General features: G+C 40.2%; 2 protein-coding genes across 8 annotated transcripts; one reads left to right on the forward strand and one right to left on the reverse strand.

The window, feature by feature from the left end:
- The first annotated feature begins 65,292 nt into the window (after window positions 1-65,292).
- Window positions 65,293-388,288, forward strand: KLHL29 (kelch like family member 29). Of its 5 annotated transcripts, XM_019006045.2 has the most exons (14): window positions 65,293-65,395; window positions 148,357-148,659; window positions 243,349-243,462; window positions 250,653-250,794; window positions 251,534-252,082; window positions 316,721-316,859; window positions 331,695-331,894; window positions 338,554-338,813; window positions 351,331-351,529; window positions 354,196-354,378; window positions 357,208-357,388; window positions 365,924-366,117; window positions 374,202-374,346; window positions 385,945-388,288. In XM_019006045.2, exons 2-14 carry the CDS (start codon window positions 148,402-148,404, stop codon window positions 386,126-386,128), a joined length of 2,748 nt encoding a protein of 915 aa, XP_018861590.1. In that variant the 5' UTR covers window positions 65,293-65,395; window positions 148,357-148,401; the 3' UTR covers window positions 386,129-388,288. The 5 variants fall into 5 exon arrangements, 4 of the variants coding, with proteins under 4 accessions (XP_018861590.1, XP_033368969.1, XP_015477006.1 ...); XR_004496530.1 differs by lacking the exon at window positions 357,208-357,388; XM_033513078.1 differs by lacking the exon at window positions 374,202-374,346.
- A 7,983-nt stretch (window positions 388,289-396,271) lies between these two features.
- On the reverse strand, window positions 396,272-461,887 carry ATAD2B (ATPase family AAA domain containing 2B). 3 transcript variants are annotated; one of them, XM_015622346.2, is made up of 28 exons: window positions 461,753-461,887; window positions 456,711-456,865; window positions 455,213-455,259; window positions 454,034-454,187; window positions 451,874-451,976; window positions 451,223-451,331; window positions 449,935-450,051; window positions 448,884-448,959; window positions 446,963-447,061; window positions 445,906-446,017; window positions 445,357-445,472; window positions 444,394-444,568; window positions 443,529-443,617; window positions 442,600-442,759; window positions 441,574-441,664; window positions 435,429-435,740; window positions 431,625-431,757; window positions 429,526-429,712; window positions 428,674-428,859; window positions 427,894-428,029; window positions 427,400-427,581; window positions 424,703-424,862; window positions 419,656-419,778; window positions 415,372-415,509; window positions 403,666-404,361; window positions 401,941-402,068; window positions 400,687-400,815; window positions 396,272-399,627 (listed from the first exon to the last, which is right to left on the reverse strand). In XM_015622346.2, exons 1-28 carry the CDS (start codon window positions 461,870-461,872, stop codon window positions 399,586-399,588), a joined length of 4,275 nt encoding a protein of 1,424 aa, XP_015477832.2. In that variant the 5' UTR covers window positions 461,873-461,887; the 3' UTR covers window positions 396,272-399,585. The 3 variants fall into 3 exon arrangements, with proteins under 3 accessions (XP_015477832.2, XP_015477831.2, XP_033368971.1); XM_015622345.2 differs by having other exon boundaries at window positions 427,385-427,581; XM_033513080.1 differs by lacking the exons at window positions 454,034-454,187; window positions 455,213-455,259; window positions 456,711-456,865; window positions 461,753-461,887 and adding an exon at window positions 452,375-452,562 and having other exon boundaries at window positions 427,385-427,581.
- Between the last annotated feature and the right edge of the window lie 9,730 nt (window positions 461,888-471,617).

Consider the following 471,617-nt stretch of genomic DNA (forward strand, 5'->3'; position numbering starts at 1 on the left):
CCCGGGGGCGGCGGTGTCCCCGCAGACCCCCATCCCTCCGGGGCCGGCTGTCCCGGTGGATCCCCCATCCCCGCCCCGGGCCCGCTCCCGGAGCCGCCGCGGAAGTGCCTGGCACGGATCGGCGCGCAGCCCGCAGGCAGCTTGCTTCCCTCCCTGCCTGCTTTCGGAACGCCTCGGCCAGCCCCGTCCTCTGCCTGTGCCTGGCATGCATTCTCGTCCCCCTTCTTGTTTCTCCATATCCCCACGCGTGACGCATACGAGGAACTTTACAGCAAAATATTGCTTAAATATATATGTGTATGTGTGTGTATATTAAAACATTTCTCACGATTCCCATGCCGATGACATGTCCTCGCCGGTGTGAGGTTTGTTTGGCTGCTGCTGCTGTGCTTTTCCATTGATGCTTTCCCTTTTTTTTCCTTTTTTTTTTCTCTCTCTTTTTTTTTTTTTTTTTTTTTTTTTTTTTTTTTTTTTTTTTTTTTTTTTTTTTCCTCTTTCTTTCCCTGAGGGTTGTTTTCCTGTAACTTATCTCCGAGCCCAAGTGCTGCCTGGTGCCGTTCGGAGCACAGAGGTGCATCCCTTGGGTGCCGGATTTCGGATGGTCTGGCTTAGGCAGGGAGAGAAAAGCTACTTTCTGTTTTGACATTGAGTGGACGTGGCGAGCTGTCCTTGTCGTGTGAGGATGCAGGTCTGTGATCCCCGGGATTTTGGGTTCAGGTCTCTGTGCCTCCCCGGAGGGTGGAGAGAGGTCTGGAGGAAGGGACTTCTGGAGATGGATGGCGGTGTTTGTCGTACACTTCATAAACTGTGTGCTCATCGTCTCCGAGGTTATTTTATTTTTCCTCCTATGGTCTCATTTATTAAACTGAAAATGTCCCTTGAACGCTGGAGACAGATTTATCTCCCCACCACAACCAAAAATGATGGAGCCCTGGTCATGTAGTTGGCTGCTTATCTTTTGTTACTGTATATGAAAACTGCATAGAAAAAAAATACAGCATTCTGGTAACTAGATTAAGGAGGATTTAATCACTTTTCCATCAATGAAGGAAAAAACCGTGCATGTTTGCTGCAGGCTTATTACTTGTTTAAATGGAAGATTATATAAAGCATATTTCCAATAAATGAAGAAACTTTCTTTTTCCTGGTAGTCTTGAAAACAACTGAGCAATTGTGTATGTGTGTATAGACACATGTGAGTGTCTTGCACCGATTTAAACATGTTTATCAGGCACTTCTTTTGAGGTACTTTCAACAACCCAAACTACGGTAGCTTTAAGGTGACTGCAGATAACAATATTATTGTTCCATATAATTAGCAATCTGCTGAAACTTTAAATCCTTCTTGAAAGGTAGGATCTGTGTGAGAGAAGGGGTAGTGTTCCATAAGCTTTATTTTTTTTTTTATTGTTTGCCTCCAAACCAAAGCAATAGTATGCCTATTATTGTTGTATTTTGGCTTCAACTGCTAATGGCTTTATTTTTTTTTTTTCCCTCCCCATGTGGAGAAAAATCAAGTACAGCGATATTTTACTCTGACATTTATCTGCGTCAAACTTTAGTTATGCTCGGGAGGTTGTTTAATCTTCTCAGAATAATGTTCAGGATTGTGGCTTTTTGTTTGTTTATTCTTATAACCTGTTCTTATTGTGTGTATTTCTAGAAGTTGTCTTCAGTTTAGGATGAAATATTGGAGCTATGCAAATACTTTAGTGATCCAACCAGGATGAGACTTAGCTTGCATATGTAAACTGTGCTTTTCATTGCCTTGTTTTGCATAGCTGGTTTTTTCCCATAACATCTGTGTTCATATTTCCTAATAATGCCTATGGTTTTTTAATTGAAAATGAACATTTGATGCTTGATTAACTAACTTTTTGAAAAAATGAGGGTATCACTGTGATTTATTTAGAAGTGGAAAAAACATCCTGTCATACCAAGTAGTTGTCTTGCAAGTAATGACCTGTAACACTTAATTTGGATAAATTTTTGTTCATGGTCATTTTGCTTACAATAAAGGGTCTTAAATGAACTCTGAAATACAAACTGGGCTCTTGATCTCCAACTGCCTGACTTTCCTGCATTTGTTGTCTCTAGTAGCTTATGAAATGTGTGCACAGTGTGTCAACCTTTCCCGTAACAACAAAACCTATGAGCAAATGTTCAGTGTGAATTATATTACCGAAATAAAATATTCTATAGTTGTCATGGTTACAAATAGAGGCAGGGTTACTGGTTTTCATCTGCATGCTGGGGAGGGGGGATCTAGTTTTGTCACTTTTTAATTATGTTTCTAATGAGTGATGGTCATACTTCAGATACCCAATATATCGGATACATGGCACAGTGAATTAGATTTTGTCAAAGTCTTGCTGAAACGAAGCAAAAAGTGGTGGTGTGCAGGAACCAACCCTTCATTTGTTTTTTCAAAGCAGAAATCTTGAGGGAAGAAAGTAACCAGCTATCTGTTTTGTCTTTGCTTCTAGATTAGCATGCTGCCAGGATTGCTGCTCTTCTTCAACCAATAATAAAAAGTATATAGTGTGTATGTTGACTGGAAATCTTCTCAATGAAAGGAGAGGAAGGCACAGACCTAGGAATTAGATGTTATTTTTGGGTTTACTGAGCACTGTATCTGGTGCTATCACTTTTAGTGCCTGTTTGTGAGGAGAATTCATTATGCCCAGGTTTGCTGTGATAGTCTCTCCGGTGATGTTGCTCTGCTCCCACGCGTCCTTCTCTGCCAGGTAGCGATCCCTGGTGTCCCTGGGAGTCGCTCAGGTTTGGACTGCGCTGGCAGCCACCAGAGTAGGGACCGTGACTATTTGCAGTTGTTGGCGCTTATCCCAGTGCTGTGTCTCTCCTTCTCTGTGCTCATCTGCAATTCAGTCTTGTCCATGCCTACTTGTTTTCCTGACCTTTTAATTTAGTTCCGATACCTGATGGACCCAGTTCTTCTGAAGCATGGGAAAAAAAAAAATAAATAAAAGGGTCAAGAGAATTATTTTTTCCTTCCCTTCTTGCCTCTGTATGCTGTGGTGGAAACTCCTGCAGCATTAGGGTGGGAAAAGTGGGGTCATGGTTTGTAAATGGAGAGAAATTCCAGGCTGTCCCATCTTGTTTAACCCTTGTAACTTGCATCGTACCCTTTTGTGCAATTTAGTTTTTAATCTTAAAACTCATTTGAAGTTTTCTGTTGCACTTGGGAGTTTTGGTCTCTCTTTAATGTTTGTGTTGAGATTTTCTATCATCCCTTCTTTAGGTTTAGCGTGATCTTACTTGAGGTCTGGTAATGGCTTGTCTACTAAACTCCATGGATCACTTGGGTTTGCTGCCATAGGCTGTGGACCCAGGGAGTCCAGACAGCTGAGGGCCTGATCCCAAAGCTGCTCTGTTCCTAGAGCCTTAACTTTATAGTGCAGCACTGAAGTCTGCATCATTTTCAGATCACTAATTCTTTGTGCCGCGGTTGAGACTTAGAGCTAGCTAAAAATCTCAGCATGAGTTAGTGACTGACTTGGTCCCTCTGCTTTTTTTGCTTTTCTCTCCACATCTTCCATTTTGCAGTGTGTGGATTCAGTAACCTTAAATATGACATGGTATCATTAGGTTCTGTGATTTATTTGTGTATCTAATCAGTTCCTTAATGTACTCACCTCTCTGCAGAAGAAAGACAGTGTGAACCCTCTATCCTAAAGCCCATAAACATACAAATTAGATAATGTTGAATATACCTGCAGGTAACTGAACTACTGCATTAACCCTTTGTCACATTTTTTGAAAAATTTCTCGTTTTATGTTGGCTTACCAAGTGTGGAGAATGGCTTCAGCATCTCTCTGTGCAGTTAACTCTTCCATAAAGTTACTTGTAGGAAGGTGGAGCTCCTGTGTGGAGGCTTAAGATGCTCTTCTCAAGAAGTAAACTGCCAACAGCAAATCCGAGTGTGAGGCTGTATGAAACATAAACAGCTTTGACATGCTTCTGTCACTTCTGTGTTTCCTTTGTTATCAGAAGTACAAAGAACTCCTCCTCAGCTATAAAGAAAGGCATTAAAAGGAAATAGATTCGAAATCTCTTATGGGAACACCTTTCTGTCAGGTTTTTGCAAGTCAAGAGTGCTTCCCAGGGTGTGAATATGCATTGTGTACCTGGTGCGGTGAAACCAGACCTGGTACAAGCGGTGCCCAGAAGCCTCCCCGGTGCTGTTGTTATGCAGCCACTTACCTCTGTGCTGTCTTGACCATCTGATAAATGACAGTAACTGAATTCCTAGTCACACTCTTCCATAAATAATTTTATGTTGTGGATTAGGATATGTGGAACATGGGACCATTCTGTCTAATTTTTATGTGCTGCTTTTTTTTTTTTTCTCTTTCTTTTTAATCTATGATGCTTAGGCTTGTGTTTTCAGATATTCACAACCTGGATTTTGGCCATAATTGGCATTAACATCAGAAAAAAACAGGGTTTTTTGGTGGCTTTAAATTTCAGGTAATGTGTAGTGCTGGCTTGCAATAGCAATACTGATTCTGTGAAACAGTCTGCTAAAACTATAGACAAAGACTTATTTTAAATTGAACTCAGTGTTCCTTTTGTAGCGTTCTGTGATTTGTGTTTTTGTTTAATTCCCTGCTATCCATTACAATATGCTGTGTGGTGTTAAGTGCTGGGGTTTCTGTTCAGGTTTGGTTTTTCTTGGGTTGGTCTCCAGTTTGAGAGCTCTACATAGGTACAGTTAGTACACGGTTTGATTGGGAAGCAGATTATATCTCAAGGTGTGCGTTGAAACTCGTTCAGTGCAGCAGTTTGCAAGAAAATCTGCCACTGATAAATTTCCTCTGCAACACTGCTGTTAACTAAAATCTGTTAAGTGTGCCCTGGCAGGAGTGTTTCTTGGACTGTCAATGTAGATGAGAGATACTGTGAAGAATCCTTCACGTTGATACAGAGGTATGTGAGGCAACAATGGTGTTTGGTAGCAGGTCTCAAATTCAAGATGTGCCTAATTTGTTGAGCTGGACTCTGTGCATGTAACTCTTCTTATTTTTCGATCTTGGAGAGAGACTTGTTATCAATCTTCACTCCTGTTGTTTTTTTTTAAAGCCCCCCAGACAAACCCAAAAACCTCTATCCCGAAACCAAGATCTGCATAACAATGCAGACTTAAGAAATCCTGGGTTTAAAGTGTGATTTAAGGCCTTTTGCTTCAGACACTTCTTAAAGTCCATGCTGATGAGTAATTAATATTTAAATCGGATAATTCTGCTCTAAGATCTGCTTTGTCAGACCTTGTTGTAGGATTTTGGTTTTGGTCTGCAAAAGCAATGTTGGTGGATTTGCAGATCCCAGCATGCTGTAACTACTCAGAGAAAGGTTTATTTTCTGAGTCTGAGGCTTAAACATGCTTTTCCCTTTAATTAGAGGGAGAAGAATTTAAATGCTGTTAGTTTTTCCAGCCACAGGAAAACCCTAGATCAAAAGGAGAGGTGAAAGAGTTCAGGAAGTTCATTGCAGTAATCACACAACATGGAATAACTTTAAAGTGGATGCAGCTGTGTTTACCTGTGCTTTGAAATCTATAGGTATTGTAAAGTTTGGTTGATTTGTAGCTTGTTGAGCACCTGAATTCATTAAATGATTCCTAACATATTGTATGCTTCAGAAACTTCATTTTTCACTTTCTCTTGATTTTTTTTTTATTGTCTCTTGCCTGCCAAGGGTGGAACAGTGCCAAATTGGAACACTTCATATTACAAAATGTTGTTGGATATATAAATGTCTGGAAAACACTTTTGAAACTATATGAAATGCTGCAGAATGAAGTTAAGCAATATATTTTTGAGTTTATTCATTAACCCTTCATAAAGTTTGGAAAAGCAGTGACAGAGAAGATACTAGTTCTGTATGAAGTCCATGTGCTTCTACAAGCAGGAGAGCACAAAAATATATATGTATGTGAAATGTATAAACTGTTTCAGCTGTATTGACCTATACACAGTGAAATGGCTCCTTGACATGGGAATATTCCTAAGTGCATCCTTAGTATGGGATGGCTCAGCAGAGCTATTTAGCATGGTGTTTTTGCTTGGATTATCAGGGCCAGGAATTCTGATGCTAGTGGAAGTTGGTTCTTCTGGTTGAAGTGTTTTGTTTTGTTTTTTTTACTTTTGCCCTCTTATTGTGTGGCTTTTTACTAAATCAAGTTGGAAGCTATAAGGGATATCTGACTCCATGAATGAAAGAAGGAAAAGAATAGAAGCACTTCCCCTAAAATTTTCTTGGTAGTCAGTGGAGTAGGGAGAAATTTCTGGAAGGTTGGAGTAAGTGGCTGCTTGATTTATGAGATACTGGTTATATTTTTAAAGGGTTTTATTTAAAAACTGGATCATATAAATATCTGCTTCAAAGATGCAACTTGTTTCTTTCTCCTCTTCTCAACTGGGGACAGGAATAGATGCAACCAAGCTGAGCCAGGTGTTCCTCATGGCAGTGGACTGCCTTGCTTTCCCCCAGACAGTGGCTTTCTCCCCATTTGTGCAAAAAGCTCAAGAGAATACAACTGAAAAGCCCCTTTACTACCACAGACACTTTGCAACCCATCCTACTCAGTGTAGAGAAATACCAGATACAATAAGGATATTGCATGATGAGAGCTTATGAAAAATGCTGTGCCTTCTTCCTGTTAAAGGGCACAAAAAGGGTGTGACTAACTCTCCCAGGTCATCTCTGACAGACTTGCTAATAAAATGTGAGGCAAAATGTTAAATGTACGGCACTGCCCTCTTTATTACGCTATTTTTGGCTGATCATATGAGGAAAGTATGTATCGTTTAAACAAAAGTCACTACTCTGAGTGCCTTCCCTTCCTTTCCTTCTCTCCCCCACACTGTTTCACGTTTCTAAACATTGAGCATACCAATCAATATTCCATTAAGAGGAGAATTAACTTGGGAGAAGCTTGCATGTATTTGCATGTTGTAGCTTATTTCTTGGTCTGTGGCTTTGTGTTGCCTTTCCCCAGTGTCATCTTTTCTGTGTTTTTTTATTTTTTTTTTTTTAAGAATACTCCAAATATTTGTGCAATTACTTCTAGTCGTGAGGTTAGCCATGCCCCATCTTAATTTTGTCAATATGAGTTTCTGGTCGAGCTATCTGCAATGCCCTGCTTGCAGGCAACATCAGTCAAATGTTTGTAGTTACCTTTTTGCTTCTGTTTTACAATAGCTGGACATCAAGGTACTAGGCTTCAGATCAAATGTTGCCCCCGGTTACACACATGTAGTTAACAGAAATCAATGTTGCATAGGCATAAATGAAAGTTGGGTTTGATCTTTGGCGACTTAACTCTTATCTCTTTTACGTTGATGCTAGTCTAGATTTTCTGCAGGTTGGATTGAATGCCCATTCTCAAATTCAGAATTTGTGAGGCTTTGGCTGTCTGTGCCAACATTTTATTCCTTATGGGCTTTGTATGAGACTGAAAGTAAAAACCTCCTGCTTGCTTTTGGAGGTTTGAGCCTTAAAACTGCAAACAAATGTAATGAGATGTGATTAAAAGCTGCCTGTAGCACATAAGAGTGTGGGCTGTGGCTGTGTGGGACCTCCTGGGGAACCTCTCAGTTGATCTTGATGTGTGAATTGTCACAAGAGCTGTTGAACTGTGGACCAAATCCTGAACTAGTTAACACCTGTGGAGCTGACATATTCCAATATGTATCTGATGTTGCACAGTGCTTCTCTACCCTGAGGAACAAATCACTTGTGAAATTCAACTGTGAAGGTCTTGAGGTCGAAGAAAAAGTCTGCAAACCTCAACAGATGACAGCAAAAAAAAAAAGAGGGAAGGAAATACTTGCTAGCTTCTGGTTGGTATGGTCAAGGTGCTTCAGTACCTTTTCTTCTTTCCCCTCAGTTCTGTATTATATAAAATGGGCCAAATTTGTCCTTGGCCCAGATCTGTGCCATCAGATTAAATTACATTCAGTACCCTGAAAACATTAGATAAATGTTCTACCCATTCTTTAAGTTTACTGAATCTCTGAAATAAAGTCTATTTCCTAGTATATTTTTCCTTTTTGAAAGCAAAGTGTATAGTTTTATGATTCTTCTGGGCAGTTACAGTTTTGCAGCATCACAGCCTTATCTCTTTGGGAACTAAAAGGCAATGCAAAGTTGTGGCCAATATTGGAGTTACTTGGAGGAGGGAAAAAAAAGAGCATAGAAATGGTATAGGAATTAAAGAAATAATAAGGCTTGCCTGAAGTCCGTAAAATGTGAGATTGACTTTGTAAGTGGTGTTTGGACACAGACTGCAGCCAGAGATGAACAGAATTGTGATTGCCCTAATATTCTTTATTTTGGTTTATTTGTTTTTCCTCTGTCTCAGAGAGAAATTTTGAAAGCCCATTTGTGTGTGTATAGGGTATGTTCTTGCTAAAAAAGAAATTGAAGCAAGTTTTCCTTAAATTCACTGTTTCAATATCACACTTGAACAGTTCACAGCAGCATCCTTCAAGCCTTCTAAAACCTATTCTTAGACAAATATTGTTGTTGCAGCAGCTAAGTTATCGAAGTATTGTATTTCAAGAATAATACAAGTAAAACAAAAACCCCAAGTTTTGTGCCATGCTGGCATCTTTATTCAAATAACTGCATACAGCTGCAGTACTCTGATGGCAGTTAAGGTGGTGTAGGCTGGAGATCAGCAATGACACCCAGTTGGGTCAGGTGGAGAAGCTTAAACACTAATTTATGATGGAAGTGCAGGTGCAGCTTGATCACAGGCATCTCCTGCTTGAGGTGGTGGTTAAGCAGGGCATCACTGGGTACTCAGCTCGGGGAGCCAGGGGTCTGGTCAGACCTCTGCTGCATGTAATCCCAGTGGAAGTCCTCATTAACCATTTTCTTTCTATTTTTAGGATGCACTGTCAGTTATTCAACTTTAGGGAAACATGAACAGGCTCAGATTTCCTCAAGATATTTGCTAAAATGGCATCACATATGACTTAGTGTAAGTCTTTTTCTGTCTAAATATTATCTTGTAAAATTTGAATCTGTCAGTTCATGGCTTTCAGTAGACCAGTCATCTCTTGAATTTGACTATAGCCACTTCAGGGCTGGCTTAAGAGGATAGTTTTGCTCTAGAAACAAAGCATGAAACCCTTATTTTTATGTAAAAAGGATTGGAAATTTAACAACAATCAAAACTGTTCAGCCTTGAGCCATCTTTTTGATTAGAAAATTGAAAGATTAAAAAACCTCAAGATTAACCACCAGGATAAGATCCAAGAAATGTCAGTGCTCGTTTTACCTAGATAATATTAATTTTAGACAATAAAATTCAGGATTACTGCCTGGGCACTGTGTGTATAACTATTACATGCACAAATAGGCCATTTAATCTTGGCTTGCTATATCTAATAAAATAAATATGTTTCACGGTATCTGCAGTCAACATAATGTCCAGATGTGCTTACAAGAATGGTGATCAGAAATCTTGCACAGGAGAACACCAAGTGACAGCATTGTTCTGTGAAACCCATGGCCTCTGTCTTCAGGAAAAAATGCTAAATGTAACTCTGAATCTCTGTGTAGGCTGTTGGCTAAAAAGAATTTAAAACTAAAAGTTTGTGATATTAGCAAAGCCCAGAGCAGGCTGTAAGCATTGGTATCTGACCTATCTGCACTAGAGAGGGAAGGAGCTCTGTACAGAGCAGGGATGCAGGATTTGGGTAATGCACGTGTCAAATAAATGAGTATGTTTTGACAGTTTTTTGCTTTTCTTTCTGAGGGCAAAAGGAGGGCATGAATGTTAAATAATATAATTTCTTTATACCCCAGAACAACTTCATGAGCAAAGTTTTGTTGCTGAGAAACATCTATAAAAAGACAGAAATGCTTCACATTCCATGTATAGATGAAAGTTGCAAGTATTTTTGGCATAAAGCAACAGTTAACTGCAAATTGTACTGTAGAAACTGGAAACAAATATATAACCATCCCAATGAACCGATAATGTGCTTCCATTTAATACAGAATATTGCACTCAGACCTTCCAGGGAACTCTGGAAAGCAGTGGATTTCTTCCATTTTCCTTCATGTGACCTCAGTGTTCTATTCTGCCTTTTTATTTAGCCTGCCAGTCTGAAGCTTTGCTGTTGCACACAAAAAAAAAATAAAAAAATCTGTAGAAACTTTGTGGGGTCATCTTGAGTTCTGTGCAACTTTTTCTGGCTGCTTTAGGGTCAGGCTCATGCAGTCCCATCTGCCTGGTAGCTCTCCTCTTCCAGTGTGGCTGGTTTGCCAAATCAGTCTGCTTTACATATATATAAATATATTTTCAGAGTAGCTGTACATGCACTCTGCCCCCAAGTTGCTGCATTATGTCTTCTGTCACTGCATCTGAAACCTTCAGCTCTCTTTTTTTAGATTTATCTTGTTTCAGATTAATGAAAGCACCACCCACATTTATTGAGCATCTGAAGGATAAAACACATCGTGTTAACTTCAGTTTATAGTTGAGGGTTTTTTTTTTCAATCTTTGATTTTTCTGTTTAGGCAATAAACTCGTCTGGAACAAGGGCTGTTATTTTTTGCCTGTACAGTTAGAGCTGCCTCCCTAGTTGTGCCTGGTGCTTTAACAGGACAAAAATGATTCATAAGCTCTGAAAATGCTGTTCTTTTCCACCCCTCCTTTCTCCAGTCGACAAAGATTCTGTTATACTGAGGCAAAGCAGAACTTAATGCCACTTTTCAGTTTCTCTTAATTGCTTATTTTTTTAAGACAAAAATACATTTTAGAGAGGTAAAATGAACAATACAGAATGCTGTGATTCCTAAAACTATTTTAATAGGATTTCTAAAAAAATTTGTAATTATTCTAATCCAGAGATAGTGAGCAGTAAAACAGGCTTGTTAGTCAGTGGTGTATCTGTTTCTTCTGGAAGGCAAGTATGTGCTTTGTCTCACTCCATTAAAAATAGTAATCCCAGGAATACATTGAAGGCTCCAAACTATTTCGGAGGTGGTTGTTGATGTAGAGGTCCACAGTCACGCCCACCAGAGGGCATTTTATCACCAGTTTCTTGGGGAAAAAGTTTTTTTTCTTTAAGTCATGAATAAAGTAGTAAATATTGGACGGGAAAGCAATGTATGAAACATTGTACAGATAGCTTTTTTGTTTATATATAAATACATATGCTTATTTCCTGGCTGTATTTATATGTAAATAAGTAATGATGTCGGCTTGAATGGTTGGGTTTCCCCTCTGCTTTCTAAATACTTTCTAATTTTACTTAGGGATAATCTGGGGAGAAAGGAATTCCTTAAAGCTCTCCCACAGCTGTGTAGTCACCAGGCCACTGCCCTCCCTACCACACAAGTGCAGCAGATGCTCTGGATGATTGCAGTGTAGCCTTGCTCCCCCTTTCCAGGGCACTCGGAAGCAGAGGCTGGAATTTGCGAATATAGTTAATAGCGAAGCCCCTGGATCTAAAGGAAGCACTTGGCAGCTGGGGAAGTGTACATCTGCCAGATGGACCTGACATCTTGTGTTTGGCAGCAGTTAATGCTAAGGCATGATATGCAAAATCCAAGGATGACAGCTAGGAAATGAATTTTTATTCTGAGAACTTCGTTTTGATTTTCGTTTTTGCTTTTTTTACTCGTCTGTCTTCCATTATGAAATAAAGCTCTGCAGGAAAGAAGAAAGAAAAAAAAAAAAAAAAACCTGCTCCTGAAAATACCTTTCCTGGCCAGTTTTCAGGGTGTTTCCTCATGAAGCTGACATCTGTGCTGAAGGTTGGGCTGCCCTAGTTCAGATGTGTGACCTTCATCAGCCTGATACAGCACATATAATGTGATTAATTCCCGTCGATTCCCTATGGATAAATATATTCTCTCCAGCAGAGTCCCTTTGACTTGTTTGCAGCCTCAGCAGAGGCCTGGGGTCATCTGAGACCAAGCTGCAAACCTGGGCTGGGCTCTGAACAGCCTGTGCTGGCACATGTGGACAGAGCAGTTGTAAAAGCCTTTCTCTTTGCAGGACATTCTCTGCATTTGTGTGGGATGTGCTCTGAGAGATTTGATTGGAGATTTGGAGACTTTGTGATCTTTGAGAATCTGGCCCTTATCCACAGAGGATAGTGATCTTGTTTGGGATGAAGGGAGGCCAAGATAGAAGGAAAGAGCGTAGTTCTTTGGAGCACACCCTCTGTGCAGGTGTCTGCAGTAAGGACGGATGCACTGTCTTTTTTGTGTGCTGCAGTGGGGGGAGGCAGAAGGTTCTCTGGCTTCCCCTTATTCCAGAGGTTTCGTGGTGCTCTGGTCTGAACACTCTTCTATGCAAAATAGGGTGAAGACCCTCAACAATAGGTGGCTGGGGGGGTTTGTGGAAACAATTGCTGAGACTTTAAAATGATTGCAATGAAAAAGTGAGGTGAAGGATTAATCAAGACTAGCTCTGCCTCATCAGCAGCAGGCAGTCTCCTACTAAACTACCTCAATGTTTTTCAGACTCTTTATTCAGATGATATATCCTTCAGCCAGGAAATATTTTTTTCTAGCGGTGTTAGTGTCTGTGCAAATAAACGACATATAAAAGAATTTTATTAATTCTCTAGGACTAAAACTTTAAGTAACATTCTTAGCTAGATAAACTTGCTTTCTTGAACTGTTCAGATGATTTGATAAAGACTTATGTCTTTGCTACCTTGTCATCACTGAATTTAGTAGCTTAGCGTTTCCAAGGGTCATAAAAGATAACTTGTGGTTAAGAGTTGAGGTAGTTGTGGGGTTTTCCTAATATTTGAGGTCTCAAGTGTAAATTAGTGTTACAAGGATTTTGGATGTGATTCTGTATTTTGTTTCCTTGGGTTTTTATTTTGCCTGTGGTGATGAGCTGGACCACATACATATAAATGTGGGGACCCAGCTGTAAAGACTTAAGTGAGGGAGTGTTGTCATAGTGGGTGAGTTAGTCTGCTAAGAACTTTGCTAGCATAAAGACCCCTAAACCTGTTAGGGTAAGAAAAAAAAGTAGATGGCAGCACTAAGCTGCTCTGAAGGAGAGAGAATTTGAAGGTGAGAAAGATGAAAAAGCCTGTTAAATCTGCAATTATTGCAACAGTGCAGAGCTCCCTCAACATGATAGTAACTCATATTAGCAAAAGAACCTTGCAATCTGGTTTCCCTGCTGTTACGTTGGGAGTAGATACTGCTTCTTCTCATTTCATTAGTAAGGACCATATGAGGTCTCAGTGTAACTCTGAGCTAGAACAAGCTCTTATCTACGTTTCCTACAGTGACTTAAGGATTTGACCTGACTGCTCTATCTTGGTGCTAACTTGTTAGTACTATTGTTACTATATCAGAAACAATTCCTTTGCTTCCAGAGTATGTTTGAAGACATACCTAACTTCAACATATTTTCACTCAGTCCTGTAGGTCTGTGTCAGAGTTCTTTGTTCAGTTAAGTAGGACCACATAGCCAATAGTATCTTTTGACAGAAGTAGCCAATACCAGACTGAAATCTTATAAAGATGCTAATTATTCTGCATTTGAATTAGTATTTTAATGTGCCTCAGCAGACGCCTTTCATATTAAAAAGAACTATGTGTCAACTTTTGCTTACTTTGCTGCTTTTCTCAGTCTGATGTCAAACACTGATTTAAGGCACCTCTGGACTGGGGGGAGGAAATGCTTGCCTTGGAGCCAGGTGACTGCCTTGCTTGAAATCTGCTTCTGAGCAGCAAAAGACTGTCTTTGCCTTTTGTAAATTCCAAACTAAAGCAAGCAGAAAAACAAGTTCCCTATTTTTGTTATTGTACTTAGGCTTAGAGGCAGCCTACCCACTAATAAACCGAGGAGTTGGCAGCATGTGCTTGGGTAAGAAACTTGAATACTTTCAGGATATTCAGCTTTGAATGGAATGGGAGAAAATCTCATGTGTTTTTAATTACCAAACTAGCTGTTTTCAACATCTTGTCTGACCAGCACTCTCTTTAGGGAGCAGGAGAGCTTGCTGGTGGTGAAGGTGAGCTGCTTGGACTCTTGTCAGGCTGGGTGCTGTGACAGCTTCCTTGGGGGAGCCTGTTTTAGTGCTCAGTCACCCTCTCAGTGAGGAACCTCTTCCTAGTCTCTGATCTGAACTTCCTTTTTGATCTTCTTTTGCAAATGGAAAACTAGTTGTATGGATGGATATTTGGTGTAGCTAATGAGAAGACCCTCAAAATAATGTAATAACCAATAAATCTTCAAAAAGAAAGTAAAAAAACTCAAGAATTTTTTACGTAGGTTGATTTGTAGCTTTTGCAGCGAAAGTGACTAACTTTATATGGTGGTGATGGCATGTATTGTTTGTTATTACAAGTATTATAGGAATTTGGCAGGGTGTAACAGTTAAACTGTTATTTTAGGAAACAGCAAGTAAGTTCTGCTTCTGGAGAACTGGATGTATTTTAAGGACATAATTTTTAATATTACTGGTTTTTTACCTTCTTGAGCAGCTAAGGTGATTAACTGATATACATTAGGAATGAACTTATAACATTAATTTTATTCGTCCATTTGTGGTCTCAGAAAGATGGGAAATACAATATGTTTTTTTGTCTGAATTTGAGTTTGTGGTACTCCTTTTTAAAAAAATATTTAACTTGGTGTTTTTCAGAAAAAAATACCTACTTCAAGCAGTTCCCAAGGGCGACCATTTATAAAAGGAGAAATGATATTTTGATTTGGGCTGTTGTAATTATCTTTGTCTCACAATACCTTTTGGGGGTTATTCCAGAAGTTTAATACCTTGTGCTAAGATTTGTTTTATCCTACACTCTTAAATCTATTGATGTTCTTAATCATATGTGTCTGCTTTGGGGCAATTCTTGCTTTTTTTGGCCTTGACAACTTCTGCCTTCAAGCTCTGCAGTCTGGTTAGACATTTTTGAGACTTAGTTTTATCTTTTCTGTAACTTTTAGCTTTTATTGAATTTCCCTTTGTTATGCAACCAAGAAGAGAGAAACTGAAGTTATCATTTCTTTGCTAGTCATGATTTTACATTTTTATTTCATCCCTAAAGTCTGCTATCCAGTCTTCAGTCTGCCTTCAAATAAGCTTCTCTACATCCAGAATACTGTTGTTATGGTCCTCTGAGCCTTCTGAGTCTCCAGTATTTCCCACAGATTTGGGTGCACAGAGTAAGGAAGCAATACTGTTGATTTGATAGTGGTACTTTAAAACTGTATTATTCCTCAAGCTAACACACTGAAGTTTTCTTGGTATTGTTTTCCTTGCCTCACTGAGCAGCTGTTTCAGGGTTTTCTGTGACATCTCCAGAATGGTGCCCATAGGAATTTTGCTGAAGGACTGTAACTCTGGATTGCTGTCCTTGAGATGAAGCTACTTGATCTACTCTTGTTTATTTTAGTACAGGCTATCATGGATGCTTTTAAGGTTAGAAGTTTCCTTTTTGCTAATATCAGTGGCTCTTCTGAACGGTCTTAGAGATTAGGACATTTTGGGAAATCTGAATTGGATCTTATTTTATCTTTTGGACCTAGGCTAATATCAAGAAATTCTCATTTTTTGTGCATATATCAAGGGTCCTGCAGTTCCACAGGTTTCCTTTCTTTACCAAGCTTTGCATCAGTGGGAGGTGGTGATTTGCTGAAGTCTGACTGTTCCCTTACTGTGCTCAGGATTAGACACTGTTTTGTCTTTTTCTGGTTTTATTTTCAGGAACAGATCATGGAGAGGGGGGGAAGAATGAGCAGTAGGACTGTGTACAGCATGCCCTCTGTCTGACAAGCTGTGCAGTCCCAGAGGTTTCTGTCAGCTCAGGCCAGAGCAGTGCAGACAGGCTTGTGTTTGAGTCCTCCAGGTCGTCGCATCTTTGTGTGTTGGATTCCCCCAGCTGAGCCGTGCTCATCTCTGCTTGTTTGTCTATCCCCATCCCACCTATTTTCCTGTGTTGCCTTTATAATGAGTCAAGTTGAATTTATTTAAAAAAACTTGATACCCAACTTCCCTCTCTGGCTTTGGCTTCTGGCTGTCATTTCTCAGGTGTCTGAACAGTTGCCTCAAGGCTTCTGCTTCTCTGTTCTTTTGTGCTGATTTAAGCTGAACACAGCTGATTTATGAAGTATATCTTAAACAAAGTTGGCTGAATAGCAAGGTTTTGTTTCTCCCTCTTGTTTTTTTTCCCCTTCCTTCATGGGAACTTAATTACTGCGGGGTAGAAACGATTTTGGTGGCTGGTGTTTTTCTGTTTTTATTCAATTTTCATGAAAATTAGATCCAAACATAAGTACTGTGCATTTCCTTCATGCTGCAAATTCTAAAAAATATCACTTATAAACAGTGAAACAAACAAATAAAAATGTATCCGTTGCTTGTTTGCTTTGAAGTAATATTTGTATATAATCAAATGACTCCAGAAGCTGGCAGGCAGCTTTAAGAACAACATCAAATGTGATTAAAGCAAATATTCAGTTGGCAACCATTGGACCTTTATCACAGTTAAGGCTTCTTGGCATCAGACTTTCAGCACTCCTGAAACACTGTGAGAATGAATAAATAACCATCTTCAGAAAATCTGAGGTGATTGCATCTGTTTGGCCCTTGTGCCATGACTTTCTGCATTTCTACAGTGTCTCATGTCAGGCTTTGCAAAGCTCTAGGAACTGGGAAGCTGAGATGCAGAGAAGAGAAGGGATTTGCCCGAGGCACTCAGATCAAATGTGCTCCCAGTTCTGGTGGCAGAAATTGCGACTTGCACATTTCTCTGTAGGCTCCAGTAATCTCTTGTCCTGGAGGGCAGCGCTGTTTGTTTGTGCCTGGGCAGTCTCGAAGGTGACCTGCCCTCAGGGGTGGGTTGGTGGCTTTTGGCTGCTGTGGGGAGGTGAAGTTTTGCCTGTGCTTTGAGCAGGTTGTAGTGGTGATAATAAAACCACATCTGCCCCCACTTGGTTGGTGTTGTAGGATGAAATTTATTTCTAGTGTGTCTGTCCATCCGAGTCATCATAGAGTAGGCAGAGACAAGACAATGGTATTTGATACTATTTTTTTTATTCTCCAAAAGCAAGATGGTCCTTCCCCTCAAAAAAAATTGAGAAATTGTCTTTGTCATGTGCTGCCAAAACAATGCCTGTGGCTTTCAGCACTTGAATTTTGCCACTTTATTTTGTGAAATACTTGTTCCTTATTTCAGTTGTATGTTGGGCTGTAGGGTGTTGTAGGCTCCTGTAGCGATGCCCTCAGTCTGCCCCAGTGTGTCTCTGTGATGGCTGACAGCCCCAGAGACCTTGCCAGGGAGCTGCTGCACACAGTAGGCAAAGAAATAGCAAAAAACTTATGGAATTGAGCCCTAGCAGGCAAAAAAAAACATTTCAAGGCTGTGACTGAGTCAAGTTTTTCTGAGATTGGCAAAAGAGGCTGTGATGAAGGTTGCCTTGGAACTGTCGGCGTGCTGACAGCAAACTCATGGTCTTTGGCTTGGGGATTACAGGATGTTAGCATAGATTAGAGCCACAGGGTCCCAAATGGTTTGGTTGTCTTAGATAATTTTTGCTAGTGTGAGTAGTTGAATTGATGCAGCTACTCCAAACTGCTCAGTTCCTTAACTGAGGTGCTTCTTGCGAGGAGTCAGCAGTGCTGTGGTAACTGGAGGAATGTGTGTGACTAACCTGCAGTACACTGCAAAGTCACACCTCTGGCACCAGTGCTGTGCAGGAGCTTGTGCATTGGTACAGCAGTGAATGGAGCTTACAGAACTGTGTGCAGGGCCATGGTCTGTCAGAAACTGTCTTGATGAGTAGTCCTAATCCTATTGTTGCTGGATGGTTGTGGGGATTTTTCTGTATTGCCCATAGGTGGGGTTTTTGCTTAGAAAAACGAAGTCATGAAGTAGGAAAAAGTCTTTACAGCATTCTGGGTGTCTGATGCCCAGGCACCAGCAGCAGCTGTCAGGTGTCTTCTTCCCAGAAAAGCTGAGGCTGTGGGGTAGCACTGAAACTTCAGCATGAGAGTATTCTTATGGCTTAGAGCAGGGGCTCAGACCACTGAGCAGCTGTAGGTAATTGTGCTGCAGAGGCAAGGGCTATAAGTGGGAGTATCGAAGTAAATAATGTGTTGGAAATCTGAAGCACTGTCCAGAACGGAAACGTCCATGAGAGGAAAGTTGGCTGTGCAGGAAGGAGGTGATAGAGCTTTTCCTATTTGCACTTAAAGGAGAATTAAGAGGATAATCTGCTGTGACAGCTGCCAGGTACCTGCTGCACTGCTGCCTTAGTGATGCACAAGTCCTTGTGCAGTACCTGTGGCTGCCAGCTGCTGATAGAGGGATGCAGCTGTGGATGGCCCAAGTGAAAACCCCACTCCTTTTGGAAGAAGGAAGGGCTTGGCTTGTGGAAAATAGGAGAACAATTACAGAGAGAAAAATGCTTCCTTTCTTCATGGAATTGGTGACTTTCACTTAAAAATAGGTTGTAATATTGCTTATGCAATCCTGAAAAATTTCAAGAAAGTAGCAGTCGAAGACATTGTTCATAACTAATCTTGTTGCTGAGACCTGTCAAGTCTTTGTGTTACTTGAATTGTTTCATTTCCATATTTTAAAACCATCTGAGAAGGAAATGACTGTCCATCTGTCTTCCAGCTGTATTTTCATGAAGTTGAGCTGGCTTCCAGCCTGCCAAGTACCTGCCTTTCTTTAGTTACTTTCTTTAAATGCTTATCTCATAGTTCTTGACTTGATGAGGTTTCTCCCCGTAAGTCATGTACATACTTGTTCAGGTGTTAGAGCAAGTCTTCAAGCTTTGAACTGTGGTTGTGGGAGAAAACATTTTAAAGTATTTCACCCTTTTGGGGGAACGTGCTCTTTCTAAAAGACTGGATGGGCCACCTTCTTTACTTGATGTAACCAACCCAACCCTGCTGTGATCTGGCAGGACTTGCTCTACCTCAGGATGGAGAGGTCATGAGGTCCCATTTCCCTCTTTGGCTCTTGGTATTTGACTGCCACTTGAGAACTAGACTGAGAGGCTGTCACAGGGCAGCTTTTCTTGAAGTGACCTACTTCTTTCATGTGGCAGTGACGCCTCACCCAACCAGCAAAGCTGTATGTGCCAAACTGTGTATGCTTGGTAGCTCCAGAGTCCAGACCACAATCATTTTGTGAAATAGATGCCAAACCCTGGAGTTGGGCTGGTCCTCTATAGTTACTAGCTGCCTGGCTTATAATCTTGAAGTAGTACACGCAACATCTGATGTTAATTATTTGTCTATGCAAGCTTTCACCTGCATCTTAACTAAGAGGCAAAGGTTTGTGCTTTCAACAGGAGAAAGGTCAGGGTTTACACTATCCTGTAAAAGCTTGTGGTTACAGACTGAACTCCTTGCTAAACTAAAATCAGTAGTTCAACACTCAAAGCAGGTATCCCTTAAAAGCATGTTGGACAGTCCAAAAAAGCCTGTTACACACTTGTAAAAGAAAGTGCTGAATGTTTTCAGAAACACTGTGTTACTGGCTTAGGGTGCTTCTGGCAACTTTAGTAGCTAAGCAATATTCTAAGAAGGGCAGCAGTGGGGAAACTCCCACTGATGGAGAGCTTGCTTAAACCATTTAAAAGCTTAAACTGGTCAAATCTTTACTTAAGTCAGAGGAAAATGTTGAAATGTGTTCTTTTACAGAAAGGGATTTTCTTTTGAACCCAGTTGGACATCTTTAGCCTGAAATGAAAATTGGCAGCACAGGTAGATACCAAATCTGTTCTGCAAAGAGCTGTTAGTCCCACTGGAAAGATTCCTGAAATGAAAACTTCTACAACACAATGAAGTGTCAGTAGTGCATCCTTCCCCACAGTGGAAGTTCAGAAACACAGAACGTGGAACAAGTTTTCTTGAGGTCTTTTACCACTTCATTACTTATGAGAAGGGACAGACAATGATTGCTGTATCAGTTGGTTTTGGGATGGCTTTTTTGGTTGATATTGTTTGTTTTGTTGTTTTTTGGGCTTTTTTTTTTTTAACAGTAACTGGGGAAAAGCATAATAGCAATGGGAGTTCAGCACACTTCAGCAAAATAGTCTGCTAGGAAGTATCATAATTAAAAGCAAACTATGTTTGTCAAAATAAATGAACAAAACAGAGTTTATGGTACATTAACTTGTTTGCTTACTTGCACATAACCAAATTCTTTTGGATTAGCAATTGGTATCCCACTCATTAGTGAATGTTAATTATATTCTATTGTGATACTTATTGGCAAATTTGAGAACAGAGAAGAGAAGGAAACGAGTTGTTGGGACCAGGCCCAGTAAACTGCTAAGCACTCTTTGGTTTGAATTTAAAGGTATTTAAGCTCTCCTTCAAACATGAGAACCAGCTACCTGCAGCCCATCACGACAGCAGCAAGCTTGTGTCATTGTCACAGCCCAGGTACTCTGTGATTCAGGTTTGATTTTTTGGAAGATGTCAGAGGTGCTGCTGACCCTCCTGTGCTGCCAAGCCCGGGCCAGGGTCTGGCCTTCACCTTGCCCTGTTGTGCTGGGGGGTGAGCAGTGCAGCTCAGCTGCTCTCCTGTTCCACCCTTTGGAGCTGCAGCTGCTTCTCCTGTTACGCACAGCTTTTCCAGAAGGTAAAGTGAAATTGGGGTGAGTCTTGCCAAATCCTTTGCTGACTCTGAGGCTGTGAATACCATTAGTGAAAACTGACTGTAGAAGAAATTCTCGTGTTGCTGTTGGGAGAGGTAATGGCTGTGTCTGAAGGATTTCCATGCTACTGACATGAGGAACGAGGCACTGGTTTGTGTCACACTCACAAGCCAAATCCCTGCAACAGAGGAAGGAGGCTTCTACATGTGTTTGAAGGTGGCAGAGGAGCTGTTTTGGCAAGTGCCAAATTAATTCTTGGAGAATGATTAGGTGGGATGGAGCTCTTCCCCCTCTGTATCAAGGGGGTTTCTCTCCCGATTGTTTAATTTTTTATGAGTAATGTACAGGAAAAAAATTGTAATTCACTGAACTGTGTTTTAATCAGATGTTAGCGCTTTGCAGTTCCATATGTCTTACCAGGTATCTCAGCAATTTTTTTTTTTCTGGGTAACAGTAAAACACGAATCATGCCGCTCTTATCTATTCTTGCTTCACCAAGCAGGACTCAAAATGAGATCAGTACAGTGATGCCAAGCTAAGAGCCTCAGAAGGTTTTTAGCAAAGACTGCAATGGCAAAGACACTGATGAGGTGATGTAGCAGAAGCTCCTTGATGTTTTCAACATTCAGAATGTCAAGGATGAAGCCATTTTTACTCACACCTGAATGTTGTTCCTTCATCCTAGGTAGCAGGTAAAGAAGCTTTCTGCTCTCTTTGAGGCACTTGTTGATCAGTGTCTCCTGCCTGGCATAGGTGTCTGTGCTATCTGTCACCAGAGATGTATTCCTTTCTATATCCTGGTAAACTTGGCACAGTATTGGCGCTTTCTTGTATACTCTTAATTAAATCTCACCTGAAGTATGCTTCTAATAGTCTTAAGTTTTGTCACCAAACTCTTACTTCTGTTTGAAATGTAATTGGCATATATATTTAGTGATTTTTTTTCAAGGAGTTTGCTTATCTAGAGATATATGCTGAGCAAAGCCAGGTTGAAGGAGTTGGTTATACTTGGTCTCCAGTGCAGCACTATCTGCATACTGCTGACAAGCTTGGAAGATTACAAATAGCTATCTTTGATGTCAAACTCCTTATTTTTCAGTGTATTACAACCTCACTCTAAAATGCTGAAGTACTTCCAATGGCTTTAGAAGAGGTGCAGGTTAATTTCAGAATCTGTGGTAAAGCAGATTGATGAGTAACTTGGTGTAGTTAGAGCATGAAGAGCAATGGGATGTCATAACTCTCTGGAAGAGTCATCTGTGTCTAACTGAACTCAGGATGATGTCATATCTCAAGCCATTCTGTGATCACTAAAGTCTGCAGAGATAGATTTTTTTTTTCCCCTTTGTTGTCATGGGGGATCATCTGGATCAACTCCAGGCTGCTTGGACTTTCTGGTCTCCAGCTGAGAATATTTTTCAGGCATGCTGGAAACATGGTTCATTTAGCAAGGCTTATCAGCAAAGCCAAGAGCTGTGTTAAGGTTAATATTCCTGCCTAAGAGAAGGTTTCTTGCATTATTTCCATATGAGTATTTATATTTTGTTGTCACTGATGGCCAGCACTTTAGCAGAGCATCTTGGGTTACACAGAACCAAATGTTTGAATGCTGAGCTGTCAGGTGCATGGCCAACAGTTGAAATACAAAGATTCAAATTGGATACCTTCATACTAAATGTAGTTCAAGGACTCACAGAATAGTTTGGGTTGGAAGGGATCTTTAAAGTTGAGTTCAAATATACCTTCCATGGTCAAAGATGTCTACAGCTACATCGGATTGCTTGGAGCCCTATGTAGTCTGACCTTGTGTTTCCAAGGATGGGGCACCTACCACCTCTCCAGAGGGAAAGATGTGCCAGTGTCTCACCACCCTCATTGTAAAGAACTTCTTTATATCAAATCTAAATAAATTCTTTTAGTTTAAAATGATTGCTTCTTGTCCTACTGCAACAGGCCCTGCTGAAAAGTTTGTACCCATCTTTCTTATAGGCCTGTGACTGAATGGTCACAGTAAGTTCTCCCTGGGGCATTCTGTTCTTCAGACGGAGCAACCCATCTCTGCTTTTCCTAACAGAAGAGGTGTTCCATCCCTCCAGCCATTTTTGTGGCCTCCTTTGGACCTTCTCTAGCAGGTCCTTTCTGTGCTGAGAGCCCCAGAGCTGGATGCAGCAGTGCAGATGTGGCCTCAAGAAGGTAGAGTAGAGGGGCAGAGTCACCTCTCTCTCAGTTCATAAGAATTCCTGAGCTCAGGTCCTTGATATAAACTGGATGTAGGAACAGTTAAGTTCTCTCATTGTGCTGTGAAAACACTGAAAGTGCCTTGTCTTGGTCCATTCAATTAGTGGAGAAGTAGAAGTGAGACTCTCCTAGGGTGTGCACTAGGGTAGCATCAGCCTTTTAGCACCACTTGGACTCAGCTGGGTTTTGATTTTTGTACCTGTCATTAAAAACTTAAACACTGAAGAAGAACATAATTGCAAGAATATTATATTAGGATTATTCTAATAAAAGCCATTGGAGTTGGGATTCTTAAAACCCATTCACTAGGGGCACATCAGTTCCTGTCTTGATCTAGTCTCTGGGATTTTTTAAGCTGACTTTATTCTGTGTAAATTAAAACCAAAACTGAGACCAAACTGATTCTGAGGAAATTATTAGACTCTGTGGAATTGAGCATAGGGCTTCTGGTCTTCTAAAATCATTCTTTCCACTTCTGTTCCAGGAATATCAAGTCAAGACTTTACCACAGTCATTTAAATCTTGCTGAGTGCTTTGAGTTTATCAGCAGGAGTGCATGATGTGTTCTCCCCTTCCTACCCTCTACCCCCTCCCACAACTTTTTATTTCTACATTATTACGCCCTATGGGATGTAAAATAAACATGCTTGCTCCAGAAGGCTCTGTAATGCAAGGAAGAATAGAGATCTGCTCTTCCCATGGTGACAGAATGCCTAAATAAATAGTTGCCAGTATGGGCATAGAAGCTGGAGTAATGTTAGTTTAACCACTAGGAAAGGTATTCAAAGGACTATTGGTAGCAGAAGAAAATCAGCTAAAAATAAGTCTTCCCTTCCTAATGTTGCATGGTGGGTAAAAGGGAAATATTTATCGATTTCCTATACGTCCCCTTCCTTCCCCCATTCCCTTATTTGAAAATTCTCATTCAGTGGCATAAGGGGATTGTCAACAACTGGGTGTGCAACTATAAGTATTTTTTTTTTCACACAGTAAAACCACTTTTATAATTGGGAAATACTGAAAATAGCTGCCTTCCTGCAGGAGGATGGAAAGTGCTGCAAAATGAGATCTCACTCGCAGAAAAATGTGTGTCTTTGTTTTAAAGACAGAAGTAAAAGGATTTGTTTTGGGTGTTAAATATGTCAGCATTGTAAAGAGCCAGCAACCCACTTTGTTTTTAAATGTTTAAATAATTGTTCCTATGCTATGCTGCTGTGAATTATGATTAATTATACAAGTCACAACTTGGTAAGAACCAACCCATGAATGAAATACTATATTCAAGGGTTTGTTTTTCTGCTTGTTTTATTTTTAATTTCTGAAGCTTTTTTATTTAAAAAAAAGCTGGCTAAGAGAGGCCAGCTGGCACTATTATAGAGTGGTAGGGGAGAGCTGTGAGCATCGAGGAGGCACAGCGTGACGGAAGGCAGCCAAAAGGATTAAGGTATCTTAGAACTTCTTTGCCGCAGGCTTAGTCTGATGGCAGAGGGAACGTGTAATTCCTGCTTTATTTTATTTGTGGCACAAGTGAGGAAGGGGGTTGGAGATCTGATGACACAGTTTGAGGGATGGGGCCAGTGGAACTTCTGCTGGCGTGTCATGCAAATATGCAGAGGGATAAAATAGGAAAGATGTTTTAGGTCATCTTTTTTCTAAAGCTGTCTTCCTGTGGGTCTGTTGGCATAAAAGGATAGTGAATGGGGCTGTCCAAATGGCAGAGGTATCAAGGGAGGATTGGGAGTAAAAAAGAGTGCTCTGCTTCAGTATTAATGCTGGGATGGCAAAACTCTGCAGATATTTTCAACTATTTTCACTGGACATTTAGGGACTACAGTAGTCTCCTATATTAGACAAATGTCCCATTTAAACTGTGAGGATAGCTCCCCCCCCCCTTTTTTTTTAATAAGCAACAACAATAAAGTAGTAGATATTGATAGCTTTGAAATCTGTTTTTTGTGGAAATTTGGAGACTTTATTTTACATTGATACCAAGTTGTGTGTGTGCATATGTTTGCATGCTTATATATACTTACATGCATTTATGGGTGTGTGTATATATGTATACACTGAAGGCACAGAAAATAAATGATAAATTTAAAATTCTATTTGGAGGTTTTAATATTTCTTTTAAGAATCTAGGTGTGAAGTTGATGGTGTCACTTCAGTGCTTTCACTGGCAGTATCTCTTAAATACTTCCATATTCAGTTTTAAAACATAAGTACTTGTGCCTCTTATCTTCTGCGGCCACTGTTCTAGGAAAGAAAATCAACATTCTTTGTAGCTATTTTACTTTCAAGGTATTGAGCCCTTGTGCCCTAATCTCTCTTGGAGGGGATTGTAGGAAGTGAAGTGCTGACTTGCTGCCTGTATTTAAATCCTCTTTGAGAACTTTTAATCTTTTTTATTTAATATTTTCAAGTCAGTTTGCAGCACAAGACTGCTCACAGCTGCAGAGAGACTTGCATTTTGGGAAGGCAAGGACAACCTGTTTTGTGATGATTGAGATCTGGACTGTGGCATGATTAGCCAGCCCTTGGGGTAGAGGTTGGCTGGACCTTAGGAACAGCCCTAAAATATGTTCACATTTCACCTTGTATAAAGCTGCTCATACTTCTGGAAATGCTCAGTGGATGTGCCAAAAGGCTTACTGCTGGCAGTTTGGAGTTGACTAACATCATTGCCTTAGCTGGGCTGAAGTGGACTGAGCAAAAGGCCACCTTACCCTTTGCATACTATTTACAAAAGTAATTTGAGAAAACCTGAGAGCTGACAGAGCTGGGCACATCTCAGAATGGTGGCAGGTAAACCCTTGCAGAAGGAACACCAGTTCTTATTACTTCTGAGTTTGGAAATCCTTGGGTTTTGCCTTACCACAGTCAAACTTTTTGGAAGGAAATCTTTCTCTTCTCCCATACCTCTGGGGCATTCCTGACTCAGACTCCTGAGTGTTTTATTTAACATACTTGTTTAACTCATAGGTCTGATTGAGGTTTTTGAGTTGTAGGTTACTGTTTGTTTTTTTGATTTATGTTTGTTGTTACAGACAAAAGTATTTTTTGTATGTGTACTTTATAGCTTCCTAATACAGTCTGATCGCTCTTTAGTGCAACCTGACTGGCCAAAAACATAACAGTGGAAACTCCACTGTAAGTAAATGCTTTTGTTAATATTTTTCCCTCTTTATTAAATTGCCATACTTGATGCAAGATGAGCACCTTAGGAAGAAGTAGAGGAAAATTGCAGCTGACAAGGTTAAAGTCTAGTCTGAAGTGAGTGTTGATAAGACAGATGTGAAGAGGGAGGCCATGTTGTCACTGTGGCAGTGTTAAATCTCTCTCCCAAAACAATTGCATGTAAAGCTCCACCTATGTGGCTAATCATGTTTGCACTGTTGAATGTTTCCATAGCACAGCAGTGCCTGCATGCTGCTTTAGATTAGATTAGCTGCACACTGTGTTGAATAGATAGCATTTTGACTAACTGTGTGTCAAATGATACAGCCACTATGAAGTGACTGAAGCAGCATCTTCCCCCTGCCCTACCCAAACCTGCAGGCTTGTCTCCATGAGGCCATTTAAAATCATTAGCATCAACAGCTTTGTAGGGCTGACCAGAAGAGAGGATCTAAAAAGATTTCTTTTTTTCCTGTCTGTTGGAAATTAAGACTGTTCTACTTCTAGGAGAATATTAATTTTGAAAAGCAGTGATTCCCAAAATCCACTTTGTCACTTACAAAGGGAGAGCATCACCATTTCTGCTACACAGCAATTTTGTGATCAAGTCCTGGATGTACAATCCTGCATAGATTAATATCTGGAAGTAGGTTTTGTTTTATTAAAGAGAATAAATGTTTTTCTTGCCTAGTTGCTTAGGTCTTAAGTAGAGATTTTATTTTTTTTTTTAAATCTGGATGGCAAGGGGAGTGGTGCTGTATGAGCAAGGTGCACTTTTGTTCATGCACCAGTAGCATGTGCTACATCCTCTGGCTACAGCTCTCTCAGGTGGCTGATGTGGGGATGTCAGTGTACACACATCCATCTTAAAAGCATCTCTGCAGTTTGTGGATGCCTGTTGTACAAGAGGCAAAATAAACACACAGTTGTGCATTGCTTGACAAGATGAGTTTGTTTCCAAAGCAGAAACCTCTCCATTCTGTTTATTTTTAGGGGGTGGGGAAAACTGATTAAAATTAGTTTGGAGGAACAGAAGCCTTTAGACCACTTTAAAGCTCTACTGACTGCTGCTCGGATGGACAACTGCCACTGGTTTTCTTCTTAGTACATTCACAGTGTCATGACTCAGGCAAGCAGATACTCAATTATTAATGACTTATCTACAAAGAAAAATAATTAAAAACAAACCCAAAGCAATAGAGCACTTAATTAAGAGTTAGTGGTGGAGTTTCCGCTGTCTCTTAATGGAAAGCTTCCAAGAACAATTTACCTTCCAGAAAGAGTACCTGCATCAGCCTGCCTCATTAAAAATGCTTCCCGCGTAAACCAGAAGTTGGATCTTACTTTTAGGCAGGCGAATAAACTTATTGATTAGACACTAATTGGAGTTCTGCAGAGCGGAAGGGAGCCCGCATATATTTCAGAGACTTCATGTAGAACCTTGCATTGGTGTTGCATTGATGATCCCAAGAACAGTTTACAGGAGATCTAAGGGAATTTTGTCATACAGATGAGCTTTAGGACATTTTACTCCCCTGTCTTCTCTTGCATCTCTTGGTGTTTGGTTGGCTTAGAACTCCCTTGGGCATTTCAGCAGTGCCATTATTACTGTCCTCGCTGTATGTAGAACCATATATTTTTTTGTTGTTCATCCTTTTTCTATGTCTTAAAAAAAACAATCTGCAGCAAATTTCCCTCTAAATCTAAATGTCTGAAGTAGAATTAAGGTTTTCTGAAAATGCAAGTTAGCAGTACCTACTCGTAAGATGTAAATCCCTTGTAGAAGAGCTGTGTGTGCAGCATGTGCAAATGAGCCTGTTTATCTCTCCAAGAGGACACATTCAGGCTGGCTTCTGCCTTCTGCCCTGCTTCTCTGGAATTCTCTCACCCAGCGGGACTCTCAAGCTACTGCAGTTTGGAGAACACAGTCTTGCCAAGTCTTAGAGTAGCAAGACCTTCATGAATAAAAAACTGTCTGGGTCTTAGAAATTCAGTGGTCAGTGTTCCTGGGGCAAAAAGAATATAATTAAATAAAATCAACTCATTTTATTGGAATAAAATTTCTGAAGGTGTTTATATCCTCACAGTTCTGACTTGTTTTTCTATGTTGCTGTATGCTTGCTCCTTTCATGGATTCATAGAATTGTTTAGGTTGGAAGAGACACTTCAAGATCAGAGCTTCATCCAACCTGGCCTTGTATCTGATGTCTTCCTCCCTACCCTGTGTTTCTGTGATTTTTTTTTTTTCCTCTCCATGCTTGTAATATAAGGTCTTTATCTTTGAAGTCCTGTTCTGTTCCCCTTCTATTTGTGAATGTGTGTCAGAAATTCCTGAGGAAGCACAAACAGAAAGCATGCTAAGTAAGTCTCTAAATGCAATTTGGTAGCTGGAAATAAAGAGCAAAACCAGCAGGATGTGACCAGCAATGGCTTTGGAAACCAAAGGGGTGAGTGTTGTGTTAAATGAAGTCACAGTCCTTTCTCTATTATTTTTTGTTGTTTTGAAGTGCTAGGCAGTTTCATTGCTGGAGGGTTTTATTTCCCCTTTAGTCCTTGGTATGCTGTGTTAGCTGGCAGTAACTGGCTGGTGAGGTAAATGATCTTATGACATTACTGTCTGTGATGTTTTTGTTTTGTTTTCCCCCCCTCTGTGGGAGGAGGGCTTTAATTTAATTACTTGGTAAGAAGAGTCAGTGAGTGGTCACTCAAGATCTTTCAGAGGGTTTTAACCTACAACTCGTTAGTGTGACTTGGTAAAAACCCCAACTGGGCAGGCAGCCTGCTGCAATCACTGCAGTCATCTGCTTTAATTATGTTACTATGTGCCCTATATAGAAGTAAGTAGCCAAAACTGAATTGTATAAGTAAGCTGTTAACAAACTGTAAGTCACTTAATTTCTGACTTTACAGTTAAATTAGAGATAAATAGTTGAAATCTTGGTGATGTTTGTTGAAAGGTTTGTTCTGACTCCGCTGTGCTTTCTCAGAAAAATTAGAAGAAAAATAAGTTGCAAGTTTTCTGTCTTTCATGTTTGAGTTGTGTGGGTAACAGAGGCTCAACAGCGGTAGGATGCCCTTTACATGAACAAATATAGAAAACAGTATTTATGAGACATTAGTCTCCTCCTGTTTTGCGTCAGTGATGGACCCAAATCCAATGGCAGAGAGAAGAGTTGACAGAGGAAGAGTTAAGTGACATCCCTACCTGCAAGATGATTTCATCAGCAGTGGTGTCATGGTATGCATGTCCACATTGCCATTCTGAGCCCTTGTTCTCTGTGTTTACTTAGTTAAGTTTTTTTTTTTTTCTCTGAAGGCTAAGCTTGCCACATTCTTTTGGCACTTGCAGGCTCTTGGTTGGCACAGTCAACAACCTGGCACCTTCAGAGGAGCACTTCCCCCAAGCAAAGATACCTAGATACTGATTTTCGCTGTTTACTCTAGCTGTTTCTGAAATTTAGCTATTGATCTTTCAGAAACCTGTATCATCTGATTTTTTTAATAAACTGCCTATGATGGGAAATCTGAACAGGGCTGCTCCTGCTGGCAGCTCATCCACTAAAATGTGGCCCTCCATTGAGAACAGCATGTTCTCCCTCTTGAGACAAATAAATACCTTTTGACAGGTGACTTGCTAACTGTGTATTTGTGCATTGTGTTACAGATGATTCCTGACACACCTAATTACCTTGAAATTACAGATAAGGGTCCCTTTATACTGACTTGACAAAAAAATGTTTTGGTTATAACTTTTATTTTTAAGAACATGGCATTTTTCAAAGATATTTTTAAGTAAACCTGTTTATTCTCTAAGTGCAGCTGTAAAACTGGTTTGAAAGAGGACTGTTGTTTACCCTTAAAACTACAGGACAGATTTTGGTCCAGTTAAGAACTTTGTGTGCATGATAGAAAACAGTCCAGCCGAAAGCATGTGGTGTAGCTGCTTCTTTTCACATGTAGGATGTTTGTCAGTGGGGGGTTGTTTGGGCATTTTTTTTATCTGTGTGATTCTGTTACTAAATGTTAGAGGAATCTTAAGGAAAATATCATCTGAATTTTTAACCTTGCTGAACAGCCAGCCTGCTCTGAAGCTCCTGATTAGTGCAGAATTTGATCACAAAGCATGATTGAGAGTAGCAGCTTGTCATTGTGTGTGATTAATGACAGCTCCACCTGCCATGGAGCTTCCTAAGTGGTAAAAGCAATCCAAACTGGAGTGTCCTCTTCACTCAGTCGCAATTTAGGTTGCAGATTTATTTCCTCATCTCCTCCCCCCTGGGCCCCCCCAGATAGTGTGGAGCTGAAAGAAATATTCAGAAATACCTGCAAAGATCCAGGATTACAACAGGAAACGGCTGGCTGCTGAGGGGAGGTAGTGGCACAGAAAGCCAGTGCAGGTGTGTTGTTTTGGTTGAGGGTCAGTAGAATGTACAACCATGAGTGTGCTGTGCTGCTCCTGATGGAGGTACAGCTGGTGTAAGAGGCTGTGCAGATCTAGTTAGGTGCACTCACCTTGCCCAGGCAGGGTGGCTCACTATCCAGCCTGCTCTGACTAGATTAGAGCCATTTTCCAGGCTAAGTCTCAATAAGAATTCTTGCTGCTTTTTATTTTTTTATTTTTTAATAGCATCTGCAACACAGCACCTCTCCCTGTTAAGTTCATGTTTGGCTTCTGCTGACCAAGACCTCCACAGGAGTAGAAGCAAGCCTGTATGTGCCCTTCTTGGCTTTTGAGAGCAAATCCATTTGGTACTATACCTAGAGAAATGAAGGTACCTGATGTATATTCCTCAGGAGTGAATGATTATTGCATGAATGAAGTCTTGCAGATACACATAGTCATCCTGACTGATCTCACTAATTTTATTATGGAGCAGAGTCTTTCACATGGCTGTCATTTGCACTATAAGCACAGATTATAGGGACCTGCCTGGGGAAAGTGTGTATTTCTCTGTAATGGGAAAAGAAATTAAACTTCTGCAAGGAACAAAGCTATCATTAGTGGTAAATAATGTGCTTCAAAACTGTGTATCATTGAGGGCCTGCTCCTTTGCTCTTCTGCCTCTGGTAAACACTCTACATAAATTACGCTTACAGTTTTGTAGCTGACAGATGGGAAATAAAAATACATTTTAAAAAAATAAATGTTTTTCTGACATTCTGCTCCAGCTGCAAGTGGTTTGTCTTGGTAAAGCAGGTGCTGGTCACAGAGATGCACAGGGCAGTGATAATGTCCCGTGGTGGGAAGCACAGACAGGTGGGGGGAGTCTGTCCTAAGGCTGGAGGTCTGGAGGAGAATTTGAGAGGTGGCCTTGGATTTCGAGAATGACTCAAGCACATTCTAGCACTGATCACCTTTCTTAAAATAAAAGCTGTTTGCATTTGAGTCAGTGAGGGTGGGATTTGTCTCCCCTTACTTCAGACATCTAAGTTTAAGCTCTTTGCCCCAGGGTGCCTGCATGAACAGGAGAAAGAAATAGATTGCTCTGACCATGTGCCTGTTGTGAAACTGTTGGTGCTGAGCTTAAGCTGGGGTTAGTGTCTCTTTCTCTTGGCCACTTTGTGCTGATGAAGCTGTTCCCTATTGTTCGCTTCATGAAATTTATCAAGGCCGAGTGCAAAGTCCAGTACCTGGGTCAGGGCCATCACCAGTGTCAGTGCAAACTGCGTGATGTGACCTGTTGGTCCATGAAGAACTGGAGGTGACTCAGCAACAAGTGCTTCCAGCCCAGAAAGTCCATTGTGTCCTGGGCTGCATCAAAAGCAGCAGGGCCAGCAGGTCCAGGGAGGGGATTTTGCCCCTCTTCCCTCTCTGGAGGTCTGTGTCCAGCTCTGGGATCCTGGACAAAACAGACATGGACTTACTGGAGTAGCTCCAGAGGAGGGCCACAAAAATGGTCAGAGGGTTGCAAGGGTTTTCCTGCAAGGGCAGGCTGAGACACTTGGGGCTGTTCAGAGCAGAGAAGGTTCTGAGAAGATCTTGGTGTATTTCAATGTTTTAAAGGATGTACAAGAAAGCTGGAGTGAGGCTTTTTACCATGGTCTGTAAAGGCAGGACAAGGCATTACAACTTAAAGCTGAAGGAGGGCAGATTTAGATTGCATGTAAGGGAAAAAAAAAATTATTCAGATGGAGGAAAAAAAAAAAAAAGTGGTTTAGAGAAGACCACTCTGGTGTCAGTCTGTGGTTGCACTGGATGTAGCGATGCTGCTGCATTTGGTATAAATTCAGAGTGAAACTGTCTCAGTCTGCCTCTGTGGTGCTGCTCACTTCCAGCAAGCCTTCGTGGTGTTCTCGGCAGGGTAAAAGCTTGACACTTCATTTTGAACAAAACTATCAGTTTCCAGAGCTTCTGTTTTGAATGCAATATGAGAGAGTGTATATAAATACTTCCTCTGGCTCATGCCTCTGTCTGCAGTTTGAATTAACATCAGTGTTTTGTCTTCACAAAAATGCTACCACGCTATGTTGTTACGTGCCAGTATGACAACCTAATAGGATCACTGCTTCCAGCTTTCCCCTTCTCCTTATTGCAGGAAATGATATCAATTTAGCTAATGAGGAACCCAAATACAGAAACTTGAAAATATTTTGTTTTGGCAGGCTGGTGTCTCTGCAATATATGGGCCTGTCTACCCCAGTCCTTTGGTTTCAGAAGATGATACACTAGTTATTTCCATTTCCTATCCATGCCACAATGTCTAAAAAGCAGTGTCTCTAAATGCAACATAGAATGTAATGTCTGGAAAAGTATTTGATCTGATTTGCCTTAAAAATGTGTATTTGTGGGGAAGGAAATACTAGATGATGTTTGGATGATAGGAAGTTTTTGAGTGCTTTTTTTTTGTAGGTTGGCATTGCTAAGTGTATGAGCACATCATCTCATCCTTTGAGGTGTTAAGGAGGTATTTCTGTTACTAATTGAATTTGAGGCCAGCAGGGAGACTGTGGCCTGGCCCAAAATGCCAGAGACCCTGGTAAAGGAGGCCGTGAGCGTGCAGTTCTATGAGTTCTGTTTCCTCCCAAGCTGGTTGGGAGTCAGGATGTACATCATCTCCAGTGTGTAGAGGAGCATGGCTTTGAGACATCATGGGTATTCTTTGGTCCTGACACAGTTCAGGTGATCCTGGCTGTTACCCACGCCTGGCAGCAATAACATCTTTCCTCTGACAGTTCCATGCTGTCCAGCTAAGAGGATATAGCTGGGAACCTGTCTTGCTACCATGTGGCGACTTGCAATGACTTGATCAAGGATCTGTGTGATTGGAGAAATTAAGTCATTTATACTTCAAAGCTAATAACATTTTTTTAAGTGGTATGAAACTGGTGGTAGTTGTGGGGGTTTATTCCTTTATGGATATTTTAGTTTGAGCAGTTGTGCAAAACAAATTATATTTATTTGGTTGATATCAAAATATATTCATGTTATTTATTTTTGATCTATCTCTTTCCTGATACATAATTCAGTTACTGCCTTAAAGGCAGAAATAGCTTTAAGTGTACAGTTGTTTACTTCCATCAAAGCAGGATTTTACCTGCTGACCTATGAAGGACTCTTAAAGATAGCTTTGCTGTACATGAAATGCTATTCAACTTTGACAAATCCAAGCAGAGTGAATATGTATGTTGTGAAGTCCCAATAATGTGAAGAAAATGTAGCAGAAGTACATGTTAAAGTTGCAAAATAAAAAAATAAAAACCCTTGGTAAAATTGCTTAGGTGATAACTAAGAAACCAGAGGCTTAAGTTGTTCAGAAACATACAAAAAATAAAGTAGCTTTAGTTTCTAGAAAGCGGATAAGTATTAACATAATAGCTCTCAGGAAAGGGACTGTAGAAAGGTGAAGTTTTGCTCAGCATGTCTGCTTCTAGCCTGTATTTCAGAGTCTGTTTTTCTTGCTTTTTTTTTCCCCCCCTTCCTCCTGATGCATGCTTCTGCTCCTGTAGGTTTTGTTGGGCTAGCACAGCGCTGATCCAGGGGGCTGGCAGGTGCAGGAATCGGAATTAGCAATGGCTTGGACAAGCTGTGCCTCGCCGGCAGCTGCGGGAGCCCCGTGGGGACAGGGGATGTGCAGGTGTCCCCACGCTTGGCTTGGGATGATGGGCAATGAGAAAAGAGTCCAGCATGACTCAGGAGTGTGCTGTGGGACTATTAGGGGAGCATCTTTTTCTTGTACACTGAGACTTGAGATAGAAGCCTGGAAGCACAGTAAATCTGGAATCTCACATAGCCTCTTAGTCTTTTTCTACCTCTTCTTCTTGTCCATGTACACTCAAATGAAATCTTGTTTTCAGTCCACTTGGAAGAAAGCTGGTAGTTTGGTGTATGGGAAGAGAATAAGAAAAAAGCTGAAACTCCAGTTTCTTCTATCTGGAATGTTCCATTTTGTGAAAATTGCCTCCAACTGATAAGGCTAGAGAACAAGTTCTCTGTGAATTCAGGCCATTTTGTGCCTTAAAGGCTTCTCCCTCAAGAAGCAAAAAAAAAGGAATAACAAGAAATCCAATCATCCAATTAAATATTGGAATTTTGAAAACCTAGACATAGCAATTAAACACAGGCCTCTTTCTCCTTTTATTTTTTTTGCCTATTCTAAACAAGCCCAAAGCACTTTGCAAGCTACAAATGGAGGTCATACAACACAACCTAGTCCCTGTGGTCATTAGCCAGAAAACTGAAATACAGATGTCTCTGGGGCAAAACCAAGTAGTTTTTAAGTAGGACACAACTTTAGGACAAGAAAAGGATGTCATCGAGCCGAGCTGAGATTTTCAAGGTAACTAAGAAGTTGAGCCCTTAGGTTGTAATTTTAAGGCTCTGCAGACAGCGGCAGAGGGACCACAGCCTTAAATATGTATTTATTGTTGCATTTACCTCTGTCTTCAATGCCCTTTAGTGTCCCATCTCCCCCTTGATACATGAAGTTTAGTTTGTAGCATGCTATTTCAAAGTCATTGCTTGGAAATTTTGTGGTGGTTCATTTAAAATGTCACGGGAAGGTTGAATGACTTTATCTTCAGCCAAAGCATAGGAAATTTTTTCTTAAGTAACTGCTGTGGTAACTGGGGAAATAAAATAATCCGGCAGAACCTGCCAAAATAGAAGCATAAACAGAGGCTTTGAAAGCCCACATTTCAAATGGAAAAAAGAGCATGTTCTCAAGCTGTGATGGTTGATAGATGTTTGCAGTATTTTGCCAATAAATGCCCTAAATCATATTAAAAAAATTAAAATGCTGTGTTTTTTCATAACTAGTTTTTTTTAAAGACACTATTTTGCTAGATTCCATCATCTCTTTTAATTGTTTCATTAAATTACCGATATTCATTGTAGCAATTACAAGTGGGTTTATTTTTTAATTTTAGCCTACAATAATGGTATCCTACAGGTTGCAGAAGAGTACCCTAAGACATAAGTCTGGACAGTGTTGCTATGAACATAGTGTTTTTAACAGTCTTCCTCTTATGTTAAAGGTTTTTTTTAAAAAAAACTATTGATGATTCCACTATCTGGGGATTTATAATAATTTTCAGGAGTGTGAGAAGTGGTCTCTTTGGTCATTCTGTGTAAGATGTTATGGGTGGTGTGGTAAAGCTTATGAAGTCAGTGCTGCCTCTTTCCAAAATGAATGGTCAGGCAGGATTCCTCAGGACTTGGTCGGTACAAATGCTACCTGCTTATATTTCTACCTTAGGCTGTGTTTGTTAAGCAACCAGACCTAATTTTTGGGAGTTGTGTTGGAACATGAAGCCAGAATCTTAGTAATGAGATGAGAGATACTGAAGTCTCCTTACAGAACTAAAGTAGCATATACTGCTCTTCCTAGAGTTGTGTGATGTTTTTTCAACAAATATGGAAGCCCTAAGCATAATGCCTGTGGGAGGGAATAATGGTATTAAATGGGAATGAGTGTACGGTCTTCCTTTATAACCTATCTCCAGATATGGTGGTGACCATAAATCTCTGGCTGGTTCTAATATTAAGCAGGACTCTGCATTTTAATGGGATGAGCACAGAGCTGAGACATTAGCTCATGAGTCTTAATCCACTATTGCCTATGATAATTCATTAACTTTTCTGTCTGTCTGCCTTTGAAGCTGCGAAATGGGTATGTTCATAATCCCTTCCAGAGGAAGCTCTGGGAAGGGTTCCATGGCATTAAATCCTACCCAAGGAGCAACCCAGGGGAAGCACTTGTTCCAAGGATGCTGCAGCAAGGTCCTTGGAAGAAGAGAGAAAAGGACCAAGATCTACATGATCTTCACTGTCCCATAGAAGAGTGTGGAGGTTGTGGGTAGAGAAATACGCTGGGGATGGTGTTTCCCAGCAAGGGCTAATGGGAAGCTGCCTGTAAGCTGTGGGTTGGGAACAGGATGTTTCTCTGCAGCCCTTTCCTCTAGTCATTCCACACAGTGTCCTTTGCTGACTCTTTTATTAACATGGGTTTTAGACCTTCCTTCATCTGCTCTGCTGTGTCAATTTTTCCTCCCATTTTTTTTTATTTGCCTCAGAAACATTAAGACAAAATTAAACAGGATTTGAAAAATGACATCACCCACATAAAGCTTGTTCCCAGTTGTTTTTTTAGGGTCTGCCTCTTTTTCTGCACCTGCTGCCATCTCTGCTATTTTGATGGGCTTTACAGAGCAGGCAGTGCCAGTTGTGCATTGCGGATAAAGCTGTGACAGTGGTTTGTCCCAAATGATTTTAACATGAAAATAGTAAGTGCAGAGTGCTAACTAAAATCTAAATACCCATAAGGAACAAGTGGCAGTTCCTCTCAGGTGATATTTGCCACTTCTCAATTCAACCTCTTCTCATCTGCAAGGTCAGTGGAGAGGTCCTGCAAATCTTGTGTTTAATTTGATAATTTAACTTTGTCCAGGTGCTTGTTGTTTAGGTTTCTTGTTGCTGTGGCTGTTGAGAGTGATCCTGCTGGGTCTGTGAACACCCCATCTGTCTGACATGAAGTCTGAGTGGAAACGTAGGTAGTAAAAGTACAGTAAGCCTGGCTGGTTGCCTGGTTTTCTCTAGGATTGGGTGTTATGCATAAGGATATTGCAGCAAAATCACTGGAGTTCTTAAGGGCTACCAGTCTTTGACTTCAGTGTTTTAGCTGAGCATTGTTTTACGAGTGGTAACCTTTTACTGATCTTTCTGATTCAAATAATGCTTATTTAATATATATTTATAGTGATATATGTGATGAGGGAGAGAGCAACTTCTCATCAGAAGCAGAAGCTGAAATAAATGCTTTGCACTGAAAGGAATCAGGAATCATGGGTTTGGTTTGTCTAGGGGGTTTTTTTGTGGTTGTTTTTTTTTTTTTTTTTAGAGATTCTGACATAGTTCTTTCAAAGGCAGACTCTTTGTAATTTAATGTCTGGACTTTTGTTCCTTTTAGAAATGGGAAAATTGTTCTTTCCTGCAGCTATTTTCAGTGAGCCAGTTCCTAGAATTTTATAGAGAAAGGATAATATTTAGGTCATAGGAAGAAGGCTGTTGGAAGTTGCCTTCAAATGTACTGTAAATATCATAGCAACAGTTAGGAAAGAAGGAAAATTGTAGCTTCTCACAATATTAAAAATCAAGTATCTCCATTAAGCTATTAATTAAAACTATACGGAGTGCAGTATAGTGCCATGTTAGACTCTGTGACTGAACCAATTAAGTTTTTCTATGGAAGAGAAGTAACCATCCAAGAAAAGTAGAAGTGGGAATATTAAGGCTGGAATATTTTTTTAATTTAAATAGAGTAAACTAGAAAGGCAAAATAATAGTCCTGTTGTCCTCCAAAAAAGACGCTGTAGCTTTTCAGTGGACAGCCAAATCTTTGGGACTGCAGATGCCATCTAGGCATACACATATCACAATGCTGACAGATTTGCAAGGATAAATAAAAATTTAAGACTTGTGGATGTAGAAATGGGTGTAATTTTTTTTCCAATAGCTGAAAAAAGGTTTTCTTTTAAAGACTGGGAATGGCTTGACAGAAATTGTTAACAATTAATAAGTTTGGGGGTTTTTTTAATTGTTTGTACCAAAAGTTGTGCAGTATCAAAAAAGAATGTTAGAAACTGGCCTAGATAAGCATTCAGCTGAGTACAGAAAGTTCCTCAGTGGCACTTGGTCAAATGAAGAAGTTAATCTCTCCACTCTCACAGGCTATCAAACGTTACACTTTGGCTCCTGGGTAAGTGCTCGTTAGTGACTGGGAGCTGCTGGTATTGGTTTTCAAGGGCCTGGAGAGACATGCTCGGGGGTTTTGTCTCTGTCAGCTCAGGGAACGCGCAGCCAGGCCTGAAGAGGCACTGTCATGGCTCTGTTTCCCCGTCCTTCCCAAACAAGAGGGTTGCTTGAGCTGCTGAACATCTCTGAAGCTGCTGGTGTGGAGGTGCCCAGGCAGAAGCTGCAGCCTTGGAGCTGGCTGTGCAGAGAACACAGTGCAGGTGTCCTGGATGGATGGATGGATGGACACACAAGAGGTTTTCCTTAAGTTTTGCCTCAGTCCAGCCCTAGGCATGCTCCTGCGGAAGAGCAAACAGCGGGTAGGAATTCGGCCACCAGCCCAGCTCTCAGGCCTCTCATACAGAGAGGGAAGATGTCTTCTGTGTCCTGCAGTTGTAGGGAACAGATACAAGCAAGGGCAGAGTGCTCGGGAAGTTGCTGTTTGGAGAAATGTAATGTGTGATGTGAGAGGTGGGAAACAGAGGGGTTTTCCTCTGCTGTAATATAATATATATATATAATATATACAATAATTTTTTGATCATCATTGCTCATTAGTGTCATTAAGAGGGGTTGCTGAGACAGTGTCAAGTCTGCACTCTCACTGCATTTTCTTTGGAGGGAGAGAAGGAAAATGTTTGGTACCCTGTGGCTTGTTTTTTTCTTGCCTGACTTGAGGCATGAGCAGTTCAGCCTCAAAAACATCCATAGCTGGGAAGTGGATTGGGTGAATGGAATAGATGAAACAGACTTTAAGCTCTTAGAAAAGCAATTAAATTTGCCTGTTGCTTGCTATTTAAATGAGTGCTAGTGGTATGTAGATGGGTCAGTTTTGGCCTGAAATGCTGTTTTGTAGAGGAAGATGCAGAGCTCTGGTTTTATGTGGTGGGGTCTTTTTGGTACCTGCTAAGAGTGCTCTAAAGGGCAAGCTTGTGGTACTGAAAATTGGTTGGGTTGAAGCATACTTTTAGTAAAAAGCAGATGCGTGAGGAACTCTAAAACTAAATCCTCTTTCCTTCCAATTAATTAATTAAATTGGGGGAAAAATTCAGGAAAGCCAAGATTCTCTGAAAATCAAGCTCCTGTATCATAAAGTACTCAGTTGCAGCTTACTTTTCTCTTGCCACACTCCAAACATTGATGGGACTGTAAATGGCTCTCTGTTAAATGTATGCAAACCAGATTGTACAAAGCAATGATTTAAAACAACAACTGTCTTTCATCTTTGGTGAAGACAACAAATATTATAAAATGTAAATTGTCTTGAAAATGTAGTTTATCTTTGAATCCTGACAGCATTCAACAGCTGAAATATATAAATGCACTCAATTCTAGCTTTGGAACCTAGATATAATGAGATGCTCAGAGGAAAATCTTTGGAAGGGCTTATATAAATTGTAGAAATGGGCCACTGTGTTGTCACAGATAACTATTTTTTTTCAACTTTTGATCCATTTTTATAAGCAATCATTTTATCAGACAACACTTGGGTCTGCATTTTACCTGTCCTTTTTTTGAAAATAATTTTCAACAGTAACAAATAATCACAGTCTGGAAATGGAGTTCTGTCACTGATGCCACAGAATAACAACTAACAAACGTGGAGTGTGGTGTGAGCTGCTGGTCTCTTCATGGGTGCAGGATGCACCTACCTGAAGCTCAGGTCCAGTCTTCCAGTTTATTAATTATGGTAATTATTAATTAAGGAAGAAAGGGGAAAAAGCGAAAGGGTGTGGGTTAAAGCAGAAAATAAAGTAGTTTTCTATTGGTTTCTTATCCTAAAAAAAATGTGTACCTGATATTGGAGAGGTTGCAGAACTCACACTTCTGACAACTGACTTCCTTCTGATGCAACAGTAATTTCACTGAGCAGTCTGCCATTTTCATTTAGTACTTGGTACAGCTCAGTGAAGAAAGATGTTATCTGACTTCATTGTCTTCCATTTAGTTAGGAAACAGCCCAGAATGTTTTTGAAAGGAAAGACATTCTTGCATTAACATGAGAACAAAATGCATTTTGGCAAAAATACCCTGATAGGAATGGAAGGGGGTTGCGTCAGTCTTAGGAGATAGTAAATTTGATCTGGTATCTGCTCACTAATTTATAAACTGAAAATCCTGGAAGCAAAGGAATGCCCTTTTTATTTTCCCCGTTGATGACAGCTTAAAATAAGCTGTGCTAAAATAGATGTGTTCTTAGTTTCTCTTTCAGTGTGAACATGAGCTGTAGATGCTGGAGTCTACTGCTTTTTCTTCAAAGAGCCACTGTTTTGGTGTACATCAGAAAGCAGTTAGGAGCCATGGTCAACATTGAGTCCAGCTGTCTGTTCCATCTCCAGCTCAAATTCCTGAAGACCATCCTTCCCAAATTGGGCAAATTAAAAGCATGGAGAAGGGAACCAGAAACCCACCACATACCTAAAGCTCCCTGTACATCTCTGTGATGTGAATCTGTTTATTGCCTTACATTCTGGGTTATCTAAGCTTGCTTCTTTGCTATGCTACCGAGGCCAGCTGTCTTTGATGTGATCTGGTCTCAATTTGCCAAATAGCAATCACTTTTCAGGTAGGACAGAATTTTTATTAGCCATTTATACCATTTTTCCACAGTGGCGTAGCCACCCATCTAGATATTGGCAGATGTCATGACCTTATCAGTATGACAGATTTGAAATACTTTCATCTTTTCCTGAGAAATACCAATTTTGGTGATTCTTGTTTATTCATTGACTTCACTGATTTTAATACTTGATCCTTTCCAGGGGATTTGTTTTGGAGGTATTCAAATGTCCAGCTGTAGTCTCAGATTTTGCTTTCATTGCCAGACAGTAAGCTGGAAATAACTTTTAAAGTCATCACCCTTACCCCTCCTCCAGTGATCAGATCATGCCAGCATGTGTCCTGTCTGTGCTGCAAGGGTTTGTTTCTTCTTGATGAATTGTTTGTGCATTTGTATTCTTCTCTCTTCTTTCAAAATGTTTGACTGGAGACTGATCATTGTATTTTGCAGCAAATTAATCTTAAAAAATATTCAAAGTTCAAATGCAAAAATTATTTCAGTTAATACTTAATGCAGGATGGGTTCCCCTTCCCTGCACACTTCAGTCTTCACTTCTGCACTGGCTGAGTTATTACTCAGAGAAGATGTGTTTATGAGTAAATTGTATCCTTCTAATCAGAATCCCAGATTGGTTTGGGTTTGATGGGACCTTTAAAGATCTAGTCCAGCCCTTCTGCCATGAGCACCTCCCACTATCCCAGATCGCTCAGAGTCCCATCCTACCTGGCCTTGAACTCTTCAGGGATGGGGCAGCCACAGCTCTGCTGGGCAACCTGTGCCAGGGTCTCAGTCAAGGTGTTACTCAGGTGCAGTATCGTGTAATTTTTCGTACATTTTGGAGTGAGGTCTGGGGCAGCAGTGCCCTTCTGGTGGGAGAAGGGGATGTTGGGGCTGGTTGGACATTGGGATTTGGCCCTAGTAACTGTTGTAACACCATTTGTTTGTTTAGTTTAACTGTACAGGATAAATGCAGACTGTGGTGTTCTACTTTCGTTTTATGTTATAAAACATGAGGGCATCATGTGGGGTTATCCTGCCTCTGTGGTTGCTGAAAAGTGTTTTCCATTTGATATGCACTTGTTAGATTTTGAGCTGGAAGACTGTAGGTTAACATGGGGTTTCTGCTTCCTTTTTCAGTGGTTAAGATGGTGCTGGAGGAAACTTCTTGTTAACTCACAGAAAGAGCCTAATATCTCTTTAAGTCATCTTGGGTTGATATTTTCAGTATAATTTAATTTTCCTGTTTTTTTGTCAGTGTGCTTTTCCAGATCTGGAAGAATTTGGGGATTTTTTTTAATTTTTTTTTTTAATCAGTCATCTCTTTATCCCAGAATTTCATCATTTTCTCCAGTTGGTTTCCACTGGCAGCTTTCCCTTAAGCTGCTGTTATTGTATCTTTCATGCCATTGTCTGTGTTGTGAAATGTTAAGCAGCTTAGCCATGACTGTTTAATTTCTCCATTAAAGCTGATGTTTTGAGTATACTCGGCCTGCTTAGCACCTCTCCAAAGTTAGTGGACAGCCTTCTTTCACTTGGTGCAGGCTTTCACTTTCTAGGTGACAACAGATTTCTGGGTCAGGTCCCTGAATTTAGAAGGTATTTTCTTTTAGCTTCTTTCAAAAACTACCAGTTTAGTATAGTTAACTACACAATTCTTATTTTCAGACTTTTTTTTTCTTTTCAATTTATTCCTCATGTCAGCTGCTGAGTTCTCCAAACCTGTGCATAAGAATTTGAATGTGTTGTATCATCCTGCAGAGATATCTCTCGCCTCTGATTTGTGTCTCCAGAATTCATTTCCATTGTGGGAAGTGATTGGTGTACTGCCTAAAACATGTCAATTCTGAATTGTGTTGGATATGCATCTTGCAGTCCATAAAATCTGTTATTGATATTGATCTGAAATTGCTACTGTAATCGTATTTAGTCCTCCAACATGGATTTCTCTCAGTACTTTTTATTTTGCCTTTTTAAAGTTTGGGTTTTGTTCTTGCTTTGCATGAAAAGTAATCAGATCAGATGTCAGCTGCACTACACACTTTAATATCCTGGATAAGTTGAGCTACGTTTTCATTCCAGTAGACAGCTTTTTAATCTGATCTATGGGTAGATATCTTACTAGCGGAATGAATATTCCACCAACAAGAAACCTCAGAGCAATTCTGTCACTCTTTTGCCATCATGACTTTTTAAAGTTATTATTTTTATTTATTTACTTATTTATTTCTAAGCGTGCTTATGAATTTCATGCTGATTGTTGTCAGGCCTCTCCAGGGTAAACAGGTGTCATGGCCAAGGACCCTGTCACAGTTTGCAGCAAGATTCAGCAGCACAGTCATTTTTCAGTGTGTGGAATCCTGTAATTGTTATTTTCCTGTGTAGCATGTGAAATGCAGAAGTTGGCTGTTAATTGGCTCCCAGTCCTTCAGCAGCATTTCAGCATTAGAAATCCTAGTTAAATGTTCTTTCTGCAGGGAGGGACAGCCATTTTTCCATCTTGTTTCATCATGTCTATAATGAATTCTTATATTTAGCTATATCTTTTAACCTACTTGTCAACATCAACATAAGCTGTGGATTTTGAGAACACACTCATCTGTTTTCTGTTACTTGTATAGCTTTTGACCTTGCTGATTTCTAGTATCCCGGAGAACTATAATTGTAGCTGGTAGAGAACCACTCATTTTGGAAATTGCTGTTGCATTTGGAATATTTTACTGCCACTCCTCTGTGCCTTCCCCAGCTGTGTGGTGCTGTGCTGCAAGTAAAAGGGGAGATGGGAGCACTCCAGCATCCAGCTTTGTCAGCCAGCCTCGCCTGAGGAGTTGTTGGAAGGGATTTGACTAACCCAGGCAAGGAGAGGCTTGCAAAGTGCAGTAGAGATGAAAACACTACTTGACAGGTAACTATTACGAGTGGCAGACCATAGTAGCTGTCTTCAGCTGCTTATGAATGTCCATAGGCACAACTGACTTGTCAGAGCCTCCTTATCCAGATAATTTCTCTAAAGGCTCAATCCTTGAGATACTCTTGTTGCATGGTTTGTTGTAGAGCCAACTTTGTTTACCTTATTGAGTTAACCTGCCCTACTTGGGTATCTCTGTTGGATTGTCAGGTCACCTCATTCCTGAGAGTGATTGGAAGTTGGTGGGTCTGAAAAACAGCAAATTACTTGTTTTTTATGTGGTCTTTGCTCTTCTTGACTTGCCTGGCTTGGCTTAGCCTATACTGGAGAAAACTGGAACCTCTTGGTGTAGGTTCCCCTGATGTTCTGGTGTCTTCTGCCGTGTCCACATGTAGATACTTAGGAACATACCAGATTATGTTAAATTCTAGATTATATCTTCCTCTACTTAGAGATGGATGCTTTCCCATTCCTAGTTTGTGCTCAGTCCTCTTAAACGAAAAGAAGGCAGTTTTTAGAGTGTCCATGATTGCAAAATTTTTATACTTCTATTATTATTTTTAGATCCAGCTTTGTGTCCATGGCAGGAAAATACCCATTCATGTTGCAGTTGTGAAATTTGTCGATTAAGGAAGGCAAAAATGATACTTCACTTGCTGCTGTGTGGTATAGGGTAATGATGTACAGTCCAGTACCACATGTGAGTTTCTTGGCTGTCATTCTAAATCTGTAAATACATTTAAAGCTATATATATGTCATATATATAAAAAATGAAGAGTGTCTCCTGAATGTAGCTGGAGTATTATGTGAATGCCTTTTCATTTGTGTGATAGGGTATTGCAGTGAAAAAAATGTGCAGGCATGCATCTCCAGCTTTCCTTGGGATGTTGGACAGTGTTACAGATTAATGATAACACATGTAATTGCACCTTGAGATTCCGCTGCAGCATCTAATTTCTTGTTTGTTACATTGAGTGTTTTTTCTTTCCTTGGCATGCTTTTTCATGAGTCCCTTTCTGGGGTTGGCTAAGTCTAGTTGTCCTTTTATGAAATCCCAGTTGGTGATTGCTATTAGCAACACAATAACACATTTCCACAAGCTTGCACCTGTTTTTTTTTTTAAAAAAAAAGGTAGTATGTGCTGCTTTATCTCCTGGGTTATGAGGTTCAGTTTGAATAGCTGATTCCTGCTCTGTGCTGAGGTACTCAGGACTTTGCCTCTGAAATAAGCAGAAATGTGTTTTGTTGTGCTTGTGGGTAATAAATTAAGTAATCTGGAGAAGTTTAAAGTGCAGGTATCTTCTGTCTTTTAAACAGTAATGATGGACAGTTGTCACAAATGGAAGGCAGAAGGTGTGGCGCCGCTGTAGGTGTGAGAATTTTGGTAGGAAATAAAGCTTGATGGTTGGAGGATCCTTGGAGATGAAATCAGTTAACTGTTTGATTAGAACTAGGGTTATTAAATCAACTTTGAATATCCATGAAGCAGTTATTGAGGCCCTTCCAAGCAGCTCTTCTACAGACAAAGAACGACTGTTAAAGCTGAATCAAACATTCCTTAAAATCTGTGAGAAGGGTGTTTTATGTTGGGGTAATTTGAATTAGGTTCTATGATGCTGGAAACTATCAAGTGATTTAACAACTTGGCCTGTGTTCTGCTTGTTCCCCACCACACACCCCACCACTCAGTTTGAGTTATTAATTTTACTACTAGAAAAGATACTGACTTTATATAGGATTCTTGGTAGTATCTCCATGAGCTTCTAAGATGCAAGTAAGGCAGAATTTGGGGAAACTCTTAATATTGCAAACTGATGTGGAGAGGAGAAAAAAAATGGAATGGCTTTCTAGCACATGACCCTGGAAATTTGAACGTATCATCTGGAGAAAACGTGTATCTCCAGAGTTTACATATCTGAGTCTGTGCTTAGTCTTCTGATTGACAATAAGTAGCATTTCCATGTTCCAGCACTGAGTAAGCATGTTTTTAGGAAGCAGAATGTATCTGTTTTGGCTGAGGAATATACAAGAGGAGTTGTACTGTGTCAGTTGTTCAGGTTAAGTTCTTCTTAACCATCTCTTGGGGGAAAAAAGCAAACCACAACAATGTAATAAAACAGATGGAGAGCACTGTTTCTTCATATCTTTCTGTGACAGGCAGCATTCTTCTAACAGAATTACCTATATTAAATTATGGATGAGCTATATTGCAAAATGAACACAAACTTCTTGATTTTCCAGCCACTTTCCCTGTGTTTGTCCCAAATGGCATTCATCTGTAGATACTCGTGTCATTTCATTGTGGTAAAGCAGAACTATACTCCCATGCAGTCAAGTCCCTCATGATGGCATTTCAGTGAAATGAGTGGGAGCAAGTCAATCCAGATCCATTCTCTGCAGCCCTCAGGCAAATACTGCAAGAAACTTTCTGGAACTTGCTGAACTTCCCAGGGGAAATAAAAAAAACAAAGGTTTTCTTGGTGAATTAAGTTGCATATATTTTATGTGGAGGTTAGCTGGGAATTCCATCTAGGCATAAGAGACTGTAACCCTAGCTGCTGGGGAGATGCTGTGTGTTCTCCCTTGGGGCAACCAGAGCCTTTGCCCCGCAGTTTGGAGATACCAAGGAAGAAAACAAGTTTGGTGCTAACAAGTTCCCAAGGGGGCTTTTGCTCAGCCCTCTTGTGTAAGAAAGGTGCTTGTTGTAAACCAATCCTCTGGGTGAGAAGCAGCTGGGCCAGAGGAGAAAGCAATGGGGTCCTTGCAGAAGAGCTCTTAAACACAGATATGCCCATATGTAATTAATTCCTTTCCCTGCCCAGTATGTCTTGCAAGAAGTGGGAATATTTCACAGGAAATAAAGCAGCTATTACAACAGATGTGGGTTTTGTGGGGTTTTGTTCCTTACCCAGTATTTGCCTCATTAAACTGGTACATAAGTTTTCTGAGGAGGAGCTGGGGGTATTTAGCCTGGAGAAGAGGAGGCTCAGGGGGAAACCTTACTGTTCTCTACAAGTCCGTGAAAGGAGGCTGTAGCCAGGTGGGGCTTTGTCTTCTCCTGGTTAATAAGCAATAGGGCAAGAGGAAATGGCCTCAAACTGTGCCAGGGGATGTTTAGACTGATTACTAGGAAATTTTTTTCACTGAAAGGGTGGACAGGCATTGGAACAGGCTGCCCAGAGAAGTGGTGGAATCGCCATCCCTGGAAGTGTTAAAAGTGTAGATGTGCTTAGGTTTAGTGGTGGACCTGACATTGCTGGGTTAATGGTTGGACTCCACAATCTTAGAGGTTTTTTCCAACCTTAATGATTGTGAGCTGCAGTTAAAAGCAGCTTGGGCTGAAGCCCACACTTGTGATTTTGGCCATCCAGATGTTTGCTGTTATAGTCCTCTTTAGGCTTTATATTCCTGAGGTTGCTTTAAATGCTGTAATTTTAATTTAGCGTGATTCTGCATAGCTGTATCTATATTAGTTAACTAAACAGGGCCAAGGCACAGGCTCAAGTGTACTTGTGCATTTGGCTGATGTTCACATGCTCTTGGGCCGGGTTTTGGATGAGGGCTTTCCCTAAATCGTGCCCAGGTGTGGGCACATCTGTGGAAACAGGCTGGACAGAAATGCATCCTGGAGGGGAGTTTGGGCAACTGGAGTGGCAGCTACAGTGTATCAGAGAATTGGCATTGACCTGCTAAATGCCTCTTACTGGTGTCATATATTTATTAAAGTGAAGAGCTTTTTTGATGTTCTGTTTAGGGGTGTATTTTTTGATGCCTGGAACTCACAAGCATGTATATGTACATACAGGTGGGAGATATGAGATGGCAGAGCTGTTTCTGCCCCATGTAGGAGTGCTGTGGTGGGGAGCAGGTTTGCTTTCTTCCCTGCTGGGAGAGTTGGGAAGAGTTCTACATGCATACTCACATCCCATACCATGCTTTGATAGCCTGGTGATTGTATCTACCTCCCGGGGCTGATTTCAAATTTCAGGTGGGATTTCAGGTCTCAGGTAACGGAGAGGTTTGAAGCACAGATGCCTTAAACACAGACAAGTGCTTTAACCACTGAGGCATTGAAGGGAAAGGGAACAATGCTTTCTAGCTGCTTAAGGGGAAAAGGCAAAAAAGCTCAACTTGTTATTGCTCTTGGCAGAGGAGAAGGGAGATGAAACAGAGCAAATTCCAGTAGGGAAGAGATCACTCCTGGGAAATGGAAGTGAGGGTTTTACCTACCTTCACAGAGCCAGCTTCATCATTTCCTCTCCATAGTACTTCCTGGGCTTATGCTAGTCTCTTGGCCACCCAGCATCCCATGTTGTGCAAGCCCTGCCCTGGTGTGCCTTACACGGCGCCTCGTGGTGCCTGGCAGGGAGTGGAGCACTGCACTGCCACAAAGCGAGTGCCTCACTGCTTCTCACTTTCTGCAAACACTGAATCATCTTTTGTGATCTAATCTGTTTTAATACCTAAGAGTACTAAGTTTAATTCTCATACTGTTTTAAAGGTGGCGTATAACTACAGATCAATGCGGTCTTTATTTTTTAATGTACTTTTCCTGATGTTTATGTTAATTTCTCCTTCATGGTCTTGAGTTCCAGTACTCTGAGCTGATTCTGTTACTTGGTTAAATCTCATTCTGGTGCTTCAGAGATGCTTTTAAAAAATACCGGTGGGTTTTTACCCCCTTTTTCTGGTATGGTATTAATTTCTGGCAGAGTTTCTGAAATACAGCCTTAAGTTGATGAAATTAACTTTTCTTGATCCAAGAGATTAAGTGTGGCTCTAAATTTTTAAGCAGAACCAGTTGCTGCAATTCTCCATCAAAGAAAATCTTGTGGACTTGAATGAGAAAGACTTACAGAGAGCATTCTCCTGGGGAAGCTGATTAGTTAATACTTGAGTAATATATTTTTCTTTCCTCTGCCCCTGCATCTCCAGACCTGAAACAACAGAAATGATTCCTAGATCAAAAGACCGCTTGAGTCCCTTTTATCGGACAAATATCATAAATGGTAGCTCTTAACTTTTCACTTGAGTAATGGCTCAGGGTTTCACTATTCCTTTAATAAATTTAAAGTAGGTCATAATACCCACCACTTCATCCTTAAACTGGTATAAATCTTGGTTTTCAGAATTTTAATTACAGTGGCTGCTCCCATTAGGTGGTCTTGTTTCATGGCAGGATGCTAGACAGCTCTCTTGCTCTAAGTCATTTATGTGGACTGCGGCTATGTCTGTCAAACCATAATGAGCAATGAAAGAATGAAGAATGTTAATTTAACTGATGCTGCTTTTGCTGTTAACGTAAGTACCACCAGCTGCACCTCGTAAACATTTGCTGTTTGCTTGCCGTCGCTTTGCTGTTTAGCGAGGCCCCGTGTGATTGATAGAGGCAGAATCAGACTGATGGCTGGCGTGCCGCAACTTTTCTGAAGCGCTACTTCTCTGAATGCCTTTTTGTTGCGAGAGACAGCTCCTACATTTTAATTGCTTTTCAAGCTACCAAGTGCTGCTCGTGTCAAATGCGGATAATTGTTTTATGACATAGAGGTGCTATAAATTAAGGAGAGGTCAGCGTAGATAATGCGTACATTACCTGCTGGAGGAGTGATGGTTGGGTAGAAGTGACACGTAGGAGATGCTCACTTTGGCGTGCAGGGGTTCTCAGTGCTCACACACAGCTTCTTAAACAATAGGCCCTAATAGGAAAAGACTGGTTGCAACAATAGCAGTGCTTGAAATCACTTTATAATTAGAGAAATTACTGAATAATGCTGAACTCCACAAATGGCTTTTTTTCCGACCCATTAAGCGTTCAGGTAAACATTCAGAATAAAGCTGCAGACCTTCATTCACCTGTCAGTTGTGGTGTGCACTCAGCAAAAGCACATTTTGTTCCTCTCTGGTGGGTCATTAAGAGGGTGATGGACCCCAGGAATTTGACACAGGCCACACGTGCTCCAGTGCAGCTCACTCAAAATCATCTCTCCTTCCTGCTCTTGCCTCACTGATTAAGGTGCTCCTTTACTACTTGGCATGAAGCTGCTTCTTATTGATGTCCTGTCCAGCTTTTTCTTCTTTGCCTTGATAGTTTCTTGAACCGTTTTTCATCTCTAGCATAATTCCTTTCTCTCTCTGTCCTTATATACCCAGTTGTTTTAGAGATGATTTACAGCACCTCTGTTTTTTGCGCCAAATGTATGTCAGGGTGAAATGCTGTAAATCAAAATGACTGCAGTCTTTAGGATTTAAATTATTTAGAGTTTAAACAAAGAAACAGTCATAGAAGTAATTGATTTCTTTTTGTTCTGTATTGCATATAACTTATTTTCATAATATATTCCAGTTAGTTATAACTGAAATGTTATGAATTGCAACTAAATACCTTCAATTTATACCACTTAAATTTATACCACTCTTTGCTAATTGTAATAATATGCTTTTATCTCTGCACACTACTAGGTTTTAAAGCTGTATATTCTCAAAGTAACAAATAATGTACCTTTATTAAATTTTCACGGCTTAATCCATGGCAAGCCATATTCTTTTTATTTTTTTTTTTATTGTACGACTACAGTCAGTGAAACTTGGTTTTGAGTAGAGATGGGAGAGATGCAGAAGAAAGTAGAACCGGTGGTTATGATGCACAGGACCGGATGGTTACGGTACAGACCACAGGCCAGGGTCTCATCCCTGCTTCTGGAATACTCCAGAGGAATGAGAACTGTAATCACCGTGGATAGAGACTTGTAAAACTTGCCAAATTTGTGTATTGGATACCAGTATCCTCCTTGGGTCAAAACCTACCCCACAGCCTATATGCTTCTAGGCTTTAGAGTTAAGTTCCATTAATTTCAGAGAATTAAGTTTATGTAAACTTCTGGTGTCTGTGCTCTGAGATGCTGTAGTGAGATTTTTAAAAAAATGCTTGCATGTAGTTCTAGGGACCTAAAGTGGTTATAGGGATTCATGCCTGCAAAGCTGTGATATTAGGCTATAACATCATTCTCACTTGGTTCCCTTTTTTCAGCCTGTGATTGAGAAATTAACTTTTCTTGGTCTTACATTCAGTGAATTGGTCCCAGTAAAGACAATACTTTGAGTAACAGCTGGCTGTGTTGAAACAAAATAAGAATGTACTTCTGGACAGCCTAGGTTACAAAAAACAGGCTTCTTGAGAAAGATTACCAAAGAGAAGGACAAATATATTAGCAGTTGTGAAAGTAACTTTACTTTTTAATACACAAACATGCTTGAGTTGACTTGAGATGTGTAGTTTCAAGTTTTTATCTTTTTGCTCATAATCTGAAGAGAATTCACTGATAGAAAATAACTGAATGGTTTGGATTGGTAGGGACTTTAAAGATCTAACACATCCAATAAAATTTTCTTTAAACCTTAGTCTGTTTAAACCCTTATATTAAACTGAAGTTTTAATACTTTGTTTTTTAAATTAAATTTGAAATTATTACATTTTAATCTCATATAACTGAGAAATATTTGTTTTAATAAAACTTAGTATGAATTTTATTATGCTTTCTGAAGGAAAAAAAAAATCCCTTTTACTGTCTTGTAACAGTATTTCCATTTAGTGGATTGTTTAATTTATAGCCACTAAAAATAAAAGTATGTTTTGCATAACTCAAAAGATTGTTTTAATGGCCCTGACAAAAAAAAATCCATTAAAATTTCATATCAGCTCCAAAGCAGGATGTTTCCATTTGCTATACAGTTTTTCTTTTGGTTACTTTTTTTTTTCCCCAGTTCTTGTCTATGTTGTGAGTGAACCAAAGAGAAGAACATGTGGGTGTAGTCAGGTCCTGTTTCCACGGTTCCAGTGTGTAACTTCAGCAGAAGACCTATCCTCTCCCTCAGTGTAGATTCCTCACCCCTTTTCCATTGGCCAGCACAAGCTTTGAGTGGATGGAGGGAAGCAGATCCCATTTCCTCAGTGTTGGCCCCCAGGAGCTTTTCCAGTGCTGCTTTTAGCAGCAGCCCTGAAAGCAGCTGATAACTTGAACTGTGGAGGTGTCAGTGGTTAATGTTGGTTCCTCTGGCCACAGAACTGATTTGACACTCACACCTGAACAGAGCTTATGGAAGTGAAGAAGGGATAAGAGACCAAGCCAGCCATTGGTGTCCTTACCATCAAATATTTCTTTCATCTGGTTTCAAAGCAGTTGATGCTACATTGGGGCTACAGTGGTCTGTAATCTGGTATATTGCAAACCCCCTGTAGACATACAAATATGTGCTGAGATATATGTATATGTATGTATGTATTTTATATTTATTTCTCCAAGATGCAAAACGTTGGGGCAGTAAGTCTAACTGGGTTGTGTTCACCTTGGTTTTGTAGGCTGGAGATGAGAAAATGAGCAAGGAGATACTCCAGCCTTCCAGCTCTTTCTGTTATACTTCTCTTTATCCAGACTCCTCATGGATTATCTGTACACATGGAGGCCATAAAGGTGGGATGAAATGGGTGAAACTCACAGCTTCGGTACTCCTCTAACGAGTTGGTAGCAACATTTCTTCCTCTCTGGCACTGATCTAAGTTTTGCTTGAAACAGATCTACTGTGTGAAGAACAAGAGTGCTTCAGGGGATGAAATATTCCATGTTTAAAATGGAATGGGTGGAGAAAATTAACTTCTGCTGAATGAAGGAAAAACAACCCAATGACTTGTGATTGTCTATTAGAAATAGTATAAGTCAAGTCAGCCTGAATTAAGCAATCAACAAGTAACACTTTCGTTTTCAACAACTTCACTTACCTCCTGCTAATTTTCATCAAGATTCCAGATAATATGCTACTAACCATTATTTTCCCACCTAGTTTGCTCAGTACTGGCAGATAATAGATGATCCTATTACAAATAGATTTGACATTGCATCCATGAAAATGTGAAAATTGGAGTCCCTCGTCATTATTTAAAATGTGTGCTCACTCACTCAAATGCGGTATAAGACTCTACTTTGGAGATAAAGTAGTCCAGATAGCTGGAAAGGCTGCTCCAGTGTCACCCAGGTTAATGTAGATGTATTATGTATTTAGATAGCCTATAGGAGGATAACTTTCTAGCAAGTGATTTGAACTGAATATGCACTTGATCAGGACTCTCATTAATAACCCATGGCCATGCTTTTCTCCTGGTAAGAACTTACCCTTGCAATCACAAAGATTAATTCTGGGGCTGTCTATTGCAGTTTGGGAGAATGAGTCGAAAGAAATGGGTCATACAAACAGAGGTCTGTATAAACTGAACTATAGATTAAGACCCTGCACTGTCCCTGATATTTTGATTAAAATGATCATTTTTTCAGTCACGCTTCTGGAACTTGGAACAATAGTGTTTTTCTCTGAAGGTGATGTGTGTTTGTTCACACTGCATTTCAGTGGAGGGTCTGGTGTCAAACTGTAATTTCAGTGCTTGAGATATCAGAGATAAATTGACTTCTTTCCATTAGGTTTGAGGTCATGTCCATGTTTCCATAAGAATTGCAGTAATGTCATCAGGAGTTAGTAACTGATGGGTTGACACACAAAGTGGGATTTGATATGAAGGAGGGAAGAATTGGTTTAAAATGAGACAAGAAGCATTTTCTCTCATACTGGTAACTGGATTTCCCTGTTTTGATGGGTCATGAGAGACCAACATATTTGAAGTTCTTTGGAGAATAGACGACATCCATGGACTGTTACGAAATTCATTATTTTGCACATCTCCGAATCCCTGCAGCTGAGCAAAGAAATTTTGATAGACTTTATCCTCAACAGTGTGTACCCCTAGCATAGTGTTTGTGGAAGTGGTCTCAGACCAGAGAATTGTCTGGACTAGTCACTTGAAGGCAGGGAGTGTTTTCAGAGTCTCTGAATTCTGCATACGACAAATGTGGACTGTTGCAGTGAGGAGCATTTGGATGCAGGTGACAGGTGAGATGGAGAGCTTGCACCTGAAAAGTACATCACCAGAGAGCTGGAGCTGGGGAGAGAAGCCCTTTTTACTAATCCTGATATTGCTGTAAGGCTGCGAGTTAAAAAATGAGGATGCAAACAGCAGCATCTCTGGTGCTGGAGCATGATCATCGTACATTCTCTCTGTCATCAGCATATTCTCTATGTCAATAAATGGGAGTGTGGTTGTCTTATTCAAAGCCTTTGATGACAGGCTGCAGGACACTGCCTGAGGCTGTAAGACAAATAACAGTAGTCTTCTCCATGGGTGCTATCTGACTTGTAAAAATGAGTACCTTCCTGCCTGTGCCAGTGCTGGTTTGTTAGACACAGGCAGGCTCTCTGCAGCTGCTGAACTTGGTACGTGTTTCAGTCAGAGCTGTAAACAGGAGCGTCGAGGGAAGCACTACACTTTGTCTTCACAGATATGGCAAAGCGTGAGGAAGATGGCAGTAGTTTAATGATGGAAAATGACTTCTTGTAATGCCTCAATTCAAAATTGCGTGGAGACTGTCGTCCAAGCTTATTCAGGAAGCTTGCTAGTTGAAGGTACTGTGGGGGTAGCAGTGGTGTGTCACCCACCTAGCATGCACCTAAAAATATGTGATGGCCAGGATAATATAAATCCACTAAGAAATTTTTTTTTTTCCGTTTATCTTGTATGGAGGCATCTGTATGACTGCAAGCAGTGCAGACTGTCCTTAGGGAAGGTTAGTGCTCAGGCTACCCACTGCTGAAAGTTTCTTGGCACCATATGTAAAAAAGCCTAAACCCTATGTTTTTATATAACCTAATTCTTAAATTAAATCTAGGAGCTCAATTTTAACAGCATGATCACCTCACACAATTGAATTAATTCTGTGATGTCATATGTGCTAAATTCAACAATTTGCATCTGGAGAGCAAATTCTCACTGTGAAGGAATTGCTTCTTTTTCCAATTATTCTCATGGAATCCAAAGTTTGATTGACTGTAACCTGTGCACCTCCCACACTTCCTCTTCTGTCTTTGTTTGCTTTCTTTTCTCTAAAGAGGATCTTTTGTAACTGATCTGTTTGTTTTGCTGTTTCTTTGACAAATTAAACCACAAGCCTTCTCTTAGTGTTGCCATTGGGAGGTGGAGAAGAGGGCATTTAGGGCTCCATCACTCTAGTGTGCTACTGGCAGTCAGCTTTGGAAGTTTGGTTCATTCCTTTGGAAGACTGGCCAAGATCTGTGCCTCGATGGTGTGAAGGCTTGACTCTTGTCATTTTAATAGTGAATTGGGATGTAATAATTGGGACAGCTTGTAAAGGGTTGAATAAGAGAGCTATAATTAATGCCAGTCAGCAGAGCTTTTGGAAAATAGATCCTGTCAAGCTAAGCTGGTACCTATCACGTATTTTTAATGTGATTGCAAGTTTGATATTTATGGCTTCTACAAGGTATTTGACTTGGCGACACCATTTTGATTAAGAAACTAGGACAGTATAGAAACATAGGTCTAATTTGATTTTGCAGGTGTGAGCTTGCCCAACTTCAACCATTTTCAATTTTGCACCCTCTCCTAAGTCAGTTGTCCTGGACTCCTTCAGGAGGAGGGCCATTCCTCCACCCTAAGTTGACAATAGGGGAGCATGATCTCTTAGGACAAAGATCTCGTTGCCTGTGTCGACAATCTCTATGTAGATCCATAGGAGAACTTCAGGCAGGCTGTGCTAAATCTGGGTCTGACCATCTTGCACGCACTCCCAGAATGTTATGTTTAGGTCTGTCTATGCCTCTAGGAGGTAGATGAGATAGTGAATAGATTAGATGTAGAGTGAAAGAGTGATGATGGTGGCTAAGGGTGAAAAAACACACCTCACAGCCACTAGGAATTGTTGCAGACATTCATTATGCTAATCCAAGAGAAAAATTCATTAGCTTTTCTATTTGGGAAAGTTTAAGAAAGGAAGAGTCTTCAGTCTGTTTAACAAAAATATAGCAAGATTCATTGTCTAGAAATGAAAGGCAAGAAAACTCAAAATAAATAATGAAAAAAACACGCAAATAGGTTTTGACAGCCAGAGTAATTAATCACTAAAATCTTTTGTCAGCACCCAGAAGGCATCACTAGAACTTTGGTAACTGTGACAGTTTGGGGTTTTTTTTTCTTCCTGAAAAAGCAACAAATTTAGTCATGTGCCTTACAATGTGCAAGAGAATCAGACTGAGGTCAAAAAAAGACTGCTATGATTATTCAGTCTGTTAAAAGTATGTTGGTCCCTGTGAAGAGGATATGGTTTTCCCTGTTCCAGTCAGGCTCTCAGAGCCTTATTTGCATAGGGATGTTGTGTTCCCCTGGCGTCTGGCGGTGTTAGTTCAGATCGTAAGAGAAGGGGCTGCTTTTGCCCTTTTGAGCACAGGCTGTTGTTTCCAAGCTGTGGTACTGTGCTCTCCCTTTCCTTTTCGTAGCATCAGACCCAACAGAATGAGCTGTCATCATCCCTCATGTCTCTGGTACATCATGAACCAAGTGCAGTTCCTGCTTGGTTTCTTGGCATTGTGCAAAGCTTCAGATGAGACGAGGAGGGACACAAAGACTCTGAAGAGCCAAGTACTTACTTTGCCACCATCCTGACTTTTTGCAGCAGCCTGATCCTATCCTGCTGCTCTCCAGCTGCCTAATAGGATTTCTCCCACACTACAAAAGGCATGGTCTGGCTGCTCTTACATCACCTGCAGTTGGTTATGTTACCTGACTCCGCAGCAGTCTCAGAGAGTCTTACTAGAAGAGTAGGGCTTTGTATTAAAAAACATCAGGAAATGGAAAACCAACAGGTTTTGTTCTGCTTCTGTTGACTTTTGACAAATACCTGGAAAAGACATTGAACTGCAGAAAGTCAGTTCATGGTGTCAAAGAAGTTGAGGTCTTCTCAGTCTCAAATGTTTCAGTGCTTTGAATCTGAGTCTCTCCAGCTGCTTCAGTGAAGCATTGACATTGAGAAAATGTTAGTCAAGCTGTCCTAAAACTTGAGTCTTTTAATCTCAATGCCTTCAAACTATTTCAGAAGAAGGTATCTTTGCTGGCCTTTGCTTCAACAAAGAAATAAAAGATGCTTCAACAAGTGCACTTCCTTGCCTGCTGCCTTTTAACTAAAAAGTTTAGAGGACTTTAGTCTAAAGTTGCCAGTGGAGGGGAACCTCAATATGTCCCACTCCTATAAGTTTCATGGTAGTGCCAGCAAGAGCTGGCAAGAGCCTGGAGAGAGAATTGCAGGTCTGCAGGAGAACACCTGAATGCAAGCCAGCTTCCTCAGGGGCCCAGCTTAATTTCACTGTGCAGATGTGGTGTGGGGAATAAACAAGAGGAGTTAGACATGTGTGCATGCAGGGCTATGATCTTACTGGCCTTGTGGAAAGATGCCAGGATGGTTCCTGTGCCTGGAGTGTTGGAATAGAAGGATGTAGGCTCTTCAAGAAGTGCAGGAGGTAGAAATGAGAAAGAAGTGTTAATGGCCAACATGCTGGAGTTCATGGAGTTCTGCCTGGGGATTGGTGAGTTGTCTAAGAGTTTATGGGACAGGATTAAAGAGAGGGCAGGGAAAAGTGATTTTTCTGCCTCGATCTTCACTGACAGGTGTTCCAGCCCCACTACCTGAGTTGCAGAAGGCAAAGGCAGTGATTGAGAAAATTAAGAACCACCTTCTGTAGGAGATGAGTCTGAGAACATCTAAGGAAGCTGCAGGGGCACGAGTCCAGGGGACCTGATGAAATGTGTCTGTAGGTTTCTTAGGGAACTGGTGGATGACATCACTGAACCACTATCTATCATGTCTGTCAGTTGGGTCAGTATCACGAAGTTCCCACTGACTGGAAGAGGAAACATACTTCCCATTGAAAAAGGAAGACATGGTGAGCTATAAACCAGTCTGTCTTATCTCAGTGCCTGGCAAGGTCATGGAGCAGATTCTCCTGGAAACTATGTTGAGGCACATGGAAAATCACAAGGTAAGTGGTGGCCGCCAGCATGACTTCACTGAGAGCAAGTCATGCCTGACAAATCTGGTGACCTTCTATTATGGGGTTAAGAGTGTTGGTGGATAAGGAAGAACTACTGATGTAATCTACCTGGACTTATGCAAAGCATTTGATGCTGTTCCAAATTACATTTTTGCCTCTGAACTGTGGAGTCACGTGAGTTTGGTGGCTGGACCACTTGATGGATAAAAAGTTGGCTGGTTTGTTGCACTCAAGAGTTGGGGTTGATGTGTCAATGTCCAGACCGAGAGCAGTGATGAGCTGCATTCCTCAGAGGTCAGTTTTGTGATTGGCTCTCTTTGACATCTTTGTTGGCAACATGGACAGTGGGACTGAGGCACCCTCAGCAGGTGTGCTGGTGACATGCTGGATGGAAGGGATGCCATGCTGAGGGGCCTGAACCGGCTCAAGACGTGGTGCTGTGGGAACCTCATGAAGTTCAGCAAGGCCAAGCACAAGATTCTGCACCTGGATTAGGGCACTCACAAGCAGAAGTACAGGCTGGGTGGAGAATGGATTGTGAGCAGCCCTGTGGAGAAGGAGTTGGGAGTACTTGTGGATGAGAGGCTGGGCAGGACCCAACAATGTGCACTTGCAAAGTCACCAAGGATCTTCCTCTTAGGGCCATGAAGATGATCAGAGGGCTGGAGGATCTCTCCTATGAAGAAAGAATTGGGGTTGTTTAGCCTGGAGAAGAGAAGGTTCCAGGGAGACTTTGTAGGCCCCCTTGAGGTACTGGAAAGCAGCAGTAAGAAAGCTGGAGAGGGACTTCCTACGAGGGCATGTGGAACAGGACAAGAGGAAATGGTTTTAAACTGGAAGAGCAGATTTGGATTAAGTGTTCAAAAGAAATATTTTGCTGTGAGGATGGTGAGACACAGGTTGCCCAGAGAAGCTGTGGCTGTCCCATCCCTAGAAGTGTTCAAGGCTGTGTTTGGTGGCACTCTGAGCAATCTGGTCTAGTGGAAGGTATCCCTCCCCGTGGCAGGGAGTGTGGCAAGATAATTTTTAAGGTCCCTTCTACCCAAACAATTCTGTGATTCTCTAACCTTCATCCAATCTCCCCCAGATCCAATGGACTTCAGTGAACTGTGACATTGACTCTACTTTAGGACAATCTACTTTTTCACTGGACTGTTACATGTTTGTCTGCAAAGAACTCTTGCTATTAGGGTTAAGAATTTTTAACTGAACATTTATGATCCATTAGAGCTCTTTAATTTTTGAATATAGTCTTTTCAATGCTTTATTTTTGCATGGGAATATTTTACATATCTTTTTTTGAAGCCCAGACATATCAGCAGCTTTTCTTGAGCTTTTAATGGGAATTAAAAAGTAAATAAACTGGGAATGAGTTGAAGTTTTTACTTGCATCCTAATAGTGATCTCATTTTGAGTCTTAACTACAGCATACCACAGAACTTTATCCAGTTATCTGGATAAAGCAATTCCATGCTTAACATGGTTTGGGGGAGGAATAGTGAATTACATACTCTAAGGATGGGCTCCTTAAGTGTCTGTCTGCTTTTTCTGCAACTTTGTTCAGTTGGGTTGGTGCATATGCTTTAACTTCATTTACAGCATCAACTAAAGGCCATTTAAAGAAGAGATGGGACTTGACAGACTATTAATGCTGGCTAGCTGATCTTCTAGGTCTGTAAACTCATTACTAACCTGTAATTTCTGTACCTCTTTTAGTGTTTTGAAAGCATTTTTTTAAATAAATAAAGTATCTGTAAATTATCTTGGCAAATTTTGTCGTAATTGCTCATTGCATTTGAGTTTGCAGAAATAGCTTTGTTTATGATGTGATATTTTTAATGGCATATTTCACTGTTTCCATTTAAACTTCGAAGTGACATCTTTGTTTTTCCCCTTTAAAGAGCAGTATAATCCAGATGTCTGTCAAAAGAGTTGTTGATGTAGCATTTTATGAGTAATCCTTATGTTTGAGGTTTTTGTTTTGTCAGAACTGTTTGCCAAGCTCTTATGAAGCTCCCCATGAATATTATTGATGTGTACTTCCTTTTAAAGAAGTGATTCTCCAGGCAGGAATACAAACTAAACTGCCAGTTCTAAACCACAAATGTTTTCTCAAAAGTTATGTGATGTCACATAACTCTGAGGAGGAGTAAATTTGTCAGTGTAATGGAACAAGGGGGAATACTGAGTGAATATTATTGTCCCCTCCCCTTTTCACTTTTTAACCCTTTGAAACACAGGCCAGCATTTGAGTTTGGGGGAACTTTCACAGAGTGACCTCAGGGGCTACTGTGTGTCTACATCTTGGATGAGATGTTCACAGATCCCAGCCTGTTTACAGAGAGATGAGTGGGATTGAGAAACTCAGTAAAACATACCAAGTAGCCTTAGGTATCTAGCAATTATCATTTCAAACCCAGAGCTGATGGTACAGTGATGCTCTCATTTGTTGCTGCTAAGAAGTTTTCTATAAATATTTGAGCATTATGCGTGTGCAGACATCCTTCTCTAGTCATTTTTTCTCAGGTAGATCCTTAGTTTATGTGGCTGTGGCTTAAATTCTTTGGACCTTAGTGAGGACTGGCAACATTGCCAGGCTTTTCCCCAGCATTTCAGAATCCTTATGGCTTGCAAATGCCCTGGGATCTGCAGACCTCACAGCATTTTAGCTTGCAAATTAGTAGCTGGCTGGTTGCCAGTTTGGGAAAAGAGAGAGCTGTAAATTCTGTAATAAATAATATATTAGGGTAAACATAACAAGAGTATTCTGCAGACATCATGGTGCAGAGCAGTCACTCCTTTCCATAAAGTCAGGTGGGACTTTGAAAGTGGATGCATCCTTCATTTCCAGCCCTGTGTTTTATTTTTCCTATCCCACCCTGCAGCTCTTGGCTGCAGCTCTGCTGAACTTCAGAGCCTGTGTAGCTCCTTGTAGGATCTGCAGTTACTTTCTTCTCAGGCCACTTGCTTGACTTCTGGCAACAGTAGGACAACAGGTCACAGCAGGCATTACAGAGTTTTTCATGCTAAACATGCTAAAGGTAACAAACGAAGATGGCACACACAGTTGTCCCCAGCCTGGCAGTGCTGACACCTTCGGTGTGTCAGTCTGTACTTACCTCCCATGTCCATACTGCCTCCCAGCTGTGCTGAGCTCAGCTGTTTGTAGTGACTGATTTGATTTGACAGATACTCTGCCTATAGCACCCTTCTGCTGCCTGTAAAGCTTCCACGGAGCCTGCCTAGTAAGTGTTCATATTTGATGTTGGAGTAGTTTTTTTCCCCCTCCCTCTTGTTTGCTTTCCTTTGCCTTGTTTGTTTGCAAAGAGAGGGTGTTCTGTGCCTGGTATTTCATTCCTGTTCTTCAGCTTCTGCCCCAGGCTGTGGTACCTGACTTAGGAGAGGCTGTTTGCAGGGCAGAGCATCTTGTAAAGTGCATTTTTAAAGCACTTTGTGCTTCAGAGTTGATTTATAGCTTGTCTGCACAGGCAAGCTTTCATAGAATATTTTTGTGTTAAACTTTTTTCTGGGTAATTAACCTACAATAACTATGTCCACATTCTTGGCTTCATCCTTCTTCTTGTCCAAATACTTTTTTCAGCCACAGGTGAGACATGGGAAAGCACTGCATGGAGCATTGCATCCTCACTGAGGTCCATGCTGTGCAGTTCTACTGTTAAATGATCTCTTATTCAGGGAGGCTCTGGACCAATGAGTCCCTCATTGCAGTACTGATTTGCCAAATGTTGCTGCCTGCTCCTTGCCTTTCTTCAGATCTTCTGTATGGCTTTTGGATACTTCATCTGTGACAGCTAAGCTCTGAAACAGTGTATTGCTGCATAAGAAAAATGTTTTGGCTTGTGTCTTGGGGTGACATAGTATGAAATCATTGTCTCCCTCATTCTCTCTGCCTTTTGGAAGCTTCTTTTCTATTTTACTACTTAACGATGAGCTTTCTGATAGCTGCTTGTGTTGTCACCATCTCTTTGTTTGCTGGTGCAGCTGAACTCTTCTTTGGCCAACCCAGAACTGTAGAGGGGAGTCCAACTGATACAGCTCCTCTCTCCAAAAGACCCAGACCTGCTTCTCACTGATCAGGTCTTTCATGCCAAAGGCACTTCTGATTATTTCATCCCTTCATGAAGATTCTCATCTTGATGATGGGTGAGCTGACACCAACTTTTCATACCATGGCCTGCAGCTGATTTAACCTGAAGAAAGAGCTCTCTACTTAAGGAAGGAAGAGATGCGGTATCTAAAGTAGATAGCTTTAATCCAGTTGCTTTAATTCACTTAGTTTAGAAGCATAGGCACAGAGCAGAGTCCTTAACCTGTCCATTTTGCAGTAGTTAGGCTCCCAAAGGAGAGATAAGGCTGCTGCTGTAGGCTCCTGTAAGGCACCTTCAACTTCATGGCAATTAGTACAGGGAATGCAGGTTTCACCTCTGTGCAGGGTACACTATGATGAGAGACAGCCTGGGTTTGCTGTTGAAAGCTTCTTGCTGTGTTTCTGCCTTTTCCAGTTTCAATATTTTATTTTAGTCGTTCAAAACTGCCTGGCAGGTGTTGCTCCCTGGTACTACCTGCACAATGGTAACTGCAGTAAAGTTTTGGTAAGCTTAAAATCCTTTCTTACAAGCAGCCAAGATTTTCTAAAGCAGGGGAAAGAAAACTCACCCAAATGCTAGTAAATCATGTAAGTTGCAGTATGATAAAGACCATTAAGTCTGTCTTTGTATTTCCCCAAGTAGTTTTCTACACTTCTCTGAACTGTGTCCAAGAGTAAGCAAACAGGTTTTGAACTTTGGCCTGTCTTTGTGTACCGTTTTCATGGTGACAAGGTAATTGCTTTTCTTGTTCCTTCTGATTCTTCTTTCTTCAGATGTCCCATTTCCAGCTGTGAGTTCTGTTCTGCCTTTCTGTATCAAACTGCTGTCTAGAGCCTGCAATGTGCTTTGTAAATATTCTTCATGTCTTTCATTACTGAGGTGAGAGAGAGAACCGTTTCCTTCATGTAAAACTGTCATTGGCTTCTCAGTCTTTTTCCCTATCTGAAACCCATTTTATTTTTATTAGTCTCAAATGTTTTTTTTCCTGTTCTGTGAAGTTCTGGAACAAGAGTCCTGATATGGCTTTGAGAAGTAAGTGATTCCCTAAGGAGATCTTTCAGATTAGCTCTGGCCTAGTGTTGCCCTGGGAGATGATGGGGTAACTATGATATGATGAGTCACTATGCAAAACAGAAACTACTCCCTTGAGTAATCTCCCTTTTTTTTCTTGCCATAAACTGCCTCATGAAAACAGTGCTCTTTTCAACAAACTTAAAGCAAAACGAAGAAAATAGTCCCTTTTTGTTTCAGCAATTTTAGGCAGTCCATGGTATTTTACTTAGTTGTCTTCTGAAAGTCAGAAATGCTGAATTGAAAAGTCACAACAATGTATTCAAGAAGTGTTAAATAGATAAATAAGTAGACCAACTATTAGTAAAGCCTTAGCTCCAAAATGAGTCTAGACCTGTAAAGAATACAGGCTCAGGAAGAGCATGGAGCTCTGTTTGATGGAATGAACCATAGTGTTGAGGGATAATGTGGACAAGATGTTTACATTTCCACACCTTCCCCAGCCTTTCATGCGCTTCCTCTTTTATAATCTTATGTTTTCAAGAAACTAACCTGCAGCTGGCTAGTGGTTAGACAGCAGAGAGTTTTTTCTGCATGTAAACATTCTAAGTGTTACTAAATCAGAATGGTTTGGGTTGGATGTTGGTCAAGCAGCCTGTCTAGTGGAAGATGTTCTACCCATGGCAGGGGACTTGGAACCTTTAAGGTTCCTTCCCACCCAGAGGTGACCTTGAACACCTTCAAGGTCCATAGAAGATCTTGACTCTGATCTTCTCCTGTAGTGGGTGGTTCTTCATTTCCCCAGTCCCTGCCTGTGACTCGGGCAGTGTGGGTGGAGCACCTGTGTTTGAAGACTGATGCAGAAGAGTCTTTGAGTGTCTTAACTTTCTCCATATCCCAAGTAAATAGGTTTCCCATTTCTTTCTGGAGAGGGCCAATATTTTCACAAGTCTTCCCTGTTGTCACAAAAGTACCTATAGAAGCATTTGTTGGTGCCCTTGACGTCCTTGGCCAGTTTTAGTTCTATCAGCACTTCAGCTTTCCTAACCTGATTTGGGGTGTCATTCATCTGGCCCTAATCTCATCATCGTAAATTTCTTTTTAGTGGTTTGATCTTTTTTTCTTTTTTCCCTCGTTTCTCAGGCTGATGGTGCATTGTGCCTCTCAGCCAGTTCTCATTACAGATCATTCATTGCAGCATGAGCCATTTGGTCAGCTAGTCAAGCCAAAGTTGCTATATGCTTCATTTGCAGAAATATAGTAGGAATTTAGCAGTTTTATTAAACTCTTAATGGAGCTCATTGCCTGACTGATCCACAAAGTGACCTTGGATAAGTCATTCAGTTTTTCTGTGTGCTTTGTACCCTTACCATCCTCACCTTCACCACACCTCTTTGGGCTGTAAATATTCAGCATTGAAATAGTTTGTCTTTCACAAGAGAAATTACTTGGTCAGGCTATTTAAACATAGCAAAAGTCATAAAATATTCTGAAATAATATCCTAACAGGGTAGGGGGAGAACTTCTAAGGGGATCTTTTGCATGCTAAACTTTCCATAGCTAGCAGGTTGGATTATTGAAGTGTTACTCTACCACTTCAAAATTATTGTAAATACACAAAAATAAAGTTTATATAAAATGGAAAAAGGCTTCAACTGAGGTAATGGGACAGAAGCCCTGATTGCATTGCAGAGTGAAGTGCACTGTAAACTTCAGATTCAGATTCTATCAACTCAATTACAAGTATGCAGCACTCTTGTCATTGTAAGAATCTTCTTGGTAGAAACTGACACGTTAGTGCTAAAAATGTGAAATCAATAGGCACAGTTACATCCACTTAAAAAAAAATTGTATTGATCTGCAGATAACGACAGCAGTTCATTCTTGCAGGATTATATGCCACTTCCTGTCATAAACATTACTTCAATATGTATTGTATCTGAGATGGAGAATGTTGGGATAAAACTGCTTTACTTTAATGAATAGTCATTTTATTCTGTGCATTAAAATGAGATATATTCCTTTAAATTTATCTCCAGGGATTATTTTGATTTCATGGGCAAACTCTGTGTTACCAATGACTCTAGAACACTATTAAACTTTTAAATAGTCTTAGATTGCCTTGTTTTTGCAAGTGCTTGAACTCATCCTCTCTTTGATAGCAACTAATTAAGCAAAATATCGTGTTCTTTCTGGTCTCCTCCACATCCTTGATTAGAGGGTTAACACCATGTTATCTTGGGTATTAGATGTTCTTTGCTAAACCCTGTGTGCCTACCAGGATCTAACTCTCTGTGCTTTGTAACAGATTTCTGTCGCCTTCTGGGATTTAAGTTCTCTGTGCTGATCATGGTGGTCTCCCATTGAGCAGTTTTTCCTTTTTTTTTCTTGTGCTATGATTCATTTGAAGCCTATTCTCATTACACATAGGTGATTTCATCTTTGTGTGTTAAAGTAACTCTTTTCAACTCTTTCTAGGTAATCTGGCTTCTCAGAAATCTTCTGCTAAATGCAAGGGTTTGCTGTCCTGTTTACTGACTGTTACACCTGAGGCTGATTTTGATACAGATTGTGAATATCACAGGGTAAGTGTGCAGATGTCTCTTTTTTTTTGGTGATTTTTCTTTCATGGTCTTTTCCTTGCTTACACAAACACAATTTGGGCATTGCACTTCCTTTCAGTAGCTGCAGGAAGTCCCTATTGCAGCGCGTGCAACTAAGCATCTGTGTTATAATAGAAAAATATTTAAATATAATAAATCCTAATGCTGTAGACTTGATCAGGGGTTTTTGAATTTGGTGGTGTAGCTCCAAGAGGGTGGAAAGTTTTTTGTGCATATAGGCCTAGACTCATGAGGCCATATCTTATTAAAGGGTAAAAAGCTGTAAGAGGCTTATTTGGGTGTAGTGAACTTTGAGTTTTAAGCTGATAAAAGTGCATGCATTTTTATATTACAAATGAAACATTCTTCATAATGTACATAGCTAAAATACCTGTGAAGTTTGCAAGATTGAGTTCAAATATTTGGAAAAGGGAGATTAAAGGTTAGTTTCTTGGGGGCATGGTGAGGGAGAAGAACTGATTCCCTCTCCTATCCATATCCACTATGCACATTACAGTAGAAACTTAAATACTTGACTTCATTGTTGACTGACTCTTGTGGAATTTTTCACCTCCTGCCTATGGGAGGAAAGTTCAATTTTGTGAACAGAGATTTGATTTTTCTTTTTTTTTTTTTGCCTCTTCCTCAGTCTTAATCCCACCTGCTATTTTTCTTGCTTATTCCCTTTTCTAGCTTCTTTTTGTACTTCTCTCTGTTTTTTCATTATGGAGCTAATCCTGTGCCTTTATGCTGTTTCTTGTTCTCTTTACCTCCTTTGACCAGCTTTCTGGCTTCTTCCATCCAAATACATATTTTTTTGGAATAATACAGGCTGGAAGACACCTGTGCAGATATCTAGTCCAGTCTCCTGCTCAGAGCAAGGTCACTTTTAAAGCAGGTTGCTGGGGACCATATACAGTTCAGTTTTGAATATCTCCAAGAAAGCAGACTCCAAAACTTTGTTAGACCCCTGTTACCATGTTTCACCACCTTGTGAAGGATATTGTCTTCATTTATAACCTGAATTTTCGTTGTTACAGCTTTGTGGTTCTTTTCATATCACTGCCCTTTCAAGAATAGGCTCACTCTGTTCTCTCTGGGGAACTGGAAAACACAGTGAGACCTGGGGGAGACCTCAGTTCTAGCCACTGCTATCCTTCACTGGGCTTCCTCCAATATGTCAAAGCCTTCTTGTTCTGGAGGGCTCACAATCCAGCAGGGAAGGGGAGGATTGCTTCCCTGGGCCTGCTGGCTGTGCTGTCACCAGCACAGCTCAGAATGAACACACGGGGTTTTTTCAAGGGTGTGTTGCTGGCTCAAATTGTACCCGCTGTCTGTCAAGACCACCAGGTCCCATATTATTTTATTTTTCATATCTTCAGTTTGTTTAATCTTTCTCAGACACTGTGATGCATTCCTTATTTCCAGCGTTTGCTCTTCCTTCACGGGATTCCTTATTGAACACCTCAGTATCCCCAATGCACCTTCATCATAATGTTTCTGGCAACCTCTTCCCATAAATGTGCATGAGCTATGCTTTGGAAATAGTGAAACACTCTTGGAAATTGGTTTATTTCCATGAGTAGCTAGCTTAAAGCTTTCCATGTAGCTTTGATAATTTAAAATTCTTTCTCAATTCCTGTCATTAGTATATTCACAATAGGTCAGGAAATTGTGTGTATGCTTGGGTGTGTACAAGTGTGCATGAGAGAGTGTATTTAATACTTTTTTCTGTACTGCCAGTACAGAATGAGTACAGCCATGAATAGTGTATATAATAATATGTATCTGAAACTTGCTGGAAATTGAGTCTGAATTATGAACAAGACTTACTTTATATTCCTTCTTTATGTTTGTCCCTGCATGTGTGTGTGTGAAGCTACAAATTGCAGATGTCAACAACTGTAATTGTAGTGGTGGTTAAATCAAATGTTCTGCTCTTTTTCTTTTTTTGGTGGCCCTCATGATGAGTAATGTCTGCTTTTCCTGTATTTTAATAGAGCATGTATGTTGGGAGATATGCCAGTCTCAGCCCTAGCTTGACATGATGATCAGGTGGTTCTTGGGGAAAGGAGACGTAGTCCTGTGCTCCTGGAAGCTTTGCTGTGTGATTCCTTAGGGGAAGGACCAAGAGGACATCAGTAGTCCAGTGCTGAGATCATCGTTACTAGTTTGGCCAGGGTGGTTGGAGCTCCTGTACAAATCCCTGTTTACATCTGCCAAAGAACAAAAGAATGCATTGGGGGGGCAAGTGGAACAAAGAGGGTTAAACAGGGGGAAAAACAACTGAGCAGAAAATAGGAGAAATGGAAAGGAAAAGAAAATGTACAGAAGGGAGGATGAGGACTTCAACTTGTAACAAAGTGTGTTGGTTTTAATTCAGAGAAGTGTTGTCCAACTCCTGAAGAAGTGTTACACTAGTGCAGCTCATATGGTGATGAGTGACAGTTTAATTCACTTTCTGTGTTGGGGAATGTCTAGTAAATCTGGCTTGTGATAAGTTGCCACATTGCCTAGTCCCATCAGCATGAAATGTCTGGGATAATCTTAGGTTGAATAGTTAGTGCAAAGTGATTCCATTGGGCTGTGGGATGCCCATGGGCGTTTCTGCCACGGTGGCTGTGATCTGGTTATACAACATATATGTAACGAAAGAATTAAAAAAAACTAATAATAATTTGGAAATGAGAAGCTTGGTGTGTCCAGGCCTCCTCTGGGAAGCTTCTGTTGCATGTGAGAAATTATTTGAAAAGGCCATGATTTCCAGAATGGACTCTTCCCGTCTCCTTCTGGTAGGAAGCTGCACGTAGGAGTTGCACACTTGTCTGTCTCACCCATTTTTGGATATTCCTAGCTCAGCTCTTCCCCTTAAGAGGACTTTTAACTCAGTTTTTCTGAAGGATATAAATAGTATTTCTGCATGCTGATTGTAGCCCCGTATATCCTGACAGTCACGTGTGGTTGCAGTTTTTGTATTCCAGTTGAAGAAGTACTTAACCCCAGTGTTTTCTGGTTCAAACTGAATTAATTTTCACTATATGCAGCACCTCTTACGATAGTGCGGGTGGTGGGGAGGAATTTGAAATGATGTTGAGAGCTGTTTTGGTGATGAAGTTATTAAAATAACTGTGGGTCTCCCTGCACAGCAGACTGATTGTTTTTTGGAGTATTTCTTACGAGGAGAAGTCAGGATGTGTGTAAACTCTTAAGCAAGACCTCAAATGTGTGTTTAGGAGCTTTAACACAGTGATTGTGTTTTGCTTTTCATTTTTCACAGTTTTCAAGTGGGTGAAAGCAAAGATTTGGATTTGTTCCATTTTATCCCTTTCAGGGGAAGGAGCAAGCCAAATAAAGTAAAAAAAGTTAGTCATAGATATCTGGGGTCACACTGCTTGAGTGAATTTGTGATAAGCTTTGGGATGCAGCAGAGAAACCAAATAGCAACCTCACTTGTCTTTGGGATGGTATTCAAAGAACAATTCAGTTTGGGAATGACCTTGGAGGGATTATCTTAAATCAGGCAAACTGCAGAGGCAGGGCAGGTTGTTGAGGGCTGTGTCCAAGTCCTTTAATACCCCTGAGGATGAGGGCTCTGCAGCCTCCCCACACAGCCATTCTGCTGCTTAAACATCTGCTCTGAATCCATCTTCCTTATTCCTTACTGGATTTTCCTTGATGCAGCTTGCACCTGTTGCCTCTCTTACTGCAGACCCCAGGAAGATTCTGGCTCACCACATGCTCCACACCTTTAACCATCCACTAAATCGTGACAAACTGGAGACATATAATTATAAAAAGCTCAGATCGGTGCTTCCCAAGCACCTATGAATCAGGCAGTATTTTTTGAGTTTCCATCTATTTAACAGCATCTGTATTGGGGTTTGGGGATTTATTTTGGGTTGTGGGTTGGTTTTTTGTTGTTGTTGTTGGGTTTGTTTGTTTGGGTTTTTTGAGGAGGGATTGTTTGTGGTTTTTTGTTGCAGTTTTTTGTTTGATTGGTTGGTGGTTTTTTTGTTATTTTTTGGGTTTGTTTTTTTTTTCTGAAAGAGGACTCTGATTTTACTGTGCTGTTATGTCAGGGAGCAAGGATGGAGTGAGGCAACAGACAACACACATTCTTAACAGTTCTGTAGGTGCCAAAACAAAAATACCTGTGTTTGTTTCTGCCTGTAGATAATACATGTCAAATAGACATGGATTTAGTCACAGAGCTTGGAGTTGGATATAGTTTCTGTTCCTGTCTCTTCCACAGCTGTCTTAGTAATAGCTGTACCTCAACTTCTATGCCTTTAAAATAGATATTATAGATTCTTATTCACAGGAATTCTACAAGTCCTACAGTAACTTAAATGCTTTCAGTTACTTAGGAGAAAACTGCTCTAAAAAAGGTTAAAATATGTATTTTCATGGTATAAACTGTGTGTCTGTGCTTGCACAGGTTTATGCTAACTCCATACTCTTTGTAGGCTGTTATTCTGTAATGTGTTGTGTTACTGTACAAATTGGATGCTTTTATCCACATGATGTGTTGGAAATCAAAGGTGACACGTAGAGGGGTTGTTAGGATAGCCTTTTTCACACAGAAGGTTTGGAAGTAGAAACAAAGCTTAGAAACTTGATTCTTTTAAAAAGTGAGTTCTTACATGAAAGCAGTTAAGTATTCTTTCTGTCAAGTTTAATAATAATGAGCTTTTTGGTGCTGGGATGAGTGATAATTGCAAATGGCAAAAAGTCATCAGAATGTTGTTGCTCTGATTGCAGATTTTATTAATCGTAAAAGAAATTATTCACCTAGAAAGGCTCTTTTTAAGTGCTCATTTACATAAAGATTTGCTGCCTAATTTATTTTGTTAAAAAAAAAATTAACCACAAAACCCCACAACCAGGGACCTACACAAGTGTAGTCCTGTCCTTCTCATCTAGATTGCTTAAAATGTCATTTGTGTTCCTTCTTACCTGTGGCACCAATCTTAATTTTTCCTCCTCTTTCTCAGAAGTGTACATGAAGCTTCTTGGAATTATTTTATAGTTGAGTGCTATACATCTTCCCTGCATGAATTTCCTCCACATTTAAAAAGGATATTTTATCTTTTATGAATGACTTCTTGGGTAGATGAGTTGTTTGACCCTTTACATGTTTCTGATCTCATGATGTGTTGGGATTTGCAGATGTAAATTAAATTTTCATCTGTTTTCTCCCACTCCTTTTATGTTGTTTTCAGCATGAGTCTTGAGTTGATAAAAAAATGGAGCACATCCTTCACTGTAAGAATACAATTAGTCAGTGAGCCTGCCCTGTGAGCTTAAAACAGGGTACATGCTAAAGTATCTCTTTAATTGGGGTTTTGGATGGTAAACTCTTTGGGGTAATGGTGCAGCCTTTACAAGCTTCTGCTAGAGAATTCATACAGAGAGCATTGCTACAGCATGAATATTCAACAGCTGCCTGCCCCTTATTCCTCATGCTGAAATATTAATACAGCAGTGATTCTTCACCTAATCGTGCCGAGATCAGGTGTGTGTGAGTAATGCTGCTGACAATATCCCAGTATCCTGCACACACCCCAGCCTTTTTGTGGGATCACGCCTTCCTGGACCATGCTGAACACCAATTGCTCTCAGTAAATCCTCAACTGCTGTTGCTAAAATGATGATGGGCTCTGCTCCTGGCTGTGTGCCACCAGGTCACCCTTTCAGCCTGCAGAAGGACAATAACTCCAAGGGGGCAATAAAGCTGCTACTCATCATAGCAAAAGAGAGTTCAGATGTGCAGATGGAGAAGCACTTTACTATAATACCCATCATGACAAAGCTGTCTTTGAATTTTCCAGTACCAAATTGAGATCCTTCCCCTGGCATTGTTATCACTTGGGCCTTTTCAGGGCTGGGTTGCAGGAGAGCTTGTGACAAATCCTCTAAGGAAGTGCAGAATTCCTGTGCCCTGCCATGCTTTGGGCTGTAACTTGAAAACAGGATTTCACAGGATTGATGTGGCAGACTTCTCAGTCTATTTTCTAAACTAATATTTAAAGTCTGCCCCACTAATTCTGGTCTCCAAGTTGGCTGTTGAAGCTCTAATATATTTTAACACAAAATTATGCTGAAGTGAAGTTGGGTATGGTAGTGGAGCAGATTCTTCTGTTTCATGTGTATTTGAAAGCTGAGAAAGTTTCTGCTGAAGTCAGACAACACTGGCTTGTCAAATTGCTCACGAACTAAAAGATTGCTCTTGGATGGAATTAATTTGCAGTATCTCATTTACTATCTTAGTTTTGTCATGAATTTCCCCTACTCGGCAGCCTGAAATGCCAAGTGAAAAAGTGTTTCACTGGGAGATAATATAATATATTAAGAAAATGTTATTGATCACAGTATGCTTTTACTGGAAGATGACTTTTTCTGACCGGAACACAAGGGACTTTGCCTTGTTATAGTAGGAAAATGTATTGTAATATGCAAACAGGATTATTGTTAAGGTCACAGCAACTTTGTTTTTACATTCCACTTCTTCTGGAAGCGAGCTTCTCCACAACTAATGCTGTCAGTTGGGCTAGAGTGAGAACAATTTCAGTTTTGAACTTTCAAGCAAGAGATTGCAGCAAGTGTTCTTTTTGAAGTTAGGAATAAATACTGTTTTCCGCATCACCAAAGGTCAGGCCTATAATTCGACAGAGATTACTGTAAGCATTTCATTATGATGATGGACTGCTTTGTGGTGATTCTTTGTCATAATAAATTAATTTAGATTTCCTCATCACACATGTGTTTTATATGTACCTTACAGAAAAAAAAAAGTTGCATATTGGGGTGTAAAGTGGCTTCCACAAACAAGAACTATGAGGCACTTAATTTTTCTATGTAATGTGGGAAGATTAGCCAGGTAGAAGAGTCCATGTTGCTCACAGACGTCTTATGTGGGTCTAAGGACATAATTGCTCTGCAAAGCATGAAGGCAGAAATTTGTGATGGGATGCCCAGTACAGGCAACTTCACAACAAGGACACTTTAAAACATGTTTGATTTAAAGAGGGCTTCCACTGCATAAACAGTAACTCAGAGCCATTAAAATCCTGCTTTCAGTGAGGTTGTTTTTTGCTGAAGGGCTCAAAATTTCCCCTCAAGGGTATGCATGCCATTAAGATGATAATTCTTAAGTTATTTTGAGCTATTTCTAAGGAAAGTCATCCAGAGAATATTCTGCAAAACTTTACTCTTCATCTTATCTCTGTGTGATATAAGTTATAGTAGTAGCCATGTTAATTTACACTGGAAACACAAACTCTCTTGAAATAAATCAGTGAGGGTTGCGCTGCAAATCCAAGAATATTGTCTTTTCTCTGTTAGTTTTCCTTTTGCCCTGCTCCACTTGCAACATATCCCTCCAGTGGTTTTCTCTGTTTTTGTTGCAATAAATCTCCACTTCAGTGAATTTGAAGATACAAACCTGACTGCAGAAATTAATCTCTGGTACAGTAGTGGGTTTCTAACCTGCTCAAGGTTTCCACATGGCAAAATGATTTCTTCACTTCAAGAAACCATTTCCTACACAGGCAAAGCACAATTACTAAAATGGCTGTTATATTCTGAAATTTAATTGTATTTCTTTGCTGCTTTTTCTAATTCAGTTTGTACAATGAGAAATTGACATAAATCAGAGGAACAGTCGTTAGTTGTGCAGGACCTATTTCCCTGGTCCCCTTTTGCAGACTGCTCTTCTAAAATGTGCAGGAGAGATACCACTTGTGTTATAAAAGCAAGCAGAATGGAACGGTTTAGATTTTGGCTTTTAAAAGAGGAAAAACAAACACAAGTCCCTAGATTTTCTTTTTTTACCCTTTTTAGCTGCAGGAGTTTGCTATGGTTTATTTAGCACAAGAAACATGACTTGACATGCAAGTGTAGTAAAGGTTAATTGTTGGACTTCCCGCAAGAATTAAGCCATTGTTTTTACTTAGGATGTTTAAAAATACACAAAATACTTTCTGTTTTCCTTCATGGCTTAAAGAGAAGCAGAGTTACTACCATCACTTCACTTCCCAGTCCCCATGGGGCCTTGGTTTAAGGCAGCTTGGCTCTCAGGATCAGCTCAGCTTGTGTGGATGTCTGCCCTGTGGGACTCGTGCTCCTAAAGATGCTTTATGTTGCCACATGTTTCCCTGCTACTTGGCAGGAAAACGATGCTCAGCTTTTGTAATTCTCTTCGTCTTCCCAAGATGTGCCAGAGCTCACCCTGCTCACAAAGCCTGTCTTGTGCAGACACGAGTCTCCAAAATGCAGTGGCAGTTCAGGACGGCTGGGAATGTGTCCCCGTCAGCTGCGGTCAGTAAGGATAGGTAGAGTTTCAACACGTGTTGTTTAAAAACAACTCTATCAACACAGCTGTTCAGCATTTCCTTGCAGCCTTTTGTGATTAGTTCTTCAGAATGCTGTTTAAAATACCATTAGAATCAGCTACATCTGGCCAGCCCCTTGGATGAACTCAGGTATTAGTCTGGTGTGCTAGAAAAGATTAATTATTTACATGTAAATCCATTTGGTTTTCATGTTCCCTATCTTCATGAACTGAAAGATGAGTGGAGGGAGAGAGGAAAAAGAGGAACCTCATGGGAGAACGATTTGTGCTGTTGAAATCATAGCTAAGTTGTTTTATTTGGTTTTTTAATGGTTCTTGGTGGGCACAGTAAATACAGGGAAGGTGTCGTTCACTTTTACTGCATCTTGTGCTGAATGTGAGAATTCAGTAGTAAGCAGAAAAGACAAAAGTCTATAAAATCCCTTTGTATGTTTGTAGAAGAGTTTGATATAATGACATGAAAGATATCTCTTAATCTATTCATCTAATTGTAATGCAGTAAAGAACAGCTTCTCGGCTTACGAGCATGTGTGTGAAAACGTTTATGCTTAACATTTATGGGGACACAAAGAGGTGGTTCTTGAAGAGCAGAAAAGGCTTTCTAATTTGTTTTTCCTGTTTATAGGAGTTCTGTTTTCTTTTAAAAAAAATCTTTTACACAGAAGAGGTAAATTGATAAATTGGAAGAGGTGGTGGTATTGTGGTGGAAAGATCGTGGCCAGATTTGAATCTTCCCTTGTTCAGTTATAAACCTGCTCCTGAGCTGCTTCACATCCCCGTGAGACATGGCTCTCTACAGCGTGAATTTGAATAATAGAGTTGCCATTAGAGTCCAACATAAAAAAGATGATTGGCTGTGCGCTTGATTTACGGGAAGGCAGAAGTGGTGAAGTATACGGTACACCAGGGGATATTTATGCCGCTAATGCTTAAAACACAGCCCAGTGTTCTGCGCACTGTAGATGCTTTCAAATGGCAAAAACAAAGGTGCGAATGGCAGTAAATCCAGTTATTCTGATAGCTGAACGGCCCCAGATCAGGATCAGGCTGTGCAGTCTCTTCAGCATGCAGAGCAAGTCTGGTAAAGCCCCTGTTTAGTTACTGCCTGTTACGGGATTATCGGCTTTGAATCAAAGAAAATAATTTCAAATATGTTAGGATTTAGGGTATATTGTTTCATCTTCATCAGTTTCTAATGAAAGAATTATTTTTTTCAATTTATGTGCAAATAGGCTTCCAAAATCTGTTGCTGTGAACTGAGATTTTGTCAGGTTTTTTTCCTTCATCAAATTACTCCTGTTCTGCTAATAACTGTCAAATTGCACCTCAACTCAGCATTTTCTTGATTTATCTTCCCTGCAGTAGCTAACAGTATCTCTCTGAGGTGTATCACTTGGCTGCTGTGCAAACAGGCTGCTCTTAAGGTACTGAGCTGTGCATTTACATTTTTTTTGAAATGTTACAGCAATTATATTTGATTCTTAGAAGAAAAATTCATTGTTGACTCAAACTGGATACATTTTTCAAAATGTAGGGTTGTTTCCTGAAATGTTCATAAGCTGAGCGGACATTCGGCATTCATCATTCTGCAATGTCTAATACAAAATACTAACTCTTAAGTTTTCAGTCTGTTTTTTCCTAAAGAAAGTATCACTCAGAACTTGCTGCTAAATAATACATCCTGCTCCATTTGCACAAATCCACCCCTTTTCTATGCTTCTCCAGGAAAATACTTTAGAAGGGAGAGAGGTCCTGGAGAAACTGGTTTGAGGTTGGTTAATAGCTCCCTTAAAGTAAAGATGTTTGTAAGGGTTACTTCTGACTGCTTCCTTCCTAAAGGTTTTTCTAGTTAAAGAGCATTTACTGAGCTTGAATTAATTTTGTGTGATACAGAAAATTCACTTGTATTCCCTAAAACACCATTTCTAAACTGTTTTCTGCATTTAAAGAAATTTATTTCTTTCAACCTTTTATTTGGGAAAAAAAGCTAGAGAGAAAAAAACAAACATGTAGTTGTCTACTAAGCCTTTCCATGCAAAGTGCATGTTAGCCCTTCTCCACTCAAGAAAGACCTCAAAATTTTATAGAAGTTGCTTGATACTAAGAAAATTTAGAAGCACACCTCACCTGTATCTGTGTGCTGTGTGGACTTGAACCAACAAGATCATATATAGTAGCTTTGTCTAGTGTGAATGAGATGCTACTTACATTTGCAGGTAAAAGAAATCAACAACTATTAATTTGGCAGAATTATTTATTTCTTACTGATGATATTTTCGGTGTATCTAATCAGACCACTCATGAATAGAAATGAAACAATTTAAATAGAGGCAGTGTACATTGTATGATCTTGTTTTCTCAAACTGTTCCATAATGCAGTGAATAAATTTATCTGTTCTACTGAAAAGACTTCTGCAGAAATCATGCACAGTGCTTTCACCTCTATTATTTAATACGACTGTTTTAGAACTCTTGGAAGATGGTTATTTCTGCTGCTGCTACAGGCATCTGGAAAAAAACGTTCATTTTGAGGCAACAGAAGTGGAAACCAACTTAGACAGTCTGAAAATCCAGGAAGGTGCACCAGGAACACTTAATTGAAAGGTGTGTAGAAAATGATGAAGTGGTCTTACTGCGTATTACTCCCCAACCCCTGGAGTAAAGGTCCACATTCACAGAGGGTGCAGAAAGGACTGAAGAGTGGCTGGTCTGAATCAGCATCTGAGTCCCTTGGAGGCACAGGGAGAAATGTCTGTGCAGAGGCAATGCTCACAAAATGTCCTGATAGCCCTTGAATTTTACTCTGAATCGTTGGATAAATGTGGGACACTGTGGGAGAGAGACAAGTTATAGGTGGCCTCACCACAACTTTTGGCTGTCCCTTAGGCCTGTTGGGAACCTGGGGGGCTTTGCAGAAGTCTGTGTTCTCCTCGAGGTCTTGTACTCTGTGCAGTTTGGGCTGGTGACAGCAATGAACTTTGCACTTGATGCTGATGGAGACCACTCAGTCATAAGGGAATTAGACCAAGATTCTGTGGTCTGCACTGTTTAAAATGCCTTTTTAGTAAAACTTTTCATCCAAAAGTCAAATCTATTTATTAAAAGTTAGTGTTTACTTGAACATCTTTGCAAGGATTTTTTTTTCTCTTTGCTGTTACTATTTTTTTTAACTTTTTTTTCCAGAGGAGTTTTCTTTTGCACACTCCAGATAATTTTATATGGGAATCTTTGCTTAAACTTGGTAATTAAGAATATAAACAGGTCTTAGAGGTGAATCTGCTCAAGCTGGATGCAAACCAGGAGATCAGTGTGTCGTCTTATCCTCCTTACTGAAAAGATGCAGATACTAAATGCCATCATCATTTCTGTTACAGTGCCTTTAAAAGTTGCAGCTCCACTGTCCAGGTAGGATTTTGGTAAGCAAAATCTCTTAACTCAAAACAGGCTTTAGGTTGCCATAGTTCATTCATAGATATCAGAACAGAACTATTTGCTTCTCCTCACTAAACCTGCCCTAGGATCATTCAGTGTAAGCCATGGCATACATTTCACTTTTCCACACTTACTAACTCTCCTAATGCTTGGGAAAGGGTTGTGGGCAGTGCAGGTGAATCTGGCTGCTGTTTATTATCTATCCTTGTCTTTTATTATTATTTTTTTCCCACTTGAGGAATTTTAATCCCAAAATGAATTCCAGCACTTAGATGCTTTTAAAACCTTACTGGCAACCATCACCTCTTAATCTTTTTACATTTCTTGTGATTAGCAGTGCTTTCTAATCCTAACACCAGACCTAACAGCAACTGTTAACTGCACTACTTGTTTTACAGCTAAATCTAATCCTTCTAGCAGTCTGAGGCCAACATTATATTTATCACTCTGAAATTACTAACTGCAAAATGTTGTGGCAGTTCTTCAGGTGCTTTTTTTTTTGTGGTGTTTTTTTAATTTTTTTAAATTTTTTTTTTTTTTTTTTTACTTTCTCATTCATTATCATGAATTGATAAATACAGCAATTGGTATATTTCCAGAAAAAGATGAAAATAGGTGCTCTCCCCACCCCAGTCTTTTTGTTCTTTTCTTCTTCTCCTGGTCCTGGAGAAGCAATTTGCTTTCTACCTGAGTTTATGATTAGTGAGATGTGTAGGTGGAATGTGTTTTAGTAGCTTTTTTCCCCTCTTCCTTTCCCTCCCCCCACACCTATTAATATATCTGTTAGTAAGCTAATGCTGTTAGGTTATGCAGACTGCTCAGTGTGCAAGGAAAGCTAAGACAGCCAGCAAATCCTCACACTGCCCTGAAACATCTCTCCCTTGTGCCAAAGGCTCTGTGTGAGTTCGTCCGTGAGGCAGCAACAGATTTTATATCCAGTGCCTTCTCAGAGAAAGGGTAAAGAAATTGCTGTTGTAGATTTACTGGTGTGAGATTTTTTACCTTTTCCCCACCTGGAAAGTTGTGTGGGTGTTTACAATCTCTACAGGAACTGCTCTGAATTTACATTAGGAAAGGGGGAAGGGAACATCAGGAAACTGAAAACTTCTCTTTGTTGCTGCTTGGGTTTTTTATTTTTTCCCCATGGGAGGGGCCAGGGAGGTTTTGCCAGGAGCATGCAACCCCCAGGTGACCCTGTTTCTTAAATCCTGGAATCATTTTCAAGGTGGATGAAAGGAATGGCAAAGAGAGTCTAAAGAATAAAACATAGCATTTTTCCATAATCATAGTAGGTAATAGCTAATGACATCTGCTGCTGGGATCTTCCATGCTCTGTTTTTCTTAGCTGTGATTTTCTTTCTCCAACCAAAGGAAATTTGAGCTTTATTTTTTTACTGGCATCACTGAGAACGCATTTTGGATTTTAAAGCAAGGTAGGAAGTTTTTATATATGTATATATATATGTATAAGCATGTCCATTTGTATTTATGTATTTAAAGAGTAATGGTCCTTGCTCTTTGAAGATCTCATGTCTGCTGGTCCTAGTGTCTGAAAGCTCACCTGTATTTTCTGTCAATGGACCAATAAAAGATGGTACTTCTCTGTGTTCTTCGCCTTGCTTACATACTCATACCATGACTCTTGTCAGCTCTAGCAGAAAGTGCTACTTTTGTATGTAAGACAGGAACAGAATTGCAAAGAAGTCTGTAGTTCAAAACAAGCAAAATATAACTTTGTCATTGTGTCATTGCCCTTTTCACCTTATTAAATGTAGAGTTACTTAAATCACTTTAATCCATTACTAGTGAGGTTGTCTGTCTGCTGGAAGAGGATACAGGGCTTTCATGTCTGCTCAGAGCGAGCTGTTCCACATCTCTGTGGAGGAGAGCTATTCAATGCCTGCTCATCTGGGATGTCTTTTTCTGCTGAACAGCCAGGAAATTTCAAGGAGCTGTGTCCTCCCCATGTATATGTGTGCCTACCCAACTGCTCTGGCTGTTTCCTGAAGAGAAGTAGTGGCTGCCCCTTCCCTGGAAGTGTTCAAGGGCAGGCTGGATGGGGCCCTGAGCAGCCTGGGCTAGTGAAGGTGTCCCCCATGGAAGAGGGGTTGGAACTATAGGTGATTTTTTAAGATCCCTTCTGACCCAAACCATTCTGTGGTGCTATTTCTGGTTTCCCAAGTTTGTTTTGGGGCTCTTCATTCTTCTTCTAACAGTTCCCTCTCCACTTTCTCTGTTTTCCTCTTTCCCCACATGCTGGAGTTCATTAAAGGTCCCCATTGAGTTTGTACAAACTTGTAAAATATTTTAGCTGTGATTAATTTAGTCTTGGCTTTCCAGTGGGGGATAAGTGCTTGTAATATTTGATGAAATCAGGGTCCCACCCTTCTTTATTATTTCTTTGCTTCACACCTTTAAGTTCCTTCTCCCAAATAACTTAAAAATTTTGTGAGGTGGGGCAAAAATATATAAACATATAAAGTGTGCAAGTCAAAATTGGGCTTTTTAGTCAAATGCCCTGGCAGGGGGGAAGCTGGGACATTGGCTGGGCTTTCCCTGCAGGAGACACTGATTCCTACTGCTCTTCTGAGCTGCAAATACTCATGGCTGTGGAAGGAGGGGATGAAGTGAGAGCCAATCTGGGAGTTGGCAAAATTCATATTGTGTCTTAAGTTACAAGTGCAAGTACAGGGCTCTAGGTGTAGAAGGGAGAGATTGAAGGGGTAGTCCTAAATTTTAGTGTCCTAATGCCTTTTTATGCCATCTTCAGTGGGAAAGTGGCTTAAGGAGGGTCTAGTGTGAATTAGGAAACTGTGATGATTAAAAATGTGGGTGAACAATACAAGGCAAGAATGGGGTAAGTGTACAATACAGGAAAAATGAAGTTGGTACCCTGCATAAAACATAAAGAAGTCAGGAGTGATGTTTGCAGACTTGTAGTGTTGCTGATGGCCAGAGGGACTTGAGAGCTTGAGTGCTGCTGTTGTTCTACTCTGTTTACTTCCTTTTATAATTTCCCAAAGAGAGAGATTTCTTGAGCCCTGCCTGCATAACTCTGCACTCTCCAGTCAGTGCTCCTGTTTCCTGCACAACTTCATACCTTCTTACAAAAATGAGTCTAGGTAAAAAGGAAAACATATTTATCTGGCTATTTTCTATTTTAGCAAAGGCAGAATATCTGTTCCTTTCAAGTGTTCTGACTGAAAGCCATGCCGAGCTGATTTATGTAAGAAGTTGGATCTTCCACCATCTCTTTTTTTAATTCAGCTTTGAGCTCCAACTACAGAACACATGTGGTGGGAAGCAGACAATCCCATTACCCTGCTCTGCCTTCACTATATCTGCTGAAAACCCTTTTTTTTTCTGGTAGGTATTGTAAAAATCAATATTCCAGTTGCTGGCAAGGAAAGAGCACTATGCAGGTTGATACTGAGGGATCTGCAGTCTGTTAGGTATGAGATGGCTTTCTCCTTGCACTGGTTACAATCGTGGTCTTACTGCTTACACATTTTGGGTTTATATACATAAGACAGATGCTTTTATGTTTTTATGGTAAGTTTCAAAGGAGCAGAATTGATCAAGGCTGCTATCATGAATATTAAATGTTCAGTCCCATAAAAATTGCTTGTATAAATAGTGTTCCAGAAAGTGACAGTCATAATGCCTTATGTTGAATTTCATTAATTCTTTCACCTCTTTAATTTCTTCAGTAGCTTTTGAGGCATGGAAACTGATAACCTTCAGGCTACTCTGTATCTCAGAAACCTCTCTACCTCAGAGTAGCGCAAGCAGTGACCAGTGAAGCTGAAAGGGAAGAACATAGTGATTAAAAACATAATAGAAATGTGTGGAAAATGGAAAGAATCTTGAGTTGAGAGGACACTGAGATTCAAGAATAAGAAATTTTAACATTCACAGGGCCCTGAGTTCCATCAGGGCAGCAATAATGATAGGCATGGTAATACTTACTTGAAAAATCTCCTTTTTTACCTATCCTCTCACTGATGCCGGCTCAGGTGTTGGGCTGGAGGACAGGGGTGGCTCTGGCTGTCAGCACTGTGGGTGGAAGGATGAATCGATATGCAAAGCATGTTTTTAACTGCTTGAAACCCAGGGACACACTGTACCTGACCACAGCCTATTTCAAGGTCTGTCAGCTTTGAGGAGTCAGCGAGCTGGCGGTGTCTCTTTCAGAACATACCCATGAAAATAATTGTGATTAATTTTAATTACTGCTGGCTGAGGGCAGATCCTTAGCTGTGTGGATGGGTTTTATTACACTGTGCCAAAGAATTGTCTGAGGTAGAAAAGTCTCAAACTTCCTGCTGTTTGAAAGGTGTGCCGGGGAAAGGGTGTGTCTGCAGGAGGGTCTCTTCCCATCCCTCACAGTCGCTTAGTGGTGGTGCAGCAGTTTCAGCAGCTGCCCATGGTGTGTGAGTTAGTGCAGAAAGCACTTGAAGCTGGGAGTGGGGAATGGCTGAAGGTGAAGATGACTGATGGCTGTTACTGTTGCCTTACACTCTCTTCCACATTTTGTGTTCCTCTAACCTGAGACAAACAAACAGGATGACTGCCTCAATCTGAAAGGACTGTATTTCTGTTACAGCTTTAAAGCACGATCCTTCTGCCTCATTGTGGTGTCCTAGGCTCTGCCAGTGGTTAGAGCAGCTCTCCTCCAAAAGAATCATGTTGAAGTTGCTCAGTACACCTTCTGTAAAACCTAATTTGGGGGCACTGGTCTGTTTTCCCTGTTTCAGAGATGATCAGCTGCTGCTTTACTGAAATCTCTTTGGCTTTCCCATTGTTTGTGTGCTATTCCAGAGGCTATTGGAGAAGGAATAGGTTTGAACCTCCTCTCAGTGTATCAGCTAGTTTCCTCTCAGGCATTAAACCAAAGTGTCTTCATTCTGGTTTAGGAAGGTTTATTATTTTATTATTTATTATTATTTGTTTATGAGGTTGGAGTATGCATTTAGACACCCAAGAGACAAGAGGAGGTCTGTCAGGTAAGCAGCTGGTCTCAAACTCTGAAATCTACAGCTGAAATCATTTGCTCAGCTTTACTCCCAGCTTTCCCATTAGCTTGCTTTTTGGCATTGACCAAGTCATTTGACCTTTTTTTCTTACGTTTTTGCTTTTCTATTAAAAAACATACATCTGCTGGGAAGAACACTGAATTTGTTTGTTTAATCCTTTTCTTTTTATATTCTTGCACAAGACTAACAGGAAAAAGTTTTGGTTGGGAGTGTGTAGATGAGAATTGAAATTGCATGCAAAAATATCTTCCTGTCATTATAAAAAACCCAAAACCACCCCTAATTTAGAAATGTCTGCTCGTGGAAATAGTTATTCTCAGCCACTGAAATTCAGTTTGGTACTGCTCGACTTTGAACTATGAGAGTATGCAGATCAGCAGTACTGATTTATGTCCCTACAGAGTTTTAAGAAATATTCCTAATCCAAGAATGGTTTTTGGAAAGGTTTCCAAGGAAGGCTTACTGCTTCTGATTTGAGTGGAGCTCTGTAAACAGCTGAACTTCAAGCCCTGAGCTCTATATATTCCTTAAAATGTTATAATTTTATTATATTTAAGTATTTATATAGACCTTATAAACTTGATATGACCTTGCTCTTGTAGGTGCAGGTGAGCATACATTTCCCTAGGAAATTGCACAGTGGTGTTGGGAGTGGAGCCCAGACCACCTGAACCTCTCACCAGGGTTTGTACCCTTATAAATAATGCCACCATTGGTGTCTGGCATGGAGGGTGTGTGTGACTAAGCTGTCATTGCAGCATTCTGTGATGGTAGATTTTCCTGCTTAAACTAATCATGGTCATGTTCACAGCACCTAATGGAGTGCCAAAAAAATTAGCAGACTGGGCAGCAGCTGAGTCTTGTTCCAGCCTGTGGGAATGGTAGGAATATGTCAGCTTTAAAGGTTAGCAAGGTGGGCTTGTTTGGTCCTCTTCCTTTAGTTCTGTTTTCTGTTCAGAGCTAAGATACAGTGATTGTGGCAGTCTGCCATTGTATTGTCTGTGCAGTTTCCTTTTGCCAGGATAATCATCATCTGGACCCTCTTTTAATTAAATTAGCTCAAACAATGAACCGTATGAAAACTGCGCTGGGACTTTCGGTGCAACTGCTGCATTCTTTGTGGTAGGCTCGCACAGTATTGTTTGGTTTGGAGACTGATGAGGAGGGGACTTGGCTGGGCTTGCACATGTGGGGAGGCATTTCTTCATACTTGAATTTTCTTGGGCTGAAGTATTCAAATTGGCAATTTGAACAGGACCAGGCTTTTTAATAGGCTACCTCTGCTTTTACTGTTTCTCAGAGGAAAGAGATCTTGTAAAAAAGTGCTTCCATGTGAAGATTTTTCCTGTATTTCTAGTTGTTAAATGAAGAAATTAAGTTGGTTGTTTCTATGTAATTGCCCAGATCATAACTCATCAGTGGGAAATCTGCTGTCAATTACCGACTTCCTTTTGGTAATCTCTAATTTTTCTTAGCTCATGTATGTTTTTGTTGCTTTTTTTTCATAGATCAGTTTACAATTTTTTTTCCTTTTCCCTTCACTTCTTATGGCACCCTTTACTTATTTCCTGCATTTTTGTCCTCCCTCCATTTTTATCTTTCTGTATAGTTAAAACAGATATCAAAATACATGCTTACAGAATATACAATAAAATAGGGAATAAATGGAAGAAGGAAAAATCATAATTTACTGTCTTTAAAGCATGCAATTCCTTTTTGCCTTTCCTTAGTCATTCCTGATGTAACAAGACTTGTTGAATGACCTGTAGTTTTGCAAACATCTTTAATTTTTTTAGTCTGCTGTGGACTAAGAATTAAGTAAATGGTCTTTTCCATTCCAACATACATGGAACACTTGTACAAGGTGGGTGTTGGTTCTTGCACAACCTAAGCAGCATTTAAGGTACCAGGAACCCCTTCCAAATCATCAAGAAATTTTCAGACAAAATTTTCCAGTTATCTGCCTGCTTATTTGTCAGGAAATGATGGAGAAGATATGGAAGGATCTTTCTCTGTGAGTGCATTATGCTGGAGCCCCAGCTGCTGGTTTGTTTCTGTCTGTGTGCATTTTGATGTGTAAAACAGAACACAGAGGCAACATGATTTATCCTCGCTGAAGGGTTTTGCAAAAGGGTGGATTCCATTTTCTCTGTAACTCTGTTTTGATAACGACGTCAGTTACACTTCAGCCAGATATCAAAAAACAGCAATGTAATTTCAGCACAGAAAACAGAAGTCAGAGGATGACTCTTAATCATCCTTACACATCCAGAGCAAGGATAGAAGTGTTCTAAAGAAAGCATGTCAGCAAAGGATGGTGGTTTCCATCTGAAAACACTGTTGTATGTACCTCTCAGGTGACAGCTTGTTCTCTGTCATCATGACAGTGCCTCTTGATGTTACATAGGGGTGTCCAGGAGGTCATTCATGGAAAGGAGAATGTACAAGGGAGCTAGGGGACCCAGATTAGCTGCAAACAGCACACCTTTATTTAATGCTACATGCATGGCAGTACCATGGGTGTGTACTGGAGGTGTTGTTATATGGACATGGAGAGGACAGCTTGAGTCTGAAACATTTGGGGGTAGTGGTCAGGATTTTTTGAGGCTGCAGTGCCATTGTTTTCCAGCAGGCTGTGGGCTGTGTCTCACACAGCAGGTGCCCAGTGCTGAGTACCAAGGAGGGCAGTGTCACCGAGCCGCCCTCACACCAGACCTCGACCACTTGAGTCTGCTGGTCCATCCTTCCCAGACCTGCCAGTCACCCTCCTGGGCTTCCTGAGCTGCCTCCAGAGTGGCACATGGATTAACAAATGACCATGTGGGCCTTGCAAGCAGCCCTGAGTGACCCTCAGGAGATGATTACGATTTGCTCTTTTTTTCTTGAGGGCTGTTGGGATTAAGTGCCCTGCCACACTGGGCAGCTACATCATTTCTTTTGTTTTACTGAATAAAGGCTGAGGATTTGGGTCTTTGTGAGCATGCATCAGTGTCTGCTGCTGCTTTCTGCAGTGTCAGCACTGACTGTGGTGAGAAGAAGCTAGGAAAAAAATGAAACAACACCCTAAAAATCACAGAAGAAATAAAGAATCCATATTTCACTTTTAATAAGTCTCATGATTTTTTAACAGGCTGATTTCTGATTTTTTTGTTGTCTTTTGCTACTTTGAACTACTCATCACTTGCCTCTTACTGAAACTGCTGGGTTCATATTAATACACTAGCTTCATATTAATAGGAAAATTATGCAGCTTTGGTACAGTTCCCTTCCAACCCTTTCTTCTGCTGTTTTCTTCTAATTAATGTGCAACAAAGTCCAGCTACATCAGGTAATTTGCCATTTGTCAGATCAGGTGAAGGTAGTTTGGTGCAAAAGGCACTTTAATGACATCTGGGTGAGCTTCTTTGCTAATTGGGTTTCAACATATGCATTATTGCCCACTTTAACTCAACAGAATAATTTAAATCTGATTCCTTCACTGTTATTTTACACTTAGAATTTGTGACATTCAACCTTCTTTTCCAAGGAATAAATATTATTTAATTACCAGAGATTGACAGAACCACTGAGGTTGGCAGGCCCTCTTATCCAGTCCGACCTGAGGCTGCCCTCAGTGTCTGCATGGCCTCATGCTTGGTTCATGGAGTGATTGAGAAAATCCAGAATTTGGTGGTCTTATTGGGAGAGTGTTATTTAATCTTAAAAAAACCAACATACCTTGCTTATTTAAAATGCTTAAAATTTTGGTTTACTTGTGTATCCTCCTTCATCCTTAATGGAAATGGATGTGTGCTCCCCTGACCTAGGAAACCATTCAGTCACTGCCCTTTATGCCTGTAACTAGAATATCTTGATTTTCATAGAACTATGTTTTTTCTTTCTCATCTCAGATTCCCTTTTTTACCAGAAGAGAATTAATTTTCTACCTGTGAGCACTGCTGCTGCAGCAAGTTGGAAAACAGGATGCTAAAGGCATTTGGTTGGTACTTACTGAGTATGTTGATGTTGCAGTCACAGAGGGAACTGCAGTGTCATGCAAATACACCCAGTCTAGCTTGGTATCTTCAAATACACCAAATCAGGTTGTTCAGAAGCTTATAATACTCTACCCACAGTCTGATGGGGTTTATAATAAGCTGGTGTACCCTGCTGCTGCTTCAGCTGATTTATGGTGCCTGTATTTACCTTGCAGCCCTGTGACCATGTCATAAAATTGCTGAGGTTGGGAAAGACCTCTGAGATCCCTGAGTCCAACTATTAACCCAGCACAGCCATGTTCATCACTGACCTATGTCCCTAAGTGACACATCTAGATGTTTATTGGATGCTTCCAGGGATGGTAATTCTGTCACTTCCCTGAACAGCCTGTTTCAATGCTTGACCACTCTTTCAGTGAAGAGTTTTCTCTTAATATCCAATCTAAATCTCTCCTAGTGCAACTTGAGACCTCTTGTCCTGTCACTTTTCCTTAACTCCTGCACGTCATACTTGTTTTATGTACTCCTTTTCCTAGGAAAATGCCCTTCTTTCTTAACATTTTACACTGCAAAAGCCCTGATTTCTGAGAATGTATTTTTTGGTCAGAACAGGAGTGAGGTTAATCACTGACCTGGTTCACTTGGGGGCACAGCTGTTTCTGACATGGATCTCATCCACCTCCCTTCTGCAAGGATCCCTGTGAAGAGAGTCTTTGAGGAGAGCATTGTCTTGTATTTAAATATGCCACGTCAAAATCAGTTCTGCCTGTGGGGCACATTGGGGAATGCATAACCCCCTTTCTGAATCATAACCACAGTAATGCAGTATTGTCATACAAAGGAAATTAGAAAAATAAGTAATTGGGCTGGAATTATTCAGGAATTAAACTCCAGAGGGATCCTGACTTGCACAGGTGGTACTTGGTTTCCTACCCAGTGCAAGAACATACTTCTAGCAGCCCAGTAGCCCTATGCCTGGGGAATGGTTTCTGTGTGTGTTTTTAAGGGAGTAGAAATAAAAAATGCCACAATATGAAATGTCAGTGATAAGAAGTTAATGTTTCTTAAAAACTGCAGAATGTGCAGGATTTGGCAACTTCACAGGACGTGGCAGCGTCGGAGCAGGCTGGGCTTGCTTGATGTGATGGGATACACTCCTGACGTGCCAGCCTGGGAGGGCTCGGAGCCCTTGTTCTAATTAACGTTGCTGTTGTACACAAATGTACAGAGCCGCTTCTTTTTGTCTTCTGCAAAAATCCAAGCTTCTGTGCTGAGAATTGTTTTGACAGTTGGGTTTCCATTAGCAGTGGGGAGAAGAGCGAAGAGCTGCTGTCTAGACCTACTTGCAGAACTATTATGGAGAGAAGAATAATCTTACAGGAGAAGTTCCTATTTCCAGGACCTATTTGTACATTCTGACTCCTCTCCGTGTAATAGGATTACACATTTCTTATCACAGCCACAAACTGGATGTGAGCCAGCCATAAACTGTGCACAGTGTAACAATATGATTGCAGGCGATCTTTTTTTTTTTCCCCTTCTCTCCTTTTTTTCTCCATTCCTTCTTATTCTGGGTTAACAGGGGAAAAAAAAATCATATTAGACAGTGTAGGATGAATCATAAAGCATCACTTAAAACATTCCTATAGCCCAATATATAGAAGCAAACCCACTTGACCAATGGAAACTAATTACAGACAAGAAGTGTGCCTGAGGAGGAAAAGATATTGATGTTTGAAGTGTTTCCTGAATGCATACATTTGAATCTGGGGAGAGAATTAAGGTTCTGGTGCTTTGAGGGAATCTTCATCTATTCATATGGTAAACGTGGGAGTGACACTTAAAGCTGAATGACTGTGGACTGGCACTCATTGCATTGCATTACTGTTTTCCTTAGCATGTGGGTTTCATTTACATAGTACTGTGGCAGTATTTGGTCTGTTTTTAAGTGTACTGGAATCTAATATATTGAACAGATAAAATTTGTTTGGCCTGAGGTGTCTTAAAACTAAATAAATTCTAAAAGGGGAAATCTAAGCATGTGGTGACTACCATTAAATAGTATTAAAAAAATTAAAAAAAGGGCGGAGGGAAGATGCCCACCCTCTTAAAAAAAATAAAAAAAATCATAATATACATAATTAGAAGTGGAAGTCTTTTTACGGTTCCTACTGTTAAATGTTGCTGTAGCCATCTGCAGGGAAATGTGCATTCCTGGAGTCTGGCCAGACTTCAGCATTGTTCTGTGAGGAGAAGACGACCCAGATTGCCCTTCCCCACGTCTGTACCAAGCACATTCACTATAGCTATTTTGGGATTTTTAAACCTTGGTCTCGGAAAGTAGGATGAGTTGTAGCAGTCATTTCAAAGGTAAAGTTTCTGTTGAAGCTGGGCTGAACTATGGACGAGCGTGGCAATGTTAAATGATATTTGGGATCTGCTCTGCATCTTGAGGCTGCAAAATAGGAATGTTTGTCACTTGCTAACCTCTATTTCTGAAATATGTTCTTGGAAGAGATGAGAGTGTCATTGTTCTCTTGCTGTTTGGATTAGCTTGCAAGTTTGGGCAGAAGAAGAGCAGCTTTTAAATAGTTTTGTACCTCAGTCCTAGTTTTGGAAGGACACAGCTTTGAAGATATTTGCTGGCTTATGTCAGCTGTGAGGTCTTGTGTTTGTCCTGGATCCCTCTTTTAATGCATCTTTTCCTCCCTGAAGCAAATATGAACTTAAGAAAGGAGTGTGTAGGAGTGAGGATTCTATGCTGGCAGGGATGCTGACCCGAAGGCAGACGTGGATGGGAGGAACCATAGGCCTTTCCCTTTACCCATACGAATTCTGTTGAAATGGTTTGTGCCAGCTATTTGCATTTGATGTCCTTCTGAAGAAACTCTGCTCGTTGAGTTGTTAGAAAAACAGCATTTTTAACTGGGTTTTGATGACTATTTGCAAGAGGCTCAAAACCTTTTAATCAGGGTAGAAATTCCTTGCTAAGTATATCATGAGAAAAGCATTATGTTCAAGTTGGGTGGGGAAAACTCAAGTCAAAGCTTTGGTGACTAAAGGCACCAAGTGCTTCTCAAGCAAGTGTAGGTGGCATCTTGACTGGGGCAGCTGCTGTTGTGTTCTTGGCCCAAAGATTTTATTAACTTGGTTGCAGAAAAAAATTGTCAAATTAAACTGTATTAGTCATGATTCTGATGAGGGGTTTTGGGAAGGGTGGGGAAGACGGCTAACACAACATGAACCAGTTCTCTCTGGGTGGAGCTTTTAGGATTTCCAAGTCCCCTTCTCCCACCCTGAACCTTAACTGTGTTGTGTCTTTTTGAGCTGTCTGAAGTAAATCTGGAAGTTGTTGAGGTTCTAGTCTAACATTCATAAGGTTTCTCTAAACGTTAATACGCAAGTCTCCAACTACACGTGCTGTTGGATTCTGCATGCTAACTGTGCTTATTTCAGTAGTTGATTTGAAAGGTATAGATGTGAGGTGGATTGATACATTTAGTTTGTAAATTGTGTGTAGAAACTGGCAAAAGTTAACTGCATTTATTTCGGTATTCAAGCACTGTTTCATTCATTTATTTTAAAAGCATGGAAAATAAGTGGTTTTTTTTAAAAAAAAAACACAACCAAAATACTTTTAGCATGAAGCTTTATTGGGAATTTAATGTACAAGTTAGGAAATTAGAAGTTCCTGCAATAAATGTGACTCTCCTATTACAGGTATATTGCAACATAAATTCCCCAGCCTCTACAACAAAACTAATTTCTGAATATGTGCAAGATGGTTGATGTAGAGTGGTTAGAAGAATTACAGCCTTGTTTTTCCTAACTACTTCATTTAAATTCTTGACCTTAATGTTCTGTTAGTCTTCCATTTTCTTGCTAATCTGCTTTAGAAAAATAAACAAAGTACAAACCATAAGTATCTTGCAACTCAAAGTGGAGAGAGATTGCAGTAATTTTTTGTGGCTTCATCAGTGTTGAGTCCTTGACCACTGCTTGATGCTAACATCCCCTATCTTCATGGAAGTTGTCAATTTACCTATTGGATCTGCTCTCCCTGATACTGAGAAAACGGGACAGAAAACAGTTTTTCATTTGGACAGTGTGTAAAGCATTTTTGTCTCCCATGTGGGACACCTTTGGGGCTGCTGGGAATGAGGAGATGAGTAGGAGAACACATCTGTGGGGTGCAAGATGGAACCATTGCACCTCTGAAGAGTTAGGATCCATGGAGGGGACTACCCTGACCCACCCAGCCTTTAAAGCTCTCTTTAGGTCTGTGTCCTCTTTGCAGATGCATCCCTGTCTTGCTGACCGATGTCCTGCTGGGATCATTGTTGTGATATTACACTCACACAGTCATGATGTGTAGCATTTTCATGGTGCGGGATTCGCTCAGAGCAGGGCATGCAGACTTCTGAGGGCTCTTCCCCAGCTTTCCAGAGCTACAGTCAGTCACACTTCTCTGAATTGAAGGAAATTTGATCCATCTTTGCCAGGCCCCTATCAGCAGTTAACATTTACATGAGGGCATTGTACAGTTTCCCACTTCCATAAGAAACTGGCACACAGAACTGATGAGGAATCACTTCTGAATGTGGGTCACCCTTTGTGTGGCATCAGGCTGTATGTGGTGCTGGCAGAGCTGAAAGGCAAGAACAAAGTTTCAGAAGTAGCCTCTACAAACTAGTTAGGGGCCCCTGGGAGATGGAAAACTGATTTTTAAAAACAAATCTGTCATATTTCACATGCAATGCAATACTAGTCCCTTTTTGAAATCTCTTGTGGCTAAACACTTCTATCATGTCCTTACCACCTGCTGCAAATCCAACAAGAAAACAAAAATAACCAAATCTTAAGTTGTAGCAGCTGAACCCATTTCAAATAGATCGTAAAAGCTATTGTTTACGATAAGTGTTATCTGATTGCTGGCAGAACCTGTGTTTATTGCTTTTTCCATTGTACAGAGAGATTTGTAAGTAGACAGAAGTCTATAATTATACTTAGTGGGACTGGAGAGCATATAAAGCATAAAATGAAATTGCTTGGTTTTAATCTGAAGTAGCATCACATCAAATTTTCCCTTTTTTACATGTCTTGGAACAAATATTTTGCTTTGAATAACATTGGAGGACATTTAGGGACTATCAGGAACATACTCTGTGCAGACTGTTTCCATGTACTTGATGTTTCAAAATGTTTTCAATGAAAGTCAAACACTGAGTGCTTATTTTGCTAGTGGTCATGGAGAAAAGCTATAAAGTGCAGTCTGACAAGTGTCAATGACTATCCAGAGTGAATCTTTCATTTCAGAACAGTAATTGGGTCTTTTTCAGTCTCTGATTAAAAAAACAACAATCAACAAGCCAAGTGCAAATGGATAGTACAGTTCATTTTTTTTCCCATGTTCTAGCAGTCCACTTTAGAGCTCATTCTTATTTTTTTTATTTCCCACATGAGAAATGAAGAACAGAAAAGCCCAAATTATGTATGAAATCCCAAGGTGCAGCTGTAAAGTCTCAGCTCAGATATATTCAGCTGCACATTTTTGGGTATGCTTGGCTTTGTGACTTTATTATTTATTTACAGTTTATAATATATTAACTTTTTTGTGGGGATATGTCATGGGGTGACTTTACCTTTAAGATAGCTTTGGAAGCTGGGAAGAAGTTGAAGCTGTGAGAGGCTGATGGGAGTTTTTTTCTTGTGACCAATTATTGGTAATTTCTAAGAATTGACAGCAGTTTTAACCAGTGAAAAGTGGGATCAACCTGTGAACACCACCTTAGGACCTAAGCCTGGGAATTTCTTTGTCTCTGTTTCCTGGCTGTGAAAGGTAACTGAGCTTTAGCTGGTTTCCCGTTCCCTGCCTGGCCATGCAGCCCGGGCAGGGGCTGGGCTGGGCCCAGAGATGGGAGATGGGGCCTGCGGGGCTTGTTCCGGGCTCTGGCCGGGCCAGGCCGGTCCCTGGCTCAGCTGCAGTTTCTGCTGTGACTGAATTCACCACAGACTGCCGAGGAAAGAGAGAAAAAAAGCTCTTGACCTGCGGCAGGCTGAGACAGTGACCACACTCTCCAGAACAGCCATGAAGAATCTTCCATCGCAGACAACTCCAGCTCCCGCTCCGGCAGAGATCACAGAACCATCTACAAAGCCTGGGCAAGATTTTAACCCTTTCATTACCCAGATGAGACGTGCAGATTAATCATTTTTTTCCAGAGAAAGAAAAAGAGAGTAACCAACATGTAAAAAGACTTTATAAACTATTAGAGACAGTAAAGAAAAGAATTAAGCTTCAGAAGAGGTAGAGAATAAGGAGATGCTTTAATTAAGCTGAAATATTTTTCTGTTAAAGTTATGGAGATGGACAAGAATGTCCTGAAAAAACTCCTTTAATTCATGACAGAGTATATTGGGAGGAACAGAGTGTTCAAAGTGTGGATTTTGAGCAAAATGTGGAATAACTGTGATACAGTGAGGTGCTGGAACAGAGGGGGGAGAAGGAATAGTTGAAGATTTGAGGCCTTGAGAAGCAAAGAGAAAACTTCTGTTTCCAGGGAAGCTCACAGAGACAGATGAAGAGAACTTTTGCCTTTGAATAACTCATCCTTAAAAATGACATCCCTAGACTCATGGCCCATAACACACCTCAGAGTGATGTGAAATGGGAGCAGTGAACTGATGACAGATTTCCGGGCAGTGGGCATCAGAGAAATAGAAAGCTATAACAGAAATAGTTTTCTTCTGAGAAGCTCCAAAGATTAGCAAAAGAAGACTTCTGTTTCCCTACAGAGACTGATGAAAAGATTCTAGCAAGAATTGAGGACTGTTTAAAACACCAAAGTTCCAAAGTTTTTTGTCTCTGTGTTGTCATCTGAACAAGGAAATGGTTGGGTAGTGGGGGATAAAGGAGTTTTCTGGAAGTTTATTCTGGTGTTCTTATTCTTGTAGTTTTGTTAATAAACTTTCTTTATTCTTTTTAAGTTTTAAGCCTGTTTTGCTCTTGCTCTAATCCATATCTCACAACAAGAAATAACTAAGTTTTCTAGTAATTTTTTAGTTACTGCTTTAAAACCACGACAGGATAGAAAAATACGGATATAATGTTTACATATTTTTATTTTCCACAGTAGTGTCACACTTCATGCCAACAGAGCAGTCAACAGCCCAGTCCTGACAGTCACAGCAGTCAAAAACAGAGAAGTGTGATCCACCATGGGCAGGGTTTAATTTAATATTAGATGAGCCTTACTGCTGTCCTGCTCTCATTTTTGTACTGGTGGTGCTGGCCAAGGCTGGTGGCTGTGACATTTCTGCCAACTTCCTCAATCATAGAGTCATGGAATGGTTTGGATTGAAAGGAGCCTTAAAGCTCCTCTAGTTCCAGCCCCCCTGCCATGCCAGGGACATGTTTCACTGGAAGTCATCCATGTTCGTACCATCCAGACACAATGAACTGAATCCTTAAGAATTTGAGATACTGACTCAGTGAGATGTGCTCAGTGTCATCCAGGAGAGATGGTTTTAGTTAGGGGTAAAACCTGCATGATACAATCCCTCTAAGATGAGGAATGAGGTTACTCACCAAAAGAGGGGGTTGATCTGTGGTTTTTGTCTGTTAAAGCTGTGTCTGTACTGGGAAGGTCAGGATAACAGGCTAGGTTTGATTAGGTAGGATCTAACCTTGGTGGTGGTGTGTGCTGGACAGCCATGAGAGCAGGACCTTTACCCTCTGCAGAAGCAGGGGAGGGAAGGGGAGGGTCACGTCTGAAAAGACCATTTTGGGAGCACACTGAAAACACTTCTCTGCTTTTAAATCAAAAGCAATGAACGGTAGGCCCTGTGAAAGAAAATTTTTGCTCCTCAGAGTTTCATGACCCAAATTCCTTTGAACTCTGAATACTTTGTATATTACAAGTATCATTGTGATAGCTTGTCCTCAAATGAGAGGTTTTTGTGGAACTTAATCTAAATGTTATCTGTCTTATAGAACGTGCCTGTAGGACCATACTTGGTGCAATCTGAATGTCAGATCTTTGAAATCCATTCCTCCAGTATTTGCCCCTTAGACTCACACATGCCTGATAGTAACACAAATTATATTGAATCATGGTGCTGGGTCAGGAAAAATGTACCAGCATGTCCAAGAGCAAGAGGAGCAGGTTGGTTTGGACTCTTACCAAGTTTGACTAGCCTACTTACGTCTTTTGAAATTGCAACTAAAGCTAATGGTCTAGGTTGGAGGCACAGAACAGTGATGTTATCTGCACAGCTGGGTGGAATTCATATTTCACAGATGCTTGTGCATGTTCTGGTGCCATAAAAATGAAATGGTACTTGGTTGAGAGGATTTTTAAAATGTCAGACTCTTTGGGTTGTGACAGGTATGCCAGGGTCACAAGCCATCATGTAGAGTAAGTTCTGTGTAAGGTCAGGCAGCAGCTGTCTTGGACATGCAGTCCAGAGATGCCTGCAGATGTCCACTCTGTCCCTTCTTCCATGCTACTAAATTTATCCCAATAATTTGGAAGAACATAAAGACTTAAAACCAAAATACACCATTGCCCTCTGCAAAGAGGAGGAGCCCTCATGGGCATGCGAGGTCTTGAGGTCTCTGAACAGCCAGAAAATTCCATGGTGAACCTTGGGCTGGACCCTGCTGTACACTGTCCTCTAGAGAACTGAAGAGCAGGGTGCTGCCTCAGCTCTTCTCCATTTTCAGTATTAAGGACAGATTTTTCCTTCACCTTTCAGTTTAAATTAGAATTCTTGCATGATTTTTCATTCTTCCTTCTGCTTTGAAAGGCTAGATTAGAAAAGTAATTTAAAAATGGCTTTGTTGTATTGGCAAAAAAAATCTCTTCTACTGTTTGTTTCGATATGGTCTTTTACATCTGTGTTCCTGTCTCTGATCTGTGTATGAGACCTGCCAGGGTGAAATTCAGATGTGGTTTAGAGTGTCTCACCCTGGTCAACTCTGACAGCTTTCTTTGTCAACCTGTAGCAGTGGTTTCACATACTGAAAATGGGGAGTAAATGTCTGAAAAGCAAATACAGTTGTAAAACTCAGTGACAGAGACATTAATTTTGTCTCTCTGAAAATGCACCATTTTCAAAGATAAGAGAACGCATCCATAGAAAACAAAACCTTCTCCTTCACTGTGTTTCTGTTGGGAGCATCCTTGGAAACACCGGCCATTTGTGGTATGTTTGGAAACCAGAAGACTTTTTATGGAAATTGTTGTCAGTAACTGCAGGAAGCTTTTCTGTGTTGCACAGTCCAGTTTGTTTAGACTGGGTGATGCCTCTCCACTGAGACTGCTGTCAAACCAGTGGGTGACATGTGGGCAGCACTTGGGAGCTCGTCAGCAGTCACTGGAGGCCGCTAGTTTAATATGTAGGGAACAGCAAAATTGTACAAGTGTGGGATCCTTAGATAGGCTGCTTTACTAAACCTTGAATAAGACTATTCTTTCCAAGTATTTCTGTTACATCTGTATCCTACAGCCACAACTGTCTTAAGGATGAAAACAAGAAAGGTTCAACAAATACGTGCTGTATATGTAAAAGATACATGTTTGCTATTGAAAAAAAACCACCCTCTCATCCTTTTACTGCTGGGACAGTTGAAGTTTAGAAAAGATGGATATGTAGAAGTTGCTGCTAAATTGGTGCCACTGGTTTTGGTGTCATACCTGAACTCTCCTTGCCCAACACCCTGTAGAGATTTAGGCTTCTTGCCTTGAGTATCAGGCTGCCTTCTGCTGGTTGCTAGAAAACTATAGCATCAAATGTGGCATTAAATCCATTTCCCCCAACATGTCAAAGCTTCAGGCATTCACATCCATCTACTCCTAACCTTATTCTTTGGAACCTTCCCAAAGACAGGTTCTTTACTCCTCTGACCAAAAATCCAAACTGGCACGTGATGTTCTTTTTCCTTGTTACAAAACCAGTGCCAGCTGTTGAGGTGCAAAAGCTGACAGATGCTTTGGTGGGTAAGAGCGGTTAGTTCACTGGTAGAGATGCTCAGAAATTAAACTCAGATGCAGCTGTGGAGTTTGGAGTTTCACAAAACTTCAGTTGAGTGGCTCCTGTCTGGGTTGTAATAATATTTTAGCTGTAGGTTTGAGAGGATCCTTCCTTATTCTTTGGAGCATTAAAGAAAACTGACAGGTCAAGGACAACTCATGGAAAATGTAGGATTACTTAGGTTCCTGTGCTGATGTACCAGAACACATGGAGAGAAGCTCTGCATGTGGCAGAGCTCCCCAGGGTTCAGGCAAGGCAAAGGTCCCCTGAGCCCCAGCAGCACTCCTGGCTACACCCTGCACCACACTCCCAGGGCGCTCCAGCAGCCCTTTGGATGTTTTTCGTGATCTGCAGCAGTGTTTTCCCTTGGCCCATATGTTTTCCCTTTTGTACAGGGCTCAGCTTCCTTGCCCGAGGAACTGTTTCAGACATCTATTTCCCTCATCCTTTCTGAGCTTTTTCTAAGCTTCCTTCCCTTCGCAAGTCTTTGATATATTCCCTTCCCTTCCTGATCTGAAGACTGGTAAGCACAGCAGGTGAGGAGTGTTAGTGCTGCATCTGCTGCTAATTGGGCTCACAGGCTCATTCAGAGAGCACTGGCAAGTGATGTACTGAGTTAATCAGGAGCTGGGTTTGTAGAATGTTCATATTATGTAGGGTAAGTAGAGATTTGCATGTCAGCTTTTAAAATGGAAGCTTACCAAAATGAGCCTGGCTGCTGCTTTCTGTTGTTGGTCTCCCCATTGGCCCCCATTTACCTGGGGTGTCTCAACACCTTGACTCTATTTATCCCCTCCAAAAGCCTGGGAACGTGAGGGGTGTTGCCATCCCCACCTAGGTGATGCCTGGGAGTCCAGGGTTTAAAGAAGAAGCTAAACAGTGCATTGCATCTAGTGCTGGTTCCAGCAAATTCCTGGCTGTTTTCTTCCATGAGACAGCAGCAGGTAAAGTGTTGACATAATCTTTCCTTCTGCTGCCCTTATTAGGAGGGCAGCCATCCCTGCCAAGAGGGCTGGAGAGGCAGCTGGGGAGAGAGAACCACATTCATAGCAAACACCACTGGCTGACGCTGTCCAAGTGCATCTGCCATTGCTGAGGAGGTCCTTTCCCCAGTCTTGGACAGCACCTTGTCTTTGCAGCCTTCCTCCTGCTTATTCCAGCCCTTGTGCCATCATGGATGGGCTTCCCCAGCTTCACCTCTTCGGCTCCTGCAGCTAATTGATTGTGGATCCTTTAATCAGTCCAATGCAAAATTACCCTTCTGCCTGTAAAAGACAACCAAAATTGGCTTTTAACATTATCCCGTTCAGTAATTTGGTTTACAGGATAGTGCCTGTGGGCTCCTGGGGCAGTGCAAGTGTGGAGGCAGCAAATGGCAGGCGGGGGAAGGCAAGAACTTCTTAGGCTGACTTTGCCTTTGAAGCCCAGGTATCTCCTCTAACTACAGCTTCAGTGTTTTTGCCTAAGGTCATGCAAGAACGCTTGGCAGAGCAAAGAACTGAAGTGAGGCTCCCCAGATCCAGGTTACCACTCTAACCCCAGGACTGTTTTTCTTTCAGCCCTTGAAAATGGTCTGAACCTCCCATGAGATGTTTTGTGAGAGCTTTTTAGGCAAAGATTTTGCTCTTAAAAAGCAAGACTGTTTTGCTTTGTAAGGGGAAGTTCTTGTTCCTGTTTCCTTTTTGATGTAGTCCTTCTGTTCTTGGCTTGCTAACTTGATGATACCACTCCTCATGCATTAGGCAAAAGCTGTTTTCCCTGTGTTCAAAGAGCCAGGAGGAGCAGCTGCTATCATGCCTCTAATCTCTAGTTCTTCCCCCACTCCTGTGCCATGCCAGTGGGAGTTAGGACCAAGGAGCTGTGTGGAGAACACAGATCCGGAAGTGAATCTGCTGTGTCATCCCTGAGGCCAAGAAATGATGTTTGTTCATGAAGGATCCAAAATCTGTGTGGTGTGTCCAGGAATGACCAATGGCTGGCTGTGGAGCACACCCAGGCTCCTTGTCAGAGCCACCTGCGGCAGAGGAGGTGGAAGCCCTCACCACCTGGTGCCTTCCCTGTGACACAATATGGGAAATGAGATCTTAGTGCTTTCCACCTGCTGCCACAGGATGCCCATATTGGAGCTGTGGGTACAACATCTTCTGGCTTGCCTTCATTCTCTGGAAAAACTGTATGAGCAATTAATTTCACTTCCTTACAGGCAGCTTCCTTCAGTCAGGTATTCCAGCCTCCCCTTCTTCCAGGGGACCATCATCCACTTGGGTCCTTGGTGCTTAACTGCACTGATTTGATGTGTTTGGAAACAAATTAAACTTGCTCCTTTTCCTTTCTGTTCTTTACTGATGATGATATCTCATTCTTTTAAAAAATAGAGTAATTGCTTCAGCACTACCCACAGCTCAGTTGTGCAGGTGCCTGACTAAATTATCCCATGCATGCATCTAGTGTTCACTCCGGCAGCTTTCCGTAATTGACAATTAATTTGTGAATCTTTTTCCGTGCTGTTCTTTCACCTTGAGTACTGGGCGTACTGGATCTCTGCCACCTCATATTTCTTGGATAAAGTCACTGCGGCTTTTTTCTTACAATGTCTGACTCTGAGCCAGTGCAACTTGTTGAAAAAAAAAATCCCTACAAAATATAGTGTGTGTTGGAAGATGCATTTAAAAAGGTGGAGGAGTTGCTGGAGAGCAGTCTCTAAAACAAAGTTAAAAATCCTGATCTGTCCAGAGAAATTTCAGGAGAAGGTATTTACCAAGTAACGTGATTAGGCAATGCCTTTGTCACCATTGCATTTTTCATTCTTCTGTTGTGTGAAGAAGGGATGATATAAATCATCTTCTGGGATGCCTTACGTCCATCCCATTCAGATGTATAAAATTCCAATGTGTGGTGCTTTGATTTCTAACCTTTAAAAGTTATGAGCTATGACAGAGAAAATTATAAACTCCCATTTGTTTTGTGTGCTTGTGTGGGGAAATTTTGTACCAGTCCAAGCACCATGAAGCCTACAGTGCCTTAAACTGATTTATGAAGCCTTTTCCTTGATTTGCTTGCAGCTGGTATGTGTAAAGTCAAATTCAGTTACCACACCTGCAGTAAATCAGCAATATATAAATGTTTTCTAACTTGGGAAAAAATCCATTAGTGGCTGAATTAAATCTTTAAAGGACTGTTATTTCCTGAGTGTTAGTCTACTATAACTTTTATGTGTGATTTTAACACATTCTGAAGTGTTAGGCAAACTACAAAGAGCCATGAGTATGTAGCTTGTTAATATATTTTAAGAATAGTTTGCTTCTAATGAAAAGGGTTCTGTCATGTAAATGTTGGTGTATCAGCTCTAATGAGGGGCTTACAAAGCAATCAGAAGTTGGTGATTTGGTAGGTTTTATTGTTTTCTTCACCTAAGAGACTCTGCCTTTGTAATAATGTTTAGTTTTTATTAGGGACAAGCTAAAAGCCTTAGAGAATGACCAGAGAAATGACAATAGAGCATTTACTAATAACCTTCCTTTTCCATCTTCTGCATGTCCTTCTTCCCTCTGCAGTCACTGGGACCTGAACAGGGAGCAGGTGATCTACAGCCTCCTGTTTGTTCCCTGCGGCAAAGGCTGAGGATGCCCTGGGCTGAATTCCCTGAGTGTGTGCTGCCTCAGCAGGAGGGGAGGGGGAGGTGGTAGATCAAGGCCAGGCACACGGTGCCCCATCGGATCTGCCATCTAATGGGATGCTCACTTGGGCATTTCCACCGTGTTCAAATGAGCCAGAGCTTAAACGGTTCAAGCTCAGCAAGGCTTGGATGACTAACCCATGTAATTCTGCTGGCATGCTGGTGGCCATATGGATACTGCTTGCATGGACCACTGGGCAGCGGCAAAATTGGAGGCCTGTCCTACAATTTGCTCTTTTTTCCTACTGTCATTTCCTCTCTCCTTCCTTCCTTTTCTCTTTCCTTGCCTTTGCACCTCCCAGAGTATATTTCAGCCAACACAGCTGAGCAGGTACAGAGAAGTAAACAAGTTGCATCACTACACTAAATTGCTTTCTCTCCCCTTTCCTTCTCAAAAGCACAGAAGGGAATAGAAAAGGAAGATTAGTTGTGTCGGAGTTCCATCCTGGAGCTGTTCCCGTGCCATGGATTGCTCAGAGCTGAGCATGTATGCTTTGTCTGGGATAAATAACACTGAAGCTCTGTCTCAATTTTCTCTGCAGTTTCTCCCTCTTGCATTCATTTTAAAATTTCATTCCTCACTCTCATTATTGCCAGGCCTGCTGTTGCGTGCCCAGGGGTGCCAGGTAAAACATTTTTATTTACTTTTGGTTTGGTCTGGTTCCACTTTCAGCTTCCTCTCTCCAAATTTTTTTGTGGGTTTTTTGTTTTCCAGTGACTTTGGGAGGAATGGGGGCAGCAAGGAAGGAGTGACATTTATACCATGTGTGAGACGCCTTCAGATGTAAATCCATCTCCGGCAGTGTTAGGCTGCTGGCTAATTCTTTCCCTATAAAGTCATCCCAGTCTGGGCTTACTGTCTCCACCAATGGTTGTAGTCTTAATCTCAAAAACATTTACATGGAATGAAGGGCACCAGGAGCTGAGGAAATTTGGCCGTTCTGGATTGGATTGCTTAGATTATTATTGGATAATGGATTATTTGGCAGTTTAGAGGTACCAGTCAAGTACCCTGATTTTGCAGTGAAAGCCTCAGGAGCAGTAGTGGTTTAAAGACTTCACCCTTTTTCTATGTATTTATCCTCCTTGCAGCCTTTTCAAGCTGCCTGTTCAGTAGTGCTGATGCTGTAGTTTGAGACATGCTGTGAACCAGATTATCAACTGGTCTGGGCTAAAAATAATCCTTCAGCATAGGGAGGAGGGGAGGGGTGCTGGGTTTTTTTTTTTGCTTCTTGCATCAGTTCAGCACTTTGCAGGATGACCTGCAAACCTGTGTGGTTCCCACAGCTCAAACCAAGGGATGACACAGTGGTGTGCAAGGATAGGAACAAGACAGTAGAGAGTTGGGGAGATGTAGGAACTTCAGAAAATAGCTTTCCCCCAGGAATTTTGACTTTCCAGCTGGGTCTTGATGCACCTTGCTGTAAAAGTTTTCAGATGTTCTCACCATGCCTCTCTATGACAGTTTGTGTGCTTGCAGCAGCTGCTCCTTCGGTATCTCAGTGCTGTCGCTCTGTTGTTGGTAGGTTATTTCAAATCCTCCTTTCCCAGCAGTTCCTATGTGTACTGAGGGAGAGACACATATCCCATTTGGCTACTGTTGATCTGAGAACAGTAACCTTTGCAGAAGGCCAGAGCAATAATGTTTTAAACCACAGACACTAAATCTGCAAGAGCATACCTGTCAGAACACTCTGATATCAAAGGTAACACCCTTTTGCAGGATTACAAAAGGGACATTAACTGATACAGAATTTACACAGTGACTTCCAAATCAGTGAACTGCTTCTGGGATGAGGATGATGAGTATTTTCTTACCTGTGTGACAGGTAAGTGAGGATGAGGAGGGGTTTGCAGAAGAGGCTCGGAGATGCTCTCTGCCTATTTGTAGTGGAGGAACTACAGACAAGCCCATGTGGGTTAGCAGACCACTAGACTGTCTAAAAGCTCTTAAGGGACAAAGTTCAATCAGCTTTTATTCCAAAGAGCATTATCAGTGTGTTGCACTAATCCCATGTAAAGGTACTCTAGCCTGACATAGGTACTGTGAAGTAGATTTTGGTGGCATGGATTGGCTGTGCTGGTTTAGCAAAGACATTAAGATGTTGTCAAAGTTGATAGCCTTAAAGACTTTCTTAAATTACTCTTCTCTTCTGATTGATGGCAACGAGGCTTTGCTCCAAGCAGGTTTCAGTAGTTAACATGCCATCAACTCTGTGATATTAAAATTATTGGCTAGTTATTTTTGATTCTCCTGACTTTTTAATTTGGTTTGGTTATAGAATTTATTTTATTACTTTGAGGTGTTACTTTTTTGTCTTAACTGTGACCATTGTGCCTTGAAGTTGGAAGTGTTCTGCTTGGTCAGTTGAGTATTTGTGTCCCTGTGTGCGCTGTGCCAGACTTGGGTCTAAGTGACAGAACAGCCTGCACTCCCATAGTACCTGTGTCAGATTTCTGCTCTTCCAGCTTCTGCAGTATTGTTTTGTTTTTAATTTTAAAGCACATGGTAGAGGCAGGAGGGAGTAATCTTAAAATATTCACAGATACTCACATGCACAGACGGGTTGTAGCAGAGATTTCCTAATCTTTGCATTTTCAAGGAAAGAGAGAAAAAAACCCTTCAGGTCATTCAAGGCTTTGCTCAGAAAACGGCGATTTTATTGAGGCTGGAGACATCCTGCTGTTAGGGCTGCTGGGAAGAAGAGGGCCCAAGGTTCCTATTCATGCACAATAGTCCTATTTTCCCCCATTTCTTTCTTTTATATTCCCTATGCCTTTATATTGCATTACCATGCTCTTGCCCCCCGCCCCTCCCGGCTGAGTGTGCCTCTCCATCGCTGCACATTGTGTTGCTTTTCCCCTGCTGTGCCACTCTCTTGTGTGCAATGGCAGCAGCAAAGTAAAACTGACTGAAATGCTGATCTCTGAAGCCCTGGCACACAGTGCTTTAGAGATTAGGATTTTAGTGCATTATACTCAGCTGCTAGCAGAGCAGAGCACTGTGACAGGGAAACACAGCGCCAGAGCCAGGGGATCTGGCTTGGAGCTGAAGACTTGGTCCCTCCAGGCAAAGCTCTTCACACATCTCCTCCTGCAAAGCATCTTGGTGAGCGTATGCATGGATGGGCTTGAGTTTATGCAGAAGATGAAGAGGGATATCCAAAGGCAAGTTGAGAGCTTTTTCATCTAACTCATATCTATTATTAAGAAATTTAAAAAAAAAAAAAAAAAAATCTTACTAGTGAAACAGACAAGTTTTCATGGCAAGATTTTTCTCATTGTTGTATCTACATCCTCATTCTTCCTTCTCCTTTGCTGGATTTAGCTTTTTAGTTTTTCTAGAAGCTAAGGAAGACAGGTATTTTTCCTCTTGTTCCCACAGACTTGCAAGCTCATATTGCTGCGGTAGCAATTTGCTCTAGGTCCAGATCCCCAAGGTTCTTGGACAGTACAGGCGTTTGGGGCAGTGCAGTGTTGTAGGAGGACTGACAGCAGGCTTGCTGCTTGTCCAGCTTCCAAGGAGCCTGGCTGGGTTTTGCTGGGCATTTGCCAATTGCCCCTGAGCTGGTTGGTGTGTGAGTACCCACGGCCAGTGCTGCAAGGTGGACCATGGGATCTTATTACACTTCAAAGAAGGCCATTCTAATTACTGCCCTCAGCTAGTGCCTGCTTCTCATTGCTTTTGAAAGAATCATTACTTAATGACATAAAGTCATTTTAAAAACTTGGTAACCTCTAATACCTTTATCAAATATAAGATAATCACACATTTTTTGGTGTATAGTTTTTCCACTGGCTTAAGGCCACTTAGTTATATAAATATTAACACTTGCTGCTGCTAGGTTTAAATCCTATTTAAAAGTGCATCTATTCTGTATTCAGAAAGGGAAGAAATTATATCAGGTACCAGAAGAAATTCTTTCTTCTGGAACAGTGAAATGTTTCTCCAGCATAAGCTGAGGTTTGTGGTGCCTGCAGAAGCTGGTAAGCATCTGTCTCTCTGCTCTTGCTCTGTTCAGCAGCTCTTAACTGCTGCTTGCTTCAGCATCCCATTTCTCCTTCTCTTCAGCACCATGCTTGGTTTCTCTATTAATTTCTTTGTCCATTGGCACCACTTGCCCTCACAGCTTCTGATGATTTTTGTAGGCCATTTTTAGCCTGCTTTTTTACTGGTTTTATACTTTGACCTTGACCTGACCTTCAAACTGTAATGAATTTTCTCATCTTTGAAACCGGCATCTTCTTCCACCTTGATGCTTTAGCACATTCTCTTTTCTGATCTCCTAATCTCATCCATAATGTAGGTTTCCTTCCTGCATATTCTGTGACTTTAACAATCCAAGGCTCTTTTCTGCTTTTTGCTTATTATAACTTCCCTTCACAGCCATTCTTAAGTGGGATTTTCCTGGTTTTTCCTCCCCCTGTTGCTGTGAAGCCATGAGGCACAAACTATAGGTCCCCCACTGGTTTCCTGCGTTTCATGTTCTTGATAGCCACTTTTAACAACAACTTTACTTTCTCATCAAATGTAGCCCTACATTTTCAGTGATTTCCAGTAACTTCTCTCAAATTCTTGGTGTGACAGGTTCATAGGGTATTCTGCCCAGCTGTAGTTCATGTTTTCCTCTCTACCACATTTTCCCAAATTTGTTTTTTTACCTTTTCTTTCACTTTTCCTGATTTTGCTGCCTTCCACTCCCTGTCCTCTTACAACCTCTCTTCCTTTTTTTGTGTTTTCCATATAAAAGCAGAGTCTGGTAGCTTTGAAGCGTCCCACAAGTGGCCATTTGTATTTCTGTTGTCTCTTTTTCCTTGTAAACATGAGAAGTCAGCACTCGCCCTGCTGGGGTTAGGCACAGTGGGAAATAAAAAATGAGAGTCCTTGAGCTGAAGTCCTTCTTAGTGTGATTTGAAGCACACACCTGGCTCCTGTGCAGGCAGGCTGGGAGCTGCATATGCATGAGCCATCCCATACCCCATCACTGTGGCTACAGACATCCCCTCTCTAATCATTTGGAAACACTGAGCCTGCAAGCCCACGCACAAGCCGTAGTGGCTGCCTCTGGTCTGCTCGTGGTCCCCTCTAGTCACCCTGGATTCTGGCTCTGAAGAGCCTCCCCTGTTTTATCTTCTCTCTTTGAGAAGGTGCTGAAAAAGCAGCCCTGGAAAGGGAAGCGAGGCAAGGGAGAGGAAAATATCAGAGCCGGGAAAGTGGCAGAAAGGTCAACAAAAGTAGGGATGAATTACAGCCTTTCAGCTTAGCCAGGAACAGCACAAGGGAGACTGTGATAGGTGTTTCTCTAGGGGGGGAACGCAGGTCAGAGAGCTTCCAGCTACATACTATACCTTCTAAATAAATAAACCAATAAATAAGTAATGTGCATATGGCAGAATTTTGAATAAAATGGAAAATGCCTGAATTTTTCCCCAAATGGAAGTGTTGTTCAAGTTACAGAACACTGCTTTTCACCAGAAGCTGTGGGTTCCAGGCAAACAGTTCCACTGTCAAGGCTGGTCTGACTGATGGTCCCTGCTGCCAGCAGACACGTGACTTAAAGGGACTGTGAGCTGTCCTGGGCACTATTTTACTGAATTTAGTAGCATTTCCTAGCTCTTTCATACAGTGCCTGTCATGGAAGTGGCTTGACACTTGTGTTCACCTTCCCTCATGTGCCATGTTTTCCATGGAAAAGAGCAAGGACCCTGATGGTGGGTGCCCACTGGGGAGCCACAGTGACACCAGGTATTTTCCCACAGTCCCGAGGCAGCTGTAGCTCATGGGTGCAACCAGTGATGTGTGTGGAAAGCACAAAAATGGGGACTTGCATTGGAATTTTGCTTCTTTGAGTAAAAGATAAGAAAAGTCTTTGAATTCAGACTATTTTACATTTGATTACCCTCATCAGAGAATGTATTCATATTTTCTATCCCATCTATTATGCCTATCAGACCCATGAGACTTTGTCAAGTCCAGGGCAGTACCATTGCTATGAGAAAAGTGCACCTGGACAGGCTGGATGGAGCTTTGAAAATCCTGATCTAGTGGAAAGTGTGCAGCAAATCTGGGTCTCCAGCAGGTCTGTTTGATGAAAAAATTGTACTGTTCTCTTAAAAATATGTCTGTACATTTTCTGTGAGCAGCCTATTGCCCTACATTTAGAGCTGCTGTGTGTCCAGTACTGGTCACTGATCCAGGGCTTCTTTTTGAACAGGGAAAAGGAAGAAAGGAAGGACTGAGAATCCTATTAATTTCCTTAATTGATGCTTTCAAAAAGTAGCTGGTACAATATTTGGCCAGGTAATGATTTCTCAGCACTAGCTCTGTTTCAGTACTCATGCCTGGCTACCCAAGAATGGGGTTTTTGTTTGTTTTTTTCCCCTTGGTCTCTTAATTTAAATGCTGCTTTGGGAAGTCACTGCTCTGGGTATGGTGCAGAGCTGGTGCTTGGTCTGTGCTGGTTGCTGCAAGCCAAGAAGCTGGTGTGGTGTCTGACCTTGGGCCAGCTCAGGAGTAGTAGTACCAGACACAGTGTGTTCCAGTGGCCTGAAATCCTGGGAGCTGGGGACTAATCTGCTGATTCTCCCTGTGCTGTCAGGTCCTGCTGCCTGCTCTGCACTGGGGACCCGTGGCCATATGGCTGCAGCACAGCTGTGCAGCCTTGAATCTCCCTGCTGCTTGTCTGTGCCCCGAGCCTGCTTTTACAGGGCTCTTGCTGCACAGGAATGGGGAAAGCCCAGCATTTTCTTGGTGCAAGCCAAGGTTTCCGTCCTTGACAAAGAGGAAGCTGTCAGTGCAGAGGCTTTGTGCTGCACAGGAGGGGTGGGTGCCATGGGGCAGAGCCTGTGCTCTGTGGGGTGGAACAGCCCATTGCTGTTCCCACTGTCACTTCACCTTGTAGTGCAAGGCAGGATTGCTGTGCCACAGCCACAGGGAGCCCAGCAGAGCTGCTCTTTTTCCCTACCTGCTCTCATTGCCAGATTTACACAAGAGACAAGTTAAAGGCATGGCCTGAACTGTGCAGACCCAACAGTGCCCCTGCACTGCCCCAGCTGTGCAAAGCCAGTCTGTCTGTGCCCACTTGCTTGGGCAGAGTGGTGGCAGATTTCTGGGCAGGCAAACCTTGCTTTCCTGTCTCTAGGTATTAGCTCTGGGATGGACAGGATAAAAACAAGAAAAGGAAAATAAAGCCAAGTTCCAATGGTGACTTTAATGAGAGGATGGTGCCAGACTCTTCCAGAAGCTGGTGTGTATAGCAGTAAGATAGAGCATCTTGCTCTTCTCACTGGTGGGCAGCAGTGCAGAGAGCTGGGAGCTGCTGGTGATTTGTAGCACTGTGCTGTTGTGCCACTTCCTTGTGAGATTTCGCTGGTGCCAGGCTTTCTGTTTGTGCTCTGCCTTCTGCCAAACCACACGTGTGGTTAACCCCAGCTGGCAGCCTGTGGGATGGGATGGGCATGATAGAGCTTGTTCTAGGTGTCCCAGTAAAACTTTCCAGTGTTCTCTAAGACTTGACAGCTTAAAACTCCAAACCTGACCTTTACTTTCATACTGCTTATTCACATACGCTGAAACATGTTTTTTTGTTTTGTTTTTTTTCACGTAGAGGAGAAGTATCCATTTGTCCTGCCATGAGCTGCTGCTTCCAGGGTAAAATCTGTGATGGACAGGCAAGATCCACAACCTTGCCTGAGCTTCTGAATCAGATTTCCCTGAGCTAAGGAAGGATCTGAATGGTGGTCAGACCCACTCCAAAGTCTGCTTCTCATGGATGTGGTGACACAGCCACACAAAGGAGCCTTGCTTTAAATAGCCAGTTCAGGCTCTCTAAATAGCTACTTTCATTTACTTTTAGTTTTACTTGTGTCATACACACACACAAACGCCAAAAAACACCAGCTCTACCAAGAAAATGACACTGGAGTGAGGTTCTTCAGTGGTTATTTTTCTCCTGCTGCTCAAAACAACTGCTTTAAGCTTCAGATCATTTTTAGAAACCTACAGAGCATCATCATCCTATATTTGCAGAGTAAGGCATCCTATATTTGTTAAACCACCATCTTCACATGCTTTAGCTATGATGGCTGTGGTGGCAGCATCAGTCGAGCTATTTGCTTACTCACATATTTGTGCTTCAGATGTGCAGGGCTTTTATTCATTGTTGAGAGGCTGAGCACTTCCTGAAGGGGCTTGCACTGTGGCTGGGGCCTTACTGCAACTGGCTGTGGTGGATAATGAGCACAAAGCTATTAAATAGTGAAACATGAGATTCCCTATCAGATAACATGGTGCTGCTAATTTGGGAGTGAGTGAGACGGTGAGGTCATGAGGAGATACCAGTGAGTAAGCAGGGAGGGAACAGTCAGCAACACTAGGGGTTTAATTCTTGTACAAAAAAAATACAGGCAGAAACACATATATTTTTGTGATTGCTTTGAATTAAAAAGTACTCAACAAAACCCAAAGAAACCAATTGCATGGCAGAAAACTCGACCAGAAAGGCTTTAAATATAGAGGGAGTTAAATCCAGGTGGTATAGATGGGCTCAGATATGGTCTTAATGGCATTTTCCCTTTGTAATTCCCGAGAGTTATTTTTGTAAACTTTTTTTTTTATTTCTCTGCAGAGATTATATTACATTGGCATTGATTCACTGTATTTATTTGTCAGCTGTAAAAATGAATGAAATTCTAGATGTACAGTTTCAACCACCTGCTGTTGTTTACTAGTGAGACTACCAGTGACCCTTGCCATCTATAAATACTTAACTGTGAATTAAAAGCAGGGGACTATCCAGTAGTTTTTCTCTTCTTCATCTTTCTGAGATACTATCTTGCCTTACTTCCCTCCCCCCTGCCCCTCCATTATTTTCAGTCTCATCTCCACCGCTTCAAGAAAAGCTAAACATTAAAAGGAAGATTTAATTTCTAGTGAACAGTAGACTCGGTCATTTGTTAAAAGGCTCATCAAGTTGTTAGACTGTGTGAAGATTTTTCTCTGGTCTGTATGATGCTGACTTTCAGTAATGGCATTTTAAAGTGAAAGCTGAGATTTAAAATATCTGAACATTATTATTAGCTCTCCTGAGCTCGTAATTCTTATTAAGGAGAAAGTTGTTTGGTTTCATTGATTAGTTACAATTGTAACTTCCAAATAGCTTTAGGCAATATTACAGCAGGACTGCTGTTTCTAATCTCCTTTTTCAGAGTGGATTTTTCTTTTCCCTTCTTTTGCAAGTTGGACATGGACCAGCAGGTTTTTTATTTTATCACAAGACATTAAAAACCCCATTGTTTTTGCTCAAGCCTGGCTCAGCCTTATGAGCCACTAGGAAAGATTTTGTTCCTCTGTAGTCTCACCAAGTAAAATTCACCTGCTCCCTCCGTGTCGTGAGCATCTCAGTCAACAAGACTATTACTTGCCCTTTGATAAAAGCTTGGACAACATTGCCATCCTCACATCAGAGTTTCTCAAGGCCTTATTAGCTGTTGTTAGAGATTTTGGGCTGGTTGGATGTTCAGCTTTCCCACCTGCTGTGAGGGTATGGAGCTCATCTCTAACACTGACAGGAGAAGGCTATAAATCTGACTTTGATGCTGCAGAGCAGGGCAATGCTTAGCTGGCTGTGCTGGTTTGGGCTGGGATAGAGTTAATATTCTTCAGAATAGCTGGCATGGGGCCGTGTTACATTTGTGCTGAAAACAGTGCTGATAACACAGGGATGTTTTCATTATTGCAGGGCAGGGCTTCCACAGAGTCCGAGCCATTTCTGTCCTCACCCCTCCAGCGAGGAGGCTGGGGGTGGGCAAGGGGCTGGGATGGGACACGGCTGGGACAGCTGATCCCAGCTGACCCCAGGGATACCCCAGCCCATGGCGTGCCGTGCTCTGCAGATAAAGCTGGGGGGAAGAAGAAGGAAGGGGCATGTTCCGAGTGATGGGATTTGTCTTGCCAAGTCACTGTGACACGTGAAGGGGGCCAGCACTCCTGGGCATGGCTGAACATGTGCTGGTCCATGGGAAGGGGTTAATTAATTCCTTCTTTTACTTTGCTTGTGTGCACGGGTTTTGTTTTCCCTGTTAAACCGTCTTTATCTCAGTGCCTGAGTTTTCTCACTTTTACCCTTCTGATCTCTCCCCCACCCCACTGGGGGAGTGGCTGTGTAGGGCTGAGATGTCTGCTGGTGTTAACCAGGCTGCTGCCTTCACACCTCTAGAAGTCAGTGCTGTTGCTGCTGACAGCACTGGACTGACTAAAATCTCTGACAAAAGGACAATTTAGTGTCATTCATAAAAAAACCCAGAGAGACAGGTGGAGGTGGTTACTCTCTGTGGGTCGGTGATGGGATGTGAAGGGAGATCTCAGAGCACTGAGCACCAGGCAGCCTCTGTCAATCTCTGCCTGTAAAGCTGTTCTAGTTTCCATACGGTGTTTCTGCATTTATAGAGTTGGAGCGAATGAGAGGCTTCTCAGCCTCAGGATCATGGCCACTGATGTTGCTGCTGGATGTCCCCCCACCTTTACACAGAGCAGAGATGCTTCCAAAGCAGAAATCTGGGAAGGACTCATGCAAGAAAGGGGGGAGTTTTACAGAAGCATCTCTGTTTTTACTAAAATTGAGCCAAACCAAACATTTTCTTATTAAAAAACACATTATTTTGCTTTATGCTTGATGTTTTATTTTGGTTAGCCACCAATTTTGTCTCTAAACCCTGTTATTCATGCAGTCCCAAGTACTACAGGATACAAAGTTTATTAACTCCTAAGGAGAGGTAGTGCAAAATTTGTACTGGATCAAAATGACATGCAGCAGAACACTGGGAATATCTAAACCAAAGAAGCCATCGGGTTTGGGGTTCAGCTGATTTTTGATCCCAGGCAGTGGGGATTTTTCTTCAGCAAAATACACATCTTGTTTTCTGGTCAACTGTTGCTACAGTCTTTTCTTCAAATCTTCCTATGGGGAAATATTTCCAGCTACAGCTTTTCTCTTTCACTGATGAGAACATCTTTTGTTATCTTGAAATAGTGATTTTTATGACAGGGTAGCTGAAGTCATTTGAGGACTTTGCTTTGCAGTCTGCTCTCATTGAGCAACCACACAACTTGATGAAATAGTGGAATTTGAAGAAACAATTTCCAACTTTCCTCATTAATTTCCTACATTAAAAAGTAAAAAAAAACCTCCTGCCTAACTTCTCCTGATGAGAAATTCTCCCAAATTTTACCACTTGTGTCCTGAGTACAATGAGAGGCATTCTGTTTCCCTGATGATCTTTGTAGTATCGTCAACAAGGACAAAGAGATGTGGATGTTCAGAAGGTTTTGTAGAGAAGCCTATTACTGTTTGGTAGTGTTTTATACCAGGAAATTAATTCTAAGCTGTTTTGCCTAAGTGGCTGAGTTTTGTCATTTTACCTGCAATTTTAAAAAAATCAACGTTTATTGAATGGAAAGAAGATAATTATATAGTAAAATTGTTGCTATTCTCTTTTTTTAAAGACAAAGAAACATCCATCAGAACAGATGTGAATATGCAGATCTGTAGTAGTTTAGAATAATTGCTGTACCCATATAAGCCAGTAGTTTTTTTTCCTCTGTAATTTCATTGTAGTTTTTCTTGTGCATTTCTAGGTTGGCCGTGCTTTTTCATTAGTGCTTTCACAGGCTAGTCCATGTATTCTGAGCTCGAGTAATCTTTTTTTTGGAAGTAGTGTGCTTTTATTTCCCCATGTTGTTATCGCAGCAGGGAGGAAGGGGAAATGTGTGATGATGGAAAAATTTTAACGTTTATGTATGCCACACATGAAGTTAGGGATCCCATGAGAATTGTTTGTGTTCTTGTATATGTGTGGATGAACATCTGTGGAATGACAGCTTAACAACTTCCTTCTGACATTATAAAGGAGCCATAATGGTACTATTTACTTTTTTTGTTTTAAGGTTTTTTTTTGGTTTTTTTGTTAACACTTCTAGTTCCATGCTGATTTCAGGCCATGTTCACTCTGTAATCAATTAAAAAGTTACATTGTTTTGGAATCAGTTAGACCTCAAATTTGGAATTAATGTCAGAATAGTAAGCCTTGAATATGCAGGTAACAAGGGTCTAAATCTGGGCTCCTTCTCTGTTATTTCCTATACTAACTTGCTCAGATGACATATGGTCTTTTTCCTTCCCCTTTCTATCTCAGTGGCCTGAGAACCATTCTGCTGGTGGTCAAATTGTCAGTTTTACCTCAACAACATGAAGATGCAGAGGTGAATATACCTCATTGCTTTGTGTCTCAGATTAGACACAATTTTAAGAAAGCAGAGAGATGGTGGAAGTTTTCCATGAAGTTTTCAGGCTGTGAGGGTTGTGAATGCCAAGCTTGGAAGGGCTCTCAGCTCACTATTTCCCAGTCGCTGCTGGTGGATCTCCTTCCTGGAACAAATCATTGAAACTTCAGCTTACCACCCTGGCATGGTCTATGTCTTTATGTCAGCTATTTTTGCACCTTGTGAATGTTATCCGTGCAAAAATGTGTGTAAATGTATCCTGAATAAAGTCCAAACTGAAATGGGAAATCAAATTTGAAAGCATCATTTTACCAAGTTTCTACATTAACTTCCCAATAGGAATAATAAAGACTAAAAGGAAAAAAACAACCCCAAAATCCAAGTAACAACAAAATGCCTCTCAATCTATTTTTGAGGGCCTGATCCAAATCCCAAAGCACAAACCTAATCAACATCCTAATGATTAGAAAGTCTAATGTACTTTCCTGGTAATCTCTGCCTCAAACCCTTAATTTCTGTCTGAGCTATAGCAGATCTTTTAGGACATTAACTTGTCTGGTTTACAAATTCTGAGCGATTAAAAGTCCACACCATCCTTATGTTTTTTTTTTTCCCAGTGATTAATTACTACATGAAACCAACTGGTATTTAATATGTATTAACTATTTCTGTTGTGGCTTTAATTTTGTGGGTTTTTTCCCGTGGATCTTCTGATGGATTAGAGACCTGTGTTTAGAGATGCTTGTTAACCTCCTTCTTGATAACATTGTGTTTCTTGAGCTTGTCCTTTATAAGCCAAGTTTTCTGAGCATTTGCAGCTTTTATTTACTGAATACTTTTTTGATTTAATTTCTCTGTTTTATAGCAGAGACAGGAGTACTGGCTTTACTTATTCTTTATATTTTTCCTATATACTGAAGGATTTACTCAACTGCATAACCGCGACATTGCATAGAAATCTAATGCTCAGTTGGTAATTTATGATAACCCCTTCTTAGCAATGGAGTATTGATTTCCCCAGCCTCTTCTAAAGGAAGAAGGGGTGGCTTGAATATTAGAATTCTCCTACCATGATAGCTCTGTTTAATATTGATTATCATAACCATATAAACTCTTGAGATCTGGTTGATAGAAAGTTGCTAGAAACTTTGAAAAACACATAATAGCTTCCAAGTAAATAGTAGAATACCCAGAACTGATATTTCTGACATCAGGCAATTCAGCTCCTGCGTGCGAGAAATATGTGTTTATGCTAAAAATCCTGCCATAATTTTCTGCTTGGGGAATTGAGACTTGCTAAAAAAGTTTAATATGCAAAGCTGAAAATCTACATTTTAAAGTCCTTTTTATGCAAAGACACAAAAAAATTAGCAATTTTTAATAAGCAAATGTATAACTTAGAGAAAAAATGTGCACCAGCAGTATGAATTGTATAGGTAGCAGTCATTTGGCTCAGGAGCATGGTGTGGCAGGCATTGGGCTGAGGAGCAGCACAGCATTCCCTGGAGCAGCACCCAGCCACCCAGTGGGGCTGTGCAGGGCGGGCACTGCAGGAACCCCACCTTTAGTTCAGCCTCTGTGAGGAATGCAGGTGGGCAGAAGGCTACAATCAGAAGACAAATTTGGCCAGGAAATGCACGGCAGTGCTGCTGCCCCCAGGATAATGACCACCATCCTCACCGGGGGGTTCACAATCTCTGCTCGACAGCTCGTCTGAAGAGGAGTTGCAAAACCCAGTCCAGCAGCAAGCACTCAACAGAAGCCACCTGAGATAAATGACATCAATTCAACAGCATTTATTTTTCCTCAGCAAATGGCATTACTGTCTGCTCTGCTATATAAAGGTTTTGTGATACTCATTATGAAAGTTGTATGTAATGTGCTTTAACTCAGTCTAGTTTGAAAAGTGGAATGCATGGAAACAGGCAACCTGAGGAGTGCTCCTGAGCCTCCAAGTCCTGGCTAAGAGAAAGATCCATCTCATGAACTTTCTGTGCTCCCTTGTGAAACTCTTCAGCTTAAAAATTGCTTTTGGAAGCTATTCCCCTCTCCTCCTGTCTTGTGGTTAGAAGTTCTCTGGTTTCTAACCTAATTTTATTTAGAGGAGGTTTATAACATGATCTCACAATGTTATTTTTTCAGTATCTGTTGTAGAGTACAGTCAGGGCCCTCAATTCTAGATTATTTTCATCAGCCATGAAAGAAAATACTGGGTTATGTCTGAGAGTCCTTACCAGATTTACGCCTGCAATGAATGTTTAAAATAGAGTCTGGAACACCCAGTACTCAGTTTGTAATGAAAAACTTGAGTTTTTGTTGGAGTAGAAGCTACTGCAATTACCAGTTACGGTTTTGCTATCCTAGCCTGCTTTTTCTGACTCCTCTCGTCTCTGAAGACCAGCAGCACTCAGAAGCCATGTATAATTCTGCTCTTTAAGGCTGCATGTTTCCTTGCTGAAGTTTTGAGTTTTGAGATGTGACTTTGTGACTCCGATTATAGCATTTCCCACTGAGATTTATTGTGAGGCTTTACCCAAACATCTTACTAAAAAACAAATCCAGGTTTCTATTACAAGGAATTTTTTCTGGTCTTCAAGTGAAAGAAGCTTTAGCCAATCTCATCTTGCTACACCACAGACCTATTATATATAATAATACGTATTCATTTGACCCTGCAACTCCATTAAAAAAACTCATTTTATTCCTGAAAATACGTGCATCACAATATCAAGAATATGGAATCGGTAGTCATCTTTTCTGTGCTTAACATCCCTCATTAAAGGTTGTGTTCAGTGGTGAAATTTGGTGTTTCACTTTACCCCCCAGGAATTTTGGGTTTGTTTTCTGCAGAAGTTTAGTATGCAGTGGTGCAGGGAGGTTATTTAAGAATACTCCTGGTTTCAGCTGATTTCCTTAGCAAATAATTTTGTGTGCTTCACTTTGCTCTAGCAATTTCCATAGCTGCTCGGATAAAATACTAAAAAGGATCACATAAGCTTTACCCCTCCCTGTAACATTTAGCCTTTCTCTTTCATTATAACAAAATATTGCATTTTACATGCCAAGTCTTAAAACCTTCCTTCTAAAAATGGTAACTGTATTTAATAGCTAATTACTCTAATGATCCTACAGAAGTGCTCGAGACCTGTTTTAGTAGTGGTGTCAATTACAACCATCTGCATGATGAATAAAGGAACCGTGGCCCAGCTGTAGAGTTGAAACATGTTGGCATTTTCCTACGGGCAGCCATATGGTACTTAACGAAAGCGAATTGTTCACACTGCAAACAGCTCTGCTCCTGATGAATGATAACGTTTTGTTCTGGAAAATGGTTGCACAAACACCGGGAGTATTTTTAAATGCTGGAAGTGTGTCTGTAAGTGACAGGCTATAAATGGGAAGGTCTTTGGAAGGAGGAGAGAGGGTTGAGAAAGGAATTGTTTTGATTGCCTAGGGGTGTTCTAGCACAGCCTTCCTGTCTCTAATAGCAGTATCTTTTTTGTGCATACATAGCCCTGAATCTGTAAATTTTATTTATTTTGGTAAGGAAGCAGATAATTAGAAATGTAACTCTCATTTGCCATCAGCATGCCCAAGCTTGAAGCTGGTGTGAGCTTTAAAATAGTGAAGCTGAAGCTGTGAAGAATTAATAACTTTTTGCCTCACATATGTGCAGACATTTTCTTACACTCAGAAGAGGAGGCTCAGAGTTGTCACCACAGTAAGTATGTGAGCACACAAGCTGGAAATAGGTCTTGGCTTCTCAGCACTTGGTGTTAGTCAGGGTAAAAAGGGCAGATAACAAATCAGCTGTAGAAAATATCTTCCACTGCTTTTTGTTAGGAACAGAAGTAGTGGTTTTTTTCCCCCACAAACGTGACTGTCAGAGAATGGCTCAATGAATTCATTGTGAGATTGATGGCTCTTTAACCCCCAAATCATTAACCCAAGATCTGAGCTGAATCAACAATAGATTGTTCCCATTTTATGGCTGATAGGTAACCATTTGTGTAATGTGTTTGGTCTCAGTTCAGTATCTGTCTTAGAGACCTCACAGCTGCTAATGACCAGGATTGATCATTTTATTAATCTCAGAAATTGATTTTTCCCATGTGGCTTACTGCTTCTGTACATGATATGTAATCAGGAATCTTGCATCATCTGAATTCCTGTTTGATTAGTAAATGCTTAATCTGGGGATTTTTGTTTTGTCCTCTGTGATGTAGCTGTAGGTGGAGGTTGATGGCTGCTCCTGAGGTTTCATGCCCAGATCTCACCGAGGTGATACAGTACTCCTCACAGTGAGGTACCCTCTGCATTTTGCCAAGAGATGACTGATCTTAAGTGCCAGCACTCAGTATGTTTGCAGGCATCAGGGCTGCTTAAAACCTCTTGATAGGTCTTGCTGCAGTTTTGCAGGAACAACACTGTAAAAAGCCTCACAAAGGAGTGCCAAGCAGGTTCTCATTACATGCGCCCAGAGCTATTTGCAAATGCGCAGCAGCAGCACAGGGGCTACAGCTCTGAAGCCCTGTGCTTTTGGTCTGGGAGCATCTGTCACTTGAGCTCAAAGCAAATCTTCCTTAGCTCTCCACAGCACAGGGTGGATCACACTGCTGAGAAACCCCCGGTAATGAAACCATCGTCTGCTAAAGCCTCCTTACGCCAAATGTAAGAGTGAACACAAGGACAGGAAATTCCTCCAGAATCAGCTCAGATATTTTTTTCTTGCAGCCGTCTTGTAAGACTGTGTTTTTATCTCACCCTTCTTCACAAGCTGTGGTTTTATGTTACAGGTTTATCTGCAAGCAGGCAAGGAACCCAGACATGGTGGGGTGCAAGCCCACCCTGACACCCATGAAACACACGGGGCTGTGATCTAAAAAGCATTAAGCCTCCAATTGCAGCACATTGTGCCTCATATCCTTCTGCTGTTTGATCTGTTATAGCAGCGCTGTCTAATGCAATAAATCTTCCTCACTTTTAATTAATAGTTGTTCATCTGTACTGCAATAATTTCAAGTAATATTTACATTAAAAAAGAAAGCACAGGGTGGGGAAGGGGGTGGGGGTAGGGAAAAATATCTCCAGGCAGGAGCATAGTAAAAATAAAGCCTCTTCATCCAATTGAGAAGTAAATATTATAGTTTGGGAGCAGTGCATTGAGTGTGTGTTTTACAGAGGAAGGCATAGCACTTTCATAAGAAGCCAGCATCATGAATCAAACTCAAATGTCTCAAAGCTCTGCAGTGTTATTTAACATGTAATTCTTCAGTACATTTCCTCAAGGGCAGGTTCAAAGGTTCCTGCAGCTCCTGTGCTGCAGTTTGCAGTCTGCCCACCTTCCTCTTCTGCCCTCTGACCCCTCCTATGGAATCTCTGGTTTTTTACACAACCTTATAATCCACTCCATCAGAGACATTCATTTGACTTAAAAAGCAGAAAAAAAAAAAAAAAAAAAGAAATGCTTACCTGTGGTATCTAAATGTAGAGATGTGTACAAACTTGAAGGCAAGGTCATGAATCTTATAACTAATACTTAGCCAGCATGTAGCTCTCTAATCGTGTTACAGGTTTCCATGACGTTGGGTCCTGAAGGGAATGAGTGAAAAAGTTACAAGGCACAGATACTGGCAGTGTGGACTGCAGGGCCTGCTGGTAGCCCATGGTGCTTGCTCAAAAGGCAATCTGCAGAAAGCTGATTAAAGGGGGAATAGAGTGGTGATAATCGTGTTCAGGCAGCATGTGTCAGAGGACCCAGCTCAGGATGCTTAAAACAAGTCTCAATATTTTGTGTATTTGTTGCTGTTGTTCACTCTTATGGATTCCTGTGACTTCATGCTAAAAATGCATTGGTAAGAGCTGGGAATTTTGGTTTTTAGCCAAGTGGTCATGGAGTGGAACTTGAAAATGTTAGCCTGTAAATAGTATAAGAATAAAAGCATTTAAAGTAAATAAATGGGTAGTTTCTGAATCTGAATGCTTGTGTCCCAATTCAGTTGGCCCAACAAGGGCCTCCAGTGTCATTTCAGATGTTTCAGGGTCTCCTGTGGTGTCTCCAGCTTGCCATGCCATATCAGTATGGGTTTCCTCTAGGTTTGTTGTCATATCTGCTTTGCTGGCTCTGTGAAGATATCTCATGTACCCTGGAGGGTCACTAATGGTGCTAATTGCCTGTGTTTAAGCAATGGAAGCAGCCCTTCCTGTTGGAGAGCTATGCAGCTGATCTGAGCTGTTCTTACATTCTCAGCATGAAGGAAGTCTTTGAATTTCAGATCCAGATTACTGGCAAATTTGAGAAATTCCATTTGAACCTAGAAGAAACCTTTTACTATGAGAGAGTCAAATGCTGGAACAGGTTACCCAGAGTGATTCTTGAGTCTCTGTCCTTGGAGATGGCCAGAGCCTGACTGGACATGGCCCTTGGACGCCTGCTGTACATGACCTGGCTCTGTGTGGCACAGGAGGGCTAAACTATCTCCAGAGGTTCCTCCCAGACTCTGCAGTTCTGTGTTGTATGTGGCTCTGTGACTCTTAAGGCTTAGTCAAATAAAGGATTTGGAATTTAACAGCTACTGCCATGTGTCAAAGGTCCTTCCAGTGATGTGGTAGCATTTCAAGCTTTTCTATGCCCAGACTTACAGGGTTTAGTTCTCGCAAAAGATGCCGTGATCTTTGGTATAATTCTCTCACAGCATCTGCTGAATGCATCAGGAATTGCAGTGATCCACCTCTTTTTCACAAATAGTTCTAAGCCATGAATGGAGAAACTCCACCTTTCTGACTCCATAGCAATGCCATCCAACAAAGCCTGCCTTCCTTTAGCAGGGGAGGCAGACAGACAAATGTCTATGCTGGAGTATTGAAACAGCCATGTTCAGTATTTTGGCCCGCAAGTTTGGTTTTAATCACTGAAAGCCCCTCTTCCCACTCACAGTTTAAAAACAAATTTTTAGCAAAATGGAAAAATTGAGCCAATGGAAGATATTTTCTTTGGACTTAGCAGTTTTTCCACATACTAAAGAAATGCCTTCTCTGATCAAGCAATAGCTCTTCTCCAGTTTCCTTTAGGAAAATATTTACAATTGTTGTTTCAGTTTGGAAACCTCTTCCATATTATAGCACTTCAGCTACATTAAATATTTAAAAAAATAATGACTGTAGAGCTGTGCCATTGGATGAAAGACAGAAACTGAAACCACTTATGAATAGAATTGGAGCAGAGCAGTGTACTTTCCAAGCAGAAATGAAACATCTAATCAGTACTTACCCTAGAATCATACTTAATTCTAATACGTGTGTACATACCCCAGAGTATTTTAAAGATAAGAACTCAATATTATATTTATTTAGTAAATTTGAGTTTGTTTTGAATGCCACAGTGCAGTACTAAGACAAACAAGCTTCCATTCACTTGTGAATTTCCGCTGCACTTTTTTTTTTTTTCTTTTTTGACTTTTTTTGAAGACAGGAACAGTGTACAGTCTACTTAGATGAGAGGCCTACAACACTTATACTAGGGAGCTGCTGTGGTCCCCAAGCTCTCCAGCTCCTCTCTCTTGGTTTCCTTTTTTTGGCAGATCCCAGCAGACTCTGGAAACTCTGTAGAAGAGTCTCACAGCAGACACCCAGTGACTCCTAAGGTGGGATAAGACAGGACTCAAGGAAATGCCATGACACTGAGTCAGAGAGGTTTAGGTTGGCTATCAGGAAAAAGATTTTCACCCAGGAGGTGTTTGGGCACGGAACAGGCTCCTCAGAGCTGTGGCCACAGCACCAAGCCTGACAGAATTCAAGAAGCATTTGAAAAATACTCTGGGACACAGGGTGTGACTCTTGGGGTGTCCTGTGCAGGCCAGGAGTTGAACCCTGTGGTCCTTGTGGATCCCTTCCATCTCAGCATATTCTATGACTCTCTAATTAAAGGTGTTTCATGCTGGGGAGCAGCACAAAGTAATATTTAGTTGAACAGCAGAGATCACTGTAGTCAGACAGCTGCTGATGGAATTGAAGCAGCCGGAACTCTGGACTGCCAGACTGGATGCTGTGTCCAGAGAAAGTTACAGCGTTGTGCAAGAGGGTTGGAGGAAGGTGCCTCTTGTTTGACATTGTTTTTATTAGTAGTAAATATAGTTGATTATGTATTTTCTTTACTTAATCCCATATAAAATCCCCCAAGCCATGGTCATGGGTTCCTTATATTAGATGGTGTGTGCATGTGGAGTAAAGCCAGCGTTCAAGCTCCCTCCAAGTATCCTGTGTGTAAAGTGTAACGCAGGAGAGATGTGCTGGGCATGGCCAGGGGTGGCATGTGAGCTAAAGCACAGCAAAGCAATTATTCCGAGGGATAGGCAGGAGCTAGAGCACGCCGTGTCAAATGGTCACATCTTCTGAGTGTGGCACCAAGTATTTTGAACGGAGAGAGCAGTTTTGGCTTGCTGTGCCTTGCAACTGTTCCATGAATGTTGCAGGAGTATGGGCAGCAGAGGAGTGGCATTGCAGCACTGTGGTGAGGTGGTGAGGGATGACATGGCTGATCAAAGGTGGGAGTCAGCATGCCAGGGCACGGAGGGGATAACGGTCCGAAAGGGCATGGAGAGCCCAGATGCACACACTGATACAGTGCAGAATGGGGAGGGCAAGCAGTCTGGGAAAATAATCCCTGTAGCAGCCCTTTGAAGAGATCACCAGGCTGCTGCCTTGCAGCTCTTGACCTTGATAAGGTGTGAGATTTCCAGTGAGACAACCCCAGTGACACAGCTGGAGCTGGGGGAAGGAGACTTTGGGGAATGTTGTGACTTTCGTAAATGAGCCAAGCCGCATGCACTTTCATCCTGGGAAACATTAAAAAACTATTTAAAAATTGATGTGCATACATTAGACCTGCTCCCCAGCCTTTTTCCCCTACCTTTGGTTTCACAAGTCCTAACTGAGAAATCAGTATAAGATTACATTTAAGAGAAGGAACTGAAAACCACTTCAGCAGATCAGAAATAGCAATATCACTTTCACATCATTCGGACAAAATACACATAAATGACACAGCGTAGTGGTAGCATCAGCCTCATTTTTAATGCACTTAGGGAAGGAACCTTGAGATACACTGGTATGATACAGAGAGAGTAGACTTGTTAAAGCCAAAGCTCTGTTCAGATTTCACAAACCAAATTTGACCCTATTCTTTCACAACCTCACATAGCTTTTACTAGGAAGAAAATACACTAACAGAGTAAACACTGCCAAAAAATACTAGAATTTGTCTTCAGATTTCAAAGAAAAATAAACAGATTGAGTTTTATAGTCCAGTTGTCTGGTAAAACCTGGAAGGACGATAAAGTGGGATATGCATTGAATTTTACTTCTTAATTTGCTTTACTATTTAGCTTTCAGTCTCATGTAAATGTCAGCCAGAGTAGCCATCCTAACCTCTGTGTACTCCTGATGTATGTTATAATATATGGGAACGTTCCAGATACAAGGTAAAATGCCTATGAAAAGGCATGTAAGAATAGTTTGAGGGATGGTTTAATTTTCATTTAAAGCAGATATTTTTAGTGTCTCTCCATGGCAGAAGCAGATAGCTAACTCATACTAGAAACATTAAATGGATGCCTGTTGTAAATGCAAATTACTTCAAGGAAAGAGCTTTTTAAAAGGTAAATTTTTCATTTTTAATTAGTTATAAAACTAAAAGCTGATATGCAAGTATTGTCACCAGAGTAATTAAACTGGACTTCAAAAAATGAGTTTAATTATAGTTGTGCAAGTTGTGTACGGATGGCCTTAATTTCAGAATAAATATAGCCTGTATTGAGGTAGTAAAAATCCACTTTCCAAACAAAAAAAATTGTGACAAATTTGGTTTTGGAATTTAAATGCCCACGTACAGTTGTATGGCATTAATAAGGATGGGAGGTTGTGCTTTTTTCAAATATTTTTTTTTTTAATACTGGGTCTACTGTATTAACTGAAAAACCTGTTTCAGGCATTTGCAGTTTTATTCCCTTAGGTAAAATGTTACAAGCACAGAGAAAAACTCTCAAACCTCCTTGTCATTTTTTCTCAGATTGTCACAAGTAAAAAAGGGAAAAGCAAAGGCTAGACTTTATTAAAAATTAAGAAGAAAAGAAACAAAAAAGACTTGAATGTATTGCATATCTTGCTTTGATGAAGTCCCAGACTCTTTCCTGGTGAAATTAAAGTAGATGTTATAAAATGCCTGGTACCTCTGCACTTGCCCCGGTCTCTGTGTTTTCCAGACCCCACGGCACTTTCCACATAGCCTCTCTTTTTGGAAGGTTTCTGCCTGTTGGTGATAATATCAAGGAGAACTTCATAACACTTGAACACAGTTGTTTTGATTTTTTAATTTTTTTTTCCTCCCTGAGGGTCTTGAGCAGCCTTTGCTTACCACAAATCTCCTGAAATCTCTGAAAATGAAGTTTTGTACTTCTGTATCCTAGTTTCTGGCTGTGTTTGCCCAGAGCCATCCAAACATGCCTGTGACAGAGTGATCAGGAAAGTAAAGTTAAAACTCTGGTTTAAAACACGCCATTTGCATTAGCTCCCCCTGCTTTGGGTTTTGTTTGGTTTTTAATATCTTAAAATGATCTTAAAAGCCCATTACTGGACTGACAGTTGCAGACAACTGAGGTGGGAGGGGAGGATGGTTTCTCTCCAGCTCCTCCTTGGGCCAAGCTTCTGGGAAGGTATTCAACAATTATTTTGGAAAGTTCCCTTTTTTTGACCCCTCAAAAATCTCCAAATGGAGCCGTAATTCTCCTGCAGAACAGGAGTTAAAGCAGTGAGCTCTTCATGTCTCTTATGTCTCCTTTGGGTTGTGAGATATTTAACATGTAAGTACTGACCAGTTGGATGGCAGATAAAATGGTGTGAAAGTAAAAATAGTTCCTCAGACAGTGACATGACACACAGAGTGATGTCCAAAGAATACAGAGAACAACCAAATTATTTGTGTCAAAGGGAAGTTCCTATTTAAGCTGCAGGGGGCTGCCAGTGCCACCCTTGCTGCTGCCAGGATATAGAGGAGAAATGACTGTAGTTAAGGTTGGTCCTTAGTGCTTGTCTCCTCCCTAACCTCCTAGGGTTATTCCCTAACTTGACCTCCAATCAAGGGTGGACAAAAAAGAGAAGTATTAACTCTACAGTATGGAGAAAGAAGCTGAGAAAGAGTTGAAGGTCCTGGCTTTCAATGTGTCTTTCTAATTATTGTTGTCCAGCTGAAGGAGTCAAAAGGGGAATCTCTACAGAAGTGCAGGGTCACTGAAGCCGTTGTAGGAACAACAAGGAGCTGCAAGTTTTAAATACCTCCTCAAGCCTGGCCCAGCAAAGCACCTCCTGCCATCAGTCTTTCTGGAGAAAAAAATCCACATATATTTATAAATCTTTCAGCAGTATTTTAACACTTTTATTCTCAGTGCTTTTAGTATATACTGCTTAAAATGGGCATGTGTGCAGCCGCATTATCCGCCGCCTGAATGACAAATGGTTTATCAAGCCCTGACAGAGCACCCGCTTCATGCTGAACGGAGCAAGGCAGCAGCAAGGACTCTGGCTTCAGAGAGATTAACTTCCAGATAGGAAAATAATAATAAACAACAGCCCATAAGCAAAGGACTAGAAAAGAGGAATCGAGACCATAAAGCGGAATCACAATGATCCGAACGGACAAAGGAAAGCGGATTTGTATATCTGAGCTTGAAATATGATAAATGAGTGGCAGATTAACGTTGCTAGGCTCCATGATCGCAGCGAGATCTGAGAGAGGGAGACGTGGGAAGGGTGCTGTAGGGGAGCAGCAGATCTGACAGCAGCCAGCAAGCAGGGAAAGAGGGGGAGACTTGGGTGGGGTGAAGAGCGTGGGTCCCCGAAGGTGAGACTGGGGAGCTGCACCCTTGTGGAGGGTTTTGCAGGAGAGGGTGGCATGGTCTGAGCTCTGACATACCTGGCATATATGTCAGGGGTTTAAGGCTGGAAGAAAGGTGGTGAGAACATCCAGTTTAATAATTTCAGCACTATAGCTCAGAGCCTAAACTGTGAAAACCCCCAGGATCTTAAAAAGGAGCATTAAAAGGCTATCTGAGAGTTCATACTTTCATGCCAGATATTGGCATTCACATCTTTTTTAATGACTCTTGATTAAATTTTTCTCCCTCATGGTGGAAAATTCTTTTGAATGATCTGAGGTAAGTCTTATGACATAAGATCTTGTTTGGACCTGGACATCTCTGTTACCTTGGGTCATTACATAACTGATTGAAAGATACTGTTCACCCAATTACTTTGAAGAATGGCTCCCAGACTGCTCCCTTGTTTTTAGGGTCCTTTATTGGTTGGGGGGATTTGTAATTTGGGTGTAGCAGGCACTGAGCATTGGTGGTAATTCCCTGGTTATATGTGACTGCGAGTGCAATCTCTACCCTGTGCTCCTCATAGGGATACTGAGTATCTCGTGCTTTGGCATGAGAGAAACTCAGTTGACAGAGAACCAGGGAATTGATGAAAGTTTTGATAGTAGTGTCACATATCACCTGTAAACCTTCATAAATCACCCTATTACATGCTATTACAACCTAACAAATCACCCTGTTACAGCAAAGATTTTGATGTTAGTCCGTTGTACCAATGCATTAATTAGAAATAGTTATTTTCCAGTTAGCTGGAAATACAGCTGGTAGATTCTGAGAGCTGAAGAAGCACCGTGGCCCAGTGGCTGGACTTGAATCTTGTACCTCTTGTGGCACTCTGTTCATGATGTAGTTTGGGACTTGAGTAGGTCACTCACTCTCTGCCTCAATTTCTCCATCTTGTCCAGATCTACCCTGCTTTTATGATATATTCCATGCTCTAGAGCTGAACACTTTGCATCCTTACTATATTTGGAAGAAGAATGAAATGCTAGTGGAGTGACTGTATTTATTTTCAAAGAATTTGATAAAGAACTACAATTCAGATACTTTGAAGTGAACGTGCCCTGGTTTTTTGCACCTCTGCTATGAGATGGCATCACTCTTGGAGAAATGTTTGGATAATAAAATACTGTGAAATGACACTATTGCCAAATGAGATTGTGATGAATAGAGCCTTGTAGTATTAAATCTATGGGTACTTTACATTGCAATGACAATAATAGTTTGCAGTGTTGTAATAAGTTGCACTTCTTCTTTTAAAAAATAAATTTAGTTAGACCTTAATGCATCTTGGAAATCATACCCTCCACTCAAATCATACATACATCTCTTGGAATAAAATTGCTTTAAACATATGTAAATGTACATTGTATGGCATATCATAGGCAGTTGTGAAATAAATGATGTTTATCAGTGGGCCTTATGTAAAAAGACTACAAATACATGTTCCTTTTTGTAGTTCAGATTTGACACAGTCATTGCCATAAGTCTCCTGCTTTAAATAAAAAAGACTACATTGCAGTTGATACTTAAAACTATTTTATTAGAAAAACCCAGGTACAAAACCCTGCAGTGTGGGGCTGGGGGTTATACAAAGTGTTCCAGAGATGTTATTCTCCTTTCCCTAATTACAGATAAGGGGTGCCATGCTTACAGCTCAGCTTCACAGGCCCTTGAAGGATTTTATGATTCTGCAGCTGCCAGTGCAGTTTGTTGAAAATCTTTCATTTTCATAACGGGAGCTGGGATGAGACTGTATTCCTAAACCAGCAGGATAAAAGTACTTTGACTTAATAGGTGCCATCCGTGTTAAAAGGATGATTTTGAAGATTATTAGCTGGCATGACTAAGATTTATGATGCAATCTGCTTTTTTCTCTTCCTTAGTACAGATAAGGGGGGTTATTATTGTTAGTAGAAATACCTATTAAAATAAACCCCATGAAGCAGTTTCAAGGATTTGATAAAAATGAATATAAAGTTGAAGCTCCCAGCTTATCTTTAACTCAAGTGATTTTCATGGGGTTATAACTCTTCTGGCATGGGATGAGGGAGCAGGAGTGTGATTTTTATCCTCACTCTACAGTAGAAGGGAAAATCAGATTTTGTATTCCATTCATTAGCACATTACTGCTCATTACTGCTCAGGTTTGCTTCTGCAAGGGAGAGTTAACAGAGATTGAAGGTAGGTGGGAGTGAGTTGGGAATTTGCATGAATAGCTCGTTTTCAGGATGCAGTCAGCAGTGTTTAAATGCCAGGTTCTACAAGTAGTTTTAGGGAGAATCTTTCCTGCCAAATTCATGCTCAGAAAAGCTGGAGAAGCCTATATGGGTGGGAGAAGCTTTAAAATACTCCCCACATGATGCTTTTTGCTGTCAAACATCTGGGTTTCAGGCTTCCAGTCCTGCCTGCTGAGTCACCTCATCCCTCTCTCCTACTTGTTGCTATCCTCTTACATCTAAACACTGCCAGGGCTTGATCTGTCAGTCCTGAGGAGTCGTCAGCAGCATCAGCTGGGGATTTTGGCAACACAGTGTGTTTGTATGTCTGTATGTGTGTCCATCCCAGGCAGAATGGGAGGGAACGATACTGAATTTGCACAAGAACAGTAAGATGTGGTAATGATTCTTTCCTTGATTTCCCAGCTTTTACATTTTTTTCAAGCTTCTTATTCTAGGTTTCAAAGGCAAATAAGCCAGTCTTCCTTCTTTTGCAGTTATTTTTTGGGGCATGTTCATTTTGCTGGATTATTCACTTACAGCCTTGTATTCTGAAGTGATCTTCTGTACAGCATCTAGTGAAACCAGATTACTACTTTAACTAAAAGCTGAAATTTTTAGGTTTCCTTTTTTTTTTTTGATTAAAGTATCAGTGTGAGTGACTTAGAAAACATTCAGAAAACATCATTGCTGAATATTAAAGGAACTGTAATTTTAGAAATCTTTTTCTTCAATTAATGCCTAATTTTCTTTTTAAAATTAAACCTTTTACATTTATGGGCCTTTCTGAGGATTTAGGGGATATTTGTAAAATGCTGAGGGTTTTTTGTAAATACACATACCATTTGTGCCATCCAGATTTTAAATGCTGTTGACTTAGACAATTAAATTAATTCTGTAGCTTTCCTTCTGTGCTGAGTAAGATATGTTTGCAGGTTGTACAGCTGAGCGTGATCTTCTGTCCCAAACAATGCTGGGGAATGCTGCATCTGGAAAAATATTATTTTGGCTTTTTGCTTCTTGTAGCCTGTAAACTTAACCTGCAGTCTAGTGGCATTGGTTTGACCAATATTGTTTTTTCTTGGCAACATGTTTTTTTCTTTTTCAGTGGATTTTGTTTCTGTTTCTTGGTGTTCTGCATACTGCTGTTTGGGATTTGCAAAAGCAAAGGAGTTATGTTCCCAAGGAACAAAAGATTTTACATTGGTAGAAGAGCTTGGGGATCATTCCTCAGCATTCAGATGCTGACTGAGAAAGGAGAGATTGTTACTGAAATCAAGTTTGAGTTTTCCATCAGTCCCATAGCAGAGCGCACTGAGCCCTCCATGAGCAGGTTTTCCAAGGCAGGGATTCCTGTCTTGGCAGAGCTCTGGGATCTTGTTAAAAGCATCAAGACCTGGCTCTGTCTGTTTTCTCAAAAGCCTTTTTGTGTCTTAGCCAGGTGGTGAGATGTTCTGGATTAAGCTTCCAGCTGTTTGGTTGACAGTTCCAGTGCCAGGTATGATCCAGTGATTTCTTGGAAGTTGGTGCGGTTTCCTCTCAGTAGTTCGGGCAGGGAGGTGTATGTGGCATCACTCAAACAGGTCACTTCAAGCAGCTCAGTGCCAAGACTTTCATTCTCACTTCCTTCATATTTATTAAAAAATGACTAGAAGGAAGTTCAGAACTTTTGTATCTGAGATATGCTACATCTATTATGGTTGTCAGACAACTAAGAAAAAAGTCACTGGCTAATGAGTCTTAATTGTAACAAAACATCAAATCATTGTCACTTCTGCTGCAGTAAATGGCATTCATTAAATTAATCCACTCCATTACAGAAGTATTTTGCAGAGAATAGCATGACCCAACTGCTTCTGTTACAGTAATAAGCTGAACATATCACTGTGGCACTATTAGGTGTATTAGAAAGCAGTTTGAAGCATGGCTGCATGACCTGAAGCAACATCAGCAGGTCTCAGGTAGCATGTTTGAAAAAATAAGCTGCCTTAATTAGAGACAGGACCAAAGCAGAGCCTAGATGTGAACATTCCTGTAGCTTAGCATGGCAGGAAATCAAAAGCTGGATCGAGAACCTCTTTGGCTTCATTTGTAGAGCAGCACAAGCCAAAACAAAACTTAGACCTTGAACTGGAAACAGGGAATTTAGAAATCTGAATATTGCTTCTTTTTTCTTCACTCTTCTTGATCCCATTTTGACTTTGGAGCTAAACCCACCGTGCTGTCTCTCCCCTTTTCACCCAGTATCAGAAAACAGAGAACTGCATCGTGCCTCAACGTTGCTTTTACAATGCTGCCATCAAAAATTTCTGGCAGGAGTTGCTTTGACTTTTAGCTGCATTCAATTTCATACCATATGTGTACATACACCCAAGGATGATGCAGCTCCTTTGTAGCTGGGGAATGGCCTGCTTTATTAAACATGCCCCTTGCCAACGGGGAAAATGAGCAGCCACAGTAAACACAGATGCAGGGAAGGAGGAACAGTCCGAGCCGTGTCGCAGCGCATTGTACCTGAGGAAAAGCGTCAGCCCCTAATTGGCGCTGAGCGCAGCCCACCTACTTAGCGAGAGAGGCTGCCAAGAGCAAATTACCCCAGTGCTCTGTGTGCCGTGCTGCCTTCCCATTGAATTCACTCAAATGGAAGGCTTTTGCGTTCATTTTCAAAACTCTCCATGTGTTGGCAAAACGCTGTCTTGGGGAGAGGATCTCTGTCTAGAATAAAAACCTCCTGAGGATGCGTTCCCTACTTCGCCTCCTCTAAGGGTGGTGCCACTCCAATTCTTCTCGAAATTTGAAGATGACTGCGGGGGAGGAAGGGGGGTGTATTTGTTTTGGGAAGAGGGGATTTTTATTTTTTTTTATTTTTTTTTTCTGGAAAAACACATTTTGGCCAAGGAAGAATGAACAAAATGACAGTCTGTCTTGGAGCTCTTAAGCTACTAAGCACAACATTCAGTGCTTATATGTTGTCACATTGCCAGCAGCAGGTATGCAGAGGCAGTGCAGAAGAGAATAAATTAATGTATGCTGTCCTTAAAACAATTCTATTGAGAGTCAGTGCTTTGTTTTTACTTAAAAAACCATAATCTCTTGTTTTGGCCCTTCTTTTTCACCCAAGCACTGAGATGTGGCAGGGATGCTCGTGGAACAAACTGCACTGTGGGATTAACTCCATGAATTCCATCACAAATAGAAATGGTTGGTCGATTGGCAGGTTTTCCTGCTGGTTGCTTACATTTTCCCTTCTAAGCTAATAAAATTAATTGTCCAAAACTAAAGTCCCCTGTGAGGGGTTAGCTGTAGACAGCTGAATTGGAACAGAATGGGGTTGCTGGTTCTCTTAAAGGTTTCTGCTCAATACCTTATTTAGGAGGGAACTTCTTTTCCCCTAGTTTTTGGATGAAACTATGTTCAGAAACTTAATAAATTATAAGCTTGTCACTTCCATTTCATCACCACTACATTCCCACCTGCTTCTACACCTCAGTTTCCTCCTTTCTACATCTGAGAATAGGATAGGAGTCCTTTGTTTCTTTTTAATGGTGTCAGCTTGCCAAATTCTTGGTACATGGGGTCACTCTTGCTTACCTAATGATTTCACTTAGGGATTTTAAGTTGGATAAAACAAGGTCAAAAAGGTATGAGTACACAAGTGAAGAAAGTTTTGCAGACCACCTGTTTGAGTCAATCTTGTTTGAGGACTGGGGAAGGTTTTGGAGGAATTTTTCCTTGGATGTGAGGCAAGGAGGGAAAGAACCTGGATGTGGTAGAAGGGAAGGTAGTGAGTAGAAATGGGAGATGTGGTGAGAATAAAGGAGAAAAGTTGATTGAAAGATAAATTAACACTGTGGGAGAAAACTGGGAAAGGCATCAGGAGGCTGCAGAGTCCTGGGTTTAAGCTGCATCTGAAGGTGGGGTGTTGTTGCTCCTTTACCCTCCCAACTCTCCTCCAATCTAACTTGGGATCTCCTTCACTGAGCTTTCCTCGAGCCTTTCCTGTCACTCTGAGGACACACTGCTGCCAGGGCAGAGAGCCCTGAGCTACCCCCAAGTCATGGCATTGGAGAGGTGGAGGGATAGCTTGTATGGCCAGCAGGTATGATAGTCAAATTTTCTTGGCTGCTTCAGAGAGATAGTAGTTCAAGATTTAAAAAAGGCAGTAAGGGAAAACTGTGTTTTGTACATTCCTGGAAAGGATTTTAATCCAGTGGTATATGGTATTTCCCTAGTTGTGACAACAGCATAGTTGTTTTTCTCATTTAGAAAAAACAAAACAAATACACGGTGACTTCATGAATAAAGTTTGTCTTTCCCTCCACAAGGAATTCAGTCTTGGCCATTTTCCTAAGTGTATTAAAATGCACAAGAAAATTGTTGATTCTTTTTTCTTCCATATGTGCATTACTGCCACAATTTGACTTTGTGCAGACTTTACTGTAACCTGTACTTTAGTTGGTCAATGTAATTTATAACAGAAAAGCTACATATTATAATGCCAGAGCTTTCGTAATATGTGTGTGTTGCCTCCACTCTGCTCTTTCATGGCAGTGCTACAAAATATTTTACCAGAATAAGTGTAAATCCTATAATCTTCAAAATTAAATGGGGGAAAAAGAACAAAACCAAACCAGCCTCCATTGGAGTGGGAAGGCAGAAGCCTGTATGTCGTGCAGTAACTGAGCACAGGGTTGCCTGAGGAAGGTAATGGCAGGCTTGCTGAATTGCAGAAACACCAGTGCCCTCTCTGATGAGCTTTGCCTGAGATGTGGGTGTTGGCTAAGTCTGCCCAAAAGCTCTGTTAGAACAGTGGTGGGAACGTGGTGTTCGTTTGGAGCATCCTTGGTTGTTTTTCTTATCTCCCTCCAGCAAACTCCAGTGCTCTGTTGAGCTGAGCCTGGAGTCACGTAGGACATTTGAAAGAGCAGAGGATTATACCTATTCCTTGTCTTGGGCCTGGAGTTAAAAACCAGCAGTACCACCTGAAAGAGAGCTTTAGCCCCACTGCTGAGTGTGGCCGTGCTGGGCTCATTGGCATCCAGTTTCTGGCATGAAAACTCTGAGCCCAGCAGATTTCTGTAATGCCTTGTGCTTCAGTTATATAGGGAGCCAAAGCTGGAAACCAGATCCCTCGGCAGGATGAGTCACGCTGTATTGCCTCCCCTCGGTGCTCAGCTCAAAGCATCCCTGTGTTTTGGAGGGGCTCGTGACATGACACCACAGGATTTGGACAGTGGTACCTCATTTGGGAATTTCCAGCATTCCTGCAGTGATAAATGGCCAAATGATGTTCCCTTTGGTTTATACAACAGCAGGACGTTGGGCACCTAAATAGCTTTATTAGCAATAATGTGGCTTCCTGCAGACTCTGAGGTACATAAGCCTGGAGGGATTTTGCACATGTTTAAATTGGATAAAATGTCTGACCTCTGCTCTCCTTACTTGAATGCATCTTCTAGTTTTGGTCCATATACTTTCTGTCCTCAGCTCACTGGCTGAAGAGGAAGGATAATAATATTCTTGACCTCAGATGATTTTGTCATGGTCAAATAGGTATCAATGGTATTTGGATCTGGTGGCACTGGAACAATGTAAACAGTGAGACAGAACCCAATGGCACAGAGGAGGCAATTGTGCAATGTGCAGATTTATTTTTTGTTTATGTTTGCCTCCTTCCATTACCATGTTTCTTTAAAATTCTGTGTTTTGTGTACTGATGATCTTGCACACGTGCCTGCATTTTGCAAGAGAATTAAACAGATGCAGTGTAAAGCCAGGAGCACGTCCCCCATGTGAGTGGTACTGCAGACTCCCGTGCTGTTTGCCACGTGTGGTAGCAAAGGATGCTCTGACACTCACTGTCACAGTATCTGAAGCTGGATTTGGTTTTCCATTCAGCCAACAGATGATGTTTCCAAAAAAGAAACTTATACAAAATGGGGAGTCTCTGGGAGATAATTACGTGGTTGTATAAATAATGAGTGAGATATTATCTGCTAGCTCTATAGTCACATCCACGGAGAGAAGAGATGAGCTTTCTTCGAGGGCAGTAGAGTTCTCTCAGCTCAATTAAATGGACGTATAGTACCAGCCTGACACTGAACATTTGTTCCCATAGGAGCCTGTTAAAGGGAAATACAGTTAGTGTTGCATACAGCCTGTGTTTAGACCTCCTGCTTAGATTATGAAAAATGTTAAAGCTAAAAAAAACCCCTCATTATTTGAGTTCCAAAAGCTGCCTGGCTCCTGCATGCTCCCTGCAGCAGGGCACACCTTTCACACTGCCCGATTAGCTCCGTGTTATCTAGTTGCAAATGCCTGGCTTCACTGTTCCTGTACTTTATTTTAAAAGGCTTTTGCTGTATGCAATTGAATGTACTGTAATCTTCTTATCAAATACCGAAGCTCTTTAGTGATGCCATTTTGAAATGTATTTCGGTTTTTAAATTGCAAATTCTTCCCTGGCTGGAAGGTCTCTGTTTTTGGTTTAGGCAGTGGTTGAGAATATGCCTCTGTGTGTGTGTGTGTGTGTGTGTGTGTGTGTGTGTGTGTGTGTGTGTGTGTGTTTGACTATATATAAATGCCTGAAAACATGCTGGCCCATTTCCTGATAATGTCCAATTGTGGGTTTCCCTCTAAAACACTGGCAGGAGAAGACAAGGGTTACAAAACTGGTATCTGCCCTTGTGGGTCATTTTGGGGTGCTTTTCCTATGGATTTTCTTTTGTTGTTGTATTTAGAACCTCTAAAGAGTTAAGTTATCTCTGAACAAGAGCAAGGATTTTCATTATTATTTATATTATTTTAAGTAAAAGAACGAGGCTGATCAAGTTTTGAGTACAGAACTGAAAATCGGAGCTGATATATTCTGGTCTCACATCTGTCAGTAACTTGTGATGTGACTTGAAACAAAATCACTTAACCTATGAGTCTCTTTCCCTACCTGTAAAATGGGGTTGAGAGTAAGAGGGATGCCATGAGCATTAAATATTTAATGTTTGTAAAGTGCTTTGAAGACAGAGAGTGCCACATAAATGCTTATCATTGTCTTAAAATACAAGGAACTGGGTAACCTTGTGTGGGAAAAATTTGATGAAAACTGTAACTTGACGAATGAAGACCAAAGCAGGAGAAGAAAGGACATCTTGCAAAATTGAGTATTAAGAATTTCGAACAAAATGCACTGGAGAGTCTGTCTCTAAAGAATTAGCAGAGGCAGTCTTCAGGAACATTGAGAATACCTTCAGAACATCATAGGATTCAGTAAACAAAGTTGGACTTTTCTGCTAATAAAGAAGAAAAGAAAGAAAAGTTCTAAACAAATGGCTCCATTTAGCCTGGCCACAGTAATCAAGCATGTAATGGGGCCATTATGTGAATGCTGGGAAATAAGACATCTAGTTACAGACAGGCATTATTTCGAAGTGTATGTCTAATCCATCCTCAGTGGATGTGATTACTTACCTAGAAGATCAAGGAAATGGTATGGATACGTACTTTATTCAGGGAAGCAATTGGTAGAGCACTCCATCTGTGAAGATCATTCCAAGCAGCTCGTTCACTTAGGTCAGCTTAGAAATTGTTTACAAGTGGATAGGCAAGAAGATAATAGAATACATGGAATAAAAAGAATGAAGGAAACTGGGAATGCACACGTCTTCAAAGCATGAAATTAAGCCAAACCCAGCCTTTGAAATGATGTAGAAGGTTTTCTCCATGGTGTCTTTCATAAATACACTAATATATTGCAGATACCGAAATACTCAGTCCTTTCTGTCCCTCCTCTCTACTAATACAGAGGATGAATGTGTGAACTGCTTTGGGAGAGTCTGGAAAAAAAGTTAAAAATTGTCAGGGCTGCAGTTCCTCCAGATTAACCAGTTCTAGGATGGATTCTCCTCTGCAGGCTGCAGCTCCTGCCTGAATGCTGCTTCAGCTTGGGTGTCTCTCCATAAGGAGAAGTCTTCCATGGGCTGCAGTGTGGATGTCTGGGGGGAAAAAAACAATGCTGGGGATGGACTTCTTGCAAGGGCATAATAATAGGACAAGGATAGTGACTTTAAAACAGAGTAGGTTTAGAATGGATATTAGGAACAGATTCTTTACTCTGACAGTGGTGAGGCACTGACACAGGTTGCCCAGAGAAGCTGTGGATGCTCCATCCCTGCAAGTGGCCAGGTTGGATGGGGCTTGGAGCAACCTGGTTTAGTGGGAGGCGTCCCTGCCCATGGCAGAAGGTGTTGGAAATAGAGGATCTTTGAGGTCACTTCCAGCCTGAAGCATTTTATGATGATTCTGTGATCAGCTTCCATCATGCTCCTCTCCATGGGCAGCAGGGTCACCCCTGCTCCAGTACCGGGAGCACCTTCTCCCCCTCCTTCCTCTTCGACCTTGGTATCAGCAGGGCTGTTTCTTACACTTCTTTTCCTTTTTCCTCACTGCCTGTGCAGTGTTCTTGCCCTTTCCAAGGAATGTTTCACAGAGGCCCCACCAGTTTGGCTGCAGGGTTCTGTGGTTCCCTGCAGTGGGGACATGGAACTGGCTGTGGGCAGCACTGGGCCACCCCTCCCTCCCCATTTGGCACCATCCCTGCCTCCTCCCAGCTCAGTGAAACTGCTAGGAAGAAAGGTGTTGACAGGTACATGAGTTCAGTGATCAATAATTTTACATTTTTTCCTCTTGTTTTGAGAGGGAACTGTTGTGGTGCTTACGGGCAAGCTTAGGCATGATCTATAATTTTATGTACGACACTCCTGGTCCCTGCTTGTGCCCGGCAGGCAGGCTGCTGGATGAGCCAGGAGAGCTGTGCTGTTCAGAGTCAGAGCAGAGCGATTGTAACAGCCTCCTGTGCGTTTTGGCCTAAAAATCTATAAATTCGTAACACTAACAGGAGTGGTGTGGTGACTCATCCATGCAGCAATCAAGGTGTCACAGCAAATCAAAAGTTTCCATATCTTCTTTGAGACAGGGATTCGGAGAAAATGCTGACGGTAATTAAAAGAATTGCTCATCCCTGGCTGTGAAACTGCGGTGTGCCTTATGAGATATGCGTCTTATCTCCAAACTATTTATGGCTCTGTCTTGGGTAGTACGTGCTGGCACCCAGAGCTGTGGAGCAGGACGTGGCTTCCCCAAAACGGGGTGTGCTGCTGGCGCCTCGTGCCGCATGGGGCTGGATTTGGCATTTGATGCTTTTCCCTGGTGCTCAGAGCTCTGACTTTGTTCTCTCAAGTGCCATCATCTGTTTGGATTATTTACTGGGAGTGCAGTACCTGTGCCTGATCTTCCCGTGCCTGCATCTGTTGATGCCTAGGAATTGCTTGGATGATGGTAATTCAGTCTCCGCCTTTGACCACTGTTTGTGCCTTCACAGAGAGCCTGAATTTTAAGCCAGATTGATCAGTTAAGCTGCAACAGCATGATTGGATGGATGCTGCTTGTAAAAGATGTAAGGTTTTGCACGTGAGGGATAAATGCTCATAGTGGTGTCTCTGTAATATTTTCATTTATGTCTACTTGTTACGTTTTAGATCTCTGAAAACAAACTCTGAAGTAAGTTTTGTAGCAGTAGTAAAATAATTTGCTTCAATGGCTTACTGTTAGATGTCACAACATACTTTTGGTTATCCTTCTCATGTTTATGGGGAAATGGCAACGTGAAGAAAGATTAATCAATCAGGAAAATGATCTGCTATTTCCCTTCTCTTTTCATCTATTCCATAAACCTGATGGGCTGTGAGGCAGTGTCTCTAAGCAGTGCATATAATGTATGCAGTTACTGCATGCTCAGCAGCCAAATGCAAACATTGCAGAGTAGAAACACAAGGTTTATCTAAAAATAAACAAAAAGGAAACAGAAATCTGTACTTCAGATTCTACACACAAGCTGTTCAAACAGTAAGATCTTAATAGTAGATTTAAAAGTGTCAACAGCAATGGCCTTGTGTTTTTGCATGGTTAAAACTTGTCAGCAAATGCAGTCTTTTGAGTGATAATAACACTAAAAGGCTTACAACAGACTGTCCTTGGTGTACTGCAAAACAAAAAAACCTCAGAGGAACAACAAGTATCTGTTGACCTGGGGTCAGCAGGAGAATCGCAGGTCACTCTTGTAGGCTGAGCAGCTTCTTGAGGAAGGAGCAAAATCCATGAAATCATTGCACTGCTTAACCATGCAAGTGGAAGGTCAGAAGGGAACAGACCTCTTCAGATTATATTTAGTAACTATGAAGATTTTGCTTCTAGTAGTCATTTTGCACTGCACAGTATTCCCCCCCCCCGCCTCTCTGCGCCTCCTCAGGAAAATTTCATCTGATCCAATCCGAAAGTAATCACACAGTCATCAGCAATTTCTCAGCAGACCAGACAAAATTATTTGAAAAGCAAAAAACAAATTATTTTGCTCTACATACGTTTATGGACAGATGAGCCAGGCCAGATCCGTTCAGGAAGATGCAGGGATGGGACAGTAGCAAGTAAATATGCAATCTTCCAAGTATTAAACTGTCCCCTGATATGCTACTGTAAATTGAAGTGAGTACTGTTGCTGTTAAGGTTGGCTTTACACATATTTTTTGCTGGTGTTGACATCTACTGGATAAATTTGCTACTGACAGGAGGAATATGCTCTGTTTCAGAGAGCTGGAGAGTACTGTCCCCTTCTCTCAGGGAGCTTGCATTGCACAGCTCTGTCTTGAACAGTCATATGTCCTCACCACTGCCTTTTTTGTTGTTTTCTTTTTGTTGTCTTCTGTTCCCAAAATTGTCCTGTGAGCAAAAATTCAATTTAAAGATAGTAAATGGCAAACACATTTGGGCAACAGACTGATGGAACAGCTGCTGTCTTTCTCCCATAGACCTGGATTTTTCTGTTTTGCCCAAGGCAGTAAAGGGAAATTAGTTTATTAGTTTCACGTTGGTCACTGGTGAATATCATCCTCCCTCACAAAAATAACACTTTAATTCTGCTTGATTTGAAATAATTGACTGATCAGGAATGAGGCATGTGAAGGGAGCTACCAAGACGGAATTACACCATTGGGCTGGAAGATCAATTGTTGGGGAGGAGAGCTGAGACACTGCAGCCTTATATTATACCTGCCTGTTTATTACACTTGGCCTGAGGGGAAGGCAATGCACCATTCTGATCTGTTGCCTCGGAGAAGTACGGATGTAAAATGAATGCAAAATCAGGGAAAAGCAAGTTTGGGTTTTATGTTAATACATTTTATATTGATATTGAGGACATTTCAGTAAACGGAGCTTCTAGTTTATAGAACAGCATATGTGTTTTTCGTTTTCTCTATGCCAATATACTTCCCTAAATGTGGTTTAATTTTTATTTTTTTTAGCTTCTCAATAATACTTGTGGTGATTGACTGGTAGCAGTAGCACAAATATTTAGTAAAATTAGTCCCACTGGAAGATTACTCAGATGGTAGAGCTCTTCTTACTCCTCCTTCCTGTGTTCTTTCTGCCTGTTTTAATGATTTCATTTTAAGAAAAACGACCTGAGGCGCAGCAGAGAGAGAGAAAAAATAAAAGTCACAAGAAAAAACAATAGATAGACTTATGCTTTGGCAAATCCTGGAACAGAAGCAAGTCCAGATGTTTCCTATACAGGCATTTGGCATGTATATAACAGCCTCACTACAAGACTGCATATAGAGTTTTTTGACAGCTTTGGTGGAATGAAAATGAATAATTGCTATTCAGAATAAAATGCAAAACATTTTGGCCAGTGCCTGAAAATCTAGTAGTTTTCAACTGCAATTTTAAACTAGATTCTTGGTATTCTTAAATGCATATTTAAGTAGGTGCTTGGCAAACATGATTTGATTTCTCTGTAGAATTGAAAGGTTCTACATCACCAAACATTTCTTGAGAGGGATATGGTGAGTAGTTCATGATCTGTTTATTATTTGATCCTGTTACTTCTAAAGCAGCTAATTAAAAGCTGCAGACCTCTGGCCTAGAAAAGGTGGGCTGCTGATTTCCTGCATTCAGCAAACAACCTTCATCCAACAGCTGAAAAGATAAAAAATGAGCCAGTTGGGCTAATTTTAAGTGAGAAGCAAGAAAGAATGGTAGAAGAAATAGTAACAGGAATAGCTTTTACGAGGCAGAAGAGCAAGCAGAAATGCAGTTAACTTTGATACTGGATGTGGTATTAATTCATTAGGATGGTGGCACTGTCCCTCTGGTTCTTGACGCATCGCCTTTCAAAACAAAACAAAAATAGCAAGTGGATGTAAGTGATACTTACTCTATTGAACCAGCTGAAAATAAAGTCAATCCATTTTATGAAACGTGGTTAGGCCACAGGAGGTGATGAGCTGTGACTGCAGATGGACAGATAACATGGGCTCTGGCCAACTCCAGTGAGAAGGGAATGTTTGGATCCGAGAGCCCCAGGTGTCTGTGGCTGAGTGGCCTGGTATTTCCAGCCAGATAAAGGGGTGCCTGGTACTGATGGACTGGTACTAATGGTACCAGCACCATGAAGCAAAAAGAGGGAAGTACAAAACTACACAGAGAAACTCCTCTCCGGACTCTTCATGGTCTCTAAAAGTACAGCAAGAATACAGTTGTTTCTGTAAGTGAGGAGCAAGCTTGTGAGGCTTTGTGAGTGCAGGCTAGTGGCAGTCACACATTTAGGGCACCAGAAATGGGAAAAACTGTAGTCATTCCCCACAGGTCAGAGATGTATTCTCTGGGAATTCATTTACTGGGGGATTGGAATAACTGCACCTTCATACCTCAGTGTGTCACAAATCATGTTAAACCTTTGAAGATCTTTGGATGCCTGTTGCTATGGACTGTGCTGGTCTCATGTTCAGTAAATTTAAAAGACATGTAGATGTAGGGATTAGTGGTGGACTTTGCACTGCTTCATGGTTGGACTTGGTGATCTTAAAAGTCTCTTGCAACCAAAATGTCTCTGATAGTATGATTTAATGTTTCTTTTATTTTTTCTTTTATTTTTTCTTTCCTGGTGGAATTTGCATGGAATAAGCTCTTTTTATATACCAGATGGTTAGGGACTGTTTTGTGTATAAGTGTACATGTGCTCTTGATTTGGGGGAGTGATACATGTCACCTTTTAACAAAATGTGTGTCAAAAAAATTCTGTGTGGTCAGAGGACATCAGGCCTGGAAGAGAAAATTTATTACTTCACTTGGTGCTGGCTGAAGCTTTTTAAATGTGAACAGTGATGGGGTGGGATGACCCAAAAATATCCTCTGAGAGGGAAATTTGAAGTATGTTTTCTTTATTATAGCGTTTTGCAGCGCTACAAGTGATCCAGAGATCTTGTGCTGCATTTAACCCTTACCATAGCAGGAGAGTTCTCCTGTAATAGTTTGACTGATTGATCAGTCTTTCTCAGGGCATGGAAAATTGAGAATAGCAGTAAATAAAAGGAAATTTCTCCTGCCTTGTTCAAAATGTAACTTGAAGACCTAGTCCCCTTCTCTTCCCACCCCTGCCTCACCCACCTAAGAAACCATCCCCAAAAGAGCCAAAATCCTGCTAATTAAATTTTGTGAGATTTATTTTGTGACATTTGGCAACACCGACAGTAGCTGATTCTATATTTCTGCTTTATTAACTATGAAGTCTTAGGCAAGATGAGGTATGTCAGGTCCTGGCAGCCACTTAACGCATTTTGAGAAGATGGCCCATTTCCCCAGAAGAAATCCAGTCGTGTCCCCGTCTCCCCTCCCCACCTGTCCCCAGCAGGCACCCCTGGACCCTGGCCACCAGTTGTCATCCTGCCAGCCCCTGTACCGAGGTGTTGGCCACCAGCTCTGCCGTGCAAGCTTCCTGCACAAACCCTCCACGAACTGGCCTTTAACACAGCAGCTCTTGGCATTTGGTTTTCTTTCGTTTGCCTTTCATGCTAATGAGATAATTTAATTAGGGAAGTCAATGTTTTGGGCAGTGTTTTGCAAGCAGGAGTGTTACAGAGGGACGTTATGTTTTTCTCTCTCTGTTTTTAACGAGGCTGGGTTCCAGACACTGCCAGCTACCCTGGAGCCTGCAGAGACACCTGAGGAAGTTATTATGCCTTTGTGTAAAGTTCTGGTGGATTTTCATTTACAAAACTGCTGCATAAAAGTCCAGTCTTGTTGTTTTAGAAGGTCCTTGGAAAGACCAAGAATCTGGAGCAGGTGGCACCGAGAATTGATTTTTGGGGCTGGAGGATGGTGAGGGTTGAATTTTGTGCTGAGTTTTTTTGTAAGGTTGTGGGGATGGTTTGCAGCAAAGCCATGGGGGAGAACCAGATCAACTGAGAGATCTTTCCAACAGAAGCCTGACGAGAGAGAAATAGATTTAGTAGTTTTCTCCTCAAGTTAGCAATTTTATCTAAATACATATCCCAAACCAGTATATTTTGACATTTTCTATCAATTTCTAATTGATGATGAGTACATCTAAGGACGTGGATGGAGGCCTTTTAGAATAGTCCAAGAAACTTGTATGGTCAGGAGCATCTGCAGAAGGAAACCCCTGCACCTGGTGTAACCTTCATGAATTTGTGGTTTGGCAAGCAACAGGATTCAAGACAGGACTCGTCTTCACCTTCTGTTCCAGCAGTGTGAGCACTGGGACCCCTCTGAATCTTTGTGAACTTTCCTCATCTTGCCAGTGTTCATGATCCATGAATTGAAGGATGTGTTACCTGCTCTGCTCAGATTGTAAAAAAATCAGTATCTGAAAAGCAAATTACTATATATAGGAAATTATCAGAAGATAAATTTCCTAGAAGCTTAGTAATAAAACATACACTTAGAGATCAGAGATCTTTTAGTAACCCCTCATTTAGGAGGGTTATATTCTGTCAGCTGTGAAGGAAGGAAACTGTAAGGTATGGTTTCACTTGCATTGTGACTGGATTTTTCTTCTTTATTTGGATAGTCTAGTCTATCTTTTTACTTACTTAGAGGGAAGATTTCCATATGCATCTGAAGTACTCAGAAATAAAAAGTGCACAAACTTTTCTACAATATGTTGAGATAGCAAAGCAAAGATCTCGTTTTCATTTTTGCTTCTTGTGTAGTGTGTTTTCTGCTGAGAAGACACCAATGTGTTCATGCTTAGATTTTTTTTTTTTACTATGTCCCAAAGCATCACCTCCTCCAGCATATATTTGGAAAATTAAATCCTATATAATCTCTTTAATCTACTGCTCCTTTATCACTTACAGGGTTAGGATTTGGACTTTTTTTTTTTTTTTTTTTTTTTTTTTTTTTTTTTTTCTTTAAGATCTGATTGTAGCAAAGCAGCTCAAGTGTCTCTGCCTTGTCTTGGATTTTACAAGAGCTTTATAACTGTTTATAAGACTAAATCAGGGGTTTACAGAAGTAGACCTTACTTGATAATAAAGTTGTTTCCTTGCCTCTCAAATATTTCTGGATCTTATCTTTCTACACAGCTGCTTGTAGTTCAGCTTTACAGAATCTCTTGATTGAATTCCTTCTGCATTTGTCTAACAAAGAGTTCTTTCACTGAAGTCACCCAAACAGGAAAAAAAAAAAAGTAAAAATTGTGAAAATGGATTAGTCAGATCCATGTAGGCTTGCAACAGTGATTCTATATGTGTCTAAGAAAGTCTTTGTTGGTTATAAAACATGTTGAGCTCAAATAAAACATTTTGCTTGACACATTGCTGAAGAGTTGCTCCTGAAGCTGCCAGGACTGCTAAGCTAGTACCTTGTTTTATGTACCTTTTTTGATTTTCTTAAAGACATGTACATGTATGACCTGACAATTGAGTTATATCCAGAATTTATGATAATACTAATGTATTTTGATGTGATTTTGGTGCCATATGCATAAATTATGTCTTCAGCCCTGTGCCTGGGGAGAGGTTGTTGTGTCGGTAGGCTCTGATAAAACTGCATGCCGTAACATTTCCCCTGCAGCATATATGTGAAATCATTCAAGCTTAGGTACTGAGACATCTTCCTTTTTATCAGTTACAATTCTTCATGCTAGATATGATTCCAGCAAATCTCTCTCCTTCCTCTTCTTTTTTTTTTTTTTGTGTGGCTCTCATAAAATACTTAGGCATTACATGCACTTAACTGCTTTTGAAGCTCTCTAATGGGCTATTTTACCTGTACTTCCATTTATCCTGTCTGAAAACATGTAAGATTATTTAGCTGCATATTTTAAAGTTTCAGGTTCTCTGGTTCTCCTTTTCTGCCATTTCCCTAATGACCATGTAGCTACTTCCGTCACTGTCTCCCAGTGTCTCTCGCCTATCATGTTACTGTAATGTTATTATTTAAAAGGTAAATTTAGAAACAAATGCTTACCCAGGAAAAATTTAAATTAAAAAGCTTGACCTTTATTTTTGAAGTCACTTAATGAAGTTGACTAATAGTCTAAGAAATCTGATTCTCTAGCTTCAGACTGGCTGAAAGCCTGTTTTTCCTTATATTTATATCTGTGGGGACAGGCGCTTTAAGGAGACCTTGACTAGATCAGTGTGGAAAGCGGGGAAAAAGCTGCTCCAAGGCTCGAGCCCGGACTGTCATTTAGAGGAACATGAATAGGAAGCATTTTTTCTGCAGAGCAGTGAGTGTTTTGGGCTTGGGGGAAGAAGGGCTGTGTTTAAATGTATTGAGCATAAAATGAAATGTTAACCACTTGAGTTTAATAAATCTGCAGCAATGATCTGTTTGAACCTGGTAAGAGCCCTGAGGACAGCACGCTGCTATCTCACACGCCGCTGGCCTTTTCCTTTCTTTTGTGTGTGTGTGTGTGTATGTGTGTAAGCTGTGGAAACAAGGAACAAATGAGCTTGTATAAGAGATGTGGTGAAAAATGAGTACCAGGAGGAAGGTGGTTTTGTGCTAAGAAGTAGGAGGATTTCCAAATAGCCAAAGTGTTCAGGGTACATTTGGAGGCTGGATGTTGTCTGTGTAAGTGCCCTACATTTGACTCCCAAAGACGCTCACATTTTGCCAGGAAACTTTCTCAAATATTATTGTTGAGCAAGCTGTTAGTATGTCTAAAATTCCTGGTTGTAGAAAAAGTCATGCTCTCTAGCAGGGGTACACTCACATTTTATTTTGCCTTGAGAGGGGTAGACTTAAAGTAACTTCTTACGGTCTCTCTCACCTGCTGCATTGCATGTTTTGGCCTAGTAGGGTTGGGAGAGATCCTGTCCCATTCCTCAGAAGGTTTTTGGTATTGTTTCATCAGGCTGTTAGCCTCTCCTGGTCTACCCTCCCAGACTCATCTTTCTCTGAAAGTAAATGATAGGGGAAGGGGTCAAGTGCATATATAATCCTCATTTCTGGCTTCTGCATAACACTTGTCTGAAACAAAGTGGTCTGTGTTCTGGCATTCTTTTTGCAGCACATGCACAGTGCAGTCTTGGGGACTTTTTGCCTTGCCATATCACTAAATCTTATTTCAGATTTGTCATGGGATTTGTATTTACCTCTGGTTGCTCGATCTCTCTTCTTTAGCTTATAGCCCTTTCCACAGCCCTCCCTTAATACCAATTTGATCTCCTTTTTTGCTTTGAATTTATCAGTTCATTCAGGAACTACTGTGGGCTGGTCTTTCTGCTTTCCCCTCTCTTTAGTGGGGTGGGGGACTTTTTCCTGTGTGAGAGAGTTTTTGTGCTTTTTGGCTGCACAATAAAATCCCTCAGTTCAATGTGACAAACGGGAACGCGTTTCCTTCCTAGAAGCGATTACAGAACCCAGCTACTCCGGTGATGACGTCTTGAGTGGAGGGTGAGGGAAGGCTTGTCCCACTGACCTCACCACCTTCAGCAGACAGAATGTCAGCTGAATTGGGTGTACACAGGCACTTTCAGCAGTGACAGCGTGCAGTATGCCTCCTCATGGACTAGCAGTCTGAGGTGCACAAATCATACGTTCATTCTCTTGCTGGCTGTGTCTGCATCATGGGTTTATGGCTCTGATGTAGGGTAAATGTACCTGAGAGGACTCAAAGCTTAGCAGCTCTAGTTCTGGCTCCTACACGTGGCAGTGTGCTAGCTGAAACATCCAACCCCACAACTGAGATTGATAGGTCTGTAATTAGCCAAGGCTTAGCTGGGGCAGTGTCTAAAAAACAGGGTAAAAATCTAAAAGACAGGGTAAAAATCTTCTTTCTCTTGCCCAGTGCTGTTTAGAGAGATCTAAATCTAGGTAAGAGAAAATGCCTGTGCATGAATATTGAGGAAAACTTCCCTTAAAAAGGTAAAAGCACATGAATTAATTGTAGCTATTGATGTTGCTGTTTGTAAGTATTAGGCATTGATGTTTCTCTTTGTCCCCCCAACAGAAAAGTTTTTTTTGTTGTAGTTTGTTTTGTTTATTCTTAAGGAAAAAAAAATAAATCTCCCCATATCTGGAAAATTGTAGCCTAGTCAGATACTGTGGAACTGGTACTGATAGGGTTAGGGTAGTGACTGGACTTGATGATCTTAGAGATCTTTTTTAACCTTAAGGATTTTGTGATCTCTGTCTGCAGTGACTGCTGCCTTCCCTGCTGTTTGAGAGAAGTTTTCACTGGCCTCCACTCCATCTCTGTTTCTCGAGATGGTTTATGCTGCCCTGTGTCAAGTTTTTTGCAGAGGAATGTGATGATTACACTTGACTCGGGACACACTGTTGGAGAAGTTTTTCTTATGAGTACAGAATATTTTTAAAGCATTATTATTTTGATTATGATCCTCAACAACAATAGTCTAGACAAGGCATAAACTCTGGATCTAAAAATACATTTAAAAATTAGCTAGTCTGTTCACAACCCATTTCTTACCTCACCCAGCAGCTATTTATGAAAACATTTTCTATTCTTTCTAATTTTAAATAGCAAGCACTAGCAGTTGAATACTCATTTATTAGAGAGTTATCCCCTCTGGTTTTTCTGTGCATCTTGTTTCTGTCAAGTATCTTTGTACCCAGCCAAAAAGGACATGTTGAAACAAGTAGTGTATATTTAATGCAGTGTATTGGGAGGGAAAAAAAAAAAAAAAAGACTGATGTTTAGCCACAGCTTTAATTTTTTCATTGGAAAAACCATGAATTACTGTAGCTGGACTGAGAAGTGAATGTGCTCATGAAGAGGGTGTTGGGTTTTAAGTAAACTTCTTAATGCGTGGCTTAGTCACAGTCTTTTTTCCTGCTTGTTATTGACGTACTTGCCTGTCAGTCTCATCTGATAGTAGAATTGCTGGGGGCAGGGTGCCTGGGATCGTGTGGCAAAAACTGCTTGCTATTGACTGGAGTGCATGTGTGCCGCTGCTCTCCGCTGAATTAAATGTCAGATGTGCTCAGGAGTGTGGGTGGGTGGGGGAGATGTGGTTTGGTTCTCCCTGGTTGCCTTGTCAAGGAGTACACTAATACAGCTAATGCAGATCCTCCAGCTCGAGAGGAGAAGGGCATTCAATTGACAGCCACCATCCAAACATGCACAAAAGATAGCTTCATACAGCAGTGGAGGCTGTTGGGATTAAAAAGAAACTTTTTCAAAGGCAAGGAATAATAAAGGATATTTTGAAATTGCAGCTTGCAGTTTGCAGTCTCCTTTTTCACCTGACTTAGCAAAATGGTTAGAAAACAAATGAAAGCGGGGCTATACCTGTGAAATTTCTAGCCTTTAAAGACACTGTGTTTAGGTACTGAATTTATTCTGAGATAGTTATCACTAGAGAAATTTTTGCTTTCTTCACCTTTACTGAAAGTTTCTGTTTTCAGTACAGCAGCTTTTGCAGCACTGGTGTCTCTGGGTTTTCCTGTGGTCCTTGTACAGCTGAGCTCACATGGTCCTCTGGAAAATACAGAATTAGCTTTCTGAATGAAAGTATCAGATGACTACAAAAATATAAGACAGAGGAGTCTAAGTAAATACCAGAACCATCAACCCTCAATTCATCAAGTCAAACGTTGCATCACATTCTGCTAGAGAAAAAAATAGTTGGGTTAAGAGGAATGTTAATTTTGTGGTCAATACCAACACCAGGATGTGGTCCACAGTGTAGGCTCTTGCTGGAGGTGCTCATTCCTGGAGAGGGACAATGTAACCATCAAAAATGCAGCTTCTTGGGAGATTTGGTTTGGCCTTTTGTTGAACATAATGATTGTGGTAGGGAATTTGCCAGCGACTTATAATACACTTTCATATTACTGTATTTTTAACTAAGGAAAAGTATTCTTTGTCTCAGCTAGTACCTCTCTATTGAACCAGGTGAACCTTTCATCCTTTAGGCATAATGACTGGTTTTTTGTTTGCCTTTTAAATTTCTACCAGGTGAATAACTAACATTGTCAATAGGCACACTGTTTTATAACACTTCTAAGTTTTTTATTTCTCTTAAGAAGTTTATTATCTTCAAGTTTCTGGGTGAGTTTAGTTTTGGCTCCCTCCACTATCCTTATAAACAGATATTCTTACCCCATCCATTTTTGTATTTATGAATTTGTAAAACAACATTCTTTCCACTGACCTGATGTCATTATTACAAAGAACTTAATGGATTGTGTGATGCAAATAAAATAAATCAGGTGCTGCAATGACCTAGATACTCATTATTTATTTATAGGATCAAATACATTTAGAATTTATTCATACTGTTTCTTCTATTGCAAATGCTGTAAACTTTCACTTGCTCAGAACTGTGATGGGAAAACAGCATTATTGCCACCATTCTGCACATTAGGAAACCGTGCCAGGAAGACTTCAGTAACTGTTTTAGGCTATGTAACATATAATTATCAGAACTAAGACTCGATGTTGGGAGTCTCGATCCCCAACATTGTGTTAAGACATCCCTCACCTGGCAGGTACAATCTGTGGGTAACAAAGACTGAGTGGTGATAAGGACAGGGTGATCACACAGAACGACTTGGCCACTGATCACCTATGTGTATTACACATTACTATGTGTTTTAGGTCTAGCCAGAAGCACAGGAGGAGACAGAACATGTTGGCCTGGCTGGGAGAGCATCCTCACTGTGGGAAGGAGTCACAGAGGGAAATATTCCTGTAGGAGCTTCCAGTGAGGAAGTATAGCAAAAAGGGAGCTGTGTGAAGCAGTATTTGGCTTTGAAAATGGAGAAGTAATGGGTAGATTTAGCAGGTAGATTTTTATTTTTCTCTTTGATCTTGATGCCTTGAGAGGCTACCTAGAACAGAGGCTAGACAGTGTTAAAGGAATAAAGTAGGTATTTATTAGAAAGACCTTCAAAGGATACACCTTGGCCAGTACAAGAGCCCAGCTGAGGCTACACCCAGGATGGATGACAGGTCATGAGTTTTCAGACTTTTATAATTTTTGAACCATTTACATATTGGGATTAATTGTCCGATTACAGCTTCAGGTTATGAAGTCCCATCCTCCCAGATTTCTCTCCTCAATTTGCTGTTGTTTATATTTTTGGGGCCTGAAGCTGTAATGTTCTCAGGCTGGAAAAGGATTGTTTTGTCTAACTAAATAGTGAAGAGACACTTTATATGAAGTTCAGGGTTATATACTAATGCAGTACAGAATCTGGAAAATATGAAAGCTAAAACTTAAGGCGTTAATCTTTACCATCAATATTTGGTCATGTGTCAGGTACAAGAAAGAGGCTACAGAAAGGATCTGAAGGCTTCTGAGAAAACTGCAAGATGGAGCTGTTGGGAATGTTTTCCTGTTGTCAGAACATTGAATTATGACTTTCTTCTAACTTGGCTTTTCACAATTTGTGTGCTTTTGCTTGCTACGTTGCTGTAGAGTTTGGACAGATGGTGTTTCTTCAGGTCTGTGGGACTAGGCTCTCCACTGTGTCCTTGTGCTTGTCTAAACTCCCTCATTTGTGTTCTAGTTTAATATTCACTGTGACACTCTCTTCCTCTCAATGCTCAGCTGGGAAAAGAGAGGAAACAGTGTTCTCCTAAGGCAGAGAAGGCATGACAGGGTCTTGTGCTGGTGGTTACAGTCACTGTGCTGGGCCCTCATCCCCAACTCCTCTTTGTCGTTAATCCTCCAGGCCGGCTCTCGAGTTCCCTCTGAGACACACCTGCCCTCCACCGAGATGTCACGGCACCACAGCCGGTTTGAAAGAGATTACCGTGCTGGGTGGGATCGTCGGGACTGGAGCTCCAACGGGAACCACGTGGGCAGCACCAACTGCAGCAGCGCCAGCACCACCAGCAGCTCCCGCCCCGGGCTGCTGCCCCTGCCCATCGTCCCCTCGCGCCTCCCCACCCCGGCCACCGCCGCCTGCACCACCGGCAACAGCGATGTCATCACCAGCCTGGTGGCCAACTCCTCCCCAGCTTCCAGTACCAAAGTAAGAATTCAGCCTTTCTTTATTTATTTTTTTTTCTTTATTTTGGTTGTTTTTTGTATTTTTTTTTAACGGGTTGACATGTTGAAGGGATGTTAGAGATGGAGCGTCATCTCTCCCTTTGTAAGGCTTGCATTCATGAGATAGCCAAGAGTAGGAAAATGAATTTATATGGGCAGTCTGTGTCTTTTTAATTCTGTTCTGTGTTGTGCAGTCACCAGACGAGGTCTTTCTTGCTCCAGGACTGTCCCCATGTTTCTGAGAGGCCCAGGCAGAGCAAGTGTTTCTTTCCATTCACCACTGCCTTCATTTGGGCTTTCTGTGGCTTTCCATGGAACTTACTGCTCCCACATTTCTTTTGGAAATGCTCTTCTTGTCTGTTGACCAAGGCAGAGCTGTGTTTGACAGCAAGTGGATGTGTTAATCATCCAGAGGGAGTGGAAAGTAACTGAAGGTCATAATTTTGGTTGAATGGTGTTTTTCTTTCTCTTTAGTTGATATTTTCCTATAAGATTCTCAAAGTTGCATTCTTAGAGCAGGTTGGAGTGAAACTGTGGAGCTGCTATAACCAGGCTCACTCATTTGTGCAAAAATGCACACTAAGGAGTGAGACAATTCCAAAGAATGGAAGTCACTAATAAACTGTTGGGCTTTTTTGTTTCAATATGTTATTGGAGGAAAGAGGGTGTGTTCCTTTTTTAGAAAAAAATTAAAATTTAGCTCTAGTAGAACTGCAAAGTACATTTGATATTCTTAGGGAAAGTTTGGATTTCTTTTTGCATGCAGATTCAGGTAGAGCAGCTGGGAACAGAAAAACCTGGCAAATGGTAAAGGTGACCACAGCGCTGGCAAAGTGAGACAGAAGCACTGCTGGGTTTCTTTTTATGATATTTAACATTTTCTTTCAACTTCGTTTCATTTTAATAACTGAAAGTGCCAAATAGAGCAGATGTAGACAGAGGGAAAGGAGACAATGAAGTTATTTAAAGTAAGCCAAGAGCAAGCTGAAATTTTTCTGCAGTACCATTATTATATTGATTTTTTTCACACTATAGAAAAACAAGGTCAATGCTACAGAAGGAAACATTAGCCCAAAGTGTGGTTATAAAAATTTGCCATGGCATCTTAAAATTATTTTCATTTGGAAGAAGCCATTCAGATTCTGATCAAAACATTTTTAGTGTTCTCCAGATGCTATCCACTGATAGATGCATTTCAGTCATGCTTTGTCTGGAGATGATTGAAGCAATTTTGGAGCCAAAGCAGTGGTTTCATTTATCATGACCTTTGTTCCTGGGTCTGCTTAGAGTCCAACAATTGTCTGGAGCTGATCAGCCCTTTTCCCAGATGTTCAAAACCATTTTGAAGCTTATCAGTGCTAGTAAACCATGTGTTTATTGGGGGAGAGGAGGCAGGAACAGCAAGTTAAGTGCCTTTTGATCATATGCTAGATGTGAACTGTCTTCTAAATTACCTTATTAGACAATTTTCTGATGACTTTCATTAGTAAGAATGTTTTGGCATGAATAGATCAAAAGCAATAAATAGACAAGAATGGAGGTAACAGGAGACTTTTTATTCTGAGAACTGTTAATCAGCTGTGTAATCTCCCATAAAATAAATGTGTAAAAGCGCACAAAGTTTTTGCCCCAACTTCTTCTGCTGTGAATCAACTCAGCAGCTCTAACTAAAAATTCAAACTTGCATCTATTAATAACTCTGAAGAGGAGAGAGAAGTAGGGTAAACAGATGTAAGGGTATGGTGCTTAGTAAGCTTCCAACTAATAATGTGAAATGGTGTCACAGAAAAACACCAGGTGCTTGTACACACTCCTGTTCACCCTGCCTGTCTGTGTCTCTCTCCTTCACAAAAGCAGACTTAGACTTGTGGTCAGCAGTGTAACCAGCCAAGGCTTTTCCCTGGTAGGATCCAGCTAATGGCTAGGCATAAAAAATTGAGTCCATGTATATACTGAAGAGATCACAAGTTAGAAAAGCAAATGGTTGCTAGGTTTCTTTTAAAAATAAAAACATAAAATTTAAAATATATAACAATGCTTTAAAAATAAACCAAGCATGTGTTAAGTTGCTTTGAGCTGTGGAGAGATCACAGCCTGCCTATCTTTTGCAACCATTTTTGTCAGCATGTTTATGGGGTACCAGCTCGTGGGGTGTAGGTGACATCTAGCAGCTGGATTTGTTAGTTCTGTTTCGAGAGTGAGATATTTGATCACTGAGTGTCCTTCTGCAGGCTGAACCTCCCCCAGCATTTTGGCAAGTCATTAAACTCAGTGGCAAGGGTGTCCCCCACACAAGAGGTGACACAGTGGATAATGTGTCATGAAGCAAGAAGATTGATAACCTGGTTCTCCTTGTCTTATTGTCCAAGGAGATAAGTACAGCCGCCAGTGCTACCCCAGGCTGAGGTCAGAGGGGATTCTTTCTCCTGTCCAGTTACAGTTTTGTCTTTAGCATATCTTCCAGAGCTGGTCTGGCAATCTCGAACCGTAGAGAGCTACCATCTATAGCCCTTCAGACTTACTAGTTATCCTCCCAGTTAAAAGTTTGCTTTTTTTTTTTTTTTTTTGTAAATCATCAAGTCTATCCTCAGTCCTTTGGTCCTTGATTCCTTAAGTTTCCTGCTATTGCCCACTTTCAGTAGCCTCCAAATAACTCTGCATCTTTTGCATCCCCTCTGTTCTTCATTTGCCATTGCAAATATGGGTTCTGCAACTTAAACTTAGATACCCAGACCATATGCATCCTTTCAGCATCAGACTCACCATTCCCTTGCATGAGGATAAAACTGTTCCCTCCCTTTGTTTCCATGTCTGTATAGTCAATAATTGCTCTAGACTTTTTTGCCAATGCGCTAAATCAATAGTTATTAAAAATACATATACATGTCATTGTCCTCAATTATGAGTTATGAAACAGTCATAGTATTGTCAAAGACTGACGTGAAGTCTGTTTGACAAGATCTGTCTTCTGGCTACCTGTATTGGCAGATACTGGTCATATTCATTCCCATCCTTCAGCTGAAGGCTAACTGAATCCTAAAGTGACAAATTCAAAATGGAGGAAAAAAGTTCTTTTCTCTCTGATATGTAACTGGACTGTATGATTTGCTGTATGATTTGCTGCGTGATAGAATTGTTCAGGGAATTTAAAGATAAATTGTTTTAAGGAACACTAGTCTACCTAATCTGGCTGAACCATGGTCTTTAAAATTATGTAAATGTAAGATTAAAGACTTTGCCATGACTTATGTGATATGAATTGAAAATGCATTGGAAAGGAGAGAAAAAACTGAAACCATCTTCAGGGGAAAGCTTAGGATATGTAAGACTAGCTGTGAGGGGGTTGGGTTTGGTCTATGTTTTCATGCTTCTGGAAGAGCTTTTAACTACTTTCTATGGAGGACTTTTATTACTAATTATTAATGTGTAGGAGAACTTTAGAACTAATTATGCTTTGCAGACCTTTGAAATTTATTCTCAAAGCGTACCTGTAACCTTCTTACCACAGATGCTTTGGTAAAAATCACACTTAGTGGATCTGCCACCTTTAAGTGGTTATGGTGTTTGGTCTGAGTTATTTAAACAGAAAAGCTGTCTTATCCCAATCTTTATTTTTTGCTGAACAAAATGACAATGAGACTTTGCACTGCTATAACCCATTTCATTGGAGGCTGCCAGAAAATATCAGATAAACTATTTAAACCTCATCAACCTCTAAGAAATAGTTTGATGCTGCACACCCAGTATATTGACAGGGAAAGTGAGGCACTCAGAGACAGTGATTTTTGGGTTTTCGACTCATTCTCTGCTACTATGAGCCATGTTTCAACTCTTTTACTCAGTTTGGTTTTTTGTAGCCTGATTCTGTACCCATTTGGCCACAATTGGGCCGCAGACTGGCACCCGGAGACAGCACAGTTCAGAGACATGAGTCCTTTGCTGGAGATACTTCCTCAACCCCTATACCAGTAGTTCATAGTAAAGTGGAAATCTTGCCAATAAACTCTGTGTTTGGATCAGTTTGTCAGACTCTGAGCTCAGCCATATGTGATGATTGAGCTCAGGGCTGGTTCTCTACATGGTGGGTTTTTTTCTGCAGTGAGGTTATTTATTGGTCAAAGGAAACTATCCAAGAAACCCTTATAAAACTACAGCACTGCTTAAGATATTGGCAACAAAACAGTCTGAAATTCATTTAAGGATGCTGCACAGCATTCCAGCTATGTTTTCTGTTCATCTCAGCAGCACCTTCATTCTTTGTTGCTTTTCCGAATTACTTTGCGAGTTACTTGTACAATTTTCTCCATCACAGCTTCAATTTAGAAGTGTTGTCATGGGCTGTAATTTGAAATTTTATTACCAAGAGATTTTTTGGTTATAGAACATTTACTTTTATCATCTCTATATTATTTTTAAATGCCTGAAAAGATTGATACATCAACAGAATCTGTGCACCACCAGGCGAGATCTAATTTTTTTTTCAACCTTAATTTTAAAAACCCTTTGTTTGGAACATAAATTGATTCTTCAGCCCCCCAACACTTAATGATTTGTTATTCTCAAGGTTAAACCTATGACAAATTTTATAAAAACACCAGTCTTCAGTTTTTATAAGATTTTCTCTAGTTGAGCTCAGGGATAGCTGTGCAGTTTTAAGTCTTTAAATAGTGTAACTGAGGCGTGATTGTGGCCTCCTGTTCTCACAGTACTCCTTTAGCATTTAAGACTTGTGTGTTTTTGCTACCAGAGTTTATCCCACTGTGGTTAGCCACGGTTATTGATGTGGGAGGGAAGACAGTGATGATCAAATGTTTGTTAACCTCTCTGGAAAGTCAGGCAAGGATTGCAGGCAAAGTAGCCACTGCTGACTTTGTGCATCACTGCAACTAAATAGCATTAAAAAACAAGTGGGGAGGGAAGGAAATTCTTACGGTGAAGGAAAAACAAGTCAGTGTGGCTGAGGAATGCACTGTAAAAAGGAATAAAAGGAAACAGCACAGAAGTAAAATGTTATATTTTTCTTTCCTTCATGTGCCAAAAAAATGTAGTTCCCTGAACAGTAGCCTGTCAGATGCTGATGATTTGCTGCAGGTTGCAGGATTTGTGTTGTCTGTTCTCCTTCACTCGCTTAGGAGGTGGTGATTTGCGAAGTTGGTGTACGGCTTCCACAAATATTTAAAATATTGATTAAGCAGAGGAAGAATAAACACGAATTGTTTTTCAAGTTACGCCTTATGTTGTACATGACTAATTACATACAACAATTTGCTCTGCTACGGTAACTGAAATTTATGTACTCTTTTTATTATAAAACATAAGATGCTTGCATAAAGAGAGAGATTATAAATATTGGAATACAACAGTTGCTAGAAAACATTCAAAATATGCGGTGATGAAATATATGGGATATGCTCTTCCAGCTTCTCTGTGAAAGTGTTCTTCCACTCCCCTAGGGTTTGTACTGAGAGCTGGCATATTTTTGTCACCATTTCAAACGGTATCCTGGTGATTATTCGATCTGGACATGACATAGCAGTCCGGCCCAAGTGCAGTCCGGTGGCAAAAGCCGTGTTAAAGATCCTCCTTTTCTTTTGGCAGATTACTGTGATGGTACACAAGGCTTCAGCTGCTGGATTTCAAATTGCAACAGTGATTTTTTTCTTCCAGAAATACATTTTTACCTCTGGATACTTTTTTAAAATAGAGTCATATCTAGTTTCATTGGTAAATGAGATGCAAGCCTGGTCCCACCTAAGCAGAGACTTCTGATGCACATGAAGCTCTGATTATGGCAAACGATGACATAAATGCTTAGGAAATCAGAGCAATGCCCAGAGTACATAACATTGATGGTTTGTAACAGAACAAAAGGACAGGTTTACCCTGGCACCCAAATCACATTCTCCTGGTTCTTCAGGCTTGAAAATTCACTAAGCTTTGCAAAATTTACAGTTTGGGCTGACACACTATTTAACTGGATTGCAGCTTCCAGGCTGAGCTTTTTGGGAGTAGTCTGCGAGCAAGGATAGACAGAGTGAATTACGTTGGCCATGGTGTGCCATCTCACCAGACCAGCTAGGCTGAAACCAGCAGGGTGCAACAAAAAAATATCACTTTAGTATCATATTTGTATCCTCAAATCAGAGAGTTACTTTAAGAGTTGCATTTGAGGAATTGAGCTTGTATAAGGAATGAGAGGAGGAAACAAATAGATTTGTTCATTGACTCTCAGGACACATTTTTCTTTCCTCTAAATACAAATTGACAAAAAATGGCTGAGTATTGAACAGAGCAATGACTTCTGCTGAAGTAATCGCATTATGCTACTACAAAAAAGTTACAACTCCTGGGAAATACTCGTACTACCAGGGCAGAAGAGAGCAAAGAGAGATTGGTGATGCTTTCCAAAACTGATGTGATGAAGGCATTGAAGCAGAGGAACCAATTCTTCCCTTTGAAGGAGGTGGAGATGTCTTAGGTGTTTTCCAGACTCCTCTCTAAAAGGCTCTTCCTAATGATCTTTGTCCCTAGGGAGGGCTTAGGCTGTGCTGATGATCTGCCACTTCCTCTTACCATCTCATTTCAGTATTTTTTTTCTAAGATGCATCTGTACATATTTTTAATAGTGTAGAAATTGGAACTTACAAAATGTGGGTTTAATTTGTCAACTTTTGCAGATACTTTATTGGACCAAAATCGGTTGGAAAGCCCTGGCATGCTCATTAATCTGTAAAGTAATAAAAAGCTGCTTGGATTTTTTTTGCTTGCAGTGTGTTTATCATCTGTTGAAAGAGCTAAGAGGTCTGGCCAGTTTCTAGGCCCAGTTCCATTTGAAGATGAAAGGCAGCATTTTTGAAGCACTAATTGACATCGCCAAATACTTACAAGGTCACAAACATGACAGCTTTGGATAAAGAAAAAGGAGTATTTCTGGGCTTTGGCACTTTGAATAAAAAAATCTCTTGACTTCCAAAAGGAATAAATATCAATCATAAAACCTAAATAAAATTTGTGTTGGCCAGGATTTAAGTGCTTGGTTCTTTGAAATTATTTTAGAGTTATTTTTATTTTCTTATTTCTTTCTCAGCATTACGTCATTTTCACATTTATTAGTTGCAGATTATCCATCCAAATAAAGCAAAATATACACTTCTGTCATTCAGGAGTCATGGGTGTTTCATTATAAAATTTGTCTCAGGCTCCTGTCAGGCTAAAAAAGCCTGGGAGCTGCCTTGCCTGTGATGTGCTGTGGGTTCCTAGAGGGTTTATTTCTAAGGAGCAGTACTTCTAAAGGAGGGCAGGTTCTCTGAGTCATAGGTGCATATAATCCTGAGGTTGGTTGCTGTCATTTAGGAACATAATGCCATTGTCACCATCAAACACAGCCACTAAAAAAATTTTACAAATAATCACTTGGTGGTTTTCTATTATTTTTGCTGTCAATGCTTAATAGGTAGGGCCTAGAAATTATTTTCAAGAATGCTGATCCTTTCTCAGCAAGGTAATTTCTGATTTTGGTGTTGCATGAAGAGGGTAATGTCAGAGAAACCATTGAGGGAAGGGATGGCTTGATTGTGGTATGAAGGAACCTGATGCAAACAGTTTGTTAGAGAGCTGCTGTACTGCTTGGGTGGGATGTCTGCATACTGTAATTTTTATTATAACAGGAAAACAATGGTAATTTCTAAAAAGCAGTTTTAATGCATAGCAGAGGGAAATGCATTATATGACAAATGTAATATTTTCTTGATGGCATCGGTTTCCTCAGCTTGCAACACAAATTAACCAAATAAATAAAAAGAAAGAAAAAAAAGGGAGAAAATCTTCACTTCTTACGATTTCCATGGGCCTTTGAGTTCCTGCTTAATACAACACTTGTCTGTGAAACTGATAGACAAAATAAATTCATCCCTGGGAGTGATAAACCGGACATTTATCTCTGCACTCTGGCTCTCTGAACTAGGAATGCTGCACCTTCAAACACTGGACACAGGCTGATGTCCTCTGGACATGCTGGGAAGCTATGACCAGCCAGGGCTGACACACCAGATTGACATTAAAGTATCACCACTGCCCTGTCTACAGTCCTGAAAATCCTCTTGAAAAAGTGCCCAGGCCTTGAAGAGGAGCATGAGGATCTCGTGTGTCTGTGGCCTGAAGTGTGTTCAGGCTGGGCTGCTGTGAGTGAGGGCAGCAGTGCCAGGAGTCCTGTCACAGCAGTGATGCTCCATCCCGTCCCCACAGGGCTCACGAGGTGCAGACATCTCCTGCAGAAATGGAAATACATGGACTCACTTCCTTGGGAGTGGGCAGAACAGAGGTTTATTGTCAATGCCTGTGAGAGCGCCGTAAGGGAGACCATGGAAGGAATTCCTCACAGAGTTTTTCCTGGCTCTAGTTTCACTCTGTAGAAGCAGCTCTCATGAAGATTTATAATTTCACATTACTTTGAAAAGAAGCTTGTGTGAAAGGATAAGCAAGTTATTTTGTTGGGCTTTCTCTCTGAATTTGAGGCATTACTGAATGTTCCAAGTGATGGTTAGCCGCTGTAACACTCTGTTCTTGGATGAAGCGGGTACTTTTAAGGAAACAAAATGCACGTTTACTTTGGTTTGGAGAAACCAGCTATCCCAAATCCTCCTGAAAGTTGGTCTGCCTCTGCTGGTTTTGGTTGTTCTCTGCTCCTGTCAAGCTGAAACATATGTGGTTGTTACCCACTACAATTTAGCATGACCAAACTGGTTCACTTTGGAAAACAAAGCTTATAGAAGTTCTGCAGTAAAGTGAATCCTGTCTATGAACTTGTGTTCATGTGTAAAATGGTATGCACCCACTGTATAAATAATTAATAATAACTAGTAATAAATTCTTCATATCATAGCATTATTTCTTATTGTTTATGATCTCAGTTTTTTTATGGTAATCCTGAAACAAAGCTCCAAGAAGTATATGAATAATATTTTTTACTACTAAGTTGTTGCATAAACATGTCCAGAAGAAGCAGCTTTCTTGGCTGTGTAATTTGAATGTTTAAGATTATATACTGCTTATATTATAATATTATATATAATTAAAGTTTTCCTTTAATTCCAAAGTGTTATACAAAGCCCATGCTTTCAAAACCACTGAAGTAGCACATCAAGTGAAACATTTTTCAGCTGGAAAGTGAAATACAATAATCACTGAGGTTGGAAGGGGCCTGTGCAGGTTGTCTGGTCCAGCCCCCTTGCTCAAGCAGGTTCACCTTGGCCCAGCTGCCCAGGACTATGTTCAGAGGACCTTGAGTATCCCCAAGGAAGGAGACTCCAGTGTTCTGTGGGCCACCTCTGCCAGTACCCTGTCATCCTCTCAGTAAAACAGTGCTTCTTGTTATTCATAAAATCACAAGAACATTTTGGTTGGGAAAGATGTTTTAGATCATTTAATGCAACCAGTAGCCAAACACTGCCCAGGCACCACTAAACCATGTCCCCAAGTGCCACATGTACTCATATTTTAACACCTTTAGGGGTTGTGACTCACCCACTTCTCTGAGCAGCCTGTTCTCAGTGCTTGATAATCTTTCCAGTTTAGAAATGTTTCCCAATGTCCTATCTAGAACTCCCCTGGTGCAGCTTTCCTCTTGTTCTGTTCCTTGTTACGTGGGAGAAGACACTGATCCCCACCTTGCTTCCAACTACCAGCTCCTCCTGTTTGTTGCACATTAGTGCAGGTGCAGGGTGCAAAACTGAGCAAAGTCCCAATACAGCTGCAGAATCTCCATAGGAAACCCTGCAAACTCAGCTTCACATGACCAGGAATAACCTGACCTAACATCAAAATGTGCTTTGTTTTGAGCAGGAGAGAGCCAAATGATGTGCAGAAGTCCCTTCCAACCAAAAGCATTCTGTAATATCCTGACTAAATCCTAGAACTGAATCAACTGTTCAGTAGTTGATATTTCCCAAGGCAGAGGTTTTGAAAGTTTGCTTTAAAACAATACCCAGAATCCTCATCGGCCAATAAATACCAGAACTTTGGATTTATTTTAGGTCTTCTGAGCCTAACTCCTATCTTGGCATAGTCATCACAGTTTTGCTTTTGAACAGCTTGTTTCCTTTAGAATTTTTGCTTCATGCTGGGATGGAGTAAAACTGAATAATTTATCTTCCTTTTCCTCAAAAGCTGAGCAATAGTTATACCCCACATGGATTTGAGACATTATTATCTTTCTAAGCTTCCATTAATTATCTTTATCATCCCTGCTTTTAAAGGTCTAGCATTTATCTTTGCAAGGTTCTTCAAGTTGGATTATAGAGGAAAATTTGAGTGTATTAATTCCATTCTTGCTTATGAAGTTGTAAACTCCATTTCATAAACATTTTTTCTACTGCTCGCAATAATCGTATTTATAGTTTTCCTGTGACCAAAGTGTCTGACGTGTAGAATTGATGCCTTTTAGGGTCATCATGCACATGAATAATTATCTCAGATGCACTGCTTTGATTAAAACACACAGCCCTGTACAGGTTTTGAAGATATGAATCACATATGCTTTGTTTGCAAAGCTGCCATTCACCTTGTTTTCTCAGCCTGCTTAGAAATACGAACTGCTGTACAATAAAGTTTAGCTCAGGAGCAGTGCAGGATAATGTTGTTTCAAGTTTTCTTACATGTCATTTCAGCTATGATTTGTACAGCTGTTACAAATTTTATGATAAATCCATCTTCATAGAATCATAGAATGGTTTGGGTCAGAAGGGACCCTTACATTCCAACCCCCTGCCATGGGTAAGAACACCTCCCAGTAGAAGATGTTCCTCTGAGCTACATCCAACCTGATCTTGAACATTTCCAGGGGTGGGGCAGCCATGGCTTCCCTGGGCAACCTGCTCCAGTGCCTCACCACCCTTACAGTAATGAATTTCTTCCTAATCCCTAATCTAAACCTACTCTTTGTAAGTTTGAAGCCAATCCCCCTTGTCCATGCTTTTGTAAAATAGTCTCCCTCCATCTGCCTTGTCAGCTCTCTTCAGGTACTGGAAGGCTACAATTAAGTAATACCACAGCCTTTTCTTCCCAGGCTGAGCAATCCCACTTCTCTTAGTGCTCATTTCCATTTTCATGTTAGGTAGATAATTCCCAAGTTTTTCTGTGAGTTGCCAGTGGTTGCTTTGCAAAGGGACAGGACAGTCCAGGTCTGGTGTCAATGTTCTGTAGAGACTGGGGGATGCTCTTGGATGCAGTACACCAAGTGGGCTGACAGAGGACGCTTCTAAAATAACCAGAAGTCAAAGAGTAGAGAAAGACACCTCTACATTTACCCAGACAGACCCCAATTTACCATTTTACTTTGTGTTCCTCTTGAGTTCCCTGTGAACTATGTTATTCTTCAGGTTGTGCTAAGAGGTTGTCCTGTAAAATAGCGCAGTGGAGTCTTCTCAGGAGTGGAAATAGAAAAAGACAATGCACACAAAAGTCAGCAAAGGAATTTCTGGTTATAAAGAAAGAAAAAATGGCTTACACTGAGTTTAGCCAAATGCTGGCACAGGTGCACAGAGTTGTCGCTGCATACCCTGGAGCTACCCAAAATTCAAGTTGTCAAAGCCCCAAGCAATTCAGTGTTGTCACTTCCCCCTCTGAGGGCATTATACTTGGTCACTTTCCAGAGCCCCTTCCCATGAAACCAGGCTGGTTATTTTCTGGTGGTGAAAGCCTGCAAGGAGCTGTGGAGTCTTGGAGAAAAGTCAGTCTAGACTCTCCTAAAAGATTTCCTTGAGAGAACAGAGAGGTGGCACCTGCCACATGGAGGTGGTTATGGAAGTCTCCTTGACCATGGCTCTAAGTGTGCAAAAGCTGTCTTGCTTACCTCACCTTCTGAACTGTTGGTAAGGGAGTAAATTTGCTCTGCAGCAAAGACCTTTTGTATTATTCTTTTGGTATGGATCAAAGAAAGTGGTTCAAAACCAGAGAGAGATAAGGCAGTCACAGCAGTTGTTGAGCAGTGTGCTTTTTGCATCCAGCTCTTTGAACTAGGACACAAAGCAAAGCTTAGGCAATGCAGCAAAGTTTGTGGACCAATTAATTTCATTCATTTATCTTTTCACCTTTCTACTTCAGTCTCAACATCTTTCTCCTCCTGTCCCATTTTCAATCAGACACTTGATTTAAACTCTTTAGACACTTCCCACAGCATTCCCCACTGTACTGGAAGCACCATCACTTGTTGGCAACTGCCACTGAATTATGGCAAGAAATTAAACACCCTGGGCACTTATCACAACTATTTTGACCCTCTGTTGTTTTGGCAAATGGAAATCCTCAGTGGAAACAAGGCTGTCTGGAAAATGAAGAGAAAAAAACCTGAAAAAAAACTAAGAATAAGGAAGGGAATCATGACAATGCTTAAAGATATAAATTTGGTTGGGTACTCTTTTTCTGTCTGTGTTCCAGCCAGCTCTGCTCACAGTACAACTGTGTTTGGCGAGGTCTCCCCGAGCAGATCAAGCAGTGCCAGGGCACAAGCCCAAGAGCTGGAACTTGACCATCTATACCATTAAATTGTTAGCACAGGCTCTGCCTTGCGCTCAGGCTGGACCAGCCAGTGCTGTCATAAACAATTCCCAGGCATGGCCTAGGGATTAGAAAGAGCCAGCAGCCATTCCCAACTGGCAGTTTGGATATAGCCACCTTGTTTTGGAGGGTAAAAGTGTATAATCCTGTGAACGTGGCCAGGCCGTATAATTTGGCCTTAGAGCTGTATAACAGGTCCTGGCTCTGTTTTGTTTTCTTGTTACTGGGACGATTTTGTGTTTGAGGCAAGTGTAATTGGTTTCACTTGACTCCACAGTTTCATACTTGACTGGGTTGTATCTGAACAATAAGGAGCACAAGCACATCTCCACTTTGTCTCTGCTTTAGGCCAGTGCAATGTACCTGTGCACTGAGATGGTGTGGTCTGACCCTACTGGAAATTGTAACAGCAACTTGAATAGTTTGTGAACTCACTTTTCCATTAAAAATAGAAATGCATAGTCTAAGGGAATCTAGAAATGTAACTTCTATGTAGTTGTGTCAGCTGGTTTTCAGAAATCTTTGTCAAGTTTTGCACATGGGCCACTAGATTGTGTTAGATATTGGACAGATGTTAACATACATCTGGTATGAGAGATCATGACAGCCGTTGAGTGTTGAAGTAGAAACACCTCTCACTATCTGTGAAGCAGGTTTTTTTTCTGTCTCTTCTTCTTTCTTTTCTCACCACAGCAGTGAATAGAAAATAATACTGCTTTCTAGCACTGAAAGCCTGATAAACCTATGCTAGCTGCCAGGACTGGGGAAATTCCAGAAGAGTGGTTATATCCTTTTGTCCTGCCCTGTTTTCATCTTCATGCTTCCATTTCCAGCTGCCTGAGGTATGGTTATGTATGCATCTTGATTTCTTTCAAGATGAATTATGAATACCTTTTATTAATGGAAGTTGCCTGATTCCATGAGCAGATAGCTCCAGACCGCCTTCCTGGCACATCTTACTAACAGTGCAATGAAACCTGAGGTTTTGGTTCAGCTTCAGCATTTTAGTCATCATATGAAACAAAATTAGTGTTCCCACATGTGGCTCTTTCAGACCACACACTCCTTCTAGCACAGCCACAGCATGGGCAAACAAAATTAAGGCAGCACTGTTAGTATGTGTGTCTTGTGGGGAGGATTTGGCCTTGACTGTCCAGCAGTGCTGACAAATTTGAAGACTTTTCAGTGCCAGATATTTTATCTGAAGCATTTCTCATAGGAAATGTCTACTGGTCTATTTGTGATGGCATCTGGATAGAAATCCACGACCATATGTTATATTTGGGATAATTCCCTTTGGGAGAAGCTACAGAAATAAAGCTTGACACGCCTCACCTTTGGTGTTAGATTTTGAAGACCTCAGGGGGACTCACTTTCTTCATCCAATCAACCATAAAATCTGCCGAATCTATCATACCTTTGTAGAAGAACAGTTCATGAGTCTGTTTGATGAAGAGCTTAGGGGTTAATAGTGGGGTGTTTTGCCAGTCAGGTTCAGTCAAATGTAACAATATTAGCCCGGGGTAGTTGTTCAGTACTGTTGGAAATGAGCTTCTTTTTCTCAGCTCTTTTCCCTTTGTGTTTCTGCTTCATTGTGCTCAGCACCCTGGCTGTTTGCTTTTCCTTTGGAGGTGAGTGTTCCTGGACAGAATGAAAGGACAGAGATGCACGACATGCAAATGTGCATTCCACTACTGAAACCTTTTACAGGAGCTGCACTGCTTGGAGACAGGAAAAAAAGGAAGAAATGCAGTTGTAAGAAGCAAATCTAAATAAGCTCCCACTCCACCTTTTTCAATTTACTGGAGGAAATATCTTTCTTCATATCATTTGACTTCTTGATTGTTAGATCAAATTGAGCCAGTTGGAATGAGCCTCAGTGATCAGCACACAAGACCTGAAAACCTCTGTTTGGCTGCTCTCTGGTCTTTGTGCAATTGGTTTGCTTAAATTTGCTGTAATAACCTTTCAAGAGTTGTGTACGCATTTTTCACTGAGGACCCTGCCGTGCATTGTGATTATGTTATCTGTTGCCTCCCTGAATGTTTAACATGTTTTAAGTGTTGTGTTGTGGGAGTTGGTTTTGGGGGAAGTTTTTGTCTAGGTCTGTCCTGTGTCCCCTGTTTTCTCCGAGCTTTTACTTGCAAAATGCAAGGTTATGTTGCTTATTATGTATTACTGTCTGTATGTCAGGCATTCTTTTTTTCCCTCCTTCCCTTTTCCTTTTCAAAGTATCTGCTTAGTAAAGTATAGAGTAAGCATGCTGGGTAGCTCTGACAATTGGGCAATCTGAATTCGGGCATGGATGTTGGATGGTGAGTCGTGGGATGGAGGCTGGTTGTGTTGGAAGGCCATGTACTCTGTTTCTGGGTAGGACAGAGTGGAAATGCCCTTTCTCTGAGTGCCTCTCCCCAGCGAGCCGAGGGCAGCGCGTTGAACACGAATGGAGCTGCCTGGCCTTGTCCCCCTCTTTCACAGGGAAAGCAGCAGATGCTGACAGTGAGCATAGTGAACTGCAAATGGGTAAAATAATGAGCTGAAGTGATAGCTTAATGGAATTATTAATGGGATTTGTGTTCAAATAGTGAATGAGGATTGATTTTTATTAACATAGGTTTTACACATGTAAACTTATGCAAAAGATTATACCCCACTCATTTCCTCTTCTCTGGCAAGTGTTTATAGAGCATGTGGTGTGCTTCAAACTTCTTTAAATATTACCCTTTCTCTCACTTTATCTACCAGTACTTCTCAGAGTGCAAGTCTTCATCTAAATCTGCATAATAAACCCGGAGATTTAACTGAACAACGAGGAGACCTTGGAATGAAAGCAGAAGTAGGTGTTCAGTGGGAGTTTGCTGTTTGCTTGTTCATTCTCACCAGAATAAAAGACAGGAACACGATGGAAACTCGAAATGCTGAAGTGCAGCTCTCCACAGAATGCGAGGCCTCTGCTAGAGGGGGCTGTATTACCTACAGGGTGGTAGTGAAGGTGTCATAATTAGGAGCTGACATTTAAAGAAATATCAGAAGGATTCAAACAACCCCCTACTCAGCTTCCAACAATGTATCTTTTCGTGTCCCAGTCCTGCCATCTCTTTTCCCAAGGACTCCAGTTTTGATTACCTTTTTGTTTGTTTTTCTGATAAATGCTTTGTTTATCCCCTGTGTCTGGCATGTGCTTCTAGAGATTGTTTGTAAGCCCCTCGCCCTCTTTGTATGAGGATTTCTCCTAAAGAACTGTTTACCCCCATGATGCTGGCAAAGACTAATCCTCTGATTATGGCTGGATTGTGAGTATTTCTGAATGCATCTGTATTTAGGAGCAGACTTTGCCAAATACTTGTTTGGGAGTGTGTGTGCAGAAACACATATGGTTCTACTCAACATTGTTACCTGTCATCTATTTGCTTGCTTCTTGTGTTATTTTCATCACATGTCAATCTCTTGTGATTTTTTGATGTGAGCCCTGCAGGGCAGGGACCAGACCATTCCTGGCATTTGAGAAAGTCTTTGTTTCATTTAATAGATTTTTATTGCTACGTGTCTTTTAAAAATCAAAGAAAAATGCTTTGTTGCCTTTCTGCCCCGGTACTGCAAGGTCTGTGCGAAGTTCATTGGTGACCATTTAAAAAAAAGTTTTTTCCCAAAGAAACTGCCATGTTTCACTGGTCTTGTGGTAATGATAAAGCATGTTTTATGCTGCTAATACTAAATCAGTTTATAAAAGGTAAAAACAGTCATGGTAGGTGAGACTGTGCATTCATACAGCTCAATCCTCTGCCTCCAGTGGGATTGATATTGCAGGTACACTGGATGCATCCTTCCCCAGAATGTACTGCCCACAGCTGCACCTTGGGGATTTTGTTTACCACATGTATCTTTGTCTTTCTGACACATGATGAAACATGAAGCATAGGCTTGCCTGCAAGCAGGCAGGTAGCCCCATTGAATTCAGGATGGCTATCCTCATCCCTACTGTTTAGTATGGGTTTAGTCATTTAGATGGATTGCTGTTTCTTAGGGAGAGTTTTCCATGGTAGGTTCTTCCTGTGAGCAAAACAAAAAGATCTGAAGTGTGCTTGAATCTGCCTGATCCTTAAAATCTGCTTTCATAAGGGAGAGGGAGTTCCTCAGGCTCACATCAGTGCCTGGAGGCATGCACAAGGACAGGACTTGGTCATGTCTGTCATCTGTACTCCCAAATCACCAGCTAATTTCCTGGGCAGAGGAGGGGCAGCCTGCTGAGTGAGCCTTGACTTGCTGCTTCAGAACCATAGCTGGGCACTTTCCTAAATACTGCTATTTAACAGCCAAGCTGTGTCAGCAGAGGAGGAGGTTGGATGCCAGGAAAACTTCCTTTGCCCAGAAGGTGGCTGGGCACTGGAACAGCTCCCCAGGGACATGGTCACAGCATCAGCCTGACAGAACTCAAGAAGTGTTTGGACAATGCTCTCTGGCACATGATGGGATACTTGGGGTGTCCTGTGCTGGGCTGAGAGTTGGACTTGATCATCCTTGTGGGTTCCTTCCAATTCCAGGTATTCTATGATTCTGTGACCATAAATGTGCTGTCTGATGATTCTGTCATAGAGTAAATGGATGCAAGACTGAGGCCAGATACATAGTGATGCAGGAAGACTAATCTCTGATGGCTGTGACTTCTATTCCTGGAAAAAAATGCTGACTGTGGGGCTTTTTTTTATTGCAGAATCACGTTAGTCCTGGGGTAGAAAATATTGGGTAAAATATATTGTACTCATAATTCATATTAATGGAAATTCAATAATGGCAACCTGTCATTCAAAAAGATTAGAAATGAGTCCAAGTGTTGTGCTATAAAAACATTAAAAAAGCATTATGAATTACAATCTATTGCACCATGTTTTGCTCGTTATAAATAATGAAGGGAAAAACTAGTCCTTGGAAGTTTTTGGGTTGTCCATTTTGAGAGAAGCCAGCAATTACTTTGTAGAGCTGACTGTGCACCATTGATCTGACTTATGGATTTCATAAATGCAGTGGTCTGCTAATTTAATAAACGTGCTCAATCTGTTTTTAAACAGAATACAGAACTTTGAAAAATGATTTCCTTTCAAACTAAAATTAACTCTTATGGCTTTTAAATATTAGACTGTGATATTTGCTTCCAGATTTTCATTAAAATACCTTCTGGTTTCACATTTTTCCTGGGATGGGCTCGGTGCTTGCGGCTCATGTTTTATTATATTAAATACTCATATTTCACTTATGCTAATTTGGCATCGAGTTATGAATTGGAGTTCTTAGGCAAACCTTTATTTGGTTCTACATTGTCAGTAAAGCTTGCAGCTGCTTAAAAAGTTTGCCACTGCCAAAAGCTTAGATAAATATGTGTTCAGAAAACTAGAACTTGCTGTGTATTGGACAGAATATTGATAGACTGTATGTGATATCTCATCTAAGTCATTTGTATGTAAAGCTTCAAGTTTTTGAGAAAAAACTTGCAGTGTTTTCAATAAATTTGCAGCAAACTGAGTAAAGGGAGATTTCCTTGTCAATTTAATGTGTACTCTCAAGCATGAGCTGTGATTATTTTTGTCTCTAGTCTATTTTAACTGTTGTAACCACAGTAAGTCATAAACCAGATCAAGCTGCTCTTGCAGTCTGGCTCCTTTAGTGAATCTAAAATCTATCTGTTGGACTTCTAGGTGTAAAGAGGTCAAACAGTGTGATGGCAGTGTACATCAGCTGAGTTTGAGGATTTGGTGATGGGATACCCTTTAATGTCCAGGGGATCTTATCATCTGAATTCTTGCCCCCTCCATCTGGAGACTCACCTACTGTGTTGGAGAGCTGAGTGTAACTGGGGACCAAAGTCTTCCATATTAAACTAATTCTCAACTTTATACTGTCTAGATCCATCCTTCCTTTCCTTCTCCAGTCTATGCAAAATGTATGGTATCTTGAATTAGCATTGACAGGGAAACTGAAGGACCTTTGGTCATGTGCCAGATTTAATTCATTTGTTATCAAGACTGAGAAGTGAATGTGACAGTGACAGCAATAATTACCTTCTTCTGTAAAGAAATGCAATACAAGCTTATGCATTTTGGTTAAAGGGGGGTTAGGGAAGAGTAAGGCAATTATACCTATCATACACTTGTGACCTATTTTTTTATCAATCTTGACAAGCTTAGAGAGTCTGATGGTACATCCTAGGCAAGGAACACCTAAATCCAAATAAAATAACTTTCACTTGGTACCGTATTTCTACTGTAGACTGATAAATTGCTTTTTCAAAAATCAGCTCTGTTGAATTTTTTAATAAAGTTAATGGGGTAGGACAGACAGTAGTGGGTTGCTGTCTGCTTAGTGTATTCTGGATACAAAATGAAATTCCCTCAGTCTTATTTAATATTACAGGTTTGGGGTTTCAGAGGAAGAAAATGAAAATCAATGACATTTGCAACACAACACAATATTGGAGCAGCAGGATTCAGGGAAAGTAGCTAGTGACTGTCCTTGAGGACTCCCACTAATTATATTTTTTAGCTTCCACCTCCTGCAGATACAGGATTAATATTATTTACTTTTCTTTATTCTGGCTCTGTTGGATTGCTTGAGCAGCTCTTATGAGCTGTTTGAACAGGGACACCTTTGAAATTCATGCATAGCCAGAGATCCAGTTCTTCCTGCTATTCAGACCATTTCAGGGTGTTTCCTGGAAGGTCTTTTGAAGAGTCTGAAAAGTGAGTTGGCACAAGCATGAGCATTTTGAAAAATTGACTGGAAGAAGCAGACTTCTACTTGACATAGGGCAGGGCCACGGACACGTAACATTGGATGGTGATCTCTCTGTAAATTTGGGTACTGGTATAGACTTTGCAGCCTTGCTTTGGAAAAGGCTTGTCGAAAACTAAATGGAGATACTTTGGGAGAAGTGGCTGAGAAAGTACAAGTTTGCAGCAAGTACATTTGTCTTCAAATGGGGAAATATAACGATGTCAGGTCAGCGGCAGAGCAGTGCTCCGTGCTGTGCTCTGCTGCCCAAGCTGAGCTTGTCAGTCCTTGGGAAGTTGAGAAGTCAACTTGAGAAGTTGACAGTGTCATCAAGACCAAGTCCTGAAGGCCTGGCCAAGAGGCTGTGTCTGTCAGCTGGAAGACTGAGCTTGTGGGCTGTCTCCTGGTAGGAGCAAGCAGACTTGGCAGTATTTCCCTGGGAAAAGCGACGTTCCCGCAGACAGCAATCTCTCTGCTGCTCATTGGGCCATTCGGCACATCTGCGTCCTCTCTCCCGATCCTGACAAAATGTCCCTTCTCTCTGCTGAGTTTTCTCCTGACTCATCAAATCTTTCAGCTGTATTTGCGCTCTTCCTAATGGAGAAAAAAAAAATAATAGAAAAAGCTGTTCCTTTTTAATGAAATTTCTTGTATGAGATCAGAAAATCTCAAATTGTTTCATTGATCTTTCTTGTTTTGTTTTATTACTTAAGCACTAAAAATGAAATAGATAAGACATAAATGAACTGGCTCATCTGTTGTTTCTTCCCAGCTCTTGGAAGGCTTTATTTTTTGTGCCTACTATACAGATTTGTCATATGTAATGCACTTTTTTTTTTCCTTTCTCATCTATTTCCATGCCTTTTAATTTATTTCTCCATCCATTTCCATCTATTTTTACCTCCAACAGTGTGGGGTACCTGAAAGCTCTCTATTGCATTCCTGGGAACAGGCTAAGTCTAACAGATGAGGCATAAGGAGAAGTTTAAAGAAACACAGAGTCTGATCCTGTTTCACTTGACAGCTTCTGTTGAATCCTTGAAGCTTTGATTCACCTCAAACATCTTTATCCATCCAGATGTTCAGCATCTGTTTACAGTTGGCTTGTAGCCCCTCTTTTTATTCAGCAGAGACGACTACCACTCTCCAAAAGATGATTTTTCTCACCCTGCAGTAGGTGGTTTGAAGGTCTCCTTTGGTATCCTTTCCTGTTCCCATTGGGTACAGAGGGACCCTATAGATCACTTTTGGCAATCTGATATTGAAATGAAGCCAGTCTTCACATTCTTTATCATTTTATCCATCTGTGGCAGTAAAAGCTATGTAAGTACTTAAAGATCTAAATGTGAAATGAATGCACGTTCTGCAAATGGTTATTGATACTGTAAGCAATAATATCGGTATTATTATTATCCACCTGCTGAGGGAAACAGAAAATGACATCTTGCCTTTACTGAATCATTTGTGTGCCAGAAACTTTGCCCAGTGTTTCACTGCAAACATTTATTTCCCCTTTTTGTTATGCTTTTCCTTTTGCTGTTCTTCATTAATGCAAATTTTTCTCATTTGTGATGCTAGTAGGAAGCACTTGGCCCATTACACATGGCTTGGTCATAAACAAGGTATTTGCTCTTTCTTATGAACAGAAAAGTGTCAGGAAATTTCATTCTGGGTTGTTGGTGACATTATCACATTGGAGTTTGTTGTTAGAAAACTTATTTTCTCTGCAGATACAGCACTCAACCTCAAGATTTTGAGGTAAAACCACACAAATAAAGCAGTTTGCCACTTCTGATCAAATTGCTCATTTTCAGTTTTGTGGGAAGACTATAAAGGAATATATTAAAGGAATAGGAGAATCAGAGGCCATGGGGAGCTGGAAAATGAATAAAAAAGAACAGTGGTGTTTTGAGGCTATCGAGGAGATGGGACACTGATTTCAAACTGAGAAGGGACAAAAATAAGTCAGACCATTGGGTTGGCTTTGAAGCACTAAGGAGGGAACTCAGCTGCAACTATCTCAGCTTGTGCTTCTTTCCCAAGTGTGTGTTATCTGATGGCCCACCATGCTGAATAACACTTGCAGGAGGTACAATTGTTTGTTTTAAATGTCTCCATCACTATAAAGGCAGGTAAACATTTTCCATCTCTGTTGTCTGGTAGTGAAGGATCGTGACTGCTGCGGTGGTGGAGTGGTGAGGGAGCCAGTGGGAGATCTGAGGGGCTTATGTTTAGCTCTTGAATACGCTCTTCACAAATTCATGGGCAAATCATCTAGGATGTGTGAAATCCTATTGCCTCCTGATTTCACTAAAATTTAGGTGTGGACAGCTGTGGAGTTGGACTTCAGTGTTTTGTTTTGGTGACTGTAAGAGAGGGGAATGCAGCCATATCAAGGCTTCAGAGGATATGCACATTGAAGGTGATGAGGGACTTCAAGGCTTCATCCATATTTGTACCCTGAACAGTCAGAGAGGACATGGGCCCAATGTTTTCAAATTTTTGAATAGTGCAAAACCAAATTGTACTAAGCAGCATGAAGGTAAATTGATTTAAATTCTACCAGACGTTATCAATTGATAATACATCACCATTGCTAGAAAAAAATTGCAGCTCAGTGAAGGGCATTGGGAAAATAAAGGGATGTAGTCTGAGATACCACATGGTCCAGGAGAACAATAAGACAGCAAGAAACCAAGACACTGTGATGCCTTCAGGATGATTCTGTTTGCAAGAACATGGTTCTAGGCTTTTGAGACTTTGCGAAGAGTTTCTGAACACTGGGAGGCACAGTGGCACCATTTTTAAACAGAACTACCTCATCTATTTGCCTGTTTGCCATGGATTCCCTTGGAGCAAGGACTGCAGGGTGAGGATATGTAGCTCCAGCTTGGTTGCCCATGCTGGGGTTTGGTTTACGAGTAGAAACCCATCTTTATGTGTAGAGCTGGACTGCTCAGCTGCTGCAGTTGAAGCTTGGGTGCACCTTCTGTTTGCTAACCCATGGGATGGATTTTGGAGCCAGCAGTGCCTAGAACCTCATGGCTTGTGTGACCAGGACTTTGCTCTTAAAGATCTCAGAAAGGGGCATAAGAGCTTCCTAAATAATCACCTCCAAATTAGCTGTCAGTGTAATAGTGTAATTAACGAGGGCCAGCAAAGACCTTGGTTGTACAAAAGGAGAAATACCAAGTAAAAGTAGTGAAAGTTCTTTGATTAAAGTCTATTCTATTAGGAAGGCAAATGCTTAAATACTCTGCCCAATTCTGACATTCATGACTGAAGAAGATGGAAAAATACTAAAACAGTTCTTAAGGAGGACCATAAAAACTATCCAGGCCTGGAGAACAAGCCATAAAATGTGTTTCAGTCTATTCAGTTTCTTAAGAGAGGTTAGAAGATCATTATTTAGGAGCTGACAAATGGAAAAATAGCTGAAGTGGAGAACATGTAAACCTTGCAAACAATACTGAGTGAGATGATATTGGAAAATCAAGTAGTTCCAAATGATACTATGAGTTCCTCCAGCCTTAGGTGGTGAAGCTAGAAGAACTAAAACACTTGATAAAAACTGCACTTTTAAATTACTGAAGGACCACAGTTTTGTACCTAGGTACTGTGGTGTCTTCTAATATCCTCTTGAAAGGTTTTCATTTGAGTAAGTCTTCACTTGGAAGATATATTTTGCAGTAGTAATAAATATTTAGCTGATTCATTTGGAATGCAGTCAGTTGCAGAAATGAGGGGGAAGCAAGTTATATATGTGTATATATATGTTCTTTTTCTTTTTTGAATTTTTTTTACCATGAAAACTCTTGATTTTAAGCCTCTTACTGTTCCTTCTGGAGATTTCAGTGAATGCATTAGTGCTATGTTCTTGTAATTCTAGATTACTGAATGATATGACCTCACAGAATCACAGAATATTCTGAGTTGGAAGGAACCCACAAGGATCACCAAGTCCAACTCTTAAGTGAATGGCCCTTACAGGCATCAATCCTGTGACTTTGAAATTGTTAGCACCATGCTCTGACCAAGTGAGCCAATGTCAGTGGTGAAAGTCTTTGCAGGGAAAATGGCTGAAAATTAAACTCCTGTAGCTGCAGCACTGTTTGGAATCTAAAATTATGCTTAGAAAAAGACTCTTGCTGTGTCAATCCTACTTAGCACTTTACCACAATTTTTTTACCAGGCCTACTGCAAATGTCAAGTCCTCAGTTGCTAAATGTCCACATTTAATTTCTTCCTTTTGTTCTACCATTTCTATTTGCATAATACTATTTTCTTCCAAGTTTTTTTTTTTTTTTTTCTCCCTGCACCCATGGTTGTTAAATATCTCCTTTAATCATAGCACTCATTTTGTCTAGGTGTCGGTAATGTAACTAAGACTAGATTCAGTAAACTGTTAACATGATAAACAATTAACTCAGCTCGCACTGACTGTTCGGGGTTCATTCCGTAATGGGGCACCAGGGAGACCATTCCTTGTGTCTGACAATAGGTTAACCCATGAGGGTCTTTCTGTAGGACCTGGGTACAAAAGGAGAGGGATGTGAAAACAGTGCATGAGAAGTTAGGCACTGCCACATCACTGAGGGCGGCAGTGACTGGCATTTAGCGATGTTGCTGAGCTGATGGTGAGTAGGGTGTAGGGTCCACACGAGGTAGCGTAGTTTGGGCCTCAAAGTGCTTCATTCAGCTTTTGGATTTTCCCTGGTTATCTCTCTGTATTTGGCCTGATATTTCTCGGTTCAGACTTCTGAAAGCCTTATCAGGTGTGTTGTGACTAAAAATATGGACTTTAGAGTCGTGACAAATCTCATCTAGTCTCGTAACAGTGAAATGTTTACATAGTCATAAAACACTCAAGCATCTGCCCTGTTGAGGTACATGTTGCTTATCTATTTTATCACGTTTTTCATCCTGTTAGCATTTGTGATTTCTAGTGTTGCCAGCTCCAGATGTTCCAATGTTGTGACAAAGTCCTCAAAGTCTTAAGATTTTTACAACATAATAAATTTAGAGTTGCTTTTGTTTCCTTTATGGCTTCTGAGACTTTGGAATATGGTCAGGTTGCATTTCACGTTATTCCTTGTAACAATCAAGGTTGGAAAACATTTATTTTTGAGTGAGAACAGAGGTGGCCTTTGGGAATCATTTGTAGCCATGTCACTTCTACTCAGCAATAAAAGAAAGTGCTGCCAAGGAGATAGGGGGAGGAAAGTAAAGTTCAAAGAACAAAATCCATAGTTTTAACCCTATAATTTCCTGCTGCCTAACCCAAGGGATAACTAACTGAAAATTCGGAATACTCCTGACATCTTCAGCTATAAATCTGTATGTGCAAGACCTGTCCCTACCTTACAGTTAAACTTGTCTGGGATGTAGAAACCAAGTGGTCCTTTACCAAAATCAGCAAAGTGGCATTTCTTAGAGTATGCCTTCAAAAAAAAAAAAAAGGAGATGGGGGGATTTAAGGAAATCTGAATACTTCAGGTCAGCAGCAGCTGTCTTTTTTTGCAAACAATGTAACACCAGGAGATCTTAAAACTGTCAAAAATGGTGGGGAATGAGGATTTTGGATAGACATTCCAAGTGGCAGGTTCATCATCTCTGCTCTGGGGTCAGGTATGTGCTCTCTGGAGAAGCTTTTTCCTTCAAGACCTGGCACTGGATGCTCTGCTCATTCGTAAGAGGGAAAAGAAAAAGCCAAGGTCTGAAAAAGAGTGAAGGGATATGTCCTGCATTTGACAAAAGGAAGGCAAGGCCAGCTACGAGCCTCATCCTGCTGCACATAGTCTGGAAGTAAGGCCTCTGACCTGCAGGGCAATTTTTGGGATTCAGATACTATGGACAGTGAAATAAAGGTAAAAGTATTGAGTTGTCCCTCAGTCAGTCAAACTGATATAGCACAAAACTTTGTAATGTAACATTGAAAAAGGATTTTGCTTTAATTATACATTTAATTTTAGAGGGTTATATTGATTTTTTTATAAATATGGTTTTGACTTTGCAAATAATGGAGTAACACTTTCAGTCTTGCAAGAATATCCTTGTGATGTTTGCACTCTCGAGTCAGTGAGAGTCAGTCTCAGTTATTAAAAGTAGGACTGAAGCTTGCAAATCCAGGATGCATGTGTCCTTTGGAGGTGAAAAATCCAATTACAGCAGCATGCGTTGGGGAACCTGCAAGCCTGGGAGGTGGGTTTATCTCAATCTGAGTAACGAGGGTTTGTAAGAGAGCTGGCATCACAAGTTGCTGGGCCCTGGAGAGAAGCATTTCCCTGCAGATAGCAGCCAGGCTGCTCTTGTTAGAGGCAGAGAAGTTCTCAGTGCACCAGTCAAGCCTCAGATTGTTACAAGTACTGAAGCAGTACGAAAAAAATCCTTTAATTTTATAAAATAACCACGGTATCAGACCACTAGCTTATGAAATAGAAGACCTACTTCAGTTGCCTCCTCAGTTTGAGGAGATTCAGACTTACACTTCCAATTCTCCAGGGCTGTTTTATAACACAGCAATGTTTCTGAACAACATTCAGTATTCCTAGAGCAAAGATACAAATATGGGCCTCTGAGCTCCCATCCCACAGTGGGGCTGCAGAGCCACACAACCCTAAATGAAATGCAGGAGGATTTGAGACTCATTCCTTCCTCCAGCTTTCCTACTGGGCTGCAGATACTTGAGGTTCTTGTCTTTTGGGAGTTTTCATCTCAATTTGGTTTTTGTGAGACATACATATAGAGGCACATGTAAGTATACATACATTTGATACATGAATGATGCTTGACATGCAGTTCTGGGCTCTTCTTTGATCAGGAAAACATGGATAAAACAAACATAGTCCGAAAATCCTGTGTCCTTCCATATAAGATGAAGCCACAGAATAATCTCCAATTCCCAGTTCTGCACATCTTCAGCAGTGAAATTCTAAAGCTCTGGTTTCAAAATATTTCTGCTTAAAATCTGCAGCAGTACCAATAGTGCCTAGAAGGGACTGGACAGAATATTTGTAGGGCGGTCTGTGGTTCCCAGTTCAACCCTGCTGACAGAGATGCAGGTGCACACCGGGACAGGGTTAGCAGGACATGATGCTGGGACAGGGGAGCACAAGCCACTGGGCTTTGGATGCAGGAGGGGAGAATAGGTGCTGCTGAGAAGGTAAAGGTTAAGAATATTTTTGCTTCTGAATTTCTGTTGCTTGGGATGAAGAGCTGTGAGCTTTGACTTTTTGCCTCGTTTTTTCACATTGTTTCCATTCAAATCTTTCTTGGATTTGTTTAGAGGGATTTTTGAGAATATTTTTGATTGGATGTTACGAAGATCTGTTTCTTAGTCTGTATTTCTGGCCATTGGAACTAGGTCTTCTGAGTCTTATTAAAAACTCTACAATGAGGTGTTTTGAAAGTTAACTTGCAAGTTAAGCTGAATTATTCAGCCCTCTTTCCTGCTGCTGTCACCACTTCCATGATGTGAACAGATTAATCAGTGTTAGTTTTTTAACTAACTAAAAAACTGTTAGTTTTTTAACTAAAAAAAAAAGTTTTTTACTTTTTGATTGTGAGAAATTACCAGAGCTGTAATTTCTCATTGGCTTTCTATCCATGTTTTAAAGAACAGTGTAAAAGTGAAGTCCTGCCTGTTGGGTTTTTTTACCATGTCCTTTCAATTCTTAATAATTCCATCTCTATCAATGGAGGCAACTCCAAACTGGCAAAGCAGCTTGGTCTAGTTGGAGGTGTCCCTGTCCATGACAGAGAGATGGAAACAGAATGATCTTTAAGGTCCCTTCCAAACAAAACCATTCTGTCATTCTGTGATGGGAGGGGTTCATGTACAGCACACTGTCAGGTATTAAAATTCTGGTGCAGTAGGGAAAAAACCAAACTTTTAGCAGAATCACTTAATACAAATATCTAAATGTACCTGTCCGGAGTACATATGGCAGCTGAACTGGTTGAGGGACATGGTCAATATTTCTTAAATGGAAAATAGGTCCTAAGTAAGTAAGAAACTTCAAGCAATCTGGGATTCACCAAGAAAATTTAATACAGCTGAAAGCTACTAAAGTAAATGTACTGAGTAGACAGGGGTTGAGGGAAGCTCAGAGGAGGCATGTCTGCCTTGATACAGAGAAATCTATGTTTTGTAGAAACACACAATTGTTGCATCCCACTCTAGATGCCTTTGATATTACAAGGTTGAGACAGTGAGAATACTATTTATTTATGTACCTGAATATGTCATCTGGTTATTCTGAATCCAGGCTTTAGGTATCTAACCTTCTGAGCCTTCCATCAGAATGCAACACTAAATGAAAACATTAAGCTGTTCGTACATAATCCTAGTAATACTGGTAAATCCAGTGGTTTCTCATACAGAAAAGACAAGGGACTAGCAAGAAGTTTGGTGCAGGACTGAGGTGGACAGAGCAGTAAAGACTGTAGTATCTTGCTGCACTGTTTATACAGCAGGCAGTCCCATATTTTCCCAAGCAGTAGGATTGACATGGTATTAGAAGGTGAGACTGAAGAGTTGGTAATACAATTGTGTTAATAAATGGCAATGTGCCTGGACAGGTCAGAAAGGGCAATGCAACATGAGCTGGATAAGTGTGAGAAGAGGAATAAGCCTGTGAATCATTAGAAGGGATGCAGTGTGCAGCTGTGTAAATGTAGCTCATCTCAGTTGTGGCTGTATCATCATGTGCCTCTGAGAAGGCCTGGGCTAGTGTTGCATGTACTCAACAGATAATCTGTTGAGATTTTCACTGAAACAATAAAATATATAAATAAATTTTTTTAAAAATACAATGAACTTTTGCCTGAGACAGAAAGGATGAGACTCAGTTTCCTTAAAAACAAGTTTCTATAGATATTAGAGATGCAGTAGGCAAACTCACCAGGTCTTCAGCTTCACAAGGGTGTAGATCTCCTGTGCTGTGTCATGCAGACTGCTGCAGATGTGCAAGTTACCTCAGGCACTTAAATCAGCATTAGACACTAAACTATAGGCAGCTGAACCTCCACCACTGGTAATTTATTTAGTACTAAATTGTGAAGCCTTTTGCAAAGGCAGCAGAAATGCAGCCAGTCAGCAGGCTGTCGGGATGAGTGAGTCACACCGCAGTGAGGCACCCGCGTGTCCCCTCCACCAGCCATCAACCATGGCCATCACTGTCCTTCAGGAGGGGCAACAGATTCCCCCTGGTGTGTGGGGGAACATCCTGAGCAGTGGGATTCTGAGGACTTGCAGAAAAATTGGAAAGAGGACAACTTCAGCCCAAGGCAGGGGGAACACTGCTAATAATGAGCTTTACTGTGATGTGGAGGGAGCCCTGTTACTCATGACTGAATAATTGGGTGGGTTATCACTGAAGAACCCATATTAGGAGACAATCCTACACTGTCAGTGGGAACTGGGTAATCTAATGGCTTTCTAGCTGGAATGAGCGAAGAAGAAATTAAATTACATAGTGGATTTCATGGAAAATGAAGGCTTTAGGTTGCTGTACATTTAAGCAGCCTTGAGTAAATCTAAACCTGTGTGTATTTTCAGACATGTTTTACTTTTCTCTTTTTTAAGTCTTCAGCCAGATGTAGTTCCTTACATACATTCTTTTATTTCATTTTTATTGTACTAGTGAAACAAATATTTAAAGTAAAGAAGTAGGGGGTTGGGAGAAGACCAAAAGTTAATGTTATAGCTTTTTAATTAGAAGTCTTTTAAATTACAGCAATTTTATACTCTAGTAAGTTTTCAGGGCCATTTAGATTCTAAAATACCTGCCAACTGGGAAACCAGCAGTTCAGTTGTTTTATTTTTCCTCCATTACATCTGCAGCAGAATGTGACTTTTATAGACATTTGCTTTTCCCCCAATGTTTCCTGCTGATGCGTTAGTTTGTGCCACTGCAGTCTTCAAAACGCTGATACCATCTCACTGCTGTGTGTTCAGCACCTCTAATCGTCTTTGTTGAATTTTAGGTAGGGAATTGATTATTCTTGTGGGTTTAAGGTGATCCATGTCTGCAGGTCTGCATGTACCAAGAGGAGGAGACATCCATTAAATATTCCCACACACCCATCTCCATTCACTCTTCTTCCTGAGCCCTGTGCTTTCATGTGGAGGGTTTCTTCCCTCCTTGCCTTGTTTGCTGGCTCCTGGAAGAGTCATCTGGAAGTGGTGACATTGCCATCAGTACAGCCCAGTGGTGTGCTAAATGAGAGGCAAGTCATGTTAATAGTCCTGCACAACCCTATGTCTCATGAATATTTTAGTTTACTGCCAGAGCTCCTGTTGTGCTGCATAGTCCATGCTGTGTGGAGCTGCAGTGCTCTGGAATATAATTGGTGAACAGGGAATAAAAGAGTGTTTCACATTTGGAAATTTTCTGTGATTCTTAGAGATAAACTTGGTAAATTAATGTAATGTTGACAGGAAAACCATGGGGAATTGATTTCTGTCAGGTCAGATTCATAGGGCATCAAGGGGGGTTTGATATGGGAATAGGTCAACTCTACATTGACCTATCAAATACACATCTAAAATAAACCAAATACTTGGAAATACTAAAAATCAGACCCAGTTATTATCTCACCCTGTGTTTTGATGAAGAAAGGAATGTTCAAAAGCAAACAGGCAAAAAGCACCGTCAACAATTCTCTTTTTTTAGCTTAACAAGAGTTTGTTTTCCTGAGGGTTCAGGGGTGTTTGCTTCTATTCCTTAATCTTCAGAAAGTGTAGATGAGGCAACAAGAAGTAATAATCAGAGCACAGAGCCCTGATCTAAGTAGATCAGACGCTCCAAAGAGCCTCTCGTTGCGTTCAGCAAATGCCTACAGTATCTGTCAGTGCTGGTTTGTATTAAACTGCTGCCTGACGGGGCTGGGATGGGACGTCAGGGAAGGTTACAGGACGCTCCATGATAAGTGTGAGGCCACCTGTTGTACCTGGACAAGATAAGATCTGACGTGAAAGATAGCTGGAGGTGTTCCTATTGTTTCCCTGTATTACATTCTCACTTTTTTTTTTTTCTTTTTTCTTTTTTCTTTTTTCTTTTTTCTTTTTTCTTTAATGCAGTTATGTTCTTGCAGAGAAATACCTACATTCTGGTTTTGTCTTACTTTGTCTTTCCCAAGTGGCTTGTGTGCCTGCGTGCCTGTGTGTGTGTGTCAGAGGAATCTCTATAGTCTTCACTTGCTTTTATTTATAGCTTGCAGGATTAATGTTGTTGCTGTTGATTATTCATAAAGAGCTGTTTTCAGCTAGGTAAAATTGGAGGGGGAAAGACCTATATTTAATTATTGATGTGGCTAGTCTGGTTCATAGTAGATGTTGTCGATGTGTCTTCTAGTACACAGGCAAAACCTTGCTTGAACACTTTTTTCTCAGTTTCTGGGCTGCTTTCTGAAACAAGATGCCTTTTGCAGGTTTCTTACTTCAGGATTATGTGTGTGAAACCTGGCTGAAGGCTGACTTCAGGGATAGACTATGTTAAGAAGGTTGAAAATGTCCCCATTCAGTAAAATAATGACCCTTGAAGAAGGCCTAGCTGCCTCAAGCGCCATCAGCAAGCTTGGAGCTGGTCATCCAGCATTTAGGTACAGGTGGTGGGCTCAGGGCAGAGCCTTCTCCCAGGAACACAGTCAATGTTCTCCCTTCCATTTGCCTGATTTTCTTTGCTTTCAAGCTTTTCTGCATAGTCACACTGGAATAAAAAAACCCACCAAAAATAAAATAAATAAATAAAAGTTATTCTGTGTATCTCCCTAGGACTCCTAACCCAGAGGTAAGGGTCTCTCCTGGCTGACTGATGTCCCTTCAGCCAGGGGAGAATTTTAAAGGGTCTGTGTGGCTCAGATACATTTCCAGCTGACAGCTCTGTTGCACAGGGTTGTTTTAAATGCGAGTTAACTGTCAACACTGAAGCACACGGCATGAGGAGAAAACTTAAGTAGTAAACTGGAAGTTTGGCCGCGGTGCACTTTCCAGGCTTCACCTGGTGCGCTCTGGGACGCGCCGCAGCCGGAGCCAGCCAGCCACAGCTGGGTGAAGCTGCCGCCGCGGCGAGGAGAAGCTGCAGCGAGGCACTGCCTTCCTCCCGCCTGTTTCTCTGCTGGGGCGTTCGGCTCACGTGGCCCAAAATGAATGAAAAAATTTGGCAACCTGATTGGCAGGTCAGCCTTGAGAGGCAGCCAAGATCTGTAGTGGTTATCAGGCAGATCCTGGGCATGGCATCACCTGCGCCACACAATAAACACAGATGTGGCAAAGACAAATAGCGGGCAGAGAGGAGGATTCGAGTGGGAAGCAAAAGCGGCTTTTGCATGGACGCGTGACTGGAAAATTTAGTAAACCAAGCAAATTGCTTACCAGAAGCTTAAATAGGATTCCTCTGGTATCCAGCAGGATTCACAATGAGTGAGTGATTTATAAACCAGCACATCCACAAAGAGAAATAGCCTCGCTGAATCTAGCCAGCCAGCACCTTAGCAATGTAGTGAAATCGCGTCAATAAATAGCGCTTTATTTTTTTTTAAATAATACTTTAACTCTTCAGATTGTTAGCAGCGTATTTGTCTAGCCTTGAACTTCACAAGTGTGTTTTAAAGCAAAATATTTAAACAGCATTTTCTGTGTTTGTAAAGTCCTGACTTGAAAGTGATGCTGTATCTTGTGCAGGGCTTGATGAATCACCAGTGCCCAAGGCTGCACAGAGGATCCAGGTCGGGCTTTGTTTTAGGTGTTAGTGATTCATCAGTAGATTCTGGGGAAATAAACTGGAACTCTGGTCAGGTCAGGCATGAGAGCCTTCTGGTTCATCTTTTAATCCTGGAAAATAAAATAGATTTCCAACTAGGAAAAAAAAAACAAAAACAAAAAATAGCAAAAAAAGTATTGCATAAAAGCAGTAGAGGGAAGATTACTCTGAACTCAGCAGAGGAGAGCAGTTATCACTTGAAGATAAGCAGTGGGTAAAGGCAGGCTTAATTTTGAATCTTTTTAGAGCAGTGAACAAAGGAGTTACTTGGCCAAGATGAAAGGTCTGTTCTTAACTGTAACTTGTAAATTGTTGTACTGGATATTGCTATTTAGGTACCAATTTGGTGACTATTAAGAATTTTTCCAAAGATGATTGAAGTGTTCCCAACAAGCTTTGCCAGACCAGTTCCACTCAGTATTGATGTATTCATGCCTATGGAAATCTCCATGGCCAGGAGAGTCAGGTGTGGCACCCCATGACCGAAGGACCTTGGGCTTCTGCAGCTGGAGTGGGAAGGTGCCAAGAGCAGGGAGTAAGGTTTGCTCTCTGTTGGTGTGGCTGAACTGTGTGGCTGCTGCCAGGGTCCTTGGGCTGAGTTGTAGAAAGCACCCTGGGTTATTCCTGTGTGCTGTGCTCTGCAGCCACTCAGGGCACAGAGTCCACCCCTGGTCTGACACAGGTAATCCCTCCATCCCTCCCTTCTCCATCAGCCTGATGTGTAGGGGCCAGGCTGCAGCCAGAACCAAGTTAGCAGATTTAGTGGCACTACAACCACAGTGGAACCACGTCTTCAGTTTGATACAGCAGATCATTTGACATGAGATACCAGAGAGGCAGTTGTTAGCACCAGCCCTGACTGAAGTGTGGGAATGAGTCAGCTCTTGGGAATTTATTCATATTTAGTCATAGCTGTTGGAGAGAAGATGCATTTTTCTGCCTGCCTTGTTTGTTATAAACAATGCACATGTTATCCTTGTGAAACAAAAGTAATATGTCTGCCAAACAAAGTGTTGAGAGACTGAACCTCGACAAATGCAGATAAATTCAGAAATTAAGTCTCAATTTTCAACAGTGAGGAAAATTGACCAAGAGGTCAACATATAAAGAGATTTTCGCACTAAATCTCCATCACTGTTGATTTTTATATGAAGATTAGATGCTTCTTTACAAGATATGCTATAGATCAAACAACAATCAATTCAAGGAAGTTCTGTGGCTTCTATTATGCAAGAGGTCAAGTTGGGTAATTTCAAAAGGTCCCTTCTGGCCTTCAGTATGAAAAGAAACACCATTAAAAAATCACAGTTTATATGAAATACAATTCTCCTCTTGCCTGATGCTAAATGAATTGAAAAAGCATGTTTGAAGGAATCTATCAGATTGTTCAAAACACTACTAAGAAATTGCAGCCGTGCTGGAGACTGAGGCACACTGTATTTTGTAAGGTTAAGCAAATAAAATTTGTTTCTGGTAGGCTAAATATGTATTCATAACCCACATTGTTACAATTTATCTCACTGTTGATGTCTTTGAGACCATAGTTTTAAAATAGAGATCCAAAGTTCTGTGTCACTTAAATCACCTGTGGATTGCTCTTTTGTCTCCTGTACATCTGACAGTGCAGTGTTGGGGAGTCTGTACTCTGCAGTGCTCTGGGGTTTCTTTGTTTGTTTTGTTTGGTTTACCTTGGCGTCATCTCTGTTGGTGATGACAAGGTCAAAGAAATTTAGCCTCCACCAGCAGCTTGCTGTGGGGTGAGTAGTGATGCTTTCTACTGCCCTGGAGAGGGGCAGGATTCCCTTTTGCATCTTCCTGGTCATTGCCTTCACCTGATGAACTGAGCAGTTGACTGCCATCCTCATTCAGCAACTTGGCTCAGTCTTTCGAGTTCTCAGGAACAAGGCTCTGTAACAGCTCAGACAAAGGCCAAGACCTTGCATTAAAAGTCTGGTTTGCTGTGAAGGAGAAATAGGAGACACAGAGAGGATGTGTTGGACCATCCCTGTGATTCCTGGTTGTTGTTGCTGGTGGTGTGCACAACAACCTGAGCTGCAGCCAGGACTGCTGCTCCATGTCCCCAGGGCTCGGAGCCGACTGCTCCCCAGCAAGGGAGCGTCTTGTGCTGCTGCAGGTCACTCAGCGTGTGTAGTGACTGGCCTGGTCCTCCTGCCCTGTGCCCTGAAGGTGACTGGAGGATGGAGAACAGGAGAATTCCCTCTGGTTTTAGTTCCACTCTACACCAGAAAGCTGTGGCACCTCCAGAAAAGTACTGCATGGAACAGGGTATGTGGTGCAGCCCCAGCATCTCTTTATTTTTAGTGTCTGCAGTCACCTAATAGGTGATGCCACACTGCAACATTATTTTTATAATTTATTTATTTTATTCTTCAGTCCTTGTGTTCTTCTGCTCCATTAAACACCTATTTTCTAGAGACAGTTTTGTGGATGCTAAAGAAGACAATGCAGAAACTCCACCTCAGATCTGAGAGAAATATGGGCTAAGGCTCATGTTTGAGACATTTTTCTTGGAGACAAAAAATATAGTAATAGGTATAATATATATATATACCTATGATATGTAATAGGATAGGTAATATTAAGGACTGTTATCACCAGTTAAGACACTGTGATTATTTCTCTCATGCATAAGTACAGGTTAATGATAACTCTTCTGTTGATTTTGTGGGACTAAGTGCAATGTAACATCAAAGCTGAGTTTTGTCCTCACATGTAGTTCAGAAAAAGTCTAAAATTAATTACTTTTATTAATGCTGTTGAAGGTTCATCACACAGTGGGTATAGGATAGGGTGGGGTCCATGCAGCTCTTATGTATGTATCACATGAGGCAAGTCACAGCACCTCTGTGCATCTCCTTCTGTGCCATCCTCTCCCTGTCTCTTCATTTTTCTGTAATTTTTTTGAGCTAGAGACTCTCTCCTGAGGCAGGTACTCTTTCTTATGTATTCCTAGTGTGTCTAGCCCCAGCTGGGATTGTAAGATGCTGCTGTAATACAAACAAACAAATAATAATAACTAGAGATAAGAATAAAAAAGTATCCAGCTTGAAATATGGATCCCAAGGTGCTTGACAGAGAGAAAACTAAGCAAGTCTTACACAGAGGTCATTGAAGGAAAATAAATAAGCGTGCTCAGCTGCCAGATTTTCTGGCTCCCAAGAAAGCTGCAATTAATAAAATCCATTAATTGAGAAGTGTGAAGAATATCTTAAAGCTTAATGCATGGAAAAGATGTCTGTATACCCTGAGAATAAACATTGCACTGTGAAAAGGCAAAGTTTATATTGCATAGCATAACCAAGCTCAGAATGACTCCTGTAACTAAGTAAAATTTATGATGCACTGACATGAGGCACAGAACACTTTACCAGTATGTAATACATTAGTCCTGATACAGTACTTCAGTGTTTCTAATGGAGTCACAAACTTAAAACATTTTAGGGATGGCTGCTTGTGATTTTATTTTTACCAATGCAACTCGAAAGCCTCGAAAGTCACTGTGGTAGATATTGAAGCTGTAACTATTATTTCCACATGGACATTTTCACTTTTTCAGAACTCTCTGATAACTGTGGAGGGTTTGTTTGGTTTTTATTTTTCCTTTCCATCAAACATTTCTTGTTGCAGTTGAACAGCTTCCCTGCATTTCCTGTGAAAAGAGAGAAGAGAGGGTTGGTGCAGCTTAACCTCTGCATTTTCCTTTCAGTCAGTCACAATTTCTTTACTTTGTTACTTTGTAATCACAAAAATATATTTTTATGCAGATCACAGTTCTGTTTATCATCAGGTTGACTGATCCCTATATATTCTTTATATATTTTTTCTAGTATCTGCAAATGGTTCAGAATTGGGCCTTAAGACTTTTAAAATTAATTTTCATTAATTAATTAGATTTGTTATATCTTTCATTTATTTCCTCAGCTACATGAATTAAGCTTCTTGGATTGATTTTCATAGATTCTGTTCTTTAATCCTGAAAACAGCTTTGTTCTCTCTTAACAATTGTACCATCTTAACAAGTGTACCTTAACATCAGCTAAAACATTTTTGGGAGGGGAAAGAGGAAGTTTTCAGTCTGAAAACAAGAGTAGGCCTTGACAGACCCAGGAGAGGATCAGAAGGCCTTGTCTTGATAGTGTGGAGTTTTGTGATACAGCTCCTCCCGTTAGAAGAGGTAGAGGGAACCTGCTATGTCATGGGGACAAGGTGTCCATCAGTGTAACTATGAATTCACTTCATTAGGGTTCATATCTTACCTTCTTCTACCAAAATTAGTAACTTGAAAAATGTGACTTGCAGCTGATTTGAGAGCAGGACTATAAGCCTTGACTCTGGATTCCTTCTTGTATTTTAAATACAGTCCATAATATTATTCTGAGTATGCTTTTTTTGTGATGGACTGGTTTTCTTTGGCTTTTATTTTGCATCTGACATTGGTGCCTCAGCCCTCTGCCTCCCGGTCGATCTGCTGCTTGACTCTTCCCTAACACTGCCATGGTGTTTGCAAGAGTGAATTCTGCTATTACTCCAGGGCGCTTGCAAAGTCCTTCTTGTGGTCAAGTTCAATTCCATTTATTTTTGACATGTGTTTCCTACTTCAGAGACTGCAGTGCATTGCTTTATATTTCTGTCAAACTTTGTTTCACAAAAACTTCATGATTCTTCCTCATTTCCCCTCTTTCTGCTGCCAAGCACTGAAGTCCCTAATTTTTTACTTTTTTTAATAGATGTGGCAATCAATAGACACAGCCTAGGGTAGAGGGTTAGGATGAAACATCTACACCCCATGGTTATCAGAGTGGTAAATAATTGCTTCAAGCCTATTTTTTATGCTTTTCTCTGTGACTCATACCATACTGTGGTGTGAATTTTACATTATGCTTTGAGAGACTCAGGTGCATCCCTTTTAATTAGACACTTAAACAAGGTGCCAATGTTAGGATGATCCCCATATAATCAGAGGGAGGGTACCCAGCAAAGGTCTGACCCATCTCATCACTGACCAGAGAGAGAGCTTTGGGAACAACATGCCTGGGACATTTCATTCACATGCTAGGAAATTAAATCCAAGTCAAGTTTGCCACTTCCAAGTACTGGAGTAGATGAAATTGCTGCGTTTCTTGACCATTTATTTACCCCTGTGCTTGCATCCTTTTACATAAATGTCCCTCAGCTTAACATCACATAAATTCTGTTACAGATTATAGTGAATTATTCAAATGTGCCCTTGAGAATGGTGGACACTCGGTGTTGTTTAAGAGCTTGTCCTTGATGGGAGGAGGAGTGGAAGCAGTGACATTGTCATACTACCAGGGACCATGGCAGGTGATGAGCAGAGGGAGAGATGGGGAAGCCAGCAGGAGAAAAAGAAGGCAGATTTCTGGGAGTGATTTTGCAAGGAAAAGAAACTAAAAAGATGGGAATACTATTCCATATACTATCTTTCTTCTGAGTGTTCTGATTCAGAAGTAGAAGTTGCTAAGGTGGAAGGAGTGCCAGAAGTGAGATATGATTATAGTTCGGAAAAAGGAGGAAGTGAAGGGCTGTCACTGAATGCTCACATAGGCGATGACACTTGGGTAGAGTCATCCAGACAGAGAAAATAAGAGTTGTTTTCCTCAAACCAGCTCTGAAACCTTGAAAAATTTGCCTGACTTATGGCATTGACACCTCCTCCTGGGAGTTGTCCATCCACCCATTTAGGACATAAGGTGACTGGAGCTGGGTGCCTCCTGCAGCGCTGTGCCAGTGCCCAGCTGGGATCACATTTGGACCCTGAGCCATGTTGAAAGCAGTAATACTTTAATACACTGCCAGCCTAGGCAGGAGGAAATTGGGAAGCACTGTGTGAAAACTTGGAGTGAAATAACTGCTTTTCTCCCAGCAAACCACCTGGGAGATGTGTTTTGTTTTGCTTTGATAGTTTCTGACACTGTGTCTTATATTGCGACTTGTCAAATTATGTCAAAATTGTGATATGCTGCCGTGTTACAAACCGTATTTATTGCTAATTTCACACTAAAATGTTATTTCATATCGCTTCGTAATCTGGTGCCATATTTACTGATTTTTGTATTCCATCTGGAACTTATCAGCCTTTCCATGATGTCTGCCAGTAACCCAAAAGTTCCTTCCTTGATCTTCTCTAATACCCAGGGATAACTTCCATCTGGTCCTAGAGATTTGTTGCTTTTAAATTCCTCTAGATTATTTTCTTTCTGTCTCACTGGTGCTGAAATCAGCTCAGATTGTGTATGTGACATGGGCATTTTTCCTCTTTTATTTGAAAGGCATTTAGAACATACTAATTTATTTTAAGCTTTCTGGATACACTGCAGTTTTCTTCAATTTTCTCTCCCATTCCCTCCCATGATTCTAGTTCTTCTCATGATTGGAATACTTTTGTAATTCTCCATTAGGAATTAGAAAAACAGCAAAAGCAAGAAATTAATGTCCCTAGCCCATGGGGCTTTTCACAAAGTTAGATGAAATTAAAGCAAAATAATGAGTAGAGACACAACTGAGTTTTTTACATTCTTTGATTTTCCTTTCATCATTTATGGTGTAAATAATTTTTATTTCTTTTTCTTTTTTTCTTTCATTTTTATTTTTTGAGGTATGTGACTTGTTATCATTTGAGTGAATTTACATACCAAATGGATTTTCATGGTTTTTTTGCTGCTTAGGGTCATGACACGTATTTATTATTTTTGAAACACAAGTAGTTTTAATTATTTTGGTGCTACTCATGTAATTCTGAATAGCTGCTAGCAACTAAACTTCTACATTTTTGTTCGCATTATTAATAAAGTATTGTTTTTAAATTTATGAAGGTTTACTGCTGCTCATCCATGTCAATTAAAACAACCATTTACAGCTTTAGTCATACTCCAGGAGAGTCCATTTCACATTTATTCCAGGTCATATGCTTGTTCTCCACTTTAACCACCCACTGCCATCAGATCAAAGCTACCCTTGTAGGAATGTCAGGAGGTTGGATTACAAAAACGTTTCCATAGCCTGAGTATTAATAATCTTGATAGCCTCCACTTTTCTTTTAATTCATCTTGCCAGCAGACTCTACATCCCTTAACATAAACATTGCTGCCTTTTGATTCAATATTCAGTCCTTCCATGTCTCCACAACCCCAGGAGACAGCACAGGGCCCTGCATGTGTAAAAATATGCATTTTAGCAGGATGTATCAGCTCCACAGCTTGCACCAAGGGCTGATCCTTACAGCTACCTTGCATCTTGAATCAGTGGCATTTATCACTCTGGAAATCAGGAGTGCTCAAGGGGGTGAGTTACTCCTTGCCATGAGTGAGTGTGGAAGAAGCAATGTCTAACTGAATTTTCTCTGGGAAACTGTGTTTTCACTGTTGATCTGAGGTTCTAGTTAATGTCCTCTCTGCAAGGAAGGTGGTGTGAGACATTAGGAGCTTCTTTGCTGCTGAGCTCCCCATGACTGAGCTGCTCAGAACACTGCCATGGACATTCATGGTGCAGAGGTAGGAGATGTGGCTGACTAAAGGGCAATAAATATTCCTACTGGTAATAATTAAGGATGTAATTCATATAATTTATCACCCACATTTCTGGTTTTCCTTCTGGTGACTCACTGGCTGAAGCACAGCAGATTCTTCACAGGTTGATGGCTTTTTATTAATAAAAAAGGAAGGAAAAATATTTTCAAATGGAAGATCAGAAGTTCGTTGCATTCCCAATTCTTCATTGGAGACACATCACATCTCTTTATTAAAAATTCTTCAGTAGAGATTATACCTTAAGCACTGTCCAAATTAACTTAAATTAGATCGAAGTATCTTATTTCCAAAATCAGCACTTAATGCCACCTCAGAATAACTCACTGTTATTAATTTAGTTAAGAATGACAATGGAATCTCACTTTGTTTTTTCCTTTGGGTCAATATTTTCTTAATCAACTTTAGTTTAATCTAGATGAAATTTCATTGCAGAACTTCTCTCTTTTAATCAGTTTATAAACATGTAGAGGTAAGCTAACTTACAGAGACTGAAGGAACTTTTTCAAGGGAAGCATTGAAAGAAGCCTTTGAAATAGTCAATATGCTTAAACTAATAATCTTATTTTTCAATGGATCCTGCTTTTCCTCCCTCTCTGAGAAGTAATAGTCTGTGCAACCTGGGATTTGACAGAGAATAACAAAAGCTGCTACTCTGTTAAATTGCAAAGATATTTCAGTATGCCATTATAGAAACAGTGAAAAAGAAATTAAAAGTGGATGGTTTATTGGAGCTTACAAAGCTGTTAAAAAGGGCTGGGGTGGGGAGGGGGGGGAGGAAGCAAAGAAAACCCAAACTAAGCAGAAGTACTTTGATAAGTGCCTTCTGACCAGTGATGCTGAAGCCTAAGTCTTCTTAAGGAGGTGCAGAAATGCTGGACTTGGTGATTCCTGGTAGCACCACTGGGTCTTCTGTTGTGACAGATTCTTGCTGCACAGGATTTGCTTGGAAGGAGCCAAGCAAGGAAAGCTTTGATGAGACAGCTGCTGTTCCCTGCCCCCCAGTTCAGAGAGAACTTCTGCTGCAGAGTCACCTGCCAAGGTGTTGGTTGAATTCAGACCCAGCCATGCCCTTCCTCTCCCTCAGGTTTGGTTCACAAGCTTCTTCCACTCCTGGATATGGTTTGGGAGGGTGAGTTGTCAGCAGGGTTGGGATTGCTTTTGTTCCTTCAGTGGAAAACTTCCCACCTCTTTTTTTAATCAGGACATTTTCAGAGTCATCCTTGTGGTTCTTTTAGGGGTAACTCAAATCAAACCCCACTCCTGTTCACAGGAGTTAAGCATGCATCTCTGAAACTAAGATGTTTAAATTTTGCAAATTTCAACTCTTCACTCAGTATTTTAAGGTCCTTTTTCCCTATGGCTCCTTGCAGTCTTAGTTCCTTGTCTTCTTAGTCTTTTGTCTTAGTTTCCCAGTTAACACAATATTTTATGCTCAGATGGTGCCTCATATTAGAAATTGTTTATAGCATCAAATAAAAACATGCATAAACCATCTTAGCATTTGTGTAAATGTAATCAAGCAGTTATAATATGGAAAGTCTGTATCCAAATAAAAAGTGTTTGCAAATATGCATCTGAGGAAGAACTTGCTTAATCCTTAGCACTGCAAACACTAGTGGTTGATACCCCCTGAGAAGCACAGTTTTACACCTATTTTCTAATTGTTTTAGAAATTGTTTTTCTAATTGTTGTAGAAACACAATATGCTTATATATGGATATTTTAGGGGAGGTTTGGTCTTTGTTTCTTGAGCTTTTTTCTTGGGTTTGGGGGGACTTTTTCAGGTTTAAATTGGAGGCTTATTTTTCCATGCTGAAAGGAAAAAGTTTATAATTCTAATTGTATATCCAGTACATCACCTCCTTCTCAACAATTCAATGTTAACAGGATCCTAAAGTTCTTTCTCATCACCAGGTACTTTCAAAAAGTACACCCATCTTAAAAAGTTACTGTGATAATCTCCACAAAACCACTATGTTGTACATGAGGTTGTGTGGGTTTTTTCTGATAAGATGCCCTTGTTGGTTTATTTGCTTATTGTAAACATGAATTCTGGATTTCCCGCCTGCTGCAGAGTGTGATTTGTAATTAAGGGTGCCTCGTATGAAGTAATCTACAGAAAGCACCATGGTAACCAAGAGACAAACAAGTATTTTAAGGTCAGGTGTAAAAAATACATACTACAAACTGTTCATTCCAAAATTTGGAATCCTGTTTGGGATCCTCTGTAATCTCATGCTGTGGTAATGCTCTGGCATTATGGCTAAGGAAAACGTGTGGTCTTTGGCACTTGTGTTCTGTCTTAGGGTGGTAGAAAGAGATCCCCACAGCTTAAAGATTTTACATCACTCCACAAACCCGATCTGGATGACCCCAGTACAGCATGAGGAGGTGCTAACACAGTGCTAATTCTGTAGCAAATAAGAATAATTAAAAATAGTCGTATTTAAAAATACATTTGCTCACACATTTCCATCAGCTGCAAGATAGAGAAGTCTGATACAAATTCACTCTGGATTTTTTTCCTTTTTCTGTGGATATTTATGTTTTTGCTTGCAGAAGGAGCAGGACTTAAACAAAAACCTTTTTGTCCTTACATCCTCTACCGTGTTTTGTTTTGGAAAAATGCAGTGTGCACATAAATGTTTGAAAAAAAAATGCCCCTCAAGCTTTAGGTTTCTGCCAGACTCTCACTGATAAGCATGGCTCTGCTGGAATTTGCCTGTCCTTTTTGCAGAAGCACTTGCATAGGTAAGATAGCATCTAGTGAACCTCTGGGAAGGGTATATGCTTGTTTGGTTTCCTCATGTGTAATGCAGAACAAACAAGGAGATGGGGAAGATATCCCGTGTTTGCAGGAGCAGCATTGGGCAGAGGCTGTTTACTGCAAATGCACAGAGAAGTTTTGCCTTGCATATTTATTTAGAAATAATGCACCTTCACTTCAGTGCTACCTAAAAAGCTAAAGGTCACTATGTGTGGATTCAGTGCTGCAGGAGTGAGGTCTGAATGCACATTTGTAGTCTTCATCCGTCTGGGAGTCTTCTCAGAACCTCCAGACCTCTGTGTGTGTAGAGTTAAAAGCTGGAGGTAGCTCTGAAGGATATTACTTCTGTTTCATCAGTAAGGCTGGATTTGCTGGCAGTGCTGGGAGGTGCTACCCCCTTAGCAATACACATCAGGTCATTTATATCCTGCCTGCAGTGCAAGGTGCATTTCTTCTGCTTGCATTTTCTAGTGTCAACAAACATAGCGACAAATATAATCGCAAGAAATCCAAGAGCAGGGGAAAAAATGTAGCAAACCAAATAAACTGCCCAAACCAACTCCCACACTCAGAGTAAATGAAAGATGTACCAGTGCACACACATCTTTTACTTGAGCTGTGCCACCTGCCTGTTCCAAATATGAGCCACTGCTGAATGCTCTGCTGGGAGCTGCGCAGAGAGGTGCAGTATGTAAGACCGGTGAAATTTTGGGATGGTTTAGGATGGGTTGAAGACTCTGTAAGTCCATTCCCTTCAGGTGACAAATGTACATTGTTGTTTTCATGTAGTTTTGTGTGGTTTGTTCAGGCTAAGACAGGACCCAGCCATTACCTGCAGAAGTGCAGTCCCAACTCAGCTGGACCGAGTGACTTGGTAGAAGTCAGAACTTCCCATTTCCCATTTGTTTGGGTAAGCACAGGGAGACCCCTGATAGTCTTGTGTTGCTGTGGCAGGGTAGGAAGAATGACTCTGCACCTTGACTACACCTGTTCATAGTCTTAATGGAGATTTATTTATGAAAAGGTTGCATGAAGGGTTCCTGAAGAATATTTTTCACAGTAGCAACACTATCATGTACTGTGGTGAATGAAAACTGAGATTATGCTGGGCAAAACCCTGTAATTCAGCAAATCATTTAATTTTTTTGACTGGGTACGTTTTCCTTCCAACTTCAGGGTACAAAGAATTCTTTTACATGAATTCTGTAAGCTTCAGAATCCAAACAATGGCAGAAATGTTCTTTTTTTATATACCATCAGATTTGGGTAATTCCCTTTTCTGGCAATGCAAAAAGTAAGTTGGCTGCTATTGTCTGCTTCACCTGTCCTATTTTCTTTCTTGATTGTTATTGTTCTTACCCAGATAATCTTACTGCTTGATCAGCATCCTCATACATGATTTGTTTTATTGCACCTACTTAGAATACTTAAAATAGCTCAGTGGCACTTGAAGAATAAATCTGGAGTTAATTTGATTACAGTGGTTATAAGATGTAGCAATTAAGTGCAATAATTTTTAAATAGTATGATTTTATAAACATTGAATGAACATAATGTAAGCCGCAGATAACTCCTGCAAATTTATAGTAAACAACTTCATTGTTTATTTTGACAAACCTTCTGGAAGCTTGAAATATTAATTTACATTTTTATAGAAGTGTTCATGCCAATAAGAGCGAACACTGTATGTATTTTAAAGAGTGCACATTTAGGACAAGAGACTGAGTGTGCTCAGGAATTTTTTTGCTAAACTACTTCAGGTTTTCTTAAGCAAGGTATAAAATTTATATATAAATTATTATATATATATATATATATACACTATATACTGTATACTATATACTATATACTATATAATATATAATATAATATTGTTATATATTAATATATAATATTTTATATATATTATATAATATAATATTATTATATATAAAATTTATTTTGGGATGGCCCTGGCCTTCTTACCAGTGTGAAATTTCTTCATTATATGTTCAGTAAAGGAATGAAAAATTGTTCTACAAGAACCATAAACAGCCATCTCAGTGAGAGACATGCAGAATTAAATGTGCTCTTCAAAGTGTCTTTGCTGCCCTTTTTGAAATTCAGTAGTGAGATCTGGGCCCTGAGAAGATGGAAAAAGTCATCAGAACAATGTGGGGCTGGGAGAACGAGCAAAATGAGAAAGCAGCTCCTGAATTAGGGAAGGCATATATTAATTATTTGGCTTATTTGCTTTGTTCACTTTGGGCTGATTTTTGTAAGCCATTGTTGTCTGAAGGGAAAGAAAATAGTCCATTCCCTTCAGGTGACAAGAAGATCCCTTGTTACTGCAGTAATTCTTCACAGTTTTTCAAGCCATGGGCACACATATAAATAAAAAATGAAGAGCCCTCTAAGAGCTCACATATATAAAGAGTGCAGGTAAGCAAACCTTTCTAAATAAAGGGTTTTTTTTTAAATAATGAGGCAATAGCAGAGCTTCCTAATTCAGTGCTTCATTGGCTTTCTGTTGAGGCTGGTTCAGCTCCCTTGGGAATTTAAAGCCTCTTTAACCTGCATCACTTCTAAAGGCAAACAAGTTAGCTTAAGTTTCAAATATACACATGTGGCTCAAGCTCCTTTTGCTTCTCCAGAGGAGCACACCAAGAGAAAACAATGATATGTTGCTGCAGCTTGGTTGTTACTTGTTCTTTTACAGCAACTCAATTTCTTGTGGTCATCTGTGTATAACCTTAATCCTGTGTAGAAAAATTTATTGTAATTTCAAAAGATTCCATTAAATTCTCATTTTAATTCAGGCTTTGTCAATCTGTTATGGTGCTCTTTTGCTTGTATGGTGTGTCAGATCTAAGGTCTTACCCTTTCAATTTTGTGTCTGTGTGTGCTGTCTTTGGGTAAAAAAACCAGGGGATTGACATGGAAGAATTAAACTGGAATGAGACATATCAATTAATGTAGATCAAGGATAACTCACATTGTTTTTCAGGTAAAAACAATCCTTGTTACTGAAGGCTGAGTGCCATAAAATCTACATTGCATAGTATTTAGGATTTGATAACCAAAATTTTAATGCACAATTTAAAAAAAATATTATAACAGCTTTCAGCTGTCAGACAAGTATGTTTTTGTTTCATGTTGCTAACTCCTTAATGTTTTTTCAGCTTAACCCATGTCCCCACCCTGTTCATCCTGAAGCAGGGAGGTAAACAGATGTCCCTCTGAATGATGGGCAGTAGTAGAAGTCTTCTAGCAAAAAGATTCTTTTCCTTCTGACTCTTTGCTTATTTTTTTTTTTTTTTTTTTTTTTTTTTTTTTTGCCAAGTTTAAAGTGATAGTTGCAGAATGTAAGGATCAAGAAACATGTATTGACTAACTATATCAAGTGAATTAAAAGTAATACATGTTCCTGATGATCTTTACATCAGAGGGCTTTCAAAGCAGCATCTCTGTATTTGAGTTGCTTTATTTTCCTCTCAAATCCACAGTGGCTTTGTCCTCTTGGTGCCTTGGCTGCAAACTTAGTCTGTAAAGGCTTAAGCCAAAAGGGATCTTGGGGTTCTGTTTGCTTTCTATCATATACAACAAGCCTAAATTTAGACTTGGGTAGATCACCTTCACAGTATAAATAAAAATCAGATATTTTTCCTCTTTTATTTTCTCTGGTTTTATTGCGGTGGGTCATTGAAATAAAGCCTGGAGGGACATTCTGGAATGCATTTTTCTTCCTCCTGTCTTATTTTGTACATTTGAACTACTTCAGCAATTTCTCTCCTTTCGCTGGACAACTCCTCAGAGAAATTAAAGAATTATTTATTTATGATTATTAGTTTCCTTTCAGCATTTTAAAAAATGTCTTCAATGTTTGAATCACGCCAGCAGGTATTGCAAGGAAAATCTGTAGCAAAGAAGACAATATAGCAAAAATAATGACAGATTCCATCCAAAGAGAAGGGAGGAGAGCTGTTCAGCAACAATAATTAACCAGGTTTCTCCATGCTTCAGATGCCTCTAGAAACCACCTGACAAATTGATGAGGTTTGGGGTATGCCCTGAAGATGAAAAGGTCTGAGCTGTTTTTGTTGTGGCTCAGGAGAGTGGTTAGCTCCTAAGCTTATGTGAGAGGCATTTATTTTTATAGACTCCTCATTAGCAATAAAAATTAATGTTAATCATTAATGTTTATCAAACACTTCTGAAAATGCTGGATATGCTTACATTTCAGGCAGGTTTCTGCTAGGCAGTTTCTCCTCTTGAAACCAGTTGGAGAAATACTGTTCCATTCTTCAAGTTCATTCATTCTGGGCTTTTTTAGTATTTTCAGGAAAACAGGAGCTCCCCCTGCTCAGCCTTCCTGCAACAGGCCATCAGTGGAGACACATCACAAGGAACCATCTCTCTGAGCTGTCTGGAGCACAAAGCTGGCTGTTGCCAGCCTCTGAATTCACTTCATCTTGTCTCCTAATTCAATCTCATAGCATTTTCCCTTGCATGTGAAAGAAGTGGGGTTGTGCCTCATTATGAGAGAGTTTCAAGCAAAAGGTTTTGCCTTCTGGGCTCTTCTACAGTCAGTGCCTCTTGATTTGTTTGGTTGAAGGCAGCTGGCTAATCACAGTGGGAATAGAAGTAAAAGTTCAGGGCAACAAAGGACAAGGGATGCCAGTAAAGACAAAAGAGTTTCAATGCAGCCTATGCCATAGTCTTAGCCAAAAGACAAGATTAGATTTTGGTAGTTGGAGCAGAGGTTGAGCTGCACCTTCTAAGAGATCGTGGTCTCACCAAAGGTCAAAGATGTTAACAGACCCTCCCCAGAGGACCCTGGATTTCTTCACCCTTCAGCAGCCACTGAGGAGAGGGTACAAGGGATAAAAAAAATCTGTCATTTCCTTAGAACATCCAGAAGCTGGTGTGTGGCCATCACATATTACAAGAAACCAGTGTTACTTTAAATCATCTCCTTTGTTTCACTGGTTGTTTCTCCTCCCAAGATCCAGCATTCCTGCAAGGAATGCAGCTCTGTTTGGCAGTTTTAGAGGACACACAGAGGAGCTACTCAGTGCCAAAGGCAAACATCCATTTCATAATGGACCTTCCATTTCCCACAGTTTGTCTGAACTGTCAGATGAGCAGGATTCTCTTGTGGTAGCAGCAGAAGCTCCCACTACAGCTCCTGGCCTTCAAGGGTCACATCAGAGATCCTCATTGGTTCTGATCCTTTCATTATTAAAGGAAAAGAAAATAATTTTTCAAATCTTTCTGTTCTATTTCCTTTGAATATCCCCTTCAGATATTGCAGAATAATCTTATCTTTTTGTAGATAAGGCTGTTCCGTTGAGAAGGCTGTGGGTGATGGCTTCCCTGTGCTCCTTTAAGGTCTTGATCTTGGGTTTTTGAAGTTAAATTGCCAAAAAGGACCTTCCCTAGAGAGCACATGCTGGATTTTTTTCCCCTTATACTTCCAAAAAGGTCTGCATATTCTTTTGAAACCTGTGGGTTTTGTGGTCACAGAACATCAGTTACCCTAATTAAAAGAAGATTCTTGTAATGTCTTTTTTATTTTAAACTATGCAAAAATTCTGTGATGAGATGAGCTGGAAAAAGCTTGAGAAATAATCCTAAATATGCCTGTTGTGCCAGGCTGCAGCCACATTACATCCAAGCTGGGCTTCCTCTGGCATTTAGGAGTATTAAACCATCTAAAGGGAGTTGCTCCTGTGGCCACAGACCTCCATTTATTTACATGGAAACTAGTCTGAAGTGTTCTGAAAGACAGGGTTTTTCCTGGATGATAACCTGAAAAGGATCTTCGCTTCTTGAATCTAAACCCTTGACCTTGAATGGAATCATGTTGTGACCAGGAGTTTCAGTCTCCATCACTGTCTCAGGAAGCCCTTTCAGAACTCCACTTTTCTGCTGGTGTGCTCAATGATGTCATGACCTTTCTCTATAAATAAAACCTCAATTTTTGTTTACCCCCTATTAGCAGAGAGCAATTACACAACCTCACACTCTCAATCTCAATCTCTCTCACAACCTCAATCTCTCTCCTGTCAGCTTCCTTGCCATGTGCTCCCCATAAGATCCAACTTCCATAGTACCAGATTGGACCATGAACTTATCTCCAATGGAAAACAGTTTGTAGCTTTTAGATTGAGGTTATACCTGCTAAAAAACACTGCTATTTAGACCTGGTGAGCTCACCAGGAGGATATTAAATAGATTATCTAATCTGTTTGTTTCTCTTCCTCCTGTTGACATCCTGTCAGTTTTGTTGTTAGTCAGAGTTATGAAAAATGGACCTGAAAGGAGCCCACAGCATGTGAGCTACAGCATGTAAGAAGGTAAGAAAATTGCTCAGGGTGTCCTGCACAGAGATTTCTCAGGATGAAGACAGGAGAAAAATCCACTTGTACCACTTGGAACATGCTCTATTTTAGATTACTACACAGCCAAAAGGCAAAGTGTAACTCCTTTAGAACTGTAACTGAGAGCAGCACTATCACAAAAACAGAAATGAGGAGAAGGACTTCTGAGATAATTGAGGTATTTTTCTCTTCCCTATTCCTACTCCTTTCAGTGCCACAACCAAGCAGACTCACGTCATGTCCACTGCCAAGATCCAGAATACAGCCAGGAGAGCTTGCCCAGCAGGGGAGGTATTGTGAGGTCAGAGCAGGTGTGTGTGCACACTCCTGGTACCCCCAAGAGTACAATTACAGTCCCACTTGTTTATTCTGTAGCTAAGTCAGTCCTTGAAATGACCATTGTAGGTTCAGCATTTAAAGTGAATCCAAAACCACAGCAATTAAGCCCAAGCCAGCACAAGGTGAAAGGCCTTTGAACACAGAACCAATACCATGGCAAGCATGAGAGGCTGATATCCCTGATCCATAGATTTAAGGAATTTCTGCTCCCATTTCTGATAAAATAAATCCCCACAGTTTTAGTGTAACATAGTTGAATAGGATTTGAGCTACTGGGTTTTTGCTTGTTCCTTGTAGACTGTTCCCAGGCTGGTCAAGAAAATTTGAGCAGTCCTGTTCTTCCTTTTGAGATAGAGGGACACAAGGCCATCCTGCTGCTGTTGGCTGGTGTAGGATTTCACACATCATTTGATCCTGAGCTCAGAGGGTAGTAGGTGCTACCAGAAGAATGTGGAATAGATGGGGAGGGTGTCTGTGTCTATATCCAGATATACTCTTAGGAACATACGACCTGACAGTGATAGCTTTGGTTCCATCTGTTTCTGTTCTCCACCCAAACATGCCTACTTCTACCAAAGAAATGAAACCTTAAATTACTTGTGTGGTCTGCAGCCGAGCTACCAGCAGAACATACATATATATATTGCATGAGCCAAGCCCTACTATTCCCAGGCAGCTCAGCTTCTTGCCGTCATTTCAATTACAGAGTTTTGTTTTAGTGCAAGATGAGTAAGAATCGTGAGTTTTGGCCCGAGACTGCTTCAGCAGTTATGTGTCATGCTTAATTTTACTGCACAGCAGTTTGCCAGATACACCATATTGGAGACGTGTTGATCTTTGTCGTTTCCAAAACTGACACTTCCTTTTCCAGTCCTGCCTGTTAAACTATTTCAGTTGGACAACACTGAGCTTTTGAAAAAGGCTGATGCTCCATCCCATTTTGATACTGTATTTTAATTCAAGGGCTTAGTCAAGATTAGCATGCCAGTTCAGGTTGTGGTTTTTTGTTTTATTAGTAAACATAGTGATATTGGGATGAAGCCATATTACAAACACATACACTCTTGGCTGATCTCGTGATGGAGAGGCATGCCAAAACCTGTTTTGCTACCCATCAGCTCTGTTTCTGTGTTGTTTCTAATTTTTATGTGAATATTTCTAGCTTTCCCTTTGCTACAGAATTATTCTTGATCATATCAGTACAGCTTATGCCAGGACAGCCCTCTAGTACAGGCAGTGCCATTGTCTGTTTTAAAGCCATGATGGCCACATTTTAAAGGAAAAAGTGTTGTGAAGGACTTTATTACAGAGTTTTAGGATTAGGGCCAGGGCCTAGCTGCTGGAATTTCAGTCAATAGGGCTCTTTCCCAGTTTGGCCAGAACTTGAGGATGTTTTGGTTCCTTGCATGCTGAATTTTTAATTTCCTCTTAGGTCTCAGGTAGGTCTGGCAGAGTGTGTGATGATAGGAGGAAAGCAGGTCTTTCTATAAACTGTAGCTTGAGGTAAATGAAGCAGCTGCTGTTGGTCTTTGGCCTTGTTACCTCTGTGCATTGTTCTGTGTATCTGCCCTCTGGAATATCATATAACCATGGAATCATGGAGCAGTTTGGGTTGGAAGGGTCATTAAGAGATCACACAGTTCCAACTCCCCTGCCATGGGCAGGGACAGCTTCCACTGGACCAGGGTGCTCCAAGTCTCATCCAGCCTGGCCATGAACACTTCCAGAGATGGAGCAGCCACAGCCTAGAGTTGTCCATCACATAGGATCTTACAGTAACCCCTCATCTGTCTGAATGTATCTTCACCAATTATCTTAAAAATGTACTAAAGAGCAAACATACAGAGACAGCTCCTGAAGAAATCAATGTGTGGAATTTTCATGTTTATGCATTTTTTTTCTTGTAAAATGAAATGAGGACAGCCTAATTTCATTTTCTTCTCATTGAGAAAAATTCCATTTTTATAGACATTCTTTCTTTCTGACATAGACACTAGCATTTATTTATGATTGTTTCGTTTTGGGCTGGGTGAAATCAGTAAGTGCCATCAATTTGTGCATCCACTGGGATGTGCACATGAAGCTCTGTTTGCTTCTGTGTAGCTCTTGTTGAAATCCAAAACTGCATTTATTTTGAACACAGCCAGAGACAGAAGTTAATCCCAGCATCTTGAATGCAGCATTACCTAAAGGCTGATGATGTAGAAATAATTGAAAGTAAGTACAGCAAAGTTGTTGAGATAAATTTTGACATAAAAATGTAGGTTGGTTCATAAAAAGTTGGAGTGACAATAGGTTATAGTGACAGCTTTTCAACAACTGTATAAGCCTCCAGATGGAAGGGAATTTGGCTTAATGAATTATAGGCAGTCTGTGTAACACAAGCTCCTTTTATAGGAGCAGCTCAGAATAAAGAATAAACTTATTCATACTGGCATGTGTTAAATAACATCATTGTTAAAAACATGGGGTTGAAAGGAGACTGAGAAATGAAGGAATTAAAAAAAAAAATACTGTTAATATCTCAACCTTCTAGCTCCTGAGTAGGGCACTGACTGCTTTGTTTCAGAGTGATCTGATAATGAAAGTTGTCACTGGCCAACTGCAGAGGCTCACAGTCCTCTGGTGACGAGCTGACCCTGCTGCAGAACTTCCTCCTTTGTGCACTTGCTCTGGGTCTGGGGTAGCCCAAGCTGGTTAAGGTTGTTACTTACACCTGGGGACAGATAGAGCTCCTGAGAACACTTAATTCCCAACCTGTAGCACAGACAGGCCGCATGACCTTGGCAAATTACTTAATATCTGCTTTCCCATCCAGAAAATGATGATGATACTTACCTGCCTCCCAGGAGAAGCATTTGAGCTTCATTAAGGATTAGGACATGCTTTTAGTTTAGTTAGTTGTGTTGAAATGTGCTACGTAAGCAAAAGTTATTGTTAAATAATGAATGGGGAGAAATGCTGTCAAAGTAATCTAAAGGACTGAGCCAGTGCTGAGAGAGGTATCTGAATAAAATCACATGTGCTGTGATGTCAGAGCAGGGGAGTGTGACTGAAAACTAAGAATAAGCAGCAGATGTCAGTGACTCATTAAAATAACAAACTTGTATTTCTGATTTTGTCAGCATACCGTGTCACTTTCGAAAGGATGGATTAACCGCTGATGAGCTTGTAGGATTTTTGACACACGTGGCGGTGAGTTAAGGACATGGCTGTAGCCTTCTGCCTGCCTTGCTGGATCTGTCTGTGGCTGGCATATGATTCAAATCCACAGACTGAGGATTTAGAAATGCAGGAAATTTCCGTGAAGCTGCTAATCACGGATGTATAAAATAGTTAAGTTATTTGGATAGGGTGTGCTTTATTTTGGTAGGGAGTATTTTTCTAGCAGATCTGTGACTTCAGAAATTTTCAGGTGGTCTGATTTACATCTTCCAGCTCAAGCCAGCAGCCCTGCATTTAGGGTGGAAGTGGAACCAATAGAAAGTATTAGGTATTTTTCTTACAGCAGTAATCGTAAGGATGTGTAATTATTTATCCCACTCCCTGTTGCATGAGTGCAGAAATCTTAATTGTCCTGGCAAAGCAGATATGTATGTTTTGCCAGCACAACTGGGTGTTTTTAGTACTCTGTCTCCTCAAATTCTGTGAGGACTTGTTTTTCTCAGTAGATTTTATACTTAGGGGCACGTGGACCGTTAACCATGCACCTCATGAAGCCTTTTTCTAACTCATTTTCCTAATTAGCAGCCCGTCCCTGCCCCCTGTGGATAACAACACTTTCATCCTTGCACAGGTGAAAGGATGCTCTCCACAGCAGCCTTTATTTTTTAACCCTTTGCATCTCTAAAACAGCCTAATGTTATTTTGGGGACTGGTTTTTGTATGACCCCTGAGCTGTGCCGAGACACACTGGAGGTCCTGCCAAAGCCCCTTGTGGAGCTGCAGGAAGAGAGTCTGGGAGAAGAAGGAGCCGAGCGGGTCTGTCAGCCTTTGCCTGGCCCCGGGCACCACGGCTCTCCCAGAACACAACAGAGCCTTGTCCAGTGCTGAATGACAAGCAGTTCTGTATTAAACATGAAAACACAGCTTATTAGAAGCCACAGGGTTGATTGAAAGCGTAATAAATGGCAGGCGACCAACAAAGATTGTTGCTCTGGGTAGATAATCTGATTAGTAAATATTTATTTCATTACAAAGTCTCTTTTATGGTTTGATCCATGTTCAGTCAACAATTCTAAGTGACCTCTTCAGCATTTTAAAGGGGATCTGGAGGTTCTGCCATTTGAACCGGGGATACCATAAACAAATAAGAGAGTTTCAGTGCTATTGGAGATAGTGGTACAAAATGCTGTAGTATTTATTCAGAGAATAAATGGCATCTGCTGTTTGATTAAGTAGTTTGTTTACTTAGAACTCCTAACTTGTTTAATCTTAAACTTTGAGAAGATAGAGAAATATTGCACTCACCTGGGGACAGCTGAAAACATTAACTCCTCAATTACTGCTGTGTGGGCTTTCATTTCACTGGTGCAGCTCACTAACAAATTTCATAACCTAATGGCCTACAAATTGTTTTTACCTGGGTTTTTCAAGCACTGTAGCAATTGCTTTCTGCCCAGGCATACCTGGTGTAATCAGCTACCACAAAGAAAGGGAAAATTAAAAAATTTTCATCAGCTTTGCTGTTGTATTATATATACCAAAGCAAACAAATCTGAACATCTTAATAGTAGCATTATACGTATATATTGCTCAGTCATTGTCCTCAGGACTCTTCAGTGTAATGTTCAAGGTCTGCAGATGCAATAAAAGCATTTTTACTTTGTCCAGCGTATCAGATAAAGGAATGCAGATTTAAAGGAGGAGAATGCAGTACTTTCTCCCACTGGAGGTTGTGATTTTAGCTTTAAATTCAGAAAATGCTTAGGAGAACCTTATGAAATGTAATAAAGTTCTCTTTCCCTGAGCTCACACTCTCAATCTGAAATTGTATTGAGGGAATTTGGGTTTCAATAGTGTCCTTACGGAGCAGCTATGCTTATTACTTAGATATTAGAGATGCCCTGTTGATGTACAAGCGTTGGAATTCCAAAGGGAAATAAAGTCTGTATTTTCAGCTTATTATTGTACAATATTGTAGGCACTCTGCAGTAAGCGTCTGAAAAAGACTGTTCTTTTTCCCTTCATACTTTTCACCACCTAACGTGATGTCTTGGCTTTCTACATCTGCTGCAAAAGAAAACATCAGCTTAAATTTCCAATTCCCTAGTAAGAGGTTACGTACGTTATAACACTATTACAGCTACTGTAGTTTATGTACTTAATTCTTTGTGCTAACAGTGGTGGCCGCAATCTGAGGTGGTCATGACACCTAGGTGCTCAAGGAAGGGACTAAAACCAGCCAAGAGCAGGCTGAGAACCAGGCAGCATGTCCTCTCCTCCTTTGTTCCAGCACTGGCTTTTAGCATCCTGCTGGGTTTGCCCTGTAAATACTGGGGGCACAGCAGTGAGCACAGCTGTGGGATGGCTCCCTCAAAGAAGCAGAACCAAAACAGTGCAGCAGGCACATGGAGGAAGTTATGATGCCTCATCCCTGACCTTGTTCAAGGTCAGGTTGGATGAGGTGTGGAGCAACCTGGTCTAGTGTGAGGTGTCCCTGCCGACAGCAGGGGGGTTGGAGCAACGTAATTTTTAAGGTCCCTTCCAAACCACGCTTTTATATGATGATTTCTATGTACTCAGAAGGAGCTGTTCTGGGTAAAAATGCCTTATCACATCCCTCACCATCTCATTTTCACTTGCATATGCTCCTGCAGCATTGTGGGAATACCTTGCTTACAGCCTGCCTTGTGAGTGTATTTCCAAATCATCCTTTTTCCCACCCATGCAGTAGAAATGGGAAACTGAAAGCTCTCTGCTTTCTCTACTCTCAGCATGAAACAGAGCATGGAGGGGATGCTCCAGGCAGGCAGCAGCTCCAAGTTAACTGTCAGGTCAACAGGGAAGGCCAGGAGCTGGTCAGTGTGCTCCCAGTGCAGCCGGGGTGATGCGCCTGCCGTTTGTAATGGACAGGGTTATTTATAAATGATACACGGAGGGATTCTGAGGTCTGCAAAGGCAGCGCCAGGGCAGCGTCAGAAAATACTTGAAGGTTTTAGTTCAGCCAAGATCCTTGGCCATGTTTTCCACAGCCCAAAATAAACTCCAAAATGAGAGGGAATGGAAGACTTCTACTGGGTCTCAGAAGAACTTTCTCCACTTCCAGTTGTGCAGCCATTAAAGGAGGGACAAGCAGTGCTGTGCAGATATCAGGAGAGCTCCTCTTCTCTGTTTTGTTTCTTTCTGACCCCAGCAAGTACAGAAATCTTGCTGCTTCAATAAAAACTAAGGGCAGGATTTGCCCAGCTGAAATGAGGAAGCTTTGGCATTGACTTCAATCAGGATGGTTGGAGCTGAGCACCCACATGACTTTTGGTTCGTGACTCCTATGGACAGCTTCAGCACTTTAAGACATAACCAGTCTACTTTGCATTTCATTATGTTTATTTAAGCTGTATTTTAACTAGATTTGGGAGGTTCATTTAGGAGTGGAGGAGAAAAGTCACTCTTGAGCTGTAATGCCTTTTAGGTCTTTCTGATATAGCAAGACAGAAGATATGTAATAATTTATTGCCACGTTAAATATTGATTTATTATTTTTCATGGAACATTTATTCAAAGCTTCATGCCATCAAGTTTGCAGCATCATTCTGTGTGTGTGCACATGTTCACACATCAATACTCATTAATACTGGATGTTCTGTCAATTTCCTGAAGTGACACAGAAGTGGACCATGCATTTGAAAGTGTATATTGGCATTTAAGAATTGCCTGTATCAATCAAAGATTTTTCTCCCAAAGAAAGGAAAAGCCCAGCTAAATAAACAAAAAATCCTTCTGAGATGTGCAGTCTTCGCTGCTGAAATATTGAAAGGGATTTTTTAACCTAAAGAACAGTTTTTTTGCAAAGCCTGATGTACACAACTCAGTGAGCTGGGTTGATGGCTGGAGGTCATTTTGTGAGGTTTTCCACTGTTAGTTTCATAGATTGCTTAAAAATAGGAAGGAAGGAGCTCTTCAGGTTAAGGCTCCATACCCATGGCTGCAACCTTCAGAGCCTTGAAGATGATGAGGCAAGCTGGGAGAGCCTGAGCACACCATCAGCCATTCCACCAAAGCCTCATGAGCCAATTGTGCTGCATTTCTCCAGCAAAATGCATTTAGTATGCGTTATGGCTAATAAATACACTGGTCAAATTCAGTTGGGAGCTAAAATGTCCATTTCCAATGGAGTTTGTTCTGGAGAGAAAAAATTCCTATGCTCTTTTCCCGTGCTTTAGTTTTCAGTTTTAGGGGGCTGAAGAGGTTAGGCTGTTGAGAGTGCATCTTGTGAATCATGGATCCTCTGCAGGTGGTGGTAGATGGTAGGGGGCTGTCCCCACTTCCCCACACATCAGGCCTGGAAAATCCAGCTGGGTCTGACAGTTACTTTTCAGTGGGATGGCAAAGAGTTTGCTGGAAAGAAATGATTGTACAAATGCTTCTTGCAGAGCAAAGTGGGTGCTCTGACTTGGGCACCAAGGGGTTGATAAGAAATTTCTGGCAGTTGTCAGCTCATCCCACCACTGGCTTCTGTATCCTTGAGCAACAGCCTGACCTCACATAGCATTTCCTTCTACTGTTGGTACCTGGTAGCTCCAAAATGGAAAGGGCTTCCATAAACAAACAGATCCTTGAATGGATCTGGACTCATGTCTCAATCTCCCTGTAACATTGCCATGGGATGTCTTTGCTCTCACCTTCCTCAGCTGGAATTTGAAAAAGCCAAACTCAGACTCAAGAGAGAGGCTGTTACACTGTTTTTAACCCTTAACTGGTCTCTGGAAAACTGCTTCCTGACTGGGCATATCCACTATGGGCCAAGGGGTGATGGAAGGCTCACAAGTGGTCCTCCACATGTGCCTTTTCTAAATATAGATGATGTTGATGAAATCCTGGTCTCCAGAGGGTTTCTAAACTGGACAGGACCCCATGCTCCTGTGTGGTACCCTGTCCATAGCACTCACAGCTTCACAAATAGGAAAACCTACCCCATGAAGGTCTTGGGGTGCTGCCATCCATGGCACACTTGGCTCATGGGTGACATCAGACCTGAATTGAGCTCCATGGTCAGTGTCAGCCACCACTTCAGTCATGTCATGCCGAGTTCTCCAATGTCTCTTTCAATTATGTCCTCTGTTCGTATGTCCTTTAAGTAGTTCCTTTCCTAACTTCCCTCTGTTAGCAATTTCACGCTCATATTTTTCATTTTTCCCCAAATCTGTCAGCTACCTGCCCATTTTGTGTCCTGTTTACTGCTGAAGCTCCTTTGCATTATGTATTCAGTAAGAAATGCCTCTCGCTATGAAACGCCTTCTGCCTGCAAACACCCCATTTCCCTTAAGACTTCCAGCAATGATCTCTGAAAGTATCCACACCACTTCACAGAGAGCTTGTCTCTGGTGTATTCAGATGTCAAACTGTTTGTGTCTCGGCTTGGAGCAGACACTGTCTCATTTGTTTGCAAAGCCCTGCTGTGCACATGGGACATTTCTCAATAAATAATAGCACCAGATTTGTCTGCTGCATCCTATAGTAAAATTGCAAAATAACCCCAAACTTTTCACAGCTGAGGACTGTCTCTTCTTGCTTTCTTCCCTGAATTTTAAATTATGTTTTTGCTGTCCTTCCATTAAGCTTTTGCAATTGCATTCTTCAGTGTGTGAGAGCTCACCTTGCACAAAATCAGGCTAAAAATCAACTACAGATTCCCTGTGGAGAATCTTCCTGGAAAGACTGGAATTTCTTCTGATGAAGAGGACACTGGGGTCTCTAATGCCACTTTCTTTTTCAAAGCCTGGAGTCTGGGTGAGATGGAGGGTGAAGTGAGGAGCAAAAAGGAAGCTGATGCATTTTATGTGAGCTGAAGTGACCATGGATATGGGGGATCTTACACTGTCCCCACAAGGAAGGAAAGGGTTTGTTGTTCCCTAACACAGAGCTGGGCCAAGCAGGGCTAAACTGAGTACCACACCACGTGGCTGTTTTCCCCCCAGCCTTCTTGCCATGCTCACCTCTGACGTGTCCAAACCCCTGGCAGTAGCAGGGCACTGAGCAGCGAGGTGGAGCTTTGGTCACGTTCTGTTTGCTCTCTCCTCCCCTCCCACCTGGATCCCGGCTGTTTCTTTTCCTCTGGCTGCATTGCATGAAGCGTCCTGGGGTTTTTGGCCCAATGGGAGTAAAATAAAGCAAAATGGGGTACTTTAGGTAGATATTGTAATTAAATGAGTGGTATTGTGGAGATCATCTAGGCAGTACTAGGAGAGTGTGAGCTGCAGTGGGACCAGACAGCCCTGCTCTGTCTGTGAGTCTGCTGGTTTTGATACAACAGTGTTGGCATTTTCAGGGCAGGTGTGTATGGAAGCAAACAGGGCTCTGAGGGGACTTGGAAGAAGGGATGTTGTAAATTTACAGTAGCAGCACTGCGTTGCTAGAGGTGCCCACAGGCCTATTTCACTATCCTGCTTTTCTGCCCATTGTCCCTGCTGTTCTTGAACAAGCAGGATATTTAAATACATGAAAAATTGCTGTCTCCGGGGGACACTTCCTACTTATAACAGCAACTAATCTGTGAGGTGACCAACCAACACCACCACCTGAGAGTTTTAGGTTTGTTTGTGCTCATGACTGTGTCTGCACATCACAGCTGCTTCTCTGCTCAAGAGCCACCAGAGGATTGTAATATTGAGGAATCCTGCTCTTGCCCAGAAGCTGATTGCAAAACAAACCCTTACTGTCCTGACCTGCAGCTTGTACAGTGGATAGTTTTAAAATTAGGGCTTGGCAAATAATTGATCCATCTGGTAGCCTGCCAAATTGAAAAATATCAACACCAACACCAGTTAAGTGTTCCTAGATAACTAAACACCACTGGGTCTGTTTCTTCTGATCAGCACAACAGCTGCAAAATAAAGAGGAAAAAAGAAAGTACGGAGAGAATGAGGTTTTACTGTCCAAAAAAGGAGTCCAGTGCACTCAAGAAAAGGCTTAGTCTTTTGAAGAAAAGTAGGGGAGAGAAAGAGACTTCACAGAGTGTGAGAAGTGCATGGCTGCCCTTTCACCTTGTAACTCAGCAGTTCAGTTCTGCACCCAGGGTGGCACTGACCAGGCTTGCCATCCCTTTCCTGCCTGGATCCATCCCCCTGTGAGCAGCCAGCCTTGCACACCCACTCTGCTCCTCCTCCTGCCCCTGCCACGGGTCTGAGCGTTCAGACAGCAACGGGGACACCCCCACCATGACATTACTCACACCTTCATATTCTCTCTCCTGATGAATAGTGAAGATATTTCCATGCAACAGACTCCACAAAGTGAATTGCAGCCACATCAGAGTTCAGACTTTTTCCTGGAAAGTGGAGGTCTTGATTTGCATCTGCCTCAGAGCTGGGCTACGGCAAGGCTTGAGCCTTTTTCCCACCTCTCAGGAGGACTACACTGAAGTTGTTTTCCTTTAATCTCTTCCATTTCACATCAACTCTGCTGTGCACCAAACACATAAAACACACTGTACATATATGTGGCATCATACAGCAGTAAGTAGAAATTAATACAAATCTGGTCTTGTAGCAGATGTTCTTGCAACTCCCCAGAACAGAGCAGTCGGGCATTAAAGAAGAAAGAAAATTAAAATAGGCAGGAATAGCCCACCTGGCTTGATGTTATGCTGAATTTTTGGAGAAGAAAGCAGCAAGAAGCTGAGAAGCATGGTCAGAGATGGGGCCCTGCCATCAGAGTCCTTGGAGTGAGAAGACCTGACCTCAATCACAATAAACTGGGAGGCCCCAAAGGATGGGTGACAGAGAGCCTTGGCAGTATGTGACATGAGAGAAGGCCAGCAAAGTGTCTTGGGCATAAATTGTAGTTGGCACTTTAATAATCTTGAAGCCCTTGCTTTGGCAGACTGATATAATTTTTCAGAATCAGATGGACATTAGAAAAATATATTTTCTGGACTAGAATTTAATTTAGGGACCGATCAACTCTGGCATTGTCCTTTCTCTTAAAGTAAGGTCACCTCCACGTCCTTAGGCTGTAGAATACACATCTCTCCCAAATACTCAAGTCTCTGAGACACAGTGTAATTCATAATGTTGTAAATATCTTCAAGTTTGCCAGTTCTTGTGATTTGATTGCAAGTTTTGCAGTACTGTGTGATTTGGAAAAGGGAAGAAAGAATGACAGTTGTTGTGGCTCTTTTTCATTCGGCTTGAAAACCTTAGCTGTGAAACTGTGAAATTGTGAGAAGACATGTTTGATGTTTGGTTGGTGTTTTTTGGGGTTTTTTTTCCCACTGGCTAATATCAAAGACGTGTTAAAAGTGTCCTGAATTTGGGATTTTTTTCTGAAATACGTAGGAAAGGCAGTTTCATGTGCAGAGAAATACATTTCCATGCCTCAGGTTTGGTACCAGGGAGCCTGGAGGACCCTTCACATCTGGCTGTGTCACAGGGTCTGAAGCCAAGTCCCCCACAAAGAGCTGTGCTGTTCTTTCATGTTCAACATCAGGTGCCCAGTTAATTGTGTAGATGAATCCAAACTGGGGCTTTCCATCTTCTTACTGCATTTAACCATTGCCATTCGTCTTCCTCTTCCAGCTTCTCTTCCAACTTGTATTTCAGCTCTGTATCTTGATGAGAACAGGTTAGCCACATTTTCCATTAGTTGGGCAGGTAGGAAGTAGGCTACATTCTTTAGCCTTTTTTCCCAGGAACGGTAGCAGAGTCCTCTGCTGATCTGCATAAAGTTCCCTGTGCTCAGATGTTTGATTTATCCTAGTCTTTAAGTATTAATAATTTCTTTTTCTCTCATTTATCATCTCTGGCAAAGATAGAACTCTTCATGCAGATACAGATTGTTCTAATAATAAAAATAGCAGTAAAAATAAGTCTTAGTGCTTTTGCTGTTCTGCAAGCTGGAAAAGTATCTTGCACATACATCAGGGAAGTCCTAAGCACAGATTTAGGCTGAGTGGAGAATGGATGTGGAACATGTTGGAGTCCAGAGGAAGTCACAAAGATGGTTCAAGGACTGGAGCACCTCTGCAGTGGAGGCAGGCTGAGAGAGCTAGGTTTGTTCAGCCTAGAGAGGAAAAGACTCCAGGGAACCTTAGAGCATCTTCCAGTACCTGAAAGGACCTAAAGGAAAGCTGGAGAAGGACTCTTTACAGGGATGTAGTGATAGGACAAGGGGGAATGGCCTTAAGCTAAATGAGTGTAGGTTTATATTGGATATTGGGAAGAAATTCTTCACTGTGAGGGTCATGAGACACTTGAACAGGCTGCCCAGAGAAGCAGTGGGTACCCCATCCCTGCAAGTGTCCAAGGCCAGATTGGATGTGGCTTTGAGCGGCCTGGGATAGTGGAACATATCCCTGCTCATGGCAGAGAGACTGGAACAAGATGATCTTGAAGGTCTCTTCCTTCCAGCCCAAACCATTCTTTTATTCTGTGACTCACTTGAGACTGCCCTTTATGTTTGACCTTAGGCTTTTATAGAAGTATGTCAATTTTCCCTTTCACTTAGTCATTAACCTTTAGCAAGAAAGAAAGATGAGGGGAGGTTAGAAATCCAAATAGGTGATCTCTGCTGTTCTTTTTCAGACAAGTCTGTGGTATCCTCAAGGAGATCCAGTGAGCAAGTGAAGCATCATTTCCCCTGTGCTTCCTCTCCTGAGTCTCTTTTCTCCCTGCCTAAAATGAGATTAAAAAGTAAACTCATAAATACTCTTTCTTTGCTGCCTGCATATAGTGTTTCTAAATTTCATTCTTCATATATATTTCTTTCTTCACAGCCCCTCAACTGCTATTTGGTCATTTATGCAGGAAGCCTGTCACCATTGTGACAGAGCCATCATCCTACAAAGCCATTTTAAAACATTCTTCTTCCATGAGCAGAATAAGAGGGGTAAATGCTGATGACTTCTCCTATATCTCATATTTTATGTATAGATCATGATGGACATTTTATTTATCTGTTTCTGCAAAATCAAATAATTTCCTAGTCTTAAAGACTCGTGAAAGCTGTAGAGCTCTATTAGGCATGTAAAAAAAAAAATAAGCAGGTTTGTTTAGGTATGTTTAGTTTTACACCCTTGAAATACTATAAATATTTGCAGGTGTTTTCAAATAACATCAGATATAATAGATGATATTTAAAGTTTCTAAACATTAGATGTGTTATTACACTGAACTTCTGAAAAATACGTTCTTCTTCTCTTGTAATTAATCTCATTAAAAAGTCTTTAGCTGGTATGGAGAAATAATGGATCTTTAATGTTTTGTTTGATATTGAAAGCAAGTTTAATAGTGAGACATTAAAAAGTGGTTTTAATGTGCCACTCAGCATGCATGGTGATCACTTGCAATCAGTGATGCCTAATCTAAAGGCAATGAAAACTTCAGCTTGGGCCAAAAAGGTGCAGGAGAAATGTGCTGAGGGAGGATGGGATGGGTAACTTTGCACCTGGGGATCAACATCTTCCTGCTCTGAATAGAACAGCCCCACTGAGAAGCAGCTCATCTTGAATGTCAATAGTTGGTAGTTCAAGAAGTCACATATCCCAGGCTACCAGTGTGTGGTCCTATTTTATGAAATACATACACATGTATTCTCAACTTCTCTTTTTTATGGTAGTTCTCATAATTCTTGAAAATGCTAAAAATCCTCTGACAGCTGAGAAGGAAATGGTGAAGGTGTTATGTTGGGATTTGAATAAGGTTTGTGACATGGTCACATGTAACATCTTCTTCAGTAAACCAAGGATGAGTGGTTGAGCTGAGAGGGGAACCCTAGACAACTCCAAGACATGGGCTGGCCTGGGCCAAGGCTGTCCCCTGCTTGTCTCACAGGCATTCACGTCTCGATGACCACCTCAAGGGGAGGAGAGGAATATTTGGAGAATACAGAGGTGACTTTCTGTTGATTATTTGGTTTATCAGTGCAAGGCAATTCTGTACATAGATGAGGAAGTAGGAAGATTAAAAAAAAAAAAAACCAAGGAAAAATCCACCAAAATGCACAAACATAAAAGGGGAGTTTGTTAGCTGGGAAGCAATACCTGAAATAGGATCCTTAAGTCAGCTGGTAGGAAAGTCTGGTGACAAATAGAGCTAAGTATTGAACTGGGCTCCTTGGCAAGGTTTTGAATTGTCATCTCAGGAGACCTTTAAAAACATGTGGTGATAGGACATTGGCAAGCAGTTTTCAGCTGTAGGAAAGCAGGTTTAGATTAGATTAAGGAAGAAGCACTTTAAGGGTGGTGAGGGAATCACACAGGTAGGTTGTGGACTTCACATCCCTGTAGATGTTTAAGGCTTAAGCCTGGATGAGGCTTTGAGCAACCAGTTGTAGTGGAAGGTGTCCCTGCCCATGGCAGGACTGGGCTGGATGATCTGTAAGGTTCCTTAAAATCCAAACCATTGTATGATTCTATGACAATGAGATGTGTACACCAGGTCAGGCTGTGTTTGTGGGTACCACCTTTGAGGTTCTGATTGAGATCCTTACAGCTTTCTGCTTGTTCCATTATCAGATAATACCTTGCAGGCCGTGCTTGTATCAATATCAGCCTGTAATGGGAAAGCATTGGCCCTGTGCAAGCTCAGCCCTGCACCTCCATTCCTGCTGAATTCATCTTCCTTAACTTGTAACCTATTTCTTGACAAATACTGTCTGGACATAAAAAAAGAAATACACCTGACGATTATGATGGGATATTTGTGCTTGTAGAATCACTTTGGCAACATCTGCTTTTTCTAACATTTAAATAGAAAAAGCATTACGGGCTTTCATTTGCAGTTTAGGTAGCTGGGAGTTCAGGTGGAAGAGCCTTTGTGTATCACCCTTGCTCTTTGCTAAAAAGACATGGGGAAATTGGCAAGAAAACAACCTGCTTAATATTAAAAAATGGGACTGAACTTGCAAATTTTCTTGGCTGTGTTATAAGCTGTGTTTGGCAAGTCACACAACTCTTCACTTTACATAGCCTCTCTGATGCTCAGTCTGATCTCTCTTGGGAAGTTTTGGAGTAATTTAGAGAGACAGAACCATGTAAGTGCTAAATATTATTGTTACTCTCATTTATTCTGTGCACAGTTTTTTATTTAAGTGCTACATCTTTGTATCTTTCTTAAGAGGATTACAGGGGTATTTTCTTTCCCCTTTCCCTATAGTTCACAGAAGTTTGTATAACTTGTTTATTTGTACAAACTGGAATCTCACAAATTACCCATTGCTTCTAAATAAATTGCTACATTGCATCATCAGCATGTTTGTGAAGAACATAAAAGTGTAGAAACTGCAGGTGAGATGTGTGGGGCCAGGCAGACACCCTGGTCTTGGTGGTGATACTGAATACTGTGGGCTAAGACATATTAAGTCACTGCGACAGTGCTGAATGCAAAGGGATAACTTCCTCTTTCTTATGGCACAAAATCAATGTATAGCGTCAAGACTGTATATTGACAGCTTGATTATAAAGGACACTGAATATACTTGACCCTGGAATAGCACCAGAATGGAACAGAACAAGACATTTATACAGCACAACAAGGGTAGCATGCATTAAATCCTGCTTGCTCAGTTCTCAGTTGCATGAGATATTTTTAAATCTTGTTACCACTACTCTTTCCTTTTCATATCTTTTTGCTTTCCATTTGCTTTTCTTTAGCTCTTGGGCACTCATGCTTCCTCCACATGTGTATCTGGCAGTTCAGCTCTGTGACAAAGCTTTGTCACAACACACCACTGCTTGCTCTTCTGTCACGTTTTGCTTAGTTTGTGGAGAGAAGGCACAAGCTTGCCATTGAAACTGGGTGAGAGCCATTTGTTACATGAGTTTTTTCCTTTAAAATTCTTGTAGCAGGAGTAAGGTTGATGCTGTGGGGAGGTGGGCAGTGTCCTCACTCAGACTGGGGTTGGCAGGAGCCACAGCAGCAGAGCTGGTGGTCTCCATCACCCCACTGAGCCGTAGTTTGTCCCTCCAAGCATAACAGCAAAGGAGCAATCCCTGTGGCATGTCTCTCTGCCTTCCTACATATGTTCTTCATCTTGTTTCAAGTGTTGTGTCCTCTCTTAACACCAACTGTGAGTTAACTGGGCAAGAGTGCTGGTTGTCCTACCCACTTCCAGCTGGAGTATAAGACAGGGGACTGAAATGAAAGACCATAGTAAACATTATGATTCATTTCATCCAAAAAGGACAAAGCACTAAAAATGGTAGCAAGAAAAATCTCTGCTTTCTCTATTTTAACTTGTAGATAGCTGCAGTTACTAAAAGCATATTAGGCAGTTGCAAATGAGGGAGAAATTAGTCTGCAGGGTAATTGCTAAAAATGGATTTGGCACTGCAAAATTTGTGAGAAGTTCCAGTTTTCACAGGAGAGTGTAACCTCCTGCTTGTGAGTCACTTCTGTGGCTTTTCTTCCTACCTCATTACTGCCTGACCCTGAGCATTGCAAAACTTGATCTCTCTTTTGCCACAGAATAAACCACAGTGACATGATCTGCCACCTCTCCTTGACGTGTTCTGCTTCCAGTTACCGTTTCCTCTGTCATTTCATTGCTGGCATAGTTCTCATAGTACTTTATCTCTGTTTCATTGTTGTTTCCCTTATTTTCCTTTGACAGTGAGCACAAATTTCAAAGAAATGAAAGCTATCTCATCTGTTTCCCCAAGCAGAGCAGTCCCACCAGCCTGGCTCTCTGATACACCCATCCCAAATGGGATTTTGTTCGCCCTTCTCTGCACATCTCTTTCTTCTTACCATCTTCATTTCAGGAATGACTTACTGATGGGAGAATCTCTTCCAAAGCCAAGGACACACAAGAAGTTAGATAATTCCTCTTTTTCCTTTTTATTTTTCTTTTAATTTTTTTTTCCTTATTTTGAGGGGCTAGCATTTAGAGATACATCATTCATGTTTCTACAGTCAGTAAGCAAAGGTCAGTCTGTGCTGTAAACAGGGCTGTGATTTTGGTACAAGTCAGGATGCCATCCAAGCCCTAATCACAGCAGTGTATAACAAAAACAGGGGAGGTGCAGGATAAATGTCATCTGTGGCTCACCATGTGGTTGAGGATCCAGCATCACACTGCTACCCAAGGAGCTAGAGTAACATTGGTTCAGCTACTGCTGGAGGTGCTGCAGTTGTAATTGCTTCCCATTTATTGGCCAAATTCCTTCTTTGGGTTTTTTTTCCCCCCCTCTTTGCAACAGATTAGGAAGGAATAATGAAGGAATACTGTTTAAACTGAGGTGGTACTCATCATTCCCCTCCCAGTCTCAGGCTTTCAGGCAGGCACACATTCAGCAGGGAGAAGTTGCCTTCCATGATCTCAGTGACTGTTTCTTGCAAATTTAAGCAGGATATTAGATTGCTGTTTTACATTCTTGCAGAGCTGCTAAAGCACAGTGTGGATAACGTTGAGTGCACATCCGTCAGGAGAGGAAACATTATCCCCTTTTTTTATTATTTAGAGAATATTGGTGCATACAGATGAGCTTGGCTCTGGCAAGTCACTTAGGGAGAAAAAACCTCAAATCATTGGAATCCACTTACTATGTCATTCTCCCTCTCAGAGTAACTTTCAGTCCTAGGATCTTTGTAGGAAGCAGTTATATAAATTAGGGAACTGAAACGTGTTGTGTTTATGTGTATGTTTGTGTAATATCCATCACAAAATGCAGCTGTCTCAGAGAGGGATTTTGCAGTGCTTAAGAGGTGCATCACATCACAAACCAGATGACAGCATGCAGGGAAGAGAACCTTATGCAATTAGAAGTACAATTTGCTACAGAGAATAAATCTGGCAAACTCATCCCTGTCAAGTTGTTTATCTGTTTAGCTCAGTTGCATTAACAAAGAGAAGCCCAAAGCACTGTCTCCTTTTATGCTGGGGGTTTCAGAACACTGAGCTAGGAGATAGTCCCTAAAATTGGTATCTTATGACATTATGATACAAGACAAGAGGTGCATGAGCAAACAGATGGAGCGAGCACAACTGAAACCTTTACATTGAACATAATAGGCCATGGTCACACCATCTGCCCAACTCTTCTGGAGTGTTTTGTAGTCAAATTCTCATGTAAAACAGCCTAATTCTTGGGAAGATTGCCATAAAACCTTTACTGACTGCAGGGAAACGGGATTTTCACTTAAATCACAATTCTGGAATACTGTTACAAAATTGCACTTTTGAATATTTTATCCATGGCTTTGGTCTAGAAATAATCCATCAAATTGTGATGGGATGCATGCTGTTATTAGAGCTGATTTTCCTGCTCTAGTTTGTTGTTGTAATTTGTGGAGAAAGGCCATAAGTTAAATCTCTAATTCACAAGTTTTAATGTAAATCATATCCCATTACAGTACATCATAGTGATATAATACAATATGTTAGTTTGCCCTAAGTGGATGTATTTGTCTCTATTTTCTGGCTCAGATAATAGTTACCATCTGGGCGTGTGTTAATTTTTTGTTGTTGTTTCTTTTAATCATTTGTGTCGCTGCTTGTTTTAAAGCCGAAAATGACTAAAATTTGAAGCTGATTTGGGAAGTTGCCTGGAGAATATCAAAAGGAACATCAGACACTTTAAACGCTTCACATTTTTAACCTATTACCAAGAACATTTCAGTAGCCTTGAGGCAAGTTCCTCCCTTCTTTCTCCAGTCTCTGTTTTTGGATATCTTATAAAATCAGCAGCACTGGGGTTGAGCATGAGGGAGAAGGGCAGAATCCCAAACTTCAAACCCTTTCTTTTATCTGGACTTGACAAAGATAGTGTTGTGAAGGGCTTTGGTGTCCCCCACCCCCACGTGCAGGATGCAGAGAAATATGTCCAGCCTGACAAATCCAAGTGTTCCTATTTCTGACTGCTGTGAGCTGCAGTAAGTTTTTTCTTAGGAGTCTGTGCATATAGCTGTAACATTCATTATCTGTATATTTTTATATGCATGTATTTTGTACATCCTTCAGGCTGTTTTATTCAATCTCTTGCAAATCTCTATGCCAAGCCAGTAACGACACATCATATGAAGGAATGTAGATGCCTAATTTGCACCTAAATTTTATGTTCTGGTGAAGATGTCCTTGTAAAGTAAGTGCATAAATTCCTTATAAACCCACTGGGGAGAAACAGTTGCTTTGAAGGTTCCCAAAAAGTGATCTTTTCTACCTGACTTTGACACTTAAGTTGCTCTCAGTAGTGCTGTGATCTTTTTCCTTCTGATGAAATCTCAGGGATTTGAGGCATGATATTTTTTTTCTTGTTCTGCTCTGGTGCAAGGTGACTGTGGTGGTCAAAGATCACAAAGAACACACTGAATTAAGTTTGGCCTCTGCTGGGGAACAAAGTGTGTATATTCAGTTTTCTGCTTTGGGGCATCTATGAAAATATTTTAGATGTCAATTTGGAGAGCATTAATGTAGGTTCCAAACTTGCACAGGTTTAGATAAGGATTAGATGCTTCACAGCATTACATCTGCCTTCTGACTGGTTCCTCATGCATAGGCAGACACATGGCTGTAAAAACTTTGTGTTTCAAATCATGTAACTTTGAAAACCTGAGCAAATACAACCCTGTTTATTCTGGTGCATCATTTTCTGTAGGGCAGTGCTCAGAGAAGCTGTGGATCCCCATCCCTGGGAGCATTTGAGGCCAGGTTGGATGGAACTTTGAGCAACCTGGTCTAGTGGAAAGTGTTCCTGGAGCTAAATGGAAATTTGGATACAGCTTTCTAGACTGCCTTTGAGCCCTTTACCCAATTTAATTTTGCTCACCACAGACAGAGCAAGGGAGAATTTATCCCAACAGCTTTTCCAGACCAAAAAAAAAAAAAAAGTGTAAATCATATCTTCTAATTATTTCTATTCAGACATGGAAATCCAAATCACACAGTCCCTAATGATGTTACACGCAATGAAAGGAAGGGCCTTTACCCAAATACTTGACTTTATTATATCATGATTAGAGGCAACAAATAAATGAGAGAAAACAAGGGTTTGGCTAAATGGAAAAGTCATGGCTATTTTCTCTCTTCAAACTGTTTTGATATGATAAACTGTGAAAAAAAGAAATTACACAGGAGAAAACACTTGAAATTACTACTGGTATTGTCAAACAGTAGCATTTCCTTGAATATCTAATGTTCAGACATCAGTATTTGTCAGAAGCAGTCTTGAGATCAAATCCTCTAAGACTGACTTGAGTTTGAGAAGCATCTTCCTTTGCTATAGAATTTCATCATTTATAATGTGCTTCTGATGAAGGTTTTTGGGTATAACAAGATTTATCTGGGCCAAATACACTGCCACGAGATAGATGTATGTACATCACCACCAATACAGATCAGCATCCAACCAGACAAAAGGAAAATAAATTGAAAATTAAATTGCTTGACACCTGTCCCAAATTAAATTCTTTTGTTTGCTGTACGTGGTAGAGTTAAGCGTGACTTTGCCCATGCTTTAGGCTCTGTCATTTTTGTATTTGACTGTATAAAATATATCAGATGGAGTAGTGCTGTTCATTCAGAAGTTCAAAGGTGGGGCACAGAAGCTTCATGTATCTGCATAACAAAGCTTCTATTAAGTGGAACCAGCCATACTCCAACAGAAAAAGTGGCCAAGGGCCTTAAAGGAAATTAAAATGAGCCATAACAATTGGAATTCACACAACAGCATAAAGGATCTTCCAAAGATAAATAATACATGCATTAAAAAGCGTTGAAGAGGAATTAATGTGATAATGGAGATTATCTCTCAAAAGCAAAAACAAAGTCTTAAAATAAAAATAAGAACATTGAGTGAAAAACAAAGCTCTGTGACACCATGGCTGTGAAGGCTTCACAGGGAAGGCACACCTCCAGCCTGGGCCTTCTGCCTGCACAATCTCACAGGATAGCATTGCATTTTCATTATGTATTCCTGAAATGGACTGGTACAAGCTGGTCTGGCTTAGCTTTGAATGCAACAGGAAGAAATGTTCTGATGCAACTGTGAGTTAGTGGTTTGGGTTATTCAGTTGGGGGGTTTGTTTGTTTGTTTGTTTGTTTTAATGCACAAGGCACATAAGACCAAAGAGAATCATCAGAACAGCCCAATCCTTCTGTGTATTGGCAGTGAAGCCATAGGCAGCATGTCTCTGTTTACTCCATAGGCTGTAATGGAACAAACACCATAAGAATCTGTTGTAACATAGAAACACATCATCAGTGTTCTAGACTGTTGCAGTAAGAATTTCATTAGGTGAGTACATGCTGGTATTCCCATAAAGAACTTTGCATTGCAATAAAGAATGTGAGAAAAGCCATCCCCAACTGATCAAAGTCACAACCAGTACACAGAGCTCAGGTTTGCTTTTGAAACCACCCTCCACCACCCCCAGCTGGAAGATTATCCAAATGATGTCAGAAAAGCTCTGACTCAAAAAAACCTTAAGGGCTTGTCCCAAGGTCATCTGAAGTGAAAGGGCATGTTTATATTGACTTGTTGAGTTTTGGATCAGATACCTTAACTCCTCACACTTGTGACATCCAGTTCCCTAATTGTGTGCACATAAAAGGAGAGAACATGAAAGCTGTCGAGTTTCTATGCCCATGATTGTCCTCAGTGATGCTTGGTACTCCTTTTCCAGAAGAGCTTCTGCTACCTTCTCACTCTGGGCTGTTTGATGACTTAACAAGGAAAGCTCCTGCCATCAAACAAAGCTCATCCAAATACACATTTTCCTTTGATGCATCCCAGGTCTCGAACTGAATTTCTTCAAAAGCAATAAACAGAAAAAAGAGAAAACAATTATCATCTTTGCGTGTAGACATCTGAGCTTTTAAAACAAAGCTTGCTTTCATGTCTTCCAAGTGTTCAAGGCTGGAAGTAGGCTTTTGACCTGATTCTCCAGGGAAACTCCTTTAGAAAATAACTTACTCTTTGATTTCTTGTCAGGGTTTTATTTCATGGCAGTCTTCCTAGACTAATATTATAAAAAGGACAATTTCAGGAAATAGCCTTGAAGCTGTAGAGAGGATGCTAAAAGTTTCAGAAATAAAGAAGTTGCATGTCAATTGGAGAACACAGAATTAGCTGAAAAAATCAGCATCAGCAGACATTCTGGCTGTGTGTTGTGAAGACAGTTTCTTCACACTGGAGGATATGATACACCTTTCGTTCACATTACTTGTTAGAGTGGTTGTCAAATTTATCCCCCCCAAGGACAGCAGGAGCCTACATGCTCAGGGATGGGAGTAAACACTTTACAACAATCATTTTCTCACATTGTCATATTATTTTATTTTAGTCCTGGAAATACATTTTTCATCCAGTGGATTCCCTGGTTGTAAGATGCAGTGGAAATATTTCATGACTGAAATATTTCATCCTGCTTACTATATTTTATTTTTGAACTTCCTTGAGAAGTGGCTCAATTCTGAAGAATGATGAGCACATTAATACTTACATTGAAAACCTGGACTTGCATGAGTTTTACACATTTTTTTTCGTTTTCTCTTTAATGCTGCCTATCATTTACTCAGACACAAGTATTTGTAGATGGCTGACATGGAACTCAGAGCCATAAGACCTGGCTGTGCTTCTCAAACCACTACAGTTCTTCAGTCGTGCGTGAAAAAACTGAATCCTTCAGACAGGAGCTTGGCCTGTTCTTTAGGTGATGACACTGATACACAAGGAAATATTTGAGCAATGCTACTTAACAAGAAGACAATAAAAACAAATAACCTAAATTCTGTTTCACATATATGTTTAAATTGCTAAAAATTATTAGGGGGTCAAAGGAAAAGATACTGTTTCCACATCAGAAGTTCATCCCTTGGTATTCCTTTGCTTTAAGACAGTTCTCCAGACTTTTTACCACTCAGACTTATCACAACTTTCCACTGTATTTTATTAGCCCAAAGCCAAACTTATCCACCATTTTTTCCAATAAAAAGCACTTGGAGATGATCCCTTTCCATGCCAGGCAATGGTGTTTGTTAGTCATCTCTTGTTTTCCTTTTACCGTTGACTGTCTCTGTAGCCTGTGACACATTTTATTTCCTCATAACAAATTCAGCCAAAACACAAGAGATTTAGTTCCTCCATGTATTTGTAGAGTTTGGAGCCACAGATGATGCCTGTGATTATCTTCTGAAAGGCAACAGACTTTAATCCAGTGATCTAGAACAGATCTCATACTTAATGATGGACAAAGAACAGCCTGAAAATATCTTTCATTCTTAGCCTAATTCATGATGGACAATCCTCCTTGTTCCTCATCAGTATGTTCCAGTGGCTAATGACAAAACCTTCATCTTATTTCCTCTCTGAATTTACCCTTCTACAGCTCCCAACTACTGTATCCCTTTAATCTTTGTCCCCTAAAGGTTAAGGGGTTAAAAGGCTTTTCCCGTTGTAAGGTAGCACTATGCTTTGATAAAGTCTCCTCTTATCATTCTTAGTGTTGGAAGATATGACAGAGAAGATATTTTAGAGTCAGAAACCAAATAATGTAGCCTTTGAGGAAGCCTCTAAGGAAGCCATGAGCTGAATTACATGTAATTGTTTATGCGATGCAATTTCAGGGACATGACAGTCCTTTTAGTGTCATACTGTAAAGATTCTTACTATGCCCTGGAGGAAAACCTGACAGAAGTAAGCAAACAAAGTTATTAATCACAAATCTGGGTTGTTTTTTTTTTCTTTCTTCATATAAAATGTGTCCAAAAAAAAGCAATAAAACTCCTCATTTGTTCTATTATTCCCCGGGAAAGATGCAAACTTCATTACCCACGCAAATCATACCTACAATTATTAGGAGGAAAGTGGTATTAAATCCTAAAATGGAGCATAGATAATTATCATAGATAATCCAGCTAGTTCTAATGACAAGTCTATTTAAAAAGGTCTATTTTCTGACCTAGCAAAACTGAAAATGTTTGTGAGAAAACAAAGTAAATCCCAGGAAGCTTTGTAATGAGCCTTAATTCTATGACTTGATGAAGCAGGTCTGAAAGTTTTCACTTAAAACCTTAGTATCATTTAACCTCAGTTTGTTTAAAGAATTACTTGAGACAGAAAGTTTAATGAAAATTAAGCATCTTAAATTCAAGTTAGATCCCACACAGACTCTGTCTTAGCCTTGTTGGCTCACATTGTCTGGCTCGGGGGTTAATGCAAGAAGTCTTTAAAAAAACTCAAGTTACAACAGCATTTTAATGCTCAACTAAAACCAGTATCAATTACAGGTAAAACTCTACAAGTGCTGCCATTTCTTCAGGTCTAAGTCGGGGTGGCAGCTTGTTTCCAAAAATGCAGTGGGATACTTTGGGGGCTGCTTAGGATCCTCCTTTTGCCTCTTCGATCTTAAATATATGATCAGTGGTGAGTTTCTCTGTTTGCAGTGATGTATTTAACTTGGGCAGTAGTTTCCATTCCTAATTCACCAGGTGCTGTAATGCCTTTGAAATTTTGTTTTGAAAAACTGTCCCCTTTGCAGTATCATCACAGTCCCATAAATTCTTAAGCTTGACGTTCTTAAGAGTGCTTGAAAGTTCTCTCACTTGCATTAAAAATATAGATTGTATATATCAAAGTCTCCTGGCTTTATAGATAAAGTACTTTGAAACTTTATATTATTAGCATGGCACACTTGCTTGAAGTACTAAAATAGTCTCTTCAAGCTTCTTCTATTAAATCCTTCTGTAGGATTTGTGTAACTTAAAATTTTAATTAATATGTTTCATAGCCCTGCAAGTATTTAACTCCTCAGTTATATAGTCAAGCAATCCCTTAGTTATTAAATAAACAAAATATTGATTACTTGTAACAGAATATTCCTCCAGTCATAAAAGCAGATACCTGTCATCACCCAGTTCAAGCTAGCATCAAGGTTAAACCACACGCCAAGTTTAAAGCTGGATAAATTACTTTCTGTTACAGGGTTGTTTTTTTACAAAATTTAGAGACAGAAAAAAGTTTGAGAAGAAGCTGTACACAAGGAGGTCGTCACCTCTGGAAGAGATAATGAATTGACAGTAATCCTAAAAGCTTCACTTGATATTTCTCAATCATATCATTCTTTAGACATCCTCTTAATTCTTGATAAATTAGCAGAAGATACTAGTGTGTCATTTGTATCATCATTTTTAAGACATTTGTTCACTGGAAAAGCTCTGTGGTTTGCAATTACATTGTTATGCAGGAATTAGGTGGGGTATTTTTATGGATGAATCTATGGCTTGAAATAACTGAGGTTGCTGCATTCTCAATGTACTCAATTAAAGAGTTAATTTGCTGGCATCTTCTAGGATAATCTTATTTTGGAGGGAAGAGACAAAATTGTCTTCACTAGAGTCACAGAGTCGCTCTGATTATAGACATCCCTAAGGAAGGATTTTTGCTTCTCTGGCTTGGGAGAGCTTTAGCACCTTATTAAATTTAAGTTTACAGTTTCAAGTCTCACAGTGGATATTTTATATGTGACAAGAAAAATTTTACTATGTTTAGAGTACTTGAGAGTTTCAGAGGATGTCTGTGTGAAAACACAGAGTAGTAACCAAGTTTGCTGAACTTTTACTGTCCTTTCTTCCCTTTTAATGCTTACTCCCATTTCATTTTGTTCACTGGAGGTTCTAATTCTTCCCAAATTGCTGTATTGGAATCTAATTCCCTCATATTGCTATGCTTTGAGAGTCTTTACGTTGATGAACAAAATTAGTCTTTTTAGCAAGTAATTGCTTAAATTACCTTAATTATATAATAATGTAAGGTCAGCAACAAAATTATATATACTTTAGCTGAATTGTTATAATGCTGATGACATTAAGTGTCAAGCTCTAACTTCCATCCTGTCTCTCCCAAAGCCAAGGTTTTGTACAATCCCAGTGCAGTTTGTTCAGTGTAATTTAGTTTGAGGTGTTTATCATAGTGGAGATGGCCAAAAAGGTATTTGAGATAATTAGTTAAGTGATTTTATAATTACTGAAACATCTGTTGGAATTAATTCTGGCAAGGCAGCCATTTTATCGAAATAAAAATATTCTCATAATGCTTTTGTCAAAATAGCTCCCTTGGAGTCATTGAAATGGCTGTGGGGAAGAATTTGGGGCATTGAATTAGTCTTTGGGTGCACACTGCATAAACTGCCTGCCTTTCTGTCTTTCCAGCTTAGGAACACATAGCTAGGCTCAGGGCAGGAAGTCTTCAGCTGCTTATATTAAAATTCTTCCAGCTTCTTCAGCACTGGGGTTCTTCTGCAGAGTCTGAACAGTCCCTGTGCAAACCCCTCGGTCTTTTCACTTCTTAGGGCTCTAATGAGAATTCACAGATCTGTTTGTTTCAGGGTTTTGTTTTTTGTCACTCCAGACAGCTGTAAGCCTACACATCCTTTTTCAGAATCCATAAATGAAGATGAACTTCTACAAACACAGCTATTATTTAGACTGTTTTTAGAATTTAACAGCAGCTAACATTTTCAGAGCTTACATTTTGGAAAATGACAGTGATGCTGCAATTGAGTATCTGTGGTAGAAAAAAACAGTCTCCTGACAAAAAATTGTGGGTAGAGACTAAAGCTCATAAATGTATTTCTTTAGTGACTGCAGGTGGCATGTTTGCCATTAAGTTCGGCAGTGTCAGTGGACACAATCTGGGTCAGTAGCACCCAGTAATGCTCAGTTGTCTCAGTGGTTCTTGGTGCACTTTTGCCTTAACCCAACTGAAAATGTGATTTATGCACAAAAAAAGGCAAGAGATGGTGAGTGGCAAGAAAGTACTCAGGCAAAGTGTATAAAAATAGCATTGCATTTAATGTTCTGAAATTTTCCATAAATCTATTGGCAAGATGGAGCAGGCAATGGACACTGATATTAAAGACAGGGAAGGAGAAAACAGCTCAGGAGATGTATATCAAGGTAAGAAGAGCATTTAGAGAAGTGTATGTGGTGATGGAGAGGAGGATGGCATGGCAGTGTGTCGTTTGTATTTACAGTCATTAAGATTAAAAGAATTGGTGTAGTTCAATAATGCAGAGCTGGTGTTAGATTTCTCTTTTACCTTTTAGAGCAGATGAGTTTAGTAAGGACTGGTTACTTCAAAGCTAGCTTAAAGGTTTTTATGAATTTGTCATGTATCTGAAGCTTCCTCACCTCCATGAGAAAACAAGAGAATTTTTAGCTCCAGGTCATTTTCTGGAAGAGTGGAGGGATGGCAAGGCAACTGGTTGGTTGTCTGCAGGGAGCAAGACCTGCTATAAGGCAGCTTACTGTTTTAAATGGGTTGAAAAGTATTTGATGGAAGAGGTGTGAAAGGCATTCAAAGAAACATCCCAGGGTATTTCTGCTGAAGTGCTGGATATTTTCTCTTTCTGCATCGCAGTCATCACTGCTGAGCAAGACTCCCATTTTCCTCCACAGCTTTCTTTAGAGGGGGTTAAAAAAAAAAAGATAGCACACAAAAAGACATTGGAAATATGGGCTTTTCTTTCCTCTTTTAAAAGATGTTAAGATTTATTTTTCCATTGATATGTGTGGATGATCTTATTTCAAAGTCACTTTGAAATTTTGGAGAAAAGGAGGCTCAGGGGGGACCTTATCTACAGCTCCCTAAAAGGAGGTCGTAGCCAGGTGTGGGTCAGTCTCTTCTTTCAGGTAAGAAGTGAGGATGAGAGGAAATGGCCTCAAGTTGCACCAGAGAAGATTAAGACCAGGTATTAGGAAAAAATTTCTTCACTTAAAAGCATGGTATGGGATTGGGGTAGGCTGCCCATGGAAGTGGTGGAATCACCATCCCTGGGAATGTTCATGGATGTGGCACTTGGGGATGTGGTTTAGTGGTAAACACAGCTGGGTTAGCTCTTGGACTCGATCTTGCAGGTCTTTTCCAACCTTAGTGATTTTTAGGGGGGTGTATGATGGATGAAAATTTCATTCCAAATGAAAAGAACTTTTAAGTTTAAAAAAAAAATTGAAAGAAATGTTGATTTGTATTGCAACCAACAATTTGTTTCTCACCATTTTTATTGGTATTATTTTTATAGTAGAACAATGTTTTTAGTGGCAAATCTTGTGGCTTATGACATAACTAAAGCCATTTAGAAGTTTATTCTTCTGTGACTAAACTTTCATCTGTCAGAATGTGTGTCAAAATACAAACGTTGACATCTGGAATGCTGAAGTTTGTGAAAAATCTCACCATTTAGCTGGAGGCAGAGCATGCATTTAAACTTGTTGGATCAAAGTTTACAGTAGGCAATCAGCATCACCTCCCTGCCTGCAAGAAGTCATTTGTTGGTGTTCAATAAAAAATAAAAACGAAAAAAAAAAAAAAATACAAGTAAGAAAATAATAGGTACAGTTAAGACTTTGCAGCCGGTGACTATTATTTGTGTCTCTAAATCCTTTTGTTTCCAGAGAAAAGTTTGGCAGTTGGCAAAAGAAACACAGGCAGCACAACTCTTGTGTTTAATACTGTGAAATCATTCAGGAATTAATACTTAGGTAGTTGCAAGTTTGTAAGGAACAAAAAAGGAATATCTACTGTAGAAAAGGGTAGCTTATCAGGGTACATTTGCATGTATAAATAGACATGTGTGCAGAAGCACAGTGGCAAACAGCATTGGAAACAAAATCTGTCTCCTTGATGGAGTAGGGGAGCCTTTGCTAAGACTGTGGAGCATCCAGTACTCATGAAAGATCAGGTAAGGTCACCTAAACTCATCCCTGTCATTCACAGACATAAATGACCTTGTTTTAAAGAGTCTGTTACACCTTTTTTTTCCTGTTCTGATTTCCCCCACTCTTTCTTGTCCCTGCTTTCCCCAAGAGTCCCACAGGGGTTGCACCAAAGGAATGGCACAGTAGGGATAAAAACCATTAAGGAATGTCTTTGCCTTAGCGCCCCCATTTCCCATGGCATAGATGTGATACAGGGATTTCACCAAATTACCTCGTACTCAACTGATTTGCTGCAAGACTTGTGTCCTGTAGTGCTCATTTCTGTTCAGCAGGCAGCAGGTAGATAGTGCCTTTCCTTAGATATAAACACCAGTAATTTTGTCTGTGTAGACGGTGTTGAGTTCTTGGAAATCAGGGAGCTCATCAAGCCCAGACTAATCTCAGATTTTGCCCAAGAAACATCTCACTTTCAGTGCATGAGTAGAAGAGCGCCTGGCACAACATCTGAGGAATGGTCTCAGACCTCCCTGGTTCCATTCCTAATGCTAGAGTTTGGAGAACTAAATTAGTATCCATGTGTAGTGGTTTAGATTTGAAAATTTTGTTTCCTGGCCAACGCACCAAATGCGTGTTGTGGTTTTAAAGCAGTAACTAAAAAATAATGGAAAACTTACTTATTTCTTGCTGTGAGATATGGATTAGAATGAGAGCAAAACAGGCTTAAAACTTAAAAGGAATAAAGAAAGTTTATTAACAAAAGTACAAGAAAAAACTCCCATCAGCCTCTCACAGCTTCAACTTCTCCCATCTCCTGAAGCTATCTTAAAGGTAAAGTCACCCCATGACACCATTGGATGAACATTGGCTTAGGAGTCACTTATTCACCTGGATGTACACACAGGACCAGACAAGGAGAGAGCAGTGACAGTCACTGTGACCCAAGCAAGGCTTTTGACAGGTCTCCCACAGTACCCTTGTATGCAAATTGGGGCTGTTATTTCCAGATTTTGGGTAGGTATATTGTAAGGTGGGTGGAAAAATTAACTGAAGTACTAGTCTTGAATGGTTGTGATCATGGCATGAAGTTGGTGACTGGTTCCTGGACTTCCTCAGGGGTCTCAGGGGCAGACTGTTTCTCAGAGGAGCACAACAGGAGGAGAAGAGGCAGCAGTCACAAGCTGCAGCAAAGGAGATTTCAATTAGATCCTTAAAACAAAATTGGGTGATCAAAGACTAGAGCAGGCTGCCTAAAGAAGGTGTGGCATCTCCATCCTTGGAGATACTCCAGATTCCACTGGGCAAAGCCCTGAGCAACCTGATCTGTCCTTGAGGTTGGCTCTGCTTTGAGCGGGAGGTTGGACCAAACAGCCATGAAGTGACCCCTGCATCTTTAATTATGCTATGATTTTATAAACCACAGGATAAAAAATACATTTAAGAATACCTCCAGTAGCCCAGCTCCTCATTTTTATGTCAAATGCTTAACACTGACTTTGGGGCAGAGCAGGATCTATTTTAGTTTCTTCTGCTCGTTTGTGTCCAGGGCCAAAGTGCCTGCAGATACCTTCTTGCAGTAAATTGTGCTGCTCTAATGGACTTCCCAGCAGTGCAGGGGATGGATGTTGAACCAAAGACACATGGATAGCATTCCAGGGTAGCTTATTAAGTACCATGTCCATAAGGCAACCTGAGTGCTTAGAGCCTTCTACTCACAAATGAGGTCTGAGATCTTTGGTTGCCCTTTCTCTCCACTGTGCACTGAATTTAGCACATAACAAGGCAGTCTGAGCGTGGTGATACTGAGCCAGCTGGAGGGCAGGAGGAGATGCTGATGGGTGAGGTATCTTTCCTGCTGTCCTTCGATATAAAAAGTTAACATTTAATTGTTGCAACTGCTTTTACTGCAGGCTCTGATGTCGGACAATTACCTTATCAATTTCTAACCTTGTACCTGAACCCCCAGGGTCAGATCTATACTTGGTAGAGCTGCTGCGTTCACTAGGTTTTTACTAGGGATTGGTTTGACCTGAGCTATGCTCTGCTGTTGTCCAGTAGCAAAGCTTAAAATTTCTGGAATTGCTCTGCAGTGCAACTGCTGCACCACGGATTACAGTGGTTTCAGTGTATCCTCCTTTACTGAAGGCCACATCTCACCTGGCCAAACAATTGTTTATTGGCAAAGCCAATTTTAAATATTCTGTATTGTGTACCTGAATTCACCCTGACCAGTATTCTTTTTGAAGCTGTGACCTTTTGTTTACTCCAGAAGCTAGTTGGAGAGGGGATAGATCATAGGATGGGTTGGAGTGGAAGGGACCTTAAAGAATGTCTAGTTTCAATCCCGCTCCTGCTGTGGGCAGGGACACCTACTAGATCAGGTTGCTCAAAGCCCCATCCAACCCAGCCTTGAACACCTCCAGGGATGGGGCAGCCACAGCTTCTCTGAGCAGCCTGTCCTAATGTCTCACCATTCTCACAGGAAAGAATTTCTTCCTAACATCCAATCTAAATCTCTCTGCTTTTAGTTTAAAGCCATTCCCCCTCATCCTACCACTGTCTGCCTCTGTAAAGATGTGGCAGAGATTTTAAGGGACTGTTAGAGAGACCCTGGAGACAGAAACTGAACAGTATTTTCATACTTATTCCACAGACTAGTCTCCATGACGTCAATGTGATTCATGCAAGGTCATTACAATATATCTTAGTATCTAGGTAGAAAGTGGGAACAAGATCCTAGAGGGAGAAAAATACTGTTGTATGTCTGATTTTGATATAAAGTACAAACAGAATCATAGATACATTGTTAGGTTCTGTCTTGAGAAGTTGGGGTGAAATAAGGTGGAAGGCACATTTAGAAAACCCCACATTTTCACAGGCCATTGACATGTTGTTTGATACAGATTATCTGTGAAGCTACAATTTGATGATAACCAGCACAGCAGTCAAAGTGTGAAATAAATAATAAGCAAAATATAGATTGCTTGGTATAATTGAAACAGCCAAACATTTATGACCTAAACTTTTGTTAATGCCTCTGCCTCTTCTAAGGGGAACAGTGAGGATTGTCACATATTTCTAAATGCAGATACTTTGCAGTGATTTCTTTTTGCTTGCTCCCTCCAAAAGTTCTCATTGCATCTCTTATTCCTCTTGAATGACTATATTGCATTTTGTACAATAAGTGGCATTTGAGTGTGTATTGGAAATGACCAGGATTGGTATTAGAAATTAAATAAAATATTTGCTTTTTTTTTCCTTTTTGTAAATTGCTCCAATGGTAGCAAATTAACAGTAAATTGATAGAGAAAGGTAAGCACAGATCCTTTAAATCATAGTGAAGTTTTTGGCATTCAAGCTAGAAGTGTCTCAATTTAACACATCATTGGTTTGTATTATTAGAAATTTCATTGGTTTGTGGAGCGTATGATGGTTATGCTCTAAAATTGAAAGTACATAGACTCAGGACTTCCACAGTAGGCTGAGCTCTCACACAGTTACTGATCAGCGTGCAGCAACTGCCGTGGCTTGTTAATAAGCACAGGCAAGCCACCATTAAAACCCTACTTGCCACTGTATAGAAAGATTTTTAACAGTACTTATTTTCTTGTTTATAGTTCCATATCAATCATGAAATGGGAACTGAGAGACCAGTAAATGTCATTTGCCACTTTTCGAGTGGCATGAATTTATCATCTTCATTGCATTTCATCACATTCATCTGTTTCCTTCCAAACAGGAGTAGAGGATTAGAGTGGAAATGTGTCTTGAATCATTAAAAGAAGCTCTACTTAAAATAGTAAGGTAAATTAAGCTAGCAGACTTATTTCAGTTAATACTTAGACATTGTGATCCAAACTCTTCTTGTACTGTTTTGAGCATTGTTCCCTGAAAATTATCCTAAAAACCCCTTGTAACAGAGGAGATACTTGGTTAAATAGTAAAATTTTTGCTTGCTAAACTTTAAGAGGGTCTTTATTTGCCAATTTTTATGGCTGCCTTCTCCATGGTATATTTGGTGGGCACTTAACAAGGGTTTATTATGTCTATAAAGTCCTAGCACGATATATATTCCTTGTCATGTGCAAGCTCTGTTAAATGTGCCTTCTGTCACGATCATGAGGCTGGTTTTATTCAGATGGTGGTTTTCCCATCTGTGGGGAATGAGAATTTCTCCACTTGTGTGTGCTGCTAGGAGGTAATTACTTTGGACTTAAGATACAGTGTTTGCCTTTTCCCTCAATGTGGTAGATTCATCTGTTGTCAGCCTTTTGCTCTTAAGGCCTGATGTTTTTCATTGTTCCTTGCTGAATAAAAATTGCTAAAATGCTCGTGCTGATGTAGCAGAAGAAGCTGATTTGTCTGAAGCACAGGTGGTTTCAGTGGCTTGTCCCAGTGGTGCCCTGTTGGCAGGGCAAAGCAGCATGGGCTCTGCTGGGAGCATGCCTGGTGACACAGCAGCTTGATGCCTGGAGTGCTCTGTGGTCCTGCAGCAGGATGGGACATGGGCATGGCATGTCACCAGAGTGGGTAAGGACACTGTTGGGTCTTTATCAGGTAGTTGCAGGTCTTAGTCACAGGATGGAAGAAGAGTGTTTGCAAAACACTCGGGAAACCAAGTAGCAAAGGGGATGCCAGATAACTTTCTCATATCTGAAAGCTCCCAAGAACCTAGCATGAGCAGTTAGCAAGTTGGACCTGCTCTGCAGGTTGCAAATTAAATAGTCTCCTTTAATCTATTCCATGTGCTAAAATACCTCCACAGGTGAGAATGCTCAAATCCAGCCCCAGTATAGGCAGGCAGTTCATTTAGAGGTGCAAATCCTACCACAGTCATGCAGATATATTTGGTCAAGGGCACTGTGATTCAAGACATGGCTCCTTTAGCACAAAGAATATCTGCACCATCTACACTCTCACTGAGGCATTGCTCTGCAAAGCCCTTTTTTTAATGGAGCCAAAACTGGGGTCTGAATGAGTTGTACTTGAAAGCAATTGTCTCTCTCATTTTAATTAATCAGTAGTAGTTGAATACTACTGGTTGAATAATGTATTTAATGAATAATGCTGTTGTCCATCAAATAAATTATTCAATTAATCTTTCTTTTTTGCATTAGCTAAACACTTCTATAGAAGTTTGCAAATATCCGTTGAATAATCTATTAGAATGATGCATTGCTTTTCAAATATATGATACAACAAATAATTTTATCTAGTATTCAGTCAAGTTTTCCCTTAATTAAAATTTGCATGTATATAACAACTGTTCCTGAAGAATCACAAAGACTTTAGGTAGTAGCAGACATGAGATGGTTTCTGTTATTTTGGGTGATTTATGTTTTTTAGCTGCTGTGGTATTGTGTTCTAAGAGTATGTCAGGGATGGCAAGAGTTCTGAAAAATCTTTTTTTTCTTTTTTTCTTTCTTCGTTTCATTTTTTGTTTTTGTTCTGTTGTAATTGTTGCTGTTTGGTTGGTTTTGTTGGGTTTGTTTTGTTTTGTTTAATAGAATTACTTTTAGACTGATCTCCAAATAAATTATATACATTTTACCAGTGAAGTGCAGCCGCCCTTGCAAGAAAAGTGGTTAGCAGTCAGTTCATTGTACAAGGGTGGAGAATGAAGAAACAGAGACTGAGGAAAAGAGCCAATTCCACCACAGATAGATTCACATGGCAGATTCTGACATGCAGAGAGCTCTCACTCCTATCAAACAGCTCAAGGAGCCCATCTCAGAAGGGCTGACTGCTCCCATGAGGGTCCATGACTGTGGGTGACCAGGGACCCAGCCTCCAGAACTAATATTTACACCAGTAATGTGCACAGGCACATCAGATGCCTGGACAATAACAAAAAGATTTGGTCAAAGGTCTAGTACAAGTAGGGTGATGGCTGATCACTGCTTCCTTCAGACATCAACACAAATTCTTGTGGGCAAACACAGATATTGGGGCTGGGCGGCAAAAGGGAATGTGCCCAAACTCCTTGTCCATCTTGCATCCCCTGCCTCATTTCTGCTAACATTCTAATGCACCCATGTCACATTTTTGGAGGTGACAAACTCTCTAAGTCTGGCTTTTAAAGGCCTTTAGGTGCCTCTGGATTTTCAAGCTTCAGGTTTGGCCACTCTGACTCCATCTCTCTGGACCTGAGCAGAGATGAAGAGCTCTCTCTGGCTCAGCAGTTATGGAAATCCCTGCAGTGCCTCCCTGTGTTGTTAAAGACAGCTGACTGCCCCTGAAGTGTGGCCCTCAGAGGCGTGGCCAGCTGTGCTGGTCAGCCTGCATGCTCCCAGGCTGAGGTGTTCCGGGAGGCCAGTGTCCTGTCCCTGAGGAGGGACTCAGGCAGTGGGAGGCTTTAGCTGTGGAATAGTGGAGCTGTGGTGCACAGGGTGGCCCACTGGGCATTTTACACTCAAATTCACTTAAATAAAGGATGGAAAGCCAGTTTTGTCTTGATTTAGAAAAGGATGGAAATCCTTTACTCTTGCAATTACATTTTTCCTTAGCTTCCAGTTAGTAAAATGAAAGAATAATTTAGAGGTTCAGAGGATCTCCTTGAAGTATAAAATAACCCAGTCAGTGCTGCATTTGGGGACCTTGAAGACAGTCAAGGAACTACAGCTGAGGCCATTAAGGTTTTGTCTCAGCAAAATCCAGTTGATTTTGATGTTTAGCAACATTGTAAAGAATGCTTTTTAAAGGGAAAAAAGGGGAGGAAATGTAATATATTCAGGAATTTAAGTCCTAGTCTTTATTGCTAACCCTTGGGAATGTCTTTACAACAGCTCACCATCTCTAGTTTTGAGTGTCTCTCAAAATGATGTAGGCTCTTGATCTAGCCAACTTGCCTGTATCTTTATATTTAAGTTGCCCTTCTTATGATTGTGGATTTAATTTAATGCAAACGGAATTGTGTCTAGGTGACATGATCAGACTGTGTTATGCAAACTCTTACATTATGACATTCCTCTCACACTAACTAAAAGCTTTGTTGCAACAAATTAATATAGCAAGGGTTATTTGTTTTGCTAGCAATAAAGGCTGTATATTTGCTGTTTAGAAGTAGTAATAAGGTTGACTTCTGCACAACCTTGGGGAAAAAGTTGTGTTATATATTTATTTTTGAAGAGTTAAAAATTAAAAATGCATCTTGTGTATGTTCAGCTGAGACGAGAGCGAAGGAGAGTACATACAAATTCCATCAAATACAATTAGCATAATCAGAGGCTGGATGAGAGCCACAAATGGTTGCACAAGGGGAAAAAAAGTAGTTCCTGGGATCTTGGTACATTGCCTGAAGCTGAAAGGGACACAAAGCAGTAAGAACTATTTTTACCCAAGGGCAATTTTTGCTGATACTGCCCTTGCAAGCAGCTCTTATTTTATTATTTTTATAGATTCTTTTTCTTCCTTAAATTTGTATACTGAATTATCCATGAGGATAAATGTCAGAGTGGATTAAGATTAAATTAGGAACTAGATACTTCAAACCAAAAAACATCCCTCCTTCCTAGGCACTCCCTTTAGTTTAGTCTAGGCTTTTTTGCAGGGGGAGGAAGTTGGCTTTTTTCCCTGTAGATACACTAGGCTGCAGCTACATAGACTGTATTTTCCTTTGAATCTTTTTACATTCAGTTTTTTCTGCACAGATAATTTAACTTCCAGTATCCCATCTTCTTTGGTTTAGGCCATCATTCTCTTCATAGAGTTCCTGAATTTCTTTCTTCTGCTTGTAATACAGCTGGATGATGTTCTTTGTCATTTTTTTTTTCCTTTTTCCCCTCTGGTTCTGCTGCAGTGCACACAGGGGCATAGTCAGAGTTTACAATGGCTCCTACCATCCAGAGAGTGATGAGTAATTTAGACCACTTGTTATCCAGGGCTGCCAGACTCCAGCTTCGAACAGAGCCAATGGAGAGAAGTAGGTATGACACCAAAATTAGGTACCTGTATTACACTATTTAGCTGCTGCCCCTAGATCTTACCAAGTTAGTTATAATAACCCTATTGATGTTAGTGGATGAAAGCTCAGTGTTAAAAAAATTCCCCCATGTTGTACACAGAGGCTTTGCCTATCTGCAAGACAATCTTTTCCCTCCTTGCTTCTTTTTTTCCCAAACCAGTGCTTTTTTTTCTGTCACTTTGTGTTTCATCTCTTGTTTTCTCATCATCTGCTCACTTCCTTTCCACTCTCTCTGACACATGCAAATGCTCCGGAATACATTCATGCACTCATACTTTATTAGTCTTTCTCAGATGCATACTTTTATGGTTTTTACTTTTTTCTGGGCTTGTTTTGTTTGTCATTCTTTTTACATTTTAATACAAAATGTGCTTAAGGGTGTCTATTTAAAACCACAGTTGTTTAAACACTCCAAATGGTCCCTTTGGGAGGGTAGGGGAGTGCAGGGAGTGCAGACAAAGGCGACTGATGATGACTTGTATGTTGCACTCCTTCCTTTGCCCACAAAACCGTGTTTATAGCATTGATCTGACCAGTTTCTGGCTCAGAGCAACTTTCAACAGTTGCTTAGTGTTCAAAATATTTTTTTAAAAATGTTAAACCCCAGTGCTTTTCCTTACTTTGTGCATTCAGAGATCTTCCCCAAGAAAAATTCCAATTGGCAGGAGTTGGTCAGTTGAGCACTACCAAGATGTTTTTGAGAAGATTTCAAGCACATACAGCTGGAAATAGAGCTCTCTTCCCAGAGGAAATGCCTGTTTTCTCAATACAGGAAAGATTTGGGGAGGTTTTTAGATAGACCATTCTTTCCCTCTGGTACTCTTCCAGTTCAGATAATGCTACTGATGTCCCTGGGCTTACAGCTCGAGGTAAGATGCTGTGCTGGGTGTGTGACAGCTTTTCCAGACATGGAAATGTCACAAGTTTAAAGCCTCCCGTTTTATGCCCTATACAGCTGTAAACAGGAATTTTAATCCACTGAGAAAGGCAGGTTTTTAGTTTGCCGGTGGAGTTAGCTCTCCTGGCTAGTTCTGAAAGGGCTTGAACTCCCTCAAGCTTGGTATTGAGAAAGTGTAGATAGTCACATTTTATAGCTATTTTACTTTCAGTAATGAAATTTAAAATTGAAAAAAAAAAAAAAGAAAACCAATCCAAGACCTACCTAGCTCAACCTTTGGTAAATAATTTCAGTGTACAAATTTACTCATGAAAGAGAAGGAAATTAAAATATGTCTCTAGATGACTAGTTCCAGAGGCAAATAAATAATTTTTAAATAACAGCAACGAGAGTATCTTACACTTTTCACCTCCTTAAGACTCACAAAGCTTTTTAGTCAGCAGCTGCTGTATAAAATGTGAACAGAGAAAGCTGTTTCCACGTGTCCAGCTGGGTGCTGAATGTGGCCATGATGCAGTGAAAATGTGGGTCTGAGTGAGAGGGCTCCTGCATCTCCTCAAAGCAAGAGGGGAATATTAGGCAGGCAGAAATTTAGTTACTGGAGTTGAAACTGGGCCGAGACAATGGGACTGACAACACATTCTTGGGAAATGTGCTCTTTGATCGTAAATATCTGTGAAGCCGGCTTGCCAACCATATTGATTTTGGCAGTGGATTATCACAGACAGCCAGGATCTGCTGCCCTCCTTCTTAAAGCAGTGCCCTAATAGGTTTTTGGACAAGCATCCAGGGCAGTACTTAGAGAACAACTCCCAGGATACATTCACCCCATCACAGGTTCCCTGAGTGTGTTGGGTTGGCCCCTGGAGAATTCTTGTACTTCTCAGGTTTCACCAAGGGGATCCTTGGTGATCAGTGCCAGGACAGCAAGTCCTACACGTTTGGGAAGTGCTGGCCCCACAGAGCCCAGGTACAGGTGCACTGTGGAATGTCCAACCCACTGGCATTGGAAGCTCTGTGCAGGTGCCCATCCTTATGCTGAGGCTGATCTGGCTCTGCTTCCATCATGAGCTTTGACCAGAATGAAAAAAAAAAAAAGACCTGCATGACAGCTTTTTTCCTTCAGACTCTGCATTTGGGAGACAGCTGCTGGCTTTACCAAATGTAAGACCAGGGTTTCAACAGACAGCACATTAGGTGTTGGTACTTAAAAGCTGGTGGAACTTTTGTTCTTAAATGAAATTGAGTATAGCTCTGATGAGGCTGTTGGTTAAAATAATGAGATAAAACTTGAGAAAGTGCAAAATGATACCTGCACATCATCCAAATGATCTGTGTGAAATGCACAGAGATTGTTCCCTGGTCCTCAACTGATAATTCCAAGTCCTGCTGTAATACAAATAATAACCAGATATTTATGATAGATTAGAATTTACTTTTGGATCCATTAGCATTTCTGTTAAATCTGACAAACGATTTAGAAAACCTATATGAATTCAAAGAGCCTGTTCATCATATTTTGTGACAGCTGGGTGAATACTTGACATCTTTGTGCTCTTAAGAGAACATATGCAAAGACTCAATTTAATTTGTAGGGTTGAGGGAATTTATTTCCCTAATTTTGAGCCCACTAGCACATGATGGATTTGAAAGTTCAGTTCTAACAGGAGTATAATTGGGTTCTCATTTCACTTAGGAGCGAGCGTGATAGAAAGGGTGAAGAGAGAGATAGAGACATGAGGAAAATAAAGTAAGAAAATGAAACTGAGAATACTCTTGAAAAAAATTGCAATGAGATTGAAAAAAGAATGTAGCAATGCACAGCGTGAGAAAAAGCCCGTGCATACAAATAAGTTACTCTTTAAGGGGACAGAAGAGACAAAATAATACATTCTTAATCATAGTGCCAAATGTCTTTTGGCTGAGAAGAGCTGATGCTTTAAAATTTACTCACTGTCATAGCTGAAAACAAAGACAAAATATTAAGTGTCTAAGCTGTGGGTAGGGAGAGATGGATGTTTCTCTAAATACTTTCTTGAGCTCAGTAAGTAAAGCAGCTTATCAAATGTTCAGTCTTGCAAAGACAGTCCTTCAGCATGAGTGTTTGTGTGAACAGTGAGCTGCAAAGGAAGGACACATGGCCATGGCCATGCAAACCAAATCCCATGGGTGAATATCTACCTTGCTGACCAGCAGTTGTGTCATGTGTCCTGTGGTGTCAAAGGTCCTGTGGACAAAGACCATCTCACACGGCAGAGGTCAGCTACCACAACACTTAGCTTGGTCTGTTCCCTGCATTCAAGGAAATGGGGCCAGTACAAGTGCTGGAGTCCTGTAAGGTGGCAGGATGGGCGTGATGTCTGCTGGCAGTTACACAGAGAACATACTTAGAGATGGAAGTGGCACTGTACCAAGTGATAGTGAAGGATTCTTCCTGTACAGTTCCTGAATACTTTCATAAGAGACAAAGATTTGGGTTTCTTGATTTGGATCTGACCTGCTTACTACACATGCTTTGCCTTCTGTTCAGTCAGACTACAGCAGCTCCTTTTCTTACCATTTTTAAAAGCTGGGTAAACCCTCTGCTTTGGCCCTTAATGTGCACAGTGGGATCAGTGACAGTGTAAGTTTCTTGTGTCTCTGTGCTGCTGAGGACTGCTGCCATATGAGCAGCACATCCAGTCGATGTCCTTCCTCATCCCATGCAACATGTGGGGCCAGGATTCACAAGCAGCACAGCGTGCCAGCATTCTAAAATAGCTTTATTAACAGTCCTTAGGGAATACCTCTCCATATCCTTAATTTATCTTTTAAATGAATCACTTAGCAGAAAAAGAGGGAAGGAATTGAGTTTGGTTTCAGTCTAACTTAGCATTTATATTTTCCAAATGACTTCTAAATGAGCTGGCTCCTGATGTCCCAGGATGTGTTGGTGTGTTTTTTTGCCTCACATCGGACATGAAGTCCCTTTGCAGCTGGTCCAGTTGAACCAGCCTGAACCCAAGGCATTTGAAGGTAAATCTCTGTTCAGTGCTGTAGGACCTTGTCAGCTGCTCAAGCTTTAGCTTAGTACACAGCAAATAAAAGTACTTCTCCTGTGATACTTGTATTTGCTCTCATTTTTAGGCAAGAACTACATTTTCAGCTGTATCACTGGCAACTTTCATTAACTCTCCTTGTTGAAAAGTAGCTTTTTCATCTTTGTGCTTTACTAACGTTGTAGAATTAAATGGGTTTTTCTGTCTTTTTGATTGTATCCTGATATTCTGTCACCTTTTGATCTCTGTGTAGTGCACATAGACTGGAAACTTCTTAATGTACAGACTCCTGGGGAAGGAGGGTGTGTGAGGGTGTATTTTTTTCTTTAGAGGGTGCCTACTGTGGCACAACCCCACTTTGGTAATGTGAAATAATAGTTAGTATTAGTATTAGTATTAGTATTAGCATTAGCATTAGCATTAGTATTAGTATTATTTCTTTCACATTAATTTTGTTTAAAGTGTATTGAGAACTCTAGGAAGAGAAGGCAATAGTAACCTACAGACACACCCAATGGCCCAAAGTACTAATACATTTCTGACTTTATACAGCAACTTCTCCTTAATCCAATCACTGGTTAATTTAATCCTGTTTCCTTTGATTGGATCCCCTGGAACCAAGTAATTTGTATTGTGTTTTAGTCTGGTATTTCTGATCATTGTCTTTGTTAATTTGATTAGGATTGATTGAACCAGTCATTGAAAATAAATCACATAATTAATCAAATGCAGCACTGGAAAAGAAGGCCCTCAGTCAGTCTTTCAGCTTTTACCTCTTGTTTTTCTTCCCCAGTATATGAAGCTTGAACTACTTTTAGAAAAAGAAGGTGAACCTTTTTATAGCATCCACATTTCAGTAATAGAAGGGGAAGGAGATAAAGATACATTCATCTATATACATATGCTTATTTAATTGATGGAATGGAATGGAATGGAATGGAATGGAATGGAATGGAATGGAATGGAATGGAATGGAATGGAATGGAATGGAATGGAATGGAATGGAATGGAAGTGGTTCAGTGGGAAGGGACCTACACTTGTCATTCCGTCTAACTTCATATCTCCTCTCAAAGCATCTCAATGTCACAAATTTTGTGACCCTTTCTGAGAAAGGCATGTTTGGTGGAAGATCTTGCATAATGACTCAACTTTCTTGCTAACTCAGTGGTTTTAAGAAACTCAAAATATGATCTATGTTTGAATTTGGCACAGAATCATCACTAAAGAAAATACAAGATATGGCACTGTGCTTTATTCTAATAACATCTGGATAGTCTGGTACAGTCAGTGCTTGTCTGAAGCTAACAGTCACTCCAAAACCTGTGCTATGAGTGAAAGGAGATCTTGGATTCACAACAAAAATTATTTTGATCTGCACCTGTTGTGTGGAAAGCATTCCTCTTAGGTTTTATTCAGAGTAGGTATGTGGTCCCATTTTGCTTCTTCTCTCAGTCTGATCAATAGCTGTGACCAAAGTTGGCCATTTTGATCCGCACTGTTAGATATTTATAGATTTGTGTTCTACCTGAAGCTTTATTACAAGAGAAGCTCAGTTTGTATTCTGGAGGCAATGGTTGTACAAGAACAGCTAGGGCTCCCCTTGCTCTCCTGAAAGCCACAGCAAGTTCAGCAGGGGACACACTGCCTCATAAGGGGTATTACCTGCAATGACCCCAGGCTGGCCTCCTGGCAGTTCATCCAGGGGGAATACAAGGGCACTGTCTGCCCTGCACCCATCCTAGCAGGAATAGCAGCTTCTGATGGACCATGACCTGCAACAGCAGAGGAGGAGAATTAGGAAGATCAGATAACGACTTGCTGTTGTAGGTGAGGTATCCCTACCAAAGGTCATTTAATTTTAGCTTGTCCTTCCCTTCATGGCTTACAGAACCAACTTGTGTTATTTAGTGCTCACAATAACCCCTCTCTCTCTCCCTGTCACCTTGACATTTCTTGAGTGGGAGATTATTTTTAGAGGTGGTTTACTTTGTGTTAACTTCCTGGGAGCAAAGAGAGTGTGAAGTTTTATGCTTTTTGTAACATGAATTTTCTTTAAAAGATACACAACAGGGGATTTTCAGAACAGAAAAGTCTTTAGCCAAACTTGTATCCTTGTTGGATTTCCTCTTCTTAAGTAGTCCAATGTCTCAAGCTGGATGCCAAGAAGAATTTAATCTTAAAAGAATAAAAAGTACAGGAATGCAAATCGGTGAAGGAAATGTAAGTAGAGCTTAGTCTTGATGGTACCCATTTATCCTTGGATGACAAAGAAGTGTTTAGCATCACAAGTTGCCATGAACAGAGTAGTACTAAAGGATCATCCAGTTCACACCCAAAATGAAAATGAGTGTCTGGAAAAAATGTGCAGTGATGTAGCACAATTCTGACAGGTGTACCAGTAACACTAGACCAACGAGCTATACCATTATCAGTTTTGCTTTAAATCATGTGGCTGTAGACAGCGAAGTATGTCTAATAGCCATTTGGTAGATTTATATCTTGGGATGCAATGTGTTTGCCATAAATCTTTTAGAAGGATGGTGGTTGAGGCACCTGAGGCAGTCATGCTAGTCCACGAATCCATTCTGCTGAAAGAAAACAGGAGAACTGGGCAGCTTCCTATGGGTAGCATGGAGATACAGAAACAAAATGAGCAGGAATGCTTTGATGTAAAACCTACAGAGCAGAAAAATTGGAGAAAACAGTGGCTGTGTTACCAGCAAAACCTTATATTAGCACTCTATTGTAAATCAGATTAAATGACTGTCTCACTGCTTGATCCTGCACTGAACTCCTTGTGTTATTAAAGCTCTGAATCTGAATGGAAACAGGGTTGTGTCTTGAGATCTCATTCCCAAAAAACATCTGCCAGTCACGTCTGGTCAGAACAGCTTGGGGAATGTTTACCTTCTTTTAGGAACCAACTGGGAGATTGATGGGTTCGAGCTGGTTTTGCACAAACTTGTTTGAATCTTAAAAGGCATTTTCATCTGTCTTCACAGAGGAAAAGGTTTTAATAACAGAGAAAAATAGGTTTTAATAAGAATCATTGAGGTCCGTGATTTTGGGTTAAAAGGAAATGCAGTATATTGTTTCAGTGTTTTTCACTGTGTAATACATTCGCTTTTCTCCTACACAACCAAAAATTTTAACAAGACCAGAGCAATTACAGGAATACCCAGATTTTAGACATTACCTTGGATGTAGAAAAAGGGATAGATTATTTAAATGTATAGTCTCTGAGAAATACAGCGCTCAAATGCTGTTTTTCACATCTTAATTTTAGTGACTGCATAACCTACCTCCATAAGATGCTCTTAATTAAACATTTCAATAGAATTTGAATAAAGTCTAATATATCTGGGATTCCTCCTCCACTCCCTAAAATATGATGTGAAATATATTAGTCTTAATGCACATATCCCAGAGCTAATTGTTTTATCTTGTAAATCAGTTTCTCATCTTTTTTACAGCTTTTGCTTTCAAATATAAAAATAAATAAATTCTTGATTGAAAAGTCTTTTTTGTTTTGCAGTAGAAAAAGGGGGAGGGGGTCATCTTTCTAAGTGCAAAAGGATTTTTAGTTCTTTTTTAATTATTTACAAATGCTGAATTAAAGGACAGCAGAGTTTAAATTATGCATTAAATTAGCATGTTACTGATGGAAGACACTCAAAGAAAGTTGAAATTTTTTAATTCTTGTGATCCAAATTCAGCCACAATTTAATAGCTCAATTGATGTTGATGAACTTAAGGCAGTGATAAATCTGGACCTATAGGCTTATTTTTCTTTTTGCTGTGAAAGGTAAGCATGCTGTTTTTACAGTACTGTCTGTCCTTTTGCTTGAGAGTTGACTGAGTATACTTTGATCCTTTTTTTAGAAAAAGAATTCTCTGTTCTCCCTTAAAGAAAGCTTCCTGAGACCTGGATCAGATTATGAAAACTAAAGTGAGCACACAAAAGTGCTTGTTAGAAAGTGAAATATATGTGCAAACTAAATGTGCCCTTGATGATAGCCTTATTGATCAAGCCAAGTTAATAAATCACTAATATCACGCAGCACTGTTCAACACTCACAGGCTTTGGTTTTCTTTTTTTTTTTTCCCTTTCTTTTTATGTGCCTGCTGTGTAGGCAGAGAACATGCACTTTCCTGCCACGGACTGTGTACTACAATTGAAATACTGAGTTCAGAGGGCTTGAATATAAAATGTCGGCATCCAGTACAACAAAAGGGAACTTTTATAGCAGAAACTTAATACTGGGATTGGAGCATTTTACTTCCTAAGTATTTCTCTCTTTCTTTCTAATGCTTCAGGCCCTCATACAGAATGAAATTTGCAGTCTTGTTTGGATAATTAAAAGAATTCAATGGGAAATTTGGCATGAAAATGCCATATGGAGTGGCTTCTGAACCTAGCAATAGCCAGCATTTGCATTCAAGATAAATGATTAGTTTTCAAGAAGTCTGCCTTTTAGGTTGTTCTTCAGTTGCTTTGCCAGTATGTAAGGGCAACATCCTTTGTGCACCCTTGGGATTCTGGTCTGACAAGCACTTACTCCGTTGTTGCCCATATTTCCTTAAGCCCTCTGACAAAAAGCACTTATGATGAACTGGATTTATCTGCCCGTGCCATGGGATGCCTGCAGGATCTCTGAGAGCCCTCTCGCGTTGCGCAGTGCATGTTCTCTGTAGCTGCTGCGTTGTTCCCAATGCCGCGCGTTTTCTTCTCCGTCGTGAGATGATTTTGCATTCGTAGCTTTGCTCTGATTTGGGGTTGATCTGCATGCAGACCGTGTTAGCAGAGGAGGTTCTGCTCAGGCTAAAGTGGGGCTTCTGTGCTCGAACCCAGTGTCGTGCGCTGATGTCCCTGGTGTCCTGGAGCAGCAAGTGTCGCAGCCGGGACCTTGGTTCGATACCTCAGCTCCGTTCCCTGATGTTCTCGCTGAGAAACGAAGGCAGCTGGGTGAGTACCTGAGCCTCTGCTGGTGCAATTTGCCAAGACAGAATATAAAGTAGCATTTATGCAGCACTTCTTGTCATTTCATGGTCCTGCATTCATTCCTAGCTAATGACTGGAGCACTGTTGTGAGAACACTGGGTGTACTGAGCAGTCAGCCACCAGAAAGAAATAGATACCACCTGTGGTCTATTCACAACCCTTTTCTATTCTGTCTTTCTCTCTTCCATAATCTCATTCCTACCCTTCATGAACCTGCAGCTCATGTGGATGCCTTAGAAAAGGTTAATGAGACAGAAGCAATTGACGCTTTCCCACTATGGAGTTACCTTCCATTGCATTGTCAAAGCTTGGGAATTTGCATTGTCTTATTTACGAGAGTAGCCAAGGCTCAGTCCAGGAAAGTTGGGGATGATTATGGTGGTGGGAGGGAGCTGGACATGCTCATACATGTGCCTTCTTATCAGCTCACAAACTGAGTGGTGAGATGCTCTGCTCTCCATGGAGCCAGGATCAGGGCTGGGTAAAGGTGCTGATGCTGTGCTGGTCTGGAACTCCTGCAAATCGGTGGAATGCACCTCACTAAAGAGAGAAGCAGCAATACATTTCATTAGTTCAATAAGTTCAGTGGAATTTAACAAAGTTTAACAGTGGTTAAGTAAGGTTAAGTAAGTTTGATGGTGAGGTTCACCTTATTAATTACTGCATGGAAGAAGCGCACAAATGCAAACTGTTAGAACCAAGTTAAAATGTTTTGCACAGAGACTGGAAATGCAAAATGGTAAGGAAGATCCCCTGATGAGTCACAAGGTACAGAGTGGTAGAACTTAGCTGCAGCCAGGTCCAGTCTGAGTCTCAGACAAAGGTCTATATCTAATGAAGGAAATGCAAAGACTGAAGAAGAGCCTTCTGTTGAGTCATAAGGTTCAGAGTGGACCCACTTGTTTTCTAAACTCCTTATGGAGCCTTGATGCAGTTAGGTCCAGTCTTAGCTTCAGACTTGGACAAGGGGTTATACCTAATGGAATTATCTGTAATAAGTTGATAATTAATATTGAGTAGCTACATGAATTAGTAATGTTTCATTAGTATTAATTTAGGTTCCTGACAGATCTGCCATTGGTTAAAGGTCTTGCTGTCTCAAGGAGACTTCTTGAGAGTTGTCCCAGCTCAAGGAAAGATCACCACCATGCAAGCAGGCTGCCTGGCCAGAAGAGCTCAAGAAGGCTCACTTAGGCTGTCATATTTATGGAATAAAGTGGTTGGGTTATAGTCCAATTGCATGTGATGGAAAAGGTATGCATGAGTCTCCTTGTAACCACAAATTTCTTTGTTCCTTGATTAATGAGTCTTGCAAAAGCCACCAGCTATTCATGTGTTAATCGCATGATCAGTGTTCCAAGCTCCTGTGCATTGATGCTCACTTTGTCACTGTTTCCTTCATAGTTTTTCAGAGAACAAGTTGAAACTAGCGAAGTTCTTGGCATGGACATGGATCAGACCTTTACTTCCTTTGCAGCCTGTACCAAACTACCACAGTTTGATTAAGGGGTGGAGTGCATCCATCACAGGGATGTGGGTCCATGGCACTCATGGGTTTCTCCAAGCCTGAGTCATTAACCTCGAGGTGGGGAGTGGTTTTAAATCCTCTGCAAAGCAAGAGCAGGTGCAGACGTTACCCTGCTGCTGAGCCGTGTGTCTCTGAACAAAGGCTGTGCCATAGTGCTCTGGAGCTCACCCTGACTGGTGGCTCCTTGCTTTATGATGTTTAAGGAGATTAAGTTTCAAATTGTTCTGTCAGCTCAAGAGGGAACTTAGACTTCTTTTGTCTTTTATGCAGGATAGTAACATTTTGCCTGAGTTAACTGTATTACTCTCTTTCTTGTGGCTCCCACATTAGTTTTGGGAAGAGAAAAACAACTCTGTGTCATCACAGAATTGCTTGGTGATGGGAACTGTAAGGTAGATGAGTTCTCTCCACCCATGAGCAAGTCCTTGAATGAGGTTTTACTGCAGGACTGTTCTTTCTGTTCCTCTTGCACACTGGCTTGTCAATATCTCTTAGGTTTTTAATATGCTACAGTACATCCGTCTCTTAAAACAACAGTTTGATTCCGACAGTCCAGCCACACAGCCAGTGCTAGGGAGGTATTGTTGTCATCACTGCATCTTTAAAAGCTATGCTTCCATCCTTAAGAGCTACTTTGGCAATGGACTAATCTCAGAAATATACTTGGGTCCTGTCCAGCACTGTATAGGAATTCACTCCAGATGAAGATTTATCCCTGTATGGTTCAGATTTTACATGCGTGCCTACAAATAATATCTGTTTCATGCAATATTTAACAGTGGGAACTACAAATTAGACCATAAACTCTTCAGTGCAGAGACCACAAAACTTTTTAGAGCATCAGACACGTTGAGACTTTAAACCCAACCAGGACCACCAGTCATTACCAGTTAGAGGCACAGAGAACAGCTGTAAAAGGAATTCCCTCATTAAACTGAAGTTGCTTTTACCCATGACAGGTCATAAAATCTCAATCTGTGGGAGGGAATGTTTGCCTCTGTGCATGCATGTATCTTAACCATTTTAATTTTCAATGGGAAGATAAAATAGACTGGCTTGCATAAGATACATTATCTTGGTATTAAGCTGCCATTCCCAATCTCTTTTGGAAAACTGGAACAGAGATTTGCTATGTCTCATTCATCACTTTAAATTAAGGCCTTAGTAAAACAATTTTGATTGCTAGGAATCACAAATAGTATCCCTCTTTCCAGGTTAGTTCTTTTTTGCTCATGAAACTGTTAGAATGGGTCTTAACACTCTGAGCCATAGCAGGATGTATGTCAGTGGTTCCACAAGCTCTGGGGAAGTTGCTCAAATATGTTTATAAGGACCTTCCAGGAGGTGCTTGGTGGTGTTGAGCCTGGGAAGATTGTATTGGAATTTTTGTTGCTGGATTTTTGTGGGTTTTATGTTGGGTTTTTAAGTCCACTGACATATTCTTTGATGCTGTTAGTAGTACAATATGGTTTATATTTCCATTGATGTAAAAAAGGTCTTACTAAAAGTTTAGATCTTACTTCACTACAGGTTTATAAGGCTTAGGACTTAAAGTCAGACTTAGTTGCATCTATGCCTCCTCAACACCTAAGAGTAGCCATATACAGCCATGTTGCTATATATACCAAATCACTAATTCCCTGTCTTTAACATCACTTTTGATGGCTGTGAACTCATGAACTTTCTTGTGGATATTCTGAAAAGCCCCATGAATCTGAAGGTTCTAATATTTTAATATAATAAGGTTCAGCAGACTAGCTGTACAACAATTACTGTTGTCTATGGGCCATGGTTTATGACCGCTTGAGCTACAAAAAATTGGCAGTACAGCAACTTGTCTGTGTTAGTCTCATGTAATTCCAGAATTGTTCTGTCTTGCTCTCTTCTGCTTGTACATCTGTATTGCAGTTAATTTCCTTAAAACTGGGAGACTACTCCCTTCTGGAGTTCAGAGTGGCAGGTGATGAAATGCAGACTTCATCTGAACATTTTTATTGGTTCTTAATGGTGGCTTCAAACTAAAGAGGGAAATAATCCTGAGATTTGATTTTGGGGTACTTTATCCATGACAAAGAGCACAAATCAAACATTTTATGGGTGCTAGAAAGATGCTGATGATTCCTTAAGTAGTCTTTGTAGTCTGCCAGGAATTTTAGGCAATTAACTAACCAGTACTACTGTTGACTAGCCAGGCTTTAACACACCTTTTAGAAACCTTTTGGTCTTTTAATGTAAATAGACTTTTGGCAGAGATATATACCCTGTAGATTTTGTAATGTATTTCCTTTTTTCATGTGTTCTATGTTTAATTCAAACAAGCATCTGACATGAAAGCTAAAGATAAAAGTGTAACATAGTACAATTAGTTTCTGTGAAGTCTGGATCACTAATGGAACACAGCTCTTCCCCCTGCACAACTAGCATAATACAGGCCATTTTTTGGTCATTTGTGTTGTACATTAAAAGCATCAAATAGAGTCTTGGGCCTGAGTGAATGGACAGAAAGTTCCTTTGTTTGATAAGGCTGGAAATAATTTCGCTTTCCTGAGATGCAAATGGGTAATTGCTGCAATCAGATCAGAGACATATAACACTTGTAATGTAACCCTTCATGTATTAAGAAAAATAAAGCAGAAATTAGATCAGAGACCAAAAGTATGTTTGTATTTTAAAAGGAAGTTCAGTAAGCTGTTTCTCTGTTTCCACCACCATTACTGTCTGTGTTTCATGGACATGTGTTGTGATTTCATACCAACTGATCTCTGGCACTTTCTGATCAAACAAACACAAGTTCAAGAGTACAGTTTGAAAGCAACCTACTGGATTTGTGTGTTGAAATTCACCGAGCTTCTAAGAAGCAAGTTTGTGAGCATGTTTAGTAAAAGAAAATCTGGTATTTAGTGAAAGTGAAGGAGAAGCATTTATTTACAGTAAACCTTATAACCTCCTTCCTCTTTTTTAATGCTCAGAGTATGGAATTTAGATCTAGATTTGGCTGCAGACTCTACCACTTTCATATGTATGTGGTATGGTGCTCTCGGTTTTTTGGAAAACAAGTTCCAAAATAAGCAACTGGATTTTTGTAGGATTTAGGAGAGCTGTGATATGTGATAACATATTCCCTTCTTTACCCATTATGGATAAAACATACAGCTTATTTTAAAATTGTAGCATGTGTGTCTTTCTGTATTATTTAGGGTAGAGGAATATTTTATTTTCTTATTTTAGATCAACACTGTTTTAAAGCAGCTTGGGAATGTAACAAAGTTAAACAGGATGTTGCCTGTCTTGACAATGCCTCACAATGATAAGTGTGTATTTCAAATCCACTGGTAAGACCCAGTTCATACAACAAAGAAATGCAACACACAGATGCCACATGTGGAACACACAGAGCACAATTCGGGTTACGAATCCTCCTTTTGGTTCCTAAAAATGTCCATTTCTCTACATTGCATTTTCTAAAGCTTTACTTGAGAATAAATATTGGTGTTTCTGGGGGAAGTGTTTCAGCTGATAAATAGGCAGAAAATACTGGTGGTTCTTTTATTTATTTATTTACTTATTTATCTACTGCAGAGTGCTTTGGCTGCTGTTAAACAGTTCAGCTAGATCCAAAGGGATACTGCTAACATGGACTGGTAAACCACCAGCAGTGTTATATCCTCCTGTGTCAAATACCTTGTACAATATAAAAGCTAAAGGTATTCAGATTTATCATTTTCTCAGGACAATTTATAAATAGAAAGCATTTCAAAGCTGAGACTTATTTCTTCCCCTCCTGCCTTTTCTTCACCATGAATAGAGCAGAGCTCTTAAAGCTCTTGACTGTCTGCATGTCCTCTCTTTATGTCTTTTCTGATGCCTTTTTATTTCAATTGCAAAAGTTATAGAGGTAGTCAGAATGGTGGGGACAGAAGTAAATGTGAATCTAAAGCCAGAATATCATTGTCCTTGGTGCAAATAGAATTTAAAAAACAGAAAAATTACATTAAAAAACAAAAAAAATCCACCAAAACACAGCCCCCAAACTATGGAAAAGAATAAATTGATGAGTTTTGAAAAATAACAGTCATAGGAAATAATATATTAAGAATCACATTTCCCTGTCTGCATCTGCATTTAATAAAGTTTAGCATTCCTACTGGGGGGAATATTCCTATTGTGACTTCTGGGAGCAAAGAGAGCAGCCCAGCAAAACCTGTGTCCTCTATGAAGGTCTGCACGCACAACTCCTGACTCCAGGAGCCCACTGAGAATAAAGCTCAGGTAGAAAAGGGAGTGGGTGTCAGGAGATGTCAGAGGCTCTTGTGTGAAGTGGGGAACACTGGAGCAGGGCAGATGTTGGTGGGGAAGAAGGGCACGCAAGAGGAAGCAAGCACCTCAAGGTGGATTTAAAAACGGGAGGACTGACTGATTGTCTTGGGGGAGGTGTGAGTGAATTTGCAGAGGGCGTGAATGGGTTTACTAATGACTTCCTTTCCTGGGCTGATCGAGGTACTCATGATGAGTGAGCTGGCTGCTGGTGTTGACAAGAGATTTCATTGGTACAATATGACCCAGGGCATTTATGGAGCTGCTGTACCCCCATCTCTGACCTAAATTACTTCCCAGATGCGAGGCAAACAAACAATCGCTCAGACTGGTCTCATGTTCTTTATGGCTTCACTCTTCAATACTCACTCAGCAATAGGCAGCTGGTTCCATTTGCTTGGCTTAGAGGTTCTGACACCAGTAAAAACAAAAGAAAAACAAAAAACTTTTAATCTTCCAGCAATGAAATACACAGCTGACTTAAATAAATGAGACCTGTTGGAGCACCCTTGTTTTCTACAAGCCTTTTCTCAGAAAAAGCATTGTTTGGGAAGGTCCCCTCAAATTGCAGCAGGGGTCTGGTGTAGCAATTAATCCATGTGATAGTTTCTTCATCAAGAGATCTCTTTCAGATCATGTCTGCTTTGATGATTATTCAGCCCAAATCCTTTATCTCCTTTACAGTTATTTTAACCTCTCTGAAGACCTGCCAACATACCCACTTTAGCAGCCAGTGATGTTATGCTGCTTTTTTTTATTGGCATTCAATTTCAAGGGTTGACAGACAGTAAATACGAAGACTTCTCTTTACTGTTCTACAGTAATTTGTTCTGCAGTTGTAAATAAGTCTCTCTTGTTCTGCCTCCTGCTAAACAAAACTCACTATTTTTGGAATAAATTCAGCAAACAGAAGATTGTTCCATTTTATGTAGCTGCCATTGAGTAGATATTACCATATCTGGGTTGTTGTTTGTTGGGTTGGTTTTTTTCTTTTATTTTTATGGCAAATGAAGCAACTTATTTCTGAAAATACTAGTTTGTTGTGGATTTTTTTTAAGGTAGATCTATTACATTTCCAGAAGCATTTTTTTTCAAATATATTGTATTTCCATATGGACATCTCATGCAAGCCTGGAGGACAATCACAAAGTCAAAGAACTGTCAGGGTTGGAAGGGACCTCTGGAGATCTTACAGTCCCCAAATGAATGATTTCTAAAGATCTTAGGATATCCTCTTGGACTGTAACAAAGCAAGCTACTAATCCAAATAGTCAAAACATTTTCATTCTGTATTTTTCTTTCTCTCTGGTAGACACCTTGCATTTCCAAGACTGAAAATCAGCCTCAAGGACTTGCAACAAGCGTCAGGTGGGGACAGACACCCATCAATCAGTCCACGCCTTGGGACACTGATGAGCCTCCATCTAAACAGATGAGGGAGAATGAAAACCCAGGTATGTCTCTAATCTTATTTGTAATTCTACCAGGGAAAATCGTTCAAAGCAAATTCAATGCACTATCTCCGTTTGCCTCTGTAAATTAGACTTCATTTTGAGCCCTTTCTTTTTTTTCTTTAGCAGGGGTTTTCCCTCATTGTAAAGACCCCTCAAGTTTCTTCTATGCTGGGGCTGATATGAATGTATTAAGATGCTGCAAGTTCATTAGAGTGGGTTTTTTTTTAACCTTCTCTGCCTTCACTAGGGGGAAAGGCACTCTGTAATACTTTAAGACTTCTTTTATGTCCAGAACTACCTGAAATGATTTCCAGCTTCCAGACACATATCATACATTGTGCTACTATGCCAGACGCCTAATTACAATGTCTTTGTAGTGGCTGGAGCACCATTATTATACACACAGAGTGTTTGTCAGGGAGCCGTGAAAGCACAGTGGGAAAAGAGGTTAATTTTCTTGGAAGCGTGCGCTAAAGCTGCATAAAGTGCAAAATACATAAAACCGCAAACATGCCGCATGTCACCTGACGAGTATTTTAACGATTGTGCTCACATCGCTGCAGCAATTTTATGCACTTACTGCTTGGGAATGGCTCCAGATCCCAAGCTGCTTTAGGTACTGTGCAGCGGGGCGTGTCAGCGCCATCCATGGGTCCGGGAGGGGAAGGATGAGGGTGTCGATGTCTGTTCTCCCCCATGCCAAGCCCACCGCCATTGCCGGCCTTCCTTCATGCCACAGGTGCAGCACCCTGGGTCACCACGGTGGCAGCGGGCAGCCAGCCCGCCCTCATCACGCACTCCTACGGGATGACTCAGCCGCCCACCTTCAGCCCGGCCGCCAACGTCCAGGCCCCCGTCATCGGCGTCACACCCTCCCTCCCGCCGCACGTCACCCCCCAGCTCCCGCTGATGCCAGGCCACTACCAGCTCCAGCCTCAGCCCTCCCAGCCCCTCAGCAACATGGTGGTCAACCTCCAGAGCCAGCCCTTGTACACCAACAGCCAGCCCCTCAGCATGTCCTCCATGAGTGGCGTGGGCCCAGTGGCCCACCCAGGCCCCGGGGCGGTGGGCAATGGCCACCTGGCCTGCCCCATGCTGCCGCCGCCACCGCCAGCCCTGCCCTCGGCCGCCCTGCCCAGCAGCGCGCCCGCCACCAACGGGCAGGCGGCTGCCCCGCTGCCCCCCAACGCGGCCGCGGTGGGCGGCCCGGACAACACCAACGGGGTGCAGATGCTGCGGACGATCGGCGTGGGGAAGTACGAGTTCACGGACCCCTGGCACCCCAAAGGTAAGGCGGGTCAGCTCGGCCTCCTCGAGCGCGCCGCGGGGGCGGGCGGCGGCTGACCCTCGGCATCCCTGCCGCTCTCTGTGGGCCCGCCAGCCACGGCGGCCGCCTATGCGCTTTTCTAAAATGCAGAGCTTTTGTGAGTTACTGACGACAAAAAGCAGCGTGTTAACAGGAGGTACGACAAGCTGTGGGCGAAATGTAGTGAAAATCAGCTTTCAGGCCCATCAGCTAAGCCAGGGGTAAAGAAACTGTCATCCCATGCCTCTCCCTGTGAAATCCACCCCGTGTTTCCATCCGACCGCTGTTCTCCTGGCTGCAGTTGTGCATCTGCCACAACAATGACCACTTTCTTCAGCCCTTGTCTTCTCCCCACTCTGGTAGGAGCTCAGACCAAACACAAGCCAAAGTTGACTGCAGCTGAACAACCCAACATGTTCAGCATTAAGGGGAAAACTTCATTACCAGCTTCATTGGGCTCAAATGCTGCAGAACACATGAGTGAATAGTCATGAGCGTTCTGAGACGTTGACCTTTTCTGAAGAGTACTTGGTAAATAAGCCCCTCTGCCGGGTCACAGTGGAATGTTATTTCCAAGTATCTTACCCCAGACACTTCAAAACTACCAATGCTCTGTGTGCCGAGTTTCTAATTACATTTGCAGGGTTTTCCCTTCCTTACAAATCACGATTCGGCCACATGTACAGGTAAAGCAAAATGGAGTTTACGAAAATATTAATGCAGACCTATCAGCAAAATCAATTAAATTGATTTTGTAAAAAAACAGCACCTTCATTAAGTCTGTGATATTTTATGTATGCATTTGTATTCAGACACAATCCATGTGTTAATTATTTATTTGGCACGAGCTATTAAGTTCTGTTGTGTAGCTCTGAATTAAAGACAAGGAATCTCTATTAAAAATGATTAGTCCAATAACTCTTCCTGCTCTTTACATAAATTGTACTTTGGTATGTGTAAACCCTTACTTATCAAAGTTCCCTTGAAAAGGAGCTCAGATACAATCTCAGCAGTACTTTTGTAAAACTAGATATTCGGATTGCTTTTAAGTTTTCAGCTCCAAATCCCAAATATGATGAGGGCTCTTGGTGGATGATGAGCTTCTGAATTTTTCTTTGAGCTCTCTCTAGATGGGCTTTAAATGCCACCAGTCCAGTTGGGTAGCCAAAAATTAACCAACAATTATAAGACTATTGTTAATTTTTTCCCTTTAAAAAGGAAGAAAAAAAAACAAAACCAAAGTCCACAAAAGCAATTTGTCAGGTCACGTTTACAAGTTACAAACCATTGATTTTGTAGAAGGAGAGTGGGGAGAGATTTATTTTCTAATCCTGGTAGACTGAGTTCTGCTGGATGTCTCTCTCCTCCATAGGAGGTATTTGTCTTCTAAGAGGCATCATCTCCACTTTCCATAGCCACCTATCCCAATTTGCTGCACTGGGTACTCAGATGCATGATCAAATTAACACAATTTAAAGGATTACTTGGTGTCACTGGAGACATGTGCAAATATACAATACAAGGGAAAACACATAAGCTTAAACCACTTTCACGGCAGTAATTTGATCACATATCTGAGCCCTAGTGACACTAACCTAGTGAGACAAATGAGCACGTCAGTGACTGCACACTTGAGGTTAAGAATACTCCTAAATGCCTCGCGTGCTTAGGGCCAGCAGCATGAGCTGTTATTTACTCTTCCTCCATCAATTAACCTTCAGCAGATCTCTGGCTAGCAGATGAAGTAAACTTCAAATCTAAGCCTAAGTAAAAAGATTGTAAAATATTTAATCAGTCTTTAATATTTGATTTACAAATTCTTAGTCAGCCTTCTTGCTTAACCAGCTGTAAACCCTGCTCTGGCCTAATAGCCCAAGCACCCCAGAGACCAGTCAGCCCAGGAGATGTGCATTAAGGTGCAGAGCGGAGTTCATCACTGGAGGATGCAAGGCATACCAGACCTAGATCTGCTCCTGTATTTGGAAACTCCTGTACCTAGGAGAAGGATCATAAGCAGAATATTAGAACAAGCAGTATTTCTTATCCATGGCAACTGCTGACACGCTAGCTGTACTGTACCTCATAAAATGCAGGCTAGACAACTGTTTTTCCAGGGATTAAGGAGCTTCTCTGTGACCACCAGCTATTGAGTTATTCCCGTAGTGGTTAAAAGCAAACAAATAGAATAGAATGAAGCATGCATATACAAATGTCTCATAAGCAGGATGTATTTTATAGAGATAAAGTAATCCCTTCCTCTCTTTGTAATCTAAAAAGCCCTTACATCTAAAGCTGTAATTCTTCATGACACACCTGAAGTTGGACTTGCTTGTTTTGAATGAGAGAGAAACAGTCAGGGAAGGGGAGATACCTGCATGCTGAACCAGACCTTAAAATCTCACTAGAATAAGATACTTAATATAAACTTGGTGAGTTTCAATGTGGCTTGATTTTATAATTATGTTTTAGTTTCTGCCCTCAGGGATTTCCGTCTCGAAAAACTGAGTCTTACATGATAGATACCTTTCTCTCCAATAATGAATGGAAACTAGGAGACAGTACTAAGCTGTTCAAATATACAAGTTCAAACTAGTTCCCTACAAGTTTCATTTAAATATTCTCTCTCTTTCTTGGGCAACCTTGGCCAATATTATAATAAGGGCCACTGCTAATGGCCTTGAGATCTATCTCATTATCCTGTGGAACTCTGAATTATTATTTCACTTGACAATCCAGTCTTGTCCAGGTTTGAATAATTGCCCAGCTTTCCCTTAAGTGAAAGAACAGTTCTTGCTGGTTAATATGATAGGGTTTCTTATATTTTTAGATTTTCTTAGGGAGCTGATTTGAAACATCATGTTTTATTTCCCATAATTATCTTTCCTTTGGCTGTGTACGTGTTTGGGCCATTATATCCTGTGTTCATGCAGAACCAGGTTTCTTACTCAGCTGTTTCTAAATACATATAAACAAATAAGTTACAAAAAGTTAAAGGCACTGCAAGTGTGCTGTCTTATTTGCAATAGGTCAAGAGATCTCACATGACTGAAAGAGTCGTTTCCATGGCTCTGCAAAAAACACATTTTGATAAAAAGAATCATGATACAAATCAGATACATCATTCCCCAATGTTACAGCCAATTTTTACCTAATTCCATTGAAACTATTTGTAAGAAAAATTGTGCATGGATTAGAGAATTTTCCTGGTCAGGATGGGTTATATTCTTTAAATACAAGTTAACTTTAGCTACATGCTCTATTTACTTAGTGAATTTATAAAGTTGTTAGATTACAAGAGCATAAATAAAGTTTCCGAGGAATTACTGCTTTTAGCAATGTATGAAGAACTGTAGAGCTGCCTTGTGGAGTGCATGGAGTCTTTTACCACATACAATGAACAGTTTTGGGAGGCATCTGCTTTGGCCTATAGTTTCCCTCTGGATAGGATATATGCAAAATACTCCTAGGTGACTTCAAAAGCTATGACACCTTAATACAGACATGTAACCAAATATTTTAGGACGGAACCAGCACTTGCTTTCAATCCATGTCTTAAATCTTGGTCTATAAGATAAAGTGCCTGAGCAATTAATAAAGCAGAATATTCAGAAACATAAAAATGTTAATTGTAAGTGTATTCAGTGAAAATCCGCTAAAGTTCTCATAGCCAAATTTTTATGTGGCTTCTGCAGAAAATGCAGAGTTGCAAAGAATATTCAAACATATTTTCAGGATCTTCAGGCTACATGATGTGGCCAGCACAAATTGTCACTTGTACCATGTGCCTGCAGGGAAGAGAGAAAATCATCTCTTCAACTTCTGACACAATATACCAGTGTCCCATGCCATGGCAGAGTGGCAGAGACCAATGTCTATGTGCCTGCCAATCCAGCTGAGCAAAACAGGGAGGAATTAATCAGTCTGACAAAGAACTGGAAGAGATTGGTTTCCTTGAAGAAACTGAGTATCTAAGATTTAGTCCTTGACTGTTTCCTGGGGCAGTATGCTTCTTGATATTCAAGACTTGTAAATCCAAAACTGAGCCCTTGGTGGATACCTCTGACATATGCAGAACATAAACACTCCAGCTTGGACTCTGAGATCTGTTACACATTTGGAAATATGCTCCCTTCATAAACTTGATATATTTTGAAGCATAGTTTCTAACACAAAAAAATGAGGAAAATACAGTACTTTATTGCAGTACTTACTCCTGCAGTGTAAAATTAACCATGAACATCATGGGGCTTAATTTGTGGATGTTCATGGAAAATACTGATGTTCGTTTCCATAGTATTTGTGTTCTATTATTCTTTCTTTTGCAGTCCTTAACTAGTGGGAAAAGAAAGCAGATGCTAATTAGTGTTCAGAGTGTAATGACTGTAGAAACATAACAATATCAGAAATAAAATCTGAATGTTAATCCTTGTAGCACTAATTTAACACTTCATTTTCAAGCATCAGCAAATAGCATGAACTAAACAATAACAAAACTACAAACGAATACTGTTGCATCATCACTCATTGATTGTACCTTTCACACTTGACTTTATTGCATTGGAATTCTCATTAGGCCTCAGACAATATTTACTTTCCTTAATCATGAATAGTAACAAGGCAGAGTACAACATTTTGTCAATAACTATCAAGTTTTTCTTCAGAAAAGGCTGAATTTTCAGAAGTATTTCATCTTGACCTGCATTTCTGTGAGCACACCTAGTTCTGGACATGAATGCTGGGGGGTGGAGGGCGTTTGAATTCTTCATGAAACCTAACATTTGTAATTCTAGAAACATTAGTTAAAGGATATTGTATGATGAAGGGTCTTGAAAGCTTCTTTTCCATTCTCTGCCTTACACCAGAATACATGGCCTGTGTAGCCTTAGGAAAATCTCCCTTTTGTCTAGAAAGGTAGATAAATAGATTATTAAAATTATAGACATAAAATGATACGTAAAATTGTATGGTGTCTATTTACATGTATATATGGATATGTATGGGGAAGGAAATCTACAATAGGAATAACTGCATTCTCTCCAGTTGTTTGTAGGAGTTAGGTTAGCATGGAAGTGTTAGCACTGTGCATGCCTCTTACTGTGTTTCCCTTAGAACAGTGAGGATTTCCTGGGTTGGCCTAAATGGTACCAAGGTGCAGATGAGTAGTGGTCATTTGTAAGCTCAGCTTGATAACAATGCATAAGAGTTCACAGAATCACAGAATGCTTGAGGTTGGAAGAGCCCTCTAGAGGTTGTTTGGTCCAGCCCCCTTGCCAAACACGGCCCTGTAGAACTGTTTGCCCAGGACAATATCAGATGACTTCTGGACATTGTCCATCTGGACTTCTCCCTCTGCAAGGATGGAGACTGCACAAACCCCTGGGGCAAATGTCAGTGACTCCGACAGTAGAAACATGTTTCCTCATGTTCAGAGGGAGCTTTCAATGTTTTAGTTTGTGCCCAGTTCCTCTGGTTCTGACAGTGAACACCACGAAAAAAGCCTGTCTTCAACCTCTTTGTGCCCTCCCTTCAGGTGCAATTTATATACATTTATGTAATTTCAATCTATATACATTGATGAGATCCCACTGAGCCTCCTTCTCTTTTCCAGAGTGAACAGCCCCAGCTTTCTCAACCTGTACTCCTAGGAGAGGTTCTGCAGTCCCTTCGTTATCCTCTTGGTCCTTTGCTGGACTCTGCAGTATGTCTCTCTGGATTGAGGAGCCCAGGAGTGGACATACCACTTGAAATGATACCTCACTAATGCTGAGGAGAGGGGCAGGGCCACCTCCAGTGACCTCATGGCAGTACTTGGCATAATGCAGCTCAGAATACCACTGGCCTTCTTAGCAGCAAGAGTACACTGCTGGCTCATGTTTTAGTTTTCTCATGCACAGTTGTGAACTTAAAGCAAACAGGTCCTCTAAAATCAAATTTTTATCAATATTGGTTACCCTCTTCTTCCATTAAAATAATTCTGACAGGACTGAGAAGTTGATGAGGGATCTAAGCCATCACTTGAGTGAGAATGAAATACATTTCGCCTTTCTGTGGTCCAAGCAGGGTATTTTCCATAATTCCTGTCCTTTTAATGTCACTGTCGGTCAGTTTGTGACAGACAGAGATTTACTGCACTGAAGACTCAAAGAGGACTTGTAATTGTCCTAGAATATCGCCTTGCTAAACATACATCATAAAAAAGGTGATTGAATTATCTTTTGATTGACATCTCTCAGTATGTCAGTGACTTGAGATTTCCATGTTTCAACTAGAGGAGAATCTTCTCAGCATCACCATTATTTTATGTGGGTTATCATAAAAAAGAAATTGGGGCGTTGCTGAAGTGAGTCAAAACTCCCTGAAACTGCTTTTAAAAGTCATCTGGTCCCTGCTGCTATTTTCTATACCTCTGGTTTTTAAATAAATGTCAGATTTGCAACTGTAGTTTATCTGTCTAAAATACAGAGCTGAAGAACTTTGATTTTACTGTTGCATGATACTATGTCATCATTTGCAGATCTACCTAGTTAATTAGACAGTGGTACATTTGAAGTTGTCTTGAGTTCCTTCTCACCCTGTAGTTGTAAGATATGGTTTGCTTAGAATGTGGTTTCTTACTAAATATAGTTTTGTCCATGACAGTGGCCGTCAAATGCATTCAACATAAGTCTGAGAGGCGGCAGAGTTCTGTTGAATTACTATTTTCTCTCCCATCCACACAACACTATATTCACAAAGTGCAAAATTTCTTGGGGGCTGGATGATAACCAAATTCTAGGATCTCTTTTGGCACAGAATACGTAAGTGCCAAATTTTTATAAATAAAGAGCAAATATTAAGCCAGGCTGCCTGTCCATCCATATATCCATCCATCCATCCATCCATCCATCCATCCATCCATCCATCCATCCATCCATCCTTCCAAATACTGTTCCAACAATCCCTTGCAGTTAGCTGAAACTGCATTTGGATGTTCTAAAAGTTACTAATTGTCCAAAACACTTGCAGAGTTGCCATTCTCCTTTCAGAACTCATGTTTAATATCTGTTTTCAGGTTTAATATCTATCTCATGTTTAGTATCTGTTTTCAGGTTTCTCTGACCTTGTCTTCCCTTGGTCCTCTGTCTTCAACTCTTGAGACATACTGAGATGCAGCCCTTGTCTGCATCAATCCCTTTGGGTGCAATGGGAAACATACCAGTTCCCTTTCACTCTGGCCTCCTGTGCCTGGAGCCACTTTAAAGCTGCCTTTCCTGAGCATTCAGTTTGGTCCACAAGTTTGGCTTTCCCCAAAATTTCCTACTAAGATTTCTTCTTCACAGCAGCATAATTCCACTTTTGATATCATGACTTAAAATGGACAGTCAAGTTATAGCTGCTACAGTGTCAGCAAAGAATGGGGACTTCACACTCAATCCAAGTTCAACAAGCTAGATCCATCCAGAGCCAGACTCTGCATTTATGTATATAAGTAAATGTTCCCAAAATGGGCTATTCTGTGACCTCTGGAGATCTCCAGAGAAGCAGATTTATTAAACTGCAAATGGATTTTGGTTTCCTTACAAGAAAGTGGAAATGCTTTTTTTCCTAATCAGCAGTCCTCCATGGAGCAGAGTCTTAACTTCTGAATGAAGAAGGACCATTTCTGTCTCGTTGCATTCAGAATGAGAATTATTCAGTCCCATGTTAAATTAAAAAATCTAAACAGATTTGTGAAATGCAAACATTTCCAAATAGTGACTTTTCTTACCCTGCTGTGCCTTGAGATTGCTAATGATAAGCTCCACTGTCCCACAGCGGGGCGGGCTTTGAGCCGTGGTCAATAATAACAGCAACACTAATAATAATAATAATATGGGATTACATAACACCTCGAATCTTCAAAGTGCTTCTGAGGACATAAAACTTAGGTTATTTAAGTTCATTCTGCACAGGAGGATTGGTTAAGCTTCTTCCATTCAGTCTAGTTAGTGTAACATGTATATACATGGTTGCTAGTTGTACCAAGTGACAGTTAAAAGGTATTTGTGTATGTTTCCACCTTAACATTTACAAATCACTACATTAAGTTCCCAGGCTAGATATTCCTGAAAGTATCATCAGGGGATGAAATCATCACGAGGAAGGGGGTAGATAAGATTGCAGAATGGATTACTCAATGACAGAATTTCCACCATCTAGAAGTGCAAATATAAGCAGCCTGAAGTTTTGTCCTATTAAATTCAGAAAATTGCAGCATTAAAGTATATCAAATGTTTTATGTACTTACTGCTGTACTGGAAAAATCTCTGGGCTGCAAAAAATCAGGAGGTTGAAGAGAGATACTTGACCAGGACTGTTTAAGTTAGAAGCATTTGCCTAGAGAAGGTGCTAAGATGCTTGTCAAGTTTGCACCATATGACTATGCAGTACTTAAAACAGAATGGAGGGTTGGCCTCAAGACTTTGTATGTTATTTTTTGCACAGTTTTTCTCATTGGCATTACTCAAATAAAAAGACAAGAATGTAGGATTAAAGAGAACATTATGTTTTTTATTAATGAACCTTCTGATATTTTAGAGAGAGACAGAATGTGTTTTGCGCATTAATATGCACATGGAATTATTTGGGTGAGGATGAAGAAGATGGTAGAAAAAAAGACAAATTTGGCTAAAAGAGAAGTCTTAAGAGCACTGTGGGCTAACACTCCTGTTCATTCTGACTGATTTATAGAATATCCAAATCCAACATAAAAGCCAACACCTCTGTGTGACCTTTTCCTTGTGAAGGAAAAAGGAATTTCCCTTACATCCCTAAGCTGTGGATCCTTTAAACCAAAGATCATTTTGCACAAAACACTACCATCCTGTGGAAAACAGGAGGAGGAGCAGTGGTAGTAGATTCCATTGCCTGTAAACTAGGAAATACAAGATTCTGCTCTTTGCCCTTTCCAGCATGCTGTGTGAACTTCGTTGCAGATGTGGATTTTCTAGATGGCTGCATTTGCTGTTTTAAGATGTTGTTCTGATAAATATTCTCCTATCATAGCCATACTGTGCCATGTAGGGGAGTACCCATATTTCCTCCAAGTGAAATAAGATAGGTGATTGTAAGGATTTAATTTATAATTATCCAGACTGGATGCAAAGACATTGAAATTAATATCTCAGGTTTGGAGGGAAGAAGGTGTTTGGCTGTGTTGGTAGTTGTCTGTCAGCCATGAACTGAGGACCAGGAGAGTTCAAGGAACTTTCCTTGCATCTTGAATTTATGTCCCTAAAACAGATGAAGAGATTTTATTTAAAATCTTAAATGGAAAACAGAATATGTTAAAAAAGACATTCTAATAAGGAAAAGACAATGATAGCTTGGATTGTTAATAAGTGGTTAGTAAATGAGAAAGATAAATTATCTATATTCAGAAATGAAGTCTTGGTTATAAGAGCCCTAACCAATTGTCAGGTCTATTAAGTAAGATTGCTTACTTAAATTTAGGAGGTGAGAATGTCACTCAGGCATCTAAGTACAGGCAGCTAGGGCCATGTAGATCGTAGATGTGTTGCTACATCTTACATGGTTGCTGGGTAGTGGGAGAACAGAGCTCTCCTATAGTTTCTGGCTATCCCAGAATATGTCAGAGGTCACCAGGGCCCAGTGCAGTAACAGCTGCACGGGGCTCTTCTGGTTGCCCTGTTGAATCACACTTGGTTCATTTACTGCACTAACTAGGTTTCCCTAGACATGACAACTTGACCCATTTTAAATTTCAGGAATAGGGTCAAGAGTCTCAGCAGATGGACAGTTCAGCATGAACATAACTCTTCTGTCAGAGGAGCTGGCAATATATTAAAGTAAAAAATTTTATTTATTTTACTGTCATTGTATTAGATAATGGTGGTTCAAATCACCTAAAATTAATACAGTATTTGCCTATTGGGTGGAGTAAACAAACAAATCCAGCCCGTTTTTGTGATCAAGATGGCTTTCCTCTCCTGCCTGTGGAGAGCTACTTCTGAATGTGATATATCCAGTCATTTACCAGGCATCATTTCATTAGCACCACTAAAGCAAATTTGAGCATATATTGTCAACAGTTTTGATTCAGAGTTTTTTGAACTTCTACTTACACTATTATCTCACACAATTTCCAGTGCTGTCTTATACTGTTTAAAATATTAAGGCCTGCTAAGAGGGTTAACACTGAGAGAGAGGCTTATATACCTCATTGAGGAGACATCACTTGCAGTAGTGCGGTGTCCCGCAGGGGGCTTAAGCTTTTCGTTCAGCAGTGACTCAGAAAAGGACAAGTGCCGTGTTCACGGTTTCCACCAGTGCTCAGTCTTTTCTCAAAGGCTTCCTCACTAATTCCCAGCTCATCACGGTCCTCATCAGCCTGTGTAATGTACTCATCACACGCTCATTTTCAGCTTTTGATTTGGCCTGGCTGTCTGCTGGGGAAGGTTTCCTCTGGTAGAAGTCTCCAAGTGCATGAACAAGTGAGCTCTAAGTGTTACTAATAAAAAATCCTTTAATCCACTTTAACAATGATAAATTGGAACTGAGAACTCCTCTTACTTTACAGATACATTCAGTTCAGAATTTCACTTAAGTCAGGAAATCATTTTATGGGCAAGAGAAAAGTCCTAAACACCCTGATGTGGAGACAATGAAAATGAAAGGCCAAATGCTTATTTGTTCTTACTGTATCTGAAGCCCCTACTGATGAATGAAGCTTCCACTGACATGGCTGGTTCATATAAAATTCACTAATCTTTGCCATTATTTTTATTCTTAATTCACTGTGGAATTTCCCTTTTTATTTTCCCCACGTTGTAGCTGGTACATGATGAAAGAAAATAACTGATCTGGTCCACAGAAGTTCAGATTGAGCAAAGATCTGTCTAAAATGTACTTCTTTGGATTTAGATGGTTTTTCTACATTGTCTTGGTAGTAAGTACCTGACACCTGTAATCTGTACCATCATCCAACTGCTACCCTGTGTTTATTTTTTTCTTCTATGTTAACGTAGCATGACCAGACACATTCAAAAATAGTCTCTTTATTCTTCTTTCTCAAAAGCATGGGAGTTTGTGCTAAGGACTCATCCACAATGGTGTGTGCCTCTTGTAACCCCTACAGTTCTCTGTTTCAGTAGTGGCACTTAAACATTTCCCAAACACAGCTCACTGCAGTGTTACACCAGGTTTGAAGCAGAGTCCAGGCAGCAGGAGGCCTCTTGGAGGAATGTTCATCCTACCTGGTCTTGCTGTGATGGTCCTTTCTGGGGCACCTCAGGTACCTCCTCTGTGCCATCTTCTTACATGACCTGCTCAGGCTTCAGGACACAATTCACATCCCAGTACCTGATTTCCAAGCATCCATCCATTATCTAGCAGCAAATATAGGGTCATTGTTTCATGTCTGATTTTGAAAATCTGGCTGCAGCAGCAGGTTTCTGTGCATCACTGTACTAACATCTGGCTTTTTACTGGCTTGGCAGACCATCTGTATCATTAAGTAGAACGAAACTATGCACTGATAGGGATGGAGATGATCCTGCATCAGTTTCCAAAAGGACAGTAGGGCTATTGGCAGATTAAATAGTTGAAGAAATTCTCCATCTCTCTTCCTTTTCAGGGAATAAAATTGAGGGGAAAGCAGAAAACAAACTAATGTGAGTGTAATTCCCAAATTTCAATCTTCTGTATATTATGGGTCATTACCCGTTAATTTGCTAAATGGCAGTTTCCTATGAAAGAAAAGTTTTGTTTAGCTGTATAATGATGACAGATGATGTAATTAGTATCATCCCTGCATTGAGAATGATAAAAGCATTTCTTTTGTGTGTCACTGCTTTTAGACAGTATAATATCAAAAATGATAACAGTGTGAAAATTGGACCAGTCGCCTTCGTACTGTGCACATAGAGTACCTCAGTAATATGATACAAGTAATGACAGGTACTTTGCCTTGTATTCATTTTCTCCACTCTCTAGCCTTTATATGACAGTGAAATTAAAGCACAGCACTAAGCAGAGCAGACGTGCCTAAATGCAGACCCATCTGATAAGCCTGTAAACGGCCAGCGTCCCTTTACTATTCCTGGTTATGATAATTAAGCAATTGCAAGCAGGGGTTTTGAGGGAGAACATTGAATCATTTTTCTGTTAAAGAAGTTGGGGGCTATTTTAATTTCAGGCCACATTTGTTGCTTGAATTAGTTTTAATTATATTCTGTATAAGTACTTGCCCCATATTCTGGTCTTGATAGTGGTAGATATTCTCATTTAAATATAAATAAATGCCAAACTTATTTAACATGGAAAAGTGACTGCTGTGACTGTGTAGTAACAATTTTCTCTTTGTTGCCATGGTTTGGATTTTTATATAAGCTTTGCAAATATAATAAACCTAATGGAGCTCTTCATCCAAGGAAATGGGTATATTCAAGAAAATAAATTACATTTTGCAAGCTAATGAGCTCTACTAATTGTGTTTATCCTTGTGAATTAATACAATTTAAGCAAATCTATCCCCCAAAATCAAGCATTTGATTGCATTTTAGCTGCGTGGAAATCAGAACATCCGGATCAAATCTGAGTTTACTGGATATCCAAGGGGTAGGGGGGAAGGTTAATTTTCAGTGACTTGTGCAGCTGGTGCTAGATACTAGTAAAGCAGGAAAAGTTAGATTTTGAAAGTTCTGAGTTTGGTTTGCTTTTTTTAATCCAACTACTTCCCACACAGACAGAATTCCCAACAAAGACTTGTGTGTAATAAATCCCATGTAACACAGCAGCAGGCATGTACAAGTCATGGTAATTAGCCCACATGCCCACAGGACAGGATAAAGGAAGGCAGCAAAAGGGAATAACAGTTGTACTTTCTAAAAGACAGCTTGTCTTCATCCACTTCCCTCTCCCTCCCTTTTCTCACACTTCCCTTTGCCAACATTGGATTTTTTATTTTTTTATTTTTTTTTTCTTCTTCCTATAAACAGGTTTTCATTTCAGAGAGGCATTTTGGGAGATGTAGGACAGATTAGAAAACTCTCTATATATTCTGGCAGATTTTAGGTTATTCTCCCAGTTGGCTTCTTGGAAGGATGTCAGAGAGTAGAGCAAATGGTCAGTTTGAACTCTTGAAACTCTGCAAATAGCCCCAAAAACTCTCAAGCAAACTGTGTTGTTCAGCAGGAACAGGCAGGCAGGTGCTGGCCAGAAGTTTTATGCTTGAAGAGGGTGACAGCAGCTGTCAGCAATGGTCCTTATGGAAGCAGTTTAGCTCGCCACGTGTTGGGTTGCTGCCATTTTTAACACCGTGAGCAAATGCATGCCTGAGATGAAGTCTGAGCCTGGCTGACTGTACTTCCTTGGTCCCAACTGCTTTTTTATCCTGCCAGATCATTTTCAGCACTGATGCAGGAGTCCCAGCAGTTAACAACCGTCACAGATTCCTCAGATAGAGCTGGTGTGAGATCAGAGGTCTCCTGTTTCTCGGCAGCAGGCCCCTCTTCACTTAAAACCGGGATTGGGAAGGAAAGACAGACTTCCTTTTTCAGCTTCTGAAAAATAGCATCTTAAAGATTGATAGCAGACACAAAACAGGCTCAGAAGTGAAGTTGTTGGTTTATTTATTGCAGATTTATTAAGACCCAGGCTGATCTTTCCTTGACTGCACTGAAAAAAGATACTTCTTCCATCTCTGGTATTCAAGTATTGAGAAGGGCTGTTATGACCTGTCGTCTAGAAGTTTTGGATTAATTGCATTTGTGTAGTGAGAAGAGCATAGCTCCTCAGCATTGATGTAATTGTGCTGTTATAAGGATTCTTAGAGTGACTTCTTGTGGATGAGTGACAAGCTTCACTCATAAGAGTGAAGCACCAATACGTTTGTTGATATAAAACTTGATTATGGATCAAGATTATAGAAAATTTGATAGTAAACATAGCAGTGGCTTAACAAAATCTGGTGGCAAGATACACTTGATTATTGAGATTTTTCTGTATGAGATGACAGGGTCAGACAAAATTGTCAGGGAGACCCATTCCTTCAGTCATGAGCATCAGAAAGGACCCACTTGCATTCTAAACTCCTTTTTAGAGAGGAGTTTAGGTGCTGCTGGATCCAGCCTTAGGCCCAGCCTTATTACCAATAGTTTATGTCTTAAAGAATTATCTGTGTGCAACCAGTCCTTCATATCATGTAGCTAAGAATTCAAAGTTTAGCATGCTATTAATCACTTACCAAGAACCTCTTGTGGGAAGAAATCTTTCACTTTTGAGGAGTAACCTTGAGAGGTGTCCCTGCTCAAGGGGAGATCCTGGTGTGCAGCCTGCTGCCAGGCAGGGGAGCTCAGCAGGCCCTGGGCTTTCCACTATTTATGGAGCATGATAATTGACTCATAGTCATATTTGCATACCAACCACACATGTTAACTTCTCCCAAATTTTCCTTGAGTCAGACCTTGTTCAGCACTGTGGTTAGGTGGGTGCACTGCTCAAATTAGCCCTTGGCTGTTGTGTTGTTGTGTCCACTTCGAGCTGGATACAGCCACCATGACCAGACACATCCATGATGACCCCACTGGTGGTTTTCACTTGGAGAGAATTACGGGAAATAAAGGTCAGGGTGGGGGAAGAGGGGAAGCACAATGTCAGAGGAATAAAGAAGAATAATTGAGAATGATAGTATGAGCACACTGGAGTAATAACTTGGGGGTAAAAAAATATCAAGTAAAATAAATACTTGTGTAAGTCTTGATGCACAGAGCTATTCTGGATTCCATAGACTCCAGGCTCTTCAAGGAGGCCATAGTAATTTCAGGGATGCATGCAGATAGATACATAAGTATAGGGTCCCAAAGTACACATTAATGAAACCATTATCTTGTCAATGATACAGAGTGCAGAGCTATCTTTAGCAGAAGTTACTAAGATTTTTCATAAGAGAACATGGAATTTAGTGACATTTTTATTATTTGACATCACATCACTGTTGAAAAGTAAAGAGGAAGCCAGAAGAAAGATAAAGTACAAAAAGCTTTACATGAAAAATATTGTTCACCTCTCATGGAAACTATAGGCAGCTAGGAGAAAAGAATCTGGAGCTTTTTCAGTTCTTGGCATTGGAAGATTTTGATAGGAGCAGTTTAAAAGTTATCTGTTGCAGCAAAACTGCATCTTGGAAATGAGTATGAGTATGATGACATGATAGCTTTGGGCTGCTGACTTACTGCACAGACCCCTGCGTATCAGCGAGAGTTAAAATCAAAGTGGAACCTCTGTTTTGAACTTCCTTTTTCTGCAGCATTTGAGTCAGATCTTCAGCGTTTCATGTCTCGCCGCGTGGGGTTGTAGAGGTCACTTCTCGGGCCCCATTGACCCCATGCAGATTTATTGTGGAATTGTTTCAGTGAAAACAGAGCTTTGAAGTGTCATGCAGGTTGCCTGGTAACTCCCACAAAGTGCTGACCACCCCAAGTCTGAGGGAAGAGATACCTGCACAGACCCGAGCTCTATTAAGGGTTATAAAGCTGGGAGAGGTTTGAATGATAGAAGGAGTTCTGGCAGGCTGCTAGCTCTCCCCATCTGGGAAAATGAGAATGTTTATTAATAAGAACCTTTGACATGAAATGCATGATACGTGCCCTCTGTGCTAGACCCATGATTAATAATATTAATTATGGGGAGTTCATTATAGTCTCATGGGGATGTGATATGTAATTCAGCCAGTGTTTCATTGTAAATTTGCATTAATGTCCACGTTAAGTACAGTAGCTATCTATAGCAATGCAGAAGGAGCTGCAGTCAGTATGTACAATAACATAACCTCCTTATTAAATGATGGTAGACTTTTACTTCAAAGAATTATAGACCTATTAACATTTCTCCTACGTTAAATCTTTGCTGTGTTTGGCAGTGTAATAGCTGTTGTAACCTACCTCCTAGTGCTATTAAAACTTTCCTTGGTGGTGGTAGAAGCGTCCAGCTCCTTGCTGTGTTGAAAAAGGAACCAGATAATTTTGAAATCCGGTTGGAAGTAGTCTTGATTGCAGTTTCATTAGCAATTAAAAGAGCATGTAGCCTAATGGTTTTTCCACCCTGGTCCAGAGAAATTATGCACAGTGGGCAGCTCTTCAGTTGGTGTAAACCATCAGCGATGTAATGAAAGCAATGAACCTTCACTGATTTGTGCTGAGAATCTTGCCTGCTCCAAATTGTTCAAACATATGCCTTCCTATGGCTATGCTTTATTGTTAACTTGCTTAATAATGAAAAAATAGTTCTTGGAATTCCTTTTCCTTAGTTTGCCTTCTAGGAATCCCTGGTGAAACTGCCACTATCTGGCCTCAGTTTCTTCTAAGCCACATGTACTCATTCACTTACCTTCATACAAATGACCTTTATATACAAACACAGTTTCTTTTTATCCTTAGGTAGCATCTCAGAAACCAGCAGGCACTCAAAGCCACTGCCTTCCTGTAGTGGTCCTGGGAATGGCTGGGAAGACCATAGCTCTAGTGGCCCCAAGTATGTATGCTTTTAAGCAGCTGGGGAAGCAGCTGGTGGCACTGTGGGAAGCATCATGCAGATGCCAGCAAGGCTGAAGGACAGTCTTCATTAAAAGACTGTATATATGTTAAAATATATGAGTGTATAAATAAGGATCCAGTCAAACTAGAAAGAATAGAAAAGTACAAACTCAGGTATTGTTTTCTTTTGAAGGAAGCTGCAAAGATGATGAGTTAATTATTCTTATTTATTTGTTTGGATTGCAGTGGGTTTTAGAAATGCAATGCTAGAAAGGGCCTCCTGGGTTGTTGTGTCCCATCTTCTGCAGTCATGGATAACCTTGTGGAAGCATTTCTTAGGAGAGTCCAAGGCACGTTCCATTACCTACCAGGGGCCACAGTGTCCTTCCTCTCTGAAATCTGTCACCCGTAGTCAAAGATGGAAATGCACAGCTGTACTGTGCCAGAGGAAGACAGGGAGAAAACTCCAGATCATCACCAGCAGCTTAGATCCTCAAGAGTTTTCTGTTTGGGAACTTGTTCTGTTTTGTTGAGTTGCCCACCCAAACCAGAGAGTTGTAGATGAAACTGGCTCTGCAAGTGCCTGTCCTAGAGACTGGGTAGCAGCCCACAGCCATTTGGCACTGCAGGATGTAAGTCCAGATCCAGCACCTGTTGGGCACTAAACACTTTTCTTAGAATACACACAGCTGACCAGCTCTTGGGGAAAAGTCAGCAGCTGCTGGGCAGCAGTGGTTAAATATAGGAAATTGAGAATGCCACACCCAACTGGAAAAGAAAAGAGGGAGACAGAACCAAGCAGCCCTGAAAATTCTTATTGGTGAGGAGGGCCCTGCAATGATCATGAATTGGAGGCATTTACACCCTCTATTTTCTGTCTTGTCTGTGTCTGCACCTACACTCACACACTACATCAGCCTCAGATAATGCCCAAGATAGTTTGGCGCTGACTGTATTAATGAGTGTCATTTCTGAAATGTTTTGGAGGAGCATGTGAGAGCCTTGTCTCTCGCTGCGAATCACATAGAGTTGCTGAGATATGTTGTCCTTAATTTGACTTGATTCTGTGAAGCACTTTTAATAGCAAAAATGCTGTGAAAAGCTTAAATATGAAGCTATACAGATTTAGCACAGATGGAGTTTGAAAAGGACATTCAACCTCCTCTAATCTTCAACTGAGATCAGCAAGTAAAGCATAAGGAAGGACAACCTGAAAGATAATATTTTTCATTGTGATAATCTGCAGTACTTTAATTTCACTGAGGCGTTTACATGGTCCCTTATTGAAGAGTCTGAGTGTTCCTTTTGCTTTAGCTGAAGGACTGTTAAAAAGAAGCAGAAAAGCAAACCTCTTCACTTAGCCAACCTTCAAGGTGGTGCCAGATATCCTCACAGAGAAGGACAACAGTGTGAAGTCAAGGAGACTTAGCTGCAGATTGGAAGATTATCCCTATTTTTCAGCAGGTAAGAAGAACAGGGAGAAACACTCCTGTTTTGCTTTATTCACCTGCTGGACATGTATGCAGGAGAGAGGCTCAGGACACACAAGTATCCACAGCCCGTGGCCCTGGTGTCCCTCTCCGTTCCAGGAGGACATCTGGCCAGCACACACACCTCTCCTCCCACCCCTTCTCCTTCACACTGGGTTGCAAGCAGCTCAAGCTGGCTGAGCCTGTCGTGGTGATGATATCATGCAGCTAAATTAATTCCAAAGCTGGTCATGCTTGGAATTAGTTAGACAGGAGACAAAAAAGGAAGCTGAGAAAGAGGGGAAAATGGACTAGATGTGAAACACTCTGCAAGGATAGGAGGTAGTGGGTGTGGGCCTAAAGGTGCCTTAGGGGTCAGTTTAACACAGAGGGTCTGAGGTGACAGGAGCTCAGCAAACTGCATGGATCCCTTGTCTCCATACAGGGTTTCACTAACTGCCTCTTGGCCATTCAGCCCTCCAGAGCTCAAAATAAGTGTTCCTTTCCATTTCAAGGGAACGCTTAGATGGACATAAAGATTCCTTATCTTAATATACAGCAACCATCTCACTTTACCTCATTCCCTGACTTGACCTTGCTGTGGAGCATAACCCAGGCCCAGGAATGAGCAGTGCTGAGCAAGCATCATGTTCATCATTCACAACCTCAGCATCTGCTACAAGTTTGGGCCAATGAATCACAAATGTTGGGAGGAATGGCCCACCTTCTGCTGCATGTCCAGACAGCAGTTCCCACAGTGGGCATCTGATCCTTGACTGAACCTCAAGGCACTGCCATATGCAAATAGTAGTAATCTCTGGTTTGTTGTTCCTCCAAAGGCAGATGCACCTGCATGTGTCTGTCTGCTTGGAAGCTTAAATAAACCCAGTTGAGGTTTGTTTGCTTTTGCAAGCTTGATTCATCAGCTTGATTCATCAGCTTGATTTTCAGAATGTGTAAAATACTTCCTCAGAATGTTTTTTTCTGTCTTTCTCCTAAATTTGCCTTATAGAAGACTTCTTATAAATACATAATTTTTAGTCTTCTGATACCTTGGATGCTCCAAAATGCTAGATGAGTTGGCTTCTAACTCTGATATTTGAGGGGTTTTTCATTGTTTCCAGCATAACAATCTCAGACACCCCATGAACAATGGAAAAAAGACTTCTATTACAATTTTATGGCACATGGTGTAACTCTTGGGGATAGTCCTGCGCAAAACAGGGAGTTGGACTTAATAATCCTTCTGGGTCCCTTCCAACACAGCATATTCTGTGATTCTGTGAACTTTATATGTTGAGCCAGGTATAAGGAAAGGAAAGAAGACCTCAGTAAACCATGGTATTTTAGCAGCTTTTATATAAAGCCACTCAGACAAACTTCTATATAATAATCCCTAGCAGGGACATCAGAATTGCAGCCTCTACCTACTTTTGCACGTTTCCTGCAAGTTACCTTGATTATTTTGTACAGCTCTCTTTTATACTGTTTTTGCATTATTTTTTGCTTACATACAAATAATTTGCAGATAGTATTTATAACATGAGAAGAGAAAATAAAAAGTGGCTGCACCAAGCAGTCTGTGAATTATGAGTGCCTCTTTGGTCCTGCAGCCAAAAATAGTGCTTTTCACTAAAGTTGGTGGACTATATCCTTCCTAAATTGTGGTGCCTGATCAAAAGCATTTGCAGAGCCAGGACCCACACTGTTACACAAGACTACAACTACTTCAGCTACAGCAGGGAAAATTATGATTAGGTCCTTGAATCTGTTTCTAAGTGCTGGTCCTAGCTTTTCCAGATACACAATTAGCTCTTGAGTGGCTTAACGACTGGTCTCCATCTATCATCAGCGGACAAAAGCATTGCTACAGGACTGGCCATCTTCTCTGTTGATTGGACAGCAAATTTTTGCACCTAGCCTGGGATAGAGATGTGTCATTTGGCATGCTAAGCTACAAGCCTGGTACTTCTGGCAGACTGCCTTGCAGATCTCAGTTTTCTCACCTTATCCATAGTTAAGGGGAAGAGGTGCTTTATGGTTAGTTTAGGTTTCAAGTTCTTCTTTCAAAATGCAGGACTTGGGCTTCTGTACTTCTATTAGAAATTATTTGAACAGTTCAAAGGTCCCTTCAAACCTAAATTATTCTGCAATTCTATGAATCTAAATTTTTGAAGAGTTCCTTAAAAATAAAATTAGGTGGGGAAAAGCATAACTTTCAACTAGTCACAGAGCTAGTTTAAATCTCTTCTTTGAAAGTTTCCCTTCGGCTGCTCTCTGAATTGTGCAGTTTTCCCTCCAGGACCCATTTGCTTTCTCTAGGCAGATCAGGTTCTTAGAGATTAAAAAAATGATGGGAACATGGGGGGTGGGTGTACTGATGCCCAGGACACAAATCTAATAGACACTGCCTTCCTGTGTCAGTCAGTACTACCTGGATCTTTTGGGTTAATTATAAGCCACTAATTAACTAAGAATGTATGTGATGGGTCCCTGGTACAGACATCCAGTTGGAACTGAACAGGGTTCATCCTATTTCTTAAAATCATGTACTGATCGAGAGAGGGTGTCTGAGTGTAAATGGTCTCTTGGGAATGATCCCTGTCCTGTTAGGAGAATGTTATTTGGCCCAGACCAAAAACACATGACAGAGACACATGGCAGAGACAACTGAGTTCTAGTGCAGAGGAGTGTTCCCTGGCAAAATTGAAATTACTAATACCAGATGTATCTTCAGGGAACCCAAGCTTACAAACACATATTCATGAGTTCCAAGTAAAGGCACGGTCTTCACTCTTCTTTGGGGATGCTTTTGTGGGTTGTTTCATCCATTTGTGTGGTGGTTTTTTGTTTTTCTCCCATATTCACTCTTAAAATGGTTTGTTTTTTGTTCTGTTGCAAATTTTGGCCCTGTATTTCATAAGGTCCTATGATGCTTTCCATCAAATCTTCCTAATTCATTAGGAATAGGAATGACAGCATGCTGTTCCTTCAGCCCACATACGGACATCATCAGATGGACAACATCCTCTGTAATACCATCTGCCAGTAGAGAAGCTGAACTTTTAACTTCCAATCCTGGCTCTTTGCCCAAATTAAATAATCAAGTGTAGACTGACCACCATGGTTTCTGTGAATCAACTGCTGGAGGGAGGCAGGAGAGACTTAGCTTATTTTATTTTTACAGACTTTGTACTGTACAAAATTTTATATACTTTAACATCAAGTTTTTGTAGTCCTTTTCCATAAAATAAAGCCAGTTTTAATACAACTCTCACTTGTTGCATCCTTACTGGGGCATTGGTTTTGGGCTGTTCATCACAGACGCTGTCCCATGGCTTTGTTTTTATGGGGCATCTAGTAAACTGTCACTGTGTTTGCAGAATATATTGCATTTGAGGGTGGTATGAAATAGTGGATTTTGGGGTTCGTTTCAGCCAGGGCTCTCCAACCATTCCTCCTGCATAGCTTCAAGCACAGCAGAAGCAGGCAGTCAAACATTACAATGGCATGTTATTTCATGTAGGGTTTGGTTTTTTTTCCTGCTTTCGAAACCAAAGAACCTCTGCCAGCAGTGGGAATTGATCAAACTGTAACATTTGTGTGCGACACCCTAATAGATGCTATAATGCTGTTAGCCTGGCTTACAACATGGCAGCTAGACAGGCATATTAGCTGCATCCTTTTACATGCAGACCTTGCTGTTAAATCGTGTTTGGCTAATCTTCCCCTAGGGGAAATTGGATTTCAGCCCCTCTCCCAACCTCAAACCCCACTGTAAGATACAAAATTGGTTTTTAGAAGTCTCTTTTTCTCTTAGGCACTTTAATTGGCATAAGGTAGTTGCTCTTATAGAGAGACTATCGATTAGCATTTTTACTTTGCTATACGTTAAAACACACCACTTTCAAAAGGGTTTCCTGAGCTACCAAGGCAATAAACCTCGTGATAAAAGGCCAGAATGAGGACTGACTTGGCTCACTTACTCCTGCTGGTCTCGTTGGGATTTTTTTGTTGGTTTGTTTTTAAAACTGGCAAATGTCTGAAGCTGTTTTTCATCAGCCTTCTCAGCATTCCTTGAATGAAACCCAAGCTGGACATGGGAGTTGGTATCAAGTGCACAGCCAGATTTGCCTCTGGGGTTGAGGGACCCAGAGTTCCAGGTAGCTTTGTCCAGTGCAGCATGTTCTTCAGTGAACATTTCCTCAGGGAAAAAAAAAAGGCACAGTCTGGGCTTAGTCCTCCCCTCCTTCCCCAGCTTTGGAGTTGCTGACAGTTCTGTGGCACCAACCCTGAGGAAGTGGGACTAAGTCATTAGAGAAAATAGATTGAAGAGATTTTTTCCCCAAGAAAATACACGTATCTTAGCATCTCATTTGATTTTTCCAGCATACTTCATTAGACTTCCTAAAAAGTCTTTAATGCATTATGATACCTTTGAAAAATGCCTCTTTTAGTCCTCAACACCTGTTTTCAGCATAAGCAGACTGATGACCACTCTCAGGGCTTTGTTCCTTTGGGCTTTCTTTGTTTCCAGAAATTAAATAAGTTAAATTTTAAATGTGAAGGTCCCTCAAGTTTAGTCTGTCTCACTTCTGTGTCAGACTCAGTTTTCTATTAGTTAATGAGTTACTGACAGCGTGAAGTCAGGAAGTTACAGGCATTCTAGCTGCAGAACATGTCCTGAATGCCTCATTTTTTTAATTTATCTTTTGTCTCCTTCCGCCTGTCATATACTTAAAGCAAAAACAACACTTGGACTCTGTTTGCCATCACCAGTGAAAGTAAAATTTAAATACATAGATGGCAACACTATGTGTTTGGAAACTTGTTTATTCCGTAAAGCAAATACTCATGTTGCCAGAGCTTTGTAGCAGTAGAGTACATGAGTACTCAAGAGCAAAAAATGTTGAGTGAAAACAATTTGGCAGTCCCAGTCCAATCTCATTACATTACTTATCATCAAAATCCAGGTCTTGGAGGCAAAATAATTTTGACCTAAGACAAAGCATTTGTGTATTTACTCTGTGATTTCTTTCATAGAAGCCGTTGTAGGGGTACATTGCTTTGCCTGGACCTTGTGTTTAATGGTACTTTGCATCCGTCTATGCCACTGAGACAGATTTAATTTTGGAGTGTTTCAGAAGCGCCTTTTTACCAATCAGACATTAGCTGTGCAAAATCACCATGAACTACTTTGCTTTCTCAGCATGGCTCAGCTTTATCCTCAGTCAATAGACATCTTATCAATCCTTGTTCAAAGACATTTTCTTGCTTCCCCTGGGCTAGTGCTAGTGATAGATAAAAAGTCTGCAAGCTTGGGTTGTGATTTGTTAGTCCCAAGTTATTTGAGGCAAATGGATAATAAACAAATTTTAAAAGTCCACCCAGTTCATTAAAACTTGAAGCAGTCATTTGAAAGTATGGTGGGGTTTCTGAGGGCTCTCAGCTTCACAGCATGGCCCGTGATGATGCATGTGCAAACCAAAATGTAATATAAAGTACACTTCTTTCATCTTCACAAAGAGGTTTTATCATACAGCCTTAAAGACCTTTAGATCTTTTTACATCTGAAAGGAAGAGCCAACATATCTTGGAATTTCTCAGTGTAGATTCAGAACCCCTTTAGTGACTATTCCTTTGAATCTCTGGGTTAACTCTCATTTTTGTTTTCTATTAAAGTTTCTTCTTTTATTACCTTTGTACTTATGAAGGTCATTAGAGGATTATCCCTAAACTTCAGAATGTGAGCAATTTCTGACAGCTCCTGCTATTTCCCTTCCTATAGTTAACTTGACTTTTCACTTGAACCAAAAAAAATAATTCTTATCATTGCTTTATCTTGATTCTAAAAATTTCCCTGAAGAACATCTTCAGTTTTCTTTAGTGTCAGTGTGACAGTCTTCCACCTCATACCAGACAAATTAAAGGTTTAATAAGAACAGGTTTTCCTTGTTAAAATAAAGAACATTCTATGTCTGTGAATTAAGACTGTGGTTTTAGAAGTAAATCCATTGGTACTTCTATAGCAATTAGTTGTTATTAGAAAAATCACTGCATTTTTCATAGATTGGTCTATGGGTACATGGGTAAACATAAACAAAGCTTCTTTTTAAATGAAGATAAATATAAAATGGTCTGCAATTAAAATATACTCTGTGAAAAACTAATTGTAATCTGTACGTGTGCCCAAATAGATTTCTCTCTCTATCCAGTAAGATTTCAAGACAGCCATTAGTCTAAAATAAACAGCCATTTCCAACTGGGAAAATTACTAAGAACTTCAGAGAAGGCTGGGCCATCTGAGGATGCTCCAGTATGAGAAGGCAAATGTGAAAGCATTTAAAAAGCAAAGAGCTTTTCTCTTGAAGGCCAGCATGCAAAGAACTGGAGGGAAATGAACATGTATCAGCACCAGTACGAGTGTCTATTGTCAGAATGCAGTGACAGGAAAAGTGCAGGTAAATGGTGAAATGTGGTATATCTGCCATCTGGTTTAGTCCATCCACTTCCTAGAAATCCAAGTATACTGTCATGGAGAAATATTGCTGCTGATGCTGCAATTATGTTAGCCATTACTTTGGTTGAAAAGCTCTACAGGCAAATCTGTCTGATGTTACCAGACCTGAATTCCTGTTGTAGGGCCTGGATTATAATATTTCCCCAACCTGACAAACATTCCTGAAGCAGCAGAGGGGTGCTAGAATATTTGCTGACTTAATCTGAAGAATTTTGACTGTGGATTTCTCATCCTCATCCTCCTTGTCCTTCTTGTCCTCCTTCCCTGCCATCATTCTTATTTTGTGAGAACCCATCATGCCACCAGCTACAAACAGATTTGAAAGACATAGCTCTCAGATTACAGTTTCCATGTCATTGTTCATCAAAGGTTGCAATAAAAGTCTCCAGAAATAGACTAATGGGGGAAGAATTCTGCAAGGCCCCAGTCTGTCGGGATACCAGAGGCTCAGGAATGCCAGTGGGATATAAGCTGATCACAAAGAAGTGATAGGAATTCAGCATATAGCACTGGAAATTCAGCTGAGTGAATAAATACACTGTCTTTCTGCCAAATTATTTATGGTTACTGAAACTAAGGGAGCATTTTACTGGAAAAATTATGTTATAAGGCATAGAGCTATTACACTCCTACCTAATTGTGAAGGTGATCTCATTTATGATTATGAAAGGCAGAGAGAAAGACTATAGACACAAAGTTTTGGGTTTTTTTGTTTAGCTGAAGGAAGCAAGACATATATGGGTATATATCTCAGAAGCAGATCTGCACAAAAAATGTGTATGCATGATTTACAGGAATTATGTATGTAAACTTGATAGTACAACATGTGGCAGAAGACTAAAAACCTAAGGAGTAGTTTGCATATGCAAAATTACCTACTGATTCTTTGGACCAAGGTTTCACACTATGATGTTGCCAGATTAAGTGCCACCCCTGTGAAAGTTATATCCTTAGAGGTAACTGTAGGGTTTTACTGTTCTGTGAATCTGTGATTTCTCTCATCTCTTTAAACAAACATTCTATTTCATCAACCTGTGTTACACATAAAAAGTTAAAGGAGAGTAAAAGTAGCTAAATTGAAACAGTGCTCTGATCTGTCTGCCTTGACATCATGTCTTTTACAGTAGTTAGATCTGTTTTTTTAGAAAAAAAAAAGTAGAAATAAATCTGCAGGTGACTTGTAGGACCTTTCCTAGGTTTATATAGCTTATTGCTTTCATTTGAAATCTCCTTCTATTAATATTTCATAATTTCAGAGTAGAAATAAATCCTTATGGCAGAAGGATGAGAATAGCGGGATTTTCTCTTTGTTTACTTTTTATGCAAGGTAGCTGGAAAAGTAAGTAAGATTTCTCTGGGAGCAGGGAGGATTTGATTGATTTTTTTATAAAGGTTTTCTTTATTATTGTCATTTTAGCATGTTCACTTTCATCCAAAATCAGTTCATTTTGTATTGACAACTGAAATAGATTTCTAAGACTTCTTTAACGTCTGGAACTTAAACAGTCAGTGGATCTCACTATTGTTCCACTGTTTTTTAAAATTTGATTAGCCTATAGAAGCCATAGTTTGCAAGGAGTTCCTGTTCTCAGAGGCTGTAATTTTTCTCCCAGTATTATTAAATACCTGTTGAATGGAGAACAGAGGATTCTATACTGCCTCTTATGTTCCTCTGAGGAAACATAGAAGATCTCAGAAGCATTAGGAGTGCCTTGCTTCTGTCAGAGTCTTGAAAACTGGAAAGTGCAACCACAAGACTCAGTCCCTAGAAAGTCATCCTTGCATGCTCCCAGATCAACATGTTTTTCTTGGCTGAATGTCTAGTGGTCAAATGTTGCTCCCTACTTCATTACACTGATATAATGGGTGAAGCATTTGGCTTGTTGAATGTTAAGGATAAAGTACAATTAATTGCAAGGGTTCCAAGGAATCTTAGTTAAGGAAGAGCAATGCAGCTTCTTGTAGTTAAGTATTTGCAGAGGAAATATTTTACCATTGTACGGGCCATCACATTTTTAGGTGACAAACAGTTTGACAGGGCTGACACTGTGCATGGCCCCAGCACACTTGGTGGCTGGAACATGTCCCTTCCCACTGAGTCCCCAAGTCCTTAGGCAAGGAGGCCGAGGCCCAAAGTTGCTGAGGTTCACAGAGCAGATCTGTCACACAGCTTTGAATCACAACACTTGGTCTTGGCAATCTGCTCCTCTTTTTCTGAAATGAGAGTAGCACATGCTCACACACTCATTTAGATCGCCATCCCTAATGTTAATTTCCCAACAGGGTTTCAACTTCTCACGTTAGTCCCACACGTGCTCCATTTTTTTCCCTCATTTAGGACAGAGTAAGTACCATCACAGTCCTGCATCACCCTCTAATAGCTCTGCAGGCATTCAGCTTGGCACCTGGGAGTTCTGCAGGGAATGTATGTTTGTGGAGGATTAAGGACTTGAAGTAGGTGGTACTTCATGATTTTACTGACCGAATGATTCAAGCTGCCTTTGCAAACTACCCATCAGGATCCTGCTGCATTTTTCTGGGGGCTGCATTAGTTTGAGTAATCTTGAATGTGGAATGAGTGCTCATTATTCTGTCTCTGAAAATGTTTTCTGTGAGGTTTGGTACCACAGTTTCTGCTGGTCTGTGATGCTAGTGTATTATGTTGTTACCATGTGCTTATATCCTTATTCTAAAATGACAATAAATAAAAAAACTTCAGTGTAGAGAATGAGGACAAGTCAGACAAGGCTGCCTGCTAAATTGCTTTCCATTCCTGTGGTGGTTTCTCTGTGATTGGATTAAAAGAAGTTGTCAGTGTATGCTCATCCTGTCCCCTGGCTAGGTATAAATAAAGGCTTGGCAGGTTCTAGTACAGCATCTTGTTTAACCTCTACAAGTACCAATATTTACTCAGAAATTTAAAACAATGCACTCGGCCTTCTCTTACTAGAGGGCAGCAGGAGTAAAAAGTGGCCAGTCATGCCCATGGCATGTCAGCTCTCCCCATGGGCTTTCCCTTTCATTATGTCTTGCTGTCTCCTTTTGTTTAATGTAAGAACTGAATTATGAACTGCTCAGGAATTCCACACCCATTGCCACAGTGCTTTGCAGAGAGCTCTCTTCAGGGTATTCAGTGATTGCTTTCTCTTAGATCCCAGAGTGGAGCTAGAAATGAAACATGTGCCATTCTGTACTTTCCAGCAGTTGGGTATTGTAATAGCCACACTCACGTATCTGTGGAGTTGTGTCTGTGCTGTCATCATGCAAACTCTTTCCTCTGGTTCCTCTAACATTTGCTGTTACCAAGAGTCCAGTAGATTTAATCATGTGTGTGAGTAAAATGGCATAGAAGAAAAAACTTGGAAATTCTGCATGTTTAAAAAAATTGTTTATTAAATTCAGAATAAGAATTAGATTGTGCAACATCTTTCTCACATTTTTTCAATTTTCTCAAAAGGGATCAAAATTGTTAAAAGGGCATGCCAAAAAGAGATAGAAATCCTTGCAAGGGTGTGTGAATTGGTTGTTTTCTATAAAGTGAGTTTTTACTTAAAAAGAAAAGTATTTTTACCTCTAAAATGGGCTGTATTAAGCAGCCTAGAAAGAAAATACACAACTTAAGAGAGCCACTAAGTATGCAGCAGGAAGAAAAAAAAAAAAGAGAGATTATAGTACTTCTGCATGGTCTAGATATTGAAGCAGACCCTTCTGCCCATTCCTTTGTTCCCTGAATCCCTATAGAGCATTCCTTTGTTCCCTGAATCCCTATAGAGCCTTGCCTCCTCTTTTCACTGTGACACTTCTGCAATCCCTTTGAGCTGCTGTGGCTTCCTCCCAGCTTCAGTGTGTGTCATTGCTGCCCTCCAGCCCTGGCACAGCAATTCTCTCTGCTTGTGTTCATTTTCTTTTACCCTGACCATTCTCTGTCCCCCTGTCCCCAGAGAGGCTTGGGCATTAGCACACCAATGCACCTGAGTCAGCAGTGAGCTGGGCTTTAAGGACAGGGATCACAACAGGCAGCTGGCACAGCAAGGCATCACAGGTAGGACAGGTAATAGGAAAGAACAAAAGAATTGGTGCATCTAAAATCTCACCTGTTTTGAAAACCTGGATTCCTTTTGGAAACTTGGATTCATATACCCAAGCTCCACGTACAGACCTTTAATTCATGAATGACCAAGTAGAGGGGAGGTGGCAAGGAAGACCTGTCTATTGGGTAGACATTTTGCCTGAAAAATAAGAAACTTAGACTCAGTCCCCTCCCTGTGTTAGAGATTCATGTCTCCCACCTCTCAGGGGAGCAATCAGCCTTGGTAGTCTCAGGGTGGACACTGTGGAAGTTAGATTGTTGTGTGTGGCAGTCACAGAGCTAGAAGATCAAGTAGGAAATCCATTGTGGCCCACTGAACCCTCTGTAAGGGTGGGAGAGAGCCCTCTTTGGAGCTGTTGAACTTGGTTTGTAGAAAACAGAAGGAAGCTGCACCCTTAGGACCTCCCTCATGGCAGAAGCAAACAGGAAAGCTGCACAGCTGACAGCAAAGGAGAAAAGCACAGGCTTGAGTTTAAGTGTAGATCACAAGGAGTCTTCTGGAGCAGTGGGATGAGCAGTGGGACAAGAAGGCAGGAAATGCAGGGATGTGGGACTGTGTATGGTTATGGGGAAGCAGCAAGCCCTTCAGCCAGGGGCCCTTCCCACTGGCCATCCAGGAGCCATGCTTAAGGGTAGATCTAGGCATCCTCATCCTTCTGGTTCCCATTAATGGTTGTGACTGTGGTGCCATTTCCCTTTTTTTCCCATCACTAACGATCCGACCCCTCGGGGTATGCTGTGCTGTGTGCTGGATGTGCACCCAGTTAAGTCTCCCTGTCATAAATCAGTCTGGCAGGATGGTCTGTGAAGAGTCTGGATATAACTCTCCTGCTCTTTTATCTGAACTTCTTGGTGATATTCTCAATATCTGTGCAAGAAAGATTTGATGGAAAGGCTAAGGCTATCATTCCTTGAAGATGAAACAGGCTCCTAGGTGACTGTCTGAGATCCTGTCAAACTGACAATTTTAAGGCTGCCAAGATTTATTTTAATTATATATATTGTATAATTAATGTAACTTGAGATACGTGTATATATTTAATAATGATAGGGTGTCTGGGGTCTTGTATAAGTTAATAGATAACCCAAAGTAATAAATAAAACAAACACATGGGGCTACTCATAAAGAGAACTGCTAAGCAGCACAGGGAGGGGGCTGCAGCTTTCAGCAAGAATCAGATTTTGTGAATTCCCTGAAAAATGTTTGGTTGTAAGGATGAGTTAAAACATTCATAGTGATCTGTGATGCCCTACATGATTTGTGGTCTACAGGTCTAAAGGAGACCCTTCTTTTATGTGTGGGCATCACAGCTGAAATTGGGGGAAGCACCTCTGGTGAAGATTTCGGAGGCAGAAAACTGGCACACTGGAGGTTGCCTCAAGCATTGCCTTCTGGAACATATCAGCTGGAAATGAGATCAAAATGTCACATCTCTGTGTGATGGGGTTGTACTTCAGCTGCTTTCAGGTCCTGCCTCCTAATACAGGTCTGGTACCAAGCTTGTGGAACAACTGCAGGCAATCTGAGAACAATGAATTAGTTATGGAAATACAGCCTGATCTGCATATGTTCTGCTAAAGACTATTTGTAGTTTAAACTATAAAGGTTTAAAATCTGTTAATATATAATACACAGGTCAGGTAAATAAATTAGTAAATTCACAATATCATTGCTTTTATTTCACAGTGTCAAACTTGCCCTGGCTGCTCCTGAGCTCTGTTTCTAAATTGAATGCATGAAATATCTGTCCAGCTTTCCTAGGGGAAAACATTCACTTCAGACTTTACTGTTGGTACTGGAGAGACTGTCCTGCTTATACTGGCTAAGCAAAGGGGAAGAAAGTTTTACAGGTGCTGCCAGACCCCTCTGAAAGCCTGTGTGTTCCCCCACATTAAGACTGAATTAGGGGAGAATCAAAGGGAATTGTCAATGTTGTAAACACCTGGTTTTAGGAAGATTAAGATTGCAAAATTAAGATTCAGAGAGGATGGCCACTGCTATGAGCAAAGCTCCTTCAGCTGGACCTTCTAGCCTGAAGAAAATAGATTCAACTCCAGTGCCTCTAAACAAAAAAACAAAAAACAAAAAAACCCAAAAAAATAAACCGAAACAACGACAAAAAGAGAAAAACTGAAAGAGTCAATAAGCAAAACTATACTTTAAACCAAGGGAAGAGATTTACATGGGAGATGGGGTGTGGAAGGAGAACACAAGGCTGCAAAAGATCTTGTTAAGAAGAGAAAAAATCAGGTATATCCTCTGAAATCTGCAGCGTCACCACAGGTCATGTCTTATGGGGATTTTATTGCACACTTCATGTGTACCTTGTAGAATAAAACCATATGTATCTGATTAGATTACTTAGTACTGGGAGTGTAAGGCACGAACATAAATTGAATGCAATTATTTTTAAAGGAAATTATATCCCTGCTGCTTTCTGTCTGTCTGCTGTCTTCTATCTTTTTCTCTTTCATTGTCTCTTTTATCTTGGTTCTAAGATGGCTCTCACACCATATCTATCTTGCAATCCCCTAGTTTGTATGAAGGCAATTCACAGCTCAGTGCACTGCCTGTCTCCCCTGATTGTTTACAACTGGTTTATTAACCAGGCTTTGTCTTGGATATCTGTGCTTCATCAGGAGGGAGTGGGAGAGCACAGTTGTTCATTTTGCATTAAGCATGTGTGCTGATGTGGAAACATCCACCTATACCACTCAGCAGAGATATCTGTGTTAAAATGAAACCAACTTTTATAGGAAAAAAATTAATTTATTACCAATGGAAGGTTATTACTTGGACCATATAACGCTGTGTAAGTATATGATATTGCCTCCACCTAAGATTCCTGTATTCCTGATTAAAAATTGCCAGAGGGGAGTATATACCTTGCAACCACTTATCTGCCCCATTTTCAATTTCACCTGCTACAATATTCCATTTGAACTCTTTCTTAGAATTTACCAGCTGAAGTGAAATATTTGACTTTCTCATTGGGCTTCAATTTTGGGGTGAGAGGGCAGTGGCTTGAGAAATTTCTTCCTTTTCCCTGCTGCCTTCGTGTTCCTTCCCCTAGAAATATGTTGCCAGAAGTGCCTTTGGCAAAATAGTGATTAGCTATAATGAAGATCTGTCTGAGACAGATTACAGCCTTTATGAGGTGGCATTTTTCAGTGTGACTGTGCCTGCACCTTCCAGGCAGTTCCCTTTCTCTGGACACAATTATATTTATTTTTTTCTATAGTTTTAAGTACCTAGGCTAGGCCAGGTTGATTTATTCATATTATTTAAGTAGACATAACATGTAATATATTTAATTTCGTGTTCTATCATGATATACTGTCATCCTTACTATCTACAATAATGGAACCACAAGTGACTATCCACCTGGTTCCCTGGATTCCCAAGAAGACATTGCAGCAAGATTGAAAAACTGTTGAGAGGTGTATCTGGTCTAATGATTTTTGGATCTCCCCTGCCTCCAGACATGTTTCCTGGAGTAAGATTCATCACACCTCACTTCAGGCAGTCTACAGGGTAGATGTTAATATTTGAGGTATTTTATCAGGGCTCTTTTTTCCATCAGTGTAGATCTAGACAAGAGCATTAAGGGAATTTGTGGCAATTAGTCTGATCCACTAGATACAAACTATGCATGGCTCTGTTGGCTCTGTTGACTACACCTCCTCTGTCTGTTGAGAGCCCAGCTTGAGATATCTACACCAGGTTAGATGGGTCACAGTCTATATTTCCTACTCAGATCTTGCCCTTTAACTCTACAGATGTCTTACCATCAGTTCAGGAGCTTTTACTCAAAAACAGTCATTTACTACCTCATTTTCTTTGTTGCTGTGAGCCACAGTATCAACTCACCTGCCCTTTCCAGGTATCATGTTCAACATGTGTGCTGCCTTCTTTGCAGTCTGGTTGAATCACAGTCTTGCTGCTTTTTCCTCCCTTTCATGATACAGACTTTCCAGGTCATTTTCACAGCCTGAGTTCTTCTCCTGTCTCTCTTCATCTCATATCTCAGCCACTAAAGTTTCATATTCTTTGACTTGGACTTGGCGAGCCTTGTTCCTTCTAGAGCTTTCACAAAGCTAATTGGAAGGACTGTAGACTTGTCATCAGATTGCCCAACTTGATAAATCTTTTATTGCCTTCACTTTATTCGGCTCCATCAAATATGTCACCTGCATTCACAATAAAGGTCCTTAGAAGTTGCTGTCTTTCCTGTCTACCAATTTTTGGTCAATGAAGAACTACTGTGCTTAGACATGAAACATGAGATACCATCTCTTTTGCTTTCAACCCAGCACTGTCTTTTCCCATGCTGCTTCTTGCACCAGGAAACTAAACACCCCTAAAAGCACCACACAGTTGTCCTGCCAGTTCATCTGGAAACTCTTCATGTTTAGCAGAGGCTCACAGGCAGCTCTAGGTTTGTACTTAAACACAAGCTGCATTCCCATAGCGGCACATTCCTTCCCAAGTCTAATGCACACATCCTCTGGACTCCCTGTTCCCTTGGAAAAATCCCATCATAGGCATTTCCCCCCTCGAGCCAGGCAGCCTTTCAGCCATATGCAGGGGTCCTTACCTGTGCTTCAGTTTTAACTCAAGCTCTGTAGGTCTCCATTACAAAGTTGGTGTTCACGTTTCCGTTGCTTGAACAAACTTTATTCTGACTTGCACTGCCCTTCTCAGTGCTCACCCATTCATTTTCTGAAGAGTATTTCCTTTCACCACACACTCACACCCACACACACTGCAAAAAATAAGGAGAAATAATTTACTTTTTCTTTTAAAACATGGCAACATGCAGGATTGACCACTTCTTCACCTCTTAAGAGTATCGCTTTGTTAACATCATTTTCAATAGAAGTCTTTATCTGTGCTTTTACAGGTCTAGCCTTTTGAACCCTCAGCAGTATGTTCTTGGACTTTATGATTTTAACCAGGTCCATTATTATCTAAATACTTGGGGAAGCAGGCAGGGGAGGGAAGAGAGAATGACAAGTGACTTCTTAAAGTGCTGTTCTCGGTAGCCCTTTACAATATACATTAGGAACAGCGGGGAGAAGAGCTTTCATGATAGATCTGAGGCTGTTAAAAAAAGAAGGTATGGTGCATAGTCTCAAAAAAAAAGGAGGGGTTGGTTCATACCTGTCACCACTGGGCTCAGCATTTCATGTTTGCATAGGGTGATCCTGTTGTGCACAGTCTAGACGGATCGGTGTCAGGTTTGCCCCTGCTGCTTTAGTCGTGCTGGCTATAGTTTGCTCATGAACAAAATCTCTTTAGGTGTTTTGGGATGCACAAGGCTTAACATCTTTAAATGCTGCTTTCTAGAGTGTGTGCTTCTATTAATGGGCCCATAAAAGATCCCCTTATTTATTATTGTTTAATTATATGCAACCTGTTGCTCCAAAATAGCTGCACATAATTGCTAATTTTTTCTGGGCTGTTTTCTCTGTACGTGTATTTAAAACATACATTCTGGGTTTAGTGAATCCTGTGTTACTGATTGTTCAAAGTGACTTTATTTTCCGTTGTCTTTTCTCTAAATGTTCTTTTGATATTTAGAGTGTTAGTGATGATATTATTACATTGCTGTTAGCTATTGAATGAATGATTGCTGTTGTATTCTGAATGTGCTGATGCTGAAAATCTGTGATATAAATAAACTTCCTCTGGTAACATCATTATAATAGCACAAGCAGCAGAAATTTATGGAAAGAACAGATTAAATGCTTAGACTTAAATTCTTCAGTGTGCAACTCCGCTTAAACTGCTGTGTCTGAATTTTGGGTTGCTGAATCAGGTGGAAAAATTCAAACTGACACATCGCTTGTCTGTGCATTTTTACTATGATATATTATGTTACTAAAAGAAAAAGCTCAAAATCTACCATTGATAATCCTGGCTAAAACTTGGAACATAAATTATTAAGATCTGTAGTTTCTTTTCAAAGTGGCCTGGGACTTAATGCATATATCACAGCAAAGAAATGCAGCATCAATATGTACTTATGCATTATAACATGAGACATTTTTATGTATGTAATAAAGCATTCACTATGTAACTGTTTATCTAAGCAACCGATAGGAAGGTTGAGAAATTCACACAGTTAATTGTATTTATTTAGCTAATTAACAGCTAATAGCATTCATCATAAAATGCATGAATATTTAAAAAGTAATTTATTATTGAACATGAAAACTATTTTCAAACTTGCTTTCCAAACTATATTTTGTTTATTTATATTGATAAAATCTCCCAAGACACCCAGTCTCAGTATTTCATGTACTCATCCTGAAAATTGAAAATGCAGGTGGCAAAGTACTACACCAGGAATTTACCAGAGATCCACACACCTCCACTAACCATCTCCAATTATACTGTGTAATCACTCCTAGGCTAGGGAAATGAGACTCCCAAAGTCAGGGGTGCTTATCTCTGGATTGCTGCAGTCACCTACACCTTGTGTGGAGCCTCAGGATTTCCCAGAAATGGGGTGAAACGTAATATTATAATTATGCAGAAAGACTAGTGCACTGGTCCCCAACCCTTGCTGCCCCTTGGCAGCAATAGTGAGCCAGTAATGTTGTATAGTGGGATCATAATTTCTCCCTGTCAACCTTAAGTGTTAACTCCTTGATTCCCTGTGGCTCAGAGCAATGCTGTCCATTAACAATCTGGGGGGAATTCGTGAAAAAGCTGAACACATCACCAACATCTGTGTTTCTAATTCAGTAGGTTTGTTCTTTTCAATAACTTTTTTATTACAAGTTTAATAGTTCCCAGTGAGACTCGCTAATAAATGAATGAGTGTTCATTTCCTGCACAGGTTTTTGTCAAATTTGCCCTATTATCTCCCAAGTCCAGACTAAGAGTAATAGAGTGACAAGTCTCATAGAAAATTGAGGAGAGGAGGATGTGCCTCTCTGGGGGAAGAACAGGAAGACATGCATAAAGGCAAAATTAAAGTCTAAAACTGAAAAATAAAGTAGCATTTTACCTATATTTTTCAAATGTTTATTTGTAACCACATTTAAATTAATTGAAGTAAATGACTGAACTCAGTGTTTGATATGCCAAGATGAAATTATAACCATTTACAGAAAGCATTACAGCAGCACATTAGCAGTGCTGTGGGGATGGCTGTATAGGAGGCATTTTCATACGAAATTTGGGGGTTTTAAAGCTATTTATAATTGTTTCAGGAAAAAACTACCTCCCTTCAGGGCTTTGGCCTATAGAGTGGGTCCTTGCTTGCTTTATGGTGATGCATTCTCAAATGTGCCATGTTCCCTATGGCCATTTTAGAGTTATCATACTGTGGTACAACAGGTTTAGACCAGCTGAATTTTTTTTCCAAATGTTGTTTGTCTGGTTTGGGATTCATTTTCAATGAGCTGAGCGTTAGTTTATTGCAGAAAAGAAAGCTTTCAGTCAGTAATTGAACTCCAAACTGACTTGGACCTTAGTCCTGCAATGATTTATGCAGATACTTAATGTGTCCATAGAGCAGCCAGTGGGCATGGAGTCTGTGCTTTATGGGACTGCCTTCCTATGGAAATGGGAGATCTGCTGATGACAGTAACTTGAAATGCTCACTTAAAGTGGTCTGCAAAGTGCACAATTAAACACATGTTTGAGTCTCATCATCCTGGGAGACTGTTTCCAAGTATTGAGAAATTACCTGGGTTTAAATCTCATATAAATGCTGTTAAAGATGAAGAAATTCAGTGTAAAAATAATGAAACTTTGTATTTGTATGCAGATGTACAATTCAGTATTGTATCATTGGATCATTTCACTCAAATTCAGAACGTAACTTACATTTCTCTTTTACACATAAGGAAGGAAATTGCAGTTCAGCCTGCAATATTATATTATGATCTAAGTTTATACTAATATATTGCAATTTGTGTGCTCCAAGTGGTCATTTTAGCTTGCAAGTATTTGCACATTTAAACTAATGTATAAGATCATATAGATAAGGCCTATAAAATTATACATTATTGCAGTCCAATTGGATTATAAGAATTATGAGTTTCTTTTAAAAGTATGTGTGCTTTTGTAAACTTATCTGGTTACCTCGTTTAATAGAGAATAACATCCTTTTCTGTGTTTTTGTGGTGGGGGAGTGAGAAGAGGAAAGGGAAACATTTTCATCTGTTCTATAGAATACTGCAAAGAGATTTTAAAGGGGAAATTTTAAATTATATAGGAAGGTTATAATTTTCTGTGAAGTCATATGGAACTCAACACAAAGTGCTGATGACTTATTTTCATGTAAATTCTTCATCTTGATGATGGCATCGGCACTGATAACTAATCAGACCTTTCTGATAAAACCTAAGGCATAGAAGAATAAATGAATGCTGTACGTTTAACTCTTGACTGTAAAGCCATAGTCTAACCTTGGTTCCAACTGTATAATCCATAAAATGTGCAAGAAACATGTAAAACAGGGTTAGTGCAGTACTGCCAGGTGAGCACAGGATTGCTGCTGTGGGGCACAGCCCACTGGAGCCACCCCAGACTGTCTAAGCCTGCTTAGTTCCTGCCTGGAACACTGACCTCAACCATGGGGCAGAGGTGTATTTAATACATAATTAAAGTTATGTATGCGAGTAGGCTTATGGACACCCTGCTCACACAGAGCTGAGGATTCTTTGTTCAGATCCCAAATGAATTTTGTTTGTGTGTGTATCAGTGTTCTCTGCTGGCCAGGGACAAAGACATATTAATACTTATTCAGTCTCTTGTAATATCCTTTGCAATCTTCAAATTAAGGTTCCTTGTAAGTATATTGTAGTGTTGTCGGTTGTTCGTGTTATTAATCCTGAAATAATAAAATGTGTATTAGATAGAATCAGGGCAGCTCAACACTATATTGCAGGCTATAAGCTTTCATTAACAGCTACAAGAAATTTTTTGTTAACTCAATGTGTGTAGAGACAGGGAGGGAGAGAGCTGGAGGGAATGTGATTTGGGCTTGATAAAGCGAGGATAAAACAGGAGCAGGATTTGGATTCTGGACAGCTCTGGCTGCTCTTCAGCGTTTTCCATCAGTTGTCTTCTGGCAATACATTGTGCTGCTTGCTCAAACATAATAATGGTCCTTTATGATGGTCTTTTAAACATGTGTTTCGTGGGCCAGGTAGGTTAATGTGCAAGGGCTTTTTACTTTAACTTTTTTGTTTGGTTGATTTTTATGGTTTTGGTTTTTTATTTGTTTGTTTTGCGTTGCTCTCAGCAAATAGGTGGATGGAGAGTTCTACAGAATGCAGCAACTTTGGGGATTTTTTCCCTTATGATTAAGGAATAGTTCATCTATAACCAGGGGAGATCTCAGTCACCAGGAGATTGCAGTGGCCAAAAGGGATATTTAATCACCTGGTTAGAAGCAGATCTGGAAAGAAAGGCCATCGTTATGGCTGCAATCTGACTGCTGAGGAGAAGCAGCCAGAAGTGAACCACCCGCTCCTACTTCCCTCCATCTGCTCCCTCTTTTCTCCATTTTTCTAAATATTTCTTTTGTGCCACTTTAATTATGATCAGCAGAGGCACTTGATAGAAGCTCTTTGTTCTGACAGGTGTGGTGGGTCCTGCACTTTCAGGGAATGGTGGAGGAGCACTACAGAAAGAAGAGTGAGACGATAATACACACTTGGAAGGACAGGCATGTGTTTATTTCCCAAATGCTTTTGGCTGGAGTGGCATGTGAAAGCCCGTTTCACGTGTTGATATGCAGTGCCTGGTGCTTTCGTGTTCCTTCAAAGGCATCTGATGCTGCTGAAGCATCGTGACAACTTGGCTGTCTTTGGGATCAGAAGGTTCAGCATCTCTTGGGCCTGCTGCATCTGCTGGTTCATTTGGCAAGAGGAGCAGTGGTTCATAGTAATGTCTTCCACCTTCTGAGTTAAGCAGAAGAATATATTAATTGTAGTTACGTGTTGTCATCTGTACACTCGGGAAACAATTAGGGAAAACCTTCCTAATTTTCAGTGCAAGCTGAGTCTCGGGTGTTCAGTAATAAACCAGCAAACTGTGACTTCGACACTTGGATGTATTGGAACCTTGCATGACTGCTGAGCTAAAAATGAAGCGATTCTTCCTCTCCTTCCTTAAGTCCAATCTTAACATTCTATTTTCACCTTTTTCTGAATTTCAGATTCCTGAAATTTCCCCAAAGTATCATTGTTATGTGACTTTATAGAGGCTTTTGTGTGGGATTATATACATTTGAGAAAGGGAATTAGCAGATTCTTATAAATTAATAGTGCTGCATTTCTTTAGCAATATTTCTCCTTTATCTACGTGTTTTGTTTTTTCTCACCAAATTACAAAGAGAAATTGAGTAAAAGGAAACAGTTGTGGCCATTGCTAGAAAAGGAGACAGCATGATGCTAGGGAGGGAAAGTGGAAGCTCTGTATCTTGTGCTTCAGTTTGGCTCAAAGGAGGCTGCAGGGCTCATGCCAGCCCCGGGTGCAATGCAGAGCAGCACATGAATGCCCTGGAGTGTGCAGTTAAGATGAGTTGAGCTCTGCCAGTTTAAGCAATCAATCAAACCAGTCTGCCTTCCTCATCAGTTAATGCAGTGAATGAGATTCATAATGTACCATGAAATGAGAAGCTTTTCTATGGAGGTTTAAAAACAGAAATGTGACTGCTTAGCTACACGTTATACAATTGCCTTCAGTTCCAAATCATATGCTATCAACTTCAATTAGGTTGAAAACTATTATAAGATATGACTTTTACATCTGGGCACTGTCTGAAATCGGTGTGTTGGTCATAGGTAAATACAATCTGACCACCAAAAAGTGGAAGAAACAGTAGGAGACTACACCGAGATGCTGCAGCTAATGACAGCTCCTAATGCTGCAAGGCCTGGTTTACAAGCATTCCTGTAAATCAACTTCTCTATCATGTTTTTGGCATTGGAAATTCTGTAATCACACCGCTGTGGTTAAAATTCTCATTGCAAATGACAATTGCACATTGTAGGATGTCTCAGATGCCCCATCCATGGTGCTGATGTTGCTTTAGTGCTAATGGCAATATAACTTTGTCAGTATTAACAGATGCAGTGGCTTATCAAAGCCAATCATTATAGTAGCCATATGCTCACTGGGAAAGTGCAGTATCCTATTTCACAGAAAGTTAAAGAATTATTGACAATTTAAGTGACAGCATGGTATATAGGGAGATGCTATAGTGAAAAAGTTGTCGGATAGCTTAGATTTTTTTTTTTCCTGTCGAGTTTGAATTGTCAACACTCCTTGTAATAATAAAACTCTTTGCATGGAGAGGACTATAATTTAATTTACTATTGTGAATATTGATTCCTGGATAGTACATTCTTTATCCTGTAGATGACCTAGATCCTTGGTTCCCTAAGGGTTTTGAATAATAACAGCAGCAAAATGGTCTGGATTACATAAGAGACTTGATGGAGATTAGTTACTTTCTCTGCTGACATTTTAATTTCATTCATTTAATTTCTTCCTCATATTCCGTGTCTTGCTTTGTAAGCTGGAAACCATTGTCAGTGAATTGGTTTTGATGAGCACTAAATGTGTTTTAAACATTCTTCCCAATCATATCAAAACTTACATTCAAAGTAAACCAGAAAAGGCCACGTTCATTTTGAGATGTGATTTCATACCTCATGAATTTAAATAATCCCCATAGAGATTGTTTACTCCAAGTCTCTGTATTGAGAAGATGCTTGCCCTGTGCTCTGGACAGAATTCCCTTACAGCAGTCATTGTGATGAGGGGTTGTATCTTCTTTAGAAACTGTGAAAATTATTCCTGCAATACAGGGAAAACTGATGGAATTCCCCTTGGAATCCACAAAATCCCATATTTCCTATTTCTGCCATTGCAAGAAAGGATAAGAGCTGCAAAAGTTATACAAGATTCTTGTAAAAAATAGGGAAAGGCAGGAAACAAGGGTGGTAGGAGGGAGAGAAAAGGGGTGTGGGAGGGAAGGTGAGAAGGGTCTATCAGTTGCTTTCTGAATCCCCAGCTGAGGGTACAAATGGATGAAATATTCAGGTTTTTGAAGGCTCTGTAGCCATGGGGGCCAGTGATCAGTCAGGATATTGGGAGCCTAAGAGAATTACTAGGTCTCTCAAATTCCCTGTCTACCCATGGGAACATGGCAGAATTCTATGTGGAAAACCCCGAACAGAGCACAACCAAGTAGCAGAGTTTCAGCATAAAACAGGGGTTACTTCAGCAGGTTTTTTAGCAGCATTTCTTTTGCCCAGTTATTTTGAGCCACTCTAAGGCGATTAGAGCGGCTCGTTACCGACACTGAGGAGCTGAGAAGGCGAGTTGTGTTCCCTTTTGAGAAAACTGTCACTATCTCTGCGTGAGCTCAGATGGAATTGAATAAAAGTCTGTTTTGTGCTCGGAGTAGCGAGTGAGCCCTCTTTTTGCTTTCAGTGTCTGGGGGTTAATACAGTCAGCTGGGGCATCTAAAGCCTGTTTGCTCCATCTTGCAGCCGCCTGCTCTGTGAGCTCTACTGCAACAGGAGATACTGTGTATGTATATTAAAGACTATTTCCTCTGTCCTCTAAGCATTTCAGTGCTGCCCACCAAAGAAGCCTTTACCTAATTTAATGATTGTTTTCTCCCTGAAACACTTTCCAGTCAAGGACCTGATTAAGTAATACTTTAGGCTTACAATATCTTTCCACCACTGTTATTAGAAAGAAGTGGGAAAATGTAATTGCCTGGACAGGATTTGTGATGGGCACATTTATTAGCATAGATTATTTCGTATCTATAATGGATACATAAAATTGCTTTTATATAAAAATAGAATTCTAAAAATGTTGTTAAGTCCCTGAAAGTTATGTTTTAGTTTTATCTAAGATGAGACAAAAAATCTGACAGTACAGCTGTGTATCTGTTATGGACACAGAGGGAGAAAATTACTGTCTGTGGGAAGCGATAAACCCTCTAAACCCATCTCTATCTGGCACCACAACTGAAATATGAAAAAGAGGTTCTTGAAATAATTTGAAGATATTTTTGTTGAAAATCTAATTTTCAAGTTTTAATAACAGCCTTTTAGGTCAGAAGGCTGTGATCTGTGTACCACACAGAAACCTGGTTTGTGTAACAGGAAAACCAGGATACTTGGCCACAGGTTCAGTTTCCAATTACCACAAGTATTCTTAGGAATAGTATAGACATTTAGGAAATGGTATAATGAAATCTGAAAAGAAATTCAGGATGGAACAGCCTGGTTCTTAGTCATAACCTCAGCCATTTGAAGCAGACGCAGATTTTATGTCATTCAACACAGTCGCTGCTGTTCCTTATATATCTCCCACACTTCATGTTGCACAGTATGTTCCGACTGCACAATCTTCAGGCACAGAGAAAGAAAAACTAATAGTTTTTGGATAGGTGTGGTTTCTTAATTAAGCATTGCATTTTTAAATCATCAAATATATTTAAATTTAGTCCTGGAAATACTCAGTGTTATTATTAGGACTCAAAATCTAGGTCAGCCTCTCAGAAGATTCTAGGATGAGGGCATGTCAGCATGGGCAAAAGCATTAGCCATTCAAGCTGCATGTGAATATGCAGAGCTTCATATGAATTTTTATTACATTAAAGAAAAGGGTTAAGGAAAAAGCCAGAAGGGTTTGGTGGAGAAAAAAAAAAATCTGCATTTGTAAGTAACAGGATTTTGCAATTTAGCCCATGTGTTAATGGCAAAATAAGCCCTTAAAAGTATTCTTTTCTGCAATATTTCATTTATGGCTACTGGTTAATAAGGCTACTCTGATTTCAATAGTTGCCTTAATTTAAAATGCTACCTTGATTTTCACAGGAATGGCTCTTATTCCATGAATAAATTATTACTTTGTCACTGTTTTTGTCAGCACTATTAACTATGGAATATATTCTGGCTGGTCATTTTAAGTGTCTTTCTTATCAGTATTGTGCCTGGCATTCATTATCCTCTTATCTCTCCTCCATTTCTCTCAGTAGAGAGGTAATGGATTGATTACTTTCACTGCTATATTGGTCAGGATGTACAACAAATTCTCTTCAGCTCTACAGCCCATTCATCATGGATATCCTTTAATCCCCCATCCCTGAGTTTAAACGTTTAATTCTCTTCAAATATATTGGATATTATTAGCAAAGACTAGAATCCAAGCAGTGCATCTTTCATAACTCCTTTACAGTAAAACATAGTTACTGAAAATGTCTTTGTGGGGGGCTGTCTGTTATACTGCTCAGGGGGTGTTCCAGTGCCACAGAACCACTAATTCAGCAGCATTTGCATTTTCTGAAATACTGAATTCTGTGTTGAAAGTGGAGAATTACTGAAAGAAAAATCACAAAAAGGGTTCTTTGTGGTGTGGTGCTCCCCAATGTGCTGCATATTCCTATGGTTAGTAACAGAATCTCTGTTAAATGGGTGTATATTTTTAATTTTTAAATGGTATTTGAAAATAAAGACCATTTTCTTGTAAAAATTATGTACTACGTTGTACATTCATGATATATGGAAAACTCTGTTAGAGCAGCTGAGTGGGCATCACAAGGTTTCCTTGCTGTACCAAGTGGAGAACAGAGAGTACTTTCCTTGGATTTTCTAAGAAACTTTTTCTTCCTGTTTAAACTGTCATTGCAGAAGAGTCCAGAAGGCATTGACATTTTTCTTGGAAAGACCAAGTAGAAGAATGATAGGACAAACTGAAACTGAAAGTATATGTTAAGACTCTTCTAGAGACAGGAAAATGAGTTGTTCCTTCCCGAGGTATATGAAGGACACACAGTCTCTGTACTGCAAGGGAGGTTCCCCAGAATGTAGCCATGTGTAAGATGTACCTCTGTATCACTAACTGCTCATCCTCTGATGATGTACATTTGCTTTTCTAGTCACTGGCACTGTTCCTGATACTGATGCTTATCAGTTTGGTCTGCATCCAGGCACTGGCATGAGGCTGTATCAGCACCTCCTGTGCAGGAAGGGCTTAACCCACATTTTTTGAAGGCATTGGCTTCATCCTGGGAACAGACTAATCTTCACTCCAGAACAAACTGAGGAAAGAAATGTTCTAAATCTTCCCAAAAAGTATTAGGTGAATATGTGGAAAGGCACAAGCCACTATAAATTACCTAACTCTGAGAAGCAAACTCCAAAATCACTGATACTCCTGGGACTTGGTCTCTGTTACAGTCAAGCCCTTCCTGAGTCTCCTGCTGAGGAAAGCTTCTTGCAATACAGTGAGGTTCACAAACAGCCTTCTCAATGCTCTTCCCTCATATCCATACCCTAGTCTCGCTCTCCTCATAAGTAAATATTAAAATCTTCTCAGAATTACCCCAAATGTGTTAAGAGCAGGGGAGAAATTAAATTGATAGCCATATGGTGACCTGGAAGAGCAGCAAGCCCCTTCAAAGAGGGTGGTGGTATTCATGCATTTGTTTTTAAATAGAAGAGACATGATATCAATAAATTAAAATGAAGAGTCATCTGAAATGCTGACAGTGTTCAAGTTACAACAGCCTTGATGCCTCTGGACGGGGAAGAGGCAGGGAGGAAGGAGATCTAGGCTATGATTCTAAGGACCTGTATTTGAACATGTATCTTACAGTGCTGTAGCACTGCAGAGACTAGACCAAGCGCAACTGATCCAATGTTCAAAGATGTAAAGAGATGGAAATTTATCTTTTTTATTTAAAGCATAAATAGTAAAGCACTGAAGCATTTCCAGTGGTGTGTCTGCCCAAAATAAACCACAGAGCCACTGCATATTTTCCCTCGAGAAAAGGGAAAGAGTACTTGCTTCTGATGGCAACACACTTCCTAATACAAGGTTTTGCAAGAAAAAATATATCATGTCAAGATACTTTTGAGCTGTCCTGCCTCCTCAATTAAAATAAAAAAAAATCCTTATCATTGTATCTATATTCTATCTCTGGGGAGACAGTCCAGAAGGAAGATTGTATTGCTTCAGCTGGGTACTGAAATCTCTGTAAGCAGCCCCTTACCTCTTTGACATCTCCTCTTAGATGTCTTGTCAGAATCTCTGCCTCTGACATCTCTTTTCGATGTCTTTTGTAGTTGCTTTAAATGGAACATGGCCAAAAATTAAGTTCTTATTCTTCCCTATGTCCCTTTTATTGTTATCAACAGTGCTATTATCATCTCCATCTCTCAGCAGTCGGCATGCTCATAGTTACACTTCTGAATGTTTTACTTGCCAGAATTTGTCTGGTCAGATCAACAAGGTTTTTGTCACTGCTCTAGAAGTAATTAGGAAGGACAGATTTCTCAGCAAGAGAGGGGCACACAAGCAAATCTAGACTCATGTTAGGATCCGTGAAGGTTACTGCTTAAAGGGATGAGGTTTTTAGTAGGGCAGTAGACCCCAACAGAGGGGAAAAAATATTTCTCTCTGTGCTGTTTTAATTTGTACTGAAACTATTAATAGCCCAGGCTTTTCTCATTTCCTGTATTTTTCCCAGTGTGTTGTCCCTTTCTGCTTCTGCTCCCACCAGATTGAAAGAAAGAGTTATTTGTTGTCTTAGAAATGTCATTTGTCCTGTATCACAGTATTTGATTTCCTAGCACCTTTTGCTCAGCTCCGTGGTTCACAGTGGGAATAATGTTGTGTGTCAGTGACCCCATCATATTATAGTACAACACTGAAATTCTTTCAGGTATGCAGGAGAGGGAGAGCTGCTAAGAGTTCGATGTTGCACTCTCCCACAAAGAGCACTCTCTATTTCAGGCCATCATTTATTTAACATCTGACAGCCTCCAAAAGGAAGGGAGGGTTATCCATGCACTTAAACACATCCTGGAAGGTTGAGATTCAGCCTGTATTACCATCAGACAACATGCAGATCCACCTCATTTGACTAACTTCTGCTAGTATTTTCATAATTTCAAAAACAACCCTTGCAGAAGTCCTGCTTTCAACCTGTCCTGTCTTTGAATGCAGGCTCCAGTAGTCAGCTCGAAATTGATCATTCATTGTGTTTAGAGAAGGTTTCCCCCTGACTTTGCTTCTCTGGCCCTGGGACAGGGCCACACCAAATTGTTTTGGTTTGGGCAGGTACTTGGAACTGAGAGCAGAAGGGTTGGTATCAGGGAGCTATAGCCTCAAAAGCAAAATTCCCAGTGAGATTCTGGGTGCTTCATTCTCAGGTAGTGCTGATGCACACACTTCTTATGTTACACTAGAGGTTGTGTCCACCTGAATCCTCAGGCAACTTGAATCTTCTCCTTGGCAATGACATTTCTGCTTGTCCTGGCTGAACTCGGGTATCCTGTTTCTTTTATCTATACCAAGATCACCTGAAGCTCAGCTGCCATTCTCTGTTTCATATCTGGAGGGCACCCACCAATGTGGTATTTTCAGCTGACTAGTGCAAAATAAGGTTCTTTTCTGTTTTCTGAGAGTCAGGAGCTTCTAAATTACCATCTCTTCTAAAGTTGTACCTTTGCCATGTGTCACCTCTGTGACACACCTGTCACCTCTGACACATCTCTGTCATCTGACACATCTCTGTCACCTCTGTGACTTTATTTTAATTATTGCATCAAAAACATATTCAAATAGCCGTGTCAAGTTTGTCATCAGAACCGCAGTGCTGTTCTTAAGATACTATGATCATTATTGAGAGACTAAATATTTTTCTTCTATATAGCTCCTGTGCACTGGTTTGATAATTTTGATAATTTTGCATGTTTCTGCTTATGAGTTCTTGTGAGTTATATGAGATTTACAATTAAAACCAAATATGAATATAGACTAATTTCAAATGTTTAATACCTGAAGAAATAATAGCTCAATTTCATTGAAGATACACAATTCTCAAGAAAGTAGCTTAAAATATGAAATATTTATTTGTCGACATTTATATTAAAATACGGTACTTAATTTCTGTTTGTTTCAATTTTGGTTAGAAATGCTAATTCAAATAAATTTGAGCTGAGAAAACAGTTTTGAAAACTAGCAGTTAAAAAGAGATCCGGAACCATCACTGAATAGGATATGGGCAAATTAATGCCATCCTTCTTAAAGCAGGTTGAAACTGAAAGCCTGAATGAGTATTAGCACTATTCTTTAAAAACATGCAATACAATATTCATTAAGTTTTGATCAAATGTTTTACAAATGGAGGATGATTCAGATCTTTTTTATAAACTGATTTTATTTGAGGAGCATTTTACTATTAGATGATTTGTCTTGCTAGGAAAATATTCTCCTCTTATTACATTCAGATTACACTGAGACATAGCTGAGGAGATTTTGAGATTTTGGTTTTTGGTTTCTAGAGGTATCCAGGATAACTCTCCTTCTGGTTTCACAGGAACAAATGCTGTATTGAGTGTTTGCCATGGGAAGTTTGAGAAGGCTATTATCAAACTCTGAAAAAAAAGATCCTGAACTTCTGCTTTATAATAACTTTTTAATACAGTATCAGAAAGATGCAAAAGATCTGCCTGGAGACTGACATTTAGCTATTGTGCTCTTTTAAATTAAATGACAGCTCATAGAGGCGTTCCAGGGCTAGGTGTAGAATCCTGTTATTTAAACATTGTCAAAGCTTGGGTTTAATTAACTCTAATTCAGTGTAGTTTCCCAATCTTTGCATACTCTTTCTGTCTTTCTTTCAGTCCCTCTCTGTCTTTTCTTTCTGCTGGCCTTGAAAGGCTTCGGGCACCTGTCAGGGTTACAGTGGGATTTCAAATGGCTTCATGCCGGTTGCTGGGTGGAAGGGAAAATTACGTCCTGGCAGAGCAGCAGTGAAGCATTTCATTGTCAGCTGGGAGATTAGGGTTGCAGGGTAAAGCTGGAGTGCTAAGTCCTGGGCTGGCTGGTGCTCTTAGTGTTCCAAATGATGTATGGTGGTTTCTGAGGCAAACAGAGAGACCTTGCTTTGCTGATCAAAAACGTGGAGGACACATTTGGACTTTCAGAGCCAGAGTGAACAGGTAATTTGTCAACTTCACCATCAAATGAGGTGGCAGAAGTTGCCCTGTGCCTGTCCTGGAAATCACAAAATCATAGAATGGCTTGGGTTGGAAGGGACATAAAAAATTGTCTCCTTCCAACCCCTGTCATGGGCAGGGAACCTTCCACTAAACCAGGTTGCTCAAAGCCCCATCCAACCTGGCCTTGAACACTATGAGGTATCAACAACCTCCCTGGGCAACCTATGCCAGTAAATAATTTACCAACCTCACCAAACTTCACAGTAAAAAATTTCTTCTTAATACCCAATCTAAATCTAAATCTACCTTCTTTCATCTTAAAGTAATTCTACTTGTCCTAAATGTTGCAAGACGGGCTGTGGTGCCAGCACCGTCTGCAGCTCTGGGATAGTAGCACATTGAGGATCACAGCCCAGCTGTGACAGGGAAGAGTAGCAGCTCTTAAGGAAATCAGGCAGTAGCATGTGTCAGGGGATGGGAAAGCATCAAGGAATGGGGTGGCACAAACATGTATGGAGATCAAAGTCTAAAGTTGCCTTTCGTTCGGTGCTCATTCAGATTACTATTTTTCAGCAGAAGTAGCTCAGATTAAAGATAACCATTCCTGAATGCTTTTAAAGAAGTAAATGGCTTTCTATGCATACCTAGCGCTTGCCTCTCCTTGAAATGCTACTTCAGTTCCTTCATCTCTACGGGTATATGAATTATTAGTCTATTTCTCCAATGTGCTCTTGGATGACAAATATTCCTAGGCCCTGAATGGCAATTTTGTAATGAAAGTTACACTAGAATAGGCCAGGAACCAAATAGTTCCCATTAAGGTTTGCTTTTATGTAACCACCATTCAAAAGCAGTCATATGGCCTTTGGGTGATAACAGTTTTCCACCTCAGTTATGCCCAGTTCAACAGCTTGGTCATCTAAAATAGACCCTAAATTTCCTCCTCTTTCTATTTGAATCCTATTCCCCTCTTTGCATTCAGTTCACATTCCCTTTCTTTCAGATATTTCAGTGTTTACGGCTTCAGAAGCCTCTTCAATTTCTCACAGTGACTTCCCAAACAGTGAAAAGTCACCTGCTGATTTTCCCCAGACCAGGAGACCTCTTTTTGTCTTAATCAGCTCCCAGCATGTGCATGGTGTCCTTGATGCCAGCAGCTCCTGTCCTGGGTGCTCCCTGGCCACTGGAAGAAACGGGGGCAGCCCTCAGCAATCTCTGCCTTTCTGTAGACGAATATCAACCCAGCTGGATCAAAGGAATTGAAAAATGTGGACAGGTAATCAAAGCTCATCAGCTCCCCTTCCTTTGTACTTAGTAGAGATAGATGGACAATCCTGAGGGAAATCCAGATGTGCTGAAACATATGTCCAAGGAAGCGAGAAGATTCCCCCACTGGAGCTGCACTGAAGGAGTCTAGAGACCAAAATCAAGGCCAAATGCCTTTTACACAGCTAAATGTAGATTTGATAAATTTCAGCACAAAATATGTATCCCCTGTAAAAATATGCTAGCGTGTTTCTCACAATTTAATTTTAATAAGCAGCATTTTGAGGAGTGCTCTCTCATTCTCTACCTGAGGGACTGGTGAGGAAAGCAGTCACATCCTCAGCTGTCTGCTGCAGTGCTTACAGAGGTGGACTGAAACAACTGTCAAAGCTGACACATCAAAGATCTTTCTAGCTTTTCACAGCCTTGAGAAAATACAACCTACTCAGATGTTTTCCATATTTTTTTTCTGGATTTTCCACTAATAACCCCTTTCTCACTTAAAAGAAAAAGGAAAAATATTTTAATAAAGATAATGCCATTATTTTTCCATTACTCAAGGACCACTGTGATTCTTCTTATTAAAAACATTGATCCACATGGAATACCATTAAAACTGTAAAATAAGACAGAGTTAGCACTATATATTGCCAGTGCATGTATAGTGTATATGTGAAATTATAAACTTGAAAATTGGTGTACAAAATAAAATACACGTGAAATTGATAAAAAGGCAAAAGGTGTGTTACTTTCCAGTCTAGTAGAGGTGAATAGGCATCTACAGAACACTGTTTTCCTCTTCTTGCTTTTAAGGCACAAAAAGCAGTTTGAGATGTAGTCTTGCTTTAATGCCATTTTGATTCCTCCCACAGTAACATCAATGCCTTGTTTGTGTGCGTGTGTGGACATACACATAACGTTTCTTCAAAAGAAACTTAGTTCAGTTCTCGTTAAAAATGTTTTGTTGTATTGCCACTATTTGTGCAAACCCTAATATTTTATAGTTCCATGAAAAAAATGCATTTCAGGTTTATTGGTGAAGTTTCCAGCCAACTCATCATGGCCGATGCCTGGGGCCATGTGTGGTCCTTGGCTTTAGGTGCCAGGAGAGTGACTTAGTGCAATTGAGTTCAAGAAGACTGAAGGTCAAACTGCTGTACTGTGCCATGAGGCTTTTGTTGTTACAGGTCCTAGTGCAGGCTAGTTACTTATCCCTGTGATCTGTTGGGAATGCTGGAAGTCATTCCCAGAGGGATGAGCTGTAAGCTCCAGCACAGCCCCACCAGACCAGCCTGCGTTCAGCCTTGAGCTAGCAGTGCCCACACACCACCACACTGTGTTTGGCTTGGTTCTGCCGTGCTCTGGCTCCTTTGGAAACCCAGTTTTGCTGCCCTACACTCCCTTACAAAGTCTGGAAGTACCCCGTGAGGTGATAGAGGCACGAGCTCCGGGGCTGAGTACCTCGAGCATCGCATCATTCCGAGTACAAACCACTTCCATCTCAGAGGAGGTGAGGGGGCAGTTCGTTTTGTGAACTCAGTGCTTTGATTAATCTATTCAAATATTAACATGCCTGGTGAGGTAGACCAAAATATCCTCTGGATTTATAAATATTCATATACTAACATCTGCCACATCTGCATAGTTATAACTCTGTTTTCATGGGAGGAAAACTGTCTCTTTGAGGAAGGTCCAAAGTAGCAGAGGGTTTCTCTCGTCATACCTGTCACTTAGCGAGTTGTGTAACTTTTAAAGATCTTGTACACTTGCATTATTTTAGAGTTAGCCTGGTCTACAAGGGTTTAACTCCAGAATAACTGCTGTTAATGTTCCTGGATCACTTTTACTATGTGTATGAGAGGTAGTATATGTTTCTTACAACATAAAACAGCCTCTTTGATCATTTGCAGTCTGATTTCTGCCACTGGCACAGTCCTGAAACAGCTATGCTTTGCACAGTTAATAGAGTCAGATTTGCCTTATAGTGTTGACCTCTACCTCTGGTGCTTAAAAACATGCCTTCCATTTTCTATGCCTTGGCACAGGCCTTCAGAATTCCATGTCCTTTCTTTTTCTTTTTTCTTTTTTTTTTCCTTGCTTTACAGTCTTACTTTGTTTGTGGTTATTCTGCTCCAAGATGTCTTTTCACTAATCTTACTCCTAGCTTTCTTCATCTGAATTTTGCCTCTATGTCTTCTTGGCATTCTTCTTCCAAGAAAAAAAAATAAAAATAACCCAAAAATATAATCAGCAGCCTTATTTGTCAGTAAATTCCGAACAAATCCACAGCAGCTGGCTTGCTAGTTATTAAAAAAAAATTACTTTTCTTTAAAGTTCATCATACTGGAAATCTTTGCTGCTTTCTAATTTTTAGGCAGAGGGAAGGCACTGTTTTGGTGCACCACCAAATAAGTGGGTGCACAGCAACCATATTATCTTTTTGATTTCAAAAAGAACTTGTAAAGATTATTCCTCGAGTAGATTAAAAATGAGTCCTTTATTCAATGTCTTTTCCTTCTAGAAGCTCTATTCAGTACTGTACAGTTGTTTTTAAGGAGTTATATTAGTTTTTCCCATTTATACAATGAATACTAAGGACCACAAAATAATGGTTAGGACTGTTTCTTTCTGAGTCCGTCAACTACAGAGGAAGAAAAACATAAAAATAACTAGAGTTTGTACTTCCAAACTTCCAGAGTTCTGAACTTCGACTTCTTTTACCTGAGCAAGTATTAAAGATTGGTGTGAAAATTACATAAAATTTGTGTGATTAAGACAAGAATTGTATAGTCCCCTACAATAGGGGATGCCTTGCTTTTATGTGAAGTTGTCATCGCAGACTCTTCCCTGGAGAACAAGCAGAGATTTGAAGCTCTGATGAATGGCTGTTTTACAGAGTAGGTTCTTGCCTTCCTGCTCTATCTTTTTAACCTTTGACATTACTTTGGTTACTCAAAAGCAGTTTGATCCTATTATTTCAAGAGAAATCATTGTTTGTCTTTATGACAAATTACAGGTAGGTTAAATTTTCAAGAGCTGTTAAGTCCCAGGCTCAGAAGTTATTTAGGCATTTTGAAAAATTTAATCTACATTTTCTGTAGTTTTGTTGGGATTTTTTCATTTCTTCAAGTTCTAGAAGATAAGAGCAGCTGCTTCACCTTCAGTTTTATTTTACATTTACAGCATTATGAATCTTTAAAAATAAGTTGCAGCCTACCCAAATTACACTTCAGTTGAGCAATTTGGTGTCCTTAGGAATGCACTGAATTATCTTAATCACATTCTCAATGATACATTGCTGCCTTTAAAAATTATTGCTAGGAGAAAATCACAAGTGTATAAGAAGGAGCTGAAGAGTAAAAGTGCAACAGTTAAAGAAAAAAAAAAGAAGACTAAACAAAAGTCAAGACATAATTTAAGCTGACTAGAAAATTAACATTAAAAATCAGGAAACAAAAAAGTGGTTTTTTGGTGGTATTGCAAGTGTATGTCTATAACTTTAATTATTATACAGTACAGTCATGGGGACCAAAATCTGCTCTCAGTTGAATGGGTATTGGTTTAGAACTGGGAAATACTCAGTGTCACTTAAAAAGGCTGTGTCAGTTTAACTCTATGAGACACTGCACAGCCACACAGCTGAAGCAAGCTCTGATTATGGGTAAGTTGGTATTGCTTGATGGAGTATTGACAGTGTCTCCAGTGGAATAAATTGTCCTTAAAACTACTTTTTCCTGTAAAATGCCATTTCAATCAGTTTTTCCCAAACCACACTAATTAGAAAAGTCATTTAGCCATCATTAATGAGGTACATATTTCCAAAATTTATGAGAAATTATGTTGTTTCAAAATGCATTTTATATTTGTTATCCAGTTTAATGAAATTTAAATAGCAAGTAGATAGGATAGTTCATTAAGATGTAAAATGGTCAAATACACTATTTTCATTTTAGAATGTCATGCTTTTAATTATGTTGTTGCTATTTAGTACTATGAAAACATCCTATTTTCTAGGTCAATGTTTCATATTTGTGTTATGATTAAAAACAGTTTGACATTTTGAATAAAAATATACTAATTCGTTGTATTAATTAAAAATAATGACCTAGAAGAAACATTTCCAAACTAACCTAAAGACGTCAATGCTGTGAGACATGACAGTTGTGCCATATTGTCACTATTAATGACATTTTCTACAGCAAAGTAAAAATGTACACACAAAGGAAACAAAAAGAAATTAAGAACTATTTTCATTTTTAAAACTCTGTCCATGAAATCTTCATTCCACTGAAAGGGTCACAGGTACTTGGACAGACAAAACCAGCTTTTGAAATATTGACATTTCATGTGAAACATAAAGGGCAGCTTTGGCATAGGTAGATGTTTGTTCTTCTTCAATACATGTTGGCCTTCTGCTGTCGGAGCGGGGAGGGCGAGTACACGAGAGGTGGAATCACAAAGCGCTTGAAGTTTAGCCATAGATTTTTAATGAGGTTGTTCCCAGGGCTGTTAATTTGTACACATAAACTGTTATTGCCACATACTCAAGTATAAGTACCACCATTTTTATTATGTGTGTGGGTGTGTGTGTATGGGGGCGGGGTGTAAATTTATGGTTTGGAGACATGAGAAAAAATGAATGGAATTATACTAATTACCTCCTCTGAAACTGGTTCAGATACACAGCACATGCTGATTAGAGACACCAGGTTCTACTGTGTCAGAGGGCAAAATATCATTGAAGACAAAGTAAATGATCACTGACTGTTTTGTTCCTGAGGAATGCAAAATAAAAATTTTAAAGGCCACTGACAATAAATGGTGGTTATTTAATTTCCAATCCTGTATGTTCCTTTTTGGACCTTTCATCACTTTAAGGTGCTTAAGGCTGTCCTTTGTGAGGACCTCAGAGGAAGCCCTCCTCTAACTTGGTTGTAAGTCCTGGTTTTGTGTGTCACAGATCAGTGAAGTCATTTATGGATGCACATCTATCAATTCCCATGAAGAATCTTCTGTCTAAATTAAATCCTGTTATTTTCTGTTTGCCTAAGGCTGTAACATATCCCCTCTCCAGAATCCTCATAGTTTCAACAATAGTTTCCAAAGATACCTCCCAGTCATCCGCATCTCTTACATTTCACTATCTTTAGTGCCCACATTCAAAAGTGGAAGCAGTTAATGCTTTCCTGTGTATGTGGTTTTTCAGATCAGTGCAAGTGGCTTTATGGACCCCTGTAAACCTGCAAACTACTGTTGGGCAGCTCTTGTTCTAGATATTTCGGTCATTAGCAAGAAAAGCTGCAAGTACCTTAAATTAAAATAGATCTTTGATTTCCCACTAGGACATCCAGAGAAGAAATTCACTTCAATTCTTTTGTGAAACTTTACAACTTTGTCTTCCCAGTGCGGGCTGGAGCCCTGGTGAGGCTGTCATTTGAACTGGAGCTGTGTTGCAGCCTCTTTTGTTCTCTGCTCGCCTCAGATGCCGGCTCACTGCCTGCTGGCGTGCCGGAGCGAGCGCGATGACTTGTGGTGACAGCTGTAAAGTTGCGGATGGGAGCAGAGAGAGGAAAAAAGCCCTTGTTCAGTTAGGAGGGGTTTTATATCTCTCTGTTGCCATAACTACACAGAAGGAGAAAAACATGCTTCTTTCATGCTTGTCTAGATTCAAAATTGCCTGTTGTCATCCTTTCATAGGTTCAGCACCTTTGTGGGTTGGTTGTAGTAGCATTTTCAGATTATGAAATGATTGTGAAATTTGTATATTGTCTTCGCAGCTGAAATTCTGACTTAATCACCGTGTTTTCTGAGGTGTTCCTTTGTTTTCATTTGTTTTTGAAATGTTTTAGCCAAGTCTTATCAACCATCTTCATTATGTGAAAGCCATTTAGCTCTCAAAATAGTCTTTATAAGCTTGCTTAATTCTTAGAGAGCCCATAAATTTTAATACTCATTAAATAAATCTGTGTTCTTGAATCTCAACAGACTTCTTAAAAGTATCTCTTTTTTTTTGTTTTAATTCTGAATTTGGTAAGGTAGCTACTTAAGCACATCCTGATAACTTAATTCTCTATGAATAGAAACAATATTTGCAGTTCAGTGGTTTCTTGCATTATCAGCTAGTTATGGCTCCTATTCTCCTGTCACACTGTACAAGCCCCCTGCTCAGGCAACATGGATACTAGAAAGTGACTTTACTAGAATTTATACAAAAATACTTAATAATAACAGAAATACCTTCCAAGAAATTTGCTTAAAAATAAAGGTTTAAAAATCAAGGTTTTGCCCTATTAGAGGATAACGTTAGGCAGAAGTGAGAAGGACATTTTACAAAATGTTTCTTAAATATCTGCAATACTTTTAGACTTTGAAAACTTCACAGTGCTTTAAAATGTAGGAGAAAAAAACAATTATAAAGTCTTTCACATCTTCAGAACAGATAGAATCTAGAGATTTGAAATTATGGTAAGTAGGATGATGTTCAGAGGAAATCTTGACACAAATTACGGCTTTTTTTACGTAAAATACCATGTTCTTAAAGCTCAGGGGGCCCAAAAACTAGCTTATTTATCTTTTTTTTCCAAATCTGTAGTCATTTATGATTCTTAGGTAAGTTAACAGCCCTGTATTTAACTACTACAATAACTTCTGTAGTCGTGAATAGTCATGATTGCAGCCCCCCACACCTGCTGAAGCTACACAGCAGGGAACCAGTTGCTGAAGTGGAGCTGTTGGATTGCAGAATACCCCAGGGAGGGCCTAGATTTGACAGAGAGCATTTTTGTTGGTTTTGTTTTGGGGTGTTTGTTTGTGGTTTTTGGGGTTTTTTTGGTTGTTTGCTTTTGCTTTTTTTTTTAATTATTTTGAAATTTTTGATTAGACTTACCTGTTCTGATAGTGTAATGAATCACTAAGACTTATTGTGAGGACACACCAAAAAAAAACATAACTGTCTTTTTTATGATATGAGATGTCCACTGGACCAAGAAATACTGTCACATGCATTTAAATTTAACCCAGTGCATAACACGTGCCTGGTACTAAACCATCCATGGAGTATATAGGCCTAAATACTGAGATTTAACACTTTGTTATTTATGGATGATGTATAGTATCTTCTGAAAGCGTGAGATTTCAGTGCCCAAGATTTGAATGCTTTTATTTGCTTTCATTAGGCATCCTGTACAGCAGTATGTGAATGTTAGAAAATATGTGCATTACCACTGTCTAGTAAAAATGTATTTCAAAGACTTATGTTGATTACACTTCCATACATTTTATGAAAAGCCTAAGCTGTGCCCCTGTTGAAGGTGGGCAGCACTGCTTTGTTTACAATGGGCAGAGGAGCAGCCTCATCTTTGCTAATTAATGTATGTTAAGTGCTTTTGAAGTCTTTGATTGTCAGGTATTATACCTTAGAATTGTGGTATTTTGGGGTTTGAGGTTTTTTTGCTCTAATAGATGCAATTTGCTCTGGATCCATCACTGATTTGTTTTCAGAAACCTGTTGTTTTTGTTTTTTTCCTTTTGGAACACAAGTGTTTTGTTTGCTGGCTGGTGGTGCAGATGTGCCTGTGGCTGCTGTTAACACACAACTGGGCACCAAAACTGGTCAGTGTTTCACGGGTGCTGCTGTGTCAGGAGCCTGCTGGTGATCACACCATCAGTTTCACAGATGGGTGCTGCTTGTTCAAAGCCTGGGAATCATTTAGCTAATGCCTTGCACTACATAAAGAGATCAAAAAGGTCCAAAAGCTATCTCTTAGTCTTCTGCTATAAGCAATTAGGATAATACTGAATCCATACTAGACCTGTAGTAATAAACATTTTAGCCTTCCCTTAAGTGTGGATTGATATTCAGGTCTGCTTGCTGGTAAATAAAACAATCAGAACTAAATTTCCCTTTGAATCTGGGCTATTCTGCATTTCCAGTGCTCACAGGATTTATTTTTTTTTCCCTTCTCTTTCTGCCTGCCTCTCTCATTTCGTCTCCAGAGAAAATTATTGTCTGCCTGGAAATCAAGTTACAGTGCTAACTGACATAGTGGCATGTTACATGTGGAGAGGGGACCAGACTGGCAGTTTGCTGGGATCTCCTGGGCTTTGTTTGCTTTGGCCAATATAGAACAGGCTGCAGCCAGCTTTGTATTTAATCAGGGGTGAATCCTGAAAAAAAACCCAGCAGATCCTGATATAGGAAGCTACATCTTTAGCTCAACATCTCAGTGGGTATTTTTATGCTGGGTCCTTTGGTCTTGCTGCCTTTCCTTACATGGATCACAGTATTCATTGGAAAATGAAAGAGATCAAATTGTCACCATATTCTTTTCTCATTCTTTGTATCCATATATGTAATATAAATGCAGTTCATTTTCAAACCAGGTCACACATGCTCACTGTGCATTTGTAACCCTGTTTGATTATAAATTAGCAGGCATAGATACCATAGTGGACTTTACCTAATAAATCAAAGCAGTAAAGGCATTCTATCCCCCAGACTCCTTTTTTTATTTTAATGCATAACTGTCATATCAAAATCTCTCTAAAGTTGCATCTAAAGCTTTTTTTTTTTTTCACCCTAGATATTAAGGGTGTAGTTTGTCTCTGAATATAATCAGAAAATATGTTGAAATAGTTCTGTGGCCTAATATAGGGAAATGTCAGCTCTGTAATGTGTGAAGGCAGCCTTGAGGTACCTCCTAATGTCACTTCCAGTGTTGATAATAGCCTGAAAATTAGTTTCAAAACATGATATGGTGACTTTCCTGAGTTTTTGGTATATTTAGAAGGGTTCCATTTACACATAGAGTTGTGGTTGTCTTCCTCAAGTGAGTAATCACCACATCTGACTTTGTTGACCCTTTCTCATCATAAGGTGAGAAGAATTTGCCTATGTGAACAACAAAAAATTATTTAGCACAACAGGGCATCTCATTGTCAACAATCCTTTGAGTAGAATTATCATATAAAGCCACATATGTGGTGTTCAGCAGGATTTAAAAATATTTTCCAACTCTCCAGCATCTGTTACTGTTTACGTTAGCAGCACAGGTGTCTTAACAGTGTCAACGCAATGAAGATCTAGACAGGTTGGTCTGCACTACAAAGTCCTACTGCCATGGCTGTATCAGCTTGGAGTATGACAACTTCACACCTTGCATTTCACATTGCTGTGCTGACAAAACCCAGCAGAAGATGACTCCCGCTGCCTTTGTTCAGGGGCTGGTGTAGCTGTGCCAGCAGTGATACCTCTCCTTCAGCATATGCTCCATCTTCACCAGGGTGTGTAGCTGGGTAGCACAGGCTTGTCAGGGCACGGCATTGCCATGCTCGTATTCACTATTGAGCTTTTCTCAGTTCATTTTATCTGGCTTAAGGGCTTAGGAAAGCGAAATATGCAGGAGATAGCCAGAACCAGTTGAGCATTTTCACATGCCTTGGAGGATGGTGTCCTGTGGAAACCCCATAATAAATAGAGTCTGCGAGAAGAGGACTGGGCACCCAGTATCATGCAGACAGTATTTTGCACCTCCATCCCAAGCCTTTAGCAGCTTTGGCTTTTTGCAGTACAGTATGGAGTGAGAGTGCTTCACCATTTGCCTGCCTCCCCCAACTCTCCCATAAAGGATCCTTGCACAGGCTGTCCCAGCTTTCTTACGCCCCCTTCTCCTTCTGCTCTTGGTAAAGAAGTTCAACTGAAATTGAGATCCAATAAGAAAAAAAAAAAAAGGTGGGGGGGGAACTATTTATCTGCAACAGATTAGTTCTCATCTTCTGCAAAAAAAATAAATGACTGGTCCCAACTAATTATTTAATCTCCCTTGGTAGGTAATCCCTGGGGAGAGACAGTATATCCTACCTGTCCAAGCACACGGAACTAGTTGGGTCATTCCTGAGATAGGCCCTGTCTCTATTTGACTGCAGAGACAGTCCAAGTAACTGCATGTATGATCTTCAGGGTCCAGGAAGGAAACTAAAGATGATGGGTTCTTCCCCCATAGAGTGGCTGGGGATTGGAACAGGCTTCCTAGGGCAGTGGTCACAGCAGCAAACCTGACAGAGCTCAGTATGTGTTCAGACAACACTCTCAGGCACATGGTGTGATTCTTGGGGCTGTCCTGTGCAGGGCTGGGAGTTGGACTCAATGATCTTTGTGAGTCCCTTCCAACTAAGGCTGTTCTATGATCTGAAACATCCTCATCTCTTAGTGATTCTCACCAGGCTTCACTCATTTCCCCTTCCAGGCCAAAAGAGATTAAAGGACCTATTTCTTACCCTCAGTCCCAAGTAAAAAGATGTTCCCCAGAGGTGTGTGCTTGCCTTCACGTCATAGGGAAGGTTCTACAGCTGACTTTTGTATTTGTCAACTGAGAAGTAACTAACCCCCATCCTTAAGAGATGACCTTAAGAGAGACCTTAAGGGATGTATGATGTTCATCCTGGTCTGCCAGGTCAGGATGTCTGGAGGAGTGGAGAACAGCATCAGCCACTGCAGTGCCAAGTGTGTGTTCTTAACTTTATCAGCCTGGCCTAACGAGGCAGCTGGCCATTGAGTTGTTACCTCTCTGCAGCTGCTTCAAGCCACATACCAGCAGCACAAGGGTACATTCAGCAGGTTATTGGCTACTCTGCAGGCTTTGGGGCTCTCCGTGTGTCTGCAGATGTTGTGGTGAGGAGAAATTTGTCAAAGTGGCAAAAAATACTGCATTCTGGCTCACATGGGAAGGGTTCACCATGGTAAACTCCTTTCTGTCACTCACAGCTCCTGTTTGACTTCTAGATCTTCTACTTCATGATTTAATTTCTTTTATCTACCCATACTCTACCACTATAAAAATAAGCAAGTGTGGGCAGTGCTGGCACTTCATGGTTAAAATTATTGTTTTGCGTAACTAGAGCATAACCTTGGGAATTAATCTCCATACTTATTAAGGGAAGAAGGTAATTTGATTTTCCTCCTGTTAACTTTTCTTGGCTTTCCTGCATTTTCTGTCCCAGTCATGAAAGCATGAGCCTGTGTGAGCAAGCACTGGTCTCTTACACGTTCCTCACAAGAATAATTAGTGATGTTTCATCAATTACCCTTTGCAGTTTTATAAGAGGTTAGTTTTCCCAAGTAAATTATTTTAAAAGCTGTTTGTAAAAGTGATTCTTCCATATTTTATGGCTCATTATATTTTAGCTCTTGCTGCCCCCTTTTAAAGCTTTATCTACTAGAATTTAAGTAAAGAGTACTTTATTAAAAATGGAAAGAAACCTGACAGCTTCCATTGTGCCATGGGAATGTGCATTAGAGAGGGTCTTTAAGTATCAAGTCTTCACTGTGCTTAAAGTAGAGAATAAATAAACTTTGGGAATAAGTTCCTTGTCCATTTTTATTTCTGATTATAAGTAATTGTAAAAAATATTCACCATATAATTTCTTTTCCCTTTACTTGATCTACACTATTACACAATTGTCCTTGATCCTCTATTTGATCCAAAGCTTGTGGGCTCTTTAGTTTAATTTGTAATTTGTCCATTAATTAAGGAGGAGAAAATGTGGTGTTATGGCTGGAGCTGGGGACCGAGAATCAAACCTTCTGAGTTCTTCCTGGCTCTGTTCCTTACCTGAGGAGAGCCACTTACACCTTCTGACCTATATTGTCTCTGGGACTCTCTATATAATTATATTAAATGCCCCCAAGCAATGATTATGGCAAGACAGAAAGTACTGCTTTTCACAAGATCCACAGAAATGTTCAGTTGCAGGTTTCAGGTCAAGTCCCCTTTAGGTTCAGCCGCTGTGTAGCTCATGTAATTTTGGGGTACTTTGAAACACTTGTACACTTGTACAATTCTTTATGAAGAAAGTATTCAACCAGTCTTTCACTGAGAATGATTTAGCATCACTAGTGAAGAAGGGGACAGAAAGGACTGGCTTGGTTTTGAAATCTCATTCCAATGTGTGTGTGCACCTGTGGCAAGAGGGGAAAATCCTTTGCACTAGTGTAGAGCAGTGGCTGTGATTCATTGAGGAGAAGAAACATCAGTGCTCACCCTGTTGAAACCTTGCACTTTAACTGACCATGCACTTAATTTTTACCTGGATATCTTAATAAAATAAATAGTCAAATGAGGAATAAAAACCCAAACAAGGAAAATGAAGTCTGTTGGAACAAAGAAAAGAGAGGAGTAAATAACCGGTAGGAAATTCCCAGCACATCCCTTTATGAAGGTTTCAGGAAATTCCATTTGTTTGAGGAAATGCTGAAAATTAGGAGGAGCCCAGAAGAGGAACTAGCAGGAGCCAGCTGAGGTCATTTTTCACTGCCAGGACTGCACTGTGTTGTCTCTTCTTTTACAACTCATCGGCAGGCATTATTACCTGGTGAAAAAATTTGTTTTGCAACTCATCCTGAGTCCTCATAAATCATTAATGCCTGGCTAAGCACAGTGTGAGCATTACAAATACTCTGAGAATGAGGGCCCATTCTGATATAACCTTGTGTCCAATACTAATGCCTGCTAGTTATTTAGTAATACAAAGGAACCTGAGCGAGGAAGATCGATGAATCAATGCAGTCTCCTGACTTCCTTCTCCTCTCCACCTGCCTCTCCTCTTTCTAGTTAGATACTGAGATGCAAAAATTCAGGACAGTTCATAGTCATCTCTCTGTGGACAGCACTATAACAATTTAGGGGAACAAGGAAGGAATCACAGCCTCCAAATATCTGTAGGAAAAAGAGGAGCTTTGGTTTCTGTTTAGAACTGTTCTGATTTCTGGGTTTTTATGAGCCAAATCACACCAGTGCTCCAGACCTGTTCTTCTGGTTTGCATCCCTTAATGAATGTATGCAGCATAAAGCACATTCAAGTGTGTAAAGACTATAGATAGAAGCTGTGCCCAGGACTGAGTGTAATTAAAGGGTGCTCAGCAAGTCCAAATAATGAGCCCGTTACTTGTGGGAGCTGTTTGGGGGCTTAGATGCTCAAACCAGCTCTCACAATACTGGAGGCAGCACTGAGAGCACAGTATCAATAGGTACAGTGGCTGAGCTTTGTGTCGTATTTTTCAGTAATCTTGTCCACAGTCAGGAGTTCAAGGATGGTCTGTATGGTCCTGCTTACCCTGAACTCACTTCCTAAAACCCCCAGCCCATTCAAGAGTATCTCCCTCTCCCTCTTCCTCTCCCTCTTCCTCTCCCTCTTCCTCTCCCTCTTCCTCTCCCTCTCCTCTCCTCTCCATGCAGTTGCTATTCATACAGTTGTGCCCTTTGAACACCATAATAATTGATCATGAGCTTTAAAAGAGGGAGATGGAATGAGGTGAGGTGGAGATTGACCCTTTGTGCAAGCGTAATCTTAGACTTGTATGACTTAGTCATGGATGGAGCCCTTGTCCTAAGAGGCCTCTGCAAGGAAGGTTGTAAAGTCACAGATACAAGAGAAATTGATCTTGAATAAGAACTTAGGAAAAGTGCAAATGGGGGTCAAGGACAGTGGTTGAGTAAATTTGAAAAGGGGAGAGAGTATGAGAAAGTTTAGAGGGAAAAGTAACAGTCTTTAAGACATGAAATGATAGAAAATTGGTGTGAGGAAAATGTCGTTGCTGTAAATGAAAGTGGGGAAAATGGACCATGACAGAGAGACAGGAGGAAAAAAATTGTTCATATGTGAAAAGGGGCAGAAAAATGCTTCCTCCATAAATACATGCAACTGATAAAGCACCTCCTGCTGTTCCTGTGAAACCAGAGACCTCAGTCACTTTGGCCCTCAATCAAGTATAACACCCCTTGTGCCCAAACCATCCTTGGTCTTCAGCTGAGACCTAAAGTGTTCATCGTGCAGTGAGACTTCAGGCATCACATCTCCAGCAAAAGCCTGAGACTCCCCTGTACAGGAGTGAACATTCAGATCCCATTTTAGGTTTTGCATTTTAGATTTTTGTATCATTGTGCTTTACCTCAGCTGAATTTGTTAAAAATAATCCCTGCTATAGCACCCACAGGGCAGAGTGGTTTATTTTCCCCTATTATAGATCTGACAAAAGCCTGCTGTTATTTCTGTGCCCTCTCTAATGATCTGCTTGCTCTCTGGAGAGCACTGACCCATTTCAGCATAGAATAATTAGCCTTTCAGACACTACTGTGTTTCCATTAAATAGACATAAATGTGCAAGGTGACATTTATTTACTTAGGCCTGAAAAATATGCACCACAGATGCTGGGGCTTGGGAGAGCTTCAATTTCTTTTCATGAAACAGTTGTATATTTGCATGCTTTTGTGTCATTAAACACTAGTGCTAGGCTGAAATGATTCCTGTTGAGTTTCCTTGGGGAAGCAGGAGAGCAGAGGGATTATTTGGGTCCAGGTTTCACTGTGAGACCGGTTGGCAATGCTTAGGCAGCTCTTGCTCAAGCCTGTCAGTAGCTTTGAGCACAGTTAGAGTTACACACCCTTGAGGTCCCTTTTACTTCACATAAGGACTCCATGTAAGGAACTGTAGTTGATTTACAGATCTGTCTGAAGAGGAATGTGTTCAGGGTGTTACACTGAGGAAATGAGAACCTTGACCTATTGCAAACATAAAATAAACCCAAAGTCCTTTAGTATTTAAAATCAGCTCTTCTGTCATTTTGATCACTGGCTTCTGAACCGCCAGGCTATTGCCCAGGTGAAAAGTATATTATTCATCTTGATAGCCATTTTGGTCTGCAAAGTTGGAGGGAAGTCTTAGCCTTAAAAGTCCAGGCAGCATATAAAACATCTAGGTTGCCTAGTGGTTCACATCCCCACATGGAGACGTGGCATGCTATCATTTCATTCTGTTAGCACCAATAGACTCTATAAAAGGAGGCATCACTCAAGGTAGGTGCTTTATTGCAGGATGGAAACACTTTCATAGGTTATTTTAATCATTATGATTCTTTCATGATGTGTGAAAGTTGATTGTTGCTGTAAATGAAGCCATTGAAGGCTAAAAAATAAAAATGCTGTGATGGTAAAAATCCTTGGAGTGCAAAAAATAGGAATTGCTATAAAAGACAGTAATTTATTCTCTGCATGAGATTTTTTTTTTATCATAAGGATGCTTTTAAGGTAATTCTGAAGTATATACAATTGTAGTCTATATAGCTGAGGTATATTGCAAGGTGCATTGATAATTTAGCTAATTTTTTCTGCACTGTAATTTATAAATTATTTAGAACTGCTATTTTTTTTATGTTAACTGAGGCTTAACACATTTTTACTATGTTACGGATAAGTTATTTTTGCAGGTCTTGTGGTTTTATTATTTTGACCCATATCCAGTTCATATTGCATCATAATACCATTTTTACTAATATTATTCTAGTATGTTCAAAACTTATTTCCATTTGGATAGAAATTCATTAGCTCTTGATTTTGATTATAACAAATTATTTTAACATTTCTGTGATAATGCATTCTCTGTGTTTCTGATTTGCTAATGCTGAAATATTTTATTTTCATTTTTAACCTTTCCAAATATAGGAATTGTTTTTGCTTTTTTTTTCTGTGTATATATATTTCAGTTGTTTAGACCTACTGGTTCCTGCTTTTTTCTTTTTCTTTTTTTTTTTTTTAATATGTTATGTTCGTAACTTCTGACTGTCTGTGTTGAGCCAATCTTACCAACAAAAATATCAATTATTTCCTGTTTCTCTACTTCTTTACAAAAAAAATGAAAAGTAAAAAGTAAAAATAAAAAACTCTTAATGGGAACCCTGGCACTGTCTGTCTTCTCTGTTCTGCAGAAATGTTGAAGGAGTTGAACCAGCAACGCAGAGCGAAAGAGTTTACAGACCTGAAAATTATTGTTGAAGGCAAAGAGTTTGAAGTCCACCAAAATGTTCTAGCTTCCTGCAGCTTGTATTTCAAGGACCTGATTAAAAGGTTTGCCTTCCTTCCAGCTGTGATCTGCTCTGTTCTTTTGTAGGGCGCATTTGTGTCGCTTTTTTTTCCTCCCCTCTCTTGCAGGTTTATGAAGATTGAATCTCCTGTCACAGAGCCAGTAGCCATTCTTTCCACCTCCTCTGAATGTATTTCCAAACTGAGACTCAGATCCATTTGTTACACATCTGACTCGTACAGTGTAATTATTTCTGATGAGTAGAGGCTGGTTTTGGCCGAAGAAAGTGTTCCACCACTGAGAGATCTAAGATTTAAACTCCACTGCTAATGGTGATTCAGTCCACAACTAAAAACTACTGCTGTCGATATTTGCAAGGGACTCTGTCACACACGACAAAAGTCTGTGCTTCAGGCTGCAAAAAGCCATCAGCGTTCAGGTGAACGGTGCTGAGACATCGTGCAAATAAAGCATTTGGGTACTGTAATCCCTTCACCCTGAAATCTTTGTTACATGCTTTTGTGTGGCTTTTATGGGCAAAGGGATTGATATTTTTATTATCTGGGGACCTTTAAAAGAAGAAAAGAGAACTGATTAATTTCTCTAGAAAAAAATTAGAAATAAGATGATTTACTGGTCAAAATGTAGCTCGGTCTGCATGTTGGACTAACAGTAGCTTTTCCATACAAACACTGCAGCTTAGGTTAGGTACAGTATGTACATTTTCTAAACATCATGTCTCCACCTTCGCATTTTCCCCCCTCTGTTTCTAGCTGATTGATTCTAAACAGTGCATGATAATCTTTTTTTTTCCATTACATTGATTTTTCAATTTGTATGCTTCATATACTTGCATAAGAATAAATTGGTACTCTCGTATTATTAGTAAGTTAGAGTAGCAAGTAGGGAGAAAAAAAAACCACGAGGATAACTTTCATTTTTCTCTCAATCATCAGCAAATTAATGCAGCTGCTGATTTTGCCTTGCAGTATTTTCCTGAGCAGACTGAGCCTGGACTGTGCTAAAAAATGGGATTAAAGAACATTTTGCTTGCTTCAAATCCTGTATTTAAATTTTGCCAACTAACACAATAGTGACTGTATTTTATTTCAGGATGGCATATTGGCTGGTATCTCCTTTCAGTGTATTGTGTCCTTTTGCACAAAGCTGCTTCTATAATTATGGATATATATTACATTTCTATGATATAACTGTACTGACTGCCTTATCAATTATTCATAAAAAATATGTTGGCCTAGGAAGCATGTCTTTTCCCCTCTGTAAATCTAATGATTTCTAGCAGTACCTATGCCAGATCTCTCCTGTCCTTTCTGTTCTGTCTGCTCATTATTATTTAATTGTTAAGGCTACAGTATATGCTTTTTAGGGTGATAAAGAGTAGAGTCTACAAGAAAAGAAAAATCATAGAAGCAACTTATAGAAACCAAATCACTGACTGTCCAAAGACTGTCATTTGGATTTTGTTGTGAAGACATCTGCTTGTGTGCAGAAATTACCAGGCAGCATCTATTTCTAGAAGCACACTGACAAATCTTGCCACTTTATTATTTAGTTATTAAATGAGATATACATTAGATTGAGCACTGCTCTGTTATTAACTTAGTTAAAACAATATAAAAAATGAAAATCTAGATTTTGTGAAAGCAAATGCCTAGATTTCAGCACGTATTATCTTTCAGCTGCCCACATAAGGCTTGCATGCATTACAAGAAAAAAATAGTGGAAGGTTTAGCCTATTTGCTAAACTCACCACTTTTTGCCTTCTTTCACATCATCAGCAGCAATAAATATTCCAGGGGTCGATTCGTGTCCACCATCAGGTCTCTCCATCCCAGTTGCCTTCCATATATAACCTCAGTTGCATACGTGTAACCTTGATGGAGGATAATGGAGTTGCACAGGTGTATCCAAGGCAAAAATACCTTTATTACTGATGATGATGCTTGAATAAGAAAAAATTCAGCTTGATGTCAAGATGAGTTTGCAAAACTGTCAGGTGAGAAAAATAAATATTCACCTGTAAATTGAGCAAATGTGTCTTTGCAAGACAATAAACTCAGGGCTAAGGGGTGGAATTTCTCAATACTTCTTTCTGTAGGATATTTGCAGTGTAAAGTCTTGTCCTTTTTGAAACCCCATGGAAGTCAAGGGCTCAGATTGCAAGAGGCACTCAATTTTTTGTGGGATCATGCCCTTAATAATACAGAATCATTATAGTTCATAGAGTTAGAATGTTTACAGATACAATACATCTAGAGTCCTCTATGATATTTGTTAGCAGCTCCTTTGAGACAGCACTTAAAGCTTTATGTGATTTCTATTGCACTCCTTGTGTTATTATAGAAATCAAAACAATAAATGGCAGTTTTTCTTAAAGAATGAAAGAGATCTCTTTATATTAAATATAATAGAAAGGCCATTTCAATCAGTGCAAGCCAGGGTTAAAACCTAGTGTCATTCCAACCAAAGGCACCAATGTGCCACCAGAAACATCAATGACAATATGATCTATTCATGAAGGTGCTATGTACATCTATAGAAACATGCAGAAATAGAATCTTTCAGAGTATTTACTTCAGCTTATTATTTGCCACAGGCTGGTTATTATTAACCTCATATTCTGCCATTGATTCCACTGTGTGTTCAAGTTGGTATCTGATGGTAGAATAGCAAGTAGTGTCTCAAAAGAATAAAAGAGAAATGTTCAAAATCAAATAAGATCAATTATTTCCTTCTCAAAATAAAACCAAAGTACAGATAAAAAACATAATAGAACTGGAGTTATTGCTCATCTTGAGGAAGGCTATTTGATGAGAATTAGTCATAACAGGGAAGAAAATATGTTGTTTTCATTGCACTGATAAAAAGATGATAACCAGGTTTGATTGTCCAAAACAATTCTAAAGTTATTTACGAAACAAATTTGGTAATGAGAGTGCATTTTGAAACACCTTTAGTTTCTCCCAAAATGGTTATTCCTGTTCATTCTGCTTCTCATCCAGAAAATTCTCCATTCCATGGGCTTTATCTATCAACTATATGTGTCCTTTTGAGTTTGGTTTAGTCCAGTCCCAAGCCTGAGCTCAGCACCATACCAGGCACCTCTTTTGGAAGCAGGCCATCCCTGTCAGAAGCTGCACAGCACTCAAGCCTAAGCCAGGACTTGGTGTTCATCTCCCTCCCAACAGCAACTGACTATGGAAAACAATCTCAGCCTTTTTCAGTGCAGAACCATTGGAAAAGGATCAGGTGTATTAGGAACAGCAGGTGTGAAATATTCCTGACACCCACAAAGAGAGAAAGGTGAGGTTCAGGGGAAGGGTGAGGATCCATACAGGACTGCTGCAGTATAGGGCTTCAGGAGAATGTGGATGATAAACAGCAGCTGGATTGGGGCACTGTCCCCTAAAGGCCATCTTACATATTTTTAGTGCACTAACTACATTGACTCGACTGCTTGACTTTGCTTCTCATGGAATCAGCCATCTCAAAACAAGGGCTTAATTTATGATACAGACAATGAAGAGAAGAACCTTGAAGGCTTCCTGAAGGATCTTTTTCTCCTAATTCAGGTTTCTATGTGTAGACAGGGTGCCTGGACCAATGAGAGGTGCTGATGTCTTGTGTTAGCTAACCAACATTTAGGTCCAAGCTTGGCATCTAAGGCAGGTTGAGTCTAACATCACCTTCTTGACTGTTACTACATTTTGCAGAGAGGTAGACAGAGCTGTCCAAGAGGCAAGTCCTCTCCCCACAAAACAGGTGTCAAAGAGATCAAGTGAAGGAGGAGGCCATCCCCCTTTACTATGAAATAGAGGATGATTTGCATAGACAGTGAACTTATGATGGGTGTTCCATTGCTTCCCTCAGAGGTCCAGCCTAAGCTGGCTGTCTAGTCTTCTCTGCAGTTGGGAGGAAATATGGGAATGTCTGTAGGACATCCCATCTCACGATAAATAGCATGATTTGCCTTCTGGAAGTGCTTATTTTTCATGACCCAGAGAGTAAGACGGGTCACCCAGCCTGAATCATAGTTGACTAAAAGAACATGAATGATTTCTTACAGAAACTAGTGTTTTTCTTAATGGCATGTATTTATGCTTATATGTGTACACAGAAAATAAAAGAGACAGATCCAGATCCATCAAAAAATGTATCTCCAAAATGTGACTCTTGCAGAGCGCAGATTTTCTTATTTAAAACATTCTTGGTTTGGGAGAGGAAAGAAATGAGCTCTGTTTTTGTATCTGCCCTAGAAGAAATGGTGGAAGGTGTGGGGGGTGTGTGTTTGTTCTGGGAGGAGGGAGCAAATGGAAAATCCCATGAAGAGACATATTTTTTATTTCCAGCTGTATTTGGGATAGACAAATGCAGCTGCTGAATAAATGGAATTTCTGATACTTCCGTAGCAAAAAAATGTTTCACCGGAACATTTTAATTTGCTACTTTCTTATTCTTAACCCAGAGCACTGGAATCTCTACCAAATACGACATTATTAAAAGGAAGAACTTGACATGAAAGTCTGTTCTTGGCCAAAATACTTGCTTTTATAAACAAGCTTTTACAAGTAGATTTGTCTCTGGTCAGTTGCTAAAGATACACAGATCTTGTCCTACAAGTTTTATCTTTTCAAGATTAGATTTTAATGATGCTTTCTAATCTTTAAGTCATCTTGGGTGCCTGATTCCACTGCCATAGAGTGGTAAGTTTTATGTGCAAAGAGATTCTGTCACAAGAAGCAGTATTTTGGATGCATTGTAATCTGGCCCTGCTATATTCATCCTTCTTTTCCTACAAAGTAGACCCACTGACTTCATGGCCAAATTGCTTTTTCACAATATCCTGCCTCTTTTCAAGTCTTAAGATTTTTGATTATTTTTTTTTTCTAAACTACTCTCTGAGGACTTGAAGGCAGGGCAGGAGAAGTAAAGCATTTAGGGTGGGCAGACCAAATTCCTCTTGCTTTACACCTACGCAGAAGGCAAAGATGTCATTCTGCATTTTACACTATTGTGTGGAAAGTGAGCATTTGGATGCACAACAGAGAAACCTGCCACTATCCATCTGAAACAGCCTGACAAAACTGCAAAAGCGTTTAGGTGTCTGGAAAACAGACTGTCTGGTTTGTGTTTACATTCTAAAAAGCCCAAAATGAGAAACAGCAGGATGAAAGAAAAATCTACTCTTAGTGACCCCTTCATGTTTTCTTGCTTATTAAGAATCTTGCTTTTAACTCTGGGAGAGGAGCAAGCAGCATTTCCACATCTGCATACTTCAGCTCCATTGTAGAACAAAATGAATGTGGAAACAAACTATAACATGTAGTTGAAAGCAAAGAAATAGGGAGTTAAAAGATACAATGTTTGTTTCAGGTGCCAGGAGAGTTACATTGTGCCTAGAGAAAGAGCCCAGGGGTTTCTGTTAAACCATTTAAACCATGATAATGGGAGATCTCTTGGGAGTGTAAAATATCCTTCATCCTTTACTGCGATAGGACAGGTGTAAATTGTGCTGTGGACAAGGTTTTTCTCTTAAAGGAAGCAATGATAATTACCGTGTGTTGGGCACAAGATCTTGACATGGGACACAGCCCCCTGCTCTCAGTGGCCTATTTCCATGAGTGCTGTGCTCTCTCTGCCTGCCTAGGCAGCCACCCACCTGCCCCTCGGAATTCCCTGCTGGGCTTCAAATTTCTCAGCTGCCAGACCTTGGAAAACGTGTTTTCATCAGGCAAAAATGTATGGTCTTCTACATAAATGAATGGCAGCTTACAAATATTCAGTGGTGTTCTGCGCTGCCACAAAACCCATCGCAGGTGTCGCAGCCTGGCTGTTTCCAGCCCTGCACGCATGGCTGTGGATTAGGAGGATGAGAGGCTTGGGCTAAATTCCACTCTGCAAGGACAGAGCAATGTGTCCCACTCTGAAGAGAAGCCCTGAAAACGAGGACAGAAAGGCTCTTTTTCAAGCCTTGAGGTGCAGCACAGAAATTAAACTTCTGCCTGTAAAATTCTGCCCTGTAATGGCAGCAGTTCGCAGAGGCCAAGAACCAAGCAGATCCCTGAAGCTCACTCCTCTCCCTCATTGACAGCATCTCTGTTTACTGTAGCTGGGACTTCTTGCTCCCATAATTTCTAGACTCAACCACAAATTCTGCAAATCTTACCCAAGGAATGACAGACTAATCACCTCTCTTGCTCCAGCTGTACCCATCTACAAGCCACACAGCTGTCATGCAGAATCTCTCAAGATGCAGGTGCAAGTGACCTACCTGTATTTACTTACATCTCACAGCCCTGCCTAGGCTTAACTCTGTTAAAAATTCAGGGGTGAAAGGGAACAGTTATCTAACAAGGTGCAGTTCAAAATAAATGAATCAAAGATAACAGAGAAAAAAATCTTCCATGGCATAGAAACAAGAGCCTTATTCTTGAAAACTGTCATTTTGGGGCAATTCCAAAAGCCAGTCTTGCCCTAAAATGAGGGTAATCAAATATCCAACTCCAGCTTCCTTGTAGGTAGCTCTAGGGATCAGTAGTTCACTTCTTTCATTTATATCATCAAGGATTAACCACTGCTGGATTGGGATAATGAATTTGAATTAATATGACCAGGTTATGATCATATCTGCCCTCTTTTTGCTTGCACAGTGCTGAGCTTCAGTGTCTGAAATGCTCAGAGCAGTTCTGCATCTGTGGATGGGTAGGAACTGTTGGAGTGAGAAGAGCCACATGCCCTTTCCTGCCTATAGTGTGGCCATAGGTGAGGTGCTGCCATGCCATTAATTGATGTCTCTGGATCTATAAATACTGTAGAAAAGCACTAGCAACATCCTGTAGCTGAAGGAGAAAGAACAAGTGCCTGACAGAATTAATTCTAATTACTGTAATGCTGATTGGGATCTTTGGGCACTGCCATAATCATAGTAGTAGTAATAAATAATAATGGTGGTTATCATTATTTTATTATTGTTTTCCCTCTAGACATTGCAATGATGAGAAAGAGTCTTGGATAGACTACCTAGATAATTACTTGTATAAATTTCACCACATTCCTAAGAAATAGATTTATTAGCTGCATGCCAGCTCTGTGCTAAGCTGGTTTTTGATGGTGTAATAAATATCATTAAAAGAAATCAGATAGGAGTTGGGTAAGGGTTTGAGCTTTAAGTTTGATGAGAATAAATTTTTTATTCTGTCAACTTACTTTTAATCTTCCTTCCTATATAATCCCCCAGAACCTGCTTGCATCTTTTATTTACCTTTAACAAATAGTAGCTCTCACCCAGGTTGTTTTGCCACTGAATTAGGCTGCCAGAGATACTTGTAAACAAGGCAGATCCCACACTATTAATAAGTTGGCCCAGTTTTTTGCTTCTCCACTAGTACCTTGCGAGATTCAGTTTATTCTCAGTCCCTAGGAAAAGTCTAGGTCATGAGACACTGTTCTTCCAAGGGCAATTGCTATTCACTTCTTCATTCACTTGCCAGTCATTTAAGCCAGCATCTTCAATCTCCTCATCTTCTTTCTTAAATCTCAGCAGGGAGCCAGATTTGTGCCTCCAACTGTGATCTCCGACACTGTAGCGTTACAAGCTGCAGCTGATCCTGCCTTTAGAAATGGTCCTGGCCGAGCATTTAGATTGTGTTCCATCAGTGAATGGCATTAAGGGTATATAGGAAACGTGGCTCTTTTGTTTGCTTTATTTTATTCTGGCCATGTTGTCTGCGAACAAAAGCGTTTGCTCTTAATCCCATTGCTCGTCTTGGTTTGTAATGATCATTTCTGTGATGGTGAATTAGCAGGAGCTGCTGGTGCGTGCCCGAGCTCACAGCCATTAATTTTCCTGATTTTCTTCTGATAGAGCAGGTGCAAACTGGCAGCATTTGACCCTAATAAGTTACACTAGTCTTGCCAGATTTTGTTTGCCTGGAACAAGGAACATTATTTGTATCAACATCCTGATAAAAAGTGAGCAAATGGATTTGTTGGTCAGGTAAATTTTCCTGACAAATTTGCAACCCTGTGTTTAAACAATGTAATTTATTTAATCTTGTGATTTTACTAGTTCTTTATTGTAATCATACAATAGAACCATTACACTACATGTTTTCTTCTCTCATGAGACAGATGGATAGTGACTGAGGCTCAAAGATAATGTTTATCTACAAGATAGAATAACGAAGGCAGAGATTTGCAAGTTAATACATTTTGAGTTGATAAAACAATTCGAAAGGAGAAGCGATGCTGGGGTGCAATTTTTTTTTTTTTAAATCCTGTTTAATAAAACATTCAGTGCCTTATGACATACGTATTGTAATGATGTTGCTCTATAAATGTCCCTTCCTGTCATCATTTACATGATTGATTACCTTGCAGCTGCATAAACTTGTATAACTCAGTAGATAACCTATTACCTCAGTATGCATATGTTTCTTGGTGCGTGTTGTGGAAATCTATGTTGTATGTTTGGGCATCTATGCTTTTATATCTCATGAGCTCATCATTATGATAAATCAAGATATTCAGTACAAAATACAACTTTCCATGTAGACTGCTGAGTCTGATCTGTACATAGCTGAAGGTTGGCTGTAATTTAACAAATTTTCTTTTCTGCTTCTCCCAAGATACACAGACATATTGGTTTTGAACAATTAATGGCTGTGAAGACGATAAAAAAATCAAATAGTGGACAGTTAAAATGCAGCATCATTGCACTCTCTTCTTTGCCTGAAGTTTCAGTGCTTTAAGGATTAAAGTAAAATGTTAAAGTTCCACAATAAACAAGATGTTCAGTCTAAATTGTGTCGACTTGAACAGCAGTTTCTAATGAGCACACAGCTAACAGACTCTTCAGCCTCATGAGAAGCTGTCTACCCCAGTCTGGAGTCCTTTCTTTGGTAATCAAAATAATTTGACAGTGATAAAAAGAAGTAGCTTTTCTTTGGTTAAGTGCTTTATCTTACATGAAAATCTTGGATTTCCTGTTTTCTAGAGTCCTAAATACCGTCCAGGGAACAAAGCAATTTAATCTGATTTTTTTTTTTATTGTCCTGTCTATCTTGGTAGAAAATATGTAGCTCTCTGATAATGGGAACACAATTACTTTAGGGTAAACATTTATATTCCTAATTATGAAAACAAGCCAGCCAGTTCAGCATGTTGAGCTGATAGGGCAAATCCTGGGCAGACGTTGGGGTGAAGAGACTAAAAGGCAGCTGGGTGATGGGACAAACCATTGCTTTTGGTCCAGCCCCAAAAATACAGGCTTCAGTTTCCTTAGTCCAGGGTGTAGCTGGAGTTCCTCCCTGCTGCCAGCAATCCTGCAGCCTCCTGTCATCTCAAACATGTGCTTTTAGTGGATGAAATTCAGATCCCTGAGTTGTATGAGACCCTGAGCCATAGAGAGCCAAAGACAACAATTCTTCTTTTCTTACCCTGCCAAAATGAGTGTTTTCCTATTTCTTAAAGATACATTCTGAGTGAAATATGAACAAAATTGAGGTAGCTCTTTCCTGCTGACTTCTGGTGGGAGAAACAGGTAGTGGAGGTAGGCTCACAGATGGACCTTGGAGAGGCAAAAGGAAAAAGTTATACACCAAGTCACACTTCTCCAGAGAAATATCACAAATAACAATTCCAAGTGTGTCTTTATTTTAGAAGATAATAATTTATTTCAGTGCCCTTTTGGAGCACAAAGCTTAAATATACGTCATACCTCTGAGTCTATGGCACGGTGAGTCATATGGCATTGAATGTAAATAGGTGTCACAAACTCTGTCAATCCTCCTGTTCTCAGCCAGGCAGCCTGGGCGGAAGCTGAACCAACTGTTCCTAGGCAGTAATGTACATTTACATAAAATGTTTCACATTTTTCATGTTTATTCCGTGCAGATGGCTCCATTTTGAACATCCAGAATTTGTTTTGACTTTGTGACTGTAGCTTGTAAACAGAGCGTTGGCTGGCATCTGTACCGGGTATAGGTAGCTTTTCGTATTTGATCTAAAATTGAGTGAAGCTGTAGCCAAACCATTAGTCAGTCAAAATAATGTTGCAAGCCAGTTAAAGGCAGCATATCCAAACCATGAGGGAAGGCTGAATGAGAGGCAGTAGCGCTGTCCATAAATTGACAAATTGATGCGCTCGCGGTGTTTCACTTACACAGCTACTTTAGCCAGACTCTAAATGTGGCTTTGCAAATCAAGGCATCTCACTATTAAATGTTTTGAACAGAATCACACAGACGTTCTGTTATGGGAACGTGTTGATACAAATAATGCAGGAAAAATGCATAGATACGCATCTATTTATAACTCAGGATGCAGAAAACTTCAGTTGCATCACTATTAAACATGAAAGCACTATGGCTGATTCTTGTCTGTGTGTATTACATGTTAGGAAATGATTTTCAAGGACAAATAAGTACCAAAAAATGTAAATTTCTCTACTTTTTCTTTTGTCAGTTCCACTACAAATCTTGCAGATGAGGTATTAAGGCTATTTTTCTTGCTCTCAAGTATTTAAACATTTTTGCTCTTTCCTATGTATTAGTTACAAAAAAGGGACACTGTTTCTGATTCGTTATTTGAGAATATAATCGAGCCATCTTTTGCTTTAAAGGGTTCCCTGTGCCTTTGTCTTCTCTAGTTGAAGCAATTAAGTTGAAGGATAAGTAGCCAGACTATGTTCAAAGGCATTTGCTTGATTTTGCTGGACTTAATTATTCTAGACAATGCAGAATATTTTTCAGTAACTCCCCCCTTACCCATTCAGAGTATATCTGTGCTTCCTGCTTATCTGCAGGTTCAGTTCTGCTTGCACATTGCTCAGGTCTATCACCTTGCTAGAGAAATACATGATTTGTAAATCTGAAAGAATTCCCCAACAGCTACCATAAAATTAAGCTGTTAAAGAGCTCTTGGAGCTTGTTTAAATGTAGACCTAAACAAATCTCTTTGCTGTTTAGCTCAAGATAAATCTTTTTAAAAGTCCTGTTCTAAATCACTTCCCAATTTTAATGAGTTTATATATCAGCCTTTGCCAGATTTTTACTGTAGCTTTTCTCCAAGATTATAGCCATGATAAAGTAAGGACTAAAATTGTTTATTATATATTATTCTTCAGAAGCAAAACTTTTTCCCCCAGAGGCTGTTGGGAGAGCTATTGATTTTCTGCCACAATGTGAAATGTGTGACCTTTATAATATGAGCAATGATTACAAGGCCAATAAAATGACATCATTCTGTTTAAACTTTAGAGTTCGCCGGGCAAATAGCAGAATGTGCCACATTTAATGATGTCCGTGGACGATAAGGGTGCGTTGACTGGCTTCAAGTGAGACTGAAACATGAAGGAGGCAGGCTCTCAGTCCCCAAAACACCTCATGCTTGTGCTGGGATTTGGGGAACAGGAGTGTATGTACCACAAAGAACTATGATTTTTCCCAGCTCTTAAGGCAGGGAGTCAGGGCTTTTCTGGTAACAGACTTCTCTAAATGTTTGCATTTACTGATGTCACCAACAAAACTCCTCCTGTTGTGACACAGGATGAGCTATTTGGGGAACAGCTCTATATATTGCTACAGATTTTCCCAAATCCACTGCATTTGCATTTACAAGACTAAATTCTATTCTTGTAGTACAGCTTTGGCCACTTCATTGCAGTTCCTCTACAGGAGCCAAGAGAAGACTTTGTCCCAAATAGATGAATTATAACTGCACAGGGCATATGATATTCTAATATGTGTCAAAACAAGGAACACAGAAACCTTTAGTCAGGCTTTGAGGGGGATGCTACAAACGGATTCACTGAAATAATTTCATAAAAAAGTCTATGGAATTTCCCTTTTCAGGCACATCAGTCTGCTTCCCAACATTATAATCTTCTCATCCTTCAGACACCTATCTTTCATCCATTAAGACCTGCTTCAGTCAATTCCCTGCCCATTCTCCAGCCTATATCAAGTCAGATCCCTGGCATGGAAGCCGAGGTAGCTGTGATTTCCTTATGCAGGCTGAATCCAGCCTGTACTCAGTATTTGATCCAGCCAAACATGGAGCCAAAGGGCTCACTGCTTAGAAAGCACAAGGAAAACAGCACAACACATTCAAGGCATCGCAGAGGCAGGAATAAGGATAATTTCTTTCCCATTTCTGGCTCATTGTGTAATATCAATAATCTCTGTAGCTTTGTATTATACTTGCCGTAAGTGGCTCTAGTGATTGATTAAACACCTTAGCTTTTCTTTGGCATTTAATCAATTGCAGCAGCAGTTTATTGCTCAGTGTATTACAAAGAAAAAGAGATTATTACTTAATTATTGTGAAAAATAGCAGCTTGCAGTTGTTGCTAGCCATGGGTATGTGTCTGCACTGACACTGGTGTCACATCATCCTTTCCTTTGTGCCTCCTGGTCTCTGCACTGGGTGCGATTGTGCGATTCCCAGTGGATTGTGCTTGGTCCTTCCTGCAGCCATCGCCAGCACAGTTCAGTTAGTGGCATTAAATAAATAATTGCTTATGGTAGAGCTTCCCACAGTGCAAAGAGCCCAACTGTGTCATTGATGGCTACCTCCAAACCTCCCTGAAATTTTAGGTGGTGTATTTATTAACCAGCCCATGTGAAAATGAGCTCACTGTCAGGTACAAACCGCTTCTGGGAGCAGTTCAGCAAGAATTACATTGCTACCAAGAGGTATTTTGACAGCCCAGAGTGAAGTACCAGATGTATGTACAACTGGAGATAAATCAGATATGGGTCATATTATTGGGGTGTGAGTGTGAGAAAGGAAAAATCCCAACATTTTGTGACATCCTTTTGAGGATCTAGGAAATGGCAACTCTTCTGTTTTGCCACCAGAGGATCTCTGCCTCAGATGCAGATATGAATCCAGATGAATCCAAATACAAGAGTTCAGAAAGAATACTGTGGTGTGATAAAGCATAAAGATTTAGGGAAGCATAGGGAATACCTCTGTGCTTGTAGGGGTACAACAGGTGTCATGGTCAGTATGTGCTCTTATCGTCTGCTTGTAGAATAGGGTCTAACCCTGTGTTGCCATGTAAAGGGACAGTTCAATACTTAGAATTTTAAAAATAGCATTTAATTTTTTGGTTTGCTCCTTACTTTCTGTGATCATAGGCAAGTGATTTTGTCTCCTTGTGCCTCAGTTGGGAGTAACCATTGTTCACTACCTTAGAGAAGACTTTGAAATTAGGGATTGCTAGCTGCTCCTCCATTGAAAATGAAACCTCTTTAAAGCTTTGATCCTGTAGAGATTCGTATGAATTTAAGCTGTGCCCTTGACTTAACCAGGGCTGGTCAGTGAAGGACCAGTGGAAAAGCATCCACTGCAAATTTTAAGCATTTCCCCAAATGACTGTAGGTGTTGTTGGGATGGGTGGCTGGGGTGTCATGCGGGAAAAATCTGAACCTCATATGTTGTTTATTTTTCCTCCGTGATGGTAGTAGAGGTCTGACCATTGCCTTTCTAGGCAGCTGTGCGAACCCAAGAGGTTGGTAGTGCTCGTGGGAGCTTTTGCTCACGCTTCAAGCTGGCGTTGCCTGTGAGTAGTGATGCTGTGGCCAGTCTGTATCTGTCGCGCTGCATCGTGTGCCGGTTTTGTGTCACTTGTGCGATGGCTTTTGCAAGTACTCGAGCAGAACTGGAGCGAGCAGACGTTGACTGTCCAGTGACAAACAAAAAGCTCATGTTTCTTTGAGAAGGTGCTGGATGGTCCTAACCATTAAAAGAGTTTATTTTCTTACTCCAACAGATTTCCCCTCCCCTCCTTGATGTTACCAAATTTATCATCACTTTTGTCTTTCAGGTGTAACCTGTCTTTAGTGTTGCAGACACATCAGCCATGCATTAAGAACTGGGCCCTTACTTTAATTCAGTATGACTTTCTTTTTGTCCAATAATTTCACAAGCACTAATGCACACTTCAAATGCAGGAGATACTTTGATCCCCAAATTGTTCAGCACTTCATGCAGGAAAAACCATAGGCCACAGTCATGAAACTCCTAGAGGATGGCTGCTGGCTTCCTGTGGCAGAGCTGGTTGTTGTTTTCCCCCCTCCCTTCTTTGCTCTAACCATTTTGTCTGTCTAGCTTGTCTTGTATTCAGTTTTCAAAGCAATTGCCATGAAGGGCTTCCTTTTTTTAGTGCCTAAAAGGGAACAATAGATTTTTTAGAATAAGCATATATTATATTTTATATGGCCATCTGTAAACCATAGATATCATATTGATCATATCTATAATTTAATATAACATATTGAGAAGTTCAAGCTAAATAGAAACGAGTAATTTTTATTACTATTTTTTATGAAAAGGTCTTTAAATGTATCCTTAAGTGCACATGGCATCTAAAATTATTCTAGTGCTGGATTCTTGAAAAAGTAGATGACCTTTTCTCTTGAAATTGGAGAGTGTTTTCTTTCCTTAACAGTTATATTATGCACAGAAGATGAGATGTTAACCAAGGTGTTAAAATGTATTGTTTCCCTTTGAAAGCTAATCCTGTTCCTCATTTTCATTAATGTTGGATCATTCATTTTTCTTTTTCTTTTTTTCCTTTCTTTTCCTTTCCTTTTCTTTTGCAACTGTTTTTGCATGAAAATGCAAAGTAGCAATAAAGATTTTTCGTAAGATTTGCTTTAAGATTCTTCTCTTTCAGATCCAGTTAAAGTTAAGTTCAGTTATTTTAAAATTCATATTCTTCAGTTCCATAAACAAAAATAATGGAGAAATATAATGAGGTGCAAAGCGATTTCCTAGCCCTCACTAATCAATAAATGCCAATAAAATGGGGATGGTGTAATGTCCATAATTTAATTGTCTGCTGTTACCAGGTCACCACGAGACAGCAGCAGAAGCGGGGAGAAGCTGGAACTGGCCATGTCCAACCTCACTGCGGATGTCCTGGAGTTACTCCTGGAGTTTGTTTATACAGGTTCTTTGATCATAGATTCAGCCAATGCAAAAACACTACTGGAAGCTGCCAGCAAGTTCCAGTTTCATACTTTCTGTAAAGTCTGCGTTTCATTTCTAGGTAAGAATCATTGCATCTAGTGAGGTTTTTAAGATCTTGTGTTAAGGTTTATAAACCTGTCTTTGAACAATTCTTAAAAGATAATGAAGAAATCCCAGTTGAAATAAAATAAAGTAAAGCATCATTAATTTGGTTTGTGATTTGAATTTCCAACGTTGGCATGATGGCCGGTGGAAAATGGTCTAGAGGAGTGTAGCTTGTTGCTTGAGTGGCAACAGCTTTCACATCTTGTATAACCTATTTTGTTGAATCTTGTTTGATACTTGGAATCTTGATGATGTTTTGTTTCCCAGAGGATGATCTCTGCATAGATACCAGGCTGTAACACACAGGTTGCTTATAACTGTGACAGCATATTTTGGGTTCTACGCCAGGCCAGCTTGGTCAAACACCAAAAGAGCTTGGAGGGGGGTTCCAATCGAGGAAGAATTCCTGCAAATCTGCCAAAAAAATTAAGGACTGCATTGCAATATCTGCAATTTTCTTGCATTTGTGCAAAAGTCCTTCTTTACCTGTCCAGATTCTTTATAATGTTCAATCCACATTGAATGTTCCTGGGGTTTGCTGCTGTATCCAGAGCTATGGCCTGATGTCATCACAAAGGTGGGTAGAAGGGAAGGTTGCTGTGCCCACCCCTGGTACCTGGTGTGCCCTGTGTGCGCAGGGAGCATTTGTCTCAGGGAGGGTCTACAGAGCAACATCTTTGACAGTGCCTCAGTCCATCCCCTTATGGCCACAAGAAATCCATTCTTCCTTCCAGGAGCATCATGTCATCCTGCTCCTTCCTTTTTCCCTCTGCTTTCCTGCAGAGAGTATTTCAAAACAGTCCAAGATTTCCAGCCCAGCTAAGCTTTACTGGCCTGAACAGAAAACAGACAGGCCTGGCATGGCAGAAGAGGAGACACAACTGGAGCTCAACTGAAACATGGTTCAAATTCCTGCCAGTACCAACAAGCCACTGCTTCACTGTCATAGCTGTAATATCAGTTTATAAGACAGTAATAATTTAAAAATTAACACAAATTTCTTAATACCAAAAAATTGATCTTGATGTTATATGATGTACTTCCCAGGTATAAGTACCAGCTAACCTTTTTTTTGACATCTGATTTCTGCTTGGGCTTCCTCAACTCCCATCTTGGTGTGGGAGGCATCATTTTCTCTGAAGCCCAAATAAATTGTAGGCTTTCCCGGGGCAGTTCTCATTTAAAATTGACATCTACTGTTGCAGAACATGGAAGATAAGAGTTTAGAAAATGTTGCACTCAAAAAACAAGAACAACAAAAACGCCTCAAATGAGTCTAGTTTACTGCTGTGTTAATTTCCACTGATAAGCCAGCCTGCTGGCAAGGTGAGTGGTGTGACTGGGCTGGTACAATGCAGGCATCAGTAAAGAATCTCTGCCATTGTATTCTCCTTTCCAACTTTTTACATGCCCCTTATTTCAAAGTCTGTTCTTGAATGGAGGGGTAGCGGTAATGTGAAATTTATGCTTTGCAATCCCACCATGTAGACCATGCAATTTGAATGAGGCTCTGGCTCTGGCATTGCTTGCTCCCAGCTTCCCTTCACCAGCTTTTTACCATGATTAGATCTTACAGCCTTTCCAGAAATTCAGGATGTATTTAAGGTCTGATACCAGTGAAGATTCAGCCACAAAACCAAAATACATTTATTTCACTGAATCACTGTGAGAGTTCTCTTTTCTGATAGTTAATATTTTAATTCAGTGAACCATGTTATGGTGTGAAATAGTAGAGTTGGTTATAAGTTCAGTGATATATGGAGAGTCACTGGAACTTTGTATTCTCATTTGGAGAATTCACGGAGTGTAATTGCTTATTTTTATTTATAGCTGTGACTCGATTGCGCTACAGAGACAGCACAGCATTTGCCATCTGAAAAGTTTAGGGAAAAGCATTTTGTCTTCTCTGTGGCTGTGTTTTTATTTTTCACCTCAGCCACCTCTGCTCTGTACAAAGCAAAAAATATGGTAAAAATCAGGGTGTTTTTTTTTCCTGCAGGGTTCCTGTAGGGTTGACCAGTATAAACAGTGAATCTTTCCCATAAGTGGCCATGTCTAAATAGGGAGAGAAGGGAAATTCAAAGAAGTAAAAGCTCCAGATTATTAAGTCTGTTCAGCATAGCACAGCACAATCTCAAAGGAAGTTCAGGTCATCCTTTTTCAGCCATGAAGATCCAGGAGGATCCTGGCTTGGTGATGTCCAAGCAGCTTTTGTGTCTCTATCCTGGGCTTCTCAGCAGCCTTGGGCAGAGGCACCCCAAATTATCTTGCACTTTCTGGTGAAAAGATGTGGCAAAAACGTACCAGGAAAGTAGTTTCATTTCAATGGGAGATTTCTTAACCAGCTTCCCTGGGATAATTTACAGCCATGTTCTCTCTCTTTCCCACATGCTGTCTCCTCAGCTTTTGTCTAGACCATGAGAAATGAGAACAGTTCTGTGCTGACTGATGCAGAGATGGTGACAGGTTCACGCAGGCACCATATGATAACTGGGCAAATGTTTGCAAAATGGTCAGGATATTATAAGTGATTCCTCCACCCATATGGCTGAAGACTTTAGCCTATTTTTTTTTTTATTTTTATTTTTGTATTTGTTTTACACTATCATCACAGTCATGGCTTGAGTTGAGTTTCAGGTGATTGACAAGTGTCATAGTTTTGGTTCATGGTGCATGGACACCCATCACAGGAGGGATCACATTCTGAGCTTGTACTTCAGCCTGCTGCTGATAAAATGAAAGTATTAATCCTTAAGCCTAAAGAAGGTGGTGGAACCTGGTAGTTTCATGGATCAGAATAGGAAAGAGCTGGAGCTCTGAATTTTCTTAGTCTCCTGAGCAAAGAGCACAAAATCAATGTTTGGGAAGAGTATTAGAGGGAGCAGTGGGAAAAACTGCGCTTTTTTTAATCCATCGTGCAGATGGATTAGTCATGATACCTGCATTCCTCAAGCACCCGAAAAAAGGCCTTTATGGCCCTTATGAATTCAAGAGAAAGTATTATGGGAAATTTTTTTGTTCATCCAAAGTGGAGAATTTTGATCCAGCTGGAGAGCTGCACTGCCCAGCCCTGGAGAAACTGTAATATATACACTTCATATAAACTATGTATAAACTTAGTCTATATCTGGAGATAGGAGAAAGGAAGACTCTCAAAGGGAAGGGAAATCTTTTGGACAATTCATTAGACAATGAAGGTATCTAAAAGTCTTCCATCTATCTCCTATCTTCACATGCTTTTTGACACTAGTAGGAATACCTGAGGAGTAAGTTTCCCATCAGAATGTACACAGGGTATCACAAGGAAGTACACATTTTGTGCTATTTTTAGTGACATCCAAATCATCATTTAGAAAGCATCTAAGTGAAAATACAGTGCTTAATGCCCACAAGAGGGGGTTTACTACCACCACTGAGCTTCCACTGTACTATTATCACAATCTCAGGAGTAATCCTTCCTGCATACCATTTGTCTCTGGTGTTATCCCAAGTCTCCCCACTCCCAGAAGTGCAGTTGGAGCAGTCTGCCTGGCTGATTGTCTTCTGATGATGCTGCACAGGATCCCGTTCCAAAGTCACATATAATGCAGTGGAAAATACCAGCTGCTGATCTACATTACTATGACACATGGAGCAACAAATAAGCTCTCTAGCACTCTCTCAAACCAGTGGGAACCTACTGGATTGCATCTGATGTCCCCAAAGTCCACTCATGAGTCTGTTACAAACTATCCTTGAGCACTGGGAATAGTTTAGCAGTCAGCACTTGTGTTCTGAATGTACACAAGGTGAAACTTCACAAAAATGTGTTGTTACAAGCCCAGTGTCACTGTGGCAAAACAGCAATTATTGTAAACATGCCAGTGTCCACAGGAACACAGCTCAGGAGCAGACGGAGCAGAACTGGTCCTTAGCTTTGTCTTTGTCTTTGTCATGCAAGCCTTGACAAGTATGCCTGGATTGCAGTAATTTAGGATGAGCTATATTATATAACAGAAGTCTATGTCTAAGTAGTAATGTCTCTTTATAATCTCTTTATAGTCAGTGAACAGTAACAGGCATTGGTAAGGCAGGGTTCTGCTCATTCTGGAGCTGTCATCCAAAATATTGCCAGATTAATCCAGAATACTACCAGATTGCTACTTGTAATTGCTTGTTTATGGGTGTGCAGGGATATTAATGTGAATGCAGAATTGCACCACAGACAGCTGAAGTTGACAGACAACCAGTCTTGTTTCCATATTTTGAGTCAGAGCTGAAAAATGGGGGAACGAGGTGGTGTCTTTATGTTCATAGGATAGAGATTTTCCATATCTCCTACAGCTGTTGTCCCAAGGTCTGTCTTGCTCACCAGCAGTGAATCCCTCTAGTTCACATTCCAGTTCTCATCAAAAACAGATGTTGCTATGCCCACCTTGCTGTGGTGCTCATCACATAGAAGTGAAGTGCAGAGAAATGTGTCACCAGCCTCCTAATCCCACATCTCCCTGGGACCCCTCTCCTCAGGGCCTCAGAGTAGTTCCTGAACCAGACCAGGATATCACTGGATTCTGCCACCAAGGGGTTTCTCAGGGAACAGGAGGGAGTAAATCTCCAAGGGCCAACATGGACCTGCTTGGACCAGTGTACCAGGCTGCATCAGTCACCATCAGTTAGAGCTAGAGAAGCCTGTCCAGATCAGAAGAAATCAGTTGTGAGCAGTGTTTTTTCTGCCCCACACCAGAGGCTCAGCTGGAAATGGTATGGGGCTCTCTCCTGATAGAGGCCCTGTCCTCTGAAGAGAAAGACTCTTGAAAGTCTTTACCATCATGTGCTGCTTAATGAGTCAAAATTGATTATTCCCTTCATTATTAACCCTGTGAGGATAAGGTAGAACAGTGGCAGATTGGCCTTTGACTTGAGACTTTGCCAAGAAATTAGAAGAATTTTGGGCTCTGTTAGATGATTACCCCAGGCCATATGTACACCATGAAACTGTGCCAGCAGACAGAAGCAAGGAACCTGGAAGAGGTTTTTGGTCTTTTGGGGTTTTTTGTGGTTTGTTTTGTTTGAGGTTTTTTTTTTGTGTGTGTGTGTGTATTTTTCTGTTTGTTTTTTTGTTTTGGTTTTGATTTTGTAGGGGTTTTTGTGGTTTGTTTTGTGCTTTGCTTTTTTTTTTTTAAGAAAAAAAAATCAGTAGCTTCACACTTCATAACTATCAGCTTACAACCCATCTCTGGGCAGTCTTTGAGTGACAAAATCTACTGACAGCAAACGGTGCCACTACTGCAGTCAGGTTGAGGAAAGGGATTCCTTGGAATCAGTACAATCAACTGATGCAAAATGAGATAACCTAGTTTTGAGACTGCTGTATCTGTAAAAGAAAATAAAGAGCTGGGAGGGGAAGAAAGCAAAACAAACCCACAAAACTCCTAATCTCATGTCAGGTTAAAAAAAGAGAGAAAAAGGTGGTTCATAATCCCATTTTATTAAAAAGCTGCATACAGATAGTGTGCAGGTTTTCAATCTGATGAAGGCAGAAGCTAGATGTAGAGAAGAATCCCTGAGCATTTCCAGCAGAAGCAATCTGATGAGAGTTTTGTTTGAAGAGATATGGGGCTATTGCACATTCCTGTCCAGTGCTCTGTCATAGTGCACTAGGATATGACACTGCCAAATGTGAGACTTCTCTGACAGGAGCCTGCCACTGGTACCGATGCCTTTGTGATCTGTTGCACTCTCGCTATTATTACTTTTTTTTCTACTTAGTCCTATATATTAGAAGAATATATCCTTTTTATTAGTAGTTGCTTGGTTAACAAAAGCTGTGAAGAATCTGAGAATTCCTCTTATAAATGTCTAAAATTAGTGGGTTTTTCTTCAAAATAGCTGGAAAGGAAAAAAAGTACAGTCAAATGTATGGTGTAGCACACTTCTAACACAAAGCTACACACTGTGCTGCTGCTTCTGTTTGCTGGGAAGGAGATAATGCTGTCTCCTCTGTGCATGATTTTCTTTGAAACTCACTACACAACGTTTAACAGAAGGCGTTAGTATAATCTGTGTTTTGCATAAGGGATGTCATCACATTCAGCAGCAACAAAGTTCCTTTGAAAAAAAAAAGGGGGGAGGATTTTTTTTTTATTTTTTATTTGAAGTAGCTTAGTAGCTGAACAGGGCAAAAATTATCATAAAGTGACTGCAGCATTCTCAGAAACGTCCTTAGTGCTGTTTGCATTTATTCTTAAGTGTCTGCACTGGCGTTTACATCTTTGCTGTTCCTTAAAGCAACATTGTAGGCGGTAGGAACAGCAGCAGTCTCTTGGCTGGGTTCCCATCCCTTGGGAGGCCCCAGATACTGTTATGTCAGTAGGTTTCCCCCGTGCTTCCTGAAGGCTTATACAAAAAGCAAACTCAGAAAGTGCATTTCTCTCCCCATTTCCAACTCACTTGTTAGGCAGACTCTGAGTTTTGTACTTTAAACCTCAATTCCAAATTAACCCAGGCTGCTGCTTCTAGTTAACTCCCTGAAATTAATTAGGGTTGGAAGTTTGTCTATGACACTTATTTTTCTCATGATCTTTGAACAAATGTGAATCTTGCTTTTAATAATTCTCAATTGCCTTTTTTGTTCATTTTTCTTCCCCATTTTAGAAAAACAGCTGACTGCTAGCAACTGCTTAGGAATATTAGCCATGGCTGAAGCCATGCAGTGCACTGAACTCTACAACATGGCCAAAGCTTATGCCCTGCAAATTTTCCCAGAGGTGGCGAACCAAGAAGAGATCCTTAATATCTCAAAAGATGACTTCATTTCCTACATGTCCAATGACAGCCTGAACACCAAAGCAGAGGAGCTGGTGTATGAAACAGTGATAAAGTGGATTAAGAAGGATGCTGCAATCAGAGCTCAGGTAAAAATAATCTCAGCAGCCTCACTGTGCTCCATTCCCATGAATGACTCTTTTAGAATAGAAACCATCTCCATGCAATTTTAAGCATATGGGTGTGTGAGAGATAGGATGGGCAGTTCAGACAAAAAGAAAAAAGACAAAGGGAATGCAGGCTATGCACAAAATGTATGTAATTTCAAAATCTGATCCTTACATCTGATCATTTAGAATGAAAATCTCATTTGTGACACGCGTGGTACAAAGATGGGGCTTCCAGTTGTTGACTGTAGGCTCAGTCAGAGATAAATTGAGAAGAATTACAGCTTTGTGAGACACTGCTTTAAGGGGATCCATTTCAGTAACAGCGGGAAATAAAAAATCTTTCAGAAAATCTGTATTTCTTTTGATGCCACATACTGAATGAATATAACTCCAGTTCATAAAATAAAGATTCTGTATCTTTATTGGCTGCTTAGATAATCCCTGGGTTTTATATATTTGTTAGAGTTAGCCTTTCCTCAACCATATGAGTTATGCTGCCTGCTCTTGTCTAAAGAAACTGAGCCTGTAATTTTGCCTGGTGCCGTTTCAAGATAATGCTAGAAGCAGTGACTGGAGGCTGGTGATTGTCCATGGGACCAGAAGTCATCCCTGGTGGTCTCTAAAAACCTTCTACTTGCCTTGACTCAGTTCTGTGGTCTGAACCCCAAACCTCTCTATTTGCAGGCCAGTTCTCTCCACAGACCCCATAAGGGGAAGATTATTTTCCCCTTCTTTGGAGGCCAGAGTTGTTCCTGTCACAGTTTTGGCTGTTTGAAGGTGGACAGTTGCTCATGAACCACACTGTATCTCAGGGAGGCACTTGGCCTTGTTGCTGATGCCATCCCACATCGTGACCCTCTTGATTGAAATGTGAATTCAAGCACCTAAGCATGCAGTTGGATGTTAAATGTGCCATTGGATGTGATCCAGAGCAGCTGCACATCCACAGCTCCCCCCTAAAGTGGGAGAAATAGAAATTCCTGCTCTTCCCAGGCTGCTGGATAAGGGCATTAAGGACAGTGGGGTACTGCATGCCAGGCCAAGATTTGCTGCCTGTGCTGTTTTACCAGCTGAGCTCCTGGTCCCTGCCAGAGCCTGCAGCCCCCAGGGCCTCCCCCCTGCCCTGTGTGCCCAGGAGCTGTGGCTCAGCAGGACAGTCCTGTGCTGGGGACATGCCCCACACTCTGACCACCTCCTTCATGTGCCAGCAGTGCCATTCAGCATTGCCCATTATTACTGCCTAAAACACTCACACAGTATCATGGATTTAGTGAAATGCACGTCTTTTTGGCTCTTGCTGGCATTGAAAAACACAGTTTTACCGAGTGCTTCCCTGAGTGCTTGAAGTTTGATGGCTCTGTGCCACTCTGAACTGAAGGTGACCTCAGGGACTATTCCCAGGGGCTGGAGTTTGGGAGCCCTGCAGCAGGAGCCTGTTTGCCTGGTGCCAGCAGAAGGTGTCACTCACCAGACAGTCTGGGTTATGTTCTCAAAATTGCAGTTTTAAATATTTCCTTCTGCATCCTGCTGAGGCAATGTTGGGAATTTGTTTTTTTAAGTGGTGGTTTTTCTTGCTGCCACCACCGCCACCCCCTCCTCTCTTCCTTTCGTGTTGCAGTTGAGTTGTTTTTCTGGGGTATTTCTATTCCCAGGTTTCCTTCCCCTCTGTCCTGGTTCTGCAGTGTTTTTGTATTTTATGATGGCAGTTTTATTTGCTTCTCCAAATTTCTCTGTGGTGCTTTGGTTTCATGCATTACTTTACAGGAGCTTTTAATTTTTAATTTGTGTTTATCCAGAGATAAGGGTTTTCAATAAATTACTATTAAAGATACCAAGAAGAAACTATTTTCCTGCCCAATCCTACCACTAAGCTAGTTTATTTAAATAGTAGCTCTCACTTTTCTTAGGACTCTGTGCACTGCTTGATCTATTATAAAGCTCTTAGTTAAATAGGTACTTATTTTTTAAAAGCAGGAGTTCATACTTACCATGAAAAGTACCATCTTTACCATAATGACTTCTGCATTTTCAGAGCCTGGGAACAAATAGCTTCCATAGTGGATAGGAAGGAAGATAGACCAAAATAATCTTTTTTCTAATGAAGATGATGATGAATAAAAGTCTGTCCATGGTGTGCAGCATGACCCACCATGCCAAGAAGTGCCCAAGCTCCTGTGAGATGCACAGGCTGCTCACAGCTTTGGAGAACTGGGCAACCGTGGCAATATTGAACACAGGATGAACCTTCCTGCAGGAGCTGTGCATGGATATTTTTATTTTATTCACAGTTTGGAGATAGATTCTTTGATCTGCCTTTAGAGTCTTTGGGGTGGAGAACACCAGGACTGTTGGGGTGTCTTTGGGAGGGTTGATGGATGCCATGGGTTGCAGCAGTCCCAAGACATAACTCCAGCTCTACTGCACTCCTCAGGTGACCCTGTCTGGTTTTATTTCTCCCTCTCAGAAGTAGTGCTGGCAGTTAAATCCTTCAGGGCATGGATTTACAGAGCCCCTTTCTTCATAGTCTCCCCATCTCCCTTTACCTTGACAGTCCAGGCTCTATTGTCACGTTTTTATTTTCAATAGCTCCAATGGCAGGTAACTAAAATGCCTCTTTGGCAGCTTCTTGCAAGTGCTGCATTGGTGATTCTCACAAACGTGGAGGTCTGGCAGAAACAGGGAGAGGGTTGTGCTCTTCATCTCACCTGCATGTCCATCTTCCCTGGCAATCCTGGCAGGGGCTCTCTCAGCAGAGACATCCCCACAGAGGAGCTTCTCTCTGAACCAGCACCCTCTGCCCCCAGGGCAGCTGCAGCCCTCCAGAACTCCTTGTGCTGTAATGGCTTTGTGTCACTCTGCAGTGCCTGGGGACGGTAAATCTCACCACTTGTGTTCCCCCACTGCAGCCTCATGCCGTGCTCTTACAACAACTTATCCATCACTGCCTCCCCTCCTGCCCGATCCCCTGCTGAAAGCCTCTGGGAAGGAGATTTTCAACGGAGCCTCCTGTTCTCCTGGAAGGATGTTGTTTGCTGTCTACCTGCTCTCCTCTGCCATTCTAAAAGCTTTTCTTCAGATGTCTGGCTGTTTCTGCACTTGTTAATTCTTTCCTACCAGGCTGGAGGGCAGGGACAGGGAAGGAAGCAGGATTTTCTTGGAAGGCAAGTGGAAAAGATGCGCTCTGGCTAATGTTTAATTGTGCACATTGTGCTCATATGAACAGTGCTCATAAAAGTGCTCTGTGGCATTACAAAGGACAGCACCTGAGCCCTGTTACAAAGAGAGATCAGCAGTGCTTTAAGGATTGCTGATCATCTGCATAAGACAAAGGGGCAGTTCAGAGAGTGACATGTTAAACCAGGATTTGGTAAATAATTGTATTCCCCTAGTGTGTTGGAACACACTAGTGCCCCAGCTCATATGGTAGTGTTTATAAAGCTGGTTTAGTGCTGCTGGTAGTGCAGTTTAAAACTGGTCTGGCCAGAAAAAGCAGCCTGTGAGGTGAGGTCAGGACTAGTAGGTAATTTCCTGTGGACACAGAGCACTGGTTGCAGGAGTCCTTCTGATTACTGTCACAGAGTGCAGAGCCTGCATCTGACTGACACATCTGGGAAAGCTGAATCTACTCCTTTTTCCTATTTATTTCTCTTCCTGACTGATGGATGAGATTGGAGGGTGTATCCTAATAGTTATCCCCTTGATAAGCTTATTACAACTCCAGCGAATTCATGCAAAAAAAAATATTGCATAATGGAGGCTTTGCTGTCTGAGAGCAGCACGGTCTGAGCTGCCTGGACGAGGAAAGATTTCTGCCAGGCCCCACACAGTCTTCACCTGACCCCATCTCCCTGCTGTCTGCATGGCCTTGGACAGGTTGTTTCACCTCTTTGCCCCCATTTCTTACCCTATAAGCTGGAGGGAAGTGATGCCTCCCATGAGGGCTGTTGGGAGGATTCAGTGGATAATGAGCCACACTGTCCACAGTACTGATGACTGCCAAAGCTGCTCAGAGCTGCAGTCATGCCCAGCATCCACATGGGATGGAAAAGTTGGGAAGCTGCTGGATGTGTAGCAATTTGCTGCCTGTCCAAACCAGACGTACCAAAGCTCACTGGAAACATTCCCACTTTCTCTTCCAAGTCCAAGTATTTCTCTGAAATAAAAAACATACTACCATGTTTATTAATGACAGAAAGCCTGGGAAAACAAGAGTCCCCATTGCATGAAGCTTCTCTCTCACCCTGAAGAGGGACAAGACATGAGGAGAGGGCAAACATTTCAACAAGTTGCCCACCAAAGTGCTAGAAGAGAGGCAGATACTGCAGCGATGGATGAAGAACAAGAGGCTCAGCTGAATGACAGTCACCTTTTGTTGCACTCTGCTAGGATATCATCATGTGCCCTTTTTCCAAACCTTTAAAATTATGGTTGTCCAGCAGCAATACAAAATGTCTCCACCATAAAGACATTAACAAGCTTTTTATGAACTTGAGTCCTCAGAGGCAGATTTATCTAAACTGCATCTTTATGGTGTCTGAGAACCAGAGATGCGTAGACAAATTTGAGGTAATTTAGAGAAGAGCAACACAAATGATTAAAAGACTGAAAGAACTGATGTGAGAAAAAAAAAAGATTAAAAGATGTGAATATGCATGACTTGGCCTAATGACAGCTAAAGAGGGATAAATGTCTACAAGTGTTTGAAGCTCCAGGGAGGGGGGGTTGCCTGGAAGGATTCATGGGAATAACAAGAGTAAGGACCACTGGGATGAATTTGAGACTTGGCAAATTAGTATAACACAAAGCAAATTAGTCTAACACTAAGCAAACACAAAGCTCACCTGTAAGCCCTGTATCTGTCAGTGAGGGTGAGGAAAAGTGATGGAGAGAAGGAGAAGGGGATTTATGTCAAAAAAGCTACAAATGCCCATGAGCTATATTTTGGCAGTGACAGAGAGTGGCAGTTTGAAGGCAAGACTCTACAGAGGAGAAAAGGTTGGTGACTGTGAGAGAGCACATGGAATATCCCTTATTTCTCAGGCACATTTTAAAGAGCTTCCATGCAGAAGAGCAGTTTGCTTCAGGAAAATGGAGAATCTGACAGGTAACTATGACAATTCCAACTCTGCTCTGCAATGACAAGGAGGTAATGATAGAAGCTGATACCCAATACCAGCATGTACAAATTACTTAGTTCATCATAATAAGAAATTAATTGATCAATCAATGTACTCAAGGGCATAAAGTTTCAGGAAAAAGTGTTAGAATAAATGTGAAAAAGGATGCTTCCAAGGGAGCCTAAGTGAATTAGGCACTAACACTCTGTAACAGTTCAATTAGGCTTCTTTGAAAAGCCCACACTACCCTGGTGCTTTGAAATCCATTTGTGGGAAGAGCAGACAAATGCAGAAAGATGCCATAATGAAAGTACAAGAAGCTTCAATTTCTCTGAAAGTGAAAAACGCAAGGGATGAGCAGTAACCCCTGTGATTTCCCAGGGATGGGCTGCTCAAAGAGCTCCAATTTGAATGAAGCTTTTGCAGACACTCAGCTCCCATACGAGCTTACAGAGGGAGAAGAAAAGGCAGCAGCACGAATGGAATCAGTGCAGGAACGTGCCCTTAGCTGTATATTGGAGGAAGAAACTGCATTAAATAAAAAAGAAGATGCAGGTGACATAAGCAGTTACTAAAATTCCCTCTCTATTAAACTTTTAAGTTTTTTTAAGGTGATACCCTTGACAGAAAATCTACAGAATTATTTGTCTGAAGTTTTAATTGCTTCGAGGAGATCCCTTGTCTCTCAGTCTGATCAGTCTCTTCATCTGTGGCTTTTCCTACACATTTTCCTGTTTTTTACAAAATCTTTCTTTGCTGTTGCTGAAGAAATGGCCTTATAAAGACCCACAAGCAGCTCGTTACAAGTGCTCCCTTGCCTTGGGCTGCATGTGGCCCCAGCATTCAGGACCAACCTCCAGAAACAAAATAATTTTTCATTATAGTCAAGAAGCATTTTAGAGAGTTATGGCACATGGATTCACGTGCCAGTGTGTTGTAGGGATGGAGGCATCAGGAGTTTACTTGGTTCTATGAAGCACCTGAGAAGCTGCAGCTGTTTTGTTGTTGGCAGTGTGCTTTTGATGTGCATTGTTTGCTGTGTTTGAATAGTTGCTTGCCCATAAGCAAAAGAAAAACCACTTACCCCTGGTACCCTCTGGGGGAACTTTGAGGGGTTATTTCATAGAGTTTAGTCAGCAAGCTAGAGAATGCATGGTAAGAGTGAGGCTTTTTTTAATCCGTAGTATCAGGCAGATTCCAAGTATGATGGATCAATGATTTATCTTCCTGTGCATTTAAAAGCCTCTCATCATATTACTGCTGGAAATACCGAGTCGAGAGCTGCTTTGCAAACAGCTCTGAGAACAGGACAGCCGCTCGCTGGTGACATTACAGTGTTTAGTCAGCTGTGCTGCCATAAAGATGTCACGTTGAAACCTGATTGCAGGAAGACAGAGGGGCTGCTCTTTCCTTCTTGCTGGGCATGAGATTTATGCACATGGCATCCTGCCACTGAGCCACCAGCTGAACCCAGTGCCTGCAAACCAGATTTTCTGCTGCATGTTTATCTCATGATATTAGGAGGCTGTTGGCTGACATGTTACCAAGCCTTTGGGTTTAATCTGAAGGCAACATTGCAATTCCAAGAAGTCAGTGTGGGTGATTAGTAAGTACTCCAAGCGCAGCAGAAAGCTTAGTTGGGCTTGGATATGACCTTGGGTGTAGGAATGTGCAGGAGTTTACTGGAATCACAGAGTGTCTTTGTAATACCCAGGGGTTAGATATACCAAAGCAAGTCCCCTCATTACCAAGTAGCAGGGCAGCATTAGGGAAATCTAGCCAAAAAAGGCTTATTTCTGAGGATGGCAAAGCAATGCACCGATAGCTTTGGCTTCCCCAAACCAGCCCGTTCCCATCTGGGCTTGCATCTGGAAACTCAGAGATGGCAATATTTTGAATATCAGGTGGGATAAGCTATGGGGTAAGCCTGGTTTGGGTTGGAGATGGGGGTTGGGAGGGACCACTCATATCACCTTTCCAGCATGCCCACTTGCATGGCCACATCCTCAGCCATCATCATTGGCACCAGTCACTGGGCAATTTGTTACCTGGCCACAGCCAGGTGTTTTTTAATTAGCATGCCCTGTTCTCATTTGAAGGAGTCTATTGCAGTGGGGATTTGGTTCTACTTCAGATCTGTCCCTGATTGCTTCTTCCATCCAAGGAGGTTCTTGCTCCCACACTGGGACAGTGCATGATGTGAGACGAGTCTGAACCCAGGATTCCTGTGACACAACGTAAATCTCATTCATTGTGAATGAAATATATTCCTACTTCATAATGTTTTGAAAACTATTGCAATTATGCACAAAGGGCTGAAACAGCAGTTTATTGGAGCAAAACCGTGCTGTAATGTGGGTAATCTAGATCACCTTTGTATTTGTATTTCTAGCTGAAGCCTGTTTCTTTAGGCAGAAAGTACAAGGGGGCCTTTGTAGGGAGAACAGTAAACTAGAGAGACAGATGAATTATGAGGCATAAGGGAAACATTATTTTGACCTCTTTGGGCATTACTTCAAAAATGTTAAAAATCTTGAGAGCTTTCCAGTGGAGCATTTAAGGAGCAGGAACTATGACTCTGTAGCAGTAGACATGCTTCCTTTAAAAGCTAACTGTATACTGTTGTGGCCCAAGTCTGTGCAGGAGTACAATGAGAGTCCTTTTGGAAAATACTTGTGAGGATTTTACTGGATTGGAGATTTGAGAATAAAAAGATTATTTTTAATGTGATAGTGAAGTGGGTTTTGTAACTGAGACTGTGAAGATGCCTGAACAAAGCCCACTTGCAAGCAAGCATTCATAATACTGATCTAATCAGTAGGAGAAGAAATGTCATAAAAAGTTTAGCAAAGTATATGTTCTCACTCAAACTAACAGTCAGGAATGAAAAAAAAAGGCTTTTGTAGTCTCATTTCCTAAAGCATTGGCCTGCCTAATGATATGAGAGTAACTTGTGTGTGAATAGATTATTAGGGAAAGGCTTGAAAGGGTCAGCTTCAAGGTATAGCTGGTTGTGTTGATCACATATTCCTCAGAGTCAACAGTGACCCAATGGTAACCCTTAGGTTTCCTCACAGCAGGATCACCACCTTCTGAGCACACCCAGGAGAAATGGACATAAAAAATCCTGCCAGAGGGTAGAATTCATTGCCCTCCAACTTGGATTGACATATGGCTGTAGACATCTTAGTATGCCGTGGTCTGAGGAACACACTCAATTTCTGAGGAGCTGATGGCTCACAGTTCTGGCCCAGAAGGGGACATTGATATTCTCTGCTTCCCCTGGTGCTCAATGCATCCTCAGCTCACATTGCTCTGGGGACTGTTAAGTGTGTTGACTAAATCTCTCTTAATTACAACATGAGTTTACACATGTCTGGCTGACAAGTAAATACTTGGCTTGTATGAACCCATTTAGGTGTCTGAATCTAGAGCTGAATCTCTCTCCAGGAATGTTTAGTTAATTAGGGAAAGATAAGATCTCTTAAGATTTTTCTCTCCCTGTTTTATATGAAACAGACTTGTGATTGCAGACTGGTAGAAGATCCTGCTTTCTGTTCAGCCACTGAAATCGGTGAAAAATCACTGAAATATGCTCCTTGAAGCAGGACAGATAGCATCTCTTAGAAGCCTCTTCTCTCCTGTGTCCCCAGTGATTGTCAACAAAGACTTTGCTCATGTGGCAGCAGTGCCCTGGCTCCTACAGAATTACCCTGGCTACTCACAGGGCATCTGGCAGCATCACTCAGCAAGGACTTTATAGATGAGATCTTCTGCTGGTGCAAAATCTGAGCAACTCCCTTCACCCAAAAGGAGCTACACTGAGATTGACATCACCCAAAAAAAAAAACTACTCATGGTGCTCAGAAACTTTCCTAGCATTTTAAACAATAAACATTTAGATTTTTGCATAATGGTGTCCATTCTCAAGGAGTCTGAGGTGTGGTCCTACATGTTTATGAATTGGTAACTCCTAATTTTAGGCCCAGAAGGGGTATTAATATTCTCTCCTTCACCCTGGCATGTGGTGCAGGCTGTAGTCATAAGTAATTCCCAAAAAAGACCTAAGAAATATTTATACTTGTCCAGCCAGCACCTGCAGGCAAGCTGGGAGAAGAAAACATCCCCAGGGTTACAGGCACAAACCAGAACTCCAGGGTCCCGAGGAGGATGAGTTTGGCAGTGTGCCCTGTGCCTGTATTCTGCTGCTTTGATAACTGGTAACGTCAGTAGGTGCAGTAGATGTTTCATAGCTGTATAAGGCACAACGGAAAGACAAGAGAGAAGGGAGAGCAAATAACAGATGGTAAGGAGGTTGAAATGCTTTATGGTGCTTATTCCAGTCTTAAATGAAAAGGATAATAGTAACAGGATATTTAGTACAATCATAGCTAACAGAGCTGGAAAGTCTTCATAAGGGAGAATCCAAAAGAAAAAGGCTGCTGATTGCCTAAATCACTTGAATATTCTTAAATCAGTGAGGCTAAATGAAATTCACCCTTGACTATAGTGCTTGAAAGAGCTGGTGCGGAAAGAGGTTGCTTTATAAAAGCTTCTCCTGTCTTGTGGAGATACTGCCATGGTTTGTACTCCTTAAATCCCTTGGTGAAAAACACTACAATTCTATGTACCCTTAAAGCTCTCAGCACCAAGCCTGAGTCGTGGCTGTGTGTGGTCGTGCACACACAGACACACACACAGAGCCAGCTTTCTGTAGCTCTTTGAGCAAAGGGAAGAATAAGAGTGAAAAGTGACATTGGTTTTGATATGTGACATCAACTTTCAAGCTGATGAAAGGGAGCAACATGTTCTAATTATTATTCCCCTTCAAAATAAGCCACGAGCTCAGACAAAAGAGGAGAGAAAGGAGGGGGGAGAATCCAGGAGAGAAACAGAATCGCATTTTCTCACTTATCTAATTAAAGCGAGGTGGGCGAGCGAGAGGGAGAGCTCGCTGTGCTCAGGGAGCAATGCTGCCCCATTTATTCAGGGAAAGGTGGGAAATGGAGGCAGTAACTCCACTGGACCCATGGGAATCATCCCATCCCTGACAGAGAGGAGCTGTTCTCCCAGTGCTAATTGGGTCAGCTTTTGGACATGGTGATAAGTGGAACACCATGTCCCCATGTAGTGGCACACCTGTCTGTGCTGGTGTTTGGCATCACTTTGTGTTGTGGCTGCTTCCAGTGCAGGTCAGTCTCGGGACTGTTGGGTGGCTCCGGCGTTTCCCACCACACCAAGGGAAGGTGCTGGCTCCTGTGTACACTCCATATGTTTTATGACTTTATTTAAACTGCCCTTTAGCAACTTGTACTGCTTCCTAAGCAGCCTGTAGTGGGAATTAACCTCCCCCGTGGGATTGTCTCGCTCATCCGCAGTGTACCCTCCTCATTATTCCCCTGTCCCGATGCCACGTTTCGTCTTGGCTCCCGTGTAAGGTTAAACGCCTCCAACCTTCTTAAAAAAAGCACTTCCTGAAGTCAGAGCTTTGCCACCCACTGCCATATGTCCACTGCTTCCTCTCTTACAAGGTAATGACATTAAGATATCTGCAGCCAAGTGCCTGACATTTGTGGCTCCGGGGAAGGAGCAGCCGTTGTAACTCCTAGAAAGCACCTCAGAAATGGATTTCATCAAGGGAGTGTCTTCTTTTTTGTTTTGAGGTTGATGAAATGATCCCAAGCCCAACTCGGCTCTGTGCCACACTGGAGGTGATAGCAAGGATTCAGGAACACACTGCTCACGGGGTGGTTCTTTTTTCCCCAGAAGAGAAGCACTGTCACTTTTCCATCCCTTTTGCATCACCAAACAATTTTTTTATTCCCAAACAATTGCAGAGTCCAGACCTCAAGTCTTTAGGCTGTACCTAAAATTGTCAGCTCTAGTGTTGAGGAGAGCTGATAAGCTGGGGACTGGTAGTCAGCCTGAGACCCTTCATTTCCTTGGGGCCACGGATGTGCAGGCACATGTGGGGCTTGGCACCCCACAGGTTGTTGCATTTTTGCTTTGGCAGAGCTTGCACCGTGCTGATGTGGCTCTGCAGTGGGAGAGCAGTGTGAATTTGGAGGAGATATCCTTTGTTTTCCTTCCAAATTAAGCCTGCTTCTTCAGTTTGGGTGGGGAAAGAGGAAGCGTTCACAGGTGTCACTGTATCCTCCACCTGCTTGGCCAGCCCATTACCCAGTTCAGGCCATATCCCTGCCCTCCCTTCTCACTATGCCCCTGCTCCATTCCCATTCCTGCTCCTGCTCCTCTTCCTGTTGTGACTTGGCTCTCACACACTGCAGGGACAGGCAAGCTGCTGAAAAAGAAAGAGCCAAGTGGCTTCTGGAAAACCAGAGGCATCTGCAGGCCAGCAGATGCTGCTGACGCCCAGAGTTTCTTGGGGCCAGCACGGACCTCAGGAATATTTATTTGCTTCCTGGCCTCAATCCCAGTTGGGATCTTTGGATGCTGCTTCTGTATGAATATTTATTGCAACAGATGATTATCTTTTCTTGCTGCTCACCCTTAGTTTGCATCTTGTTTGTGTGCCTTGCTTCTGGAGTTCCATCTTTTCCCATTGCTCTGCTTTTCACTGTATTCTCATGCAGTGATATGCCCAACAATATATAAAAAGAATAATCTGGGGATGGACTCCTGCTTTTTCGATTGCAGTTTTCTCTCTTGGGGTTTTGTTCTCCTTTAAGCCATCTTTGGTGACAGACATCTTCATTTGCTCAGGTGTCCTTTACCCTCTGAGGTTTAATGTGTTTGTTTAGAAGATGAAACTTACTGTCAGTATTTCTATAGCACCCTCTGGAGTCAGACTTCCCTAAAAGCTAGAGCTGCATAATTTGTTTCACCAATAAATAAACTCTACAAATTGAAAGATTTTTAGCAATTGGTTGACATCATTCAGGCTCTACCACATTTGTTGAAATCTACACTATTTACTGACTTCTGTTTCACATTTATAGTGTCAGAAAAGACCTGTTTGGGTGTTTTATTACACTGCAAAAGCCACCCTCATGTTTCAAGGTTAATTCAGATAACTCAAATGCTCACTCCATGTCTCCACTGCACAAGGTGTTCCATTCAGCCTGAGTTCAAAATGAGCTTTTATTTCCAAAAATTCCTCTATACAGTGCTGTATAACAGGAGTTGCCACCTTTTGAAGATTATTTTTAGTCTCTGGGACCAAACCCAGCCTGGGCCAGGGAGCTCTGCATCATCTCTGTCCCACCCATTCACTAGGCAGGGCTTGTATGCAGCATCCATGACAAGTGTCTTTGCAGGCAGGGTGACAGGGGATGGTTTACAGGCAAGGAGGTGGAGATGCCAAGTGGCTGAACTCTGACATGAAGGCTGCATGTGTTATTATTTCTCCCCCCTCACAGTATGCTGCAGAGCTGCTGGCAGTGGTGCGGCTCCCCTTCATCCATCCCAGCTATCTGCTGAATGTTGTTGACAATGAGGAGTTGATAAAGTCTTCAGAGGCTTGCCGGGATCTGGTGAACGAAGCCAAACGTTATCACATGCTGCCACACGCCCGCCAGGAGATGCAGACACCGAGGACCCGGCCCCGGCTCTCTGCAGGTAAAGCAAAATATCCTTCAACAGCACCATCCCCCTGGTTCCATATTGCCTGGACGTGCCTTGGGACAGGGCACAGACCTTGGCTCCTTCTCTTGGCTCCTTCCCAGAACCTGGTGATATTTCAATCTCAATTTTCCATTGTTACTTTCCTTCAGATTTTAGAAGCCTCTCTCATGGGTGGACATGGGTGTTCAGATCTATGCTCCTGAAATCAGATTTAAAAGGAGCCTGAATTTGACAATTTGTCGGAGACTATAACATTCCCCTGTTGTCCTGAAAGTGAGCCACTTGCCCTCTTTGCCTCAGTTTCTCTAGTTGCAGAAATAGGTGAATAATTGGATTTTTTTGCCTTGGAGCCTCTTGTGGGGAGGATCTGTCTAATATTCATCAAACACCTTCACTTTCACAGCCATTTGTAAGTATAATATTTTTATATGGTGAGGCTGGTGTAAATATAGTATTTATATACTGATGAGTACCAGATCAGGCTGTTTATTTCCTCCAGAACAAATGGATCACACGTAACATATTCCCTTTTAAAAATCCAGCAGCTGTGAAGAACTGAGTCTTCTTAAAAAGTTTCACACCTATTTTCCCTCTCTGGAAAAATGCACGGAAAAGCTCTAAGTGCCCATCTTGCCAGCTGAGCCCATATCATGGTGATGTAGAAATATCCTAAATATTCCCTGAACAGAGAGTGCAGATACCACATAGGAAAACTGCATCCAAGAAGGAGTCTGATGAAGCAGGTGAATTGTTTTATCATGCTGCCTGTACTTCTGTCTCCCATAAGTACAACAGAAAGCCAGACAAAACTTTCTGTCACTGCCACTGATGCTAATGTGGCACGGAGATGGCATATCAAACCACGGCATTTGCAGCTTTGGGAGACTGCCTCATCAAGGCACCTTTCAGAAGGATGAAGTGTAGAGGACTTTCAATAACAATCTACCCTAAAAAGTCTTTCATTGAGGACGACTAATGGTGTGATGTTTGAAGGGATTTTTGAAAAGTGCTTATTTTATGTATATAAAATTGTAGGTGTAATGTGATCCATTTCCAGAAGCTTGTTGATGAGGGAAAAGTGATTCTCTCAGGGTAAAGGAGGGTGATTATAGTTTTTTAGGTCAGAGTCTAATTATATAGAATCATGTTATTTTGCATATCAACAGCATTCATGGAGGCACAAAGGATCTCTAAACACCCTTTGTGGACTCGCTGCTGCATGTCACATGCCCTCTCGAGGTCATTGATTATAATCAAGTTATGTCTTGCACAGGTGATTAGATTTTCTGGTATGGTGCAAAAATAATGATCTCTTGTTACTGAGAAATATTTGTTTAAAACCGTGCAGCACTTTATCTTAATAACTTTTAAGAGTGTAACCTTGCTTGAATGACACAAATATATTTTTTGAAAATGTTAATGAAGAATGACGATAATCCATTACTCTGCAGACGTGTTTCTCTCCGCTGCTGCTCCTAATCCCTCTCGCAGGCAGTCTCGCACCTGTGCACACTTGTCTATGGGCTGGGAACTGTAACACATCACAGCAATAGCTCCAGTCAGGAGACAGCTCCTGAAATGGTGATTCCTTCCAGCTTGTGGCCTCCTGGTCCTTCTTCTAAGCCTACCTCTCCTGGCAGCACATTGTGCAGGGGCTTCCAATTGCTGCAAAAGGGTTTTTAACACTTCAGCTAAATGCCAAGTCCAAACCATCCCCAGCACCTGACTCTTGGATGGAGTCAGGAGACATTCCAGGGTTACACTGTGACCCATCTCTCTGGGAATGAGTCTGGAGCGGAGTTTGGAATAACACAGAGATCAGATATGACTCAGCTGTGGCTGTGAAGTGGGAATAAAACCTCGGAGATGGGGACTTGAAAGTTTTGCATGAAGAGGCAGTTTGGCTTGCTGGACACCTTGCATGTTACAGGTTTGGGGGAGCTGTTCAAGCACAGATAAAGCTCAGTTAATAACTATATTAAGGCAGGGGTGATCTCCATCATGTTTTCTAGCACCTGGTAGACCAAGACCGTGATCCATGATTTGAGCACATGTTGTCTGGGTCTGGAAAATCTGCTTTTTCTGGGAAAAGATAAAAAAACAAAAAATAACCCACCAGAAAATTATATATTAATAGAGTACATGCAGAAAGAATATCAGGATGAAGATCCACAACCTTCACTTCCTCCAAACAGTAGCTTTTGACTGTGAGAAGACTTTCTTTTAAGGTTAAAGTCCAAACATGCTTTTCTTGGATAATGACTATGCTCCAAAGCTAATCCTAGACAAAATGCCCATTTTCTTCAGTGCAAGAGAAATTTGCTACCTTCAAGACTCACTCAAAGACTATTGAAATGAATGGATATCTTTACATGAAACTGCCTTTCTATTTCTTTCCCCCTAAGTTTTGCCCAGATGGCATTCTCCCTCCCTAGTTCTCCCAAGAGTGTTCATAGTGTCATTCCTCACCCACTGCTCCCCCTACACACACATTCCTGTTTTTTCTCACCCTTCGTGGTTTGATTGCAGACTCTAAAACAGATTTATATACGATACATTAAAATTTCCTTGACTTTTGGAATGAATACTTTTGGATGGGTTCCTGCCTGGTTGAGAGATGCCACTTTTTTAAAATACTATTTTTCTGTCTTGAATCCTAGGAGTAGCCGAGGTAATAGTCTTAGTTGGGGGTCGCCAGATGATTGGCATGAACCAACGTGCTTTAACAGCAGTCACTTGCTTAAATCCTCAAAACAACAAGTGGTACCCATTGGCCAGCCTGCCCTTCTATGATCGAGAGTTTTTCAGTGTGGTCAGCGCTGGAGACAACATTTATCTCTCAGGTAAGCAGCAGATTCCATAGAAACAGATCCACAGAAGGGTTTGGATTCGAAAAGACCATTTAAGGCCACTTAATCCAACCCCCCTGCCATGGGCAAGGGCACCTTCCACTATCCCAGATTGCTTCAAGCTCTGTCCAACCTGGGCTTGGACATTTCCAGGGATGGGGTAGCCACAGCTTCTCTGAGCAACCTGTGCCAGGGCCTCACCACCCTCGATGTAAGAAATTTCTCTTATGTCCAATCTAAATCTGCCTTCTTTCAGTTTAAAACTCTTACATCTGATCCTGTCACTACGGGCCTTGATAAAAAGCCTCTTTCCATCTTTCTTGTAAGCCCCCTTTAAGTATTGAAATGTCACAATAAGGTCTACCCAGACCTTTCTCTTCTCCAGGATGAACAACCCCAAATCTCTCAGCATGTCTGCATAGGAGAGGTGCTCCAGCCCTCTGACCATTTTCACACCCCTTCCCTGGACTCAGTTCAACAGGTCCATATCCTTCTTGTGCTGGGAACCCCAGAGCTGAACACTGTACTCAAGGTGGGGTCCCATGAGATCTCCCAGGGCAGATGGGGAGAATCACCTCCTTGACCAGCTGGTCATGCTGCTTTTGATGCAGCCCAGGATACAGCTGATTTTCTGGGCAGTAAGTGCCCACTGCTGGGTCATTTCCTATTTTTTGTCCACCAGTATCCACCAGTTCTCCTCTAAAGGACTGTTCTCAATCCATTCACCCCCCAGCTTTACTGGGCTGGGAGAAAAGTTACAATACAGGCAGCCCAGGCAAAGTGGGACTTGCTGAAGTTCTACCCAGCTGCTCCTGAGGAGGAGAAAAGAAAAAAAAAGAAAAAAAAAAAAAGAAAAAAGAAGAGAGAAGTGGGAAGGATGTTGGAAGAGAGGGATTTCCCTGCTTTTATCATTCTCCATGTCTCTGTGGTGTTAATGTACTCTCAGAGCAGACAACAACAAAATTTTGCAGTTGCAACATGAAGAAAATAGGTCTGACAACCATCAAGCATGCAAAGAGGTTTCACTGCCATAGAAACACAATTTAAAATACTCTCTGTAGTTGAATCTAAATGCTAGGTTATGGAATTTGAGACAGACAGACTGAACTGCTGAATATGTGACCTACACTTAAAGTATTTGCTTACAGGAGCATTCATGTTTTGTACTTGTTGAAACCTCTCTTCTGACAGTAGTCACTAGCCCTATAATCTTCTTAGTTTTGGTGAAACTGAGACCACGCTCCTTAAAGGGCTTTAACTCCCAAAGTATCTGACAACACCATACCCTGAGCATCAGAGTATCTGGATTTTTGCAGTCTGTTGGTACCTCTGCTCAGCTAGAGGGGGAAGAGCAATTCCCACCAGACAATGCAAGGATGCTCTGATGGCAGCTGAGTGGGGGCTGGATGATTAAAAGAGGAGGCTGGGCAGGGAGGTGCGGATGTGTATGATCCGAGGATGTCGTTGGGAGCACAGATGCACCTGGCATCTGTACCAGTAAAGGGGTTACAGCTGTTGCATTTCCCTTGCCGAGCTCTCTCAGTGCATTTTCTGCAGTAAATTGCTGCCTGTGGTGTTAAGTTCCATTAATACTGCATAGAGACCCTAAGAATTGATTGGAAATTATTTTTTGATGTTTTTTTTCCCCATGCTTGTTTGCCCATGCTTGAGAGCAGCTGGAGCAAAAGTCTTCTGGGGAGCCTTTTGTCAGATGCTGGCTCCTAGTTATTCTTAGCTGAGGTGCTTTCCAATATGTACAGCCATTTTAGGCTGTGCCATACCTGGCCATTCTAAAAATTAGAATCCTAATTTCAAAGCTCATTTCAGCTCTTTCCCTAAAATCTGGATGAGTGACCAGGTGGTATTTGGTAGCTGCAATAAGGAGACCTGGAAATATAGCTAAGAGTCAGTTGATATTTTGCTTTGCTCAAATGTAGAAGACTCAGGAAAAAGGGAAGGGGAATCAATAGAAGTGAGAATGGCCTGCTGCAAGCTCCAAGTACTGGACCTTGCACTGCATAGCATAGGTTTGGAGAGCAAAATACCAAGGAGGAAGTCTGGTTTCCTCATTAAACCATGGAACCGTGTCTAGCTCATTTTCCTGGCTTGACCACTGACTCCTAGTGTGGTCCTGAATAAATCATTTCACCTCTTTGTGCTTCAAAACAGGATAGTAAGACAGCTGTTAAGTGGCTAACTTGGAAGCTTCAAGCAGCAGTTAAAAAGTGACCAGTATAAATATTTCCCATGATCATCTTGAACTGTTTTACAGGAGTGGTACAGCTGGTTCTGTCTTTTATCTGCAAATGAAAATGAATAAGAAATTTGTCCCTGAAAATTAGAAATTAAGCCTACAGTGCAAGCACTGACTTTATTGTGCCCATATATGTGCTGCTTCAATCCATCACTGTATTAAGCATTTTAGGTTTCAGGCTGGCCTGTGTCTTGCAAGCCAAGATAGACTCAGCCTCCTGACACCTTCTTGCAAGTGTCACAGTAATTTAATAGACTGGAAGTTATTTATGAACACTGAGAAGGGTCTATCCCCTTATGTATGTGTCCCTTGTAGTCTGACATCTTGATTTCTTCATGTCATCTTATTAAAAAAAACCCCAGCCTTTGGGGCGCATGAATAAATGACACAGATATGCATCATCGGAACAGATGCTCGGTATTGAGGGTGATTTATTTTAATTAGTCAAATGTCATTTGAAGAGTTTTTACTTTGTAACTGGCTTTGATTGCTGTGTGCAGAGCTGCTGCCGTTGCAGGATCTCACGTAACTCTCCCCTTTTCTCTCCCCCGCCCGCCCGTGGGTGCCAGGCGGCATGGAGTCGGGTGTCACGCTGGCTGATGTCTGGTGTTACATGTCCTTGCTCGATAACTGGAACCTCGTGTCCCGCATGACAGTCCCGAGGTGTCGACATAACAGTCTGGTGTACGATGGGAAAATTTATACCATTGGAGGGGTCGGTGTGGCAGGCAACGTTGACCATGTGGAAAGGTAAAAAAAAAACAAACAAACCCAAAAATAAAAAAAAAACAAAACCAAAAAGCAAACCAATAACAAAAAACCAAAAACCACGTGCTGTTTGCTGGAGCTTTTCCTTCATGCGATGCTAAAGGACCATTTGCCTTTTAAAGGACACTTCAAATGGACTGTATGTGTTAAAGTAAGCTTTTATAACAGCTTATAAAGTAGGAAAGAGGGCAGGATTAGATTTCATTTAAAAGCTTCAGTGGAAAGCATTGTTTCAAAACCAGAGAGGAAAGTTGCCAGCTTCTCGCTTTGCTCAGGGGAGTGAAGAGAGGAATTAAGCTTCTTTGGACATTTTTCCAGGTTATACAAGGAACTAATAAGCTGCCTTTGAATTTAGTATTGATGAAAGTCTTTACAGACCACAATAGTACTTTTTCTTTTTTTTTGTTTTCTTTTAAATCCAAAATGAAGTAACAGGAAAGTAAGTTTCTTGTATGTGTTTTCCTGGTGTAGCACCTCAGCCTTGACCTGGCTGGAAGATCCTCCCTTTGGTGGTCTTGGCCTGGGGCTGGGACCTGCCAAGTTCAGAGTAAAACAACCAATAAATGGAAACAGTTTTGAATTCCTGGCTGAACAAAGATGGGAGAGAATGGAAATTTCTCTTTTCAAGTAGACTCCAGATGTAATTTTTTTCACATGGAACTTAAAAAACAGTAAGGAACAAAAGTGCAACAAAAATATTTCACCAGGTAAAATTCCAAAACCAACTAATTTCTTGTCACCTATGGCATTCAATAAAACCATAGATTTTATATCTATGTCAATGTTTTCATTAAAAAATAGAATTCACTTTGAAATGCAGTTTATGAGAATATTCTATTCTAAAAATATCAATACAGTCTTAGCCTTCCCCAAACACTTAATTGGGAAACATATTTAGGAAATGTTTTTCCTAATTGAATGTGGCAACCAAAAATACTTTTGTCAGTTTTAAATGCTGAATTTGAATACTTCTTCAGTAACATTTTGAATCAGGCATTTTCCAGTAAAAGTTGCCTTAACAGGCAAGACAAATAGGGATAGGTCATTAGGGGGGATTTTGGGGAAAGAAAAAAAACAAGACATTTTTCAAAAGGTTGGGAACTGGTGTTGGTGCTCTCAGCAAATCAGGGAAATGCAGACAGCAAAGAATGAATGATAAATCGTAGCAGTGAATGCAACATGTAAACACTGCTCCCCTCTTTCACCCAGACCTTAAGGTGGGCACTGCCCACAGGACTTGCTTGGAATCAGATCTCACCCTTTTCAGCAGATTTGTTTCTGGTTTCTGAAGGTATTCATCCCATTATTTAAGTCAGTAAATTTTTAACTAGCAGAACTATTTTTGTGAACACAGGAAAGAGAGAGCCCAGGAAAGAGATGCTGTTTCATTCCATCTCTTGAAAAAGATGAACAGCAAAAGAATGCTATTGAGGAGTCTTGATAGTTGTCATTGATTAAATTATCTCTTTTCAGTTTTCCTTGGGCCTGATTTGTCTCTGCTCTGATTCTCATGGTCTCTCTTTATCATCCCAAATGTTAGTCAGTTGAATGAACCCCAAATCATGCAAAGTCACCCCCACTCCTTCCCTCTCACCTCAGTCACTCCAGCCCTCACCACAGATGACATTGCAGCCTGCAAAGTCACTCAGGCCCTCGGCAGCCCCTGCTTGGCTCAGTGAGAGCAGCAGTGCTGGTTTTCCATTGACCAAGCCCACCAAGAGACCTGAATGTGGGAAAGGAGCAGATTTCCTCCCTATCATTTCAGTGCACACTGTCTCAGCCACAATAAGGATGTCTTGTCATGGGGATTTGCTAAACCCGTGATTATAATTAATCTGCTGTTGTCTGTGGAGAGGCTTGTGAGACAGAGCCATGGAAAAAGTGCAACATGGCCTCCTTTGGGCCATGCCAGGAAATGAGAGAAGTTTGAGGATGTTTCCTTTCTTATTCTTCATATTAAAATGACAGTAGGGGGTGACAGAAGTGAAGCACAGCATGGCTGAAGCTGTGTTTTGGAAAGGATGTTTCAGGGTCTGCTGTCAGAAATGCAGGTGAGGGAAAGCTGACTCTCCTAGCAGTGCTGAACAAGGTCAGGCCTTTTCACACAAAAGCACTTCCCATTTGGACAAGCCAGGGTTCAGGAATTTGAATTGCTGTACCCATTTTTGCAGGCAGTGAGGATTTCTGAATTTGGATTGCAGCTTTGGAAAAAAACACACTACAATACAAGCAAAAATTGCTTTAATTGCTGAGTTGGCTGCTGTGTTACAAGCAGTGAATGCCCACGTCTTGATTTTGCTTTTCTTCCCTCCCTTCCTCTAGAGCTACGAGAAACCAACTTCCTCTCACCATATTTCTATGTGGGTTGCACATTCCTCTTTCAAATGCTTTGTTGGTTTGGATGGGACAGTGTGATAAAATCTCTCAGTAAAGGGTAAACCTCTTTGTCATTCCAGCAGGTCATAGAAAAGCACTATATTAAAATAATGTGTCATGATCATATGCTCCATGTCAAGTGATGCCAAAATTTACATTTACCTTTAAAGTTATCACTCTTCCCCTCAGTGTGGAATTGCAGACACACACTCCTGGGTTTGGGGTAGTTTTTCACCTCCTAGGAGGCCTCTGAGATTATAGCCCTGATATGCCCCCAGATGGAGGTGCAGGGGCTTATCCAGGCCTGACACACAATGCAGTCCTGGGCTGTGCCACCAGTGTGAAGGGCAAGGCACTGAACATCCTCCCTCTCTGGACCACCTACCTCCTCCCCTGGTGCACACAGAGCTTATCTTTCCCAACCACATTTTGCTTTCTGCTTGCTCAGTCAGCCCAAGCGTGACCATGCCCAGCTTTGGCCAGGTTCTGACGTGTTTCTGCTGGCATGGTGAAGGGCATGTCTCCACTCCAAAGTGACTTACCCTGACCTCACCAGTGAGCAGACCCAGAGGATGATGTCTACAGGGTATCTCACTGCAGTGCATCTTTAAAGACAGAGAACATAGCATTTTCTCCCAGTTTCTTTCTTATTCTCCGCCTGTTTTTCATGGAATTCTTATAATATTTGATCCTAAATGGTTAAAATCTTACCAAGATGTTTTTACAGCATCTTGCTTTTTAAAAGCAGATGTCAGACCACCTTAGCTATACATCATTCCACCTGCCTGCACTTAATACATCTGCTGCACCATTACAGAGCATTAAAGCAAGTAGGGACCACTGGATGGTAATGATTTATGGCATCAGCTCCTATGGCCCTCTCTCCATGCTTTTGGTTCCGTCATTGACACTGAAGGGTACAGCTTTACCCAGAAATTCTGGTGCCACTTAAAACACTGGGTGTTTTCCCATCAAATTCAACAGGGCTGAGATTCTTTACCTTTTATCTTCCATTTGTCTGTAAGGAGGCAGCAAAAATTCCATCTTGATGGATAATATGGGGCTATCAATCACAAACAGATGAATAGGAGTCATTCGTTACTCATCTTAAAACAATATGCATGTGCCAGAGGGGCTGAGTTATAAGTCCATTTTTGTGGCTGTGCATGGTTATATGTTCAGGGAAAGTTATGTTTTTGCAATGAGCGTTTAGGGAAATAACAGCATGGCTGCAGTTCTCCATCAAGCCCCTCTGGCAAGGTTCTGTGTGACAAGAAGCAAGTCATTAGGTGTTAGGCAAGAAGGTATTACACTTTCTGTCTTCTTCTGAGATATGAGTTGAGTTGGGAGCTGGTGAAATGAAGTGGATCCATGAACTAGGTCTTTAGATAATGGATGGGCCCTGTAATATATGCAATTTGAGAGCCGAGAAGGCTGCGTACGCTGACAGGACAATGTATGTGAATGGAAGTGTGGAAATGTGGGTGCTTTGTGGTTATTATATGTTTGAAGGACAGAAAAAGATGAATCCCCTTGACCTGACAGTGCTTCTGCAATAAGGTTGTCTAAAATTGGGAGATTACTTTTGTTAGCAGTGCATACTTTCAAGACAGTCTAAAAAAATCAGTGTAAAAAGTAAGTTTTATACATTTTAGAAACTGCTTCAGGACCTATTGTTTTACTGACATAAGATCATGTAGGATTCAGGGGTTCTTACCCAAGGAAGGTGGACATTTCTTCACCAAAAAGACTGCCAGGCACTGGAACAGGCTGTGCAGGGAGCGTTGGAGTCACCACCCCTGGAGGTACTTAGAAGTCATGTAGATGTGGCCCTGAGGGACATGGTTTAGTGTTGGGCTTGGCAGTGCTGGGTTAATGGCTGGGCTCAATGATTTTAAAAGATGTTATCTTATCTGATAATGAATTTAATGATAGAAAATTAAATATATTGCCTTGTCTTAGGATAGTTTCTTAAGCCTGTCAAAAGAAAAAGAAAAAAGGCAAAAAATAGTAATCTATTACTGTGATTTTAAACATGTGAATCATCTGAAGAGCAGTTCAATATGACACTGTACAGCTTTAGTTTAAACAGAAACTTTCCTGCAAATATAATTAAATAATGATTAAATAACTGAAGGATTTCTTGCAGGCTGACAGAAATGGTCAGTGTATAAGCGGCTGACCATGATGTAAGGCTCTTACAATGTGAATAAATGAAGATACACATATGGCTGTTTAACTTAGGAGAAGAGAAATTAAGAGACTGAGGAGAAAAAAAATACTGTTTTCAGGTACTGAAGAGATCAAAAGTCAAGAAGGCAGTGAAGCGAGTGGCACAGCTTGAAATGAAGGGTTTTCTGCTGTTAATACTGAAGTGGTAGGGAAAGAGCAAGGAAGGGAGTTGAATGAAATGAAGGAAGGAAGGGGGAGATCAGTCCCACAGATGAAATCCTAAAAGTGGAGAATTGTGAAAACGAGCAAGGTTTTATTTCTGCATGTGCTCTCTTCAAGCTTGAGCTGCATTTTCTGCTGGGTTCAGATCATTTCAGATCATTTGTTCTACCATGGGTAAATAAATTATATATATATATATATGTATACACACACATTATATATACAGAAAACGTGCATATACACATATATAAGAGATCTAAAAACATATAAGGTATTGAGTACAGCAGGTAGTGAGTGCACAAGGGTCAGATGAGATCCCTGTGCTCAGTGCAAGTGACAGGTGAATGACAGGTGGGGACACGTGTCCTGCAGGGCTGGGGACCAGCAGGTTGCTGGGGCAGAGGAAGGAGCATGAGGGCAAGTGTGTGAAACCACGAGTCCATAGTGTGCAAGGACTGCAGCCCAGGAGTCATGTGAAAGGAGATGTCCTTGAAGATTCAAGTTCAGCAAGTTGGATGGGCTCAGTAGGCCCACAGCCAAGGACAAGCATGGACACACCAGGAGGGAGCAGTGGAGGAGAGGGAAGAAAAACCTTTGCTTGGCTTGAAGCCAGCTCACATTATGTCTCCATCTACGGCTTCAAACAGGGGATTCGAATGCAAAGCTTGACTAATGGAAAGAGATCAAAGTGATTATTCTTTAAATCAGTTTCCTCCCTGCTGGCCCTTGAGCAGGGCTGGCGTGACAGGCAGCCAGGAGCCCCACGAGCACCAGTGGCTGTGGTGTGATGGCAGTGCCAGAGATGACACAACAGATGGAAAAGCCCCAGGGCAGGGAGGTAAAGCAGGTGTCAGTATTTTCTGTCCTGGAAGGTTACAAAGGTTCACCTTCATTCATTTTTAAACCAATTTAGTTAATCTGGTGCAAATCCTTGTGTGAAGACATTAAGAGCTGACTTGAGATAGACCAAAATGATGGAAACCTGCCTTGCAGAGACTTAAGGAGCTTAGACTACTTAGTTTATCCCACAGAAGGTGAAGAGTTGACTTTATTATTTTCTGCACGTCCATATGTGAAAGAGAGAAACTTGATAGCAGACAGCTTTATAATCCAACAGAGAAAAAGAAACAAACTTTCTGGTGGGTAGGATCTGAAGCAAAAACAGACTAGAAATCAAATCTACCCATTTTGCAAGGAGGGAGTGAACTGGAGGAGTAAATTCCCAGGGGATGGAGGGACTTGGTGGACAGCTATCAGGAAGCCTTGAAGGCATCAATTTGTCCCCTTGAGCCTCAGGGCTAGGGTAGACACTCACTTAGGAGAGCTGCTTCACTGAGCAGCCCATGTAAAAACCACATTAGATGCCCATGTTAGGTAGACAAGGACTTCCACCTGCCTTATGGTTCACTGATTTTTTAAACCAAATGACCTTCAAAAAAAGAGTGGGTGTTTAAGCTTCACCACATGCAGCTGTATCCAGTAGTTTTCAGCCTTTGACTTTCAGCAGATGAAGTGAAAGTCATCATTTTTGGTTTTTCAGAGGCAGATGAAGGACAGTAGAGAAAGAAAGATCAGCTCTGTCGTCACAGAACATAAACAGAGAGCAGTGAAAGTGGGTTAAAAATGGGGTCTTGCAGGACCTGAGGCCTCAGTAAGGAAATTCATCCGGAAAAAGGATAGTTGTTTTTGTAATTTGAACCTTTCTCTAGTATTCCAATGGATGCAGTCCTCGGCCACTCCCAGCCCCCAGCATACATGAAATATAACCCCTTCTTCCCAAAAATGTATTGGGACAATCAGAAAGTCATTGCCAAGAATGTCCTTGTCTTGGGATCTGAAGTACAGGTACTTCTGCCAGCAGCAGGGAAGGGAAGTGGCTGCTCACGACCCCCATCTCAGACCACTTCAACTGCTCACAAATGTTCCTGGTGCTAAATCAGAGTAGAAGGTGTGAGACAAAGTGTATCAGTTGACAGGTGAGATTGGTCTTAAAGAAGGAACAAGAGAAGGAGCATCAGGTCAGTTCTCAGCTCTGTTGTTTTTCACATTCTGTAACCAATTATAGCCAATTTTTTAACGAGACATCAAGAATTAAATTACCAATTACTGCAATAGCTGAGTTAGCAAAGTATGTCACAAAAGCAATGTGTGAAACTTCATACTATGTGAGATTTTTTGCATATCTGCTCGGGTAGATGTGAGTGCTGCTCCTTCTGAGTGCTGTGGGTGAATGCAGGAGATGCAGCATGTGGTGACTTACCTGGAGGAGCTGCTTGTGCAGTCAAAATGCATCTGTAGGCTCAGGTTTGGTACAAGAATCAGCCCAGTAAAGGTGTGTCACTGTGAATGCTCCCAGCACTGTGTTGTTTAATCTTGTTATATTTCTTCCCTTTGATCACTTGTTGTAGATGAATTTAATTTCTCTGTAACTAATTTAGAGCATCATACAAGGCAGTTCTCCATGCTCATTATAAGGGCTTTCCTAATTTTTATTTTTTTAGTTAAACTTTGCTTCCCTCTTGCTTTAGCTTCAGTTTTATGAGTGTGTTAATTACTTTTGGTTATATTACTTGGAAACTCATTAGTGCATTTTTATTAAGGACATTATTTTCTGCTGTTTATGCCATTTTTATCATTCCTCCCTTTTATTTTCCCCAAGTTTGAGCAGTGAAAATTTGAGGGACATGTTACAGAGGGAGAATTCTCTTGTTGCCAAATCATAAATTGCAGATGGGTTCATGTTCTTCATTTCATGTTTGCATATTGCATATCACTGCCATTAAGAGCAGAAGCCCTGAATGGGTGATGAGGGCTTCTGTTCTGGCAGCCAACAGCTCTGAAAAATCACTACACAGGAAACTCCTGTTTGACTGCATCTGTCATTACATGGAAATATAGAAACCTAAAAATCACATTATTCTCCACTGTCTCCAAGATTCATTTTAGAGCAGCTATTTGGATCCCTGCCCCATTTTTTTTAAAAAATGGGATCCCTGAACTTGCGATGTTGTCTAAAATTAATCTTCATCCATGGATTGTAAACTGTGCATCCCTTATGGTCAATGACTTAATTAAATCAGATACTGATGACCTTAAAACTAATTTAGCACTTTCATGCATACTCTTTTCAGTTTGATTCATGTCAAATACAAATGCAATGGTGAAATCTTACTCCAGCATTAACATTTGCAGCATCCTGAAGTGAAGCACAGTAGTTTGGTTCGCACAATGAAAATTAAATGGAAGCAACTTACTCTGGCACAAAGCAGGAGTTGCTGGTCAGTTAACTAGAGTAAAAGGAGCCATCATGTTGCATTACATTGCTGGTGAGATGTGTTCCACAAGCTGAACAACTGAAGTATATTAACAGTTGCCTGCCCACAGCCACTATTGGATATCTCCGCACTGATTAGCAAGAATAATCTCATTGTATACTCATTAAAAGAAATTAATCAGTGGAAGACATCTCAACAAAGATGTCCTGAGTTTCTGCACCTTGGACTATAATGAGATTTGAGAGGCATATACAGAAAACAGAACCAGCTTTCTCTTGCCTTCTATCAATGTTTTAAAACCTTAGAGAAGAGCATTGATTACACCATTTACCAAGTGGCTGAATTTATAAGATGTTAAAAAAAATACATTTCCACCTCCACTTTTGTTCTGCTTGCCAAGCTGCCTTTGTGTGCCTGTCTGTGCTTCCCAGTGCTGCTCACCTCAGCTCACTGCGCCCGCTGTCGTCCCCAGGTACGACACCATCACCAACCAGTGGGAGACCATCGCCCCCCTGCCCAAGGCCGTGCACTCGGCCGCGGCCACCGTGTGTGGGGGCAAGATCTACGTCTTCGGAGGGGTGAACGAGGCCGGCCGAGCCGCGGGGGTCTTGCAGTCCTACATCCCTCAGACCAACTCGTGGAGTTTCATAGAGTCCCCGATGATTGGTAAGCCATGCCTGGTGTCACAGCAAATCTCTGTGCTACAGGTATCTTAATGGCTTTGCAGAAAGCAAAGGAGTTGTGTGGTGGGATGGGATATCCCTATAATATGTTGGCAGGAATGCATGGATGTTATACCAGGGAAGCAATTATCTGGATTTCCGCTGAAGGCAATTGTCACTCATTAATATAAATTAGTTACCAGCTAGAAGTGATGAGTTCAAAGCAGAGAAGAAAAGAAATCAGTTAGTAGGTATGAACAATTAGCCATTTTAGGTTTAAAAAATCTCCAAGTGCAGTGAAACTATACCGGCATCATATGTTGTCGTCCCATGTGGGGTCACAGCACTGCTGAAGTAGTGGTTTATCACTCATGGGTTTGTCAAAATGCTGCCTGTCCTGTGGGAAGTGACAGGCCTTCTGAACTGGGATTTGTCAGTGGTGTCCACAGGCACATGTGCTTCAGAGGCTGTCAGCTTCAAGATACAGTTTATTAAAACTGTGTTTATTAGTTTATGAAGCCCTTGAGCTCACCAAGGGCTGAAGAGGTTGAGAGAGCAAGACGAGAAACCAGATTTTCCAATGTACTAGCCAATGTCAGAGGTGGTGATTTACTTCCAAAATTAGAACAGTGCTCAGAAGTTTGCAATTTAATTGCTTTCTGTGGTGATTTGCACCCTGAGTGTTTAGGCTGCTTTTGGAAATGCGGTTTAGTGTTCAGCCTGGCAAGGATGCTCCTGCAGGCAACAGCTGACCTGGGTCGTCTGCTCTGCACTGGGCTCTGCCTGCCTTCGGTCTGGCTGCACCCAAGTGGCCAAAGAAACAATTCACACACAGTCATTGCAGAGAAGATGCTTTCGAAGTGGTTTGCCTTCATCTCCTAGTTCAGAGAATCATACAGTGGTTTGGGACCTTTAAAGGTCATGTAACCCAAGCAATAAGCAAGGACATCTTTCACTAATTCAGTTTGCTCACAGCCCTGTCCAACATGACCTTGAAGTTTCCAGGGATGGGGCATTTACTGCCTGTCTGGGCAATCTGTTCCAGTGTTTCACCATTCATGTTGAAACCATGACTCCGTCTTTAAAAAATCATCTTCTCATTACTGAGCCCTAGAGCAATAGGAATAGCAAGCAGGGAGAAGGACAGCTGTAAAGTATTCAGGTAAGGCCTAAGCATAATCAGAAACTTAGAATAAGCTGCTTTTCCTGTAGCAGCCTGTTAGGATGATTCCAGCCCTTTTGCTGGGGTTCCTGATAGATCAGGGCACGAGGAGCTGGTGGCCACAGCCTGCCCTGCCCAGACAGCACGGCCACTGCCGATCGCGGCTGACACAACATGACACGCGCAGGATGCGGCATGAAGCGCCCAGCGGGAGGCTGTTAGCTGGCCAAAGGCACATTTATGTAAGACAGCAGCACAAACAACCCCACTGCCTGGCTTTTTCCATCACGTGGCTACAGCTATTGCTGCTCCTTTAATCCACTGACTGACAGTATGAGGTTTTCCTGGACTCGCAGCATAGTGAAAAAATTAATGCATTATGCAAAGTTGTATTCCTCTTCCTTACCATAATAGTACAAGTGCCACCGGAGCTAAGGAATCATCCCCTGGGCTTGTTAGAGTCTAGCAAGCATCAACACCATGTGTGCTTTAAAAAAATCAACCATCCAGAGTTGGGTTCATCACCCATTGTCCTAATAGAGTTGTCCTATTATTTTTAATAGTACAAAAATACATTAAAGATACTCATGAAGTTAAAAGATGGTATTTATGTTTTCTTGGTATAAGCAAAGTTCACTAGTTAAGCTGAAGGCATAAGATATGTGATAAAACAAGGAGTTCTTTGTTGGGTAATGTATAACATCAGTTTACTTGCAAATAACTTGAAATAACAGAGTCTGAAAAATGACACTCCCACGGAGAATGTCTGGGAATGTGAACTGGTTCAATACCTGATCTTCACTACAAGACAGTGGGAATTCTGGAAATATATTTTAATTTCTCCAGCTCTATAGAAGCCATAGTGTTGAAGGTATTTTTAAAGTATCCCTCCAAGAAGTGGAGGCAGTACAGGTACAGTACAGTCTAAAGGAAAGAGGAAGTAGAAGGAACCTTTTGCAAAATGGAGCTGGGATCAATCCTGATGATCACTGGGAGGGTGCCTCTGACAGTCTCAGAGCCTTTTTGTGTTGATTTGTGAATTCTTAAGGTGTACCTCTGAGCTAAGGCAACTGAGATGTCTGATGGTGAGTTGTTACAAAGTCACCCCAGAGATCAGCAAAACCTCTTTGACCTCAAATAGGACAACAGTTTATTTTAAAATGCCTCGGGCATGCTCAGATATGCAACAGTAGCTGCAGGTATTGAAAGCAGCCAAGGTCTGTGGAGATTTTTAGACCAGTAACGCCTCAGTTCACTGTGGTATTTTATGATAGTGAGTTGAATGCAGCGTGGCACGTTTGAACCCAAAAGGTCCATCTCTTTCAAAGCATCACGTGCCAGCCTAACCCAAGGCAACACTGGCATCAATCACAGCTTGTGTTTTGTCCAGTCTGAGTGGAGGTGAAGCAGGCTGGACACTGACATCCTGCCTGTGCAGAGGAGATACAGACTGGGGACTAATAGAAAGTCCACACAGCTCAGCTCCTGCTCTTCTGCCTGGAATTCTTCTAGGAATACGCAGTGAATTGACTCCCAGTTCCCATTTATTCCTTATGCTTCAGGTGTCAGGAGGTGTTGGGACATGGATGCCTGTGAGCAGTAGGTATGACACCGGGCTCACTTACACGCTGCATGCACATGCTGTGGAAGCCTTTGGGTTACACACATCAGCATTTGAGGAGGAGAAGGCTTTCCTCAATGCCCCATCCTCTGCCCTGTGTCAGTCCTTCTCACCTTGGAGTGGGTAGATGTTCCTGCAGCAGTGCAGCCCACAGCTGGATGTCACTGGGAGAATGGAGCCTTACAGGGCTTTCACACTGCATGTTTATAATAAACCACATTGCACATCCCATTCTCATGTTTTTAGATGTAAAAACAAAAGTCCTACATGAGTAAATGAACCAGGGCCATGTACTTGCAGCACCTGCCTTTCCATTTCTGGCCAAGCTGTCCTATATAGCTGTGCTAAAAATGTATTCCATGCCCAGCTTTTTGAGCTTTGTCTTGTTTAACGAGATGGCCACAGACATGCTGAAGTCAGGGATTCTAAGTGACTTAATTATTTGGTCACTGCTTTTTAGTTCACGTTGTGCCTTCATGACAGGGCACTAAAATACACCTTTTTTCATACTCTGAACAGTCAGTGTGGAATTAAAAGGTTTTATTAATGTTTTTGGATTGTAAGAAAACCAGTATTTAATTACCATGACTATTAAATTTTAAAAACTGGTGAGAACCAGAGAATGGAGATCTAAGTTCTGTGAATATTTCTGGTTACTATTCCAAGTATCTAGTTCCTCACCATACCATTTACTCCTGCAGTGATATGTCAGACCAAAGTGGGACAATCACAGACCTAAGAATGCAAGACCTATCAGGAAAACAGCACTAGAAGCATCTGTACATCTTTACTGCTCTGTCCCATGGCTTATTTTGGTTTAAATGAATAATAATTATTGTTTTTTGACTTTACAAGAAAAATCAGATATGTCTTGGCACTCTCCCAAGGCTAAGTTTGGTATTTGTAGGGGAATATGTATGGCTTTCACCTAAAAGTGCTACAGCAATGAGTGTTTCATCTCATTCTTCAGTGTATTTTTCTTTCCATGGACAGTTCTTAGTGTTTTTCACCCTACTAAGCTTGAATTTTTACATTACCCATTTCTCCTCTGTACATGCTATGTGGTCCCTTCAGAATGACTTTTTCCACTCTTCAGTGTTTCCCTACCTATTCTCTGCCCTGCAAAATCAGTATTTTTGTGTTGTTTTTTATCCAATGTCCTCTACACTCCTACCTCTCCTTCATCTCCATGGCTGTTCTTTTTCCAACACTTTCCAGTTCATCAGCATTGTGCACATAAGTTTGATGCTAAAGCTGCCCTGCAATGGCAGGTGGAGCCTCCTGCTTTGGCATGGGCTGTGCCTACCACACATACACAAATGTGGTGTTTGCAAGTGAGGACACTCAACTTTGGGGTCTCCAAGGAGGGTTTGCTCAAGGGTTAGTGAGGAGCCATAGGGCTGGCAGCCAGTTGTGTATCTGGAAGAGATCAGCTCCCAGGAGAGCTCTGAGCCTGCAGGGTGACATTCACTGTTCGTGCAGCAGCTTCACCTGGGCCTCATGAGCTGTCTTCAGGATCAGATCAGTCTCCTGGTTATCCTGTGCCCATGCCATTCTTGAGTTTGTCTGTGGAGTGTTCAAGGAGGGGAAGAGGCACTTACTATTAAAAGCAGGCTTGGTTTGTATTAACCAGACTCCTTTCTCTAATCTGCTCCACCAAGTGCATCAACCTCCCACCAGGCACCCATGCCTGCCAGGAGACAATTTGGTTAGAGTTCTGCCTGGACTTGTGGCACTCCCACATTTCTTCCTCCCAGTAAAAATGTTTAACTAGCTTGGTTATAGTAACCTTTTTCTGTATGAAGTGCTGCTGCCATTCATTGCAGTGCCCCTTCAATCTCTGACCGAGTGCCTTACTGGAAGGCGGTGTAAGATCTTAGAGCATTCATGGAAGGGGAAACAGGACTGTGCTACTTGGCCATGTAATGTAGGGAGAGATGTGAGAGCCATGGGCACATCCCAAGAGCGGCCTGTCCTCCCTAAGTGAGGAGCACAGCAGCAGGTTAAATCATCAACCCCATGTGAAGGACACCTCAAGGATTGTCATGGAGTGCACACTCCATCCTCAATAGCCTGTCCCAGAACAGAGCTCCTGGCTTATCTTCCTGTAGCAACAGAAAAGGAGAGGGATGTTACCGTGTTATCCACTTGGAGTGAAGATTAGTTTTTACCTATTATTTCATTTACATTTATTCTGCCTTCTAATCTCAAGTGTGTTTGCTGACCTGGACAAATCCTATGGAAGATTTTCCAGCCTGAAATGGATTAATATATCCAACAGCCTCAACACTTAGACTTTGGAGAGAAAAGGAGGCTGCTTCTCTGTTTCCTTGCTTCCTCTCCCCTCTCTTCCTTTCTCCAGCAGCCTTTTGAAATACCCAGTGGCCCCACAGAAGCCTCTGACACAGAAGCTCATGTTCACACCCAGTAGCTTTGTTCACCTCCTCTCCAGCATGCTGCACATTGACAAAAAAGCCCAACCAGAACACACTTTTGCAAAACTAAGCTGGCTCCCCACCAGCTACCTTGTACAGGAACCATGTTAAGGACCTCAAACAGTGACAGAAATTGGAGTTTCCTGAGAGTCTGCATGAGTGTACCAAGCCCTGAAAAAGACACCACCACAGGAAGAGTGTGGGTTGCACCTGGGATGAAGGTTAAAGATTGAAGGTGATCATCCACACCTAAGTATCAGGAATGATGACTTGAGATTTCTGAAATCTTGGTATCCATGAACAATTTTGGTCCCCATGGTGACAAAACTAAAAAAATCCCCACTGCTTCCTCTCTACCTATTTTTGGAGGGGGGGTCCCTCATGTCTTTCTGCTTCATCAGGAACAAGAGACTTTGCTGTGAACAACTCCCTTCCTGAAAGAAACAGCAAAGATTTTTCTGGTTCTGTGTCTTAGACTTATTTGATACCAATTTATAAAATCATAGTTAAAGACATAAGCAGTAAAAAGACAACAGATAGGAGATGTATTGAAAAATTGATGAGAATCAAACATGATTCTTAAAAAATTTCCTCTTAAAAAAGGAAGAAAAAGAGTATCAGACTGTCTGCCTATTAAAAAAGAAAAAAATAAAAAAAGTCACTATAAAAATACCCAAGGGGTTTCCCTCTCATTCTTTAACAAAAAGAAATGTGAAGTCAGTGATTCAGTCCCCTGAGAAGTCACTGTTTCTGCCATGAGGGAGCCCCAAATAATTTCCCTGTGAGATTTGGGAGCTGAGGGGATTTTTTTAATGCAAGAGTTTCATTCTTCTGCAAAACAGTGCTAGTCAGAGAAAAAAAAAAAAAAAAAAAACAAGAGGATGTGATAATTAAATATGGAAAATTTCTGGTGAGTGTCTTAAGAGGAAAAAATGTCACATATGCAAGTCTGATTTGGAAAGGGATGCGAGCCGGGTTGTTAGGACAGATAAGCCTTTCTGATGAATTACAGCGGCTTAGTGGCACCGCGAAGAAACTGAATACTCCTTGTTCTATTTTCTGGATGAATTAGTTTCTTCCCATCTGTTCCCAAGGATCAGTGACATTTTCCTAATACAGCCGTGGTTTTTTGACATATGCCTGTAGATACTCAGCATAGTAGGAGCTCAACTTTAACCCATCACATGGATTCTGTCGGTTTCCCTGCTGGGTGCTTCACCCTGTGGGTCCCCCTGGGCACATGCCAGTGTGGGGAGGGATGAACTGAGCCAGACCACCCCATGGCCATGCTGGGACAGAAGCAGAAAACACAAAACCATTCTTTTCATTCTAGTTTTACCAGTTGAAACCTCAATTAAGGAGATTATCTCTCTTCTGGAGATGCTCATCAGCTTTTGCTTGATTCCTGTCAAATTAAATCTCTGTTAAATATTTAATGGAATAAGGTACTTTTACAAGAACCTCAGGGTTACAACACACCGTGCAAGAGGTAGCCAAATCCCAAAGTAAAGCTACCAGATCTGGTTTAAGCCCATCCTTCTGTGTTCCTAAAAGGACATAGCTGTAATGCTGTAGACTTGGAAGGAACGTATAAACACCTTTGGTGTTATGTAGAGGTTGGTATCAGAGATGTAAGAGCACAATAAAGGTGGTATCTCACCTCCTCTCCAGTTTCTGCCCACAGGCCCCCTTGGGAGGAGGGTGCAGGGGCTGGAACCAGCAGGACTGTGTCCAGTCTGATTCCCTGTTGGAGATGCAGGGGGATCAACCTTTCCTGAGCATATGAAAATGCAGATTTTGGAAACTTATAGCTACAAACAGAGAATTTTTATGTGTCACTCTGACCCCAGGATGGCCTCCCAAGAAACATGCACTTCTGCATCCCAAAGGGCTAAGCCACCTTCCTCTTAGAGAATTGGTTGTGAGGCTTATTTTAACTCAAAGCAATGTATTTTCCCATCTTTTGTTCCCAGACACTGCTGATTGATTTTGCAGAAATGTTGATTAAAAAACTATCTCATCAAGACAGACATCATCATGAGAAATTTCTGCCCAACTGGCTCATATTTAATAATGTGCATATGGCATGCTAGCAGCATAAGGGACAAGCCAACTAATTAGATTAGAATTATTTTATTCAATAATTTATGATTAGTTTTACTAATATTTCTAATAATGCCACAGCTAACAAGAATTTTAAAGCGTCCTCAGAAAATCTGATTGAACTTGACTCAGGATGAGAGATTTGCTTAATTTCAAACTCCCAACCTCAGTTTGTTGCTACATTACAGGACTGCTTGGAGATACACACACATCTGAAAATAAAAATGCAGGTGAATTTATGAGACAGATAAAGATGAAAAAGAAATCAGGACTCAGAAAATCTTTTGGAAATGCGTGGGTGACCTTCCCACAAGCAAAAGCACAATATAAAAGAGTATCAACTATTGAACATTATTAAGGGGTCTCTGTGCTGTGGGTTTCTGCTATACTTAGCTGCTGCACAGGCATGGGAAGCATCTGAGCTAAAATTTGCAGCAATTCAAAATTCAAAACAATTTGACATCTTAATTTCATATGTAACTGTGGAACTTTCATGGTGACTCCATTAGGCTTCAGGAGAAGATAATTGTTCTTTACCAGTTTAGAGGGAGGCACATACTGGGGGATGGAGTGATGAACTTTAAAAGTGCCTTTGAGAACTTGGAGAGAGGAGAACAAAACCAGGAAAGGTTTCCTCATTTTTCTTTCCCTAGCCTTGGAGGTTTAGAGAAACGTGACTTATCTGTAAATAAGGGGAATGTATAAATAAAAAAACAGTCTCCAAACCTGAGCCTAAAACTGATCTCAGTGTTGCTTTCCATTGACAGATAACAAATATGCTCCTGCAGTCACTCTCAATGGGTTCATCTTTATTCTTGGAGGAGCTTATGCACGAGCAACCACCATCTATGACCCAGAGAAAGGCAATATTAAAGCAGGTCCCAACATGAACCACTCCAGGCAGTTCTGCAGGTGAGAAAAAACATTAAAATTGAATTACCGGTGCCTTAACATTTTCTGTTGATAAATAAGCTACTACAAGTGAAGGGGAGAGGGGAAGGGAGGTGTGAACCATTTGGGGTTTTTTCCTCATCTCTTTTCTGTATGTGTTCAGGCACACAGCATTTCCCAAAATGTACATTCAGCAGTCTGTTACAGTTCACGTGTCTCCTCACATTCAGGCACCAGGGATCATGGGGAGAAATGTGTGTTGGGCTCCTCCAGTGATTACAAGAATGTTGTTCTCAGTTTGCCATGTGCAACTAGAGGATGATAAATACCCTCTGTAGGAGAGACCACCATAATGTGGAACATTTTTGCTAACTAGCTAAAAGATCCTTGAAAGAAGAATACTGAGTAAGCACCACACACCGATATTAATTACTATTATTTATTAGGTGCTTGTGATTGCTTTTCAGGCTCGCTTCCCTGATCGTGGTCACAAGTTGAACAAATTTCACAAATTGTCTGACAAAAATAAAACTTGGCAGCCATTGCAGGTACTGGCAGCACTTAAAGGCCTTTTAAATAGTTTTACATGGCTGCTACTGAAAGACAGGCTTGTTTTGGGCTGTACACAGCCAACCCATCACAGAGCAGATTCCCATGCTGGGAAAGGCCTGAGCTGCTGGTTTCCCTGGAAAAGCCACAGCTGGTCACTAGGCACTGCCACAGGCTCCAGGTGAGGGTTTGTCATCCATGTCTGACACAGCAGCACCCTGAGGCTCTGAGCCAAGCAGGGTGGAGGGGCTGTGTCAGGCACTGTCCCAACAAAACACTGGCTGGCGTGGGAGGAAGAGCAGTAATGAGGCAGCAGCAGGGCCCACAGCAGACTCACATCTTCCAAATTTTCAGTCAACTGCACCTTGCTCCCCCACCCTACTGCTGGAAAACACCTCCATGTCTTAACTTGGATTTATCCTTTCACTTCAAAGCACACGAGAAAATGCCTTTTAAGAAATCATGTTCAGGTTTTCTGTTTTTTCTGGGTTTTTTTCTCATTTTCACCATTTTTTCCCTTCCTTTTATTAATTTAAGGGGCACCCTCTCGGCTGCTGGAGCAGATACTGCTGTAAGCAGAGGGATCAGAGCACCAGCTCTGTCCCAGGTCAGTTCCATCCCCGTGGCTGCTGCCCTGTTTCTCTGCTCTAAGGACACATCTTCCTAGTCCCTCCACTCTAGCAGGAGGCAAACCAGGAGGAGGAGTGCAGTGCTCAGGCAGCATATAATGATATTTTTCTCCTGAAAACCAGAAATAACAGGTACAATACCACTCAGGATTAGAGCCCTAAGTTGTAAAATGAAATATGAGCACATGGACATTTGATACATTCCTCTATCTTCACATCCTTCATAGAGAGGGATGAGCTGCTCTTTGAACGTCTTGTGTTTGTAAAAGGTAACAAGAATCTGTAAAATATACAAAAGAAATTGCATGTCTGATTTCAGCTCTTGGCTGAGCACCTCACCTGAAAACTTGCTAGGGTTTCTAACATGAAGGGATGCTTTGCTCTGCACCCAGCAGAACAGAACGTCCAGGGAAGGTGAACTGGTGACCTAAATATTCCCTAGTGCTTAGGCACCATAATAATTGGCTTTAAGTAGAATTTGCCACCCATCCATAAAAAGTAACTTCAAACTTTCAGATGGCATTTTTTCCTAATGCCTAGAGCAACAGTAGACAGGAAACCTACATTTATAGATGAATGGTCACCAAAAAAAAACCCCATATATTTTGAAGCAAAAAAGGCACCACCATTTCAAAGATTCTTGAATGTGCTGGGAAACAGTCAAGGAAAAAAATATTTCAGCCTAAAGACATGTAAATCCTGTGACAAAACCTAAATAAATCAATGTGTATGGAAATAGGGAAGATGGGGGATCAGCAGCAACAAATAGTTTAAAAACCTGCTGCTGCTACAGGAGGCTGAGGGAACCAGCACTGAGGGCTAATGGGAGCAAAAAGAAAGCCACTTAAAAACTTTGGGGATCAAATTAGTAATTTGAATCAGTTATAAAACCTCTGCTGATGAGACTGATGAGGTAGCAAATTAAAATACAGACTGATTGGGTGGGTGTTTCTCATCTGTAATTGGAAGGGAACATGGAAGTTTGATTCCATATTCTGCTGTGAGGGACCAAAAGCACTCACTGTTGGCAGCAGGGAAAGATGGGAACTCTGAAATTATGTTCTCAGATCCAGCAACCCAGCTGTCTTAGACACAGGTGTCTTTAGAGACTTTGTTGAGAAGCTGATTGAACCACTAATGTTGATTTTTAATAACTTTTCAAGTTGAGGATGAATCAGGGCACTGCCAAAGTGTTTCTGTATTTTGAAAAGGTGAAAAGGAGAATTTCAGTGCAGCAATTAATTTTGCAAAGTACCAGCATCAAGGTAAGTGGTCTCACTTAGCCTCATGTTGGTCCTCTGCAAAATACCAGAGTGGTTAATTTGGGATTTCATCAACAAATAACTAGATGCTAATAAAATAATGAAGATCAATCAATGCACTTCTCTGGAAAATGAGGCTTGTTAAACCACCCTGTTGTCATAGCATCATTTAAGTTTGAAAAAACCTCTAAGGTCCTCAAATCTAGCCATAAACCTGACACTGCCAAGTCCACCAGAGGTGTTGGGAAAACTAGTTCTTTGTTTTGGTTTGTAATACAACACGCCTGGCTGCTAAAGACAACTGTGATGCTGGAATATACTGCAATTTCTCCAAGGTATTTGGCTGGCATTATATGGAATTAACAAGGCCCATGGTAGAGAGATTAAATCTGCTTCACTGACAGATCTCAAAATGTAGTTGTTAATGAGAAGATATCATTGAGCAAGGCCACCGGTTGCAAGCATTTCTTCTTCTTCAATGCTATTTAATACATCTATCAACAATCCAGGTAATAGAAAATCTCTCCTGATAAAGGCTGTAGGGGACTTAACACTTACTGGGTACAAAATATTACAGAAGGAGCTATTTTATCAGTTCCCTGAATATCTCAGTTGAACTGTCTCAAGCCAGCAGTGGTATTTTAAATACAAATTAAGACATGGAGGAAGCACACTCACAGCAGCCCTGCTTCCTTAGAAAGCCAGACTCTCAGAGGAGGACATAAAGGAGATCACTCAGAGCAGCACAACATGAGCTTGCATCACAATGCTCTGGATAAAAGGTCAGTGCAATATTGGAGATATGAAACGATCCCCAACACCAAAATGAAAACAAGCTGAAGCTGGGTAGAGCAAGTGCTGCTGCATACGGCACTGGGAGACGAGTGTCGGTCCTGGGTCCTGCATCAAATGTGAAAATATCAGCAGAAGTTCAAAGGGAAGCTGCCAAAATGACCCAGATTGCAAATCTTTGCAATGTCTTTGACATGAAACTCAAGGAGTTTATCAAAAAAAGGCTGAGAGGTGACTTGATCACTGGGAGCAAACGGAGAAGCTTTCCGTCTCACAGACAAAGGCATAGCAGGTTACAAGGGCTGGAAAGTCAGGTTGCACATCTTGGCCTTGAAGTGAAACACTTTTCCAACAGCAAGGATAATTAAACAGACAAGCAGCAAGGGAGGGGGTGAACTCACCAACACTTGCTGTTTTTAAGAGGAGATTAGATACGTTTCCGGGAGAGATGCTGCCTGGGGAAATGTCCATGGCCTGTGTATACACAAGCTCAGATTAACTAAGCACAGAGGTCCCTTCTGACCTTAGCCTGTGAATCTATAAATTCCTCATTCCACTCATTAGCATGGATCACAAAAAACATGGTTTAAAAGCAGCAACATAAACAACTTAAAAATTAACTGCATGCTATTGATCTCCTCTCACCAGGAATCACTCAATACTGAATTTGCTGGGAAAAATCTTGACCGCATCACTTTTATTTTTATCTGCTTTGTTTCTACATGTTAGTGATGAGGGAGCATGATAGCCTCGAGCAGAGGGAAAAGAAATGTGTGTGACATTCCCTGCCTGTGAAAAATTAAAGGTCCATTCAAATGGTTTTAATATCAAGTTAAATTACTTTTAATGAAAAATGAAAAATAAATGGTTCGGGTCTCCAGCTCACAATCAACAGAAGAGCAAATTGAGGATCATTTTCAGATTAAGCCCAGCCTGGTGGAAGTCAATAAGAAATTCATGCTGATGTAGAATTAACCCTTTGAAAGATGGTGCTAAATGAGAAAATAACTATAATAGGCCTGAAGCATTTTAAAATTCACTGAGAGGTTGAACACCTTCCACACAACAGGTGAGGGAAATATTTGACATTTCCCAAACATCGGGCAAGTGTGAGCTTTTTGCCACACACCCTGTCTCAGTTTGGCAGCCCCTGTTTGTTTATGGGATCTTGAGATGGTGGACAGCAGCCAACAGGAATGGAAAGCCAGGATGAGATGATGACACCTCGCTCTGCCAGACACCTCTCTCCAAAAAGGCTTGCAGATATCCCTCCCCTTTAGTGTGGGAAGGCCTCCCTTTGCAGGCAGGAGTTCTCCCTTCCTGCAATGCCCTTCAAGGGTTTATTTTTCCACAAGTGAAAAGAATACCAAATGCATTCCTGTGCATGATTAAAAATTCCATATTCTGCTTGCTTAGGATGCAGGCAGCGTGCAAACAGGCTTGTGTTACAGGGAGCCTCCACGGGGCAACAGCGGCAGCATGGTGGTGCCAGCAATAATTCCAGAGAAGCTAATTTAGTACCAGCAATTCCCAACAGACACCAGAAAAGCATTTTCTTCCTCCTCCTCTGACTGCTAACCAGTAAGATTTATTAGATGGTTCTGCTGAATGGAAATCTTTAATAAAAATTTGACTCAGGCTGAACAGCACAAAACCAGGGTCAGTTTGGGGATTATTTTACACACACACACACACACAGAGCCCCACCCCACCCCCCTGCCTCCCCCAACCTCTTCTTTTCAAGTAAGGCCTTGTTTTTGAACAGCAAAGCATGGTGCCCCCTGTACTGACCTGACAGGCATTGCTGACCTACAGCACCAGCTACAGCCTCCCCAGGCTGGCTACTTTCTGCCTTCCACTGCTCATGGTAACTCCAGGCACTGGAAGGGATTGGAACACAGCTTGTTTGGATGGATATTCCCAGGTGCAGCTATTATGGAGCAGGTTTTCTCAATGGCCTCCTCAACCTACAGGCTTGTATGTTCATTTGCAGCTGGAGTGTTTGTAGTCCAGAAGGGAAAACCAAAACCTTCCAGCCTGTCTGGAAGGAGACGTAGGTGTGGGGCTGTGCTCCACAGACAGCAGTGAGAACTGCTGCACCAAACTAGTGGCAGTAATTTCTGTATGAGCTGATGACATGAAGGATTGTGGTGGACATTAAAGCATAACTGATGTAGACAGAGCACTCAGGCCATTACTGATGTGCTGTGGACTTTGGAGTAAAACACTGCTGGTTTTCAGCAACAAGTAATGATGCCATGTGATGGTTTGGGATCATTAGCAAAGGGAAGCACTCACAGAGTAGGGGAGAATATAACTGGAGCTTGGCCAAAACACCCACACTAATAATCCCGCTCCAGGAAGGGGCATGATATCCTCCTAATTGACCATGACTAATCTGGACCCTCATTTATCCATCTGATTGTAAAGATGACACTTCTGGCAGCACGACACGGCCACCCGAGCTCGAGCCTTCTGCGACATGACAACCTGGCTGCCAGCACGGCCGCTCTCAGCACCGGGGGCTGTCAGCACTGCCACCAAACAGGGGACAGCGCTTTGGCTCCCTGACTGCCACCACCCACAGACACAGTGCCAGCAATGCCTTTTGCTCCAGTGCCACAAACCACCGTGCACTCAGAAGACTGTGTCTCAGAAAGGTCACTGGTTTAAAAGAAAGCTTATGGGGCACTTGCAGTTTTGCATGGCCCTGCTCAGAGCCACAACCTGCAGGGGCTGGGACCCTCCAGGCTTCCCTGGTCCTAACACCAGCTCCATCCAGTTAATGAGCATCCTGGAATTACAGAATATCCTCAGTTGGAAGGGATGCACAAGGATTATCAAGTCAAACTCCTGTCCCTGCACAGGACAACCCCAAGAATCCCACCAGTATAATTCAGTTCCACCTCCAGTAAAGCCCTCCTGAAATCTTAGGGCAGGAAGGAAATTCATCCACTAATAAATACGGGTTTGGTTTTTTTTTCACCCCTTCTTTTAAGCAGATCCTTTGTTGACAGGATAACATTCAATAATGTTCATGGAACTGCTCCAAATACATGTGTGCTTCTCTGTGCATACCCAGGAATGAGGAGGGAGAACACCACTCCTTGAGGCCTCAGAAGATACTGAGCTTCAGGAAGTCAAAACAATACACAAATTCAGCCATTTCTTTTGCAACCCTAAGAGTTAAAAGACAGAATTTTAAAAAATTATTTGTTAACATTTTATGAAGCTGATGTGATCTTTAGGACTGAGCAGGAAATTTTAAAGCAGTAATAAAATTAGTATTTCTTGTAGTCCCACTGGTTGATGATATGTCCAGCACGTCATTGGGAGAGAAAAGTCCTGGAGCAAGAGCACCCAGGCATTCACCTCTCAAACATACAAAAAAAAGACAGTGACATCCTTCACTTCCAAATCTTACTGCCCATCAGGAGACTCATCTTCTCACTCGATTCAGCTCTTGTCAGGCAGTACTTCTGGTTCCCACAGTTAAAAAAGAGACACAGATAGACTGGAGAGAATCCAGAGGAGGGTTGTGAAGATGATCACAGGCCTAGAGAGCCCATCTGAGGAGGGAAGACTGAAAGAGTTGGGTCTTCTCTCCCTGGAGAAGGGATGGCTCAGGGGACCCTCACAGAGTATTCCAGCACTAAAACAGTAGCTACAAGGAGGACAGAAACTCTCTCTTGATAAGGAGCCATGGGGAGGAGACAATAGGGCCAGCTGCACAAAGAGAGGCTCCATTGTGATGTAAGAATTTTTTACAGTGAGATCAGTCATTCACTGGAACAGTGTCCCTATGGATGTGGTGGAGTCCCCATCACCAAAGGTTTTGATGTGACTGGACAGGATGCAAGACAATCTCATCTGGTGTCCCTTTCCCACAAAAGGCTGGACTAGATGATCTTTCGAGGTCCCTTCCTGCCTGGGCTGTTGGTTGATTTTTTTGTTTCAGTGATTCAGTTTGTCCACCAAATCCTTTAACAGGCAACTGTCAGAGCAGGACCTTTTATCACATTTGCTCAGCCTGGGCAAGGACTGAAAGGTGGATAGGCAGGCAAGAGATGTAAAAGGTGTTTAGATTACAAGCACACCAGTCATGGACAGTCAGGTACCCACTAGCCCTTGGCACACCTCAGCCTCATTGGGATTTTCCTAGGAGTGTGATCCAGAGCTTCATGGAGGTCAGCAGATGGATCAGATGACCCATGGCAGTGTCAGGGGACAGTCACAGCATGATCCTCTGACAACTGAGCTTGGGAAATGAAGGATGCCCAGGCACCTCAGGAGAATCAGTCATAGGGCAGGAGAAGCCTTTCTGGTGAACAGCAGTAATTACCTGCAGAGTGGAAAGCTGGGTCATTCATTAGCCTGCACAGTAATAATTTGCTGAAGCTCAATTTTTTGGAAGGAGTGGTTGAAGTGATCTGGATTTGGATGCCCATTACCTTCTCCCCAGGCATTCTGCTGGAGAGGTGGAAGTCTGGCTGCTCCACAGCCAGGGAAGTCACTGCCCCAAAGCCACCAGGGTTTGTGTCCCTGCAGCAAGGCTCTCTGGCACAAAGCTTCCTTCCTTCCTTCCCAGGCTCTGACAGCCTGTAATCATTTTATCTCTCAGGATTAATGGCACCAAGCAATAAACTCGCATCCTAATTATTGTAATTATTTCTTTCTTTGTATGTCAGCCTTGGTAACGATGTTTTTACAGCTGATGGAATGGAAGGGAGGGGAGCAATGAAATATTGTCACAGTGAAGAAGAAAGAGCAATGAGCATATTCGTTTCCACTCACTTCTCTTAAGGTTTTAGAACCCACTTGAGTTTTCTGTTCCCTAAGGTCCTAGAAATTAGCAGTGATGGTCCTAATACTACAAAGTAGCAGCAATTTAGGATTAAATTCCTAATTATCTTAAGCACCTACCTGCCACTTTAGCCCCAGAGATGCCTTAATGTCTCCAAAGTTCCCTGTACATATGAGGACCCACTGTGTGCTCAGAACTGCCTATTTCTTCATGGCAGGAGCAGCTAGTGAGCTTTGCTTAACTTCGGGCATGACTCACAAGCTAAGCATTATGCCAGTCTTATCTATGAGAATTGCATATGGAGGGAGCAGAAGTTGCTCTAATCACCACTTAAAATTCATACAGTCTTCCAGAGGGTGGAATTCAGCATCCATTTCTTCCCCCCTGTATTAGCACCATGATGGGAAGGTACAGGATTGAGCTGCCTGTCGCAGGTGCTGGGCTGGAATTCTTTCCAGGGCTGTAGCCCAGGTTCCAGAGCAAAAGGGCAGCACTTGCCCACTCACTGCAACCCCAAATCCAGAGCATGGGCTGGGGAGGAACCCAGGCCCAGATCATGTTGGGAAGGTTTCCTTGGCTGCTCAGCTGCTCTGCAGTGGCAGCAGCTTGGGTTCAGAGTAGCTCCTTCTGAACATGCCACAGAAAAGATTTCACTAGAAGGAATGTGGGTGGCCAAGATGCAACACAAGAATTATTTACGGCACCCACGTCCCTGTTTAGAGACCTAATGTGAGATGCCCAGGGGAATACCAGCACTTAAGGCCAGATTTCAGCTGTGCAGCACAGAGGAAGGGAAGGGCTGCTGGCAGCTTGGCTCCTGTTCCTGTGGTCACCTGTAGAGTTTTCCTCTGGTCATTCCGTTCTTCCCATCCAGATCAAAAGCTCCATGCAGAGGAATTTCATCAGTGAATGAGCAGTGAGTGGTAGACCAGCCCCTTACACCAATGGTGACTGAGGACTGAGATCCTCTCTGCATTGGTGTGAGGTGCTGCCATCTACACCAGCATGTCCACACCACTAAATTAAAACTAAGGCCCCTCATGGGCAGCAGACCTTGATCATCAGCACTGATGGAACCAGCCCCAGGCTTGGTGCTCCACACTAGTATTTATTTTAATTGCCCATTATTGATAATTCTTCAGACATCTTTTTTAGGGATCTTTTGGAGTTTATTTAATTTTTCCCACTTAACAAAACTGATAACCCATTTAATTTTTATTTCCTTTTTTGCATCAAGCATTGTGTAGGAGTACTGTTTTAATCAGTAATCAGCATTTCATTAGAGAACCAAGGCAGTAGAGCTGCTTTGTACCACAGTCCACCTCTGACCTTCTTCCACATCCCAAACCAGTAAGCTTCCATCTTCTATTTAACAATCCAGGAAAAAAAACCAGCAAAAAACAAAAACCACCGACAACCACTACCTGAGGGCCTTGTCTCTCAATTCTCTGCTCATTTCAGCAGCCCCTCCACCATATCAGGAGCCCTGGAGTGGGGCAATCCTTCCCCCTCCTCAGGCCAGATTTTGCAAGCTGTAATTCCCAGCCTGCCGAAAGAGTAACTTGTTCCTGTCCAGAGACGGGCTTTCCATGCCGCAGCAAATATCCTAAATTGAAACTGTGATTTAATTAGCACATTTGTCTGATTTACTGGGTCAGCTGGTCCTACCACCTCTGCCTCCTCCTGGGCATAGGGACTGAGTCTTGGTAGGAGTTCCTGCTGGGCAGTGTCTCTCTGCCACCACTCTGGCTCTTTCAGAGGTGGCTCCTTCTCCTTCAAAGCCATCTTTCAGGATGTCGCTTGCTGTACTCAAGTCCTTATTCTTCCCCATTTCTCCCTGATGTTTGAAAAATAATTACCCATGGTTCAGTAAGTTCATTAGCAAACTCCCTCAGGACCCTGGGCTATGCATCATCCAGCCCTGCTGATTTGTGGATAGGCTCTAATCAAGTGTTTCAAGTTTCTCTCTCCTTCCTCCTCCTTTCAGATTAACAGTTATTTTGACAAGATTCTCATTATTTCCCATTTCCTGGCAGTACCCAGGGACTAGGCTTATTTGAGTCCTCACTGTTGTCATTGTGAGTTTATTTTTAACCTCAGGCTCTGCTTCTCCACAAGGACATCAGAGTCTTGTGTTCTTCAGAAGCACGTGGCATTGTCGGTGCCATTTTAGTCTCAGTTCATCCTGTGTCTTCCAGCGCTCTCTGGCTTTTGCCTTTATCACTTTTTATCTTTCCTCTTCCCATTACTTCAAAATTAGCCAGACAAAATTACTTTGCTTTTACCAAGCCTAGAGGATCACTACACTTTTCCACCTTGTTAGATCTAGGCCACCTTCTTGGTTGCAATTGATTTCTCATCTTCCCATCCCTCTTGTTCTCCCTACTATCCTTTGGCAGGTACACACTCTTCAAGTCTCCATTTTTCTTCCCAACACAATCATTCATCAGCTGCTCTCTGAATGGATCCAGCCACCAAAAAAGGCATTTTCAACCCCATCTAGATTAACATCTTTAAATCAAATTGGAAGGCAAATATGGGCTTCCTGGCAGATGAAAAGCAAACAACCCCATTTTGGGTTTCCCCCACATAGTGCAATGGCAGCATGGAGCACACAGCAGGCCCTGCATTGGGTTTTCCCACCCAGACACCTCTGCCATTTCCAAATGCACACATGGCAGCCCAGCCCCATCTTCATCAGCCCAAAGAAGTGTCTTTGTGTGCACCACTGCTCAAGAGGACAAGGCATAAAGTGGAAGGAAGAGGAAGAGATGAAACCAAGCAGCAATTTCTCTTTCAAATGCCTTCCACACCTGTGCACCTTCCCTCTTACCAGGAGCCCACGGACCATGGGTTTAGCCCAGCCCCATTGTTCTTGATTTACACAAGGTATCTGAAGTCAAACACTTTCACTTTAGGAAAGCAGTAAGTTTTTTTTCTTCTTTAGATGCCAGCAAAGAGCTGCCCTGTCATTCCCTCAGCTGCACAGCACCGACCATCAGATCTGTGTGCCCCAGATCTGCTTTCCCATGGACCACTCTGGGATGCACAAAGTCAGTGGGATCTCCAAGCCCCCATTCCAGGGCATAAACATGGAAAGAGCTGGAGCACCAGAACATATTTTGAAGATTTTTACCCCCCCATTTTGTAGCACTTATTAACAATTAAAGGAGTAACCTGAAGCAAGAGCTTATTCCAGCTGAGGTGGTAGGAACCCCAATTGCTTGGATTGGTTTTGCATGTGCAAAGTATTACAGGGACACACCACCCTGATGCTTTTGCTGCAGATCCCATGTGTGGGCTGGAGAAACATCTTACTTGGACTTTTATCTGTTGTTTACATTAGAGACAACAGTTACCTACCTGGCAGGAACACAAAAAGCATTAATTTTGGAGAGAGGGAGAGAGAAGAGAAATCCCCACACAGCTTTATACAGATAAGAACAAAAGGTGTATTCATTGTTCACCCATTGCTATAAAAGACTGGGTTTGTTTTAAGCCTAAAAAGAAAATTGCTCAGTAAGAAAACTAACTCAAACTAATATTTTATTTTTTTATTTTTTTTTTAAAAAAAACAACACAGTGCTGTGGTTCTGGATGGAAAAATCTATGCTACTGGTGGGATCGTCAGCAGTGAAGGACCTGCCCTGGGAAACATGGAAGCCTACGACCCTAAAACAAATACATGGACACTTCTACCAAATATGCCCTGCCCCGTTTTCCGACACGGCTGTGTAGCAATCAAGAAGTACATTCAGAGCGGCTGATGTTCCCCAGGAGTTGGATGGAGAACTGTTTGTACCTGCTGAAAGCAGGCAAGAGGAATACTATTACTTAAGGAACAAAAGCAGCAAAGCCAGCCAGTGAACATATTGCTCTAAAGTCTTGAATAGTGTCTACATTGAATGTAGAAAAATCATCCTCACCTTTTGGTGAACAAGGAGCAGAGAGCTCCGTGCTATGTAAGATATTGTAACTTAATAATGCAAGGGTGTCACTAGATGTTATAGTGGCACTTGTTCTGGACATCGGCTTTTGGTCAACCCAGGTGCAATAGAATTTCTCATATTTTTTAAGCTGGGGAAGAGAGGAAAAAAATAATCTGCATTTTACTTTAGAGCTCAAGCTTAATTCTTGAAATAACCATGCAGATTAGTTTTACTATTACACTTTAGGCATCGATCTATTTGAAAGGTCAAAGTGTCCTTACCACTTTGATTCCTACATTTGTTTCTAATACATGCTTTTCAATACCAATGACTGAGAGAAACCTTGGATGACAGATGGCTTACATTGATGTCAGTCTTCCATCAGATCAAACAAATATTTCAGTTCTCTAGAGAAGAGCCCAAAAGCAGGGTGAGGTGGGGACTGGGGAGAAGAAGAATAGCCGTTGGTAATAAATTCCATGTAAAATGATGAAAACAAAAGGTCTGTTGGGTTGGATGAGTTTCTGCTCCTGGTGATCCTCCAGTGGGCACATGTGGCTATGCTCACAGTGGGGGGGTGGGGGCCTTCTAAACCTCTTCCTCTGGATTTCTGCTGCTGCACTTGGCAGTGCCTGATTCCCACAGTGCAAAATGGAAACAGTTTGGATTCCAGAGGCATTCTCCTGATAAACCCACTCTTCACTTCTGGCCAGAATCACAGGAAAACGCACAGCGTTCTGTGGGTTTGCCACGTGTTCATCAAACACAGAAGATGCCTCCTGTGGCCACACACTTGGTTTTGGCTCTCAACCAAAATTCCTTACGTTGGGATACATGCCACTATCTTTTATGTAAAGTTTGAGAAGTTTTTTTTTATTTTACTTTATTTTTCAAGTTCCTTCCCTAGGTGTGGAAGCCTTATATGTCTTATTTACAGATTTTAAACACATGAGTTTAAAGCCCATGGTAGAAAAATGCATAGACTTAAGCCCAGTGTAAGAGACTTCGAATTATTACTATGTAGAGTTGTAAGTATATGCACAGCACAGGGGTTATATTTTTATATATATTAAAATATTGTCTATCCAGAGAGCATTGTGATGTGGAAATTCTTTATAAATTTATACATAAAAGGAACAAATGGGAGATGGACCGGGTGACATAGAGGGGGCAGGGGAAAGAATCTTAAAATTCACCAGTAGGAAGCAACCCCAAGCTAAGGATTGTCTGGTTTCCTTCCAAGTAGAGGGAAAAAAGTTGCCATACTTGCCTTTGCAGACTCAAATCCCAAATGCCATACCAATAATTCAAGAAGGAGGGTCCTGTACAGGGTGTGGGTGAGATCTTGCATTCAGTATCTAGTTGAATTTCATACCAAATACAGTAGCCTTTTTATATGGAGGGAGGTCTGCCTACAGCTTTGGGGAAATCAATGCAGATGGTTAGCTAATCATCTTATTTTATTAATAATCATTTATAAAATAAAATTTAAAAAAAAAAACAAAGACATTTGTATCTTGCAGTATTTAAAGAAAATGTGCTTGAGTCAGCTGAGTCAAGCTATAGGGTGACTCAAGCCTCTCATTTTGACAGTGAGGTTCCAGCCTTTGTTATGCAGTTGTTTTATTTATTCTTTAAAGAAAAGAAAAATAATAAGCACAACAAAATTATATACTAGTATGTCATTTAAAGTATTTATGTCAAACAGGGTGCAAGTGTGAACCTAAAGATTGGAGCACAAGTTTCTAACTGCCTGGGGCAGGACTAATTTTAGTGTTGGTGTGTGTCTACCTCCAAAGGAGGTGCTACCTGTCAACAAGACTGAAACACATTCGACATTTCCAATTTAGCTTATTTCTTCATTTCTCACACTGGAACAAAACTGGCTATTTCTGTGAATAATATTAAAAACAGGGTTATCTGTAATGGTATTGTATATAGTTTATGTTTACTGTTAAGTTCTTGTTATATTATAATAAATATATTTATAGATCTAGATTCAGCATCCAGATTGGATTAATTTTGTCATGATTGATTAAGTAAAAACACAGCACAAATGGGGACTTCATGTTTCAACCCAGCCAGGGATGAAAATGTATTCATTCCATCCAACTAGATTCTCTTGAAAATCCAAAAATTTATTGCTAATACTTAAACACTCAGCAGCTTCCCAAGTGCTTTCATTCTCATTTCAGAAAAAATCTCTTAGAAGTAAGTTTAGATTTTATTCAGAAAGACTGTTTCTTGTTCATCTATTTTCCCAAATGTACTATTAAGTAAAGAACAGAAGGGCTCAAGATAGTTTAGGAAACGATCTTTAAAAAAAAAAACTATGATAAACAGGTTTTTCTCTTTTTTTAAATAAAAGCAAAAGTTTGTGCTGCACTGCTGCTGTGATGTCTAAAAGATGAAAGCTGTATTTGCCCTATGGTCATACAAATTCCTTTGTATCCAGTGTGGGAGCTGTACCTCACTGGATACATCGTTCAGAGAGCAATTCCATGCAACAGTTCATGGCTTCTTTGATGTTTCATTAGGGTGTCATCTGGTAGTTGTAAAACTGGATCTGGAACAAAGATGAGCCAAATATAACTAGTCTCAAATACCACCACAGTGGAGCATTTCAGCCGGATCTGAGGAGGTAATTTCTGTTCTGCACATTAACAGGAAGAGCCTAACATTTATTGAAATTGTCTCTGGTTCTTACAGAGTATTTAAGAGCGTGAACTGCAGTTTTTAAACATTTTAGTTTAGGCTTAGTGGCTGAGGTTGAACAGCCTGTGAAGATTACTGAAAGCCTTGCAATTCAATATTACAAAACCATGCTGCAATAATCCAGACCAAGTGGGGTGAGTTGCCAGCCTTTCATCAAGGCTCTGCACGGATCTCTTACTCAGCACTAGTCAATAATACTTGGTAGGATGAACAAGACACAGACTATTTACTTTACTTGTATGTGGAAATTATTTTAGTTCCCCTCTGGGAAGTTGGCTGAGTGCTTTTGCCAAATGAATCATGTGCACATATCTGCTCAGAGATTTTTCTTCTTAAAAGCTTTAAGAAATTCAGGGGGACAGGCTGGCTCAGCAGTCTGATAATGATTAAAACTCTTTTGCTTGCTGGTGTGACTCTCCCCTGGCTCAACTGGGAAGGAAAGTGATCTCCAAATGGGGCTGTTCACTGTGTTCAGGTAATCACCTACCCCTGACAATATACACAAGTCATCCCCCTTTCTCCTGTTGTTTCATCTAGTGGCAAACACACTGTACTAACAAAACCTCAGCAACCCCATCTTTTAATTAACTGCAGGTAGGTGTTAAGGCTGAGCTTAGCACAGTGTAACTGCTGCAGCTAATTAAGAGCGCTGGGTACACTCCAGCTTGCTCTTGGAGAGGTCCAGACAAACCAGACGAGCACCCGCGTTCTGCAGCTGCAGGGATTAGCCAGGAGAGCAGCTGCTCCTGCCCGGCTCCACCAGCACAAACAGGTTTCATCAGCAGAGATGGAACAGGCACAAGTGGCTTCAGGTACTCGACTACCCCTCCCAGCTTTTAATAAGAGTTTGTCTGAAAAAACAGGGAATGGATCCCAAAGCTTTTCTCTGTGGTTGCCAGTGCAAGGGCATGGCCTCAGAACCACACAGCCTCCCTATTCCCACTGAGAAAAGGTGATGTACTGTAATGTGGTATCAAATTAAACTACACACAGCATATGCAGTCAGGACTTGGCAGGCTGCAACCTGTGCCAGGTCTGTAAGAAGACACTGACTCCATATCTACTTGGACATTTTTAACTTGTCATGCTAACACAAGCTTTTTAAATTGGATGAGACCCTTGAGCTCACCCCTTAATGCCTTTTTTTCCCATTTTAAGTCAGTTCAGAAATGCGCTGAAGCGTGCTTTCAGCTGAGCTAGTGATGCCTGCACATACAGGAAGGCAGCACTAAGTTCCCATCATCAGGGAGTGCTCTGGGTTGGTAACTTTAGACTGCAGAAAAGGCCAGAAAGAGAATGGTCTGGAGGGAAGCAGATGGATGCATCCCAGGGACGGTGTTCCCATCACTCATTACATTAAGCTGGACACCAATACCGGAACAGAAACACCATTTTTCCTCCAAAAAGCCAAGCTGTTTGAGGCATGATTAAACACTCACTGAGGTTAAAATTCCTAAGAGCAAGAGCTGCCATCGTGGGCTCTTCAGTTGAACCCTGGAAGCTTGGAAACAAAACCCAGAGTGGCAGACTACTGTGAAAAACAACTCCCTTTACTGGTCAGTGTTTTTTTCTTTTGATAAAAGCACTACTTTCAGGAAGTCCTGATTAGCTATCAGATTTCTTACGGAGTAATAAATTCCAATTTTCTTTATCTAAACAAATTCTAAGTCAGTCAGCAGCAGCTTTACACACAGAATTGAGTGTTTTGGCTCAGTTACTACTGGGAGAAGGAAGCTCCAGTGGTACCATCAAGCCATATCTGCCTCTGTATTTTTCATTAGTGCTGGTCTGTACAATGAAGGTTTGAAAGGTTTCCTGCTTTTAATTTCATAATCTGTTGGTATTGAGCAGTGTTCTTTCTTCCTTTGGAGTTCATACATACCCCAGATCACACTGGCAAAATACAATAATAAACCTTTGCTGTTGTCCAGCATCAGTGACATTTTTCTACATTTTGGTGGCTGAAGAGCAGACACCTAAGGTCACCTGTGACACTCCTACAGAAGCATCAGTTTCTCACCTCATTAAAAACAATACATGTTAATAAAAAATAGGTCTTACAGGTAGAAATGAGTCAATCCCTCTCCATATCTTGGGAACTTAAGCAGTCTCTGATTTCTAATGCAAAGTCCCTGTGCTGGTGGACAGCATCCAAACAAGAATCAGGGAATTGAAGAGGGAAGGGAGGACAGTATCCTGAGCCTGATGCTCCATCAGAATCCCTGTCCCTCTACCACAGAAACAATAATCAGCTCTCATAAAGCAAGCCTAAACTGCCAAACCCACTGGAATTTTGGTAGCTGTTTCCATTAAAAGAGATCATCTTTTAATGTTAAAAAAAGTTACATATTTTCATGTCCAGTGAATGCAGTGCTCCACTACTTGTTATATTAATTTCAATTTTACCTGTTTCAATTTAGGCTCAGCTTTTCTGCAAGTTCCCTGTTTATGTACTGGAACATTTCAGGCTGAGAAAGCTGAAGCTGTTGAGCCTAGAGAAGGTTCCAAGGACACCTCATAGCAACATTCCAGTAACTGGAGGGGGCCTACAGGGAACAGAAAGACTCTTCAACAGTTACTGTAGTGATAGGATGAGGGGAAATGAGTACAAATTCAAAGAAGGGAGATTTAGGTTAGATATTGGGAAAAATTCTTTCCTGTGAGGGTGGTGAGACAGTGGCACAGGATGCCCAGGGACGCTGCAGATGCCCCCAATGTCTGGGGGCCGGGTTGGATAAGGCCTTGAGCAACTTGGTCAAGAGGGAGGTGTCCCTGACCATGGCAGGGGACTGGGACTAGATGATCTTTAAGGTCCCTTCCAATCCCCAACATTCTCTGATTCTAGCATAAAAAAGCCACACACATTTTTTTCTGGGGAAAATTAAGAGTGGAAATGTGTCAGCTTGGAATGTGAGCTTGGGAATGGCTGATATTTCTGTTTACTCCTTGGCAAGAGGTATCCCCTATGGAGATCAATACGTCCAGACTGCTTACTACCTGGAGAGAATATTAGACTTTCCCAACTGGATAAGGGGTTTTTAATTCCAGAGGTAACCTAACACTCAACCATCTCCACAAAGCCTAAAAGTCTCTGCCCTGCTGGCATTCATTTTTAATAGCATGGGGGTATTTCAGAGAGTGCCGATAATGTGACAGTTATCAAAGGGCAAGTGAAATGACTGGGTAATTACAGGGCATTCACCTGACATCAAGCCCAAGTAAAAATGGAAAGATGGTATCTAACTAAAGTGATCATGAATCAAAGGGATAAGAATAAATACAATGATTTTCTACAAAATTGGCTGTATCACACAAAGCTGATCTCATTCTCTGACAGGATTACACATTTGATTGATAAGGTAATAGATTTGCAACAGTGTATGACAAAATACTTCAACTTCCTCATGGTACAGTATTCAGACAGCAAATACTAAATGGGCTAAGAAAAGGCAGATTAATTGATGAATATCTAATCTGCTCGAGCAATTCTCAATTTGGTACTATCAAAGTGTTTCTAATGGGGGAATCCTCTTCTCCCAAAGTTCTTGAAGGAAAATGTTGACATAAATCACTAGTCACAGACCTGTGGAAAAGGAGATTAGACAAGGGAAGGATAATGAGGCTTGAACAAGTAATACGTATGGTGCTGGCTCTTCTGGCTGGCTGGGACCCACAAAACTTCCTTTCATGAAGATATGCAGGACCTCAGAGAGGTGGGAATGGGGAACGTTGACATTCAGGGTGGAGAACTGCATCATGAAAAGCTGTGAGTCTGAGAAGAATCAAACAACAAGAGTTCCCAGCCCAATTTCATGGTATAAAAGGCTTAAATTGATCTTTAGATGTGCAAAAAGCAGGACAGAGAATAGGAATCTGTGATTTTTGCCTCTATAAATGGCACTGGTGGGACCTATGCTGGAATATCACATCAATTTCCTCTGTGAACAGATGTTTTAGAAGATGTTGAAAAATTGACCTACTGCAGAATAAAGCCACAAAATTGACTTAAAGGCTGGAGAAAATGCAGTGAGAGCCATAAAAAGCTTGTTTTTCAGAAAAAAGAAGATGGAGAGGCTACTTGATCACAGTGCATTAGTGTCTTCATGGAGGCAGAAAACAGGTATGAATAGTCTAAAACACAAAGAGACAGCAAGAAGCAGAGCCTGGAAGTTGAAGCTGGACCAAAAACAAATGAGGAATGAGGCACGTGTTTCTACCCACGAGTTTTGACTACTCCATGAAAAGTTGGGAGAGCAGGGCAGATGCATTCTGCAGACTAAATGCCTTCCCCAAAAACAGTTAAGCCATTCAGATGTCAGCAAACCCTGGGCATGCAGGAGATTAAATCATACGTGCCACAGCATCCAATTCAACAAAGCAGTGTTTTCTGCTGGCATTGTTCCCTGAGAATAAACCCAAATTTTTATAATAAATTGCTGAACATTTAAATCATCATTAGATGTCAGCTCATTTCCATTTCCAAAATTTATTCTCACGCATTGACAAGATTAACAGTGTAAAATTTATGCTCAGCTTGTGCTTTCGTGGCTGTCCTCTGAATCTTGTGAAAAGGAAGCTTTTTATTTTTAAAAAAAAAAACTTTTTTCCTGCTGGACACACTTAGGATTTTACAGCAAGACTCTTTTACGATTTAATTAATTTTAAAGCATCCTAACCCCAGTATAAAGGTGAGATATTAATTTGATACTAGTTAAATCCTCAGTACTTCATGAAAATGCAGTCTTACATGCTCTTGATACTTCAAATGTCTATAGAAAACAGCAATTAATGAACGGATGTTATTAGTCACATACAACATGCAACTATCCATATTAAATTTCTTTTACCACTCTAAACCTTTTGTAATGTCACAAAGAATACAGTGGGGATCACTTCAGAACTTATGTCAGAGTTATGTTCATTAGAAATCTAAAATGTATTAGCAATCTGTCCTTCCCTATCACCAAGATCAGGTGTCACTGTTCTTGCAGGCAGACTCCACACAAAAGGGATTCCACAAGGTGTAAAGTCAGCAGGAGAATGCCAGATCTTTACATGAAAACTGTAGCTGTGAAGGGGGCTTTGGGGATCACATACAGGTTCTTAGCTAAAACCATTGTTTATTTACCTTCTACAGCAGAAAGATTCCTTCTTAGAAAACTGAGTACAAATTTAAGACATTTTCTAGGATGAATTAATCCTCTATATTCTGTTTCACTCCCTTTGATTAATAAATACTTCAGAGTCCTTTTGAAACTTAAGTCTTTCCTTCCTCCCAGTGCAGAGTCCCAGAGTGGACAGGTCATCTTCTACAAACTCCTACTTTCACAGTCAAGCATCTCTGGGTTTTATGGCACGAATCAGATTTTACACTGATGCAAAAGGGTTTTCTCATGTCCACAACAAAACCAGGATGACAAAATGGTGTGAGCACTCCCAGCAGCCATCCAGTCCAAGAGACCTGTACATTTCTCACACATACTCTGCCAGAAATCAGATTGCTGGAGGTCAGAAGCAAAGCCAGCAAAGCCAGCAAACCAGAGGAGTCCAGCACAACAGAATCAACCCCACTTCATCTGTTTGCTATCATGTCCTGGTGGCTGCATCACTGACACCCCAAACGTGCAGCTTGAACAACCTCTGCCCCCAGCCTGCCCCACGCCTGTAACTGCATGAGGAGCCTTTGAACACCACATCACCTTTTGCATCTCAGTCTTGAAAGCAGCATTATCCCACATCAGCATTCCAGAGCAGCCAATCTCAATGCAAATGGCCAGGTTCGCACTAACATCCCACTAAAAGTGATGAACACATTTAAAATCTTAGCTGCTTATCATACTTTTAAAGGGAAAGGATTTTTCCTGATATAAAAGTAAGGCTCAGTATAGCGTAACTCAAATGCAATTCTAAAATAAATGGAATTTCATAGTAGTCACAACCATCTACTGGCAGTGGGTTCAACCAAAATATACTTCATATGCAAATGATCACACTGGAAAAAAAATGACTCATCTAGAAATGGAATGAGGCTGAATTAATTAGTGTTAAAGTTTATAATCCCTCATTTTTACATAATAGTTACATGACCACAACTGAAGCATAAAAGGAGGAGGTAAAAAAAAGGAAGTGTTTGGCTTCATTAATCAGTTCATAAGTTTACTGATTTAGCTTGCAGAATTTATTCACATGCAGTGCTGGCTTAAAACCCCATATAGTACACGTCCAAATCCTACCCAAGATACAGAAGAAAAGGATCTCATTTTTAAATTTATTTAAATAAATTACCTGAAGAGCTTAAGGATGAAGCAGAGAATGTGCAGCACTGCAAATTTAAGGAAATATGGGAAATTGGATTTCAAAACTACATTCAAGGCAGAAATCAAGAGCAGAAAGAAGCAACATTAAGCAGTGAACACTTGACAAATTTGAGTGTTGCACAAGCATAAGGCTTTAGGAACACCCACCCTAACTATTTCTTACTAAATCATGCTTTTCAAGTACCACTCCAACTTCACTAAGTATCTTTACAAAAATCCTTTTGTCAGTTCCCAAATATTTTGTCTCTTTTGACTGGTTATTTTTACAGCCACTGTCAGAAATCAGACGTAAATCTGTTCTCTGTTAACATGGCCATTCCCACTCCTGAAAGACAAAGAGAGACACAAGACCTCACACTCCACTCCCTTTATTCAGACTGCAAACCCAGGTGTGGTGCTGGTACCTGCAAGGCCATTCAGGTCAAAGCACACCTGGGCTCTCACCAATCAACTTCATTATTATACAACAGGTATTAAACTTCATATTTAATTGTGCTTTCAAAGCTGCATGTAAAAGTGGAATTGGAGTCAGACATGAAGTTAAGTTACTACTACTCCCTTCCTCAACTACTCTTTTGCCCAGGAGCCCTACAGTTTAAGGTACACAGAAAAGAAAAGAGGGAAATGTCCAGGGTTGCTTCACGTCCTAAACCTCAAGAGTTCATCTAAAAAAATAAAAAATAACCCAAAGTTGTAAGAACAACTTTGCTAAATATAATAAATAGAAAGGGAAGGGTCTTTCCTTATAAAAATCCTCTAATTAGAAGCCTTTTCTCTAATGGACAAACACTGAAAGCAGAAGTTGGACCAAACTGCTCAAAATTACTTAACAGCAAGATCCCAAAGTGTCACATCTAAACTGCAAAACCAAGGAGGTCTAGGAAAGAGAAGACTGTTATCAGCCAGGAGGCAGCATTTCTTTTAAATACATTTTTGAAGGAGCTAAAGCTGTGTTTTCTTGTCATCTTTATTCAAGTATTTCACAGCAGTTATATTACAAATTACAGTAAAATGTTCAAAATTTCCAGAAGTTCGAAAAAATTAAATAACTTACTTCAAACTAACGTAAAATGAAGTCAAAATGCAAAACATCAATTTAAACACAATTGTGAATAAAACTATAGAATCCAAAATATACCATAGCTGATGAAGGAAGTCTACTTAATCCACAAAGTAGACACACGTTAATGAAACCAAACAGGACGCCCCAATGTCTAAATAACCCAATGTACAAGATACAAAAGATGCAAGTACAAGCCCAAATTCAAGCTTATGTTGTGATTACAAAAAAAAAAACAAAACAAAATACTATCAGCTGCAGGACCTGCCATTCAGGAGACTGAAGGTAAAACCAGCGCTGACTCACCAAATTAATCCAAAAAAAAAACAATCAAAAAAAACCAGGAAGACAAGATATTACAAAAACCCAGTAATCCTATAAATACATTGGCATATGAGGAAATCAAGTAACAATACAGAGGACACAAAACAAAACAAAACAAAAAATCACAGGTGAGATTCAAGCTTGCAAATACAATTAACTCCAGAGCCATCACCCAAGAGCAAATCTATCACTCCAAAGCAGCCCCCCCCCAGGCCCCCAGGGAAATCTCCTCCTCCTGGCTGGCCACATTCCATAGAGTCCAGCACAAGGACTCACACAAGGAGTTTATTTGCAATTTTCACAACAAGAAACAAGGAAGAGAGGTCAATTTGTACAAATTCTTGCCAGTGCTGTGTGGCAAAAAAATTAAAAACATACAAAGAGTAAACAAGTTTAGACCACATGGATAGATTAACAGCTGTTTTAACTCTATAACCACCAGACATCTGTAAAGGAAAACAAAAACTGAAGTGTGGTTATTTGGGCTAAGAAGGCGAGTATATCATTTTAGGTAAGCTGTCCACTAGAACATCTGATATTAGCTACATTTCTCTAAAACAACATGGCAGCTCCTCAATTAGTAAAGTTGCCTCTTAATGATTCTTCCCAATCAACAACTGACAGTAAAAATTTTCCTTTAGAAACCTGACCTTTTAGAACCTTTTTTAATGCTAGGTATTAGCTTAAACTTGCTTTTTACACTCACTGGTGACTAAAATTCTCAACTGTTTTAGTTTATATAAATTTATTATCTTAAAAATGAATGCAGTTTTATCTTCCACAAGTGCTGCTGTTACTTGAACAAAAACTTCTTTGAGTAAGTGAAACTGGAATAAATATTTTTAAAAAATTCTGCAGCAAGAACCTGAGACTTGCAAAAAACCCTTTTATCAGAAACTTGCTACAAAAAATCTGCTACATTTCATTTAATCAAATCTTAAAGTTTGTAACAATTTCCATCAAAATACAAAATGCTGTTAATGTACCAGACACATAAATATCTCAAACAGGTATGATGCTAATAAATACTAAATGAAACATGGAAAAAAATCCCATAATCAAATCTGAGATCAAAGAATCTCATTTAAAATGTGTTTTCTGCTTGTTTTTGTTGTCTTTAATCGCACTTTCCCACCTAAAAAATACAGTGTTTCTGCATGGGTTGCATTTAGGTGTAACTAGATGTACATGAATGCTTAAAACCTTTTGCTGCCATTACCTATGAAGAAAAACAGTGGCAACCAGGGGAGAAAAAGATCTAAGATAGACTGATGTTTAACCATAATGGACAAAAAGCACTTTGGATTACTGCAGTAGCCCAAGGCCCATATTTTCTCTCTCTGCAGCACTACCCTGGGATGAGCCGTAGAGGTGGAGACAAGTCCCTAAGCCTGGGTTTGTACATGGGAGCAGCGTGATTGCAGTCCTCCATAAACACTGTTGGTAACTAAAATACAAAAAGCTGAGGTAGCTCAGTATCTCTGCAGTAGTCTGTTTTCACTATTTAAAACTAATCACACTGCGTTGCATATTTCTGGACAGACACTTCTGCAGCTACATAGGGACAGTCACAATGAATGGTTCAGGATGGGAACACCAGCCAACTGCTCTAGAACACTTTCCACATGGGTGTGAAATAAACCAGCCCAGGTAATGTTCTAATACCGAGCTTGTGATAAAACATAAAAATTGCCTAGACTATTCTCTCCAGTTGCCAGAAAGGAAAGGTGTTGAACTACACAATTCAGTCCAAGAGAACTCTTAGAAAAGATGGATTCAAAAGGCTTTCCTCCAATCCTCCCCACAGTAACAATTCTTTGCACAGAACAACTTGTGAAACCTAAGAGAAGCTTTATTTTCAACTGAGGCTGGGCTCCAGGACTTTGACCAACTACAATGTCTTCTTGCCTGCACTGCACAGTCCGAGCTATATTACAAACACAGACCTTCCCAACGAAACCTGCCAGCATCAACCTTGCCTTCCTTAGAGAACTCTCACTGGAAAACAAGGACATGGTGGGAAAATGCTTCATTTTTAGCAACACAGAAGAGTTTCACTGTGTAACTTGTTTCTAAAACAAAATATATACCAATGAAAAAGGAATTTCACCATTTTGGTAAAGTATGTGGCTTTTTCAGTGTGTCTTAGTTTAGTTCTGTAGAGTAAGACAGGCATTATAAAACCATAATACTGGTTGCCATCCAATGAAGAGAATATAATTCATCCTTTAGGAGATCTTCATTCTGCAGACAGCTTTCTAACATTGCCATTTGCTATAATCCAAACAAATTGCTTAGCCTTATCTTTCTCAATTGACTAAAAGGCACATTAAAGGCAGTTCTAGAGAGCCTCATCTTCAAATTTCTGTACATCCAGTTACTCAAGATTCCTACCACAATGCATCACTGCCTTCTTTAGGACAGATTTTTTTTTGTCCATAACCCCAGAGAAGAGAAAAATTTGAACAAAAAATAAAAAAAAAAGGTTGCCTGTTTAAAAATATTCAACTTAGATCTGCTCTTTCCAGTCCTCTTGTATGTGTTGGTCTTCACTTTGCCTGAAGTTTCCCCAAAGATAATGCATGTAGAGTGAACAAGAGCAGGAATGAGAACAGTTTCTGTAGCACCAAAAATCTCCAAGCTGTGGCATTGTATTCTTTATTTATATCAGATACAATTATGTGAAGTTCCGTTTGGTTCTTGTAGGCTGGTTGGTTTCAGGTACCTGAGACAATAGCACCAAATTCAACAGAAACAAAGAGAGAGAGCACTTAAGACCAAGGCTCTGCACATACTTGGTGCAAATGGAAACTGAATGGCTCAGAGGACTGCTCTCCCATGAGCAGTTTGAGAGGATAAACCCACCCATCTTGACGAGTTCACAGGAATGTTTCAAACACATGAACTGTTCTTTCCATCTCCTGAAAAAGACACAGACCATTAACTATTCATAAATATAGAGAAACAGAAATAGAGTTACTTTATGTAGTAGTACTTACTGTGATACTTTTTTTAATCTGAACAAATAAATATATGAAAACAGACATTTCTGTTTATTAGCTATCTGCTAGTAAAATATGATAAAAGAGGGAACTCATTAAAGAAGTATTAATGCAGAAAACCACTCTATTATGATAGTCCATGAGAAAAATCAAGCCTTCTTACAGTTACTTATGTAATTAATGTGCTCAATATATATTAGAAAAGCATTACAGCTGTACACTGCATGAGTTCAAGTCTTAACTGCACACTTATGCTGTTGGTGACCCAGCTGTAACCACATGTCTGCACAGTCTGGATAATCAAAGACTGGTCTCTACACACTCCTGCTGGACAAATGCCTTTTTAATCTACCTAACATCTTGAACATACTCTCAACACATTTTTAGGTGAATATGGCAGAGAATAGCATGAAAACGGTTTGAAAATTATTCTGCAGGAACTCTACAGAACCTCCCCACTATGGCTTTTCCAGGTTGTGTTGTAAATTATTCATAGAGAAAAATATTTAGTGCTCAGTGATTCAACTGGAAAGTAGCAATTGTTGTCCTTTTCTCAGCAGGGCTGGTTATCAGTTGAATCAGCAAGCTGATCCAAACCCCTCTGCAGTTAGAATAGTGGTGATGGAGGGGAATGCACACACAGAGCTGGCATCAGCCTGTGCCAATGTGAAATGACCAATTTGCTGTTGATGTACAGGAGGCCTTGGAGGGCAAACACTTCAGTGACAAAGGATGACAGCAAGGCAGACACCTGGCTTCCACCATGCTGCACTGCATTTCTTCTGCAGAAAGCATTCTTAGGAACAACTGCCAGTTTCTAAGTTACTACACCAAGCTTTTTTCTTTTTATAGATACCTTCTTCAAAGTCTATTAAAGGTTTTGCCTGATAGTAGAATACTAAATTGACAGATTAACAGTTTCTGAAAAGCCTATCTCACAATATTCAGGTAAGAACAAAAGAAGCTGTACAACATCACCTCTATAAGTTGTGATTTGTCATAGTCTCTACGATGTCTGTAGATGCATTGACTGAGGAGTGAATACAATCTCTCCAGTTGGTCAACAGTCAGGTTGTCACTTTTCTTAACCACCAAATCAAGCAGTTTCTGTTGAAACAACAAAAGGTGAAGTTCAGTGTTCCTAGAATAATTTTTAATTTTTTTTTAAGGACAAATCAGTGTCTTTCCCTCCTTTGAAGGGATACATATCAATGAAATGAACCACACCTGGGTATCAGCAGGGCCACTGCTTCAATATTTATACAAAAAGGACTTGATGTCTCTTTTCACTTCTCCACTTATACCCACACTTTTCCTCTTAAGATTCTTTTACTCAGTGTAGCCGGGGCAATGTTTGTTCTTTTGGAATGCTACTTCATCCTATTTCATCTTGGTCAGTCATCATAACAAAGCAAACCCTAAAAACTACTTTGATGGCTAAAGAGACATTTTTAGGAACTTATACTGGCAGAGAAAAAATGTACCACCACATGAAAACATTGGTACTTCCACAAATGTTGATAAATGGAACAAAAAAAGAGAAGGGGGTAGAAGGAGGACACAACACATGTAAAATTTCTAATAACAAAGGTGAAAGTATTTTACATTAGTAGCAAAGAGTGACATTTAATATTTTTTTTTCTCCTGTCATAACAATTCTAAGGTTTTCAAAGAGCTTATCATCTGTACTCCACAGAAAATGGGATCTACATTTCATAGGTCACAGTGGGTCAAACTACTTTTCACAACACAAGAGAGCAAACTTTCTTGTAACTTTGCTTAAAAAAAAACTGAAAGAAAATTAACTAGCAGTCTATAATGCCAAAACATCAACACAAATTCCTATTTGCTTTCCAATCCACTATGTTTTCTCCACCAAGTATACCTACACAGGAAAAGATGATGTTAACTCCCAATTACCAGGCACCCAACAGTTTCTTGGTACCTGGCACAGCCAATTAACACACGAGTACCTGCAAAAATGGCAATAAAAAGAGTGGACTTCTGTGTCATTACTGGATTATAAGGGTAGTAATGATGGGACAGTAAGGATTCAGTAGTTTTATTAACTTTTCACCCAAAAAATGCTGATTGACAAATCATTTCTAAAAGTTACTACCATCAGAATACTTGTTCGCAGTCCAAACTGAAGGAAATGTTGCTTCAGAATACAGAAAGGAAGCTTTTTTTTCTGTCTGTTAATAGTTCAATTTATTTTTTCAGTTCTGTTACCTTTAGTCTGTCATGGTCAACAACCACAGAGGGTAAGGGATCTGAAGGTTCCTCTGGAACCTGCTCCAAACTTGTGGGCTTTGACTGCTCCACAGCGACTTTTCGCGTTTTCTTGCTTTTGAACAAACCTGTAATTTGAAAAACAATTATCAGCACTGTCAGTCCCACAAAATGCAGCCTATTTCTTCACTTCAGTTTGATTTTGCTTGTTTAGTTTGTTGGGTTGTTTTGAATCAAGCAAGATTGTAGCAGTGCACATTATTCATCAGCTTTGCTGAACTCTGAATGTTTACAGGTGCAGAAACCCACAGTTCAGAAGACACACATAAAACTGGCAATCTTTAAAACCCAACTCCAAAGTGACAACTTTGAATGAAAACTGAATTCTACTAAGAGTTCTCATCGTATCTTTCTATTCAACAACAACAAATTAAACGGCTTCAAAGCAAGTTCACACATTAGGCAAATGCTGAAATTCTTTCTGCTCAAGTGAAACAAATCTTAATTTTTCTCTCTAAAGCATCCCAAGTCTTCATCATCACAATATTCCAACATCTGCTCTACTCCAAACCTCATGCTTACATGTTTGTTTTCTTCCACCTCTGTATTCAAGCTATTGACCAATCCTGTTGCAAAGAATGAAGTATTTTCCTATTTCCTTATATTCTCTCTACATTCATTCACTATATTTCTCCTCAGCTATTTAAAATACCTTTTCTTCTGAGGACCCCTGCTATTATAACCATCCTAAAGCATACAAAATTCACTGATCAAATTCAGAAATGTAAAGGCTCTTAACACATCATACTCTTCTTGTGATATTCCTAAGACCTTTCTTGTATTATTCTCCTTACCCTTAGAGAAAATATGTATGTACAAACAGCCAACATGTACACAGTAATCTTCTCATAATTCAGATCTCTCATTAAAGCTCATTTACTTTGTAAATCTCAGCACTAACTTTTGAAGTAAAGATTTCATTCTTTTAGATAATTCTGAAAGCTCATTAAAAAGGCAATCATGCATAAGGCTTCTATTTCTGTTCCCTGAGGAAACTATCTCTCTTGTCTTCAAAGGACATGGCCCCTTCTTTTATACACCACCAGAATTTTCCTCCTCCTCTTATCTTTTTCCTGCACTGTTATTGTGTTCACTGTGACTCCAAAACCAGATACCTTCTCCAACAGATAAACAATAATCTGGTTTTTGCTATGAGTTAAACTACTTCAACTTTTGCTATGAGCCAATTTTTAAAGGAATACGTTCTTTATTTTTATGCTTTTTTACCCAATGTCAACAATAATATTATCAAATTTTCTAACAAAACAAGTCAATATCTATCATGTAGATCAAAATATAAATCAGATAGTATATACAGACCAAAATATGTACTGTATTTCTTGCCATTTGTAATATTTTTAAATATTTAATTATTGTTTTAATGTTACCTCAGTATTTCCAACAAAGCTGACAAATATGAATGGAGTAGTGTTAGTATGGAGATAAGCTTTCTTGCCTAAGATAAAAATGCAGCAAGTCAAGATTGCACTTCTAATTTTTCTATGTGTAATCAAATGCTGTAAGCATACTATGAGTTTCAAATAAATAGTAATTAAAAAAATATAACTATATAATAATAATTGTAACATAAGATATTACAGCGAAAAATACACACATTAACTTGGACACTGAGATAAAGACAAAAACATGACAAACAAGCTATACCTTCTTTATCTGCTTCAGCATCTTTAGTTTCAATGTCTGTGCTCTGTAGCATTTTCTCGTTATTGCTGCAATGTGGTAACTCAGCTTTCACCAGATCAGTTCCTTGACTTTCACTGGAAGCTTCCATTTTCTCCTTTGGCTGATCTTCAGATAAAGATTTTTGCTTGTTACTAGACCCATCACTGTTGTCACAGGGTGAAGCAGCATCAAGTGATTCTACTTTACCATTATGACAGGCTGGAACAGGTACACCTTCGGAGCTGTGTACAGATGTCTCTCCATTCACACAGTCCCCTTTCAATGTAGAGTCCTTCCTTAATTCTTTTTCAGCACCCAGGATAACACTGTCAGTTATTAACAGGGATTCATTTGAGCTCTCTTCTTCTGTTGATGCAAAATTGTTTTCCTTTCCTGATGTCCCGTTGTTAAGCCTCTGCTCTGCATCTATATCCATAATATCACAAGAGGATTCATCATTTGTCATAGAGAGGTCTCCTGTTTCCTCTCCGTTCTCCTCAATGCAGTCAGTGCTGATCTCTAGCTCTCCATTTTCCAGCAATTTACTGTCCTCACCATGATTTTCATCATCAGCAAACTTTGCATCATCTTCATCTTTCTTTAAATTATTGACTTTCCTCTTCTTAATAATGCCTTTGCCCCACTGTGAGCGCCGTCTGGATTTTCTCCTTATTCGAACTGAAAACAAACAACATAAACACTTTTAGATGCACAGGCACCCCTCAGTAAAGAGACCAGGATATAACAATATGGTTCAGTGAAGCAATCTTCACTCTTCAAGGAAAAATAAGATGTCTGTCGATTTGAATGTGAACAAATTAGAGGTAACAAGGAATTTTAGAAGTATAAGGAGTGGACACTCAGTCATCCACTCAATTCCTAAACTATAGAAACAAGAAATTTGCACTTAAAACAGCTAAGCAATGATGTAGTAATTTGGGTAACTCATATGGATAATGGAGACTCTGAAGACAGTTATTCTCATTTTCCCTTTTTAGCTCCTCAGTGATTTGAAATGATTATACAATAGAACTAATGAAAGTGCAATCCATGGATTTATAGGATAATTCAGTTGGAAGGGATATGAGGAAGCCTCTAATCCAACCTATTACTCCAACCAGAGACAAATGTGAGGGCCATACTGTGCCACTCAACTTGAAGCAACATAGGCATGTGATCCTTTTTTCATTATTTCTCCAGGAAATTTTACTTTCTCTTATTTCTTAGTTTTATTTTCTGTGCCTTTGAAAAATTACATAATAAACTATTTTTCAGAAAGGTCATTTTCTTTTATTAACCTATCTGTAGTGAGATACAACTAAGGTACCGATCTAAAGGCTTTGGGGCATATTTGTAATTTAATGAGCAAATGCAGAAGGAAGACCATTCAAACCTAATGCTATTGTCAACATCCTTTTCAAAAGCACTAACTAGACACAGTTGAGAAGACTGAGGAAGAGACTGGGAAAAAGTGAAAGCTTCTATGTTCAAATCCAAGCAATGATAAAGACTGTCCTAGTTTCACAAAATAGCTTAAGTTGTGGGCAACTACTATAAATGAAAATCACAGCCAACAGTAATCAGAGACTGACAAACTTCCTTCCATTTCAAAGTGAACTCTTATGCTGAGCACCTCCATAATGTTCTTCATATCTGTAAGTTGTTTTGATTTATGGGGTATTTAGTTCTACACCTGTGTCTGCCAACCACACACTGAGCTACAAACATCTTGCTTTGAAGATACAAGCATTATACAGGTACAAGTGTTGAGAATTAATTCACAGCCACCCAGAAGCACAGTTGTACCCAGAACTTCCCCCATGAGTGCTGTATGTAAGCAGGTAGTTTAGCAACTACATTAGGAGTAAATCTTAACCTTTTAACTGTAAAGCTATCTAAAGATACAATCACACTGCAATAAAAACAGTCTCACTTGCAATGTGTATTTATTGTTACAAATAATCTTTATGGAGAACTGCAAGATTTGAGGGGGGGAAAAAATCCTTTTTCTCCAGCTATATTCAAGATTTGACAGTGACTTCTACTGCCAATGTCACTCTTTTATTGATGATGAACTACAACCTACTCACATAACATTTCAGGAGTTCATGTATTTTTTTTCCCTAAATTGTGCAAGAGATTTTCATTAATCACTGAAGCAGCAAATCTGAAACTAAACAGTGAAATGTAAACTTACAAAAATAAAAATAATCCTCTATTACGCAATGGATTGAGCCTCAGTGTAACTCCAAAGATGGTTGAATAGAAGTCTTCTAAAGGAAATCTAGCACATCCTGAATGTATAAATAAGTTGACATTTTTAAGGATACACTGATTTTTGGCTGCTTAGGCAGACTTTGCTGTAATTCAGATGTAGTGAAGTATATTTGACATCTTTTTTATCAGTGAACTATACTTCAAATATTTACTGGTGTATCTGTCCAAACTGAGTTCCACCTGGGATGAGAACACACAATTTGCCTAAACACACAAGTACGTTCCTAAAATTCTTAGGTATGAGAGAAATCACTTTAAAGCAAAATTAAATTAACCCTTGTATTACCCATCTCATTAAATTTCAAGTCTTTCCCAAGTGAGAGTCAGCAAGTCCAGCTCACTCAGTGTCCCATGCAGTATTTTTGAACAAGCATTATGTGTGTTGTTTTTTACTGCTGTTTTTAATTAGGACAAAGCAACAACAAAAAGTGAGACAGAAATGTCTTTTGGAATGAGAGAGGAAATTCTGGTTCCAGGTCCTTAGCAACCAAAACATTGTTACATAGATTTTTCTTTTACACAGAGTGAAATGTTAGGCAAGTTTACTAAATGAGTGAAAAGCTGGGCAAGGAATACAACATTTAAAAACAGAACCCACCACCAGTCTTTCTGTCCTGCTTAATTCCCCCAGTTAAGGGAGTGGTACAAGTAGAAGTGCTTAATGGACCAGAAACCATGTGACAAACTGTAGACACTGACAGCAGATTTCATAACCTATGTAGGTCCCCTTTATATTTCCTGGAAATAAAAAGACACTACTGCAAGAGTATCATGGATCTGAGAAGCTGCCATATGGGGCAGGAAACTGAATCCTACAGGACAGCTCCTTTAAAAGGATGAAGGAGCAAACTAATGCAAAACTGATGCAAAGGGCCAGTGGGGAGGAACTAACGGGTTAACAGATTGCTGCTAAAAAATAAACTAAACCTGGAATCCCATCTTCACTTTCGTAATGTTTGTATTTTAGAAGATTGTAAACTATCAAGAGCAGAATGCCAAACTTTTTATTTTTTAGTCAGTATGATTCATGCCACACTATCAGCTTCCTGTAGATAACAAAATGGGACAGCTATGTACAGAAGAAAAATTTTGAGTGAACTTTGTTTAAAAAATTAACATAGTACATACAATTGCAACTTAATACCTTAACACTTTTCAATTACTCCTTTCAAAACTACTCATCAGAAATCTCCCCACTGATACCCAGTCTTTTGGCAGTATTTGTGCCAGAAGCAGTGGAAATACTATTGTCAGAAGAATCCTGCTTTATAAAACTGAGTTTCTCTACCTCCAACTATTATAATAGTAATTATTCACACATGAATACATTCACTTGCCTTCTAAATTGGCCAACTATTCACTCTATGATACTCACATAACCTCTGCAGATTTGCCAAAGAGATCTTAATTTCAGTCCTAGCTTCTGTCTGTTTTGCTTTTTTGTAAATTACTAATAAGCATTTTTAATAACAATAAATACCTGTCTGACCACAAGTCACACCTAACACTTCACTCAGATTCACATGAAGTTGGTATCAAAAATAAACTTCCCCTGTTCTTTTTTTCCTAAGATGCACAATCATTTTTTTTATTGATCAGAAAGCATTTTTCTGAAGTGCTATGTAATACAATGCAATTAATCACTGAATGAAAATTTACATTTTGTTAAGCAGTAGTTGAAGTTCATCAATTCTTCCATTCCTGTGTTAAGACAATTTCAGAGTAATCTGAAAGACCCATAAACAAAGCAGACGGCATTTACCAAAGGCATCATTAAAAATAAATTTTGTACTGTCCTTACTTCAGAAGAACTAGTCCTCTAGGTGATGTTAAATAAAATGAAACCTGTAGCAGACTTTCAGAAATTCTGAATTCTTACCAACTGACAGGTGCTGCTTGAAGATTCTCCAGTCAGATACACTAAGTAATAACAACATCATCTGGTGACATAAGTACCAACCCTGTCCAGAGCAGAGCACTGTTCTCAGCTATTAAAGAACAGTGATAGTAAAAAAACCTAGAAACATCCTAAACAATATCAACCAAAAAATTCAACTCCTTCCCACTCTCCCAAAGCATTTCTGCAAGACCTAGAGGTAACCGTGACCTTTCTGTTTACTACAGTCTCAGGAAAAGAGATCTCAAAAAAATGGGTGAATGGTACAGAAGCTTTGGAGCTGAGGTATGCACTGTTCCTGTGCCCCAAATCCAGCAGTACAGTGACAGAACTGTAGACTACAGAGAAATAAAATTAACAGTGGAAAAGAAAGCAGACATAATTAGATAATTCAAAGACTGTCAATTATTAACAAGCAAGTCTGCTTCCCTTAATGTGGAAGAACCCTAATAAGATGCAGCAGAGATCTTTTTCTTGAAATTTCTGTAGTTTGACTACTGCAGTACCATGAGTGCAGCACAGTATTCAAGGCTAACAAGTTCACTTTATGCTGCAGAAAAGACCCCTTCCATGCTTCCACACTGCCTAAAACCCATCAGAGCATGTGAATCCTTTGACAGCAAATGATAAAACTGACATCCATCAAACAGTAAATTCTCTGTTGTTACTGTATTTCATGAAAAATTCCTGGGGATTAAAACCCAAAGAAGATTCTTATGGCAAGGAAGATCACCATGGATCTAGATTTTTACTCTGCAGTATCAAGAACCACTTAAAGCAATTCACTTTAAATAAAGTGTTTCAAGTTTTTCTTCCATGATCAAAACCCTCAACACCTTTCTGATGTCTTGTGTGTAAAGTAACTCAAAACCTTGAGAAATCACTTACAACCAGCAGCTTACACTCTCTTAAACAGCATCCAGGATATCTATGTACCTGCCACAGTAATTTAGCTGCTTCCAGTAGCTCCACATTCCTTACCAAGAGGCACTAAATAGTCCACTTGAAAGTCTCTGGAGTTTCTACTCACTAAGTCCCAAACTGCAGTCAGAGATAAGCAGCAAGAAAGAACAGATCACAGTTCCACAATGGCTTAAAAAGCAAGTGAGGTGCCAGCTTCCACTAACAAAGCCATTTCTCCCTCCAAAGCCAGCTATAGCATTTCCACTGCCTCATTTGTGCAGCACTACTGTTCCTGCAGTAAAACAGATAAGGAGACTAAATCCATCTGAAATGTTAGGTTGTTGGGGTTTTTTCTGGGTTAGTTTTCAACATCTTTGGTTGAGCTTTCCAACTCATGAATGACAGTGCTTGTACAGGGAACACAGTGGGAATATGCCACTGGTGACAAGGCAAGACAGCCTCTTTAGTCGTGACCTGCAGTTTGACCACCTTAAAGTGGCTGTGGAACTAATCCCTAAAAGATGTAGTTTTCTTCACCTCGATGGAGGGTGCTCAGAGCACAAAACTGACAAACACATGAAAAGAACTGCATGCAACAGCTTCACATATTTATGATCTTTATCACCTTATGTAACAGCTTATGTTTTGTAAACAAATACTTGAAGAATCCATGCATTTCTACTCAAAAAGGAGGAGTCAAGTTCCATAAGGAGGAGTTGAAATAGGTACAAAAGCAATCATGGCTGCAGCATTCCAAGTATTTTCCTTCCCAGTCAACTGCTTTCCCCTATCATCCCAAATAATGCTCTCTCTTCCCAAGCTCTTCCCAATTTTTCTCATGGAACTATCCCAGTGTCTCCTGTTCCTCCCCACCCCAGCTGAGCAGGGCAAAGGACACACTCCCTCTGAGGTGTGCATACCATGCCTGGTCAATACCATGTTTTACCTGCTCAGCTACCATTTTCAATCTATCTCCTTTTCCTGCAGTAGACACGTGCATTTGTCCAGCTACCAATTTTCACAAAACCTGCAGGAATCTAATCTTTCAGCTCTCAACTTCTGTCAAATCTGTCTGAACTCTGCTAAATGATTCAGAAGTTATTAGGGGAGCAGAGATGGACAGAGCACAGGTATGATTTTTCTTGGGAAACCAAGATAAAAATCTAATTGACATGAAACCAGAGTAATTATGTTAGTAAAAATACATGGCAAGACAGTCACACTGGAAAATTAAAGAGGCAAATGAAGTCAGAAGAGAAGAGACAATCAGATTATTGTCATCTGTGGAGATAATTTTTACACTTTCCACCTCTACAGATCTGCTTACTTCCCCTCTACTGATTAGCTCTGTACAATAGCAACTATTGCAGCTATACACATCCTTGGTACCTTCAGTTGGCTCTTAAGGACTACTGAATGACACCTTCCTGCTGCAAGAGAGCCATGAACAAACACAAGAAAGATTCATGTCTACTGGGTGGTTTCTCTGTCAAGGAGGCAAAATATGAAGTTAATTAATGAAGTTAATAACCCCCAAAAAACCCACTTCAGTGGACAGAAACACTAAGTCTTAAAACAATTTAAAACGATCATTGCCACAGTTTTCAAAAGGGAGGAAGGAAGGGATCTATGTGGTCAGAAAACTGTTTTTATTACATCACTTGTGCATACCACTTAAGAGGAGAAAAAACAGCCAAACTACTTCAGAAGATCTTTTTACCATGTTTGTAAGAAAGGTGATGATAATGCTTTCAAGGAAACCTTAAGAGAGGCTGAGCCATCTTGCATTACTGAGTTATAAAGAAAGAACAAGAGAATATAAAAATGTCACTGATCAGGTAAATTGTAGAACCCACTAAGCCCTCTGTCAGAGAAAAAAGACACTTGATTAATTCAATAGGCAGGTATTTAATAGTGATGAAAGAAAATTTCTTTGTCACTAGATATCACTGAGTTCAAAAGTTTGATGGGATCCCAAAAAAGAACAGGCAGTCAAGATTTATTAGAACTCCCACAAATTCACTACATTGCATTTTAAATTAGAAGAATTTAAAAGCCTATGGGGTTTAAAAGAACTGCTAACCAACCTGGAATCATCAGCTACATTGGTATTTCTTTCAAAAACAGGCATGAAAAAAGAAATATTTCTCAAATGATAGCAACTTTTTTTTAAAGCATCTGGCTGAAGGCAGTGTCATGCACAAGAGATCAAACCACTCCCATCCAGAATGCCAACTCCTACGCTACCCAGAACAAAATGACAGAGATAAAAAGAGACAGTTGTCCCAGCTCTGAGTAAAGACATCCTCACATTCCAGAAAATCTTTTTTAATGGTGCTTATCAAGTGACAGTACTTGCCTCTATCTCAAGTGACAATTAATCCAAGTCAAATGTGGAAAGCAGTGGGAGAAAACTAAATGGTAGCCAATACAGGATAACTGACAAAACAGCAGCTACTAGCTACATGTTAGCATCTGAATTTGGCCTGTTAATTTGCCAATATCCAATTTTTTAATCTGAACTCAGAACCAGAGCAAAAGGAGAAAATAGTTCAAATTATCAAAACCATATGGGCATCTGATCTGCCATGTCCTTTGATAAGGCGTTGCTGCAGTCCCAGAAGCCTAAAGTAACAGCGATCACTGACACCACTGTAACAGCAAGGTCAAAGAAGAGACACTAAAGAGATGAAAATCGGACAAAGACTGAGAATAAAACAATTTCTGAGAAAGACAGTAAATGAAAGTCCTTTTCTTTCTATGAATCTTTTTTAAAAAGTACTCCAGTACCAGACAAAACAAAAGCCTTTCCATGATAAAGCAGAAACAAAGTGTTCCATAGGACAGCAAAGATCACCATTTGAGGGTGAAAAAGAGCAAACCAAAAACCAAAAAAACCAACACAAAAAGGCAAAGAAAATTTTATTTATTTAGAAACAACATTTTCTGACATAGTTTTTTAGATCCTTACTTGGTATCGCTACAGTTCTTTCTAGAGAGACCACTAATCACTTAAATTACTAGGAAAAGTTAGCAGTGTGTTTACTTCATATTTCATAAAACTTCATATAAAACTTGTATTTTTAATAGTTTGCATAACACAAAGGATTTAAATTTTCTTTATTTGCTCCAAATGCCGTTTTCACAGCTATGCTATTTATCATACGGCATAAAAAACATCTTCTCTATGAAGAAAACATAAAATCTGCAGTCTATCACTACAATATATTATCATTAAATGCTGAAAAAAAAGGGTAAGAATGCAAAGCTGAATCTTCCCCACAGAGTTTATTTATATGTAACACTAACAGAAACAAGTGCAAGACAGTAAAATAGTATGTTCCATGCCCCATCTACTGGCAAAATGGAGCAGTTGGATACAGTTTTATTATAGAGGATCCCAATGATTAAAGAGATGCTAATGCTTTCTGAGCTAACATATATCTAAACCATTTAATTTAGCACACACACCAAACTGCACACTGCTGGTAGTTTCCTTTTCCACACAGCTCCATACAAAGGTAAAATAAGACTCTTCTCAGCAGTGCCCAGTGACAACAGGCAATGGGCACAGGCTGAAATACAGGACACTCAAAATTAATAAAAATAATTTATTGTTTGTATCCAAGCACTACAAGAGGTTCCCCAAGCAAGACACACCCCCATTCTTGGAGATGTTCAAAACATAACTGGACAAAGCCTTGAGCAACCAGCTCTGAGGGGAACTAGACTAGAACAACTCCAGAGGTTCCCTACAACCACTGTAATTTTGTGATTCTATAATCATAAAACTATTTTTATTAAACTTTGATATCTGTCTCATTCCAAGCTCCCACCAGAATACTTGCAGTTTTCTCAAAATACACAGTCATGGAAATGTGGAAATAATGGAAATATTTTAAATTGTGGCAGAACTTTTCCAAATACATTTTCAGCAACTTCTAGTAATTCAATACTTTTAAAACTCATCTATACTGAGAGACACAATCCACATGGCTGTACCTTCAACAAGGGAAATGGGAGCTGCAGATAAAATGTAACTCAGGAAATGTGTATCACCATGCCTTCAAACACAAAAACTACTTATATGCCACATTTCCAACAGCCCATCTGGTCTAATCAAATTAACAAAATATCTAAAATACAGCAGAAAAAAATAAATGGATCATGAATAATATGTAACTAAAAGATAAATTAAGCTTTATATAAAATATATAACCTCAGAAAACAAACCAACACATAATAATCCAACTGTCATTCTCTACTGTACTAGCCCTGAGCAGGACACTAAATTGGCAAGGACACTGCACTGTCTGCAGTGCTCTCTGTTTTTAGAAAAGAAACTTGACAATCATTTCTTTTACAGTTCTCAGGTAATCTGAATTAACCTTTTTGCAGCTCTTTTCTGAAATACCATAAAAAAGCTCCTAAAAAATAACTGTAATAACTGATCAGGAAAGTAATGTTATGATTGGTGATTTTTTTCCTTAGATTCCTCTAAAACATTAATTCAACTTCAATCAGCAGAAAACATGCAATTATTTTCAGAATTATTGAGAAGTATGTTTTTATCCTGTTTAATTAAACTACTTTAATAATTTTTCTTGTTACTCTGTGCAATACATTACTTAAAAAATAATTATTTAAGTAAATAGAGTGGAGTCTTAAAAAATATTATTTTGTGACAATAAAAAATTCCTCTTTCCCTCTAAAATAATCACTCTTCAGAAATCCCTTCTCCAAACTTACTTCTTCCATTTAAACAATCACAATCCAGTTTCATTTTCTGCTATTTGAGCTCCCCACAATCTGCTCAGTTCTGCTCTCACCCTTCTCTAGCTTATCATCCAAGTACCCTTTTAAGACTATTTCTCTTCCTCATTTCTAGTCTCTGCTGAACTGACCACATCAATCTTCAAGAGTGCCCATGTACTACCTGAATCCCTTTCTACAGATTTCTGATTGCTCATCAATTCCTGGTTCTCTCTCTTGATTACTAGATGCATCACATCCCTCCTGGACTCGTTACCTTTCCCAGACTCAGCCTTAAAAGGCAGATTTTCATTTCATCATAGACCCAAACACCACTAAGCCTCAAATTTTCTTGCCTTCCAAGCTAGATCACAAAAATACCAACAGGATCAGTGCCTTAACAGTAACTTTGCTGTTTGCACAGAGACACTGGCAATTTCCCACAGCTGATGGCTCGAGTTTTCAAACAACTGCTGCTGCCTCCACAACAGAGGGGAAGCGAGAGAGGTACCAGAGATGCTTTGGATGCGAGTCACCAGCAAGGGCTGCTCTCCTCCTTCCCAAGGGATGTCCAGCTTGCAGGTCTATAAACCCCACCGTCTGCTGCTCAGCATGCACAGCCAGCAAAGTGCTCTGTAGAGCAGCCAGAGGGAGAATCTCCATCCTGGACTTCACAGGAAATTTAAAAAAATTAATTGGGAATCCCTTCCCTACACTCTGTTTTGCACGAGCTGCCAAATGAATGAAGAACAGCTTGGATCCACATCATCAATTTATTATATAACAATTTATTCTAACCATAATTCTGTACGATTGACTTTAATTCCTTTAACGGAAGAAATTACAGCTTCGGGAAATAAAATCATACACCTCTAATTAATTAAACCATTTGACATCAACACTATCATTCATATATAAACAATGTTCATCTCTGGGCAGTTATTACCATGCCTAGAAAACGATTTCTCATCAAGGAAAAGCACCATGAAGGAAAGCACAAAGACCAAAATGGAAATTTGTCCACTTTAGTTTGCCATCTATCAGCAATAATTAATAATGCTAATTAATAAAAACTAATAATATATTAATAATGGACTCCCCATCTTCAGCAGGAAATCCAGGTTCAACTATCAGTATATCCCCCATACTCACTTTCTCTCATAGTCTTTCTTTATTTTCCTTACCGTGAAAATATCTGCTATGTTCTAATAGCTGTTCTAATCAACTTACCTCTTGGAAATAATTAGCAATGCCTCTGATTACCCAATCACACCTCACAATCCTACAGATTTTGATCACTTAACTGGATTAATTCAATAGGCTCCAGGAAGTGTATCTTAACATCCTCCAGTAATGGTTAGTGACTGTTGAAAACCATTGCCATAAAGGAAAATACAGTTAAATTTGCAATTTCTTTTCTAGCTTTCAGCATGACACTGAATGTATTGAAGGCAGGAATTCCATGTAGTGCAAGTGAGAGTATTAAGCACTGTAGAGATTATTTACCTGCTAATACACAGAGTAAACAAACCTGAAAACTCATCAAACCACTGAAAAATGTTCTTATTGGATCAGAATTGTCTTATACTGAAAACAGTCTTTTACAACAAAAAATGCAAAATACTCATACTGTGTTAGAAAAATAATTATTCATTATCACAAAACCAGAAATCCTGCTTCTTTTTAACTTCTTGGGGAGAGATTTTATGGACTGCTAGAAAGAGTATTTCTTAGTTCCATGTGTTTCATGCCTATAATTACTTCTGGAAATAATCAGTAAGCAGCACTAGAGACACATATCAAATGTCTGCCATTGAAAGGACCTCTAATTTTGCAAAATTATAACCCAAGGTACTTACAAGCACATTTATTTGTGGAGTTGGGCCACACGGCCATGGCAGGTTTTTGTTTGTTCCGAAATGCCTCTTCAACTCTGGCTTCTGTTTTCCGTACAGTGGAACCATGAGGAGTCACCTGTTCTGCTGGCACTGATAAGCCTGCATGCAAAAGACAACCATACCTATTTAAATAAACCAGCTGCAAGAATCTACTGAATCAAAGAAGAAACTTGGAACACCATACTGCAGTAGGAATATATCCATTAAAATTTAGCTGTACATTCAAAATGAAGATTTGAATCAAGAATATTTGGTTTCTTCTGACAAAAAAACTTACTGGTTGCATGGTCTTAAACTGTTTGCTCTGATAGATTAGAAAAATGTGACTGTCTTTCATTATCTTTGGGTCTCCAAAGATTGACCCTTTTATTCATATTTCCTCTACAAGTAAATTCTTACTGCCCATTTCAATCTTTTCCTTATTTTAAACAGATAGTTTAAAATAAGTAGCAACTCATAATGGCATTGTATGCCATATCAAAAAGACTATCTGAATAAGAAACTTGTATTGTCACTGTGATCTATGTTAAGTAAAATGGATCCATCTTGGAGTCAGTATGAGCTCTGAAATTAAAAAAATGCAATTCCGCTTCTAACAGAAAGTGTGGTTTGCTTCCTGTAATTCCATCTCATAGCTTCTACTGCTTCATAGGTTTTTTAATTAAATTCTAAAAAAGTAAACCTTCATATTAGTTAAGTACATTTTAAGGACATAAATGAATATCTGAAGTTTTGTATTTGTGAACCCAAATTTCCTATCCATCCACTAAAATGGTCTTCAAAATGTTATACCATGTCTCCAATAGAAACCAGAACCAAGTGATCAAGCACTGACAAGAAGCTCCAAAACTGATGGATGCAGAAATTAAAAGGTTCACATGGAATCTTTCATCTCACAATTAATAATTACAGCATAGATTTCTAGGTGTTATAAAACTTCAAAAATTAAACTGCATATCTAACATATTTAATTACTCAAATCAACTATCACTTCTACCTTTTTATTTGCTGGTCTCCACAGGCAGTTGCAAATTTCAGTAGTCTAGGATATATAGTTCTTAATTTACCAACTTAAAATTTGCTGTCACTAGGCTTAACATCTTTCAACAGCAGTACCTCATTTCAGTAACAGAGGAACAAGAAATTCTAGTCTGACTTCTACATACTGATTTTATTGTAGTTTATGTGCACTACTTTTGAGGCTGGTCACCAGTCAGAGTTCTAAGGAAAAATGGCAGATGCACGGGGAAAAAAAAATGAAACAAAACAAAATCAAACAAAAATACCCCAAACAACCACACACACACAAAAAACAAAAACAAAACAAAGCAATCACCAGGAATGTTATGGGGAAAAAAAAGCCATGTAGAAAATACCTTCCATTTTACAGCTACGTAAAATTGCCAAATAACTTGCTTCAAAGTTTTGGTAGATAATAACATTTGGCAGATAATAAAGTAACAAAATTATGAAGAAAATGGATATGGAGCTTTTTAGCTTTTTTCATCCCTTGCTCAAACTGCTCTGAAATAGGGTATATATCAAAGTCTAGACAAGCAGATGCACTGTGATTGTGCTGATCTGCTGTCTTGCTGAGGATATTCTTTACAGAAAAATGAGAATAACAGCAGAACTGATCAGCATTCACATCCCTTCCATCCATTACAATGACCAGTCCAAGACTACACTCCTGAAGTGTTACCATCCAAGTGTTCTGCACCAGCACAATCTTTGACACAACTCCTGATCCCTTGTACTTGCCATCCAACAAGAGGCTTCCTCAGACCTCAAGAGCTTGATATATTTTCCCCTGTTCATAAACAGTTCATCTAACACAACTTCTTCCATGAATTCCAAGTCTTTTGGACTTGCTTTGGTTAGCATTCCTTGCTAACTCAGTCAGTGATCTTCACCTTGCACATTCTACAGCTGGACCAACTGCAGAGCTCAGTTGTCACTGAAAGCACCAAGTGTGGTCCAGAAGCACAAGCATCTTCAAGTGTCACCTGCAGATACTTGTGACACTAGAACTGTTTCCATGCCAATGTGCTGAATCCACTTTGAATCCTACCCATTCCAATCTTTGAGTTGTTTTCTCCCACAAACTGGTGCTGCTCCTCATGGACCTGTATCTGAAGGCCCTCTTACCAGCATCTCATAATGGTACCTGTATTTTCTGAGTTAACAAGTTCACTGCATGATGCCATCAGCCTTAATTATGACTTAAGACACTGCCCTTCTTTCAACAAACTCTGCAGGCCTTGTTCCCAGAAATATCTATTACTGGGCCACTGCCACAAAAAGGAGGGTAGCATTCCAGTTCTTGCAAACTTGCAAGAAAGGACTCCAAGCCATAGAGTCATTCTCTGTAACAAAGAGCTCTTACAAACATTTACTTTAACCTCGGAAGCAATAACCTTTAACGGTCATGGGGACTTGGATAATTAACTGAGCACAGCTCACAGCATGGCCAGAATTGTGAATATTTTTGTAGTTCTAACAGAAAAGTACAGAGGAGAAATGAAGGCATTATATTAACTCTGTTTTACAGCCACGGAGAATTACAATTGGTTCATTTATCCACAATTCAAGACACACATTGGAAGCTTGCACAAATTAGACAAAAACATGCATGACTGAATAGGAAAATACAAAGAATTGTATCTGTTTTAACCTGAAGAAGAGAAAGCCTATAGATACTTGCATAGTTCAAAGAAATTTATTAATAAAGGGTCTTCAATCTACCAACAAAAGTATTTCAAGAATCAGCAGCTGAAAGGTAAGACCAGCCAATTCAACCTAGAAATAAAATAATGGAGCTTTACACCAATGAAGGAAACAACTTGCCAAGGTAAAGCTGGAATTATTGAAATCAGTAATCCCTAAATCAGCATGAGATTTTGTTCTAATATTACAGTTCAGTGATTTTCAACCTTCTTCAACTTTCAAAACTTTAAAACTTTTCCATGGAGGTAGACTCTTTTTATGTAAACAAAGCCCTGTTGCCACACCGAATATGTTTGGACTTCTGATAACTTTGCCTGGTCACTTTAGAAGTTGTACACAGAATTGCAAGGGCTGTTTCTTAATCAAAAAAGATCAATGTGTTATCTCCAAAACTACACTTGTACACGTGCCAGGGTGAACTAAAAATCTAGTTTAAAGGCTGTTATCCCTTATCATAGTTCTTATTATACCATATTACAGGCACTTTGAGAACAGTACTCTGGTTCCACCACATCCACATCAGAAGTTAGTACAGCAACCTTAACATTTAACTTGTTTACCAGGTTCTTTAGTACTGTCTGCAATATTAGGCAATACATCATTCTTCTGGAAAGAATGATGGTGTCTTATCAGATCAGTTCACAAAATAGGAAAAGTAGAGGTGTTTCAAGCTCAGGGTTTTCCAGCTCCTTTAACCTGCACTGTCTGAATTTGACATACATTCTTTATTTCATATTAGATTGAAATTTTTGTATGGAGATCTGTGAATTTTATCCCACATATATACAGAAGCTTTTCATGTTGCCCTTGTCCCTAGCCAGGCTGAATTCTATCAGAGCTTTAGCTTTCCTAACTTGATCCATGGCTGCTCAGTTTCTCTGTAGTTTTCCCAGGCTACCTTTCTCTGTTTCCACTCTCTGCAGGCCTCCCTTCTGTGTTTATCTACCATCAATTTGCTCGTCCACACAGGCCTCCTAATGTGTTTACCAAACTTCCTCTTTGTTGGGAAACATCACTCCTGAGTTTGGAGGAGGCAATCCTTGAGTATTAACCAGGTGTCCTGGGCCTCTCTTCCCTCCAGGGCATTATCCCATGGAACTCTATCAAGCAGATCCCTGAACAGGCTGAAGCCTGCTCCCCTGAAGTCCAAGGTACAGAACTTTGGTGTGCACCCTTTCTTGCTGCCCTAAGGATCTGAAACCCCTCCACGTCATGATCAGTGAAGCCCAGCTGCTCTTGAGGTTCACATTCTCCACCAGCCCCTCCTTGTCAGTGAGAAACAAGTCCAGCACAGCATCTCTTCTTGGTGGCTCCTCTATGACTTGGAGAAGGAAGTTGTCCTCTACTCATTCTAGAAACCTCCTGAATCATTTCTACCCTTTGTGTTGTCCCTTCAATATATACTGGGATGGTTGAAGCCCCCCACAAGGTCCAGGGCTCGTGAACATGAGCCCATTTCTATCTGTCTATAGAGGGTCTTTATATGTGTTGAGTTATGATAACTGAAGTTAAACATACCTCTTTTCCTTCTTGCTTCCTTGATTTCTTCACACATCTTATTAAATTCTGGATCCAGTTCAGCAGCAATGATAGCATGAGCAGTGTCCTTCAAAGTACAAGCTCTATGTCTAATTATTTTATCTAGAAAACAGGACAGCACACTTTTTAATCACAATTACAAAAATTCCTTAGCATTTCTACTGTATTTGTAGCATTTGCATTGTATATTACAACATTGATACAAACAGATGTAACTGGGAAAAATTACAGATGTATGAAAATGCAGGTGAATCAATACCACAGCAAACTCAAAAATCACAACCCAGTTATTGAAGAGATATAGGAATTTTCAGAAGTTTGAATTGTTAGTTTAATTCACAATGGCATCTATAAACAAAAGCAAACAGTGAATCATGAACACACCTAAATCAACTTGCCGTAAGATGTAGCCAGTTTCCACAGGCAGATCTACTGAGCATAATGAAGTAGACTGCAAAGAGTCCCAAAGTAACAGGAGATTTGCCCAGAAATTAATTTACCCACTAGGGTCAAAGAATATTCACAGTTATACTGCCTGCAAAATCACACTGGACATCATCTGCATCTCTAAGGTAGACCTGGCTCACATTCTTTCCCTGTTCCTTTTTTCTTTAACCTGAAATTATTGCTTAATTACTATTTAACAACTGATCAAAACTGTGCTAAAACACATTATTTTATTCCTTACATTGGATAGCTGTTTCTCACTTTAATTTGTTAAAAAAACCAAAAAAAAAAAAACTGGCAAGAAACAAGCCTCGAGTCTGCTACATTTTCAGGAGTATGTGGAAACAGAACAAATTGCCCATGCTGGAAGCCTAAATGCAACTCAGGAGAAAACAGACCAGTTCCCCTACCTTTGAAACACACAAAACAAATTATTCCACCACTGAAATTTGAAAAGTAATCGTAACTTAATAACTAAGCTCATATGTGGAGAAAATTGACATCTAGAACAGAGCTTTTCAACGAAACCTACAACACTCATTGCTTGACTCCAGTACAAACATATTTAATTTGTCAATCCACCCATACTGATTTACTTTTTCCAGCTTTGCAGGTACTTCAACAGTAACCATCAACATTAATGTCCAGAACATATTCTACAACCAGCAGATTTAATGTTTTAATAATCTTTAAAGACAACAGTTAAGAATATCACAAAATATTTATCTTGCAATATTTGTAATTCTAGAAACAAAAGGTTTTACAGATGAAAAAAACTGCTGAGTGAGAAAGACTATCCAGTATCCAGCTCAGAAGAGCCCAACATTTTCTGGGAAAAACTACTGTCCATTAAATCTACTCAAAGTTGGAAGGTTTTGCCCACATACTTGTGAAGCATTATGCTTTATGATCCCAAAAAACCCCACACTGAATTCATTCCAGATGTAATTTTGATATATTAAACTTCAAAGTTTTGGTAGATAATAAATTGCAAAAGAGGACGAGAAGGGAGGGGATAGAAAGAAAAAGGAATTAAATTGGGTTGTTTGACTGAACTGATACTTTCCTCTAATCCTGTGCTGGGCAAGACTTTCCCTCACTGCTTCAGTGAGGCAAAGACTCATGTCCAGCATCCAATGGTTATGTTCCCATGCATTCAAGAACATTTCCCAATCAAACTGAAGCAAGAAAACCCCAACCTGATCTTTCTACAGAACCTATCTTTTTTGAAATTGTATAGCAAAGTACCAGGTAAAAAATCCCCAAGCAGCCGGTTTTTGCAATCCAATCTGCCAATAAAATCGGCCAGTCTGGTCCTGCCTTTCCAACTTAGCCAACAGGACAAAAGCAGGTACACTATGAGTCTTCTGCAAATTCAAGCATGAAGCAGAGGCAAGCATGTATGTCCAGCTTTAAAGAATGTGAACATTTATAGGTAAATATTAATTCAATGAATGTATCTGCATGCATGGAATGTTTCCTCTGAACAGCCATAATGTGATGTTTCAGGTGTGCTCACACAATAGCCCAAGAAATCCTGCATGCCAGAAGAGCAATACATGCTCTGTGGTTAACAGCAGAGGACAGAACAATTTTTCATTACCTCCTATCCAAAACTGAGCCTAGAAAGAGCCAGATCAATTTTTCCCAGCTCAATTCTGACAGCAAGGAAAATCAAAATATCCCTAAACAGGTGCTCTTCAGATACACTCTGAATGCTGAGTGCCCATCAAGGGCTTTAATTAGCTCACATCAACTGCACATTAGAAGTCCTCAAAAGTGTGTTATCAAGAACACAAAATAAATAGACAGTTTTAGCTGAAAGAAAATAGTGCATCATAAACTGAAGTATGTGCTGGTTTTGTATTAATTGACATTTGGTGAGAAGGGAATTAAGTCATCCACGGAAATTATTTTTCTGCAAGGGGCCGCTAAGACCTTCCTCTGTACCTAGCAAAAACCAATAGCTGGCTAGCTCTGAGGAATGACCACCCATTGAACCATTTATGTGCTGAGTCCACCTCTGTGAGATTCACCTTTTAAAGACAGGTAAGCCAGGGAAATCGCTCTCTTGGCTTCTGGCTTTTGAAGAGGTACCTGGGTGCCAGTTGGACCAGCCCTGCACGGCCAGGCTGGCTCCATGAGGCACAGCCAAGATTTTCTGCCCCCTGAGTGGAGGTGAGCAGGCTGCCAAGCCCCTCACCAGGGAGTCCAACAGGCCCTGTGTCCTGGTGGAGCCCACTGGTCCTTTTTCCAGTGGCACCACCAGGCCATGCTGGCTGGAAGTTCTATCGGCACTGGGAGCAGCCCTGAGGACAGGAGCCACCGGGGGCCAGGAGTGGCTGTTGCCAGCCCGTTCTGGGAGCGGCAACATGGCCAGGAATGAGAGGCTGAAAATCGGTGTGACCAGGACAACAGTGCACGGTCATTGCTGCCTCAGCATTGCTCCCAATGAACTCTGTTTAGCCACTTTTAGCCAGTCGTGTTGCAGACAAAATGGCAGCAGCAGCTTTTCTTGTTTTCAGGGCTCTGTGTGAAGAAAAGCACTGAGTGGAGCTGGCAGCCGGCACGGCTCGCTCGGTGTCAGCAGAGACCCCCGTGAGCAGCAGCCAGAGGCACAGCGAGCAATCTCCCCCACACACAGCCTGGGTGAGATCAACCTTCCAGCACTGCAGAACTGCATTTAAACTGTTTTGATTGATAAAGCTTGAGAACAAATGAACCTACGAACACCAATTCTCTCCCAAATCAGGAAAAGGAAAGGGTGAAGACTCGTAAGGAAAACAACATGGGACACTGAGGTCAGTAAAGGAGCCAAATTCTAGCTAGGAGGGCATTGAGGAGATGCCTTTGTCTTGGCTGAAATTCTCTTAGTAAGGCTATGGTGAATATGATATATCAGACTTGGTTTTTTCCCTGTAATTCATGAAGTGCATGGGGGGATGCAGCATCTACCCACAGCCCATGAGAAAACGGCACTCTTGCTGGAGCATGTGGAAGCTGAAAAGCTGTAATCTAATGAGAAGCTTGAAAAGAGTGAGATGAGAAACTTTGCACCCCAGGGATAGAAGAAAAGCCTATGTTCCCAGAGTTAAAAGAAGAGAACTTTTGGGTTTTTATGCTAGAACAGCTCATCCTTAAAATAGTACCCCATAACTTGATACAGCCTATGAAAGCAGCTGTGGGAAAGCTGCAAGGCATGGGAGGGACTTCCACACTGCAAACAGATTTTCCTCTCCTTGATTTGCTGTGACACTGAAGCCACAAGAGAACTGTTTCGTTTGGAGAAGTCTCCATGGCATGGCAAGAGAAACTCCTCTCCTGACAAGAACTGATGAAAGTCTATTGTAGAAGTGGTAGCTGCCTGAAAATCCCAGGCTTTGTCTCTATATTGCACATGGGAAAGAAAAGAGGTTGTGGGGAGGAGAAGTGTTCTGAAGGTTTTATTCTGATTCTTATTATTTTTTTAGTTCTGTTAATAAAATTTTCTTTATACCTTTTAAGTTTTGAGTCTGCTTTGCCTTCCTCCTAATTCATATCTCACAGCAGGAAATGAGTAAATAATTCTAGTAGGTGCACTAGCCATTTTAGCCAACTCTAAACCCACCACAAGACATAAAGTTAATCATTTACAAATACAAACTGGTTCAAAAAGCAATGTGAAACAAGTCTGACCAGACTATACTGTATCTGTATGTACATGTACACGAGACACTTGCAAAATGCCTCAGAAGAACAAAAATTTGAATAGAAAAATACAGAAGAATCAGGCTTTAACCTGCTAAAGAAATTTCACAACTATTAATGAAAAACTTTTTAACACAATGTTATTTTATATGGATCCAGATCTCCAACAACCACATATATTAAATAGAACTCTACATTAAAAGGGTGCTTTGTGTTGATGTTTTGTTGATGACTCTTGAAGCTGTCAGCTGAAAGGCTTTCTTTTGGTAATGTACACTGTAAGACAGCCCTAGCTAAGAGCACATAAGATGTTCATTCCTTAGTTTGGAGCGTAAACAGCTTTAACATGCATTTCAGTCTACAAATTCCTTTTTAATTGAAAGCATCCCATCACACTTTATCAAGACAATACTGTCTAATCTCTCCTAATCAGCTGCAACTGACTTTTTTTTCCTGGTGATTTATCCTGTTTTATTTCTATTCCTAAACATGTAGATTTTAAGTTCTCTGTATGAACTTTATGTTCTAAGCTAACATGGAAATACAGCTGACCACTTCCAGGTAGTCTGAGGAGTCTCTACAGACACTCCAATTACGATGGGGTTTTGTTGCATATATAAAGTCTAGGTAGCAAAAAGGAGCTATCAGATTTGAAAGGGAACTACAAAACAATTTATTAGAAAGCAGCTCTGAATTCTGCAGTTTTCCTGCTCTTCTAATGTTCCCCAGTGCACTCCATGCCCTAGAATATTAAAAGCACAGACCCTGAGGACTTGCTTATCCTAATTATCACAAAGCATGCACCTTATCTAAATGCCTGAATAACAAAAGAGTATGGGATTAAGTACCAGGCTTTCAGGTCAAGGTAGGCCAAAAAGAAGTAGGTTCTTACCTCCAGGATCTTTGTCTGGATTGTACTCCAATGCATTGCTGCAGATCAGGTCAATATCTGTTAGAAAATCCTTGGCTGTTAAGTAGTTGTGTTTATCAATTTTGGTTATTACTGTTGATAGGTCCATTGGCTCTTTGATAACCTCAAGGTAATCTGAAACCTATAAACAAACAGCACACAGAAATGACACAGGACCATATGCATTCTTACTGAACACTGACAATCACATCTTTATACTTGGATTCATTCCACATGCTTAGCTCTAAGACATTAACTAAACATTTTGATTTCTAAGCACTTTTATGTTAAAAATGGAAGTTTTATCAGGCTAAAAACACAGGATTTGCAAATCTGCTTTTCCTTCAGGAGCTCACCAATTTATCTTTCAAAATTAATTAAACAGTATTTTTGAAGCAATACGCTTCAATGTAAATGTATTTTTCATTTTAGACTGATTTAGTTACAGATTTTTATGGTGCTGTAACTGTCATGGACTAAAAAGGCAAACGTGTCAGTCTAAGTTGAAGCCCTAGGAAAAATTAGGGAAGCTCTACTTTGTTCACTTTGTAGGTAAAGTTCCCATTAAATTTAACAGGCAAATTATCAGCTTTTAAATACCTTCTATTAAATAGTTTCTTCAATCCTTATTAAACAAAGAAAAGTCAGGTTTTATTGATTGCAGATGTTAGATTGGCTGTACAGAAGAACAATCTAAAGAAAAAGCCTTGTGTCACAGTTTACTATGAGCTTAGATTGAAACTAGAGATTCAGCAACCAGTGAGTCCCATTAAAAAGTGTTTAACCTAATCCATGATACCATAAGGGTCTCAGCCTTAACAGTCAAATGCTTCAGCACGGCTGCTGTAACAAAGTTCACTCAAAAAAATCTATGAATTTGTTATTTACTTCACAGAAAAAAAAATAATTTAATGTTTCGGTGTGATTTAGATTAGACTTAATTAAAAACACTGGCAGCCTCTAAAACTAAAAACTCTAAAGTACTGCATTTTTTTCTTTTGAAATTGTCCACATATGATGGCCACTGCCCAAGCACTTCAGAGTTAAATACATATTCAGATCAAGCCATAATGGCTCTATAAGAGTTATTTTTTTTATTAATACAGTGCCTGCAGACATATATTGCAACATAAACTAATATTAATGCATTACTTCAGTGGACAGCAATGTGTCACCTAATTCCTTAAATACAGACATTGAAATTTATATTGACAAAATAACCTAAGTTCTCTTTTTGTCTCCCTTTACAGAAACATGATGATATCTGGTTCAGTGACTGGAAAGCTAAGCCACAGGCTTCCTTTTCTTGTTAGCACAGCATCAGAAAATCTTCACTGGAAGCTGTAAATACTGCTGCTGATTTAGTCAGGAAAATCCTTGACTTATCACACAGCAACATTCTCTGCAATGCAAGTAGGAGTGAAACAAACCTAACACATTTTCTAAGGAAGTCAAGCAGACAAGCTGTTGTAGAAAAAGAAAGGCTAGTCCTGTGCTTAAATGCAGCAGGTGGGACAAAAAGGATTACATTTGATTTCTGGTGCTGTGATATTTTAGCAGGGTTCTGGCAAGTCTTCAAATAACAAATTCACATTTTTATTTTCTTCGCCTACAAAACATGGACAGTTACTTGTTCTTTCTCTGTGTGTTCTTATTTATGTAAGTTTAGACCACAAATTCTTGACAGAAAGGAACTACCTTCACTACAAATGTGAAGAGTTTCTACAATAATGGACCTCCCAGTTTCACATGAAAAATCAAACCAAGTTACTGCTCAGACCATGCTCACACTGTAGGTTGCCACATTAAACAGCTCACCAGGCTTTCAAAAACAACTATGGAACACTACGGAAAGCTCAAATTAAGACAGGACTGTATCAGCCTATAAAACATGTGTGTTCCATCCTGCAAGGAATTTACACTCCAAACCTGCTTTTTACAATGCTGGCCTTCTGATGTCCCATATTCATCTTTCAACATTTTCCAAAAGAGATGCTTCTCTCTTCAGAAGCAATTAGGGATTTTTTTTTTTTTTCACTTACTAAACCTGCAAAGCTTGCAGGGGGCCAGCATCTGATCTCAAAGTCAGACCAGACACAATCCTATATATACAGCAGCACCTGAAAATAGATCTGCAGATCAAACTGTCTCTTCAGTTAGGTGTGTACAGTCCATAATCGACCATTTAATGCCTTATAATGTGCGACCATCTGTGATTAATGGCATCCACAAACATTACTGCTGAAATTATGCAACAATACTATTAATGCTGAATGCATTACAGAACACAGATCACTTTCCCAATATTATCATGTTTATGATTACAATGCTGTAAAAGCTTTTAATAAAGAATTATATTTATGGTTTCAAGTACTTCAGAGGCACTGCCAAGTGCTGATATTTTAAAATGCTCATTTAATTTATGAAATGGACAAGAATGCACAAGGTTTTTCCAAGGGTCACTTGCAACAGAACGTGTTCCAAATTCTTGCATCATGGATGATGAGGCTGTGCCTGTACCATCAGCTAAAAATCAGTATCTTAGATTGGACAGATGATGGATCAAACATCTATTTTTCTAATTAATTTAACCATTTCCTTTTTTTTAATTTTCATTTTTCTAGTATTTTCAACTTCATTGTTTGCACATTACGGAAACAAGACCTCTTCAATATCCACCGGTTTGCTGAAGATGTTAAAGCGTTTGTCTGTGGCCAGCCTCTTGGTGACATCCCTGAGAAACAAGCGCAGCTCCCGCAGGGTGTTCTCCTCCTGGTCCTCCATCCGCTGCTTCTCCGCTTCCGACAGCTCCCGCGCAGGACACGGCAGTGCAAGAGGAAGAACTTCCAGGGCACGAAGAGCTAGGGAAAAGAACAAGAAATCAGACAATGGAAACATTAATAGTACAGTGGCTCCCTGGATTATGCCACTCCAAATTTCATTATATGTATTTAATATGCATCGTGGATCTAATCATCACTGCATCCTTGGCCCCACAGCTCTCCATCTTCAACTGTTAACTGTAACTATGAAATTTATTCTGGGCACTGATTAATGCTGTTACATGGTAATTAAACTAACTGTTAATTACCCACACCTTTCTAAAAACAAAAGTAACACAAAATAAAACATTAGGATCACATTATTATTGGTTTTACTGTAACTTAGTTTACCAGCCTGTTTCCTTCTTGGTGGGGGCATTGCTGCCTCATCAAGAATTAAGCCTTTGAAAAATCGCAATCTGTCTTCTTCACTTGGTCTTTGAATATAAAAAACCTCTTCATACTGGATTCTGAAAATACATTTCAGCTAAGGAAAAAAAGAAAAAAGTCATAAGAAAAATGAGCCCCCACTGAAAGAGACACAAACAGTGATCACATTTAATACTAGCCACAAAGTTATCAAAATCAGGCACAGGACAGGAGATAGTAAACTATCTAAAGCTGTGTTCCCAGGAAAGGGAAAATACACACTTGTAATTCTCACTGAATTTTCTACACTAATGAAACTTGCAGTATCCCATGATCCTAAAAATGGCCAACCCTGCAGTAAAAGGAGAGTAAAGGGCAGCAGGAAAAAAAATCACAGAAAATGTTAAGGAGAAAAACCAGGAACCCCTCCCCCTATCTGGAGCTTCAGAAAACTTAAAGCTCAAGGTCAGGCCTTTAGACTAAATCTGCCTTTAATTATAATGGAGTAATTTGTCAAAAAGAGCAATTGACAAAATGAACAATTTTGTCTTCTCAGCAGAGTAGCACAGAGCTTTTGAAAAGCAGTTATACAGACATACACCCCACATCAAGGAAAATTACTAATATTCAAGAATTATTGCATTTTCTGTTTGACATAATTTAAGTAAGAAAGCCACTACAAAGTAAAATTATTTTACGTGATTAAAACATTCAGAAGAGCACAGAACCCCCTAACAATGCCTCCTTCCACGATAAACTCACCTCTTCAGGCAAATCACTAAACATGGACTCAGAGGTAGACAGCAGAAATATAGGTGAGAAAGATGGTATATCTTGCAGCAAAGTTAGGAAAGTAGCTCTCACAGTTTCACTGACAGCTTCCCACCAATCACCAATATGAGGCATGTAAACTATACTTGGTACTGTTCGTCGAGCTTCACGAAAGATCTAATTAAAAGAAAAAGTCATATTTCAACTAAGGAACTAATTGTTACCATCAGCTGTGAGTAACAAAGTTCTTGCACATTAGAGAATGATTCATGTTTGTGTCATTTTACAGACAAATGTTCCAGCAGAATAGAATTATCTAAAGACTTTCTAAACAAGTGTTTGTGACTCTTAGTTACAGCATTCAATTATTTTATGTCAATATGCCAGGGAGACTACTAAGCAACTGCTTTGTTTTAAAAATATGTATGTTTTAAAAATTTGCTATGACTGAACAATCAAGATGAAAATTAAACTGTTTTACAATTCATGCAATATTCACAAGTTATTTGGAAATGTAAAACACTTAAAACTAAGCAAATCAACTTAGAACCACAGCACACCAATCCATATACAAGTGAATAAAATTAACACCAGTCACTGAATATCCAGATTAAACTTACTTAGCAATAGGTATGTGATGAGGGGGCAAGTTAAAAATGCAATTACAATCACTAGTCATTGGAGAAATTTCCATCACCCTCTAGAGACCTGTTTATTTTAAACAGAAAAATAGAAGGAGCCTACAAAAACCTGGACTTCAAGTTACATTCCAGCTGGCTGCCTTTATATTGATGCAACCAGAATTACATAATTGACTCATTACAAGGGAATCTGAAATATCACCTGTGCACATGACTCTTCAGGTGTTTTGGCACTGACTGAATAAAGAGCTGGCAGGTCGAGCCTGTGTACGGAGAATTTTTCCAGGGTGTGCAATAGTGCTGGAGCAAGGTGCGAAGTCTGACCTGAACCTCTTTCCCCGGAGAGCAGTAATCTCGGTCTGTAAGAGGTTGGCTGGTGATAAGCTGACCTGTAACAGAACAGTCACAACAGTCAATTAACATACCAGTGTTAACAATGGATGGATATATAGGGGATATTTTAGAATCCAGAAGACTTTCAGTAACGGGCAATAGCTTTACAACACCCTAAAAAGATCAACTAACTCGACTATTCCTCAATACTACTTCAGGAGCCAATAACTCAAGATTTCTCTTATCTTTGGTTTCACGGCCGTTTAATTCAAATTCATCTGTGTGAAGCTGTGCACATATTAAATTCATGGCAATTTTCATTATAACCTGTTTATTTAAAATTAATTCCTTGATCACATAAAAGGACTTACTGAACATCCAGTAAAGACAGCAATTTAATCACTCTAGCTCAGTCCTAACTACTAGTGTATCTCTTCAGTAGCCTCAGGAATCCCAGGTCAATCCTTTCATCCCTTAAGTGCTGCCCAAGATTTTCAAGAACCAATGAACATTTCAATAGTTTACTTATTTAAGAAAAAGGACCTGAAGTAGTGTTGAATAACATCACTGAGCAACGTGTATTTTAGCTTACTTTTACACTTCTAATCAGTAGGCTTATGGACAGAAGGAAGACTTCAAAGAAAAACTGCAAAGGTTTTTTATAAAGGTTTTTTTGTTGTTGGGAAGAAACTCTAAGCTATCCATAGAAGGGGTTTTGGGATTTTGTGTTTGTTTCTTTCTCTCAGGTGTTTTTGCCCAATTTTATAGACAAATGACACACAAAGTAAAACACAGTAAGTTGTTCCATTAAAAATCTTTTCCATTCATAGAAAACCAATTATAAAACAAGAAAGTTTTTAATTAATTTGCATTTTATTTCATTATGGCATTTCTATCTGTCCATCAGCGAACTCAGGCAGTGGAACAAGACTTGCTGGTATCACTTCATATTAAACATTTTGAGACAACAATGAACAGTGCTGACCTTTGGCTTTCAGTTCTGGGGATGATGGTTACACACACAGGTAACAATCAAAAATGCTCAGAAAACAGACTGAGAGATGCTTACATACTTTTCAAAAATAAACACAGTATTGAGATTCTTTTATTTAAGACACACATCCATACAAATATATACTGTTATTTTGGGTTTGGCTTCCCCCTTCCCAACCTTGCAACAGAAGCTTAAGTTTGGCATTAGAATACTTAACTATGTTACTACAATTCTTTGAACTTTAATCTTTATTTTTAAGCTTAGTTATATGTAAATTCTGTTCTGACATTATTATTTAGCACAAAATTTTTATCAGTTTTCCACAAGATGGCTCTACTAAACAGTGCCACTAATGAACAATTTTTCTAACTTCATTTTCTTTATTCAGCTAACTCCCTGCAGAAACTACCACATAAAGTAGCCTAAACCTATTCTCAATACAAAACTATGTTAATTATTGTTAATTACTGTAGCTAGTCCAATTTATACAGGAAACACTCATCCAAATTTCACACGTTTTCTAAATTCCTGTTTTCCTGAAACTTTCCATGAAAAACAATGAAAAAAGCACATTAGAAATGCTGAATGTGATGCTTCCAAAGAGCTGCTTACACCAAAGCTCAGCTGTACTTTGGACAAGGACACAACTCTTCCAAGAGATTCCTACATACATCTCTTCTCAGTTCTTAATCATTCAAATCAAAGTAGTTTGTTAAAACTGAAAATTGCTATTAGCATCTTTACACCTAATCTACATTTGTATATTGAAAAACATTTCTAAGTCTAGTGTGAAGGATGTGGCCTTTCCCAAGAACACCCCCACATCTAAAACTTTTGTGTACAAAACTCTTACATGTTTCCATTACAGAACACTACTGCCACCCCAAAGCAAAAGACCAACTTTTTTAGCTCTCCTGATGTAAGAATCTCCTGGGTTTATCTATCTAATTATATGTATTTAGAGAAACACTCACATTGTAAAATGAAGGTAGGGTTTATGTATAGCAGCTGATGACTGTTTCTTTGGTGATCCTGAGTGACAGCTCGTCTCAAAAATTGATGAAGCATTCTCATCTTCACTATCATCTAATATTAGACTTGGTACATCTGTTCCAAGAGATGTATTAATTAGAACTTTATCACTTCTAAGTACAAGTAAAACAAACAAGACAAGATATTACAATTTTCTTTGTGTCAATTATAATAAATCTTCAAATGTAGGAGAAATTAGTTAAAACTGTCTAAGTATCAGCCTTCAGAATAATAAGTACTTATTACTTCAAAAAACAAAACAAATTAAATTCTATAGAAGTCTAATCATAATTACAATTTATTTTTTTAAACAATCAAGCTAAACAACTTCTCAAATACAAAAAAGTTTAACTTGCTATGAAATGCTTCCTTCAGGTTTATTTCACAGCTAGAGGTTTTTTCTAGGATGAAGCTATAAAATTTATCATCCTCAGACTACATAGAATTTTGTAATTATTTACTTGTTCCAAGTGTCCAAATTCTCACAGGTCCCCTTCTTTCAAAATTATTCTCAGCATGACTACCTAGACAGTGTATGTTTATGAAGAATTGTTTTCCACCCTCTGATAATCTGCTGAAGAATATCAAATTACTTTTTAACAAAATCAGTTCAATGCATTCCATATTCATATACTATACCTTTACCTATTTTAATTCCTTTGCTAATATAGCAGCACAGTGAACTGAAGCACTTTCTATACAGACCTTGAAAAAGAGAAAGCTCAAAGACTGATTATATTCACAAGACACTGCAAGAGATAAACAACTGCAAAAAAACTAATATGGTACTAAAAAAGAACAACCAGATAACAACTGAAAATCAGGTAAATTAGCTCCCAGAGCTGCAGCAGGATTAAGAGTTACCTGGTGTGATTTGATAATAGGAAAGAACTGCTTCAAGATTTTTATTTGCCCCAGGAAAGAAGCTGAGCTCTTTTGCCCAATGCAGGCCCACTCATTCTCTTTTCCATAGGGAAGGAAGTCTGCAATGATGGGATAAAAATGGCCACAACCAGTCAGCTGTACAGCAGGAGCACTGCAAAGGCCAGCTCTGCTGATGGTCAGCATTCCTGAGAACAGCCCAGAGCCACTGTAGCACATTGCTGCTCAGGACAACCCCCAGACATGCCAAGAGCAGCTCAAGTTGGCCACAGCCACTTCAGAAAAGGGACTGCTGTGAAACGAAAGTGTGAAATCCAGAGAGATCCAAGTGCTACTCTCAAATACCCAATCCACTGCATGACTTGTTGGATTTCCATGAGGCAATGGCACAGGTCCTGCCACACTGATCAGACAACCACCATGGGACAAACAAATGCCTTCAAGGCACTGGTAAGTGTCGGATGGAGATGCCATCTAAGCCACAAGAAAAACTGTCCCAGGGCTCCAGGAAAAAATGTTAGAAGACATCAATGGTTCCCTTAGCTGACTGTGTGATGTAAGAAAACAGATTCAGAGTAGGCTGGGCAGGAATGTGGCTGCTGCCACAGGATGAGGATGTGCCACATCTCTTGTCAAGTTGTGATGCAGTCACACACCTGACAATCATTCCTGGGGAGCAAAGAAGAAAATGGCTTGCAGACCCCAAGCAGTGGCCAAAAGCTAATCCACAGGAAGAAAACATGGCACAGAAGCTGCTGGATATTCAGCTAAAGCTAAGGATGGAGACCTCCAAATCAACTGGACATCGGCCTTCTGTCTCTGGGCTAACTAAAACAACCCCTAAAACAGACAGAATTTCCATTACACCAAATGTAGGTAAGTCAGATGCTCATGTACTGGACTCTGCTTTCTTCTCTCTAAGTACACAATTATTTTAAAAGATCTTTTAATCCCAAGCATCATCCTCTGCTCAAGCATCTGACTCACTGAATTACAAGAAAGAGGAATTTATTGTGAAATGCAGAAAACCTGATGTGCAGATTGTAAGTATACCTGTAAGCATGTTCTATACACTTGACTTAGAATTTAAAAAAAATCTGAAGCCCCATTGCATAATCTACATTTATGTGTAATTATTGAACCTGAAAGTGGATTTTTCTGGTTTTAACAAAGATTAAAGCTTGTCATTCAATATTTTCTTGAATTTAAGGAGGTAAGAAAAAAATAAAGGAAATGCTAAAAGGAAATTCAATTCATGCATCTTCAAAATCAATTATCTACAAACATTTAAAAGTACCCATAGCAGCAAATGATCTAGTATAACTACTATTTAAATCAACTTAAGCTTCCAAACTCAATTTCTCAGTAGTAATGAGCAATAATAAATAGCAATATAAAAAGTATAACCAAAGAAAATATTTTGAACTTAAACCAATTCTTCAACAAGAATGACAATCTCTAAATTGGGTTCTACTAATAGGTTAGCAGTATACAGAGACTCAAGCATCATAAATAACTTTCAGTTGAGGGAGCCCAATAGGATCTAACTGCAGCTGAAAGCCAGCTCATTTCCCCCTACCCACCACCACATGCTCCCAGGGCCCATCTCTGGCCAACTCCAACACTTGTTAAAACCTCCAGCTACCCGACAGTCAGCAGAAAACACATAAATACATCATTTTTGGATGAGTTTTCTGGATAAAACAGTTTAACAAAGGACCTGAGGTACTCATGCAAGTGGAAAGGATGGAGCAAAAATGCACAGCTGGGCTGGAGAACTTCAGCAGCCAGCACAAGAATCAGCTTAAGATGCCTGGGCTGCAAGCTGAAAGCATGCTCTGGAACAGGAATGAGAGGAAAGTCACAGCTTTGCTTTATGTCTGGGTTGTTTTCAAGTTAATCATACACAACCCCACAAGTTGGGGGGTGAGTTGGGGGGTGAGAATTATCTGAGATAAGAACAGTGGAGTACATCAGAATAAATATGTCTCAAACCCAAGGTATCTTGTGCAGCATTTAACTTGCAAGAAATGACATGAGTAACTATTACAGTATGTCTCAGAGAAAAACTGGATAGAAAAATCCCAGAAACTATTGACTCATTGCCAGTCAAAACAGTCCTTCCTTGCTTCCTTGATGCACCCACATTGCTCCCATTGCAGCAGGTTTCTGGCATTCACTAACCCCTTAGTAAGTTGATTTTACTCATTAATTTGGCAAAAAAAGTTCACTTGACCAAACAGCCAATAGCTCTCCACTTGCTAAGCTGACAGAACCAGTTTGGAGGGGCAGAAGTGGAAGGGCCCAGTTCAAGGAGAAGGAAGCCTCTGGACTTTCTTCTTAATCAGCACATAACCATTACATAGGTTCAAGTACCTCAGCGAAACACCTGCTGAGCTATGAGCCCCCCAAAGCTCCTGCATCACCAGCAAGCAAAAAACAAAAGCTAACCACTGCAGACAGGAGTACCAGTTTCAGCTCCTGTTACATTCAGCAACTTTGTCTCACTTTCTTTTTTTTGTTTCTTTTTTTTGTTGGGTTTTTTTTGTTTGTTTTGGTTTTTTGTTTTTGTTTGTTTTTTTTTGTTCTGACCTTTAATTATGCCCCATAATTTCTTGTATTTAAATTGTAAATTACTTGTGAGTTCTTTTCATAGATGGCCCTCACACCTTCCTCTGTTTATGTCAGGTCATTAGATTCTACAACAACTTGGAATTAACAAAAACAATTATGCAACATCCAAGCAAACGCTATTTACATCCTAACAATACTGAATGAAATACACATTAGACTTAAGGCTAGGTGGAGGAGCTGAAACACTTGCAAACTAAGACAGCATTTGCAAAAAACCCCAAACCACATACCTTCACTTTTGTCACCCTGGCTGAATTCAGCATGAGGGAACACTTTGTGCAAGACCTCGAGGAGTTTAGTGAAGGTCCGTTCCAAGAGCGGCCGGATGACGGGGGACAGCGCGTGTCCCGAAGACGTGACGGCACGCTGGGAGGCAGGCACGATGTTCTGCATTGCATGGTAGAAATCCTGCGCGCTGAGAACGACTGAGGAAACGTCCAGCTGGAGCTTCTGACTGCTCATGTAGATCTGGGGGTAGCGGCGTCTCAGGGCAATCAAGGCAGCCTCAGTGCAAAGTGCTTTTATGTCAGCCCCACAGTACCCTAGTGCACACAGAAACACAAACACTTCCATGAACAGCACTGCTGTGCCACACCCGGCTCAAACATGCATCCAGCTCAAAACAAATCAGGATATTGAATTGTCAAGGTCCATAAAGCATCTGCCAAAAAGTATCAGGTCATAATCTGATGACAGTGTTGTATATGAAGAAAGTAGACATGTTTATAAGATATACTAAGAAATTAATTCCACAAAGAGGTTTAAATTACTTACATTTTCACTGTATCATTTGATATATAGTGTATTTTCAGTCCTGGGTTATAGGTCTGTTATTGCTTTCTTTTCCCTTAATATTATCTAATGTATGTGTGCAATTTTAACAGGCTAGTCCCTCTCCTCCTTTTTTCCTTTAGTATCTCCACATGAATACATTCTTTAATAGCAAAGTAATTTTGTTACAATGAACATCACCAACTTTAAACTTTTACAGTCTGAAAAAATGAGCAGTATAAAGAAAACTATTTCATGAGTAGACTATGGAAAAGATGGAATCTCTCATTAAAAAAGCATACTCTGAATTCTTGGAAAAATGTTAACTTTTACTGTGAAGAAAAATGTTTTAGACTTTTAAGCGTTTCATAACTTTACTAATATAACCAAAGGCAGAAGTTAAAATGCATTAAAATTTTAATTTAGCCTATCTTCTTACGTATCTACAGGTGGCTACCTATAATTGCTTAATCATCATTAGTGAAAAACATAGATCTGATAATTATGAAATACAGAGAGACTTAATACCTCTGAGTCTTTTTCAGTACTAATAGTTTGCAGGTTTTCCCCAGAGCTAGAAATTAGATTTCAAGTTTTTCCATCTCTCTCAGCAAGAGACATTAATATGCCTCCATATTTTGAGGCACCATAGCTCCATCTTTCAAAAACTGTAAAACAATATTCCAGTGAGAAAAGACATTTGGAGAATTCAAGTCACTATAGGAAAATGTGTTGAACTGAGGTACTGCCATATAAAAAGTTCATGGGTTTGTAATGAAGTATTTATAGAAGGCAATTAATCAAATCTTTAGTTAAAAATATTCTCATTCAACTGTCTTTTTAGCAGGCTTCCTCCTCCTCACCAAGACTTACATTACTTGCATTTTTTCTACTCTATTTTTGTATTAAGACCAAGGAGGGCAGGTTTAGATTGGATGTTAGGAAGAAATTCTTTATTATAAGGCACTTGAAGTGGCTGTCCAGAGAATCTGTGGCCGACCCATCCTTGGATGTGTCTGAGGCCAGGCTGGATGCAGCTCTGAGCGACCTGGGCTAGGTGTCCCTGCCCATGAGAGGAGGTTGCAATGAGATGAGGTTTCAAGTCCCTTCCATTTTATGTCCCAAACCATTTTATGATTCTATGATTTGGCAGCAGCAACTCACAAAACTGAGACCTGCCTTGATTCCCTGTCTTTAGTCTCTGATGTTCTTTCAGTGATCCCTGGCATGTATATTTTTACAAGATCCATACAGCAGTAAGAAACAAAGCTGATTCCATACACATATTTTAAAAACCAAAAAAGAAGCAATTAATATGGAAGACTGTAGACACTTTTACATCCCCGTCTTTCAGATATATTAATTTGGGGGATAATAATAAAAAATACCTACTTTTCAGCTATAAAGATGGCTTAAATTGGATGAGACTTCAAACTGCACCTATCTTATATATGCAGGAAAATAATTTTTTTAAAAAAGGCAAAACAGAAATAAACCCATATGGAAAATGACCATAAATATTGGATGATTCCTGCAATTTCCAAACCAAGCTTTGCAATTCTATAAAAAGGTCAGTAGCTACAATTGCGTACAACTGGTGAGTCCACACTATCACTGTTACCTAAAACGTATGTGGCAATTCACATTCCCAAGTTACCTTGAAATAAATACACATTACATTTGAAATATGTTCAGATATATCCACTGTATTAATCAATTGACAACTAATTGTTTTCAGCACTAAAGTTATGTTGTTTAGGGGTTTTTTAACTTTCATTTAACATGAAATCAAAACTATGCAGGCACACTCCAACCGCATGAAACTATTAGACAGTAGATACAGGTGCATCAGAGAAACCAAGCAGGATTCTAAACTCTGCATTGTACTTTAGGTATCAGGTATCATGTTCCCATTTAAATTGGTCCACTTCTCATCCAAAAACCACACTAGATTTAACACAAAATGAGTGACAAAAATCACAAAGCCGAAACTTAATTCAAAGAGGTGTTGAAGATATGCAGCACCCTGAATGCCTGTCGCCTTAGAAGCTAGTTTAGTATCTTTGTGGAAAGATTCAGCTGCCCAGGAGCTAGATCCTTCCCAACTTTTCTATTAACAAATGATGTAACATCGCTTTCTAACAGTCATTTTAATCACCGCTTGTATATCTCCAAAGAATTGCAAAATTAGGAAATAATAGCCTGTAGCCTATTTCTAAAATTAAATTCTCAGGTGATCAGATACACAATTAGTCTCCATTTCTCCTTCTCATTTCTCAGGAGCAATTACATTTGAAGACTAATAATTGGTGTCTCTTTTTGAGGGACTCTCTTGTGCATACTGTACATCCATTTCAGTGACAATAAAACTGCAAAAATCCTGTACCTGGTGAAACATTAAAGAGCTTTTTATTGCTAAGAAGCAAACACACACTGATTAAGCAGAAGAAAAACATGAGTGAAGTATTGTCAAAACAAAATAAAATGTATCATGCCAACAGTAAATAACCTGATGCAGTATTTACCCAAATTACAGTAATATAAACTCAGGGTTCAGTGCATTTGCTTCCATTTTTGAAGGACCTCAGGAAAGATGGTCAATTTGCCAGGCAATATGTACTGGCACACCCTAACTTAGAATAAGATGTCACGTAGCCCATTTTTTTCTACCCAGCACCACCAAACTGTGCTTAACACTTCTGAAGTACAACTTTCGAAAAGCAGGACAGCAAACAGATGTATTCCTATGTAGGTATCCAAGGAATGCACTTTGATCACCAAAATTTTCCAGCCATCTCTACTGTGAAAAAATTGTGTTCTCTTTAGAATTTCTTCTGCCTAAAACCCACCCTAAAAGCCTGCAACTAAGTACTCCTGAATGGGGTGAAGCATTTTGGTGAACAATTTTGACCACTTCTTCCACTTTATGTTGTGTAACTCTCTACAAAACTCCCAAAATGACTGCAGGGAAAGAGAGTTAGCAAACAACTCAGCATGATGACAGAGATGAAAAATAACTGCTAGGCTTATTTTAAAGAATTGTGAAAAACAGGAATGGTAATGCCAAAATCTCCCTCACCATCATTACATGAGGATGGGAAAGAAAAATCTAACCCAGTATCATTTTGCCACAAAACATTCCTACAATAACAAGCACAGAATATTTTTAACAAGCATCTTCAGCCTAATAGTTTGCTTTTTGTAATTCTATGTAATAACATTATTTAAATAACCCTTACTACATTGTAAAAAGATTCATCTGCAAAATAGCAGATGGAGGAATTCACACTTTTTCAGTTGCTAGTATGTTTTGTTTCCTGCAAGACTGAGTTAGTTCATATGCAAGTCTCTCTACCTACAGAAAGTTACTATTCCAAACAAGGTAATAAGCACATGAGATAAGAAAGGATCTATAAAGTTAAGGGTCTCTGGGACCCATCTCCAGTAAACTGAAGACATACAGTAATTAAATGTGTTTACTGAAAGTACTAACAAGACATAAATGTCTGATCTTCTGAGCAATGCTGTGCTCTCTCCAAATTGCTTCACTTCAGCTCACACACACTGCATGACGCCATTCAGGGGAGTGGAGTCTTTAATTCTCACGTACGCAGAAATCCGCCAAAAGGTTGTAATCCATAACACCTGGGACAAAAATCAACCCTCAGGAAATAACCTATTTTTTGCAAGTCCTGGGGCTTTTCCCTTACAATTTCCTTCTAATTATGCCCCTGGATCGCAAGAAGTTCTGAGTTGCACATACACCTGCTTCCCCAAAGTCATTTGCTTTGGGAGTATTTCAGCAGTTTTCTTCATCAGGATCCAAAAGCTTGGAGTTAAGTGTTGCCAAGTCTGCTGAACTGGAGACAGGTATCAACCATGCTGTGCCAAAAGTCTGTAAAGTCTAGGCAGCCTTTACTTGCGTAAGAGGAATTGTTGCTTTTGTGGGGGGAAGGTTGTTTTTTTCTAAAGAAAACCTGCCCACAAGTGAAGTAGCAGACTAGTATAAATTGTATCACAGAGATACATGTGTGCCAGTGAATCCCAATGGTAATAGCCACAAAGAATCTGGAAGAGTCTGTTTTTATTGCTGCAGATTTCACTTACAGAAACAATGAGGCACTCTCAAGGTGAAGAAGACACACTATTCTTACTTCAGCTATTTTGAAAAGACTTTGTAATACTTCAAAGATTTTCATCTTGGATGTATGGAAACACTTAAAATCCACGATACAGACTGGAGACAATCAAGTGTACAGTAGCTGAAGAGCAGGAAAGCCAAGGAAAACAGAAAAGGGTGTTTCTTTTTGTTAGCTGACTTCCACAGAACTGACAGGCTTTATGGAGCACAAAGAATATCTTCCAGTCAAATGTACAAATGGCTTTCCCTGTTGTCTGAAATTTTAAAATATTGTGTTCTCAATGAAAAGATACGGTGAATTTTTAAAGAAACATCTGTGGTTTTTTTCCCACCTAATCCCCTCTTTCCCACTAAGCAGCACCACATGTTTGTAAATTCAAGCAGAATTTACATGAAACAGGCTTGTCATGTGCTGTCTTATACCCGGCAAAGCTTAAACTGGAGTTTGCTGGATAGTTATGTTTTCTCCTCACCAGAAGATGTTGAGGTCTTTGTGCATCAAAAACGGAGGGATGCTGCTTCGATGAGAGATGTCCCTGTGGATGAAGAGGATAATTCGGATGTACTGTAGGATAATTCGGATGTACTGTACCTGACTGAATGGACTGATGTTCAATTTAAAGTTCTTAGATTCCCTGATGATGGATTCCAAAGCACAGGTATCTGAGACTGCTCTTTTTCTGAGAATTTCAGTGCTCATCCAAGCAGATGATTGACAGAGAATGTATCTTTGCATGACAAGTTGTTGGGAAGATATTGTGGTATGTGCTTTAGGGTCATTTCCTCTGTTAAACTAACTATAAAAATATTTGGGTTTATTTCTGATTAAACAGCAGGCTTATCTTGAACAACCAACCTCCATTGAGTACAGCAGGTCTTTGTGAGCTCCAAAGGTGTTTTTCATGTATTCATGCTGAGGTGCTTTTTTCTCCCCTACCTATGTCTACACTTTGAGGTTGTTCTGTGCTAGCAATCTGGAAAAAAAATTCATCTTTAGAAAGGCTGGTTAGTTTGCTGGATTTATGTCAGAGGAGAGCATGCCAGTCAGTACAAAACAAACAAAAAAGAAAAATCACACACACAAGTACTGGTTTTATTCCTCACTAAGTAGACAGAAAAGAACCCAAGTCTGCCTCTTTTATAATTTACCAATTTAATTGGAAGTCTACCTAAAGATTCCAATTCCAACTTCATTTTTGCTTCTCTTTAAGAGTATACATCCTGTATAAGGACAGTGATGTCACAGAAAGGAAACGTGGTTGTGTTTTCAGATGACTACTAGATACTCATTTTGTGTTTTAGTAAGACAGAAGCATATCTGTTACTACAAAAAGAGTGTTGTTCAAAGTACAGAAGTTTAGAAAGGTAGAGACAAGAAAATCTAGATACATTTAACATACCTTCAACATCTTAAATAGAAAAGAAAGGCTCTACAGTAAAAGTATTAACAACATAATACTCACCAACACATTTTTCAGCCAGTTCTCCTAAGAAAGGATCTGACAATTTGGGGTTCCAATCCCTGGTATGAATTTGCAAAATGTGCTTTCGTGCCTGATTTAAAGGGAAAAAAAAAATTAATAGAAAACAAGGTCAAAAAATTAGCAAGTCAAATCCATATCATAGAGAGAAATATTCTTTAGTCATGTGAATCTATAGTTATTTTACCTACTTTTGTCATGTAACTGAGACATATAAAATAGAACTTAGCACTCCAAAGTCTCTCCAGAATAAAGCTTTTCCCTTCTTTTTAATTTCATATATAAGCAGTACTTTTTTCACCAGTTACCTACTTTAAGTTGTTAGATCAACATTATTATACATGAACTTATCAAAACTCATATTCTATTAGGAACTACCATAATTTTATCATTTCATTTTTAATTACTGCACCTATGAGTAACAGGTTCTACTGGCAAAGGCTTCACCAATTTATGTACTTCTGAGTAGCACAGCACACATGAATCCCAAAACAATTCCAGCTAAAAGTTCTATGGAATCTAAATACATCTATCCACATACAAAATGCTTTTAATTTAAAGTATAAATTCATGAAGTATTATGGCTGAGTTTATGTGAGTTTAGAAAAAGGAACTGAAATGTTTCTGTTGCCAAAATTGTAATGCCTGGCTGTGCATCTACATTTTTTACATGCTTAGAAGTCTACAAGATTTAAAGTTATTTTCTCTTACCATAAGTTTCATGCCCCCAAATAGGTAGAGTTCATTATACAAATCCATAGTTTTGAGATAAGCAATTCAGCTTTTTGTGAATAATTTACTTCTGTTTAGTTTTAGCTATATCCTGAAGATCTGAAGCTCAATACAACTTTATATATATACAATCTGTTTGTACTAAAAATGTCTTCCTAAAGTTAAACATTCTTAGAACAAGAATGAATATTTTTATTTCATAAGCTTGGTTGTTAGGCACCCAAATGTTTCATATACTAAAGATGTTTATTAATAAACCTCCTTTCCAAGTTTTACCTTCTTGTCAGGCAAGTTGAAAAGAAATTCCCTGTCAAAACGACCAGGTCTCCTGAGTGCAGGATCTATAGAATCCAGTCTGTTCGTAGCACCAATTACAACTATTTCACCTCTATTATCCAGTCCATCCATGAGGGCAAGAAGAGTAGACACTATAGAGCTACAAGAGAGTTTTCAGAATAAAGGTGTAAGGAACACTGCAAGAACTTTCACATTTTCAAATGCAAAATTAATACATTCAAAAGAAAAAAGTTAAGCTACAAACAGATGAATAACATTTCAAGTCTCATATGTTCCACTGGCCTCCTGGTCTGCTGGCCCCAAATTTCTCTCAGCAGAGTGGAGGGAGATGGACACATAAACACCATCACCTGTAGAATGACAGGTACAAGTGTGTTGCCATACTGAGCACAGCAAAACTGAGATCAAAATCAGCCACAAAAAAATTCAGCCAACAGCAAACTGTTCTAAAAAATGTTTTAAAAAATGACACAGTAGCATCACATGACATGTTTATACATCACACCATTAAGAATCAAAATCACAGGTGAGTTCAGTTTACTGACAGAACTTTACAATTCATCACATTAGAATAACATTTTTTCAACTGGCTATTCTGTTGGGCTGGTAACAGACAATCTGTTTACAGCACAAAACAGTAAATCAAGGAATGGCTGTGGAAATCTTGCAGTTAATAATGTGGCTGAAGGGTAATTGTCACTGCAATTCAGCTCCCAGAAAATTACAGTTTGCCTGAAGGACTGAAAAGATGACTTTCAACACCAAAAAACCAATCTGTCCTTTCTAGTGTAAATGGGCTTCAGAAAAAGTAAAAACCTTTCCTGTGAAATGAGAAAAAATTACATTTAAGAGTTTACCAAGATAATGTATCCTTTACCAAGATAAGAGCAGCACAGAAGAAATATTACCTGTGAATCTGATCTTGTCTGCTAGAACGAACTGGAGCCAAACCATCTATTTCATCAAAAAAGATTATAGAGGGTCTCATCAAGTATGCCTGGTATGCAATCAACAGAACAAAAATTAAACTCACTCTTAATTCCTAAGTTCTCCATCAACATTGAAAAGTGGTTTCACTTACAAAGCATTACCATGCTAAACTAACATACATATTGAGACATCTTTGTTAGAAAGTGTAAAGTCTGAAATGAAAACTGAATTTCCAACTCCAGCAGTGTTTCAAAGCAAAGCAGAGTGCAGTCTACTTCAAGTAAGCAAGATGGCACCAGTGTACCAGTTTTACTGTGTGCTGGACAGGATAAAGACAAACACACACCTTACACTCCGTTACAGAAAACATGATCTTATCTGCTCATAATCTGTTTCTTTGGACATCTCTGACAATTACTTTTATTTGAGCATTTTACTGCTTTATGTGACTATGTCCTGTCTAATCTCTTCTAAGCCAAAAAATCACTAAAACAGACACACAACCATGACAATCATGCATTCCCCTCTGCAGCATTTATCTTCAACATGCCAGTAAAACTCAAACACACTGACTGATATTTTTTTCCTCAAGTTTTACCCAAACTACTTTGCTTCATTAACAGACAAATCAAGAGACTTCTTTCTCTAATTTTCCAGAGAAAGCAATGCTGACTAGTCAGCATTCCTCCATTCTTTTCATCTAAATATGCCATTTAGTAAAATCCTCCTTAATAAATTAAAATGTACAGTTATTTAGTTTCAATTGCAAATACCTTTGTCTACCTGAACCACAAAACACAACATACAGAGAAATTATACGAAAAAAATGTATTTTCTTCTAACCTGATCAAAAAGGAGTCGAAGCTGACGTTCAGATTCACCAACCCACTTACTGAGACAGTCTGCTCCTTTCCTCATAAAGAAAGCCACCTTTTTGTCTCCTTGACTGCATTCATTAGCTAGAGCTCTAGCTACCAAGGTTTTACCTGTTCCAGGAGGACCATAGAATAAACAGCCCCTGAAGATAAATGGATCAACACAGTCACAAACTTATTTTACATCTCCTAAAAACTCCAAGTCAAATTTTATAATGAAGACAGGGAGCCTGGAGAAGAATGACTTAAGATCTCATAGTATTATTATTTTTTAGTAGTATTGTATCATTAACATGTTGTAGTATTAATGACTTCATAAAATCTAAGTTTGTTTTATGTTTTCAAATCAGTAAAACTTTGATTTGTAAAGAACATTAATCAAAGGCATACTAAGTTTCCAAAGGATTCTTTTACATTAAATACCACCTCCTCAAGTATTAGATTTTAGGTAATACCTTAACCAATGTTTGTTACTTCTTATAAATTAAGTAATTAAGTGACAAAAATATTCCAAATTTTTCGATTGACTTAGACACCATGTACCCATTTAAATCACATAACAAGATGCCTCATTAATTAATCTTAAAATCCCAGTCTAATAATATTGAGAGAAACATCAGCATTTTGCTTGATCTAGTAAAATATTTAATAACATAATGGGAAAGAAAGGCAAGGTACTACTAAATAAAACACATGAGAATTCTTTCTTTAACCAAATCACAAAGTTTACCTTTCTACCACAAGAAAAATACACTAGGTTTTTTTAACTCTTCATCCTGCCTCTTACATATTCTGACAGACAAGTAGGGTAGCAAACATGTAAATCTATTTGAACTGTAAAACACTTCAGGGAAAGAATCAACCCCCTATGCATTTTCAATTCCACAGAGCTTAATAAAAAAAATGAAACAGTAAGAGTAAATACACCTACCTTGGTGGCTGAATTTTGAATTTTTCAAATATTTCTGGATAGAGAAGAGGAAACACTACCATTTCCTTAAGTGCAAGGATATGATGGCTCAATCCCCCTATACTATCAAAACACACCTTAGGGGAAAAAAACAAAACAAAACATACTAAGTTTATATTGTAGCAGCTTTCCACAAAAACACCTTTATTATAATATGTTTAAAAATGCATTAGAATAAAAATTGATTGCATTGATCAACAGGATTTCCCTGAATTTTGAAAGTGTGAAAGAAACAGTTGAGAAAGTCAACTCTTGGCTGCTCATATGAGGCTTATGTGGTTTGCAAGTTAACTGTGCCTGGACATCTATGGAGACCCAGCCTAAGTCCCAGAAAAAATGATTTGTATTCCAAAGGAATAAGTATGCAAAAGCTTTGATAACAATAAAATAAAATATAAAAAACACCATTGAGCTTTTTATGAATTTACTTCAACATCAGTAAGAGGCAGTGGAGAATTCTGCTTACATGTAATTGAGGGAAGGCAGATAAAAAGCTCTGACAAAACCTACCGATTTATCAACAATCATCGGGTCAACGTCAGCCAAACTCGCCCCAACTTTCACACGTTCTCGAAGTATTCCACTAGCTAAGTCTTCTGCTCTGAAGTTCAAAGGCAGGCACCTGTTCAATAACAAACAAACACCAAATAAATACTGTTCTGCTTTCATTGTTTGGAGGTGAAGAAACAAGAGATTAAATGCCTCCTACTACATAAAGAGATAACCTTCGCAGATTGGTAAACAAAACTAGTATTTTTTGTGGCAATTACGGTTATATATCTGGAAGCTCCTTAACATAAAGTTAGTTTTATGCATCCATACACATATTTCAATCTGAAGAACTAGGCCAGACAGATTATTTTGATTAAACACAGAAAAAAAAATATTTCCTTCCTTTAAGGCCCTACAAAGATATTATATCAGGCCAACTACATAGTTAAGGGAGGAAGAAAGGTACTAGTAAGACACAGGTGAAACTCAGAACTACACTTCTGGTCATTGTACATTGCTTGAATTCCTTGTGATGGAAAAGGGAACGACGTGGCAGACAGGAAGAGATGGACAAAAGATGAGAAACCTCTTTTTCCCTGCAGAATTCTCCTTTACCTAGCTATCAGTGAATAAACTTACTTACAGATCTTCCACTTTTAGATTACTGCTAAATACATCTAAGGTCAAAAAAATGTACATTGGGTGTGTAGAATGCATGAACTCTTACACAAGAGGAAGAGGGAAGAGCTGGGAGTACTGAATTAACTGAATTAACTAGGACCAAATTACCCCAATGATGTTTTAACCAGCAGGAGGTGTTTTTTGTAATCCAACTGAATCAAACAGCTACTCTTGTATTTCTATCTTTTTATCACTATTATTATTAATTATGTACTCATAAGACTCTAAAACTTGTATTAATATATAACCAGCATTCCTCCTAAACCACATCTGCAGGTAATTACAGACAAAATCAGAAGTCTGCAGAGCTCATAAAACATTATAAACTAGTTCTGGTTGTTTTCTGATAAATAATAAAATCAAATCATTCTTAAGACCAAGGATGCTTAGATACCTATTTCTTGCTCTGGCTATGCTTTTAGATTTTCTTCTTTCAAAACGTTCTTCATCTGAAGATGTTGTATCACTGCTGTGAATGGCATGCTTCTTTCTCCTATTGAAGTGGCAAAACAAACAGAAAACTCAGTCTTTTCTTTGCAGCAGAATAGCATGTTTTCTATAAAAATGAAACTGAAATGGCAAGTACAGTACTGTTCAGGTTTGAGAGGCATGCAAATTCTAGATTCATCAAGTATACCAAAAGAATCTGAGAGGGGAACAACAGCTTTTACTGCCACATTGATTATCCTGTTTCAACATGAACATTACTAGGACAGCAGAGCCCCATAACATGTGCGTAACAGTCCATGATACCTTATCAATGTGATTTGAATGTTAATAATAATATTAATATATTATTAATATAACAGTCAATAAGCTGCAATTGTGGTTTGGAAAACTACCAACCACTTTAGCCACCTCTAACATAACAGATATACCAATGTCTCCTTAATAGTTTGATGTTTTCCTTTAAATATTCTTTGAAAAAATTCTATACTTCACAAAGTATATAATCTCTTTTTATGAGGTTATTAATTCTGAATTGCAGAACAGGCTCTCAAAACACCTGTATTTCTGATCTGAATCCAAGTAAAATTACTATCCAAAGTCTGAATGAACCATTTCTTATTTTAGTATGACAGTATTCACAAAACTGAGTACTTCAGAAATGTCAGAGAATGTACATTAGATCCTGTGTACAAAAAGGTGTTGAATTTGATATCAGTTTGAAATATTCAGCACTTTTTTGCATGAAGAAGTTGGTTATTAGTAAAAAGTCTTGGATTTTAAGTGAATATAGTGAGCTGCATTATTTGCATGAAATTGTTAGTGCACTGAATTAACTAATTTTTGCCAATGGATAACATGGTCTATCAGTTTTTCTGTTCAATGACCAAAAATGAGATACATTTCAAAATATATCAAAGACAGTATCAAGCAATTGGGAAGACTTCTTATGACAGTGCCCTGACAAGAAGGGATAAAATATGTAACATGCAGGCTAAAAGTAAAGGGATAATAACTTTCACACTCTTCACGTATGAATAGTAAGTACAAGTACAAATCCAGAGATTACCCAAAAAATTTTCATATGCTCTTCAAGGAAAAAAATAACTCTTATCTGCATTACAAAGAAACTTTAGAATCCTAAGATTCAGCTATTGCTTTATTTACTTTATATATTTTCACTACAGCATTAAAATATCATATATATTTTCACTGAGCAACAAGAAAAGAGTTTCAGATATGACTAGTATTCATTTACTTGGATTCTGTTCATGGACAGATTTGTCTTTTTGAAGCTTGAGTAAGTTTATTTTTTTTAAGAATGTTTTAAACTGTAATCTCATCTGTTTTGTTACATAAAGCCTACCGACAGTTTCCAAGACAACTTGGTACACTCCAGACTTCTTTGACACAAAACATAAGAGTCAAAAATTATGCTTACTAAATATTTTATTAAATTGTTGATAATTCTTGGATGAAATCTGAACTGAAAGAAAACAAAAACATTAACCTGCTTTGCTGAGTTTTGTAGAACAGAAAGGGGATATTTGTTAAACTGATGCACTGGATTTAAATATTAAATATATAGCCTTATAGAGAAACCTATAGTGTGCCATGCAGAATTCTTTCCAGTACTTGTAGCACACCTGTTCCCATTCTGTTTAGCACAAAGCTTCTAGTGGTTTTAGACAGTGCCATGACACTCCTGTCTGGATGCTGATCAGGGTCTGAACTTAGGATACAATTCAAGACTCACCCACATGCCTGAATGAACTGTGCAACTCACTCAAGAATGGTTTGAACATCAAAACCTATCAGAATGTACTAAAGGAAAGCGAACATCCACACACTGAAAGACTGACATTTACCTGATATGGCTTCTTCTTGCAGGAGATCTGTGAATATCAAACAGCGCGTTTTCTCTCTTTTTTTGATGAGCTGGAACTGTAACGTCAATTACAAAAGAAAAATAAACTAATCTAAGTGCAGTAAAGAAGTGCTGCATTATCAATTTTCATCAATAAGGTTATCACTTGTTTCTCAGGGGGCTTTGTCACTATCACTGTACTTGGCTTGATGCAGGCACAGAAATTCCATCCTCACCCTCCTCAAATAATCAGAGCTGTGTTTGAGTTTATCTGCAGAACATTATACTCCATACAGAAACCTCTTCATAGCTGATAATATGGGATGTCTTGAAATTTCTCTGAACAAATAAACCACAGCAGTTCTCTATAAGAGAAATTGTATTCTATGATCCCCTGACATGCGGAAATGGTTCAAAGCCACATCAGGGAAAACTCAGACTTGACAGGAAGAAACATTTCTTTACTGAGAGAGTGGTCCAACACTGCAACAGACTTCCTAAAGAAGTGGTTGATGCCCCAAGCTTGTCATAAGAGGCATTTGGGCACTGACCTGAATAACATGCTTTTCGTCAGCCCTGAAGCGGCCAGGCTGTTGAACTTTATGAACACTGTAGATTCCTTCCAACTGAAATACTTCAGATTTCTCATTTGTGATAACTGCTGCTATGCCATTTATCCACAGTTATGAATTAGGCTTACCACTCAAGAAGAGAAGCAGGCATAGCAGTAACTATTTTTTCTATGTAATCACCTAATTTATTAGATTGCTACTTGCCAAGAATTTCTTGACCTAAACCACATTTACCCCCGACCCTGAGCACAGCCAGGGCAGCACCTGCAGAGTTCAATGAGGCAGCAATGCTGCCACCACTGACAAACTGACAGACTGGTTCTCAGCAGTCCCATCCACGTGGTGACCCACAACAGGATGGAAATCACACAGCGCTGCACCCCTGTTACTCTGTCAGGACTGAGAAGTAGCTGTGCAACTATTCCCTCCCCACATCCATGGATGGTATTCCTGCAGGTCAAGCACTGTCTGGTTCCTCACCTATTGGAGGGGCCTGGTATCTCTCAACAGTTTTTCTCTGTCTGAGATTATATGGCCGATCATTTTCTTCCCCCTCAGCTTCTTCTACTTCTATATCTCCATCTTCTTCCTGAGACTCTGTTGGAGGGTAAAAATATTTTCAGAACACTTCCACCTCACATCAGAGCTAAATTCATCCTAAAAAATTAACATTTTAATGGTCACTGAGAATTACTGCCCATTTATTAATTGACGCTAAATGGCAAATCACTGGAAATTTGAAGACCATGATAAATCTAAAGCACATTGTCAAATTTCCTTCTAGTTTTTTACACAAGATTCTGGAAAGGCAAAAGAAGGAAGAATAAATGCATTCAAAAGAGCTTTAGTTGTAAAATACTTCAAATATCACTTCTACACACTGTATTTTTTCTTCAATAAGTATCCTTCTAATTAAGGATAATGCCTTTCTTCTCTTTTCCCATATGAGCCTCAATAAATCAAATATTTGACACAGCATGAAAATAAGTACAACTTTATGATTCACAGTACCATTTTTACACAAAGCAAAGAACACAGAAATACACTTTATATACTTTATGTATAAAGGTACAACCTAGGCCCATCTGTTAACAGGATCAGAATTTCCATCTGTGGATATGTGAACTAGGACTGCATTCTTATTCACTGGGACAAACCATACCTTCCACAGCAGTTTTAGTTAAAAACTGAGATGCAGTATGCTGAAACCTGTACAGACGACCTTAAGTTTAAGTCTGATTTTTAAGGAGGCCAAGCATGATGCTCATCAGGCCATCAAAGTTAGGCACAATCCCTTCTCTCTGGGTAATTTTTGAACCCATTGACCAGTTTCATTCAAATTTTTAAAGGAAAGTAGAATTTCAAATACAGCTGTGCACCTACAAGCCTTCTAAAATGTCAATGGACAGAAAACAGACTTTAATTAATACCTGCCCCCAAAGGAAGGATGCAGGCCTAACTATTACAAATTCTTTCTGGTAATTGCCACTCAGCACGTGAGAAACATCAAGTCAGTTAGAACACACACAGTTGTAGAGTACACTCATTACATCCTGACTTCCACCACAGGATTGTTACAGGGAATGTTAAGGAAAGCTCCAATTACTTAGTGTTAAAAAAACAGAAGGAAGGAAATGCACTATACAGACATTTAGAAACCAGTCTTTGTTCTGCTTTCTGTAGTCCCATATATTGCTATCTTATGGGAAAGAGAACTTTATTTTTTAAGTATTTTGGACAAGCCCCCACAATTTTTTACCACCCATACCTTCTTCCTCCCCTTCTGTGGACACTTCATGGTGGTTCTGAATCCCATAGCTATTTCTCCTCAGTGATTTCCTCCTTCTTTTCACTCGAGAATACATATCCATGTTTTCCTGGAATAAAATTCACATGCACTCCCATCAGTACTGTCCTATGTCACTCAGTAGTAGTCCCAGTGCATTAAGTAATGCTCCACACAATCCTCAGCCCTCAAGTGTTTTTTCCAGTAGAGCTCTCCATAGGTATACTACAAAAGCAGTCTCATTTAATAGATGCTAAAGTAAAGCTCTCAGACAGTATCTAGTCCATCTAATGCAGAGTAACATTAGTATCAAGTTTTCATGAAAAAAGCAGATGACAGTTGCTGGTCCTGCTTCCAGGCTACCAGAGTATGCTTCAAGCCAAAGAACCACCACAACACATCATGAGAGCATGACAATGAATTATCAATAAAGAAAACAATGTAAAGCATATCCACTAATTTAGTTCTGAATTTTAGATTATCATGGTTTAGTTTATCATGTTTTTTAATGTTACCCACTGAAGAAAATCACAAACCTTTAGACAGAGCTACAACAAATGTATGGTGTTTGCAAAAACAGACAAGTTTTGCTGTGATATAACTTTTCCAAGATCTCAGAAACTCTGCACTTACAAATTCTGTATCTGTCCACATCCGCAGCCGTTCTACTTCCCCAGATCGCCTGTTCCTCCTGATGTTAATATTATCCATTTCCTGTAGGACAGCTTCAGCAGTACTAAAATATATGCAACAGTTAACACACACAAAACATCAGTCTGAAAACAGTAACATGCAGAACATTAGACATAGCATTCAACATCTTAAGTTGTCTATCAATTAGCTACAAACCTAACCATACTAAAACTGAAAGGCTATAAACTAAGAAGTATGTAAAAGAAGAAATCCTGATGCTATGAAAATTTGGGGTTCAAATTAGACAGTATTTTAAAAAACTTTTTTAAAGAATTTGGCTCAGTATAAATTGTAGCATATAAATTTGCAACTGCTGAGACATTAGATTAGGCATCATGTAAGATTAAATTTGCAAAAGGAAGTAAAGATTTTCACCTATAATAATTACAATAATGGGAATGCAATTAATGCCTCCACTCCATAAGCTTTACTGTGTCTTACCCTGGCCCAAAAAGACACTAGAACATAAAGGATTTTCTTTTTGCTAAACCAGTAACATCTAGAATCTCATCATTCAGTATTTGAATACTCACTACCATTTCTCATCTACTATTTAGTCAGCATTTTCATTATCTGGAGTATTTGTAAACAGCTGTCAAAACAGCAGTAGTATATAAGTGATAACCCTGGCCAAGACGCTTCACTGCTCAAGCAAAAGAACAGCACAGTATTAGCCAGGTCAACTCAATTATTTGGCCACCTGTCCTGAAGACCATGTTATTACTCTCCATGGCAATTAGAGTAGCTTTCAACAGGAATTCCACTATATTTGTATAATAGTTGTAAGACAGAAACCTTCGATTCCTTTTTTTCATGCTGTTTAAAACTAAATCTAAAGGGTGAAAGACTGCCTAGAAGACAGTGGAAGTTCTGGTGACATAAGTCAATAAAGTCACGCTTTTATTATGAGAGTTCCTCTGCATTTGAAACAATTCTTCCAAAATACCTGTCATGTGTGACAGAACTATTTAAAGTAAAATCATTTGCAGTTTGCTACCAAAGAAAATAGGGTTGGAAGGGACCTGGAAAAGCCTACATGCTCTGCCAGGTGAGAACACTCTGCAGAATGCCTAAATCATTCCTGACAGACTTCTGTCTAACCTGCTCTTAAAAACCTCCAATGATTATGGGACACACTTTTATCAGTATAAGCTCATATACAGACTTCAGTACCATGATTTTATCAAATTACAACCTTCATGGTAGACTTTTTCCTACTGTTGATAAGGAGAGAGAGATTCAACTGCAACTAGAAAAATAAATGTAACTCAATATAAGTTTGCAAAGTGATACTAAGTAGTTACTGAGTAAGTTAAAATAGAAAATTAATAAAAGATTAAACAGAATACATTTAAAAATAAATATCATACTTGACAATTAAATGTTTATGTTTAAATCATTTTCCAGCACTGGAGAAAGCAGTCTCTCACAGATATGACAGCTAAAACCTGTTTTACAGGTGGGAAGATCAGGACATATTAAGCAACCTGCCCAGAGCTACAGAGAAATAGTATTTCAAAAAAAAGCATTTCTGGCTCCCATTCCTATGCTCAGACCAGACCATGCCTCCCTGTCTGACCTACTTTGTCTGCACAGTAAATGTCAAAAAGTGACACCCACCCTATGTGAATTTTTAACAAATGGTAAAAAACAAAAACAAAAGAAAGCTACAAACTTCTGATATATTATGATCAAAATCATACAAGCAAAATCTAGAAAGCTTCCAAATACTGCTGCTAATCACCAATTTACATGACATTTAAAGTATCACTACATAAACAGGTTACCAAGAAACAAACTAGGGTGTGGATTTACAGCACATCAGGCACTCTGCAGTAACTGCCAACATACAGCTTCATCCAGGTGTAAACACAGAGTAACTTACTCCTCAATGAAAGCCTGGGAAGTTACTTTGCATTTAGAACATGGATACCATGGCAGTCACAGCACAGATGCAGCTGTAACTCAAACCACAGTCTAGCTTGTCTCAATGCATCCCCACAGTAAAACACAGACATGGCACTGGAACACAGGGGTTTCTAATTTTAAAAATCATTAAGTTTTGTGTTTTGTGAATACAACTGTAGTATCCCCACATACCTGTTTACTAGCTGATCAAACAATAAACTCTGATTCAAAGTTTCAAATCTGTTTTTCCTGGACCGACAACTTTTTCTGACTTCTATATCTCCGTTTATGCAAGCATGGTCCCCATCTCCCTTTTTTTCCCCTCGAAGGGGGTGGCTTTTGAGAGCTAAGAGAAATTTGTATTACTACTTCAAAATGCAGGAAACAACATTTTCACAAACAAGAATTAATAAGAGAATACTTAGCAAGGACAATAAACCAAAAGTTATTAAGCACAGTATGAACTGAAGAACTGTATTTAATGCCTATCAAAGTTATTTTAAAAGTTATTTTTGCATATTCAAGATTATTTCCTTAGATAATTATCTTACTTTATTATTAAAATTTGGCATTCAATTAAGCATTCAATATTTTTAAGTTAACATCAATACTCACTACCATAAAAAAGCATACTTGGCCCACAGCTTCAATTCTTAATCTTTCAAATATAGTATCAAAAGGTCAGATACAACATATTGACTTCACAAGCAGATCTATACCAGCTACTCTGTACAGTGCCAAACAAAGAGATCCTACTGCTAATTGTCCCTCAGGCATCACAATAAATAATAAAATACTAAATATGCTTAATGAAATAACACTTACATAGAGTCAACACAAAATTAAACAAGACAGAACTGATGAAAAAGGGACATAAAAGACAAAGTGGTTCTAGCTGAGAGAAGCAATGAAATGGCAAGTTTGTAAGGTACAAGCTTTTAGGAAGACTGTTCAAGGTAGCAGGAGCTGCAGACAAGGCAGGTCTCTCTAAAGCAATAGAGTTAAGTAATGTTAAGAACCACAGAAGGCCAAATTTCAGATGAGCAAAGAGACTAAGTAAATTAAAGAGACCAACTGAGAGAGGAAGGCCAAAATTAGTTCATAACAGTAATTTGGGAATTAAGGAAAACATCAAGATCATGGCCAAGAGGTCTGAATTGAGAAAAGAAATGGATTTTCATCTAAAAATATTCCCCATATCCACAGAGAGTATCCAATAAGGCAACAGGAGAAAACTGAGCAGTAACTTTTCTGGTCAAAACGGTCAAAGGAATCAGTGAAGTTATCAAAAACATATGCCACTGAAAATCACTGACATAAAACTGTTTAATGTAAAAGCTAATACAAAAAGTTTTGCTACAATTCACTTACATAAGCTACGTCCATTTGGTAGTGTAGCACCAGGCTGAGAAGTTAACCTAGGAGACAATTAAACACACAAATAACATTACCTTTATTTAGCCAAGCAAAAGGCATAGAGTGAAAATAGAATTTTGACTGTAAAATGCTCCATGATACTCTGATTTCAAACCCTTTGCAAGACATACCCTTGGAAGAATCTGCTTCATGCCCAAGACCTTAGTAAGGACAAAACTGCTCAATACCAATTATATGAACCCCCCCAACCAAGCATGTCTTTGATCAAATTCACTAATCTTCCTTCATGCTCTCATCCTGTTAATTCTGTCAAATTTCAGAACAGAACCTTGGTATAGCTCTCCAAATGCAACCTTGGATTTCAACACCTTAGATAAACCAGTAGAAGTAACAGAACTTTTAGGAAACTTTTAGTGACTCAAGACCACTGTTAAGCACAGTGCTTTGGATTTTGGCAGAAACAACATAAAACTTCAGATGCAAAGCCATGTTGCAGTGGGTTCTAAAAGAGAAACAATATGATTTTAAGTACCCTGGCCAAATTTCATTTGACACAACGGTCTAAATTCTCCCAGCTGCATTCAGTATTTATTTTTGTACATGGACATTTCTAGGAGATCCAGTACAAGTCTACTGTTATAAACAAAAGAAATAGAAGGTGCAACGAGTTCCCAATGACCATGGTACATTAATATGCTAGTTTTAATTAATTCTGTTTTAAAAGAGAAAAATTAACATAAGTAGAGGTCTACTTTGAGATTTACAAAGCCATTAAGCAAACTTCATCCTAGCAGTTGACAGCGCAGTAGTGATTTAGAGTCACTCTTACATACAAATCATTGCAAGAACGATTTTGATATGTACATAAATATGAAATACATATCTACAGAAGAATCAGTATTAACTGAAAGTTCATGGATCAGGAAGATTCTGTGTACACTGCCTCACAGTTACCTGTAATCATGTGAGGAACCTTATGAACACAAGGATGGTTTGTAAAATACTATTAGAGTTATAAAATAAAATTAATTACTTCTGCTTCAAGTTATAAAAATGTGGCAGGACTGAGGCTATATTCAGTAAAAATTTACTTAGTAGGCTGAACAACAATACAAATAAACTTGACCATTACCCATTCTCCAAAGACGGTAACACATATTCCCTAATTAAAATGTCATGTCTTCTTACAGCTTGAGTACATAAAGATACCAATTACATTACTAAATTTGGATGCATCAAAAATCTAAAATTCATACTGCATATCAAATAAAATTACTTTATATTTTCTGCACAAATATGCATAGAAAGGAAACAGAAATGAGAACACTGATGCAACCCACATTCCTGGGGTCTTAAACTGAAGAAAACTGTGTTAAAATAACATGCTTCAGAAGTACACTCCTAAGTTGCAGCTGACTGCAGAAACAGCCTAAGTGGGATAACAGCACAGAAAAAATTGGTTGGAGTTCCTTCTTCTCTTGGCACCAATTACCTGGACTGTCCAGTTGAGATGCTCCATTCCTCTCGCTGCCCAGTACTGCGTGATTTTGATTTGTCTTTGCACACAGGATCAGCATGTTTTGAGGTACGTTTGGCAGGAGGAGATATGTGGCTATCACTCAAACTAGCATCACTACCTTCATCTTTCTGAAAAGGAAAAAAAAGCATCAGATCATACTTAATTGGCTCATTTGCAGATATCCTTACAGAGAAAGAGTAAAGTTCTGCTCAGTAAGTAAGTAAGGAAAGTCTCTGTTAAACTCTTAGTGATCAACCTGTGTGAAATATTAAAAGTGTTTATTCTGAAAACATTACCAGAAGCTATGAAAATATTTAATTTCAAATATTAGACTTCCATAGTAGTTTTCCTGTATTTCTAAACAAGTACTGCTTCTATAACCCACTGTATTTTTTATATCATACATGACACTGCTATTATCACCTTACTTGCAAAAGAGCTAGTAACACCATAAAGAGGGAAAAGGATTGTGGAAAATTAAGATACTTAAAAGCACAGCAATTATTTATTCCACTGATGATGTCTTTATCTTTAAAACACTCGAACAAACACTCTTCCTTCTTGTAAGAGTTTTCCAGTACCTTGTTCTACCCCTCAAACTGTCCAACACTGTGCATTAACAGCATTATGCACAGTAACCATATTACTCTTAACACCTTTTAAGCACCTAAAGAGTACCAAAAGGGGATTTTTTTCCATTGCACTTATCACAGGTTAACAGAGACAAAAACTCAAAGATAGTACCAAGGGATTACTTCAAAGCTGTAGACAAGAAATGGACAGACACCCAACTTCAGAGGATCTACTTCTATTTTGGTGAACTACCACAACAAACCATAAAACCAGGATTCTATTAGCTACAAAATTAACCTCATCAAAACAGTCTTGATGTCACCCAGTGGGCAAACCTCACGAAGTTCAAGAAGTCCAAATGCAATGTCCTGCACCTGGGTCCGGGCAATCCCAAGCATAAATACAGGCTGGGTGGAAAATGGATGGATGGAGAACAGCACAGAGAAGAAAGATTTGGAGGTGTTGCTTGACAAGAAGGTCTTCACAATGTGCTCTTGCAGCCCAGAAAGCCAAGTGTCCTGGGCTGCATCAGCAGGAAAAAGGCAACAGGTCAAGGGAGGGGACTCCTCCCCACTCCTGAGATCCCATCTGGAGTCCTGTATCCAGCTCTGGGACCCACAACCTATGAAGGACATGGGCCTGTTGAAGTGAGTCCACAGAAGGTCATGAAGATAATCCAAGGACTGAAGCAGCTCTGCTGTGGAGACAGGCTGAGAGAATTGGGGTTGTTCATCTTTGAGAAGGCTTCAGGAAGATCTTATGGAACCTGCCAGTAACTAAAGGGGCTCTAAGAGAGCTGGAAAGGGACATTTTAACAAGGGCGTGTATTGACAAGAGAAGGGGGAAAGTTTTAAACTGACAGATGGCAAGTTCAGGTTCGATATTAGGAAGAAATTCTTCCCTGTGAGGGTGGTGAGACACTGGCACAGGCTGCCCAAAGAAGCTGTGGCTGCCCCATCCCTAAAAGTGTTCAAGGGAACATAACAGGTTGGACAGGGTTTTGAGAAACTTGGGATAGTGGAAGGTATCCCTGCCCATGGAAAAGTTTTCGAACTAGATTATCTTTAAGGTTACTTCCAACCCAAACCATTCTATGATTCTATGAGTAAAAAACTAAATATCTTTATTGCAAAAATAGAGAACCAATTTTCAAATACTAATGTCCAGGAATTGTCAGTAAGAATTTGAACTATGACAAAGAAATAATTTTACTTAAACACAAGGAGATGTTTAAGTACAGAAGTCCCATTTGTTCACCAGGTTTAGTAACAACAACCTGATTTGTACTCCAGATAATTCAACATCATGTGTCATGTACTTAAGAAAACTAAAAAAAGAAAAGGCTTGTTTTTTAAGAAAGGAAGAGAGACTATGACAGCACAGTAATTAGAAAGTGAAATCTAAATGTATGGGTGCAGTTTGACTATACAGCTCAGCACCACTGTGACACAAGGGGAGCCCATGCACTCCCTTGCCTGACTACACAGCATTGCTCCAACCTCCTTGGATCTTCTTCCAATGTCTATCTGATCCACCCATAAACCAGACCAGCTCACTAAAGCTTCAAAAGCTCACTTTCCTTCTGTTAGATTAACTTCCTAACTTGTCAGTGATCTTAATTATCTCACTGAGGGATCAGACATTAACAAAAAATAATAACTACCACCACTCTCTTAAATACAAAACACCTGCACCCTGCATAGCACTGTAAAATAAATGGGCAGCACCCAGCTGTTTTCCATAACACTCTGAAACTACAAAATACCAACTTTTTACAAAATGTTAATAGCCTGTATATTCTGAACACTCTAAGTATTTGTGCATATACTTTTTGCTTTATTCAGCCATCAGTTTACCTGTAGACTTAAATACAACCCTGCTTAGGTCAATTTTAGTAACTACTTTCCGAAACTACGCAAGCTCCCCTGTGAAGGATGGAAGCAGAGTTTCAAGGTAAGCCACAGAACCAGTTTGAAACCGGCTAAGCAAGACAGAGAAAATGAAACCAGGAAAGATGAAGCAGCATGTAACAAAGCTTTACAAGGAGTAACATTAAAGCGATTTGCCAGCAGTGAAATTAGTAATGCACAGGTTCCTGTATTCCATCTCCACCCCTTTCCATGCAAAAAGCCAAACTCCTCTGAGTCTCCTCCTATCATCACCTTTCTCTGAATTTCCTCCAGTGCCTTGCCTATGGTCCCAAGTCTCAAGTTCAGCTAGGATCTTATCCTGTCAGCTGGAAGTTAAAACAAAATACCAGCAATGGAGACAAATTCTACTGTTTTAGGTTCCCTCTGGTACAAATATTCACAAAATTCATAAAAGTTACACAAAAAGAGTATCTTTGAGATCTCTAATGCTGTCAAATGAATGTATACTGGCAAATAGCTTCAGAAACTGGAAGAGCAGGCTGTCAGTGTGACCACATGTGCAATCAGTTCCTTGCAGCTGCCTAAGGAACCAGACTAGCAATTAAGGGCTTTATTTAATTAGGTTATTCTTTGTTCAGGCTATTATTTTCAGCTGAGCTTCACTTGTCTGCATATTAACTCCATGCACAAATTCAGCAAGTACAAAGCAAGTTAAAATTTAAGATGCTCAAGTCCAAACACTAACCTGTTAAGACTACATGCTGCATAAGACACACTAACACAGAAAATGTTTTACCATGAATACTGACAAAGCTTCTAGAAAGTTGAAATCACTGAAATTTTAAATATATTACAAAGAATCCAAGCTCCATTTTCCAGTTAACAGACAATCTTAAAAATTCAAGCTCTAGGGAATCAAATCAGACTACTATCCAGAACCTTCACTACCCACAGTAAAACACAGAGATAGAGTTTTCATAACACTCAAGAGATTATCCGAACTGGGATATGCTAGAACAAGAAAGGAAATTAATTTCAATTTGGGAAGCCTTTACAGAGAGCAGTCTATCCACTGCTTCCTCCCATTTATAGCTAAACAGGTCTAATGATTCCACAGCACTCAACTTGCTCCCTCAAGGAACTGGGTCTCAAACCATTTATACCTTTAATGATTAAAAATAGCACTTCAGTTCCAACCCAGAAACTTATTACTTCAGAGTAGATATCATGAAAATGTTCTGGGACTAGAAAGATATGATACAAGCATCAAACTTAAAAATTAAGAAATTAATAATGCAATTGAAGAAGTAGAAACCAATGCACTGAACTCAAAGCTCCTAATGAAACACTGGCACTGAAGCAAACGCACTCACATGCTGAGAGAATGCAGAGAATATGAATTAATAAAATCTTAATCATGTCAGAAATTGCCTTCAAGCACACCAAAGCAACAAAGAAAAAGCAAGCACAGAAGAATCAAAAAAATGACTTTATGTAGTGTCAGAAGGTACAAAGAAAGAAACAAAATTTAGTGCAACTGCATTGATCCAACAGAAAAGACAGACCCAGCAAAGTCCAGCTGTGGTCCAGAACAACCAGAACCACCTCCTACAGAAAGCACTCTTGCTAATAAGGCGTAAGGAAATAACTGGCATTAACAGGATACCATCCATGGTCTAGACTGGCAAAACACAATCTTCATTATCCTTGGATTCAAGAGTAAAATGGAATGTGAGCTGAATGAATACCACAAAACAGCTGTTGAACTAAGATTCAATTTAGGCAGAGGCAGTGAGGCAAACTGGTAACACACCTTCACTGAAGGCACTTGAACAATGATACTGATACATCTAGAAACAAAAGCTAAAATTAATAATAAAGCAAGAAAACATATTTTTACACAGAAAGTTGTGTATTATCTCTATGCTTTCTCTGCTTGGTATGAAATGGAGAAACACTGTTTAATACCCATCTATGAGCAAGCTACAAATACACTAGTATACATTATTACCTGTAGTCACTTCTCTATCCATCCCTAAATTTCAAAACACTAATTTGATACTAACAGAGCTTTATTTAAAACATGTAGAGTACTTAAGTTTTGGAAAACACAAACTATAAACCAATTAATGAAACTGACCTTTTCCTTCTCAATTTATCCTCTTAGAACAGTGACTACACCATTACAGTCTTTCAGCAGGACTGAAGAACACACATAGCAGGGGAGTACTCACTGACAATGCCTTCAGGTGTATCACAGGAACCAGTTAAAGTATAACATCTGATTAATTCCTAAGTTAAAATACAAAGGTTACTTATAGCATCTTTGAAGTGGAGAGGGTACGGGGATTTTGTTTCTTCTGTTCTTTAAGTTGAATCTCCTGGCCAACACAATAACCGAAGAACTCTTCACTATACTGCTGGTCTGAACATCCCAAAATAATCCTAATCCAGTAGTCTTGGACACAGAGGATGAATACAAACCATCTCTACCACTGGCATCTCCAAGCATGTGAACACAAGTTCACCGAGTTCTCAAGAGATTTTATAACATTCAAACCACAACCACACCTTGCAATTTCTGAAGAAGACTCCGTCTGGTTTGCCACAGGTTAGTCTGTACTCAGACACAGGCATGCAGACATGAATATCTGAGCTATCCACCATGGTCAGACTTGCTGTCCTCGCCATACGGTTTGTGGGGCACACCCTGCTGAGCGTCTGCCACACCCTGAACACTCGCACCACTGCTCACTGCTCCTCACTCAGGCAACTTTTCAACCCACTCTCTTGAACGCTGCAGCAGCTGTTTTTTCTATAGCCTCTTCCCATGTCTAAGACATAAAATTAATGCACTGATATTCAATCTTCAGCTAAACAATCCTATTTCCCTGTATTTTGTTACATGCACAAACAGCTTTTCTTTATAACACAATAAACAAGCACAAAAGACCCTGAAAGTTACTTTCTCTTAAAATAGCAAAATAAACATTTTTCAAAAAATCTGTTTCAGCCACAGGTTTTCAAAAATGTCTGCTTCTAACTTTAGTTAAATCCTAGCTTCTAATATACATAAATGTAACTTTTTCCACTTCACTTGACTCTCTGAAAAGACAATCATTTCAGATAGGTCTCAATCTTGATAATTTTTACTGACTATGGAGGAACTAAATCTAGGTCCCCTGGTTATTTCTAACTTTCTATTCTTTAATTTAAAATACATCTTTTGATTAACAACACATCTTCTTGGATGTCCCAGAATATTAATCTGGATTCTTATTTTAAAAAACACATGTGAAAACAACTGGTCTGCCTTTTCTCCTACCAGTTCATGCAAACTTCTTGAAATAGGCTGTCCATTAAAAGACCTAAAAGACTCATGGTTATTTAGTACATTTAATAAGCTTTTGTATTCTACAGTATAAAAAGATAAAATTACCTTTAAAAAGTAAAACAGTTATTCATGGAAAAAAATGTGACTGTGTCCCAATACCCCAATTAGTTACGCTTATGTTTCATCCTTGCCCTCATATAACTATTCAGTTAACAACTTGCCTTTGCTGAAATGGCAACATATTTCAAACACCAATAAAATACACCAAAAACATTGTCTAGCTGTCTGTCTAGTGATTCTGGAAAAACCACTTGTTCCTTTGTTTCTGCAAAGGCAAAAAATGTGGATTAAAACATTAACTCCTAAAATTTAATTGCATTAAAGATCTGTGTTAAGATCTATTGATGAGAGTCAGATAAAAGCTAGGTTTTACTAGCATTAAGCTAATACATTTTTGGGCTAGGCATCCTAAACAATTTTTAAAAATCAGAAGGCTTCACAATCTCTTTAAGATATTTTAAGTTCTATTTGGTTCCAAATTCTACTTACCAGATCAACAAATTTTCTTATTACTGTGATCATGTCATCTGACCAGAACCTAATAAATCCCTTCAAATCCTATTTCCTTTATTTTATTTTTTTTTAATTCACCACTTTGCTTTATAGCTTCTTCGCCGAAAAGATGGGGGAAAAAATAAAAAAAAATAAAATAAATTTTAAAAAAAATTAAAACTCCCCTTATGCTTGGTACAAATGTTCAGTAGCTGAAACGCTCTCATGATCATGCATGATCATGCTCAAACCAGGCACCACACCTTGACTTATGCATCCACACTATGTCCTAATTTCAGGATGACACACCACACTCTACCCACTCTCTCCAGCACCAACACATCCTCACTAGCTCCTCTCTTCCCCACCTCAACCCACATTTTCCTGGCAAATGCCTTCAGCCCCTCATGTAGGGGAGAACTGGCTGACTGCTTAGTAGGAAGAGGTAAGACCTGATACACTTGTCTGGGAAAAGAAAGTAACATGACTGAACTTGAGATTGAGCATAATACAGCAGACTGTATTTGTGATGGTATACAACATACTGCTGAAGGCTGAACGTCTATCTTTGTGTCCCAAAAATCTAGTGTAAAAGCACTTTTACTTCAAAGCTAGATCGGATGGGGCTCTGAGCAACTCCTTGTGGATGGAGTCCCTGCCTATGGCAGGGGGTTGGGAAGAGATGATCTTCAACATCCCTTCCAAACTCTAACCATTCTACCTCAGCCTTCAATTAAGAGAATCTAAGAGATAAATGTATTTGGATTAGAGTAAATTAACTACATTAGTGAGAATTCCAAGTTTCATGAAGGCCCTGATGCATTAACCTTGCTGACAGCTTGAAAGAAGAAGTCAGTTTAAAAGAACACATCTCCTGGTTGCAGTTTTCTAATTTCCACTTGTTTGCACACAGACATTTATCAAACATTGGCTCTCCACAGGTGTTAAGGAAAAATAATGTTCATGCTTAAGTGCTTGATGATCTTGGAATAAACAACTATTAACGATGTATTTCATTAGTGGTAATGATAGTAAAGAATGCCTCAATTGCAGGATGATCTGAATCCTTTTAACATTCAGCTCCTGTATTTTTTTTCAGTGAACAATGTTCATGTCAATAATAGCCATTAAGAACAAAAAGAATACCATCATCTAGACTTTTTCAGAACAGCAAATTCTTCCCCATTCATTCAGATTAAAACAAACTAACGTATTTCTTGCACTGGAAAATCTGCTTTATTATTTTAACAGATTTCCATTTTATTTCCTGGAACTCTTCAACCCTAGAATTCAGGTAATTTATTAAATGTGAAAGCTTGAGAAAAGTTAAAAGTTTACAAGTTACAAATAAAAGCACTGTTAACTGGGGATTTTCACACCTGCAACTATCCCCTCTGTTACAGAAAAAGACACCTGTTTGTATCCACAGTGAATGAGTGCCTGTCAACAGCTTCAGTGTGGCACACAAAAAACTCTTGCAATCTACAGGTTACTTGGTTCATGAATGAAAGGGAGAGTGACCTACAGAGCAGCCTCTGCCAAACTGTGACAGAGGCCATAACTAGTGAGCTGAGGTTTATCCTCCCATCGTCAGCAGCCTGCTCCAAGCATTTCCACCACAAGCACTCCTCCTCTCTTCTCTGGGCCTTCACCAAAATTAGGATGATACTATGATATTTCAGCTGATAATCAAATCAGAAGGATGGAGGGGAGGCAAGGGAAAGCCAGAGGATGTGGAGAAGAGGATTGGTTTCAGCTGGACCAGAAACGCGATCCTGATCTAGCTGATCAAATGGCCTGGCAAGCATTAATATTGGCAAGTCTGTTGTTTTCACAACTGCAGAGTTCACAGCCAGAGCTCACAGCACATGTGAAATCACACACCTGCAGAAGAGCAAGTCCACTGAGAAGAGTTCTCTACTTGCTGTATGGAGTCCACACCTCACTTAGAAGTTTTTCTAGTAGATCCACTTAAGGGAAGTTTCTAAAACCACTGATCCTCTTTATTTAATACTGAAGGAATACTAGAAGCAATACATTTTTAGTCAGAACTATATTAACCAGTTCTGTGACTTTCTAAACTCTGTTAACAAAGACTCTTAAAACAGAAATTTTATTTATGTAATGAATTGAGAATCAAGAATTATTATAATTCTGATGTGGAAAAGATGAAAACGTTCAAATGTTTTTTCCTACCCTCAGTCCTCAAAAATCCATCTTGTTTATGTTTAACAGCCACATCCTAAACAAAGCGTACAGGACATGGTCTCCTTTAATACTACTATAAACCTAAATAAAGAAGCAGAATTATCTAAATTAGCAAAGAGGAGAAGAGAGGGAGAAGCCGTGAACCAGACTCTTCCCCAAGGCTTGGACACGACCAGGAAATAGACTCAGTGAACTAAGCAAAGAAGTGTCTGTAGCAAGGGAAAGTAGGAAGGTGGCCCTCTGTATGGATAAAAAATAGGATTTTAAAACACTTCTGCACCCCTAGCTACAATGCACTTGAAGACAGTATTTTCAAAAAAGAAAAAAATTGTGTACAATTGTGAAAGAAATCTTAAGATTAATGTACTGGATTTTAACTCATAATAAAAACAAAATTTGAAGCCTTAATGACAATCAGAGAAATACTAAAGGATAGTTACTAAGTACTTGGAATGAAGGATTGCTGAAGCACAGCAACAAATTTCACTGCAAGTAATCTCTTCCACGTGTAGAAAATGAACAGCTTCTTCATTTCAGGTTATTTAAATAGCTTGGCTCAACTATTTATCCATTGAAAATGAAGGAGCTGACTGGAGGCTGGAGAAAAGCAAAATGCCCTCTTCCCAAATTATGAAAGCAACCGAACCAAAGCATCTGCTCCAAGTACAACTGGATACAAACGTTCTATCAAAGCTTTATGTTAGTTAGGCCATCAACAGACATTACTAGAAGCATAAAGGTAAAACCACAAAATTCAGTACAGGCTACAAGAACTATGGAACTTGAAGAGGCTTCTAAGTTCTGTATTTCTAGTAGGAGAATTAAAGCTGCCTGCTTCCATACCTAGTTCAAGTTAGGAGTTGAAGCTATTATAGCACACATGTACACAGTGCAAAATGAAAATGCTTACAGAAGATTACACATTAATCTTACAACTGGTTGAAAAGTTGCCTGTTTTAGTAAATATCAAGCAAAAAGAAACTAAATTTATTCAGAAAAAGAATCCAAGCACGTATAAATGCAAACCAGCACTTGAACAATTTAAAGCTAAATTAATGGTTAAAATAAACCATGAAAATCCCATCAAAGGTAATGAAGACAATATTTCAAGAGTGAAATCAGACTGAAATATTGTTTAGAAAAACCAGCAAAGCATGAAGTGTACACAAAAAAAAGGAGAAAAACATATTGTCAGCTCCCTTTGCAATAAATGGGTCCATGAGTGATATTACCCACAGAAAAAGTAATCCATTACAGCTAAAATATCTAATAAATAATCAGCAATCTTTCAATGGGTCAGAGCTACAAAACAGTACACAAAATTCACAGCAATGAAAGCTTCAGCTCACTGATGCCTACTTGCTGCATGCTTCAGTTTAAGATGGGTTTTATAAAGTTTTATAAAGAAATCATTCAAATCATCTTTAGATTGGAATTAAAACTTTTCCACAGAATAGCAAACATTCAACAATTTAGGGCAGTATGTGCAAAACCATACCACATGCAACTGAAACTGCAGGGGGATGGAGGTGACCAGAATATAATTACCTGAGCTAATTATCTTGCATAACCCCAAGCTGTATACAACTCTTGCAAAATTGTCCTGGGCTGTCTCACAGCCATGGGTCAAACCTTTTGTATAAAGTTCAGACAGAGACAGTAGTTGGAGAAGCAGCTTTTATTAATATTACTCTGGGACAAGCCCAATATTCAGAGGAAGCAATGCAGCACATGAAACATCAACACCATTTCCTGAGTACTCTTCAGAGGTCTTATCCATTCACTGGATTAGCCCTTAGATTGCTTCCTCTGAAGGTCCTAGAACAGCATGACAGCAAGGACAGCCAGCTTCTAACAGGATGCACCCCTGCCTCCCAAAACAAAGCACGGACACTTCAGGTGTCCTGACTTCTGAGAGTGGCCCAGACTGATCTGGCAGGATATGTAAGAATTCAAACTCAGCCCTTCAGAACCACAAAAGGATCAAAATGCCAGCTGTATGGTATTTTGACAGAACCTTGAACTAAGACTGCTTCCAACAATTGCTCCATTTCCCACTGGTCACAGCTGTATTAACACCATACAGCCAAGGAATGGCCTGCACAACTCATTTTAGAACACTTATTTTTCCCTGCTAAATCCCAAAAGAGCAGCAGACCACTAAACCAGAAAGAACCCAAGATTTTATTACACACTGAAAAGATGAGCTTTCCTGGGAATCTTTCTTTAAATTAAATAGTTTGGAATAATTTCACAAGGCTTTGTATTTCAGGACGTATTTCAAAGAACTGTAAAAGCATTAGCCTCAGCACCTTCATTGATGCTACTGCAAACTCGAACACAAAGGCAATGCAGTTCTTTAAAATACAGATATTGGACAGAAGCTTTTTTCTTGAAGAGCTTTACGTGCAGGTGGCCAGCAAGTGTCATTTATCCAGCATAAGGAGGAAAACCTAACTTTTTCTATAGCTTGATTCTAAACACCAGAGCACCCAGAACACCTTGAGATACTTTGCACAGACAATAAAGAAAATATGCAAATCAGAGTCCTTCATAAAGGAAAATTTGATTTTTAGAAAGCTCTATTGATTATCTTTAAAACCTGTAATTTAAGAGAAATCATAATAAGTTTTTCATTTTCTATGCTTTCAACCTATTTCTGTTTTCAACACCTGACCATTAAAGGCTTTTCAAAGAGTAAAATGTAGCAACAAGTTTATGCTATAAAAGCTGCATTATGACCCAGAAATCAGAAAACACTTCTATTGCTACAGACTGAGAAACTACAGTGAGAGACACTGAAACATGCTGGCATCACAGGGCACAGAAATGCTGTTTGGCTCTCTACCTTTCCACACTCCAGCACCCGATGTCACTCCTGCAGCCCCCGATTGCTCCCATTAGCAATTAAGTACAATGGAGAGCTCTAAGCTGCACCGCGCAAGGTTGGCAGCACTACTTTTAGCGAGGATCATGTGTTACAATTATCACCGTGCCCTCAAGTAGCTTTTAAGGCACTGCTAATGCTTTCTTGGCTAATTAAATTAAGCTAACCTTGTATACATTTCTGAAATGCCTAACTAGTACACTGACATGATTTAAGAGTGTTTATTACACAATAAATTCTTGATCAACACTTTTGATTTGTGCTTTGAGAGGACTAAGAAAAATCATTTCAGCTGCCAAAGAAGTGTTACCAGCAATCACAACTCAGTGTCTGAAAACATCAGACATAAGTAGATATAAACTGCAAATTTAACCACTTATGGTCACAGGTTCCTCAATTTTTTCATAGTGTGAATGAAATCCACTGAACCCATATGCCCTGTGTTAAAATTCTATGTCTCTGTAGATTTTGATGAGCTTTTCTTGTCAGAATACTTTAATAAAAAGCTAGAACAATTCGCAAATTTTAATGCGCAGAAGAAAAAAAAAATCTGTATTTTTATACATATATGTGTAGTTTGTATAACAATAGAATATATATTTATGTAAGCATAGCTTCAAGATCTACTAGTGTGTAAATCAATCCTGGAAACAGGAAGAAAACAAAGCCCAGTTTTTCCGTTCTGTACCCTCTCTATGCACTCTGCTATGACATCATCTCAGACAATAAACTTCTTGGCTCCTTGATCCATTTAGTGAGGGATTTTGTTCATTTTAATCTGGCTTCTGGTCAGCAGACAGACACACACGTATTCATCTCCATCACTGACTGCGTGGTCGCCAATCAATAATTCAAACCAGTTTACTTTTCAAAGCCTGATGTCATTGCTTTCTCCAAGCTGAGCAAGTACTACTGAGGGAATACACTGAACATGATAAAGGCATTTAGACTATTACAGTCCATTTCCACAAAATGAGTGTTGTGTCCTGATTCAGATCAAACAAAAGAAGACATTATTCGCATATAACAGCGTAATATTGAAGCAGAAGATGAGAAACTTAAGTTCTTGGGAAAGGAGAGAGTCAAGCCTATCTTTATAAATATATGCAAAAACCTCTAACAAATGGAAAAAAACTAACAAAACAAAACAATCCACAAAAAAAGTCTATCAGAAAAAGATAAATTTTTATGTGGAAAAAGGAAGAAGGAAATAGGAAATAGATACAGAAGAGGAAGAAGGTAAGTCCCATCCTCTCACTTGGTCCACTCAGCATCTTTCAGGAGGCCATTAGGTTACTAACTCAGTTTTTGTTGCTAATAAGGAACAGACAGATGATTCTTTAAAAGATATTCTGAAAGGTGGCTACAAACATTCCCACTGAAGAGCATTTCTCAGGGAGTCAAGGTGAAAGCTCCATGCAAGAAAATTAAGTCACACACTGCAAACAAGAAACATCTCATCACTGCCAGAGCTTCAAACTCTAGCTGCCCATTAACCCGATTAACTGCTGGTAGTAAGGCTGATTTTCTGATGTGACACCCAAAAGATTTTGAAAGGACAAACTGTTCCAGTCAACTGCAAAAACAAAAACAAAACAACAAAAAACATACAACTGCATGAAGACGATCCCAGCACGCTTTCTGAACACAGCCTCACTATCTGTCTCCCGACAGTCGCTTCCAAAAGCAAAGGCTTTGTCTCCCTATTGCTATACTTATTCATGTCCTAATCACTGAGATCCTTCTCTGGCACTACTTCAAGAAGATTCAGAAGCTCAGAAAGACGCTGTATTGCTGACAGTACTTACATCTGAAGAATAAAAAGAGTTATACAAAAACAATTTTAAAATACAGTGAGATATACATATTTTATAAAACACACTGGATGGGGGAAGAAAGAAAAAAAACCCTCTTGAATAACTTCTGCTCATATTTGGCAATTACATCTTAAATGGAAAGAAAAAATCCACCTCAAACATATGAGATGTGTTGTGAAGTGAAACAAGTTCATTCCCATACACCAAAATTTACATTTAACTTTAGAAGAAATGCTCCTTTAGAAATGTGGTAAATATCTTCAGAAGTATTTACAATATTTTACACAATCTCCTTTCCTTACACCATGACAATAACATAATTTGAACATTTTAATGATCTGTAGTAAAAAAAAAACACTGTTCATGAATTAGAAATATTTGGAAAGAAGTCCAAGATAGTTTTCTTAGCAGGAGTAAACTCCCTGAGAAGTAAGCCAGTAAGGGTTACTTCAAACTTTGCTTCACAAACCACAAGACCCATGATATGAATAAACAGAAACTGCACACTGGAACAAGCAGAACAGCTTTTTACAACCATGGTGTTGCATCCCCAGGAGTCCACTGAAATTAAACAAGGAAGAAATAGGGAACAAGGAAAAGTAAGATGGGGGAAGGGAAGAACTGTGAAGTATGAAAGAACTGTAAGAGAGGCATAGAAGGTACAGGATATCTCATCAGTGATTTGTATTTGACTTAGTATTTTATGGATGGATGTAGTAAAAGGTTTTGTGAGAATTCCAGGTGACATCCTTCTGATCTGCCTCAGTCTGCTGCTGTTTTCTTACTCAGCTAAATAACTTTCTCCTTTGCACGGCAGGGACGTGGTCAGTTGGTGTGGGACTGTCAAACACACAGACCCTCAAATTTCACTTCCGTATTTGCATTGCTTTTATAATACACACGCAAATAAGACAACAATCAATAGTAGTTAAAATATTTAAAGCAATACGTGAAGTTTCATCAACCAAAGAAAAAGTCCTGCCTACAATTCCTCCTGTGGGAGGCATTTCTTCACAGAAAGGATCATTAAACATTGGGAACGGGCTTCCCAGGGAGGTGGTGGAGACACGGTCCCTGGAGCTGTTTAAGGGAAGACTGGATGTGGCACTCAGTACCATGGTCTGGTTGACAAGGTGGTGATCGGTCATAGGTCGGACTCGATGATCTCAGAGGTCTTTGGCAACCTCATTGATTCTGTGATTCTTCGATAATTAAAAACAAAAAATGCAGGTTTTGACAACAGAGCTGTTTAGAGACAACGAAGAAAGGAGACCCTCGAATTCTTTCTTCCAGTTAGGATTTACCAAATGTTAATTCTCTAAATTGGGCTGTAGAATTTCACTTGCAGTTAGCTCGTCTAACCAAAGGTACCACAGCGAGTTCGGCTGGGAAAGCACTCAACTTAAACTTGACGGCAAAAATCACACCCTCCGTGCAAAAAAACCGGGGCGGGGGGCTTTCCCGAACACCAACTTCCTCCCGTCGCAGCCGCCAGCCGAATCGAGGTCATTTAGGGGAAAGGAGGAGGGGGAAAAAACAAAATACACACACACATACATACACACACAAACCAAACCCGGGCCGAGGTTTATTGCGAAGTTGCTGCGGGCGCAGCTCCCAACTTTTGTCTGGCGGCGG

This window comes from Parus major, chromosome 3, assembly GCF_001522545.3.
Source record: "Parus major isolate Abel chromosome 3, Parus_major1.1, whole genome shotgun sequence".
Lineage (NCBI taxonomy): Eukaryota > Metazoa > Chordata > Aves > Passeriformes > Paridae > Parus > Parus major.

Coding starts and splice junctions, on each gene's coding strand:
- KLHL29 (XM_019006045.2), top strand. CDS start 148,402: ATGTCACGGCACCACAGCCGGTTTGAAAGAGATTACCGTGCTGGGTGG. Junction 243,463..250,652: donor TGAGAAACGAAGGCAGCTGG/GTGAGTACCTGA, acceptor TCTCTCTGGTAG/ACACCTTGCATTTCCAAGAC. Junction 354,379..357,207: donor AGACAACATTTATCTCTCAG/GTAAGCAGCAGA, acceptor CGTGGGTGCCAG/GCGGCATGGAGTCGGGTGTC.
- ATAD2B (XM_015622345.2), bottom strand. CDS start 461,872: ATGGCGAGGACAGCAAGTCTGACCATGGTGGATAGCTCAGATATTCAT. Junction 429,713..431,624: donor CCCTACCTTCATTTTACAAT/GTGAGTGTTTCT, acceptor GTTCTGTTACAG/GTCAGCTTATCACCAGCCAA. Junction 424,863..427,384: donor AACCGGTGGATATTGAAGAG/GTCTTGTTTCCG, acceptor GTTTGTTTATAG/GTTTCAGATTACCTTGAGGT.